General features: G+C 37.8%; 1 protein-coding gene across 1 annotated transcript; it reads left to right on the top strand.

The window, feature by feature from the left end:
* The first annotated feature begins 158,871 nt into the window (after positions 1 to 158,871).
* Positions 158,872 to 454,483, top strand: ROBO1 (roundabout guidance receptor 1). The gene is made up of 30 exons (XM_041480287.1): positions 158,872 to 159,446; positions 201,847 to 202,173; positions 341,870 to 342,027; positions 368,642 to 368,762; positions 371,951 to 372,089; positions 373,343 to 373,470; positions 388,944 to 388,952; positions 391,606 to 391,730; positions 393,632 to 393,803; positions 396,228 to 396,433; positions 397,831 to 397,912; positions 398,067 to 398,235; positions 398,334 to 398,500; positions 401,550 to 401,671; positions 403,842 to 404,073; positions 405,316 to 405,437; positions 408,969 to 409,140; positions 416,238 to 416,435; positions 419,849 to 419,875; positions 422,568 to 422,610; positions 426,186 to 426,340; positions 429,679 to 430,014; positions 432,486 to 432,593; positions 435,249 to 435,393; positions 435,689 to 435,940; positions 439,772 to 440,181; positions 441,900 to 442,052; positions 450,425 to 450,733; positions 451,973 to 452,175; positions 452,788 to 454,483. The coding sequence occupies exons 1-30, from the start codon at positions 159,392 to 159,394 to the stop codon at positions 452,800 to 452,802; spliced, it is 4,860 nt and encodes a 1,619-aa protein (XP_041336221.1). The 5' UTR covers positions 158,872 to 159,391; the 3' UTR covers positions 452,803 to 454,483.
* Positions 454,484 to 576,716: the final 122,233 nt, after the last annotated feature.

Raw genomic sequence — 576,716 nt, 5'->3', positions numbered from 1 at the left:
ATTTGTCACCTCTCTCGAGGTGTCCTACAGTACACTAAATGTGGTGTAGATATATTTTTTTTTTCCTAATGTAGTACAACCATGTAGAAAGAGCAAAGTTGCTACCTTCCTGTATATCCTTCAACTCATATGTGGATGCTCTTTGTCCGGGCATTTTTATACAGGAGCCCAATAGTAAAATAAAATGGAGAGTCTCACCATGAGGGAGATTCAATCCAGCAGCCCATTTCTGCAAATGCTATTACATGGAATGAAACATCCAGATGTTGTCTCATGCATTTAGCTCAAATGTAAAGCATTCCCTTAGTAATATGATTCCACAAGAAACCATAAAACAAGAATAAAATAAGACCCAACAAGAGATAGTAAAAACTTGTTTGGTTTTAATTGCCATGATAGCCCCTTCTCTTCCTATTTTCAATACAAACTTCTTTGCTTTTGTTGTTCAGGTCAGGATATGTTCATGCTGAGAAAATCCAACTAGTTCAGTAGAATTCTACTTGAGAGATTTCAAATAATTTGGAGTAAAATTTGGATTTCAAATAATGAGGAGTAAATTTGGAAGTCAGTTTAAGTGTCTTCCAGTTTGAAAAATACATTACCCAAATTTTTGCCTTCAGTTGCATTACATTTGCTTTTGAACATATGGATTTTAAAATGTTAAATGCAAAACATACTTTAGACAGTGCTGCAAGATCTCCAAGGGTAATGCATGATAATTGTGAAATCATTCTTTGATCAATGATCACCTCTGTCTCATCAATACTGAAGCCTCCATCTTTGGTTTTGATGAGATGGTGGCCCACAGTGATAAACATGTAAAAAACTGAGCATTATGGAGGAGTTGTATGCCTGCATTAGGTTCTTATAGATGCAGAACAGTGTTGTATTGAAATATACTCAAGAATGTTTGGAATTAGAGATTAACTACATCTGTAACAAAATTGGGTTTGGTTCACAGTTACTGTGTCAAATAAGCCCACTTCTCATGTGTACTGTGCTGTATTAGGCGTTTGGGGGAAGATAGTTTTGAGATATGTCTTTGTTTTTCGGTTGGGTTTTTTTTAAAGCTTCTGAGCTTTTTGGATTTGCACAGGAAGAAAAAAACCCAACAGGTTAATAATGTAGGGTACTGTCTCCTAAAAGGTCTCTAATTTAATAATTACAGTTTTGTAATTATCCCTTCCTTTCATCATACCCCTCTAAAAGGAGGAAGAGTAACAAATCCATTCCTCCTTTTTGGAGAAGTCAATTAAGTTCTGGTGATTTCACAATCTTGCAAGCTTAGGAGCTTGATATTTGACATGATTAACAAAATGCCTGTCTTAACACCTGCCGTGGCATGGAAGCAAACAGTCCTACAATTGTCTGCAGCTCTTCACCAACAGAAAATGTTTGGATTTCTTTTTATAATGTGGTATTACAGGTGGTTACCTAGGCCCAGTGTATTTTCATTATTTAAGGTGCTGTACAAATAAGGCAATAAATGACAAGAAGGAAACTCATAATGAGAAAACAAATTGAGCTTTTATGCGATTTCTGGAAAGATTTACATAGACTTAAACTACCTTTTCCATGAAGTCAGTTGTGCATGAAGTTCTCACAGAAGTCATGCCTGTCCAGAAGCATGTTTGAAGCAAAGTCTTCTTGCCACGTAGTACAAAACACTCATGGGTAGGATCTGTTTGTTCAGCTTGGGAAGGCATTGTTAAGAATTTACTGTTTTGTCCAGCTAATTTCTACTTCCTGAGCTGAATTAGTTAGTTATAAGTATTAATAGTTAGAAAGGCAATTAATTGTTGGCTAAATAATGAAAGAGAGCTTGAGTAATAAGATATTGGGAAAAAATGCACGGTTTTAAAAAAAGTAGGAAAAAGAAAACCACAAAAAGACAAAAGCTTGTAATATTCCCATGCTTATTGATGAAGGTCAGACTTATTCAAAACAAATACTTCCAGTCTGATATAGTACTGTCATGTTGATACAAATTATAATTTGGGTGGTGAACAGAAATAAGCCATTATATAAGGATTAAATGCTGCAGAACTACTGAGAACAAAGATATATTACATTGTATTGTCAGTAAATCTTTTACATGCATTTTTTCCCAAATGTTAAAAAAGAGTAAAACATAATATATTGTATGGAAGATAAAATTGTTTCTTTAATGTTAATTTCCCTGTGTATTTAATCTCCCATTATATTTGGATTTACATTTTTATTGGTTTGGACGTCATTATTTTTGTATGCTGTGGCATTAGTTTTTTAAATTGCAACTTTGTGCTTTCAAGCATAGCCATTTTCATTTGAAAGGGATATACTGAAATTGTGCTAAAGAGACCTGACTGTTGTTATACAATGCTTTTCAAAGCTTTTTCCCAGGATTTAAGGGCCAGCCCTCTCATTTGACCTGGAGGAAAACAAGTGCCTCTCTTATCAAAGTGTAGATCTCCAAAGTCGGAAATATTATATGGGAAAAGTAGTATCCTTGTTTTGTTTTCTTTAAAAATCACTGTGATTTACTTTGGACTAAAGTCACTTAAACTTTAGGCTTGCTAGGAAGAGTTTGTTGCACATTTTGAGTGAGCATCTGGCACGCATGCAACTGTGCCATATGCAATCCCAGTGTCCTTAGAAGGTGAAAGGCCAGTGTAGTGGCAATTTTGCCCTCTTTGCACCAGATGTTAAAGCTCAGCAATGTCCCTGAGTGACCATTAGATCACAGACAGCTGGGATTGGAGGTTTATGTTTAATTTATTATCACGCTATTAATCTATCTGACTGTCAGAACTCTCTCTTCCTCATCAGTTCCAGAAGTCCTTATATTTTAGGGACAATTTAATTTCCCTTATGATGGATCAGTTTTATTTTTGCTCTATATTTACATAGATGAAGTCTGGCATCCATTTCGGGGGATAACATTGAGAGCAGCAATATGTAAATCTAACAATTCATTAACATTTAAAACACATCTGAATTTATTTTATGAACCATGTTATGGATTAAAACACATTTCCATGATCACCCTTGTGTTTAAAAAAAAAAACAAAATAAACCAACAACAACTAAACAAAAACACAAAGCAAATAACAGAAAACCCACAAAGAAAGCAAATTGAAACCCTGATGTGCCACCCCTCTCCTACGCTGTAGGTATTTCTTTTCATTTACAAGTATATTTAGATGTAGCCAGTATGGTTTTCTGCTCTTGGCTGGAGATGGCTTCTTTAGTTTTGCATTTGTGTTTTTATGTGGGTAGGGAAGAAAGGGAGAGGGAATGCTGGGGGAATGAAAGAGATGATGACAACAGTAATAAGGGAAAGAGGCTTGGCATTTCCTAATGGTAATTCTTGGAATATTTTAAGCTAACTGTGGAGGGAAATTGACAGTACTGTTCTAATTTGTTTTATCATCAAGATGTTTTCTTGCTTCAGTAGTTCATAGGCAATTTTAATAGCTTAACTCTGTGGTTTTGACTTATTCTAAAGGGAATAAAAAGAAAAAAATTCTGTGTATTTGATTCCCACATTTCTCCCCCCACATCCCTGCCTACTGCCATGCCAAATATTTGTATCATTGGGGACAAAAAACCCACTTTTTATAATTATTAATTTTCTCCATCAAGTGAAATTTTATCCAAATGGGGCATTGATTACACTTTCAAAAGGGATGGTAGAGTCTGCAGGATTAAATTCTTTGCTGCTGTTCTAGCTTCTGACATCCACCTTCCTTCCCTGGTCAGTGCCAAACCTGCAGACAATGTATTTTAGGAATAGGTGATGGAATGGCTTGATGTTTATCCCATATTCTCAATAACTCTCACTTGCTCGTCCAGACTTAAGACATTCATACTCTCAAATTCTCTTTCTTTACTTTGGATTTAGCATGCCTCTGTCCAGTGTGCTGCCTTCAAAGATAGTTCTGAAAGTTTTTATTGAAAACCCCTGTGCTCTTATTTCTGGCAAACTTGTTTATCAGCTCACAGCTTGTATCAGCAGCACAGAGTCCTGCTGGGCTTAGCAGTGTTCCCTGGGGGCATTCCTGGGTCCAGTCCTCTTCAACTTATTCCTCAGTGACCTGGATGAAGGGACAGAGAGCCCCCAAACCTGCACTAGGTTTGCTAATGCTGTAAAACTGGGAAGAGTGGTTGGTCCACCAGAAGGCCATGCTGCCGTTGAGGAACACCTGGATAGGCTGGACCATGGGCAGAGAGGAACCTCATGGAATTTGGCAAATGCAGGTGCTGAACCTGGGGAAGAATAACCCCAGGCACCAGTACAGGTTGGGAGATGACCAGAAAACAGCCCTGTGGAGAAGGACCTGGTGGTCCTGGTGGACAGCAAGCAGTCCATAAGCCAGCAGGGTGTCCTTGTGGTCAAGAAGTCCAATGATATCATGAGGTGTGTTTAGGGAGAGCAGTGCCAGCAGGTCAAAAAGGTGATTCTGCCCCTCTACTGAACCCTGGTGAGGCCCCTGGAGTGCTGTATCCAGGTCTGAGCTCCTCAGTATGAGGAATTAATGGAGGGAATCCAGTGGAAAGTGATTAGGGAATGGGAGCATCTCTTATGAGGAGAGACTGAGGGAGCTGGAGCTGTTTAGCCTGGATCTCATCAATGAGTGCCAGTTTCTGAAAGGTGGATGTCAAGAGGAAGGGATGAGACAAGGTTCAACTGGCACAAACTGAAACACGGGGACTGCCCTCTGAATAAGAATTTTTTTGTTGGTGGTGTTTTTGGGGTGGTTTTTTTTTGGTGTTTGTTTGTGGGTGACAAAGCACTAAGACAGGCTGCCCAGAGATGTTGTAGATCATCTTGAGAGGTCCCTTCCACCCCCCACCATTCTGTGATTGTGAACTACTGTTAGAGCATTAAGTGCTTGAGCACTGTCAGCTGAAAATAAGAATGCATGGAAAACAACACTACTGAAGTTTCAGTGGAAGCAAAAAGAATGTAGGTAAATAAATTAACAATACAGTGTGAGTTATGGGTTGAGTATAAACTTGTACTGTATTTTGTTAGTTAATATAAATTCAAGAAAATAATTCCCAATGATTTATAAGGATCGTTTTTATTTACAGTTTATTAAACAAAACACATGGATCTTTCAATGGAAATATTTTTTTCTATGATTAATGGCAAAAAGTATTGCATAAAACTTGAGAAAAGTCTTTCTATTTTTATGATACTTCCTGTAGTGATGTCACAGTATCTTGATACACTGAGTTATTTAAATTTTAATGTTTACAGCAGTGTTTTGCAAAACTGGTGATCTCGTTATTCAAAATAGATTTCTGTTAATTTATAGTAAGTCCCATGCATGGAGTCTGGTAAATATTCTGTTTCTGCAAACATTTTGACACTCTTAATAGACAGCAGACAGAAATCTGCACAGATGTACAGTGTTTCGTATTTATTCACTGGGGTAAACATGCAAAGATTACCATGGTAGTCTGTGTATTTAATACCTAATAAATATTATGTTTGTGTAACTACTTGTTAAATAATTTGTAGGTATTTTAATGGTGACCCTTTTAATGCAAAAAAGAAGAAAAATTTCCCTAAATTAGCACTTGAAAGTCACTTGGGTCAGTAGCAAAATTGTAATTACTGTTTAACATGTCTACAAACCCCTGTAGTTCACACGCTTTACTTTAATTCTTTTTTATACAGATACTACAGTAGTAGTAAATATTTCTCTTCCTTACCTCCTGGTCAATATTTTCATATTCAAAACAAGATGGACATCTGGGAGCTATAGTGATGGAAGTTTTGTATTTGAGACTTTTTGTACTTCCTGCAGCACCTATTGTGGTGTTGTATAGAGGACAAAAAAAACCCCACCAACAGAAAAAGTAAATTTATGAAGAAAACAGAATGAAGGAAATTCAGGCTTTTAAATTCAGCAATGTGTGGCCTTGGTAATGAAGCATGTACTATAATTTGTGGGTTTTTAAAAACAAATTGGTTTTACCCTGATCAAATCCCTTATGCTGACTTAGTTATTGATTAGATCTGGCTTCTGAAAAATGTCTTACTGCAACTTTTATTCATTCTTAAACTTTAGTTAGAACAGTACATTTTCTGGTATCATGCTTTCACAAGTGAAGTTATTCAGATGCTCCTAACTCTTACAAACCTTGGGAATTCATACTAAATTAGCTATATCTGGATAGATGCTAATTACTCTTGTTGTGATAAAGAATGCATGTAAAACAATGCCATAGTACATAGGACATATCTCTTCATTTCCTGAGAACGGGACATGTGCAGAGAGTGAGGTTTGGAAACTACAGCTCTTGTCTGAAAATACTGCCTGTCTGTAGCACAGACAAGCCTTCTGTGAGGGGCCTGAGCTGTCTCTTCATTTAAATAAAAGTCTGTATTTTTGACAATAGTGGAAGCTCTTGGAAATGCCTGTCCTAGCCAATGCATTTGTGGGCGTATTGTACACAGTGACAGCTTTTGAAGTCCGTATTTATATCACTGAGGACTTTTCAGCTTTCCACTGCAATTACAGCCAGAACATGAGAGCCACTGTGGGAGTTAAAAAGGAGGGATTTGCTGACTGCAAAGTGGTTGGATATAAAACTTTTAACAGCGCAAGATTGTAGCAGGATTTTTTGTAAACTAAGTTTTTGACATTTGTTAGTTTTTCCTTGGTGCACATGGTTATGAAAGTCAATTATGGAAATAGGGCTTTTGGTATGGAGTCCTAACTAATTCTGAGGAAATGTCTGTCAATACAACTGTCTCAATAAGAGGAAAAATCATACTGGTCTTTCAATATCACCCCAAAAATGTGATACAGAAGAAAAATCAACCACTACAATTTAGAAGGGTATTAAAAAGGATGTGATTTCTCTTGTTTGTATCAATTATGTGTTGTAAAAACTCAGTGTTAGATTAAATCATTATAGAAAAACAAGGGTTTTATAAATTCTATGATTTAAAATATACTCAAAAGACTGGAGTAGAGAAATAATCCCAGAATTGTAGTGCTATAATTTTTATTGCTTTTGATGTTAAAAAAGGGCAAAAAAAAAAAAGGAGAAAAACCAAAACCACAAGCCAACAGCTCCCCAAACAATAACAAAACACCAAATGCAACACCACTTATTTGTGCACTTTTCTGTCAGTCACAGATGGTGTATGTGATCTTTTATTGCCATTTTTCTTCAATCTAAGCATATCTGTGATTACTTTTTACAAAAATTCTTCCTTTTTCCCCAGTATATGACTTGCTGCTACAGATTTTAATCCTTTTTAGGCAGTAATTGCCCTATGTGATAAGGTATGAAATCATCCATAAAGCAAAGACTTCTCTTCTACCCCTTTTTCCTTACTTTCCATAATTTGCCTGGTTCTGAGGCAAAAGTGTCCTGTTGTCCCAGGAGAGTTGGGAAGAGCCAAGCACACCCATGCAGGGTGATGGAAAAGGCTCAGCAACACCCACAGCTGCCAAACAGATGAGCAGGTTTTAACAGAGCTGAGATTCACAATGAAATCTGGGCCCAGAACTAATCAGATCTAATTAAGACAGACACGTTATGGTCCAGTACTGTTGACAAGGTCAGGGTTCCTGTAGCTCTAAATGAGGCATGTTATAATTATGATCTAATTGAAAAGCTGGGAGCGATACAGAACCTGTGCACTGCTGGGCCTGAAAGAAAAGTTGCATTTCAGGTCCTGTTGTGTACCTTATTAGATTGTTAATGCTCAATTAGACAGCTGTGCATTTAAAGGGGAAAAATAAAAGCACGTGACCATTGCACATGGCTCAAAGAAAACCTATATGAATTTTCAATATCTTGGTGGATTCCATTCATGGAGATTTACTAAATATATAGAAATAAGCAGTTTGTTTGTTTGCTTGATGTTAGCTTTACTTGTCACAGTTTATCTTGATATACAGTAAGGGCAAAGGGCTCCTAGATTATTTTATCATGAGACAAAAATACTGTGGATATTTTCCAAAATGCAGTATGTGCAAGCATCAATCTGCAGCATGATATATGAAATGTGGTGGCCATATTTTCTAGCTTTCATCTATCACTATCAAGCAATCAAAGTGCAGTGAAGTGACTTTTTCATTCTAGAGACTGTGGTACCTTCATTTCTAAGTATGACTTGACATATGGTCTTATAAATTATCATAAATTACCATGGATTGTGTCATGCCCAGTTTGCACAGTTCTGATCTCCCTTTTTTTCTGGTGCAGAATTTATGGATCTGAATTCGTTAATTTCTTTTTATAATACCATCTCTGCAATGAGATTCTTTGTTATAAAACAGGAGTTCTCACTCTACCTGGAGAAGTCATTCATACACACATGAAGTGTACTGAAAAGTGCTGCTGTTGTGGAGGGTTCTGCTTTGAATCCAGTGTGCTCTTGCATGTAGCATGTACATGTGTGCATGAATAAGAGAGTTTCTGAGCCTAAAACTGCACTGCTTATCATGTGTTAGTAATCAAGATTGCTAACTTTTCCCCAATCTATAGGGCATTCCAATATTGCAACATAGTTTTCATCTAGGTTTTTCCACATGTTTTTCGAAAACATTCCTGAAGAGTTCCCTTATTCTGCTCTTTACCCAAATCAAATGTGAAAAGCCTGTGTAAGCTCTGTGAAGCCTTTTCACTGTGCACAGCAATGTGTCCACAACATCTGTGTGGCACTGGGTCAGCCTTTGCCAGCAGTCAAATGCCCACCATTTCTCCCCAGCATGAGCAGGACAGGGAGAGAGCACAGGAGGAGAAAGACAGCAAGGTGTCTTACCAGGTACTGTCACAGGCAAAATAGCCTTGGCTTGGGAAAATAAATTAAATGTATAATGATAATGAAGAAATAGAGGTTGAGAAACAAAGACAAAAGCAAAACAAGTTTCTCTGCATGCTGCCTCTTCTTCCCAGGTTCGGCATCAGTCCTTGGCTCCCAAATTCTCTGCATTCAGCCCTGAACAGCCTGCAGGGAGTTTTATAGAGGGTATACAGTCAGCACAGAGATTTCCCTGAAACTTCTTCCCTTTCACAGATTTCCCCTCCACACATGTGGGCTTTCTGCAGCCTACAGTGAATCCTCTGCTTGGGCACCATATGGAACATCTCCTTCTTTGCTGACTTTGGCGTGTGTTGCCTCTGCTGTTTGTCACATTTTTTCTCTCATCCTTGGCTCTGAGCTGTGTTCTGCCTTTCCTTACTCAGGCTTTCCCTGTGGGAAAAGCTGAGCTGTGGGCTCAGCTGTGCCCTGTGCTGGGTTGTCTGGAACCATCCTTGTCCATCATAGGGCATCATAGCCCCTCATCACAGAGGCCACCTGGCAGCCTGTCCTGTGTCAATCCCTTGGCATCTGCACCCACTGCATGCTTCAAAAAAAGAAGCACAAAATGCTGCAACTTGCTTTTGTAGCAGTAGCCAAATAAATGCAGAGTAGTACAAACTTCATGTCAATTAATGGCTGCTTTGCAAAACCATCACTGGCTGGATGTTTTTTTCTCTGATGGATGGAAAGGCAGGTTTCCTTGTGTATACCCTCCTTGTCTCCTGACTTGTGCCTCCCTCAGGCAATCAGCATAGTCAACTCAATGGCCAGCTAAGAGGCGGAGCAGGAAAAACCTTCACTGCCTTAATGAAAGCACTGGATGATTCTGACTTTTAAGCATTTCAAGCTAGCAGGGTAACTCTTTGATCTGCTGCCAGAAGGCTCTCACTCCCCTATCTTCCTAGGGCTGCACAACAGGCTTGCCCCCTCACTCGGGAGATTAGCCTGAGAGACAGCAAATAATTATGTTGAACCTGTCTTGTGCTGATTTAGCAATAGCTGTAACTGCCTGGGAAATGAAAATTCAAACGAAAATGCAAAAAAACCAACAACCCACCCCTGAATTTCACACAACTGCATTTGATCCCATACATCTTTCTGGAGGTTTTGGTTTAAATTTCAAAATATTGAGTGGCTGAGTTTTGAGTGTGTGGCCAGACAACCAGAGCATGGCTATTTATAGTTCTGGCTGTCCGACAGCAGCACCGCCATCCCCACCCATCCGTACAGCGGGATCTGGAGCGCGCGGGAAGCGGGAGGGAGTTTTGTTAGGAATGGCAGCTGTTTGGGGTTAGTCACCAAGCCCTTTGCTCTGATTTGCAGCCTTGCATGGTCTGTGCAAGTGTCTGTCAGCTCCATAGCAGACACAGGAGGCTGACAGGGGCAAGCCAAGTTAGCCAGCAGCAGGCAGCTGCATGTGGCTGGTCCTGTATCCCTGTCCAAGTGGGAGCTGTGTCCACACCTGCAGGACTTGTGCCCACTTCCATCTACTTAACACTCTGCCAGGTCTTTGTGCCAGTTCTGTGTGTGCTCTGTCCTTCTTTTGTTATTCTTTTATAGACAATCACAATCCAAGCTGAGACTTTTTGAAGAAGGCCTTACTAGTTTGTTCAGAAGGTTTGAAAAGAATCCCTGACACTCAGTTATTATCCCTTTGTGCTGATGATTCAAGATGTGCTGTAAATAACATTGTTTTTAGTAAAAGGTGCAGACCTATTGCTTGGTTGTTGCTAAACAATGTTCAGCAACTTCTGTTCTTAGAAAATAACTCCAAGAATTTGTTCTTTCCCTCTCTTGTCCCAAAATTATAAATATGATACAGTGATCAAATGTGTTCTGGAGAATTAACTATTCCAAGAATCTATGGAGAAGGGAACATTATAATGATGGGACTCACTGCTGTATAATAACTGATGGGAAAAACGGCTTTAATTGAGAACACTTATTTCTGTAAAAAAAAACGAGGATATTTCACAGGAAGCTATTTGTAGAGTCGACATTTCTTTTAAAAGCACAGTGAAAAATACACAGGCAGATGTTTCCATGTTCTTTTTAAACAATCTCTTAGAAATTTGCATAACAGCCTATTTTGGGAAGTATCGTAAAGAACATCTAATTTTTTAATAACACATATTTATTCAGATAATATTCCACTTCAGAATTACAGAAACAAAGCTCTAAGGTCCTTTGCACCTCTGCACCTTCCAAACTATTCTAATTTTTTGTGCAGAACAATATCAAATGTGTGTATTTAATGATTTAAAACTTTTTTTTTTACAGAACTTGACATTCTAAAATTATTACCCTATGAATTGCTCTAATTTCCTAACTCTTTTGTAAAGACAGGAGAGGTTAGAAAGAGGTTATATGAAGACAGAAAATGGTAAGAAGATAGTCTTTGATTCCACAGCTGAGAAGATTTCAAGGGATTTTGCCAGTCCCATATGTTTTCTTAAAATTAGTTCTAATTAATTTGGAGCTGCAGCCATTGAAACCTTGATCTCTGTGCAAAGGCATTTGCAGCTTTGTAGGTCTTCCTGTTGTTTTTGGTATTCTGTGTGAATCAAGTCTCACTTGGAAAGAAAAACTGTTTGTGTGTGTGTATTTTTTATTTCTTTTTTCTTTTCAATTAGTGTTATTAGGAAATTAGTGTTGGTAACGTATTTCTTCGTGACTGTGCCTGCCCAGATTAGGGCTGCTGTGACACTGACCCTTCCTAATGACTCTGTGGTCTGGTCTATTTATCACCTACAATAATTCCTAATTATTTAGAATGTATCATATGTCAAGTGCTGATAAACTTCAACATTACAGTCTTTTCCACATGAGTTATCATCAATATTTCATGTGGGATGGCAGGACATAGCATATTCTCTTCTGTTTTCTTTCCAATGGACTTTGTTTTTCCTCAGCAAATTACAGTGGGGAAAAAAAATACTTAATATGTGTGAAGGACTTCAGCTGATCTGTCAGACTTCTGCGTGTTAATTCTTCACTGTTATTTTTGTTTTGTGGGCTTAGGCTTTCCTTTGCTCTTTGTTGTTTGGTTTTTTTTAACTAAGACTCTGTTCAAGGATGGACTCTATTCCTGTTTTTTTTTTCCTGGGCATGTCCTCCATATTGAAGACCCCCAAGCCAAAGAGAATCACTCTGTAAACAAGACAGTGTGCAAAATATTGAATGTTTGCTCTGTGATAGCAAGATTAATGTCTGTTTGAAAGGGAAAGGCTCTGAGTAACAGCTGAGTAGCACTATGTGCAAAAACTACATATCAGGTTAAGGATATACTTTATTTATAATTTCCCTCACAAGCCAGTACCTGGAATGTCGTTAGATGTACAAGCAGGAAGTTGTTTAGTGGTCTTAATCTGTAGAAAAGGTGTTGGGTTTAGTCAAAACTCAAGACTGAGAACCAAAGTGAAGAATGGATGAATCCTACATGTTCTATCTTGAAGTTTTTTTTCACCAGGGCTTTTGAAAATTATATTATTGGTCTTTCAGCCCAGGGTCCTTTTCCCTCTCACTGTATTTCTGGACTACTTATAGCTGCATCCAAGTAGCTCTATTTATGGGGATATGGTAGAAACAAAAGACTATTCTGCTGGGAGCAACTGGATTATAATTGCATCATAAATATCAGGAATTACAGGAGCCATAGCAGGATAATGGATCAAGACAAAGCAGGAATATTGATGTGTTAGTTGCAGGCATGTATCTTTCAATTTCTTTTTTGCTCCAGGAGCACTTTTAAGATGTGAAAGATACAGGAAAATTATGATTAATCTTAGTTCCTTGGGAGTCCTATCAGCCCTCAAGTGAAGATTAGTATAGATTTATAAAATGGAAATGCTAAAAAAAAAAAAAAAAAAAAAAATAACAACAACGACAAGAAAAAAAAAGAGGATGGCTTTCTTGGAGGAAAAGTGAGATACTGAATGTTGGTTCCATTAGTAGATGATAGAGTGGCTTCCCATGAGCTTGGGGAAGGTGCATCTCATGGAAACAACAGTTCTCCAAGCAGAGTGGAGAGAAAGGAACTTTGTGGGACATGTGGCTCCACCACCATGGCTGCCTGTTTCATTTTAACAAATAAAGCAACCCTTGTATAAGAGGGTCTTGTGTGAAAGCTATTATGTTATTTCAAGGGTCTTATCTAAGCTGAAGAAAATAAATTATTTGAAAAGAAATTGAAAAAAACCAAGCCTTCTCAGTACTAACCTTAACCTTAACAACTTAAAACAAAATAAAGTAAATCTTGTCTCAAGTTTTATAAGTAAATAAATATGAATTAAGAAAAAACCAGTAAAAATCTTAGTAATTTACATTCCTTGTCACAATGGAAAATTATTCAGTTTGAAGGAGAAAATGCTCAATATTCAACTACATTGAGTAGTAATCTCTGAAAGCAAGCACAATGGAAGCACACATACCTGTTAATTTATAATTTAAAAAATTATTGAGTAGTCTAATCAGTAATACTTGCATAACTTTTTTTTAGCATTGCTTCCATCAGTATTTTGATCTCAAAATTTACCCTAAATAGTTAATTAAAAAAAAAAAAAGTAACATAGAATATTAACTTTCTTTTCTGGACCATTACAGGAAATATGTCCTCTAGAATGTAAATGGAGAAAAAGAGAGGGGAGCACTTTGTGCTGTTGCTGTGTAGTGTTACCCAGATAAGGGTGGTACCACACCTGTTGCACAAGGAGGAATATTTAAGATTATTTCTTCAATTTGGTCTGAATATTTGGAGAGGAAGGGGGTGTTATTTGTTTGTTGGAATATTTGAGGGGATTTTTTTTTTCCTGTTTTCTACCTTTCTGGTTGATTTTTGTAAATATACCTTCAACTGTCAGGTTGCAACACAGGAATCTATAACCAGTTTCTAGAGTGAATGCCTCAGGATGACATTATCTGCTAGGCACAAGGATGATTTTTTTCTGGTTGTTTTCATTTTGTTAATCCCTTCTTCTATTTAGCTGCTCCAGTAGTTCAAGTAAATCTAGAAAAACTACATGCTACTGGTCTACTGCATCTTGTCCCTGTGCATCTGGCAACAGGGTTTGTCTGCCTGAGTACTCATGTAATGGCATGGATGCATTGACCATGAAATAGATGGGGTTGAATATTTCTACTTCTGAGGTTTAAGTCAACTTGTGGACATAAAATTTTAATGTCTCATTGCTCTCTTCTCAAAAATAACTGTTTCCCTCATGTGTCTGCCCTGAGAAACAACAGGAATGAGAACTGACAGAATTCTGGAGTGTGATTGTTTCTCTTGTGCCTCATCCAAACGTTGATGAAGTGATGGTGTGAATTTCCATGAAATTTGCTTTTTGAGCATTGTTCCTGGAGGAAACAAAGCCCTAGGACACAAGAAAACAAATCTGCTCTTCACTCCTCAGATTTTTAGCTATTGCATTTTCGATGACCAAATGGACTCCAGCTTCCTTGATGAAGTACATAAGCACTAATTAGGGTATAACATCTAGTTTCTGTTCTTCTGGGCTAGCTACTAGAGGGAGATTTGTTATGCTACTTACCAAAAAAAAAAAAAATAGATAACTGTTAGCCTAATAGGTAATATATGTATAAAATATCTATATTTCATTGTTGCTGACTGGAATGTCTCATCAGTGAGAGGATGCCACGTGTGACAGCCAAGCACAAAATGCATTCCCTCAAAATCAGTGCTGACACAAAGGCTCAAAATGAAGCTTCTGGGGGGATTTATCTCATAATTCTGAGTTCCTGAGGAATTTTTCTATGGATAAAAGTAAGGAAGCCATCTGTGCCTGGGAACAGCATTGCGATGACTGTGAGGTACTTCAACATTTTTGTAGTTCTTCAATAGATGCACACAGAAAAAAGGAATAAGAACTTGTACTGATATTCTAAGAAACATTCCTGTAAGAGTTTTCAAAATGCAGAAGGCAAAACTCCCTTTTATACAGTTTTTAGAGATTAAAAAGCTGACGTCATGAAGTATGAAATGTAATTTCAGGGAAACCATAAAAAGTAGTGTGAGGGTAGTGAAACACAGGTGAATTGAATGTTTGTATGTGTTATATGTGTCTGTTCTGCCTCCCACATTCTCCTCTTTCTTTTGCTGGAAATTTTGGAGAGGAAAGCATGTAAATATTAAAGTAAGGTTACAAATTGTTATTACATCTTTCAAAATAATACTGTACCTCAATTGTTTCCCCCATGGTTTAATCGTGAAATAACCACGTAGTCGTGTTACGTCTTGCCATTCCTATATTTTTGAGAAAAATTCAGGCACTAGCAATTTAAATGATAGCAGATTGTCCTTCCTTTCTGTTTTGCTTTCTTTCCAGCATGCGTTCTGTTCCTTATTCTCCTCTGTCAGTGCAGTTATTGAAAAAAAATTAAAGCCAAAATTAAAAATCCAAACTTCGGTTGTTATTAACAGCCTCTGTTGGTAACTATTTCCCTCTGTTTATGCTTTGTTTTAGTCCAATTCCCAGTTCCAATAAGTCTTTTTTCACATTAATTTACCTCCAAACCCTGAAGACTAGTAAAGTTTTTAATCTCCTTTAGCACGCTGAGGGATGCAATTGGATTGGCAATCACTAATGAAACATCTGTATGAAGTGCTGTATCTTGTTCCCTTGACCTTGCTTCAGTCCTTCGATATTTGTAGGTTTCCCCACTCCTTTGGCAAAGCCATCTTTTCCTCCTTTCCTTTTCAGAGTTGTTTGCAGTTATGCCATTGCAGATTAGCCAGCTAGGTTTTCAAATTGTACTGTACCAGACCACATCAAAACTTAAACTCAGGTCGCTCTGTGCCTGCATCAAAGTCTCATACAAACAGCTACAAAATGAGGAGGTAGTCAGTCAGTCATATATATTTTGTGGGTGGAGGAGGGCTTTTTTAAGCATTATAGTATATCAGCACTTTTTATGAGGGCACCATCCTGGTTTTTTGTCTTCAGTATTCCTATCCATATTAGCATTTACACACTGCAGTAAAACTGTCGCTTTCAAATTTTACACATGAAAACTAACAACTTTTCGTGGAGGTCCTTAAGTAAACAATCTGCAGTTTTCATAAGTGTATCATTGTAGGTTTCTTCTGTATATCTTAGGCCTTTTCAAACATGAAGGTGACAAATGAAATGAAATTTTGACAACAGCAAACCTGGGGGATGGGAAGCAGTTTTGCCTGTCGTGGAAAACTCAAAAGGAGACAAAAAGTAGTAAGAGTCTGTTAGTAGTCTGTTTTTTAAATTTGCTCTACCTGTAGCTGCAAACACATTGACTGTTCTTCTTTCCTCCCCTGACTCTCATTTTCCAAGCTAGCCTAGCAAAGGACTTTGTCCTGAAGGAAAATTCCTTAAATTAAGAGTAACTTCTTGTTAAGTAATCCTGCCTGTGCTCTGCTACCTCATGTAACTCAAGCAGCAGGATCTCCAGGGTCAATTAAATGTTATCTGTGCTCTTAAGGGAAAACTTAAGGACTTTTTGCTGGAGATTTTCTTGCTAGTGCTTCAGAAGTAACAAATCCTGAATGATAAAAGGTCACCAGACGTAAGACGTTACGTTGCTGCTCGTGCATGTCTGAGCAGTATCTCAGCTCTGCTACCAAATGATCCAGTCTGGTCTCAGAGACACCTGATTGCTTTGCTTAAACTGCTTTTTGTGAATACACTAAATATTTGGAGGGATTAGTCTTCTCATCTACTGGAAAAGCATCAAATCCTTAAGGAGTCGTTTCCAGCCACCTTGGTTTAGGTCTTATGAATACCAGCTTTGATCTGTGGACAATATAATGTTGTGCGGAGTATCCCATGAGAGCCCAGTATGTTAAAAAAGCAGATTTCAAATGTTTGACCTGTCAGGCTGAACAATCAGAACTAGATAAACTGTAATGGCTTCTAGTTTTTGGAGAATATGCACTCTTTGACAATTGGGTCACTTGAACGTATTTCCTATACCTTGCCTTTTCCTACATAAACTTCATTTCTACTCACCTCTCTTGTGCCCGACACCATGAAAATATTTCTTCTAAAACCAAAACTAGGCCAATAACTATTGCAAACTAATTCTTCAAAAAATGGCAAGATAGGGACAGATAACCTTTGAATAGCTGTATATTCAAGGCTCCATTTTTTTAATGATAACCATTAGGCTGCCTCTGTTTCAGTGTAGCAAGGTGGTAAATAGATCAGTGTGTACTGAAATAGATTATTTCTTTTTTTTTTTTTTTTTTTTGGTTTTTTTTCACCACTGAGAGAACTGGTACTTTATTTACAAGTCGTGTTCATTTTTCATGTCATTGTTCCCACGGGAATTAACATAAATCAGACGAGCTCAAATGTTCTAATTTCAGTGTGGGACCAGCAGCTGTTTCCCAGAAGTTCAGATATGCAGGACTCTGTAAGTCACCAGTCAGACAGGCAAAGTCAGCTATATCCAGTTTCATGCCATGATATATCCATGCTACTTATGCTTGTTGGAGATTATGATAACAAAAGGATTGTGTAGGGCTTCTGAGAAATTATGAGTTTAAGTAAACAGTTATGTAATTGTCCCCCTTGCACTCTGTAAATCACAGTGACATAAAAATGCAATCTGTGAGTGCACAGGTCTTTGGAGGAACGCAGTAGTGAGCTCACATAAACATGAGGAGCAGGAAGAGTTAAATCCATTTTTCTTTCAGTGTTAAACATGTCTATAGAAGCAGAAAAAGGAGTGCAATGAGTGGTTTTCAGTCTATGCTATCTAAAAAATTAAATTATTAGAGCAGCTGGGAAGAGGTAAACAGCTACTTCTTTATTTTTCTGGTCTGTAACTTGACTGCTTTTATGGCAAAGTCTGTGAAAGGTGAAATCTTGCTACAGGGATGTCTTGGGAAGGATGCATGGATTCTTCTTTGGCCCTTCTGGGGGCAGATTTTCTTGGGCAGTCTTTTCTTTGCATTAGCTCTGATTTACTGGCCAGCATGTGGAAAGAAATCAAAGGCAAGGGAAGCAAACTTTACTATTTATTTTACTGATCAAAGGCATTAGGTGATTCATTGGATTGTTTATTGTGGTTTTTGTGTAGGTGTGTTCTATGTGGTGCAGAACAGTTAGCTAAAAAAGACACTTTCTTATTGAATTGAGCCTCTCAAGACTTCATGCCCAGGTCTGGGGATGAAGTCTTGATTCTTATGAATTCCATAAGATTTTATCTTCAAGCCAAGTTAATCCAGGATTTCTTTCCACCTTTGTATTACACATATGAGAATGGAGTAGGAATATGTGAAAGAGAGTGGTAATCATCTCTGTTTTCCAGTTTCACCATCACTTGAGGCAGATGGAATCAGATCCTATGTTCACTTGTGGTAAAGAATATTCAATATATAGTACTTGTCAAAAGTCTACAGCACTTACCTGCTAGAGTGTGAGCATCACTTGGTCACAAATTTTGATGTTTAAAAATACCCGTAATAAACAAAGTTGTCAAAAATTAATTTTGCACAAAGTATTTTTTGAAAGCCTTCTCTTTAGCAGAGATAATTTTAGTATATTTACACACTGTTTCACAACACTAAAATGGCTGCTGCTTTCTGGTTTGGTTTGGGGGTTTTTTGGTTATGGTTTTTTATTTGGTTGGGTTTTGTTTTGTATTTTTGTTGTTGTTGTTTTATTGAAAACTTTAATTTACGTCAGTGGCTTTTCTGCTGCTGGATACAGAATATTTTATTTGTGAGTTAAAGACACAGCCAGCTTGCAAGTGGCCATCAAATGGCACCATTCCAAGGGTCAGCATTATGGTCCTGATTTACTGATGTCTGGATCTGCTGTTGTTGGTTTGGTTTGGGATTGTTTCTTTTTTTAAAGACACATCTTGAATTATGCAGTGTCTACAAATTATGCATTTAGATATCTGAAGACCTGGTCCTTCATGGCATCCAAGTCATCCAAGCTGGTTTTTTTTTTTTTTTTTTTGTTTTTTGTTTTTTTAATTCTTTTCCCCTGTAAGCATATGTATTACTTAAATGGAGAAAATAATTTCCAGGCTTATTACTTCAATACTAATTGGAATTTACTGGAGATTTACTACTTAGGCCTGAAGGTTCCATTTGGCTCTTTTATTAATGTGACTGATCTTTCTTTTACATAAAGAAAGCATTATCCTACCTTATTTTATTCCATATTTTTCAACAGTGTAGCTACAGAGGATCTATCTCCTTGAAGTGTATGTTTGTGTAATCATCTCTTTTTTCCTTTAGCTCCTCTCTTATTTCACTTTTTTCCTATTCCAAAAAGAAAATTAAGTAGGATGGGATTTGATTAATGTAGGAATAAGGAGGTTAGGCAGACTGCACTTCTGTTGACTTTTGACTTTGGCCTAATAGAGATATATTGGGGTATTTTAAAATGGCAAGCTGAGTCTAAAGATTAATTTCCTTGAACTGTTGCTTAAATCTCTTCTGATCACAGAGAACCAGTATAAAACATCCTGTAAACAATTTTGAATTATGCATTCATGGAAAGTAGAAATGTACATAGCTAGTTTCACATACAGAGAAAAAATATGTGCTTTAAAGCATGTTCTGGGATAGAGAGGGATAATTGTTATATGGCAAAAAAAAATTAGAAGTGTTATGCTCAAAATGGGAAAATGTTTATAGTTCAGAATCAGATCATATTGTCAATCAATTTAAATAAACAGAGCCATAGATTTATGTAAACTATATTATTTATTCATATATGTTTTTCTTTAATATTTTTAAATGGTAGCTAATGATATGTACAGATAGGTGCACTACCATTGTGAAAGCACAAAGATAACTTTGTAATAGCAAAAAGGGGAGTCTCTCCTCAGTAAATAGTGCTGTGAGCTTCTCCAACTTTGTCAGGTAAACCAGAGTTGCACTACTAGGAAAAAAAAATAAACAATTGAAACATCATCATATATAGGATGTGGTCAGGTAGTCTGAAACCTGCCCAGACTGTTTGAGACTAGTGATTGCATAATTCAGTGTTCTGCCTCAGATTCTATATCTGTGAGGATTCTGGATCAGCAGTAAGGATAGAATGTGTACTCTTATTTCCCATTAATTTGTTTTCATTGTCGAGGGTGGGGGCACTGTGAAGAGTCAGCAATGTTTTCTGGGTATCCTTTTATGAATCAAAATAAATAAATAAGTAGAATTTTTTCCTAATTTGATGGGTGTATTGTTTAATTCTGATTTACATTTGCACACCTTGTTCTCAGTGGCCCATAGGAATGGGCTTCCTGTAATCACATAACAGGCTGTTCTCACTGCATTAATCTGATCTATGATATTAAACATGCCGAGCATCAGTGCCCCTTTTCAGGACGTACTCATGAGTGGGGCAGCAATAATCACTTGAATGTTTATGGCATGTTCAACAGATATGTTTCTGCTTGACAGAGAAAAGAGTAAGTTCCAGAAAATAAAAATAAAATATAGGAACTGCTGATGTGCACTAAAAGTGCAAATGTTAATATACTTGCAACACCAGCTTGGGCAGAAGGTTGAAGGTCAGGCTTGGAGGGCAGCTGTGAACTTCTAAGCAAGCCAGTTCAATAAAGCAAACCACAGTGCTGGGGGGCAGGGGTGATTTATTGCCAGACCAGTGGATTCTGCATCTGTTCTCTTTGGTTTCATATGGATCCAAAACTGGAATTTTGGATTGCTTATCAGCACGTGACTTCGACTACTGAGAAGCAATTCTCATCCAAGCTTGTTGCTTTCTGTCTTATGTAGGTACCTGATTTATCTTTTTATAAAGCCCAGACACAGCGAGCACTGTGGGACTGTGATTTCATCGGGTCAAATGGTGTGTGTCTGTAGCAGAAATGCTGGTTTCTGTGCTAAATTGCTGATAACATCTTGAGGGAATGATTCCTGGTGCAGCTATAGCTGACACTGGACCGAGGGAAGGAATATAATGCCACTGAGCAGCTTCCTGCATATGGCATCCACCTGCCTCAGCAGCTACAGGCAAAAAAAAGGGAGACCTGCTTCTCCCTTCTCTGACTAGAAATGATCTGTAAATAGTATGCAACTGAGCACCTTTTATGTCATTTTGGGCTCCTGCCATATTTAGAAGATTCCTCCATGCTTGTTATAAATGTAGGCACCTTTTAATTGAAAACTTACCCATAATAACAATAATTTCTAAACAATTCTGAGTAAAAAGTAGACTATTTTGTGAACTGCTGTTGTAGAATTTTCTGTATGTTTTGAAAAGTAATTTTCATGGTGCACTACAGATAATCAGAATTCATTACTTCCTATACATATGCCTATTAGCAAAATTAGAACTGGTGTTTAAGAAGAACCTGCTTATTTCTTTTAACCACTTAAAATAAAAAGTAAGTTAATTTTTTTGTCTGGATTTTTTTTTAAATGTGCATGTCAGTGGCACTGCTCAACTGTAACTTTATGTGATAGAAGCAAAAGTTACTACATCTAAACACATCTGATAGTTCAAAATATGCTTTGAATTAACTTGCCTTTTTTTTTTTTTTCTGGGGTTTTTGCTTCCTTTTCTTTTCAAAGGCACAGTGTTGCTTGAAGATTGCTAAAATTTCTTGGGAATGTGCTCTAAGGATTTTTTTTTTATTTTTTTATTTTTTTTAAAGCATTCCCAGAAGATTGTTTTAAAGATATTTCCCTCCAGGGTTAGCAGGTGTGAGGATGAAATATCCATGGCTTTCTGCAATATCAGGTTTAGAATTTCTTAAGGGACTGAGACTGCAACCAAGATGGTAACAGTTTGCTAAACCCTTTAAAGCCTGGAAGTTAGCAGGGAAAATGGAGTGTCTGTATGACTTGAAGCCCATTTGGCCTTCAACTTCTCTTTTCTAATTTTAAACTTTTGAAAAGCTTGGATGGTGGCATGTGGGGCAGACATCATGGGAAGGTTTGCACAATCTGAGGTTTTCTCATCAGCCCCTGCTCCTTCACTGAGCTCTGTTTCTGTGAGGCCAGTCGAGGTATCTCCCTTTTTTTCACTGCAGTGGCATCTCACCACTTGGTCACAAGGACAGCACCATGTGGGGATGTCACCAGCCCCCAGGGCTCACCTTCTGCCTTATGGGGAATTGCAAGTGTGGCTGCATTTCATCTTTTAGGGCGTATCAGCAGTTCTTGTGCAATAGACTGTTGCTACAAAAGGCAGCTGAAAATAACGTTGTTGATTTCTGTGCCCCGTGCAAGTGAAGTAAAAACATGAGATTACATGTTTGACCTAATGCATGTCTGTAATTTAAACCTCTTTCATCTTCTAACTCTTCTCACTTATTATCAGAAAAATAACTACAACCTCCAAAGGTACACAACGATCTGGATTTGGATAAATAGCAATGACATGGTGTGTTTTTGTGCTGTAATGAACTCTTACAGTGATAGGATTACCCAGCTTGAGTACAGTCATGTTATGGAAAGGTAACTAAGCTAAAGAAAAACTCTGCAAATTATATACCATCTTTTGACCAAATATTTCAAGTGGTTGTCAGGAGTTTGGGGTTCTTTTCTACCTTACAGAATCAAGATCCCACTTATACTTTGAGAAAGCTTGGTTTTCCTGAACACTTAAAAATGCACTGTTTTAAATTCTGCCTGGTTTTCAAACCAAACAGAGAGCCAGCTAATGATCGAATTAATCATTCCAGTATACAAACTGCTTCTTTATTCACTTCTGGTATCTCAGAGATGACAGTGTGGCCAGCTGCCACTACATGTGGGGATAGTTTCTGTGATTTGGACACCTGTCAGCAAGAAACTGAAAACCACATGGAACACAAAACAGCTGCCATGTGTAATGATTTAATATTAACATACAATAAGGAGCTGGGGCATGTTTCTCATTTTGTATTGCACTACAAATAAATGATACAGTCAAACCACTTGTGATATACTCCAGCATTTGATATCCACTGCCAAATGTTTAATAAATAAAACTAAGGCTACTTTATGGACTCTTTGTTATATTATATTTTAAACCTCTTTTACTGTTTTGCATTCTACAGAAGGTAGATCTTCTCTAGCCCTGCATTCTCCAAACCAACTGCCTGTTTTCCGGGAGATGCTGCAATGGATGCCCATGTGTGTCAGGTTGGAACTGTGCTAATAATGCCCTTTCCATCAGATTAAGGGACTCGGAGCTGTTCTGTGTGTGTATCCATAAACCAGAATGTTACTGCACAGCATTTCAGATCTCCTTGGTTGTAGACAATTCTGCTGTAAGTGTTGTTACAGAAATTAAAACCAGTATTTCTAGTTTCCTATAAGCCATTCTCAAATGTTTTCTCTACTGGTTTATCAGCTTTTATGCACAGAATTTTCACATGTTATTCAAAGACGGAAGTTGAAAATAGTGCATGATGCTCAGAAATGCAACATAACATGGTAACCATCAAAATATAACTTTCAATTAAAACTAAGCAGTAATATCTCACAGGATACTTTTCTGAGGGTGGTAGAGCATTCATGCACTCTGTTTCTAAGATTTCCTACGCAGAGGCTTTGCAAAATTCTAGGGAAGAAATTGTACTAGTGTTCACAGTGATAGCACTGTTGCTTCCCCCACTGCTTGTCTAGTAAATTTTTGACCACGTCCTTGAGGGTTAAGTCAAGGGTGGAGCACGCCAAGCTAATTCATATCTCATTTTAAAGCTAGCTTCAACAGTTTGGCTTTGGGAACATTCCAAAATACATCCATCTGTACAGGTTGCTACAGATGATTTAGTGGTTAGGGAGGGTCATGCTTTATTTTGCTTTCTGTTTAATTTGATTTCTGGTTTTATAATTTATAGCAAAGAAATCCAAGAGGTTTGTTTAAAGTCCTTTTATTTTCTTTTGTGCAAATATTGACTAAAATAATTGTGATGATAAATCTAGTATGTATACTTGACAGAATAAGCTGTGGGTTTCTAATCCCGTAAAAAAGGGAAGGCCTAAAACTGAACTTGGAAGAATGTTGCTTTCCTTTCTCCCAGTGTCATATAAAGCTGGAAGTAAACCACTTCTGACCTCACAGGAATGTAAAGGCTAGTGAACTTGATGGTACCTTTCATGGTGCCAGGTTATGAAATTTTGGTAGATAATGTATATTCTAATAATCCATAAGTATTTTTGTTCATTTTCTTTGGAATAGGAGAAATGTTCCCATAATGTGCATCCAGCTACATGTTTTACTGCTTTGCTTTGTCAAGCACATTTTGTGGAAAAGCTCCTGACTAGCTATGGATTGTTAGTCCTCCTTCTGTTGTTCACTCTCTGGAAACCAAGCATAGGAACTATTCATCAGTGAATATATTTATTTTTAATAAAGGGCTTCAATTCAAAATCTGGTGCTGCAAAACTAACTTTTGAAAGCCCTCGGGATGTTTATTTCTCTTCTTTTGGCTGGGTTATGTGTTTTGCTAAAATAACGTGGGCCATTTAAGTCGTTCTCTTGATAAAGCATCCAGACTCATTCATAAAGAAAGGTTCTATTTATCTGGTTTTAGGATTTTTCCTTGCATTCCCAGGCATGGCTCCTTTGGGAAGGAAAAGTGTTGACTCCTCAGTGATGTCATTTTTCACATTGAAGGGTTACACATTTTGAAGAGGATAATAAATGTGCCCAAAGTGACAGAGCTGACATGTAGAAATCTGGAAGTGTTTTTGAATAAGCTATTCACAAGGTACAGCTAGGTTTTCATTTGAATCTGTAATACATTAGTTTTAGACTGAGTCAGTTGCAATTCATTTTTATACAGATTATACCTTCCTAAGCTTAATTACTATTCTTTTCCTAATATGTCCCTGAAGAGCAGCTATTTTGCTGCAATTACTGAAAATGAAAAGGAGAATAAAATTCAGTGACAGTAAACTGGGCTCTTCAACTGAACATATTCATTTTAGGGATCTGGTTTTTGTTGGTTTTCATTTTTCTCTGCTCAATGAAAGACAGGTCCCATATTATTATGAATTTAACAATCAAGCTTTTAAGAGCCATAGGACCAAATTCTTTCCTGTTAATATCTTAGCAACATAATTAGTAGATGGATGATGTTGAATTAAAGTAATTTATTTTCTTGTTACATGGGCTTGAGATACGTTTCAAATACCAAACATTAAATAAGTGGTTTTTATGCAGATGCAGTCATTGATTATATCTCCTAAGGTGTCTCTTTTTTTTAAACAATTTGGAGTGTAATTATTAGGTGAAATTTCTAGTGGTACATTCATCAAAGTAATATCTTCAATTAGTGGGAAATATCTGTGTGGAATGTACATCTGGAATTTATATAGTAAATAAGATTGTGGCTATTCTGCATGACTACTGATTTTAACACAAATATTTATGTTATACTACCCAAGTTCCCAAGGCAAAAGCAAAGTGGCAAGATTTGAGCTCCTGACCACAGGTAATGGGAAAGCTGACAAACTTTCAGCAAAAATGGTCTTAACCTTAAAGGTGGGTCAGTCACACCTGAGGTACCAGTAGAACACAGATGGTCCTTTAGTCTTTAAAAGAAAAATAGAATTTTTTAAAATTATGTGTATATCTGCAATATCAAATAGCTGTATCAGGGAAGGGGTGCTCCAGTCAGGCTCTGGCCTTGTTCTTTTCCCACCCCTGACTCTCAGTAAGCAGAGTTTCTGAATGAGCTACATTTCTTCTCCAGGATGGTGTGGGGGGAAAAAAAAATCTGATAAAACACAGCAGTGCAAACTGTCCCATTCATTTCCAGTTCTGCAGCTTTTTTCTCCTGACAACAAACTTTAAAACAGCTGGGTCTGCATTTTTATTTCTTGGTGTCAAATAATGGTTTTGGGTAGTGCCTATCTATAGTAGCCCTGCAAGGAAACAGGGTTTGTGGATGTTTAAGTATTTGCCTAGGAGTATTTCTGATTAGTAGATTTTTTTTTTTTTTTTTTTTTTGCCTTCCTTGACGTTTTCATTAACTTGGGGTTGTGTCCTCAAGGGTACGTAAGGGTGGTGTCTAGTACTGCTAGAATATCCTCTTGTGAACATTGTAACAGGAAAATTCTCAGATAGGAGAAATCATTTGCTACAATTTACTGTACAAAATAGTTTTCAAAGAAAGAGATTACTTTTATTCAAAAATCTTCCCTTCTGGAACACTAGATGCCAAAGTCTAATTTCCTGAGATATTATTAGCTAAGCTGCATTAGTCTGGGTGATTTGTGAAATTATAGAATTAGCTGATAAAATATGCCTAGTTAGGCAATTCAGTGTTTTTAAAAGTCTGTATTTTTTCTAGTGAAATTTTATTATTAGCCTAGAAACACTGGGTAATTTATTTAAAGGAAAATCAGGAATATCATGCCAGGAAGCTTAGATTGGTAGGCACCAGGGACACACGCTGCTCTTTTAGGGATCAGTGATCTTGAACATTTGTAGCCAAAAAGTCAACGTGGTGAGCCCAAGTGAGGGAACACTCACTTTCCTTTTCCAGAGACAAGGATTGTCTTCTGGCCTCTGAAGGAGCAGGACACAAGTCTCACTTTCCCCAGTCTGGCTTTGTGAGGGATGTGGAAACAGCCGAGTGCATATGTTGGATGAAAGGGAGAGAGGAAAACTTCCTTAACCAAGCCAGTAAGACACACTCTGGCCCTCAGGGTTTTCAGCTTGGTGCAGGTTCAGAGGGTACAGAGAAAAAAAAAATCACAAATGTCTAAAGATCATATTGTGTGTTCATCCCAAAGCTGATCAGAGACATTCAAGGTAATTTCATCATATCACTTTTCAATAATACCACCCAGCACGAAATGAAATAGAGCATTTTTTTTTTTTTTTTTTTAAGGTCAGGTATTTTTAGTTCCTCATTCATGAACGTTAATCCAGGTTTTTCTTGTCCAACTTTTTTAAGAAATGTATATTGTGTATGCTGACAGCGCAAGGTTCAAATTGCAGGCGAGGAGGCCCAGCTGATTTCAGAATCAGTGGGAAGGAGTTACTGCAAAGAGCACTGGATGAAAATTGGTCATTCACTGATGGCTCTTCCTCATGGCTGTCCCGTTGTGTGCTGCCTTGCAGGTCCATTCACTTGGGAAAATGGTCTTCCTTAGTTTCACTCTGATAATGCTCTCAAAATATATCTATTATCAAAATATTTTGTGCTTTGTTACTTTCCATCCTATCTCACTTTCAATTTATGCCTGCCAGAGACAACCCTGTACCATTGCATTTTTAAGGCATTCAAGAGCTTGGCCTTTAGTAATTTGATGCAATTTAAATGCCAGTTATTTATATATTTTCAAAAACATATGCTCAAGATGATAAAGTTGTGGTGTAAATTGCAGAATTCAAATCATCATGTCTTGGTGTCTATAAAGAGTAGGACTGGAACTCTTCTTTCTGTGGATTGCAGCCTGTAATAGTAGCTATTCTATTTTGAAGTATCTTGATTGAATACTTACGCTGTAAAAAAAAAGCAGTTTGAAACTATCTACAGTCGTATGAAAGCACTTATAATTTCTTTAACTTCTGCTGTTTTTTCATAATACTTGAATGTTGTACAAAAACCACTGTTTTCATATATTAGAAGTCCATCATAATTTACTGAAGTAGACTGCCTCCAACTATGACAGATGAATTAATGTGACATAAGCGCCTTATAAAAGAAAATAAAAAAGATGAAAACAATTGTATAGTTAATAGGAATAAAAATCAATATATAATAAAGGAAGAGGTATGCAGTATAAAAAGCACAACATCAGCACAAATCAAGAAATACTTCGAGAACTTATGGATAGCTTTAGGATGTTGAATCAGGAATTGTGTGACAGATAAGTAGCTCATGTTGTGGTCATACAACTCTTACAAGGTTTTAAAGAGACATGTTTGGAAAGGAATATGTAAATCGATGATGTTTTATTAATAAGCTCTAATAGTACACAATGAGTGGGTAGCAGTACCTTCTCATATCAACGAATTTGAGGCTAATTTTTTATTTAGAAGAAGTGACATTAGGTGAACAGGAGTGAGGTTGGTGTTTTGTGTCATCACAGGTGAGGCTTGCGACTTGCATGAGCTGATGAGACTTAGACACGTGAGAGAAACATTTCCAGCTGCATTTTCCATGGAGGCTGGGCAGGTATGAGGTGTAGTGACTTGAGGTCTGGCATGAGCTCAAAGCACTTGAGTCCGAAGGGATGCAGCTCCTTAGCCCTTAGCTCAGAGCAGCGTGGCCAGCAGGCACCAGGGGTGCAGGCTGGGGCAGGAAACAGCAGAATTGCTGCAGCTTTGGTCAAACCTCCTGCTTGAATTTTGACTTTGAGTAAGTTCACTTGATGAAAACACTTGGGCTTTTTCAGGCACTGGAACTATGAGTGCTGTGTGGACAGATCATTTCAGCGCACAGACTGGAGCTGGTCTGATGTTTTTGCAGGACAGGAGCTTGAGATGAAGCTAAATGTGTGAGTTGGCTTAACTGGAAAGCTTCTCCTTCCCACATACAAATCTGTGTTTTAAGTAACAGACTAAACCCCAGTGAAATTAAGTACAAAGCCAGGATAGAACACTGTGAAGGCAGTGAATGGTTCCCCACCTATATCTCCTAAGTTTTTGAAGATTTCTCCGCTGTTTTTAACTGTATAGCTAAGATTTGGTTTTTCTTCTGCAATTTTTAGGACTTTCAATCCCAATTGACCCATAAAAAGGAAATTCAGGTTATTTGCAGCTTTCCTTACCAAAATAGCCATCACACCAAAGTCATACGAATTGAGAAAAACATATCTAATAAAAAATAAATAGTGAATTAGGGAGGAAAATCCTGAAAAAAACATCTCTAGATCCTGAAAGTAACAGATGGCCCTATTGTGCAGTGTCCTAGATTAAGAGATCTAGGGTTCCTGGAGATGGAAAAATGCAATACGGTATCCCCAACAAATTAAACCTTCCATAAGTGGAGGCATTTTTTTGTTTTAAAAAGATATTCTTTCTACCTGAGAGTGCAATCTCTGAACTCTGTCATGGAAGTTTCCATTTGACTAATATTGAATGTGGTTCTGTTATGATTAATAAAAACCTTTAAAGAAGTAACCCCTATCTGAAAGTATAGGGAAAATCTAAAGGGAGCCTACTCTGTCCAATTGCAGAAACAAAAGCCATTTTACACAAACCAACTTCCAAACCTGAAATGTGGAAAAAAAAAAAATCTTCATTTTTGCAAAATGTATTTGCTTTTATCATCACATTTAATTTTCTTATTACTTGTTTATTAGCTCGTGTTTTACAACTAAACTTTAAACATGCACTTGAAATTACCTGAATAATATTAGTTGTCACACTTCAGATGAAATACAGTTAGGTTTACATTGAAATCTGAAATGTGCTGATAGAAATAGAGTGGGTGTAAGAATTGATAAGCAAGTGAGACTTGAGAACTCACTCCATTTGGAACTCTGTCTGAAATTAATTTCAGAAACACTGCATGCTTCATTCTATCTCCTCTTTGAGACACATGACTTCTACTTGCAGCTTGAGTTATGGCAGGGACACAATGTTTGAAAGATTTCTAGATGCTAGAATTCATTCTAATGCTGTGTTGAATTTGGAATTGCCATGTTCTGTGTTGGTTTGAAGGAATGGATATACCCATTTCAACCCGCATAAAAAGATGTTCTTTTTAAAGAGATCTCCTCTTCCACACACTGTTTTTGAAATGCAAGGGGAGGTATCTGAATTTTAAGAAGCTTTCAGCACTGTTTCCACAGGGCTTTTGGGATATGATTAGTCCCACTAGTTGTGCTTATCAGACCTGTGTGCAGCTGAGAGGAAACCACACATTTGTGCCGAGGGGGTCAGAGGGACGCCACGAAGGCAAAGTCCAGTTCCGCTCCCAACCCTTGTCCAGTCCCTGAAGAGCCAAGGAGGAAGCCACAGCTGTGGGTCATGGTTTTAATGTGGTTTATGGCACGGCAAAGCAGCATTTATATAAATGAGAGGTATGTAAACTGTGGAGTATGAAAGCAATGTACAGTGCACAGCAAGCCTGTGACCCTCCCACAGCACAGCTTCACATGTGCTCTGTGCAGTCCATCACCAAACACTCAGGTAGAATTCTGTATGGCACTCTCACAGTGTCTTTTTCATTATTTTCTCAGCTCACATTTTCTGTTGTGAGCCCTCATAATGAACAGCAGTGAGTTGAAACAGAAAATACAGTTTACAGGTGATTTCTCTCTTCTGCCTGGAGCTGGATGATTTGCATTGCTCTTACCTTTTAGAGGACATGCATTATTTGCTTTATAGTAGAAACCAGTTCCATTTTTGCATTTACTGATTAATGGCCATAAAGGCAAAGGAATGTAAAAATATCAGGTGTTTGCATGAAGGTGTGGGGATTTTTTTTTAATGTCAGTACTGAAGAATCAATTAACAGTAAAGCATTTCAGTAGTTGAGAAACCTAGCAGTTTCAGGAGAAAGCATATCACTAAAAATGAAGGAGTCAACTTGAGAAAGATAGTGAAGGGAATCACTATTAGAATCCATTAAAATCCTTTCTATATAAAATAATTATTGTACTTAAGTTACACTGTGTACTAATTTTACAGGCATGATATAAAATCTTCCTCCCCGTTCCTCCTCCTGATGAATTTCCTGTAATTAAGACATGTAGAGCCCTTTTCTTCCAATGGTAACAGCTTTGCAACTGCTAACATTTTTTCTTCATTAAAAGTATTTCAATAGCAATTTCAGCAACCCTTTGATTAGCAAGAATAGCATTAATTCTTACTGGATTATTGAAATATAAAAGGAGATTGATATTTCACCAATTGAAAAATAATACACAAGAAGTAGAACTTGTAACATCAGGAGATAAGAGTCTGCTCTCTCCTGGAATTCTGAATATCATTAAGAAATGCTGAGAATGGAATTTCCAAAGTGCATTTGAAGTAATGCAATATTTATGATGATAAAGAATGTAGCACATAATCCCTTGAGGCTCATTGGCTGCATAATTAACATAGGTATAAATTAGATTTCAGTAAAATTGGATGACAATTTCATTTTTTTTACTGAAAATACAAAAATTCCACCAAAAGACAAGTATCAGAAAACTGAGAATCCGTAACTGCCTCTTTTCTAGTTAAGTAAAAATGACACACTGTGATGTGTCAAGGAGGCAAAAATGGCCGTGGACTAAAGCTGCTCTTGTGTGGCTGATGGCTAAAAGCAGGAGACTGCTGACTGCGTGATAAAAAGCAATTGCTGCAGTCATTGATGAAATGGTTGGAATATTGCACTGATTGATTATTTGCCCCTCTGAACATGTGGCATCCCATTAAAAAGCTTAATCATCAAAGTCAAAAGTCACTAACTTATATGGAATCTAACTGAAAATGTGGACTTGCCAGCTAAAGTTAATTGTGCAGTAAGATTTGTGTATAGCCTTACACGTGGGCTTAAAAATTCCTTTTAGGAGTGAAATTAGAGGAACCAAGCCATCAATATGTCAAGTCATTATATATTGCCTTCTCATCTGCATGACCTGCTATCCTGACACCACCATGCCATTAAAACATATTCATTTGCTGGTGCTAGCCAGAAGTGACTCTAACAGAGCAGGCGTTAGTTCTTAGAGCCAAAACCAGGATACTTTTGAAATTAAATACAATTATCCACTATTGGCTACTTGAGCCTTTGGTCTTCTCTCCCAATATTGCTGACAGTCATCGTCATTTCCCAAAAGAGAGACCTTGTCAAAGTTGAAATCAATAGGAGTTTTGGCACTGCCTTAAGAACAGGCAGGAGCTCCCTTCCAATGCCTCATGCCTAAGTGGAGGTAGGGAATGAAATCTTGAAAATAAATGTTTAGCCTAAAAATTCAAGAATGGTTTCAGCTATAAGGTCCAAGTCTATGAAACAGTTTCTCAGTGAGAAGCTTTTTTGGAACATGTGTCTATGGATTGTCCATATGAAATAAACTCCTTGCAACATAACAGGTATTAAATGAGGTGGTACTTGGTGGCTCATTAAGCAAAAACTCTAATTTTCCATAGTGTTTAAATCAACAATGGCTGTCTAAGAAGTTTGAAGTTGTTTTTACCTCATGGATCCTGAGATAGATGTTTTTATAAACTTTAATGCTGCCTGGTAACTGCTGCGTGTGAAATGAATAAAAATGCCAGATTATATTTTCATTTCTAACTATAATAAGGAATTATTGACTCCCCTGTCCTTGGCAGAGTGTAAAGATTTATTAGCATCAGAAATTAATATTGATCAAAACTAGGATTGTGGGTCAATGAATATTAAATGAAGGTATTTTCATCTTCCCAAGGTTAAACTAAGATTTCACTCTGTGAATTCTGTCATCAAGATTTTGCTTCTGGTTTCAGCTATGCTGAAAATGTAATTGCAGATGCAGGACTCTGGATGTGCTTTCATTTGCAACATTATAGTTCAAGCAGTTTTAAGACAGATGGAAATGATTATCAAAATCATGCAAGCTGGTGAAAAAAAAAAAAAAAAAAAAAAACAAAAAACAAGGGAAGGGAGTTGGGGGACTGAATCCTTACTGTACATAAAAGGTTTGCCTACACTGCTGTGTCATTTCCTAGCCCTGACTGATAGGGTACCAGATGTCCTGGTGGTGGATTATCTAATCACCATCCATAAACACAGATTGGGTTTGTGCACCATGGCTCTACATACCCTACTGAGTCTGCACCACTTCCAGTCATGGAAGTCTTTTGCTGGGCTGGGAGGTTGCTAAGTTGGCATTGCCTCCACAGGTCATGGTTTCTCCTCTTTGTTCTTCAGGCTGCCTCTGCTCATCTTTTTTTTTTTTCAATTCTCTGTCTCTAGACTGTTTTCCTACAAATTATAACCAAGACTGCTATCACTGATTATGGTCCCTGACATAAATCCTTTACTTTGGTGGAGGTGAACAAATCATCCTTATGAAGGCAAATTTTTAAAAATCTGTTTTAAGGAAGTGTGAAGGAAATGGTTTGAAATATTTACTGGTACAAAACACTTTCACTGGTATATCTTGACATTTTGAAATATTTTAGTTAGGGTACTTCAACAAATACTTTCAAGACTTACCTCTTGCAACCTTGTGTTAGAAATTAGAAAGGTCATTGACTCCACACAGCCTTTCTGAAGTCTGTTTTTTTGCATGCCCTGAACTTAGGAACGGGAGGAGTCAGCTTTCACTGACTGAAAGCTGGCACTTCTCTCTTATTTATCCTGGTGGTCTGGAAACTATTGAAGAAAACTGAGGACAATAAGCAATGCGTTTATTCTGCTCCATTGCAGGCTAAGATTGTCTAAACTTGAATCTGTGTATTCCTACAAATGGATTTTTTTTTTTTTTAATAGCCAATGTCAGTACCTTGTCCTGTGTGCCAGCTAGAAAATAGGAAAGGTTTCTGTAGCTGAGCCACCCTTCTGTTCATGGACTGGTTTTTGCAGCAATGTAATGACGTGCTGGCACATGTATCAGGCTAAGTTGAAGCACAGTTCTGAGCCAGTAACATGCTGAATTAAGAGATGTATTTTGCTTAAAGTCACTAATTCGATGAGAATTCTCTACTTTAATGTCATGTCTAAAAATTAAAGTGTCAAAACTGAGTGCAAACACACGAGTTTGAGATGACTGATCTGCCTTTTATGCTAAAGTTTGTTGTGTCAAGAAAGTCCCTGATTTGTATTCATTTCTTGTTCCCTTTCTTCATTCTGCATTTGTGTAAAAGCTTAAAAAGAACCTTATTCTTGCTGACTTTCTTATCTTAATTTCTCTTTGATCTTTTTTTAGTTCACTTTTCAATTTTAACCTTTCTGTAGCTGTACATGTTGTTTAAAGCTCTCCAAAAATCCCTTCCCTTTCCTCAAGATAATTTCTGTCCTTGAATAAAACTTTCAAAGTAGCTCAAGTCCCATATTCAGAAGGTATAATTACTTAGAAGCCTTTAACTTGGAGAATCATTGAACCAAATATTAAGCTAATTCCATCAAGTGATTTATATTCCAAACTCACTTTTGTATTCTTTAAAATTTTGCCTTCTTTTAATATTTCCAGTTGTATCTAGTTCTTTCCTCTCTCCCTTACCCCTTTTATGCTACACAGCCTTCTGCTATTTTCATGTCTATTTTAATTTTTCTGTCATATTAATTCCCAGGGTTTCTTGTATTGGTATCCTCTGTTTCATGGTTTTGGGGTTTTTTTATGGTTTTTTTTTTTTTTCTTTTTTACCCACTGGCATATTCAGCCTTCCCTAACTTTCATCTGGTCTTTTCTTTTAAGTCTGTGCAAAAGCAATGGTGGTACCTTAACAAAGCAAGGGGAGAAAACAACACTGTAGCAGCCAAATCTAGTGTTTTATTCAGCTTCCCCACATGCTGTTCACAAGACACCCTCTTCATATCCATCTTCCAGCTCATTTTCTTGATATGCATGCTCCACAAATGTCTCTTAAGGGAGAATTTGTGATCCTCAGCAAGGTAAGTTGACAGCCTCAGAAGAGAAAAATTTAATACCTTCATTAAGCATGGCTACAAGGCAAAGATACTCTTTTATTTCTAGTGAATTCCCCTAGCACCTTCTTTCCTAAGTTATTCTTTCTACAGAACAGTATGAAACTGAGTCTTTTTTGCATTCATGGTTGCCTTCTATGCTATAAATTACAGCCTGAGATTTTTAACCTTTTTTGTTCCTTCTACAGATTCTGTTTTTAACAGCTTTTATGGTAGAAAAAGTTATAAAGAATTATGCAATCAATTCTGACACTTTCTAAAATTGCAAAATCCATTATATGGGTATTTTCTGTGGAAAGAAAATTTTGCATCTATCTAAACCAAAGCATCACAAGAAAGTAGTATAAATTAAAAATTCGGTTAAGAGTTATTCACCCAAAATTTTCAAGTGTTTTTAACTCCCAAAATAAAAGAGAATGAAGCCTATGTATATTTTTTTTTCTTGCATAGGACTATGCAGTATATTACATTCATATGTTAGTATGAGATTGATTTCAATTTAAAAAGAGGTCACATCTTTTGACATTATACAGATTTATTGGTTCCAAATTGCCATTACCAATAGGAACACATATTTCTTAAATTAGGCCAAGACAGCTGATAGTTTTGTTGGAAAAGTGATAAAATTGACCTGATTAAGTTATGAATTGTGAAATATATGTGGGTGGAAGGTCTGCATCTGAGGAGCATGCTGGGGAGGCTTTGAAGATAAAGCTTTATGTGTACCTTAGCAAAGATGTGCTCTGATGGAGAAATGTCTCCAGGTGAAGGTTGGGCAGCCAGCTGTGAGCCTCTGATCATTTGTTATAGCAGCTGGTTGGTTGGATAAAGCAGGAATGAAGCTTCTTGGGAATAGCTGTAAATGCAAGTATTTTTAAGCTTGTTTCCTTATACAGAATTATAGAATAGTCTGAGGGAGGGGCATTTTAAAGGTCATTTACACCAAAACCCTCTGTACTCATATGCCTCCTTTCTGTAGACCATGCTTGATATTTTAAGTATAATGAATAAATTGCTTACTTTTTGCTACTGTAACATATCTTGGATGTCAAGGCTGACAAGATAGAGGTATGTGAGGAGAAGTCTTAAAATTAGGAATTTTAAACAAATTATTGTTTTCTGGTATTAGCAGCAAAAGGTACAAGTCAATATTGGAAGCAGGCATCCTTCTCATGTGGTTTTGAGAGAGTTTGAAGCCTGTAAAGGCAAAACACTGGAGTGGAAAAAGACTTTTTCCAACTCCTTGAGTTGCTGCTCTTCAGCACAAAACTGCAAAAGTACAGACAGCTTATGGATCCTCTTTCCAAGGATGTGGCTACTAAATTGGTCTGCATTAGTCCTGAGTTAGTCATTGATAAGTTTGTTGCTATCACTTCAGATTTAATTAATTACTGAATGGAGAATATGCATTTCCATAGTTTCATTTCTAAAGCAGGGTAGTCAGGATTTTGAAAGCCTCTAAATATACATCTTTATATGGATAAATTTAAAAGTTGGCTTGGTAATACCTAGTGTAGTTTCAGCTGCTAGAAATCCTTTGTCACTGTTTTAATTTCCCCTCAGAATTAAAGATGCTTACATTTTGCATAAAAAGGAAATTATAGAAAAGACTGAAAAAATACAATTTTTTCCTAGATTTTCGACATATTATTTCGCTCTACGTAGGTCACATTTTTTCTATTTATTCATATGTTGCCATAGGAAAAAATTATGCTATTATCACTGCTATTCCTATCATGTCATAATGTCACAAAATGTTCTCTTTTTTGTTCTTATTTTAGTACATTTCTGAAATAATTGTGGACAGCTGCTACTGAGTAAAATATTCCCTTTTTTTCCTCCCAAGTGTCTCTTGCTCTGAAAACAAATTGGCAGAACTCTATGTAGATATGTACATACATTTAAAATGTAAACATGCCCAGCATGATCAAAAATAAATGTAGGATAATACATTTTTAGCTGTAAAAAAATGGTAAAATGCATGCAAAATGGTGAAAAGCTTCATTTCCTAAAGTAAAACCTTAAAATTAAGATATATTTACCCATGGGAATTTTTTTTCAACAGTGAGCTATTTTCCTAAAAGTCTTGCTTTAAACAAAACTCCTTCCCTTCCTCCAGAACAACTCAGTAGTAGCTCAGCACATAAAAATACCCCTAAATCAAAGATCCCAGATGGAAATTAGAGACCCATCTCCTAAAGGAAAAGAGACAAAGATAGTGGAACTGCACCCAAATGCTACCACAGCATGAATTCCTTATGGCATAACAGGTATTGTGGTTATTTTGATCCAAAGACCGCTGAACATGGTTTATCTGTGGCACAGTTTTATTTCAAGCTCTACTTTAAGTTCAGATGTTGCAATGACAGCACCTGCTCCATGAGCTGCTGAGTTCCTGTACAAGCCTGAGTCCAGGCTCTGAGTGTGCAGCTGTTCAGTCAGTACAGAGAACTAAAATTACAGTCAGTTTCACTCTGCCTGTGTTTAGTTACTAGAGAAAAGTCACCACATGTTGCCCTCCCTTGCTTCACTGGAGAGCGTATGTGCTTTGAAGCAGCAGTTCTTTTAACATCACAATTTTCTCATTTCTTTGCTGTGCTAGAGGATGTTGGATATTTACCATTTTTCTACCTTCCAGATTCTTCAGGCTAATCATAGATTATATCCTAGACTCCTTATGAATACAATATTTCTCTATTTGCAAACCATTTTTTTTTTTTTGGAAATTAAGGGAATAAATGTTTCTAGACATATTCAGTATTCAGCTTTAAGTTTTTGAGAAAATTAAGCAGACAGTAGTTTCCTTTGTCCTATATTGGTTCTTTTTCAGAGCACAGAATATCATCAGCAATCAGTTATTCATTTAAATATTATGAGTGATTTGAGGGAAAAGTTGTAGAGATTTTTTGTTGTTTTTCTTGTTTGGTTGTTTGCTTTTTATTGAGGAAAGGAACTGAAAACTAAATTCAGAAACCTTAGACTCCAGGGTATAGAATCACACTGATACTCTTCAAGGTTATGAAGAATCTTATGAATGAAAAGCTTTCATTCTGCAGCTATATCTGGCATAACAACCTTTGCCTGAATAATGAAAGCATAAACAATTTCAAGGTGGGCCTCAGGAAAAGAATCATCTGCAGCATCACAGACCATTAGCAGTGGTTGTGATTGTCCCAACAAACTAATAGGAAAAGGAGAAAACTTTATCTCCAAGTCTCCTGAGAGAATTCTCAGTTTGGGCAGTGATTTTCTTGGTCTCTTTGCATGGCAAGTTCTCTTTCCACTACTCTTAGCTTCCTATTTTTTCTCTTGTTCCTTGTTGTGTGAGATGCGATGAGCTGAAAAGCTCAGAGGTCTTACCTGTGCTATTTTTCATTGCCGTGGTGTGTGACATGTGACTCCTTTTATTCATCTCTCTTAAAGATCAGCGTAGTCTTCATCCTTGGCCTTACTTCTTACTCAAAATATTTCTGGACAGATTTTAAGGAAAAAACTTTTGCCTACATTTTTTGTCCATGTAACAAATTGCCAGTGAAACTACTTCCACTGTACTTAAAAGTTTAAACTATGGCAGAAAAGCAAAATATTCTGCAGGAGTGCACCTTCTAGCATGATGAAACACATTCTAGACACATATTTGTAGTATGAAACTGTTGTTACAGATCACAGAATCAGACGTTATTGAGATTATGTGATTATAGCAGTAAGAGAACAAACTCATGTGCACCACGTTGTTATAGCTCAGTTGGATACTTCAGCTGACTCTGCTGACTCCTGCATGTGATGCCTCCAGAGAGAGCTCAGCAGATTTAAAAAGTGGGGTTTTTTATGGTGCAGACTTCTTTTAATGATGGAAATATAATTCAATTTAATTTCCTAAGAAGACATTTGAAGCCTTGGTATCTTAATAAAGGAATTTGCAAAAGACAGTTCAGTTTAAAAGCAGAATTTTACAGTCCTCTGCTTCTGGTGACTTAATAAAATTTCAGACTATTTTTATCTCTTCAAAAAAAGAAAGGCTGCTGAAAGGGAAAAGGAGTTTGGCTTTGCTGTTGTTTTTGTTTGGGATGTTGTATTTTTTATTCCAAAGACAGTTATATGCATTATTTGCGTCTGGTTCTAGTAGCAGCTTAAGAACAAAATAGCACTATAATTGTTTATGATTGGAAGAAAAATCTAGGGTTTCATTTTGTAGCTCTCACTGAGGTAAAAGGATTCAATCATATAAAGATTTCCAGCAGAACAGAACGTTCCCAAATTCAATGTGTACTCTTCAATCTACATACATAGTGTTAAGGGGAGCTTATTTCTTCAGAGAACACCACTTTTCAGTTAAAATTCAGTCTTTGTGCTCCATTAGTGTTTTTCCCTGCATCTAGTGTACAAATTGTGCTCTTTTTTATCGATTTTGTGCTTTTACCTTTCGCTAGACGAGCACGTCTTATGGCTTATGGAAGATCCAGGGTGGCTTGTGAGCACTGTAGTAAAAAGGACTGAAAGCTTTTCTTTCCTTCCTTATGGAATTCAGTGTTGAAACCAAGGCATTTAAGTACAGTTGTTGAAAACCTTCTGTTGTGAGCAGATCTTGGAAAGAAAACAATACCATAGCGAGTCACTTGTTCTTTTATTGCTTCTCCCTGCGCAACCTGCTTTTAGCTGTTTATTTTATGCTGATTAAACAGACTCCTTTCATTAACTTCACTTCCTTAGATATTGTTTCTTCTGCAAACAAGACAAGTGCCAAAAATAGTCATCTTTTGAGCTTTGTTCAACCTGAAATTTTGCTAAGCTGTTCCCGTGTGCTCTGTAAATAGTAACTGTGATGGGCTTCTATTAGTCTAATCATTCTAGCACAGAAGGAGGATATTTAAACAAGTCAAAAGCATGTTTGATAATACCTGCTAGAGAAGCATAAGCAGTTAGTCTAAGAAAGAAAAGATACTAATATACATTTTAAAAGCATCATATTTAGACCCTTTTGTTTTTCTACTCCTCCATTGCTTTACCTTCCAGGCTTTTCTAAGTGTGAGCCTGGATTCATGTACCAGGAGAGAGTGGCCGCCACACAGAGCTGGAGTTGGGATGTATAAGGAAATACAGGAGGCAGGCATGGATGTCTAAAACACACATATGTCACTACTGGGTCAGAGCCCACTGCCCCTCTAATCAGTAATAGGTGGTAAATTAATAAGTTATGATCTATTCATTGTTGTTTAGTAGTACACTGCCTTGTGTTTTCCCACTGCTGTGGCTGGGGAGTACAGTTTAGGAAGGAAAGTAGTGTTATTCAGTATCAGAATTCCTTTCAGTCCTGGCAAACACTGAGCAAGCTGACCTTGATCAAGCTGATTGTTTAAAGACATGCTGGTTCAGTGGTTCTCCCTTCCTGCTTGTTACAAGCATTGCCAAGCTAGAAATTAAAGAAAACAATACAGTCTCTTATTGCACTGTTATTTTTCTCATTTAACTACCTAATTTGTATCACTGGCAGAAAAAAAAAAAAAAAAAAAAAAAAAAAAAAGAAAAAAAAGGCAAAACCAACCCAAAAACCATGTTCAGAGCTCTTTGACTCTAAATATTCTCACTCCTGAATACCTGACTTCACATCCTTTATAGTCAATCAAAGCATGGAAAGTTTTATTCCACACTGACTCTTAAACAGTGTTTGGATATAAAATTAGTGCAAACTTCTTGCAATGTTTCTGCTGTTGTTATTGTAATTTAATCTCACACTTCATTACTAAATATAACTATTCTAAATAATCCCAGAACAATTAATACTAAATTTTTTAGTCTTCTGGGCTTTATACTGTTCCACTGACAGTTTATCTGATTTATTTCAAAGTGAATGCAACTAATTTTAGGCTTTTCAGGTCTCTAGAAAAATAATGTATTCCTGATTAAATCAAAGTGAAACTGTCCCTTATAGTAGTACTTTTCATGTAAGAGAATTTTTGTACATGTGTTAGTTGAGCAAACCCAAAATTAGTGTCTGTGTATCAATGTATTCTTGAATTCACTGAAACACATCCAGTAGAAACTCAAATATGTCCAAGAAGCATTGAAACATAATTTATTTATTTGTTGTCCTGGCTGCATACTACAATAAACAAGAGTTGCTCAAGTGTTTTGTATTTCCAATAGTTTTGAGCAAGAAAAAAATACTGTGTTCTTAAAAACTCGTGAAAGAATCTTTCCAAGTAGCAGGTGTGTGAGAGAAGCTGGCTGAAATAAATAGGTAGACTGCAGAGCTTTACTTTTTATTTAGCCATCCAATCAAACGCAAATATATAGTTTAGGAGAAATAAGATAAGAATTTGAAAAATTAGTAGAAGGCTTAGTTGACTTAAATATTCTGTCAAGGTCAATGACAGATTTACTTTAGCTTTTACAGAAACAACCTCTAGGATAATCTGGAGTTATTTAAAACTAATAATGCATTTTATTATCAAGCCATCTGGGGGAGAATAAATATTATTATTATTAAGTCATTAATGAAAATAAGTAAAGCAGTTCATAAAAACTCAACTGCATATGTTTTCCTGCAGCCCCTGTCTTTTTATATTTTCCATAAAGGCCTTAGTGATAGAAGTCCTGGCTGAGGGTAAATTAAATTTTAGAAGTACCTCTTATTTTCATATAACAAAGTTGGTATATAATTCGTAATCATTGAATCACCAGTGCTAAGAAGTGAAATACAAGGCTTCTACCCTCCTGTTTCACATTCTTTCCACTCTCTCTTGACATCCTCATGACAGCTTTTCTCTGCCTGCCTCTGGCTTGTTGGAGAAGCTCAGGAGTGGTGGCTGTGGATCAAAGCTTGTCATTGCTGAATTGTCTTTCACAATGGTTATCTAGGACTGGCATTATCAAAAGTCATAAAAATCTACAAGTAGGGTGGGCTGCCAGCAAGAGTAGGAATAATATGAGGGCAATCCTGTGGAGACCAGGATGCTTTGGGAATGGAGCAGGGACTGGTGCCACTCAGGTGTGGGGGAGAGGCAGAGCTCAGCAGAGGGAGGGAGTTTATGGGTCCCTTGGATTATTTTGGTCCATCTGTTCACTCTAACTATTGAGTTGCTGAGGAAGCAGGTAAATAATTTTGTTCGTCATCTGCAAGGTGAGGAATGACAGAATTTCTGTGATGAGTGAATGTATCTCAGATATAAAACACCAAAAGAGGCAAGCAGTGTTATTTTTTTCAGGTGTAAGATAGAAGAAAATTCTGGACCAGATCTGAGGAAGGTTAACCACAAAGATCAAAATTAGGAGGGGCCTTGTCCGTTCCCCTCACATTCACTTGAGTATCCCTGTGATACTCAAAAGCTCTTCCTTAGTTCTGTACAAAATATCAACCTATTCTTGAAGGAGTAGGCTTGATAATTTGAATAAAATTCATTAGGAAAATTGTTGATATTCTAGACCAAGGTGAGCATGCCTTGCTGACACTTTGAACAAACCTGTATGGGAGATGTAGTTTGTTTCAAACTTTGGAACTTTAACACAACCTTAGAGAACATTGAAAAATTGAAAGGAAACTTTTAGTTCTGTGATTTTGTCCTTTACTGTAAATTCTGAAAATCTGTAATTTCCTGAGTCTAAAGCAAAATGTAGTATTTCCATTTGAGTTACCGTATTTTTCTAGCACCATACAAAAGTACATAAACAGACACAGTCTTACTCTAAAAAGCTCTGAACAGACTGTTGAAGGTTTCCCTCCCATTTTACTTGTCTGATTTATAGCTGGAGTTGGCAGCAATGTCTGTAGCTAAAGTTTCTTAACACTTTCTGTTACCACGTCTGTTTTCAATTGCTTATAATTTTGCCAGCTTCAGCTGCTTCCCAGTGTTTTAAGACCTTTTGGCTTGGCCAGTGGTTTTGAGCTTTTATGATACTGGTGAGTTACTTCAGAAGTTTTATGGACCTCATCCTGAGCTGATCTAAATTTGTGTAACTTGAACACTGGGTTTAGCTATACTTTCCTGGATATAATGCTGCAGAAAGAAGCCCAGCTGGTTTTATTTATTTTTTAGAGAGTTGTGATGTGAATGAGAATGAGACAGACAGTAAGGAAAATGGGGAGGAAGTTGGGCTGGAAACTCTACAGTCATGACATGTAGTAACTTCTTTCTATTATTCTGCCTTTTCATGTTGAACAAGCATGTGGATTCCATTTGACTACAGCCAGCTCTGCCCTTCATCAAGCTCAAATTTCTTGCTATTGCAAAAGCAAGCCTGAGGGGGTTATCCTACAGGAGGAAAACTTCAATAAGTAACCTAGTGCATTTTTCACTGAATTCCTACATGGAAAAGGTGGTAGGAAAAGTTGCCTCATTTATTTAAGTAGTTCTATATTTGTGCTCCCCAAAACTGAACTCTTGTTTGCTGTAGGAGAGGCTCCTCTGGGATTACTGGATTCCTGCAGTTTATGTGCCATATCCTCATGCCTGTAGCAGGAGGTTCCCATTCAGCATGGGTGCCAGAGAATGGCAGCATTTAGTGATAAATACTACAGGGGGAACAAGTCTGACCCAGCAGAGTGGGCTGTCCACTTCCAGGGGCTGCAACAAGACTGCACACATGAAGGGGTTCACATGTTTAGTGCATTAATGGTTAATGTGGATTTTTTCTTAATTTTATAAACAGAGAATGTCAATTTTATCAGGAGAATTTTGAGTCCTGCTGTGACATTTTAGCTTAACAAAGTGTACTTAATCCATTCATCTTTCTTGTGATTTCAGCTTTTGGACTTTCTCCTCTTTTCTTGGCATGTCTTTATCATTTAATGATCTTAAAACAGTAGTCTGTTGTTCTAAGTCTGTGCTTGCCCTACTGCAGGCATATATGGGTTAAAGCAGAGAAAGCCTCTCTGTAGTATACTGTATTTATTTAATTTCCAGTACTTCACTGAAGGTGTCAGTATTTTCAAGGAGACTCCAGCATTGCTGAATTTGTCAGTCTTATGCAGTCAGTGCTACAGTTAAAATACACATGCAACAAGTTGAAGAGGATACTTAATTAAATCCTTCATTAAGGTTCAGTTTACTTTTCTGAGCTCTTAGTGTAGAGGACACATGTAGTTATTGATGTGGTAATAAAACCAAACTGTTGCATGTTTTTCTTTTCAAAAGGGCTGTGGGTAGGGGCTTGTGCGGAGACTGAACCAGCAGCTTCTTCCTGTCAGAAAAATCTGGCTCAGTTCGACCACATTAGAAACATTATGTTCCCTAGGATTAAGTAACTTACTAAGAAAATTTATCCAAAGGAAGAAAAAAAGATGTGCTCAAAAACGTTACTGGGGGCCTGAGTCCATTATCAAGTGTGGCTCTCATGAAGCCAGCAGCTGTCCTGGCCTGACCAAGGACAGCATGGGAGCAGAGAAGTTTCCAGCACTGCTGTTGCCTGGCAAACAGGTTTGAAAGTAGATTTCTGGCAGAATTTCTGCCCATGAAACTACTTTGTGAAAGGTATTGATGGCTAGTGAGTTTGTTTAGAGCAACAAATCAATACTTTGATATTATCAGTGCGTTCAGCTGTTGCCACTCTGCTCCCCAAGAGAGCCAGTATCGGAGTGGTCTTTGTAAGAGGTTTAACTTTGTAGAGGGAAAATCATCAAATTACCTGTGAGAGTAGCAGAGTTGCCTCTCAGGAGGCTCAGTTTTTATTGATTTATAAAAAAATATAATGTCTAGATGTAAGACCTCCTGAATGTGCTTGATTTTACCTGGATTCTTGAATAGACCGTGTCTTCAGTTTGGTCTTTCAAATCCTGTTGTAATTTTTTCAAGCACACTATTTTTCTTGCTCTTCACCATTAAGGATTATGTTTCTTTTCCTTGTCCTCTGATAAATTCCAGGTGTGTTTCTTCATGTACTCATTAATTGGATGCATCTTTTAGTAATATTATCACTGCCTCTTGCTATAGGTAGATGCAGAACTTCACACTGTTGGGCTCAGACAGGCTGAGCTAGTAGATTTCTAGGGGTACTTTCAGACTAAATTTCAAAATCTTGAATTGTTTAAATGAGTTTTCTTCTTCCGCAAGTTAGTTAGAGCACAGTTACCTTCTCTTGCCACGTACCTTTTCTGTCCATGACCCATTTCCTCTGACTCCAAAGGACTCCAGCACACCTGGCAACCCCCTTTCGGGAGAGCAATCTGTAAGACTCATTCTTTTGTCTGAGACTCATGAGGAGGCTGGACTCCAGCTGAGCAACCTGATCTAGCTGAAGATGTCCCTGATCACTGCAGGGGGTTGGAACTGGATGCCTTTTAAAGCTCTCTTTCAATCCAAATGATTCTATGAGTCTGTGACTGCGCCCAGCAATGTTCTCTAGAGAGCCTCACTTTACTGATATATTCCATTTGCTGGTTCTCAGCTTTTGAAATTAGGTGAATTAGGATGTAACTGGAAAATAAGGGTGTAGCTGATCAAGCTGATGCTTGGTTGACCCCTTGGTAAACCAAAGCAGTTCAGAGGGAAACAGAAAAATAATAACCAGTTGAGAGAACTAGTGATGTGCCATATCAGGTTGCTGGGAAGTCAGATCAGTACCACAGTCAGTGTGAGAGAGGCACAAGCACATGTCTGGGAGTAAAATAGGGATAATCAGGAGAGAGTGAAGGAGTAGGTGAACTGTCACTTACAGTAGCCTTTTAGGTCAGCTGAGCTATCTTCTCTTCCATAAAACAGCTCTGAGTTTTATGGCCTTTTTATGCCAACACAGACATGCAGTAGAGTGTGTAGACCCACAGTCTGGCCCATCTTGTTCTTGGGAAAAGTTTCCCGGAAGAAATAAAATTTGAAGTAGAAAGCAAAATTATTCTCTTAACAGACCATGAAGTGATGACAGGCTGCTTTTAAAACAAACAAAAGTCCAAACCACCCAAAACTCACACTTGATTTTGTATGTTTTTGGATTTAAACTCCCCCAACATGTGTAGATGTCTTACAAAATATTACACTTTGAGAATGTTTCAGGTCATCAGTCTGTTACTTTCAGGATTAAAAATATGTCTTAAAAGACATTATGATCTGTCTGGAAGGCTGGTGAAAATGTATCCTTCTCGTAGCTGTTAATCTCCACATCTGCCCCTCTAGAATGCTTTCATGTGATCTGCCCCTGTTGTTTTTTAAGCTTATGTGACTGATGCTAGATAAAGATTATATAGATCAAATGGGAAAGAAGTATGATTATTTTACATACAATATAAAATCCAAAAAGCATGCTTTCATCTACCCACTCTTTAAAAAAAAAGGGGGGGGGCGGCGAAGAAAGGTGTCAGACCTTTCTCAGAGGATAATTATCTTCTTAAGAGTTATAGAAGAAACATTGAACTCATCAATATGAGAATATCCCCCCAAGTTATAATGTGGAAAAAGTAGATGGTTGAAACTAAGAACAAAGGCTTGTCAGACTAAAATGGATACAGCTGTGTGTACAACTTTAATGCTGTTCATAAGGAATTACACTAAGACTTCTACAAAACGAATCCTGTGATCACCAAAGCAGACATCTCTGGAATTTAGAAATGCAGCAATAGCAGTGGCGGGGGTAGGGGGTTTTTCTCAGCAAATTTGAACACCTCATCCTTGTGTAAGTATGCCACGCTACTGCTACTTGCATTTTGAGCACTGAACACACCCAGTTGGCCAAGGTTTGCTGTGAGCCCCATGTCTGAGATCGCAGCAGCTGTTGGGATGTTGGAAGGTGCACAGACACTACAAGCAGCCCTGCCCTAAAGCCTCAGAGAATTGTGGTAGCTATTATTTGATGCAGTCAAAGCTTTTATAAGAAAAACTTCTTCATCTCCCACTGTTTTTTTGCTGTGTTTTGATAATATTAAGTGATTTCCTGAGCTACTTCTTATGGCAAGAATACTTAGTAATTCAAAGCATGCAAAGCAGAGGAGGGATTCTGCTTGAGAAAATCACTTGCAAATTCCTGTTAATTTTGCACGCAATTAACATGGTGTTGGCCTTTCTCAGTGCTAGTCAATATGATTGATGGATTTCTTTCAGGGCAGTCGATTTAGTTTGTTGAGGACTTTTAAAAAGTGACTGATAGCTCTGTAAGTCAGAGAAAGAGTAGTTTAAAGGACTGCGAGAAGTAGTACTGAATATAAAATAGCATTCTTTTGAGATTGAAGTTGTACAAAAAAGTTTCATGAAAGCAATAAATTGTTGCACCTTTATGAGAAAGAATATAGCTGGAAGTTTTCAGTCTTATTTAAAAATGCATTAGGTTAGGTGGGGTTTTTTTGGTTTGTTTGTTTGATATCTGTTAGGATAAAAATAACTGGGTTTTTTTGTATTCCTGATCAGTTAACGTGTTGTAGTGGTATTCAAATTAAAGTTCAAATGTTACTTCTGGAAATAGCGGTACATTTACCTCTTAGGGAAAAAAAAAAAAAAAAGTGTAATTCTTGATGATTTCTTTAAAAGCATTTTCTTTTTATCAGATAGAAGGTTATTTTTTAGAATGAAGCTGATAGGAACCCCTAAAATTCCGTGTCTGTGGGATGTTGATTTCCAGCCCTTGCACAGCTTCCTGAAGGGGCCTTGGTGGTGTGGATTCCACTGGCAGTCATAGAGCAGTCAGGGCAGAAAGGCACCTTTGGGGATTATACCTGGTCCATCCTCCTGCTGAGAGCAGGGTCAGCCAGAGCATGTTGGTCAGGGCCATATCCCATCAGGTTTTGGTTATGCCTGGGGATGAAGAGGACTTCTTCAGGATTTCATAATTACTTACTTAAAATACACTCCGCTCTTGATACTGGTTTATGTAAATACTGTTGTGAATTTAGCTCTCCCCAGGCATTGCAGATTGAATTCAGGTGAAGAACTTGACCAGTTCTGTCTGGGAGCTATGCACAGTTTCACAAGATATGTGTCCCTTTGTACATTTTCAGAATTTTACCTGACATTTTTGTGGGGATGTGATGTCACAAACGGCTGGGATTTATTTAAAGGCAGAGTGGACCACTACGGGAAATAATCCAACTCATCTTTCCACTTTGGTCTGCAAACTTGGTTCTTTCCCAGTTCCACACTTAGTTCTCACATATTTTCCACCATATACAAAATCCTGTCCAACTGAAAAGCCCAGTGTCTGGGCATCTGCATCAGGTGCAAAGTGACCATAGTTCCACTAAAAATCTAAAAGCATAAAAAACTGAAAGAAAAGTTATTTTTACTTTCTGCCAAATTTTGGGGATGTGAAAGTGTGGTAGTCCACATCCAATTCTGTGAAGACACAATGAACATCACATAGTGAACAGATATGTTTGTGCTCTTTAGGAAATTTCCTTAACTAATTAAAATGGAACAATCATTTTCCTTTCTAAAAGCAATGTTAGAGTGCTGGGGTTTATATCAGAAGACATCTAGGATACATGCAGCAATTTAAAATGTTTTCCTTTATTACCTTAATAGGAAAAAAAGAGACATCTCTTCTGCTTTGTTCAAAATTTGCCACATGATTCCCTTGGATTTTCATGGCTTATGTTTTGTGGCTCTTGGGATGGGGACAGTGGTGGACTTTGTGGACATTCTGGAGTAGGAATCTTAGTCACTGAATGTAGGACAGGTGAAAAACTTATAGGAATAATCATAAGGTATTTCATATGGACAGAGGATTTCCAAGTAGTAAATGTCATCTTTTGTCTTATTTGCACCTAGTTGACATACATGTAGAAATCTGATATTAAATAGAATATTACATTGGCATTTGTAGCTGCTAAAAATAAGTCCAAGCACTGGAAGATGAAGCTATTGGATAGATAGGAAGTAAAAAAATATTATTACTTCCTTTTCTACAAATTGGGCAGAATACATGGCTCATTTGTCAGAGCTCCTGCTTGCTCTTCTTTGTGTGATGTTGCATTGCTAAAGCAGTTGATCAATGACCTGTACAAATCAATGGGATGCCTTTCCAATATTTGACAGGGGAGTATGGATGGGTTGCATGCCATTAGTGGGTTTCTCTGTGCTATTAATGAATATTCTTGGCCACAAGACACCAAAGATCAGAGAGCAGGAGGCAGCCCAGGGCTGCTTTTCTGCCTTACAAGGTCTTTGTGTCTGTCTTGTGACTCCTTTAGGCTTGTAAGCTAAAAGGAGTGGCAGTGCAGGCTGCTAATTTCTGATCTCCTCTGACATGAGTAGGTCTTGTGGTTAAGGACATGTGAATAAAGAGAGATGGAGGGGGAAAAATTGTACATCAGAGAAAAAGGCTTTGTTTTTGGAGGTGTTCCTTCTTTTACCTCTTTCAAACGTACTTGTGTAGAAAACTGCTTTATTATGCAGGAAGCTTCCTGTCTCTTGTTGCCTGATGTGTTTGTGTTCCTGGTATAGCTTACTGGGATCTTGATGTCTCTGAGTTTCCATGATAATTTAACAGTGGAAGGGCTGTTCTTCAGATCATCAATCTACAAGTTTCAAAGCATCAGAATGTGTTAAGGGCTTCACTTTAAGAAATAATGTACGTTTATAAATCAGTCTGAATTGGGTGAGAGTTTTGGCTTCAGGGAAAAGGCTGGTTGGGTATTCTTTAATTCTTTATTAGACTAGGTGACACAGTTGGAAACCACAGATTCCTTGGCTCTCAGGCACCAAGGTCAGAAACAGAAAACTTTAAGCTAATCACAGAAGAGAAGAGTTGCTTCAAGCTTAATTATATTAGGGAATTAAAGAGAAAACTCTTGTTGGTGCTTTTTAAAACAGAGGTGAATTTGAGCGAGTGGAGACTTGATAAGGTCACAGAAAATCTTTAATGCTTTGTAAATTATAAGTACTGAGAAGAGTGAAACGCTTTTAATAGCAAATCTCTTGCTGTCAGGAAGAATAGTTCTGAGACCAAAAGAGGTACCAAAGGCTGGCTTCTTCAGTCTCTAAAGACATATACACTTCCCTCCATCCCTGCAGTTTAGTTCCCTGCCCAGTTTCCACATTATTTTTATTAAAGTCAGTGCTATTTGCACTATCTTCATATATTCCTTAGTAAACTCTTAAGCCATCTTGAAAATTTGTTATGCTTTCACTAGCTCTTAAAAGCAACAGGTTTTGCAACAAATTGATACTGTTTGGTAAAGGAGAAATTATTTAAACTAAAAGGTTGGTGTTACAAAAAAAGTCTTATTGCTAGAGGCTTCTTGGGAATGCTCTGTTTTTTCTACAGTTCTGTAAATACACATATATCTACAAAAAAAAAAAGATAAACCTATTTCATCACTTACAATCTAAATTATACAAAGATATGCATATTAAAAAAAAAAAAAAAAAAAACCAACCATAACAAATCCAAAAAATTGCAAAAAAAGTGCAGCCCCTTCTAAATGACTAAATGAAAAAAAAAAAGTACAAATGGGTCTCTGCTTTGTCTTTTAGGAGATGTAGGGAAGTGAACATCAAGCAGCCATAATTTTTTATTTGCTGAATTTGGTCATGTAAAGACATTAGTTAAAGTAGTTGTTTAGATACTGTTTCATTCATTTTATATTTATAATGAGCTTCATATAGGTTGTATCAACTAGCAATTTTATATGTTTATTGATTGGGAATGGTGAGAAAGAACTGCAATGAAACAGTATAGTCCAAAAAGAATTAAAGAAATGCTTGAAATTAAAAAGCAGATGTTGGTGACTCTAATAACTTTTAAAAATTGAGTGGAAAACTACAGGCAATGAATAAAAATCTGACAGTGTTAATGTGTGTACTATAGGGCTGCTTAGAACTTCTGAAATAGCTATAAAGATTCCAAGGCAGAAATTAGATTACTAAAAACTTTATCTTCTTAATAGCACAGAACCATTTTCCTAGCTCTTCCAAGCTTTGTGAGTAAAGTGGATTTTAGGATGATTTTGCTTAAGTCATAATATCTTAGAATGTTTGGGTTGGAAGGGATCTTCAAAGGTCATAAAATTCAGCCTCTCCCTTCAATGAGGAAGGCCATCTTTAAGTAAACCAGGTTGCTCAAACTCCCATCCAAACTGACCTTGAATATTTCCAGGGGTGGGATAATTATCTGTTCCGGTGTTTCACCACTCTCTTTGTGAAAAGTTAATTGCTTATGTTTAGTCTGAACTAACCCTGTTTTAGGTTAAAACCATCTGACTCATTCTGACACTACAGGCTCTGCTGAAAAGTCTGTACCTGTTTTTTGGGGGGAGAACGACTCGGGCATGTTTGTGAATGAAAACTCAACATGACTTGACAATGTGCATTTGCAGCCCAAAGGGGAGCTATAACCTCCATGTGCTGGGCTCATCCAAAGCCCCGTGGGCAGCAGGGCAGGGAGGGGATTCTGCCCCTCTGCCCCGCTCTGCTGAGACCCCACCTGCAGGGCTGCATCCAGCTCTGGGCTCCCAGCACAGCAAGGACAGGGAGCTGCTGGAGCCAGGCCAGAGGAGGCACCAAGGTGATCAGAGGGATGGAACAGCTCTGCCATGAAGACAGACTGAAAGGGTAGGGGTTGTACAGCCTGGAGAAGAAAAGGATCTGGGGAGATTTTATTGCAGCGTTCCAGTAAAGGGGGCTTAGAAGAAAGCTGGAGAAGGACTTTTCACAAGGACACGCTGTGACTGGATGAGGAAATGGCTGTAAGATGGAGGGCCACTGTAAGGTCTCCTTGTAGCCTTCTGTTCTCCAGGGTGAGGAGCCCAAATGGTCTCAGCCTTTCATCACAGGAGAGGTGCTTCATCCCTCTGATCATTTATGTGGCTCTCTCTGGACCTGCCCCAAAAGGTCTGTGTCTGTCCTTTTCTGAGAACTCAAGCCGGACACTACTCCAGATAGAGTCCCACCTGGGCAGGACAAAGCCACAAAGGCCTCTAAAATTGTCCAGTAGGCTAACAACACATCTATCTATTTTGTAAAAATAAAAATCATAGGAGCTCAGTAAAGGAGGTCTTCTGTTTGTAAGCTTACTGCTTGAAGGAACAAGAAATTGGACAAGAAATTGGCATTTTCCATAAGTTTTTTCTTACATTCCTTGGCCATCATTTTATAAGCTGCTATCTAAAATTATCAAAGTGCTTCCTTGTGCATACTGTAAGTTAAAGAATAGATTGTCAAATGCATTGTGTGTCACAAACCCAAAGAAACCATATTTCTGCTTCTAAGCAGGTACATTAGAAATGTGTGTGTATCTGTAGGGAAAAAAAAAAAAAAAAAAACAAGACAAAATTCCTTGAATTTACTTATGTAGGGAGAAAATGGCTTGTTTCTTGTTCTGACTTGCAGGCTCTAGACTCTACAGATGTCAGCCTAGATTATATTTGCTGGAGTCTGAAAGTGACAGAAACTATTTATAGAACAGAATTATTTGGGTATTTCACATCTTGACTAATCAAGGGTTTTAAAATCTTTTCCTTCTCAGTTTATATTTCTATCCTTATTTTCAAGCAGACCAAAAAAAAGGAACCTCCGTAAGAACCAGAAGTACTTCCAAATTATTATAGTTGCTTCATTTTTGCAGCGATATTAAGTTACTTAAATATTTATCTCACATCAACAGTGTTGGTGAGAGTGACTGAGGGCAATGTGAAATGCAGTCCTAATTCATCACCAGACAATTTAATGTGTGATTTCTTTGATTGTCTCCGTAAAAACTGGTAGCAGTATATTATCTTATATACAAAAAAAAAAAACAAACCCAACAGTGTGTCTCCAAAAAGGTGAGAAATTAATTAAGCTATATGCTTGTTCATCTTGCAGGTCAGGCAGTTAATTTGTGCCAAGATTTGCTTTGAAATCATGCATGCCTCAACTTGGACCTTTTGCCTCCCTGGAGAATTCCTCAGGTTTTACTGTGCATCACGCTTCCTGTGGATGCTGGGCTAATGCTGGCTAATCCTGTTAGCTTGTACAATAGATACAGTGAGGCCTGGAAATTGGGATCTGCATTTGGAAATTGAGATCTGCATTCAATAGTTCTATGCACCAGCAAATTGAAATCTTAGTGGCTCCTTGAAAAAGAGAGTAAAACATGGTTAATGTCATGTGCTTCGATAATTCATACTCCACAGGGCAGAGGGATAACTGCAGCTAAGATTAAAGGTTTTTAAGGCACTTGTGACATGCTTTAGGTGTAGAGTGAAACTGTGCTTAAATGTGTTCTGTGCTTTTCAGCTTCTCATATTCCTGTATGCATAGGAGTCTATCTCTTTAATGAAATTTCCCTTTTGGATTTGATGTTTTCATACATCAGAACAGTGTAATTGCTAAGGGTTGGTTTGAATTTTTATTTGTTTGAGAAGGTGGGAAAAGATCCCTTCATTTTAAGAATCCAGAATCTTAAACTTTCAGAAAATGCCCAGACAGCAATCCAAAGTTAATGGTATCTCAGAAAGCTTCAAATGAAAATACATAAATATTCTGTTGCAAATGTATTAAATTCCTTATTACTTGTATTCTAGTATATTGCACTGCAAGCATGTATGTTATTAATGACTGTAAGTGGTTTTTTTTCTGAAGAACTTTGAGATTTTTATAATATTTATATATGTGTCTATTGTGATAATTGCATGGAACAAGGATTTAAATACTTGTAAATACTTGTAAGTGAAGTCAGGATTTCCTCTGCTGCAATCAAGCCAACTGGTAAATGTGAACTATTGAGTCCCCAAAACAATGGCAAAGGGACTTGTTAACAACAAAACAACTCTGTATTAGGTGAAGAACATACAGGGAACAGTACATTCTTGGCTCCATGCAGCTGTTGCAAAGATTTTTCCTCTTTCCCTTCAAAGCAAGAAAAAGAGGGTTTTCAGTTTTTTGGTAGCATTCCTTCTGGAAAATAAGATCTTTCCTTCTTTATAGGATCAACATCACTCCAGTGTAAAAATGCTGATCATACACAAAAATCCAGCAGGATAAGGAGATCTGCTTTAATGACTAAAAATAATATAGTAAAATATATTAACATAACTTTTAGGAGAACAGAAGATTTTTTTTCCCTTTAAACCTGCTGTGACAGAAAAGAAAATATCCGTGATTTTAAACAAAATTAACTTAATTGAATCAACTTTGTTCTTTAATCTGGAAGGAAGAAGGACTAGGTCACACTGTTAAAGCAGTGGTCTTTATACAGTGTGAAGGCTTAAAAATAATAGATATAGATGCAGAAATGTGTGTCCCATAAGAATTACATAGGTTTCATTTTACCATGTCTGTAAAAGTGAAAACTATTTCCTGTCTCTTTGTAATGCTTTTCAACTCCTGCATTCAACAAGGACAGAAAGAGGGTTGGATTTCCAAGGATGTTCTTTAGAAAGTAATTTATTCCTGCTATCATGTCTCACCAATTATTAGTACAATACCACAAATATCTCCAAGGCTTTGTAAGCCCTTTGGTGCAGGATGCGTAACAACCATTTAATAACCATCTCTATACAAAGCCTTCATGTTATAAAGGCATAAAAAATTGGAAGGAATGGAAAAGGAAGCAACTTCAGAGGAAGCTAAAATATTCCATTTGAATATCATTGGTGTTTACTAAAAATGGTGTTTGTTGAAGGTCTTTCAGGGTAACATTTTAATGGCAAAGTTTGTTTAATCCAAAGCTAGCTTGGTTCCCGGTGAGAACTTTTGTTATTCTTTTATGTCTTCAAGAACAAATGTGAAATTTACAGATTCATTTTTTTTCACAACCAAATCAGTTTGTATAAGACTACACAGCCCTAACAGGGATTCCCATTTCATTTGAGAGGAAGCTAATGATGACCAGTGAGTATTTGCTTGAGGTGACTCTCAGAAAAGGTCCCATACCAAACTTTTCTTAGACTTGATATTCACTGACAGATCAGTCTCCAGGGCCTCTCCAGCACTGACCCACTCTTCACAGCTTCCTTAAAGGGAAGGGAAGTCAGTCAAAAGTTCATTGTCTTTGTACAGTTTCTGATCTTTAGCAATTCTCTTCTCAATTTTTTTGTGCTACCTGTCTGGAAACTGTTTGCAGGTACCTTGAAACACATTAATATTTCTGAGATCACCTGAGGTAAGTGGTGATTATGTATTCCTCAGGAAAGACTGATGTATCTTTCATGACAAAACAGAGCAGTGTCCTTGCCCCAATAATTCTTGTTCTTTTTACTCGATATTTTCAGTAGAGCTGATTGCTGAAAAGATAGTAAGATGAATTATTCATTAAAAACTGATCTGCTCATTCAGATCTCAAGGTTTTACAGACTATCCTGCTATAGCATATCCTGGGAATACAAACTTCCCTCTCTTGGTTCACTCATTTATTGTTGATTCAATTTATTCCAGTTGCCTGTCTGCAAGCTGCATCCCTTTCTGACCTGTGTTCTTCTAGCCATTGGGTAAGAATAACTGGAAGTCTGAGCCAAGAATAAGATGTTCTTGATAGCTGCAATGGTTACTGATATTGCAGTGGGGAATTTTGTTTTCTAAAATAGTGTATCCTATGTGTAATCAAGGAATCTGAGAGGAATTCTAGTCTTCAACTGAAGAAATTACTTTAAATGTTTTAAGTGTTTTTAAGGTTGTGTGGAATAAACTGCTGCCTAGAATGAAAATAATTATATGCTTAAAGAATTAGCTTTACAGGGTTGCTTTCCTAGATTAGGACCTTTATTTAGTCTACATTTTAAAATTCTTGCTTATTTCTCTTGTGAATACATTGCTGTCTCAGTTGTTATGAATAGAGCTCTTTGTTTTCTGTATCTGGAATTTAGTCCAAATAATGACCTCCAATGAAGTACTTCTGTAAGGTCACAAATGCCTCTCAGAGCCAAGCTAAAGTAAACACCCTAAATAATGAAATTTTATTTTTTATGAACCTAATATATCACTGACAAATACTGAAAGCTCTCCAGTAAGGGAATGGTAACTCACCACCTCAGTTTCATTGACCTGCAGGCTGCTTTTTCTTCTGAAGGGTTTGTTTAACTGCAAAGGATGGAAGTCTTGAGTACTCACGTAGAGCACATATGGCTAATTTAAAGCCAGCAAGTTTGGGTCAGGAGGAGATGATTAAAATAGGCTGAGTCTGTACCAGTGAGCCCTTGCTCCTGATCCAGAGGATGATAGTCCTAAAGCAGTCACACATGAACCAGACAGCCTGCTTTTTCCTTTAAGGAAAAAAGATAACCCGAAATCCTGAAGAGAGTGTTATCTGATCCCACCATTAGGGAAGTCGGCAGCTGTTGGTATTTCTTCTCCAGCAGCACGTGTCACTGTGGCAAATGGAAAATATTTTCATCCTCTAGGATTACAGAGCTGCTGAAAAGCCATAAACAAAACATAACTAGAACTGTGCATGTAAGTGACAGTTAATGTGACCTCTCAGAAGGTAAGGGTAGAGAAGAAAAAAATACAGGAGACAATTCATACTTTTATTTGCAACAATAAACTTCAGAGATAGTTTCAGGGAAATACAAAAACATAAACCTGAGCATTTTTTATAAAGAGATGCATGTATGTACTTATATATTTATATAAAGTAAAGCCCCAGTGTGTAAAGTGGGGATCCATTTGAAGTCATTATTTCAGAGAAGTCACACTGATGGCAATGTACTTTAACAATTCCCGAGGTATCTGACAGACTTTCAGGCCTTATCGATAATGAAGGAGAATGTGTCAATACTCCCACTTTAAGACCTGATTAAGAAGCAAAGTGACTTTTTTCAAGGTCAGAGAGGAAGTCTGTGTTTTAATTCTGAATTTCATCAGTCTAAGGCCCCAGTCCTGGCCATTTTACTCTTTTCTTTTGAGGACAAGATGGCCTTAGAGTTTTCCCTCTGCTGTTGCTCATCCTATCTACATGCAAATTTTCTTCAATTGCAGTGTGTTTGAACAGATAAAACCAGAGGTATTTATTAAAAACTGAGGGAGAAGCAGGATTTTAGAAACCTGCTTTAGTCTTGGCATCTGCAGCTACTCAGCTCCAGTGGGGTGCTGCCTGCCAGCTCTTCCCAGGGCAGAAGGAGTACCAAATTTCCCAGTTGTGCTACCACACATGAAAGTACATGTGTTTCTTACAAGTACAAATGATCCAAACCCCATAAGGGCATGATTTTATGTCTTTTACAGCAGTGATAAGGCTGTTCACTGTAAGTAGTCTCAATATAGAAAGATCTTTATATAAGTTGTTACTTGTTGGGTAAATATGGTCTGCTAATTTACCTCTGTTGCATTTTCAAGTATTCAGACCAGTGCCTAGAAATAATTCCAGACATCTAGGCATTGAAACAAGAACAATATTTCAGGGTTGAAAATTTAATTCTGAAGATATAAACTATGTACTATTTAATGAGGGAAAAAAAAAAACCAAAAAAACCTCAAGAAATTACATTGTTACTACTGTAAAAATAATCTGATGAATGTGATTTGGTAACCAGCTGGGACTGAGAGTACACCTCCTTGTTGAGAGTACACAATAAATATAGCAAAAGTGGAAAAAGGAATTTAAATAGTCTTTTCCCATTTGGATTACAGGGAGGACACAGCCAACAGAACGTTTCACATCATGGACATCAAACACACATAACATATTTCTAGCATCAAATCAATCTATTGCATCAGATCACACTCTCAAAAATGTACTGTTGAATTAATACCTATGATCTAATAAGTGTGTTTTGGTAGAAAAAGTTGTGAAATTGATTTTCACCTTCCATCTTTTTTAGTTACACCACTTAGAAAGCAGTGTCTTATGACTACAAAATACCTAGACATCCTTCACCCTTCAGAAGAGATCTTTACTCTTCTGTTTGGGATCAACTCCTAGGAACGTACTGCAAGTTGAACAGTGATTTTACAGTGTTAATTCTAGGCATTAGAAGAGTGTAAATGTGCAGAAACTGGACAAAAAGGCATATTTGTATCTTAGAGTCTGGATGACTGTAAAGGAGGTGAGGGAACAGGTTTGTATTTACAGTTGGCCCTCCGTTAAGACTCTGTTTATTGGGTTGGCTATCGCGTAATGTGGAATTTCACTTTCATTTGACTAGAGACAAAACAGGTCATGATCTTTGTTTACGTGATGGCACTCAAGTGCCATTGGCACATTGGCCTTATGTTTTGGCACTCTTGGCACTCAGGCCCAGCAATGATTACAGGTCCTGTGACGCATTTGGGACTGGTTGGAAGTGCTAGATTTCACAATCCCAGAAGAACTATACAGCAGACGAGGATTGGCATTGCAGATGAGAGCTACACCTTATCCTGCTTTTTTCTCCTCCATAATCCCCCTACTTTGATGTAGATTTACTCTACATGCTGACTGTAGTTCTTAGTCAGAAAATTCCCACTTAACATTCCCAGACATTCTCTGATATTTGTTGCATATCCAGAAGGAAGCAAAACTGAATGTAACTTATGCAATTTACCTGTTTCAAGTATGTTTTTCTTTTCCACTTTGGAGCACAACTTTAGCACTTTATGAGAGGAGCCGTAGGGATGCAGCTCAGCACGGAGACAGCTGAAGTACAGGTCCAAAGTGGCCTCACACTGTCTGATGGAAACAACTGGTGGTATCTCAAGGCAGTTTGATGATGTCATTCCCCAGGGGGAAAATGCCAAACTTTAGAGTGGTTGATCTGTCTGGAATAGCTAAGGATAAACCTTCCTGTCTGTTGTGGCTGCTGGATGTTCTTATGGCTTCAAAGGCCATGAGATAACCAGGGAGGTCGGATATGGGCTACTATACAGTGTGTGGATCAAAAAATATCAACAAAATCTTTCTAATTTCCTCATGTCTTTTATTCTCGTGTCTCACCGTTTGAATGTTTCTATGGCACCATCTAAGGTGGATGACAATGGAATGATGTGTTATTATTTTGAAGTGTAGCAATATTCGTGATTTTCACAACTAAATGCTGCGTGAATGGTCAGCCAATGTCATGAATTTCTCACTTAGAAGTTAAAATGGAGCTAACATCCATTTTACAAAAGGAACAAATGGCTTGTAGGAGCAGGTGGCTGTTCACAGGAATTACTCCTGCAGGTCTGAGTTTATAAAGGAAGAATATCTTGTGCTCCATTTTAGTTATGCCTATACAGTTTCACTACAGATGGCAGTTGCAGTTTCCCCAGCAGGGCCTTCTAAAGACTTCACTGATTGACCATAAAACAATTGTTTTATGTCTTCCCCAAGACACAAAAATCAGAACTGTGCCTAAGGAATTCTGGAATTCCTTTATAGTCACAGTCACACTAAGGCTGCACGATAACATGTCTAAAATACTGTTTTCCTGTAACTCAAGCTTAATTGGAAAATATCATCTAACAATATAGAGTGTGTGTATATGTATGTCTAAACACACACACATAGTGTTTAGGTGTCAAATTTACTAAAATACTATCTTTCAACTTATTTTTGTTGTCATCATTATGACTTATTATGACAATTTTTCATGTAGCTCAATTTGGAAGGCTATTGTTTTCCTTTCCTAGATACAACAAAAAATAGGGGAACAAAAGTATTTTCAATTACTGTAGTTAGTAAAGAAAGGAGAGATTTAAAAAAACAGCACTTAGAGGAGTTTCCAATTAAAATGTTTCCTTATTAACAAATTGTTGAAACACACACTTTTGCTTGGATTTCTAATACTAAAGCTGCTTCTTATGCATAGTTTTTTATTGGAAAATAAGGAGAAACTGAATGAGGAAGCAATTTAAAATTCACTCCATAATGAGAAATAAATGTTAGTAAATGTTGGGGTTTTGTTTGGGGTTTTTTTGTTGTTGTTGGTTGGGTTTTTGTTTTGTTTTTTGGGGGTTTTTTTTATTCCTTTTTTATTTTGGCTTGGGTGTTTCTCAGTTTTATTAGTACATGGTAGAACTTTTTCAGATTTTACTATGTGGTGGGAGTGCTCCTGTAAGATTTTTCTGATCGCCCAGCAAGATGGCTGTTGGTAGAATTTGTATAAGGGTGATTGTGGCTGTTTCACGGAAATACACACACGTATAATTCTTCAGATAATTAATCACATCTCTTCTGTGTCGTATCTGGCACACTTACAAAACCATGACAGATCTGGCCAGATTTTGGCTCTCCCTTTGGGAAAATACAACTACTGTATGTCAAATCTTGCCAAATTAATGCATGTAAAATCCCTACTCTTGCTACAGTTGTAATAAGTCATACTCAAATACTTTTTTTCCTACCATTTTAATTTGGATATTTAGTTAATAAACTAGTTACTTTAAGTTGGACAGTGTCTGCAGTTATTGGTGGAAAGGGTTAATTTGTGCATGATAATACTCTAGACCTGTATTTCTAATGACTAAAAGTACATTTTTAGGTGCAACTGTAGCATGGTTGTGATTATCTGAACTCAAATGTTTAGCTTTTTCTTGTATGAGCATGGAGGACAAGATTGTATAGGTTCCAAGTGATGAAATTATGTCACTTAATTTCTTTAGTCTGTGGAGTTAGAAGTCGCCATCAAGATCTGAACATTAAATTAGTGGAAGGAAAAAAAATAAACTAATTACTTAGTTTAAAATTCAATTTTATCTTACTTATGTGACATGCAAGGAAAGAAATGCTTTGTAGTTCTGTGACATCTTGATTGTTGGTGAACTACAGCCCATCATCCATAATAGCTCCAGCTTTGAAAGACAAATCCCTGTACATGGGGAGGGATACATTGCCCTGCATCCCTCTGATACTTTCCAGAAATGAAAACTGTAGCCAACATTAAAGGAATTCTATGGTAAAATTCTTGTAAATTTGACACCCATGATAAAAAGCAGCCCTGCAGCACCCACAGTTAACAGCTAAATTTCAGGCACCAGTGGCATGATGTTGTTCCATGTCCATGAAATTACCCATGGCATGTATTTCCCTCTCCTTGTGTTCAGGAAAGTGGCTTCTCCCTGTCAGTACCTCAGAAAAATGCAATTGATGGAAGGTGGATGCAATGCTTAGGAACAAACATGATATAAAATTACTGTAAAATCCAGAAAATTGATATGCCTATTGCAAAGTGTAAAAGAGAAGCCAATCTAATAACCATTAGAGAAGAGAGATGGGTTTAAACTAAAGCATGTGAAGGGCATTTTATTCCAAGTTCTTCTTGGAGTCCTTATTCTGAAATAACATGTGTAGGCAGTATGTAATTTCCTTCCTGTATCTACCACCTCATTAATACAGGTTGGCAGGAGTAAAAGAAAAATGAAGAAGAATGTGCAAGGCTTGCTACATGTATAATGTAAATGGGCCATATAAATATATAATATTATAAATATTAAAATATACAAATATATAAATATTAAATATAGCCATGTAAAATGGGCTTTTACATTCTGTAAAAACAGGGGAGGTTTGGGTGTTTCCTGGGTTATCCCTACTGAGCAGTGAAAACAGTGCTTCCATAAATATGTGGCATTAGATTGTGACACACATCTAAGCTGTCACAAAACCTGCCAAGTGACCTGTGACAACCTGGACTTTGTGTAAACACCAATCCTAGTTTCAAAACATCAGTGAAGTGCAAACCGAAGGGCTTTGTCCGTGTTTTAGGGGCAAAGCGCGTAGAGCATGTGCGTGTCCTTGAATTTCACGTACAAATGCAGGGTTTGGTTAGTGGGTGTAACAACAGATGGTTATTGGTTGGGGAAGATTTAATAATCCTGGGCTCACACCTAATATTTCCACGCTAACAGATGTGCAGCACAGTGACGCTACTTTGGGCCTCATCCCCACGAGGTGTGGGAAGAACCTCTTTCTGGGACTGGGACTTGTCAAGCCTACACCACAGGGAGCTCATTTGCACAAGCTCTGTGACTTGCAGCTGGAGGCCTGGGGGCTTTGGTCCGTGTCAGGACATCTGCAGCAGGTTTACTTTTTATCTGAGATGTAGCTGCTTGGTTCACAGCTAAGGTCAGGGATCTCCGGGCCTGCGAGTTTCACAAGGCCAGGAAGGCCATGAAGATTTGTCTTTTGCCGTGCCATTGTCGTTGCTGTAGACTTGTTGAGCTCCATCATGGTTATTCTTGTCTCGCCTGTACCCCCATGGATGAAACAAATAAATTCTGCTGAATTCAGGGCAGAAACTGAATTCGGTGTTTACCTGCTACTTTGGAAGAGACCCCAAATTATATCCAGTATTAGTCAAATCAGGCACTGTCAGAAGTGAGTAAACAAACGATGGTCCATTCCATGCACAGTAGTGGTAACATGGCTCAAGAAGGTTACAGGAATATTACAGTGCTCTATAGAAAATGGAGTGCACCTCTTATACTTTTCCATTAATTTTTTTTATTTCACAGTCACAGCTGACTTTCCCACTTGATTTGTAAAGTGTATGCCAATAGAATGCAGCTTTTTAGTTTGTAATTAGTCTTCCTTTGTAGCTTGTGTGGGCATATGGACACTGTCCACATTATGGACATATTCATAATATCCCCTATTTGAGCAAAGGTTTTTTGAAATTATCTTGCATCATCCATTTGTAGAAAGTATGTTCTATATTTTTAGCACATTAAAGTGACTGTAAGTTCTTCTAAGTTAATTTCAGGAGTTTAGAGAGAAGGAAAAGTGTTACGCTTTCTATTTCTTTTAGGTCTTTTATGACCTAAACTGTTTTTCATCATGGAACCTCTTTCTAAAAGAGTTTTCTGAAAAGAAAACAGTGTTTACAAAGTAAACATTTTCTCTGGCTGCAAGATTGTTTGCTGTCCAGGAAGCAAACACATTCTGCTTCATTACATGTATTTTGAGTGTTTGAAAGGAAAATAAGTTTATACATTTTAAAAGTACAGCTCACAGACTTTCCGGCTGGAACCCACTTGGGAGTCATAACATATTTCCAGGACCTCCCCTAGTGAGACTCCTCAGATATCAGAGTAGTAGTGACTCATCGACCGCAGGAGAGGCAATTGAATTAAAACTTAAATATTTATGTGTCTGACTCACTCAAATTGCAAAACAAATACAGCCCGATTGCTGGGTGAGATATCTGTGTTTCTCAATAAAAGCTGAAGCTGGTATTTCAAGAGCTGCAGTGGCCTGAATTTGGCTGTTGGCCTTAGCTTTCACACTTTTTTTTTTAAGTCGTTTCCACAGCTTTAGAACCATAGAAGGCTATTATAGCTTAGTTATTAAATATGCCTGGAGTGCTTGATATGAGTGACAGAAATGGAGCTAGTATGAGATGGCTCACCCTGTTCTCTTGCACTCCTGGCTATTGCTTTTGGATGGATTGAGGGAACCAGGTAAAGGTGTCTGTAAATGTTACCACAGTTCATGCTCCCATCACTTCCCAGGCACGTAAATCACTGAGATGCAGTGCAACAAAAAACTGCAAGCAAAGGAAAGGATGCTGCAGCTACTGCTGCTATGCTGTGTTTTTTCCAAGCCCAGAGATGGACAGTAACAGCCACCAGGTCAAATGTCTTCCTCTCCCCAGTGTAGCACCACAATCTTTGCCAAAAAATTGAGCTTGATCCTCTGAATTTGCCTCTGAAGCTGGTCTTGCTAAGCACACACAGCACAGATGTTGCTCCCCACACTGCACCAGCCCTTCCCCTGTGTTCAGGTGCCGGGTCTGGGACCCTTTCACTCCTCAGGTCAGTCTGTTTGGAGAAGGATACAATATGTAACTAATTACCTTACAGCTAAGAAAAGCCTTAGCAGATTCTGCTTATTGAAAACTGAGCATGTGCTTGCTAAAGTCATAATTTGAACCTAACCATTTCATTACACATCTTCTGGTCCAAAGTCCTGATTTTTCAGCTTGCCTTTGAGCGAGAAGTTCAGGCATTTTTCCATCATCAGCAAGAAATGAGGTATTTCATGAGACCACAAGTAAAGCTGTTGTTCTGCAAACACAAGTACAGCAGGTGTTTGCTTTTCATCAGACAGCTTTCTAAACAACACAAAAGTGTGATCTGAAAATGTAACTAAATGCTCTATTCAATGTATTTAAGGAACATCTCATGTGCTACTGCCAATAATTATCAGTTCTTCATTGCCCATAGAAAAAATTATAGGTTTTGTTTCAGTTGTCCTTCATTTTTTGCCCCCAATGTTCTTATTTAGCCTTTGTTCAGAAATACCTTCTGCCACTCCTGTTCCCAGGTATTAAACAAATTTGTAGATTTGTCTTGAAAGATAACATCAATACATTAAAATTTGAATTCTACATGAGAGGTGAATTTTCCAGATGTAACTTATAATAGTGTCTCAAGCTCTTCTGTTGCTGAATCACTCTGCTGTGCAATGTATTGTTTATTCTTTTTCTTCTGGTTTCAGTAGGGATGATTCCACATATTAGATAAAATCGAATTAAACGAGTTTTGGCAAATCTTGCAACCTTTGACCTACTTCAGCTTCACAAATGCTTTGAATTAATTTTGACTATTAGGTCCCATTCCTAATTGTAGTGGCAACTGCACCTTGGAATGGCACAGTTCTTATCAAAAATTCATATTTCAGTATGAGTTTGTGATTACAGGTGTGTATTTTTTTTCATACTTAACCAGAAATATTATAGCATGGTATTAGGTTTTTGGGTTTTTTTCCCAGCACACAAACTTATTTGGTTAACTTTGAATTTTTTAGTACATTTGTTACTTTTTTGTCGTAAATTCTGTTGTGTTTGTTGCAGGGAAGAGCTAAGTCTTTGGCAATAGCAAAAGATAGAAAGAGTTTGTGCAGTGTTTAAAAAAAAAAAAAGGAAATAAATAAATATACTGCTGCCATTTCTGAAGGTCATAAAAATATTATGAATTTCAGGGATTTTGATCAGTTTACATAAGCGTTTGCAAAAAGTGACTGCCTGTAATACCAGGTGGCTGTACTTGATGACCTAAGAATTTTCTCCATTTTCCTTTATTAAAATCCAGTTGGAAGAGAGAAAACAAAAGTGTGACCACTGATGTACTACATTCCATGCACAAAGCATTGGCTGCTGCTCAAGCACTAAATGCTGAGCTCCTGGAGCAAACAGAATTGCATGAAAGGGACTGAATGACATGGCTGAGCATCAGATGCTGCCCAAGCTCAGAAAAGCACCAGCAAGTGTTTCACAGAATTCCACTTGTGATTTGCACATTGTAAACAGTACATAACAGGTTGTGCTAGGAAGACCTGAGCTCTAATCCATGTAAAAAGGTGAAAAAAATGCCAATTTTTTCTCTGGGGCTTCTGACAGCAATAACATGAAGGAGCATTCTGTCCAGTTGGGTAAAATTCACAGGCAAATAAACAGCGTGCTTTAGTTAAAGTATCAGAAGCTGCTTGTAATGCTAACAAAAAAAAAAATTAAAAAAAAATCATTTAAAGGCAGCCTTCCCTGGGCCGTTATATTGGTGTGGTTTCAGTTCTATTTCTATCATTTCAGCTTGTTAAGAATAAATAACAAATATTATGGCAGTCAGTTGTTCATGGAGCTGCCTCATTACCACTTCTTTAACAGCTCTCTACAGTCTGGTAACAACTTCATTATTTAAGCTAACAATACTGATAAATTTAACTATTTTCATTTAAAACATCTACCCACATTTTGTCTTAACCATCCACTCACAGGAAAATATTACCAGGCAGCTGGCAATATTTTTTTGTTGCTATGGAATTTCTATATTATATTTGTATCAGCTTCACATATATCTCATGAAAGCTACATTTGAAAGCAAAGTACGCACAAATGATGTTGGGAGGTTTATGCTGTTTAATAGCCATGAAATTAAATTAAAATAGTATATTCTTAGTATGTTTTTCAGACACATATTTGTGGCTTGAGTGCTTTCAAAGTGCTTTAGTGCAGCTTCTAGAGATCACCCAAAAGCTTTAATTATATTATTTTACAGTCATTTTAATCACATCATTATTATTCTTTAGCTGAACTGAAATCCTAATGTATGTGCTGTGAATTACTGCATTCAGAATTAATCTGAAAAGATTTTTGGATAAGGAAGAATATGTGTAATGCACCACATTTCAAAAGTAGTATAATTTATACAGAGTCTCTGAGAAGAAAGGTAAACTTTAAGCCTTGTATTTTCTGGGATTACTTATGACTACAACAACTTTAATCCTTTTGGCTGATTTGGCAGTTTGAAAAGATATGAACTCACCTTTACTGAATTTAGGCAGGCAAATTGAGCCAAATCTTTTGAAATGCCCTATTGATTTATGCTGGTGAAAAACAAAAAGCCCTGGCCTCACCTCTGTAGAGCCTTAGCACAATCTCATAGTTTTGGTATAAATGTGGTGGGATTCTTGTTTTCTGTAAAACTGTTTTAAGAAGTTATAATACAAAGTAGAATGCTGTGTTCTACTGTCTTTTGCCACACAAATCCATTATTCATAATCCACTCTTGGCAAAACTTGTGCTTGTAAAGCCTCAGCATGATGCGTCATTCTTTAATTAATCATATTTTTTTCAGTTGACTTTTAACACATCTTGTGTGAAACCTTTATCTAAGATTTCAAATTATACAAGTGTCTTCACAGAGAACATTTTTTCTTTCAGAATTACAGCCATGATGAACAAAAAGTTACTTGTTTTGTCAATAGATTGTTATTCTCCTAAGGAAAAGAAGTCCCAAAAATGTGGGTGAATGACAGGAAAAGGAAAAGCACGTAGTCACAGCACAGATACAATTGGGAACTCATGTAAAAAAAATAAATAAATAAATAAAATCAGTTACTGCTGGTAACAGGGAGAGAAATAACTTTCTAGGGATCACCACAGACTGAGCAGAGGTGATCTTATAAAAAAGTGTGTGAAACAAAGGGCAAAGGAAATATGCCATGGCAAAGAGAGAAGTGTGAATTATCTATCTTTTTTTTTTTTCATTTCTTTTCTGTCCATGGAGTTTTCTCTCTTAAATACTGAAGGTTTTATTTGAATAAAACCAATTTTCTTCATCTTCTGGTCCACTTTGGGTACTTGGCATAAGAGAAGGTTGCAAACATATTCACCCTAAAGGTCCGTCTCATCTCACCTCATAAGTGTAAGAAAAGCTCAAGTGATGGAACACCACAACTTTAAATTTGTTGCTTTTTCATCTTGCCAAAATGAAGTTGTTTGAGTTTCTGTAAGCCAGCCTGTCCTGTCTACTCAGCAGGGGTATTAAAGTAGTTGTCCAATATTATTTATTTAATGTGAGTTTGTATTTATTTGTTTATCTTAATGTTGTGATTTGGTTCAGGTTACAAGGTATTTGTGGGGAATTATACGAGCGTTTAACTAACTTAGGATGCCACAGTTGATAACAAAGCACAGAACAATGTTATGGAGAGGCAATATTTTTGTCTTTGGTTGCTACTTTTTTTTTCTTTTGGTTGATGCAGAAGTTAGCATTGTTTCAATGGTGCCAGCGAGCATCTGGGAGGTGTGAGAGCTTCTTCCCTAACAAAAGCTCTGAATTTTACAATGGTTTTTGTGTTTCTTCATCTCCCTAGTTCATGTAACATTCTCTAGGATACAGGTTAATGGCTGGGTGTTCAGGTGAAAGGACTGAAGAGTTTTTGAACTCAAAGGAGCTTATTTAGCATGCAAGGATCCAGTGGATCACCAGCCTTACCCCAGGCACAGCAGAGGCTGATCCAGCAATTCCAGGCACTGAACAACTCCTAAAGCCAGACAGCTGCCATGAGACTATTCACAAGAAAGGCTGTCATGACTGCTGTGCCCATTTTAGGTTTTTTTTTTTTTTTCTTCTTTTAAATAAGGCCTGGTCCATGGTGAATGTGGGGTCCTAAAATCCAGCTGGAATCAGCTGGGTTCCAAACTCACTGATGTTTGCAACCAGCACCCAGTCTCTGAACAAGCCCAGCGGAAAAATCACTGTCAGAGCTTTTCATCAGAGGTGTAATCAGCCACATCAGTGAGCAGTCCAGGCAGCAGGAAAAGGGGCATGTGAAGTGAAGAGGAATGTTGCAGTTAACCTGCACAGGCTGCCTTTGTAGGAGTGCCAGAGTGCAGTAATCACCCATCCCTTCTTAAACACCCTTCACAGACATCTCACTACAGACTCAAGACACAGAAGGTCCTGCAGAGGAAAAATATGTTTTGGGTGTATCCATCTCATCCTCATTTTTTTGCAGTATTTATATTGGGTACAAACCATTCAAGATTTCCCCCCAGTGAATGCAAGGAGGGTTGCAGGTGCCTGGCTGGTGAGGAATGGATGTTCTGTGCTGCCTCTGGCCGTGCTGAGGTCCCTGTGCCTCAGCTCAGTTTGCTCTGCAAAGCCAGGCCCTCCAGCAGGGCAAAGCTGAACACGATACCTGCACACCTATAAATATCATAGGTATAAATAATGGATCCTGGGGCAGTTAATAGTCCCTCCAGAAATAGGAACCTCTGCTATTGTGATCCTAATCGTGGTGTAACTCTCACCTGTGAACGGGTTATTGTGTGTGACATCTGTGAAAATCTGCTTCCTCCTTGGGCACACTGCCCTCGCAGGGAAGTGCACTAAATCTTCTCAGCAGGGAAAATGGCCTTAACTGATAGAGACAACAGAGGCTGGAGTCCATAAAGATTTACTGTCCTTAGTGCAACTAAGCATTGCAGTCTTTGTCTTGTGAATTAGCTCTCACATGTGTGCTGTTCCACTGATTCCTGAAGTCTACGCCCAGATCCTATAAAAGTTCAAAAGTAGGAAATGTGTTCATGTAAGAGGCAGGGAATGAAACAGTTTACAGACATGAATGTTAAATGTCAGCTGTGCTCTGAATGCTGTGTAATATAAGAATAACCATCTTGAGAATGTACTTAGATTCAGTACAGTACAGCAGAATAACACCCAATCCCAAACTGCAGCAACTCCTGCTGCTTGCAGAAGAGCCACCAGGGAGTTAGGGCAGTCAGTCAGCCAGTTCCTGATCCATAAGTCGCAGCCAGAGGTATCACTGGTGGTCCTCCAGAGCAATTTTTCTCAAAATTGAGAAGAAATCCTCAGTGCCTTATATTTACGCTGTGGGCACAAAAGTTTTGCTTATTACTCTGCAGCTAAAGTGGTGCAGATTTATTGCTTTTTTACTTAACCCATCTGAATTCATAACCAAGATGTTTGTTGTAGTTAGTGAAGATGGTAATTTCCTGGGTTTTTTTGTTTTGTTTTGTTCTTCTTTTAGTGACTCCTACTTTGTTTTGCAGCAGCAGAGTCCTAAAAGATGGAAATATTTGAGAATCACTGATTTTGAGAAAAAAGTCCTTGCAGGAATTAGTAAATAGATTGTACTATGTGGTAGGGAATTACCTCAGCTGGAATGTGCCATGTTAATGTTTTATTTTGGAGATCAATATTTTATAAACTTGCTTCTTACTGTCAAGATTCACTTAGTTCATGACAAATAAACCTATTCTCATAAATGAAGCATTCATCTAAATATTACAGAAAATGAGCTTGTAAAGGGTTTTAAATTGTCTCACAGGGTTCTACAACATTTTCCCCTACAAGCTGTTCCTATATATAATACCTAATCTTGCTATCAAAGCAGTCCTGTAACAGAAAGAGTAATCCAAGCGTAATTACCTCCTGATTAATCATCTCATTTGCATGTTTGCCACTCCAGTGCCTGTGGCAATATTGTGCTAAACACAGATGGGTTCTTGGGTTCTCCTCACATTTAGGTTTTGGTGCAGCTGCACGTGAAACCAGCGGTGGGAATAGCAACACAGATGTAGCTGCAGCCAGCCCAGAGAAACCTGAGCAGGGCAGTTTCACCTTTATTATGTGGAGCTGGAATTCCTTAGGGGTTATCTCTTTCCCCACACATATTTAGAATTTTGGTACTAATCTTGCCCTTCTGCATCACATCCTAAATACATTTAACATGTGGCAGTGATTTCCACTCCAAGTGTGTTGTTTGGAACTCCTATCAGCAACAGTTGCTGAAATGTTCAGTGTCTCTCTCATGTGCAGTGTATTCAGTTACTTTAGAACTTCTTTTCTTTTTAGGCTTTTCTCTTAAATAAAAAAAAAAGTTAACTCGTTCTTCCAGCCACAAATGGATTATAAGAAGTTTTCTTGCATCTCTAATGCTGTCAAACACATTAGGCATGTTTTAGCTCTCTGAACAGTCAGCAAGGACAGAAATCTGGGCTTGATAGAACCAGTTTTCAGATTTACTATGGCTGGTCCTGTATTTCATCAGTCTCTAGCCACGTTATAAAAAGATGCCAAGAAATAATGTTGTGCTTCATGATTTATCACTTGCTTACACACAGATAGACATTTGTATCCTTTTCCACTCTCTCCCTCTCTTCTCTTCCTCCCAAGATTAATTTGGTTTGTAATTTGATGGTCTGGTTCCAGTGCTTGTCTCTCAGTAGCAGCCATATTCATCCAGAAGGCTGTAAAAGCAGGTGTTTAATATTATTTTGCACTGTTGGAGAATAGTAGCCAGCCTTGGTACACATATCTGCAATTTTTGGTGGTTTGAAAAGAGGTTTTGCTAAGTATATGCACACTGAATTCACAGGGTATTACAAAATAGGTTGTCCTTTCCCACAAAACAAAGCATTTGTGGAAGGGGCATGTTGTTACATTTGTGTTTTGAGATTTTTCGTAAATATTCCAAGTATTTTGCATTATCATTTTAAATGCATTGCAAGTGCTCCTTAGCTCCTTCAAAGCATTTCTCCTATCCTATAACCAAGATAAAGCTACTAAGCTCCTCTTTGTAGTACAAAAAGTTGTTTAGGTATAACTGCAGTTCAGCCCCAATGGAAAAACTTCAGTGATAGAAATAGAGCAGAGGTTCATTTCTGTGTCTTTGAACTAATAGAAAATATAACTTGTGGAAGAGGTAGAAAATTTGCATAAAAGCAGCTAGATCTACTGAAAAAGAGAAACTTAAAAGGATTTTCACTGAGTAAATACCTGAGGTTCTTTTAAAAACGCACACCACGAAAGCTGTTGCCTTGAAGTTAGTGGAAAACTGTGTTATTTAGTCATGTGATTGAAGTTCTGAAATAAACAGCATTTCATAAAAATTTGAGAGAAATTAAAAGTGAAAATATGGCATTAAGAGGACAATAATATGTGCAGTATGAATAAAAGCATTAATAATATCACTCATTTTTCTAAATTGTTTTTTTATTTGGCACCTATTAATTATATTCTGTTTCCTTTGGGAGCCACTTAAATCTGTTTGAAAAACATGTCCTTTAAATTCTGATGACTTAAATAATTTAAGGGTTTTTTGCAGTGCTTCCAGATGGTATTAGCAGAATCTTTTGCATTATCTGCAGTGTAGGTGGTAAATAGCTGGCTTTCCTATTCTCTAAAAAACTCTGGCCAGCATGGGAAATTAAATTTAGAGAGCAGCTTGATTTACAGCACCAGTGAATTTGCTTCCGTGACATATTCCCCAAGGCTCTGGCCCCACTTGCACCAAAAAGTTTTACTTTGGGATTCCTGGGAGTGAAACTAATTTGAAACTTGTAATTCATTGAAATACACCAGAAATGAACTTCTAGACTGAAAAATTTTAACTTAAAATCAGAAAATTGCTGCTAATAATAAGCTCTTAAAAAAAAAAAAAGTTATCTATCTTCCTGCCTTTTCTTCCGTCTGTTTTTCTCAACTTTCAAAAAACCCCAAACCAATAAATTTAAAGCTTTTAATTTTAAATTTAAAAAACACTATTAGTATAAATTAGAGTAGTATTAAAATAAAAAAGCTCTAGTAGTGTTTTCTTGGCATTGTTTTTATATTGTTTTCATTATAACAGTCATCTAGCACCAATATTGCCTTTCTGAAATTATAATTTTCACTAATTACTTTGCAAGAAAGAGCCTTGGTGAATACCATTCATTGAAGTGAACATTCCTGTGAAGTTAATGCATTTCCCTGGGCAGCAAAATCAATCTCTTCAGAGTTCTGGAAAATGATGCCTGGTGATATTGATTTTGTATATGTGTTCATGCCACATTAACAGCAGCTGAAGGTAAATGGATTTTGGAACCTACAGCATAAAGGATGTGCAGACCCTGCTTGCAAATGCATATTTTCATAACATGAAAATATGTTAGGGAGTCCAGTTTCACCATTTTCCTGCAAGTGCCAGCTGTTACTCATCAGGAATTGTGAAGTACCAGGAACTTGGTCTATTTACCTGATTCACATGGAACAGCCACTGCCTCGTATTGACTTTCTGTCACTATTTGACTGACAGAATTTGAACCAGTAACCTATAGGTGATAGGCAATATATTCCTTAATTCTTGGAGCATTTGGATCCTGCCACTATTCTGTTCATAATTCAAGATTCATAAATCATATTTCAGCATATTTATAGTCCACTGTTCAATATAAAAATATTTTCTCTTCCAAATTTTACTCTGCTCTTTGAAGGTATTTCCCAAATTTCTCCCTCTAAAGATCATTACATATATATTTCAGATCACGTCTACAGTTTTTCATACTAAAGGTTCAAGGTGAGTTGAGCGACTTTTTTTCAATTCCATGTCTGGAAATACTTTAAAAATAAGCAAGAATTTTAAAACTTCTGTGTCTATGCTCTACTGTGTTGACAGGTTAACATCCAAGCATTCAATGCTATCGTATAACTTTTGGAAGACTTCCAGAGCCTCGTTAGCATCAGGTGCTAAAATTGCCATGCTCATTCTAGGCCAGCACAAGAAGGAGAGTTTCTAAGGAAGGCATATTTCAGGTTCTTTGAGCCATTTGAAGGATCAAGAATTGGTTTTTCAGCACCTCTATTCCGAACACCAAAGCAAAGCTTGGAGATTTTTAGCCCATACAAACATGTTTATATGTAAAGAAAACTAAAGAAAATCCTGAGTGATTCTAGAAATTACAGGCATTTTATAAACGATAATAATTCTTGAGTAATAATAGATCAGCCTCTAAAGATCCTTAATGTTTTGTTAAGCTGATGAAACATTAATATTTAGGATTCCACTGTGTTTGTGACTATTTTGGTTATTTCTTTTTTAACTTTGCGGTTTCTAAAAAAACATGTATATACACCTTTATTTTAGTTCCAGAAGTGCAAAATGCAGAACAACTATCTGAATTAAGTTACTTTAATAATGTAGTTTCAACAAGACACAGTTCTTGTATCCTTACTAATTTAAAATATTTTGAAGATTTTTTCCTGCAGATAATAAATAATGGAACTGTAGCTGTTCTTTCCTGTGCCTATTCCTCAAGATTATAGGTTATATTAAGGTATTTTAAGTGATTTTGCTAATTTAAACAAAAAACTGAAAGCTACAGGCAAATGTAAAGAAACAGACTGTGAAACCTTGAATCATTAACTGAGCAATCAGTCACTCAACGCTTAAAATTTAGAATTTGTCTTTCTTGTTCTTATCTGAAGAATAAACAATAGGGAGCACCGACACCAGGGCATCTTGCACATGGGTATTTTTGTTGAAAGGTTGCAAACATTGAGTACGATGTGTTTTAAGAGCTTGTTTACACACCTATGAATAAAAAGATTTTTCCTTGGCCCTAAAGTGAGTGCAACAACAACTTTTCTGAGGAAGCACAGAGGTTGTTTTAAGTAATATATTATCAATATACAGTTCATTCTAGCCACAAATACTCAAGGAATGGTCCACCTAACAAAAAATCAGGTAAAGCAGGGACACATCTTAGTTGCTGGCATTTTATACCCAAGGTATTGAACTTCTAGTGATTTTCAATTCAGTCAACAAGTATCTTATTGTTTGAATAATGAAATAGCATAATTATGTCTCTAGCAGCCACTCAGTAATTTATTCCATTGCAGAGAAAACTCGTTTGCCACAGGAAGACTTAAAAATCAGGGCTTGGACATTTCAGTGGTTTGCCTGACACAAGCTGCTGGTGGAGTTTCAGGCCACTGAGTTCCCTACTGCAGATAGGGCTGGTGAGAAAAAAGGAGAAAAATGGAGTTTCTGATAACAGATTGATATAAGAAGAATCAGACATAATCATATTAGGACAGTTGAAAGTGTGGCTTTTTCTGTTACTATTTCATCTGGTAACAGCTGCCTGTGTTTCTGGAATAGCTCCATACAAAAACAAGAAAATTCTTATAATGATGTAAAAAGAGAAAAGATAATCTTTCTTGTGATGTACATTAGTAACTAGTGGTGCGTCCTCCTTTTTGAATTATGAGAGTAGTGTAAATCTGTGATTCTTATGCCTTTACTACTTGAATTTCTGCTACATCAGAGGAGTACATTGCCAGTTTATACAAGGAGTGTGATATATTTCTGTGTGCAAAATTGGTTACAGACCAAACGTCTCACACATGTGCATCTTCAGCAAAATTGCTTGCATATCCCAGTTTTGGAAATTCCTCATGATGAGAGGGTCTCCACAACTTGTCTTTCTTTCTTCTGACACCACACAAAGTAACACAAGCTTAATTTTGAGCATGTGAAGTGAGTGCTTTCTGATTATTCCAAACGCAGAGTCAGGTTTCTGCCAGGCTGATGAGTCTGCATAGTGGGGAATTTCAGCTGATGGCTATCTCAGAGCTGGCTGAACCACATAAGAGAGGGACAGGCATGGCACACATAGATGGAAGGCTTTTTTGGAGGAAACCATGATCTGGTGGTTTAATATAATATCTATTGATTCCACAATAAATCAATGTGGTAGTAATTTCTGTGTCTTAGCTGTTACATGAGATTAGACTTTGTAAGCTTTGTGTGGTTTGCACAAATGAGATGAGTAATACCACATTAAAATTTTGAATTGGTCTTGATGGATGCAAATGCTGAACTAGAATTTGCTGGTAGTTTCTTCTTACTTATATATAAATATGTTCTTTTCTAATTTTAGTGGTTCTTTAATAAAAATGTGCTCCAGCAAGCATCTATGCTGATACCCAAGCATCACAAGATCCTTCTCCTCTTCTTTTGTATCACACATCTCACTTTTAACCAGCTGCACTTGAAATTGTTTCTGGTCTCCCTTTTCAGAGTTCTCTTCTGGTGGCCCCAGGATCCTTTTGAACTAGATGCATAAAATTATATTTAAACATGGAGATCTCTCTACTTTTGCCTGGTTTTCTGTCGTATGCTTACCTATGCTTTTAATCCATAATTATTTTTACAAGTATTTACACCATGTCCAGAATAGTTGATCTATTACAACCTGAATTCTACAGTGAATGAAATGCAATTCTGGTTAATTTGCTTTGTTGGGTTTTTTAATATATTTAGAGCTTCTTTTCTAGAAATGAACCTCTACATGCAGGGGAGGGTTTTTCAGGATAATTTTTTTCAAAGGCATGCCTTCTGTAAAGAGAACTGAAAATGTATAGACATAATCATAGAAGTAAAAAGTTAGATAAAGGCAAACAAAACTGAAGTAACTGATGGGTGAAAAGTCAGTCACATTGTATGTGGGAGGATTAATCCTCCCTCAGTATCTCAGCCTTCTCTTTTTCATTATGTTTCACACATATAGTTTCACACATGTTTGACTTAAAAGTCTAGGTGAGTTTAAGGAAGTCCTTCATGTTCTATATTTTTCCTAAATTGGGCTAGGAAAGGAAATCGAGCAAGACATTTTTCTGTAGCCTATAATAAAGTTTTCACAGCTGTGCTGTGATTGCTCACAGACTAAGCCTTCCCTACAGAAAAGATCCAAATCCCATCCGAGATTAGTGGAAGTCTTTGGGTCCAGCTCAGAGTAATACAATAACATGTCATCTTTATCACAAAATGTAGCTGATATTTCATCCTTCAAGATAACTTCTCTGCATCAGCATCAGGGCAAAGAGGAGATCAGCATAGCAGCGGGAGAGTCCAGTGGGTCAAACACCTCCCCAGTGCCTTCTCTTTGGCTTTTACATTTGAATAACAGGACAAAATTTACTGTATTAGTTTGTAGAGAAACGTTTACAAAAAAATTCTAAAATCAAATCCCTAAACAGTGATGCAGTGATTTTTTTCAAATTTTTCAAGAAGAAGTATTTTTATGCTGTCACTCTATTTTTTTCTCAACTACCTTCGAAACACCCCTTAGGTTAAAAGAAAAAAAAAAAAAAAGCCAAACCATCTGATGTACTTTGCCTTCTTTGTTGAAGTTCCACTGAGTCATTCTGAGATAAATGGAATTTTCCTCTTCAATCCAAAGCTTAATTATGGTAATTAGGCTGTGCAATTTGTAAAGTTTGGCACTCAATTCGGCTCCTAATATGCATAAGCTTCTTTCTGTTACAAATTGAGTAGGTTTAATCAGTTTTAAAAAGACAGTGTCTCACTATGTCTGCATGGCACACTCTTAGATTTTCAGATTGGTTGTTATTCCAAACTCTGCTACATCATTAGCAGTTTTGATATTTTTAATATTCATGAAGCTTTCATTTTAGCATTAATCCCCAGCATCTGTGATTATGATGGGTACTTTTGGGAGCTGTCTATTGTGTGTCTACTGAGAATGAAAAGCCCAGCAGTTCCTGGCAGTAAATTAACCCTCACAATGCCAGTTGGTGCTGAACTCCTTTTGAAATGTTGCCTTCTGCTATGTTCCTTTCTATTCAGATTTCACACTAAGGTCTGATTCCCTCAGCAGACACAAGCTTCGTTTCATCCTGACAGCCATCTGTGACACTAAGATTTTTTCCTTTTTTCATTTAAAGAATGTATCTTTCACTGTGTGCCTTTTCCCCCCCAGATTCAATATGGTAATCAGGTGGGAGAAAAATGGAGTCCAGAATGGTGATTTCTATCTTGAGTGGGAAGGCGAAGGCATTAAAGAATTTTTTTTTTCATGGATGCATGGAAAAGAAAATAATGTTTTCTTAGAATTTTTGCTAATACTCATGGTAAAATTTTCTTTAGGAAGGGATTTTTTGCATAAAATATGATTCTACAAAGACCTTTGGCTTTGCAAATGAAGTCTACTGAATGGAAATGAGGCTTTGGGTACTGTTTCCCTCTGTGCTGCTAACTTGTGCCATACAGCAAATTAAGCCTCTCTGTTTTGCTTTTTTTTCTGTTTTACAGCTGTAAGCATTTGGGGGCAGAAACCCTCTAGCATTATTTACAGTGCAGTATCATGTCACCAATTTCAGCTCTTATCTCTAGCTGGCAACTATTTGATAAATGAGGACAGGCTCTTCCAGTCGTAGTTGTACTTCAGGTGCTTCAGACCGCTATGGAGGTGGCATTGAAATTAGGATGGGATAGATAGTGTAAAATATGTGCATTTCCTTTTCCTGCTGTGCAAAGCACAAAGATGTCAGCATCAGCAGGGCATAAAAGTCCAATAGAATAAAATAACACTATTTAAAGAATGTTTTTATGCACTGCCATGCTTGTGGTAAGAGCGCTTCACAGTTTGTCACACTTTGTGCCAGATGTGGGACTCCGTTCGTATCCTGGAGAAGTTCTGAGCAGTTTAGGGCAGCTTTGGGTTGCTCTGTAGGATCTGTCAAAGTCTCTCTTAATGTAAATTACCTGAAGATTGAAACCTCTCTTGGCAAGTGTCACCTGCTCTTAATTGCCTTAGCAGGCTCCCCTCCTGGGCTCTGCTACCTGATCACACAGTGCAGGGTTGTCAGGATTTGCTTTGTCATCCATTGTCCCAAACCCTCTTTGTTTCAGGCTGCTTGGGGCCTCTGCCTGCCTGGTAGGAATGAAATTAAATTTCTCTCTTAAAAATGTATATAAGTAGGTGGCTTTCAGTGCATTGTAAAGAAAGGTGAAGGATCATTTGTCTTTTTTCCATCAAGCTTTTTCTCCAAGACTGCTTTGCTGTTTACTGAAGAACAGAGTTCACTGTCTCTAGGTACATAGATTTGGAGAAATAAAGTTGTGGGTAAGTTGTTACCCTGAAAGACAATTGGGCTGACATTGGGATCCATGGTCTGGCCTTGCTGCTAAAGCCACTGTATTGTCTGCAAAGGCACTTCTAGCACCCACTTCCAGCAACATGGGGAGCACAGAAAGAGCTCCATTGACAGCAAATGCAGTGAGCAAGCTCAGAATGTGCTGTAAAATTAATCACAAGCCAGACAGAAGCTGCAGAAAAAGAACAAGACTGCAGTGTCCTGATGATGACAAGCATTTCTGATGTCCTTATGGGACAGTCCTGGGTGCCCAGAGCACTAATGGGGACCAAGGCTGGGCACACACCAGTGTGTTTAGTAGTGGACAGTGGCACTGCTTCAAAGCTGGTGTTGGCATCCTGAAAGCTTAAAATATACACTATGGCAGACTTTTCCATACTTTCTCAATGTTTCTTGGAATACTGAAAGCAGGAGCATGCATAGGCAGGTGTGCAGTAGATTCTATATCCATAGTGGTGTTCTTGTGTCACAGATCTTTAGATTCCACCTTCTCCCTTCTTGCATCAAAGGAATGCAGAAGGCTGACCTTCCCTTGGCACGTCTATTATTATATTCCTCCCACCTGTACAGAGATCTCTGCTAGATGTTAATGTTCAAAGCTTGGCATATTTTCTAAATTGTGGTGCTGCTAATAACACCCTGAGAACATTCTATAGGTAGATGCTAGTGCAAAAAAACTTAAAAACTTTTTTCTTTTATTCACCTTGTTTTGTTGTGAGTACAGTTTCTATGCTGCTTTTTGAGAAATATTGGATGTTCTGCTCATGTTTGTGTGCATCCCCAGGCTCCCTGGCATCTGGGAATAGTAGGAAAGTGTATAGAATTTTCATTTAATGTCTGGACAACATTTTGAAACTGGTCACTTAAAAGTAAGAATACTCTGCTACTCTATGCCTTCTTAAAAATTAAGTGACACCTTTTTCACTTCTTTGGTTATGTATTTTTTCAGTGTAGACCCAGATTCTCGGTAGATTCTCAGCTTCTCAATCTGTAGATCAGGTTCTGTAGTTATCTGATCCTGAGCACAGAAATGACGAATAACATCAAGCAGTAAGGATGGAATTTAACAGAGGTTCAGTTTTTATTAAGAAAGGAACAAGAGCTTTGCAGGCTAATAAATGAGAGAAAGGTGACGGTTGGAATTTGATTTAAGGAAGCAGGACTTTAAAACATAATTCCTTCTGTGTAATTTAATAGCCATTGAGGAAGTACTGGAATCTACAGTATGTGGTCTGTTAATCTAATTAATCTATCCTAAAGGTTAAGTCACACACCCCACAAGTATAAGTGGATTTTGATCAAGTTTTACTGGGCCTATAAAATAGTGAATATATGAGGATGTCCAGATTTGCTTGTGTTTGCATTGGAAATAGCTCAACTTTGTAAAGTCGTGTGCTGATGTGTGTGCACACGCTGAGGAGCATTTTTATTTAACATTCTCTTTCCAAACATAACATGCTGTGAATTTAAGAATTGATTTTTATGATGCTGAATGTCATTGAAATAGTACAGCAAAAAAAGAGTGAACCACTGTTCATTGCCAGTAAAGGTGGGTGTTAAAATGAGTCTTGAATGCTAATGCCCATTATTTTTAAAGATGTAAAAGAGGACCCCATTTAGTCCTGCAGCACATTTGGTGCTCCACAGGTTGCTGTCCTTGGTTTGCATGCACTCTGTCATTCTGAGAAGCACTGAAAGCAAAGACCAATCTTCTGTTCTTAATTTTTCTTCAGCTGCAACCAGATTTCTGGGACAATGAGCCTTCATGAGAAAGACCAGGCAAAATTAACCTTTCTCCCAGAGTTTCAGATGAGAGTAGCCCATCATATCTTGCAGTAAGCTAAATCCTGGTCTCACTTAAGAGAAAATCAGTTAGGATTTAACAGTACCAACCGCAGGTGAACCTGAATCTATGCAAATCTCTAGAGCAGTTAGGGTGACAGAGACTTTCCCAATCGTTTCATTTAAATCTGAATTCTCTGTTCTGTCAGACCCCAAATTTCACTTTTCTATCCTTAGCTTTCAATAGGTTGTGTGCCTTCCAGCAAAAATATACAGCAGAAATATATATGTCAATGCAATTCTTTTTGAAGGTTCTCATTCATTTGCCAGTACACTTGCTACTGTCACAGTTATCAGGGCGACAGCCCCCAAAGAAACCTACATGTGAAAGAGAATTTCAGCAGGAAGGGCAGACTGCTGCACATTTTCGGGGATCTCCAAGAGTTTCTGTTGCCTTCCTTCCCCCAAAGGTTTTTCTCATCTGCATTTAGCAGCAAATGCTGCTGGTGAGGCAGTGCTCAGGTTTATCACGGGGGTCAGTTGTGAGTTTGGGCACATTGGCAGATTCTTTCCACTAGTTTCTCCTACATATTACCATAGTTGTGCTCATTCCAAAATGCAAATTAATTGCTTACCATAGGAGAAAATTATGTAATGAGGCTCTAGAGAACATAAATATTTAACCATGTTTTTAAATACATTCAAATATGTGTGTATGGAGAGGGGAGGGGTTAGTGGAGGCAATATATTCAAATAAACATGTTCAATATTCTATTGTATAACATATCAACCCTGCAAATTCTTACTAATTAGTATTTTGATCTCTCGTGGTGTTACTAAACCATTGGCACCAGATGAATAAAATGTTTAGAAAACTTTTTTATGATCTTATTGGTGCATTCACCCATATCAATGACCAAAATTTATCACGCTGTAGCAAATCAACAGATTTCTTTCTTCTGCTAAATGTTTTTGGCAACGCAGATGGAGAACACAGCAGTCGGGGCCCTGCTCAAAGGCACAGATAACTGAATGGGTTACTTCCTACATTAAAACCAGCTTGTTGACTTGGCAAAGAGCCCTGGTCAAGTAATACAACCAGTGCTGCTGCCATTTGTTAATTCTGCATAATTAAACACCAATTATACATAGTATTGTTTTCTAGCAGGCTCCTCAGCTGGCTTTTCTTTATTATGATTCTGTGCCAGTTTCCTTCCTTATTACTAAAAAGGTCTTCTATTTGTTATTATAATTAGGAGGTTTAAAATATATCAAATTTTTCTAAAGAGAGAATAGGAAATGATTATGGAAGTTGGCATATCATTTTACATGAGAGACATTGCATATAATAGGTATTTTGATTTTTTGCATAATCTGAGGAATCTGCACTGCACTATTATAGGACTCCCCAGAACAAGTCTATTAGTGAATATGTAATAATAAATGAATATATTTACAAACCATTTCCAAAGTCTGTCTTTTTGGAGGTGCCAGGAAATGCAAACATAGAACTGACATTAATTTCTCAGCACTTTCCTCCTTGTCTAGCAAGGCTAAGGCCTATTGAAATAAACAAAGTATCTGCTTAACTGCTGTTTTAAGGCATAAAACTCAATATCCTGTTGAAGTTGTAATATTTTATGCATCTTGTCATATGACTAGATGCAAATGAAGACTGTATCAAAGGATGTTGATGATTGTCCTGATGCTTTTAAACTGTGGTGTTGTCAGGGATGCAGCCCCTGTTACGAATGATGATGGAGAAATTCCAATAAAGGTTTTTCTTGTGTTGCTGGGAATAGTGGAATAAGAGGAGAAGAAAGTTGGAGACTGATTTTATACTTTTCTCATCTGGTTTTATACTTTTCTGGTTTCTCTTTCCCTCAGTACTGAGGAAGGTATCAGTTATATAGACTTAATATTTGTTTCTAACTACTTAAGTTCTAAGTTCACAAAAATATTCTGGAAAAAGGTTGTTTAGGGCTTTTCCCCCTTTCTTTATGGTTATTTATATAACAATATTACCAAAGTGTAATGCATACAGCCAAAATAGGTATGGGAAGTCCCTAGAGATACTGTGTGTATAATACAATCCATAAATTTTCTTGTTTAAAAAAAAAAAAAAAAAAAAAAACAAAGAAAAAGAAGAGAGAGAGGAAACTTTCATGCTTGATAATCATGACAATTTAAAAGCTCAGGAAGGATGTTAACTGTGTCTATGACTCTTAATCCATGGATTATTCAGCTGTCACACACACATACTGAATCTCTATGCAACATCCTCATGAACTCTATTGAGAAATGTCTCTGTGAGTCAGCAGCTGGAGCTCATTTCTCAGCCAAGTTTTTTTCTTCTCTCTTATCTCCTTGTGACTCTTCTCTCTTTATCTGTTATTTCCTTCCTTTGAGTCCGCATAATTATTGGCCCTCAAATGAAAATGCAGAGTTTTGAGCTTGGTAGTTTTTAGTTCTTCATTTACTGGATCACAGGCAAACTCAGCTATAAAGAGGAGAAGATGTAGCTGCCTGCTTAACCTGCAGAGCCATGAGGTCAATGGAACTTCCCACTGCACATTATAAAAAGGACAAAAGACTTTGTAAGATGAGGCTTTTGGTTCACGTTACAGTTTTGTCAATGGAGCCATTTTAAGTTGCAATTGTCAATAAAATCTTCTCTGGACTCTCTTTCAGAATAGGTCAGCTGTTTTGAATCATGGTGTGTTGTGTGTGAAATACATATTTCAAATTCCATAAGCTTGGTAAAACAATACTGTTTTGTCTTTCTTGCTTTGAGAATTGTGGTATTTTGGCATGTTCTTTGGACCTTTTATTGTCATAGCTATTATTCTTCCTGTCTTAGGCATATACTTTCATTTTCATTCTGGTTTAAGTAGAAGGGGAAAAAAGTGTGATTCTTGGATTGTTTTCAAATTAGTATCTAGATACAGCATTACTTCATCAAGAATATCTTCATTTTACAGCTGCATCTAACACAGCAGAATTTAACTTGTGAACCATTTTCACCATAGAAAGCTTCCTTTTGTTCTTTTATTCTGAGAGAAATCTTTTAGAGGATACCCATGAAAATCTTGAAGGAAAGAAACAGAGGGGGAATTACAACGAAAAAGATGTATGCTTTTTTTTTGTTTGTTTCTCAATGGAAATTTTTTTTTAAAACAGCTCTAGGCTCAGGGATGTTATTTATTATTGCTATTACAATAAAGTCCCAAATATGGCAGGTGTTGAATTGTTTCCTTGACATGTAGTCAAACCTGTCCCAAGTTTTGAAATGTTAGCTCGTATTCAAAAGAGCTGGGATTACACCACAATGCAACAAAAGCTTCTGAAACACATAGATAATTTCTCTAGAAGTTTGTGTTGTTGATTTCTACATCTTTGTTTAAAGAACACTTCCCAGTCACGGCATTAAGATTTTGCTTGAAGCAAAGTACATAAATTCTACTTTGGATTAGGATATGTGGGGAATACATGCGTAAAAGTGGGTCACAGCAGTATAATGGCTGCAGCTTGACTTATCTCCCCTAAATGCCAATTTTTATTTATATTCACATGTATTTATTTATAATATATTTATATATGCACGTTGTGAGTGTATTTTGATATCCCAGTGATTAAGTGTAGAATGATGTGAGAAGGTGCATTTGTAGTGCACCTGGGACTGCTCCCCTGCAGCCGTGCTCCTGAGGCAAATCTGGTGTCACCACTAATAGTCAAAGGTTGAAGGTCACCTGGCTAACAAACCATGAAGGTTAGAAACAGGAGCATCAAACCATGAGAAAGGATGGACCCTCAGCTCTGCCTGGGGAGAGCATTAGCCTCAAGCCGCGGACAGCCTCACGGCACCAGGCATTAAGAGGAAGTTGTTTTTATGCCTGTAAAAGCCATTTCATAATTTAGCTGGAGTTTTTCAAGCTAAATTTATTTTTCTCTGCTTCTGGACTGAAAAATAATGTGATTCTCCTTCTTTCGGATTTGAAAGAAAAAGTGCTGGGAAAAAAAAGTCAATACAATATAAATAACTTGGGGAAAAAATTTGGAAGATAATTTTGCTACACAACAATGACACATGGACCCTCCATATGGCAGTTGTAGATGCCAAGATTTTTTTTGTCTGGAGTTCTTTGTCTTTAGAATAACCTGGGTGCGCTGCAGCTGGCTCAGCTATATGAAATAAAAAATACTTAGATCACATTATTTATTTTTTCCAAATTAAACTTTTTGCTATATCTAAAATGTCGCTAACTTATTAAACTACAAAAAAGCAAGCTGCTGTAGCTTCTTCACTTAGACACGATCCCATAAATAAGTTTGGTGGGTGACAAGAGCTGCTTCTATGAAATAGAGAATTTAAAAAACCCTCATTTTGCAGTTCATTTCATAATTAGCAGAACCTGAGCCAACAGTCTTAGAAGCTGCTTATAAGGTTTCTGCAAATGTGGGGTTTGTGTGCAGTGAGACGCTGAGAAGAATGAAAATCTGTCTAGTTTGTATCATTTCAGGATCATCGATCTGTTGTCAAACATCATGTTTAAATGATTCTGGGGGCTTCTATAGTACCACCGAAATACCAGAAACCATTTTGACACTAGTTTATAGTAATGACAAAACCTAATCTGTTAAGATTTTGTGCTCATATTTGGTAGGCAAAGTTCTATTTTGTAGCTTAGTTGTCTCATACTAAGAAAGTTGAGTTTGTAAGGCTAAGTTGTTGCTAATTGTTTAAGAGAGAGAAAAAATATTACATAAAAATATTTTGAATGCTTAACATATTAATATTTCTCTTTTTGCTAAAAAAAATTCCTGTTGTTGTTTCTAAAACATGGATGGTGTTATGTGAGATAAATCATTATTTTACAAAATAGTGAATACCTATACCGGCTTATAAAAACAGTGGGTTTCAGGAGTAGTGGCAAATTTAAGCTCAAAAACTATTCCTTTTTTAGGGTACAGCAGTTGATATTTCTCAAGATGTAATTGCAATACCAATACAATGTCTTCTTTGAAGTATAAGAGTAGTAAGACAAGAATTGTGCTTACACTATTCTTTACCTTCTTAAGTATTGAAAGTTTCAGTGGGTAAGAAATGTCTAAGATAAATGTATGCTTCATAACTTTACAAACTTTCAGCTTTTTACCAAATCATTGTATATATTTCATTTATAGTAATAGCAAAGACATGAAGGCACATTTCAATTTGCTGTGGATGTGCAAATTGTATTATTCATTAGTCTTTTATTCCCGTTTGATAGAAGGGGTACAGAGAGGCTCAGGAATAGATCGAGAGAAGTCTCTGGCATCTTAGTACCTGTCTGAATTTGAGTTCTTTTGATCTGATCGTGGTAACTCAGCAAGAAAGTGACAGATTAAGATATCTGATTTCAAAACTAAGCAGCTGAGATGGTTTCCAGGCTAGCAGTCTTTCTTTCAAAATGTTCGTCACTCCTTAAGATTTCCTCTGCTTTAAGCTGTCTTGATTCTAGGAGTCAGAGCATTTTCTAAAGTAAATTTTTCCTTTGTTTTCTTCCCAAGCAATCAGTCACAAACTGTTTCCTGTAAATTAAAAGAACTTTTGTAAGCTTAATCTTATTTTCTGCAGCACATTCAGAACTTTGCTGGGGAATCAATTTTCTTTCACATGCATACTTAAAAATGGCAATAGGATTTACATTTTGCTTTGCTGGGAAAAGGACTAGGAGGAAGAGAGAAAACTAGAAGACAGCAATCAAAGCCTGCATTTTATATTTAATTTCTTGTAAGTTATATAAACAAAAACCTAGATTTTTAAGAATTTAATATAACATTTAAACATGTTTTGGAAAAGCAGACATTAAAACTTGTCTCTTATTCAGAATATTACAGTTTAACACATTAAATACAGTCAGTGGAAGGGAAAAATTTATTACATTCTTACTGATCCTTTCATAAGTATTACAAATGTTCCTTTTTATGCTAATCAGCTAGTTATTTATTGGCCTGAAAGTGCTCATGAAGCCAGGAGATGGCCCCATATAGGCCTTAATAATATCTTTGGCTTGCTTGATGCCTTGGGCTAGCTATGTTAAACTTTGAAACTAGTCAGCCTTGTACAGACAGCAGAGTGAAAGCTCTGAAAGATCACCAGGGTTTTGGGACATTCGCTGGGGTCCTTTTTTCTCCCTGTATTAGCTCCAACACCACAAGCTTCTAAACACGGGGCTGGAAGACTTGGTTGTGGAAATCTGGAGAGCAACTTTCTTCAGAAAACTTGTCTCTAGCCACAATGGCACCTCAGATGTCCAGCTAAAATAAGATGATAATATTACCTTCTCCATCTTGCAGACTTTTGAGGAAACTGTATTAGCTCACCTTTTGAGAGCATTCAGCAGTGGTGTCTGTGAATTAAATGGTTTTAAAGAAGCTGATTCCTGATCACACAGTGTCCATACACCTCAAACATTTTGTACTTCTCTTTCTTGCTATCTATTCTCTGCACTCTGAAAGGACAGCACTCTGAAAGGGTCATGAAATTAATGACTCGGAGGTGCCTTGGGAAGCTGTAGTAAGATCATTCATGCAGCTTCACTTCTACAGTTTCCCAAGATTCAAGTCTGTGGTTTTGTGACCGTAAGAGTATACAGGATTTTTTTTTTTTTTAACTTGCAGAGTTTTTTGGTTGGGAGTTGTAGAGGGTGGTGTATCATAACTGCATGTTAGCTGTTGCTGTTCACTAAAATAGCTGGTCACAAGGGTCATTGAAAGAGCCTGTGTCTTGCTACACTCATTTCAATGAGACTCAGGCAGCAGTCTCTACTGTTTCCAATTCTTATTCATTATCACTTATTTCTCTTGTCTGTAGATGCCTGCAAAACATAAAGACAGAGGAATCAGACTTAGAAGGGGTGGCTTTCATCCCCCTGAAGGGATTCCTGAGAATATGAGAGGGATGAAAGCAAAACTCTGTGTTTTCATCCCTTCAGACTTTCTGCTTTTCTCCCCTTTCCACGCTATAATTTCATCTCCTCCCCTCCCAGCAGCAGCAGCTGGAGCTCAGCTCCAAAGGCCCCTGGAAGCTCTCCCCAGAGGCACCTCCCTGACCCCGCTGGGGCTCCAGCCTCAGCTGCAGCAGTCGGGGGCTCTTCCCAAGCCCAGCCTTTCCCTGTGCCTGAGCGCTGCGTGAGACACCAGCCGGATTTCACCAAGCGTCCTTGCAACAGGAGATCTGGCTCTTTTTTCCTCAGATATCTGTTTTCACTTTTTCCAGTAATAAAAATACAAAAGAAGTCAATTGTTTTCTTAAAAGGAGCCACAGACTGCACCAAATGTGTGCTCTCCCTGCTCCCTTTCTCTTTTCTCCAAAGATATTAATGAGATGGTAAGATAAACTTCACCTCCCATCTTGCAGCTCCCCTTGACCTTGAAGCAGCTGAGGGAAGCCTCTGTGAACAGTTTTTACACAAATGCATCCTAAACTTTGTCTTGTTTTCTGCTGACAAAACTTTTAACACTGCACATCCTGAAGCATTGGAAAAAAAATGCCAAGTCTTCAGGTTTGATTGGGGAAAATGTTTGCTGTTGAGAAAGAGGGTTTTTTTAAAATAAAGAAAATATCAAAAAGATCCTTGCAAAGATTCAGCTTTCTAAATCCACATTGAATAAAATAACAACTGATTGAATTAGTCTAGGAATGAAGGATTTATCATTAGTTAAACTGTTCAGTTGAAAAAGGGAAACCAGTTGTACAAGAATAGTTACATTTTGTAAGGAGGAGGCCAAAGGAAAAAAAATTACGCTGCCTCTAGAATTTTTAAAAGACACATTGTGTTAATAGTAATGCCTAGTGTTCAACTTTTTGAGCTGTGTTTTGCTTGTGTCCTAGTTCAGTCTGCTCCAAACCTTTTCTTCCAGGAAAAGAAAATATTAAAATTGAAGCCATTTGAACAAAGTGCAGTGCATCCTTTCTGACCTTGGAAGAAGATAATTTCCTTTTCTTTCATTGGTCATCCTTCTTCAAAACAGACAAACATTAGGGTGGGAGTCATCTGCTCTGCTCTTTACTTTTCAGGGGGAGCAAAAACACAAACATCTTTTAAGTTGCCTGTGAAATCAGATGTGCATAGAAATGGAGTATTTTTCCTTCTTCTAATCTTCAGATACTGGCAGGCCAAAGAAACCATAGTTTCAGATATTTATTTAATTTTCCACTTTGAGAAAAGATTCCCAGTACCCCTGAATTTTGTGTGAAAGTGATGCTCAACATGTATCAGATCCTCAGCTGATACAATTCTGTTTGAATCTCTTCTAGTTCCTCGCAGTACAGAACTTCCAGGGATCACCTAGTATTTATTAATGTGATTTTTCCTGGTGTGATTATATCCATACATCCTATAATTTAAGAACAGGAAATCCGTTGTATAATAATCATTTATAAACTGCAATTTCAAACATTTATCATTTAAATATTTTTCTCTAAAATTAATATCTCATGGTTGCTTTCACCTTGGTTGGATGATGTATATAAGAATGAACACAGAAGAGAATCAATATAGCTATTAACTGACTTGCCCACAGGATATGATAAATGAGGGGCCAGTTTAAATTCACCTAAATTTTCCTTGATAGTATATCATCAGAAAAATCTTCATCTACCTATAGCATTTTTCATCAAGTGCATTTTTTTTGCTACTTATGAATGGCCTTTATTTTCAATTGTAAGAATCTGAATGGCAGAATCAGTTATTCGTTCACATTTAAGAAATAAGAAATTTGTATTAATCTCACAAATTCAGATTATTAAATATATGTTGATAAAATAAGCTGAATGGGATGAGGAAGGGCTTGGGAGTGTTTTATTTTAGTGTGATTTTTTACAGAATAGGGATTCTGCTATCATAGAGTCAGCATCTGTTGGATCTCCTGCTCTAGTCTTTTCTGAATTCACTTGCTAATATTCATTAACATATTAAATAAAGACAGAACGAATCTCAAAGCTATACCTGAACCAGTGGATGTGAAGTGCAGTAACATTTTATCTGCATATTAGGCAAGATTTCGCTATAAACCAACTTTTCTCTTTTGGTCTTGAGAAAGATACCTGTGGTGGGAGGTTTCAATGAAAGTGGAAAAGGTTTTTTTCCAGGACTTTGATTGGGATGATTGGGGGAGCAGGACCCTGAGACACTCAGCCTGAATCTAGTCAAACATAATTATGTTCAAGTTTCAAGCTGAGGAGAAAAGCTTAAATAGGAGCTTACCTAGGGAGCCTTCTTAGGCATGAGTGCTAATCAGTGTAAAACCAGTTAACATTTCAGTCAGTGTTTATGGTAGATTTTGTTTATTTATTGCAATTTTTTTACCCAGTTTTCCCTCCATCATTGAACATAAATTTCTTTATATTATATCTGTCACTTTTCTAAGACTAAATGTATTTTCAACATCATAGCCATTTAGAAAAAAAAATAAACCATAAGGAAAACATCTTAGATTGAGTTTAATTATATTATTTCTAATAACAAATGTTTCTGTTTTTATTGCTCAGTGTTTTGTAGCTAAGGTAAAAGTTCTAAAACATTTATCAGTTTTAGAAGTTTTTCCTGAAGGGCATTTGAAATAGTCTTCACTTCAGGTGTAAAGTCTTTTTCACTGAGTTCTTTCATGCTTTGGTTTTGCTCAGTTTGAGCATTTATGTGCACTTACAGCTTATTTATCTCTACTGTTAAGCTTTCAAGATTATATCACATCTCCTTGGTCACTCCACAGTTGTAGAACAGCAACACAATTTTGGTAGAGTTTAATAAACTGTACATTTTCAGTAACAGGAATGATGGGGTAAACTCAGTAGTTTTCTTTGGGTTTGAAGTTTAATTTTCTCAGTATTTTCTGAGACTTGTTTTCCTATTTGAAATATAAAATAATAGCATTCTTTGTTGTTTTACTCTGTAACTAGTGTTCAATGCCAGATCAGTCTCTAGCTGGATGTGTTATTTGATCCAATGTGTTACTCTCTTTTTTTCATATCCAGCACCTTCTGAAATTACAGTGCTTTTCCAGGAATCTTCTGTAGTCTGGCCTCCTAAAAGGAAATATGAATAATTGCCTTCAATACACTACAAATGCTTTTCTTTCTCTAAGGGTCTTGTGCATTTGTATTGTTCTCCTGTCTCCTTCTCCCATAATTTTCAAACCTATATTCCCACCAAAACAAATAAACTTGAAGCCAGTAAAAAATATTAGATTTCTTTTCATATTGTTCTGTTTTATGGTACAAGTTTATACTAGTTGGAGTACACTTATATATAGACATTTTTTTAGGTATATCTTGGATATACCTAAAAATCTTTAGTATCATAATATGTTGGAGTTTCGACCTGGCAAACTCTTAGATACAGATGTTTAAATTCAGCAGCAGTAGCAATGGTGTATCAATGAGTTCTGAGCCGCCTCACAACTTGTTTGTGATTGACAGGTTATTTGTACAGGATCAATGGCTCTGTGGTTATCAGTGCCTAGATCTTCTGAAATTCTGTTATGTAAGATATTTCAACTCTGCTCCACCTATTTAGGTTTAAAGGCTCTTTGTAGAGAACTAAAGCTTTCCACTGCAGACCTAACAAAATGCTAAGCTTCCCCACTGACCAGCCAGCAAAAATGTTGCTGAAGGACATTTTCTTGGTCTAGTGTCCCATCTGCAGTGCTCTGAGCCCACCTGCAGCACCCAGCAAGGGCTGGCCCTGCTGTCCCCGGTGTCACAGCTGGGCCACCCCTGGGCTGAGGAGTCAGCCAGGAGCAGAGAGAACCCCAGGGGCACCAGGGCACGCAGGAGCCTGGCAGGGGCTGCTGACAGCCACCTCAGGGCTCAGCTCCTGTGCCCATTTCGGCCCCCCACGGCAGCACACGGCGCTCAGATGGAAGCCAGGGCATCATCTTCCCTGCTGGAATTTCAGTGCTGGGTAGCAGTCATCCCAGCCCATAGGGATGAAGCATCTATTTCTGATTTTATCCAGTTTGACATGTTTAAATTTGCTGAGGATCTATCTGTGCTAGAGGCGCTTGAGGGCCCCAACAATATGGAACCAATCACGCTAGAAATACACGAGATGTATAATGTTGCTTCAGAAGTATTTTTTATATCCTGCCCAAAGCAGCTGCACCAACACATTAAATGAAGGTAGGACAAACAAACAGGGCTTGATAAAGAAATTTTTCTTTTTTTAAGCTGTCACTCTTGCAGTGTTGTACTTTAGGTCAGCGATATTAAAGCTGTGACCCAGTCAGCAATGATATACTTGGGAAACTTTCTGCACATAAATCTGACACAATGAATTCTTAGTCATCTGTGCTTCCATTTTCTGTTCACTACTGGTGATAAATGAGTCCCTTATTATGAGAAGCCTAATTTCCTAGTCTCTAGCACTATGAAGGTTTTGATTTTGCTTTTTAAGGGGGGCATAGCTGGTACAAAATACCAACCACAAAATACAAATATTTCTTTCCATTTGCTATTTAGCTGTTTTTCCTCTATCTATCAATGCATAAACTGAAGCTTCAGATAAGGTTGTGTCTTTCTGTCTAGTTATCTCACTGATCTGGTACGTTTTTGAACACAGATGTGTAATTTGGTTAATCTTTTAACATTTTGATAACCTTACCCATCAAAATTTTGACGTGGCTGCTTTTGTTATTTACACTGGCATTGTTCTCGCCATATTTGTGTAGTTTAAAACTTATTTTTCAGTGTTCATACTTGATTGTTTTGGGCTTTGTGCTTACTTCCAGTTACAGCTCTAATTCTGGGATTCCTGTGGATCTATTGAAGGTCCCTTTTTGTTTCAAAATTACTGCCTCTAGCTAGTAATTCCTATGCTCAGTGTACATAGTATTCCAAATTAACAATATTTAGAGAAATCTGTATATCCTTGTAAACCCAAGTACCCCTTGCTGTGTTGCATGATTTCTTATCTGGCATTAATTTTGCAGAGTTGAATTCTGACAAGATAGAAGAGTTATTGATTTTTCTCCTCCTCAGCTATTTCATTTCATCATTGTTCTATTTTGTCTGGAGTTTAAGTTCATAAACCTGGAGTAATTTTTGACCTTGTGCTTTCTTTTGAGGCTGACATTAATCACACTGAGAAATGAGATTCCCAGCTGGAAGATGCTAAAGAACCATTAGGAACTATTACATTAACTGACCACTATTTTATCTTTCCTGGTTCAGTCTGAGAATTATTAAGTTGATTGGGACATATCTGTATGTTTCATTGTAAGCTAGATAGTAATTGCTAATTCTTTATTTGTGGCTCTTTCTCCCACTTCCCTGAAGTATTCACAGCTGTGCTAACAGAACCCTTCATCCAGTCAATGGGAGCATTTTGCTGCTTTAACAAGAAAGAGCTTCAAGCCTAATATCAAATTTTCCAGGCAAATGCTTACATGCTCCATCATTTGTTTTCTTAAGGATATGATTTTGAGCAGTGAGTAGTCAGCTCAGGTAAACAAAGCAAGCAGGAACACCTGTTGTACGGCTTCTCTCCAAGGCACAAAGTCAAAAACCTACTTTGTAAAATGCATTTCATTATGCTGCAAAAAGCAGAAATTCCTCAGAAGAACTTTACAGAGAAAATGCCTGTGATCAAATGACAAAAGGAAAAAACTTCCCTCAAGTCCTTACCTCTATTTAGCATGAATAAAAGAAGACAATTTTTTTTAATCTTTGGATAAAAAAAAAAAAAAAATAGGTATTGCTGCATATGAGTTTAATTTAATACATTTGGAAGGTGAAGAGGAAGGGGAATTCTGGACAGCTTGACTGACTACCATGTTGTATGGATATGTATGTGTGGTTTGATGATGTTTGTAGCTTGCTGTAAATTTATCCTTGTAGAGAAGTACTGACTGACAGTCCATGTTTTTCAACTCCATGCCTTTTTACAAGTCACTGTGAATATCTGTTTATCATGCATTTTTCACTTCACTTCAAAATCATCCCTGTACATTACCTACCAAATACTTTCCTGGTAGGACGCAGTGATTTTAATTGTCAACTACAAGAGGGTTAAAGCTTCATTTTTTTAATCCTTGAATCACCCCATAGGCTGTAGCATACTTTTGCTTTGTACAGAAGACAACTTAAATAGAATGTGATTGGCTTTAAGTATGGAAGGACAGGGACCTTTACATCCTGTCCTGTCTGCTGGCTTCTTTGTCATAGCCAGAGAGCTGGGATGTGGGGGACAAAAAAGTAGGGAAAGCACAGAAGAGCAAAAACCTATATAAAACATATATCCTCTAAGAAATCCATATGCTAAAGGCATCAGTAATCACAATGTGACTGAAGTCACTGTTGAAAGGTAGAAAAAGTGTTGGAAACACCAAAATGGTTCAAAATGTAGCCCTTTTTAAAGGAGGAGTCAAACCAAACCAGAAGAGCTAGGAGTGACTTCTGGAGGCAAATAACCTGTGATTCTTGTGATATCAGGGAGAGTTTCTTGCTCAAATATCTGAGTTAATAGGCTGAGTTAATGTGCCAGTGTCTTGCCTTGCTGGACAGTGTATTAGTGCAACAATGTCTGTTCTTTCTTTAAGCAAGCATTGACATACATTGATTTAACATTATTCTTCGTGCTGAGCTCTGCAGATAGACTGGCAAAATGCAAATGACACAGCTGTGTTGCAGATATATCTTTGACAACTCAGAAGATGACTTTGCATATTCAGAAAAGCAAGGGAATGAGAAAGGACTTTCTCAGCTGTTGGGATTGTGTACATCCCCTTCAATATTCATTTCTATGGTAGTTTTAATTTCAAATCATGTCACTGCAAGGCTGCTGGTATGCTGAATTAGTTCCTGCATTTTTCTTGTTTGTCTGTAATTGTCATTAATGAGGGAAATTCATCACCTTCCCAAAGTTTACCACTCAGCTGAAAAATATAAGGGGTAATTAAGCATGGTGAAATTCTTGCTGTTTTCCAGCTCTGCAGAAAAGCGGAAGGGAACCCAGATCTCTGCTGCTATTTTGGGGCCAGCTTCTTGTAAAGCAGCTGCATAATTCAGCCTCAAAACATCCTTGCAGGGCTTCAGCCATGGAAGAGGAGCTGCAGGAGTTAATGCCTTGAGGACTGGGTGTAGTCTCAGAGAGTTTAATTCAATAGCTAGGGGATTACTGCAAGAAGTCCAGTGGAGATGGAGGATTGCATGGGAAGCTTGCATAACCAGTTCTTCAGCTGCAGATGGTATTAGCTGCTATTATTTAAATGTCTTGATAGTAGTTCCCACAGCAGTCAGAACTTTCTCGACAAACATGTAAGTTTACTTGGAAGAAAACAAAATAAGGGGTCTTCTAAGGGAGAGAACATTTCCTGAAGCAAGTTAAAACTCATAGTTTGGAGTGAAGAGAAAATACTGGTATGAAGAAAATACTGGTATGAACAAGTCTATGTCAAGTAGGTCTTATGCATATGCCATACTAAACATATTCAAGATGACTGGTGAGTGCTTAAAAAAAAAAAAAGATAAAGGTCATTTATTTCTGCATTTTCTGAAGAAACATTGCTTGTTACCTTGGAGTAGAAAATTCTATTGTAAATCTTGTTTTCCCTCCCTGGAAAAATGGCTTCTTGTCCTAATTAATCATAGTGCCTTGCACAGGCTACTGATGGGTCTCTTATCTACCCCTGCAACAAAAGCAGCTGGGGCCACCACCTGTTAACTCACTTCCAGCACCATTTAATTAGCCTGAGTGGCTGCTACCTTCGGGTTTGTCTGGCAGGGAAAGAAATGGGAGCAGATGCCAAACAGGAGAGAGTGCTACAAGGGACAGCCCAAGAAGGGCAAGGAAAAGCCAGAAAAAGGCAAGGAGCAAGGGCAGCTAGAGAGAGAACAACAGGCAGGTTTGGTAGCATCAAAGTCTTGCAGTGCAAGCTTATTGTGCTCACTGCCAAATTCCAAGTTTGGAGAAATTCGAGTGTTCAGTCAGAAATGTTTCTGTGTGATTGGATTCATACAGTGATGATCCCACATAAGACTTCTGCTTATGGTTCTGCTTCTCAGTAAAATATGTTTGCTGGATCTGCATTGAAGTTGCTCACCTTTGTTTATTACCTACTGCATAAATAAATAAATAAATTGCAGAGATACAACAAGGTTTTTTCATACTTATGCATAATAAAGCCCTCACTCATTTACTTTTTGTTCTTACTTAAAGGCTGTTATTGAATGAGTTGTGAAAATAAAAGGAAGGAAAGGTTTTTAAATAGCATCCTTACTAAGGTTTTGTCAGGATTTCAGTCATGCACTGTCCTTTGAAGACAAGCAAGAAAGAGATACTCGAACCATTAAATAAATGTTTTATTCTTCCTTGTTTTAGAAAAAATCATTTCTAAGGGGTTTCTTTTACGCTACAAAGTGTTCTTTGCTCATCAAAAGAATATATTTTGAGTGTAATGAATAACATTTCTGTACCCGCGTTTAAGTGTACATTCCTTTTCTAGACTACTTATTGAATTGCTAGAACACACTTGTACAAGCTATTAATAAAAAAACATCCTTGCAGAGTTATCTACCATTTACTTGAGCCAAATCCTCACATTAAGGATATCATGGGAGAGCAAATTCTTCCCTTCTCCCCTTAGCTTGAGTCTTTCTTTACTTCTGAAATGAGGCAGCTGAGCAGTGTAAATCTTTAATGAAGAATTACTTATTTCCTGTGGAGCCTCTTAGCTGATGAAAGTGGTCATAACTTGCTAAATTATCCAGCTTAAACAAGTTAGCTGGCTGAATATGCCAGACTCTAGAAAGATGCTGTATTGTCTTATGAAAAAAATACTTTGAGCTATTATGAAATATTGCTAAGGATATTCATGAGATTAACAGGTTTATGATACAGACCTGTGAGTGTTCACCAAGCTGTGATAGTCTAAAGATAGCCTAATTATTCCCAATTCTGCTCATAGCCTGAAGTTTTTCCTTTTTGTTCCAGATCTGAAGAGTAGGTCGACATCCTTGAAAGCTTGTCCGTAGTTTTCTAAATAAACATATTCTATTAGATAGTATTTTCCCTGTACAAAATTTTCTTCTCATGGATTTAAGGATTTGTCTTTTATCAATAGCTCTCCTTTAGGCACTATCCTTAGTTATACTCTGAGAGCATAAACTGTTTTGTCATTGTGTACAACCAAGTGAAGAAATAGGAATAAATTAAATATTCTTTAAGACATATTATAGTGTATTTCTACTGTAACTCCAAAGAAAACCTAGAATAAATCAAAACACTGGGAAAAAAACTTGGCTACTAATTTACTAATTTAGTTCCTCTTAGGCTGTGTTTTGATGCAGTCCCAGTTGGGCTTTTTTTCTGATGTCTCTTCCTGAATTCATCTAGATCACTAGAAATTAATCAATGGGAATTGATCCAATTTGTAGAACACAATTCTAATATTGATAGTAGTTTATATTCATTTGCTTCATCCTAATCTTTTATTAATGCTCATTTGCAAAATGCTGTTCATGCTGTTTCCTTCCAGTTTTATACCCCCAAGCTGCTGATGTTAATGAAATTTAGAGAAACATAACAAGAAATAATGAAGTTATAAATTTTGGAATTAAATATGGGTAACAGTTACTAGTTTTTGTAGTCAGATATTTTTCAGTAGATGACTTTAATTTCAGATAGGCAAAGACCAGTGTAGAAAGTCAGACACATGAAATTCTTACAGAAGTAAGAAGTTGTGTGGGTTTACATCTTTTCAATTTTTCTTTATGTCCACCAGGAGGCTGGGCCAGGGCATCAATACTGAATTATCTGGGGATTTTTAAGGATGCATCATCAATAAAATGTGTCATCCAGATATATCTCCTGGTTCAAAAGAAGCAATAACTGATGGCATCACTTTCTCTTACCAGTGGGGAAAAAAGTCACTGGTGACTTTTCTATGAGGAGCAGAGCTGTGGTAAAAAACATGTTTAATATGATTTTTGAAGTTAGGATTGTAAAATGCACTTGAATATAAATAGCTGTGAAAATAAGTGTATCTGTCCAGTTTGAGGTGTTCCAGGAGCCAAAAGAATGAATAGCAATAGTAAATATGTACTATTTAGATTTTCTAATAATTTTGAAGAGCTAAAGATTCATAAATTAAAACATGCGTGGTGTGGCCATCCAATAAAATGGAATAACTTTGAGATTTCACTAGAAGTTTAATTGGAAAAGGCTGCTCACATTCATGCAAATCTCTGCTCTCCAACTGCCATTAGCACCTAAGATTGTTCTGAACCTGAATTATTATGCAAAATCCTCTTTATGCTTAGGAGGGGTCATGTGTGCTTGGGCTGACCAAACCTGAAAACATTCCACCAAAAAGCTGAAGCACTCAGTGCTGGTAAATTTAACATTCTCCTCTCAAGTCCAAATAGATGTTTGTTGCTTGTTTTGATTTTCTTTTTTTTTTTTTTTAATGTCTTGCCCAACTTAATGAATGCTGGCTCTGGAAATTTCTGTGGAAAGACAGAACGAGATTTTTTCATCACGATGAGGGTGTTCACTCTCTCAAATGAAGAGCATCTCAAGTGCTCCTGTGAAAGGAAAGTGTAATAGCAATTGCTAAGGGGTGGCTTGATCCTTGTTTTTTGTTACTCAAAGTTTCACTTTTCAACTTCATCTTCCCAAATAAACTCATTTGGAACTATATTAAAAAGAAAAAAAAAAAAAAAAAAAAAAGGAAGGGAACTAATTTTGACTTCTTCCTGAAGTTTTGCATACTTACAGATAAAAGAATTTTTTCTGTTGATTTTTTTTTTTTTTTTTTTTGTAGGGAGGGGTGTGCTGTGTTGGATTTTTGGGCTTCTTTGGTTGTTTTTGTTGTTTTGATTTTTTTTTTTTTTTTTTACATAATGAATGAAACAATTGCAACCTAGGCATCTTTTCAAAGTTTATTTCAGTGAAAATGGGCTCTCTCTTTTATTGAGCAGCTAAGAGAAAATAGAAACCTTGGTTTAAGTAGTTCTTCTCTGATACAGAATTTCAACCAAAATGTCCAACCACATTGGAGAGGTGTTTTTTAGGGACATTTCTCTCTGTCACTCCTGTGAAACCTCTTAAGGACTGATTATGACATTTCTTTGAGGGATTAGGCACCAGGCTCAGCCTCTGCTTTGACTCAAACTGAACTGTAAATTCTTCATATGTCAGGTGAATTGTTCTTGGGCTTATAGTTCATTTGCTTCACATTTTCTGGCATTGCAATAAGTTTCAAAAAGTGTAATGATGTAAAATTGTTTATTATGTTTAAGAGAGCCAAGCTGAAAATTGCCTGATCCTACAGCATGGTAGTCATAAGAAATACATCATGTCTTAACATTCAAGACTTTTACTAGCCATTCAACAGAGTGCCTTCACAGCAGTCTTACAGTGAAATGTGTTATTTAAGTCAACACTACTTACCTCGTTAAGTTATTACAGAGACTCCCAAGCAAAGCTGGAACTTCTGATGGAGCTGAAACTAAATTCAGCCCAGCACAGAGGGCAACAGCCCAAAATGTAGCACTTATTGTTCAAGAAATGGGTAAATTCATCATTAGTAAGTCATTTCCAGCCAGAGACCATAATTTAACATTAGTTGAATATAATTTTCAATATCAGGTGAAAAAGTAGCATTTCTCAAAGAATGAGACAGTGAACAAGGTCTGTATAGTTTTAGATTGTAAATAACAGTGCATTGTCACAAACAAATATCATGTAAGTATCAGTAGTGTCAAAAAGAGACTAATTCCCTCCCTCATTTACTTTTACTGAGTGATTGGAGCCAAGATTTGCAAAGCCTAAATAGCTGCAAGTAGTTGTAGCCTGTTTTTTACAGCTGCTGCTCTCCCAGCCTGCTGGCTTTCTTGAATTCACAGCATTTCTGTATTGGAGACTGATACTGTAAAAACTCCTAAGTGAGCTTTGCTAGGGGTATTAGCATTGGTTGGTTGTGAGGTGCTGTTTGTAATTCCATATCTGAGGGGCTATCTTGGGTAAAAAGTCCGATTCATTGTGCAATTATATTTTGCACATGAGACCAAACATTACAGGGACACACAGGGCACTTCCAGTAGCTCTCAGTGCATCTTCTTCCCCCTCAATCATTCTGAGCGGTGTGTGGTTAAATCTCCTAGAAGGCAATCAGTCTCTCAGAACGATGATCAGCAGGTTCATTGGTTAAATTTGGTCTGGCTCCCTGTAGCTGATTATAAACCTTTGCACTAAAAAAGGTAGGCACAGCCTCTGCCACTTAAATTAATAAAAAGTCCCATCCTTCTGTTCTTTACTGCAATAATTTAAAACTTTGACCCAATCAACCCCTGAATGCAAATGAGTGAGCAATCTGGAGAAAGAGAGTGTTGATCCAGTCAATCTGCAGCCATTTTCAGAGCAGATTTTAAAGATGTACGTGACATTGGCCATTAGTGAGCCAGCAAAGATGAATGGGCCAATAAACGAACATATTTCACTTCTTTCATCTGCCAAGATGAAACATCATCTTGGTGTTCGGCTGCTTTCTTGTTGTTTGGTCTTTTATTTTCTTAATTTGCATGACAGTATTTTGAAAGGCTTGCTATCAATCCTTTAATTGACTTTTCTAAAGAAATTTTTTTCCAATAAGTCCCCTTGAGTGGGTTGGTCTTGAGGACTTTGGTTTTCTTAATATTTTTTTCCTTTCTAACTCATTAAAAAGATTCTGATTTTTAAAGATGTTGTCTTTAAGATTGTTCAGAAAACAAATACAGAAATGAATGTTTGGCATTGCATTTTAAAAATGAGAATGACTGAGCTAGTAAAATCCAGCATCCAGAAAAAAAAAAAAAAAAACCAAAAACAAAAACCACTTTTTTTTTTTTCTAGTTTTGTTTCATATACAGTTGCTTTAGGTGTTTTGTCAAAGTTCAGAGTAATTTTTAGCAGTGTGGATTTTGTTGAAAATGAACAGTTTTCAGTCATTATAGAGGTCCAGAATATGTCTGAGAGAGCAAAACATGTCTTTGCAATAATTAATAAATTATCTGACACCTGTCAACAGAGAAAAAAGGAGAAAAGCAGCCTATTGTTGTGGCAGTGTTATTTTTGCAAAGACATTTGCTTCTTGAAATTTTCTTCTGAACAAAATACTAATGTTTCTTTTTAAGTGTTATCTGTTGGACAGTGCACTCTCAAAAGTAAACTTAAATAGGATTTCAGTTTAATAAACAGTTTTACACTGAGAGCAAAAAGGTACGGCGCACCTTTTGCGGTGCAATCAAAATTCCTTTGAGTTGTGCCGTTTTGTTTTCAGAGCAACTGGAATTTAATTCTTTGTTGTTGTTGTTGTTGTTGTTGTTTCGAATTATTTCGTTCATCATTACAAGTTATATTCATGGTGCTTTGTGGTGTTTTGATCTGCAATTTATCCCGGCGTCTTAAAACATGTGTTCATTTATGTGTTTAGCTGACCAGCTGCCTTCCTTTTTTTTTTTTTTTTTTTTTTTTTTTCCTTTTTCCAACGTGAAAACGGAGTGATTCCTTGCAAGGATCTTGTAGCGGGAAGCGCATCTTCCTCGGTGATGCTGAGCTGCGTCTTTTGGCGCAGGGCTGAGCCCCTTTCCCTGCCCCATCTCCCGGGGCTCGCCAAGCCCCGGCCGCCCCCCGCCCCCTCCCCACAAAGAGGTGAAGTCCCCTGGGTGTGTAATTGCCAGGAGATGAAGCGATGATGGCGAGTGATCGCAGTCAATAGCTTTGATTAACAATAAGGTGGGAAATTAGCGATGCTAGCATTCAGCTCCCCTGCCTTGCCGTGCCCAGATGCTCCCCGCAGCCTGCGCTGGCTGGTTAGCAGGGTGGCCACCGTGCCTGGCGGGCTGCACAGCCACACTGGCAGAGGGGACACCAGGGGACAAGAGGGGACAGCTTTTTGGGGAGCCTGGACAATGCTCTCGGCCGTGTCTCCGCCACGCAGGAGGGGGAAGGACGAGGTGTGCCGTGTGCTGGCACTGTGGCTCTTGCTGTCGTGTGTGGATTTAATTGTGTCTGGACGTGTTGTGATCAAAATGGCAACTACTGTTACTCCTGTGACCCCATCAGCAGCTCTGGTGTTGTTTCCGACAGACTCCGAAGAGCCAGACAGGGGGAACGACAGCGGGACGCCACTCCCCACCTCTGATCACGGCGACAATTCGCTGGGCTACACAGGTAGAGTGCACCTTTCCAAAATATTCCTGACTGCCTCCTTCTGACGCTTCCCACCCCATCTGCCATTGCCACCTGTATAAGTTCCTTTAATCGTCTTTGCTAGCTGGCTCTTTTTCTCCGTCACCTTTAGAAGTTCAACATTGTTAGCACTGTTGGGAAATGTTATTGTGTCTTTTAACTAACCAAGATGACTGTCCTTGTGTGTGTGCTAGTACATGTCAATGATTTAAATGTTTAAATTTGCTTTGTTGAGACAATGCGCCCATTATTTTCCTTTGAACTGTATATATTAGTGCATGAGGCAATGTATCATCTCAAAGAAATTTTTCCAAAGACCAAGGGGATTTTTCCATATGTTTATTTGGGGATTTTTTTTTTTTTTTTTGCTTTGTTTCTGTTATAAACAAAAGTAAAATACGCTACAGCAGGGAAGAAAACCCAAATGAGACCAAACTGTGATTGGAGAAGAGTGTGTTTCATTGACTTCTGCTTTGCATAAACTACAGAAATGTGTCTCTAGGCCAAATAAGAAAAGCCACAGAATAAGCAGCACCATACAGCAGTGATCTCTAAGGAACCCAATCCTGCAACTCCTCTGCAGCCTGAAATGTTACCCAGCTCCAGCAGTCACTGCCCACAGCCCAGTCTCAGCTGCAGTCACGGGTTTTCATGAACCACTGGTGGTCCAGTGTGACTGAGATATTTCTAACTAAGACAGTCTTGCAGGTACAAGAAGAGGATAGGCGGGTATATAAGAGAGAGCAATTTCTTGTCTAGTCGTAAAACTTCAGGCCCTGTTATGTGCCACTTACAGTGATTGCAGCTTTCATCACCTGCCCCTCACAATCATCTCCGCATGTGGTTTAAAACCTTGACACATAATTTTATTTCCTTTTGAAATATTTTTTTTTTCTAGAAAGGTAAAAAAAAGTAAAGCAATACAAATTTCACCTCAGTCAAGATAGATGCCTTTTTAGGAAAACATCACATGAATCCTGCTGCACATGGATTATTTAGACTTTTCTACATTCTGAATATTCCTATTAAATATATTAAATTCCTGAATATTCCTATTTTGTTCTAAATTCTTCCCTTTGCATGCTGCAAGTCTGTCACGTGTTCATTTTTGATGCATATGGGATCATCATATTGACAAAATATTACTTTAAAAATGGGTTTTTTCCTTACTGTAAGTTAGACTTTTGCTTTCAGAAAAGAGGGATGATAATCATGATCCCGAGTTCTTGTGTTTAAACAGCCACTAATTTACTTGGAACAGCGAGTCAGACTCTTTTAATAATAAACTGGTTCAGTTTTACCTGGAGGTGAGCAGTCAGTTCCCCTCCAGCTCCCCGCCCATCCCAGGTGCGGGGCTGGTGCTCTACAGGCAGATTCCTGCACCTGACAGCCTCACACCTGCCCACGAGGCATCCTGTATGCACCCCAAAAGCCCCCTTAGGCACTAGAGCAACAGGGGTGAGAATTTAGAAGGAGACCCCATCATTGTTTTCCACTGGAGAGGGGCTGGAGGCTTGAGGCAGGACCTCCCATGACCACTGGGAGGGTGATGGCAGGCAGAGGGTGCAAGGGCTGCAGGCTGTCCTGCTCCAGTATTTAAGGCAAATAAGGCAGTGTTCAAGACAATACCTCCACTCTGAGCCTGGAAGCTTGGGACAATGTCCCAAACAGAGCACAGACCCTACTGCATCTGGCACCCCCAAGGATCCTTGTCCCGTTCCAAGGTGCACGCGAGCAGCTGGGCACTGCATCCCAGTATCCCAGGAAAGGCTCTGCGGGGCATTGCAGCTGTTTAACCTGCTTCTGAGGGACTAATGGGGTCACTTGAGAGCACTGACAAAGTCAACTCTGCTCTAGTAGCTCCCCAGAGGCTCCACTTCTTAACTCTAGGCCATATTTTAATAGGTGTTTTCCAAGTGGGCACAAAAGTCAGGATCGAGTCAGAGGCAAACACAAGCTGAACAAAAATTAACACCAAGAAGATGACTGGTCTTGTTTAATTGGATATTTTGTACTTCTATTTGAATGAGCACCAAGCAAAGGAAAGACCAAGTTTTTCATGTTTAAAGATTTAATGATCCAGTATTTTTTCTCCACTGTGTAATAGTAATCAGTAGCACTGTGTGTATACCTTGGTTTATATGGAAAAGCCCTGAGGTATTTATTAAAATACCTTTATTGAAATACTAGAGAAACCAACTGGTTTCTCTAGTAATTATTAAGAGTTTAAAAAATAATATTCATTGGAATGCAACCTTATAGGTAAAGTTGGCCTTTTTTTTCCCCTCCTAATTGTGGGCTCATTCATACAGGCCTAATATTAAATTCATGGATTTTACAGAAGTATTCTTGGATCATTTTTATTCTCTCTTACATTTAGAATTCTATTCTCCAAAAGGAAAACCATTCCAGAAGCTTGTTTGTACTGAAAATTCTCTGACTCCTTCCTAAAATCACTTGGATTAAGTCCAGGATACCTGGACCCAGGGGTGAAATAAAGAGCAGTTTATTTTTCAGTCATGTATCTATCTTCAGGTGGTGCCTGAATGGACAAAACCCGTGCGAGTAGATAACTGCTGTCATACCATAGGATTGTTCCTTTTGCTCATGCTGAGGGCACTGACACATCTGCAGGGCACATCTTCCTCCCATTCCATATAAGTTTAGCTGCAAGCTATAGAAGCAAAGAATTTTCATGTATGGGAACTTTCAGGATTGAAGATTATACATTTTTCCTACATATTTTTCTTTCCGGAAATGTTTTGCATGGTGAATATATACAACTGTTTCATACTGTTTTTAAGTGAATGTACACAACTCTTAGGGAGGATTTGATTGTGTTCTCCTAAAGCCCCCTTTATCACTATTATTTATTCTCCTAAATCTGGAGATTTTTTCCTATCCACTTAGGTTTTGCTATCTCCATTATGGATGTGAGCACTTGGGTTGAGAAATAAGCTCATGCCAAACAGTAAACACATCAGTTTCAGGGGGCAAGAGGAGATAATAACCCAAAGTGTTTCTGACAAATTTGAAATTGTTAATACATTTCAATATTATTGCAACAAGGAAATTATGAACTTCTGTTTGATTTCTCATGATTCTCAGTATGTTATAGGACTGAACTCTAGGGTTTTTTTGATCATTACGATAAAGTGACATCCACTAGATAGTGCACTTTTTGTAGATCATCAGGGTTTTATAATTAATACAATTATTAATAGTTATTAACTGTAGACACAACTGCAGAAGATTTATATGCATCTATGTTAAAGATAATAACTTTCAAAATACATCTATAATGTGGTAGGGGCTGAATAAATCATAGAATCAAGAAAAGAAGTTCAACCACTGAAGATTTTTCCATATGCATGACACTGGTATTAGACCAAAGGAGTTCATGAGAAGGGTTTTTTCTTGCATATTTAATACCAGAGAAATACTCAAGAATAAAAAATACCTCTAAAAGCTATTGTGACCCCATAGGCAGCATAGATGCTAGATGTAGTTAGATTGATTCAGCAAAGAATTCGGGGTTAAAAAATTTAAGAACTTTCAACTGTAACTCTGTCAGTGTAAAGAAACGAGGCTGGAAGATTACCTTGCCTTCATCTTCACAAAAGATCAGTTCTACCATGTCAAGGCCAGATTGGAAAATAACTGCATAGTTAAAATCTAAATAGCTATTCAAACCATATGCATAAAGAATATGCCAAATCACAGTGAAATTCAATATGATAAAAGAATATGAATTAGTTACTTTGTGTTGTATTTAATTTGTCCTAAGGAAGGCACCCAAAGTAGGTTTCTGAAATGCTGCATGGGCATGCTTGTTTCTCTTTCTCAAGACTTTAAGGGGACTTCAGATGACTAACAATCATGTAGATACTTACAAATGATTGCAAGAAATTTCACATCCCCATCAGCTTGGGCCTAACTTCAGAAAGGAGAACCAGGTGACAGGAGTGAGAGAATAGAATGAAATTTTATTTGATCACCAAAGGAAGACAGGGGAATGGAAGATGTAAGTAGGAATTCAGTTCTTTGTCAGGTTTAGGCTGTGGAGATGTCCAACCAAGCTATAGTTTAGGCAGTTATTTTAGAGGGGAAAGAAGCCCTGAAGTTACCCATCGTTGTTCTTTTAAATTTTTTTTCAATAATTCCTGGAGAAAATAATGAGGACAAACAGAAGAGGAAAGGAAGCAAGGAAAAAGACCTTGCAGAATTCCCACTGTATATCAGAGGAAGAATATGGAAAATAATCTGAATAAGATACTGGAGGAACTCAGGGGATGGAGAATTTAGGAAAAAAAGGTCATAAAAGGAAATGCCTTTAAAAACATCAGGTTTTCCAAGAGAAGGGCTTGTATTTAGTCACTAAATGGAGCAGATGATATGTTGAGTGATGTTCTGTAGTCCTGGAGAAGCTTTGAGAGCCACAACTCTGCAGCAGGGAGTAGGGGAACCTGAAGAGCATCGGATAAAACCATCTTGACTAAAGCTACTAAGCATATGTCTCTGTTTAATATTTACTGTTGGAGCAGATTTCAAGAAAAGGCTGAAGTAATTAATATTTCCACATCAGATATCACATGTGGCGTGCCAGCCTGAATAGTCAAGAAAATGTTTCCTCTTGGCTCACAGGCTTCTTTTTTCCTCCCCCAAAACAGTGCAAAGGCAGTAGGTGTCAAGTATGAACCTCAGTTATTTTCCACATAATCAATGGCTGCAGAGTAATCTCTGAGATTGCATTGTGCTGTGCTATTGAAGTGTGTGCATGCAGGATATCCCAGGAAGTAGCACATTTCCTGTTAAATCAACTGTGGCATAAATATTGGGGATCATTTAACAGATCACAGAGTATCACTTGTGTTACAGAGACCAGAAGGGTGGCTTGTTAAATTAACACTATGCAGCCAAACATTTGCAGGCAAGGATCACCACTCCTCACTAAGAAAAGTCATAACTTTTTAAAGGGATATTTCCAAATACTTTTTTATTCCTAGTTTTCTCAGACAAGTCTTCCAGTATGCAAAGAAATCCTGTGGTTCCCACCTGAGACCTGAAATTAGTCTTCAGTCTTTTTCCCCCAGATTTTAATCCTGAAAATATTGTGGTGGTACTCTTTAGTATAACAAAAGACTCATTTTTTCTCACATTGCCTTCCTTCTTTACTAGGAAGAAGGATGTTACTAGGATGTTGTTATGTCATCAGGAGAATTGTTCTTAGTGGATCACTGCTTGTCCCATGTGAAATAGGACAGGTTGGCCTTGGAGAGCATTTTAAGGGGAAATCTGTCTTCATTTAATGGCCATGTCTGAGACATTTCTTCCTCTAGTCCAGTTATTTTGCATAGGTTATGCTATATATTACAGGGTGCTTGTTTTGAAAAGTGGTAGATCAGTAAACATGTTTAAAAAAATATTTCTTTGGCATCAAAGGTGGAAATTTACACTAATACCTTGTGAGGAATGGGAATATGTTTCACTATTTTTAAGATTAGTAGACGTAGTAAATGTACATACAGATTTTGTGGCTGGAGAAAGAAAGGAGAGGAGAAAAATCTGTGATATGCAACAGGATAAGAAATAAAAATTTTGGAAAGAAACATTTGCTATTTGGTATTCCTTCTAAATTATCATTTTTTGTGTAAGTTGGAAAGAAAGACTGATATTGGGGGGAAAAAAACACACAGCAAAAGCAGTTTGGCTAATGGGTTGCAAAAAGTGATGGATGAAGGTGTAAGCTGCAGTGTGGATATTTTTGATTTGGAGGAGGCTGTAATTTCAGACAGGAAACAGGTAGCTAGTGATGTCTGAACAAAGCAAAAACCTTATTTCCATGCAAGAATTCCAAGTGAGCTACTGGCACGTCTCATATTGCACTGCTTTCATCAGGGCAACCACCTGTAGAGAAAAACAAACACTTGTTTGCGCTGCAGAACCAACAGACATCTGACAGGGCTGAATGAACCACTGGGTCACATAGCAGCAACATTAAATTTTTTTCTAGTTACAGAGTCCTTATTGCTAGAGGTAATACACAGTAGATTTCAGCTGGGCATTTACATCTCAGGATATGTACAAACCTTGCAGTTAAAACCCTCTTCCCAGTCTTTCTCTGTTTTAAAACATGCTAACTGAGCAAGTGTGCGCTTGAGCCACTGAGAGAATGAGCACAAAGCCCCAGGCACCAATCTTCCAATTTTACAAAGTTACTTCTTAGAGTACATCTGCACTCTAAACCCAGGAACAGATGGGTACTGTTATGCCTATTAAAAAAAAAATAAATAAAAGGAAAAAAAAGTCCCCTGCTCTTGTCTATCAGCAAAGCTTTCTGTTCCCCATGTCAATCTAAACTGTCAGAAAAGTCCTTTCAGTTTTATCTTTCTCTTTGCAGGCAGTCTTCTGACACAGATACTGAGGATTTGCTTTTAATATGTATTAAAATATAGATGTAAATATAACACAAATCAACAGGATTGCCTGTCAATGAGAGCAGGCAACACTGATATTAAAGCAATAATAATTTAATCAAAACTCATATTAGCAATATTGGAGCACAAGTACTCCCACATATAAATCTTGCACTGCCAATTTTTATGAAAAAGTTAATAAAAAATCTCCCCCTCCAAATATTGTGTTATACTTCAAGGCAGAGTTTTTATTAAAACAGAAATTATGGCAGTGTCCCATGTTTCTCAATCAGTGAGAGCCAGAATATTGTGTGAAGAATTTGTCCAATACTGACTTTAGCAGCAGTAAATGCCTTTTTTATAGTTGAGGTGCTAGGAATTTTCCAAACAACCGTATCTCAGGAGGGTGAATTTGAACTTGAGAAGGTGGAGGAAAGAGACATTAAAATAGTTAGGGAATAGAAATTTTATTTTGATGGAGGCCTTAATGAAAGGGAGATGCATTTGTTGCCAGCCTTGCGATTTTAGAAAACAAATAGAAAAAAAGCATATTGCTTTTTTAACTTGGAGAAATACAGTTATTGATAAATAGCCTATCTTCAAACAATACTCAAAATCTGGGCTTTTGTAATAGGGGATTCTAAGCTTTTATTCGTGTTACCCCTTGACAAAAGACGAAGCAGTTAAAAAATGGGCTTTAGTTAATTTAGGATAGAAATTTAGGATGTGATACCCTAGCAGATTCTAGAGCACTTCTCAGCCAGGAGTTTGAAATCTCCTTTCCATATATTAAAATTTGTGACAGGTTATGAGAGGCTGTGTGTGCTCGATTTGATTCCCCAGGATGAGCATTTAATCTCGAGTTCATGTGTTCCTAATTAATTATAAGACAAGTAAAATCAAAATAAAATGCATTCACAGCATATTATAGTTTCTCTTTTCCATTTGGGCTGTCACAGACAAGAACCCCTGGAGTTGATGAGAGGCTTTCTGCTGAGGGCCTCCTAGTAAGAGCAAAGACAGAGCAAATTACCCTCAGATACTGCTGTCAGTTCAGTGAATTAAGTATGCAAAGCAGTTCGTGAAGATGTTCTGAAGTGCAAATTTCTGCCACTAGGTCAAAAGAGTATGAATTATCACAGGATGAGCAAGGTAAGAGGACATCATTCCCCATCATCTTTATCAGACAAGTTAGTCTTTGATTTTAGCCAGGGAAATTGTTTTATTTAAAGAAGCAGGAAGTTAGTAATGCAGATGATTACATTACATGGGTAGCAGTGAAAAGTCCTGCATAGATGAGAATATTAGTTTATTGTGTCTACAATAATGCACTTTCAGTAGTACTGAAATGTATTTTCTATTATTTAGATATTACCATTGTTGGTTATTTATCATAATATTTACTATATAAGATCATGGATGTGCAAGCTAATTTAGGTTGGAAAATGATTGGAGGTCTCAAGTCCAACTTGCTAAGCAAGCAGGGTCAAGTATGAGGTCAGACCAGTCTTGTCAGGGCTTCACCCAGTTAGGTCTTGAAAACTTCCAAGGACAGAGCTGGCACAGCCTCTTTGGGCAGCCTGCTCCACTGGCTGCCCATCCTCATAGGGAAGAAGATTTCTCCTGTTCAGTCTGAACCTCTCTTGCTTTGCCGAATGCCTGTTGTTCCTCTCCCTGCCACAGACCACTGTGAGGAGCATGTCTCCCTGTGCTCAGTGACCCCTGTCAGCAGCAGGGAGCCTGTGCTGTGGCTCTTCAGTCCCCCTGTGCTTGCCTTTTCCCCAGGCTGAGCAAGCCCTGCTTCCTCAGCCCCCCAGGCAAGTGCTCCAGCCCTGAGCATCCTGCTTGGCCCTCTGTTGAGCTCAGGTAATAACTTCACTGGGAGGCCAGTAAAGGCTGAACTTGCTGCTGGCTCAGAGCCCCAGTGCTCACCCAGCAGAGCTGCTTCCCAGCCTGTATGGGTGCAAGGGGTTCTTCCTGCCTTCCTTTCCACAGCAGGACTTTCCTTCTGTCCTTGTAATTATGTTCCTGTTGGGCCTCTCCTCCAGCCTGGCTCCCTGCAGGTGGCAGCCCTGCTGTTGGACATGTGGACTGATTCCCCCAACTTGGTTTTGCCTGACAGCATGAGGAAAGTGCCTTCCCTGCCCTGCTCCAGGTGGCTGACAAGGACCTTGAGCAGGCCAGGTCCCAGGACAGGCACGGTGGTCCCTCTTTTGTTTCAGTTCTCTGGGTAGGCTGCAGCCCATCAACCAACAACTTTAGAGGTGGTGTATCATCAAGATTTTGCTCATAACATCCCTGCTTGGATAGAAGAATTTTGGGGGAGATGATGTTGAGCCCAATACATGGGAGTCTAAAAACACAAACAGGCTATCGATTTACGATTTTCCATCAAAACTGATGGGAAACTGATGCCTGTTTGCACTGTTTTTAACTGCAGCTCTTGTCCCAGAGTTAATACATCAACATCTATCAGAAGATCCACAGTTACTTTTGTCAGATCCCTGTGGAAGTGCTGCCAGCCATTTATTTTCAGTGCTTTGTGTGTGTATGTGATTCTTGTGTGTTGCTTATCCATAAGCCGTAACAAGTTGAACCATCACCTACTAGTGTTAAAACATTGTAGGGAGCTTTCTAGAAGGAACTGTATTGATTTTCAGTGACCCTTGTATAAGGAGGGAGATGTTTTTCTGTGGTACAATTTACTGGAGAACATATTATTTATAGGGCTTTTGTCTAATACTTCCTAAAAGGCAGTGAAAAATCTACTACTAAAACTCACTGCTGCTGTCTTTATTGCAGAAAATACCAAATTATTTTTCACTCCTAAATATAAGCAGAACCCTGTTGTTTTTTAACTGTGAGTACTTTGAAATAATCTCTTCCAAACCACTAGCCTTTTTATTAGATTCTCTGCTTCTGCTTAGACTCTTCCTTTTCTTCTCATCAGATCATCCTTGTGAGGTAATAAGAACCAGTTGCTTCATCCTTCTTCCCTTTTCTTTAATTTTATTTCCTTAATTTCATGGTTTGTTTCTGAATAATCATCAGGAAAAGAAAAAATAACCAGCCCACTCATACATTTATAACTCAATCACTCAAAAAACACTGAAGAACCATTTTTCTGTATTTATTTTTGTCTAGCCTTTTGCAGAACAAATTTCTCTGTCTTGTTTCTAGAGTAGTGCAAAACCAAATACAAAAATTTTCTTTTTCTATTAGGAGTAAGTACTGGCCAAGGGCCAAGAGAGACCAAAACACTTTTCAGTAGATTTAAAGTTTTGATAGCAAAGTATAATTTCTTCCATTTCAGCAAGGTAGTTTACTTGTGCTCTGATATGTAATGAGGCCTTTCATCACTTCATATGTAGATTACTTTATTTTTTGATTAAAAACAAGTGGATATTATTGCAGTCTTTCCATCAATGGCAATTACAAGCTTTTACAGGAAGCTCAAGATAAAAGAAATGGAAGGTAAAAGGAACTTATTGATCAAGTGATTACAAAGTTAGTATTCTGAATTTTTTCCAAAACCTTAAAAGGCAAATTTTCCATAAAAGTCTGGTGGGAAGGACGATGCCTATTTCACTTGGGAAAACTACTGTGCAGTGTGCAAGTATTGCAGAAAGTTTATAGACCATTTTTCATGGAGAGTAAGTACATCACAGGAGGCTGAAAATGGCTTTAGTGTTACTTTTTCTTCACAATTCCAGCTGTTTAATTACAACATCCAGACTATTATCAGATGGATCAAATAGGAAACTTACCTGTGAAATATACTGTAGAAATTTGTGGGAATACTGTGAACACTGTTGTGCAATATGCACTCAAATGATTTTCAGTTCTGGAGCACACAGCATCACCCATAAGTTGACTGGATTTTTTGCAAAATTTAGATGCATACATATAAGTACTTCTATTTCTGTCCTTATTAAGAATTAATAAAATTATATCCAGAACATGATAAAAAACCGCAGATATTATGCAACAAGTAATTAAATAAACCCTCTATAAAAAAAAAAAAAAACACCAAAACCCAAAACCAAAACAAAACAAAAAAACCCCAACAACAACAACAAAAAAAATTTAAAAGAGAGCAGATATAGACATCACACTCAGCATTTGATACACACACATATATTTGGAGGGCTTTTCAAGAACTGATGATTTGGAGGAAAAAAAAAAAATTCTCAGTAACCACAATGTTTTGATTTTTCACTTTTTCATGTCAGCATGGCTGACCCCTGGCAGAGGCTTCCCAGAGAGGCTGTGGAATCTCCATCCTTGGAGATAATCAAAAGCCACCTGGGCAAGGTCCTGGGCACTCAACTATAGGTGATCCTGCTTGAGAAAAGGAATTGGACAAGATCAACTCTGCAGGTCCCTACCAAGCTCAAGAAGTCTGTGATCCTATAATATAAAAACTTACACAAAAAAAAAAAAAAAAAAAAAAAAAAAAAAAAAAAAAAAAAAAGCTTTGTAGATCTTAACCTACCTGAAGGTAACAATTTTCTTGGCCAAAAATGTTCCTTGAAAAACTAAAACTTATGTGAGAAACAGCAAGATTGCTTGTCTGCCCATAATGCCCAGAATGCAGAGGCATTTTCTTTCCAGAAAAAGATGGAAAACATCACCAAGATTAGGAACTCTTTGCTCTTTCTTCCAGAAGCACAAGCTAGAGTTAGAGAGCCCTATTATTGAGAGGGATGTGCTTTTGCCATGCTAATGGGTTATAATATGCCTCTTCATGTGGTTTATAAACTAATTAATTGCTATATAAATTCAATATGTCATTTATAGGCTTATCCACCTGTATACACACAAGTATCTCAGGAGAGCTTGCCTCTGTGTTTCTGTGTTTACACAGAATATCATGTAATCTATCTAAATGGTGAATATTGATTCAAACCAAGGCAGCTACAAATATCGAGAGAGTAGGGTCTCAGAGGAGAACAGAATGGTTTATAACTGAATAGAATAGATTATATAACTGAATAGAATAAATTATTTATTTCTATTTTAAACCCATGTGATGTAAATATAATACCTAGGCAGAAAATACCTGTTGAGATCTCCTTCTTATCTGGGTCTTTAAAAGTTCTCTGAAGAGTGAATGGATCTAGTTTTCAAATCTGAATAATTAATTCTTTTGTAATACCCATATGGCATCTTCATGAATTTTATACTTTTTTTTTTTGTTGTTGGGAAATGCCCTTGTATTAAGGTTAAGGTCTTTTTGTAGCTGCAGATGCTCTTTAAATCTGCTGTCCAGAAGCTGAACTGAGATAAAGAGAAAGCGTCACGACACAGTTATTTTGGCAGCCTGATCAAAGCAGGACGGCTGTATTTAGGCAGACAAGTGTATCAAAGGGATGCAGTTTGAAAAGGCTGAGTTAGCATTCCCAAAACTGTGTCCCTGTGATATGCTCTGCAGTGCTGCTGGCACAGCACACAGAGCTAGGAAGTGTTGTGCATCCGTCAGGACACAGCTTGAACCGAACAGAGTGAGAAATTATGGTTCACTACAATCTCTTGCTGCTTATATTAATTTCCCTCTAACCATAACACATCTGTTCGTAGTAAGACTGATCCAATGCCCATCCAACTACAGTTGAATTATTTCAGCAAGCAGTGGATTCAGTAAATACTATCCATGGGAAGATCTAAAAAAAAAAAAATACTTAAAACTGAGTTAAGAGAATGATGTCCTACTAGAACAACACAGGGCCCTAAGTCCTCCAGCAGCTTCTCAAATGATAGTGGAAAGTCCTGTCCTGTGAGGTGTGGAGTATTTCTTAACTAGAGTTTTTAATTTGCTTATTTATTGGTCTTTTCCAGTATGGATAAAGAACATTTAGGGCTGTATTACAGCAGTCAGATAGTCAGGACAAGAACTTGGATTATACCCAGCCTCTTGTGAAATAACCTGAAGTTTATAATAAAGTGAAGTATTCCATAAAAATGGAATCTTATATTTATTTTCATCTTACACTGAAATCAGTGAGTGAAGCACTGCAAATACCCGCTGGCCACTTGTCTTTACTGCTGTAATGGAGCAGCAGTGGAGATCTTGAGTGATTAGCTGGTGTTCTCCTTGCTCCTTACAAATTATTTAGTCAGCATTTCCCTCTGAGCCAGTGAGTTTGGCTTCTTAGTGCCACTACAAGGATAGAAAGAAATTGAAAGTCTGGGGGTGAAATTGTAGACTACTGGAAGAGTTTGGATGTTTTCTGTACTTTTTTTGTATTCCATAGAAGTGCAATTAGAGAAGCTATTAAGACTCATGGCACGTCAAATATGGTTTGCGCTGTCTGATTTCCAGGTTTCTTTGTATGTGTTTTCAGAACACACTGGTCTATAACAAACAGAAGTTGTGGATGCCCCATCCCTGGAAGTGTTCAAGGCCAAGCTGGATGGGGTTTTTGAGCAACCTGGTCTAGTGGAAGGTATCCCTGCCCATGGAAGGGTATTGGAATTTTATGATGATGACCTTTAAGACGCCTTCAAATCCAAACCCTTCAATGACTGTTTGTTTTTATGAATCAAACAAGTTATCAATCATAACTTGACTTGAATTTTCTGTAACATTAAGTGACATTGCTCAAAACAAAGCCCAGAGGGACTTCTTTTTTATTTAGCTAGAGATGACTACTTCCTTCCAACATATATAAAGCCTACCAAAATTCAAATACCTTCATAGTATTTGAATATCTTTTGTTCCCAACAGAGCTAAATAACAATTGCATTTGAAAAAATCCTATAATCAATTACTATTGTCATGTCCTTTCTTTTCAGCATTATTAAGAACGTCTAACTCTGCTTTGTCTGCATAATATTTTGTATTTATAAACACTAATTTTTTTGAAGCAAGAGAGTTAAATAGGAAATCAATCTTATAAGGTATGTTAAAAGCTCCCAGGGTTGCACCTCATGATTGTTGATTCCTTTTGGAGAGACACCAGGGGTGTGAGTTTCCATATCAATGGTTTCTTGTCTTTTCAAGCTCTAAATAGCTTAAGGCTCACTAATTATACTGGTGCTGGGACTACCTTAACAACAGCAAGCATCAGAACATATTCTAGATGGTCAGCACAGAAGAACTAGGTCAGGGACCTCCTGGGATTTCATCAAAAGGTTAGCAAACCTAGCAGCACACCTTGAGCACCAATCACTGAGGCTAATGAGACCTCATTTAAATAGTTTTTCAGGGAATTAGAAAAGATCACCTTCTTTTGGGAAATGCAATCTTACTCTGATTCATCTAGTAGTAGATCTTCTCTATTTCTTTTTTTTTTTTTTTTTTACAAATATACTCCTTTATCCATGCAAGGATATTACATTAATAGGCATATGTAAAATATGCTGCCATTAGCACAATAAACTCTACTTTCCTGAGACAGAAATGGAAAAAAAAATTCTCCAGAGCAGATGCATTTTCTTTCAAATGGAGTCTATTAATCTATCATATTAGCTACTAAATGAAAACAATAACACACCTTATTTTCCTTTCCAAATCAATGAATTCCTTGATTAAGAGCATTCAGAAAATAATCTGAGTGAAGAATAAGTGTGTTAGCTATGATGTTAAAATTGTAACAATTTCTACATTTCATTATCAAGGTTTTTAAGTGAAAGGGTAAAATACTATTTATGAACATACAAGTGTATGTGTGTATATATATATATAAAAGAAAAACATTAACTCTATTAATGTAGTATAATGTAGTAAATAAAATATGAAGATTTTGTGTTCATTTTAAATGCAATAAACGGACCTACTACATAAATATTCTTTAAAATAGTTCCACTGAAGCTGATCCTTCAGTGTTTCAGCATTGAAAGGTCTTTTAGCAAAAACCTAAGGGTGCAAAAAAATTGGGCCAGAATGCCTTCAGTGCTTATATAATATGAAAATTATTTCCTAGGTGTGTTCTTTCTAATTTAAATTACCTATGGGCAACACAAGTACCTCCTCTGGCAGAGAAACTAAATAGTTAAATATATAATATTCAAATAAGAAGCCAAGAATAGTGCCACAGAATAAAAGCAGTAAGCAGTAGCTTTGTGTCATTCTGAAATTGTTTTTATTTTCAATGTGCCCTTTCATGTACAGGCAAGAATCATAAGAGATTAGAAACAATTAAATTTCCTTTAAAGAATGATTGTCTAAAGACAGCCTGGGAATATAATACTAAAATAGTATAAATTAACTGTACTGCTACACTCTAACTACATTTCACAGCTTTATGTTCCCCAAAGGTGCCTGGTGTGCGTTGCATTCAGTCCATCTGTGATTGATAGATACAAGTTCCTCATGCTTCCAAATTAAGCATAATACCTTTTTGTTACACGTTGCATGGCTCTCAGTGTGTTAGGATGGAAAATTCTAATTCACTAAAGAGATTTTACTGTAATGCCTGATATATATCAAAAATCTCTTTCAAAAAACCCATTCAGGATATTCAGAATTTTATGTGTTAGCTCCATATCATTAATTTTCTTAAATGATCTCCCCAGAGGTTTTCATTGTGTTCAAGTGAGGAGGGTATTGAAGGGTTGGTATTATTAGCTGCTACTTATAAAGTAAGAATACAAGGATTTCTCAATAAAAGTCCTGGGGGTTTCTTTTTTTATCAAGCAGTTGAAAAAAAATAGACTGCTGAATGCAAGTATATTTTTTTTTTTAACATCTTTGGGAAATCATTATGATTTTTATGAAATGCCAGTAGATGAAGCATTGTTTTGGCAAAAGTTATTATGTGGCATCCAAATCTCATTAAAGACCCCCTTTGGCATGAGTAAATTTAGTTAGTTTGGGCCTGTTGATCTTTGCCAAGTGCTGTCTTGAATTATTCCATACTAAAAGGCTGCATGTGTGTTACTGAGTGCCATAGTCCCATTTATACTGATTATTCTAACCTATAGAGTTACAAATGAATGCACAATTGTTTATGGAGATGTGGTTCAGTTCCAAGTGGACAGAAATCCAGAGGGTATTGCTTTTGATTACCGGTCTTTACTCAGTACCCTCAAAGGAAGGGTTAAGCCTCACAAGGATTTGTATGGATCCATGCCTAAAATTCCATCTAACTATGGATCTGACCTCTGCAAACTCCACACCTCTTCCTCAAATATATCCTATAGTAAAACTAGCAGAAATAGATCTAGCTGGAATTAAATCAATAGGGATTTTACCAAGATAGGTGTGCAAATATAACAGTAATTAGTTAGCTGACTGAAGTGGTGAGCACCTCATTCACTCTGCAGCTACCAGTTCTCTACTCCTTTAGCAGTCTCTGAAGGTAGGGGAGAATGAATGCCCAGCAATCTGTTCAGCTGGTAAACTGCAACATTTTTGTCTTAGAATAAATAAGGTTTCTTCTCTTAAAACATGGGCATTGGTTAGGAAAAAGAACAAAAATAAGAAAATAAGCAAATTAGAAAGACTTAGATAAATAACCTCTGTAAATAAGATTTTAGAGTAGTTAATTTTCACACATCTACTTTATTGCAAGACAGGTACACATATTATTGGTCCAGAGCACTAATCAAATGAAGCTGTGGTCTAAACCATGTAGAATTTCACAGATGGCTGCATTACAGAAATACATTTCCATTAATGAACTGTAAACATAAACAGAAATCAATGATGAAATGAATATTGTTCCTTTGTATGTCAGAATGAATGGATTTTTATTTGGTTTGAGCATTGGAAGTGTTACAGTGGATGGAGAAATGCCTGGCTATTTATATTAAAAATATTAAATGTAAGTTTCATAGATAATCACATAAATTGGTAAGACAAATGCATGAAGTTTCCCAAGTAACCTTTGTTTAGAATTTAGAGAAGAGAACATTTCCTGTTGTAGCTGCTGTATATCAGACAGAATCAATAGAAACCGAGAATAAGCTCCTCAAGTGAAACAAACATCAGAAAACATCTGTCCTTACTGACTTCAACAAGCTACTGGCAATCTAATGATGTTATAAGTTTTATGCAGTATCACATATAGCAAGGTTTACAGAAAGGAGCTTTACATTCTGTCTCTGGAATATTCCCTCTTGGGTTCTGGTTAAATAAGAATGATCTCCACAAGCAATGAATTACAAGGGTTCATAAGAAGGTTGTGTTTCACAATTTAATTCGATTTCCATTTCTTCTTGACTTTATGATCTGTATAATTCCAACTGAATAGGAAAGAGCCTCTTATATTCCTCCTTCTGAAGGAAAACCTCATTTTAAATGATGGTTGCAATTGTTGCACATTGGAGTAAATAGAATCTAAATGAAAGGAAAATATTTATTGAAGGTACATTACATTTTGTTATATGACAGAGAGTTTGTTTGGAAAGTACAGTTAAGTAATGAAAATGGAATAAGTGCTCGAAATCATTATATACTGTATATCCCAAGACCTCCCTAAGACTGCTTTTCAGCCTTTTCTAGTAAATCTCTGTTGAAAAGCAAAGGAAGATCATCAGGGGCTGCTTCTGTACAGAACATAAACCATAATAATCAGACATTTTTGAGTCAGTAAAGTGTTTGTGGTAGCATACTAAGTAGTAAAGACAAAAAAACGAATGTTGAGTTGCTTCAAAGGTAGAATAATACATAAAAATAATACAAACATTTTAGATTTAAGGCCAAAAGCAGTATTTATTTGTCTGCAACTTTACGTGAACAAAACTTCTGTGATTGCAGTCCTGCTTTTCACATTTGAATGTTAACTAAATTTGACAGAGGAGGGAGATTCTGGTTTTCTCTCCAGAAGGCAGGTCTGATTCTCTTTGGATTACTTGAAAAAAGAACAGACCTGTACGTGCAGGCTGCCTTCAAGCACAGACTGACTCCTGGCCAGCCAGCATCTCCAAAATGGTAAAAGGGAGGCACAGGAAGGAGCTGAGTGTCTTGATGTGCAAGGAACACTGCGGGAGAACTGCCTTACACCGTGCACAATGTAGAAAGCACAACAAGAGCCAGAACCAAATTGTGGCACATGAATGCTGGGAGAAGAAGGCAAATTCTTAGGAAACCAGACCTCATTGATCTGGTTGTTCAGGAAGCCATTTTTCTCATGCCATGAGCTGTCGTGTATTATTCATGGCCAATAGCACTGGGCAATTACTACATAATTTGAAAGAAAGCTGAAGTTATCATCATATTAAGGAAAATAATTTACCCATTCTCAGGTCTAGGGACTGTTTTTTGTTTTCTTCCAGGAGCATTGTATTACTCTCTGCTGTGAAGCAGGTGAATAGACCAAACATCAGGAATAATGCTTTCAGTATAGTGTTGTTTCTTAATGGAGAGTAAGCACGCTTAGCTAAAATATCTCCAGTATCTAGAAGTGCTTTGCCACAATGCAGCAGCAGTTACTCAGAAAGCTCTTTCCCTTTAAAGCACCAGGGAGTCAATTGTTCACATGTGATTTTCCTTCAAGCACAGGGTCTGTCACACAGTTTCCTCCCCTTCTTGACAGATTTACAAACCTTGGCAGGCCTACCAAAAATTTTTTGGCTTGTACCACTGGATTCTTCTAGCTGAAGGAAGAAAGGTGGTGATGGGATTGTCATTGTTACCCTTCTTGCCTCTCAAGGTCTCTGCCAAGTCCAGGAATACCACAAATCTCTCTACGAGCAGGTTTTTAAAATGCACTGACTCAAGAACCGAGTTAATGGCAGTGTGGAAAATCAAGGTGAAGCAGACACTTCACTTGTTGTATGCAGGCATCACTGCCCTGACATATTGCACACAACACACACGCTGTACCCACAACAGAAGCCATCTGTTGGGATGGCTTTGTGCCTGCACTCAGCCCACAAGATCTTTGTCCCTCCAGCATGGGTGCCAACAACAATAGATTTGCTCAGGGAACCAATGCAACCCTGCGAGTAACCTCTCATCACGTAGGAAGCCCTTCCCTCTGCTGGCATTGAAGCATTGGTACCACATGCTTCTCTTCAGTTGTTAACAGCCTCTAATTAGCAGTAGTCATATTCTGAACCTCATTTGTCAGATTGTATCTTGGCTAAGCATTCCGCACACTCATATGTTGGAAATACTGTAAAATTGTCTTTTTAAGAGCATCATATTGCACTTGGCTGAAAGTAAGCTTTTGGGTCTTACTGTGATATAAATTGAACATGATATTCTTTTCCTGAGAGAACAAATCTTTGAATATGAAGTCCAAAACCTGTGAAAAATAAATTAGTAATTAAAAAAAAAAAAGGTCAGTTTCAATTTTTTTGTGTTGCTTTTGTCTGAAAGGGAGGAAGAACCAATAAAAGAAATAAGTCTGACAGCAGGACCCTAGACTTCAAAGCTTCAGTGCCAGATAAAAGTCCAATAAAAAAAAGAAAAATCTGTTGCACAGTGACGAAGCTTCATCCCTTACACGAAGGCAGAAAATCCTATTATTGAGCACCTTTCTTCAAGTGGACGTGGAGAACTGCCAATTAACTACCTCTGCTAAGTGACAGACAACCTCCTTGATTGCCTTGAGAGCATGCCTGTCCTGATGAGCAGCAGCGATGCCGGATTTCTGCGGCAGATTTGCTCTCAGAGCCTCTTTGAAGGTCCCAGCACCCCACGCGCAGACGCGATCCTCATTTGGAGCCCCATTTGCATTTCAGCGCCTCGCCTCGCGCTTCATACATCAGGGATGAGGGCTGGATGAGCAAGGTCAAGAAAGAGGCAGACAGTCTGCAACTTTACTTAAGCAAAGAGCTTGTTTTACACAAAGTACATGCAGGAAATTTTCTGTCTTAAAGTGCCGAGCTCAGTCATGCTTCCTGTTCTGCAGTGTTCATTGGTTTTTTTCCATTTCTTTTTTAATGGTCATGGTTGCATCCTACTCTCTTGTCTACTATGGTAAATCTTACATTCTGAAGGGCTAAGATACTTAAAATTCGTCCCAAACTCTCAGTTCTAGGGTATATATTTCTGGGTTTGATTTATTTAATAGTATAGTAGTGATGGCTTCTAAACTGTATTGTACAGGATTTTAAAAAATAATTTTAATCACTAAAATGTTACAGAGAAGCAAATTTTGCTTGTCATTACTTATTGTTACTCATTTAGATTAAAAAAATCTAGTCTAACTGCCCAAAAATATCAAAAATCATATAAAAGATCTAACTTGAAGAATGCATTTGAACAATTTAAGATATTCTAGGCAGTTTCTATAGCTTTTCCTTGCTTGTATAACATTAGAAACAGTAGTGAAATGAGATTTTAGCTGGTCAATCAACCTTGTTCCCAACTACAGCAGCAGGAAGAAATTAGGTATCAATTCCTAAGAAGTTCTACATGTTTTTCACAGAAGGTGATATTAGTGTCTATCTGATTTTTCTACTTTGCACAAGAGAACAAAGGGAATAGAGCAAAAAGCAACAGATGCCATAGAGACTGTGAGGAAGACTGTGATAGGGTGAAGATCTTGAACCTGTTCCTCTCCTGTGCTGACATCTGGCATCTCTGCTCTAAGCTGGGATAACCAGCAAGCTTTGGGGACAAAAGATTTTTACAATTTATCACGAAACAGACAACATGAGGAGAGCATTTCACCAAAATCACTTTATAGCAATGTGGAGTTCCATTATGGGATGAAGTAGCTGTGCAAGTTTGACTCCTGTAGGATAAAGGAACTGAAATTCTGGCTTTAACACAAAATGCATTAATTAGTGTTATCCCTAGTGAGTGGGGGAAATTGAGCTTATATAGATATTTAGCAAACATGGGAAGGTGTATATATAAAAACCTCTTTTTCCATACACATAAATCAATTCTAGCAAAGGGGCTAATCATTCCTTGCTGACTTAATTTCCCTTCTGTTCAATATTGTAGATAATATGAATCAAATAGAAGCTTCCTAGTTCATGTCCGGCACAGGGAGGTACTTTCATTCATACATTTAATCCGCTGTGTATTCATCACACCCTTTTATAGGAAAATAGATACAGACTTGCAAAGTGGAACTAGAATACTGGAGTATTTGAGAAGCTTTTGGATGTGCAATGTAGGCATTAGAGCTCAAGTGAAACACTCCAGTCACAAAAAAAAAAAAGGTAAGAGCTGCATAATAAATGCATTTATTTGAAAAGGAATGAAATTGGATTCCTATTTAACAGTAGACTCTCCCAAGAGCTCTGAACAGTACTCCATTACTCATTTGCAAAAGCAATGAAAACATTAATTGACCTCTTGATTAGTATTTAAATAATAAATACCACAGTGGATTAATGCACTGGCCTTTTACCTCAAAGACATAGTTTAAAACTGACTTGACAAAAAAATCAATTTAATTACATGATACTAAAATTGCAACTGCCAATAGGTGAGAGTTTCCATGAACACAAGGCCACACATCACATAATCATGCCAAATTGGAATTTATTCAGTGCTTTTTTTTTTTTATTTTTTTTTTTATTAATGCATGCGGGGTGTGTGTTGAAAGAAAGCAGGCTGCCACCTGCCAGAGAAATACCCCACAGAGCAGCTCCCATCTTTGTGAACTAAAATATTTGGTTTAAATGCTAGAAACCTGAAAACTGACACAGTTCTATTATCACATTCAGCTAATTAAAACAGATACATTATGGAAAGAAATGTCAAATGTTTTCTGTAAAACTTATATTTTGTGGAATCGCTTCACATATATCTGTGGAAAATGAACTCAGATTTTTAGTTTTTGGAACATCTTTGCATACAAACTTGATGTTAGCCAAGTCAATGGAGTCTGGAGGTTCTTGTTTATATTAAATTATTTAATGCAAGGCTTTCCTTATGACTTTGACAGCTGGGAAATATCATAAACTGCTCTTAGTAGGCTTCTACCCTGAGGAGTGGAAATCTCATGAGGTCATTTATTCCTTTGAGTTTTCTTTTATCTTAGTCTGAAAACCCTGAAAACAGCTGGCCAAAACAGATCAGGAGAAGAGTCTGTGTCCCCATTTGGGTGGGTCCCAAAAGAAAAATCCTTAGGGCAGATTCTGACATTTAACATTTCCCATGGGTACATCTAGATACACGCTATGTTCTAGGGAAATTGTATCTGAAATCCCTCCCATAGTGTGATGTGATACAATTTTTGGCTTAGAACAGTTAACAAAAAGCAGTTTCTCCACAATCATTCATTTATTGTGTGGGGTAAATAGTACTGGTTGTTCTGATATGAGTGTGAGTTTGCTGTAGAATGTAGTAGATAAAACCAAATTTTGGAAATGCAGTAGTTGGAACTTGTTTAAACTTTGATTTATCCAAAACCAGATTATTTTCTAAAAAGATATGCTCTTCATTTATGCATATCTATTTTAGATGAGTACAGTTAGGCTCTTATCATGTCAGACTGAAATTTTGTTGCAACACTATTTTAAACAAGATTGTGTTTTCAGATTTTTTCATAAAAGCTATCCATCTCTGGAAGAAGTCCTTGTCTTCTTTTACATGAAAACATAGAAATTTTAGTAAAACATTTATTTTGACTGCATTCAAGGCATTTTTTTCAATTGCTTTTCTACTATACGTAGTTTTTACTTGATGTGAAAATGAAAGCGAAATAGATCTAAGTGTGCAGGCATGTAACTGTAGTAGGAAAAAAAAGAAGAGATTACTTCAGTTTGATCAATCTTTGCTAAGTGATTGCTTTTCTTTATCAGCTTTGTGTGATGAATATTCAACTTTTGGCTCTCATGAAAAGCCCAGTTGAAAAATAGAAGATTTTCACATATTATAACAATGTGGTTCAGGCAACCAGAAATTATTGTGGCAAAGACACCCCAAAGTAATTCTGTTTGAAATAGTTTTGTCTTCCTCCATTGCTCTTCATCCTTAGTTATCTCAAAGATTTGGAACTCTATAGAGAAAGAGTCATAACTGTTCAAATCTGTAAGAATCATTACTTTTGTAGAACACCTAAGACAGCTTTTTATGGCTGGAATTTTATAAAGTTTCCTTTACATTTTGGAAGTCTTGTTAACCATTTTGGTTGGCTGTGGACTCCTGAGAAACTGAGTATTTTTTCTGTTCCTTTTCATTTTATAAAGGTATGTCACAAATCCATGGAAGAGGGTTGTTTTGTTGCAGTTTTGTTTTGATTTGTTTGTTTTAAATTTTATGTTACTGAAAAGTAAGCAAGAAAATGTCTACTTTTAAAAGATGGACCTTGTTAAATTATGTAACTTACCTTTTTTATGCTTCATCAGAAATCCTTCCTGGTGTTCTGTATGCCATAGCAGTTTGTTCACTGACATATTCTTCTTTCAATTTGACCCAGAAGGCACAGTCTAGCCATGAAAGCTCCATCTGCTTTACAAGATGCACTTAATGCTACTCATGAAAATTACTTTGATACAATGTGTAAATTAGTGTTGAAATGCTGTATTTTAATTTTATTCAATTGACACTTCTTAGCATTAACCCTTTAGTCAAGAGACAGATGCCCTGAAATTTGAGTGGGTGATGGCAATTCAACACTAACAAGTCTAAAAATCATAGGCACATTATAATTGCCAGTCATGTAGGTGCATAGCTGTGAGTGTGTGAATAATCTTAATTTACTAATAGGTGTGCTGAAGTTCTGAAGATGTGATTAGTCAGAAAATTTGAAAGCTGAAGGAGTAGTTCACCATAACACCGATTCCGTGTACAATTTCAACCACACAAACAAAATCAATCCATTCATACACTTTAGTATATTGCTCATTTGGAAAGAGTTCTCTGGGCTTGACTGAAAATGCACTGTTAAATTATCTGTTGATGTCAGTCGTGGTTGTCTCAAAACCACAATCTTTTAGAAAACTACAAAATTACAACATCAACACCTGCCTAGGTGCTATTTAGGTTAAGCTTCCTAGATATCATACCAACAAAAACTACCACTTAAATAATCTTATATTTCTGACAAACTTTGTAAGCCCTTTTATGTGCTTTAGAACCTGTGAGAGAGAGCATTTACAGTGCAAGTGTTCATTTTTGAGAGAATCAGTGAAGCAGAGCTCATCTCCTGTAGAAATGCAATCTCCTTTGGAAGTGGTAATCAGCACAACACTTTTAAAGCAGTGTAATATGTTTTGGCAGCACATAAATGAATAGCAATTGGAAACAATGCTGCTTTCTTTGATCTCTTGCCAAATGATTCAGTGCTGTGGCTTAAAAGTCATACAGGTGTTCTTTTTTTCTTGTTGTTGTTGTGGGAACAAGAGACCCATCATATTATTAGTGGTCTTGAGTTTTCACAGCTTTATATGAAATGTTGTGTGTAGTTAAGAGATTAAAACAGGACTATACCATTATTAAAGGAAAATAAAATATTCGGGTCAATTGGGTTATAGGATAAAAATTGACTTACTGGAAAAAAAAATTGATGTGTTTCTAGAGCTTGGTTCATAATTGAAAGGGAAGAATCATAAACAGCCTTTGTGGCTCAGCTAATTCCTGCTGGCAATTTATATATTATCAAATCCATGTATATGGGAAAATCTGGTAGGAATGACCAGTCTTTAAAGAGCTAAGAAAAATAATGTTATGCTGAATTAATTTTGTCTTAATAAAAAGCAGAGTTCATAAGAGGATAAAACTAATAAAATTCCTAGTATTCCAGCCTTCATAGCACCTCTGTGGCTAGAACAGCTTTCTTTATTAGCAACACCTAACATTCCAAATTTTCTTTAGATGGTCTGCAGGTAAAATGATAGGGGCTTGTGTGTGCATGGTGAGTTTACTTCATCATTATTCAATGTCTACCTTTTTTGACAAATCTGTGAACATTCTTGTGCAGTACAGTAAGAATACACACACAAAAAAAAAAAAAAAAAAAAAACTAAAAAGAAATACTAAATACTATATAAATACTAATACTAAAAAATTTTGCTGCTAGTCCTTCCCTGGAAATATAAATGCTTACTATCTGTCCCACTGAAATTAACAGGACTTTTCCATTAGTTTCAGTGAGTCTAGGATCTCACTCTTCATTCTAAACAGCACTTGTGTATTCAAACTACAGAATGGTCCACCCCTTACACTTGATTATTATAATTTTATATCAAACAATATAATTATACATCCACAAAATGCTTATCTCTATAGCTGACATATATCACACTCTCCCACTTGCAGCTTTAGAAGGTAGATGAGTGAAACAAACGTCTCCAGCCTGAAAAGAGTATTTCAGAATCTGAAACAGATAGAAAGCCCACTAAACTGTTGTTTTGTGTCCATTAACTCTGCCTGTGATACTATTTATGTAGTTTGGGATTTTAGATGCAAATACAGATTATGAAGGAAGTTTTATACTTTGGGTTTTTTCAATATTTGTTATCAGAAGATATTGAAAAAAATGAATGCAGGAGGGCATCACTCTGTTCTCTGTTTCTTACTGGAAGACTAATCAGCCAAGTTTATTTAGCTTGTTAAAGTAAGACCAAGGAGAAATTTGGTCAGAGTGTGTTACCCTCCTCACTTAAGGGCCTTTGATGTGGAATGTGGCAGCATGGAGCAGAACAGTGAATGGTGGTTAAAAACAGATATTTGATTGAGAAAGAAGCAACACATTTTAACCTAGTGACCAAATAAGCACTGAGTTCCTCATCATTTCACATTTCAAATGCTTAAAATAAATGTGAAGTGCAGATCATTCTGTGATGCAGGTTGTTTAGATCAGATTTCAGAAGAAAAAAAACTTAATGGCTGTTTTATTCATATGGGGCTTTATTTATGTTGTCCTCTTCTCCCAGGTAGAGTGACAGGGCAAGGCAACAATAGCCTCAAGCTGCTGAGGTTCAGTTGGACATCAGGAGGAATTTCTCCAATGGAAAGGATTGTTAAGCATTGGAAAAGGCTGCCCAGGAAGATGTTGGAGTCACCATCCCTGGCAGTGTTCCAGAAATGACTGGACATGGCACTTAGTGCCATGGTCTAGCTTACAAGGTAGTGGTGGCTCAGAGGTGACTGGACAGTGTTGGAGGTCTTTTCCAACAGAAATGATTCTGTAATTCTGTTGCATAACATAGAGGGTTTCACAGACTTTGGGATTAAATAGCAGCCAGTGTTCCTGTGCTCTTGTTGAGTTTTAGTGACCTAGACCATGCCAGGATGTTCATGGCTGGTGGTTCCTGCAGGATGCCATGCAGAAGTACTGCAGAAGAGACAGGGATACTCACTGAGCACCTGCTCCTGAACCTTTACATCAGTCTCACAGTCTGCTGGTGCTGACAGCTGGACCTACCTGAACTGGTTGGCCTTGCTCATACATCTTCAGCTCACACCTCTGGTCTTCCCTGTCTTGTCCATGGCTCACCTTGCTGGAGAGTATGGAGCCTGCTGGCTCAGCTGCTCCTGCAAATGCTCCCAGATCAATGAGTGAAGGAGACCTCAAGTCACTGCTTAGCTCACATCATTCATTTTCACTGGTCAGGTTAGGGGGTAACTGGACAGGAACCTGACTTCCAGCTGGGAAATGTTAGGCACTGACTCATGGATAAATCTTCTCCACCTGACACAGCTTTAGCTGAAAGAAGATCTGTCTCGTAAGCACCTACTGTAAGCTGGATGAAAATCACTGTGTAAGTTAAACTGAATTAATACTATCTCTCCTAAAGCAAATTAGTACAACTTTTACTCCTCCTCCTATATCTTGCAATGACCTCTTGCAAACATCTTGTGTGCCATGAAGTTTGTAAGCTACAGTACCACAAATAATATACATACAGTGCTGCAAATAATAAGACACCTCTGTGAATGTATAGTAATGCTTATACCCATATTTATGAATAAATATATTCAGGAATCAGCCAAGTGGAGAGCATGCATGTCTCATGCTTCTGAAAGCAGAAGTTCCCAAGGGATAGGAAAAAACAATCTATCACTACAGGTAGCACAAAAACTGCACCTTTTTCAGCTTTACTTTGGTTATTTTATTATCAACTTTCCCTACATACATGGTGGAATGAAACTGATTAATCATCTATCTTAATGTGAATGTAAATAGAAGCAAAAATGAATTTGCATTATATATATAATATAATGTATAAATATATATAAAAGTGTGTATATATATAAATAAATTTGTCATTTGCATGCTAATTTTTCCCATCTACCTCTGTCACCTTTTAGATGGGTAAATTATTTTATTCCTCTCCTTGGCTTCCTTAGCTCCTCTCTTTTCAAATCTTGCCTTTTTGTATCCTGGGAAAGAGAATTTCACGTGATAGAAGAAATTGTCTTTAAGGTATTTGTTTAGCTTAAAATTACAGGCAGATTAGTATTTCTGAATTTCAAGGAAATTCTAAGAAGTTTCGTATTCTAAACTCATAAAATTTGCAACTAAAAATGCAAAACGGGTTTCAAAATAGATTTTTTTTTTTTTTAAAGAAGAGCTTTTAGGAAACACAAGTTTATACTCCCAGAAATCAAGAGTTAAAAATACAAATTGAGCATCAACTGTCCCAGATCCAAGTGGCATAAACATTAGCAAAATGTACTAGCCATGTATGTGTTATTGCTTGAATGAGACCAGGAAAGACAGCCAGGCAGAGATCTCAGCTTTTGAAAAAACATCTGTTTACCACTGAGTGAACCCAATTGATCTCACATAGCTTTGTTTAACAAAACTTTAGCCATCTGCCTTCCAGGATGCATTGTCCCTGGTGCGCTTCAATACAAACTGTGAATTTCCTCTTGCTGACTCAGTGGCTGTGCTCTTCTGAAGAATTCACAATGAAGTGCATCCATGTAGCTGCTGGGAGGCACAGCAGGAGAGGGGACACTTCTGAGTGTGTCATCATTAGTACCCTGGTGCTGTTTGTGGCACTGGTGTTTGCTGCTAGGGCAGGCTGGAGCCGCTGCCTGCCCCAGGAGCAAGCTGGAATCTTGTACCTATGACATTACAGAGGCAGCCCCTGGATTCCCAAGTAATTTTGAGTGGGACACCAACATCTCCACAGGCATGTTGCCATTAATTACCTGACTGACTGTACTTTGAGGCAACATTCCTGCCAAAGGAGGAATTTTACACCCTCACATTTTACACCTTCTTTTTCATTTCTCTCATTATTGTATTATTTACTAAAAAAAAAAAAAAAAAAAATTGTGCTTCTACTAAGCATATTGGAAGGAAGGGAAAATTATTTGGAGATCTTAAGAAAGGTGTTGTCCAAAGTTCAGGGAAGTGAGTCCTTCTTCTTTACTGGAACTCACAGAAATGTGGGGAACAAAACAGTTTACTGATGATACCGAGAGGTGCCATGGACTCTCTTGAGGGATAAAAAGCCTTGCAGAGAGGTCCACATAGATTGGAGCAAGGGGCAATGATTCATGGGATGAAATTTAACAAGCCCAAAGCTGGATTCTTCACCCATGGTGGGGTAACATCAGATGAAAAATATAAACTGGGAGAGGGGTGGCTGGAAAGCAGCTCTGTAAAAAGAGATCTGGCGCTGCTGGTCAAAAAAAAAAATACATCCTGGAGTGCATCAAACACAGTATAACCAACCCATCAAGAGAAGTGATTATCCCTGTCACTGTGTTCACTATCGCTGTCGCCTCACCTGAGTGTTGTGTGCAGTTCTGAGCCCATGATTTAAGCAGGATGTGAAAGTCCTGGAATGTGTTCAGAGTATGGCAAGAAAGGTGTGAAAGGGCTGAAAGGAATGTCCTGTGAGGAGATGCTGAGGACTTTGGGTTGCCAGGTTGAGATAAAAGGAGCCTGAGGGGCGACCTTGTTGCTCTCTACAGTTTTCTGAGGAGGGAGAGTGAGGAGGGAGGAGCTGATCGCTTCTCCCTGGGATGCAGAGATAAGATGTGTGGGAGTGATTTGAAGCTGTAGGAAGTTCAGACTGGACTTTAGGAAGCATTTCTTTATCAAGAGGTTGGACACTAGAGAGGTGGCCAATGCTCCCGGCCTGCCAGTGTTAAAGAGGCATTTGGGCAGTGCCCTTAACTACATGACTTAAGTTTTGCTCAGCTGCTCTAGGCAACTGGCCTAGAGGACTGGCAGAGGTCCTTTCCAAATTAAATATTCTGCTTTATTCCTACAGGAAGTCACACAATTGTAGATAGATCTACTGGATTTCTGTGTTACTTCTATTTGTGTGATAATGCATGTATTTCAAGTAAAACAGACATTAGCATTAAGACATAAGAACTTAAAAATCAGAAGCTTGATGTTATTACAGTTCTGGTAGAACAATTGAAGTTGGATGAAATAAAGATTAAATGAGCATGACGGCATTAAAATTGCTTATTTTAGGATGGAATGTAAAAATACACAAACTACAGATAACAGATATAGAAAAGCAGTTTCTTGAAAATATTAGACAATGTTTCCCAATATGGACTAACTGCCCATATTTTCTTCTGTAGCATTGAATTAACTTAATTGTCTACTATGAAGTAACATTAGGTTTTGTTCCCTGTTACTCATTAGTCCCAGAGACCAGCTCCTGGACTAGATAGGCTATATTTGATAAAAATAAAAGAGGCTTTTACATTTTTATAGCATCACAAATTATTTCCTGTTTGTGGGCAAAGGACCTAGCTTGAAAATACCCATGAAAGAATTCTTCCTTTTTCCAGTTACTTTATCTTAAAAATTATAGCTGTTCTGGGTGCAAGCCAGGCCACATTCAGGCTATTGCCTAAAATAGTCAGAAGTAACAGCCAACAGAGTCATTATAGTGAGGTCTGTGCCACCACTTTTAAGAGTGGAGTCTACTCTTGCATGGATGTTAGAAAAACTTGTGAATACACACAGAGTCCAGGGAAATATTCTGCTCCCAAGGGGCAGCACACCAAAAATATGATTATATATGAATGGTAACAAGGAATGGAAATTGTAAATTCCAGGACATGGTTATACAGCATTCTCTAGTTTCCTACACCATGTCTGTGTTGTGTCGGTTTCCCTTTATCAACAGTACAATGTGTAGTTATTAAGCAAAATTTCAAATTCTTATTGCTGTTTATATATTTTAAATGCTAAAAGGATTGAAGTGATTTCTTCTCCTCCAGAGAATTATATTTTTCTTTTCATAAGGAAGATGATCTAAAATACATAGAGTATTTTACATGTTTATTTCCTGAAATCTCAAATTACAGTATATGCAATGAAAGTTAGGGAGGTCAGACAAAAGCAAAACATTAGTGTGATCCAGTAGCTGTATTTCTTGAGTATTGATATTTATTTTTCAATTGCAAGACAAATATACACCAAAATTTCAACACAAAAAGCTAAATATGCTATCTTCACTGTAGATATTTTAGTTTCAAAGTTTAGTTTCATAGAGAAGACAATTTTGAAATAACTGAAATGCATAAATTCTAGCATAAATATGAAAACACCTTGAAAAGTACATATAGGTAGATTCTAGTTAGTTAAGAATGCAGAAAGAGCAACATAACTGAAACTGCCAATTTAGGGAAAATAGGATCATGCTGCTATCATTCTTTCTGGATAGAGAATGTTTTTTTCTGCTATCTACTGATCTCCCTCTAGTGGAATCCTATAACTCTGCATGAGATGAAACTTGAATTTTATCTCCACAGTTTTTCACGCAGCAGATCTGTAACACACGATGCATGTGCTACAAACATCTGTTTTCAGTAATCAAGACAAATTCTGTCAGTTCCTTTAGGGAAAAGCAGTGTATGAAGTAAACACGGGGACAGGAATTACAAAGCCTTGAAGCAGCCCCGTTAGAGAACAGTTAAAGGAATGTAACTTGTTTGCTTGCTAAACCTGTTCCTTATGGATTGCAATTTTTTTTTTTTTTTTTTTAAGAATTGTATTAATATATGGCTAGATTGCTGTGGTTATGGCAACAGTGTAGAAGGCAAAGGGAAAATCAGAGAAACAGGTGTTTACAGAGAGTTCTTTATGCCTCATCCTTACTGGCCAGCAGTCTCTCAAGGGGATGGGAAGTACAGCATGGCCTCACCTCCCCTAATCTCCACGCCAGCCTGCACTCTGTGTTTGGAATGCAGAAGGAGTACATTGCACCCCATAAATCAATGTCATGCCAAATATGCTCTTTCCTTTACACCCCTGTTTTGTGCCTTCAGAGAAGGGCAGTTCCCTGCAGCAGGAACCACGTCCTGCTGCAGAGGGCTGGGGCTCAGCTGCCCCAGCCTTTCCTTGGGTGCCAGGGAATGGTGTGGTGAGCTGCTCTGGAAGCATCCACTGGTGATTCACACATGTAAATAACAAAATTGCGTCTGCACATATCACTTGTGGCAACCTGAGACCCAGAGAAGAAAATCTGCATTACAGATACTGTAGATAAGTACAAAAAAGCTGTTAATAAATACATATGTGCACTCATTCATTCATGTATACCCTCAAATGCGAAGTGCCAATCATTCTAAAGAAGACAAAATGGTTACAAGATAACAGAAGGTTATTCTTCTGATATCAACAGCATTAATCATATATTTCACAGTGAAGTCGCCATTAAAGCATAACTTTGATTAATGGTAGTGTCAGTGTATTTAATCAAGCGCAAGCAATACAGCACTGTGAGTATTTCTCCCCTTGACCTCATCCAGCTGAGGAGGAACGTGAGTGAAATCTGGGCCATTCCACTGGTGCAGACTTGGCATGAAAGGAGACTCCAGGGTCCATCTTTGCCCAAATGACTTCTCAAAACTCAAGAGAGAGGAAAAATAGGGGCAAGTCTTAAGTTTGAACCCACATCAAACATTGCAGTGATTAATTATAGGCCAGGAAATCATATCACTGTACCCCAAATAAAAGCAGTATCTTCTTGTTCTAAACTTTGCACTTCCATATACTGAGAAACCATTCCAAAGAGTTGCCAGTTATTACAGGCAAAGGTTAGGATGTACTTCAGGGAGCAAAACAAGTTACCAGTCAATCTGGACTTCTCCCTGTACTCAGCGCTGGTGAGGCTGCACCTCAAAACTTGTGTTCAGTTTAGGGCTCCTCACTGCAAGTAAGACATGGGGGTGCTGGAGCATCCAGAGAAGGCCAATGGAGCTGGGGAAGGGTCTGGAGCACAAGTCTGGTGAGGAGGAGCTGGGGGTGGTTAACTGGAGCAAAAGAGGCTCAGGGAAGGACCTGATTACTTTCTACAACTCCCTGACAGGAGGGTGCAGCCAGGTGGGGATCAGGGTCTTCTCTCAGATAGCAAGTGACAGGAAAAGAGGAAATGGCCTCAAGTTGCATCAGGGGAGGTTAAAATTGGTAATTAGGAAAACTTTCTTCACTGAAAGACAGCCATACATTAGAACGAGGTGCCCAGGTAAGTGGTAGAAAATTTCCATCCCTGGAAGTGTTCAAAAGAAACATCTGGATGTGGCAGCTGAGGTCATGGTCTGGTGGTGAATGTGGTGATTCTGGACTAACAGTTGGACTCAAGGATCTTAGAGGCCTTTTTCAAACAATTTTATGATTCTGCAGCCCTCTGTTGCAGTCCTGTGTTAGATCTGTATGGTTGAACTATAGCTCTGCCTTTGGCAGGGGTTTGAGCTCTCTTTCAGAGTTGCCTTTTTTATCAGTGTAATGGAGCCCTACAGTTTTTGTAGGTTGTGTCACTATGGGCTGCATGTAACCTCCATGAACTGACACTGGCAGTAGAACAAAACCAAATGGAATGGCTTTGCGAGTCATTGAATTCTTGAAAAAGACCGAAGTCCAAGGAGCAAATTTCACAACAGGGTAGAAGAAAAGGGAGAAGAAGGATCAGAAAGAAATGATGGGAAGAAGGAAAAAAGATGGAGGACTGTCAACTGCAGCACTTGCTGCATGCAAAGGAAATGGAGATGAAAATAATGTACAGATCCATCTGAAAGAAGCAGGAGAGGTCTTTACTTAAAGAGCTGGCAAGCCTTTGCAGTTGCTCCAAATACACCATTGCTTTCACTGTGCTCTATTTGATCATGCTGCTTTATTGACTTCTGTGTGTTCCCAGTAGTTTGAGGTGATTTTGGCAATTGCAATCAGAAAGGTTCTAGAGTTGTGGGCGTGATGTTATGTCAGTGAGCAGGAAGGAGCTGGAAGGATTTTACCTGTCTGTGGCAAAGATAAATAAAACATCTCCTAGGGCACTTTGCCAGTATATTTCAACTGCACCTTTAAACTGGGCAGCATGCACTGTTCTCTGTGCCAAATAAAAATTCTCTTGGTTTCTTTTTAGACAGCTTTTGAATCACGGTGAAACCCAAAGAAAAGTCTCTAATAAGTGCTATTTTTTTCCACTCACCACTAACACAAAAATGTTGAACAGATTGAAGGCAGGGGGGATGGGAAAGGAAGAGGGATGAGTGAGGAGGAGTTGCATTGTGCTGAGACCAATTATAGAGGTCTCAGCCCAAAAAAAGACTCTCTCAGAAAGTCCCAAACAAATGAAAACAGGAGACTGTGATAAATCGTAGCACAGCTTTAACAGCCATGCATCTCTTGTTCCCCTAAAAGCTATAATAATAGGCAAACTGTAAGGGTTCATATCCCCCCCAAGGACTGTAAATTCAATCAGTATTCAAATACTTTGTATCTTCACTTTTTTATTATTTTACTAGTAATGAATTAGAGTGGCTTTTCATTACCAAAAAAAAAAAAAAAAAAAAAGGACCTGCAAAATGATACAACTTTTAAAAATATTCTCATCTTTCTGATACCCTAAAATAGTATTGAGAAAACATGCTTAAAGCTAGGTGCTGGAACAAAAACATAGCATCAGCTGAAAAGAGGGCTTGTTCTTTTGAAAATGAATTCATCCACCTCCTTCAGTTTTGAAATCTTAACAGCCTCCTACCACATTCTGGTTGTTCCCATGTATTCTGCTGTATATTCATGCATCTTTACACTTCCTGAGCATTACGCCTCTTTTGCCCCCTTGAACATGTTTATTCAATATGGATTTTATGTGGCTTATCCCTCCCGAGTGTGTTTTCAGAAACCACTACATGGAAAACACTGTAGAACCTCCACTTTTTTTTCAAGCATAAGAGGGAAAATAAACATCTGATAATCATTAGGAAGTGGGAACTGAAGGCATATATGACATAAGTGTGTAAACTAGCTTTCATTAAAAAATGTTTAAATGGCTAACTGGAGTGGATAAATCTGTCCTGAAAACTATTTGGTGATACCTATCAGGGATGATCACAACATACAAGATACAATGTGGTGTTTTCTTGACTATATCTCAAGGCAGTTTGGAAGACAGATTATGTCACCACTCAGTTTCTGCTTGCCATTATTCATGCTCCTATTGAATTCCATCTATTTCTGTTCTCATCATTGTTCAAAAATACTGGATTGTGCCACCACAGTTGGGAATCAGTAAGGAGGAGCATGCCAGTTCTAAAAAAGGAAAGCTTTTCCCTCTCACAAAAAGGCTTTGTTAATTAGTGCTACACAAGGAGGGAAATGACAAAACTCCATACTTTTCCATTTAAATGTTTGTAAAAGTGATTTTGTTTAAATTTCACTGAGTGTAGCAGGAAATGTTAAAGCTGAAAGAGACCAGACAGAACATACTAATGTCCTTTGGAGTGGGAGTGAAAGAGGGGAAGGGCCTCAGGATTTTATTTTCTTTATTTATACACTTTCCTTAGAAATCTGTAAACTTTTGAAGCTTGTAAAAGAAGTATTGATTTGACAGCCCCAAAGACAGCTCTTCTTTTCACGTAGAGAGCCAGCACAACATAAGCAGTCACAGTAACAAACCCCTGTTCACTGCTGAGCTGGGGACAAAAGGAACAATTACAGAGCCAGCCCAACACCTACACAAGGTGCTTCTTTGCACATACATTTGGTTCACTATTTTAGAGCATCCTCCCACCAGGATACATCTCACCTAACCTTTGGCATTTAATTGAGGCACATTGAGGTAATTGAGGCAACCTATTTACTTATTCTCTGCAGGTAATAGCTAAAGAGAGTTTCTTCTAGAGCATAAGTGAAATTTCAAATGGATTCTTCACTGGCAATAGAATAAAACTACAAGATGATTACACTCCTAAGTTGGATTCTTCAGTTACATGCCCAAAATTAGGTGGATTAATCTAGATCTTAGCATATCCATACAAGGACTTGGTGTTGAGTAGCAAGTACACTTTTAATTCACATGCTAGCTCACAGTGCATTCATTTCCTCATATAGACAAGATATAAATCACAAATAACAATGCTGTTTATTAGGATGAATTAGTAAGATTCTGCTGCAGATAATTTCTGGAAACTGTATTACTCCACTATCAAATAACTTTCTGTACATAAAAATAATGGGTACGAGGCCTTAGCTTTTCTCTATGGAAGCAGGGCTGTCTAAAAATTGAGTTTGAATTTGACTAGTCCTAAGAATGCTATTTATTTATTAGTGGAAATAATAATACTTATTTTGGCAACCAACATTGATCTAATAAAACACAGATGTGTGAATATAGCTATACTTGCATTCCTGCAGGTATCTGCAATTTATAGTCACCTAGGGGCTCCCTGTATCCACAGAGGGTCACAGGCATTGGCTCCATGGAAAGCAAAGCCACAGAACCTTTTCTGTTTGGACTTCAGCTTCAGAGAGGGAAATGTGGATGTAGCTTTCATATAATTAATTTCCCTTTCTCTGCCTCATCACTTTTTTGCTTGTTTCATGAGAATCCAGACTCAATCTCTTGTGGCCAACTAACTTTTCTTTTTAGGTCAGAAATTAAACCGCTAATATAAAGATTAATTTTCACCGTTGAAGTTTGGAAAAAAGATTTTTCCTTTAGCCTCTGCTATCCAAAGCAGTCTCTCCTCCACAAGGTAATCAAACATGATGACATATATCAATCCACCCACTTTATGTCCGCTCTGGCCACATTCATCCTCCTTTCACCAAATATTCACTTCTGTTCCCTACCCCAGGGCCTGTGACTACAAGTGACAGAAAACCTGCCTGTAGAAATGTCATACCACTGATGCTTTCTACACCTATCACATCTTCTCGTATTCATTTTCTCCAGACAAATATATACTAACCAAGTGGCATAATGGCACTTCAAAGACACTTAACTGCATTTATACTTCTTTGTGACTTTTTATCCCATGTGGAAGCCAAACAATAGGTGTTTCCCTCCTGTTCTTCAGATTCATCCAACAGCTTTTGCATGGATAAGATAACCTACATTTACCTGCAAAGTTGAGTAATAAATGCCATGTTTTTCATTAGTAGTTTACGACATGTTTGCATGTTTCCTCTTGCCTTCAAAAACCAACACACTCTGATTTGCTTTGTTCTATTTTGTTTTGTTTGAGGTTGTGACTAATTAAATCACTAACATCATTGCTATCCTAGCTATGTATATTGGAGTCATCCTTGAAACAGTCAGTAACATTCAATAGGAACGTGTTTGGTTCAAAATACCATTAGGAAAAAGTAAATGAGAGCAACTGGCTTGTGCTTGACTTGAGACAACAATTTCCAGGGAAAAGCTAATCTGTCAGGCTAGCTGCATAAAGACATCTTTGAATATTGACCCTGCAGAACTTGGTTTAGTTCCCTAGAAATTCTTGAGCAAAACAGTTTATCTGAGTTTCTACAGCAGGACTGATTTGCTGGTTTTGTATGACCTTCTGGTTCTCAGTAAATGTTTGCTGCCAATCAAAACTCCATTGCCTGTAAAATCCCATGCATAGTTTATCTTCTTGCTAAATACCTGAATCTGTATCCCATGATTCTAATATAAAAACTAGAAGGAAAATTTTATAGCTTTCTATTAATGGCATTTTTTCTTCTTAAACCACATTATTTAATTGACCTCATTGACCATCTTGCGCCGTTATGTGTGAAGTGTGCAACGATTTACTAAAACAGGTTGTGAATTTGGCTCGTGACATACAGGTGTAAAGCCAGTGTCTCAGCATGAGTTCTCACCTTGCTGAGAGTCTCAGGAGGCATCAGGATACGTTAAAGCAGGTTTGCTTCACAGCCGAGCTTTCTACATAGAAAGTTAGTGGTGTGTAAATGATTCTAGATAAGGAAAGCCCCAAAGTAATAAAAGTAAATTTAATTTAATGCTTCCAGATTAACTCTCACATGCATTTCTTGTGGAGTCAGTCTAATCAGCCTGGTTTTGATTTGGTTATATGAGCAAGAATCTGTGATTTCTCATGAGACCCTAAAGTGTATTCATTCACAAAGACACAAGCACCAAGCTAGTGAGTTTTGAAACATGCAGCTGCATTTTGGGCTTGCATATGCAAGAATTCCTTGCTTATGGTCCACTTGTTATTTGATAGGAAGTGCTAATATACATACAAAGAACAACTGTACTTCTTTGTCTTATGCTACTGCTGCACAAAGCTACTTTCTGCAGCTTTTGAACGTGTCCTTTGCCCTGGGTAACTCATTAACACTTCAACCTTAGTTGCACTGTATCTATTTAATTTTTAATGAAAAAAATTCAGACTGAAGTAGAAAGGAAAAGGAAAGTGAAGGAGGATGAAAAGGAAGCAAAAGGATATTCAGAGACCAATATGGATATATGCACATGCAGGTTTCACACGGTGTCTGGATACCTGGAGGGAAGGAGAGAGCAGTCAAACACAAATGTTCACGTAGACTATTGTGAGTGAATTGACAAGTGCAGGCAATAGATTGATGCAGAGAGAACCCTTCACAGAGCCTAAACTAAAAATGATTTATACTTTTTATGTCCACATATAGGTAATGTGGTATGCAGCTAATAAAGCAAACATTTTTGTTTGGACAGTGGAAAGCCCTCGGGTTGGTATGTTTAGATGTAGGACTCCTTCAATTGCTTTGGGTCATTAATTCCTCTAAAAGATGTCTCCATTATTTTTCTATGGTTTTAGGGTCTTTGAGCTTGCACTGTGCATCCATTTTAATATATAGCATCATTTTTACAGTATCTTTCTCAGTCATAGTTTCATTTGTAGTAGATAATAAACAGCCAAAGGCCCAAATTACATAAAAAGAATCGTTACTATTTTCAAAAAATAGAGATAATAGAAAATGTCTGAAGCAAAGATTATTCGTGTATTCTATTCTGACTTCAGGAATTTTAGTGACTTCAGGAGTTTATCCTGGAATGTTTAAATATATCAGTGGTTTTGATTTGCATTTGCTACTCATCCTTCAAAAAATCAGTAATTTGAAATTTTTTTTTCTTTTTTTCTATCATTCAGTAAATATGCACTGTGTGTCCACACCTTATAGTAAGAAGTGGGGAAAAAGCTCTGAAAGCCCCACAGTTCATTAAAGATGCATCAGGCTTTATTATCATTCAAAAAAGAGGGAAAGAAAAAGAAAAATGGGTGAAGAGGCCATCCTCTGCAGCATGATGGAAGCTAGTCTCATATAAAACAAGCCAAAGAATTAGTTCCTTCACCAAGGATGACATGAAACTCTAGCCATGGTAGCTGTAAAAACAGTTAAAGGTCTTCTTTGTGCTCATTAACACCACTGTGCTGGTATTCTGTGTTGGCAGTTTTTGGTTCTGCAGAGGCACTCCTAAAGAAAGTTGTTACCAGCCTATATTCTACAGTTCACAGGCTCTCAAAAAGGACACATTAAAACAGCCAGAATCCCCAGGGCAAGTGGGGAGATTAAGTAGCCCTCTTCCTCGACAGAAGCCCCCGCAGACAAAGCCTGGCATTGTGCATTCAGCACACTATCTCTTTCCAGGACTGAACTTTGCCATTGTCCCGCCGGATCCTGGCTCACAAAGTGTTTGGGGGACTTTGCGTAACGCTTCACTGGCACCACCATTGACAGGCATCTGAGTGTGGGAACTGCTCTGAGGCACGGGATGCCCCCAAAATCATTGGCCTATTCTCTTGGTCCCTAAGCCAGTGGCAGTGTTTTAGTCTGTGTGTGTGGGGCGGGGAGTGTTACTCTGCAGTTTTCTTGGAGTCTCATCTTTCACAAGAATACAAAATCAGGCAGGCAAAGCAAACATGGATTATTTGTTTCCCAAAGGATCAGGCCTTTTCAGAAGCTTTAGCTGTTCCACTGTTCTACAGAATCTACCATTGCAAAGACAACAAGGTGCCTTGGAACACTTGTAGAATTTTGGGGGGAGGCTAAAAACAAACTTTTGGGTTGAGGGGAAAAAAAATTTGCTGTTTAGTTATAACAGTCATGAGAGGGAATCTTTATATACGCTGTTTATTTCTATTTTATTTTGACTTGAAATTTTTCAGATTTATTTTTAATTAATTTGAATAAGGATTAATAAGAGATTTCATCTGGTGCTACAGCTCATTCCTTTGGATATGAGGACTTTGATTGAAGACTTGAAAAGGACCTGGTACAAGAAAAGCAAACTTCCTAGAAAGACCAAATTTGGAAAGAATACTTCAGCTGAATCTTATATTTCATTTTCAGCTTCTTTTATAATTCAGGATTGTGAAATGATAAAGGAAAAACACCTGAGTGTACATATCAATCAAAAAATGACAACTGGTAAACAGTGATGCAGAAGCGAAGTTGAGGAAGAAGGTTTGTTCCCAAAAGCATACATCAGAGAAAGAGAAGGTAATGATCAAACATAAAGATGATGTTGGCACAACGCTAAGAAGGCATAAAATGGCTAAAAATGGACTTATAAATTCGGAAAATGCATTTGTGCATCAGAGGACTAAAATTCTGGCACAGCCTTCCTACAGGGATAGATGGTGCAAAATCAAATTCTTTGGCAGGAAAGTTAATGTGTGAAATGGGAATTAGTGTTTAGTAAAACAATTTTTCCTTTCAAATGGTGATTTATCAAAATCAAAACATACCAGCTGAGTGAAAAAAAAAGTCTAAAGAGGGTAAAAAGAGAAAATAAAAATGCAGTGATTTAATAGGAGAAGGATTGAGATATTTAAGTTTTCCTTTTTTAAATGCTTCTCATGGAACTGACTGTGTATTTTAGCAGTAAAGAGAAAATTTAAAGAACATCCTCTTTAGCCACCAAATACTTCAGGCTTTGTGTCTTTTTTTTTTTTTTTTTTTTTTTTTTTTTTTTTTTCCTGAACAGTTAAAAAAAGAGAGTTGCAAGTTCCCTTTGAAGCCATCAGGGCAATTTCCCCACACCTCTGTAATCCTGCTTCAAGCAGCAGGTTTGTGGATGGCCATTCTGCCAGAAGCAGGCAGAGCAGGGGGACTAATATTTGGCCTCAGTCCAGCTTGCCACAGATTCCCAAATGAATAGAAGCTGTGGAATTTGGGAAAAAAGTAGTGCATGGTTATTAAGAGGCAGCAATGCACTGGAGAGCAGTAGTTGGCTGCCTGTTTTGGGGGAGAGCTGGCTCAAAGAGGCCATTTTAAGGCAGGTGGTGTTACTGTGGCCACAAGGAAAGCCCCCAAATGAATGCTTGCTGCAGCATATCCTGAATCAAAGGCTCTCTTATAAGGCTCCCCAGGGATCTACCCATTATATCCATGGTCTTAGCAAATTTGGAGTCTGTAACTCCTGTGTAAACTCACAAATACAGTGCAATAATAGAAATTCTGTAAATTATCAATAAGCTGTTCTTCAGAATTATTATTTATTAGTATAACAAGTGGTACAAAAAATAAGCTGGTCCTCTTCTGTAGATACTCTGTCTTCTTTTTTACATGTTCCTGTGAGTGTATATTTATTTACAGGCTCATAAATAGAAGCTTAAACTGGTATTAATTAGAAAATATGTCACCTCTGATCTTGAAACTAATTGGTTTGTATGGACTTTGTTAAATTTGCATAATTTCCACAGCATGATATCTTTAGTGTTCTTTCATTTTAAAGGGAAAACGTCTTTATATCAACACCAAATGGAGAGTTTTAAAAAATAAGACTTCCAGTGATTATAGGTTAGGTGTAGCGTTTCATCCTGTAGCAAATGGATATATTTCTGTCACGTTATGTTGAGACATGGAATTCACTCAGAGGCAGAAAATGTTATTCATAGGCATGGAACCTTGTTAAATAAGCGTTACCTTTGCTTTACCCCTTCCGCACTGGGGATGTACAGCAAAATGTAGATTCTAGTGAGTCCTTACTTCCTCATGGCAATTACCAGAGAAAACCTGACTGGAGAGCCTGTTTTATCCCACACTAACTCCCTGGCTGGGTTTCCCCACACCAGATGAGAGGAAATCTCAGCTCCCTCCTTTACAGCTGCCTAAATCTTTCATATGCAGCATCTAAGAAAATAACCAACCAAACTCTAACAAAATAAGCCATTGGTTGCATTTGCACTATTTCTCAGTAGCCTGCAGCTGGTGCCAAATTAGTTTTTTAAAGTAATCAGTATTCTCAGACCTCCTGGTTTTGGCAAGCAGTAGGACTTAGAAGTCCTGCTTAACAGCAGCACTTTTCATTTAAAGTAGCTTTAGAAGAACTAGGACTCTAAAACCTGAGGTTTAAGAAGAAAAAAAAAATACATAGCCCCAAATTCTCTGCTGCTTTTTATCATTTGAAAGTGTATGGATGTGTTCTGGCACACATAAAAGGGTGTGTATTTTCTTTCCAGGACTGGCCACAAAATGGTGGTACAAATACGTAATTCTGTTCCACATGGATGCTTGAAGGAAGTTATGCAATAGCACACCCATTTCCTCTCTAAGGAAATGGAGTGACACAAGTGACATTGCTTGTCAGCCCACTGAAACTTTGGGGTTAGTTCTGCTCTTAATACCAGCAACTATGAAGTCTACACATGAGAAATAAGAGGCCGAGAGCTGTTGAACAGCTCTCCTGTGTCTTGTTAGCTCCAATGTGAAATATTGCTCTCATTCACTGAGTATAAGACATATGACCTGTTCTCTCACGGTCCTAGTATGAACATGCACTGGTTTACCTGAAGGAATAAAACGTATATTAGCATATAGTTTTGTGAGTGGACTGTTAGGCTTCTATGCAAATTGCAATTTCACTTTATGTATGTAGATGCTGATGTAAAACTCAATTGGAGTTCACCTTCTTAAACTGTGATCTCTCAGGGCTAATCCCAGACCATAAACCATCCCTTTTTACCGTTTGACACAATGTATTAAACCACCAGGAAAAGTTCTTTTTTACTTATGCAACCTACTCACTTCACTGAGATAGTAAAAAAAAAACAGATTAAGAAACTGCAGAAAATAAATTAATTAAACAAGAAATATTACCACTGAAATTTTGGATTATGAATAGAAAGTGTAAATGATCACTGTACCAAAAGAAGCAAAAATGGCAAAATTCCTCCTTTAGTTTAAATTCCTGTTACGTGGAGGAAAAAATGCAAATTTGGACTATAAACAATGCAAAGAAAGTGCTCACCCACACACCTTTGCCCCAAGGATAAGTATTAGACAGGGCTTGGTTAAAAAAGACAATATGCCTTGAATTTGGAATTAAATTACAGTGACACTACCTGAAATCAGCACATTTAAAGTGAAAAGGTTATGCAGGAATACAAACAAGAAGAAATTGGATGGAGACATAAAAGTACAGATGCTTTAAACGTCTGCTGTTGACTAACATGTGAACAGTATTGCTCAGAACACAGGGCTCTATGGCAAGTTTAGTTTTTAGAACTCTTCTGCAATTTGGTATAAAGATAGTTCAGTTTGCTAAATCTCATGTAATCTGACCAGCATGGTGAAATTCAACAAAGCAGCAGCAAATCTCAGCATAAAGAAGGTGAGAGTGAAAAGATTGAGTACTAATTTTATTCATGCATTGCCTCATGTTTCAGGCTGATGAGAAGTTAGGCTTGGCAAAAATCTCCTAGAAAGAGGACAATGAAATAAAAATGTCTTGACTTTTGTTTTGCCATGGCAAAACAGAAATCATGTGACATAATAATTAATAATCCCAAAGAAGTATCTCATAAGATAACACACAATAGCTGAAAAGTAGCTCTGTGACAGATTTGTCACAGTGCTAGAACATATGCATGATGCTGTGATAAACACTGGAAAAGGCACTTGTTAAAACAGCCCTTATCCCTAAGGAATTTACAGCCTGGGAGACAGAGAGAGATAAGATAAAATGCACCTGGTAACCAAGAAGTGATGCTATTTACATTTTTCTTTTCTGTTTGCTTTCTTTCCCCAATGTTTCACCCTCTGTTTTATAATGAGGTGCTGGACTGGTTGATGTGACACTTGTGAGTCTCTACGAAGAATTTGATTGAAGAACACTGGTGGCTGGCACTGGGCTTGGGAAATCATATTTCACAAAATAGGCAGCCAAGAGGAAAGTAGAAAGACAGTGATGATTGGAGACAATTCTTAAGTCTCAGTTCCTGTCAAACACTGAACATTTTGACTCCTGTCAAAGAAAATAAGGAGGGGAGTATTATTAAGAAAGAGATAGGAACTCCTGTATGCTCAGAATATGAAGGGTTTTTTTTCTATTCAGATATTTAATGCATAAGCCAGTCTTCCTCTCACCAGTGCAGCCTTTTGATGAACAGTAACTGTCATAACACTGGAATAAGAACTCAAGTGGTGCTGCTGCTAAAGATTTTCATTTGCCTTGATAGCATCCAGACTAGATATGAGGCCGTGTTTAAGTTCCCAAATGTCATTAGGTTCCTCAGGGTTAATGCTATGCTGCTAGACTTACTGAAGCCATTCTAATCCTTTCCACTTTCTCATTAGAGCATGGCTGTCACTTTTTCTCAGCTTCTGCATCTGCCTGTTCCCTGGTTTCCTTCAATATATTCTAACTGAACTCTCCTTAGTATTAGTTCTCCAATTTCCCCTCCCTCACTTTTCCCCTTATCTCCTTCTGGTAGCATAATATCATCACATGAAATTCATGGTCAAGTTTTCTGAATCCTTTTTCCCTCTCCTACTCCCTTCTCTCAGTGAGCACTTTGTATGGCCCTACCTTGTGACATCAACCAAATCACAGTGTATCTTTTCCACTGTGATCTTTGCTACTTGCAAACACTTTTATTAGTCTCAATTTTATCATCTTGCCATTCTGAAAATAATTTAGTTGGTGGTACTTAAAACAGCAGGGTTACAGCTCAGGAGAAGCACCTCACATGAACCTCTGTGTTTTCAGTCTAAAAAATTTTTCATTTGAATAAATTTGAATCCTGGTGTCCTCCCCCACTTTAAAACTGTGTTTCCCAATGAGAAATGAAAATCATATCTTTGGTTCTTTTGCTTCTGCTGCTAACAGCCTACTCCCACAACAAGTTTGAATATATAGCACAGGTCACAATCTTGCAATAAATACTCAAAAACTGTAATATGCGGATATAAAGTGATTGTCAAATGGGTGAGACTGTGGTACCCACCCCAAAAATATTTACTGCATAGTTCAAGTGTACTCTGCACAGTCTAATAACAATCTAATAACATTCTTTTAGGGTTGGTTACAACAGCGCAGTAGGTGCCAATGATTATGAATCAATTCAATTCAATGAATGCTGTCCAGATGCACTATAGTTGTTACAGTACAATATTTATGATAGTTTTGAAAAGGTGTAATGTCTATTACCAGTCTAAAAACTCTTAAACATGCCCTCAAACATGATTAGCAGTAATTTATTTAAACAGAACATGAACAGATAACCTTAATTGACACAGCTATACTCAAAGCAAAAAAAGAATTTGATTAATATAAAGCACCTGTACAGTTTAAATAATTTTAAAGATGGCATCTGTTTTCTTATGAGATTAAATCTATGTAATATCAGTATTTTATCTCTAGCTGATGTGTCTAATAATCTCAGAACTAATAAAAAGGAAAGGATCTGAAAGAAGAAACACGCATGTTTTCAGAACTAATAAAAAGGAGTATACAAAGGAAAGGATCTGAAAGAAGAAACACGTATGTTTTCACAACATTCAGCACTTTTACTGTTTATCTAAAGACCTTTGTAGGAATCTATCTGCGGCTTTGAAGGCAAGACGTAAAGATTAAACACTTGTCTGGATGTTAAAACTCAAGAGAGATTTGAAAACAGATTACAGCAAGAATCAACTCCTTACCACCATCATTGTAATCACACTTCATATGTACTGTACAGAACATGGCAGAACACAGGAAACTCTAGTGGTTCCATAGCCAGAAGACACAACGAGCTTTCTTGTCCTTCCTTCCTTCCTTCCTTCCTTCCTTCCTTCCTTCCTTCCTTCCTTCCTTCCTTCCGAATTCCTTTGCTGTGGCTTGAGCAATTTCCTCTTGTACTGCAAAATTTCTGGCAAGGAAAAGAAATTGTCTTTTGCATAAAAGTAGGAGAATTGTTACAGTGTTACAGGAAACTGAAGCATAATTAGTCCACCCCTTGCTTATAGCTACTCCAGTTTCTAATTAATTGTGTGCAAACAACTGTTGTAGAATATTCTGGGGAAATGATCCAATCAGATGATCCATGATTCAACCAAACAACTCAAGTTCAGCACACAGTTAAAAAAAGAGTTTCACTGCTTCTTCAAGAGTTAGTAGTCTTTGCTGGATTTAGAAAAATAAACCTTTTGAAAAACATATGGGTAAAACAAATTATCCTGGAGTTTTGTGATGGAGGTGATCACTGATATTTATGTTCATGGAAAGAAAATCTAGGTTAACCAGAACAGACCCTGGGGTCCAAGGAGCTGTACTGTGTGTGATGATACAAACGCATCAATAAACTCTGATTGGGACCCAGAGCTGTACTTCTACCCATCAGATAAGGTTTTAAGTTGGAAAATTATACACCATACTGTCAATGCAGGTTTTTGTGCTTAATTTATTTTCTTCCACTAGATTCTGTATTGTTGTGGGTTTGATCTCCATATGGGCCATTCACTGAAGAGTTAGACTTGATGATCTTTGTGGGTCTCTTCCAACCCAGAACATTGAGATCTAATTCAGTGTTTACACCTGCCTGTTGCCAGTGCAAGGATTAGCAAAAAGAACCACCACAACTGGAGGGAATCAGCTCACTGAGAACAGATTTTATTTTCTATGGATTCTGCTAATTCTTGGTAATGATGATTGTATTTGAAAAATTATGGCAAGTACTCTATTATTTTTTTTCTATTTTAGGAAGCAAAAATTTATTCTACTTTTGAGAATATAGGGATTTATAGGGAGTTTTCCCTTTTATAATAGAAGATGTATTGTAAATCTAACACCACTGAAACTTTTGGTAATGCTCAAATTAGGAGATATGGTATAGTTTCAGTTCAGACAAACATATTCCTACTGAATATATTTTATTCATTTTCCCTTGCCAGCAAAGTCCCACATAAAACATGGCAATTTTACTGAAAATTAACAATTTTAAATAAATGATATCTCTCATTCTCGTTCTTCCATTCATCTTCTCCCACTCATCTTCTCTCATGGAATAAGATGAAAAAGTTGTGTGGCTTACGCTTCTTGCCTTGATTCAACTTACACATTCACAGCCTACTGGAAACACTCCCTTGTGGGGTAGTGTGGCTGTAAGCTGGAGAATATATTCATTTTTACAAATAGCATTCATTATCAACACTGCTCAGCAGTGTAAAACTGGGATAATGCCATAGAAATATAAATCTCTGTTAATTTAATACCTTCCAAGAAAAAAAATCTTTGTGTCTCAGTCTCAAAAATGCTGAAGCAGATAGATCATACAATTTGACCATCATCAACTGTTATCTCATGTTACTTTATACTTCAAATAGTTCAACTTGACACCCTGTTTGGTTTACCCTTTGCTAAGATGGAGGTTTTACCCTGAAATGACCTCTTTGGCTTTGTGGTGTATTGTTTTAGTAAACAGATGGATCATTTGACTCAAGGAAAAAACCCTAAAATATTCATTTAGGTCCGCAAATAATTTCTGTGAATGAGAACAGTAAATTCTAAGCACCTGAGGCTTCAGACCTTTCAGGAGTTGGAATTCTCCAACCCATTGCATGAAATTGGGTTGCTAGTGTCTTGCCTTTATTTTATGAGATTTATTCTTTGTGCTTCATGAAGCTACATACTAGAAAACTGTTAATTACTCATTTCATTGAAATATTTGAGGAGTTGTATTTGTTTCACTCTATTGGCAGCTTTGCTGAGCAATGTGTGATTGTATTTAGTAGAACTCTGTGTTGCATATTTCATTAAAAGATTTGTTTTCCAATCTTACTTGTAATCAACTGGAGACATTTCTTCAGTGAAAGACGGAAAAATTCCCCTAACTTTCATAATTAGGAACATCAATATAATCAGCTTGTGTTGTGTCTGTGAACCACAAACTGAAGGGGTGATAAAGGAGTAATTAATCCCCATTTTGTGGGTAAGGGCTATCATGTTTTAGATCTATGTTCATTTTTGTCAATAGAATAGAAAAGAATCACTTGCAAGCTGTGGCGTGGTTATACTTACAGAGATAAATAAAGCCTTTTAAATCCATTGTAATATATAATTTTTTAAAATACATATGTTCATCTCATAAATGATATATTGTCTAGTATAATCTGATTTGTGACATCTATGATCAAAAAAAATGAGGATAATTTGATTAATTATGATAAAAGGCATTTAAATTTCACCCATTTAACTCCTCTGCTGGGATCCATAAGACACACTGGTATTTGCTTAAGGCTTCCAGAAAAGCACCTTATCTTAATTTGCAGGGATCAAGAAATGAAAATTCCACTTATTCCCTTGACTCTTTTGTGCGCAAAAAGATATTTATTTGTTGTTATTTCTTTTTCTCCTGTGGGTACAAATGCATTGCTCATGGTTTTCCAGGATATGACAGAAATAAGACTTTGACATTACACATGACTTCAGGCCTCATGAGGTAGAACTGTTGTATTGTTTTTTGGACAAGGCAGTGTTTCAGATGGCAAGGATGAGCAGACAAAGCATAAGGACTTTGGATCTTAGGGGTTTTCTGGATACAGTTTATGGCCGTGGAATCTCAGTCAGACTTATGGGGTTGTCACCTGCTTAGAAATAGAGGGGTCAAGGCCTTTCTCTCCTCCCCTCTGCCTGTTGCTGTTAGTGTGTTTTTGTTTCTGAGAAACAGGGAATATTGCAGTGCCATGGGAATAGCTGCCATCCCTGGAACAGCAGAGTTCACACCAAGACAGATTTCTTTTATTGTTATTCAGAACTAGACCTATGCTCTGTGTAGTGTCATGTGACAAACATGGGAGCATTCATATTGTTAAAATTCTGAACCAACCTATGTTTGTGTAGCAAGATTCTGGAAATAAGTTCTCTCCTCTCTGTAACAGGGGTTTTTCACAGTGGACCTCAGTCTCTCTGCCATTTAAGTGAGAATTCAGTGTCAAATAAATAGCTTCTCCTGAATCCAGTGAGTAGTAAAAGAATAGGCTGTTTCTTCAGCATGCCTTGTTTTAACCACTGTACACAATACAAACTTACTAAGTAGGAAATTATTACATATAATTGCGACTAGGGTTACCTGTAATACAGTATTTTACAGAGAAGAGTAGTGGTAAGAGAAAATTCATGTTACTTTTCTAGACTACATTTGGCAATATCTTTCAGTAGCAATAAAGCAAATTTTTCACAGGCTAGCTAGGCATCACATTATTTCATTGATAGGAAATCTGATCACTGACGTAACTGTTTCCTGTAGTTAGTAAGTTAAGTTTCAAACATAAACCCAAACAGATGAAGTAAAAGTCACTACAGTCTTTATGATAATGAAGAAGATTTCAAAGAGAACTACATTATGCTATTTAAAACTTGCCTCTACTCTTTTCTTCACTATGGCTTCAATAATGTAGTTAATCAGAGACATGGCAAATCATTAAAAATGTTGGGGAAGAAAACAGATGGACTCCAGCTTTTCCCACATATCTGGAAAGTGGCAGGCATGCCTCCCACACCTGCTCTCAGGCAGTGGGTTATCACCTCAGGTTACTGCCAGCTTAGGACGTGGCAGATCCAAGAACCTGAAATCCTCTAAGGATTAGGCTGAATCTCCACAATAGTCTTGAGAGCAAATGTTTGCCTTTAACATGTTTATTACCATGTTGCATGTATTCATCATTTGTGTCCAGTGCCATTGTGTCCCACAAAAGCAGAACATTGTTTCAGATGCCAGCTTTTGCCATCTGAAATGATGTGACACAACACTAAGATTTTGCCTAAACTATAACATAAACATTTTGGGCCATTCAGTGCCATGTTTCTGTGGCACTAAAACTCTCTGGGTTCTGACTGTGAAGCATACAGCATGCTCAAACATGGAGGAGACAGGCTGACTTTGAACAAAAGCAGCAGCTCTCCAGAGAAATGCTTGTCCGAACTGTAATCAAGAAAATCCTTCATGTCTCATGTTAATTGCTGATTTGCCCTGCATATCTGATGGGCAGATATATGGCTTCAAGCAAAAATCTCTTTCAAGAGATTCTTAATAAAGGGTTAAGGGTGGGATTTTAAAAAAAATACCAAGGGGAGTTCTTTAAGTGGCAATTGAATATCCCCCTCTACAAAGCAGTTTTGAAAATCTCATTCATGTTTCCATTATTCCAAATTTGGCCCGGGTTTATAATTTTTACTCTGTGTTCAGAGAGAAAAGGAAGACAAAACCAAGAATACCCTAACCTTATTTTTAGCATTATGCTATCTAATTAAGGCAATTTTAACCAAGCATACTTCAAAGGATATGGAACTTTAAAAAACATTACTTGTTTAATCTTGCTGCATATAAGATGTTGGTGTGATTGGTATTTATTCACAGAAGGTACTAATTAACTCCTTGGGAATGGGTAGCTTCTGACTAAGCCTTCTGTCAGACAGTAATAAGTTGAGCAGGGAAAAACTTAAGTTGATTTTTCAGTATTTCCTTTTTTCCACACATTCATGCCATAAAAGTACTGAAGGAAGATCCTCTGGTACAGCTGTACTTAACTGTTTGAGTTGTTATTCCCTTTTTTTTTTTTTTTATTTTAAGACAATTAAAATATCAACCAAAGTTACAATATAAGTCCTCATACATATATTCAGTTCCTTACTTGAAGAGTGGCTTCAGCCTATGGATATTGCCATGTATTGGATTGGTACAATATAAGCCAAGGGCTTTGAAATTCTGAAATCTAACATGACCACTCTGGTAAGATTTTCAGTCTTGACTTCCTAATGCAGGATCAAGTTCTTGCAGTTAAATAAATTTCATTTGACGATCTTTAATAGTTGTTTCCTCTAGCTATGGAATTTTTCACAGAATTTTGATAAATTAGCAAATATTCTTTCTTGAGAAACCTTGAGGGTCTTGGCAACTTTGTAAAAAGTTTATGTCAAATTTGGTAAGATCAAGTTGGCTGGTTTTATTTAAAAAATGTCTCATTAGAGTCTATAACCAGCCTGGGATACTGGTAGAAGTTTATGACGGTTTGAGCCCCAAGGTCTTCATGCCATTTTTGTACCTTTTTAGGTGAACTACAAAGGAAATTTAGAGTGCTTTTACCAGCTCAGTACCAGCAGAGGGCATTATAGCATAGTTCACTTGAAACTGTATATTTTGGAATAAATCCAAATAAGAACAAAGTATATTGGAGGTTAGATAAGTACTTTACTGAAAGACATGTATTTATCATCACATTGAATTGATTGTGAGGATTTCCCCATTCTAATTAGAAAAGCCAGGGGTTTAAACCTTGTTTTCTTCAATAAATCAAAATGCAAATCTTGCAACACAAGTAATATTGCATACCAAAATGTGTCTCAAAAAGTAGGTGTGTATATTTTCTTAAAAGTTGGGAAAAAATATAAAATTTGACAATGAAATATAAAGTTGTTCATAATGAGAACCAACTGAATATGCTTGAATAAAATCTCTCCAACTTGTACTCAGGTGAATAGCTTATTCTACCACTTAAAAAGAGTTCCCTCTTGGTTAGTAGAAACCTTCCATGGCAATATGCAAAATTTTAATATTAAAAACCCTCTGAGTGCCAAGGAAATCTTCCCCTGGCCTAAGGTTATTACCTCCATGTGAGATTATCTACTTTGAACACACAAAAACAGATGGTTTCTCAGCTCCATCATCATGAAGCAACACCTCAAAATGTCAGTTGAAATAAAACCTGAAATAATTTAATAAATAAATAATGCAAAATTATTTGGAATAATTTTCTTCATCTTTGTGCGTAGGTGTAAATTTCAAATTATGGTTTTGACACATAATGTTTGTGTCTCACTGCTGCTTTCTTACTCACCTAAGAACTACAGCTACAGGGATCATATGTGGAAGGTGCAGATCCCAGATAACATCCTCTCCTATCGTGGTCTGTAGGAACTTTGCCTGAGACTTTCTTCAGTCTTAATATTTATCTAGTCTGATATTGCTATCTGAACTGCTATGCTGGTCCTGTGCCCGTACAGCAGGAAGATTTAAAAAGCAATTTTTCTGTTCTTGTTGTGTTCTTTGAAGTGGGTTTTGTGAGCCCATGAAGCTCTGACTGTGCACTCCAGCTAAACAGTAGGTTGTTTGTCCAGCAGTGCAACTGAGGGCAAATACTAAATTGTGTTTACCGAGTAACAACTAGGATAGTACAAAACTTGTTCATTTATATAAAAGAAAGGGGTGAATTTTCAACTTTTTATTTGAAAGCAAATTGCTGCCTTTTTAAGGCAATGTGTAATTTACTCTCACATTTTCTCTGTTAAGAGGTGACAGAAGAGGAAAGTGGAAGTTGTATACCTGCATGATCCTTGCCTAAGGTTGTTCTTTGTACTTGGGAAAACGCCATTACGATGCAGCAGGGGTGATCCCCTGCCCTGCCAGCACTTCACAACCTTCCACTATTTTTGAAATGGTCTTGTATGCCAGGGCAGCTTTTTGAGAGGAGCAGCTGCCGGCTTGAAATGCAATGAGAGAATCTCCGGGAAGAAGAGGAGGACCCCGCTGACGGCATGTCTGTAGCGCCAGGAGCAGATCCTGGAGCGCCTGCTGCCACGGAGCCCAGTTATTACAGTAATGAGCCTGAGCTAATAAGGCCTGTTGAGACACAACCTGTGTTAGCTCAGCCTTGGCACCAGCAGAGAATATTTACTCAGCTTCTGCAATGGAGCTGGCTCGTGTCAGGCCGTCTCGGAGAGTGGGAGGAATAGTTGTGTTACTGGATGCTCCTAACTATGTAGACATTCCCTGACAGATTTGTCCTTTGGGAGGTTTTAAAGAGAACACATGCAAGAACAGTTTTCTTTTTAATGAAATATTTAGCTGGGGTCCAAGGCCTTCCCTCTAGTTTGTTTTCCTTTTTTCCCCCCCATTCTGAAGGCAGTCTGACCTTCTGTACAAAAGGAGATGTATGAGGTATGGGAGCCTGGTACTGCTGCTGGAAGGAACTGTTTCAGAATGAAATAGCTTGCTGTATGAACAGGTATACAAGGCTCATTGACAGTATTCCCTCCCTCAGCAGTAATCCTTATTTGCCCTGCAGGTCTAGTACTTTGTCAGTGTCTCCTACTGAACTCCACAATGTACATCACCTGGGCACTTCACAGCAGAATCCATTAGGATATAGACCAACAGTGTTGACAAGACAAAATACATTAAAAAATAAAATCCCCAAATAATTCTATGTCCCAAAGAGTGGAGAAATGCTTCTAAGGGCCAGAAAACATTTAATAACTGGCAGAATAAGATACTTCTGACCAACAGAACTCTGTTCTCTGTTTTGAGGGTGAGGAATTTAACTAACCATATTTTCCTTTTCTTCATTTCCTACCTCAAAAAGTAGAGGTAGTTTGTAGTCAAACAATTGAAATACCTTTATACATTTTCTTTTTCTAATTAAATTAAGTAATACACACTTTCACAGTTCTCTTGAAGTGTGATTCTGAGAGCTTTTAATATGGGTAAGGATTGCTGGAGTCTTCATACCTTTTCACCAGGGGTATTTTTCAAGGAAATTTAGATTGACTGTGTATTTTTTATATGCAAAAAAGGCTAAGGATGTGTTAGCCCTCCTACACAGAGGAAGGCAGATCCACTTGTTCATTAAAACAGACATATTACGGCAGAGCACCAGCAGCAAGGCCAGCAAAGCGTAGTGCTAATGCAAGATTTTTGCTGCTGCTTCCAGTAGCATACTGTGTCTGCTGATGGGTAGGATGTACTTCTGACACAAAAAAATAAGCATACCACCATGGGGCAAAGACTTTCTCCTCTTCCCATGCTGGTCACACAGCACACACTGAAGAATTTCAGGGGGTGTAATTTAAATGCATGCTCTAGGCATGAAAATAGGATGTCTTTATCATCTGTAGTTCCATCCTTGCTTTCTTCCCTTCCTCCACTCAAGGGCAGAATGCAATATTAAAACTATAGTAAGCATTTTTTTAATTAAAAGAGGTTAAATATATGGGATCAGATAGGCTTTCATCATGCAATTATAAATTGTATGCTGGTTATTTTAAATTTCAACATGCAATTGCAATGGTACTGGGTGAGCTGGCTGGGTATCTGCTTTGCATTTGACTGAGTTAATTCACTGCAGGTATTCAGTTCTTAAGTGGCGTCTGCTTTAAATATGTGCAGTAATTCAATCAAAGAAATAAGATGGATAGTTTATGTAATCCTTTTCATCTCCAGATTGCTAAGGTTAACCTTAACTATTCATGAATTATAAATGCATACAGCAATCTCAAATTAATACACTCAAACCCCCCTTTTTTTGATGGCCTGCTGAAAACCATGGAATAGTTCCTTCTTTAAAAATATAATTGATGAAACTTACAGGCACTTTCTTCCACTTATTATTTGTAATCTCAAACAAAAGTTTTGTGCAACTCATTTAAAATGGTTGTCTCTGGTAATATTAAACCTTTCCTCTGATCCAGGAACATAGGTAATTTTCTCTTCAAAATTTTGGATGCATCATTCTTACAGCCCTTTTCAGTGCCAACAGATTCTGTGGCATGAATGGAAACCCAAAGGCAGATATTACAGAACAATAACGCTCTGTTGAAGCTCTCACAATTCCCGGAGTAATTAAATAAAGAAAAAAGAAGCCTTTCTCTTTCATTTTGTTAGTTCATTCAATGCCATTTGGGTGATTTGGCTTGTGTGTGAGCTCTCTTCCAGGCAGCCAGAACAATCCACTAGGTGACACCCTCATACTCCTCCTATTGAGGCAAGGAGCTAGTGAGTACTGAATGGCTCATTTGTTAAACATTTAAAGCAAATACTGAGATTTCAGGGACAGGTCTCTCTTTGTTTGGCAATATCAGAGATAACACTGGTTTTGTAATAAATACTGTGTTGTTTGTATATAAATTACATATTAAGCAGATTAGCATTTTGTCACTAACAAGAACAAAACCACAAAGCAGGAGTTCTAGGCAATATTTCCTATAATTATAATAATTTTTTAAAAGCGTTTGAGCTAGTCTGCTGAGTAGACTGAATGGCAAATATGCCTTTAGCATTTTCTACTGGGGCAACAGAAGGAATATAGCTTCAGTGTTTTTTTTTTTTTCCAGTGGGGATGTGCTATAGCATCTTTGAACAGAAATGAAAAGACCCATTCACCCCTAATACAAAGGAATATTAAAGGATAAAATTCAATGGGATTTTGCCTGTTTATGCCACTGGTGATTTTTTTCTTTAAGTTCTTCATGTTGATAATGATGCTTTTATAAATCCTTTGAAGAAAGCATCTTTTATCATGGTGTTTTTATATACCTAGCATAATGAGGCATGAGCTTCCTTAGGGTCTCTATCTGTGAATTCATCATAGCAAATAAAATATTATATTTTAAAATATTCTATTTAAAATATTATATTTTATTGTTATTATTCCTTGCTCTGCAATGACTCGAGTACTATTTTAAATGTTGTATGTAGTGAAAGACACTGGAAGTCTGAATTCACTAGTAGTGTAATTAAGAGTAACATCAAAGAAAATAAGGATTGCATCATAAAATTAATGTAAATAAAAGCAAAATCATGGTAAGGTCGAGCAATCAAACACAGGAAAACAATGTCTTTGAACAGCATGTTTAAACAGTAACCAGACAGGTCAAGAAAGAGACAGAAATTTACTTATATGGGCATGGAAATCATAACATTTCTTGTTTGTTCATAATAATTATCCTAATTAATTATATGGCAACTGTAGGTTTTCAAGCTTTTGCTATTCATGCACTTTTGATATTCAGCCGTCCTTTACAGTGTTCCTTCTTCTATCATTTCAGTGCTTGTTTAGATCTAATGTAGAAAAATCCAATTTTTTTCTCCTAATGAAAATATCACTGAAATAATGTACTGTTCAGGTATGTTTACTGACTTCAGCTAGGATTCCTGCCATGGTCAAGGCCCATAATATACTTGGAGAAAAACACACAAAGAGAGATGTATATATAATTCCTCATATTTTTCCACTTAATTTCAGCTTACACTTAGAAAAAAAAATATTTTTTAAGGCAGTTCACTAAATAATGCAACCCATCACTTCCAAAAAGGTCTGGAAGAAAGAGTTTTTGAAACTTGGCTGTATCTATATAATCCCTATGATGTCAATGGGAGCTCAGCTGCAGCCTGTAGAATAAAGGCACTGATTCAGCAATCCTGGCTGCCAGCCTCGGAACGATAAACGCGGTGAGCCTCCGCAGACACGGGCGCGTGTGACCGTGTAATGCACGCACAGAGGCATTCCTGGCAGCCAGCTCCGCAGATAACCCCAAGGCTACACGGTACTCTGGAGATCAGGAAGGGGGAGATTCACTTGAAGTTCAAAGAGGTTTGTGGAGAGACAGTGTGTTTGCCCCTACAACACATCCAAAATGTCACGTGCGTGTCTCTGCCCTTGGAGAGAAGTGCCTGGGATCTTCAGTGCTTACAGAAGTTCAAGTTCTTCTCAGTAATCTCTCAAAGCACATCATCCCTTGTATCAGAGGCAGAACTGATTTTAGTCTCTTTGAGGGAAGAGTGCCATCTGCTGAATCACAACTATCAGTTCTGGAGAACCTTTTTTGTTGGAGGTTTCATGCGAGTCCTGTGCCTCAAACTCAGGCATCGTGGAATTTTCAAAGTAGTTCTGTTCTCCCAGAAATTACATGTTTGTGTAAGTCTTAAAATATTATGGAATAAACACAGCAAGTACATCTGCTTTATAATACTCATCGATGTACTGTTCCCCACATCTGAAGAGGTTAAAGCCGTGCTTCTTTTCCTAGAAACATTTTCTGACAGACACACATATACGTGTGTGTCTCACATGGATGTCTGTATGCCTCAGTATCAAGGACAATAAGGGTGCTTTAATAGCACACATTTTGTAAGAACATCTGCAGAATTAAAGATGATGTCAATTACTTACAAGACATTCTGATGAAATTCTGTAGGCTTACAATTTGAAGAGATTCACTCAGCCGTGCAGCTGTTATATATTATTACAATCTAAATGAATTTTAAGATAATTAGAGCAGTATACATTCACTCCTAGCAATTTTTCTGAAGTAAGAAAGCACTGACAGCTAAACATTATGTTATGAAGTATCTGAGACAGTACAAATTGAACAAGCCTTTGAAGCTCTACTGTACTTTCACTATAGGTACCTAAAGTAGAATGACTCTCTTCTTCTCAAAGGATAAAAAATTCTTTATAGTGATTGAAACAATCTTAGAGGCTCATTAAAGATGGGGTAACCGTGGCACAAAAGCTTTAAACTGTTTTACGTAGGCTCATCTCATGGTAAGGTCATTCAAGCTTCAGAGCTTTAATCCACTGCTGTATGGAGAATTTCTCTGCATGTGAATTTCAAATTAGCAGTCAGCATACAGCAAGACTTTGACATGGCATAAAATTTTACAGGCCTTTTTTTTTTAAATTACCTAAGCAAAAGCGTGAGTGAATCTAGAAACCTACTATTGCAGTAATGAACAGGAAACAGATTCATCTCGGGTTGAGAAAACTCTCTGGGAATTAGGAAAATGCTTTATTTACCTTCTGTACACATTGTATGTATTTCTTGTCAGTTACAATGCAAATGGACTAATTTACATTGCTACATAATACATATGCCATAGAAATGCATTAAAAATTACATTTTATAATTAAAGATTAGAAGAAATATATCCCATATAAACAGAGTAATACATAAGAATGACACTTTACAAGTAAATAAATACATGTACACACATAAAATATATGTGTGAAGGTACATTCCTAGAATAAGTGAACCCATTTATTCCTTTTAGAGTGGCCTACTGGTAGATGTGTAGATTTGCTTTTTAAAGAGATGCAATCACTTAAAATGTGTACAAAACTTGGTACAATGTGAGTCTGCCAAGTATTGATACTACAAAAGGAATAAAAAAAAAAAGGTCTTCAAAATGTTATTGGTGGTGATAGTGTGTGTTTCCTTCCAGAAGAGTATTTAGTCTAGGCTTAAAAAAAAAAAGGAAAGAAATCTGACTATATAGTAACTGGGACAGGTTAACTAAATATAGTATAAAATTCCAGTCATGAGAAATAGCTAGAAGAGGGATTACAAAATACCTGCTAGTTAGGGTCTTACGTATATTTGACCCTATCTGAGAACAGAGGTGAAATAAATGTACTCTTGAGGCCCATTTCCAGACCTGCATGTGAGTCCTGTTTATTTAATCAATTATAAAAGAACAACCCCAAATCTAATTTATTGAAATCTCAAACTTTTCACTAGGATTCAAGGATTATCTCAGGGCTCTTCACTGTTTTTGCGGTGTGGTTTTAACTCCGGAGGTGCTAATGCATTTTTCTTTCATGAAGTGCATGAGGTCACAACAGGAAGAGAAATGGTTGGCTAGGTACAGCTTAAAAAAATCTGCTCATATTCAGAAGTGTTCACTGCTACTGATTCCACAGTTATGATTGCTTTCTAAATGTGTTTGAAGTAGGACACTAATTCTTTTTTTCTCTGTGAAAATTAATTGGTGTAAAAAACTAGATTGTTTTTCTAAGTTTTGGATGCTCATCAGTTCTCATCAGTTTTGGAAGAAAATCTTGCCAGTTGGATTGCTGCTGATACAGATACACTGTATACATATAAACAGGAGCTTCCTCTCCCAATGTAAACCTGTTTTGCTTTACAGTATTGAAAATCTGTCTTTATGGATCTCATAACAGCGGACTGAAACAGACTCAGTGCAATGCATAGGACCTTTCTGTTGTTGGACTTTTGGTCAGTTTGCCCTGAGGGATGCAACATGCGGCAAACTCTGACATTCCTTGTGGTTTGACTGATGGTGGCTGCCAGCACCCAAACCTGTTTGGCTGATAACAGCATGGGGTCCGTATAAATCCTCTGACAGGAAGCACATCAAGAGTCTTTCTATATAGTTTTATTATGCCACTACAGCCTCCCTTGCAATGGCGTTAATATATTCAATACGCTGCTTGGAAATGAAATTTCTTCTTCTGCCTCACTCAATCCTCCTAACTTAATGAATCAAATCTAGGAATAGCTGGAGCTTTTCTGTGAAGTGGTAGTGCTACTTCTTCCAAGTCCACCTTCCCTTTCTTCCCCGCAGTGTTCTCCTTCTTTCCCTACCACTACACCTCATGGTGTGGCATGGCCATGCGGAGTTGCTCCTGTAGTGTTTGTCGGTGCACTCAGCCGCAGGAGTGACGAGTTGAGGATGCTTCTCCTAGAGATATGGTCCACGCCTGGAGCACGGCCGGGCCACAGGCGTCGGGAACCACCCGGCGAAGCGCAGTCTCGGGAGTACCGGTGGAGACCCGCGCGGGGTTTTGTGTTTGCTTGTTTGCGGCGGGGGGGAATCTGAACTTCTTCGCCCATCCCCTCCCCCTGCTCCTGGCTGTGCCGCGCCCGGGGCACGGGGGGCTCCGGGAGCCGCCCCGCGCGTTACCTTCGCGGGGGAAGGGGCGGGAGGCGGCGCCGGCTCCGCGCAGGGCGGGGCGGGGAGGGGCGCGCCGGGCCGGGCAGCGCCGCTCGGGGCGTGCGGGGGCCGTGTAGGTGCGGCTCCTTTAAGGTGTCCCGAGGCGGCACCAGACCTGCCGCGGCGGCGGCAGCGCGGGCAGGAGGCGGAGGCGGCCGGGAGGGGGAAGGGGAAACCCGCGGCGGAGGCGAGCGGCTCGACGTGACAGCAGAAAGTTCAGGCGCGGCGGGCTCGGCCCCGCCTGACTCGTGCACCCCTGCCCCGGCGGCGGGGCAAGGCGAGGAGCCGCTCCTCCTCCTCCTCCTGCCTCTCCTCCTCCCGCAGCCTCCGCACCGAGGGCGGGCGGTTGGGGTGGGTGGCTCGGGGGCGTTGGCCCGGGGAAGTTTTGCTCGCCCTCTCTCTCTGCCTTTTCTTTCTTCTTCCATCGCCCCTCTTGTGCCCTCCTCCGGCGCTGGGGCGGGGGCGAGTGTGGGATTCCCGCGTGCAGGGGCGGGGGCGGCGGCGATGCTGGGCTGGGCTCGGGGCAGCCGCCGGGGCTCCCCTGCCCGCCGCCCCGCCTGACCGCGGCCGGGCTCCGCCGCGGCCCCCGACGCGCCCGCCTCCTTCCCCCGCCATGGGAGCGGGCGCTGCCGCCGCTCCGCCGCCGCGCTCTGCCCGCCGCTCGCCGGGCGCGCAGTGACTCGGCGGGGACACTTCGCGGAGCTCCCTGCCCGCCCCTCTCCTTCACGGAGGGCGGCGGTGGCCGGTCCGTGACCGTCCCGCCTGCGCTCCGTTACCGGCTCGTCCCGGGTGCCCAGAGCGGAGTCTGGGGCGGGGGCAGCAACTTGTGCTCGGGAGGCGGCGGACCTCCGCTGCGGGAACTCGAGGATCTTTTGTTTTCTCCTATCGCTTTGGATAGTCCTGGGAAGTGTCAAGGCGCTGCTGAGGAAAGCCTGGGCCAGGAGAGGGGAGGCCGGCCGGAGTTGGCGAGCGGCTGGAGCCCCGCGGACCTGACAGCGCCGTACGCGGAGGGGGCTCGCCCCGGAGTCCGGCGGGATTAGAGAACCTCGCTTGCGTTAAGCTTCTGTGGAATTACAACTGGGGGCTCTTCGTTTCTCCCCCCGCTCTTCTGGCATGAGACTGCTTGCAGGCGCCACCCGAGGACAATGATCGCGGAGTTTGCTCACTTTTACCTCTTTGGATTCATATGTGTCACCTCAGGTAACCACCGCACGCAGGCGGGTCAGATACGCGGCCGCGGCGGTGGCAGCGCTCCCGCAGCCGCTCTCCTCCTCCCCCACCTCGCACCCCCAGTTTGGCCCCTCCGCGCCTCCCGGCCCCCTCCTTTGCTCGGAAACGAAGCTCGGCTTCCACCCTGCGGGCGCCCGGCCCGCGTTTGCCCTGGGAGCTGCTGCCGGCCGTGGGGGCTGCCCGGGGCCGGGCGCGGTGAGGTGCGCAGCGCCGGGTCCTGCCCTGGTCCCAGGGCTCCCACCACGGCTGGTGTTCAGCTCTGGCGGCGAGGGTCGGCGGGCTGGGACCCCGAGGTCCCGCGGGAGGTGGCTGTGCTGCCGCTCGGTGCTGCTGCCCGGGGTACCGCGCGCCCTCGGCCGGGCGGTCCCTGGCGCATCCCCCGCTCCCAGCCCCCGGGCCGGGTTAACCCCGCACAGCCGCCACCGGGGAGGACCGCGGCGGTGAGGGAGGGTAGGGAAGGCTTGTGGGGATGGGTTTTGCTTCACCTTGGCGAATAAAGTTTACGCACGTGTGTGAAGTGGAGCGCCGGCGTGCTAAAGGGGAGTAGGGGGGAGATGGCCGAGGAGATAGGAGGGATTAATGCTCATTAGGCACAGTTTGCGCGGGACTTATGCGTGTTGGGGCATCTTATCATGCCTGGTAGGTTACAGATCTCAGAGGCACTAGGAGGGCGTTGTGGAGGGCGGGTTTGGCTCAGTTCGCCCCGCGGGGCTCGGAGCGCCCATGTGGCCGCGCTGGGCCTGGGGGCTCGGGGGCTTTTCGGATTTGCCTCGGCACAAGGGACCCGTCTCCCTCGGGAGACGGGTTTGCCTCCCCGCAGTATTGCATCTCGTTCTTAGGAACGCCTTTTATCACACGCTAAGTGAACGCAGTAAATGCTTGTGCCATAGTGAAGGTTGGTTTGGGCGCTAACTTTTCTGCCTTAACCGATTCTTGTGAGTTTGTAGAGGACCCCCTTGAGTCATTGAAGTTGTGATAGCATGAGGCATCTGGTCTGTGAATGAGTGAATGAATGAAGTTTTTGAAAGGCTTATGTTCACTGCCTGAAGCTTTAAGTCTTAATTATGTCACTAAATGTAGTAACTTATGTCTGTTTCTAGATTATATCATAAATTTAACTACTCTATTTTTGCTCTTAGGTATTACTTTGCTCCTTGTGGCTTTGGATATGGCAAACTTTGCATCCCTGAGTAGCTCTTGCCCTGTTCACTTTTGACAATGTCAGTCATGCCATCTTTGAGTTTTCTCTGTATTGCCTCCTTCATGTGATGGAAGAAAAATGGAATGGGGAAGAGCCTTCGCACCTATTTGCTCTTTCTGAATCTTTCATGGCAATTTTCCCCACCTATGAAGAAAAGTTGACTTCATAGATGGTGTACTCTGTAACTTGATCATGTATTGGGATGTTTTAAACTCTCAAGTTAAGAAACAGTTTTGTTTAATTTATCTTCTAATCCTCTCATCTGTTAATCATATAAATGCTCAATAAAGCTGCTTGCAATGGTTTTTTTTCTTTTTTTTTTTTCTCTCCCCCACCCCCAGGATGGGATGCTCTCTCTAATAATGTTGATTCCAGCTGAGTTGGAGAGGAAAAAAAAAGGGAAAATAGCCATGATTTTTTATAAAGTCTTTTAATTTTGTCATGTAAGCAAACTCAGTAACAAAGATAAGATACAAGCACCAGATAATAACGCTGTTTCAGCTCCTTCACCAGGAGGAATTTCTTTTTCCTCTCAACTAGAGTGTGGTCAAATACTTAGTCTTGTGTCTGGAACAATGGAGATGCCAGACACAAGATGGCAGGATGAAGTTTGAGGGCAGATGGCTGCAGTGCAGAAGGAAGGACAGGAGTAATCTACAGCAGTTTCCACACTGAAATCCTTTGAGTTCTGCTGACAGCTGATCTTGCAAGTTGATTGATCCTTTCCTCCCTCTTCCACTGAAGGTTCTCACTTCCCTCACTTACACCCACTACTGAATCAATGGTTTGTGTGGCCACACTCTAAATGGGGTGTTAGAAACTTCTGCTGAGAGGTGGGAAATAATTGAGGGATGGGAAAGAGAAAAAAAAATAATAGAAAAGTAAGTGGGTTAATGTTTGTTAAAACAGTAATTGGTAAACCACTTAAAATTTAAAACCCCTAATTTTTACCTTGGTGTTGTCTCTATTGGATCCTGTGAAGTACCTTCTTTCATGTAAGCCTGTGGTTAATAAATGTTGAATACATTTAAATTTGAATAGTGTTGAAAATTGGAATATAGGAGCTTTCCTCCCCTCTTCTCCCAGTGTAATTTCAATGCTTCTTTGCATACAGAATAAGAATTGCTTTAAGGGATACTTCTCTGGTGTCCTTGTTTTCTTGAATACTTACCTGCTTTCTGCCCTTTTTCCTTCATTCTGAGGCAGATTTTTGCTTCAGATTCCGTGGATTTTTCATCTCTCCGCTCCCCAGGAACCAGCAGCATCAAATGAGTATGTTTGGAAAAGAAAAGCTTTCACTTATCTGAAGGGCAACACGCAGAACATTTTTGCTGGGAACGAGTGTCAAGTTCTGCTTTTCCACATGGGTGTTCACTGCTCTAGCAATTTTCAAGGCTAAATATGTTACTGTGTGATTTTTCTGTTTTGCTCCCTGGAAATCTTTATATTTTGACGAGTTATTTCATTGCATTGCTGATTCGCATCTGCTCAACACCCACCCTTTCCCCCTTTCCTGTCCATGTTATCCCTTACTAATTACTGCACTTGAAATGGGATTGGTGCCTTTGCTCCAGAGGTTTTTCCATGCTGTGTGGAACAGGCAGCGCTGACACAGTGAGGCAGGCGTGTTTTTCAGTGATAGTTCTAGCCAGTGGAGGGCAAAATTGTCTCTTGTATTCATTCCTTCATGGGAGAGTTGTCTTCTGATGGTTAATAGTTTAAGGGTGCCCACGGAGAGTCCCCAAAGTATTTTCCGGCTGGCTAAGCTACCTATTGGAGTAAATAAAGCAGCCACTTCCTTGATACATTTTGTTTGTTTGTCTCAGAAGCTCTTAAAAGCTCCATCGTGAAGTGCTAGAGCATTTCTGGAAATGGTTCTACTCCTTTTATGTATTCTCTGTCTAATAGTAATAAATTAGGAGAGATTTAAAAAAATACACAGTAATTCAAAGGATTATGAAAGTATTAAGTGCCTAATCTGTAAAAGCAAATAAGTCACCCAAGAAAACTTAAAAAATATGCATTTTTCACCTATCCCTAATGCATTGTGTGCTGTTCTAAGTAATTTTACTGGAATAATATTTAAGAAAGAGTGAGCCAGCAGCTTAGACCTGAAGAAGCTGCCCCACTTGTATTGTATTTGAAGACTTCAAGCTAGCAAAGAAATAATCACATGCTGTAAAATTGATAATTCCTTACTTGTGATGAAATATTCTCCAAGTGTCCAGGTATTTGATACAAAGCCACTTATCCTTATGAGTACTGATAGTATCTGTGGAGAGCAGAAGTCTTATTTTTTTTTTCAATTTGCGTGTGAATTTTGTTATCTTTCAGCTGGAACGAGTCACTTTTTTTTTTTTTTCCCTATTGCCTGTCAATTATCTTAATTTAAACCAGAAGAACACTCAAGCTGATTTTTGCTCACTGCAGTCAGTGTTGGTTGTCACATGTTTTTTTGTTGAAGTTACAGAATAACTTCATTAGTAGGGATCATCTGTAATGTTTAGGATACTGAATTTTAGGGGAATCATGTGTACTGTCCATTAGATTTTATTGGAAAACCTGAATTTATGTGAAGATTACTTCCGAGGGTACATGATAAAGGTTTTGATTGCATTTACAAAAATAGAAGAGCCATTAAAAATATTATCAGAAACTAGTGACACTTAGGTATCAGTGTTACCATGTTAATACTATACATCAAGTACCTTTGCCAAACAATGCTTGACCATAAAATGCTTTGGAAATGATGGTCAAAGACCAATTTAGTTTTCATTAGAAGGTGGAAAGAGAAAATACTTAGAAATTCAAGAGAGAAAAATCTATATTTCTACTTACAGTATCTGGGAACCTGTTCCCTCACTTTCAAGTAATGTTGGTTTTGGTTGGCACATAATTTTCCTAAATAACTGGAAGAGTTTTATTTCACAATCCTAAACAACTGTAATATTATGTCTCATTATGGGATAGCTTTCCCTAATGAATATAATAATAATTTGCTGGGTCTAGCAGGTCTGGTCACTTGCTGCAGTTCTCAGTGTGGTATTTCTGTTGCTGTTAAATGCACTGTGTGGATAACGGTCACTTGGCTTGGTGTCCTGGTAGCTGCCTTGGATTCTTCTTCAAAAATTTGCCTTTCATAGTGAAGATTCCCATTGTCAATTTTTAAGTTATTGTTATGTGTTTTGTGTATTTGAATAGTTTGGTTTGAGTCATTTGGTTGTTGATAGTTAATGTTTTGAGGTTATTTTGTGACCTTGCTCTTTCCAAGCAAACAAAATGGCATTTAAGAATTTCTTATGCTGAGATCCTGACACATTTTATTGGTGTGCTCTGTTATATAATCTCGTTTGGTAGTGATAACCTTTCTTAGCTTTTCACCTGAGTGCCTCTTTATAAAATTGTAAGGTAAATAGTGAGGTAACAGAAGTAGCAACCAATGTGTGTTTTAAGTCCAATAAATTTTGTAAACAGAGGAACTAAGAGTATGTTTCTGTTAGTGATGAGCAGTTTGACCAGAAGGTGAGAGTAGAGCAACAAAAAAAATATTCTTAAGTATCTTGAAAGCTAGAGATGCTTTTAAGGGGAGATAATTTGCTAGTTTATATCTTCTTTAGGAGAAAGATGTGCATTCTATACACATACATGTATATTTCAGTCATACAGTGCTGACTCTTGGCTTACTGTGTCAGCCTTAGCATCAGCACTAAATTACTGTGGGTAGAGGGACATTTTATGTGGAGAAAGAAAATATTTTATGAGCACAAATATTTTGTATTGCTGACATAGATGCAGCCAGCTATGTTGGACTCTCACAGCTGAGACTTGGTACTAATGAAAATCTCAACAGGGAAAAAAGTGAAACACCTGCAAAGCTAATAATGACTTGAGTTTTCAGTCAGGTGTGCAGAGTTGTGTTATTCTGTTGTTGGTCTTGAGTTCTGATTTTTAAAGAGCTAAATCTTTTGGTATCCTGATAATTAATGTAAGCCAGTACTGTGAGTTACCTTAACCTGAAGGTGATGATACAGATGTAGTGTAATAAGAATTTCAATATATGAATTTAATTCTAGATGTCAGAAATTCTTTGTTGGTTCACTGTTCTTTAGGAAAGCGGTGTATTTATCCAGATTTATCCACAAAAATGATAAAATATGGTTCTGGAACATCATCCTTTTGGACCAGGAATGTATATGATATAATTGGTGTTAATTCAACAGCACAGAGGGAGAGATGTTTGTTTATGTGGGATTGTCCATTTCAGGTGTAAGTAGTAGGGGAAATGTCCCCTACTTAAATAAAACAATGAATAGGGACTTAGGGAAAATATATTCTATTTATTTTCCTGTATTTTGTAAACAAGGTGAGGAAATTTTTTTTTTTTTTTTGGAGAGAAAGTGAAGGACTGTATGAACAACCAATGAAGTTAAATACTGTCAAATACTGAGAACTATTCTCAGACTCGTTGGTATTTTCCATGCCTCTCTTGTTCTGAAGCTTAGGAAAATTTCTGACTGAGACTCATGTGTGTCTGTGTATGACTGATTAAAACAAAATTGATAAATTGACAGTAATGAGATTTGTGAGTGGCGTCAGGCCAGTCTTTTTAATTAGAGCCTGCTTGCCATCTGAGCAGCTGCAGCCAAGGGGAAGGTGCAGAGTGCTCTGCTCACACCCGTGAGCAGTCAAGTCATTTCACCTTTGCTGAGGACAGAATGGTTTATGGGATGGTATAACCTTAAGGTGGCCTTACCAAAAGGAGGCAAGTCATGCTGAGGAGGGGAATAGAAAACCTTTTGCCTTGTATTTTAGTGGGAAATAATGTTGTGTTCCCTGGAAGCAGAAACTTGGAAAATTAGAAAGAAGGATCTACTGTTAATAGGCGGAAAATGTAGTTGTGGATTTAAATAAAAGATACGTTTTTTTTATGAGTTTATAAGGCAATTTTGTGTCTTAGTGGAAGATGCATTTCAGGTCCTCAAGTTTACTCGTAGTTTCTTTCAGTGCCATTACCCAAAGACCTACTCAGAACTTGGGCACTTTTCCATCCAGGTTTTGGTGAACAGATGTGCTGTTGGAGGAGTGGAGGTCCTCATGGTGCAACTTGGGCTTGCACTTGGCCTTCAGATGTAAATGTTCAGTACTTGGATTTTGGTAAAAGCAGTAGCATAATATCATCTCCTACCTCATTTTTAACACATTTTTGTTTTATCTTAAGGGGTTTTTTATATGTATATAAACTCTATATGGCTGGTGCATAAAACCATTTTTTTAGTAAAAGCATCTTAGATATTTATCTTCTCATTCAGAAGGCTGACATGTATAGACTACTTGTATTAGCATCTGTACTTTCACATAATAGTAAATGTGTTGCTGAAGATTTCTTCCTTAGCATTCAAAGAAATTCCATTAAAAATGACTGGATTTCATATCTAAACAACAGGAGAGGACCTCTAGGGGTTTGCTCAGTGGTGGTAGAAGTAAATTCCACAAGGTATTCCTATTTAAGTATTTTTTTCTGTCTTTACTCCTCTAGAGAGGCATAGGGCTTTTTGTACTATGTTAAATGTTTCTATTTATTTACATGTAAGTAAATAACTGGAAATTAAATAATCAGAGCATTTAATTTTAGTACAACTTACTATAAATTCAGCTTAGACCAAAATGGGTAGTTGAATACATTATTATTATTATTATTATTACTATTATTAATATTATTATTATTGCTATTATTATTGAAGTGGTATGAATATTCTTAATCAGAAAACAAGCATGTTTTCTGGACTGCTGCCATCTTGAAATACATACTGTTTCTTTGAAGAAATGAATAGTCAGATATGCAAAATTATTCAAGCTGCCCTTTTCTGTTGGGAAGTATTTGCTCAATATGGTATTGCATTGCCTTAAGTCTAATACTAATATTGTGAATGATTAAAATAATATGAACACCCCTGACTGTAGATTAAAGGTCTGAAAATCTGACAAGCCTGTGCTGAGCTCTGGATTTAAAATCTTAAACTTGATATTTTATTTTCTTCATCTTGCATAGTGAATTAGCAGTGGAATAAGCTCAGTTTTGTGACAGCCTATGTCTTCAGACGTGCAGGGTAGGACAAGGATCAGGGTTTAACCTGTGCAGGTTGGAGTCTTCCATGGCAGCTATCTGAGAGAACTGTATAGTCTGTGCTCTTGATGTTGTTCAGTTGTGTACTCTTTGTCTTCTGTTCCCTTGACTGTCTTGAACATAAATCAGAATTGTGATTTCTTTAGAACTGTTAAACTGTTTCATGCTAGCATTGCATTAAAACTTGCTTGGCTGGCATTTTTGTGCCTTCTGAAATTTGCATGTCCTCAGGCAAAGTATTTATTTTAGATTTTTGGTTAGTTATATTGCCTCTTATCTAATTGCTTAAATGCCTTTATGTTGAAGATTAGATGCACAGAGCAGTTCATGGCTATAAATTCAAGTATAGAAGACTTAGTTTTACTATTTGCTTCTACAGTAGCATAACAGACATTAACAGTTTTTATCTTAGAAATTAGGTTTTAATACGTGGCCAAGGATTTAGTGTAGGCCTAAAGGTGTGCATTGGCTCCACTTCACTCTGGAAACAGGTGAAGGGAGAAAGAAATGGTGTTTGCTGGCAACCAGACGGACATGCTTGAAAGAGTGGCTGCATTTTTCAGTAGACACTAGACCTCAGATTTTTGGAATCCAGGACCTTGTGATATGTTGAAGTTGGGAACCTACAATCTAAATTTGGAGCCACTTAAAATTAGTAGTGCCTGTTGAAAATCTAGATTCTAGTGTTTAAATTAAATTGCCTAAAGTGTTTGACTTTATCTTCAGTTGCAAATGTTTGTGGATCATTGTGGGTTCTTAGCCAGTCTGAAAATTGAGATTGTAGTGAACATTGGCTTAAGAGCCAATTAACTGAAAAAAAAGCTGTGTAACTTTAAATTTGCATGGGCCTCACGCTAGCTATGTGAAGGGTGAGAAGACAGTCAAAAATGTATTTGAGTATGTATTCTTCTAGGAACTTCTCAGCTTGCCACTTTAGTAGTGCACTTTACTAACACTGGTCAAAAGCAGACTTTTCAAGCCAGACATCTCCTGCTGGCTAAATAGGCCCAAGCTTGTAAGCCCCAGATGAGGATAGCAGTCCCTAAATCCACAGATGGGTCTGTATTTGTGTTGAAAGTGTAATACAAGGTCCTAAAATACCATTTTTGGATCAATTGTTCAGCAGTGTCACCAGGCTTTTTCTTTTATCAAAACCTCTTGGCACCTGGTATGAAGCTTGGCACCTGGTGTAGCTTTGTGCTAGGAGATCTCTCGGATGCCAGGCAGGTTCAGAACTGGGATTTGCAAACTCTGAATGCTTCTCCCCTCACCTCCCACTCACAAAACAATTCTGTCAGTGCAGCTTTCTGGTTTTGGAATATGTCTAAGGCCCTAGGTACTGCAGCTGACAGATACTTCATAATCAAAGTGTTCAATGGTAGGAGGTGATAAAGGGAGAAAAAAAATAAAAGTAGTGTGAGGAAACAAGGTAAGTGGGGATAGTAACAAACTCTTACCTTTTTCTTCCCAAAGCAGGAATTGGCGCAAGAGAGGTTGGAGTTTGGAACTATAGTGCTGTAGCAGTAGAATGCAGGAGAGAGGAATAAACCTGTTTATAATGAACAGGTTGAGCACAAAGGTCTGATGTATCTGTGGAATGAAACTTGCACTGTGCTGGTTGTAAAAAATGATTGGCAGGAGGCCCCATGCGTGGAGTAAAATTCTGTCTTCACCACTGTGGAAAATTATGGTTTCAACTGTGGAAGGAGGTGAAGCTTGGAAGGAATTAGCATATCTCTAGCACCGACTGGCATCTGGAACTGAATGGCTGGGTTAAATCATTCAGTGGTGATTAATGAGGCTCATTGCTCAGGTTATACAGCCTTTAAAAATTAAAAGGAGAAATTTAAAAGTAGATGCAAAGCAGAAAGAAGGAACCATTGCTTTATTTATCTCTTGAATGCAGAGGGCAGAATGAAGTCTTCTCTAGCTTTTAATACAAGGTGAGATCTGTTAAATGCTGTTGTTAAGCTTAGAAACTAAGAGATGAACTTCTGAGTAATTGCTTTGAGGAGCATTTTGTGATTTTTCAAACATGTATGTAGCAATCCAGACCTTGAAATGGGAAGGAGTGTGCAGATGGGATTTTGCTGCTGGTGAGTACTTTGCTTTTTAGAAAACCTCAGAAAATAGTGATTTCTGTTTTCTCTCCCACTCATGAGTGTTAATCTGTGTTACCTGTAGGGAAAGCAAATATTGAAACACACAAAGTGAAACAAGCTTAGAGACCTTGCAATTTAACTTTCCTTGAGCGTGGTTCTGGCAGTTGCTGAGCTGAATGGTGATGTTGCTTGGTGTCATATAAGGAATAAATGTTCAGAATGTTCAAAGGCTCCTGCTCTGTAGGAGGATTACAGTACTGATATGAATACACTTCTGTTTACTTTCAAGTTTTTAGTGGAGCAAGTACAGAAACCAGTGAAGTGTGTGTTCGAGTGTTAGATTTTTTTCTTCAGAATTGTGAAAAAAAATCCCAAACCCAAATAGAGGCATCATTAATGGAGCTATTGCTTAAAATGATTGACCTTTCCACAGCAGGTTCATATAGGTAGAAAATAAAAGGGAGCTACAGTAAGGGGTTATCCCTCTGGAGCTAAAATAGGATTCTACTTTAATTTCTACCCGCTAGGGGATGAAGATCCCTAAAATGCACTGCTGAAAAACCTCTGCTCACAATAGTTTTGGATTCTGCCTTGCTGTTTTTTTCACTTCTTTACTGGCTGTCTGGCTTTTATTTGGGGAGGGGGATAGTGGTGTATTCAGCAGAAAATAAGGAAGAAACATTTTTTTTTTTTTTTTAAGCAAAAGGTCTTTCTCATTCATACTCTAATGTGTTTCCCATGACCATAATGTGGAAGGAGATTTTTTAATCCTCATCCACCCTCCAGTGCTTCATATTAGATAGGGATTTGTTTTCCCCCTGCATTTGCTGGGACAGCCAAGGTAGGGCAGTTGACCTAGTGCTTTAATGTTGTGACCAGGAGGAGTGAATGTTATTTTGACAGGCAACTTTTGTGGTGGTTTTGTTTGTTTGGGGTTTTTGTTTGTTTTATTTTGTTTGCTTGGGGGTTTGTTTGTTTTCTGGGGGTTTTCTTAGGGTTTGTTTGTGTTTTTCTAATTCTCTTACTATAAGGTTTATTGATAGATTATGTGTTTGATTTTTGTATAATAACTAGGATTTTTTTTTTTTTTTTGCAGTGAAATGACTGTTTAGATGTCTATGAAGTCAATTATTATTCCAAAAAGATTGGAATGAAGTCTGCATTGAGATTATTGTGTCTTCAGAATTGATAGTTATGTCTTTGACAGAAATTTACATTTCATTTTACATCAGTTCCCAGAAAGACACTTAAAGTTTGTTTTTCTGTTACCTTATTAAAGGAGAAAAGGCAGCAACCTCTCAGCTAGAAATTCACAGTGACCTACAGTCTAGTAATAATTAGAATTGAACAGAGTTAGTAATTTCACTTGGTCGTTTCATCACAATTCCTGTAGGCATGCAGCTGATAATTTTGAATCTCATAAAATGAAATTTTATTTTACTCACCTTACTAAGGTCAGGTAAAAAGCCACATCAAGTTAATGAGTCCCTTTCTTTGCAATGAACTGAACGTGGCATTTGTTTTTGTTCTGGCAGTCATGAAATCAAAGGGTGTTGGCGACAAGTCCATTATTGGCTCTGAGCAGGGCTGCTGAGGGCTTTTACTCCACCCAGTGCATTATGTGTGCAGACTTTATCGTACTTGTTAAAACTTGTTTCAAATTGAGGATTACTTTTTTTTTAAAGCAGTAATAAAAGGAAAATAAAAATAGCTCCCTCTCCTTTATTAGCGTAAATGAAAGAGTAGCAGCAACTCGTTCCTTTTGTGACCTGAGGAAATAAAACAAAATTCGGATGAGTTCTCAGCCCCTTAAAGTCAAAGGAGATTTAACTGTTGATGTCAGTTTTTATCTTACTTTGCAGAAACTCAAGTTGGGTCTCACTCTGTGTGATATTACATAGAAACCTTAATAGTGGAAAAAAGGAGATGATTACTAATTGTTTGTTCTCAGCTTAAAAAATGAGAAGCATTTAACAACTTATAAAATTCTGTGATTTAGGTTCCCTTTTTTCACTGATTGTAAGATTGAATTTCTTGTGTGTTCTTGGTGCTGTTGGTGGCTTTTATGTGGTAGCCAGTCTTTCCCCTGCTCTCAGAACAGCCAAACTGGTTTTGTTTTAGCTTCTTATTTTTATCTGCTTTGATTTTTTTTTTAAATTTTTTTTTTTTTTTTTTGAGTCTGATAGCTTTTTCTAAACATCTCTGCTTTGGAATTTTCCTGTTCTGTACAATATACTTTTTTTTTCGGTTGTTGTTTTTGGTTGCATTTAGGGAAGTATAATACGTAAAATACTAGAGTTTGTTTTCCGTAGTTGTGATTTTTTAGGTAGCAAAAATACTCAGCTGTCAGTTTTGAAAACTAATACAATTTGATTCCTTCTAGACAGTATTTGAAGGGAGCTGTGATATAGTCTAGATTTAAAATGACAGTAAGCTCATCAGGTTTTAGAATATTTTATTTTCAGATCTCTACTAAATTTCTTTTTTTTTTTTTCAATTTCTCTATGAAGTTTTAAATTACACAAAAAATAAAACCAGACTTTCCCTGTGACTTGTCCTTTTTTCCTAGAGGGTACCAGGTGTCTGATCAATAGCAAATGTGCTGGGAAGCAATAACTTGATCTGAGGTGACTTGAAATGCTCTTATTTACAACTTCCATGAGCTAGAAGTTGTGTGTTTCTTTTTGTTTTGCTTTTCAACTGGTCACTGCTGGGTAGAGTTTTGTTATTTCACTACTGATTTAAGACACAGATATGTACATAGCTTTCTTCAGGCTTTTAAGGGCTCAAGTTTAAATGGTAGATCATTATTCTGCGCATCAAAAGTGAAGGGTGATTAACTCTGTCTGGGTGCATGCAGTGTAATTTTAGAGGCTACAAATGTTGTTACAAATCAGGTTAAGGTTTAAAGGTGAAAGTTTGGCTGAATGAGTTTTACAGCTTTAAGTTAATGTATGCAAACAAAGAAACTCTTGTTTTCTACCCATTTGTGTCTAATGAGCAAGTAGCTTGTGGTACAGAAAAGAAAATGGGATTATTGTGCAGTTTGCCATAAAGTTAAAAGTATGTACTTTTTACTTCAATTTAGAAGTTCCATTAAATAGACTGAATCTAATAACTTTTTTTAGGCTCTTCATCATCTAAATGTAAAGTGAAAGGAAAATGGCTTTAAAGTAAGTGATAATGATAAACTAAATGATAATGGCTTTAAACTATTATAGCTTAACTTTTAGCATTAATGTATTTTTATAGATTTCCTCATAATTTCATTAAATAATTAGAAGAACCTGTTGAAGTATCACATCAAATGCTCATACTGTGTTTAAACTTTACTTCTAGTTTTAAAGTAGTATCGATAACTTGGATTTTCACTCAATTCTCTTGACTTAGCTGTATTTCTGAAACAGTAAGTTCAGCATATGGGAAAAGAATGACCATGTTTTAAATGACAGGGAAGTTGTATACAAAGGCAGGATTTTTTTTTTTAAAGGTATCGGCCTGATTTATGATGTTAAAATTGTAAATAATGACACAGGTAGGGTCTGTGTTCTCTGTCCTTGTATCTCCCTCCCTCGCCCTTAAAGATTTCTTAAATAGCCTAGCAATTGAGAAGCTCTTTAGAACTTCTGTGATGGATTCTATGTACATTGGCTAAAAGTTAAATAGTGTGGATTTTTATAGGACTACATAGTAGCAGAAGAAGCTGTTCAGCTGCATCTGTAGTGATCTTATAGCCATTCTGTGTGCAAAAGCCAGGGTGTATAAAAGGAATGAAACAAAAGGGAAGTGATTAGCGGGAATAAAAATAAACATCTTTTAGTCTCGGTAAATGATACCTTTAAAGCACAGCAGCCTTGTCGAATATAATTAAAGTTGTAAGAACTGGGGTAAGGTGAGTGGGCTCTATTCTCTGAGGTCGTGGTGGAAATACAAAGGTCAGGGTTTTGCACTTAGTCTTATGTAAACAATGTCATGCCTTGGTAAGAGTAAGAATTGATTTAACTAGGTTAAGGTAATTTAAAAAAAAACCCAAACAAAGTAATAAAACCCCTCAAACAATAAAAAAGCACCAGAAAAAACAAACAATCTAGGAGAAAACAAATTCAGCACAAAGGTGTATTTATTTGGTATAAAAATTTGAGTGCAGCTTCCATATCTTCTTCTAACCAGTTGATGGGAAAAGATGAAAGGTGAAGAATAGGCTTCTGTTGGGGATGGCTATTGCTTCTGAGTGATTCTGTGGTGTTTGGCTTTGTGCAGTAACATCTCTCTAGCTTTCCCTGAGCCTATTCCTTAAAATCTGCAGGTGGGCAGTTTGGTTTTGCCTCTGTTTCAAATTGAGACTTCTTCACAGAATTTTGTATTTCTAGTTACGTCCATTGAATACTGTTTTCTTTTGCTGGGTAGTTCATGTTCTTATGTTGCTTGTACTCATGATTCATAGAACCCTAGAATTGTTTGAGTTGGACAAGTGACCTTCAGGGGGTCACTTCCAACTCCTCCTCCAGTGAGCAGGGACATCTTCAACTTAATCGGGTTGCTCAGAGCTCTAACCTGACCTCAAATGTTGCTGTATATCTCCCCAGTTATAATATATTTTTATTTAGTTTCAGTGACTGTAGGGTTTGATTTTCTTCATTAGTGGTTTGGATTATGTATTCAGACTTAAATTTATGTGTGGTAGAGAAGAAATTCAAGGATGTAGGGGTCTCCTGACAGTTCTCCCTTCTGAATGACAGGAATTTTGTTTCTTTTCCCCCTGCCTCATCTTTGACTCCTTGTGTTGAGCCTCCTTTCATTACAGTACATCACCAGTCACAGCGAACCAGCAGCTCCAGACAGAACATGTCTCTGACTGGTTAAAGAAGGAGGGTTGGCAAAACCCATATGACTTAAATTGGAAATGGAGTTCTGGAACTTAATCTGGCAAGCACAGGCACCACTCCCTCCCAGAAGTTTCCAGGGCAGTTGCTCAGGCTTTCAGAGGCTTTGTGCAGCCATCCCCCAGCTGTGAGCTGGCTGGGGCTGCCCAGTTTGAAATGTCTGGTTGTATGAGCTGTCACTAAAGAAGGCTGCAGGCTCTTGCAGGAGAGGAAGATGGGTGTTCAATATAGTGATTAGGTATGAGGAAGAAACACTCTGCAGTTCCTGGCTCCAGCTGGCTCTAGGCAGCTCTTCCTTGGTATGAAATGCTGCTTTAATGTAGGTCAGCTGTAACTGTTGTAAATGAGTGTAGTTCTGGTGAAGTCAATAAGCCGCTGTTAATTTACTGCACTTGAGAATCTGCTCAAGTAGATGAGCAACTAGAAAACTCAAAGGGAAGTGCTTATCCAGCAAGAGAACTTCAAAACCAGGGAGGTGTTTTGTATTTGTTTTCTTCTCCCTCTCTTCTGAGGAAGAAGTTAACATTCCTACATCCCAATGGTGTTTAGTGAAAGTAGAATTTTATTCACCAAGAGAGAGCTTGTAAACTGTTGCTGTTTTGGAAATAAAGGGATAATAGGTGTTTCAGCTTCTCACTGTAGATCCTCTCTTTGCTAATAAAATGAGTGGGTATCACTTCACAGCACAAAACTGTCAGCCAGCATTCAGCATGACTGACATAATTAGCAGCTTCTAGCTGGAGGAGGTTGAAGATTGCTTTTGGTGGAAACTGCTAACACTTGGCTTTGCCCTGCTCACAGAACACAGGCATCATGGATCCCAGGGGTTTTAGTATGTCTAGTGAAAATTACATATACACTGTTTTACCCCAAAAGCTTACTTGGCTGTGTTGTAGTTGGTGTTTACCTGATGCTGTGAAATAGTAAAAGAACAGGATGTAGGCTGGTTACACCTTTGATGAGGCTCGTGAGACTGTATGATCTGTGCATTCAAAACTACTTCATCAAAGGCAGGCTTGGGTCAGCCTGGTCCTTACAGATGCAAATGTATGTCACAGGAAATTGCAAGACTGGTAACACTTACAATCTTCTATTGTTCAGAAAATAATAACCTTACGGATCAAATGATCTGGCAAGCTAGATGACAAATCTGGTGACTGCAAAAGCTGTGTCAGAGCAACTAAGCCATTAAAGTTTCCTAATCTAATGTCATCAAGTAATTGTTTGTAATCTTTGAGAGGGATCAGATACTTTTAGTAACTAGCCTGTGCGCTCCTTAAAAATGTACAAATAAAAAGGAAAAGCTTAATTCCATAGTGTACTACATACACACCTATTGGAAGAGTGTGCATTAAATGAGGAAAGAAAATGCCAACTGACTCAGTTTTATTGTTGTCCTAAAGAATTCCGTTCTAGCCAGGGACTCTCAGACTAAACTCTTCCAGCTGATGAGATAATTTGGTTACCTGGTTTTAATGTTGTTAAAAGTGTCTGCAGGCCTGGAAAATTTTATTTTGTTCAGTTTGAATTACAGCTCTTCACTGCTCAGTGCTTTGGTTCCTCTTGTAAGGAGATACATTGAAGTTTCTTATATGAGGTGCTTTGCATAGCAATTGCTCTGTGTTTACACTAGGTGCAACTATGCAAAATGTTTACTCTTTAATGTGTATTTCCTATTTTTGTGATCAAATAGCTCCAGGAATACAGCTGCATTTTACTTTTAAACATTCATAAACACATGATCAGGAGCTTTGCTACTTTCCCCGTCCACAGGCACTTCAAATTAAATGTTCAGCCTGAATTTTTTTTGGGTAGTGGAAAACAGTATCAAGTATGATCACATTGTATGTGAGAGTGTTGTTTGTTTGTTTGTTTGTTTTTGTTTTTTTTTTTTTTTTTTAAATGACTGTCCCAGGTTGCACCCTGGTTGACTGTGTAAGACTAGTTGCCATTTGTATCTAGGACTGTAGTCTTAGAGAATCTTTGAATCATCAGACATTTAATCTTCTGGCTGTATGAAGTCAGGGTTGTAAAGAAAGCCAAATGCAAAGAGAGGCTCCTTAATATTTCTTTTTTCCCAGCTCTGTAATGTGCTTTGTATATATAAGGAAGCAGGATTCTATGTGGTTTTGTGTTTAGGGTAACCCAAGCATGGCCTTAAATTCTCCAGGGCTGCAATCAGGGCTAAGTTGGGTCTCTGTCACATTAGTCTGTGGTGAGGGCACATCCTCCAGCACAGGTACCTGTTTTGTTTGGTGTCTTTTTCACAGCATGGGCATTCTCTTGCCTTGTGTACATCAGCTGGACAGCAGCAGCAGTGGTGGCCCAAAGACCTGCCCTGAGCTGTGTGCCTGCAGATTAGGAAGTAATTTTCTAGCTCCGGATCGGTGGGGATCTGAAGGCACTTGGATGTGAGCAGATTGTGAAGCAGTGTTTAGCACAGCAAGTGTGACAGAAGGGTGATGGAGGGTTAGAGACAGAGAGGACCTCAGCCACGTGTGATCTCCACTAATAAATCAGAAACAAGCCTTGTATGCAGGACTTCCTCTGCAGTTACTTCCTTCCTGGTCTGAGGTTCCTTAGCATGGATAGTGTTGTGGGAGATGACAACAGAAAATTTCTTGGTTTGGCTTGTTGGTTATGTGATTGCTCTGACATTTAGTGCTTCACTTAGTTTTGTTTCTTTTTTTTCTTTTAAGCAGTCTATTCCAGGCGTCTTGCTTGCCCTGCCCTATTTATTTTAATTACAGCTTGAGTTAACTTTTCTTTGAACATGTTAAGGTATGTCTCTGAAATAAATATGTATTTTGTTTTGAAAGTCAGATATTATATAATTTATCTGGTATGTTTTGGAATGTGCATAGTTCCCTGGCAACTGTTAAGCAAAATTATGCCTTTATGTATATTGTAGTGTAGGAAATTATTATTTTAGTCTTAAGTTACATACCAAGTTAATTATTTTTTTTAAATATGAAGTAATACCCTTGGGGAGAAAGTAGGATCAAAAGCCATTTCTATTTAAGAAGTTGGGTTAAATATTGTCAGTGTTAATACTGCAATTTTGCTAATATTTGTAGCTAGTGAAATGACTTGTCAGTCTTGAGGGCTAATACCCAGTTTCAGGGCAGGTGTCAAACCAAACTGTTCCTCCTAAACTTTGTTTTCTATGTCATTACACACCAAGTAAGAGAGTCAGAGTCCTGTTTGTTTCTGGGGTGAATTAAGCTAAAGGAAGCAATGTTCAAGACCAGGATGGATGGGGCTCAGGGCATCCTGGTCTAGTGGAAGGTGTTGCTGCCCATGGCAGGGGGTTGGTACAGGATGATCTTGAAGGTCCCTTCCAGCCCAGACCGTTCTAGGAATATTTCCACAGTTTGGTTGTGAAAAGTGTCAAAAGCTGTGTGCTGGTGTGCCCACACACCTGAAAGATTGCATATAAAGTTTCTTAGTTTTCATAGATTTGGTTCAGTTTTAGAGACACTGTCTGGCTTGTAAGCATGTAGACTTTAAACCCTTGAAACTTAAAAACATTCTGCTCATACATGCAAAGAAATTTGGGAAAAAAGGTGAAGACTGAATTGGAACCTGATATAGGGCATCAGAATTTTCAAATAGATTCTTTTGGAAACTGTGCATTTAAACAGCTGTTTATGACATATATTCACCCCTTCTTGCTGGTATGGTATGTGTGGGATATCAACAGAGCTGTAATTTAGGGAGTGTGTGTTTTCATTAGTTGGAATCTAGAAAGATTGATGATTCAGGATTTTTTTTCATTCTGATTTTCATTAACTGAATAGAGATGCTTTTATGGGCTCTTTTGGTTTGACCTGATGTAAATAGCCACCCGTTGAACCTAAAGTTCAGGTTGGTTTTGTGTTGTTTTTTGTGGTTGTGTTGTGGTTTGGTGATTGTTGTTTTGGGGGGTTTTCTTTGTGGCTATTGTGTGTGTTTGTTTGTTTTAATGGGCTTAAGAAATCGCCAATTAGAATGCCACGAAAGCCAGGGAAGAAGATCACAGCACCTAGCCATCAGAAGCAATAGCAATCTGGGAAGTACTCAGCACTCGAGCTAATTAATTTCTCTGTATTAGCCCTCTTGTACATTGGCCACCTTTAATTATGTGCATTCGTTAAAAAGTAGGTGCTTCCCTAGGTGTATTTGGTTTTTAAGGAAATACTTCTAGCATGAAGGAATTTGATAGAGAGTCTGAAGAACAAGATTCATTAAAATAGCTACATACTGACTTTTGAAATAATTTTACCTTTTTGGGTGTAGCCCTGGAACAAGACTCCATTCAACAGCATGAATGCAAAATTAGAGTGTAGCCAGTATTATCTTGCCATCATGAGGAAGTGGTTTCAGACTCACAGTTGAAGGAATGTTGTGTTAGGGATAAATATTTTATATATCCTTTAACAATGAAGGACTAGTTCTGTTTGTTTTTCTGTGTATGTGTGTGCTTTTAAGTATTTAAAAAGAAAAACAGCAACAAAAAAAAACAAAACCAAAAAAAAAAAACCCACAGAATTCTTTATCCTCACTGCATTTACCTTCTATTAGGGATAATTGAGAAGTATTGGATATTCACTTAATCTTCCCTGTTGATGTGTATTACAGGAAACATGACAGTGGATTGTTAGATGTTACAAGTGCTCTTCCTGTGATAAGGTTTGGATACTTTCAGATACAGATGGAAATAAGGATTAGATTTATTTGTCCATTATAGGAGTTCTGACATCATGTTAGGTTTACAATACTTAGAATTGCTACCAACAAGAAAAATTCTAGCTTTTATGTAGTAATATTTGTTACTACCTTATTTTGGAACTGTGTAGGAAGTGTCACATCTGCTTGGAATGTGTTGGTATTAATCATTTAACTTCTAGTATAATGTTTGAAATAGAAGTCTACAAAACTACACATTTTCTCAACATAATTAAAAAGAGCATTTTTCAATTTCAAGAACATCAAGAAGATAAGAATTCTTTAAGTTATATATAGTAATATATTTCCTCTCGCTGTATTAAGATATCCTCACCAGAGTGATAAAATCTTAACTATTTTGATTATATTTTTTCATCTTACTTTTTCACTTTGAACAGTCTTAAGGAGTAAACCTTGTAAGCAAAAATTATATTAGTTTCTGAAGATAAGCTCTTTCTCTCCTTCCTTGTCTTCTGTGAAATGAAAGCAATTTGTCATGGGAATAGACTTCAAAGTTCAGTTAGTAATTTTGATAAATAAAATCATGCACAAATCATTAAGTACTTGTTAGAACAATCAAGTCAGAGGCTCCATATGGCAATTTATTTTGATGCACTTATGTTTCAGTGTGTGTCAGAATTGAGAGAGAGCTGGTTTGGAGAATTGCTAACATGACTAATCTAGAATGAATTTTCAGGTCCAACATATTTCAGGGTAGGTAGCTGAAGCTTTATAGTACTTTTGAACAGGTACATAAATAGGCAGTTACTGGTCTATTGCCTGTTTCACATCCTTCATGAGTTTTAGCTTTCTCTGTATTATATGGATTTTTTTGATTGCTGTGTGCAGATGCTCATGACTGTGTCTTGTTCAGCTTTCTTCACTTTTCTTTTCTCCAAAGGCTTTTGCAGGAAAGGAAATAAATTTTTCTAGTTTATTTTGGTATATCCTATACATACAAATATATTGTTCATAATACACTTAAATGGCGGAGTTTACTATATTAGAATGAATGTTTCTTAAAGATAATAGGCAATTAAATTTCTTACTTCTTTGGTGCACTAGTGTTCAAGCTATGGAGCTAGATTATTTATTGGATCCTTTAATCCCAAATGCAAATCCATTGTCCTGAGGTAAAAGTTCCTTTAATTTTGTTCCAAAATCTTTGTCTTGCTTCAAATTCTTTCTTTGAGATAGGTGTGAGGTTGTATTTGTTCTTCCAGATCACAAAGTGCCATATTTTATGTTCATGATACCCAGTTACTTAGTCTGAAATAGATTCATCCTTGCATTGCATACAGATAAAAGTCTGTTGTGATTCTTTTTTTTTTGCCCAAGCACATTCATCCTTCTCATGAATAGCCAATAGTTTTGACAATTTTCAGCAACTCCTTTTAGACAAGCCTTTAATCCTCTACTGCTGCCTGTCTCCTTCATTACAAACACAGGTTTAGGCATGCTGGGGTGGGGGGAATGTTTTCTCTGAGAAAATATTCAGCCTTAAAGAAGAAGTGAAGAGTGTTATTAAAATAACGACACTTAGGTTTATTTAGAGGAAAAAAAAAAAAAGGTGTAGCTTGAATATGTATATTTAAACAGCTTGTTACAATTTGGGAAATTTCAGACAGGAGAATGTTGTTTATAAAATGAATTTTCTGTTCCATTTGAATAGAAAGTGCCATTTAAAAAATATATAATGACAAGTGCTTCGTTGTCCCTCCCATGCACATTGCTAAGCATTTTTTGTTTGATTTCTTTTTCGTCTGTTTGAGACACTAATTGGAGGATTGCTATGGTAATGCTGCAGTTTCCTTAGGAAATGCCACTCTTCCCCTTCCATCCACATCCTCTTCTCTTATTGCTGTACCTGGCTTGATTCTGCCATGTGAATAAAAGGCCACAGTGCTCCTATTCCTTCCCTTTCCCTAAAGGAAGTACATGTCCACCAGCATAAAACTGAGTGAATTAAAATTTAGCATAACACTGGTTATAGAGCCGTATTGCTCTTGCCATTTGTATAAACAGCAGGAAATGCCAGGAGCTGCCTTTTGTCTGTGTGTGTGTCTGTCTGTCAGGCTGTGGTTCAATAGAAACCAAATTATTTTTCAGGTGAACATAGTTGGCTTCAAAACGTACACACAAAACCTGGAATTAAGTTTTATGAGATGATTGATCAAAGTAGCAGTGTAGTATTTTACAAATTGCTTACAGCAATACTCTTAAAGTATAGAAAATGGTTTTACCTTTCTTATAACTGCAAACAAATCCTTGTACATGGCTCTATATACCCATTTTAATTGCTTTTAATGGAAGACACTGTAAAGGTAATGATGGTTCCCCATCATCAGACTGATCCTGTAAGAATAGCCTCATGTGGGGCTTGCAGTTCATGATCCAGCTTCAAGGAAAGACCAGAGATGGACTTTAATGACGGAGAGTGGCAGACAGGAATTTTGGAGACTTGTGTCATTGCTATTTTACGCATTGTGTTTTCTCCATATGTATGGATGGTTTGGTCAGACTTAGATCATAGAAGCAGACTAAGGTCTTGCTTCCTTCCTTAGCCCTGGGTGTGCCTCTGTACTCACCTCCAAGAGCCGTGGCCTGTCTTCAAGTGGATCCTGTGGATTTTTCCAGGGAAGCTTCCCCTTCTAGCACAGAAACAAAAAGGGGGAAGATGTTCTTGAAGATATATTTGCCATGCTAGTGCAGGCAGAGTTATAAGCAATGAATCTTCTGTAATTAAAGCAGCAACTGCATGACTCAGATTTTGTGCTAGGCAGGTGGAATGCTTTGTTGTGGGTAATTAAATTATAATTCTTTGGCTCTTAGTTCTTGATCATTTTCCAAGGAGTTTTCTGACCATATGCATCACCTGTGATAAGACCAACCTTGTCTTTGTTTGACTTATACATTCCTTTCTACGTGCCTGACAACCAAGATTGTTGGAACAGTGTTAAACATCTGCCTCTGCTTAAAAAAAACCCCAAAAAACAGGGTTCAGCTTCTGCTTCTCTCAGTTCAATTTCTCATTGGAGGGATAAAGTAGGACAGTGGGATGGACTGTGACTTCCTGAATGTTCTAAATATTTCTGAGAATTAAAAATGTATTTTTGAGTTCCTTGCCACCAAAAGGACTGTTTAACATTATCGCTACAGCTTATTTTAATCAGTGAACCAACAGAGAGGAAGAGAGTAATCCTAAGAATATGTATTTTTAAAGTATATTTAATTTCTTGTAGAGTAAAATATGCTTCTTGGACTTATATGAATGCCAATTAATAGCTAATGTATAATACAAAGTTGACTTTGTGTTATATTTCCATTGCATTTAGTTACTTTGTCAAATTTAGCTATTTTTAATCTACCATGTTCTATGAAAATAATTTGTTTTTTCAATAGTAATATTGTTGTTCTAATTTTTTTATCTTATTTTTTTTCCTTTGTTAGACTTCCTCTCAGCAGAAATTAACCAGGTTGGTAGGGTTTGTGATGGGTTTTATATTCAAGTGTTTTTACTTAAGAATGTCTTATTTATATCTGTTGGGATTACACACTTCTGAAATGTCAATTCAGAAAATTAAACCAGGTAGATTTAAAGTGAAAGCATTTAAGAATTACGAATTGATTACTTAAAATGTAAGGAAGTATGACCATGAGCCAGCAGTGTGGCCAAGGAGGCCAATGGCACCTGGCCTGGATCAGCAGTGGTGTGGCAGCAGGACCAGGACAGTGGTTGTCCCCTGTGCTGGGCACTGGTGAGGGCACACCCCAAATGGTGGCTTCAGTTTTGGGCTCCTCACTGTGGGAAGGACACTGAAGGGCTGGACTGTGTCCAGAGAAGGGCAACGGAGCTGGGGAAGGGTCTGGAGCACAAGGCTGGGATTGTTTTTTTCCTTCCCCTGGAGAAAAGGAGGCTCGGGGGGACTTTACGGCTCTCTACAACTGCCTGAAAGGATGATGCATCCGGGTGGGTGTGGATATCTTCTCCCGGGTCAAAATTGATAGGACAAGATGAAGTGACCTCAAACTGGGCCAGGGAGGGTTTAGATGGGCTATTAAGAAAAAAATTATTCATGGTAAGGGCAGAACAGGCTGTCTGGGGAGGTGGTTGAGTTACCATCCGTGGAGGTATTTAAAAGATGTGTAGATGTGGCACTTAGGGACTTGGTAGTACTAGTTGGACTCAATGTTCTTAAAGTTCTTTTTCAACTTAAATGATTCTGTGATCATGTTAGTAGAGGGAGAAGCATTGGCCACCATGATTGCCAGTTTTAAGTGTCACATTGCTGAGAAAAGAGCCCTGTGTGTTGTCAGTTCCTACACAAAAGCAAAGGTGCAGAAGGACTTAGGGAAGCCCTCAGGTCTGGGCTTTTCACCTGGGAAGCTGATCTGTCCCACATGGAGATTTGCTTTGAGTCCACATTTACCTCAGTCTGTAACTGCAGCAGAAACTGCAAACTGGTGTGAACGGTAGCAGGTTTTGTGTGATATGTGGGAAGCAGTGTCTTGTACTGGAAAATTGAATCAACTTCTTAATTTACTTCTCTTTTGTTTATATGGAGTTTTTAAGTGGCTTTTTGTGAGCCCCATCACCATACTGCTGCTGCCACAGTGACTAATAGACAGATCTATTGACACCATCTGTCTGAGGAATCCACGCCCTCCCCTTTCCAACTCTAATAGAAAAGCATTCTTTATAGGAGGAACTATTTCTGTTCCTCTTTTCCATTCTGTTCCCCTTCCCCTCCCAACGATCCTCAATGGTGATTCACACTGGAATTTCCCTCAACTTCCCTTTCCTTTTGTACATCCAGCGAATTTCTCTGTTGATTCTCCAGTATTGTATGATATGTTGGCAAGTTATATCACAGTATAGAAGCTGTAGGGCAATCTGGACAGAAATAAAATATGAATAGCTAATTTTGCAGATCATTATTTTAAAATGTTTTGTTCTTTTAGAAACTATTTGATGTATGTAGATAAAGTTTTTACAACTGGATTGATGGTGCATTAATCAGATTTAATAGTTTGTCTTCTGAAATACTTCAGTGTCAGGAAAACTTATTTATGCCAGTGGTAGTTGGAATATCCATTTCTTCAAAAATTATTCTGGTTGAATGTAAGGATGTGGGAGAGGAAGAGAGCACATGTAAGTTGAGATGGTGTGTTCCACTAGTAACCAACACTGCTCAGTCTGGCCATTTGTGGCTGGCAGAAACAGCTTGATGCTCTAAGCAAATTATGTTGTTAATGGCGATGATTTAGAGGGACATTGGTATATATTTTTATTAAAATGTATACTTGTGTGAAGATGTGCTGATGCATGGTGGTGCTTTTGCTTGTGACTCACTGAGGTGTTTACCAATATCTGTGAAATGAAAGTAATATAAGGTCAGTCTCCAGAGCAATAATGATCACTTCTCTTTGCTGGAACTTGTGGTGAATCCAAGCAAAAATTGCACTTTGTAAATGAGGATCTAGCCAAGACAGGAGAATAAAGACACAATAGTTAGATTGTGAATTTATCTGAGGAGTTCTATTACATAAAAAAAAAAAAAAAAAAATTGTGTGGGAGGGGTTAAGACAGAAAAAAAGCAAGCTAAATAAAGGTCCAACTTGTGCCAAGTGTGAGCAGTGGCAATGAGGTGATGATGCCATTGTGAGTGCTAGAGGTGATGGGAAGGGGAGACAACTTCTGTCAGGTAATGACTTGGGGTTTAGTTGTTCATTATGAGCAAGTTTCTTGTGTTTGGCTGTTGTGTGATTCTTTTGTAATGTTTAACTTAGGTTAATATTAGATAAGCTGAGTCTTTAAGTTAGGAAGTCTGTAATACTGATGTTGTAGGTACTTTTTTGATTAAATGAGCCACCTGACCCATGTAATTTAATGGTAATGAGAAATCTAAGTTCATCTGCTGACAAGTTCTGCAAGACTGTACCTTTTCATTAACAAAAATACAAGGATGACAAGAATTTATTAGTACTATGCATAACTATTCCACAAGTACGTTCTAGCCCTGTGAATGTCATTTGCAGTAATTTACTTGAAAATAGCTGTTTGTTTCCATCGAGTTTCTTCAGGGACCACAGAGAAACAACCAAACTATACATTCTTTCCAGGATTCCTGTACTGATCTTCGTCATGACAATGTTATAATATCCCTAGATTCTTGTTCTCCTGTCCCAGAGAATGGGTTGACCTGCTGTTTCTGTAGGACTTTGTGGGATTTCTTCATCCTGCTAGACTTGGAAAGCAATTGTACTCAGCTAAATTTATGCATTTATGGCACTAAAATGATCTATTGGGCATGATGATGGGAGCAATATAAAGACATAATAGATGTCTTTGTAGCTCCATCTTACATGTTTTCCCCTTGATTATTTAAGCAGACATTTTCTTTTGGGCGTTTTTACAAAAAAAAATGAACTGGTCAGATCTTTCTCTGCAGTTGGTTCTGCTGACCTGAGAAGGCCCTATAACAAATATTTTGGGAATGCTTTTGAGGAGGACAAGAAAAATAGTGGGTTTTTGAAGTATAAAGATTTGGTAAAATGAATAAAATCTTTTTTGCAGATACCTTGCAAATCTGTCATCTGAATGCAGCAATTTGTTGACCTTCAAAACAAAATGGAACAAGTATAAAGAACATATTAGCGTTTTTTTTTAAGGATCCCTGTTGGGAATATTCTTTTTTAGCTGTGTGAAGAAATCTTTCCTCCTGAGAACAGTGCCTAGTTATAATGCCATCTATTATATTTTGATTGAAAGAGCAACTTAAAACATATTTACTTGGAGGAAATGGGCCAGCCAGCTTTACTGTTACAGGGTTATGTTTTATTTTTGTAATGTTTACCTTTTATGATTTGTGGAAATCTCTTAAGTTGTATGGATTACTATTCAATAGTAGTTTCTGGTAGACATGTATGGGCTGTTTGCAGAATTTCTTAAGGCAGTTTGGTTTTTTATTGTTCAGTGAAGGAGAGACACTAATTACTTCAAATTTTGAGCAGTTCTTATATTTACTTGCTGAAATTTAGCTTTTCCTTCTCCTCCTTACATGAAGTAATTCTTAGAAGTAGGTTCCTTTTTCCAGGATTGAAAGTTCAGTTCTTCTGGCTTATTGTCTGTAGTAGGGCACTGTCTCATCCATGTTGGAAACAATGCATAATTTGCCATTGCAGTTTTGTCTACTCCTGCACGTTTTTTGGGGGGGTTTTTTTGTTTTTGTTTTTTTTTTTTTTTTTTTTTTTTTAACCAGGAATGATTAATAGCATTATTAGATGCTGTGGGGTGAGTGATAGGTATTTATAAGGGAGAGAATCTTCTTAATGGGTGAGGGGAGAAGGAAATTGTACATTAGCAAAGGAGAGCAGGTGAGTCGTTGCAGAGATGGGACTACAAGGAGCAACGTTAATAAGCACGCAAAGCTTTAGACATTTGCATTCCCAGCAGTGTTTTGTGGAGATGGGCCTCTTAAGCATTGCTTGTCTTTTTACTTCCCATCCCCTGCTAATTCGTTCTTGTCATTGTGAGAGCTTTTAACATAAAAGTAATGATTTTTAGTAATTCACTGTGGGCTTTATGACAGCATTAACAGGAAAATGGTCTTTTTTTTCCTACTGAAGTATACCAAGAAGGGCTTTTTTCAAGGTCAGGGATGATCTCTACTACTTGGTGCTACATGTTTATATGAGTGTTCCTTTTACTTTTAGGCACTGAAGACATTTATTTTAACTAGGATGGAAGATGTTTTTGGGATATGTTCTTTGCTTTACAATAGTGATTAAATTTGTGTTTTGTTGTAAAGTTGGATTTATGGGTGCATATTAATCCTACTGTCTGTGTCACCAACAAAAATTTTAAACAACACAGGTCCCAGTACTGACCCCTGAGGAACATTACTGTCCCTACTTTCAACTTGGACATTAGAACATCAACTGCAACTCTGAGTGTGACCATCCAGACAATTCCTTATCCAGCAAGTGGTCCATCTGTCAAATCCATGGCTCTCCAGCTCAGAGACAAGGATGTCATGTTTCACAGTGTCAAATGCTTTGTTCAAGTTAGGAAGATTACATCTCTTGCTCTTTCCTTGCCCATCTCTGCTGTAATCCCACTGTAGAAAGTTGCCAAATATGTCAGGAATGATTTTTCTTTAGTGAAGCCATGTTGGTTGCCACCAATCACATTCTTATTCTCCCTGTGCCTTAGCATAGTTCCCAGAAGAATCTGCTCCTTGGTCTTGCCAGACAGTTGCATGAGACTGACTGGTCTGAGTTTCCCTGGGTTTCTCCTATTTCCATTTTTAAAAATGAGCATTTTGTTTCCCCTTTTCCAGTCAGTGGAAACTTCAGTAGACTGCTGTTTTCTCAAATATGATGAATAGTGGCTCGGCTGCTTCATCGACCAGTTCCCTCAGGACCTGTGGATGTATCTCATCAGGTCCCATGGAACATGTGCACCTTTGGGTTTCTTTGACATTCTCAAACCTGATCTTCTCCTACAATGGGTGGGATTTCATTCTCCCAATCCCTGCTTTCACCTTCTGCAACTTGGGCAGTGTTACTGGAAAACTTGCTGGTGAAGACTGGGGCAAGACATTGTTGAGTTCTTGAGCCTTCTCCATTACCTGGGTAACCAGGTGTCCCATATTCCTCCTGAGGGGACTCAACATTTCCCCTCCATTTCTAGGCGTTCTTTTATTGCTGATATCCCTAACAAGTTTTTTTGTTACTGTTGATCTCCTGGGCCAGATTGGTTTCTGCCAGTGCTTTTACTTTCCTAATGATCTCCCTGCCTGTTGAGACAATTACTCTGTGTTCCTCCCAGGCTACTTTCCCTGCTTCCACCCTCACTGTGCTACCTCTTTGTGTTTGTCTAGGAGCTCCTTGTTAATCCATGGAGACCTCTTGGCAATATTCCCTGACTTTCTCTTTGTAGGATGTGTACTGTTCTTGAGCCTGGGGGAGTGTCTCCAGCTCTCTCCTTGAGTGTCTTCCAGCTCTCTCTCTTCCCACCAAGGCTCTATCCCCTGGCACTCTACCAAGGAGATTCCCAGAGAGACCCTCTTCTGTCCTGAAGTCCAAGGTAGTGAGTGCACTTCTCACTCTCCTTGCTGCCCTAAGGATCTCAAACTCCACAATTTCATGGTCACTGCAGCCGAGGCTGCCCTGGAGCTTCACATTCCCCACATGCCTACTTGTGTTTCTAATGGTCTTGAGAACGTTCCATCCACTAACACGTTCTGTAACTGTCTCAGACCTACCAGATTGGGTTTTGAAGACAAGTCGCAACTGCTTTCTTTTAAAATTGGTGTTTTAATTGCCTTATATAAAATTGATCAATACCCTTGGAGGAGAAACTTTTCCATTTGCTGGACTTCTGTAATTGTTGATACAAACAGGCCTCTCATCACCTTTCTCAGATCCTTCTTGGGAATAAATATTCTTGTCTGGTTGTGAAGGAAGGGCTTAAACACCCCAAAGACACCTGAAGTCTATGGACTGCTCATTTCAGATGGAAGGAAGTGACTAATTTACCATTACTTAAGTGGCAAGGCATGAAGAAATGAGAGATTTGATTTTGGCTTGGTTAGGCAGTTTCACACCAAGCAGGCTAATTCTGCATAATTTTCTGCTTAGAATGTTAAAAAAAAATATTTTATAATGAGTCATTTTGTCTTTGCTCTGCACTCTGTAGGCGTTATCTGTACCTAATAGAAAATTTCAATTTCTATTTATTCTTATGTAGATACTTAAAAAAAAATACTGTCAAGGCCATGTACCTGGTGTTTGCATAAAGTGGTTTCTTTTAGGGATATTATCATGAGAGGACCTGGAGTGGCTTTTCACCACATCGCTCTTGAGCTGAAAGAAGAACACGGGGTTGAGTGGCACACAGTCTTATGTGAGAGCTTTGAGCTATCCTTGAAAATGTGGAATTTGGGCTGATGTATTTTAGAGACCTTTTGCTTCCCGTCTAAGTCTTAAGCACTGGTTTCTTCTTCTTTTATGTTTTGTTGGATCATTGTTTTCAAAGGTGATGAATTAGTTGCTCCCTTGATGAAAATGTTCCTCAGTGGTGATGGTGTGCTGTGTTGACAGATTGATGCAGTTGATGGAAATAAAGATTTCCAAATCCTTCCCCAGTGTTTCCTACCTGACAGTCTTGATAGTGAGTGGTTTACCACAGTCCTTGTGAAGAATCAAATACTGTCTAGTCTGTCCTGTGTATCTTGACTACTTAAAATTCACTTCTGTTTGTAAAGTCCTGTAGCTATTCCAGTGTGGTGTTCCTAATGCAGATATACCAGTTTATAAATACTTGCAGCAACCACAAAATTAAAGAACAAATTAAGAGCTTAATTCCTGTATAACATGTAGAGGACTGACAGTTTGCAGTATGTCTCTCTCTAAAAGATCCATTCATTTTTAATTGACTTTTTTTTTTAGCACTGCTTAGCTTTTGTTTTTAGTCAAAACACTAGGGGAGAATTTCCCATTTATTTAAAATAAGAATTTTTAAAAAGGGCAGATTAATTGTCATTAAAAATTCATTTAAACTGATAGATGTGCCATAATGCCTACTAATTAGTCATATAATGGTATATTAGAAAATAAAAAGATTGATATTGGGGCTTTACCTGTAAAGGAGGAACAACTGATGCCCGTTAATCAATTTAAACCCCTAACCATGTGTTTAATTCTCAGTCTTTGCAGAGGGTACTGGTGAGCAGCTGTGAGCCTCAAGGCCTAGTGGTTCTGTCTAATTAGTCCCACTGAAGGCTTTCAGCCTTTCAGGAAGCCTTAATTTAGGGTTTTGTTTCAAATAGCTCTTTACACAAAGTGGAAAAGTCTGTATACTGGTTGCCTTTTAGCATAGGAAACTATGTTGTAATTATAATCATGATACAAAAAAAATAGTTTAGCCTTGAAAACCCTACTAAAAAAAGAAAAAAAAAAGAAAAAGGATGCTTAAATCCTTGGATGGTGCTTTGCAAGGATGAAACCAAGCAAATCCTCAGGTTCCTTGTACCCACCTGCCCACCTGTGCTGGACAGTGCTGTAGCAGTGATTGGCGGAGCTGCTTGAGCAGTGTGAGTGAGTTTGTAGTGATATTTACGTTACATGTTGGCAGTAAAGGTCCCAGACAGCTTCCACCTCTCAGGAAGCACTGACCAAATCCTGCATGGAGTAACTACAGGAGAAAGGAGTTTCTCCCATAGGAGTTCTTCTCCAGTTTATTACAAATTTAGTGAACAGGTAGCTTCTTTACCTTAATCCTAAGCAGAGATACTTGTAAATAAGATAAAATTTGTTTCTTTATATGAATATAAGTAGCTGTTTTTTTTTTTTTTTAAATCAGCATTTCTACATCCTTGTGAAATATAGTTTAATTGGTTGGAAGGGAAACTCCAATATATAATCATACCTTAAAGTCTTGCAGACTGGAGAATAAGACTGACTGGCTTTCCTGAGCTGACGGAGCATACTTAGTTGAATTCTTTTAATCTAATGTTTTTGTAGGTGGCTGCTGCTGTTTTTCCACTTTCCTCTCTGTGTGGGGATATCTTAACTAGTTAAACAAGCCTGATGCAGAGAAGTAATCTCTTCTACCAGAGCTATTGATAAACTTGAAAAAAAAAGATAGATAGTATTTCTGGGCACTCAGATTGCTCTGGGGTTAATTCATTTCTGGCAATAACCTATTTTTCTTTGCTGCTTGAACCCTCGCCCCTGTCATGGTGATTGTTGCTTGAAGTAATAATAAAAATAATCATTCTTTTCCCTTGTTTTCAAACACCTATTCTCCTTTACAATTTTGAAGGCTTTGTCAGCATTTGCATTTATATGTGCAAACCACACAAACCTCTGCCTGCTTGCTTTTGTTGATATTATGCATTAAAATCTTCTCAAATCACACAGCTCCATTCTTCTCATTTTCATTTACTGTTTTTTTTCTTTCTTTCACAGCTCTATGGAGCTCTTGAGGTCTTTGTCTTTTCCCATGCTTGAATATTCCTCTATGCTTTTTGACTCAGCCTTGTGGTTGTATAGCACTGTTTTTCTCTTACCTCTCCCTTCTCCTTCCTTTTTCCATTTATGACCGCTGAATATTGATCTGTGTTTCTCAGTACTGATTCTTTCACCAGAACCCCTTATAACAGTTATTCAAAAGCTAGTCATTAAGCTAGCTTTTAAGAAATAATTATAAAATAAAGTCATAGAAAATAGACACCTGCCATTTTTGTTTTAATAAAATAATTAAAATTTTAACTTTTTCTTATTTTTAAAACTGTTCTTCATTACTTTAGATCTTATCATCAACAACCATAAGCTACTGCTATTTTTCATCTTCTTTTTACATTCCATTATGAGCTTCAGTATACATTCAACAGCATTTTTATCTGTAGAGTTCTCACACTTAGCATGCTATGTAAGGCATAAACATTGTCTTCATTAATGTTCTGTATATGTCAAAATTTGCTTTTAAGGTTGAAAATTGACTGAGGTGGGCTGCATTCCTCTAGGGATTTGTTACTAATCCTTTAAAAGGCCATTTCAAATATTTTGTTTTCTTTAAAGTATAAATTACTTCAGACAACTATTCCTGAAATTGTGGTTTGGTACTTTGTCTTGAAAAAGTTGCTGAAAACTGGTGTTATTTAAATATCTTACTTGAGTGTGCCTATCATATAGAACATCTCAAAAGCTTTGTTTTACATGTTTAAATACACTTCAGGCTGCTGAACACCCAGACTATTAGCCATAAGTTTTCTGAAGAATCCACTATGAATATTCAGGAAAATAATCTGATAGTATTTCTTTTTACCATTTATTTTACAGAAACAACTTCATAAGTATGTGTTTTTTCCCCTGACAATTTGATATAGAGGCCTGGTTTTAGCTACTGAATGAATTCTTCTTTGTGATGTGTTCAGGTGGTTGTACCATTGTCACACAACCAGAACTAAAATCCAGCTGGAAAGGTACAGGGTTAGCAGAGATGTTGGTTGACATTTTTGATAGCTTTTCACTAGGTTTTCAGCAGTCATGCTGTGGGGTAGGACTTCAGACCTCAAGATGATATTGCTTCTTCATGAGAAGAAAACTCAGTACATGAATCTTCTGGGCCCATACTTTTGTGCATTTAAGCAAGTCCTGGAATGTGGCTTTCTCTGTGGGATGCCATTCCCTGCAGTGGGATTCAACTGAGCATTGAATCTCGCTGATTCAATCTGAGCATTGAATCAATCTGATTCAACTGAGCATTGCAAAATTATGCTTTGTGCAAAGGTCTAAGTAGGAACCATTGCAAAAGAATTGGCCATGTGGAGGATTGCAGATTTCTCAGTTTGATTTTTGGAACCAAAGAAGCCTTTGAAGGAACAAAAACCAAACCCAGTGGGCTCCCCTTGTACTTGGCATCGGTGAGGTCACAGCCTTGAGTGCTGTGTTCAGATTTGGGCCCCTGAAAACAAGAAAAGAAATTGGTGTGCTGGGATTTATGCTGTACTCACAGAGAAGGGAACAGAGGTGGGGAAGGCTCTGGAGCACAAGTCTGAGGAGGAGCAGCTGAGGGAGCTGGGGGTGCTTAGCCTGGAGAAAAGGAGCAAGGGGAGACCTTGTGGCTCTCTAGAGCTCCCTGACAGGAGGTTTCAGCCAGGTGGGGACTGGTCTCTTCTCCCAGGTCACAAGTGACAGGAAAAGTGACAGTCTGAAGCTGCACCCATGTAGGTTCAGGCTGGATATCAGGGGGCATTTCTTTACTGAAAGGTTTGTTAAACATTGGAATGGGCTGCCCAGGGAGGTGATGGAGTACCTGTCTCTGGATGTGTTTCAGGAAAGAGTGGATGTGGAACTCAGTACCATGGTCTGGTTGACAAGGTGGAGATCATTCATAAGGTGGACTCGATGATCTCAGAGGTCTTTTCCAAACCAAAAGATTCTGTGGTTCTGTTATATTCTGGCCTCTTGGGTGACAAGAAATTCAAACACAGTCAAAGGGAAAACTTTACAGTGTTTCTCAGCAAAAGATTATTTTTATGTCATTGATGGATAGAAGTTTACTGTAGGTAAAATTTTACTGTTTTGACACATCTTTATATTGGGGAAAATTACGAATGAAAAAAATATCATCAGTCATTCTGCAGTGAGTGTCATGTTGATTGTTATGCAGAGTAAATTGGGAGGAGATATTTATTTTCCCTAAAAGCATGTTATCTTTCATGCTTTTTGTGTTCATTGCTTAGCTTTATATTTGAATAAAAGTGTGCATTAAAAAAAGGGTAGGGATAGTCAAGTTTTCAGTAAGAGGTTATATGATTTAATTTTTTTAAACTGTGATAAAATAGTTTAATTTTTACGGATCTGTACATTTTTTGTAAGTGTACACAACTAACTCAGGTTTGTTTAAAATTTGGATTTAAACTTTCATCCTTCCGTTGCCAACAAAACCATGCCAGTCTTGTTACTTGAGTAGCAACTTGTAATTCAGAATATCTGGGGTTTTTGTAATTGTCCAAACTTAATGTCATACAAGAAGTCTAATATATTAAATGGAATGAAAGAAAGAAACTGTTTTAGTTCAAAATTTTAGCCCGTTAAAATATTAATAAGAACACGGAAACAAAACTGCTTCAATAATAATACTTTTTAACTTGTTATTAATTTCTAAATTAATTAACCACTAAATATTTTAATTGAGACATATTTCTGAGATGGCATATGTCTTCTGTAAACACTTAACATTAGGATTCATGAGAGCAGTTTTCATGTTTTATTCCCCCTTGCATGTGAAACATATTTACAATCTTAAAAAGTATGATTTTGGACAGGTGTTTTGAATCATCATATTTCTCTTTAAATCCAGTTTGGGAACCAGAAAAAAAAAAAAAGGCAGAATCATTTGTATGAGATGTACCAAAATGGACCCAGGCACAGCCTAGGAGTGCTATTGAGTGGGGTGTTACAATCCTTGTGTTGCCTCAGAGTTGAGGAATGTTCCCTGACAGGGCTGAGGAAATCCCTGGTCCTACTGAGAGTTGCTGTTTCTCTGGCTTCCCAATAGCCTTGCAGAAATGAGTATTCTTTTCCCCTTTTCTCAGCATCTTAGACATCTGAACATGCAGTTGATCAATATCAGATTCAATCTCACACTGAAATCTGGAAGTGGAAGTTAGTTTAGAAGCATGGTAGGAGGTGACTTGTAAAAGTCTGGAAGAACATGGGGGCAACCCATCTGAAATATTATAAAGAGAAAGCACTGATTGTTTTTGTGATTTTTAAAAAATAATAACCCCAAAACGATGAATATATTTAGATTTATTTTTGTGAATGAGTATGGTCATCCAAAGGGATATTTTTTAGATTTTAGTAATAAATCTTTATAGATTAAGCTTTGGAATAAAATAACCTAATGTGCTGTAATCATGCCACAGTAGGTGAAACCTTTGACACTGATTAGAGGCAAACTTACAGGTGAGGTAAAACCTTTCTGCATCAGTGTGTCTGATATCTGATTTATCAACATATAGATGAAGAAAATACATAAAATAGGTAACTATATTAGTGTTATTATAGGTTATGTAATGTATCTACATAATTTGATTCCTAGGCATTGTCACTCAATTGGAAGTTCATTTGCTGCCTTCAGCTAAGAGTCCTCTGGTTTTGGTGCATTCTCATTGTTTTTCTCAGAGTTCCGTTTTCCTGTCCCAAGGGACAAAGCAGTGGTTCACAGCCAATGGGATACTCTTCCAGTCTGGGAAGAAACGTGATCGAGGACAAGGATGGAAGATGGAGGGGAGCCTGACTGCCTCTTCTTTGTTTCCTAATCCTCCCTGCTCAATAGAAAACCAAGCCCTGGAAGTGGCAGTTCTGATGTGACTCACAGCAGCCTCAGTCCCCACACTCTCCATTTACTCTGTCTTTTCTTCTCAAGCTGCTGATAGCCGATCAGAGCTGTCAGGCTGCCTTTGTAGGGAATGCCATCTTCAGGGAAAGGAGGAGGACAGGGCAGGAGTGATTGCTCTGAGTTTCCCCAGATCTTCCCACTGTGTCCCCACTCCTGTGTTTAACCAGTGGTCATTTTCAGTATCTTTCCAGCTCTGTTGTCCACAGACTTACCCATAATTTTCATCAAATCCTGTTATCTTATTGTAGTTAAAGTATCTGTTTCCCTAGTGGCCTTCCAGTTGCTCTTTACTTCAGCTCTACTTAACATTGGCATCCTTTCCATAATCCTTTGCAAGAGGAGCCTGCCTTCAGATACAGCTCAGCCATTCTCAGTCGTGTCCTAGTGCACTTCTCAATCCCAGTGTAGAAAATATCTCCCAGTATTACTCCAGCCCTTTCAAAGACAACAAGAAATAATGAAATAGACTTTATTACCATTGTGCTTGTTTTTGTTTTTGAATATAGTGGAGTTGCTCACTGGGTCATAGTTCATTTTGCATTATTAATGAAAGTATTTCTGTCATTTCATTAAGATTTCCCTTAAGGGAAAATACTATTCCCAGCTTCCCGGTTTGGTGTGGGATGTTGTTGTTTTTACTGAAGGAGTTTTAGTTTCAAAAGTGAGTGCCATAGATACTGACATCTCAGACTGTTATAGTATCCACCAGTGTCAGATGAGATAAATATCTTACCAAGAAGCACAACCGAGGGAAAGAAAAAATAAAACTGACCAGTTTCTTACCCTGGGAACATTAGCTCTTGCCTGGGGTTTTATGTAAATGTCAACCTCTTACATGGTGCAATATAAATATTAGTATTTTAAATTTATACTCCAGCTAATTTAATGAATAACCAGGTCAGGACTTATTTATGCAAACTGCTGCACAAAGCAGTAGCATGTGTTCATTGAGTGTAAAGCTGAGTCTCTTGAAAATAAGTGGTTTCTTCAAGAACAATTTGGAAGAGCTGAATTTAATTCTGGTTTAAAGCATGACTCTTACTGTTGCCACTTTGGGCTTCTTTGTTAAAAGTGATTATTTCAGAGAGCAAGTCTCTCTCAGCATCTCCTGGGAAATACGTCTTTAGGAATTAAAATGGAGACTCGGTGTTAATATCTGAGCAATGCAGTATTTGCCAGATTTCTTCCCCCATTCCCACCAGAGTATTTAAATAGCTATAAGATATTGTGCAGCTTTCCAAAAGATCTTTTTGCTTAGAACTCATGGCTTTTTCTGACCTAATTGCCTATGTCCAGAAGTACTGCTGAATAAAGAACAGAAGCGAACCATTTGCACCCATGATATATAAACTTTTAAAATATTATTTCTCTCCTTTATTTATTTAGCTTATTGCTACAATACTTCAACTAACTCCTGTTCAGCTGACCAGGTCATGAATATTGTGTAAATTGAATGTCTATAGCTTCCAGTGTTTGGGTTACATCTCTCAGTGTAAGAGCCAGGCACGAGATCAGTCTGGATTTGAGGCATTTTTAGTACAGCTCCCATTTAATCTCTGATTTCAAAGAGACAGACAGACGTGGCTTAAAACTCCAGGCACTCTGTCATTACCCTAGTTTTTTTTTCCCATAAGTGTACAGTAAATTACTGGTTTCTGACATCTCCTGATAGTGTGGTAGCTATGACAGAAATGCAATTGTAATTCATGGTGTCTTAACCTTGAAGTGTTTTTTGTTGCTGTCTTTTGAGTGGGAAAAATGTTTTGTGGATGTGTACAGATTTATTTTAAAAGCCATGGCCCACATTTTGTAATCAGATTTTGTTTTTAAAGCAAATTATTTTGCTTACCCAAAAAATACCTTTAGTAGGAGAAATAATTAAAAGAAAAATATGTTAATGATTTCATCTATCAATGAAATTTCAGTAGTCATAAGAGGAGGGAAACAAAATGATTCCTTTACATGGTGATGTAAGCTGAAATAAGAACAATTTCTTCTTTCAGGGAACATCACTGTGGTTTAGTAGTGGAAGTGATCAGGTAGTGTTCAGGGCTTTTCTTTTTATTTACATCTTGCTCACCTGTTTTCCACTGTGTTCTCAGAAAAAGAAATAGAGCGTTTCTCTTCATTGGGAAGACATAGGATAACTGCGGGTTCTGCTGACCCAAAGTGAGAGCCCTGCTTGTCACGTTTTATGGTATCTATTGAAAAGAACTGGACATATTCCCAGATCAGTGTTTGGAAGCATTTGCCATGTCTTGAAATGCATTTCAATAAGCCTACAGTCCCGGGTGGGCATTAATCAGCTGATGTGACAGTGCTGCTACATTCCAACTATTCCTTTTCCTCCTTAGTGTACAAATACTCCCTCATTTGCAGGGGAACATTTTTGTTCATAAAGGTGGCATCCTTTTAAAGGAGCTATGACTGTGCAAAGTAATGGCAGGATTTAGGTGAAAAGTGTAACTTTGTTTTTCTAGAATATATGTTTAATGTTCAGGTGTTAGAAATTAACAGCTTTTGTAAATAAAACTCGGTGTCAAAGGCCCACTTACTCAGTCCAAAGTGATACCTGTGCTATTCTCCAATCAATAACTATAACTCCAAACTGCAGTTAAATGCAGTTTTTACTCTTTTGCTTTAGAGCAAAGTAGAATTAGACAATGAAATTTCATTTCTGATATAACTATTTTGGGAAAATCCAAATAGGCACAGCATTACTATCTTTATTAATTACTTCATGTCTTTGGTTATGGAAGGATGACTATGAACCTGGAAATGTCAAAATAATTGCTTTTCAATATGCAGTTCTTGTAGGCTACAAAGCTTAGGAAATCGGGTGTTTTATTGAAGCTGCACAAGGGTAGCATACAGCGAGTAGGCATATTAAAAGAATAGAGAAGTTGAGAGAAAGAAAATGAATGGGAAAAAATCTCAGTGGATCTTCCTAGTTCTGTTTTTCCTTGAAAATTATTTGTTGTCTGTGCAACAAAGGAAAACTCAATAGGTTAGCTGCAGGTATAGGGGCAGAAAACCCACTTTCAGAAAAATACTTTGATTTATCCTTTAGTTACTTTTACCCTGTGGCATGATGTGATATTGTTTTGCAGTGTGTGCTCGAAATAGTACTCAGAATCTACTTGCCTCTGGAGTGTGTATGTTTTGGGTCTTCCATCTTCAAAAAGGAAAAACTAGAATTTAAAACAAGGAAAAGGTAAGCAAATCTTATGGGGAAAACCAGATGAAATTAGTTTTATGACTTCTAAGAGCAGCAATAACACAGAATCCAAGAGGCTGGTAGAAAAGAAAGAGGTTGTAATTTGCATGTCAAAGGCATAAAAGTCCAAGAAGTTTGTGGAGAGATCTGAATTACAGGGCACTTCCAGCACAGAAAGAACGAGGTATTTACTATTTGGGGGTATGTTTAACCTGAGTATTAGGGAAAGATTTCTAACCACTAGAGTGAGAGACTTATGGAACATCTTTCCAGTCAACTTACATAAAACCACAGAGATACTCCCCTCCACTTTCTGAAAAGTTTCTCAAAGAGGTTAAGTTATTACTGGAAACACTTGGAAATTGAGGGAGCTCTTACGATCTGATTAAGTATCATTGTTTGCAAGGATCTCCTAACACTGCTTTTTAACTTGTAGTTTTGTTTGTTAGCATTTTACTAATAACTTTGATAGCAATTAGGCCAGTTACTCAGATCTTACATAGGGTTTAAATAATGAAAACAAAACAAAAAAAAAGGGCAAAGTTCTTGTGCTCTGAAAGTCAACATTAAATGCAGTATTTGTGGAGTGGAAAAGAAACAGAGCCAAGAGTATACTGGCCCTTAGGAATTTGGCTAAGGATACAGTCTGTCACACAGTATTTTATAATACTTATGATAAATTACTATTTAGATATATAGATCTTGGGAGATGAGGTTTTCCATATCCATCTGATCTCAGGTTTAGATGTACTGATGCAGTTTTTTCCAATAGCACAAACTTTCTTGTTTTCCTCCGAAGGAGAACGTGTTTGTACACAAGGGGTACGCAGTGTTTGAACCCCTGATATCAGCACCTTTCATATTTAAACACATTCCCTGCTGTTTATCAATAAGTTTTAATATGCTACCAACAGGATGTTTTAAGGTGGGAATAAAGGCAAATCTTAGCTTCTACAAGTTTGTCATTTATCTAATGCAAGTTTTCTTTGAACCTTCACGTCTGTTTATGTCATTGTTTGAATTCTTGTAAAAATTGTTGTGGCGCAGTGCAATGGTTTCCAGAAACTGGAAACATGATTTCGTATAATTGTTCTTTTAAGCAGCAGCATGAAATAATTAGTGTGGGGTACTTTAATTGGTGGTATCCAATTGACTTTTTATGAAAGACTTGAATCGTAATAAAAGCAGAGAACACAAGTTGGTTAGTTCCTATAACCCAGTGCTGTCATCTTTGGGGAAAAGAAACAGCAGCTCTGTTGTATATTTAATGGCAGATGCAGTATGTATTAGGTGCTCAGATTTTGGAGTTTTTTCTTTTTTTTTTTTTTCTTTCTTTTTATCAAACATCATCTGGGGAGGATTTTTGACAGGAAAATTATAGGATTGATGCCCACTCTAAGATTTATGTTGATAATTGAAGCTGCTTCTTCTCAATAAAACGTAAATGCAGCTTAAATAACTAGCTAAAAGAAAAGGAAGATTAAAAAAAAGTGTAGATATGTAGAAAGATTATAACTTGGTTGTCAAGGCCATTATACCCCTCAGGCAGTTGTCACTAAACGTGTGCTTACTGCTCACTATGTGCCAGTCAACTAATCATGCAACTTCTGTCCCTTTCTGATCTAAGCAGTGTTATGAAATTTGCTAGAGGAATGTTACTTTATGAAATGCTGAGATTTAAAAAAAAAAAAAATAGACATTTCTGTTATTTATCTTCTCCAATATTATTCAGCAAAGATAAAAATATATACGAGCATTCCTGGATGATCCTGAAGGATTTTTTTTCCTCGCTTAGTGTTTTTGAGTCTCAGTTTTCAAGAAAGTTTAGAAGTCAGTCTTTATGCTTGCATTCTGTACAGTGCTTGAAGTACATGTACAGCCAGTTAAATGTCAGTGTGGAAAGCTTGCATACAATTTATCTGAAAATGGTATTTCGTTTATTTGTGGTCTGGGCCAGGCTGACAGAAACAATAGGAGACTTGTACTGTATTGTGTGCTGGGTAGCTAGAATTGCCTGTGAAAATACAAACACGGTACATACTAGCATATGTCAAAACTTTGGTTTTTAAAAGACTTCTTAACTGCCTTTTAAGCATCTCACATTGATATTGGCTTTTTATTTTTCCAGAACATCTTAGAGCAATTGATTTTAGCTCTGTAATCCTTTGTTTCAACACATTTCCTTGGTAATTACTTAGGAAATGAGTAAAAATATAAACAAAATAAGGTTTTTAATCCCTCTCTAGGCATTTTTACCTTGGAAAGAGGGATTTGAAATTGGCCAACACACTTGTGAGGGCAGAAGTATTCAATGAGGGACTTTTCATAAAAGCTGTGTGAAAGTTTGGGATGAGTAGACACAGATGCAACTTTGTAGTGACTGAGATGTGTTTTCAGGGAACACAGAAGTCTATTAGAGGCTTTTTTAGCTGCTTCAAAACACCAGTGCTGGTTGGCACAATTTTCTTGTGCTCTTAGCTCTCCTTTCACTGAGTTTGGCCTGTGCCAAACCTCTTGGAGGTGCTGCTTAAAATTTGTCTTTGGTATTAAGCGCAGGCTTGGGCTGCTTGGGCCAGCAGAAGGGTTTGGAAACTCCCTGGCTTCTGTTTTTTCTTCTCAAACCTTATCTGAAGAGGAGGTTTATTGCTGTTTGAAATGTTTGTGATCAATTTAATGATCAGTAGTGTTCATGTAGAACTACCCTGTTTTGCTACATACAGAATGCAAATGTATTTCAATGTAGTCTGGCCATACTGACAGATTTTTGAGTGTGTGGTAGTGCTAGCTGATTAGTTGATCATTTAATGATCTTGAGGTGACGAAAATGTGAAATAAAATTAAAATTGTACATTTTTTTATTTTTATTGTACTTTTATTTTCTGTACATATATATAAAAATATATATATCTGTATGACATATTTAGTGTATATTTAAAACAGTAATCCTTGGACCTCTCCTCTTCTTGTCTCCTTTCCCTGTTTCCACATCAGTTTATGGTCTATTAACCTGCGGTGAATAGATCTTCTGTTTCTGGTGCTTCGCAGCTGTTCAAAGCCCATGTTATTAATGTTAATAAAGAATCTTGGCATCTGAGATTTTAATAATCAGGAATTAGTGACCCAAGAGACTAATTTTTATCCATGGCAAAATTGTGCTTCAAGAGAGAGAAATAAGGAAAACAATAATTTGAATTTGAGTCAACATTTTAAAACCCTGAAAGTTTTGATAGGTGTTTATTCCCAATTTGGAATTCTTGGGTACCTGGTAGCTTATCATATTTGTCTGGTATTGTGGTATATGTGTATATATATATACATGCAGACTATTACTGTGGTTGTTTGTTTTTTGGGATTTTGGGGCTTTTTGTTAGTTTTTAAATTTGTTTTGTGTTTTTGTTTGTTTGGGGGTTGTTTGTTTTGTTTAGTTTCGATTTTTTTCCTTGATGCAAGTTATCAGCTTGAATCTTTAAACAGTCTGAAATTCAATGCTTTTGTAGAAGAGCATCTTGTTTAGAAGTACCTTGTCTAGGAGAATACCTTATTTGCTTGTAACTTTTCTTTTATGCTGGACACTCTTGCCTCACAGTTTTTTCTAGATTAGAGACATGTAGAATTTTATAAAGTAAAAATTTTCCCTGATGCATGAGGCATAAGAAGCACTCAGGCTCTCCATGCATTTATACTTCTATGGCACTACTTAACATGAAACTTAAGAGATGATAGTACAAGTGAAATAAAACAACTCTGTGAGCAGTGGAAATGTTAGTTACTCTGTAGGCAGTGCATGAATTAATGGCCTTTCCAGAAGGTTGGCTATGGCTTTGGGTTATGGATTGGAAGTACCAGTTGTGCTGGTTGAGGTGGTCTGATCTCTGTGGAGTGTCTGTAGGACTAGTTTTTGTAGTTCTGGGTCTGCATATGCATGTATGTGTAAATTTATGTACATGAATAGATCCATGTAAAGATTGATGTGATTTAGGAATCTGGCCATTCTGTAATAGTAGGTCCCCTCTTGAGAAAATACTTTTGAACATACTCACTTGGGAGAACCTTGCACACTGTGAAGTGCACTAAGGTTTTCTTTTGTGTACTTTAGGATGTTAATAGCTGCTCTTGTCAAATGCTGTGCTGTGAGGTGATGGTTAAGTAGCTGTTTTGCAAAACACCGTGACTGTACCTGGCAGTGATTTCCTAAGAAAACTTCTTTTGCCTTGCAGGTTCCCGTCTTCGACAGGAGGATTTCCCGCCTCGGATCGTGGAACACCCCTCTGACTTGATTGTTTCCAAAGGAGAGCCAGCCACTTTGAACTGCAAAGCAGAGGGAAGGCCGACCCCCACCATCGAGTGGTACAAGGGAGGGGAAAGGGTGGAAACGGACAAGGATGACCCACGCTCCCACCGGATGCTGCTGCCCAGCGGATCTTTATTTTTCCTGCGCATTGTGCACGGGCGCAAGAGCCGGCCGGACGAAGGGGTCTATGTGTGTGTGGCAAGGAATTACCTCGGTGAGGCTGTAAGTCATAATGCATCGCTGGAGGTGGCAAGTAAGTGCATTTTCCTCCTCCCCCCTTTGGTAACAGCCGCTTGCTTTGATGTTATTTGAAGATAAAAATAAGTGTGAGCTGCCTCTGAGGCAGTGACTTGAAAGCAATGAAGGAATTACACGGTTAATTATTATTTATACAGAGTTAGGAAAATAGAAGGGGAGTCAGAAGATGTATCATATCACTGGAGAAATTCAGATGATTTTGTGCGTTCTTGCTACTTTTATGATTCCAGGAAATTATGATTGCTTTATGTTTGTAAGATTTTGTATACTTCGTTTCAATTTATACATGTTTTTTGCTCTCCAGATAACCATGCAATTTACAGTGTGTATTAGGAGGCAGGATAGCCAGGATTTGATCTAACGGGGTAGTTGTTGTTGCGCAAATAAGCACTAGAAAGGAATGGCAGATTCAGAAACACAAAATTAATATTTTTTCTCTGAAAGAACTGGCTCACAAAGTTATCTCTTTGGTTTTAAGTAGTGGCCAACGGAAGGAGCAGTCAAGTATGTTCACATCACTTTGTAATGCTTATCTCTTCCTGTATATCCTTTAAACTCTACTTGTTGTAGAGGAAGAGAGTGTACATTAAAGTGGTTGGAGGGCCAAGCGTAGGTCAAAAAAAAATCAATTTTGGGGGTACCTAAAGTATGAGAGGAAGCCTTGCAATTCAAAGTTAGATATCTATTTTGAAGTGGCTTTTATAGGCTTCCTTTGTAATGTGTAGCAATTCACCTGGTATCCTGTTGAAGAGCAGCACAGAACTGGGTGAGTCACTCTGAAAACACAGATCTCTGTTGACTGAATGATTCATGTTGTTAACGAGCTCTGAAGAGGCTCCTATCTCTTAGATAGGGTAAGTGCCACCATTGGTGTATAGTTTTAGAAGATTTTCATAATTCTCACAGCAGGCCAAGGAAACAGACTATGAATTTCTGCATTTGCTTGAGCCCTCTGTCTAGTCTTTCACATTCAAGACAATCCCAAGGACTTTTGTATCTACACCAGAAAGATCTCAAGCTTCACATACAATGTAGATATACATGATTAAGATCATGCTGTTTCCTCATTAACGACTTCAGTGATAAAAGTAATCAGTGTCAGGGTAGCTGGAAGTATGCTTATCCAGTAAACGTGTAACCTGTTTGAATAATGCTCATTACTCCCAAATGCTGTATCTGGTAACTTGTAAGTGTAATTTTGAGTGGGCATTAATGGTTGAGATCTTGATTTTTATCTAATTGCTGTTTCATTTATAGCACTTCCTGTTGGTTCTTAGAAAGGGTTTTAATGTTCTGTGCTTATTTCACGATCTTTTGGTTTGTGATGTATCTTGAAGCAATGTGTGAAATGCATGCAGTGCTTCTGTGTCTTCCACAACTTCTCATCAGAATCCAGAAACATGAGGTGGACTTTAGTGGATTTAGGTGGATTTAGACTGATGCACTGTGCATGCATCAATTTCACTGGTACATAGTTATTAAATGTGTATGTCACCCCTGGCTCAACTAACTTTCATGTGATTATAGTAGAGAGACTTACCAACCAGGGTACCAGGGTCTGAATGCAAAATACTGATATTGCCGCAAATTTTTTTAAGAGCTTCAGCCAACCCTTGAGACAAAAAGAAAACTTCTTTAAAGTGTGTAAATGTACACCATTTAACAATAATGTAGCATTAAATTGTTAATCCTCCTCAAAGTGGAATTTATGGAAAAGTAATCACCAACAATGCTGTAAAGAAAAGAAAAAAAACCCACAATCTCTATTTGGAAATAAGATTTTTAGGTATAATGATATACAGTTTCAGTTGCATTCCAGGACATCGTAGACAAAGAATTTTAACAGTAAAGGTTATTATTTTAGTAGAAAGGTAGTGATGTGACAGTGTAATAGTACCAAAACACTTTAAATAGCAAAGAAGAGGTGAGGAACAGGGAAGGAGTTGAAGGCTGGTGGAATAAATTTGCATTAAATTAAAAAACACTGCATTATAGGTGTAGTGCTATCATCATTATAAACTGGAGCTATGCTCACAGCGGATTGCTGCAAATCAGCAAACTGCTCTGCTTAGTTCTCAGCACATCTGTGCTGAGCCCCAGAGCATTTACATTTGTATGCCTGTAGTCATACACAGTTGCTTGTTTAAAAATCCTTATGTTCTAGTTTAATTTTTGTATGTTTGTGGAGTCAAATTGCCTTTGTTTGGCTTCTGCTTTCCACAAAGTACAGATGATTAAGAGTACTCATTATATGCTTTGATGTTACAATTTTAACCAAAAACCTTTTATGAAACAGGGAACAGCATCATGTTTTGCAGTTTACCTGCAAAACTGGCAGAGGCAGCTCATGTCTGCGGCAGTTTGTTTTACAATGTGATAGGAAATTTATCCTAAAAAAACTTTTTAGAAAACTTTTAAAAAAAACTTTTTTATCCTAAAAAAAACTTTTCTTCCATCCTCTCATATAGTAACACATTATTAGACGAAGTTCCTTTGCTTTCCAAAGGATGTTGTACACTTCACTTTAGATTCAGGTTAATACTAAAGTAAGTTGTCATGTCTATTATGCCTTCATGCAATTATTTTTCAACTTTTTAAGCAGTTCCCTTGCTCATCTTTTGAGATTAATCCACAAAGAGAATTTGTTGCCTATGTAGTCAGGTGACATCTTCCTTAAGCACACCGTGCTTAGATTCCACAGTTGCAAAGAAGGGAGTGTAGGGGATTTCAAAGCTACAGATTTCAGAAGATTGCTCTGTGTTAAAAGCTGTTTTATCTTTTTTTAAGTACCTGTGTATTTAAGAACTTTCAAAGCAGCTTTAGATTTGATTACCACAGGGGACTAGAGTTTAAATCAGAATTGGAAGATGGTTTTCCCTCTGCTTTGTCACTTTCTAGTCATCAGCCTTTCCTTGGTGACTTGACTGACATTTGCATGTCATTTAATCCAGAGTATGCTGCATTTTCTTCCACTGATATATATCTAAGTATTGATAGTGTTAGTTCTAAATTAATACCATTGAACATGACCTAAACAACATTTATTATCAGCAAATTGAATTAAATAAGTCTCTTATTCAATCTATGGCCCTTGTGACCCTTCCAGAATGTTTGAAGGTGTTGTGTGTCTACTCACAGCATTAAGGATTTGCTGTATCTTCTCCATAATCCTATTTTATTTTATATAAAAATATTTATGCAGCTGTATTTGCTTGTTTCTTTGGTTATTTATTTGAAGTCATGCCCCATCCCCTAAAAATCCTTAAAAACAAGGTGATCCTCTGGTTGGTGAAAAGTGGTATCCTAAATCTACCAAACATGTTCTTTAGACAGCCACTTAATATTTCAAGAATTAAAATCTTTCAGGCACTTTGGAGATGAGTAAAACTACTCTCTGTTACACAGCTCTGTGCAAAGAAGCTTTGTAATTTAGTACTACTTGACATTTTCTTTGTAATTTAGATCCGTGATAAATGGGAAGGAGATAAATTTGCATGAAATGTGAATCACAAGTCAGTCAAACAAGCAATGTAACTCCTGTTTAACTGAGGATTTAATTTTTTTAGATTGACTGGCTTCATCTGTATTTGAAATCCTATTTCCACAACTTTTTGAAATGAAGACTGGCTGTATGTGTTCAGAGCTGATTTGCAGAAGCATGCAGTTTCTGCAGTGCAGCCCAGAAGGGCTGAGCGATGGGATAATCAGGCTGGAGGCATCCTCCAGACAGAGGCTGCTCCCAGTCTGTTTCCCTCCCTCTTCCTGACTTCCTGAACTCAGCCTTTTGATCACTGGAGACCTACTTAAATTAGCTCCATGTTTTGTTTTGGAGGAATGTAACTGGTTTTGGATTACTGCCTACCAGTGACACGTTCTCTGGTGGTGAAAGGTCCTAAAGAACGGGGAAAGGGCATGTCCTTGTCAAAATGAAGCTGGGTAATTCTCTCTATAAATGTCAGCTTTTACAGGTGGCAGAAAAAAGTGGAATCATACTTCATCCTCAGAGTAAAGGCTGAAGACTGTTTTGGCTATCACATAAACAGTTGGGAAACAAAGTCGTTTTTCAGAGTAGAGAAATAGAAGCAGTTTCAAAAAAGTGCATTAGCAGACTGGAAAGTGGCTGCAAGCTGCTGCCCATGTTTGAATCTCTCAGTATTGTCTGGTGAATGCATCCACCTGATTAAGACCAAATTCAGTTATTGGTGTGTGATAGTTTGATTCAAGTGTTTAATATATTTTTTAATGTTATTCCTTTTTGAGGAAAACTGTATCTTTGGATCTTGTGGATGTCTGTTAAGTAACAATTTTGTAGAAGCTTACTCATCTTGAGAGTGGCAACAATAGCTGCAAAGGTATATTCATTTTCCTTTCTCCACTCTAAAGATTTTTTTAGGCCGTTAAGAAAAATCAAATGCAAATGAACTTGGTTATATTTGCTAGTCAGGGACCCTGCAAATCTGTTTTTCAAATCATATTTCTCGGTGACAAACTTACTTCTCTTTTGGCCACAAGTTCTTTCCTTTTACACCTTGCCTGAGTGAGTTTTTAGAGAAGGGGGTATATTTATGACCAAGGTATTTGGCATAATTCTTTCATGTGTAGCTTATCTCCATAATGTAATTTCCAGTGCATACTTGATGATGGCTCTCGTTCTAAAAATGCTTTGTAACAGTTTTAAGATTATAGAGTCTGAAGATCAGCCATGACTTCCCTGTAGCTCATTTTATTATTATGAAGAGTATGAGCTCCTCAATTAGCTGCAAAATTCTCTCACTTTGCATCAATTTTAGGCAATATACAGCTTTCCTGAGTTATTGATTGTATTTTTACCTGCAAGTTATCCAATATTGTCAAAATTTAAACAACTAAATTTGTATAAATGGACCTTATGTGTAATCATCAGCATGTTAAGACAATGGGACAAATAACTCCTTTCTTCAGCTGCGTGACAACGACTAAAACATTTTGGATACATGTCAGAACTCCCATCATTTGAGGCACCTATGTGCATGGCAAGCATGTTCTTTTTTGTTGCTTACACTTTTATTTGGCAAAGTCTCACAAAAATCAGGGATTTGTTTCAAGTGTGTGGTTGGTTTTAAGGTATCACAAAAGGTCTGTCTTCTTTGAGTCTTTTGCCTGCTCTCACGAACTAAATGATAAAATGATAGAATTACTGGCTGTGCATGCTGTAGAGGGGTTTACAGAGTTAATGTATGCATTCAGGAATGAACTTATGTACAGATTTAAGGAAAACAAAGTCCTAGAGATTAAAAAAAAAACCAAACAACAATGACCAAAAAACAATCTAGGGAAAATTAAAGCAGTGAGGCTTGACTGGAAAAGCTATAACTTAAATATGCTTCTACCTGTAAGTTTGGTATGGCAGAACTTCATTCTGTTATGTCTAAGTCTATTATTAAAGGAAATTTCCATGTTTATTATCTAAAATGCAACTTGTATGTATTTGGAAATTTGTAAGGTTAGTTGTTAAAAGTCTTAAAAATCACGAGATTCGTATTTTAGGGTTTTGGTTGTTCTGTGGGGATGTTTGGAAGCCTCTTCTGTAGTACACGTGAAGTGTTAAGATTCACTAGATTTTGGAAGCAGACTAAGAGGACTTGGACTGCAGATGTGTGTCAACATATTTGATCATTATAGCTAATTCTGTATCAAAACAGTTCGCAGGTGAGTGTAACTGTCAATGGATAGCAATGATACTTAAAAAATGAAAATTTTTCATGGATGCTGTTACATGAGACTTTCAACCACTGTGAAAGCAGAGCACATAAATAAAAGATTCCTATTCCTATCTACTCCTGCCAAGATCAGGGCAAAATAATGCACGCTTTACCTGAAAACTGTTCTTACATGTCTGTATTTTCCCAGAAACTATGCAGAACAGAGGAAGTTAGGAGTACAGTTCTTGATGGATTGTGATACTGTGAATAAACAGATTATTCTTAAGCTGATGAGTAATTTAGGATGTTACAGTGGCCATGCTGGGATGGATGATTAAGCAAAATTAGGTGTTTTATAGTCTAGCCAAAAATTGCTGTGCAGCTCAGTGAGTTCATAAATCAAACAATGTGGTGCCAGTCTTTTTGAGGAATGGCAGCTTTGATGGGTAAAAGACTTTCTGAAACCTTGAATCAAAACTGGGGAATCTGGCTCTTCAAATGAGGTGAAAGCTTTTCTTTGCACATTTTGTCATCAAGTTGCTAGTTTCAAAGAAAAAAAAAATTAGAATTGAAATTGTTCAGGGTCCTACTATATCAAGCATGAGCCTGAGACAAGTATTTACGTGTTTTTCCTGAATCCAGCTAACATAGTGAATTGATACCAAAGCTCTCCTTAGTTTTGCTATTCAGAAAGCTGTGGGAGGCAATTTGGACTCTTAACATCAAGTGTAAATGCAAATAAAGGGAGATGTCCTAATTGCATGAAGAAGGAAAAGGACATTTGAATACCTCAGTTTGTTTTCAGTGTCTGATGCTTGTTTTTCCTCCCTTCCATGGCATTAAGTGATGTGCTGTTCAATAGTTCTCCAGCCTGTGTGTGCCTCTGGGCTGGGAAGGATTGAGCAGAGTTCAGAGGGAACTCCTTAGTGCAAGTTATCAAATTAACTGGGACCATTGGCTGTCTCCTCTTTTTTCCTGGTTGTGAGCTTCCTCTGGTCCAAGGGAGTCTTTATATGGTGTTTTCATCTAAGTACATTTTCTCCCAGTTTCTGCTTTAGACTCTTGATCTTTCTTCCCCCACCTCCTCCTCCTCCTCCCTCCCCCAAGACATCTTGGTAGAAGTAGATGAAGTGAAAATCATTTCTATTTTTATAAGTGTTTCCATTTCCTAGCTGACGATACAGGACATACGCCTGTAGGCAGAAGTATAAAGTCAGAGAAGTCAAAGGCTGACTAGTACATTGGTTGTTCAGATGCTTTTTTTCCCCAGTATGACACTTTAAAAAAACTTTTTCTGAAGTTCTTGAAGACTTGCTTCTGATTTAATATTTGGAAATAAATTTGCATTGTGCCAATGTATTTTGTGTATGAATTGAGAAGATTTGGCAAATACTCCATATTAATGAAATATTAATTTGAGTTATTGTTCCCCAGAAAATAAAAATATCAGCTGTGTTTAAAATTTTGAAAAAATTAATTTTTATTTTTCCTTTTTACTGTCATAAGGTTAAAACCTATCTTTGAGATCATACTGCTGACAAAGATAGATTTGCATCTTTGTGTCTGTGAGCTGTTTTGATGAGAGCTGTCTGACTTGACCTGCATCCTGTATGTAAATTGATTTCAGCTGATCGCTTTGAATTTGAAAGAAATTTAATTTGAAAACTGCCCCGTTCCACTCCCTGAGGTGGTAGATGCTTCTCTACGTCATCTGTTAAGCAGTGCATAGTCAGCATATGTCTGTTCCTCTCCTATTTAAACTGTGTTCTCCAGAGAAACAGAAATTCCCTTTAGACCAGGCACACATCTGCTGACTCTCTCCTACTAGCAAAGCAACTGAAAAGATATCTTTCCTGTGATTAAAAGAAATATGTCTGGAGGCGCTTAGTTTTTGTTCAATTAATCAAAGATTAAACACATGTGGACTCTCTAAACTGGGCTTCTTTGTGCTTCTATGCTATCAAAATTGATTGGGACGAGGAGCTGGGTGTTAGAGCTGGCTAGACTGAAATTTAATTTTTTACCTATATACATGCAATATAATTCAGTTCCAAAAGGTCACAATAAAGTGGAGGGGAAAAAACACACGAAAATCTTGTTTGTTGATTTTGAATTAATTTATAAGTTTAAAATCTTTGAGCTTAAAGAAATAAAAGGGGGAAGTGTCAAATATTTTTTGTAAGGCTTGTTTTCAAAAGAAAAAATAAAAAAGAGTCTTAGGGTTATGGGATTGGGCTACTTTATACATAGTTGCCATTTTGGTAACCATTTCCAGATGCAAAGGCATTTTTGGTTGCTTTTGTTCCTCAATTCCCGTTAGTAAATGCTTTCGTAGCAGACACTGTTAGTGTTAAAAGTCTGGTTTTCAGCTCAGTGACTTACCCTTACTCAACAATAATACTTCTGATAGATTGTTTTGTAAAAAACCTGCAGGCTTTTCTCTGGTGTTAAAAGAAATGAATGATTTTTTTCACCTGAAAGTATACAGAATACATAGACAAAAAAATCCTGCAAGAGTAAGATGGCAATAATCAAGCAGATTCCTTGAATACCATGCTGTTCTTAAATTTTTCATCAGACACTAGCAAGTCTCTCTTGTAGACATCTTTATCTGAAGAGAATTTGTATGGCTCCAGTTTTATTAGTGGAATTAGTTCTGTGGTGTAGTGTGTGGTGTGGTTTTAAAAACAGAAAAGACTCCACTGATAAAGTAACTTTACTGAGATATTTTTTTTTTAAGTGGTGTCTTCTACACTGGTCTTTGTTATATCTATGATTTTGGTTTCTTAATAGTTTAAGTTTTTGTCAAAATATATGAAAACATAGCCATGTTTCACTTTCTGAATAAACATAAAATCCAGTGTAAAGGTATGTCCTTTCGTAAGTAGACACCAAGCAGCATTTTTGGCAAGACACTTTGTATGATAGCAAAGTTTATACTTAAAATAAAATATATTAGACTTATAGTAATAATTACTGAAGAAGTGGCTACTGAAATATTCAAAACTGCCATCATGGAATTAGCTAGTAAAATATAATAAAAATCTCAATATGTGGCTCTTCACTCTGAATGGGATGAAGCAATCCTTTGATAATAATAAAAGGTGTAATGGTAAGTATTGCAAATTATTTCATTTTAACATGGTAACTGAAGTAATTAGGTTTTTATACCCAAAAAGAGTCACAATATTTTCCCAAAGTAGAAAACAAAATCATAAAGGTTTGGTCACTTTAGTAAATTTTGTCTCTATATAGAAGAAAGAGAATCAAGGGATACTTCTATTCCAGCACCTTAGCATTGTTTTCCTTTTGCAAGAATACCGTGAAACGTCCTCTCTCTATTTATAAGTAGGTGTTTCAAAAGAAGTTCTTAAAGGAATTTTATAATACTTAAATATGCCCGTATTTGGGAATGAAGGTGGTCTTACTGTTGCTGTTTTCTAGACACAAAACCTGAGGGAGGAAGCAGTTAAATCTTGATCTCAGACGGTCACAAAAAATCTGCCAGCTCTGGCGAGATTGGAAACTCTTGCAGTTCTATTTGTTCCTCACAAGACTGCTCTTCATTGCTCTGTTTTAAGGACTAATTGAAATGTTTCATAGCAATTTTTAGCACTAACTGCAAATAACTTTGGAAACCCTTTGAAATGTTCCAAAAATTACCCCTTTTGGGTGGTGCTGAGATAAAAAATGAGTTCTCTAACTTGTAATTTTCCATTTTCCTGGATTTCTTCCTCTAGAGCCTGTATTGCTGATTCCCTATGGCTATGAGCCTCCTTATTTTTTGTTTTCTCCCTGCCAGCTGCTCATGGCTCAGATGAATACATCAAGATGATTGAGTCTTTAACCCTCTGCTGCCCAGACAGTGGAAGCCAAAAAATGAAATATGTAGGTGCTGTGGAAGATGCTGGAAACAGGGACACTTGTTTTTCTTCTTCCATTTTACTGTGCTCCTGCTGGGCTTAGGACTGCTCCTGCAGAAGCAGATGAGAGTCATTGATTTTAATTTCACTGATGCTCAGGGATGGTGTCAAAATTTAAATTTAGACCCTTTGCTTTGTTACATGGACTCAGTGAGGCGCTCAGTGCCATGGTTTGCCTGATAAGGTAACGTTAGATCACAGGTCGGACTTAATGATCTCAGAGGTCTTTTCCAACCTAGTTTATTCTGTGGTTCTGTGATAGAGGATGTGAAGATTTGCGTGTAGGCCAGGAACTTCTGGAGTATCTGCTCTGGTAGTGTGACTTCCCATTGGAGAGATTGTAGTCACCATGCAGGACTGGGTGCTGACTTCCCCCCCCCAATTTGTTGTAGGGTTTCTTGGGGCAGCAGTTTACTCACAGTCCTCCCTGATTATGTAGTAGGTCTGGCAAAACTATCTCTGAAAAGCTCATCACAAAAGGTGTGTGAGCTCCAGAGCCTGGTGTGGTTGTGGTCCCTCCTGTGCCTTAGCCCAGTTTGGAGCAGATGCTCTGAAGGACGCAGCTAGCTCCAGCTCTGCCCCACACAAGCGCCCTCTGGACAGGCAGCTTGGGAAGGTGGGGAAATGCTGGAGCTGTTACACTTCCATTCTAGCCCCTCAGCCATCACCCACGTTCTTTTGTTCCTCCCACACCCTACTTCTCCTCAGCCCCTTTCTCTCTTTCCCGCTCTCCTGTGGGCTAAGCAAATTGTTTAGCACAGTACATGATGTGCAGTCTTTGCTCTAGGCCATCGTGGGATCCAAGAAAAACCATCTTGCAGAGCTGGATTCAGCCTTCAGGCTGTCAATTAGTTATCCCTGTTGTAGAGGGAGAATTGCAACTCATGCATATTTCTGCTCTATGTCATGGAATAGATGCAGAGCTTCAAAGTTAGGAGGGTAGAAAATGGGAGCAGTAATTAGCAGTTACAGTCCCTGGTTTTGCTCCTTCAGTGTGCTGTCATCATTTAAATATTTTGTTACTGGAAAGAAGAAAGTAAGCTTAATTTTCTCCTGACTTCAATTATGACAAAAAAGAAACCTGATTTAAACCAGTCTTCTTAGGGGATTAGATGAGCGTGAGTAGAGCTTGTCCGCAGAAGAGCAGTGTAAACTTATGGTAAAAAATTGACATACTTTTCTTCAAATTATCTGACTTCTTTGTGGAAAGAGTCAAGCAGTGACCCTTTCCCCTAAACACACATACACGGACCCACTGGGTTGGTAGATAGAGGTGTAAAGATAGTTCAAAATGCATTTACCCAATAATCATCAGTCACAATTTGCAGGATTTGCACATAAGACAAGTAAGATAAACAAGATAAAAAACCTAGATAAAACTAGTAGTGGTAAAGCTAAGTCCACTCTGCATAATTGAATTGAATGGCCTGGCAAGTGTATGCTTGCATTGAAATGCCACATCATATGTCTGAACATGAAAGGTATATGTTCAGAAGTTTTGCATTATGGGACCATAGCCTGTTAAGGGGGAATGATGCTTACAGGATCTGGAATCATATTAGATAGTCTAAGAAGATTTTTAATTGAGCTGTGAAATACAAGTACAGAGATAAGGTACAGGTGACTCATCAGTGAGACGATTACTGGAATGCTGAATCCACTCGTGCACAAAAAAGGACATTGGAAAGTTAGAACAGGCTCAGAGAAGTTGCACAGATTATTCCATATTTCAAAAGCCTGGGATACATGACACTTCTGCTCAACCTAGTGTGGTTTTATTAATGCAAATGTTTAGAGTTAACCTGAGGCTACAAGTCAACTCATATGGTACAGAAATGCCAACAAGGACTGTAATTCCATGACTGTAGATGCAGGGATTCTGTCTCCATTAAACTATATATATGTGTACTACCCTGACCACAGCTACAGCTTAAAAAAGGTATTAGCAATTCTGTGCCTGTGAAGTAAATCAGTAGGTAAAACCCTGGTTTTTTTGCTGTACTTAAGCTTTCATACTACTCTGGGATGTTAAATCAGCACCAGAGTTTATTTCAGTACTGTTATTTGTTTTTCAATTAAGATTACAGTAGGGGAAATCACAGGATGAGAAAGTAAGTGTGCAGTTTGCTGTTCAGACTATTCAGGCTTCCTAAGAAACATTAGTGTCTTGAAGAAATACTGTTATTCTTTAGTGAATTCAAGCAAATCAGAACAGGCAGAAGAGAACTTGAAGAAGCATTGTTGGAAAAGTGGTAGCTTTTAATAAGCTTTTCTTTCATTGGACATGTTATTTCCTTTGGTCATATCATACTGAAATGAGGAAATTTTTAAGTTTTGGGGTTTGTGTTTGTTTAGTTTTTTAAATGTTTCCTTGAGGTATTCATATATTGAAATGAACTGGTACACAAGACTGCATGAAGCTCTGTGTGGTATCTTTAGAGTTAAAGAGGGGAGCAGAAAGTTTGAATTGGTCTGTGGTCTACATCCAAAGGCATTAACTATTCACCAGACTTTAGTTACTGTCTCTGTCTGTAATTCATCTTGATGGCATCTTGTAAAACCCATAGACCACCAAAAGAGCAGGAAACTCTTGAAAGGAGCTGGTTATGCACTAGTCTTGCTCAGCAGATTTTGTTTAAAATTGTCTTGATATGTGCACAGCACGCGGCAGGTTAAGTTTTTTCTATTCCTCAGCCTGTGGGCACTCAGTTTCATCATATCAAGCTGGGATCTTGTAAGAAAATGAAGTCTTGCCCAGTGGCAGAAGGTGCCAGTCCCTCAGGGCTTCGTACCTCCTCACTTTTCTCCCCTCTTCCCCTTTTTCTGGGGGTCCTTTAAAACTGTGGCTGTTTTCTGACAATGCTGTTAGTTATACCTGCGGTTTTAGTCTTTAATTCACCACCTTATGTCTTCTCTTCTGGATCTCAGGGTTTTGGTCTTCTTGGGAGTGTAGGGTTGGGGCAGCTGCAGGGGCTTAACTTGGGAACAAAGGCTCCTGAAGCTGCCCAGAGGGTTTAGGGAGGGAAGGAAAAGCCACTAACAGGGCAGGAAATAGGAACGTTACCTAGAAGAAACCAAGGAAACTCTTTTTAATGGATCTAAGCTAGGTAAAATTTTGTGTGTGTGTTATTTCCAAGGTTTTATATTTTTTAAAACTGTGTTGACAGCCTCTCTGGAATTTGGTGACTAAAAGTGAGCAGGTTATTGTTCCTGATGATGTGTGGTGCTGGCTCTAAGTCCAGCACTGGGTTGTGGCTGAGACCTAACTAACGTACCCGCCTGTGGCTGGAGGGTACGTTAAGGGTAACGATCTCTTGTTTCTTGACTTTTAATTATTTGGGCTTCTGTCTTTCTATGTAAATGATTTGGAGAGATAATAATTACTTCCCTTAGAGGGTATTAGTTTGGCTAAGATGATTTGTTGAGATATATGGCTTAGTGTGCCTAATGCCTGATGATTATTTGCATCTAATTTTTCCCACTATAGATGTATTGGAGATTCTTTTGGTTGATGAGTTGAAACTGAATCTAAAATATATGTGGGTAGTGGGAATGAAAAATCACAGGTAGGCTCTCCTATAAGCCTAGCAGAGATCACACTTTGGAACACATGGCATTGCTTTTTTTAATGACAAGAGAAACAACTGCATGGAACATTAAGATATGTCAGTGTTCATATAGATCTAATTGCTTGAAGTAATAAAATTTTAACTTTTTATATTACATACTTTTGGTCTTCAAAATTAAATGTATACTAGCGTTATGATTTAAATGTTTTAATTAAACATATGTGTGTGCATTATATAAGTTTTGTGCATATCTTAGTTTAAATAAAAATTCTGCAGAAATTTAGTCAGGCATCTTGTTCAAAACTCTGTTAATTTAATACACAGAGAAATTCTACCTTAAAAAAAATACAAATACATTTTCAATTACTGCATGCAATAAAGGTCTTTTAAAGGCTTGTGCTTTTTTTTTTTTTTTAATCTTAGATTTACTGCATCATCTATAAAAGAAGTAATATGGCCACTATAAAACGTTATGGCAGGCTTTGCAGCTTTATTTTTAAGGCACTGATTGGGAAATGGAAATGGTACAGCTTTTACCTTCTTGAGGAACTTCAAGATGTATGTGGAAATAAGAGAGCCTCTACAAGACTTGGGAAGGAATAGTGCTACACTAGGGCTCATTAGAGGGAAAGAAGCACTCTTTATGAAAGAGGATTTTATTCAAAATATGTTGGAGAGTACTGTCTGAAAGCCCTCTCCCTTTTTATAGATTGAAATAAAGTTAATGCTGGCAGATGCTGTGCTTTGTTGCAGTGGGGAGAAGCAGCTTTATGGTGATGGGAAGGTAATTGTTTCTTTGTGACAGCCATGGAATATAAGGTAGGATGGTTTTTTTTTGGTAATGTAGTAAAATTTTTTCAAAATATTGTTTAGCATGCAATTTCAGTGCTGGTTGTTAGGATGGTCAAGTTACACAAATGCTTTTGGAGCATACTTTGCCATATTGTTTAGAAAAATAATAGTCATGATAATTTGGAGCTAATTCATAATAAAAGGTTCCTGGGTAGAGAATTACTGTTTCTCTTGCAGCTTTGTTCAGGGGAAAGGATTAGTGGTGGTGTGAAATAAGACTTGTTAGCCAATAAAAGTCTCTGTGGGACATACTGTCTATGTCCTGGGGAAAGTTGGCTTTATGGTGTGACTGTGGGCACCTAAACCTGTTCATTAGTGCTGCAGAGGCCAAATCCCTGCAGTTCTGCATCGAGTACTTGTAATGCACAGGAAGATTTTGGGGGGAGTGTAATGTGAATTCTCCTTTAGCTGCCATTTCAGCATAGATGTTATGATAAGTTTAAAGAGGCAGGGAATCTTGCTGTTCAAAATACCTGGATTCTAGTTCAAGATGGGTAGCAAAAGGCTGTACGTGAGGACAAAACTGATTTGTGTTTAGTCATTAGGTGATGCAAGCATGTTTTTCTCTGTTAGTAAGTGGAGAGAAAGTTAATTTTAAATCCAATAACTTCTCATTTATTTAATTGTTTTCTGGTAAGCAGGATACAGAAATAGCCTGGGGTTTTTTCCTCTTTAGTTAAAAATGGGAAACTCTAATGTGAACAGATTTTAATTTATTTTAATGATGGGGAGAATATTTGGCTTTTATTCATGGAATCCTGTACTTAGCTTTTTACCTCAGCCTTGGGCACACTTCCAGTAAAGGAGCTGTTAATTTCTATTATTACCACTATTTTTCATTTGTCTTTTGAAGACCTAGTTATCTTGCGAAACTTGCCTGTCCTTAAGGTTCACTTTTATTTGCTATTTTTCTTTCTTTACATATTTTTGTTCCCCCTGCTGGGGTTTATCTCTCCATGAAGTGATCTACATTAATTTAGGCCATGTAAATAGACTGGTATAAAGTCTACAAAGTGTATCTTGGTTTGATATGGAATATTTGCAAAAGAAAAAATAAATTACTTGAGGAGGAAGGCTGTGTCTACAGCAAAGTTCAGTCAAACTTCTGCACGTTCATAGCCCGTGCCATTAGGGTAGCACTAATTACAGAGGCAGTGTTGTACCAGATCTCTGGGCTGTTTGTTACTCCAGGTGGGCTGTAACCATCTCTCTTTGGTGGCGTGTTGACAGTTTCCTGAAGCAGCAGATAACACCTGCTGGAAGGACAATGCTCAGTCACTCACCCTGCTTACTTGACTTTGGCAAGCTCAGTGTAATTTTTGATCACATCAGTCAGCATTTAACAAGCCAAGTAATGGAGATGTTTTCCATTTTAGATAGTTAGTACAAACATCTTAGATCTTTGCAGCCTGTGTTTTCAGAGTGGTCAGCACTGGTCTGCTCTTTGATTTGTGCACCATTAGTACAAATTTCAGTTTAGTTTGTTTTACATTTGAAACAAGCAGGTGCTCTCACACAGGTGTTTACTGAGGTTGGTTGTGCACTGTCTACAGACATCTGCAGAAGATGATTGATTTGAATTGGTGTGATGTGGCCTTGCATGATTATAGCCTTTGAACATCATTGAATAATCTATTTTGTAGAGTGCATGACGGTCTTTTGTAGCAAGGTTCGTTTATTAAGAGTAGTCATTAAAAATAAACCTAGAAGCACTTCTAATAATGTGTTCAAAGATGTATCTTTAGTGGCCTCAGAATCACCATGCTTGGAAGGTTTCTCTGGAGAATGCATCATCCAGGCCCCCCTCCTCAAAATCTGTCAGCTTTTAATCATATGGAAAGAGTTCAAAATAATGTCAGTCCCAAACTATGCTTGAGTTTATAAGGGAAAGTAATAGATTTCAGCTTGTCATAAACCTGATGCAGTAAAGTGACTCTCTTAGCTGTTCCTCATAACCTCACCACTTTCCTTCTTATGGGGGAAATCAAGAGATGCACCAGTAAAGTCAATATTCATCCAGCAGCTCTTTTTAGAGTTGTACTCTTTTGGACTTAGTGGATTTTTGGTTTTGTGCACACAGTTATGTGTGAGCAAATTAAAGTTCTGGTAAATGCAGTGTGAGATTTCCTTACATTTTCTGCTAATTACATGAGATTCTTTAAAAATATAATAATTTTTGGTTAAAAAAAGTATGATTATTTCAAAGAAATGAAGTAGACAAAAGTATAAACGACTTACAAATATGTTTTTGTTCAGCCCATGTTACACTGAGCAACAGGAGAAAATACATAATTTCCTGTATGAATTTTTGCAAAAATACAGTATATAATATAAAACATACTAGATCTATAAAATATAGTAGATACTTTCCCAGAGTTTCAGAAGTCACATATTGCAAGGAAAAAAGTCACTGCCTCTATTCTGGTTATGATGTCTTTGGTGGGCTTAATTCTGTTTACTTCATTGTGTTCATATTATGATATGAGACAGCTAATTCTCATCTGTAAGAAAATTCTTCAGTATGAAAATATAAATGGAATAATTTTATTCTGATTAATTTTTTGTTTTGTTTTTATTTTTCCTCCTAGAAGAGTATTAATTAATATGTCAAACACTCACCACCACCCCCTCTCCCTGCCTTCAGTTTATAGGTATAAATACTGAGCAAGTTAAGAAGGCATTAAGAAAATTTGCTTGGTTTTCACCCTTTTCTGTACTGACCATAGAATGAAATCCAGCATTCCCAGGATCAAATAGAGCTTCCAGCCTAGTCTAGGAGTGAACATGTTGAAAGAGAGGGTAGGGAGAGTGGTACAAGCTGCAGGGAGTGGCAGGGTTGTACTTTTTAGGTGCTGTTGTAGACACTTTCCCAGGCGGAGGTAGCAAGTTCCAGCCTTTGAATATTGAACTTGGGCTTTGTCCTGTGATTTCTTCCCACCAGTTTGCAGCCAGTTGTGCTTCCCACCTGAGCTGGCAGTCTGAAGCGAGTCCCAGACACGGTCCAGAGCTGTTTCACTGCTCGGGTCTCCAGGATTTTTCAGTTCAGATGCAGACTAAACCACCCTTCTGTTGCCAATCCTGTGGGGCTGTGCCACAATTCGCTCCGTGTGTGGCAAGATCAGCAATTCTTTGTGCATTCTGTGTACATGGACATCGTCATGAATGAAAAGAACATAGAGGAGATGTTAATGGGAATGATTTTGTCTGCCTCTAAAATAAATAACCTGACTAGTTTAGAAAGGTTTATTTTATTATCAGTTTTATGTGAGAGAGCTCAGCCTGGATGTCGGCATACTTTGTTAAGCCTGCAAAGAGAACTTCCAGTAAAGGGACTGGCTGTAGCTGCTCTGGCTTTCTCTGTCTCAATCACAACACATAAACTCAAACCTGGTGTAATATATCTAATAGCTGCAAGATATAATAGGTAATTAAATATTTGAGAGTTTATGTAGCCTCAAAAAAGAACAGCAGCAGAAGCAGACTGTTCTTTTCAGAGGTTTACTCTTTATTTGTAAGTCTTCTCAAAGAATTAAAAAAAACAAAAAGGGGTTTCTTACATGTAGAAATGCACAGCCAGCACAGGCTATTTTGAGTGCACGAGCAATTCCAGTACTGTGGATTTCACTTCTCTGGATTGCAGCTGCTGAAGTATTAGGCTGCATTATCCCCATCCTGCAATTGCTCTTGTTACTGTGGCTCAGAAGGGGGGAACTGGAGGATAACCTCATCCCTTTCCTCTGTATGTGCAGCCCCACAGAGGTGGGGAACTGGCTGATGTGACATGAACTGCTTTTCTGTCTAATTAGGTCAGATGTGCTCTTATGGCTACTGCTTAGCCAAGTTAAGAGGTTTTGGTCCCAGCTCTTTGCCTCTATCCTTCCCTACCATTATTACATCCCTGCTTGGAGGCAGCCTGACTGCACCATCAAGGCAACCTGTTTTGAGAAAATCTGAGTTGAATTATGCTATGTAAACTGTGCAGAATTGTTTTGACACAACATAGTTAGGAAAAGTCTATGTGCTAGCTGATAGTTAGCCTGTATTTAGGCTAAGGTTTTTATCAGGTATTTTTCAGGGAGGAGAGTTCCTGGTAAAGGTGTGTGAATAAGCAGATGAAAGTGGGAATCTCATCTTGCTATCAAGAGCTGCATAGAATCGTAGGATATTCTGAGCTGAAAGGGACCCACAAAGATCAATGAAGTCCAACTCCTGGCCCTGCACAGGACACCCCAAGAATCACACCGTGTACTCCATTGAATTTATACTTGTGTTGTAGTCAGTTTTAGAAAGAAAAAATACCCCATATGTCTGAGACAACCAGAACACATTTATGTTCTGTCACTTCCCTTAGATTAATCTCTTTCCAATTTATAAATTGGCTTCCTGTATATTTTTCTTGGTTTTCAAATCCAGGCTAGTAAACATTTTGCTGTTATGCTTTCTCCAAGTCAGAAGAAACATTTAATATCCAGCATTTCTCCATGACTGGAACTAGGTCATTGCCCCCTCAGTCTTCTTTCAGAGGAGATTGAATGAAATTCTGAATTCTGGCAGGGTGACTTTTGTGGGGACTTTATTGGTTTTTGAGGGTTTATTTTTGCAGTGCTTCTTCACATTTTGCACTTCTTCAGCATTCTTTCATAAATAAGGATACTAGATCTGCATGCAGTTTTCTTCCTTAATCACCAGTGTAATATAGGGATTGGATTCCAGGCATTTCTCACAGAAAAATACTGATAAAAGCAGGGAGGATTGTGGCATATTGCTGCCAGACTATAAGTATGTATTTGGTAAAGGTACAATAAAAAATTCCTTCAGATTCTGTCATCTTTTTGGTGACTTCTTTCTGTACAGTATTTATGCCTATGAGTGCATTTTCTTGTTTGACATTAGCCTAATGATCAGCTGCACTTTTAGAATTCCACCTGCTGATGTTCCTTATTTTCACCTGTTATATTAACCTTAAGTAATAACGTTTCATAGGGACCAATATTTCTTGGCTGGATTACACAACTGTGTTTGGTTACTTGAAACAAAAATCTAATCAAACTGAAATAATCAAATTTTCACTGCATGAAAGATTTATTCTTTAAAGTTCCTAAACTAAAAAGAATTTGTCAATTCATAAAACTATGTGGAAAGAGTTTGTTTAGACCAACTGTAGCAAAATGTACTTGGTGTAGTAGCTATCTGAATAAATCTCTGTTTACAATATTTACAGTTTAGTACAACGTTACATCCCACTGCAGGGGTTTAGGTCAAATTAATAGGACTATTCTATAGGGAATAAAGACTTATGCATGAAATCTGTGAAATAATATAAATTTTTTAATAGTCAACTTAGTTTTTCTAGAGATAGAATATAAATGAATGATGAGTCTGAAGTTTGGATATGAATACTCTTTTGGTAGATTTACAAGTTTTATTTTAAAATTGAAAGATTGTATACCTCCCTTATGAGACAGGGGAAAAAATTTAACAAGGTAAATTCATTTATATTTAAAGACGCACATCTTCAGAGCATTTGAGTCTTCATTAAAGGCAACATAGTTGCTCTGTTGATCAGCACGGGAAAAGCCTTGCCTTGCTTCAGCTGAGAGTAAAATAAATTTTTACCAGCTTTAGTGAAGTGGGAGCTAATTAAATTAGTAGATATCTTTAGACAATTTGCCGATAAATTGTGCATCTCTTGCATCATGTTTAAAAATTAAAAGTTTCCTTAGATTATTTTTATGAAAGGTATGTGTTTTTTAGCCTGCAAATTGCTAATAAGATATCATATGTCACTGTTGAAAATCATTTTTTCCTGTAGGCTTTTGAATTTTTTTCTTTTTTTTTGCATGTGTGTTTGCTCAGCAACTTAGTGCCAAGTAAAGTGCCAACATAGAAGGAGTTAAAATATTTATTATAAATTAACATAACATGTGCTGAAATTTTAGTTTGAAAAATTGAGAGCTTTGAAATGCTGAAAAGACTAGTGGTGAACTTTTGATGTGTTTTGGTCTTCTAGCAAAAAACATGGAGATGGATATGGTGTTAAGTTTCTTTTCAACTATCACGAATTTCACGCCTGATGGAACAGAGTGAGTTGAAGGAGTGAGTGACCAGAGGAAATCTATGAGCCTTTGCTTTCAGTGTGAATCTTTCATGTCTTTTGAGTCTTAAATTTTTTTTAAAACTGAAAGGAGCGTAAGTGAATACTTGATTCTGGGTCAAAACCACAGTGCATTGTCTCAGAGCCCTGCAATAACTAGCAGCCTAGACCATGATCCAAGAGCTTTATACAAAATAATTATTTCAACATTTTTTACAAAAATCTATTCAAACAAACATCTGAACAGCTGCTAGGGTGAAATACTCACAGGGATTGAGCAAGACTAGAGAGCTCTGCAAATCCCTGAAGCTTCAGGGGCACTCAGAACTCAAGGTCCTTCATCCCACTGCTCGTTGATGTCTTCCTGCCTCCTAGTCAGACACCCTTGCTATTCCCTGCCAGTGATGCGGCTTTTAGCCACTGACATCTGGCTGATGGACAGCAGCCAGCTGTATTCCATGCCAGCAATTCTGAAGTGTGTTTTTTCTTGGATTTTTTTTAAATTTTATTTGTTTGTTTGGTGGGTTTTTGGTGTGGTTTTTGTTTGTTTGGGTTTTTTTGGTGTGGCTTCAACACACAGAATAGCTGAAAGAATAAAAAGAAGAGCCATAATACTCTACTAAAGTTTGCTGTTCCTATGGGATCTGAGGATTTGGTTTGAGTCTGGTTTCTTTATGGCAGAGCTGTGATTGTGAAGGTGGCCGCATTACACAGTAGATGATTAGTTTTGTTCTTTTTCTTATTTCTTTATAAACTCAGATTATGTCATAAAGGTATTATTCAGAGCCACATTTCAAACAAAAACACCCAGTTAACTTGCAAGAATGAAGTGTCCAAACCAACAGACAGTTGTTTAGGTAATTGTAGTTATTAGCTTTTTTTTTTTAAAAAAAGAAATGCTCTTTATGTTTTTCTTTCAAAAAAAGCCATTGTAAAACTTAGTGGGACACGTGTTTTTTTACCTAATTGTATAGATTGTGGGAAGATTGTTTCTTTTTGGTGTTTTTTTTTCCTTGTTTTGAAATCTACAGCAGTATTTATGATTTTGTAACACCACTATTTCATGTATTGCTTAAAAGGTAAGCAGGGCTTCTCACAGTATATAAAACAAAGCTCTTTTGCCAGGATGTGGCTTAAAACAGTTCTTCTAGAAAGTACTTTTAAAATCTTAATATTTTTAAAGATTCTTTTCCTCTCTTTGTGTGTCTGTGTGTGCACAAACATGTGCATGTGTTTTCTTTCTGCTGTTTGCCTGAAGTGGTGACGCCAACACAGCACACTGCACGTTAAGGCTTTGGGGAGCTAAAGTGTGAAGTTCAGCCTCTAGCTAAACATCACCACTGAGCTAATCTACAATTTAGACTGATCCATCACGAATATTTACAAGGAGGGAGAGTGCAGTTCAAAATTAAACAGCATATGGGTACAGTTATCCCTGTTAAAATGGCCAGCGTGGCTCGTATTGTGTGTGGAAGATAACGGGGACAGGTGGTAATCTGTCTTCTCTGAGCAGAGACAGCTGGTATTTTCCTTGGGCGTCAGGGCTGCCTTTCTGTATGCTCTCACCTACCAGCTGATATCCTGCTTGTTACAACAATACCAAGTGCGTATTAACCCTTTGATCTACTTCTATTTGATTTCCAAAGCGGGGGGAGTGTCAGACTACCTGTGGATAAGCTTGGTGATTTAATATTTCTAGTAACAGAGCTGTGCTCGTCTTGGCTTTCTGATCTCTTTACATGCATTGCTGTGATATTTATCAGCAGATGGCAGATAAAAATCTTCAGTTTGTATAGGTTTTTTGTTGTAAATATGTGATTAAGTTCCATATTGAAGGAATGGGTGAGAATCAACCCTCTTTCATTTAGTTCAGGAGAATCTGAAAGGTCATATAGAAGAGAGAAAATTGTTTTGTAACTTCACTTGTATTTACTTCCAGCCATATTGCTTAACATTCAGCTATGAGTAACTTCTCCTTTCTGAGCACACTAATTTGGTTCCCAGCATGAGTATGATGTTTGTTCTTTTTTTTTTTTTCCTTTCTAAGGAGAGCTTTATTATTCACAGCTGTTATTTCTCTTAAATATTTAGCAACTGTCTAGGCTCTGCAGTAACCAGGTATTGATGCTCCATGAAAAGCAGCAGGCACAGCTTCCCTGGAACTCTGACTCTGCTTCTGGGCGCTGGCCAGTGGGAACCACATTTGCCTGTGTCTGTGTTCAGTTAATTGATAAAATGAGCCAGCCTCTGATTATTTCATCACACCCAATGTTGTGGTTGGAGCCCCAGACGAGCTCGGGTAACTCTGAGCTGCTGTAAGGCTGGATGGGAAAGGAGTAGCAGGAAGCTCTAGGAATTACCATCACAGACATGGTCTTTAAAGCCATGTCTGTGAGAACAGCTGACACCAGTCCTGGTGGAAAGAAGGGAAAAAGGAACACCTGCTAAAGGATGGATGAAACAGGGTGATGTGGGGGGAATGCAGTGACTGCAGTCTGAGGGAGGCCGGTGTTCAGACACCTTATTTTTTATCCCCAGCTAAAAATAAATTGTCTTTATCTGAATGGATCACTAGTAGTGGTGCTTGTTATTTAAAAAAAACCCCGTGGTTATGATTGGACATTGTTTTTTAAAAATTGTTTTTGGCTGATAAAAAAAATTAATGTAATAAACTTGCAGGACAAAACCCACCCCAGACATGAAGCAACAGCAGCAAAGTTCTGTCCAGAAAAGGAGCATGAGCTTTGTGCAGTTGTACTCTAGAACAGTGCTGTTGAGGCTTGAATTTCCAATGAAGATGAGACAGACAAAACCAGAATTTCTGCAGAAGTTACAGTGTATTAACTTTAGAACTGGAAACCTTCATATCAGCCAAGAGTGTGGCCTCCACTTTGAAGTCTTCCTGAGCTGCCACATGTAGTACCTTGCAGAAGAGTTGGAAAAGGTGTTTTGATGGTATTGCTAGAGTGAAATGATTACCTAGAGAGTCTGTGTTAGAGGAGATGACATGAAATTGCTTTGCAAAGTTAAAATTTTGCAGGATTTTGTCTGGTTAATTGTCATTTGATAAAACTTTTTTTTTTTCCTTGTAAACAAAGGATAGAAGAAACATCAGATAAAAGAACTGTTGCAACTAACCTTCAATGTAAAAGACCACTGTAGAGAATATTTTCTCCTAAACATTTAAGTTAGAAAATATCAACATTTTTATCAAGTTTAGGTGTGGATTTCTGATTTTTCAAGTTAACCTTTTAAAGATACTACCAAAGACAGATTTTTTTTTAATACTTATCTTTATTACAAATAATCTTGGAATAAAAATTACATATCTATATATCTATTTATATATATATATAAATCTTATTTGATTTAATAACTAGAAATACTGGGGGTTGTGGATGGCTTTTTAAATTTCAATTCATGTCACGAAAGAGTGATTTTTGCTTTTCAAAATTAGAGTTTTGCTCAATGCTCAAATTAGAATTCCAGCACAGAGTATTATCTAGGGTCAATTTATAGTATTGCTTTTAGATTACTAGTTGTTTGAAACATTAGGTTTTTATCATGTCCATGCCTAGGCAGCACATGGCCACCCAGAGAGGTATGAACAGAACTTTGAAGAACTTCTGTTCTAATGGATTTCACTTTACTTTAATTGGTTCCAGCTTGTTAATCATATATGTCCTTGGAGAATGCCTTTTTTTTTTTTTTTCTCTGTCTGATTACTGCTCACAGATTCACATTTAACAGGTATTCCCTAAGCAGAAAAATGTCTGTACTCTTTTGTCCATGTGTTTTTCACCCATAGAGTGATGATCAGCTACAGTGATGGAAATTCTCCTGTTTAGTTTCAAAAAGTTACATGAGAAACATCTCATTTCATGTCTAGACTCCCAGGATAAACTGATTGATTTTAATGTCCAGTATTTCATGAGCCACTGCACTTAGATAATGTTCAGTGCTGCTTGAAAGCTGTGTTTTGGCCTTAAAAGGGAGAGTATAATGAAAGCTGTGGTTCATAGATTTAGTCTTGTATGCTTTGTTAGGTGCAAAAAGTCAAGCTTGGAATTTATCTAATGAAGCACAGCAAACTAGTAAAAATAATAATAGTAATAAAAAATTACAATTTTAAGACCTCCAGATCAATCAGTTCTGGTGTGAGGAGCTAAAATGCATTAAAAATAGAAAATTTCTGAAGTTGGCTTAATGTATTGCTTTATTTTTTTACCTCCAATTTGAACTGTGTCTGGTTTTGTTGCTGCCTTGTTTTCATTTCTCATTTAAACTAGCAGCCTTCCAAAGAAGCCTGAGTTTTGTGCTGTTGTAGCTTTCTTTTCATTATGTAAAAATCACTGCACCTCAGAACTCAAGTGGCAGGAGAAGTTATAATTGGAAGAACATACTGAAATCTGCAGCCTGACATTCTGGACAGCTTCACTGAAAGAGAGCAAAGTAAATGTGAATATTATTTTGAAGTGGTCATGAGTCAACTGGTCTTTTTTAATCTTATTTATTTGTTTTTTTAAAATGAATAAACAAAAATAAACATCTCTGACCCTTTCTTGTGACTGTCCAGATGATTAGGGAGGTGGTCCCTGAGGATGTCATGACACATGGCAACAGCTTTGACCACTGAGTTACTGAATGTAAATAAAGGACACTTTCAAGTGTTGATGTATTTGGAAAGAATTGCTCCCTTTTTCTTGCAATAGATGAATCTTTAGCATCTCAAAGTAGACAGTTATGGTTTATGAACACAGTGATAAAACACGTCTTGAAAATGATGGCATTTCATGTTCTCCCTGCATAGCTTCTGCTGTGAAAGTTTTAGTGAACATGTAGATTCATGAAAGGGCTTTGGTGTTTAAAGGAAATTATACCAAGGATTTCTGTACTGAGTACGGGAGTGCATTTATCAAAACCCTTTGTTGTGAATCTAGTTCTGAGTTGCCTTTTCCTCTTCTGCAGTAAAATGGGAACTAAGGCATATGAGAGTAAAGTTCAGTGTGGAATTAATTCAGGCTCTTGTGTGTAAATCAGGTCTTTAATTGTATGAGTGAAATGACTGTATGGTAATACTTTTCTTCTGAATGATTTAGCTGTTATTCTGTCTGGGCATGTAAGAGATTAATATTCCAAAGTAAATAAAATTTGTGATTTCCCTGCAGTAAACAAAACTATTGACTATTCCAAATAAGTTTTATACAGGGACTGATCATCTACAATACCTGGCAAATCATCAAGGCTTTTGTGAGGTGTCTGCATGAAAGAAATGAAGCCATAGTCAGTGACAAGCTTTATGCTCCTCCTATCCATAACGAGTTCCTTAATGTATTCCATTTTAATTGTTATCTTGGAGTCAATCGTGATCTCACACTACAGCTACTGACAGGAATCATCAGTTATGTGTGTGGTGTTTGGCAAAATTGCAAATCCACACTACATCTCTCTTCAGTGGCAGCAATGTTTAGCAGCTCATTAGCTTTTGGGCTATACCTTCTGGTAAGTAGATACTGGGAGAGACAGACAGCCTGGTTGATTTGCAGGCATCTATTAGCCAAGATGAGCACTGCAATAACTGAAAGGAAACACAATAGAAGAAAATAGCATTTGGAGCAGACTTCCATTAGCTGGAAGATAATTAAAATGGGATTAAAGAAGAGAAAAGGGAATTTTCTTGTCTTCTTTTTTCTTAGTAATCTTGCTCAAAAAAAAAAAGCTTTACTATCAACTGTGATGGTTTTGATTCTGACTTTAAAAATGGTCCATTTCATCAATTTATTTTTGAGCAAAACTAAACAAACAGCTAGAAACTGTGCTGCATGCTTCTGTCTGAATGGTGGAGTACTTCAAGGGAGAGATAATATCAGAAACCGGTCCCGTGTGTAATATACTGGAAGTACTGTGTAATATGTTGCCTCTGGTTACAGTTTTGGAGGTTTTGTTCAGTTTTGATGACTTAATATTACTTTGAAGAAAGTGGATTGGAACACAATTGTATAGTGCTGGAAAGCCACTGTGGATATTTTCCAGTATTGGAGAGCTGAATGTGTGAGAATAGGCTTCAATAATTCAGACAAATGGTAGTGTCAGTAGGAGTTATTACTGAGAGACAGCTGGAAGGTGGAGATCAGGCTGGAATGTTATCACTAAAAATGTGGGAGAGCTGTTCTGTTTCAGAAGAGGTTAGGTCTGGAGGCTCAGGAGGATCTTTATCCATGTCTGAATATACCTGATGGAGAGGAATGAATAAGAGGAAGCCAAACACTTCCCAGTAGTGCCCAGTGACAAGGAGAAGAGACAATGGGAACAAACAAAACGACACAAAATTCTGTCTGACCAGAAGAACTCACTGAAAGGGGGAAACAGTAGAGGTCATGAAGTCTCTGTGGGGATACTGCAAACCTGACAGGACGTAGTTGACCTGAGCACCCTGTGCTAGCTGACCATGCTTGAGCAGGAAGGTTGGACTGGAAGATTTGAGAGGTCTCTTCCACCCTCAGCGACTGTCACCATTGTGGAGATGTTTACAGAAAGTAATGAGGTATAGAAACAAAGCAAACCCACAAAACTCACTTTGAGAAAGAAAAGAGCAAATGTCCTCTCTGGTATTTTTGTTGGCATACCCACTTACTTGGTTAAAAGTTCCAAAATATGAGGTCTGTGTTATGGGATCTTTGAATAGTTCTGTGTCAGGTACAAACATTTTACCTTTCTGAGTTCATTCATGATGTTCTTTTTGCAAAAAAACCACTTTCTGATTTCTGGGGTACACCTCTTTATTCTTGTTCATGATTTTCCCCTCTGCATGTTAAATGTACTTTGTTTCAGTCACTGCAGTAAGTAATTCTTCTTCAAAGATTCTCTTGTGACAAACTCCACAGTTCCCTCTAAACGTTTTTTAGAAGAATACCATTTACTTCCAGGATTCTGAGCCTAATGTCAACTTCGCCTGACTAGATTTTGTTTAACCAATTGTTAGCTTGTTGCAATTCATTATATGTATTATATGGGGGCAATTGACTATTCACAGATTTAGTGGAGAATACTAAGGGGGTATTCTCCCTTTTAACATCTGTGGTTTTTACATCATTCCTTTAGCTGGATATTCATGGAGCATTTCCAGTAGAGAGTAATAAGTCTTCAAAAGATGCATTTATTTATAGGCAAGTTAAATATTCTTTTGTTCTATTCCATTTGTCCATTTTAGGTAAAAAGTTGCACTCTAGCCATTGTGCCTGATTTATTGCTTCAAGGCCTATGTGAAATGAATTCAAGTAAATATTCCCTAATTTCTGGTACCTAGGTGTTAAAGTTGTGCATTAAGTCCTATAGTAATTTGCATTAATTTTCAACCTGTCATCAGTGAAACACCAAATATTTAAGTAGTAATTTCACAAAGTGTTGAAGCTCATTCTTCTGTCACTTGGAAATCAAGAAGTTTTAAGTATGTGAAACTTCTAATAAGTAGGTATCCAAGTCTTCTGCTGAGCAGGATCAAATTGCTAAATGAGATCATGAAAACCAGCACTGAACTATTTTGCTGAGAAATTCCTCCTGTACAATTATGGTTTAGTTGGATTTCATTCTTAATTACACAGAAAAACAGCTCTTGTTCTTTGCTGGCCTTGTTCTGCCTCCATTATTTATAAACAGAACATAAGATACCTAAGATTTCGTTCAGAGTCTCATCTCTTCATACTTATTTAGAAGCAATATTCAGTGATTTTATTAATGTAGTGTCCTTGGTGATAGTCATCAGTAAGTCTGACATGCTTTTAAAATTTGGTTGTACCTGTTGGTGATATCATCAATGACAGTGTGTGAAATGCAATAAAGTCTTGGAACTCTTGATTTACAAATGTTATTTGGAAATTTTCTTAATGACTGCCACAGCATGTCAGACCTTTTTTTTTTTTTTTTTCCCAAAGGGCTACCTCTAGCTACAAATTAAATATTTTCATTGTCTTTTTTTAGTTGACATAACCCTGAGACTAGGCAAGAACTGAACTAAAAAGCAAACTGTAATAAAACCTCGTATCAGTTCAGAGATTTCAGACATTATTATTACCTTCTTATAATTTGCAGCATTTCCTCTCTTTCAAGTAAATTCTTAAAATTTGTGTTTATAAACTAGAAATATCTTCCCATCTTTTGTCTCCTGACATATTTTCCCATCTTCGTTGCCTGAATTTTTGTAGCTGTTATTTTCCACAGAGGAGTGAAATAGTACAGGTGACTTTGTGAAAAATCAGTTTTATACAATGAGAACTTTGGGACGCTGTGAAAAAACATTAGTAGACATGTGTCCCTTTAAAACAGGGGTTTGTTTCAGTAGAAACATAATGATAATTATGTAGATATTTTAGAAAAAACAGCACAGAAAAATCTCAGTAAAAATATTTTGCTTCAGACTGGGTGGAGGTTTAAGGTTATCCAACGAGTACTGCAGCCAACAGGGGATAAGGAAAAGGAAACCAATTATTTGTACTAGTTTTATAAATCTCCCTTTATTGCCTAACCTTTTCAAACAAGAAATGGATTTATCCTCTGTGGAGACAGTAGTATAAATAATGTCATTTTCTGGCTAGAAATGGCTCTGAAATCCTTTGATCTGATATAGGGTTGCTTAATTCGAAGTACATCCTGTTCTAGTATGTGCACTCTCACTAGATTAAAAAAATCCAGCTCTAAAAATTTGTGTCAATAAATATGCTATATTTAGACCAATTTAATATTTATAGCATGGTACAATTAGTAGGTGTGTTTAATTTTTAATTATTCTTTTTTGATGTTTTGAAGGTTTTCTGGAAACTTGATTTACTTTTTCTTCCTGTGCTTGGTAAATCTTTAAGTGAAAAATGAATTAATACGATAAGTGTTTAGTCTGTAAAGGTTGGCCTAGTGACTAGAAAAAAAGTAAATATTTTCTGTGTTCTGTTTTTTAAATGTTCATAAGCAAATCAAATAGCATATTCATTTTCCCTTGGACATGGCCATTAACAACTGAATTTCTTTCTTTATTTCTTATTAAACCAGTATGGGGGGAGGACGATGCAGACAAGGGAAAAATTGACATAATAAGAGAAAGAAAACAAGCATGAAAATGGCCATCACAGAGGGGAAATTGGGCTATCACAAAAGTTATTACAGGAGACACTTGATGTGGTCTAATTTACCAAAGGAATGGGTGAAGAAATGATGGCTCATGTGTCTCCTACATGTAAGAAGGCAGGAGCCAATAACATTTAACAGGTTGAAAGAATTTCTGTGCAAGAATGTTTTCCTGCACCTCAACAAGAATTTTGTTTTGTGCTGAATTTTAATTAGTTTCTAGATGCTGTTCCGTTATTTTGAAAATGACTTTTCAAATTTGAGTCCTTTAACAAAAGATTTTTTTTTTTTCTTTACTGCGTTCTTCTTAAAATTTCTTCTTTTTCATGGTGCTGTGTTTAACAGAGGGCAGGGCTTCCCTTCGGTTCTGATAATGAATGCCACTGCAAGGCTGTGCTGTAATGAAGTGGAGCTGGTTGATCAGCTCTCCATGACGTGCAGAAATGACTGTCACTTCTCATGGCCATCAAGTCCTGACACAGCTCTGGCTCCCTCCTGTCAGAGGGAACGTCTGAGATTCCATGCTGACTTGATGCCTCTGAGTCCTGGGGATCCTGCTGCAATGTCTACACTACAATATCTACAATATTAGGTTTTCATCGCAGCAATTAAACAATAACAAAGATTTATGACAGTACCTTAAATACTGATTTGTATAGGAAGTAGTTTCCACTCCAATGATATAACAATAGTTGGAAGAGAAAATATTGTGGAAGAAAGAAAAAATGTAAGACAACAAAGCAAATATTTATGAAGGTCCCTATTTTTATTTGTTTCTGTCCTCTTTTTGGTTTTATTACTTAGAAAATACAAGCATTTGTTCTGAGATTCCAGGTAATAGATTTCTACTGTTGCTTTAATTTATTAATATAAAATAATTTTTCCTAGACTTTTGTAGATTAAAAGTATCCTTTGCAATTGTGAAAACTGAATGATAAGGAAATAGTTTTCTCTTTATTACATTAGGTGAATGGAATTATCCTTTGGTCAGTCAGTCCTAGCTTTTTGGTTGGCCTTGCAAGTCACATTTTCAAACTCAGGCACCATCCATATAAAGTTTTTTTTTGTTAGTTTTTGTTAGATTTTTTGTGTGTGCTTTAATTATTTTTTTTTTTAAAGAGCCAGCTGATAAGAGGAGGAAACATTGTCTGGCTTCTGACATTTAAAAAAAGAGCATCATTATATGTGAAGTCAGGAGACATCATGAGAAATATGTACCAGTACCATGGATGGTTGAGGGAAATTCAATAAAGTATAGCAGTGTTCAGGAGATGCAGGGGCCTGCTGTTAATGTCATTATGAATAATTATTTTTTGTGTATTTAAGAATGATACTTTATCAAAGGTTTGTTAGTACAATTTTGAATGTAAGGTGATTTTTTTTTTTTTGGGTAGCCCTTTAACAGCAAATTAAAGAAACGAGGATGCCACATATCAATGTTTTCCTATTCAAATGTTCAAATACATTTGAAACACACTCAAAACCAAAAATTTTTTTTTTTTTTTGGTAAAAGCTGCACCCTAGCTGGATTTCTGGCACATTTAGGATTTGGACTCATGGGGAGTTTATAAGTGTTTTACAGTCATGCATATGCACTTGCTAAGCTTTGTTTACTTTTCAAAGTAGGTTTTGAAGCTGACTTAACTGAATAAGTTTAGTATCCCAGCTGAATATTTGTACTGGTTTCAAACTGCCTGTGTCAGCTTGGCTTATTTCTGTGTATTTACAGACATGTGTTAAAATATACAAGTCAGTGGTAGAGCCATTAAAATGTGTCAACATGTGAAGTTGAACTGATTTATTAAAACAGTCCAACTCTCTATGTGGACCAGACTGCTGTTTCTTTAAGGATATTCTTTGCACAAGTCCCCCCTGTACCACCTGTCTGCCTCCCCACTCTCCAAATCTTTGCTGGCAGTACTAGGACTGAGAATGCAATAATGAATTCAAATGTGTACTTTTCAAGGTATTTTTCTCCTGATGTTCAGGCAGGAGAAAAAAAAAAAGTCATCCATTTATTAACCAGCAAATAAATTGGTCGGGTTTTTTTTTCTGGATACATACCCGAGTTCATTCTGTGTGTTATGGAGAACTGGCTACCTTGCCAAAACAACCTTTCTTGGACTAAAATTAAATATCTATCTGTTTTGTGAAGGCTTTTGTGGTAATACTGATATAATTTCAAGAGCTAGAGTAGTGCAGAACTGGACCTCTGGCATTCTTGTGGTTAACATTGAAATTGCCTTGTCTTCTGGTTTCTGCGTCTTCCTGGAGCTCTGATCACATTTCTGGCAATGAAAGTCTAGAAATAATAGCCTTACACTTTTCACATTCCCACAGGCCTCTCTGCTTGCTTCCAACATGGACTGTTTTTCTTGTGAGCAGGAATTCTTTACGCTGGCAGGATATGAGGCAAGGCCGGTAGCTGCTCTTGTTCTGTTTTTGAAAGATTATTTTTTATTACTTAATTTATTTCTGTGTTTCTTACAGATAGAAATGTTATGGTAGTCTTGATTTACAGGCAGGGTTAGCACTCTTCCTATGACTCTTACTCCTCGAAGTAGTATCAGTAAAATCTGAATTGTTTTGTGACTGAAGCATGTGCCTGCGGTGAGAGCTTTTGTAATGCTCCTCCCAGGACAGCCCAGGTAATAAAGACTGAGTTGCAGCTTTTATGAATTACTGACATTGATTCAAGAACTAATAATGGTTCTGAAGGTAGGAGGCTACAATCACAGTTCTTTAAAGTTTCAGAATAGTAAAGAGACTCCCAGTAAGGGTGATGGCCAATAATGAACCATCCAGATTTCTCAAGGACCAGCAGTCCCACTGATAATTTAAAGTTTTTAATTAAACTGTTGTTAAAGAGACCATGAGCTGGGAACTGCCCCACTGCCCTGTTTGTTGCTGGGGTCCATGCAGTGGGCATGGTCGGCTTGGTCTGAAACTGAACCAGACCACTCCCGTTCAAGTGTCTCTGAAACATTGATGTGCTTTTAGCTGTAGGACTTCTTTTTCTAGAAAATCAGTAAACAGTGTGTGCATGCAAAGCTTCAGCCTAAAGTTTCCTGTTCTGCACCCAATTCCAGCAGGGAGCTGTAGAACCAGCTATAGACTAACTTAACTAGATTGAGTGAAGGAAACATCTTTTTATTTGAAGAACTTAGATTGAATCATCATGATTTTCTATGGCTGGAGCTTTGATTTCCAAGTATTATAAGAGATTTAGTAAATTTTATCCTCTGTTTTCATACTGTAATTCATTCCTGTAATCTGGTTTTGAAAAGGACACTTCTTTTAAAATTGCTCCATAGTTGGCTAAACAATGGATTCTTGGCTCTTTATAATCCTTTTCGTTCTTGCCTTTTTTTCAGCCTCAGACTGCTGTCACTGGAGTAACTAATACACATTCTTCATGGCTGATTTCAAAGTCTGTGTACTTTATACATGATAGGCCTGAGACTTGCTCTGGTTTTCTTCCCTTTTTCTTTGTGTTTCCATCATTCAAAAACAAGATTATTTAATAAACACCATAGTGAGTAACTCCATCCAGATTTGCATCAACTGCAAATTGACCCAAATCATCCTCTCTGCCTTTTGTCTCATTATGATTCCAATTTGTACATTCAGTTGTACTAGAGAATCTTACACTCATGTCATTTCCAGTCTCTCTCTGAACCAAGTAAGTACTATGGTAGCAAATGAATCCTCATCTAGAATACTTCATAATTTTACTAATGACTGCCTGAAACCTGTAATCCTCTTGGAATCACCAATCTTCTTTTCTTCATGCAAGTTTTTCTTGTGAATATGTTGAATATTTTCCAGGCTCATTTCAGTTTTCCCCCTATAGTTCATAGTTAAAGTGAATATGTTTTTTTAACCTCAGTGCGGAATATATTCTACCCACATGCCTGATTTTGTTCATACATTTCTTCAGACTTTATGCTTCTCTGCTTCTGTTCTTCAGTGCTTTTACTTTCTGTGATTCCATATAATTTGCAAATATAATGATTACAGTCCTCCTTTCTTCCAGGCTTTTGTAAGACCTAAATTTGCTGTTCCCCAGGGAGATAATTTTTTCTAGTTTCTGAAACTCACGTTTATTATTATTTTTTTAATTGCTATACCTTGTTTTATGCTTCCCCTGACAAGTAGGTTAAGGTATTTAAAAGAATATATATGTATATATATGTAGGTGTATATATTAAGATTTACTGATAAATTGTGATGTAACTTTCGTAGCCAAATCCTTGACGTACTTTTTCACTTTCTCATATTTAATTTGGGTAATTTTAGAAAAATGCCATAAAATTTAAATTGCTTTGGTCCTAAATTCTGAGCTATGTCCCTTCTTTGGGGAATATTTTAAACCTTCAGGTCAGTTGAAGTACAATATTTCAATATTACCAGCCATTGCACTGAAACTTGGTGCTTAGGTTCATGTTGTAATTATAGGACTCTCAGTCAACAGAGTTGCAGTACAAGTAAAAAAATCAGTGTATTATGCTTTATGTACACTCTGTGTACTTATAATGTGTTTTCCAGTAAAACTCAGAAAGCATAGAGGAGGTTTCAGGATTTTTTCTTTCTTTGTTTGGTTTTTTTTTTTTTTTTTTTTTTTTTTTTTTTTTTTTTTTTTTTTTTTTTTTTTTTTGGTAAAATATCTTTAAAGAGAATTTTGAATGAAAATTCATGAATTAATTCTTTAAGCTCTGAAATGTATTCCTGTTGCTTTAAGAAAAGTTTTCAGATTTTTTAAAAACCATATTTATTTAAAATATATGATAAAGTATTCCCATAAAGCTTTGTGAAAATAAATGTACTGTGAGGACTAAATAAGTGTATTGTGAGGACTAAATACAAAAACTTGAAGTACTTTAATTGGATGAAAATGTTGGATTAAATGATGTGGAATTTGGGAAGAAGAGTACCTCTTAAAAATTTTAAATTTATTTTAAGGACACTCAGTAGACACTGAGGCAGATCCAGTTAGTGTAATATTAGTAGATTTAATGTTGTACAGCCAAATGCTACATCTGGTTTTGCAGTGTTTTTCCAACAAAGGCACTGAAGATTCTGTGTGTGTTGTATTCAAAGCAGAATTATCAGAGGGGTTGTATACTTTAAAGCAAAATACAAGCCAGTGTGAAGACTCACTCCTTGAATAGACAACCCACACCTGAATTTCCTAGAAATAGCAAAGTGTAATTGTCCACAGGCCATGGTTATATTTCTTTTGAGTTTTCAGACAGATCACAAAAACATTTACATTTGCATACATTGCACAGATGGCACTTTGCAGCATGCCTATTTTGGGTGGGTGTCAGAGCTTTTTTGGCACACTTTTAAACTTCTGACCTTTGGCTGCTGTCATGGTCTTTGTATTTTGAGTTGCAGCGATTTCCTTCTTCTTCCTGAAACAGCTTTTCATTGTTTCTTCTTTGAGCAGTGGATGCATGTTAAGAATTTGGCCATGTCATTTATGTTCTTTTTGTTTGCATGATAATAATTTATATCTTATGCAAGAGCATCCTAAATGGGGGGTGTGCTGTAGTAGTGTTTTTGCTTTAAAAATATCTGTTTATCTCAACATAAAATTTAAGTACTAACTGCCCTGTAATAACAGAAATGTGTAATTGTTATTTCTAGCATTCATGAGGAAAAATAAGAAATTGGAATTTCAGAGTCTTTGAGGTTAGAGTGCTTTTTGTCCCTCTTCTTGAGTAATCTTTAAGAGGACTGGATTTGTTGAGAAGATATTACATGGTCATATATGCTCTGGGATATAAGTGTATGACCAGAGAAAGGATTTCAGAGACAACTGAGATAATTTTAGTTAAAGTTTTAAATAGAAATTCCCTTGTCAATGAAAGATGCTTTTGAAACTTCTCTCTCAGGGTTTAATGAAAAGAGCTTATAGAATACATCTAGAGCCATAGAAACATGAAAACTGGTTTTATTTTCCTCTGTGTAAGGACCCACTGCTCTAAAACATCCACAGCCTTCAGAGGGAGGTGTGGATATCTTAATTTATAGCCTCGGCTGCAGGCACTTCTAAATGACACTTAGGACACTATGTGCACATAATGGCAGCATTCATGACTGCATGAGCTTTAATTTTCCGGATTCTCAGCAATTATACAATTCTGCTAATCCAGTTGCTCCGTGGGGCGGCGGCCCGCGCCGCGCCGCCCTCGCGGCTCTGTCACACGGAGGTGCCGCGTCCCCCTTCTCCTGTCTCTTGGTGGCAGCTTCCAAAGGGCCAGCTCGTTTCGTGTTGGGCCTTGTGGTAAATCACCAGTGAATAGCCACTGTACTTCTGTGTTTAAAGCAGCCCTGAGCATTGATTAGTGTGGCTCTTCGGTGGCACAGCAATGCTCAAGGCACGGAGACACATGAAGAGCTCTTCCAGTGCGAGACAGCTTTGCTCTGCTGCTCCCCATCCTTCCCTTTGAGCCATTCCCTCTCTGGGCTGGTCTGGAGCTGGGCTAATTGATTAGCAGAACTTCAGGCAGGCTGATTAGCCTCAGCCTGCAGGGCTGGCAAGAGCCTTTGGGAAGTCTGGCTCTCTGCTCTGGAGAGGTGGCACATGTTCCAGCCGTGGTCCTCGCAGACACCAGGCCACCTGCAGCCAGGACTCCCAAGCAACATTTACTATATCATCCGAGAACATCTCATAGGTCTAAATGGATGAACAGCTTCAGCTGGCAGGTGGCTAAATGACTAAGACTAAATTTAGAGCAAGTTGGTTGGTTTTGCTTAGTTTTTAAATTATTATTTTTGCTAACTTTTTTTTTTAGATTTGGAAAAGCACGTAGAGATAAGGAATGGCAGTTACGTGAATTTGGTTGTTGTCACGGCTTGTGACAAGTTCCTGTTCCTAGCTCAGGGTTATTTGTATGTATCTTTTGCTTTGAAAGCAGCCCCTGTGACCAGCCTTGGAGAGTTGGGCCTTTCCTGCCCTTTGCAGGCACCTCAGTTCATTAGCCTCAATTAATCTTCCCAGCAATCCTGCACAATTCAGCCAATTAGTGGAGCAAAGCCAACACAGAACAGAAGAGTATTGTTACTCTTTTTAAAACTTGCCCGTGCTTTCCACTACCTTATTTGTTATTGTCTTCATATAGAATTCAAGCTTATGTAAAAGTAGCTATAGTATGACAGCTCCTTCCTGAAGCTAAAATGATTGCTACAAAGTAGGGACTACATAGTAAAATCAGAGTCAGGATAGGGAAGGCCAAGAATGTAGTATAAAAACTTCTTACCTTACCAGCAAGCAGTTGGAATCCTTCTTTTTGCTTGACTGTTGTTAAAAAATTGTTTCAAAACAAAAGAATAAATGAGAGGAAAATATTTTTAAAAATCCCTCATATGCACAGGAATGGTGGCAGTCCAATGTGATTTTTCTATCTGATCAGTAATGGGCATGCTTGTTTGTATTTTGGGTGTACTTATAATGTACTTGTTGCAGTATTTGTGCAGTATTCAAATCGTGCTAATTTTTGCATTTCTATCATGTTTATATGGAAACATTACTGCTGGAGTTGCTAACTATGGTGGTAAATATAGTGCATTTTCTTTCTGTTTAGTTACTCGTGAATCATATATTATTGTCTTGAGTATACATGATTTTTTTTTCTCTCTACCTTCAGAAGAGTTAGCAATATCAAGGTGTTTTCACTAGAACCCAAAGTTTCACTGGATTCCAGAGTTCTCATTGTTTCAGGGATGTGCTTTCACTATTTGATTTGTTCTTCTTCAAAATTCTTCTAGCGTTAATTCTGAATTTAGAAAAATGCAGCACCTTCCTCTGTGTGTTCTTGTCCCCAGATCCAGAGTTCTTTAAGCATCTCTTGTTTGAATAATGAGTAAAAGAAGGGAAGTTATTTGTATTTCTTTGCAAAAGTTTATCAGAGATATGCATGCTTTTGCCACAAGCAAGACATGGTAAAAATAGTGGGGTTTGATATAATTTGTAACTCTAAATTCTGATTCCTTTTGCCATCTCTACTCTTCATTTGTCTGCTTTATTGATACCTTTTGGAAACCTACGTGTTTTGTAGGACTGTCTTAGTTCCTGTGTGTGGGTAGCATTTTGGGGTTTTTGCTTGTGATATCCTTACTGTCTTTAAATCTTCAAAGTAGAGAAAAAGTTAAGGTGAGACCTACCAATATTTGATTGATGTCCCCATTATAAAATTCATCTTCTGTATTTATCTAGCAAAATGTTAATGTTCTAATTGTTTTTTAATGCAAATTTGACATGATGGAATGCTGTAATTATGAAGTTTTGAAATAACCTAGTGGTGCTGTCTGAACTTGTATCTAGTTTCAAAGTCCAAGTCCTGCTTTGTGCTTTGAAGTGCACAGGTAGTGGTTGATGCAAGAGATGTCAATGTGCTGAATATATTTTGCTTTGGGAGGTTGGAAGTCCAGCTTAAATCTCCTGGGTTTTGGTGTTTAGTGCTCTGTGTCGTTTGGAATCAATGTTCCCAAGAGTGTGGGAAAAAGAGCCATTGTAATGTTTCTTTTCTGAAGAGGAGAACAAAGGGGATGACTTGGAATATCCCAATCTTCCTCCTGTTGAAAGCTTCTGAATTCCTGTTACTCCATCCTCTCATGTGTCCTCATGCACCCAGCTAATGTTGTCTCCTTGGTGTATGAGAACTGTATTGGATATGAGATTCAGCTTTCTCTGGTGGAACTCTGCTGGCATAAACCAGAGGACACAGAACAAGACTCAGTTTATATTGATGTTGACAGACACTCATTGCAGTAGTAGTGAAAGGGTTGGGGTAAGGCCCCAGCATCAGCTGTTTGTGGCTTTTGGGGCTTCTACTTTAAGTGAGATCTGATCAAGATGTTTGGCCTGAATGACCTTAGCTCCTCTCCAGGACCTTGTCTTCTGTCTTGGCTTCACCTTAAGGGAATCCAGTTCACACCCTGCAGGACTTCCACACACTACAAACAAATACAGTACAGAGGGGGATGCTTCGGAGTAATTTCAAAAGCAGACTGTCTAAATTGAAAAACTAATGTATGCGCACATTTTGAGGCATAGCAGGGGTAACAAATGCTTCATTATGTAGCTGAGAGGTCCTTTTACTGTAAAAGGTGACCTAGCCAAGAAAATCCATTCTTTGCAAAAGTGAATTAAAACAAAGGAGTTTGAATTTCATCTAGTTCTAGATTATTGTTTGGTTGTTTAATGCACCCTCTTTCCTAATAAATCCCTTATCTAATATGATAAAAGGAACAAAATATGTTACTAGGGACACTTGCAGGAAGATTTTCCTATCTATGTCTCTTTCATAATATTCCTCTGCTTTCACTGTGATCTTGTAACAAGAAAAATAGATAGGGCCTTGATAAAATCCACTTATCCAAGGCTGCAGTGATTTTTTTCCCTTTGTGGACTGTAATGATGCTTTCAGGGAGTTTCCCTTTTACATGGATATTTTGCTAAGGGGTTTGTGCTGGAGCACAAGCTTGGCTTGGCGTTCTGTGAATAAAATGGCCAGTTGCACTCTGGTCAAAAATGAACTGCTGATAAAGGAATCCCAAGGCCATGTCTGAAACTGGATTTTCTGGAAATTAGTACATTATTGTACCTCCCTGAGCTTCACATAATTAGTTCCCTACGTTTTCATGTGTTCATCAATTTACATTCATTGAAGGATTTAGAAAATTGGATAAGGTACAAAGTTAAAGCTTAAACTGATACTTAACAGTAAAAGCGTTTAAAAAAAAAAATCATGTAGACACAGTGGCAGTTACTGGCTGATGCCAAAAAAAGGATAATTTTGCTCCATTGCTGATTTCTGCACCCGGCCATAAGCTTCATGCCTCTCCTAATTAACTTCATGCTGGTGAGCAGATTGAGAATGGCTCTAGTCAGCGCTAAAAATGCCTGGAAACATGCTGGTTTACAGCCTTATGCAAAGTTGCTGAATTTTTTTTTAAATCACTGCCAAAAGCCACAAGACATAGATGCATATGTTTCATGCTAATCACAAAATAATAAGGCAATTGATATTCAACAATTTAAAACAACAAACAGAGCGCATACTCTGAATCTGGCTGACTGGTTTTAATTAATGCTATTGCCCACAGTTTGAGTGAAGCCACAAAGGAAGTGGTGGGAGCTTGGATTTTAAAGAGAAGTCTCTTGCAAAATGTTGATAAAGCTTTCAAATAACTCTTTATGTGTCCAGGAAGGCAGCTGATGAACTGCCCTCCTTTCTTTTTTGCTTGCACTAGATTGGAAAATAAAAAGCAAGGGTTTTAAAAGGAAGGTTAAATGCTGAGAAAGTGTGGGAAGGATTTTCTTTCTTTCCTTTAAATTAGCTAGTGTCTTCTGAGGAACTCACTTCAAGATTTATCCAGAGTGTATGAAAATTAATTACACCTGTTCTAAGGGCATATCTGTGAAGCACATTGGTTTTGAGACTGCTACTCATCTACATGACAAAGAAGCTGAGGATAGAAACAGTTGTATTGTTGATGGAAAAGCAGTAAGAAAATGAATAGGATGTACTTGAAGGGAACAGGGGAAAAGGTCCTGGCATGAATGAATAGCAACAATTACTATTCCAAATTAGCTCTAGAGCTGAGGTGATTTTACAAAGGTGTTGTAGTTGCAGTAATTCTATCAACTTTAGTAGTCAGAATTCTAGGCTAATATGAGATGAAGAATTTTTGGTAGTTCTGACCCCTTGTCTGGCACTTACTGGCAGTTAAACCAGCCAATAATAAGTGTATATATTTGAATGACATATCTTCAATAAAAAATCACATTCTTATCAAGTATTCAATTGACAGAAATGAGATTTTTTTTTAATGGAAGATGTTATCAATTTTTCTTACATTTTCTTTTCCTTTCCTTTGTTTCCTCTCTCTCTTCTGGAAGGCCACCAGGAATATTTTAGATGATTCTGCTGTGTGAAGCATTCATTAGACCATTGCACCTCATAGCTGACTAGTTGTATTTGGGTTTTTGTTTTGTTTGGATTTTGTGTGTTTTTTCTGTAAATTTGCTTTTATAGAAAGGGGGAGAACAGCTGTAGAACTGATGAAGATCTTATTTTCTTCATTACCTGCTCATCCTCTGCTGTACAAGAGATTGCCTCATAAAACCTAAAATTTTAATATATGAAATGGCCGTTGCAAAGCAATATGTGATGACTGATTTATTAAGTGGCTACTTCCTGGTAAATTGATGAGATTCTTTTTCACTGGAATAACAATCATAGTAACATCTTTCAAAAAGCTCTGTTCAAGGAGGAGCTTGTACAATTTCTCTCTTGGAAATGCTTTTGAAAAGAAGACTTTTTTCATTTGGCCAGATTAAGCAGTTTAAGGAGCAAAAGCCTTAAGGGTTCAATATGGACATAGAAAGCAAAAGCATGTTTTCTAAGCTTTTCTTGTGTTTTGACAATCAGCATGTGAAAATCAAGAAAAATTCCATGGCTCCTTTTTAGTTATCATTTCTAATTAGAATGTAATGCTTAAAGATTGCATGTTTTCTGAGATGGCTGTCAGAAAATTATTTTTGTGTCTATTCTCTCATTCCCATTGAATGGAGAATGATTTATCATTTTGCTTAATTGAGGCATTGTTCTGGAGAAACTGTGAAAAAAATTGCCAGCTTAGTGAATTGGAAAATCTCGGCTTTTTTTTTTTTTTTTTTCCTTCTGCCATGATGAGATGGTGCAATATACTGGTACAAACTATTTCCTAAAGGAAATAAATAACTGAAGAATAGGTCTGTCAATGGCTACTAAATACGTAAGTTCAGATGCAAACACTTTAAACCACAGTTTCTGTCTGCCAGAAGTCTAACTCTGTGTATTAGGAAAACAATAATTCTATTAAATCTGTTACTCAAGCATCTGCAACTCACCACTGATGGGGATGCAGTATTGGAGGAAAGCAGTATTTGAGCCTAGTCCTGCATAGAAAGAAATATTTTATGTTCTAATATTTTGTTGTTAGAGGTATTCTTCTGTAGAGGCTAATGGAGAAACAAAACAGGAAATTATAGTATGTGGCATTTTTAAATATTCAAGAGAGTTCAAAAAGGGGCATGAAGAGCCTGGAGTCAAAGTGAAGTGGCTTTAGAAGGCCTTTGAGGTTTCTGACCCTCCATTGCCTTGGGCTCTGTTTCATTCCTGAGCACTCCTGCTGGGTCCTCTGCTGTGCCAGCTTTCCCAAGGGTGCAGAATCTCAGGAGCTTCCATACAGCACTCTCAGCTACTGAACTAAATACAGTAGCATTTTTTAAAGGAAGTTCAGAGCTGGTATTTCAGAAATGTGATTGAAAAGAGATATGGGGTACAGTATTTAAACTCAGGAGTTGGTGACTTCTAGAGGGGATCTACAGGGAGAAGTGATGAAATTCTACCATGTTTCTGTTACCTTTCATGAATTTAATTTCCTGTGGCTTGATAACTTAAGCCTAACTCTTCTTCCTTATACTAATTTGCGTTTGGGAGAATGGAAGATAACACAACACTGTCTCGTTGCTTTCTCCTCCATTCATTCTCACTGCTTCTGCCACAAGGCTTGAGTACCAACACTTGATATTCCCATTAAACCCTGCTGAGGCCCTCTGTGACAAAGTCATGACTGTGGGATTCTAACAAACAGTGTTGGTGGAGGAAGTAGAATCTGTCACATTTGTTCCAGCTGTAAATAGTTTGTTTATCTAGCTTAAAAACTTTTTTACTGCTGTATTTCTGAGAAAATAATTATACAAAGTCGTAAATATCAGGAAGCTCAGGCTGGCAGAGATTGTAATGAGCAGTTCCTTGAGAATGAGTGTAAGGCTGAGTGTGTTAGTTGAAAAGTGGGCTTGGCAGAATCTTTTTTTTTTTTCAGAAAAAAAAGAAATAATTAGGTTCCAGCTTACCTGTAGAATATTTATTTCTGTTGAAACTTAAAGAATTTAAAGGTAATGACTTCCAACAGGCTTCTGAATAATCTGCAGGTTTGAGTTAGTGGATATTTCAAGAACAGTTAAGATGGGGTTTTCTTAATATAAAAAGAAATACTAACTGAAAATTCTCAATTTATGAATAAACATGACTATTTTGTATTTTCATCACTGAAGATTATTATTTAAAAGATTGAAAATATTTTATGTTATCTTGCAGACAAAACTTAAGAGTTGCATTTCCTCTCACATGTCAGCTCTTCAGAGTCTGTGTCACTCAAAGAGTGCCCTTCAGAAATTTTTACTCCATAATTTTTTATAATTTTTATAAATGGCCATGGAAAAGGCGCAAATGCAGGTCAAGGCTGAACCCAGAAAACATAAGTACTATTCAGGAAGCTGAAAACTTCCTGAGGCCCAAAATACTGTACAAGTTCTATATTGCACTCTTAGATACTGTTCAAACACATATTTTGTGTAGCTTGGGTGTAGAGAATCCATGTGTACATAAATAAAAGTTGAGTATAGAAATTTCCATATTTCTTTCCTTTTCTGCTACACCAGGACAAGACAAACTTTTTTATTATTTCCTAGCCTACAGTTTAGCATTTGAGTGCTCCCACTGACAGTAATGCCATTGTCAGTGTATGTGGAATAAATGTTGGTGAAGTTCCTTCTCACATGCAATACCTGCAGTTTTAAATATCAGATTCCACCTTTCTTAATATATGAATTATTTCTAAGCATTTGCAATTGTGTAGAGTTTGTTGTAAGTTCTTCGTATTTCTTTCCTGTGTTGCTGATTCTGGCTGTCCAATGAAAATTGTGTTTTGACTAATTAAATTGTATTATGTTAAAAATATTCAACTTATTGCTGTGCTAGTTTTTTATGTACTGTTAGAATTTTGCTGTGGTGTAGATATGTAAGGTATTTCAGTACGTGCAATCTGGTAGGCAGAAAACAGGAAAGCAGTATGTAAAGTGCAATTTGTAGCAGTTTTTTGACTCACCAGGCAGGTAAAGGTGGAAAAAGCATGAGTTTAGTAACACCATGGGTCTGGCTTTCAAATCAGACAAAAAAACCTCCACTTTCCCATTGTAGAGCAAGACATTTGTTCTAGGAAAGGCATTGAAAATGGAAGCAAAGTTGGTCTGCCTTTGTTAATTTAGGTTTGATTTTATGATCATAAAAATCTAAACCAAAATCAACCATGCAAAAGTTGAATTCGTGAGAATGGCAGGCATCTTGGAAAGAATTTCTGCTGAAAAAATTGTTGTTGTCTTTCTAATTTAGAGCTTTGGGAAAGAGGTTCCATAGCTTGCCCTTTGTTTGATTTTATTACCCTCACTGGCTACCACTGTGTCCTTGACTTAAATGTACATACGCACTGTTAGTAACAGTTTTCTCTGTGTAAACATTTGAAGAGCAAACAGCAGTATCTTGTAAAGGGTAAGTGCATTTTCTGAGGTGAATACCCTGTAGGTAATGTGGACTTGAAAGAGCATTCCAGCCGAGCTCTGGCTTTTCCGAGGCTGTCTCCAGCGCTCACTTAGCCTTAGCCTTGCCCAGAGCTGCGCCATCAGTACTTTGTTGAAACTGTTGGAGAAGCAAATAAACCTTGTCTTTGCTGGGATTAATTTAATGCAGCCTGAGGCAGCAGAGCAACTCTGGGAAGCGTTCATAAGCTGAGCAAGCGGCACCCTCACATCTGCTGGCAGCGTGAGCTCAGTGGGAATGCGGTGTCTGGGGAGGCATCAGCCCGTCCGGAATGGAAGCGGGAATATCAGTCACTAGCAAGGGAGGGCTCCGGATGTGGGCACTTGGAGTCAGCTGCTCACATGGTGGAGTATGGATATGGCATTTGTTGTCTTCTGTTTCTCCTGTGCTCGTGGAATTCAGAAAACCCAAGGTCATTATGCTGGGAGAAGCCAGTCCATTCTGGCTTGGCCGATTACTGAATATATACTTGATTAAAGAATTGGAGTTTTTTCGTTTTAGTGAATTTAATGAAACACTAATCAAAGCAAATCTTTCCAGGAAAGTTAGTAGAGCCCTGATATTTGAGAGCTACTTTAAAAATCTAGCTTAAGGAATTAAGTAAATTATGTTTGGGGATTTGCTTTTCTTCTGGATGGCCAGCTGGATCTTGGAAAATCACTTTAAGACAGTGATTGTAGTCAGTCTTTGCTTTTCCACAGCAGTGCTAGACTAAACAAGTGAGAACATTGAAAATCAAAATTAGGGTCAGTGACATCAGCATGTTAAATACCTCAACACTTACTGACTTGAGTAATTTCCTTCTCCAACTCAATTATTGCACAACACTGATCATTTTTACTCTTAGGCTGTGCTTTTAAAAGCTATCTGTACTTTATTTGAGCAATGGTAAAGACCTGACCCAGTCTTGGCGATGCTGCTGCAAGGTCCTGGAGACCTGGTGTTCCCTCCCTGCTTGGTTACCCTGCACAACATTGCTGCATCACTTTAATTTTTCACAGGCATTCTCCTAAGTCTATGATCAGGCCAGCAGTGGGCATGACATCTAACATTTCCACAGTCTGGAAAAATACACTACTTCTCAAAGATACTCTGATTTAGCTTCAGATTGGAAAATGTTTTCAGAATACAAATTTTAGTTGGTGATACATGAGACACACATGTGCATTCAGTCAAAAAGCAGACTTGGTTGCATAATTATGATTCATGACCAGCCTCACATCTTGATTTTTCTTTAGTAGAAGTGAACTATCAGCAGCCACTACAGAAATGGTAAAAAGAATAAACAAGAAAATAAAAGTATTAAATGTATTAAACAAATAGAATCCATCTGTTTGTGAGCACTTGGTGAGCCAAAGGGGAAAAAAAAAGTTTTGAATATATATTTCTGAGGGAGTTCATTGCTTAGGTCTACAAATTTCTGTCAAATTGTTGAATATGATATAAGCTGTTGAAACTTGTCAGAATTCATGTTCGAAATAAAAGGATCTGGTTTTCCTTTAAGGGCTTTGGTTGCATGTTGTTACTAGCATTCATAAATTGTCCTGTGATTAAGAAAAATGACGTGGGAAACAAACAGTTTTAAATGGATGGGGAAGCATGTTAGGGACTATTGTAATAGAACATTGCTTTGTACATTTATCACTTCTATTTCTAAAATTGTGTGGTTCCAAATGGATCTTTGGTTTTGTGTGTAGTCAGACTTTTTATATATTCAGTACAGCCTTTACTTATGTTTATACCTCATTTATTCTGTTTAAGAACTACTTATGTGCTTTTATCATTTAGTTTTCTATTGTTGCTGCCAAATCCTGAAAAATTGGTCCCAGTGGTATGCTGCAGCCATTAAATACCAGTTGGTTGCAGAATATCATTTGAACTTATTAAAATGTGATTCATCTAGTGCCAAGTTTATTCACAGGCCTTGTGCTGGGCCAGGCATTATACATCAAGGGAAAAAAATGCGAACTCCCGTGGGTAGAGCTGCACAACTTAATTCTGGGAGGGTACTTAACTCCTGTCTGCACTGGGGCCAGAAGGGTGCTGCTGTCCCTTTCCCTTCTCTTTACATTTTTGCCTCAGTGGCCGAGTGAGCAGGCACTGAGCGCGTGAGCAAGGAGAACTTCTGTGGTCCTAATCCCCTAATTAGACTATCTTGCACAGATGGTATTTAGATTTCTTTTTCTGCGTGAAGAAAGCATGTGGTAACAATATTCATGAATTTTTTATAAGATCAAACATGCTATGTAGGTTTTGCTTGCATATTTCTTAATCTTGCGTTTAGGCCAGACCACTGGATGGAAACAAATGTGAAATTGAACCTAAGTACACAGTGGAGTTCTTACCGAATCATTTTGCAGCATGCAATAAATCAGTAAGTGCATAGCACCACTGTAGTGGTATTTGTGACAGTGCAACAAGTTCTTTCATTATTTCAGTCATTGACCCCAAGGAGGAAAATTCAGTAAAGCTTGCATTGTTGCATTCATCCCAATACCCCTTTATCCAAGAGTATGTATCTAAAGAAGCTATGCTTTATTTTGTTTTGAATAATAAGTGCTGAAAAAGACATACTGAATTTTCAGCTTTAAAGTACGTAGTAGGTTAATTTCCTATAGACTGATTTAAACATTTTGAACAAAAGGAATGTGTGATGTAGATGTCAGAGGGAGATGCATTATTGTAAAGCACTTGTATTGGGAAGTCATAGAGTCATTGGCAGAGATTTTTTTTTTTTTTGTAATCTTATCACATAACTGGCCTCAATATTTGTTATATAATAAAAATTGCATACTTGCCTTAAAAAATTACTCCACTGGTGGCAGTGCTTTGCATTATCTTTTGGATCACCCACAGAACAAAGAGATAACAAAGAAGTGAGTCATTATAAAAGCGGAGACTTGCTGTGTTTATATCTTCTATCAAACTTGCCAATTATAGTGACAGTTCCTTGTTCTGCCTGGCATTTATAGGGTGCAGTTGGAATGAAATTGCAGCCTTTAAATTGTCCAAGATGGACTTTCAGTAAATGAAAGTGGATTTTTCCACATTGTTTTGATAAAATACTGATTTACCATGTTTTGTTACTGTTACTGAACGTACTTGAAGTGTCAGAGAGATTCTCATAAAACTTCAAAGGAACAAATGAAAGGGAAAAAAAAGACATACAAGGAACATTCAGAGGGCAGAAGCAGAAGATAAGGGAGAGGTAAAGTAAATCCAAGAAATAACAGTTATAACAAAATGTCCTGAATACAATGCTAGCAGAATTTGAGAAAAGTATTTGAGTTCTGGTATTTTTTAACAGTAGAGGGTGGAGTTTCAGGATGAACAGAGAAGTAATGATGCATGTGGAGAAAAAGAGTAACATTAACAGATTTCCAGGTAAGAAAAATAAGTATTATTATACTTAACAGTGAGGCAGAGACAACAGTCATAGTGTAGTGATCAGGGAAGAAGGAATGTGGACACCAGTATATATTTTCTTTTCTTTCCCCTGTAAAATTTAGATAATGAAAAAATAGCAAAAAGTTGAAGGCTATAAAGGGTTTTCATGAGAATGTATAATACAATGATCTAAACTTTTTAAACTCTCTGTAGACCTGCAATTAGAATATGTTAAAAAATAAGTAAACTGTTCTTTAAATTATCAGATTAACAGAGTGTCTGTAGTTACCATTAAAACCTTTACAATCATAAGAATATATTTTAGAATCATAGAATTATTTAGGTTGGAAAAGACCCTTCAAGAGTTGAGTCATTAACCCAGCATTTCAAAGTCCACCACTAAACCATGTCCCTAAGTGTCACATCTACTTGTCTTTTAGGTGCCTCCAGAAATGCCATGTTTTTTGCCTAGCTGAAGGGTAAGCCTGGGAGAAAGTGCAAGGAGAAGTTATTGTCTGTTGTGAAAATCTGGCAGTGGTGGAGACTCCACTGTTTCCTAGTGCAATACCTTTTATTGTTCCATTTTTTCATTCCCTAACATCTCATCTGAATTATCCTTGCTCTAATTTAAATGCTTTACTCTTTGTCCAGTCCACTAGGTGCACTGAGAATTGTCATCTTTCTCTTTGCAGCAACTTTGCATATTTGAAAACTGCTGTTTTCAAATGGCCCTACATCACTTTTCTCCTACTGAGACATTTTTGAAAAATTAATATCAATTGCATAAATCTGATTTCACAAGTATTGTGCAGTGATCACAATAGCAAAAGCAGGAACATATTTTTCTCATCTCTAAGTCAACTTTTCAAAGCACAGCTCTGGTTTGTAATTGTGATCATCTGGGAAGATGTGAGTAACAATGGACTTTTGGTGAGGCAGAAGAGGGGTCTAGCACTCTCTTCCATTCAGTATCCCTCCAGAATATTCTGCTTGTGTAATATACCAGTGGGATCTGCTTTGTTAAAAAGATCTCAGTATAGTAAGTTGGTGAGTGGAACTGCAAAGATTTTTCTAGCTCACTTTTAAGAGATAGACAAGTGTTTGGAAACAGTGGAAGTGAAAAAGTAGCCAAAGTTGTGGCGCAGGAACAAGCATGGCACTATGCCACATTTGTAAAATCATTCACTGAGGGCTAAAACATTTGCTTTATGTAATGAACGCATTGAATGAAGGTGATTTAAGACATTGAATGTAGTCACAGTGGGCGAGAGGAGGGTCACGTGCTGCTGATTTAGAAGATTGTTGACAAGCGCTTCACTATATAGATGTCTGATTTTGAATGTAAGTAAAGAACTGTCAGGGCTGGATATAAGCAATAAGGGAACCTTGGAACTGATGAACTTTTCAGGCAATTGTTCAGTGATCCCAGTGTTATTGAAATGTTTGTACAGTAGCCTGGGAAAAGAAGGAGACCTGGTGCAGGCTTGCTACTGCAGACAGAGCTTCAGTCGATGGACAAAGGGATAGGGAAAAGCCAGAAATCAGATCTGACAGTTCAGGCTAGCCCATCTATTTCTGTTTTGGCAGAAGAGAGACAGCAAAATCTGATACCTCCAGAGGGAGATAACAGTGCAAACGAGACAATAAATCCTTCTGAAAGTCACAGTTACCTAAGTTGTCTTGAAAGGTGAATTAAATAAATCAGACATGTAAGAATAACCACTTTGTCGAGTGGTTTATCTTTTGTAAAGGAAGGAGAGCATTTAGATGGAAGGAAATGAGAAAAGGGAAGATATTTTTAATTAAGTCTGATGGTTTAATGCAAGAGTTTTATGAGTAATTTAATGTGTAAAGAATTTTTGAAGAAAGATGAAATGAGGAGGGGACTATGGCTAAATAATTTAGGTCTGTGTCCTTTCTCCCCAAGTATTGAGGGAAATTACAGGAAAATTGAAAGTCTGAAGTAAAATTAGATGGCTAACTTATAAAAATCATCTGCAGAAAAAGGAAACTTTATTGGATGTTGCTGTGTAAATTAGGAAGAGGAGAAAAATGTTTCCAGCCCTATGCAACAGCAAGGAAAGCTACAGAGAAACTAGTTTTGAAAAGCAGAGTTTGAGAAGTGTACAGCGTCAGCAGTAGTTCTTGGTAGAAAAGCTTTAAAGTCTACTTTAAATGTGAGAAGGGATAGTTATCCTGCACATAATTCCTCAAATTCTCTTAGTATTCTAGACATAGAATATGTTTGATTTGCCACATCAGAAGTTGTAACATAGTTCTACGAGTGGAAAGGCTGAGTTTGAAACCACTAAGTAGGTTGAAATTTTATGGAAAGGACATCTTGCAATTGTATCTTGAAAAGAGGTGATGTTACATACAAATCCTCTTCTGCTCTACAGCAGCAATAACATGAAAAATGTGAGTTTTATGTTCTCAAGAGTGAAGCAAACCCCAAAAGACCAGTCTGTCTTTAAATTAGTCTTTGGTTTATAGTGATGAGCTGTTATTATGAATTTGAGATTTTGTAAGCTGCTGACCAGGATCTTCCTTACAGAAGGAGAATTCAAGGTGCCTGCTTTAGTGGTGGGCTTAAGATGATTTTCATCAGCATTTCTGTTACTTAGTGATAGGGAAGTTTCTCTGTTGAACATGTAAACTTAATGTTTTTTTTTATTAATTAAAATGACTTTTTGGCATCCTACTACAAATATGTTTTACTGTGTTGTTAGTGTCTGGGGAAAAATGCTGCATTTAGGTCTAAGAGAAAGAGATTAACCCAGCACTGAGGATGTCTGAGTTGCCATAAGCTAGTCTTTGGGGTTTTGTTTCAATACTGAGTATGGTGTTATAGCACTATCAAATAGTACAGAAGCAGGAGGGAAAGTGGTTCTATAAGGTCATGTTTCAGTTTTTGAAATTGGAAGGGATTAAAAAAACCAAAAACAAAACAGGTGAATATTTGATCATACTTTAATTAACTTCCCTCTTACTGACAGTATATTTTAAGGAAAATATAATGATAGTCTGTCATTAAATGCAGTTTTCCCCCTAAATGTAGCTTCAAAACATTTTCAGCTTTGGTTTTACATGAGAACATGAATCTACAGATTAGGACTTCATCCATCAGATAGGGTGAAAACAGATTAAATTCAGTATTGGCTGGAGTTTGTAGCCCTGTGCTAGAATGATGAACAGAAATTTGTGCATTTAAGTGGAATAACAGAATTGTCAAATACAATCAATGATCTTATGAAACAAAAGTGACTGAAAATAGGTCTGTGAGGGTATCAGAAGATGACAGATCATCTGTTGATTTCATCTTAAAATGTTATTGTTAAGTAGATAAGGATGTGTTTGTGCCATTGTAGAAAGACTGGGTGAGACCTCATCTGAAATTCTGTGTACAACTTTTATCTCACATGTTCCAGAGACATGAATTGTGAATGGAAGTAATATTAATGAGAGCTACAAGAATGGTTGGAAGAATAATGAATTGGGGTTGTAAGAAGATACTGTAAGAGCAGCTTTGCTTGGCCTAGTGAAACTGAGAGCTAAAAAATCTATACTGTATGACTGATGTAGAAGAGGAAGGTATTTCCTTACAGTTTAAAAAACCCAGATTTTACCTAAAAACAAATGAATGGAAAATGATCCTAAATAAAACCTGACTGGAACTTAAGAAAGGAGGTTTAATTATAAGAGATGAAAGCATTTTAAAGCAGATTTTCCCACAGAGTGTTGAGAGCAAAAGTGTTCCTTTCTAAGACAGATCTCAATAATTATATTAGATAAGCGTACTTTGCTTTGAAACTGTGGTCTAGCCTCATTAATTCAGAACATCTGTACTAATTGGTGGTTGGTACGAAATACATGATTATAAGGATACCTCCTTGAATAAAATTTAACAAGGGACATATCTCAAAATAACAGACCTTTTAAAACTCACCTTATTTACCTTGCATTTAGTTACAACATCCACGATGTAAGGCAAAGCCTTGCATCCTTCAAGATACTTAGTGATTTTCATGGGTAAGTGAGCACCATGTATTGGAAAGACTAATGATTGTCCCATGTATATTTCTTTCTCCCTGTGTGGTCTGAACATGGATAATTACAGGTAATGGAAGGCACCAGTGATGTACCAAGCATCCCTTTTACCTTCTGTCTGAGTGTAAAAGCTATGGTTAAAAGTTACAACTAAAATTCCATTGTAAGCCTGATATTTTCTTCTTATTTTTTTTTCTGCTGCCTTTAACAAGTTTGGTATTTTTTTCCCTTTGTCTTTTAATAGCAAAAATTTTGGAGTAGTGTTCTGTGAGACCCCACACACACAAGTCATTTTATAATTATTTTTTGTTAATGGAGATATTTCATCTTGAAAGAAGATGGCACTGTCTTTGGCACTGTCATATTCTTACACGCCTATTTCTTGAGTAGCTCTCAGATGTTTATGATGGATATTGTCAAGTAAATAAATTCAGCCTTTTTTTCAAGATAATAGGTAAGACATTTGTTTCTGCTTCTCATGTATTTATCTTCTCTTTATGTCTAGTCAAACTTCGGTGTTATCCTTTAAAAAAACCCCAGAGATTTCAGAGGCCCAGTATTTCTTTTGTTTCATGCTAATGGAAGTCTGGATAATTGTTTGAGTAACCTGGTCACCTCAGTCAGAAAGTTTAGTCACCTCTGTCAAATAAAGTGCAAGATAAATTCTTCCTGCATTGATGGAACTGGTAGTAAGATTGCCTTATGTACGGAGCCATCCTGCAGATTCCAGGTGCTTTTAATTTTCTGTGTTTGTAAAAAGAAAACGAACCATTAATCAAAGTATTTATTTATTCTGTCTTACCCAACTGTAAGTTTACCATGCATGCTTATATTTGATTCTATTGCAGATGCACACGACTCTTAGTTAATAGATTAAGTAAGTTATTAATGTGAGTTAATAGCCTCTCTGGCAAGAGAGGGTTTACTAAAATGGATACAATCCAACAAACATTTTCTGGATATTAAAACCTCAAAGAAAAATGTCATATGCAGATAAAATTTGAATTAACTATTCCTATTTATCTCTGAACATTATAATTAGTTTAGTATGGTTGATGGTTTCTTTTTAGTGACCATTTTTTAAAGTTTAGTTTAAAACTCTCTTTTGAGAGTTGTAGTGATTGTATCCTTACTGCTTTCCTACAGGCAGCGTTTTCTAGCTCAGAGGGTCTTACTCTAGAGGAAGTAATTCTGAATCTTCTGCAGCTTTCAGTTCATGCACGAGAACTGAAATGGAAAAAGTGTGCAAGTATTCCTATCCTATTTCATCCAAAGCAGGGGGAAGCACACTGCTAAATTCACAATTGCTCTCAGCTGTTCATGTCAGCAAATGTAGTTCAGTTGTGATGATATCTTTACTTTTTCTAGGAGGAGCAGGTGACCATTTTTTAGGATAAAGAGATAAAAATTAGGAAATTTTAGATAGGGATAGGCTTGGTACTTGGGTTTTATTTTGTTTAGCAGTTTTTGATGAAAAACCCATATGCATCAGGTTTTTTTGTGGGTTTTTTTTTGTTTTGTTTTTGGGGTTTTTTTGTTGGTTTTTTTTTTTTTTCTTTTTTACTTTTTGGTGTTTTTTTAAGAACTCACGAATTCAGCTAAAGTTTTGTTATTTAGTATAGGAAAGCTGTTACTCTCTCTGCATGTCAGGATAGTCTAGTATTGACAGAGTGGTGATGATAAATAGCTTCACTTAGTGCTGAGACTGTCCCTTTGTGTTTGTATTTACACTTTTCACCTCACAAGTGCCATTCACTCATATTTTATATTTACTGTTGGCCTTTGCTTGATTAATTATGTGTCAAAATTGAAACTTCAGAAGCAGAAATAAGTGGTAGGGAATGCACCTGACTAGAAAACTTTCTTCAGAAGTCTGTCCTTTTATTACTAATCCTGTTCCATTGAGTATTTTTCAAGGTGTAATAGGAATTTTTAAATGCAGTTGTTTAACTAAAATTAAGCTATTAAATCCATTTTCTTAACTCTGATGCTATGTCCTTTGTCCAGACCTAGAGATGAAGTGCTTTATAGAGATACCTTCTTCTTTATAGAGAAGAAGGTAATCTGTGGGATTACCTGAGTTTCTGCTGCCTGTAGTCCTAATGCTTTATCTGTTGAGGCTGTACAGTCTTATATGAAACCAGCCAGCCAGTGTCAATAGCTGGTCATTTCTGAAGAGGAACAACTTATATTGTTGATTATTTAATGATTATTTACAGTGTTTGGTGGTGTGCCTGGCTGAAAGCCAGCCACTAGAATATCTTTGACCTGTAGAGATGAAAATCTAAAAAAGACAAACCGTGCAGGGGGATACAGAGAAAAATTAAGCTGAACTTAAGTAAGTTTTCAAAAACCTGCTTTTTTCTCTACTAATAAGAGTAGTCTTTACCTAAGAATTCACCTTGCTGGATGCCATGAAAAATTTTTTGTTTTAGTAAGGCATTAAATGAACAAAGAAAGTTGCTTTCATGAGCTGAAGTCTTGTGAGCTCATTTCTTGAGAGCAACATAGAAAGAAACACGCGGAGGTGAAGAGGACAGCTCATGGATGATCCCAGCCGGAGCTGAACTGTTACTGAAACTGTATGAAGGAACATAATAAAACATCATCTCAGAGCTGAAGCCTTTGGTTGTAGCACAGTGATGTGCTTATTAAGCTGAAAAAGAAGCTTACTTGGGTTTTGTCTTGCACTTGTAAAGAAAGCAAAGCCAGGGCTGAAGGTAGTGCTGTAAGCTGACTTTGTCAGCTACCTTACAAAGCATAACAGGGTTTAAGGACAGAAAATAAATGCTGTATTTTGATCGTGTTAACTGGAGCATTTGGAAACTCTTCTGCAAAGAGGAAACCTAATTAGAGAGGAAACTTAACTGCAGGATACTTCCCATCTGATTGATAAATAATGTTTAGGCTTGCACATAAACAAATCTGTTTTTCAGTTGGCAGTTTGCTGTAATTGCACAGCTTAATAGAGGAGAGGCATTCTCAGAATAGTCCCATTGTCTGCCAGCGCAGCATGGACTCGGCTGAGATGACAGGGAAAAGCTCAGTTCTGTGCACCACAGCAAGACTCAGTCAGATGTTTCCATTCCTTGTCTCCTGGAACCAATTTTTTGCAGATTGGGCTTCTAGCACTTCAGTAGTGGCTTCCAAAGGACCGGTATCTAATGTGGTGGCTAGGAGGGTGGTCTGGTTGAGGGGCTGCCTGGTGCAGTATCTGACATCCTGACTGGTATCTTTTTAGAGGGAGGGAGAATTGTTTTGTTGAATAGCTCATTGCCAGGAGGATTATGCCGTGAGAGTTTAGAAAAGAAGAGAAATCTTCATGAGAACCAGGCCTTTTGTTATGGCTACTAATATGGATGGTAAAATCAGTGGGGTATGTTTGTGAGCAGCAATTATAATACAGGACATCTGGGAATGTTGAATGCATCCCTAAGCACTGAGGTCTATGCTTGTTGATACATAAAACATGAAATACATACAGGCACGTGTGGTTATTTTCTTTGTAGCTCAGTCAGTAACTATAGAAGGGGAAAAAACAAAGCCAAAAGTTTCCTTCTCCTTTCTGTAAGGTGAAAATGCTGCAGACACTGAAATTTTTGCTTAGTTCTTTCCTTACTTCCCTGCTGCTTTCCCTTCTTCCCTCCCACTTTCTGTTCTCTCCTTAAAGGATGGGAATAATATAGGTGTTCAGCCTAAAGAAGATAAAAGTTTTAAGGTAGGAAAAATATAAAGAAGCTTTTATAGACGTGTGTATGTATATATATACATATATATGCATACATTAAAAAAAAATCTTATTTTCACTACTGCATTTCACACCTTTTGTACCAAGTGGATTGTAAAATCCACTTTTTTTGGATTCTTTTCAGAATATATGATTACTTATTTAGAGAAGGAAGAACTTGCACAATAAGATAATTAATTAAAATTACAGATAGAACTTAACATCATACTGATTGCATATACAATTTAATGCATGCAGGTTATATTTGCAATTTTGCTCTTGTATCTTTCAAGTTATAACTAATTTTAGGCTTTTCACAATTTCAATATGCATAGTACTTTCACACATAATAAGGTTCCATTGTTCTGTTAGACCTATTTGTTTTGAGGGCTTCCTAAATCTAAATGGTACAGCCTGTGTTACTTTTTTTTTAAACTAAAATTCTTTTTTAATATGCTGCTTTTATGAACTTCTCAGAGTCTTGAGTCTGAGTACATCACATGTACATGGGTAGATCTGTTCTCTCAGAAAAGGACTTGTCTTTTCAAGTCTGCTCTGTAAATTTGGGGATGGTTTGTCCCACGTGTGTTGGTTTTGGCCTGCAAGTTTAATATGAATTTTAGACAGATAACTTTATGGATATCAAGGATTATTCCCAGCATCACGGGGACAGTCCTTTGTGGACAGTAGAGTAGTCCACTTATCACTTAGGAGAAAAAAACCAATAAATTATGAAACTGTTATTAGTGTATGCAGGGTAAAGAATCTAGAGCTTAGATGTCAGATTCTGGTTTTATTTTGTAGCTCCACTACTTAGGTTGATTGATTGGATTGTATTTATCCCTGTAACTGAAGCATTTTTGGTAATTACATTTCTGAAGGAGTAATCATGGCTTTTCACAAATGCTTTACACAGAAGTGAACTTTAATGTGGAATGCTGGAGTATTTAGAGACTTAGGGCCTCCTGCTATACGGGGATAGATGTCATGTGTGACTTTAAAAATGCCTTAGTGGGCATTTAGATGAGTGGATAATTACCTGAATTAGCCAAAAATACTTCTAAAACTGTGTTGCCAGCTAATCAGCATTCCAGCCTGTAGAAATATTCAGTTTTTTGTCCCTCTCTTCCTAAGGCTCTCAGCCAGCACATGACTGGCACTCATCTTGGACCAACTAGATAGGCTGTTTCTCATTATTGAAGTGTAAAAACTTGCCTAGCAAGGAATTGGGTGAAGCTTGGAAGATGCTATGACAGGAAATAATCCAATGAGAACCAGAGGATGTCTCCCTTTCCCGGCTAATGCTTTGCATTCCAGTAGTGGATTCCAGCTTCTAAGAACACATGTATAGTTTGGTCCAGCTCTCTGTCTCCCATCCTCCTCTCAACTTAATGATGTTTTTCTTTTTTTTTTTTTTTTTTCGCCAAACCCCCTACAAAAACACTGTCAAACCCCCAAATCCAATATTTCTGTGTATTAATGCAGGGAAGATGCAGCTGAATGTGCTCATTTTCCAGCACGTTCAGTATTTTCTGTCTGCTCACTGGGCGTGAGATGGAATTTTCAACTAGCAGTTTGAGACAGACTTCCATCTTGCAGAAACCATTCTCTGGCCATTCTGAGTGTGTGCAGTATTTGGTCGGGCAGGCTGGAGACATTGTATCTTGGTGTGATGGCTTGTCACTCTGTTGGTTAGTGAGGCACCTTCTTCGAGGCTGGAGAGTAAAGGATGAGGCTGATAAAGACCTTTTGTGTGTGTATGTATGTGCCTGTGCTCCTGTGCATATACTTTCAACTCTTCACCTTTGCTAAATTTATAGCCTTTATACTTTTTCTTCTTTCTGGGTTTGTTGGCCTCATCCAAGAGGGAAATATCTTTGGCTTTGACAGGAATAAAGAAGTTACCTCAAGATTTTACTATGTTTTTAGTTGCTTAGGTTTGTTATAAAAATATACAGCTTACCACCAGGTGTTACTATTTATGTTAAGACTCTGTGTCTGAAGAACCTCAGGGTTGTATTTTGAATTTTGATAATGATATTATCATAATAAAGTTGATGATATGGTGTAAACCCTGCAGGCCCTGATGTACACTAGTTGCAATTCCAACATATGTGGAATTGCAACTGCAATTTCTCTTCTGCCTGACTTGTCATCACCTGCTGCAGTGAAGAGGAAAATCTCAGCAGTATCGATGCACATCTGAAGGGTTTCACTTACGCTGAATGCCACGTGAAGGCATTTTGTGTTTATTTTACAGAGAGAGTAGAAAATGATACATTGATTTATTTTTATTTTAAATTGTAGTATGATTTTTTTTTTTCAAGAAGGTTTGGACAAGATGGTCCTTCCAACACATCCCAACATGGTGTTCTGTTCAGTGCTTCTTTGGAAATTGAAAAACCCTGAAGAAGACAAAGCATGTGATAGTTTGGATCATTTTTCCAGACTCTTTTATTCTGAAATGTATATGGTTTTTATTTCTTACTAAATGACTATAGTCATTAAAAGAATAATTCTACTGTTCTGAAAAACTGAAATAACTAAGAGAACACTGAACCTATCCAGATCTTTGCCATGGGCCTTTCTTCAAAGGTATCTCTAAAATGTTGAATCAGATGTTTCACGTTTTATTTAATACAGTTAAATAATTTGGTTTTATTAAAGATAAATGTTGTTTAGTGCCTCAGATTACTTTTTGTTTTTCCTAATGGGTTTCTGTGGTATTTAAATTATTAAAGGCCTATTCCAAAAGGGCTTCTGCATGGAGACTAATACAGCTAGTATTGGTACAATTGTGTCTTTCTTAGTTATTTCAGAGAGATAGTTCATGCTAATTTGTATATCAATGAATTGATACCAATGAACCTTCTACTACAGATGAAGATCCAAGTCTGTTACCTAAAGGTTAACATGGTACATCTGAATCTGATCAAAATACATCTAAATGTACTTCTGGAAGAAACTGGTATTAGCACATAAGCATTGGGAATGCATATTTTTTATTTCTGCATCATGAAGGATAATCAAACACAGCACAAAAGAAATAATGGTTACTGTCTAGTTATAGTATTAGACATTTAATGCTTTTGAGGAAAAAGTCATTGTTTTACGTAACAGTGCCAACAAGCTTTCTGCTGATTCTTATTTCAATATCAGTCTTCGTGCCAAGGTAGCAAAAAGGTTATCAAGTCCTTGCTGAATAGAGATGTTATAATTGATAAGTATTCTTTTTTGTTTTCTGACCGCTTTTAAGTAAAATGGAAGTAAAATCAGTTTGGATATGGAATGAGATTTAATACATGGAAAGCCATGATTTGTGCTCTGGAATTCTGTCATACTGCCTTCTAGGACTTGTTATAAGATGTTTGGCCAAGGTCACAGGTTCAACCACTTGTTTGTCATGCTTGTACTCACCAGATTGTCTTTTACATTCTAGTAATGCTTCAGAAAGCATCTACTGCTTACACAAAAAAAGCCAAATATTTCAAGTCTGTTGCTTTATTCTAAGCTTTGCTTCTTTCATCTAGAGGAAAAGCCATTTTTCCCCAGGATTTGGAAAGGGCATACTTTCAAGTCCAAACGAATATTTTCTGAAATAAAATATTTGGAGAGACTTCAGTTTAGTCTCCTGCCAGCTGCAAGAGAGCCCTGCAGGCTCATCTTGAATTAGCCAGAAAAAACACAGCTTCCTTTTAGCCAGAAATTTACAGATTTGGCCTTAGTGGAGGATGCTACTTATAGGAGAAAAACCAGAGTTCCTGGACTTAATATCTGTTGTACTTTTCCCGAGACAAGTCTACTCCATCAGCCTTCCTTTAGGACAGGATGAGAATCATTGCATTTGCAGCATTATTAGTGAAATACATGATTTCCCTTCTTCTCAGCAGTGAGCAGCAAATATCAGGACTATTTCACATTGTGTTTTATCAAAGCTTTAGAGGAGGGATACTTTCATATCCATAAATGGAGGCTGTACTTATCCGCCCCCTGATTTCAATAAAAGTTCCCTTTGTGCCTTAGAAAATTTTCCCATACAAGCAGCCATGCTTAGTTGGGAAATCTTTCTTTTAATTAAGTGCCAGCAATGAAAAATAAGTTTAGTTTTGAGTGTAGACAATGTGAAGTGTTGAGTTAGCTGTGGAAATCCCAGTCATTTTTATGGGCTACTTTTCACATTGTTAGTTTTATTACAAAAACTGTAAATATTATTTAATTACTTTGAAGGTGTGACTGTTGTTCCTGTATAGATTGCAAAGAACTTTCTTATTTGTGCTTCCTGCTATTTTCTCACTCTGTATAAATTCCAGAAATGGAGGAGATGCTTCCATCGTAGAAAGTAGAAAGTACTGCTGCATCTAGAGCAAGTTGGGACAGCGTTAATGATTTGAAAATAGCTACAAATCTGTTTGAAAAAGGGGATTCTTCAGCTAGGGATCAAAACTTGAGTTCCCTTTCTGGCTTCTAAGAAATGCTTATTCTATGCATTAGGAAGAGAGAATATGGCTACTGCTGCCTGTTCCTTTTCTTGGGACCATGTTTCTACATTTAGGGGGAACGAGGTTCAGGGGACCCTGCAAGCCTGTTCAGTGCAAGTCACAGTGTGAGGTGGGAGGGGCAAATCAAGTGTTGAAGGATTTTTGTCCCCTGTAATAGCTTTGCTTTTGGACAGATGTTGTGAGTAAATGTGGGCAGTTAGGTTTCAGCAGGATGACACAATAAGTGAATTTTTTTTTAAATCCTCCCAGTGTGTGTGGAAGGGAAGCAAGGAAGCAAAACCCAAAGTTCAAGCTTATTTTTTTTCCATTTTAAGCTGCATTATTGAAATTTGAATGAACAAAACTAATTCAGTAAGAGGTTGTTCAAAAGGTAATACACTTTCCATATTAAAATGAGAAACCAGTAATGCATCTTTTAGAGAGGATTGATTACTTATTGATAACTCAGCTTAGTGACTGTTCAAATTAGCACTTGCTTGTTCTTCTGTTGTTGCGCTTGTGGTTTGTTTTCCCTCTGGCAAACTGCAGAAGTACAAGCCATTTTTGGCTTGGGAAACCAATGAAACAATCATCAAATCTGAGTTCATGAGAAGGTAAGCTACTTACTGGCACACATTGCAAATTATGTTTGCCTCCTCAATCCCAGTTTTGAATGCTGTGGATTTATTTAATATTCACGTTTGGAAGGATTTTACTTAGCGTAGTATTTTTTGCACTCAGGTAGTAGATTAACTGGAAAATGAGTCATTAAACATTATTAGCATTTAATTTCTGCTATGTAGAGACAAGCTTGAAATAACTTGGTAGTTCCCATGACAGTAAAAGTGAACCAAAGGAAGGATGATCTGCTGGGTTGTGTTTAGCATGGTGAATGACAATCTTACTCTTCAGTACACATTTAAGTAGCTTCCAATGAACTTTTGTCCTGATCTTTACTGTATTCTTCCTTATGAAGCCCTTTTTATACCATGAGTCATAAGATAAAGGAAACCAGCAGAACTGATTAAGTATTAACAAAACTTGTAATGATTAGGACCTGTTAAATTGATTACTTCAGCTTTGGCAGTTGAAGACAACTGAAGAAAATAATCTCATTTACAGTCATTAGTTTTTTGTGCTGGATAATCTTTTATCATTAATTTCCATTCAGCTTTTTTTTATTGCACTTCTTTATTTCTTTTTACATTTTGATAAAGTAGAGTTGGTAAATTTATAATCAAATGTCTTAAATTTTGAAAAATGATATCACATTTGGAGCTGTCTTAAGAATAGTGTATTTTCTTGCCTATATGATAAATCCACATGCATAGAATTTTAGTGGAAAAAAGTTTAGTGTTTCCACTTTATACTTCCTGTCAGTATAAACTTCTAAATGTAATATATCAAACATACCTTTTAGGTATGTTTGATATAAAGAAAAGAAAAATTGCTTATGAAATAACTGTGTAATTCTACAGACCAAAAATTTCCATATATTTTTCATAGTGATTTATTATTTAAGTATTACTGCCATACGTGGTCTCATTCCTTCCATTCACTTGATATTGCTGAATGATAAGAACTTAGAAAATGAAATTACTATAATTGTGTGCAGAGAATAGATTGCATATAATCCACAGAAGCTGGTACTTTCTGACTCTAACACTATTTGGCTGAGTATTATGAAATATTCATTGCTGGAGAATTCAAGAGTCAGCATCTGATTAGAAGGACTCCAGCCTGAAAATATATTAAAAGCCGTTGAGTGTTTGATTTGTTAGCACTTAGCAGGTCAAAGACATTCAGGGGTCACTGCACTTCCACAGATAAAGACATCAGACTAACCAGGGGGCTTGCATAAATTATTATTTCTACAGTAGCCCTGCTGGAGGATTAATAGGTTGGGTTTATGGGGTTTGTTTAACAGCGTTCAGGGCAGTCAGATGACTGAACTTCTTCCACTGATCATTTAGGGGGTTGTTTGGTGGTGGGTTTGTTTCTTTTTTTGGTACCAGTGTTCTCCCAAGTTACAGTGAATGAAAGGGATGTTTTGTTCTGTAAATCCTATTATGAACCTTGCCCTTTCTGCTTTCTCCATTTGGAAACATTTTATGACATTTAATGAGCTTGAGCACTGGATGGAAGGAGTTTTAGACTTCTCATGTACTTGCTACTGGGTTTGCAACAGCAATGCACACAAAAATGATTCTGATAAAGAAGTAGAGACTCTTTGCCACATGTCTTGACCAGATTTCCTCACAGCCTATGGAGTGCATATGGCTTTAGTGTTTCCTGTCTGGAAGTAGTGGCAAAAATTTAAGTGTTTGTTTTATCCTAGTTGCACTCAATCACTCAGTTACATCTGCAAAGCTATGACCCAGGTGTTAAACCCTGCATATATTCAGTGGTATTAGAAAAAGTAAGCTGTGCATTCTTTCTTTTATTTGTGCACTTTTTTCTTTTATGTCTTTCTGTCCGTCTTTCCTCTATTCAGAGACCCTCTATTCAGAACAGCAGAAATGGCCTGATGCTATTTGTATGAAATGCCAAATTTAAGAGGGAGACAAGCTATTAATAGGCTGGAACTGTTTACTGATATTTATGGGCTCTCAGATGCCATTTGTTACAGCAGAGCAATCACAGCTGAAAGATACGTGCAGGATGTACAGGGTGTAGCATGATGTTATGCCAGTTCAGCTTCTGCACGTCTGGCAGAAAAAGTGCAGTGGTCTGTTGCCAAAATGTTAACAAGGGCCTATGTGTGTATCATTTCCACTGAAACATTTTCTGAATCATCAGTGATCCATGTGGCAGGCGCTGATTTCAGAATGCTTTGTTCATGCAAGATCCACTAAATCACAGTCTGATTTCCAAAGTCATACACTCCATCATGCCTCACTGCTCTTTCATCATCTCAGCAAATGTAAATATTACAGCATTTCTTTTTAACCAGTTCCTGGATGAAAGAGGAGTCCTCCAGGTAGTCATGGAGTAAGTCTCCAAATATCTGTTGCACACCCATGATGGTGTGTGATTTGACTTCTGACATTTTGTGTGAAATTGCTGATCTGTAAATTAATTGAACCTTTCCGTTGTGGGAAAAGTGGTGTTCACACATTTTGAACCTTAGAGCTTCGTAGGTCTTGCTTGGAAAGAGAGGACCACTTGCTTGCTGGTGGACCAGGGTGCTTTTTTAGCAATTCCATTGTATTTTGTGCAATATAAAGGCCACCTTCAGGTTCAGATATTTTCATAATTATAAAATATTCTTGTGCAACATTATAATATTAAGGAATATGTTTTTTCAGAAAGTAATTACCAGTAATTAAAGCCTAATCCTCTGTAGGCATGTAGTGCTTTGCAGACACAATTATTACATATTATGGCAGTGTCCGCCCTGATGTGTCCTGCAGCGGAGATGTTGCAGAAGACTGGCTGGAGGATCAGAGGGTTTTGACCACTTTTCAGTGTTTTATTTCTTTTCAGCCCCAAAAGAATGGTATCCCAGTGGGTGAAAGTTTTGCCTCATTAGCCTTGGCAAAATTCCACAAATGAATTGTAAGACTGAGGCAGCCTTCTAGAAAACATTATCATGAGTGTTAAGCAAAATATTCACACTCCCATTCCTCTTATGATGTTGTGTCTCCCATCTCTCCTTTTCCTCATATATGAAGAAAAGTAAGCTGTCATTTGTTCCCTGAAGTATTTTTTTTTCCCAGTTTATTTTTTGCATGTAGGCTCCCCACACTCTGCTGCTCTGCAATGACAACGTTATTAACTCCGAGATGGTGAACTGCAGGGCAGCTCTTTGGCACTTGTTGCTTCTTCTGAGCTCTAATGCATTTTCTAGTTGTGGTGTCCTTTGATGCTTCACGAGTCCTATCCGTTCTGAACTGACAGATACAGAGAATAAATTGTTACATTTTAATTAGAGATAAGAGCAGTGCTCGAGTCCTTTTGGACAATAGCCATGACGCACTTTAATGAAAGTGCTACAACTTTCACTTAGCTGTCTCCTCAAATCAGTACAAGCACTTGCTCTTCTACACATGAAAAATGTAAGCCTTACAGCTCAATTGCTATTACTCCAAGCTACAAAGTCTGAAAAACGAAAATTTATTACTCTCATGTAGGAGAGTGCTCAAATGTCTGAGTTATTTTCAACTGTGTTTGGTTTGATTTGGATTGGTTTTGAAATTTTGCAGATTAATCACATGAGTGTGCTTTTTAGGAGCAAAGAGACATTACTTGTAATTCATCTGTGACTGTCTCACAGCCAAAGAAATAATTAGTATTCAGTCTTTTATCAAGAACTGATAGCACTTCTGCACTCCGCTGCTCCTGTTCTGTTCCCTGTCTCCTGGGAGGATACAGGTGATGTTGTAGTCTCATGGTGTCTTTCCAAGTCTGTTACCTCATTTCTAAATAGACGTACTGCCATTTTCTCTGCATCTTCTTAGTGGCCATCCCATTTCCATGGCAAGGTTGACTTTCCCTCTTAGCTCCTTGTGTTGCAGTGAACCCCTCTCCATTTTGTCAAGTCTTGCTCTCCATTTTTACCCTTTAAATCTTTGCCCCACAGTCTACAGGCACTTTATTTAAAAAAATAAAAAGCAATAAAAGCACTGCTCATGATGTGTTCACAATAAGGACCTGGATTTCTCCTTCTTTTGAATATAATTTCTTAAATTAAATATAATTTGAATTACATGTTTTTTTTGTTTTAATGCTTTACAAAGTCATCTTAAAGATATAAAAGCCCTTAAATACCATAGGCTAGTGCTACACGTGGCTTTTAATGAAATTAAAATTTCTGTATTGGTTTATTTCAGAAATATGAAGCAAAGAGATTGTTTAGCAAGATACCTTTGCTAAACAATGCAGTTTCTATCTTCATATCTGGTTGAGTTGTACAGATAATTATGAGAGATGGTCAGACTTGTTTTATGAGTCATGTAATGTTTCTCTTGACTTGCAGTGTTTGCTTTAAGTGGTTATTCCAGTATGGTTATGTTCACCTGTCTGCACCACAGTGCTTCTTCACAGCGCTGAATCTCAGCTGAGGTATAAAATAGGTCAGAAGAAACAGCGTCTCCAAATTCCCTCTTGTTTCTGCTTTTTCTTTTTACTTACAAGCAAAACAGTGCTGAAAACGTCAATGAAGTTTGGTTGCATTTTAACTATTATATTTGTAAATAGTTCTAGCTATGATGGTTCTATATGAATGCTGATTTTTTGTTAATTTAAACAAAATGTTCATTTTGATAACACAATATCTCTGATGCCTTATGAATGTTGTAATAGACTGTACATAAATCCTAATTTAAATTCTTTTATAGTATATAAAATGTGCTATATATAATGTACTTTAGATCAGTTGGTGCACAATGAATTACCGTGTTTGCCTTGATAAGGGCAATGTTGTCACTTTACAGGTGGCACCATGAGATCAGGAGTCCTTGGCTGTCACTAGGGGGTACCTGGATGGAAAAAGCCTACCTTTAAACAACAAATGAACTTTGTTCCTCAGGAGCTGGCTGTCAGCTGATTTCCTCCCAGGAAGGAAGAGATGGCTGCCACAGCCCTCTGGGCCAGCTGCTGCTGGCACTGCTCGCTCTGTCCTCTAACCAGCAGCTCACCTTTTCAGGCTGAGAAATGGCAACACATATCTGATTCTTTACTTGGTTTTCTTGTTTATACTTACAAGATGTCCTCCATCCTGTACATTTTAGAGCCTGTGTTAAACCACGGGTCATCACTCCTGTACATAGCCAAAAGCTGACATGGTCTCCATGTTCTTGCCATATGAAGCCACAGAGAGGAGTAATAGACCTTTTAAATGTTTTAAACCAAGAAAACATTACAAATATTTCACTGATTTTACTTTAGTTTGCTTTAAAAAACAGGTACAACTCCCTTATAATTTAATTATATTTTTGAGTTTTAAGTACATGCTACAACCTTTAAGTACAGATCATGAGTTTTTTCTAAGGGAATTAAAAAGCAGCACTGGAACAAGTTTCTCATGCATAAATCTTTACAGGACTGAAGTCTAAAAATATATACAAATTATGGCAGTGATAAATGCTTTTGAAATTGCAGACAGGTTATGAAACAACTGCAGGTCTGCATGATTAAAATTCATTGCTGATTGAAATTAATGATAGTTTTATTATCTCTAGTGAAAGCACACGGTTTATTTATTTAGACGTTGATAAACTTTTGGATGTAAATGAGTAAATAGAAAATTTAATTTCCCGACATTCATTGAATGGCTGCAGTCATTGTCAGAAAATTGTTGAAAGGAGGTCAAATAAAATTACTTATAAGACTTTTATTATTTGCATTTTGCAAGGTTGAAGTCAGGGACCTGAGCCATAGTATTGCTGTTCATTTTGGTGACTTTTGGATCACTTGTAGATTTATTCTTCTCTCAGAATTTGTTTCCCTTGAAAACATATATAGGTTGTTCTGTTGTTAGTGTGCTAAAAAGTATCATTTACAGTCTTAATGATACTTTACAATATTCTTCACACAACAAAAATTGATTTAACAGCTAAAAAAAAAGGGGAACATTCAGGGTAGTAATCAATGTGATTTAATTGGAAATGACTGAATCAGACAAATATATTTTGAGAGGAAAAGAGTCTTTTGATAAATTATATTTTCAACCTTCCATAAAACATACTAAACCACTTACCTTAAATATAAATGTGGTATAGCTCTAAATAAGAACCTGAAATGGCTTCAAGGGTGGCTGCAAATTGGTAGAAAGCATTAAAAGGTTGGACTGCCTACCAGAAGTGTCTTCTTTGCCAGCTTCTTGCACCAGATTAAAAACCATTACTGATTTGCAGTAAGGCCATTTGAACCATGGCAATAGCCTTTAGGATCATGTTATATATAATGCAGAACATTTGTGAGTAAGTTATAATATTTATAAGATATTCTTAGTTATGAAAGAAATAGACCTGTTTAATATTATAGGTTTTTGGGAAGAACTTACTTGGGAAAAAAGATTAGTTACAGATGTTAACTAATAAGATTCTCATGCATTTAGTTCTTTATATGACTTTCATTTACAGATGACTTTTAAAAATGTGTGGTATTTCAGATGGATTCTGTGCTGCCTGGAAGTGAGGCTGGAGCACTTGGAATATCTCACTATTTTAGACTTTTCAGAGAAGGGAAAAAGTAAATTAAGATTACTTAATGAAGAAGTTGTTCTGACTATAATTCTACCTTTCTCCTAGCATTCTATATGTCCCCTAGCATTGACACTTTTTATTCTTCTGTCTTTCATGCACCTATTTGGAATGCGGTTGTAAAGTCTGTGACAGATTGGCTTCTCCCATTCACTTGCTTTTGGAACTTGTTTAGAGTTAGCAGATTTTGTGTGAACATAAGGAAAAATCTGATAAAGTTGGTACCTGTCACACCTTTAGCATTCACTTTAGTTCTTCATTAGTTTGTTAAACTTGACTCCATATCAGCTCATTAGAGAGACTGTATTTTAATGAGTTACCCTAGAAAAGAAACAGTGGGATCATCCACTTGGAGAACTGTCTGCTTGGTCTGACTAAAAAGTGTCATTTCATGGAAAGAGCTTCAGAACATGGGAGACAAAAGTCTGCAGGCCGTAACCTCATGCAAAGCCCAGTATCCTTGTGATACCAATAGTTAGGTTTGGCATCTAGCACTGATCAGATCCTTCTTCATTCCATCTTGGATTTGGGTTTAGACAGTATTTCTCTTTTGACACTGAGGGTGAGATGAGAAGGAGATTTCACATTCTTTCCCATGGCAAAGCCTCCTGAGAACAAAAGAAGGAAGACAAAGTTCTGTCTCTGCTATTCATCTCCATCTCCCAGTGCATGACTTTTCCCCCCCAGTTTCAAGTTCTTGGCCTTGGTTGCCCAGAATAACACCAGATTTGAGGTCATATTTCTCCACAAATAATGGGATTTCCTGACTTTCTTGATGTTTGGATTTATTTTCAGGCATTTGACTCAGCAGTGGTGTGGCATTGGTTTAATTAGAGACAGTTTGGCTGCTGCCCACAAAGTGCTGTAAAAGCAATAGCAAAGTTTGAAGATGTGTTTTAACTTCATAAAAATGCTGGCAAACTTATTTGCTGTAGCTGGTGGTAATGTGCAGCTTTAATTATTATCATGCTTCTATTTACCAAAAAGGAAAGTAATACAAATATTTTAGAACAATTACTTAAATTGTACTGGTGATATCTGAGAGCTGAATCAAAATTTCATCAGGTTTTTTTTCTTAACTCATATAAATATTTCTGAAAAAGCTCTGTCAAGTTGCTGGTAGCCCATGTTTTTATCAGCTCTCTACTTTTTTATTATTGTGGGGACTCATAATTGCTAAGCATCAAATTTTGAGTTCATGTCTCAAGTTGCTTGGGAAAAGCAAGCTAAATGGTGCTGTGCTGTCTGAAAAGTTTGGTTCTCAGGATTTGCTCCTTTATGTGGTATGGGTCCAAAAGCCTGGGATTTTTTTTTCAATAATGACCCTTATTTTAGAATTGTAATGGCTTTAGTAGCCAATTTTCATTGGTCTACTGGAATGCTTGCTCAGTAAGACTATAAGATGTAGGAGAGATGAATTTGAGTCTCCTATGAATCCCAGAGGTTTATTGAAAGTAATTCTTAACACTTCTTGAGCAAGTGCTCCAACTGCAAAGGCCTTATTTAAGAGAACTAGCTGTATGTTTTAAGTAGGAAAATATAAAACCATTAAAAAAAGCTCTGTGTTCTAGCTTACAAATTCTCAAGTAGATCTATGTTTTTGTTATTAATATAAAATGGTTTGAGCTTAGTCTTTTTGCTAATAGTGCATATTACATGTAATATGTAATTCTGACCTAAATTCCAGTAAATGTCTAATTAATAGGATCGTTTTCCTAAAATTACCTGATACTAATTGCTGAATTCTGTAAGATAATTGAGTAAATTAGGTGGCATAATTTTATACTAGTTCTTTCCATTATTTCATCTAAGTTTCACAGCAGTTTTACCAAATTTTCTAAAGTTATGATTTTTTCTAGCATGTTTGACACTCCAGCAAATCAGTTTCACTGTCATATACAATAACCTTATTGTTCTCAGTTATTTTAAGACTAGGAAAATAAGCTACTCTATTTTGGAAACTTAAACTGTTGTTAAAAAAAAGGGATCTAATAATAATAATATATTACGTTAATATAAATAGATGTAAGTAAGGATTGAGAAAATAAAGGAGTACTTCTTACTATCTTATTTTATTTGCCATTTCTTACACTGAAGTCATAGGGATTTGGTTTTGATTCTAAATTCCAAGTACCCTTCCTGTAGCTGAGGTAGTGAACTGTTGGATGTATCCCAAATGTGAGTTCTGAAGGAGGCAGTGTAATTGTCTTGAAGCATTCCTAACTGAAAATATCACATTTAATGTTCAGTAGCCAAATGGGATTACCTACTGCTGCCACCCTTGATTTACAAGGAATATAAAATCCATGTAACAGTTATTTTTTGTGAGGCAAAATGGTAATTTTTTCAAACCTGTTCAGCTGCTGTACATTTAATGAATAGTATTTTAATGTCAGATATTCAAAGGAATTATTAAGGTTATGATATGTTAATATTCTGGCCCTCTGAATTAAAATATGTTTTCTGATATTTATTCCTCAGATGAGATTTGAAGCTGTGCCTGGATGTACAGCACAATGTATGAGATAGAAAAATGGTTTGGGTTTTGGGGGGTTCTTTTTCTGATTTTCATGAATATCTGTCACCATAATATTGTTCTATGATGGGGTCTCTGGCTGGCCAGGAATGCAAGTGATGAGAACTGAGTGTGGCCCCTACTAAAATTCAGGTAGAGCAGCAGTCTTTTGGAAGACGTAAGAGCTGTTGGGTGTGACCTGCACTTCGCATGATTGTGTTTTGCCAGGTTTTTATTTCTGAAGTCCAGTCTGATCCCAGGGGAGTTACAACATGAGCAGTGTGAATTGCACATGCATCCTATGGGAAATCAAAATTCCTCATACTTCCACAGGTTTTTCCCTGTTGGAGCCAGATGCTCTCTGCTCTGTAGGACCTGCCCAGCTTTTCTGTGACACTCTCTTGCTTCTGGCTGATGCTCCATGACCTCTGCTTAGTTATTGGCATGGCTTATTAGAGATAACAACTTAAATAAACAGTATTTTTCTTCTCTACAGAGTGCTGGATGGCATAAATCCCCTTTTGTGGATGCTTTGTCTTTTGCAGTGAAATGCCAGCAGTGTTGCCATATTGATACGGGAAGATTCTGAAGTAAGAGAGTCCAAAATATGGGGTTCAGTGGGGAGCTTAGAAAGAAATACACTTTTGAAGGTTAGATAGAAATTCTAGGCCCACAATACCCAATTTTTTACTTAATTACATCCAGAATACTTCTGTAAATGAATTATTATTTACTTCTTATGTTCACTTTACTCAGAAAGGTTGTGGATTTTTTTTTCCTGACTAACTCTTAAAATTGGAGGTTGTGTATGAAATATCTGACATCTGATTTCCAAATATAGGCTGATCAAAACCAGCAGTACAAAAATGAATCACTTCCCACAATGCTGAAACAAAAGCTTCAAGAATTTGCACCTGCATTTGAAAGCATATAATAATTATCACTAACTTCTTTGTAAACTTAATTTCTTGAGCATCTACAATGAAATGTACAAAATCATTTTGCACAAAGATTCTGCTTTAAAAAAAAGAGTATGTGATTTAGTAACAGAAAAAGGGAAAAAGGCTAATTTCCGTTTATTTTAAAGCTTGCTTTATGGAGGGAAAAAAACATGATCGGATTCATTTCAGACAAGACAGATTACAGGATAGTCAAACAAAACAGCTTAAGATTTATGTGTATGGTACGTAATTAAACATATCAGGTTTGTTTGTGTTAGAGCAGTGCTTTATGCCATACCTGTTGCTTGGTGGTTCTGAAATGAGGTTTACTGTGGAGAGGGACTTTTCATTTGTTTACTGTGTTAATTAATCATCCTGAAGCAAGAGTGATGATTTTGTACAATTCCATTATCCATACTGTAACATGAAGCAACACTGATCATATTACAGTTAACAAGCAAATTGTCAGTAAATAGTTTTGGAGTCTTGACTGGCTAAATGTGTGCTTTCCTGCATACTGACTTGCAGCTCTTAGTTCCTATTGATTTCCAGCTGCCTGTGTGGTTTAGCTAACTCAATAGAACTATAACTGCTTTTATACATACAGTCATTTGCTTTCAGCTTTTCTGCTACTGGAAAAGCAAATTGATGCATAAAGTCTTGAAGGATACCTTTTATCATAGCCACTGAGTAGTTTATAAAAAAAAAGAAAAGAAAAAAAGAAAAGCTTAAAATTAAATAGAGGTAATTTAAGATACAATAAAATGTTGTTAGTTTGGCCAATGGCAGAGGAATCTTCATCTTCCTAAGTATTGCATGATATATGAGATGACTGAAGAGAGAAAATACAGTTTTCTGATAGATCTGATGCAGTGTCATCATATCATCTTTCAATACAGCTGTTGAATTTCAGACCTCAAGATGTTCTAGAATTTTGGCTAGATAGTATTCTTCCAGAATAACTTCCGTATGAAAACAATTTTTAATCTCCTTTAAAAGAATATTTTTTGTTTAAAAAAGGATGTCACATTTGAAATACATTTTCCTTCATAAAGTTGTCTGCAATACAGTGTGAAATAATTCTAACAGTGTTATGTTTTTGAAGACGGTGTTTGTTTCATTAAAGGTGCTTTGTTCCTGACTGTTGTGGGTTAAACCAGCAGGCACCCAGCCCACTTGTTCATTCCCCTCAGAGGGATGGGGGAGAGATTTGGAAGGATAAAAGTGAGAAAACTCGTGGGTTGAGATAAAGGCAGCTCAATAAGTAAAGCAGAAAGTGTGTGGGCAAGGGAAGCAAAACAAGGAATTCATTCCCCACTTCCCGTGGTTGGGCAGGTATTCAGCCATCCCCAGGAGAGCGGGACTCCATCACGCATCACAAGGACTTGGGAAGACAAACAGCATCGCCCCCAATGTCCCTGTGTACCTCCTTCTTCCCTGGCTTTCTGTGCTGAGCACAATGCCAGATGGTCTGGGATATCCCTGGGGTCAGGTGGGGTCACCTGTCCCCTCCCACGACCTTGTGCACCCCCAGCCCACTCAGGGGTGGAGCAGGGGAAGAGCAGAAAGTGCCTTGGCATTGTGTCAGTGCAGCTCAGCTGGAATGTCCCCGTGTTATCAACACTCTTTTGGTCACAAATCCAAAACATAGCCCCAACTGGCTGCAGTGAGGAAAATGAACTCTGTCCCAGCCAAAACCACTGACCAAGAGCACAGCACTACAGAAAGCAAATTCCCAAAGGTGATCTGTTCATATTTAAACTCCTAAATTGAATTAGTATCATCATCATCATTGTCATTATTACTTTAAGTTCAGTGGTTTGCATTGCCCTCAGCTGGGAACTGAAACCTTTTTGTAAACCAAAAAACCTGAAAATTTGAATTTGAGTTTCTGACTTCCTACTTTTCTCTGTGCTTTAACAAAGTTGTTTTCTCTTCCAGAATCTGGATAAATTGAATTTAAATAGACCTGGATGCTTTAACAACAACCATAACCACAACGCCATTTTGTTTTAAAACAGGTGGTTGGGTAGGTAAATTCTGAAATTGGCAGTTTTTGAAATTATATATAGGAAATAGGATGCTTGTTTTTTCCAAAATTTGTGTATTTTCTCTCCCTCATCTTCCAGCTTTCTCATGTTCTCAGAGGGGATTGTGCAAATATCACAGAATCACTGTTGATCTTTAAGATCCCCAGTCCTTTCCATTTAGGTTATTGCTGCAGGTTTTCTTTGAAAATGAGCTTCATACCACATTTTCCTATTATATCTGCCTTGGTCCACATCTAGTATTCTATAAAAAAACCTGTATGATTATTTCACATTTGCTTATATTTTCATATTACTCTATTTCCAGTAAATTCATTTGTGGGACTAACATAAACAGATGACTGTCATTAAAAAAAATTTAGTGCTGACTCACACTAATTGGAGTTTCATGCAGAGGTGGTAATTCTGTATGTAAAAGAACCAAGCTTCCCTAAAACCAGCGCACTTCAATTTCCAGAGCTGAAAGCTTAGGGTTTGATTAATTATATTGGCATTTTTTTTCATTCTATTTCAGGACTGGTTTTATTAATGCATTCTTCAAACCGAGACATAAAACTTTATCGCTTTCTCGATCGCTCTAATAAGTGTTGAGATCTGAGGGGACCAGCTGGAGCAGCTGTGTTCCCCCTTGGATCTGGAAGCTAAAAAACTTTCATCTCTGTTGCTGTCTCAGCTGCTGGTCTCGGGCTGTGGCCTTCCCATAACTCAAAGCAATTTCAAAGCAGTGTAAGTAACCTCATTGGAATGCTTTTGGAAAACCGCAGGAAGATTGGTTTGTGGGGTTTTTTTCATATTATTATTTTTTCAGTAGTGTTGTCTGTTTGAAACAAACACTTCCATTTTAAGGTAATCTGTGCACAATGTCTGCTGTGAACTGGCAGGCCCATCCTACAGCCAGGTTAGGAATTTTGGTGTTCTTATTTAAATGAGGGAGAAAGGACAGTGATTCCAGCAGGGCAGATGGCATGTAAAGACTGAGCTTAAGAGATTTGTTTAAATCTTTTTGATAGTTGCATATAAAGGTATGACCTTTGAGTCAGGTTGCGCGAAGAATTGTATTTCAGAAACAGTTTTGCTATAAAGAGAAGAAACTCTTCCTTAAGGACATACAAACATTTGGAAGTTGCATTGACAGGATGGGCAGAAAAGCATTAAACAAAAGTAAAGCAGTGGGAGGAGAGTTTTTGAGACCTCATGGTAAGACCATGTGCTTTACTTGCTTCTTCATGTTTCTGACCTCTGAGGGAACCTCAGACTTTTTAACCTTTCTTAGCTGACTCCAGTGAAGTGTAAAATAGTAGAAGTACCAGACTTGCAGGAAGGCACAAATTCCTGCTGCTGACCTTCATCAAAACATAGAGAAGCGTCTGTCTTTTCTTCTGAATCCTAAATCTGTGATTGCCAAGCTGACGAAATGCAGGAGAAAGCCTCTCCCTCCCCCGCAGTGTGGTGACAAAGTGGCTTAAACTCTTGCTAATAGGAATCTGTCAATGGGATAGTAGCTGAGTGGTAACTAATCAGGATGCTAAGCCACTAGCAAAAAATTATTGAAACGTACCGAACTTTATACATCAAAAGAAATTATCAGACAAGGTGCTGCCTTTCTGAATACATTTGCAAAGTAAACACTGGAAACTCCAGAAACAGCATTTGTACTGATAGAGGAACCAGTGATGACTCTCTGAAGGTTAAATAATTCAGTGTTTTAGGATTTAATTTTATCTAATTATGTGCAGCATTTTGTCTCAAGATAAGAAGGACTGTTTGAAAAGATCTGTGTGAACTACCTCTGTCTTTTCAGTGTAGAAAATGAACATGTTTCTGTCTGACAAAGGACGGTTAGAGCCACTCTGGATTCACTGGGCCCTTCTGTTTTCAAAATAAATTGTCTTCTAGCCTAGCCCTGAACTTTCCCCTGCTTGGAACGGAGCACTGCTTTGTGCTGTGATGGTCAGGGAGGCAGTGCTGTAGAAAACATTAGCTGGGAACCAGGAGGTGTGCAGGGTGCAGACCCCGCATCCTCCATGCAGGTTCAGCCCGTATTTCTCCAGTCACTGCTTCTCCTCCTGTCATTGCAGCGGCATCCCGCTGCTGGTGGCTTCTTTCACATGCATAAAATATCTCTGAGCACACAGCAAAAGCATGCTTGAGTGACAGACTGTCACTGCTGACTTTCACTTTCTGGCTATTGACCCAATTAGTAGTCTCATGGTGAATTTCAAATTAAGTGGTATTTTACAGCAATAGCACAGCTCTAGTAATCGCTCTCTTAGGCCAGCAGGGAAAGGCATCATGCTCTTAATTTCTGGTGTCGGGGGAACTTTTGGAGTTTATGGATGATGATTTCTGTCTCTCTCCCATTTATGACTGGTAACAGAATGATTTATCACTGATCATATCGTATTTCCATTCAGCAAAGGACCAATAAAGGAAAAGTATATTTTGGGAACGTAGAAAAATGTATGGGTTGAAGCACTGGGTTTCATTACTATTCTTTGAACCTTCTAAATGATTTGACCTTTATCCATAAAGCGATCGCTGTGGTCAACAAAGGCTAGTATTGATTTACAGCACAGCTAACCTGTCAATTCTAAGCTCAGCCTTTGACCTTTTGTTTTGTTGCTGGAAAAATTATGGCACATGCTTGAGTCCTACTGTTTAATAGTTTTTTTTCTGATATGCAAAAGGCGAAAATACTCCTTCTAAATAAATCAGCTGCTTTAATAATCTAAGTGTCGGGAGAAAGCAAATTGTCCATAATTAAGTTCAGAAAACCTGACTGCCAGAAGTGTTTCTCAGAATTGAACAATGAGTTTTTTCAGGAGACAGTAAATGTGCGTGTTTCACAATGGGTAGCTGCCTTCTGTTACCACATGCATTTTTCTTCCTTCTTACTTGTCTTTCATCTCACATCTGTACCAAGTGGGGGAAAAAATAAAAGGTAGCCAAGATCCTGATGGTTGCATTTTTTGTGTTTTAAGCTTCCCCTTTTTAATCTTGCTCACAAACAGAGCACCACTGAGAGGATCTGTTTCCTTCCCATTTCTTCTTCACAGATAAAGTAATATTTGCTCTCTTCTCTAGAGCAAGGTAGACCACTTCACACAAGCTTTAACCTCCAGCACATGAGAGATGCTTGGTTTTTTTTTGTTGTTTTTTTTTTTTTTTTTTTTGCCAGGTTGTCAGCCCAGGGAGATAGTGTTTACATTGTGCAGTAATATGGCTTATATAAGTTAAATGTGCTGACTGACCATTTAATTGTGCAGATGGCTTCTTTGCTTTGCTTTGTCTCTATTTGGTTTGTTTAAAATTGTTTGTAAAAGGCTGTTAATGGAACTAATGGGAATGAATTCTAATCCTTGCCCTGCTCTCTCCCCTCCCCCCAAAAAAAGAAAAAAATGAAGGAGCAGTTTTGTACATTGAATACCAGTTGATTATTTCTAAAAAGTAGGTTACAGTATTATAATTGGGGTTATATGGAAATGTAGCATTATGCGTGTAATAATCATCAGCATCTCAAAGCTTGATATCTTTTAGTTTACGATTTTATTCTAACATTTCACATTTAGGAGTGAAAAATACTTTCATTATAATGTAGACAAAATTTCCATCATTGCTATACATCATGTAGAGCAAAATTTAACTTTTATGTTTTGAAGGGAAGAATGTAATTGGATTTTAGAGAAGATAAAACTTTAACTGGCAGAATTCTGACCTAGATCGTAGTTTCTCCTTCTGAAACAATAGATAACTGAACTATCCCATATTCCTGCCAGACACCATCCAGCGTGTGCATGTGCCTCAACTGAAGTAAAAGGATTGACTGTGAGGAAAAACTCACCAAGTTTGTTTTGTTCCACTGGTGGTTTTTTTACATAGCTTACATGAAGAAACCAGTGTTCTCTTGTTTCCTTTGAGCTGTATGGAAAATCTTGTTATAAAGCACAGGTGACTCTCCTAGTACCTTCAGCAATACTCCATTTATTGGAAAAGATTCTCCTATTAATGCAGTGTTCTGAAACCTGGACACGCCTTTATCCCCACCTCAGATCGCCCATCCATAGATTCATAAATGGATGAATCCTTCAGCTTCATTTTTACCTAGGACTCAGTCTAGGTCTGTAAGATAGGGGATTAGATATGCTTGCAGGAACACACAGCTGTATCAAAGAGTTTGTCAATACTAACCTTCTTTTAATGATCATTCATTTTGAATTCCAAATTCAAACTGATGCTTGGATCTTGTTTCCATGACTACAATTGCAGGTCTCTGAGACTGGTAAATTTGATGCCTACTCGTGACAGCAATTCATGTACTGGAAATATGTCGCTAGGTGTAAATTAATATCAGTTTGGAACCTCCTTTATGCAAAGACTGGAACAGACTATCATGACAACAACCCAGTGTATAACTAGCAGGCACAGTGCTAGAGGACAGTGTGAGGATATGTAGCTCTGTGCACTATTAATATACTGAAGGAGTCATGTCTAGCCTTGGCTGATTTGGTTAGGCAGGCGAGCTCCCTCATCCTGCTCACCCCAGGGAAAACAGATGCCAATGCAGAGGAAGAGCTTTAATAATAGCAGTAGATTTGCCATCTGTCACCTTGCTGGACAAATAATCAAGGATTAAAGATTTAACGCCTGAGAGGGATTTTTTTTTTTAATTTCTGTTCTGGATTTTGTATGTAAATCCCTATGAACACTATAGTGGAGTTTATTGTACTTATATTTTGCTTTGGAGACCAACATTCAAGAGTGTTCTGAAATCTCACCTCTAGTAAGCAGCTTGGGAACATGTGTGGTTAACAAGGAGTGCATCATGGTAGAGATCTTGTTTGATTCTTTTGCAACTAGATTTGGCCCCTTTTTGTTATTTCCCTTGAGGGAAAAGAAGAAGGAAATCGAGTGCTCCTTACTATGGGTTGCTGCAGACCACGGGATCTGAAAGCACTGAAATCAAGGAGCCTGTTACTCATAGGAGTTAATTGCAAAGGTATGCCTACAAATAAAAACCAAACACCTCTTCCTGCTCTAGTTTTGTATGACCTCCTTGTGTGATAAATTTTAGAAGTTTCAACTTGCTGAAAGGTTAAACAATACAATTTGGATGTGGGTATAAAAGATGGTTCTTGATTTTGGGAGGGGCACTTGCTGTGCTATCATTTAATTGCACTGCAAGGAACAGTTGCTGTAGTTTAGTCATTTCAATTGCTTAATAGAGAAGGAAAATGGGAAGAAACTTCACATGGTGTGTGCTGTACATGAGACCATACAGAGTACAGGTAATGTCAGGTAGTAGTAGATGGGTAAAGAGAAAACAGCCAGGGAGAATACAAGCTAATAATGAAAGAAGTAAATGGTACATGACGATATCAGCCCATCAGCAGCCCAGCAATTTTTGAGTTCTGTGTAATAAAAGCACTTTGTGACTTTGAGCATATTGTGGAAATCATTACTTTTACAGGGGTGCTATTTAGAAATCACAGAGTTGTCTGTGGGGAAAAATAGAGTAGAGGAACTGTTGATTAAGCAGAGGACAGATGGAGGGGTAAGATGTTAAGGGGCCTCAAAAGCTATCATAGAGAATAACACTTGAGCTGTTGTCATAATAAAACTGCAAAAATGACACATGCACCCTTCAATTTGGGTGACTAAATTCAAGAGTGGATAAAGAGGGAGAGTCTAGATTATCTGACTCCAATTGTGAAACAGGTTGTAGAACAGGTTTCAGTCCCAAAGACTGATGAGGTTGAAATTGTCATTTCATATATTCAGTCTCAGTTAAGGAGTACATTGTTTTTCTGTGCCAGAGCCTTGATGATGTCCATTGACATATGATGATGATGATATGCCATCTGACAACGTTTAACTAAATTAGTGTGAAAACCTCAGGATCAATTTTCCTTTCATGTTCCATGTCTTTATAACATGAAAATCTCCAAGTCATCTCTATAACTTTTTCACTTATTTTGGAGACATTGAGCATGGCGAAAATGTCAGAGAAGTGTACGGAAGTTGCATGTGTATAGAGCAGGAATGGTGTCCTTCTAACTGCAAGAAAACACATGAGTTAGCAATGCTTACAGTTTTGGCTTTATGCTTTTCCTGAGAGAGACAGGCCTAGGGAATCCTTGTATTTGCCCCAGGAGTCCTGGAGAGAGCAGAGTTCCTTGTGCAGTCTCCAGCCTTCTCATAAGCCTGACCCTTCAGTCAATGACTGTTCTCACCCAGCCAGGAGCTTAGACTGTTCCCTGATACACACATCATAGAATGCATTTTATATTCTTTGTTTATTAATTTTCCACTTTGGCTCTGGAATATAAAAATATCTTCAGAGAGAGGCATTGAGCGCTAAATGTCTGCTAAACCCACACTTTCTTCAAAGCTATGTGGTACCCTGTAATCTAATGAATTGAAAATTATTGTCACATGTAGAGTGAGGGTTTGCAGGTAAGGCGGGAAGGAACTGCAGAAAGGATTTTGCTTTTCCAAACAGTGTGAAATACAAACTATGCCCAATAGAGTCCTGATCATGTTACATAATCAGTTTTGTGACATTTCAGTTCTTCAGCAGTTCAGTCTCTCCCATTCTTTGTTTGTGCAACAAAACTTTCTAATAAATGAAAATGTTTTGACATAGTTGAAGCTATTGGATTTCCTATTACACTACTGAAGTGAAAATTAACAGTACACATGCAATGTTCACTTCTCCTTCTGCACTGTGAAATTTATTCCCTGAAAAGTTGATACCCTCACAGAAGACATGATCCCTCTTGCTCTTATGACAAACTGACCCTTTCCTTTCTCTTTATTATTTGCAAAGAGATTTACATCTTCTCTAAAATTGATGGTAGATGAAGTGAACCAGTATTTTCAATTGAGCAGTTTAATCATGAGATGAATACATTATAATTACAGTCTCAATTTGACTTAGATGAAGAGAATACAAAACCTAGCTGTTGTACCCGTTGTTGCCCTCCCTTGATTTTATCAAATAGCTTGGAGAATATTTAGTTCACAGGTGTGTAGCTGATTGTAAATTTGTCAGCATATTTCTACTTCTGTTAGAAAAAGCTAGGATTCTATTTGTTAATGATATATATAGGTGTATGTCTTTAAAAACTGGGATTACAGGCCTCAGCTGAGATGTTTGTTGAGAGGACAAGTGGAGTCCTCTAGATCTAGTAGCCTCATTTTGCCTAGATTTTTTTTCTTTTTTTTTCTTTCTTTTTTGTTTTTTTCCCTTGTTTTTTTTTTTTTTTTTTCCCTTTTTTTTTTTTTTTTTTTAATTACTGAGCTTTAAATTTACTGTGTGCAGAAGAATTAAGGAGTGGGATTTTCAAAAGACTCAGCAGTGGCCTCATCTGTACTCAGTGAAGTTAGTGATAAAATACTCAAAGCTGGATTTTATAGGATTAAGCCGATTTACACCATCTGTGAATCTGGCCCCCATTAACTTCAGTGGTAGCAGATTTAACCAACATTGAGAGCTTCTGAAAACCCCATCCTAATTTGGTAGTAAATACTCTGACTGTATAAACAGTAGATGTCAAAGAGGAGTTAAAAACAAGGCATCAGTCTAGGTTCCCCCTGTCCTTTGTAATTATACCTTCTTTTCCATCTGAGTTCTGACATATCGTGTATCTGATGATGTGTAGATTTTTTTTAATTGTCTTGATATTCTTTAATATTCCTAAATAATGTAGTCTTACTATATCCAGTCACTAACATTCTCAAATCAAGCAGGTTTACAAACAGGTTTTGCGTGTGTAGTCAAGTATATAAAGGATAGATATTTGGGGGTTGTGGTATATGTTGGTACAGCAAAATTTCTTTCTGACAAAACAAGTCTAATGTTTAGATGTTTTATTTTTATTACAGGTAGGTAGGATCACTGAACCACATAAAGCAATCTTGCTGTCTTTGTCTATACATACATTTTTATATATCTGTTAGACATAGCTCAGGTATTTTCAGCTATTGTCTGTGTCTATTTGTCTTTATTGCTCTACTTCAGCTGAATAAGAGAATACATGTTACAGCAGGACTGAAATGAAAAAGTTGTATGAAAGCAATTTTGCCTTTTGCAATCATCCTAATTGGTTATCTGAGAACTAGGATAAAAAGCTTAATGCTTAATTTCTTTCTACTGCTGTAGAAATATTTGCTAAATTGATTAGTCAAGTACTGTAGTTGCTGCCTATTTCAACCTTTGTACTCAAATGTTTTGGGTTTGGGGTGGTGTAAAGTACATATTTTGGGTCACTTCTTAACTTTTATATATACTCTGTTACAGCAGGGAGGGGTTTCCCGCATGTTCAGACCACTGTCACTACTAAATTTTTCTCTTTGAGACAGACCAGAAGCAAAAAGGGCATTTCAGCTTGATAATGCAATTTCATAATGTCATATTCCCATACCCGGGTTTAGAATCTATCTTGAGATATTTAGCATTGAGCAGTTAAAGGTGTTGCCAGAAGGATCATGATAAGTGCCGTGGTCATTGTCCTTCTATTTGGATCCAGGTTGTTTGCTCCATAAAAAAGAAAGTGTCTTGCTACAGACAGCCTTCAGAAGGCACACGGCATAAACAAAGCCTCCATCAACACTTCAATTCTCAAAGTGGTAATTGAGGTTTTAGCAACAAGACTCTGCTTGACTGTAACCAGAGTCAAATAACTAAAACTGGTTTCAGCTCTTTGAACACTTATTCATTAAGGGACTTGCTAAATGAGCCCTGTGTTTCCTCAAATGAGTAGCATAGATCTTTTTGCACCTTGAGCAAATTCACTTCTTTTGGCTACTTACTGTAGCTCTGCATTAATCCTGATTTTTTTTTCTGCAAAGGCTTATCAGACATGGTAAAATTGAGAGTTCTTGAAACAGGCTTGGTTTTTTTGGGTTTTTTTTTTTTTTTGGATGCTGTATCACTAAGACATGAAGTCATTTTACAGCTTTAATCTAACTTCATTGTATTTTCTAATAATAGAAATTTCCAAGTCATGGCTGTGGTAGAGATAGTGCATGCTTAAAAGTAATTTAAAAGTTAACTAAAATGTAGCACAAGATCCTGATACGATTTTCCTGTGTAGATAAAAAAGAGAAAAGGCAATCAGTGATACTCCAGACATATTTTTAAACTGATAGTTTTTTCATGGGCTGTGAAGCAATGGTTTAGTTCAACAACTGAATGAAACAGTATCTGTGATCTTAAGAGGGTATTAGTGGTAAAAGTATTGAACTTGACTGAATTAAGTTTTTTTTTCTATTCTTATTTCCTACTATTAATATAAATTGCTTAATTATGGTTAAAATGAAATCTAGGTTAAGAAAAAAAGAAACCCTTCAATAGCATCTGGATTATGGGGCAGAGTACAACAATGGTGGTGTTGAATGCCCTTAAAATAATCTCTATTCTCATGGAGAGGATAGAATTGCCCTTGTAGGCACAGTGCTGCAGCCATGAGACTCTTACTTTCAAGACATAAAGTGGGATCTCTCATATCTTATGCTGTGAATTTGGCAAGCTCATTTGATTCACAGATAGTTTATGGGTATCTCCTACATCATCTTTTGGAAGGACAGAGCCTGACATGATAAAAACCATGGAATACTTTTACTCAAATATTTTGTTTAATTATTTCTTAATTCTTTTCTGAAAAAATGCAGCCATCTCTATGAGTCTTGTTGCTTTACATTTTGAATATAAGCAAGGTTTTAGTCCACAGGCTTTTGTTGTTAGGTTTTGAAAGGGATCTGAAGTTGAACTTCATTGCAGAAAATGTCCTTTTGGGGTCCAGTAAATGATGCTGAGCATGTCAAACTAGTAAGACAAAACATTCTTCTTTGGAAAACAACCCCAACAAACATGGCGATTGGCCATCCTAAATTATTGCTTTTAATTAAGAGAAGTGGAAAACTGGGCTAGGTAGGTGTCAACTGTTGTATGTGTAATTGCATTGAAAGGGACTAATGGTTTCCTTGTTGTCCAATCCTTTTCTCATTTCATGTGCTCACTGAAACTCAGTACAGCACAATAACATAAAGTAGTTAATCTATTAAACCCAAAATGTTCTTACTGTTCCGTTGGGTTGATTTTTTCAAAATGTCAATAATACCTTATGTTTATTTAATTTTGCCTTGCATTTGCTGTAGACTCTTTTACTCTGAATGGAGCTGTGCTTCTTACAGCAATAGAGAAAGGGGTTGGGAACAGAGGTGGGTCTGAGGTGTTTTGTGCCTTTCCTGGTTGCTGTAGGGAAGCATCATGGAAAACTTCACAATGTTGCAGTTGCACACTGGAGTGCTCTGTTCTGGTATCCAGAGTTCTGCTGTTAAAACCCCAAATCTACAGCCAGTCACAGGCAAAAATACTGTTTAAAGAGGAAAAACAAATTCTGACCGTTGTTTACTGATTCTTTCCCACCGTATGGATAGGTGGACCTGTGACCCCACTTAAATACTGTGTGTTGTGGTGCCCAGGTGAGCCATGGGCTGTTGTGATGGATGCATGTACATGCTGATTTCTGAGCCAGCCACTGCCTGAAAGCTCTAATTGCTCTCTTCTTGCTGGAAACACTGATTTAGAATTTTCTGGCTCTCGTTGCTCATTTTCACAGAACTTGTAGGAGCATAATTATCTTGGAGACCATGGCTTGATGTTAAATTTGGTTTGAAAGTGACTGTATTCCACAAAGTTATTAGAAGGAGACAGGTAAGCAGACGGATAGGCAATCTATCCATATAAACCTTGCTGCTTTAGGAACGCTGCTTCTGTTTGAAAGCATCACTCACACAACACCAAGCCTTTGAAATCTCATTATGTCCTGCAGCTATAATAGGTAGGAACTGTGTAGGAACTTGTTCTTACAGACAGCATCGTGTAGGGTGGGAATATCACCTGCAGCAATGGCAATATTTTAAGTCTTCATTATGGAAAGTTCTCCCTGTATATATTTTTGGAGTCCCTTTACCACTGAATTGTCTCGGAGTTTTGCATTAAGCAAAATCAGAGTGTGTTTCTCATAGCCCCTTACTGAAGGGATGATGTAGCAATATCATAAATGACTTAGTTATTCTTATGAATTCCTTTTTATCACATATTAGCAATAAATAGGAAATTGCCCAGTGAAAACACAGTTGGATGCAAAGGGGCCTTGTAGGAACAGTTCTATACTTGGAAAAAATTCACTTCCTCAGGTAGCTTTGACTCTAACCATTGACAACAATATTGTTCATTTAGACGTGTTTGTCTAGACCTGTGTTTTTCCATCATCATGTTACTGATATTTTAGGACTTTTTATTCACTCTCACACCCATACATGCACATGCAAAACTGAAATGAAAAGATTTATTATCTGCCATAATGACTTCTAATATGAAGAAAGTCTTTGGAATTCTCATCCCTGTCAGGTCTGCTGCATTACGTATCTCTCAGTATAAAACTTGTGAAACCTTTCAATATAGTGATTTTTCAAACTGTTATGAAACATCTGAAATTAGCATTTAACATCTGTTAACTTGCTGATATATCTTCAGGTTCATCCAGAATAAATTTAAAAATGAGTAAAAATAAAAAAGAAATCAGTCTCCTGTCTCCAGATACTGTCATGACAGACAAAACTGAGTTTACTTGGAGTCACTGCAAAGCATTATGGGATGCAGTTCATGGAAGTTGAGACTGACTCTATCAATGACTTGTTATGAAAAATATATGGCTATAGATAATTTATTTTTTTGGCTTGTGATTCAAAGTAAATATGAAAACCACTTAAAGAAAATATCACAGAAGCCACATTTTCTGCATTACACAATTCCAAGGTGTAATTCATTCTATGGCAGCCTTTTTGGATCATTCTTCTAATCCATACCTCCAAAAAGACTTAGCCTCAAAGGGTCATTCTGACAGAAAGTTTGAACTTGAAGAATCAAAATTAAGCGAATCAAAAGCAGAGGTTTAGACAGCTGAGAAAATATATATATATATATATAGCCAGAATATATATATATGTATATATTCTATATATAGAATATATCCAGCCAAAATAAGTCTGGCTATACAATAATTTTGGTTCACATTTAGTACTGTAGCTGGATGATGCATACTTTGTAATAGGATGCAGGAGGTGTAAGATAACTTGTCTCCTGCCCTTCCCATCAGGTCTACTCCCAAGTCTCAGAACTGTTAACTGTGTCCAAGTAAAACTTCCCAGCAGTGTTTAACAAACTTAAATGTCCCTGATATCTTACTGAGTTGCAGGAGTGGAATTTTTGCGTAAACAAGGGCTTATCATGTCTTCCTTTCAAGTCTTACCCATTCTTTAGAGCAGCATTGCTTCTTTCCCTCTAAAGACACATCTAGACTTTTAAGTTATCCTTTCCCGCTGTCTTTTTAACTCTATATTTAACTGAAATATTTTCTGAAGTATGATGGCAAAGCTCAATTTCCAGCTAGAAACCTGCCAGACTAATTGACTAAAGGGTTTAAGGTGTTTCAGGAGACAACCAGAGTTTTTGAAATTATGACAAAGTTGGATGAAACATGAATATATTTACTTAATTCTTTAGTTGTGAGAACAGTATTGGGGCAGGAGATGAAAAGGACTGTTGCTTTTACAAAGCTGATGGAATTTTCCTGGTTTGGTTGATTTACTTTCTACTATTCTTTTATGAACTGTTACTCTTCAAATATTTTTTTTTGGTTAATAGGTTCCTAAATACGTAGGAGCATATCTAAATAATATGAATAATATCATAGCTGGTAAACATTGCCACCTGCTCAAGTCAGAATTTTGGGCGAATTTATGATTAGTTGGCCATTTACTCCTGGGTTCATGAACATCTATGTAGGAAAACGTCTCCAAAAACAGAGATTGGTAAACTTTTCCCATTTTCTTCTTCATTTCCTCCATTGTCTACTTCTGTTGTGGTTCTGTCAGTGATCTGGGTTCTTCAGGGCTGTGCCACATCTCTTCTGCATGTCATGTTGTCTGAAAAGGACACCTGCTGATATCCAAGCCCATTTGAGGCAGCGAGGCAATAAAGAGTTTTGTTCCTAAATCTCTTGAAACACAAATAACTTCTTTTTATGCCCAGGCAGATTCAGGTTTTAAGACCAGAAAAATAGTCGGAGTGAGATGGAATTTTTGGGGAGCTGGGTTTGCTCAGCAGAACTTGTCATATGAGTAACGTATCATATGAATGGAAACTAACTAAGCACATCTCATTGCCTCCTGTTGTTTTCTTTTTTTTTTTCTTCTTTTCAAAAAGTAGTCAAATCAAATACCTTTTTTTATTTTAATTAATTGGTTCTTTCTATTGCATCTGAATTCCTAATAAATAATTAAGCTTTCACAGCAGGGAATGTCCTTAATGCAATTTTAAGATATATCTATCACTTCACTGTTCCAAAATGTTTAATTTGATTGCCTGGGTAAATGGAAATACTGGAGATTAATACAGCATTAAAAATACAGTGAAATGTGCATTTCTCAGTCGGTTAAATACAGGCAACTTGGAATTCTTAAGCTGGTACAATTAATCAGTTAGACATACTGCCTCTGTAATACTCAGCTCATATAATTTCCCAGTAGGATTTTTATGTAAAAATTATTGCTTTATAATTTAACACTAAGTGCTCCCTGTAGAAAAATTAGAGTGCTGTCTTGTAACGTAAACAATATAGATTATTGGTGTATAGGGTTAGTTCAGTCTTTTTTGTTTTTCTGCCATATTCATAAAACTGATTGTGAAGTATGTGACACTGAATTACTTCTTTTAAAGTCAGTGAGCAAAATTTTCCAAAGAGGAATGATGTTTCAGGGAACTTTTACTTCTGTTCACTAGAACCTGTCCACACAACGTCATTGCTGAAGATCTAATGAAATGTTTTTCTTTGAGTTCTTCAGGAAGGCAAAATGCTAGAAATGCTTTCCAAACTACCAAATTAAAGAATTTAGATTTTAGTGAGACATATTTCCATTATCCAATTGTAGTTAAGAAAAAGGGTAAACTAGCCTTTCATAAAGAAATAAAACATTATACAACCTGCTTAACTGTTTTGTATTTAGCTACAGCAACAAAAACCATAATCCAAACTTTTGACATTCTCCTTATTACTGATTTTATTGTATTCTTTTCCATTAATGTGTTTGTCCACCCACTTTAGTAAATAGTCTACCTAGACACACTGTAAATAGAACTGCAAAGCGGATGAATGGCCTCATTTTTAATCCTTATTGCAGTATAATTTATTTTATTGGAGATGATTCTTGACCTTGATTTTTTTATTTTGTAACCACGTATTTGAAACCTTCTGGCCTGGGAAATATTTAAAAGACATTTTGCTGTATTAATTTATCATAGTGACAAGAAGAAGATGTGTGTACCTTGAACTGAAATATTTAAAAGACATTTTGCTGTATTAATTTATCATAGTGACAAGAAGATGTGTGTACCTTGAACCGTTTGGGTCAGTATAAAACTATGTTCCTGGAAATGAAGTACTGTAATTAGAATTCCTTGGAGGCAATGTTTTCTTTTTAACTTGATGTTACAAGAGAAGGACTTCAAAGACTTGGTGACTTCAGCTGATAGTGGAGCAACTCCCTCAGGCGATCTCAGTTAGACAGCTCAAGGATGGCCATTCAGTGGTAGATAAGGGAGTCTGTGAAGTTAATGAGTAATTCTGCCATTTTAAAATGCATTGAATTTTTATTTATTGGTGAAAATTATGGTTTTGACATCTTAGTTAAAAGTTGAGTAGGAATAGGGAAATGGTGCTGGTAATGTTAGAGTGATCAGAAGTGATAATGTCATAGCACTGGCAAGTAAGCATTTTAAAAGAAAATGCTTTTCCTTCCAGAGGCTCACAGAGGAGAGACAAACTTGTAAGATCATCCCATCACCAGTGCAGTTACTTCCCAAAGGAGAATTAAATTGATGTTTAAATTACTTAAACATTAGTGCATCTTTCACATCAGTGGAGCAGATTTCCACAGGCTGGTTGCACATGGTGTGAGAGTTCTGCCCTCAGGGGCGAGATGCTCTGCGCAGCCCGTGGCTCCTGGCAAGCTGGGTCTCATGGGTCTGTGTGCTTGTGAGGGGCTGCTGGTGCTGGGGACAGTGTTGGCACAGGAGTTGTTGACAAGCTGGTGACTGCAGCCAGGCTTTTACTGCTGGCATGTCCACGCAGGCTGGGCCACGGCTGAGGACTTGCACACACAGTTAACCCTAAACCTTCTTCATTCTCTTTATGATTCTTGTGTCTGGACAGCAGATGCCCTTTCTCTGTGCCCCACCAGTAGATATTTCAGAGATTGATAAGGTATTAATCAGAGGCCAGAGATGGAAAGCAGCAGGGAAAAATAAACAAACAAATCCTGGATGGATAGGATGAAAAGGAAGGCTTTTGCAGGGGCTCAGACAGAGATGAGCTTCAGGGGCTGGCGAGCAGCATGGGAAGTTAACCTGGGAGAACAGGTTATCCTGAGATGTTTGTTTCTGGTGTGCTGCTGATGACATGGGCAAGGTCTCCTGCCTTTCCCTGCAAGACTGGCATTGCTTATCCTGGCTCCACATCCTTCTGACAGCTGAATAGGGATGAGCTGCCTGCAGCTGCCAGCCTGGTGCCAGCCCACAGTGGGGGACAGGAGTGGAGGTGAGGGCAGGGTGCTGTAACCCTTGGGGAGAGCTGAGTCAGCCCAGCTGGGATCTCCTCCGGCCTCGTGGCCTCTGGGGGTTCCCTGAGCCACAGCCAGCCTTTAATAATGGATGGGAATTCTGAGCTTCAGCCTAAAGTTCAAAGCTCAGCATGTCTATGGATGTAAATAAGGCCACAGGACTTGTGCAGTCCAAGCAAACCTTCTCCTTTCTGCCCTTGACACCCAGAGAGTTTTCACGGTAGTTCCATTTCTTGTTGTATTAGCGAAGGAAAAGGTTGGGGTGTGTGCATATTTCTGCATAATGGTTCTTCTTAAGTCTTAAAATATGTTTTTATTTTTGCCCTCCAATTCTCATCAGTTTGTTGAGATGCTTTTGAGCTTTTGTGTGGAATGTTCTCTCCATAACATACTGAGCACTATATAGAAAGAGATCATAATCTTGGTATCTTGCATGCATTTATTAGAAATCCAGTTTTATTCTGTTTTTTGCTAATGGAAAAGAAAATACATACCTACACATTAGTATTGAAAGTGGTAATCCCATGGTCTTAAAAATACCAATATTGCTCTAAGTTGTTCCATGGGATGGTAGTTAGCTGAGATGGTGTCTGAATGACACAATGACAAATCAGATAAGTAACATATATTCCTATTTTTAAAATGCTGTAAATTAGTTTTTCTTGTGAACTGTTTCCTAAAGTATAGGTACTACTACTACCGCTACTGCAATCAGAATAGTGTTGTCATTAAAGAGAGGTAAAATGCCCTGCTCATTTAGGAGAGACTGCAGTTTGTGTGCCTGTTTCCTTTCTCTCCTTCTGACCCCTGAGAACATGCATTGACTTCAAAATTCACAGAAATCAAATTAAGTGCTTCTTAGAGTGCCTTTCGTCTCAGTGGAAATGTAGACCAGAAATGGACCTCCTGAATAACACAGGCTTTAGAATCTCACTCAGTAATTTCAACGTCCAACCTGCAATTTGTGGTTGAGCTAGGGCATATCTTAACAACAGACATCCAGTCTTAATTAAAAGATTTAAAATGAGGGAGAATCTACTACATTCCTTGACTGCGGAGTGTTCTCTCTTTTCTGAACTGAATACATCCAATTGCAACTTTGAGCAATTGGACTTCATCTTTCTCTTCACCAGATTATATATATATATATTTTTTTTAACTTGAAATATTCCTATTTTCTGGTACTCAACTAGGAAATAGTGGTTTAGGTTTGACATGCTGCAAACATAATGATGATTATATTTAAAAAAATCAGTAATGGCAGTACTGAACTGCATCTCTGTATTTCTTTAAATTGTTAATATCATGTGATGTAAATTCAGTGTGTTTGCTTTCATTTTCCATACATCATAAATATGTGAAAAAAAATCCAAATAGATATATTCACAGGAAAAAAAAATATAAACATACTGATTAAGATTAATTTCAGAATGTTAAATGATAAGGTTCATCTAGGAACAAAAAAGATTTTATTTTATAGGCTTTGTTGTGCGCTATTTCTTAATCTTATTTGTCCCTGAACTTTTATATTGTTTTACAGATCTGTTGTGACAATATTTCCCACCGAGTTTCAGGTAAAGGGCAGGCGATAAAAATGTAGGAAATGCAGCTTAGTTCAATAGAAGGAATTAGATTTAATATATAACAACTTTGACATATAGCATGACAGGAATCCTCCAAGATGCAATGCCCGTGCAAAATTCCGTTAGCCAATCACTTCAGTACCTGAAAATTATAGTTTATCAGATATTATGTTCCTTCCACCTGTCTTAGAAATCATGATCAGATTTTTAAACTAGTCTGTCTTTCATTTTAACATCTGATGAAAGACTGCAAGGATTTTCATGTCTCATGGCTGTTATTTTAGAAAGGAAAAAACATCCATTCTTTTAATTAAGATAAACTCACAATAAAATCTCATTAATGGCATTGCTCTGAGAAATGCATCCACAGCTGTCTTGGCAACAAGAGATGGAGAAATATATCTCCTGACACAAATTTCTAAAAGTAATCTTTTATTATCTTTAAAGAAAACAGTGAGTTTTAAGTTTGCTTCTTACGTTCATAGGAAAAGTGTCGTATTTTTAAAATACACAATTAAAACCCTCTAGAAAATATTTTAAAATCTCCATTGTCATTGCTGTGGCTGTAGCATAATCTCTAAGGATTGCCATTTTAATGCTAATTCCAGAAGCAAATGGAGCCAGCTGACATGTGCAGTATCAAGAGAAGAAGGTCAGTGCAGCAGCTCGAGACTCAGGAAACAGCAGGAGACTGCATTACCACTCATTACATATATTACAGCAGGCCTTGGGGATTTCTGTATGGCCAGGACATTGTTATGCTCAATCCTGTACAAATGCAGCAAGAGCAGTCCACGGGGCTTGCCTGATGTCAGAACAGGAGCAAGGAAAATGTTTATAGAAATTGTCCTTTTCTGGTTTATTTATTTTTTTTTTCTTAATTCGTGCATGTTGAACTAAATTGGACTGGCATATATTCAGTCTTTTGCTGTCCTCTGTGCCACTGGCTGTGACTCAGCTATTTTAATTTGATGAGTGTCATTAGAGGAAGCAAGGGACACTCAGTGGTTTATGAATTCCCCCTGATGGTACACATATCTCCGTGTACTCCTCTAAGTGTACAGGCAGCAAAGAGCTTCTCAAACTCTTTGGGATCCATCTGGCTGCATGCTCAGGCAAATGAAATTACTTTAAGTGGAAATTATTTTATATTGCATTGATTTCCCCCCCAGCCCCCGCCCTACCTCCACCCCCCTGTTGTCATTAGCCACAATTGTTCTTTTCACCTGGGGATTCATCATAAGTCAGATCTGTCTGCTGTGCACACAGGGTCTGGCTTTCATAATGTTTAAGACTGGAAAGGATCAATAAACCATTTAGTCTCACTGAGACCTTGCATGTCACATCTGTTAAATTTCACCCAGTGAAATTTCACCCATATCTGCATGCTAGGACTGGCAACTTTATATAAGTAAAATTATTTTTTTACAGCAGCTGGAGACAGCAGAGAGTAGAACATTAGCAGTTTCTGAGGTCTGTGCCAGGTGATTAGTTTGCTAGGATGATCTCAGCAGGTGTGCCATCATGCATGCTGAAAGGGGAGATGATTTGTTTTCTCCCTTCCTTCCTGTCAGTCTGACCTGTGGCATGCATCCCATCTGATTATACGTGGGGGGATCACCATGACTCCCCATGGACAGCCAATGCACACAGGCAGCTATCAAGGAACAGTAATTCTTCAGTACTTGGTGACCAGTATGTAGAATTATAAAGGAATTAAGATTTTTCCTCTAATTCCTTCTTTCCACCTTGCAGAAATAAAAAGGAATAATAAAATGTGAAAAATTTTATCGATTAGACCAGAATGTGTATGATCGCTTTTACGTAGGCTTGCTGGGAATCAACTGGGATTTCTTGAAAGTCCGAAGTTGAGCTTGGAAAAATAGATTCTCTCTTAAGACTTTAATGTGAGGACTGCCTCTCTGGCTTGAGCGTAGGGAGCCAAAACTGATGGGTTGCCTTCTACCACTGTGTAAAGGTGTAACCAGTTCTTCACTTGTATTTGCAATTTCTCTTTGTGTACAACCAGTGATTGCTTTATTGCTGCACCTTTTCTTTCTCCCCCCTTCTTTTTTGGTCAGAGTTTTACATCAGAAACACATGTTATGGCAGTGTCTCCAAACACTGCTGCACGACGTGTTTGTCTTGATGTGGTTCTGGAAGCAGTGCAGCTATTTATTGGCTTAGAAGCTGGTCAAAGCCTGTGCTGCTGCTGAAGGGAACGGGCTGTTCTTGCCGCAGCCACAGACAGACGTTCTCTTTTCTCCTGCTGCCTTGGCTCTTGCCCTCTCATGGTGAACCAAGTCTGCCCAAATCTGCCATGGAAAAAATAAAACCGCCCGTGTCTCCATTGGAATGGCCAGGCTGATCCAAGCGCCCACCAGGAGCACTGCAGCTGCCTCCCGGCCAGAAGTGGAGAAATTTGTAACCCTTTTACAGTGGTGGTGTAATGTTGGATTAGTCTCACTTGCTGGTGACCAGATTGTCTCTCCCAGCAGTCCTGTGCCAAGGTTAGTCTGGCTCTGGCATGGAGCCACACTGCTGTGGCTGGGCTTCTTCCCGTCCAGCAGGAGTTTATTTGGGGGCTTGCAGTCTGTATTGTTTTAGTTGTGCTCTGTGAAGACCTTCCAAGCTTTAGTTTTTATTCTCTTATTACAAGAGTTATATTTTAATCTCAGAGGCGTTATTTTTTATTTGTCAGTATAAAATAAATTTTGGTGAGTTGCAGTTGTTTAACCTGGTAGGTTATTCTGTAGCAGTAGCCAAGTTACTTTAAGTCTTTAATTATTTATGTACTTACTAAACTCTCTGTCATCTGCATGCTCGCAATAGAGATTTTATGTTTAGATCGTTTCCAACAAAAAACAACAAAAAAACCCCTCAACAATGAACCCAACAAATCAAACCCACAACCAAACCAGTTGGAAATAGGAGTGTACTAAGAACAGGTCGCTAGGGACCTTAATGCACTTCTTTTTATTCTTTGCAAGCCAAAAAGTCATAAAAAAATAAAACAAATAATACAAGTATTTAATAAAATCAAGTTAAGCTGGAAATGAAAATCTAAGATATCAACACAACAGAGACAACTAACACCATCACAAAAATATAACAGATTGGTTGCTAGTCCTGCTGGTTGACTTATTGGTATTTGTAGGTGTGAAGTACTTATTCTTAGAACAATGAATATACTTTACTTGTTTATAGTTTCCCAGGTTTGAATATTGTGGGTTTTACTGGTGAATAGTATTTTCTTTTCTTGGCTTTTCGTTTTCCTGCCTTTTTTTTTTTTTAAGTAGTGTATGTCTTCCAATATTTTAAATTACTTTTAGCTATACAAGTAGACTGAAAAGTTAGAAATTAATCTTGAAAATTTAAAATTCTTTATTCAGTAGCGTGTCTAAAATAAGTTACAAAGAATCACTACATTTTGTCTCAGTAGCTCCATCTTTTTCCTAAGGACCATGATTTATTTCTTAAAAAAATCAAATTTTCTATTACTTGTATTGCATTTCCCTTTTTCTAATTATTGATGTATATGAAAATTAAAACTCAGCATCTATAAATATGAATAAATTATTGAAAAAGTCTTCTTATTTTCACTCTAGCTGTAAACGGACCAGTGTTGACAAGTATACTAGCAAATGCTTCTTATCAGAGATAATTTAAAATTGAGTGCAGTTTCATTCCAAGCCACAGAAGAGCATAAGCTTGATTTCGAGCTGTACAGCATCAAGCAGGGTTAATGCTGTCTCATTGTTTTGGTCATGAAATCTGTAAGAAACGGGTCTACAGCTAAAACCACTATCATTGAGAAAATCTGTTGCTTCCATTCAGGTGATGCAGTTACTAGAAAATTACATTTAGCACCAGCAAATTTTTTAATATATTCCATCTGACTGCCTTTATCAGTGTAAATAGAAAATATGTTCCATTTTGTCTATTTCCTGCAAAATAATCGTATTGGCTTAAAGCCAAGTGGGAACGCTCAGGGTAGGTCTTTGACATGGGTCGAGTTTTATGGAGTGGATCTGGGGTTCCTGGTACCAGAAACATGAGTAGGAGATGGTGGGAGGGAGTTTTGGGTTGCTAGCAGCAAACTCTTAAGTAAAAGCAAGGAAGCAGAATGGGATCATTTGTGTAGGCACAGCCTAACACTTGAAAAATGAATCAGTGATCGGTGTATCTGGTAAAAGTGGGTTTGCACAGCTGAGGTGAGGCATTTGGAGGCTTATTACAGCATAAATCTTAGCCCCTATTCTTAGCTTGAACAAATAGAGTGAGCTGCACTGATTTCAGTTAAGCTGTGCACATGTAAATAAGGTGAAGTTGTAGCTTTCTGGATCAGGGTACGCAGGAAGCCTCTGCCTCTGTCCATACCTTTTAGGCAATGTACGGTTTTGAGACTCTTAGTCATACACAGATCTCAATGCACAGGGTATACTGTACATTCATAGGATGCCAGGGAGCTGGAGAGACAAAACAGGTTCTGTTGAACAAGTCTGCCTTGAAACTTGTGCCTGAATGTTCTGAAAACTCTGGGTCAAATTTTAGTTGGGTTTGTATGATCAACAGAACATGGAACTTTACCCTGTGAAAAAATCTGTTCAGTCTTATTCCAAATAGAGTGCTTAATGTCACTTTTACATCTAGTTTAGCTCCAGGTTAGGACAGTACAAAACTTACAATAAAAGGGGTTAAAATAGCACAGTGGGTACTCTCCAGACTTGATTTTCTGTGAGTGCTGACCAACTCTTCTGTGGTCTCCAAAGCAGAAGAGTTGTAAGGCTTATCTGATGTTTGATTGTCCTGATTTCCCTATTCATTAACAATTTGTGTGACTGTGGACGGGTTGGATCACACGTGCTTCAGATCTCTTTGTAGAAAACATACAAAACTGTTTTCTTAGCCACAGTATTGTTTTGAAATCTCCAAGTATGTGACAAGGAAGATTAGAGCAATGGACTTGTCCTATCACTGAGTTTTGCACCCCCTGGATGTATATTGTGAAAATCCTTCTTGGCTCTAACTACAGTACTCAGACATCAGTTTTCTGGGAAGCTCTAACAACTGAATAGCACTCCTAGCGTAGTATTTCTCTTCTTTTCTGTTCCCATTTGTTCACTGTGAGATGAATATTTCCTTCCTATTTGTTCACTGGAGATCAATTCAATTGCACAGTCTTACTAAGACTTACCAGGAACTTTGTCACTTTAATTTCTAACAGGGGATTGGAAATGTGAGAATCTGTTTAAACATTGCACCAAAAGGTGCTTGGTCTTTTCAAATATCCCTTTACTGTTTTAATAGGAAATAGGGAATCATGGTATATTCCATTACAGCCTTCTTATATGACTCTGTGAACATTCTATACCTTTTAATAGTTGTCTTCAAGGTTATTGATTTTTTTTCTTTTTCATCCTTAGGATCAGATCTAAGTTTTATCTAAATAACCTGGTATTGATTTTTTTTTTTCTTTTTCATCCTTAGGATCAGATCTAAGTGCAATAACCTGATTACAATATGTCACTTACTTTTGCCTTAATTCTTTGACTCATGAGAGTCATGTTTCTAATATAGCAGTGACCTCAGGAGTCCTTTTTGGTCCAAGACAGCTTCAGAGTTCCGTCTTTATTATCTCTTCCTTCATTTTAATACATTAAAATATCTTTGGCATACATGGGAAAGTGGAACCATATCTTTCCCAACGTGGGAAAGTGGAACCATTAATTTTTCCTCTTCCAAAAATGCAACTATATAAACAGATTAACTGGGTCAATAATGATCAATACATGAAAAGGAGCTATGGTTATGCATTAGGATCATATACCTGATTTTACAACTCAATGATAAAGCAACAGTTGCCATCATAGGGCAAGAATTTTAAACCACTGAAAATCAAGTCTGTTTGTACATCAGTGACTGAGAGGTGTAATTTGTGTACCCCCTTAAGAAACTGGTATGCAGTTCTCCATGGTGAGTTATCCTGTTTTCAGCTGTGTTCTTGTTTTGCCTGATGATCCCTTGGGACAGGATGAGTATGGTGAATGTTTCTGTTGCTCAATATGCTGTAGTTTTAAATAAGACTGCTTGTATCCCATGAAGTAATAGTCTGATGTGAACAGATTTGCAGGCTACCTGGTTAGATAAAACCCAGAAGAGATTAGCTGATTTGCAACCCATATGTAGTCCTAGTGTGTCATTTAAGACACAAAAATGTGTTTTTATTTGCTAGTGGCTCTGCAAGGGGCTACACATTTTGAATACTGAAGAGCCATATTTATCATGATTTTCCTAATCTTCTGCTGGTACTGACACTGTTGAAGCAAATCTGTTCCTGCCACCTGAGTCCTTAGAAAGGCGTGGTATTGCAGAAGGAAGGCTGTCTTAGCTGAATCCCTAGTTTAAAAAAAACCAAAAAACAACAAAACAAAAAAAAACCAAGAGTATTTTGCATAGGTAAACCTTTATTTTTCCTGTATTATTTCTGTGGTTGCTGTTACTGTTAATTGCCTTTAGTTTTGAAAGTCTGATTTATAGAGATTAATCAAAGCATAACACTTGAGGCCAGTTTACATGCAGAGAATCATACACAAATATACATAGCCTTTCTAAATGCCTGTGTATCTTTCAACATAACCTCTGTGTTTATAAACACATTTGAATCAGCACTGCTGTTCATTATGTAACCAATTTTGAGCTTAATGTATCTGCATTAATACCAAACATCTGGTACTTCTGGAGCAGAATCCCAGAATGTACACAATCCAATGGAACAGACAGTGTCCCCGTTTTATGTTGAGTTATCCTGAGGTCTACTACTTATGCTATTTCCGGTTTGTAGAGTAGGCTTTTTTCTGTCTCTTACATACTGGTTGCTACTATGTTCTGTTCATATGTGGAGTTTCTGGAGGCATATGGTATTTCTTTGGAGTATTTCATTCCTTGGGATCGAGAGACATGGCTGTTCAAGGGAGGTTGTCCTTCCCAGTCAAGGATGCTCTCAGTGAATTAGACAGACAGTAAAAGCTGCCTATTCAGCCTATACCAAAATCTGTCATAGGCTGGGGATTTGCCTTTCTGCAGTATGTAAAAGGCAGCTATTTCTTCTCATCAAATGATTTTCTGTTCTTTACTTTCAGAGGGATTTGCTGTGTGCTGTGGCTCCTGTGGTCACACTGAGGTTACAGTTTGCAGTATTATGCCCACAGGACGAGCCATTCGAAAGCTGCAGCTCATGAAATAAGAAAATCCACATACTTGTTTTTGTCCTCAATGCATGAGTGAATGGTGTCCCCTTATTTGTACAGTCTGTCACATCTTCTATTAGTGAGCTCATTAGGACAGAAAGTATCAGGATCATGTCAGTTTTGTTATCATAATTTGAAAGCGGCTTCTTTGGACCTTCGTCTATTCAACTGTCACAAGTCTGACATAAACTTGTGGTCATAGATGGTTTGAACCAGCTAACCAATGGATCTTTGATTTGGAAAGGAAAGAGACAAACATGCTCTGCTCCCCCTAATTAGTTAAACATCACTATTTTTTTTGGTTTTCCAAGTAATATGGGTTAGCTTTGCATTATAGTTACTATAATTGTAATGGACCATATTCAGGTACAAAGTTTTTTGAGTCTTTTGAAGTGCTTGACTACTTGATTATTACAACTTCTAAAAGATGCTCTTTAATAAAAAAATCTATTATCTTTTTTTCCTTCTATGTGTTTTTCAGACGTCTTGTCAAGGCTTGCTGTTTGTTATGAGAGCAGACCCTTAATGTGGAATCACAGACATAACATCTGACCTGGAAAAAAAATAGTTCTAACAAAGGGTTGAATCTTCGGTATTGAAGACATTGAAGTGAAAAGTAGCCTGATTAAAGACAGCAGTATTGAGTTGTTGCCATTAGACTAGAAAGGCTGAATTGTTACTAAAAGCCATGAAGAGAGGGACTCTGGAATTTGTGGTGAAAGGAAATTGAAAAGAAACAGAACATTTGGATTCATGTTTCATGAAATAATGTGTGTGACAGAATAGGAAGGCAGTCTGAGGGAAAATTGACATAATTTTTTCCTACAACTGGGAGAGGCCAGATAAATATGTCAGTGTTAACAAGTGGACTATTGTATACTTAGAAAAAAAAGATTCAGAACAATTTGTAAATATTAATTTCCATTGGCCTTAGAAGAATGTTTTATAATGTACAAAAATGCACTTTTTCTTTATAGCATCTTTATGAGTCCATACTAGTTACAAATCTTTCTTTGGCTTTCTTTAGTCTTATAAGACCAATTCTTCATTCAGCTTAACTTATCTTAATTATGAAGCTATAAAATTAAATATCTCCCACTGTATTTTGTTACAGCCACATGAGAAACAGAGAATTATGTATGGTATTAGGTTTTTCAGATAGGAAAGAAAATTATGGCAAGAAAAAAGATTTTATTAGAATTGAGAGTATTAACTAAAAAGACAGGAAATAAAACCAATAAGGACAGAATTGTATTTTTTTTTATTTTATAACAAAAGAACACAGTGAATTATTTAATCTTGATGTACATGTAGTAATGAAGACCATTCCCTTCAAAAGTAAGAAGGGAAAAATCAAGCTTGGAAGAAAATAAAATAGTTGAAATATAAAATCATTGTGAATAAATGCATATAAGAAAACCTATATTGAAAGAAAAAAAATAAGTTAATTCCTTTTTAGAAGAAAGCAAAAAATTGGAAAGTGGTCACCCCACAGATGTCCTGAAACTTATTTGCAGAAAGTAGCCAAATCCCACAACCAAGTGTTCACAGTAGTAGAATCAGGATTTTTAATTCTTTATTTCAGTAGAACAAATTCAAATTTGTCATCACTTCAGCCACTCTGTTATTACCCCATGGTAACATCAATGTTTTGTAATTATTTTGGTGGTAATTATCTGAACTGCTTCTGTTCCTTTGTTCAATAAATTGTTTTCTATCATTTAAGAGAGAAATTAAGCATTTTCTTAGTATACTTAAGTTCATGGCTTTTATTAACAGTGGGTTTCAGAGAATTTCTCAGGCATGATGCTGACTTTAGGAACATTCACATCAGAAGATCTCACGTGGTGAAGTTACACATGCTTTAGATGTCAAGAAATTAGATTTGTATGAAAGGAAGAGTTGAAAATGTATTTATTTGTACATTTGACTTATTTGCATAGAGGTTCTTTAAGCCAAACCTTCCTCACAGGTGAAGGTCGAGTCTTTTTTACTGTCCTTAAGACCATAGGACATTATTATCTCTTTTCAGGTATTTATTTTCATCTCAGGCTAAGGAAATGCCTGTATTCAGATAAAAATAAGAAGCACTGAGTTGAGGATATGTCGTAAAATAAAATGTGTAGCTATTGGAACAAGATTTCTTGTTTGCCTGGCAGTCAGCAGAGATTCCCATGGACAGAAGATAGCCTGGTTCTCTTCCCCAAATTTAGACCCTGCAAAGCTTCCTGCCAGAAAAGCATGTTGTCTGTCTTCTGCTGCTGTTTGCCCCTGTAGAGAAATCCTGTAGACAGGCACGGTAAATATTAAAGCACCAGCCTCACAGGTGATGTGGGGCAGTTGTAGAACCTGTATTATGTAATTTTGTGTGTTTGGCCCTGGTGACTGTAAAGCACCAGGATAGGACACTTGCCCACCTACCTATTTTATTTTCAGATCCAAAGTCGGCTCCTGTGTGACACTTTCCTAGCAGGAGAACGGACATTTAAGTGTTGCTGCAGAGGCAGACAAAGAGGAGAAACAGAGGCACAGAAAACGGAAGTAACAGCAGGGATGTATTGTAGAAGTTTGGTGTTATTATTTATTATGCAAATCCCAGTGGTCAAGTGATAAGCAACCTCTCTCTGAGGGCACGATGGAGTCAGTGCTGCTGTTCCTCATGGAGGAATTTGTAGATACCAAAAAACCTTTCCAGTACATCCTTGTCATCATGTTCAGAGGCAACATGCCTTTTCTCAAGAAGGGAGCAGAAAGGCTTATATACTTTTTTAATAAACTTTGGGAACTCTTTATAGAACATTAACAAATGTCTGATGGCTGCTGTGTTCGTATAAACAAGATTTCTTTTTTCTTGTTCTTGTGCTTTAGTCCATAAACTGTTGATATTTCCAACCTCCAGCCAAATTAATGCTCAAGAGCATACGTGTTTCTGCAGTCTCCAAAGGGCTCCAGCCTCCATATCACCAGTTACATCCAAGAATTTATTTTTTAAAGTGTGTTAAATTTACTGGGAATGCTTCTTGAACAACCTTAAAGACAGCAGTGTTGGGCTGCTTTGGTTTTTGCATGCCAACACCTATTAATTTGATTGCCTGTGATTTAAAACCAACTGAAAATACACAGTTAACAACCTAAGTGTTGGCAATTCAGACTTTTTTGTCTCAGATTGAAGATAGGGTCACAGGTAGGATTCACAATTTTAAGTCATGGAATGGTAGTAGAATTATACATATATTGTGAACGGCCCTTAAAGAACTTGAAATGATAAAGTGAAAAGCATCTGAAAACCTTGGGAATTTTGTCTCTTCCTTTCTTTTCTTGCTTTTTATTCTAAGCCTTAGGAGAACGGGGTGCAAACTTACTGAAGAAGAAGAGCAAAAACCATTTCTCAGATTGTCTTTAAATATATCACTGCTATTGATTCAGCTTGCTAGACTGTACAACTCATCTGATCAATTCTGGGCTATCTTTTCACGTAAAATACTCTCTGAGTTCAGGTTCAAACTGACAGATTCTGCTTTTTTGTTACTGAGATGACTACCAAGAATTTTGATGACAGAAAAAAGCATTGTTGAACTAAAGGTTCTGTTCAGGTATTCTCATGTGAAAAGCTCTCTCGTGCTGAGCCAAGGACCTGCACAGTGGAGTGGTAAGAATATGCAGGAAAGGAAAGCCTCATTGCTTTTCAGGGAATTTTGTATCCTCCAGTCCACTTAGATATTACTGGTAAACGCTCTTTCATTAAAGGCGTGATACCTAAATAACATTGACTATAGGTTAAAGTGAACCTTTTTAATACATTTTCAGGGGATTGCATATTAAGCCGACATTTACAGAGTTTTCATTAGTGTTTGGTTTTCTTTTCTTTAGGCTTTGGTTTTTTGGGTTTTTTTTTTCCCCTTTGGTTATAAATGGAATGTTGTTTTGAAAGTCTAAATTCTGAACATATTTAATAATGTATCAGAAAGACAGATATAAAGGAGCTGAAAAAAGTATAATCCCAGCCCATACAAAGTATGTAGCAGTTAAAGAATGCATACACAGCATGAATAAGTGCACGTTTATCAAAATTTTTCTTTCACTCCATACTTTAACCATCGCATCCATACTTTTATTGAAAGTACAAGTGAAGATTTGTTCTGGAGGGAGTTCATTCAGGTGCCATTTTGTAGTGGCTGCTTGGAACCACAAAGTGTATTAGCATTTTAACTTGTGTGATAGTTGCTTATTCTGTATCCGTCACAGATGCTAACAATTCAGACCTTCTGTGAATCATGACAAAACAAAATATTTATATTTATAGTTTGATGGGAAATTTTAAACAAATAAGAAGTATATTCTACAAATTTAGTTGTCAGCACTTTGTAAAATTTCAACAAGTTAAGCAGGTTTGTTTATTGTTGTTTTTATTATTTCTATTTTATTATTTTTATTTCATTCTGATGTGCTTAGTCTATTTATTTATCAGACCTAATAAATCTTAACTTTCACTCATAATAAAATATTTACCTTTTTGTTTCTATGATAATATTTTAGTTATCTCTCACATCATCTTTTTCTTTCTTGAAGTTTGAAATGTTTCTTCTCATATCCTCTGCTAACCTTTACATTGACCCCAACATTTAGCTTTGGATAGCCTACATTCCTTTGCTTTCCCCTCACAGAAATGTGGTTCCCATGCAGAATTAAACACATTACAGTTAGGTGGAAGAGTAGAGGACATAACAGCAGATACTCCTCACCTATGGAAATTGTCAGATTAATTTATTTAAGACAAAAGTAACATTTATTCTGAGGGCAGTAAAGTTGTATTGTGTAATACAATTTCTGTAAGTGAAGGTTTACTCAGTGCCAAATGCCCTGACTCTATCCAAGACAAAGGAATCAAATCAGAAAAACACTATATTATATTGTATTATATTATATTTTATAGACATTCAAAGTCGATTTCTTTTGCTCTTCAGAGCGTCAGAAGAGACAGCTTCATTGCTGTGCAGTAACTTTCTGTGTTTCTGTATTTTACCACCTGATTTTAAAAGGATAATATATATTAAATCTATGATTTTAGGAATGATAGGGAAACAGAATAAGGCATATAGGACTTTTTAAAAAAGAGAACAAAAGGAAAAGGAAGTAATTGGACATTGTTGTGAGTACAGCTGATTCTTTCTGGGAAGAGATTTTGTGAGGGAAGCCTCAACTGCTCTAAGTAAAACCAGTGTTGATTAGGCAGAAGTGGATGGTAGTTGATTGGGAGTGGACAGACTGTAAAAAATTGTCCCAAGCCAGTTTATAGCCTCAGCTACATCTGTTGCTGCTTTTTTACTGGAAATTTTCACATGAAAACCTGGTTTGCAAGCTGGAGGTTGGAATAACTTTTCTTTACATTGGACTCTGACTTTCCTGCGAAAAGCAATTAAAACCATATGTATCACTTTTTTGGATGCAGAGTTCCCTTTGTCCTACACAGACCTGGGAGCATTACGGATAACATAAGAGCTGAATTATGAAAGTAGTTACAAAACAAAATAACTTTTCCAATGCATTTTACAGAATAATTTTTTCACCAGATACATTTGCTTATGTAGAATTTTTTCCTTGCTTTTTTTTTTTTTCTTAATTTCTTTAAGCAATTTTGAAGTCTTGGTATCAAGCTTTTCCTTTGGCTTTTCTGGGAGTATTTATTGCCCTTAATTGGTTTTAATATTTTTTAAATGCCAATCCCAGATTACACATTTGGTTATTTAACGCCAACTGAGAGATCAGGCAAATGCAAACTGATTTGTGTGGCTACGAAAACTGCATGAGTGGAAGCCAATCATATTGATCGCTTCAGCCAATTATTCTTGTACAACACGTGGTTATCCCATTTTATTCACTAATATGCAGTAAAGCAGGCTGGCAGCTAAGAGTTGTTATATGATGAAAGTCTCTTTGCTTACCACTCTGATATCACTGCTGTGAAGGACAAGTCTTGTAACATATTTTAACAATCTTTTCAAGAATACAACTCAAAGTTACTGAGACAAGAAAAAAAAATGCTGGCACAATTATGGTTGGGTTGAGAAGTAGCAGTTCCCAGCCAACTAAAATGTTTTAGATTAACTTTTGGATTCAGCAATATATTTTGAAAGGAAAACTGTTGACAAGGCTGCAAGTATTTCGAAGGGCTGAGCTGTGACAGGCTTGATCAGGAATGGAAGTTCTGTTTGTTTCCGAGATTTCTGTTGGCTTTGAAACTCACACGTCTCAGTACCTCCCAAACTAAAACCAGCCCAAATAGTACCAGCTGTAGCCAGATGAAGTGTGAGGGACTTACTTAGCAATATATGGGTTTAATTTCAATCCAGTGGAGATGTAAAGCAAGGCCTTTGCTAAACAGAATTGCAGTTCAGTCAGGATGCAGATGCAAATGCCTTTGGTTGCAGACTTCACTAGAAGTGAAGCACTGCCTGCAGTCATGGGGATTAATTCCTTTGTCATTTGGGCTCCCTCTTCTCTCCTGCTGCAGGATTTGTCATTTTATAAATCATTCTGTGCTGCTAAGATCTCCTTTTCCGCTCATTTGAAATGCAGTGTTAGGAAGGAGTACCCTCCTCCAAAAGGTCAAGCTTGTTGTTTATTGTCAATGAAAAGGTTTTTCTGTTTTCTCCTCCTATAACTTCTAATAGCATCCTTCTTTTCCATGCCACCAACCAGCTTTGTTTCTCTCTGAAATGAGCAGCAAGAGTACTATTAAAATTTATGTGGCTTAACCTCTTCTCTGTGAAAATGGCCAGCAAAGCTAATACTTTGAGGTCTTCTCTGCATTCTCCATCATGGTTTAAAATAGTGTGTTTTAGTAGTGCTTGCAAAAGCATGTGTAGGAGAGGGAGTGGAATCACAAGATCAGAACTTAAAAATAGCATCTCTGGAAAAGTTGATATTGAGAGTTGTTTGAAATTGTTTTAGCCATATTTTTATTCAGGGCTGCAAATACCTCTGAGGGAATGAAAAAAAGAGAAAGCTTAACATTCTCTCTTTGACATATTTTCTTGATGCTTTTGTGAATGTGGAATATATTTGGTCTACATTATCCATCATTTCTCCATTATGAAATCTCAGTTAATTAAGTCTTATCTGCAGCCTTTGAATAGAATGCAGCCTTCTTTTTTTTTTAGTAGCAGGGCAGGTTGTTCCTTATCACTCTTAGACCTTGCAGATGTTTCCCTTGTAGCCATGTATAAAATGGCTGATATGGCATGAATCTCTGTGTGACAAATAACCTTCAAGTGCCAGAATCCTATGTTGGATTCTGCTTCAACTCCTAATCTCATACACATCTTCTTGTGATAGGACAATTCAGGGCAACAGAAAAGACTGATTAATTTTAAAAAAATGCTTTTTTCAGGAAAAGGTATTTTAATAAGGAAGATGTGAAAGCAGGATTGATGGCATATGAACTTTGCATTGTAATGCACAAAAAAGGAAAAAGCTGTGTAAGGAGCTGTAAAGGAAGACTTGTTTCCATTTTCATGGTGGTACTGGTATCTTCAATATTTGAAAGCATAAAACAGCACATTGAACTGATAACATGTGCCAGAGACACCTGTGCTCCACACTAAGATAAATGGGCTCCTTGCATTCTAGAAGTTCGGTGCATGATGGTCCTTGTTATCTCAGGGCTTCAGCAGTGGCTTTGTGACTATTGCTGAATTCCAAAGTGAATGCATCTTTGATGGCACAGGAAAATGATAGGATATGTGGGTTTTGTTCTAAATTAAATGGAAGAGCTGCCTTTAAGAGGTCTTTCTTTAAGTTCTTTAAGAGGTTGTTCTGTAATAGCAGCAAGCAAAAGTATTTTATATAAATATTTCTGGATTTATAAGTCAGGTATTTCATCTGTGCAACAATAAATTTTCTGCCTCCTATAAGATTATTTTTCCTCTAGTTTTTGTATCCTATTAACAGCATTGGTTTCATAGAAGAATTCCTGTATTCCTTAAATTCATTAAAGTTGAACAAATGCAAATCAAAAAATGGAACAAGGTTTGAACTATTGGGCCCATTAGGATACAAAGTTAGATATATTCCATGGCCACGTTGACTTTTGGTGTTAAAAAAATAGAGAGAGTATTCATGTGCGTGTGAGTTGTTTTTTCAGTAGATGAAATCTGTAGTAACCTCCCATCTTTCAAGTATGCTGTGCCATCTTTTCTTATCAAGCTGCTAACATCTTCTCAACTGTTGGCTTTGCCATCTAAGTAGGGACCTACATCTGAAAACTTGCTGGAAGGGTGAAGAAAATCTATCTGTGTTGGAACACTACTTGTGAGAGAAGGAGCAAGCCTTGGAGGAATCCTGAACTCCAGACAAAAGGCAGCAGAGCTGCTGCTGACCTCTAAACAAATATTAAAGCTTGGCCTTGTGTGAGAAGGTAAGCAGAGTATTGCTCGTTAAAGTAAGAGGAAGATGAAGGCAGCTGCTGTGCTGAGACTTGTGCTGCACCACAGACTGACTCATTGCTGGAAAGGAACTGAGGAAAAAACAGTGCCAGAATCAGCTCAGCAACCATGCACAAGGCAGGAGCTGTGAGAATGCTTAGGAGTGTAAAAGTTTGGGAACTTGATCCAAGAAGCAGAGTGTAGAAATTGAGAGGACTGCAGAAGGTAGGCTAGCCCAGAGATGTCTGAGCTGTCCTTGCAAAAAGGCATCAGGACTCACAACTATTGGGAAAGCTTCCAAGAGGGAAAAACCTTTGCTAAAACCAAAGAGGGCTTTTTAATTACTTTTTTAAATATTTTTTTTTTTACTATTTTTTAATTTTTTTCTTCTAGTGAACTAAGCAGCCAAGCACTGGCAAGCTGTTCCAGAATGTACCAATCCTGAGGCAGATGGAAAAAAAAAGAAAAAAAAATCTATATAAAATCAGTTGTATTTGCTTTATCTTAAGGATTCACTTAAGGAAGCAGTACTTTTCCTTAATTTAAGGTTTTGGTTTACTTTTGCTTTTGTAGTCATTACTTTAGATAGGGGCTGGAGTAACATTTTGATGACAAAGAAAACATTTGTGTGAGTTTTACTGCAGGGAAATGCACACTATGACAATTACCGATACTTTCTGTATGCATGACTATACCAAATGAAACCAACCAAAACAATTGGGGGCAGTTTTTTTCCTCTTCTTTCAAATAAACTGTAGGAAGTATTGCTAAATTTTTCAGTGGAATGAATAACTGTCTTGCAAGGTCAAAGTGGTGCTGCTGGCATTGTGATCTGGCTTTGTGTTCTCCAGTACATGCAGCTGTGTGTCTATTTGTGAGCTGCAGTGGAGGTGGCACTTCATTGCTCTGACAGCAGCCACAAGCTGAAAACCCCACCCTGGTTCCAAGAATCCAGAACACATCTGGGAGGACAAAATCACCAGATAATATTAACGTGGTTCAAGGTGTGATGGGGATATCTTTCTAGGAAATAATGTGTTTGATAACTGTCAGATCATGTTAGTCTTCCTCTTATCTTACAATATTGTAGACACAAAGTATATTCTTCTAGCAAAGTAAAAAAATAGGCATATGCTTACAAAAGTAGAATTTGAATTGAAAAAAAAAAAAGGCAAGAAGGTGCCATTAGAACACCATTCTAATCCAGAACAGTAAAGAAGATTGGGAACTAGTAATCTTTCTCAACAGGGAGAACTGATAACATCTCTCAAGCATGCACACTGCAGACCAACTTTCTCAGATCAATCTCCTTCCATGATTACTGGCTTCTAAGAATATTCCCAATACATCAGATAAACTCTGGCAGCAAACAAGCCTCCAGAATTAATCTGGGTACTCTACTTGTGTCTCTGCAAATTTGGTGGCCTCATTAATTATGAGCTGTGTTTTGCTGAAAATGTAATTAAAATGTTTTTAGGTCATCCTAGATGGAGTTATTTCTGATGTTTACATTTCATATCTTCATCTTCTGACTGGAACCTGCCTTTCTCTCCCCTCCTTAAGTAAAGGGAAGAGCAAGTGCTCACCTTGGAGGTGGCGTGCATTTTACCAGGCAAAGCTGTTACTGCATTGTCATCTCTACTGAAGTACTTTAAATCTCACGTGTTGTTAAGAAATGTTTACTATTCAAATTCTTAATAATAGTCCAGTTGAGCCCCCAGCATTTTTGGAGGACCAAATGTGACAGAATGGGAAAAAGGAGTAAAACTGAGAATGGTGTTTCAAGCAGGGATACATGCAGGTACTTACAGAGTTGCACCCAGTTTAAGAGGCCTTGTCTCAACAACTGGTTTATTAATTCAAAACTGGAAAAATACTCTCTGTTCTACCAAAGAGAAATTGGACCAGTGAAACTACATGGCACCTTTTTCTTTTTAGAAGAGCAAAGCAGTGTTTGGAAACTTCAGAGTGAGCTGACTGTATTTCAATATAGATAACTGATCCCAGTTAACTATGGCTGGTAATCACCAAGGTTGTGCTGAATTTAGGCGACTTGTTTTCTGATATTGAGAAGTTGTGGTCCTGTAGGGTATCTGTGCTTCACTGTAAATCCTAATAATGGTCTTGGAGATGTGATTGACAGTGTACTCAATAGTGGGTGCATTTCTCTCTTCATCTCTTTTAACTTCTACCCAGATCTACATTGCAGAGGTAATTTGAGTTTTATTTGAGTCTCACTTCATACAAAAAGGAGATTTGGGAAAGCAGCCCATAACTGAGGTAGCTGTTAAAATTCTAACTGTTTATTTTTTAAAAATTGTTATTATTTCTAGATCCCGTTGGGAGAGGGGGTAGGCATTTTATTCATCAAGAGATCAGCCACAGAGCTAAAAGTAACAGCCCAAACCCTCTCATCCTCTATGAAACTGGTCTGTACACTGCAAAACCGAGCCCTTAGTAGTAAATTATTACAAAATGTGGTTGCAATTTTTTATCTTTTACTGCATTTTTCATAGAGTAAGATAACCCTTTTCACTCCTGGAAGTGGTATAAACCCAGCAAGTGATACTGTTGTTAGCTGAAATACTCAAACTATGAAAGTTCAGTGCAGGAAGCTTTCCTTGAGGAACACTTGAAAAGGAAATGTAGCTCCTGTGATGTAGTGGGACCCAATATTGTCAAACCATGTATAAACTAATATTTGGCACAGATTCTTGAGTATGAGATGTCTTGAGGGGGTTGATTAATTAGAGCCTTGCTTTGGTTTCTTCTTGAGCTTTCTGAAGCAGATGAGAGAACTGAGGAGTATAAAAGGTGGGTGTGCTGTGGACTTCTCTGGATTAAATGTCTCTTGCCTAGTGAAAGAGGAGACAATAGGGCTGGATTCTGTTGCCCCTCAGGATCCCTCAGAGTTTTCTGTTTCTGTGTTACCAGGATGACACATGCCCCAGTATAATTTCCAGATGGCTTTTGAAGTTGGATGTAGCAAAGTATTTGCTAAATGGCTCTCAGAAGAGAGCCCAAACTGTGCTCCATTGTCAGAAGCAGTGAAAAGCTCAATTCTCTACTTAAAACCATAGGGCTGTTTTGTGGGGATACTTGTATCCAAATGTCTCTGGGTTCTAATTCATTTTGTTGCAAAGATTTTCTTACGTATTTTGTCAGTGATAGATTTTGGAGTAGCTCATATAGATTCGTTGCATGAAGTATATATGAAAACATTATTTATGCAAGCATAGTCAGAGAACAAGGAATATGAGCACACCCAGAGAATTTATATCAATATACTTTGACAAAGAAATCCTGACTGTAGATCTGAAAGTCAAAGATAAAGCTTCTGTTGATTTCAGTTGGGAAGAATTAGACCCAGAGAAAATAAGAAACACGCCATACATGAACTGTTGTCAAGATGTATGTCCTCTGCCCCACAGAAAGAGGATATTTAAAATATTTATGTAAATATTTCAAAGGCTTGCCAGTTGAGCTTTGTTAAAGGAACCTGCACGTGTGTTGACCTTATGTTTGTTTGTTTCACAGAAAACTCATGCAGCTGCTTTTCATAACTGTGTTCACATCTGCTGTTGCTAAATCGTTGCAAGCCTGGTTTCCGAAGGAAATGAGTTTTATGTGATTACACTGTGTGTGCCTGGGTGTGCATGCACACGTGCATCCACATGAATGTGAGTGCTTCCCACAACAACAGGGTCTTTAACTCACTGGCCAGTTTCAACCAAATCTGAAGACAGGGCCTAGTTTCTGAGACAATCCATTCCTACAAATTTCCTGAAATGCAGGCACCTAGGAAAGACAGCTGGAGAAAGAGAGACTTTGGAGGAAGTAGCATGCATGAGTTCAGCCCTTGTGAGGCACCAGGGACCAGAGATGCTGGAAATGACCTAACTAATGGAAAGCTACCTTGTTAGGTGCTGGAGTAACTGGTTGTAAGAGAGAAATCTGCAAGGAATCTGGCTTCATTAATTTCACTGCACACAAAATTGTGTTTTCTGATGAATTCTCATTTTATTTAAAAAAAAAACCCAAACAAACAAGCACACAAAACATGGTCTTTATGGTCTTTTTTTAATAGTAATAACCCTAGTCTCTGTTTTAGAAGAGGAAATTTTAGATTTAAGAGAGGAAGAAAGCATGAAAGGTTAGTGCTAGTTTTTATTGGCAAGAGCTTTGGACGGTATTGGGTGTGAAAGCCGTAAATTACTTCTGCAGTTGGTCCTAAGGAAAGTAGACTAAAACCATTAAGTTACATCTTTTATGTTACATGAATTTGCTATGTATGACAAAACTTGCCCGGAAAAAAATCTGGCTTCAGAAAACTCTCTTGAATTATTTCTTAGTTTCATTGGTGGTGTTTCTCATCTTTTCCCTCCTATGGAACAGATCCACTTGTGTGATACTAGAAAATAAAGGAAAATTGTAAGCAATAGATTGTAGAAATCTTTAAAAGTTGCCTAATCTACCTGTGATTGACGTATAAAAAGAGGTGTAAATTAGACTGGGTGCATATCTATATATATATGTGTGTGTGTACATGGATATAGTGAGAGAGTGAATGGCAGAGTAGGAGAAGGATCTTTCTTATTGGAAAGGGAAGTTGTAGCTCACTAAACACTAAAAAAGCCTTTCTTTCCAGCCCTGACAGGGTGTGAAATATTATACTTTAAACCTGTCTCTATTCTGGGACTGAATCTTGCTTGTCCTGTACCTCAGGGAAGTGTAATTTGGGAAGGTGTGCATGGGTGTGTTTTAGGGATAGAGAGGTAAGTGGGAAATCCACAGTGAAGAAGAAGAAAGGAAACATTTCCTGGTGAAGGCAGAAAGTTTTGTGGAGTTTTTTTTAAATATTATTTTTAAGAAGTTATTGGAGTTGTTTAAGTGTTCAAAAGGCAGGAATGTTAGACATAGCCTAAGGGAAAATGCATTAATGGGAACACAAGTATGGAACGTGTGAGTGGTCAACAGGACATGATGAATTAAACTTAATGTACAGTTACAGACCTAATTAGAAGATTTTTAGATTTATTACATGAATTTGCAGTGTAATTGCCTTCAAAGTAATAAAAAATAAAAGCAGAGGTGATGCCTTATTAAGGCTAACCTTTTCTAGGATATTACTGGTTTTACCAAGCAAAAACACTAATTTTTTTTGTGATCAAATTTCAAGAAGTGACCCCACCCTAAAAAGAGTGTGGTTTTCTCTAAATAATACATACAATGCTGAGAGAAAGAGAGACAGTTTCTATGTGTGCACACAGAAGTTTCTCAGGGAGGGTATTTCACACATGTACTGTAATGTAGAAATATCCAGTTTTTTTGTAGAAAAAGCCAAAGGAAAAGTCACTTTAAAACATGCCATAGCTTAGCTGGAATGCTTCATGATGGAAGCTCAAAATAACTGCAAAGTTTCATTTGAATGAAATTTAAGTAACGGGAAAGAGAGTATTAGCAGCTCTGTGTCTCTCATTTATCCGAACATCAGCAAATGGATACTTCATTTGATATCTTGACATCTCTTTGTTTTTGTATATTTGGCTGGTATATATCAAGGAAGACACAATGCAGTTTCTTTGAACTCTGCTGCCGAACATCTGTAAAAGTTTATTTGACACATGGTAGTAATTTTGAGCTGTGTGTATGGCAAAGATGTGTATATGTCTCTGCACAGAAGTTAAACTGGTGAATCTGCCACATTTGTCTAAAACATTTCATTTATCCAAAATCTTTTTGAATTATATATCAAGTTTAAAATGTAGTATTTAAAAGGTTTCTTTGTGTTTAAGTGTACCTTTGAACAGTGCTCAACAAAGACCCTATATTAGCTCTAGGATTTTGGATGAAAAAATATATATGCATATATATAATTTGCATATATATGTATTTCCTTCACCACGGATATTGAGAATCAATTTACTTTTATAAGTGTGATCTGCAACCCAACAATTTCTAGTATAAGTACAAATGCTTGGATTGCTAGCACAGAATGGAGGACTGTGTAAATTCCAAATTTCCTCTGCCATTGAACTTTGTAATTTTTTTTTTTGAGTATAGCCTATATCATAATCTTTTTTCTCCCAGGATCATATGGTAGATGCTTTTAATGAAAATATGCAGATACTTTCCTAAAATCTATTTCCTATTCTGTCACTGGAATAAAAGCTTTTCCTCATGACAGATGTGTGCTTTGGCACTCAGTCACTGCTTCAGGGGACTTCACATAGAATCCACAGGCTCTGAGAAGATTCCAGGGACTCTTTGTATGGCAGTCTGTAAATTCAGGACCTTATTCCCCTCATATTTATTTTTATCTATTTATTTTAAAACACAGATAATAATAATTTTTTATTTCTGCAGCACTTGAGTTTACCATCCTGTAGTCACTGCTTGGAGACTGCCTCTTTTTTTACTCACCTGAGAAGACACTGGAGGTAACTCGAGAGTGGAAAAGGAGGCTTGTGGGAGCAGCTGATGAGAGAGGACATGGAGGGGCCCATGGACAAGGTGAAACAGGGACCACTGGCAGAGAGCAGGGATGAAACTCAGAGGTTTCATTCAGTGTTTGCCATAAATCAAAGTCATAGAATGGCTTGGGTTGGAATGAACTTTAAAGATAAGAATTTGACTTAGGTTGAGTCTTCAGTTCTGAATTTTATGCCATAAATATCTTTTGACTTGTTGATGAAATCATTAGCAGATCAATTTACTCTCTTGTGTAAAACACTCTTTAAAGCACTAAAATGCTTGAGGCCTGCAGAAAGGTCCTTGTATTCAGTGGCAGATCCATGAATGAATGAATGCAGAATGTATTTTGTTACATTCCTGGGCTGTTTACAGAAATAGCTATATTTTGCTGTAATCTGATGTGCATATTCATATTTCACGTTAGGAAATCTGCAATGACTTTGCTGAAAACTTAGATTACTGAAAACTGTGTCTTTTCAGTTCCATAAGAGAATCATCAGATAAAGCTGTGCTTAAACTGAGTGTTAAATTCAGCCCTTTTATACTTCATCCCTGTGAAGTGCAGCTCCTTGATGTGAGCATTCTGAGAGTCCAGCATTTGCATTAGGAAATACTTCATATCTGCTAGTGGGAATAATTAAAATGGATTCCTGTGGTGTGAATAGATGCCCTAGCTTTTATTGTGCCCCATTTTCCATGTGTAATTGAGCAGCTTTGCAGTAAGAGAACAAAGGTTAGATGTATGCAAGTTTATCTGGATACTAGGTTTCAATTAGAGGAAAACCCAATTCCTTCTACTTTTTCCAGGTTCTCTGAAGCTTGTATGCAAAGGACATACTAATTATCTCATCCAACACTTCACCAGTGTTGAGGGGCTTTTTATTTTTACCCAAAATATTTTGATCTGGCAAACGTAGAGGTAACAAAAAGCATAGTTAAAAAGAACCAGGACCATTTCACAATGTAGTTTTAAAAAAAGCATGGCAGGTGATACTTTTATGAGTATTCCAGCAAATACATGCCTCAGCTGAAAATCTTCAGGGAGCAAAGGAACTGTGTGCTTTGCACAGAGAGGCTCAGCAGATACACTTTTACTTTAAGGGAGATGCTGTTTTCATTGTTCTTATTATCATCACAATATTAGGCTGCCAATGTTTTTGATCTCTAAAATAGTCCTTGAGGAGTCCCAGCTTCCTGTGTGGTGATATGGTCAGTAGAATAATGTGGTCCCAGCAGTGTTGTATTCCAAATCATCTGCCTCTAATACCTCTCATTGCCAAACAGAGGATATGGGTTTGAGGGGTTATGGGGTTTTTTGCTATGGTCTTGTTGGTGTTTTGTTTTGGTTTTTTACTTTTTATTTTGTTTTTTTAGCCAAATGTCATTGGAGTTTGCAATCTACACAACTGAAATATAAGACTGAACTTTTAAATACTGTTTTGGAAGAGTTTGTCTTGTTTTCATTCTTATTTCACACCTAAAAAGTTTTACAGAAGGCCTGATTTATGTGGCTCTAGCAGCACTTCTCTATAACACATTACATGAATTGTTTTTATTTTAAAGGCAGCTAAACTATGGAGAAAATTACGGGGTGAGAGTGGCTGTAAAATTTACCAAAACCAAATTAAAGCAGCGCAAATATAAGCACACATGAAACTGTAAATCGAGTTACAACTTCAGAACATTGTCCCTCTGCCTTGCTGTTCTTTGTGAGTTTGATGAACTTTAACTGAGTGAAAGCAGCAAAACTTTCAACTGCACAGTACTTTGTGTTTCTTTGGTTCAGACTATTTATCCCACTTTCATTTCTTTAGAGTGACAGTGCTGGTGATATAAACTCCTTACAGCATTGCATTTTGATAGAAGCAGCTAGATATGATAACACCTTGAACCTTTTGGTGATATTTAGTTTGTTTTTATTGAGAATGCTCATGGATACAGAGTTTTTATTTAGGTTTTCTAGATATAGGTTTTGAGAGAAATTGCTGCTTCTGTTCTCTTTGGAGATCGAGGCAGAGAGATGTGACTTGAGTTGTTCAGGGTGTCAGGAGAAGCTGAGACAAACCAGCTGGATCCTCAGACCACCAATCCAGCATCCCTTGGAGCAGAGCCCCTTGCCACCCCAGAGCTGCTGCACTGGAAACCAGTTGGATGTGGAGCACTCCAGGCCCTGAGGGATCTGCACACTAATCCTTTGTGTGACAACACACGAATCTCAGCCTTGCAAACATGCGGGTGATGAGTGTGTTATAAGCGTTTGGATAGATAAAAAACAAAATGAGCTGTTAAAATGGCTTCATTTTTTAAGTTGTAAAAAAATTCTCAGCAGGGCAAGATATTGCCAGTGCTAAGAACAGCTCTGAAAGGATGTCAAGATAGTGCTACTATCAACATGAGCGTTTGTGGTGATCCTGCAGAAAAAAAATAAGCTGAGAAGCAATTTTTCTTCACTCTGTCCCAGGGGACTTACTGACTAGTGATGACTTGTCTGGCTCAGCTATGTGTATTCTAATTCACTTTCTTAGCCAAGATCAGTCAACACTCATTAGAAGCAAACTTCAGCACTTAGTTCAGATTCAGTAAATAGCTTTATTAGTTTAGGTGAAATACTCTTAAGTCTTCAGCCTTACCCAGATGACACAGTGATCTGGGTGTAACAAGGAGAGAAACTATTCATAAATCCTTCAGTAATTTTAGTGTCACCGAAATGGAGTTGAGTTTTATAAATTACTGCTTTGGCTCTGTTTCTGTGGAGGTTCTGCTGTTACAAACCCAAGACTCACTCATTTTATCTAGGTGTAAGCTTAATTTTAGTTCAGAAAATTATTTGATCACTCAATTATAACTGCTTGATGCAAAACTAAATGTAGAGCAGAGTTGGAGTTTTAAAAAATCCAATATTTTAAATAAGAATATGTACTAGAATAAGTAAAATACCTAATTCATACAATATAGGAATCATCTGTTAGTGGTGGTAAAGCACTTTAGCATTACAGTTTATTGGTTTTGTTAGAAACACATTGCACTCACTACACATAAGAATGCATTTGTCCTTGGGCTACAAGTTTGTTTAAAGAAACAGTTTTTAACCACTTCAAAATCATAACAGACTAACCTGTTCCACCAAAGAAAACAAAACCAACAATTGTAAAAGACCAGTTGTCTTTTTTGTGGAGGTGGTTTTATACAATGATTTTAAATTTGGTATGATCTATGAGTGTACCCAAATATAAAATCATAGATAATTATTTAATGCAGTAAACAAGGAATTGTGTTTCATCTTCAGTTTTGAATTTGCTGTATTGGCATAAGTTTGGTGATTGGCATTACTTTAGCAGTTCTTCTTTTTTTCTCCATACCTTTCTTTAAGTAAAAATGCTACATTTCCATGTCTTGCAACCAGTCCATTTGCAGCAGTGCTACAGAATTACAGCCACAACCACAGGAGCAGCCATGATTTACCTGAAAAATGCTCTCAGGTAGATTACACAGGAGATGGCCTGTGAATGAGGCTTTTAAATATTTTCATAAAATCAACAGCAAACCGCCAGAAAAAAGAAAAAAAACCCAAAAAAAACCAGCACAATATGCTTGCAAGCAGGAAGCAGCTTTGCTTGTGTCGGTCCTTGAGTAGTTACAACCCCAAGGCCTCATCTGAAATCAGAAGGACACAGCCACTGTAGGGATTTTGAGAAGTGCCAGGACTTTCAGATTTTTTAGGACTGCTGACAAACAAGTAGTGAGGATGTGTGTGTTTGTTTGTATATCTATGTATAAATATGTGATTTTTAAGTATGTGGAACTATTGATTCTTCTTTTGGGGATTTTGTCTATGAGAAAGGGATGGGAGGCAATAAAAATATTTCTTCAGCTCTTAGTTGGAATTGAATAGTAGGTGCAGGTTCTGAGACAATTTAAAATCTTTGCTTGTTACTGAAAATTATTAATATTTAGGCAATTTAAAGATATAGAAGCCTATGGGAGAGTATATTGCTTGTGTGTAGTACATCTCTGTGAATATTTTGAACTGCTGTCCTCTTTCTTCCTGTCATCTCTTGTAGTTGTTACTGAACTTTAACAATCTGACTTAAACTCAAGTTAACACTGTTACTTAAAACTCTAAATTCCAGCAGTAATTACAGTACACCTAATGTCAACAGGGCTTCAACAAGCTTGTTAAAGAATGTAAATTTAATTTGAGCACACATAAAATGGTTGCCTACACCCAGGTATGGCAGCAGCCTCATTATTCAATAAAAGTCAGTGATGTGAAGTCCTCGTATATTTTGCCCCAGGAATCTGACAGGCATTTTCTCTGTAGGATTTGATAGTATAAGAGCAAATGTAGAGATCAGGTTCCAATTATGGTTCTTCTTATTTAAATCTGCATCTTTTATTAACCTCATGGTCCCATTGGAACAGGTGAATGGAAATTATCAGGTCTATATCAAAATAAATGCTTTTCATTTTATAAACAGGCCATATAAAAATCTCAGTTGTACAATTTCAGTATGATTTAAGTCTATTTGATGATTGGTTTGCAGGCTTTTATGTCAGAAATTAATGTGGGCATGAAAATACAGTGGAAGTGTCTTGTTAATATTTTGTCAGGTTAACATATTGGTAATGTGGTCAAGGAAGATGTGTCTGCCTGTGGCAAACATAAGACACTAAGAACAGAAAGCTAGGAATAAGTTAAATTTCTTAACATATGTGAGTAGACTTGTGGCAGTATGAAAAGAATGGAAGGATTTTCATTAACATAAACCCATTTTAGTTTCTGAAGGGCTCAGTGGTCTAAATCCTCTCAGTATTTATCTGTGTTTCAGTATTTATGTCGAGATCTAGGTCACGCTCTACATCTAATTGAGGTTTTCATACAGCCTTCATGATTCTAATGTTTGTGACCTTTGGCTGTGTGGGAAGCCATGTGGTTTTTTTCAGCCAGGAACCTGGGACTAGAGAAAGTAAAGTCAGCTTTGCACAGTACAGTCAATCAGTGTGGTTCTGTTCCCAGATTTGTAAATGCTGATGAGTGGTTTTGTCCCTTCAGGTGCTGGGTTATGTGGTGTCACAGATTTCAGACCTGGACAATAATCCCTTTCTAACACTGCTGATTTTTTGCAACCTTTTAGACAAAACCGTGAAACATGAGTAAATTAACCTGAGTCCTAGTATTCTCATTTTTGTACAGATAATTACATGCTTCTTGATTGAACCTCACTTTTCTTGGAAGAAAATTTTAGTCAATCTTTGTGTCATGGAGCATCGTAAATTCTGTAGCGTGCACATCCAGCTGTTTCTGTGAACATGGCATCAAAAATGTGATAGTTTTATTGTAAGTTACAAGTACTGCTTAGTAAATTAAATGCTGACATGTTTGGTAAGGGAAAGAATGTTGACAGTATCACTGTAAAACAAGATGATTTTCAACACCAGATACTTAAAGCAGCTTGAAGCCTAAATCTGCTGCAAACTAAATTACTCTGGTGGGATGCCTGACTTTTTGTGGAGAACACAACTCACAAGTAAGCATAGGATGGAGCTGCCAATTTTATTGCTTACATAAACCAAGTGCTTAGTGTTTGAGACTGTTCAGAAAGACAGCTTTGAAAGTTTCTCCATGAATCACAAGGAGAAATAAACTTAATTGCTGACCTCTTGGGTGTGAGAGGTAACTTGTGTGTGCTATCAACATATATATTGTGGGTGTCAGTGCTAATACTCTTTTCTCCTCAGTGTTGTATGGGAGGCAGTTTAAGTATTATTATTATGACAGTCCTGAAATTTAAACATATATTTGTTGAAGTTACTCAGTGATTCAAGCCAGGGCAAGGCAAAGAGAAATATGTTGTTCAGTGCTTAGCTTAACCAGACACAAATGGCTAAAATCCTGCACCACAAACTGGGGTTTGGATTGGCCAAGAGGGAAAGATAATCCAAATTACTTTCTTTCATTACGAGGCAGTGAATAAGTTGCTCTCTACATTGTTCTTCTCTCTTCCTTTCTCTTGCAGGAAATATTTGAAAAGAGAGTGATAGATCCTGTAATCACCAACTATGTCTGTGGGTGTTAGGCTTTTACATAGAAATGAAGTGGGTTTTCTGACTCTTTGTCACTTGCTCCTTTGAGAGTTGCTCAGCATCTCAGGAACCTTTCCTGTGTGACAGATCCTTGACAGACTCGTTAGGTGACAAATGTAGCCCAAAAGATGCTGTATTTTTGTCTCAGCTGCCCATAAAGCTGAGCTGCAAAACAAGGGTGAGTTCAGCCTGTAATTTTGGCTGTGTGCTCTGTAGAAGAAACAAATGGGAACTGACCCTCCTCCTGACAGGTAACACTAGGAAGTGCTCAAAATTAGTGTATTTACTCTTTCCATCTGTAACTTTCAGTAATTATTTGTTTGTTACTGTTAAAACATCAAAACAGATGTTTTCAATTACTTTATTCTGACTGAGGATAAATAAAACACATTCTTGAGTTTGATAGGAAGAAGAGCTCCATCCCTGTTCCTGATTAAGGATTATACAGGATATGCATACATAACAGTGCATATAATATTGCAAAATAATGCTGCTTAGATGAAAGAATTCTGTGGAGTTCTGGCTTCAGACAGGTGTTCTTCTAAGCTCTCCACCACCATTGCCTGGTTCCATGTCTCCTTTTTCTGAGACATAGACACCCACCTTTGTTGGGTGTCCCTGTACTGTAGAACAATCTCCATCACTCTGTATTGCCATAATTGAAGACTGGTGCTGATATAAGCCAGTGCAAAGTAATTGCTAGGCCTTGTTTGTTTGCTTGCTTTGTGTTTGAGAATAAGCAGAGCAGTTCTGGAAATAACCTAAATGTTAAAAATCCTCAACTCTAACAGCAGTGTTGCTTAATGATGGGTGTTAGGTACAATTTAAAATGATTAATGGTAAGAAAAAAAAAAAGCCCACAATTTGGTACAATCTCACTGAACAAGCATCTAATGGAGAACAGCTCCCAAAGGCATACAGAGCAGGAAGTACCTGTGAGGAGAGAAGAGCAAGACAGGAGGAAGGCAGGGGTTGCTGAGATCTGGGAAACAGATTTCATGGGCTGTCCCTTGTGTGAGCGTGGCTCTGCAGCAGTCTCTGGTGAACAGAGAGAGGACATCACTCACTGTGACCTCCCTTCATCCCCCTAAAGTGCAATTGCTGCTTCCAGCCGTGGGGATCAGTAAATGCAGCAGTAATAATGGGTGCAGGCAGATTTTAATTTGTTTTATTTTATTCTCTCAGTGCTAAGATTGCTTGTCTTTTGTCCATGCTCGCAAGTGAAAAAGCCTGGCTCCAGTGTAACTACCCTGCTTTGAAATCCCCTTCATGAGCTTTAACTTAAGAAGTATCCTGGTGTGCATTCTTACAGGTTGCAAACATTGAACATTTGTTTTCCACATGTTGATGCTTTCTTAATACTTTCTCTTCCTTAAAACCTAATCTTTTCCTGTACCATCAACAGAAGAATGCAATCTTCCGTTAGAAAAATCTGTTCAAAATTCCTGTTATATTTGTTTATGTGTGTGCAAATGTGTATAAACCAGTGGACTTTAAATAGAATTCATTATGAAACAGGAATTCCTTGTTTTCTTTCATTTTGTTTGGTCAACTGAAAAAGAACATCTGTACCATCATCCTCACTGCAATTTTCCACCCTGGCAATTACCCACATGAGGAAAGATCATGTGCTGTTTTAGAGAGCAGGATATAATTGTGCAAGGTTTCTGTTGATCTGGGTAATTTAGTGGAAAAACTCTGATTAGACTAATCTTGCCAAAAGGTAGTAAGGGACACATTAGATGGTGTACCTGTAATTTAGATTTCTTTTAAGCTAGGAACAAATGGATGTTTTTGTGTACATAAAAAGACATTAGAAAAAAAATGTATTATTCATAGGTACTGCTTCCTAATGGTAGTTAAAACTTTTTAAATGCATAATGCATTTGCACTAAGGAAAATATGCCCAATATTTCTTAAATGTCAAATATATTTAAATATTTTAAAATTAGTTGAATTTGTGGTTCATTTAGCAATATATTTAAAAAATGCATTCAGCATTGTGAGTTGTTTTGAAAATGCATTATCCAGTTAGCAGCAAAATAAAATATTTATCTGACATGCTGACATAAAGATGCAAAATCATTGTAGTATAGCTCTTTTTATGGAGGTCTTAAAGTGAGGTCAAATTTCCATTCATTTCTAGCCACTGTACAAGGTTACTAGAAGGTCACCTCTTCTGAATAAATAGAGCAATAGTTACAGTAGAAAACAATGGAAGCTGCTGAGTTGAATCTTTAAGTGCTTATTCTTTGTGCATCTGCAAAGAATGACAGCAATTGTTGGATTGTATTATTTTGCACATTGCAAGCTGGAGTAAAGAATCTAATCCAAGTATTATTACAATCATTGTGAGGATTATTGCTTAGTAGGGCCTGATCCATCCTGTTAGGTGCTCTGCCTTTTGTTTTCCAAGAGCTTTGTGAAAAATATGTCTGAATCATCAGTAGTGAATCTTGTTTGTGAATCTGGAGATGCTTCTGCCGTCAAAAGCTCGGAATCCACTCTCGCAAGTCTTACAGTTTGTTGTGATGCATGTGACATTCATCTGTTATCAGCTGATTGGGGGAATGGACCCATCCTGACTTTGGTGAAACTTTTAAGTGCAGGGATATGAAGCCTCTGAAAAGGGTTGGAAACTTAGCCAGATGCAGAAATCAAGCACAGCTTCAATCAGGAGCAGTGACTGCACAGCCAAAGAAACACAAAAGAACGCTGCACACAGGCCTCGTCTGCCTCTTTGCTGGTGCATTCCTGCAGGGGATCAAAACAAAGCTGATATTTGGGGGCTGTCATTTGTCCCTTGGAATTTGCTCTTCCCCACAAATCCTCTTTTCAGGTAAGTCAAGCAAAAATGCTTCTCCCAAAAGGGGAAGCTAGGGACCAGGGAAGGCTTGAAGGGTACACCATTGTTAGTTTGCTCACCCTCAAGCCTGTCCATCTGTCTTTGCTTACATCAGCCTTCCTCTGTGCTGAATGCTGGCTCTGCTCAGAAATTAACTTACCTAGTAGTGTTACTTTGAATGAGAAGTTTTCTTTTTTTTGGACCATGTGAGTCTTTCCCCAGTACATTATAAAGTCAGTCATGTTGTACTACAGAACCTCTTACTACCGTAAGATTTTAGTATTTTACTGTTCCTTCTGTGGTCTCTGTTGCAATAAAGGACTATGAGTGACAAGGCAGTCAAGAGTAGTGCACCAACCCTACTTATTTAAATTCATATTTGAAAATTCTGCTGACATTACCCAATTCATAATTTAATTTAGGAAGCATGTCTGTTCTTGACCCTGGCTTTGTGTTGGTGTTTTTATTTTTATTTTCTTTCTTCTCCAGTACTACTCTCTGTGGTTATTAAAATGCTTAGGGACCTGATTTTCTCAGGTGCTCCTCAGCCAGAGCTTCAATAGTCGCTGATTAATAGGTCTGAAAATGAGGCTTCTTGTGTGCATTCTGTTGAGCACTGACCTCCTATAAAAGACACAATGATGTCTTCCCCAGCCAGTCTTGCAGAACTGCCCAGTAAGTGGATTTTGCTGAATTGCTGAACTGTTCAAAATCCAGTATGATTTCTATAATCTAACAATGCATTGAGGTCTTGCTGAGTCATTTTATTTCTGCTGTTGTAGAGAACAGCAGTAAACCTTTTGTTTTCCCACTTGCAAGGAAAGCTTTTATTTTATGTGTTCTGATTGTGGCACCACTGTTCCCACTGCACTCTTTCTAATGACATTTAGGTCTTTTCCCCGACTGCCATAATTTAATTTATTGCTAGTATGTATACATGCATGAATAGTTCAGATTTCATTTCCTAGATAGTAATTTGCACTTCTGGCATTTAATTTCATTTGCTGTTGGGCTGTATGTTTTATAGTTTCTGACTGGCTTTTCCCTCAACAAAATGCTGCCAGCATGAAATAATTGGTATGGGAAAAGACTGCACACATGGATTATGTATAAAGGGACTTAATTGATTAGCTTTGCAAAAGATCCAAGCGTTGCTTGGTGTGCATTTGCCCCAGCTTAGTCAATGATACCAGATTTTTAAGGATGGCTCAGACCATCACAAAAATGCCTTCTCTGTTTTCATGGGGTTGGATGCTCAGTTTTCCTGGGTACAAACCCACTAGACTGCACTTTGTAATTCTTGAAATATGTCACAAAATCTCAAAGTATTCAGAATTTTACCTTTGGATGGTATTTGGTGGGCTTTTTTTTATGCCAAAGGTGTTTTTTTCTGTCCTTCTTTGCCTTATTACAAGACAGTGAAATGCCAAATTAAATTAGAACTGCTATAGGGTTACATAACAGTATTGCTTTAGCTTTTCAGTATACTCTTTTTTTATTTGTATTTGATTGTATAGTAATCAAAATTCACTTTGCATTCTCTGAAAAATGTAGATGACAATATAAGATAGTGGTAGTTTTTCAGTACTAGAGTAGAGGAAATTAAAAAGTGTCTTGTGTGACTCATAAAAATTATCAGGTCACTTCTGAAATAATTACTTCATAAAATTACCCAAAGGAGAAGTTCTGCTGAACGTTTCTGCAGAAGCTTTTTAAATCAAAGAAATATTTCTTCAGTTTAGATTTGTCAAATGATTCACACAGTACTATATTTTTTTCCCCTTTGTGCTTTGGCCCAACACTTGAGAAGAGAATTATGAATGTAAATGGATACAAATCAATAGGAATGCTGTTTTATTATTTCACTGGGAATTTCTGTACAATTTGAGAGCAACTTGCTACAAGTTGAGCAGATGATTAAAGTTAACCTTGATCTTTAGCCAGCTAGGTTGGCTTACATTCTATCAGCAAGGGAATTAAATTTACTCGGACACATTTTAATTGGCATTTATGCAACATGTACTCACAGATGCTGAATTCATTGAGAAATACTGAGTGCCATCTGTTTAACTCTATTTCCTCTCTATTAAAGTATAATAAAATAAGGCCAGGTCCTTCTGGCTTGCTAATATATTTATCTTTCAGAATACAATATTTTAATTAACACATCAATAATGTGTTATTCTGTGCTAGATATTAATTTCTGTGTATAATTAAAAGTAACCTTATTTTCTGTGCTCTTTTTCATAGCGGTTTCCTCTGAAACTTCTATATCTGACACCAAATGTCTTTAAAAATAGTGGATGATTGTTTCAGTGCTTGCTAAGTGTAGGTACTGCTAATAGACTCACATGGAAAAATAATTTAAGTAACCAAGTAACATCCAGCTCAGTTCTGAAGAATTTGGCTGCCTTTAAAAAACACAACAGATTGTTATTGACTGATCATGTTGCCTAAAGTAAACATGTATAAATTATAGATGCGTTTTATTTAGTGATAAACAATGCATTCACACATTAGTGCTCCACATGTATTTGGGAACATGAGAAACAAAAGTTGTGTTGATGGAGTGTGTGGACAGTGGGGATACATATGTGTGTGTGTGTGTGTGTGTATGTAAAAAGTATTCATGTACTATTTTCCAACTTCATATGGTAAATGTAACAACAAAAATAAATACCTTATGATGTTTTTCATAAATGGACAAAGCTATTTTCAATCCCTGGTACCTCATGTGGGGCTGGATCCTCTTATTGCATTCTAGGCTGTGGTGAATTTGGGTTCAACTGCTTCATTCTGACTCAGATGGTCCCTGGTGCAAAATCACAGGTGACACAAAGCAGTGCTGAATGTAGGTTGTGTAATTGCACCCCTCCACTCTTCAGTAAGGAAGTAATAAAAAAGGCAGCTCCCATTCTGTAAAAAACACGATTGTTAGTGTTAGTTAAAGTTTTTCAGGGTTTTTTTCTGTTGTGTTTTGCTTTTGGTGAGCTTTTGGCTCGGTTTGGGTTTTTACCTGAAGATTGTTCATGCGCTTTTACCAAATTCAAGAGTTTTTCCCTGCTTTTGGCATTTAGAGGGAGAACTGACTGATCTCTCCCTGATTGAAAAAAACTTTTAAGCATATGTAAACTTATGATTGCTCCAGAAACACTGTGACCTGCTTAAGCACTTTTCTAATTTAGGTTTCAATATTTCTGTTTTATTTTGGATTAATGGAACTCATGGAACATGCGAATTTTCATGATGAGCCATAGAAGGTTCTTGTTCTTTTAGTTTAAAAATTATAGTTGTCTCTAAATTAGTTAACTTGCCTTTGCATTCTTGCAGTAGAAGCTGTTTAATGTAGAAAGAGTTTTCCAAACTGTTTCAATCATACTTCTACTTGTGCACATGCCACTCTTTTTAAGCATTGCTGTTTCCTACATGAGAAATGGTGGGGTTTTTTTGGTTTTTTTTTTTTTAATGATGAAATGTTCATATTAGTTCCTCTGTTGGATTTTCATGTTTTTCAATTTTGCCTTAAATCAGCTTTTGAATTAATTTAGATCTATGTTATAGGAAAATGTAAAATTCACAGAGGGTAAGGAGATTAGGACATGGAGTACAGCAAGTTAATAAGATGAAAGAACTATGGGAACATTTAACCATGAGATCATATACCCTCTCTCTTTCTCTTTTGTTTTTTTCACTATATCTTCTCTCCACCTAAGGCCTTCTTTGCAGGGTTAGCTGGCTGATATTTAAATGTAATTTTTCAGATTATACAGAAAATTTGTGAAATTCTCCTGTTGTACTTGTGCAAGATACTTGCCTTTCATAGTGTGTTTGTGGTACTGCCTGTATGTAAAAACCTGTTACAACAGTGCCTTAGCTTTCATCGTTTCTCTATGGTGGGTTATATTGAAATAATAGTAATTCCCTTGCACACTATGCAATTAGCCTTGCTAGATGATATTGGATCCACAGATTCAGTTTCAAAGGAAAGGTTAAGACACCATAAGTATCTTTTTTCCTTTGAAGTAATGCTGTGGAGACTTCACCTGGGGATGAAAGGGTGCTGACTTCTAGGCCAGTTGGGATTTAAAGGAAGAATGCTCATATCAAATATGGGCAAATGAGATTGTTTCCATCTCTCTGCAAACAGTGCCCTATAAAACAATGATTCTTCAAAGAGATAAAGAGTTAATCAGATAGATGTTGATGGATACAGCAGGTTCACTGTCCAATCAGAGTGTAGGAAAAGAAAAAAGAAAAACAACAATCCCTTCTGGAAAAAAAATAGTCATATAAAATATACATGCATGTAATAGGATTTTCTTGATATTTATTTCTTGTTACCAGCAGTGCAAAGCTAAGACTATTCCCACTTGAGAAGTATCTTTTTAATTATCCATCTGTTTTTCCCTTACCTTTCATTATTCTGTCTGAATTGGTGGTTCTGTGTGCTTCAAATGGTATGTAGATTAATTTCAGTTCTGGAAGTCTTAAATTATTTATACTGTTTGGGAATAATGTGCATTCCCATTGTTTACAGCTCTGGTGTTTCTGATTATGTAGCATCAGTCTTGTTTTGCTGAGAGTGTCCTCTGTTGATTAACTCTCTAGGTAGTTTGATAATGGCCCATATCCAAATGATGTATATACAAATCCCAGTTGTTTCCATGAACCTTGGCAGAGTTTAGTGAGGTTTTTGTTTCTGGGTTTTTTTAGATGAATATGTAGAGAGCTTTCCTCTTTAAATTGTTTTCCTCTCAGAGATCAGATAGTTTTGTCTATCATACAGTTTTACATGTTAGAATAGCAAAGGCTACCCAGGCATGATGTGTACAGATACAGTGATAAAAAAAGTTTGACACAATAATGGGAATAAATCCTCGTGGCACTTCTTACTTCTGATAGCCAGTGCAACTTTTATAAACTCTTTCTAACTCCCTTTATTTCCCCTGCTTACTGTTACACTCTTAAGTGTTCCCATTTTAGACCAAGTCCATCAATTCAGTGAATTTGTGATATATAATACTATTTCTGTGGCTTTAGTAAGGACAAAACAGATATTTTTGTTCCCTCCAAAAAATCCAAAATATACAAATTTACAGGTACCAGTAGTGCACAAATTTTTACAGGTACCAGTAGTGCACAAATATTATGGATTTGGTACTACATAATACTCTAAATATTTGAGTTCTGAGACAAGCATCTTATTGTTGTAAAGCCAACAAGAAATACAGAAAAGACCAAGTACTTATATGCACCTTACAGTTTGCATAAACCCTAGGAGTGTCTACTATTTAAAAGCATTTTCTGCCTGAAGTAACTGTATTGTCTCAGTCTGAAAGTTCAGGAAAGCTTTTGAGTAGAGACTTGTGGTAATCTACTGAAAGGTGCCAATGAATTGCATTCAAGCACACAAACAGCAGCAAATCACTTTTTTCAGCAAAGGCAATATCTCTTTTTGCTTTAGATTCTCATATATAAATGAACATGATGACTTTGAAGGTTCTTGTTTGCTGGTTTGTGTTTTCTTGTTTCATGACAAGATAAGGCTTACATTGCCTGTTTAGTCTTCTTGCTCCTGGTTTTGTAATCACTACCCAAAGTCAAAGCAATAAAACAATGTAATGTGAACGTAAAACTTCCCTGACATTTCTGAGATTGTTACGGTGGATATTATTTAGGAATTTTTATGATATCAAGTATTGTTAGTTCTACTGTATGTTCGCTCTGTGTGCAGAAAGGAGTTTCAAAGTAGTGCAACCCAAAAGAGGTGTATTTACAGAAAGAAACAATTTTCCTGAAAAGAAATGTCCGCACTGTGCATGTTTCAGGAGGACTCCAGCTGGGTCTGTTGGAACCTGATGTTCATCTTCTGGTCTAGATTCATCCATCACCCACTGGAGTTTTAATTTACTGGAAAGTCCCATAACAACAAAAATGTGTTGTCACATTGTATATCAGAAAAACAAGTGTAAGGATTTTGGCAATCGAGATAATTTTGGGGGGTTGCTTCCCTGCCCCACTCTTCTCCCACTTAAATCAGTTGTTTCTTAGTGAACTATTAAAGTATACCAGCAGTTTTATCTTGCAAGTTCAGTGGCTTCTAAGTATCTTGTTTGCCAAAATTAATAGCAATGAATTTACTTTTTTAAAACCACCCTGAAAAGGTATGACGTTCATATTTGGGCATCTACTGAAAGTCCAGACCAAGTCTCATCATGTTTTCAAGCTTACTTTTTGTGCCTAAGCACAGAAAAGAACCAGACCACTGAACTGACTTGAAGAGTGATTCAGAGTTCGTGGAGAAATGAAAGGATCCTGGTCTCACACAATACCACATTTGCTTTTTCTCTCTATAACAGTTCTGAATGAAAATTTAGGAAATTAACCTGGAGGGGCTGCTCAGCACAGGTAGGAATTGAATTAATAGAGCTGGTAGGTTGTTGTGGAGGGTATGATACACTCTGCCGTTCAGGTTTGTAAGGGCAAAGGAAATTTAGTGTAGGTACTTCTGCAAAGGGTACCCATGCTCATATGGAATCAAGAAAAAGTGTGGTCTCTTGAGTTTTGTCCAGACTAAAGTTTCATCATTTGTAGATTGAAGCACCAAAAGCAAGGGGAAAGATAACTGTGAAATTACTAAAATTTCATGTTACTGCTGTAACATGGCAAGTTTTTGAGGAATTGCATGGTACTGCAGTTTCTCCCAGGCAAAGAAAGAAAGGGAAATGCAATATTTCCCCCATAAGTACTCACCGCCTTGATACTTTTTGCCTTTCACAGCTGTTTCTATTGTGTTGCTTTGGATGCATTTATAAGTTCCCATTTCATACAGTCTAAGCTCACTTGCAGTGATCCATCTTCCTTTTGCTTTGGTGGAGAATGCTGATGTGTTGTCCTGCATGCCACAGCCAGCCCACTGTGCCTCCGAGCATCTCAGAGTTGGACACTGGTGGATGCTAGCACCTCTTTTGTAGCTGTTATTAAAGATGCTATCTTTAGCTGCAACACTGAAGTTATGCAACTTCATGTTCCCTGTGTATTAAAGTATTAATGAAAACACAGGGTAGAAAACAATGAATGGGACCTGATATAAAGGGAAGCATTTAATCAAAATTAAAATCTTCAGTAATGAAATCTGCCTGGCTTTGTGCACATTGGTGTTCATGCTGAGCATCGCCCTCTGTTTCCTTTTGATAATTCTGATTCAGACTTCTGGCTGCTGCCTTGCCACATGGGGGGATCCACAACTCCGTGCACTCCTTCCTGCCAGCAGTACAGCAGACTCTGCTAACAGGCAATGTTTCTCTGATTTTTTCCTCAGTAGCACTTACTGTACATTAAATATTAACATATTGATCAACTGGCGCTTTGCCTTCGAATATCTCATAGGGACTGAAGCCAGCATGAGAGTCCAAATGCAGAAGTACTTTTCTGTACGATTTTACTGTCTTTTGCCATTTACAATAGCACATAAATCTCCAAGAGCTGCAATTCAGAGTTCCAGCTTGGTGAATTTGGTGTGTCTATTTGCTTTCAAAACCATTTTTCATTGTTTTAGCTATTAACTTTGCTACTTTTTGTAATGCTCTTCATAGGATTTTATTATATTTGAAGTCTTCAGATGGTTTCCTAAATTATAAAATGTCACTGTAAATCATAAAGATGTCTGTCTTGAGATTTTTCAAATTCTGAACAATAAAATAATCGAGTGTGTGATATTTTGCCGTGCCTTTGTGTAGCGGGAAAGCAGAATGATTCATTTCTTAGAATATGCCTGAAATAGAACAAATGTTTGCCTGTATCATTTGGGATCTAACTGAAAGCAGTTAATTGAATTAGATGAGGACTATATTTCTCTATGACCTCTGCGTAAGGCTGTCTGCCATTTTCCCCTGAGGTAATTCCCTGCATTGTTTTCTAAAACCAGCAAAAGTAATTTGGAAAGTATATGGTATTTGGCATAAATGTAATTTTGAAATGGTTTATCCATTTCTACCATGGCAATCTCTTGTCACATTACATCTTGAATGTTTTAGGACGTGAAAAACAGGATAGCATTACCACAAGGATGATACAGTCACACATTGGGGAATGCAGGGTATAATTGATGAAACATCTACTATCTAACTGTGGTATGTCCTGCTGTATAGCAGTCTGGAGAGCTGAACAAAGACAGTGGAGCTCTGTGGTCTGTAGATTCTGCCAAGACAATAAAATTGTATACAACAAGAGAACAATAGAACAGAATTAAAGTGTGTGTAATAGTTCAGCAACATTTCTCAGCTGTGTGGCCTTGCTGTCGTGTGTGGTGCCAGCAAATGCTGTTCTTAGCTCTGCTATTATTTAGAATGAGCCACTCAGCCATATGAAGTGCCTGCATCTTGCCCCCTCTGACTGATGTTTCAGGCTTGACCTCATGTGTAATGGAGGAATATAATTTTCCGGAATATTAAAGAAGCGACTTAGCTGCCTGAATGTGATAATGATACTGTATATTCTGTGATATTAAAATGTCATTTTTTTCAACCACTTTAAGAGCATAATGGGGATTTTTTTTCTTGGAAATAGGGTCCTTTCAAAAAATGTTGATGGTAGTGGTACAGTTATAACACCCTAGAATTTGCATGCTAAGCAGAAGGATGGGGCTAAAATTGTTGTGTGGAGGCAGCACCTTTAGCAGAACACTAACACAGGGCATATGCAGATTTAGAACGACTGCAGGAAAATTCTTATCAAGGGCAATGGAAATCTTTATTTCTTTGCACATTTCCCCTCTTAAAAGTTTTTGACTTATTCAGAGCAAAAGGATGATTATAAGCAAACATAAAAGTATGGTCAGCATTTAAGTCCTTCATGTACTACAGGAAAAGTGATGCCAGCTTCATTGGCAAGGCTCTGGAGCAGCTGCTTCTCCTCTTTTAACTGCGCAGGTTACAACAAATGAGGTTCCTTCAGATTTGGCCTGCTGAGGGAGCTTCCCTCTTAGGAACTAGGGGAGGAGTGTAGTTTTTCACAGCACAAGCCAGTGTAGCTTGGTATTTGAAAGAAACAACTTTTAAATCAATTGCAATCTAGCTTCATTTGCCATCCTAGCTTTAACCTTTCATTTAAAATAGGCTAAATGTTTGCTTCTGTCCTTGCTACCTGAATTCCTTTATTCTGAATTAGATGACAGAGACATTTCTCTATTGGTTCTTGTATTCTTCCTTGAAAAAGAACTCTCTTCTCCTTGTGAAAGAAGTTTGATGAGTAGCTAAGGAGAACACTAAGCTAAGGAGTTCTGGTGAAGTGTCTTCTCATCTTTTCTTTTTCCTTATTTGGTCCTTATATCTCTTCTTTGATTTCAGTTATCTCTCTATGATGTAATTTGAATGGCCAAGACATGCAGCCTCTTAATCTGGTTCTTTTTCTCCATTATAACCTGATCTGAAGGAAGGCCAGCACAGCCAGCAGCTCCTGGCAAACTAAACATCAGAATCTTTGTTTGGTGTGTAGAGAGGAAAATCTTTCCGTACAGAATGCGGACAGATCCCTGGCTATAAAGATGCACACCCTTTTTTGCCATATGAAAACTAGTTTGTGATGTCTGATGGACACTTCTTGGCTGAGCTGTGTGTAAAACCCCTTGGTTTGTATCCATAAATTTGGAAATATGCTGTGTTATTCATGCTGAAAATACTGTCTGTAATCCAGCATGATTTAAATAACCCCAAAACAAAATGTAGAATGTACTACTACTACTGCTGCTACTATTACCAGAAAATACCTGATGAAAATATTTAATATTTACGATAACTGAAAGGAAATAATCACTGCAGTCTGTAGAAATTAATTTATTCTTCCAGGAGGTAAATTCTTAGTTACAGTTAGTAGATGCCTTGTCCTGGAGCATAATATATGGAAGACATTGAGAGGGATTGCTCTTCCTACACAGTCAGTCAAATTAATAATTAGGTCCCTTCTCCTTATCTATTTTCAATTTTCAGTCAACCTAAGGGATACTCTCAGAGCTGCATGCCTGAGGCATCACAGGATCCTTCAGGATTTAATTAGGTTTCCCAGTGCTGCAGCATGCTCTCTGAGGCCTGTCAGTTACCCTTTCTCACAGGAGTTAAAATTACTCTTTATATGACTTATCAGATTTGGTCATTTAATTGATTCTCAATTCATCATCTAATCCATTTGCAATTTCCTTTCCACACATGGAGATACTTTTATAGGCTGACAGCTATGTTCCCCAGTAAGATTCCAGGCAGTACTTAAACCCCAAATCTTAAATGAGTGAAATAAATTCAGAGACTGAGTGGTTTCCATAATTTTTTGCAATGGTTTTCAGTAACTTTCAGCCAATGGTTTTTACAGAAGTCTGTTTTATTTTTTTGGATCCTGCTTCTTAAGCATGCCTTTCTTTCTATTAACAATTGGGAGTTTCTTAATGACAGTAATGAATGACAATAAATATATTTATTTTAAAGTCCTTCTATGCAGTCATAAGTTTATTGCCAAATGCCTAAATATTTAATTGCTTTTGCAATGTAACATATTGCTTGATTCAAGCATATGACATGTATTTGCCATCAGCACCTTTTAAATATGTGATCCAGTTGGTGCAGCAGTCCTTGATTTCCTCCTACTGCAATGGATTAGAAGCAGGGTGGTCTTTTATTTGCTGACATGTATTGCTGAGTGTCACTTTTCCAGAGATGGTAATTATTAACCTTCAATAGATACAAAGATCCTAATTTGATGATGCTGTATTGAATCATCAAATAGTTTAGTCTGGAAAAGACCTTTAAGCTCATTGAATCCAGCTGTTAACTCGGCACTGACAAGTTCACCACTGAACCATGTCCCAAGTGCCACATGTGCGTGTCTTTTAGATCTCTCCAGTCATGGTGACTCCACCACTGCCCTGAGCAGCATCTTCCAATGTCTGAACACCATTTCAGTGAAGAATCTTTTTTCCTAATACCCAACCTAAACCTCCCCCAACCTGGTGCAACTTGAGGCCATTTCCTCCTGGTCCTGTCCTGTCTTGCTACCTGGGAGCAGAACCCAACTCCCACCTGGTTGAAACCTCTTGTGAGGGAGCTGTGGAGAGTGTGCGTGTCTTTTAGATCTCTCCAGTCATGGTGACTCCACCACTGCCCTGAGCAGCATCTTCCAATGTCTGAACACCATTTCAGTGAAGAATCTTTTTTCCTAATACTCAACCTAAACCTCCCCCAACCTGGTGCAACTTGAGGCCATTTCCTCCTGGTCCTGTCCTGTCTTGCTACCTGGGAGCAGAACCCAACTCCCACCTGGTTGAAACCTCTTGTCAGGGAGCTGTGGAGAGTGATCCCCAGGCCTCCTTTTCTCCAGGCTAAACACCCCCAGCTCCCTCAGCTGCTGCTCATCAGACTTGTGCTCCAGACCCTTCCCCAGCTTCATTGCCCTTCTCTGGAGACAATCCTGCACCTCAAGCTTCTTGGAGTGAGCAGCCCAAGACTGGATATAGGATTCAAGGTGTAGCCTCATTATTTCTGTGTACAGAGGGACAGTCACTGCCTTGGTCCTGCTGGTCACTCTTTTCCTTTCTCAGGCCACGTGTCACTGGTCTTCTTGGCCACCTGAGCACAGCCTGGCTCATGTTCAGCTGCTGTCAGCCAGCACCCCCAGGTCCTTTTTGGATGGGCAGAGAAAAATCAATCAAAGCCATGATTTTTTAGAGAGAATCCGTTTTTAAAACAACTTAAAGGTTACAGTAATGGAGACAGTACATTCTGTTAATGTTTTAGAAGTGTGGTCTAATTTCACTGCTGCTGTTTTCTACATCCATCACTTATATTTAACTCTGTTGTCTTGGTTCTGTTTGTCAGTGCCATGTTTCTTTTTGCTTTGACTTTCACTTCTCTCTGCTGATGTCATCAGCCAGGTGGTACTAATAATGTACTAAATTACATAGGCTGGTAACATGAACTTAATGCTGCTTTCTGACACCTTTAATCTGTTAATGTTCTTACAGCAGAATGTGGTACAAGATTCAGTAAAATCTTTAGCAGATCTGCGTGCTTGATGAGAGGCAATTTCCCATTGCTGGAAATTCTGTATTACTCTGCTGGGTAATAGGAATGAAACTTTTCTGAACTAAAGCATTTGGATATACCATTCACTTTTTAATTAATTCTTTGAGTAATTTTTTTTTCATTCATTCAAGTTAAATGCTATTTTTCAGTACTCTTAACTCTTCCAAATTTAAAGTACTGTTAAAATTTCTATATGCATTCTTACGATGTCTACCAAACTCTAAAAAGTGATGTCATTTAAAATTTAAAAATAAATCATTGGCAATATGAGAGCCATAATATGAATAATATGAAAGCATAATATTAAAAGGTAGTTCTTAAATTGTTTCAATAGCTAAAAGAAATTTGAAATCCTTTGAAATCCATTTTGAAATCCCTTCTTACATTCATTAACCCTTCAGTTTCTTCCATAGTGGCAGAATGGAGGACGTATTTATGAACCAGCTGTTTAAACTAAATTAGTTGATCTCAGTGGTAATAAAGTAAAAAAAACCCACATTTGTTTTACTGAAGGGTTTTAATGTTTGTTTCCTTTCACTAAAGGAGATCTTGAAATAGAAATGTGTATAATGTTGTGATCTCAATTACGTAGACTCAGAGACTCAAGTAAAGATCTGAACTAACTCATAGAAATACATGTGACTACTAAGCCAAAAGCCTTTTGATTTTAAAGTGCTTTTGTTTCTTCAGACTTTGGGGTGGTAAAGTTTGCTAATGGGCAGAGTTTAAAGCAGAGCAGGACAGCACTGTATGAACAGATGGTGTTGAATGTGTGGTCATAAATGTATAGCCAAGGATTAAAAGTAGATCTCTTTTGAGATGGTGTCGGGTGGTGGTCCTTGCTTTAGAATCAGCCTCTTTGCAGTGAGCAGCCTCCTCTGTCTGGAGCCTCTTTGCTGTGAATTCTCAGACTTTGCAGTCAGAGCAGTGGCCGCGTGTCCAGTGCTCATGCAGTTTTTGATGTTCAGAGAAGGCTGGGAGTATATTAGAGATGTGGATACAGAACTGATTGGTATCTGCTCACCTGCAGTAGGCTTTCGGTCTGACTGAGCAGGGGTAGCAAGAAGTCAGAGTGCTGCAAGGTAGGAGATATAAGAGAATTGGAAATGATGGAACTGAGGAGCTCTGGGCATGCTGGCTGTGACTTCCAGCCTCTTGGAGCCTTGTGGAAGTGTAGACATCTTCTGAAGCATTCCATATGGCACTGCTGGACTTGGTCAATGCATGGAATTATTGCCTGCATTACATGAGTGGTCTTGTTAGATGATCACAACAGTAATTTCTGACTATTTATGGCTCCACTCCTTCTGTTCCATTTTAATGACTATTTATTTTAGTTAACACCAATGTTGACCTGGTTTTAACACCTTCAGAAAGGAAAAGAAAGCGTTTTTTCAGGGAATAAGTTTTTGCTTTAACTTTTTATGGCTGCATGGAGACTTTTAGGGAGGTCTCTTCAGAAATAATACTTCTCATTTGTAAATTATCAAGTTTTTTGGTCAAACCAGGTAACAGTTTAATGAGGTCTAAAGTATAATACAAGTAACACATGGGTTGACTTAAATTTGATAATGCATACCTTTGTTTGTTTCCTTTTTGCTTAATTAGGTGCTCTAACACTTTCCTGTTAGTGGCATGCATGTCTTAAAAAATTATATCCTGACATCTGTATAAATTTCATGCCAGCAAAGTCTTTAAACAAGGTACCATAATTCTGGCTGATGCTTAAGTTAGTTGTAATTAAAATTAAGCACCTGGTTTGAAGCACTGTTCCAACTGACAACCATCTTATATTTGAATGCCAAAAATGTCTGGTGTGTCTCAGTAAATTTGAATTACAAGTTCAGTAGGTAGTGGGGAAAAGGGATCATTGCTGATCCTAAATTACAGGAAGAGTTCCGCTTTTGAATAACAACTCAATCCTGACTAAGCAATAATTAGTTTCTCTTTGATTACAGCTTCATGGGATTAGAAGATTTATGTAACCTCCTGAATCCTATTTTTGTTTTCCTTCTATTACAGGCTTTCAAAGCAATCTCTCATTTTTGTTGTTTTGTTCATCATACTTTATTAGTCAAATGAAATATTAGGGGGAAACTTAGTTTGTAAATACTGCTCTTTTGTTGGGGAGGGAAAGGGAAACACAGAAATACTTTTTATATATTTAAAGGAATGAAAATAGTAGAATTGGTGGATATTAAAAAATATTTAAAATCTATTACAACTTTTAACAAAATTAGCCAAAAGGCAGGGCAGTGGACCACTAAGATTTGTATTTAGCTTGTTTGATGCCAGGAGGGTTTTGTTTGCTGTTAGAAACTTGCTCGTTAGCTGAGGTCTAGTTGTTCTTCAAAGAAATGTGATGAATCATTTCTTCTGTTTATTTCACTTTCTTTTTCCACCATTTTTGAGGCACATTCAAAGAAAGATTCAAACTATCTTCATGCTGAAAGAGTGGAGCTTATTGGGATGTCTTCTGTTAAATAATTGTGCCATACTTTGGCTCACCAGTCTCTCTCTGAGAAGCAGACTTGTAAAATAGTGTGTTTTGTGTGGGGTGATGCAAGAGAATTAATGGGAAGCAAGCCTTTTTATAAGAATTAAAATGGATTAAAATTGCCTTGGTCTGATTCAGAAACTTTCATCACAAGCATCATTATTTCCCTCTTCCTCTGTTCACTGGGTGACTGTGGCTGGAGGATCTTGGTTGATTAGGGAGCCTAGATATATTTTGGTGCATTGCTTTGAACTGATCTGGCATGAAGTGTTTGGACTGGAACAGATCTGTAATCAAAATTTTCAGGAAATTTTCTGATTTCCAGATCTTAAATGATACCACCTGTTAAGGCATGATATCCACAATGTCTGATGATAATTAGTGTGTTCCCTACAAATTCATTCTTTTCAAGTATTGACTAGAACTTTCTGGTTGGTTTATTTTATCTTGCATTTTATATGTCTCTTTAAAATCACATTTATTTAAAGATATTTAAAGTTATTTAAAGATAAAATGCAACAGTAATCTTTCTGAATGATCTACAGGTTATATAGGCAAAAAAATCCTGCCTATCTTCCTCCTATTTCACCCTGTAGTGTCTCCCTACTCTTTTCCCTAGAAGGCAAAGAGAACTTAGGAAAAAAGCACTGGGTGCTGCATTTGCGAAGCACTGTTTTGGTGCCATTTCTGCTTATCAATAAAATTTATGTTGTTTATCAGTAAAAATTTATCCTCAAGTGGTTGCCAGTTCCCTTCTTCCCTGAGAAAGATTCTCTGGGGAAAGCAAAACTCTTCAGTGTATTGAAGAGTACACAATATGAAGTAGTTGTGTGAGCAGTTCACTTTTAAGTGGAGCTACAAAAGTTCCTTTTGAACCTGAATAGTTCAGCACATTCTCATAGCAACATCATGGACTTGTCCCAGCTATGCTGTCATAATGGTAGCAATCATCCTTCATTGGATTTCAGAAAATATCAGGTGAAATGGTAGAAAACCTTAACCAAGGTCTGGCAGAAATGGGGAGGAGAATGTTATAACTATGAAGATTCTTTTAAAAAAGGAAAAAAATCAAATGTCTTCTTAATACATATTTTTTTCATTCCAGCTGCATATATGTAGAAAGAGGTGAAGCTTCACCGTTAGGTGACAAAAAGCATTTGCTGTAGTGGGTTGCAAAGTATACTTCTAATATAACTTAAAAAGGAAATGTTTTCTCAACTTACAGTAAACCTTGACTCATGAAGAACATGAAAGAAAAAGTTCGGGTTTTTTTCAGTAAGGGATGAAAATTTTAGATTTATAACTTCATGCAAGATTGCCAGGGCCCGAGGCAAGCAAAACAGAGCATGTATCTACTTTACAGCTGCAAAAATAATTACGATGACTATCTGTGGAGTAATCTCTAATGGATTATATTTTGTTAGCATTTCATTATGTGATGTTAGAGACAAAATAATTCATAGTAAATTAGGAAAAAAATACTTGTTTTGAAGTATCTGTGGCCTGGACCTTTGATGTCCTACTAGGCATTCTATTTAGAAGTGGTTAATTTGTGAAAGGTCTTGGTTTGCAGGCAAGGTACTATGCTTGTCAAACTATTATAAGACTGAGGAGTGTAGAAATTACAGAAGTAATTTGGTTTTATTATGTAAGTGCTGGACTTCTTTGTTGCTTCAAAGGTGCTAAAGCCATCTGAGGTGCTATCTGATAGTCCTTTCTCTTAGATTTATGAGGTCTTTCAGACTTGAAAAGCACTTATGCTTTATTAAGATCACTTGATTTAATTTTTTTGAACTTCAGGCTGCTTCTTTTTATATGTCTCTTAAATTTATCCAAGTGATACAATCTTCAGCAGTAATAAGAAGCTTCTTACTCATGGTCAAAACACCCCTCTTTCGTGTTGCAATAGAACTGTGGCATAGCAAATAAACTCTTCTGCACTTTCATGTGCTGTTGGCACTGGGAACTGGCTCTACGAGAGGGAGGGTTAGTAACTTAGGGCAATTTCTGTGTCTTCTTCTTTAATGTTCTTTAATTTGAAGAAGTGGGAAGAAAACCAAAAAAAGTAATAATACGATCAGTGGCTCCAAGCCAGATTAAGTCTCTGAAGTATTAAATAGAAAAAATTCTTGGACTTCAATAGGAGCAGTGTCCAGATATCAACTGCACTACAAGATTTATAGTGATCCATGTGTCTGGATGGCTTGAGGGTATCTTGGGAACACAGGGGATTGTCTTTGGCTGTTAACACCTAATTCAGTAAAAGCGGAACAAGGATATGTAACGTTTTCAGTGCATATGAGTAGTGTTTTAACATTCCATAACCAAAAATTAATTTTAAGTGCAATTTTGGTGCATCAGTATATCAGGGAATACAGTAAGGAAGATGTAAGAGAATGTGGGGTGAGCTTAATAAAGTTTTGTTGAAAGCAGAAGGGAGTTTAAAGGATTGGTCTTTCGACTTACCTTTCTGAATAACAGAAAATTACATCATTCCCCTTTTTAAAAACATGATGTTATAGCTGAAAATATTTTCAATTTTTCCCAAGTTCATAGAAGGAAAATCCATGAGTCTTGGCTTTTAGGAAGAGAAATACTCTGATCTTAGGTGCAGAATATTTTCTCAGGCTTTTGTACAGTAAGAAATAGGTACGGTTTTTTTTTTTTTTTTTTTTTTATAAATTCTGTACACTAGGTCTGTTGAAGAGACCTAATCTGTCCAAGAGAACATGGTCATTCAAAAGCATCTTATTGTTGTAGACTTCATGACCTCCAGGGGCTCCTTCTAATCTAAATTATTCTGTAATATCTTCTTTAAGACCTATAATTCTGTTCTATTAGTTTGTATTGTTAATGTGATAGAGACATTTTATCCTTGACTATACTCTTTCAGAGCATCAGTATGTCCTGTTTCCAGGGCATCCAGAAATTTCAGTAATTGAACTGAAATATTAGAAACGTGAGTGCTGCAGTATGGAAGGGGATTAATAAATTCAAATGTTTGGCGAGATCTGTACTATATTTAAGTCTTTTTGACACACAGATATTCTTTGTTATTTCTGGAATTGATGTCCTTTATCTAGAATAGTGGCGACATATTCTTTATTTATTGTTTTTGATTCCTGCCTACACTTCTGTATCAATGTGGAACTTTCCCAGTTGTGTATTATGTTATAATAAAGGCAGGTATGAGGAAGGTCTATATACCTCTATCCCAAAGCAGGTGACTCATTTGCCCTCAGACCACTTTAGAAGGTCTTACCAGTGTGAAAGACCTTACAGAGAGGGATGGCTTTGTGGTAGCACTGTACCTGCCAATCTGTAAGAACAACAACATTCCTTAACAGCTGACAATAAATCTCACCTGCCCTTGAAGCAGCATTAACAACCAAACTCCTGTTCACTAGTGAATGTCCATGTTTCTGGAGTCTGTGGCTTGGAGGATATGTATATATATGTATTTTTGCTGCAGCTTCTTGGCATTATTTACTGTTGACACAAGGTTGTCGCCGGTAGCAAGAGTGACATACAGCTCTGTAAAAATCCTGAGAGCCCTTTGGGTGCAGTGCGCTTTTCCATTACCCTATCCTTTGTTCAGTGTGGATGGAGGAACAGCAGTGGAGGGGACTAGAATGTTATATTTGTTATCATTTGAGTTATTTATTTTTAGATTAAACCTAATGCCACTTACTTGGCAAGGCTTAGAGATGCCATTATTCTGTTAAACCATGTTCCTGTATAGTGGTCTGTTGAGCACAGGATGATGTCTGTACTTTCCCAGAAAGAAAAATAATCACACAGCTGTTGATAAAATCCATAGTGGAAGACTGGAGGAAACTAGAGTTTCCTAGGCCTGGGCTTGGCCAAATGATGAGAAAGAACAAATTCTAGCAATTAAGCTACAGTAAAAATGTTTCTTTGTGTGCTAAGGTAGTAATCAACAAAAGGTACAAAATTCACTTCTAAATAAAGGATGTAGTCATGGTTTAGACTAAGTGACAACTGCAAGGGATCAGGAAAGGTTTTTAATATTTTTTCTTTAAAAAGACACAAGCCAAATTGCAAAGATGAGTTTGGTTAAGGCTGGGCAAATGTTTTGTGATTTGTAATGTCACCAAAGAACTGGGAGGTTTATTTAGTTCATTGATTTTTGCCCTAAATTCAGGGATGGATACAATTTGTATGGCCAGTGGCCAACCTTTAATCATAAACTTGTGAGTTACTGGCAGGCTGACCTTGTGTCTCAGGAAAAAAGAAAGCAACCTCTGCAGTACTTCCCGCCAAGTCACATTCTACCTGGGCAGAAGACACTGTGCCATCTTCAGATGAGACAGGAATCATGGAATGCTGTGTGTTGGAAAGGACCTTAAAGATCATCTCATTCCAACCCCCTGCCATGGGCAGGGACACCTTCCATAGATCAGGTTGCTCAGAGCCCCATCCAGCCTTGGCTTGAGCTTCCCAGGGATGGGGCAGCCACAGCCGCTCCATCCAGTCCATGCCAGGGCCTTGCCACCCACACAGTAAAGAGTTTCTTCCTAATATCTAATCGAAACCTGCCCTCTTTCAGTCCAAAGCCATTACCTCTAGTGCTCTCACAACATGCTCTTGTAACATGTCCCATTCCAGCTCTGTTGATTAACTTATCTGTTTGTTAATGTAAAATACAGTGACAACAGGCACCATTAAAGGCCAATACAAAACACTTTGCTGCACTATTAGTACATTATTGAGTAATTTTTTGCTTCATTGCTTTTATTCTTTCAGTTCTACGGGATGACTTCAGACAAAATCCCTCAGATGTCATGGTAGCTGTGGGGGAACCTGCAGTGATGGAGTGCCAGCCCCCAAGAGGTCACCCAGAACCAACTATATCATGGAAGAAAGATGGGACCCCTCTAGATGACAAAGATGAGAGAATTACAGTAAGTATAACAAGTTTTTCCAAACAACACAAGACTCAACTAATCCAAATTAATTTATTGTTTCTTGAGCCTGTGGGCATCTCTGGCTGTGCTGTCCTTTCTAGGATGTGTCCTCTCCTTGCCTCACAGGCAAGGGCTATTTTGCATTTAGCTTGGAACGTAACCTCTCATCTCCTAGTACTGCATTGCAGGGTATGCATTTGTTTGTTAGAGAGGCCTGTGCAAAACCCATGTTCTTCTCTTCCTCAGAAGAATTAGAAGCATGTGGAAATGAAATTAGTTATACTCATCACTGTCCTATAATTTTCATACTTTTTATCCACCTACACATTTTTGCAACCTGTAATATCTGCTTTTGGTTGGCAAGAGAAACTACAAGTAGTCTCAATGAGATCTTTTGTGATTCTGTTGAAAATAACACGTGCAGGAAAGTTGTGCATTGCATTAGAAAGGATAAAAAGGGTTTGGGGATATAGACACATTTCTTTAGAGAGATAATGACTTATCCCACCATCTTAAATAAATCTGTTTTTTCATTAGAGGTGTTGTCATACTCATTTGTATCTGTAGTTTGCTTAATGCACTTCATGACTATTCCAGAGTTTGGCTAAAGCAGCTTCTCAAATCATAAAGCTATCCTTTCGAAACAGTAAGCTGGTGAGCCTAAACATCTTGCAGAAATGGCAGTGAAAAATGGGGTTCAAAAATAATTTGCTGTCAATGTGGTGATAGGAGAAACATCTTTCAACATGAGAGAAATTGTATCATCTGAAAGCACATACTGTGCTGTTGGTACTGGAAAGATTTCTAGTGTAAAGCACGATTAGAGACACCATTTACATGTCTCAATCACATACCAAAATGAGGGAAAGTACTCTTAGACCCCAGCAACCTAAGTATAAAATTACCATTTTGGTTTGAGATTGAAATTGCCTGTTATTCCATTTATTTTTTACCAACAACACAAAGCCCAGGCATTCTGCAGTTGTGGCGTATGCATACATTTAAATTTTTAAGTACCCTACCCATCCTATACTGATTGCTGGCTATTAACTCTATTCCTCCAATCATACTTGCTAAGAACTTGCAATTTCCTTTTCAAATCTCCTTCCAACCGTGACAAGTCAATTGACCTGAGATAAAGAGAAGATTCCAATGCTACCTATGTTCTTTTTTCCTCCAGGAAGCGCTTTCTAAACTTGCATTTTTTATTGCTGTAGTTTATTCCTGCAGAGGATTTTTAGGTGTTGCCTATTAAGTACATTTCTTTTGTTATACATGAAAACTGTTCCAGCTGCCAGAACAAAGAAACACCCAGAACAAGGGTAGCTATCACTGACTGGCAGTGTCACCTGGAGTCGTTAAAGCTTTTCTTAGGATTAAATAAAGCCCCTTAGTTTGGTTTTATTTTCTGGGGTTTGTATCAAACACTCACCCACACAGTATTCTTTCACCATGTCATCTGGCAGAGTTGTTTGTTATCAATGTCACCTCCCAGAAACAAATGAAAGTGACTTTTGATGTAGGTGTAGATTCACACTTGTTTCAGGTACCCAAATGGGGTTTTGTCTCCAGAGGTGTAAATTAACAGAGCTGCCGCAGCCCAGCTTAGCCGTGTCATATGTGCCTGGCATTGTCCTCAGCAGCACTATTGATATCGTGGGGGCTTCCTCACACAGGCCAGAGAGCCTGGAGCAACATTGTCATGCAGATTTGCATCCTCTTACAGCTGTAGCAGGATCTTGCCAAGTGGATAAATATGCATTCAGATGTACCTCTTTACAGCTTTGCAGTAACCATCTGTATGATCTTGCTAGTGGCTGGGAGGGGAGTGGGGATTGGGACCTGGAATGGACAACTTATTAAAGGGCAGATGGGAATGAAATGCTAATTGTGAAACCTGACGTAGAATAATTCCATTTCTGTTAATTTATCTCCTTAAAGGCATTTTATTAAAAATTCTATTTGGCAACAGGAATGAAAAAAAAAATCTAGAAGAGTACAAAAGCTGAAATAAGGATGAAATTATGGGGTTTAAGTAACAAATTTCTTTTTTTTTTTTCTTCTTTTTTTTTCCTTACTAGTTGTCTATTTTTAAAATGAGCACCTACCTTCATGTGGTGGCAAAATTTTGATTAACTCAGTGGCAGTAAATTTCCATAATACAAATGTGATTTTCTTCTTTTTAGGCCATGAAATTAGCAGATCAGGAAATTTCAAACTGTATGTCTTGGTGTTCAATGCATATGTAATACCAGTGGGCATTTAATTAATGAAAAAGCCTCAGTGGCTCCACTTCTAAAGCATTTCCAGTTGTTTTCATCTTATGCCTTTGTTGATCTTTGATTCATTACAATCTTAAGAGTTCTGTAAGTGTCAAAGGCTGCATGAAGCACATTGTATTAATGTTTTCCTTTCTGACAAGAGATTTAAAATAAACATTACGACTGTGCTTTTTCTGAATAAGGCATGATGCTTGAAATCTATTTTGATTCATATCTATACCTTCTTCAAGAAGATGGTATCTCCATGAAGCAACCTTATTTTTAATATATGGAAGCATTTTTTCTCCTCTGCAATGACAGTGTCATCTATGAGTCAGAAAAACTGGACTTTTCAGAATGAGTACTAGGAATGCCAGAGAAACAGAGCTAGAAGCTCTGTTCCTGACTGAGAGTTTGAAGAAGAAGATGTAGATAAATAGCAGATAAATAAGATCCAAGTTAAGGCATGACTTCTTCAGGAATGCAATAAAAAGAAAATAATATTTTGTCCAGGGTAGAGTTAAGGAAATCAATGTGTTTATGTAGGTGAGATAATAAAAATCAGTCTTTTCATATTTTTGGTCCATTTGTAGGGCAAATAAATGTGCTATGAAGAGAAAAAATTGCATATGTCTTTTAGGTTATAAACTAGGGAATGGAACAAATAGGAAATGAAAGTTAAGGGTGAGGGCAGACCTATCTGTGAAGGGGTTTATAGAAGCAGACATTTTATTTCAGCAGAGCTCTCCCAGTAGTGCCCAGTTTTAGAGACTTGGTGTAGGCTTTTCAGTGCACAAATGTCTGCTGGGTAAACCTGATGAAGAATCATCACCAAAATTTCTTCTCTGTCTACTCTTGAGTTTTGTCTATAAACAGTTTTCTCAGTGCATTGGGCTCAACATGATTTTCCTCTTGTGTGTTCTGTACACCATGGTATGAAAGCAAATGCTTGATGTGACTAATCCCTCTCCAAATATTACAAATGAAGCTGGAACAGTCTTGCCTGAGAAGCAGACACTTACCTTTAGCTTAATTTATTGAATTGGAAAACAGTTATCATGGAGACAGAGAAGAACTAGTATGATTCCATGCTCATCTAGTTAACTTTTCTCCTGGGATTACTGTGGAATCAGGAATCCCTCCTTTTATATATATGTGTGTATATATATATATATATATATATATATGTATGTATGTATGTATGTGTATAGTTGAAAAGGGGTGCCTTAGCTCAGTCCGGTGAATAGCTCCAATTTCTCACTGCACACAGTGTAAAGCTCAAATGTATTTTTCCAGTTTCTTACATGATCCATCTGCACTAGGAGAGGCTGTGGGACACTCCTGTTGGAGCTGAGACTTGGTGGAGAAGGAAGGTGATGGGTGTTGTCCATGAGAGAGAGAGAGAGAAGGGAGCGCACCAGGGTGTGGATGTTCCTGGTTCTGTTTCCAGCCGTTCTTGGTGTTTACACATTTGGCACTGGTGAAGTTCATAGACTTGCCCATTGCTTGGAGCAAGGATCTAGGCCAGGGCTCCAGGCTTCCAGGTATCCTCCCCAGGAACAGCCCTGCTCCCAGCCCAATCAGTCTAGCCATCTTTTTTGCATGGCAGCACAGCGTCATTAGGACATAGCCACGTGTGTCACCTTGGTGCCAAAAGCTGTGAGTTTGCATTCCCTCAGGCTGAGGAGGAAGTGCAGTCAGTGGAGTTTCTGCTGACTGCTGTAATCACTGGGTTTGGTCTTTCCAAATGTATTTTGTCTGGATGCAGTTGGCAGAGTGTCAGTGGCTGCGAGTGCCACTAGCAATGGCTTGCTCAGGCACTCACAGTAATCACAGTGAATGTTGGTTGCTTGTAAGCCTGTGAATTCACTGTGCCTCGATTCACACTCTTCTCACCCTGTACCCTTCCTGCTGTACCCCAGAAATGTCCCACTACTTCTCAAACAGTGTTCCCACTGCCTTCCTAACACACACCACACCAAATTTTCACCTCATTCCCCAGCCATTTCCTCCATCTCACGACGTGTGCTCGCATCCACTCAGCCTGTCTGGCTCTATCACCTGATTAGTGATATCTGCTTGTGTGGAGGTAACAATTTGGAAGCTCAGATAAGCAAACTCTCCTGCAGCATGCTGTGAAGTCAAGGCATTCTTCCCTGGGCTTTGCTGTTGCTGGAATTGGCTGGTGAGCTGTGATTTGTGATGGCTGCGGCAGTGTCTGCCTGTGTCAAGTTTGCTCAGAGCCTCCCTCGAGGAGCTGCATTGCTGCTCTGTCTTCTTTGTGAATCCCAAATGCAGCTGTCTCTCTGTAAGATGCTGACATCAGTAATCTAACCAAGATGGCGGGGACTTTGAGCATATCTTTAGGCAAGAACTGGCAATAATTACAAATTCTCAGGAGCGCAGAGCGTTCAAAGAGGATTTTGTGGCTCTTCCATCTAGACAGGGCAACCTCCATGTGCTTTTGGATCTATCAATTTGTCTTGTGTTTTAGCAGCAATGCCTGCATAATTGACTAACCTCAGTGAAATCAGCATGCAGGGTGCCTGTAATTATCCGTGCTTTCCCAGTGGGAGGAGGTGCACATATCTTGCATAAACTCCAGACCAAGCTGATGGTTGAGCCAGGTTTGGAGGTCAGGATTTCACAGCTGAGTCTGTTCCTGCCCCATGACCACTAGTAGCCCCTGCTTCAGAAAGCCTCCTAATTGTTCACATGAAGTCATGGTATAGGTGGTAGAAGAAAAAAGCTATGCATACTGAACATGAAATTTTAATAGGTAAAATCTTTTACATATACATGAAAAAGGATGCTGGTACCTAAGAAAGAAATCCTTTGTAATTGAACACAAAAAGCAAAGCCTTTGCATTGAAACTTCCATGCAGCACTGTGATTGCAATTTCCCTCTCTTTCGTATTAACTCTTATCTCTCATTTATCCTGAATCATCCTCATTTGATTTTTAAAAGAAAAAGCTTGAAAAGCCATTTATCTTTCCTTGTTCAAGTTTCTTAGCTTTAAAGATCAAAGTTACAAGATGAATAATGCATACAGGTTTTCATTCCTTTTTTGTGTGGCTGTCTTGTGACATCAACACTTTTGAATGACTTACACTGTTATTTTAGATGAGTTGCAACCTAAATTTTCAATTCCCATCTCCTTTCCTGGCCCTTAAATAGTACATCACAAGTGCACAGCATTTATTGGATCTTACACAATGCTATTTTTACATGAGTGTGTGATGAAAATGTTTTTCAAAATGTGAAAACAAAACCTTCTGATCTTCTGTTGTGACAGGAAAACCTCCTTAACGGTACCATCCACAGGTAGATGCTTCATATGCTTGCCCCAATTTTTTTGTTAATGAATGGTCAAAGAGAGCTGCTTTCATTCTTCTTGGTGGGACCAGTCATAGCCTCATCGTGCTTTGGCAAGTTAAAACTACATAGGTGGATCCCAACGTGACCTTGATCATAAGAAAAAAGGAAGTGGAAGAAATTGCTATGACTGTCAGTTAAAAAGGAAAAGAGAAAGTGTTGTTATTATTGGAGGGAACAGTGGAAAGAGCAGAAATTAATTCCCTCTTTAGGAAAGGGTCTTTCTTTCTAAAGTTTAATTGCAGGGAAAAATTGCAATGCGGACGTGAATCAAGAGAAATTAAAAAAAAAAAACCTGATTGAATTTGTTGAGGCATTTTGTGTGGAGTAACAGTCTTAACCCATTACTACAGCAATGCTCCTGACAGAAACCATACTATTGCGGTGCCACTCCAAATTAATTCAAGATGTTTATCCTTATTTCTTTCTTCTGCATTTCTCTTTGGTTTTTTTCCTGGCCTCCTCTCTTTTTTGTTGATTTATTGATCATTAATCTCTTAACACCTTCGTTTCCCCAAGTTACAAGCAAAAGAATGCACACTCCTGTAGAAGCTGTAATTCTAATGGCAATATTGCATCTGCTGTGGAGAGCTGCATGAGAGATCATGGCCTGGGTGCACAGCTCACCAAGCAGTGGGGGTGAGGGGAAGGCAGGGAGCAAGGACTTACAGTTCAGGGTTTTATTTCATTTTAATTGTTTTTCTTTTTTGAGGCAGATTAAAGGCCAAGAAGCAATTTCCTATAGGCCCCAAGAGGGTTAGAAAGAGAAGTCTATTTTTTGTTCTGATTCCCAATATGTGCTGCCTCCCAGCAATTTCCTTTCTTCCAAGTCCTTTTTCTAACTCCCTTGGAGCTTTGGCTTCCCACTTTACCTCTCTTTTTACTTCATCTCCTGGTTCCTACAATGGTGGCTTCCTCAAGGATCAAGAGTAGTTTTTGTTAATAATTTATATTTCTTCTGCTCTTAATATTATTTCCACAGGTGATGCAGCTGGAGCTGCTGTGAATTAACTTGGCACCCCAAGAGGGAAAAAAAAAAAGTAAAAAATTATGAAAAACAATTTGTAACCACACAGCTGTCCCAGAGGATAGTGAGAATTCCTCTAAATCCTTCTGTTTCTTCTCCTTGGTTTTTTTTTCCAAAATGTGACACTCTTGTTCTGTGTTCACACTTAAATCTCTGGTTTAGGGTCCCTGTTGCTCCTGCTTTTTGCTCTCCAGATTCCACAGATCTTTGAAAATGTTCCTTCTGGATCACCTCTCCGTTCTTTTCCTTGCCAAGTGCTTGTGCTGTCTCCTGCCTTGTCATGAGGACACCTTTCCCAGTTTTGCCCTCAGTTCTGTCTGCATGCCTGCCTTTTCCCTTGCCATGTCTAAACCACTCAGGTCTCCACATCTGCACAACCACTCTCTGTTGAGACAAAGGGTTCTCAGAGTATCTTCTGCTACGCTGCTACTTCCCATGTAAGTTTTTTTTTTTTAATTATCATAGGCATGTCCAAACTCTTTTCAGTTGTCCATTGGTCTTTGATTATCATTTGTCACATTGTTTTGCGTGTTGTTTGTCACTGTTTTGGCTGAGCTGTAAAAAACGTTACCTTCCACAGAGGATCGCGCTCACCTTGGAAGGTTGTAGAAAATCTGATTAATAGCCTGGGTTAACATGAAGTGGAGAAACATCAGACGGACTTTTATTTCTGTATCTGTTTTCCTCTTTCTCTTCTTCCATCCTACTTGGAGTCTGACCATCCTCACTTCATTTTTCAGACTCAGCCCTTTGAAACAAAACTTCTCATCTCTAACACATCCATGAGCAGTTCCCAGCCCTGACCACAGCTGCCAAGAGCGAGAGCTCGAATTCTTCCCCTTGGTGTGGATTGGAAATCCTAACCTATTTACACCACTCTCCCCTCGCAGCTTGCATTTCGGGTTTGCCATTGGGAGGAGCATGGCTGTGCCAATGTTGTCAGGCAGATGTGAGCTGTGGGCTGGCTGTGGATGGCCCGGCAGCATCTGGCAGTGGTTAATGTGGCGCCGAGCCCAGGCTAACGAGCCCTGCTGCGGGACAGGCTCGAGCGCGCCGGCACCGCATGGGGCTGACACGGCCACACAGCTCCCGTGGCACTGCCGGCAGAAGGGGCTTGACATCTCCATCCTTGTGCCAGACCAAGGCAAACGGCCTGAAAATGCCCATGTGGATGTTCCCTTCTTCTCTGCAGCTGTTGCAGAATTACAGAATCACTAGAGAAGAGAAAAGACCTTTAAGACCATCGTGTCCAACCCATGCCCTAACACCTCAACCATGGCGCTGGGTGCTACATCCAGTCTATTTTTAAACACATCCAGGCATGGTGACTCCACCACCTCCCCAGGCAGACAATTCCAGTACTTCATCACTCTTTCTTTAAAAATCTTTTTCCTAACATCCAATCTAAATTTCCCTTGGCACAGCTTGAGACTGTGTCCTCTGGTTCTGTCAGCTGCTGCCTGGTGAAAGAGACCGACCCCACCTGACTGCAACCACCTTTCAGGAAGTTGTAGAGAGTGATAAGGTCACCCCTGAGTCACCTTTTCTCCACGCTAAACAACCCCAGTTCCCTCAGTTGCTCCTCACAGGCTTGTGTTCCAGCTCCCTCACCAGCCTTGTTGCCCTCCTCTGGATGCATCAGCTGTCCCAAATACTTCTCTGAGGTGCTTTTTCTTACATTTGCTGTAAGAAAATTCTGAGGAAGAAGCCCACCAGTCTCAAGTGTTCGGATCACGCTCAATGCCCAGTATTGTTCTAGTTGGTTTAAATGGCTCATTATTAGCCCTGAATCTTCTGTGCTTGATAGGGTAAACCATGCATAGGTTGACTCTTGATGTGATATATCTTCCCAGCAGACATCTCTGAAGGGTAATGTTGGTCTCTGGAATTAGGGAAAAGGGAAGGAGCGTCATGATGCAGGGCAAAAGGTGACCCATTGTCAAACATCTGTGGGCTGAGGAGAACACCAGGGTCTGTTGGCTTGTGCTGGCTATCACAGCAACTAGATTTTGCATTTGAGACCAAACTCACCTCCCATGTTCCCAAGGGCATGCTTGGGTAGTAGTGTCATCCACTGTGTGAGGTTATCAGATTTATAGATGGTGTTCACACTAACCAAAAGTGCTGGAATTAAAACTCATCATAATTCAGTGTTAGATTAAACGGCTCCCTATGGTCATTCATTTGCTGGCATTTTAAACCAAGTTATTTCTGATCGTATTTAACCCTAGAGCTGTAAGACTATCCCTTCCTTCTGTTTTTTCTCACAACTCTCAAAAATGTTCTTTTGCACCAGTGATGTCCTTTGCTCTAGCTATTTTTGTCTTCTCACCACTTAAAAAGTTCAGCATTAGATATGCATAACTATGGTTTCTCAGTATTGTTTCACCCAGCAGTAGTGAGAAGTACTTCTTTAATGTGAAATAAGGGTGTATTTTTCTACAGTCAGCTTTATTTTAGACCGATTTCTACTTTCCATTGTGAAAGTGAAGCAAAAAAGAATGGAGCTCTTTTGCAGATACTCTGTGGACTTAGAGGAATTTGAAAACTTCTCATTGAGTGAAAATTCTCTACGGATTTCTTTTGTCCCTAGTCATGAACTGATGACCTAGATAGTAAAAGAAAATAAATGCCTGTAGCAAATAGAGTATGTGTTAGATCTCTGAGTTTTGGGACGTTTACAGGCCTAGATATTAGACTATCAGGATTTTCTTGTTAAAATGGCTTATTGAGAGTTTTGAACCTCTGGGACCATGTGAAATTATAGAAATGGTGTCTGGGAAGCTTCTCCCTAAAAAATAATAAAAAGCCAGGTGGTTGTTATCTCAGACTAGGTTACTTGAGCTATCCAGGGTGTGTAGGACTTTATGATTTGGATGGTTTGGAGCAAAGGTGATTTATTATGCTGAGAAAGTAAATTCTTTGTTTTGTTTGGCTGACAGTCTCATTGTTGGGGGTTTTTTGGATGAATAAGAGAGATGAAAAAAGGATGTGGGAGGGAAATTATTTCTTCATTCATTTTATTCTGCTAATGAAAAAGAAACATTTTTGTTTGGTTAGTTTTTCTAAGCAGTCAGGAAAGGAGCCTTTGCTTATATTACAGACAATAAAGATGAAGACTGGGTTTAGAAGGCTAATTCTTCCCTTCTCCTCCCTTCATCAGCTGCAGGGAAGTCTTAAATGTAGAATGTGGGCAACCCCATTTCTGGATACACTGTTTTGCCCAGCCCCTTCGTGAGTGCTGTGCCTTCCCTCATTCCTCCTCAGGAGCAAAAACAATGAGTGGCAAAGTAATATTAAAAATAAAAAAAAAAGGCTTTTATGAGTCTGACACACTGAACATTAGGACTCACAGTGGAAATTGGGCAACCTGTGTACAGGCAGAAAAAGTGTTTGGGGTAGATTCCATTGGACATGGGACTTAGGATCCCTACAGATCAAAAGTGTAAAACAGCGCTACAAATTTTCTGCCTTTCAAGGTTCTTTCATGCAGCCCCCTCACCTTTCAGCCTTTTTTTTTTTGTTTTACTGTATTTAGGTTTATTTTATGCTCTTATACAGGGATATTTCCATTTGTAAAGCATGTTTTAATAAACAAATACCCTGCAGAAATCAATATATTATTTGTGGCAAATATGTACAGTGACGTGAAGTGAAGGAACCCAGCTCCTCACTGTGTTTGCTCTTTTCCAAACACTGAAACCCTCTCCATTTTGGGGGATGGGAGAGGAAAAAAAAAAAAAAGCTACATTTTTGTTCCTGAAAGTCTCTAGTGGACCTTATAAATTTGATTGTACTTGGCATTTTTGATATTCCTACTTGCTTGCACACCACAGCAGCCACATGTTGTCACTTAAAATCTAAATATCGGATAACTGCTAACTGAGACTTTATTGTGTATCATGCTTATTTTAAGAATTACTTCTGTAAAGTAAAAATGACACTAACTCTAAAGGCATGTGTAATAAAACCTCAACAATCTGTGTGCTGAGTTTGCACATATTATGTTCTCATAATCAAAAGAAAAATGTAGAATAAAAATAGTAGAGAAGAACAGTGCTCATTTTTGGAGCCTTGAACAGCTGTAAGTGATTAGAGCTTCTTGTTTGGTTTGCTTTGATTTTTTGGTCTACTTTTTGAAAGTTCTGTCAACTTCACTTTTGCTTATTTCACTTTGTTTGGATAGTTTTGCCTTACTGAGTTTCCTGTGATGCTTCTGGTTATATGAAATGTCTAGTCCAAATCACAGCACTTCAAAAATAATAATTTTTCAGTTCTTGGGTTTCCTCAACCCAACAGAGTACTTCTCTCTCTCCAGGTAATAATATACTCACAATTGCTTACTGCCAAGTTCAGATATTCACCACGTGCAGCAGTGAGGGATTCACACACGCTTTGCAGGGTGTTATTCCAGACTCCTGTGTAGTATTATGCAGGGCCAAGTCTGCCTGCTAGAGGCTGGCCTCCTAAAAAGGGAAGAGAAAAAACCCCAAAACCTGCTTTCTTTCTATATCTAGCTGTAGGATAATTCTTACTAATACTCAGGCTGCACTGAGCAATTAATTGATTTTTTTTTTTCCTTCTCAAAAATCATTATCTAACAAGAATCTCTTTGGCACATGGTCACATGAAGATTGTTCCTTTGTTTAACATGGAAGTGTGGGTGGTTAGTTATACTTGGATCCGTTTATACTCATCTTGTTTTTTCTCACTCAGCAGCTTTGCTTTTGCCTCTGTCTGCTGCTGTTGTCAGTTGTCTACTTGCCTCTGCTCAGCCTCCTGGTTCTGGCTGCACAGGGGAGAATAAATTACACAGAGAGAAGAGGGGTAAATATGAGTAAATTTGAGAGTAAATAAACCCCAAAAATCTGGTATGGAAAATAAAGCTGTTAAAAAAAGTAAAGCATGAGAAAGTGAAAAGCTTTCCTGGTATATATCTCAAAATATTTATACTGCCACATGGAATATACTGAGTTTTGAAACTAGCCATAGAGATATTTATGCGTAAGTAATTTGTCCTCCCTCACAAAATACAATATTTGGTTTCCTGAGCAAAAGGATGATGAATCAAGATCTCTTAATTGTAAGTTTGTGGGGGGTTTGCATCATTGTTTTCCAAAGTGTCTATGCCTTTCAGAATGTTATTTTTTGAAAGTGAAAGATGTTGGCATGATGATGGCTCAGAGTAGCCTCCAGCACACCTCACATTTCAAACTCTGCACATCTTGCTCTCCTCATTCATATGAAATCATTTGTCTCTTAGGACTTCTTTTAGCTGTGGTGTTCAGTTTGCACATTTCTCTTTGAATAAGACCTAATGAAAATCAAGAAGGAAAAAAAAATAAAAATTGCTTGTTCAGGGTGAAGTGTTACCACAGAAGCTGCAGGTACCTGACTGAAGCAATTTCATGGTGCATTACAGGTATTCCAGAAATGAGTGTTTGTACTCTCTGGCAGACCTGCACACTGAATAGAATCACAGATGATCTGTTTTTGCCATGAGACTATACAGTCATTGCAACGTGATTTCTAGAAGTGTGCTGCAAAACATTTTCCTACAGAGAAAATTATTGTGCAGTAAATGAAAAATCGCCTTAAGGTAGAGAGTCTGCAAGCAGAGCAGATTGCTGCTGCAATCTTCCTGTGTGATTCTGGGCAAGCCTTGAAGTTGTTCACTTCTTCTTATTCAGCATTTCATGAGTTGTGGACGTGAATTCATTCATACATGTAAAGCAGCCTGACACTTGCAACAAAGCTGTGTTGTGCCACCTGGCAAAGTGCAAAGTGTTATTGCATCCTAAATCATAAATAGGCTCTTTTTTGTAGACAAAACAGTAGAATAATATCCTCACTTTCATATTCAGGCCATGCTCCACTCCAGGTGTTTGTGATTGTATAATACTTGCAGGATCTAGCCCAGCTACAATAACTTAGAGATTTTCTGTGATTATAAAGAAAACATCTCTATAATATAACTATATGCTGAAGCACTAGAATGGTTGTGAGATTATTGTCCCTTGTATTCAAGGATCTCGGGAGTTTGTAATAATTTAGGAATGTCTGCAGAGCAGGTACTTTGCATGATTATAACTCCTGGGAAATCTGCATGGTTAGCATGTTTCACTAAAATAGGCTTTGCACACATCCGGAATTCTCAGGGCGGAATTCTGGCATTACTGAAATCAGTGTGAGTTTTACCATTGTTTTCCTGAGACTAATACTTTCCAGGAAAGTATACAGTATAACTTATAGCAAGAGAAGAGGCCTCTTTTTGAAATGCTAAATGAGTTGACATTCTTCTCTTTTTTGTTGCTAATGTTGTTACTACTTCACTTCTTTTTATTGGGTTGTTTGTCATTAAGGTACTTAAGGTATGCCAGCTTTTTGGACATACTGCATATTGAGTCTCAATTTTTGTTCTAATGAGACTTTTTGCTAAGATTCCCCTGTTTTGCCTGCATTCTTTGCACTGTCATTTTTAAATATTAGAAATCACACAACTGGTGGTGACAACTGTTACTCTGCTTTTGTTACTGATAATCCAAGGCTTTGATGTTGTAAGAGGTCATCTGTTGTATCTGTTATTCTTGAAGTTAATAAAGGTAGGTAGATGTAATGGGGTTTTTCAGCAGGAGGAGAAACCTTAACTTTAGCCATCTGAACCTTTTATGTAGGACATAGGGAAACAACTTCTAAAATACACAAAATTAGGAGTAGCTGCAGCAACCAGAATAAATTAAATTGCAAGCCTGCTGTGATAATTATTTCCAATTCAAGAAGAGGCGTGATCTTTAAAAATGTTGTCTTTTACTATCTCATGTCGTAGTGAACTCTGTTCTCCCTACTTTAACCATCTCAACAAAAAACATTTTTTCTACTGCTATGAATAGTAAGTTCAAGAAAAAAGCAGTTATTCAAGAAAAAGGCAGTTCTTCATCTTTGTAGCATGTACATTTCTCAGACTGCAGTGTCAGTTTTACTGTTCTGCCCTGAAAATGAGTCTCAAATTCACCTTGAAGGATCCCCCCCAGGGATGCCAGCTGAACCTTTGACCCTTCTCTTCTGACTGTCACCAAGGTTAACACATCATTACAGCTTGTGATGTTAGGGATACCTGTGCTTTTGGAGCCTTTATCAACCTACACTGTTGCACACAATTTAAACTGAACTCTCTGTTCCTAATTTCTTTTTCATAGGAATATGCCTTGTTGATTTTTGAGAGTGAATTGTGTTTCTTCCTAAATTGTGTTAAAATAGACAGGAAATTTTAAAACTTCCAGCTTTATCTCTACTTTTCCTTAATTATTAAAGCAGCAACCATATGACTACAAACAAAAATAAAAAGATGAAGAAGCATTTTCTATTTAAATTTGAAAATGGACACGTTCTTACCTGCTGCACAGTGCAAAAAAGTGTGTGGTGACAGACAAAATGTCAGCATTAAATATTGGTTCTGTAGGATAAGTTCTAGTTACTGACAGGTTAAGGACCTTTTTTATTTGGAATTCTCTTACCAAAGTATTATGTTGGATAGTAAGCTGATTATAATTAAAATGGGATTTATTTTGTTAATCCAGAAAATGGTATGTACAAATACTTGTCGGTGGCACTGATAACCAGCCAAGAGAACTCTTTTATAAGAGAAGCCTGTTGACACAGATTATCCAAGTTGTATTACAGTATTAATATATTGTACATTAACAGTTGGACTGACTGATCTTGAAGACCTTTTCTGACTTTAACAATTTTATGATTCTAAATGTACTCTTAGCAGAGCTCATTTTTTTCCCCCAAGACTGTCCTCTGATAAAACACATAGGCCATTTGATTGGCCACACCTACTTCTGGATGCTGTTAATGGCCATCAGTTTGGTTTCCATGAAATAATGAAACCAAGAGATGGTTCAGTCTCAAAAAATCAATTAATTCTCTCCCTGAACATTGTTACAAAGAACTTCCACAAATTCTCATTGGAGAATTGATACTACCAGTGTTGACAAGTTTTATAAGGTAAAGATGATGTATTTATTCAGGTGCTGTGGAGAATGTGAAGGGATTTTTTGTTTCTGCTTGAGGAGGAGATTACTTTCAACCCTGAGCAGCCCATAGTACACTAGTTTTTACCTTTGTATTCTTTGCTTCTTACCTGCTACAAAATGCAGTCTTTAAAATAAGTCTACAAACATTACACCTAGGTACCAATTTGCTACATTAAAATTATATATGACGTTATCTCTGTCCACTTGACATTCAGCTGAGAGATTTGGGATGATACCAGGACAGAATTGTATCCTTTTTTGTGCTCTCCATTAATGCTTTGAGCAGATTCTTTTAGGTAGCAAACCTTAAATCACTCATTTCAGTTAGATGTATGTAATTTTCTTTCTCTTAGACTTGTCTGTAAATTTTTAATAGTAATAACAATTGTGCTAACTCCAGTTAGGTGTGACCCAATGTTTTTTTTCCCTTTGGGAGTGTTTGAAGACTAGTTGACAGTTCCATGAAAGAGGGTTCTGAAAAGGCAAAGTATTGTTCATTTAACCACATTATTGTACAAAAAAAGAAACACTGGAAGCCATTCTGATGTCTATGTGCCTACCTGACTAATTTGGCATATAAAATTCCTTTCCAGTGGAATCCCTGTATGCATACCTTCTTTCTTCCAAGTCCACATTTAATGAACTTACTTTCTTTTGCTCCTCACAGAAGTGTGCATCTCATTAAATCCCTCTTCCTGCTTTGGTTTTTGCCTCCTCTCATGTCTCAGGGACAGAGTTGCTGGTTGGGCTACAGGTATGTCAGGCCCAGTCCTCTGCCTCAAGGTGAATTTCTCTTAAGCATTTGTTGAGAAGTTCATAAAGTAATCATAAACTAAAGGATCATAAAGTAATACCTTTGTGGTAACTTTCCAGGCAATCCTGGTATGAAATTAGTTTGCAAGATGAGCCAAGATCCAAATCTAATTCATTATTAAAGGCAACTCTAAATACAGCAAATATTTTAATATTTTATTATTTTAATATTCCATGCACAGAATGGCCTGCATATCAGATTGTTCTTGGCATGAATGTTTGCAAGTGCCAGTAATAATATCTGTAATACAGCATTTGTTCTTTGGGCCTGCCATATCTTGAACAAAATTTTGAATCTAGTAGGTTTGTCTCAGAATTCCTGTTTTCAGAAACTTCAGAATATTTAAGTATTCTTCTGAAATATAGTAAAAATATTCATGTTATATTCTACCAAACATTTCTTGCCAAACCTTAGGTCTGGAAAAATGTGCAATATTTCATTTCAATCCACTGAAAGCAAATGTCATCATCAATAGACATTAAAAACTATTTATAAATGGGAGCTGCCCTCCACAGCAGGTCTGAACTCACTATTCCTGAGGCCCTCTCTGACTCCAATCAGTGCCCCAAATATGCAAAAATATTTAGAGGGAAAATATTTTAGACTATCAATAGTCATTGACAAAACTATTTACGATTTTATAGTACTTTAGTCAAATGTGAATAACATATGGAACTGTTGGAAAGGAGAAGACAATCATCAGAACATGTTTTTTCACTCTTTATCAAACATTCTCTGAAGTGATTGTTTATCTGGTCGTGATTGACATCCACTTTCAGAAGAAATCTGCTTTCTTTTGTCCTCCAAAGTCAATAATACCTTAGAAACTGGTTGAAACACATGAAGGATAGTCACTAACAGTACAATGCAAAATACAAAGCACACTTGATGATTTCTTAGATTCACTGAGTATTTATATTTATCATACTTGAGAATTCTTAGATCTTTCCTCCTTAATTCTGAATGTTTATTCAGCGTTTGAAAACCATAATGTGAGTCTTCCATTAAAAAATATTTTGCTAGAGTAGAAAATATCAATTATTTAGCTTTTCTGGATATAAATAAGTGCAAAGAGTGGATCTGTGTCCTCTAAGATAAACAAGGGTGATCTTTATTGTCCACAAACTCTTCTGTAAGCTTATACCTTGGTGCAGACATCAGGGTACTCATGTGACATACTGTAATTTGTTTATGTGTTGCAGTAGGGGTTGATCCTGTTAATGTTTGTGTTAGAAAAGCAGACAAGAAGACTAGGGAAGCTTATTGACAAGGTCTCTTGTTTGCATGGATGCTATCAATACAGTCCTTTAAATACTGTCTTCCTTGTCTGTTCACATGGGTCAACATTCCCTGGCACTCTCTGGTGTGTGTTTTTGCACCATTGTTTTTACAACACAAAGAAATGCCACTCTAAAATATTTTCCCTCTAAATATTTTTGCATATTTGGGGCACTGATTGGAGTCAGAGAGGGCCTCAGGAATAGTGAGTTCAGACCTGCTGTGGAGGGCAGCTCCCATTTATAAATTGTCCGCATGGGCCATGGTGGCACTGGGTGCATTGCATGCCAGGGGCTACAGGCAGCTCTTTTTCATGATCAGCATTCAGAACCAGGTCTGGAAAGTGGAATTGCAAATTCAACTACCTGGACATGTCTGTATGTCCATCTGACAGGGAGAAATGCTGACTACCACACACACACACCTTCTCCAGCTGCCAGGGACTCCTAAATTTTGCCATCTGCTTTTGAAAAATTGAGCCGGAATGTGAAACAGATGTGTGTTAAATACAAATGTATAACTTTTGTTTGTTTGTTTGTTTGTTTGTCATGCTAAGTAGCTGGCAAAGAAACAGTAATGTCTTTAAAAGTGAAGTGTTTACTTCAGACTCAATTTTTGTATTTGTATGTATTGGAAGCATAGTGTGGACTTTTTCTGTGTTTTTGGGGCTGTGGGAGGTATATGCAGTTTTTAACTTCTTGTCACTGTCATGAAAAGGTAATTTGTACCAAGTGAACTGAAATCTGATCGAGTAACACTTCTAGTTTTCTGTAAAGATTACTTCTTACTCATTATGTTCTTTTTGCACTGCTCATACAGAAGCCATCGAAGCTTCTCGTTTATGACAGGATAGTACTAATTCTAAAGGAGGCATGCACACAGACACAAGATGAAACTGGAAAATAAAGTGCATAGTCATTTCAATTTCTCTGCCATTTTTACAAGCCTGTTCCAATAACAGCAAACATCAGCAAACAGGAGACTGATTTCCATACAGAACCTGGCCAGCTAGTTTGCTTTGTAAATACAAATGTGAAAAGCTGAGCAGCTAGTATTTTCAGTGTCCAGAACAGTTTCTGGACACTGCCACATTTCTCTCTCAGCCTTTTCCATTGCTGCAATTTACCATAACCTTTTAACAGCAACAAGAATTACGCCAGAAGTTTAAACCCACTGTGGCATCTGGGAAGAATAGCAAGGAGCTGCTGCTCAGGAAGCAATTATCCCAGCAGGGCTCCAGAGCCTGCCTGAATAGCTGGGGCAGCCCCCAGCCGCCAGCAGGCAAGGCCAGGCGAGAGGCACCAATTTCTGGGCTTCGGTCTCTTCCTTCTCTCGGGCTTTTCATTTCCATTTATGCACTGAGCAAAAAGGGTTTGCTGCTCCAGAGGCAAAGGGCTGAGTGGGAAGAACCCAAGCAGAGGGCAGCGTGTGCTCAGTGTCCAGCCTGGCAGCAGCCCAGGAACAGCAGCACTCAGGGGCTTTCGCAGTTAAGGGATGGCATGTGTGAGCATCAGCGCATGTAGAGCGTGGGAACAGTGTATGCTTTCTTCTGCTTGGGTGCAACCTGGGCTGGCTTATTTCAGGAGTAAAAGAAGCTCCAAGTAACTCCTGGCTTCGCTGTGTGCTGCTGAAGATCAGCTTGTGTTGTGGCAACAGAGAACGTTTGTGAACGGACTGAGATCTGCAGGTCATTCCCTGCCTGTGGAGTCTCTCTGGAGGATCTAAAGTTGAGCACAAAAATAATGATTCTGGACTGCTCTGTGAGCTGGGGAAATTGGGGGATTTGCTCTTTACCTCTCTGTGCATGCATTCTCCTCCTTATTCTTTGTGAGTTTAATTTTAGCATCTTCCAAGCAGAGGGCTTTCTGTAGCTGTAATGTCTAGCCCAGTGGTTTTTCAGCAGTCCTTCAGAAATAATGAAAGTTACACTCAAGATTTGCTTGTGGTTGCGTATGACTGCAAGTTTTTGCCTCAGTCCTGTAACACAAGGCTTGTGTGCAAACCACAAAAAATATAAGGAAATTTGTGATTTATGATTTGCATGTGTTGCAGTCACAAGAGCTGTAGTGAACAGTGATGGAAGAGTGAAATGTGGCAGATTAATATATGACTTTTATGTTTAACTGTTCATGGAAAATCAGCATTGCAGTGCATATGCTCCTCTTTTTGACAAATGATGGGAAAAGTTTAATGTTTTCACAACTTTTCATGTCCAGCATTTACTATAAAAGAGTTCTACTAGACTTAAGCTCACTCAGAGATAAATGCAATAGGAATTTAACATGGATTTATATCCCTCTTTTGAAGTGTGGTCTCATTGCCATGGCATGTCATCTTGGTCAAAAGACAGAGAATCAGTAGGTTTTTAGTTATGTTAGAAAATATTTTATATTTTTTTTCAAGGTTAGTTTTGCAAATGACTTGTTTATTTGTAGTGTTTAGTTGGCAGGGCCAAAACTTCTTTGAGAGTTAACTTGATTATAAAGTTTTTACAGAAAATGTTTTGAATGAGAAGTCCAATCTGTCTCATAATTTAAAACTGTCAAAATACAAATTTGGAAATGTATTAAAGAATCCACTGCATTTTAGTTACCTGTGACTAATTTTATTTGCTTAGTTTGGTTCTCAGTTCGTGTTCTCTGCCATAAAGAGCTCAGGTTTAGCCCCAGAGGAAATAAGAAAATCCTTCTTCCCCTGGGAAGCTGCTGTGCCAGCTCAGGGAGGAAAGCTTTCACAGGCAATTTAGTGCAGGAAGTGCAGCGGTCACGGGAAGGATCCGGGAGCCTGAGATTTGCATCCCTTGATGGAGGAGCCAGCAGTGGGCAGCCAGGCTCAGAGGGGATGTGCCTTCTCTTCCAGACAAGTGGGAGTCTGGGCCAAAACTGCTGCATCTCAGAAGGTCACGGAGTGACTGAAGCCACAGCTGAAAATAATGACCTGCACAGACCAGCCAGGAGAAAAATGTGAATAATTCATCTCTATTCCCTCCTCTCACACTGTGAGGATTTTGTTGTTGCTTCACAATTGTACTTGTAAGTCTAGGAGGTCCTTGGTTTTACATGTTGAAGGCCTTTCATTTTCTTGTGGGAGCTCATGGTAGAAGACCTACGAATTTCTACTTAAAATATCTTGATAACTTGAGTTCTGTCAGAACAGTTCCCTTTAGAAGACACTACATAAGAATCTTGAAAACCCCTGTATTTTAGCATGATGGCTGTGTGATGGCTGTGAGAAATCTTCACTCTGAGAAATTTCTTTTATCAGATTACAAGTCTTGGTGAAGTTTTACCTACCCATCCTTCTAAATCTGAAATTGAACATTAGGACTCTGCTGTTGAAGACTTGTGCTCTGCACAGCTGCTTTTTTCTTAGGGAAAGTAGGAAATTTCTTTTGATGAAATTCACCCCAAAATATACAGTTGTCTTAAATCCATACTGTCATCCTGCCAAGATCAGCTCCAGACTTAGAAAAGTATGATAATATTGTCAATACCTGCAGTGACAGTCAGGAACTGAAATTCCCTTGGAATCAGCAGCAGGGTCTGGGCCCCTTTGGGAGTTCGTGGTTGTACTCTCCTCCCTTGACCCCTGGTGCTGTCTGCAGGGCTTAGGTGTGATCTGCCACATGCAGTCAGGTCTGGTGATGTAGGTGGGCCTTTGTCTTCATCCTTGGTACTCTAACACAGCCCCTCAGAGTGACCTTGGTCTTTCTTTTACAGTGGGAAACAGGCTGCTAAATTCCTCTGGAGATTTGGGTTATGTAGTTTCTTTTATGGTTGCCAGGTAGGATTTTTTATATGTTTTAAGATTTGTGGTTGGTTACTATTATTTATCTTCATTACATTTGTGATTCTTTAGGTAAGGTAATTAAAATCTGATAGATTTTGTGTGGAAAATTAACCCTGGCTAGTCTGAGATTTTATCCTTGGAGGTGTGTAAATAACACAGTAGTGTAAAAGAAAATTCATGTGTAACTGATACTTCAAATCCTCTGACTTGCTTAAGGGAAGACAAATGAAGACATACCAGACATGGAGTTCAGTTCAAGTTCACTTTTACTTCTGATTTCAATCACTGATTGTAGTGAAAGCTATATGTGCACCAGTGCATCCAGGGGAGATTTATGCATGGGGTTAAATCTACAGTTTTACAGAAATTTCACAGTTGTCATTGTAAACTCATCATTCCCATGCAGGGCCTTCTTTGGATATTGCAGAAAGATTGATAGTTCTAGATATAATTTTAGTGATCCATAAAATGTGCCTAAGTGTTGTCCATTAGTTGAGTTTTGTGCTTAATGAGTAACAATATGAAAAACAGTTTATGAAGCATTTGCTTCTTCTTTTTTATATTTTTTTGGTGATCTTTGTAGAGCGGATTTAAGACCATGAAGATAGTAGTAACATGCTTTTGTTGTAAGATTTTAATCTTGGTTTATAATAAGAAAGGAAGTATTGCATAGAAAATGTTTTGTACTGTAGCTGTGAAAGCGTTTCAGAGAAGTATTTCACTGGTTCAAATATTGCAATATAAACATAGCTGTTTGTTCAGAAATTAGTTCTGACTAATGTGAGCCAATATGGATTATTGTGAAGTAAATCTTCCTCTGAATTAAATCTTCCTTTGTGATTAACAAAAGCCAAATGTTTATAGAAAGTTAATTTGGAATTGTTGCCGTTTCAAACTTCTGAAAATCACATATGCTGAGGCATGGATTTTTCTTTTCTGATTGTGATTTATGGAGTTCTGCATATATCTTGGCTGTTTCTACAGTCTCATTGGGTGAAGCATCAAACACATAAAGTAAGTCTGATATTTGGTGTCTTGTGATAATGCCAATGGCTGAATAACTGTCAGCTGCCTCTGAATTCACCAAGCAATTCAGGACACAGATAACCCTTAATGCTTTGTAGATATCCACCTTCTTGTAGTTACAGCCATTAATAATGAGGCCAGAAAAGTGGGAAAAGGAGTCTTATGAATGGGCTTGAATCTGATTCTGCCTCTGATGTATCAGATTGGCAGGGGTGCCAGAAGCAGCAGCTTGAATCTACTGTCATTTTATCTACCTTAAATACCTTCTTTTTACATAAAGCCACCTTCCTTGAATTTTGCACCTTCCTTTAGGCTGCCTTCAGGCCTGTCTGTATTGCAAAGCTGTTTTGTTGGTCTGTAGGGTAGCAGGGAACAATTGACTTGCACTTTGTCATGACAGATTTACAGCACAGGAAGACCACTTGAAAGACTGTTTCAGACTACTTTCAAATAGAATTTTTTGTGTGTTTGATCTGGAGGAGGCAGCATGTACCTTCCTGGGGTCCCAGAGAATGGAACAGAAAGCAGGACAGACTTGTCTGTCTGAGCTTTGAAGTTAAACAAGAACAAACTTTAGTCGTTGTTGAAGACCTGCTCCAAACACATTTTGATGTCTAGTGTTTAATATCTAAGCATGCTACAATAGGTAGGGAGGATTATATGGGATTCACAAGGCTTGGAACAAGATACAAATTTTTAGATAAAAATTAAGCTAGATAGTCATTTGTACTCCTTTTTGTTCAACTTTGTTCAAACTGCAAAGCTGTCTTCTATTGCTGACATTCCGTGCCTGACAGCCTCTCCTGCAGTGGTGAGTTGTGATATGGATATTTTGGGATGATAGACCAGACAGAGGGAAATGAACAAAACTCCATGTTTCTTAACTAAGAAATAAAAGCTCCATTTTCCTTGGATATACCAATTAATTACAATTACCTGGACTCATCTTGTACTTTCACTGTTCTATTGTTATTCATAATTAGATGGTACACTTTTAAAGCAAAGGCAGTGTCTGGCAGGTTAATATTATATGTCCTCCACTTTCAATTTAGCAAATGAAAGAAAATGGGTTGTCGTGTGTACTGTACTGTAGGAGACTAAAATATATGAAATTTGTGATATCACGTATGCAGAAACCCTGGCTATAGAAACAGAAGTGAGTATTTCATTCTGCAGTCTAAATTCCCTTTTCCTATTAATTTGTTTGCTTTTAAATTATTTTGCAACAGAGCAGATTTAAATTATTAAATAGAAATAAACTAGAAACTGAAAGAAAGTTAAAAAAAAAAAGTCACTCACATTTATATTTGGACTCCCCAAGCATTTCTCTTATGGCTTCATTCTGTCTCATATTTCATACCACATTTCTGTGAAAAGTAAATGAATCACCCACATATATAAAAATATTTCATAACACAGACAGATGGGTATGGATTTATACATGCAGAAATTTACACACATATACACAACGCACATAGGTATATAAAATATGGTTTCAGAATAAGAATATATGTGTGTACAGCTATACTGAATTCTTGGTGGTATGTTGTAGAACCCTTGGGTAAGTTTTTATGGATTTGATTTATTGGCTGACTGAGTTGATTCATTATCTGTATATGATTTTTTGCTGCTGGGTGGCCATAATTTACAATTCTGGACCTAGTTAACTCTGTGGGTGCCTAGAGTTTTCTATGTGAACATCACCAACTATTGTTTAAAGAAATAAATGAAGTGGACTTGGTTGAATGAGCAATTTACTGACGAGGAGCGAAATATGGTCAGGCGGACAGGTCATAGAAAATAGCTTTCAAAAAGTCTTTGTAAGTCACCATACCATCATATATTTTCTTAGCATATATACAATAATTCATACATCTTACAGGCAGCTGAAGATCATCTGTGAAATACTGATCACAATCTTGTTCTTTTATTAGAATTCAGTGCTATTCTTGTATTATCCTACTTGCAAATCTCTGATAGATTTTGCTGGTAGGCACAGAAAAAAATACTGAAGAGACATGAAAAGTCAAAAAGTGCCTTGGCTTCATTTTGGTATAAATGAAACATGACATTTACTTCCAGAATTAGACTTTTAGCTTTGGCAGTTAGCAAAGCTGTTCTTTTCCCACAACCATATCTACTAGAGTAGTGGAATAAAACTGTTTTCTGTATCTTGTTTACTAGGAAGAAAGGACTTCTGTTGGTGTTCAGCATGGTCACAGCTCTTCAGGCAGTTTGGGATGTAATGGTACACTCACTGCCTGTCACTTTTGCAAATTATATCATTTTCTGCTATAAAGTCCAGCTGGTGTACTTTGGGACAAGGGCAAAAATATGAGAAGAGCCAGAGCACTCAAATTAAAATGCCTTCATTAACTGTTAAGTATATGCAGACTGTGAATAGTTGTAATTTGCAAGGTTTCATGTACTGTCTCCAAAGGTGATTTGACTGTTTACAGCTCTAAATACTGGATATGAACTTAGTAAGACAAATTCAGTAGTGATTCTGTCTATGTTCCTACTAAATACCACATGCATGTCTTCCATTCTGTACTTTTTTAAGCCATTGGTCTGTGGTCCATAGTTGTTTTTGGGATTGCCTGTTGAGAAGAAATACTGCACGTAAAAAACTTAAATTGTTCATAGCTGCAGTTTTCTTTTGCAACATATTAAACTGAAGGGATTGTCCAATCTTATTGAGATGGTGGGTACCTAATTTTTTAAAATGCAATGAAGAATTTTGGTAGCTGCCCACCAGGGGAAGTTCACTTCCTTCTAGCCATCTGTGACTGCTCCAGTTACAGACACGTGTAATTCCACATTCAGTGGTGGGACATTTTATTGTAGCTGTGTAATTTATCATAAATCCATGTGGAATAACCGTCATTGTAGCTAAAGTTCTAAACCCTTCTCATGTTTTAAGGAAACCAACCAACCTAACAAAAGAAACCCCTTTGCACATGCATTCAGAATTCCATGTTGTAAGCACAGCCTCCTTCAGCATGCGTGTCACATCTTAGGAAGTCTGCCTCAGCATCCATGAGGGAAGTTTCCTCTGTGTCTCCTTCTTTATCTAAATCTCAAATAACTTGCAAGAAAACAAGCTTTCAAAGACTTTTTAGTTTTTCATATGTTTCTGCTTTAATGCTTCTCTCCATCTATACTCTTGTAGTGATTCCTACAAGAAATTCCTAAGATTGTTCTTGCTTAAGGTTACAATTTGTGCAAGATATGCAATTGTGTCATATTGTGGTGGATTTGAATGGGATTTTCTTTAGTGATAAAATAACAGAGGAGCACAAATGCTACTGAATGTCACTAGGATTTAGACATACACAAAAACCACTGATTTCAGTTTACATGGGTTTGAAAACATCAGATGGGTTGGCAAATTCTTGTGATATATAATTAGTTTCTTTGTTCTATCCAGTGTGGTCAATATTTATGTACATAAAAGGTACATATTTCTGCATATGTATCTGGATATACAAATACCCCAAAAACTCAAGTGAAAGTCATTCAAAAATCAGGGGTTTTTATAATCCTTTTCATACATTATTTGGAAAATAAATTGCTTTCTGTAATTTAGGGACATGTAAAACAGGAATAAATACAGATAGTCTTCTAGTTATACTTTATGTCCTCTTCCCCTGCTCACAAGTTCAGGCAGTCAGCAATCTAAAACTGCATATCAGTTCTTGAAAAATGTGTGTTTGCAGGTCACCTTTATTTTTTCATTCCTCATGCCTCAAATCTCCACTGAAATTTCAGCATTACCAACTTTCTGAATGATAAAGCACATTTCTCTTGTGCTCTCAAGCAATGAGTGCCAAAGGCAACAGAATGAAATTTGTATGCAACACTGTCTACCCTCCACGTGCGTGTCCATTTATCTCAATAACTGACTGTCATCTTTGTGCCTGTACATCCTGCAATGACAATCAGAGCCCAACGCTGCTCGAGATGTCAAATTTCCAGGGATAGATTTCTAGCTGCAGGCAACTGGAGCTAAATACCTCATATTGAGAACACTCTCCTCCTTGTCACTGACCACATTAGAGCCTTTCATGTAGCTTCGTATGTGGCTTTTATTTATTGTCTACTTCCACCCATGGCTTGCACTGCAGTGGTTTTCAAAAGTGATAGGGCTTGTAAGCATATGTGCACTTCAGAATGTATTTTCTGTAATTAAGGAACTTTCTTTGTATATCAAAGTAAACATGGTACATATGCAGCTGCCCAGACAAATTTTGCTGCATTTTGGTGAACTTTGCAACTTCAATAGAATGGGGGAATAAATTCTTTTAAAGAAAGAGCAGGTATTTTCATATGCATTTAATGTACATTTTTATATAACATAATAAGATTTGGAATCACAAAGGTAAGTGTGTTTTCTGATCTGGCGGTTATTGGAATTCTGTTATCTCCCAAAAGCTGAATTCAAAATCAAGAGCAGAATGTTATTCACTTCTCAGTAAGAATATAATTGCTTCCGCTCATCTGCTTATCAGCATTTAAACTTACTTTATTTAAGGTGAAGAACTAAAGAATAAAGAATTTCCTTCACTTCCTTAAGAAATGAAAACCAAAACAAACACAAAATTCATGAATAATAATGAGGACGACCAGCAGCAGGATAGCGTGCACATATTTCTTGTCAAGAAAAAGTAATTGCAGCACTTGATGTGAAAATGAGATGTATGTCTCGTGCTAATTTTTACTCTCCACCTGATTGTATCAGTACATGGGAAGGAATTGTAGTCCTTCTGTCTAACAAGCATTAAACAGGCTGGTAAGCAGCCAGCATTACATTACACAGAGAGAAGAAAAAACTAACAAGTCTCCAAATCTCATAGATTTTAAAATACTGATTTAAAACTATGTGATATGGAAAACCAGAGATGGCTTGTTCTATTATCTATAACAAAATATTTTCTAAGCTATTGTTATTAAATCGATAATTCATATTGAAGTATTTTTGTTATCCTTGATTTGTCCTAGATCAGAGGAGGAAAGCTCATGATCACATACACCAGAAAGAACGATGCTGGCAAATACGTTTGCGTTGGAACAAATATGGTTGGAGAACGTGAAAGTGAAGTTGCAGAGCTCACTGTTTTAGGTAAGAATTCCTTTTAGACTCCATTGATGAAAATGTCCATCTTTAGCTTTTCGTAGTAAGCCTTTCTCTAAAGATTATTCTGATCCATTTCCTTTTCAGTGCTGAAAATGTTTTTCTCATGGTTGTGATCTAGTAAATAGAAGGAAGGTAGTGGCTCTGCAGCCAACCTTGGACAATTTTTTCCTATTATAAAATGCTTTTGTATTTAATGCTCAAACTGAAAGTCATTCCAGTGCCCATGACTGGATCAGTATTGTGAAATAACAGCAAAACAAAAATTAACAAGTTTAGGAAGCAGAGGCTTAATTTTTCTTTCTTACTGGAGAGAATCAGAATTACTCTAAATTTCTATTTGGAATAATTATGCTTTCATTTATAGGAAAGTGTGCTGAGTGTTGTAAAACTACAACAGATCTGCTTATTCAAGTGATCCTATTGATAGTCCCTCTCAGCATCAAAAAATATGTTTTCGTTTAAGATAGCTGATCTTAGCTGAAAATTGCACGTTTTGTTGCAACATCAGGAGAGAAGATATAAGTCCACCTGCAGTCCCAGTATTCCTTCAGCATAGGAGAATTTAGGTGCTTTTCCTTCAAAATATGTCCCATTTTACTTTAAATTAGAGGAGATTTGAGATAGCTTGATTGTTTCTGAAAAAAAAAATAGCTCTTGCATCTTTACAGGATGAGATCATCCAAGCCCTGGTTCACAGCACACTGGTTTCCATCACAATGCTGCTGCAGTAATAGTAGTTTGTTGGTGGTTTTATTTTTATTAAATTAATGTTTAAGAGCTGTCTTGTCTGTCTTTGGCACTTTTATCTGTCTTCCCTGCATTGTTGAGCTAGGACTCAGACAACTTGAAGACCTGTTCAGAGTTTCATGTGAAGCAAGAGTTTCCTAAATAAAACAAGGTTTTATGCCATCTAAAAATTGTTCAAACTGAATATCTGGGAAGAAAGTGGTATGTAACCATTTAGAAGCTGAGGAACTTGTGCTGGTTTATTTTGGTTTTGTATAAACACTTTTGAAGCACTAGGGGAGGAAGTCTATTGTCAAATAGACTTTCAGAACTTTCAAGCAAAATCTAAACTTGAAAGTTTGTAATTACATGAGTAAAGTCCTGGCACCAGTCTCCTATTTAACTGTACCATGTAATAGTTCTTCACTAGTCTGCTGCCAACCAGGGAGTCATGGGCTGAACTGTTTGATAACGTAAGCTGAAAAATTACTTCTTTGGCTAAAAACCTGTAAGAGGGGTGCATTGCAGGCAGAGCTCTGTCTGGCTTTTCCTTCATCTCTTGTTTCTTTCAGACATATTTCAGATTTTCAGCCTGGGGAAACTAGTGAGGTTTTGCTTTCAAATGGGTCAGGAAAGCTTTGAATGTCTTACCAGCCAGTGTCTAGAAATCTTTAAAACACCTTATTCTTTCAACTCAGACTTGGATATGTGTGAAAAAGCACAAGTAATATGCTGACTTTATATATTATATTTTTTCTACATTAATCTTCTATTTATGAGGTTTGGTTATTTAGAAGTTGAACTTTTCCTTCTAGGTCTCTACTTTAGATCAGAGGGAGGATTGCGTGCCAGAAACTGTAATATTAGAAAGTTTCAAAGTGATCCTTGCTAAGCTCTCCTTGTATGTACCAAATAATCATGTGACAAAGACAGATTCTTAAATCAGTGCTGATTTCCCTTATCCATTTCTGCATTTGAATAAGAGTGTTATAAATGGGCAGACAAAAATTCATGGAAGTCCATTACTCTTCCTTTAGGAAACTGATCTGGAGAACAATGTGCCTCTTGTGGGCAGCAGTCTTGGTCTTTCCAGATCAGTACTTTTTCTCTTGCATAGTTAAGTTAAATATTCTTCCCCAAACTATTCCTACTTTGATATTTAATCTGGATGTTCTTTTCTTACATTCAGGTTTGGTTTTTTCGTCACCTACAAGAAAAGGGCCAGGGAAGCGGGTTGTCTATATTTGTATCTTTTTAATTCACAGCTAGATTTATGTCTGTAGATCTCTGTTTTATTTCTCACTTCTTGTATATGAACTCAGGCTAGAAGTGACAGCTTAAAGATCAACTTGCTATTTCATTTAACATTATTTCCTACCATTGCCAGAAAAGTTAAGTTTTCTACAGCACAAGTGTCCAGCTGGTCTGGACATCCTTGAGAATAAAGGAAGGGTTTTTTTTCTTAAGGTTTTGTTCAGTTCACATTTCCTTTTTGAACCATGAAGTTTTTGTAATATTGAATCTCTACGGCTGCAAAGCCAGAGTAATATTTAGAACTGCTTTTCTCAAACATAAATGTGAGACATGAAAAGCATGGGATTGTCTCTTTATCCTTCTGTCTGGTTGTTTTCTACTCCTGTGAGAAATTTGTGGTGTATTTTTGGCTATTCACACTTCCTGGTGGTGCCAATGGCCTCAGACTGTTGCAGTTCCAGGGGGATGATATTTATATCTTTAGTACATACAAGTCAAAACATGCAACTGCCTTCTCAACTCCCTCAGAGCTTTCACAGGTTTATAGACAAAAAGTTCATCTGCCTTAGGCAAAGGAACCTGCCAAACACTCTCCTGTTAAACCTTCCCAGTTTTTTTATGGACATTCTGTTGTCATCTGGTGCTGCTCTTCTAGATGGGTCATTCCTGGAATATTCCAGAAATTGTTTAAAACCACTTTTATCCTTGGGAGTGTGCAAACCTCACTGCAGTGTGGCCTGGCGTGGAATTATGAAAGTATGAATAGCCCAGCAACCTGCAGCTTTGAATCCTGTTACAGGTAGAAAAGTGTATCCATACCTTTCCTGAAATTCACAGGGTTTACCAAAACAACACTGCCTGTACTGAGGTCAACTTTTTGTTCTGGAAAGTCTGAGCATAATTGTGCAGCAATTAATCTGACTCTGGTGAGCCAGGACTTGGGCAAATTAAGTCAGGGATAGCAGCAGTTTGGATGAACAAAAACTACAGAGAGGGCATTTTGGGGTTTTTTTGCCTTGTTTTACTTCATGTGTGCTGGGGAAAGAAAAAGTTCCCTTTCAAATGCAGCACTGGAAATTATTGCATGGAATGCTTGCTGCTGCTGACACCTGCAAGCAACCTCACAGGGATCTTGTGCAATCTGGACACAGAACTGCTGGATTAACCCTTGTTTTCCTTTCCCTTCCCTTTAGAGAGACCATCTTTTGTGAAGAGACCGAGCAATTTGGCAGTGACTGTGGATGACAGTGCGGAGTTCAAGTGTGAGGCAAGAGGTGACCCAGTCCCTACAGTGAGATGGAGGAAAGATGACGGAGAGCTGCCAAAAGCAAGGTGCAATACTTGCAGTTACCCTTTCTATAACATCTAGTTTGGTGTATGATGGGGCCATTCAGTGATTGACAGCTAGCATTTCTTTGTCTTGAATACCAAAGGCCTGGCTTGATCCATTAAACATTTCTAATTAGCGCTGAGCTCTAGTTGAATTTACAATTTATGTTGAAACTTAAGAACAGCCTGTTTTCAAGTTTTTGTTGTGACAGCATGTGACAAATATAGGATAAAACAACCAAGTGCAGCCAGTAGTATCAGACACAGATTATTTCTTCACTTGAAGAGTCTTTCGTGATTACTAAAAGTTTTGGAGAATGTATAACAAATAATAAAAGAGATCACAACATCAAAAAGTATATATTGGAATTGCAATTGATGTAAAATGTAAATGTAAATGTAAAATGGCAATGTAAAAAGCTGCCTTGGTTATACGTGTTTTTGTTGCTAGGTTTCCAATGAACTTCTTTTTTATTATTGCTGTAATTCAAGCCAAAAAGTAAAACACACTATTGAAAATAAACACATTCTGTGATGGATCGATATAGAAATAGATTAAATACTTATTTACTTACTTTGAAATCCTAATGATCAGTTTAAAAAACTTTCAAGGAGTGGACTGAAAGAAGAAACACTTTACAGGGTTGGATTTGTAAGTTGGCCACTTACTTTTTAAATACAGCTTCTTGGTAATGTAGTCTATAGCTTTAATAAAAACTATCATTTTTAGGAGAAAAATCTACTTACCATAAATAGAAACACATTGACTGCATTATACATAAAAGAGAGAAAGGTGATGAAAGGAAAGAAATTGGTAAAAGGCCACATTGTCCTTTAGGAAAAAAAAGAAAAAGAATGAACTGTGATTTATCTTGACTTTCAAGCAATTGTGATCTTTTTTGGGAACAATATTTTCTTTTCAACCATATTAAAAAATCTGTCATTCGGATGGAGAATAATAAATATTGTTATAATTACTTGTTAAAATAATGCTAACAATTAAAATGGTCTGCATTAGAGCTTTGCGATTGTGTGCAAATAATACCAGAATAAGGTTCCCTAATACTTGGATACATTTTGGTTTTAAAGCTTTATTTCGCATTATCATTTATAAGTATCTATACTTTTTTTCCCCTTATGGGAAATACAGAAATAAGAATATTTTTAGACCAAACCCCCCATGTTTTTACGCTTTACAGAAACTGTACAAAGTTCTGTTATTCTTACTCATTCTTAACTACTATGTATATTTAAAGATACGAAATCCGTGATGATCATACCTTGAAAATCAGGAAAGTTATGGCAGGAGACATGGGATCATACACTTGTGTTGCAGAAAATATGGTTGGAAAAGCTGAGGCATCAGCAACTTTAACAGTTCAAGGTAAGAATGTTTCTTTGCAAAGAATAAAGTTGAATAAAGTTGTACTAGAATAAGTTGATTTTTCTTTGTATGACAACTCTAGAGATAAAAAAATGTGAAAATACAAATTTGTCTTGAGTTGTATTCTGACAAAATGGAAACACTTCACATGTAAGATTTTTTAAGTAGTCTTTACAATGCTGGGATGGGGAACTGAGTATGTTTTGAATTTCAGTTCTTCAAGTTCAGAATCAAGTCACTTACAATCATTGTATCTGAAACACAGAAAGAAGAAAGTCAGTGTTACTAAGCTGCACTGTTTTAATTCAAAAAGAAAGAGTTGCAAGTTCAAGTATCTGCCAAGTTTTTTCAATTAAGTATAGTAGAGAAGCAGTGAATGATAAATCTGTTTGTATCTTTTAATACACTAACCCAGACCACTGGAATTCCTGTTGCTTTTTCATTATAAAAGCGTATCGTTGCACTACTGTTTCTTTGTAAGATAAAAAATCAGTGGAACTCAGTGAACTAATATGTATAAAAATCCTTCACTGCCTTTATATACACAATCCAGATGTTCACTATTCAGATAATCCCTCTCTTCCTTTCCTGGCTAGCAGACAGGCAATGATGTCATCCTGATGCTTTTTTCTGGGCGCTGATGGTCCTTCTGTCCTTTTCTCTGTTCAGTGGGAATTAGTCATTATGGAGTTCTGGGGAAGTATAGGCTTAAAAGTATTTTATTTGGTAACAGGCCTCTATTTTGACACATTTACTGTAACAGGAAAGGTCTTGCCCTGAACCTGCTCTCCTTTTTACCACCAGAAACATTTGGTGTCCCTCTGTTAGGAAAGTATTGAATTCTTTCATTGAAACTCTCATAAAACCAAGAATTTCGAGATGTTCTGTTTTGTTCATCACCCTGATGTTTATACATCAAAACTCATACCTTATGTTTGTAAAATAACCAGCTCTCATGCTCAGTGTTGGAGAATAAAGGATAAACTTGTGAGCAGTAAGCACAGTTTATTCAAAGGAAAAAGACTGAATTATTTCCTAAATAGTGATTTGTTCTGAAGATCACATCTTAAATCAACTGTTAATCCCGTAAAATGTTACTGTTAAGAAAATTTGCTTTTATGACTGGTTGAGCAGTTACATTTCTGGAAATAAACTCTTGGTAGCCCTAATGTTTCATAGTCCTATTCAAAATAATAAGAAAAAACATACTTGAAATCCCATTTAGCTTAATGATGCTAATAGATATAAAATGGCTTAAGTATGTAGATCTTAGAAATTGAATGAGATCTTTTTGATAATAAATGGGTATTTTTAAAGAACAAGATCATAGCCTAAGTCCTGATTCATCAAGATCCTAATTTTTAAGTGTTTGTATTACACAGTAGATATTTGCACTGTGGCAGCTTTGCTCTGAGGATACTGTTATGGGATAATTTGTTTCCCAGTGTGAATGGATTACCTCCTGAGCCATTTGTCTGCACTAATGTCTTCATAGGAGGGATTGATGTGAGAAACTCTAATGTGCAGGGACAATTTGTAGTTGGTAATGAAATAAATTATGATCAAAATCCATTTATTAGTGTATCCAAGAGACCAAGTTTTATGGGAGGGGAAAAAAATACTCCTCTAGCAAATGGATTTTCCATTCAGATTTTTTCACATTTTTCTGCCTTCTCCTTTTACCCTCCTCTCCTCTTCTCTTGTTAAAACATTGGTTTTTTTCCTAAAGGGTCAGCTTTTTGACTATGCTGTATCTAGAAAAGTAGACTGGTCTTGTTTCAGTGCTAAAATAAGATTGCTCTAACTGTTTGTGGACACACAGCTCTTTGAATTTTTTGGTTGGTTCATTGCTTTTTATGATTTTATGGCTTTTTTTTCTGGGCGATTCAAAGAATGCAACTGGCAACTCTTTTCTGCATGTTTGGTTATCATCTGTCACATGATCTGTTGACTGTAGAGTTTCGTAAATGTGTGTTCTGCAGTGCCAAATTGAGTTATTTTTGTTGCCTATTTGTAAACAGAGGGCTGCACTGCCAATCACAGCTTCAGACATTACAGCTGCCACTGTGCTGTAAAAATGTTAAATTCAGCAAAGGGCAAGGAGGGGGCTTGGCGTGGGTTTGAGTGGGTTTGGGTTATTTGTGGAGCTTTGGTTTGGACTTTTTCCTCTTCAGTATCTCAGCAACAGGCTGTGGTATTTCAGTGCCAGACTCTGTGCCAGAGGAGGAATATGAGAGCTGTCAGTGGTGACCTAAGACGCGTGTCCATGTCAGGAAAGGGACAGTCCCCGTCTGCCAAGTGTCTGCACAGTGGGGCTGCGGCAGGGAGTGGAACGTGGCAGGGCTGCAAGAGGTGCTCTTCAGGGCCTCGGGGCTGGCGGCACTAAGAAAAGGATTTATCTTTTTCTCTACTCATCGTTTCCACTCACACCGTGGCTGACCCCAGCGTGCTGTCTCCTGTGGAGGGTTATCTGGGGCTCTAAAAGGTGGAGCGTGCAGCGCCAGGGCAATTGAGATACGCAGCTGTCGGGGAGGTGTGGATGGGAGGTGGTGAACAGCTATCCTGGGTCTCACAGGGAGCTGCCCTGGATCCCACAGGACCCTTTCCTCCTGCTCAGCTCTGCCTCGTGCCTGATGCGTGCCCTGCAGGTCTCCCTGTTTTGGGAATGCTCTCGGGTATGCTGCACGGCCACATCACTGTCTCTGAGCTGGGAGCCAGCCCAGGCCTTGTCCCTGGACTAGGAACTGTCAGCTCAGATAGTTCAGCTCTCCCTCTGCGTAATAAACTCTTAACTGCAGAAAATACAAGAGAGGGGAGGGAATATCAGTTCCATTTTTATGTTCTTCCTGCTCATGGCACTGGTGTCACAGATGCTGGTTATTGGAATCACTCTTTTTCTCTGTATAGACTCCTAACTTTTGAGACCATAAGTGTTTCCTACATGCATAATGTGACTTCAGCCATATTCATAAACCAAATTTGGAGTTCTGTATTGACGTAGTGAAGTTTGAACTCTTCCTTTAGTGTTTTACTCCTGCAGCTTATAAGCAATTCCATCCCTAAAACTGTCAAGTTATCTTATTGTCTCCTTGGAAAATTAAATAGTTAAGGAAATGTAATCCTGATGTTGTTTCCATATACCTAAAATTGGAGAGTTCTACCCTCTGTTTTCATTTTGCAGCAATGTGTACTGCATCTGTAAGGCATTCAGAGACATTGCTAAGTACATGTGGAAGCATTTCATTCAGGAGATGATTAATTATTAAATAAATACCTCAGTCAATACATAATGGTAGGAAGCAGCCCAGAGTACAATAATTATATTTTGCCAGCACATTGTATTTCACCAAGTAGCTGAAAACTTCAGAAAATGAAAAAATGGCCAAAAAAAATGGCATCACTGGAACCAGTGGACTTTTGTCTTGCTCTAGCACTAAGCAAGCTGGATATATTTGTTGTATTTATATTATGTTGTTTTTGATATATATGCAAGATGCATTTCATGTTTTGTGTAGGTTTCTGTTACGTGACTTGCTTAGGTTTATGCCTCAAAGCAGGACTGTAGGAAATATGTTATATATTTCATTACTATGTATATCATTGAAAACAATGTTCCTAAGACGCACAAAATTACCAAAAATGCATACTTTGGAACTTCAGTACTAAAAGAAAATTAGTTTTACCATTAATGCAAATGGAAGTAGGGCATCTTCAAGAATCTGCAAATCCCATATTTAACCGTGAAAATGCTCTGAAGCAAATCTAAGAACCAAAGGTTTTGCATTTGCTCACCTACTTCCATTTGCTTTGCTCCCATTCACGGTACTAATTTGGCTTTTTTGACATTTAATTTTGTAATAAGTTTATAATTTCTGGTGAAATGAGCTGTGAAGCACACAAGTGTAAGTTAGGGCTCCAGTGGCAGCCCTGATCTGCAGCTGGCCAGGAACCATCACAGCAGTGGCAGTGTAGCTGAGGCTCAGCAGGAGTTAGGAGCAGCAGCTCAAGTGGCTCAGTTGGCTTCAGGACTTCAGGAGAGTGACGCCAACACTGGCTGTAGGTCACTGTGGTCAGTCAGCAGCAGATTGGTAGTGAACAGAAGTATTTTGAGTTCTTCTTAGCCCTCCCTACTCAAGCAGTGGCTCTGGAGGAGTGTGCAATACTTGGTACAGGGCCCTGCCTAACCTACAGCTAAACCTGATACAGCAGTGACTGAACTGTAAAATGTAAATTTTGCCATTCAAAGGCACTGAGCACATTCAGTGTTATCTGTTTGGCAGGAAAAGAGAAGAATTCCTATGGAAATTGTACTGGCCAGTTCATATTTTGCAGTGGCAATCTCTGATACCAAGCCTTTTTAGATGATGATGTCTTTAATTCTAGGGTTAACAGAGCTTGTCTGCAAGGTAGATAGAGAGCAGAACTTTTGATAAGCGGCTCCTGGCTGTGATTTTGCTGTACCAGTCAACTGACAAGGAATTTTAATCTGAAAAGGTGGCACATGCTTCAGGTCTGGAATTTCCTCCTCCTTCCACCTCCTCTTTGTGCAAGGTAGCTCCAAGGCACACAGTAAATGACATCTCTTTGATAAGGCTTCTGGGAAGGGCTGCAAATACCACCCAGAATATAAAGGAATAGGATTTGCTCTTTCATCTGTCTGATACCATATAAATGTTTCCACTGTGTTAGGCTGCTGGTACACATTATAAATTATCTGTAAATGTAACTGCATTAAGCATTAAAACAACAAAGACAACATTCAGAATTTTATGGGATTACAGAAATGCTGTTGAGGTGTACAGCAATTATTATGCATTGTAGTGAATCCTTCACAGTCTCAGGGCTGAATTTAACCACTGGAATTTTAAAACTAGGATTGGGTTTAGGTCTGAACTTGTCTTCATGTTCTCTTTAAATCAGTATTTCTTCCTTTGGAAGAATTGTTTTGATGCAATATTCTGCCTTCGGTCCCTTGAAAAAAGGGAGGAAGACTAATGATTGTCCAATGAACTTCCGAATTTTTTTAATTAGTAAACTTTTGGCAGGATGAATGAAGGAGACCATCTCCTGTGATTCCAATAGCTTAAAGAGCCCATTTCCCCCTTAATGACTGCAGTAAACTCTGATAGCACGTCAGATTTCTATCAAGGATCTGAGGAGTTTGACTGCCACCAATTTCTGTTGAAAGAATAGAAATCTTAAAAGTTAATCAGCAGGAAATGAGAAAAATGTCTGAAGAGGAGATTAGAGCCCTGAAGGTTCTTGTCTTACTGATGCAACTGATGAGCACTAAGGTTCCTGAAGCATTTCTAAAATATGGATAAAAGAAGGAATCTGTAAGTATTTTAATAAATAGCTGCTTCCATGGTTTTTAAGTGCAAAATAGATGTTGGCTTGGTTCGGTCTGGTTTGGTTTGGTTTTTGGTTTGGTTTGGATTTTTACATAGAATCTCACAACAGTGACAACAGTTTTTTACAGGAGAATAACACATAAAAGCTTTTGAGATTCCTTCATCCAGTTTGGTACTTTGAAACAAGGATTTGAGACAGATGTTTTTAAGCATGTAGAACAGGCATCCAAATAGTTTGGAGAAATATTATTACAGAAATAAGTTGAAGCTAGAGGCTTTTTACTGCTGATAGGGGTTTATTTAATGTATAATTCTCAAAAATTGTGCATTTTAATCACTGGGTGCAGTGGATTGAAGCAAGTAGGTTCGTGTAGCATACTTCAGCATTCAATTAAAAAAAAAGTAGCAAAGAAAATCTAAAGGCTCTTTTCTAGTGCCTGAAATTTCCTAAATCCCATGGCTGTGGAAAAAGTAATTATTTTTGTATCAGGTTTCATTGCTGCAGACTTACTGTGACTGCTGTTCTAAAGATAACATTTTGATAATTCTTTCTTTGGAGTAGACAAAGTAGAATTTTACTACAAGGTGTATAATTTGAAGATTTTTGGGTTTATGAATAAAATCAGAGTGCAAGGAAAAGTAATTTTAATTGGTTGTTCAACAAACAGTACTTCTGCTATACGTTCATTCTGAAATAAACATCAGCTTTATTAAATTATGCTAAACATCTGTAAGAAGGTAATACACACGTTATTTTTGCCTAGTTTATAGCCTGTGTGTAGTACAGTGATGCAGTACAGTCCCTTACTTTTGTTAGTTTATTTGTATCAGTAATTTCTGAATTGGTCTCAAGGAATTTAAAAATGCTGCATAACAGTGCATTCAAACATTATGTTGATAAGCTGTTTTGAGTACCATTTGTTACTGTGAGTTGTGTTTTGTTTGAACACTAAAATGCTGTGTTGCTAGGTGCTGAATAACACTCAAGAATAGTAATAAATAATTTTTCTGTCTTTATATGTGGACTTGATTGCCTTGTAGGCTCAGTATCAGAATCTTCCAGTGTAAGAAAAACAATTCCTTGTTCAGGCTGAACTGTTATATATAAATCATCATTTTCTGCAGGAGGTATTTGTATGCTTCTCTTGTCCTATGACCACACTCTAATTCCCAAAGTTTGGGATGACTTTTTTTTACCCTTCTATGTATGAAATAGGATGACAGGACAGAGAAACAAAAACAAAGCCCTCGTCTGGATGGATGAGGTTGCTTGTTTTGTTCTCATAAATGCTCCCTGTTCTCTAAACACAGGACTGGCAGGGATTCTGTTCTCTTTTTGTCTCTCTCTGGCCTGTGAGAGCCCACTTAGGACTTGCACCTCCTCATATGAGACAGCTGCTCTCTCTTTTGACACAGTTAAGGTCACACTCTGGGTCTCAGTACAGAGCAGGGCATCACCTGAGAGTTCTAGTTTTGTCCAGTCGTCCACCAGCAAGGTCTGATGCCCCTTTCAGACTACCAGCAACTTTTGATAGCATTGTCATCTTTTGACAGAGAACTGTGTGAAAACCAGGCTAAGCGTCCCTGAATTTTTTTAGTTTTATTTTATTTTTGCAGATCATCCTTATTTCCTAAAGCATCTTGTTCCCATTTCTGCCTCCACGACAGTTAAAATTCTTGGTACGTGATGGATAGTCTGGCTTATGTAGAATTCTTACACGTTGTATTTTTTGCTGCATATAATTAAATTTTGTTAATATGTCACAGTTATGTCCTGTTAACATTATTGAAACATAAGTTGGGGTGTTAGTGTACACTTGGTTGTCTCAATGTGGGGGGTATGGCATCTCCATGAGATGAAATCCAGGTTTCTTTCGAAATAATACATTTCACTTGAGAGTATTCCTCACTGAGTACTGCATGCCCAAAACAACATTTTTTAATGATCACAAGTTAGTGCACTGCAGAGATTTATTGTCCTTCCATTTTTAGTGTGTGTTGGTATCCGTTGATCATGGGCTTTGGCCACTTTTCACAAATAGCTTTAACTTGTTATAAGAAGGTTGCTATGGATTTCAAGTTCTCCTTTCCAAGAAGTACTCTGTGCTACCATAAACAGCTGGGGAAAAAAAATCCCACTCAGTTTCTTTTTCAGTTCTACTATCTTCAACTGTAAGTCAAAAAATGCAGTAGGAAGCTCCTAAGAATTCTTCAAATAGTATCTATCTATCATAATCTTTTTGTACTTCTGCACAGTTTATTTAAAATTCATCCTTTTTCACTCTTTTAAAAGGCTTTAGTATAAATATTTGTAGCCACGACTACTTAGATTGCAGCAGTGCCTAAAATTACCTCAGTTCATTTAAAACACGGGGGAAGACAACTTCTCTTCTCTGAAAAGAGAAGCCTGGGAAACAGGACTTGACAGTGTACCACATCACTCTAGTTTTTAAATAGATGGAATTAGACTCTTCATAAGAGTGCTCTCTAAATTATGTTTGGTTTATAGTGTGGTTTAGGAGGATCCAGAGCAAGGAAGGGGGAAGGTAGACTAGGAGAGAAATTTCTGGAAAATCTTAAATCCCCCTCTCTCCCTCTCTGTCTTCTACCCTCCTTATTTGAGATTTCTCTCAAAGGAAAAGAAGGCAGTGACCTCAAGGCAGTGTCTACAGGATATATACACATTTTGCCATTCAAAGGCACTGTGCACATTCAGTGTTACCTGTTTGACAGGGAAAAAAAAAAGAAATCCAATGGAAATTGTACTGGTCAGTTCATATTTTACAGTGGCACTCTGATACCTTAAACTGTGTAGTACCTATATTAACCTCAGAAGTGCTACCTTTAAAGCTGCCTTGTAAAGCCTTTTTCCACCTTTTTGGTTTTGTGTTGTAGAAATCTTCATTGAATCCTGCAGGAGGACAGATTATGATCTATCTCAATTTTTTCCTAGTATCAGCTGCAAAGCAAAAAGTCTCATATGAGTATATTTCACACACTGTTGTCTACCCACCAATTTTTGCAGTGGGTTCCTCACCTATGTAGACAGACATGGACAGTTGTGTAGCCCTTTTAATCTTGATTTTTTAAAGGGAAAATTCATTACCTTCTTAAAATCAGACTTCAAGATTATATAGTTGCATGACTGATACACAGCTGAAACAGAGCCAGATTTTACTGTCCAGCCTCTTGAATCAGAGTTGAGGAAGGAAGCACCTCTAAACTTAAACTAAATCTCAGAATGGCCAGAAATCCATAAGGAGTTAATGTCATTTGATTGCTCTTGAAATGAGAATAGCACCCAAGCAGGAGGTTTGGTTAATGCACAGATCTTGTGGTGTTTATCAGCAGAGGGTGGAGTTTAAACCCCCAAAGAGAGAAAGAAGTTTTGAGATGTTTTAATGCCAATAGGGGAAACTACAAGCTCTCAAAACAAGTTGCTTGTTGTTCCCACTGCAAAGCTGGGAGAAGCCACTTTGCTTCTTGCTGTAGGATGGAGAAACATTGATTTTGAATCCATGGTGCTTGAAGCTCATGTCTAGAATTCTTTCTGGAGCTGGTGATGTTGAGCTGCCAGCCTTTGTTATGACACCCGTATTTAGGGGTGTTCCAAAGCCTTACCCTGTCCTGTCTCTCTCCCTGGAATGTGCAACAGCTCCAGAAACACTTACATTTCCAAGGCTGTAGCACCAAGGAGAGACAAGTGCCTTTTTTCCTGCTCAGACCACTTCCCCTGGAGCACGTCAGCTCTCCTGAGTGCACAAAGGCGCCAGCCTTTTTCCTTTCTTTGGGTTTCATATCCAAGGCACAGGCTAAATCCGGCCTGCCAGGCACATTCCATGTGCTGGGAATGAGAGCATATATCCTGCCCTTCACGGTCAGAGGCAGTGTCAGGATGATGTGACCACCAAGTTTCCAGACTGCAGCTGTCTTGAGGCTTCTGGAGGAAGTGCACAGTGACAAGTGCAGGTGGCAGCCCCTCAGTATCCTGAGAGTGGCACTTTTTGTGCAGGGCACAAACTCCAGCCAGCCTGTTTCTCTGTTACTGCCTGGCACATGTCATGGTTAAACCACAGCTGACAAATAAGTACCACACAGCCCCTCAATGCCTCTCCACCAAGTGGTATGGGGAAAAAAGTCTGGAAAAAAAAAAAAATCAAACAAAACCCAGAAATCTGTGGATTGAGACAACACTTTAATAATTGAAACAGAGTAAAATATGCTAATAATACTAATGGCAACAAAACCACTAATTGTAATGAAGAGAGAGAGAAATATCCAAGAGAAACAGGTGATGCACAGTACAATTGCTCACCTGCTGAAGACAGCCAACTTCCTTCTGAAGAGTGATCAGCAGCTCCCAACCAGTTATCATCAGTTTAAATACTGGACAATATGTTCCATAGCATACAACATCCTTTTGGCCAGTTCAAGTCAGCTGTCACAGCCATGCTCCCTCCCAGCTTCTTGTATCCCTCCTCACTTGGCAGAGCATGACAAGTCCTTGACTTGGGATAAGCAATGCTCAGCAACAACCAAAACATCAGTGCGTTATCAACATTATTCTCGTGGTGAATCCAAAACTCAGCACTACACCAACTGCTAAGAAGAAAAATTAACTTTACCCCAGCTGAAACCAGGGCAACTTGACTGGTTTTCAGTGTTCTGGCAGAAGAGGGAATGTGAATCAATTATAAACAAAAATAAATAAATTCAAATTTTAAAAAACTATAAAACACTTTGAAAGTATGTTGAGGAAAGCAGCACCTAACTGATACTGAAATTTTCCCCATATTCACTTTTCTGTCTGTGAAACTGAAGCATTTTTGTGGGTTTCACTAATTCTAAAGGTGGTCTTAATATCAGAACTATTTTTCCATCTAGTAAGTCACTTGTTTCTATCTTAATTTCATTCTTCACATTACGATTATAGAAAATAATTAATCTCTTATTTTTTGTTTCCAATCAAATTTTTATCTTCTCAGGTTTGGTAAATTTGAAGTTACTGTAGTCCCTTGTTCCTTTAAACATAAGAAGTGCTTATCTGAGAAATCAGCAGCAATCTAAAACAGAATTTTTCCACTCATCATAAATACAATAAACCATGATCGCTCCCTTGCTGGGGGTTTGCAGTTACAAGTCATCACTTTTGATTTGAGCCATCAAAAATCTCACGTAAACATTTTACCTCAGCCCTGTGGCTGTGGCATGCTTGGCGCCAGACTGTGAGACCTTTCCTCCGACATCTGTGCTGCACTGTGTCAAACTTGGTGCTCTGGGACCACGCACTGTGAAAGCATTCACAGTGAGTAAGGGTGGCCCAGGCTGGTCCCACATCAATGTGAACTTTAGCAGAAAATCCAGGAAAAATTGTGAATTGTGTGTATATGTAGTTATACCTCAAGAAGTGACAGCTGAAAATAGAGAGTCCAGGGAGGATGAAAAGTGATATACCCCAGTTCTTTTGTACTGTACCTGGTGTTATTTTCCTGGTTTTTTCACAGGCTGAAGCCAGGAGGCAGCTGAATGGCAGCATTTATATTTTTTTCAGGACAAGAGATTCAGGCTTTTGTTTATTTCTCTGTAGAAAGTGATACTTCCCACAAATGACTGCAGAGAGATGTGCATATCAAGGATATTGAGAGTTTCAGATTGCTTTGATAAGAACAAATAGCCTACAAATCACCAGATAGGAAATGGAACATGGCACATTGTCTTCAGCTATCTCTGTTAATAATAGTTTTTGCAAAACACCAACATAAATATCTGGTAGTCATGTTGCAGGGAGGTATTCAATGGTCAGGATTAGAAATTAGACACATTTTTGAATAGAAGATGTTGGCAGCTTTGTTTTACAGAGTTTTTGTTTGGAATTATTCAGGATTTCTTGTTAGTTTTTTTTTAAGGTGTGAAAAGTCAGAGTTTGACCAGTTTGCTAAACATAATCAGACTCTTACATTTCCTCTACACGTGACTGTAGTACCCAAATTTTCTATACCCGCACATTTCAGATAGAGGTCATGAACTGCGGGTTTCTCACCCATTTATTTCACATGAAGATGACAAACAGCTGAATTTCAGCTCCCTGACAGATAACACAGCAATCTCTGTGCTATCTCTGTTGTTAGCTCTGCGCTTTCTCCCCTCTCACTGTCTAGTCTGGACCTGGCCAATCCCAGTGGAAATTCCAGCTTCTCACTCCACTGTCTACTCCAGCACATCTGCTCATACTCCTGTCCCGTCTCCTACCACTTCATTTCTACAGGCACATGTCATCTCTGAAATATTACATTTGAACTAGGATTAATGTATCACAAAATTACTTGAAAGGAATCTGAATTTCATTGTGACTGCCATTTTCTATATATATTCTATATATTCTGTTATTTAAACAGAAGCTAAAGTTTGGATATGAGCTTGATTGTTTTGTGTAATTATTGGCCTGAAAATTGGGATTGTTTAATTTCTCTGGTCTAGAGTTATACTTTCTTCCTTCTTTTATAATAACCTCTATTAGTGTCCAGCAGTCCTTGAAGGCATGAAGATTTTTTTAAAATTATCAGAAATGAAACACACTGAGTTTCAATCAAAAGTGTTCAACTCATGGCAGTTAAATAACAGGATATCTTCCAAGCACCTGGAAGATATTTGTAAATAGTATAGTGAAAACCATAATTAATGAGTATTAAACATGCTGAACGGAATACTCTTTACTTGTTAAGTACCACCATGGATCTCAAGATCTCAAAAGCATCTTATTAGTATACATAAATTAAAATGTCTATAATTTTACTCCTTTTGAGATAGATAATTGCTACCAAGCTATCAAGAGTGGTGTACTTGAAGCTTCTAACTTGCCTGATGGCAGACTAAGAAATGGATGCAATGCTATAATATTTTATTCTAAATATGAGGAAACCAGTGGGTTCTAGAGAAACACTAGATCAACATTTGCCTTCACCTCTGTGAGGAGAGCTGCAAAATGAGACACAAAATGTGCCTTTTTGAGATGCAGGCATTGCACACAGCATGTAGAGGTCTCATATGAGACCCCAGGGTGTGACAGACCCAGGCTCATCCCAGCAGAGCATGGAGGGAGCACAAAAGACCAATGGATTTAAGTTGAAACAAGGCAGATTGAGACTGGATGTGGAAGGCATTTCTCCACTGGCTGGGCAGCCAAGCAGCAGAGTGGGCTGCCAGAGTCTGTGCATTGTTATTGCTTGCAATTTTTCAGGACCTGAGTGGATCAAGCCCTGACTGACCCTGTAGCTGACCCTCTTGAGCAGGAGGTTGGAATGGAGACCTCTGAGGTTGCTTCCAACCTGATTATCATGTGAATCTACAAAACTACATCTGTCAAATGTAATAGTTGCTCCATTAACATCTGGCAACTGTACTGGGCTGTAGTTTAAGTCCTAAAACTGCAAATTCCTGCTCCTGTGAGTGGATTTAATGATACCAATAGTCCCAGAGAGGTTGATAGGATTGCTGGAAAGAATAAGGCATTAAAAGATCACGTCACTAGACTGGAAACCGCTTTTCTTTTGGTTTTTGTTCAGCGACTGGACATGTCTTCCCTGAAAAGCCTTGCATGTCAAGGAAATTATATGAAAGGCAAAAATATTATTCCTTTGGTAGTTGTGGTTTTACATGCTAACTTCCTGTCTTTACAAACAGGTTATTCCACCTAATTGCCATGTGAAAAGCCATGATTAACACAGGGAAAATTAATTCGTAATTGAAAGTGGTGTCAAATAAAATGTGCTATAATAGAAGAAAAACTATTTGCTTCTCAGTTTTAGTAACCTTAGATATCAATAGGCTGCAAATCAAACTAAGAATGTGATCTTTGTTGTAGATGTTGCTATTATTGTTGTTCTTTTAAACCACATGATATCCCTCTGACAGAATTGTTCGAATTTTTTCTATGAAACTTCACCCTTTGCCCTTTCCACAGATTTGCAGCCAATGTGATGCCCTGTTTCTACAGGGATTTATTTTCATGTATCAGTGTCCCCTCTGTTTTCACAGGTGGGCAAAAAAATATATTTTCTTGACAGGGTTATTTTTGACCTACAGTAAGAAATGTTTAATAAAAAGAAAAGAGGAAATTCAGCACTTAGAAGTTAATTTAATTTGTAGGAATATAATTGAGCACCCTGTTAGGCATTTTGCAGTGAGTTTACAGTAGAGGACTTGAGCTGCTCTGCATTGCTACTGAGAAGGCTGAACTTTCCTCTTCTTGGCACTACTCAACAAGTGAAAAAAAAAAATTTAGAGTTGCTTTCTCTGTGCAAGAATTTCATTCCATTAAGTCTCTTATCAGGCTGTACAATGAGTGGTGTTTTGTGGAGAATCATTTCTAATTCCAGAGCACTTTCAGATTGCAAGTTTAGTAAAGAGCTTTTCAGTTAAAAAGCAACGGTTAGTGAGAAATGTAGACTTACACACGAACAAGAGTTGCTGGGATCTGAATCCTGGTGAAGAGCAGATTTCTCTCAGGAATTTATGTGTAGAATTTCTTGGCCACTCCTCTTAGGAATTATAGATTTAGAGATAATCTGACCAGAGTAATACACACTGATTTTCTTTTTGAGAAATACCTTTTAAAGAAGGCTAGTGCGCATCCAGAATCATTCTTTAAAACTCAAATCTTTGTAAAATGGTACTTTAAACTTCCTCTCTTTGAGATTATTTCCTTAAAAAAAGAGAAAAGTTTCTTATAAAACTCAAATCTGGTTGATCTGGGTTTGGCATATGCAGTTGCAGGCTCTTGTCTTCAACATGTTCCAAATTCAAATAGTCTGTCTGATTCTCTTTCTACTTCGTTTTCATAATACACCTGGAGTACTCTGTATTTATTAGAACAGGAGGCCAAGATTCCTCATGCCTAATGAATGTTGGCAAAGTGGATATTATTGGTTTCCTGCATGTGTTTATCAGAGGATGGTGAATTGAAGGTGCTTAGCTACTCAATATGAGAGTGTGCCTATGCTGAACTCGAGGTGGTTTACTCTCAGCATAAAGTGATAAGACCAAGGTGTAGCATGCATTTAAAAAATTATATCTGTATGAATCTTTACTGTAATCACCAACTAACCTTTTTTTTTTTTAATTAACTATTTCTTTTTTTTTATTCAGTATCTGTGTATATTTTCAAAATGCATTACTTCTGATTTTTTGGGTTTTTTTGGATTTTTATTCCAATCTGTTCTTTCCATCACTGATACGAGGTTGGAATACTTTCTAACATGACTTTCTTCTATAAGCAAAGTTACTTTGCCAGGATCTGAGCCATTTCAAAGCTTATGAAAATTTTGAACAATGGTTGAATGATAACTTAATCTTTGATAATTTACCACTGAACATTTCCATTGAAAAATCTAATGTTTTGCAATAAATGTTTTGTTTTGAATATTTTAATGAAATTCCGGTTTGGGGGACAAAGAAGAGGGTTAAGAATCTTTTCAAACTAGTTTTAATTGTGGTATACTTTGCATTTACAGTTTATTAGTGAGCCTTATGACCTTGACTCAGCAATCCTATACTACAGAGATTTGTGTGTGGTCTAAATGCCTTAGCATATTATTCGTTTCTTTTAAAACTTTCTTTTTTAACAGATTCAGAAAAATACATTCCATTTGTAAATGTTTGATGCTTTAGAAAGGCTGAAAATGTTACTGTTCCATTTCAGCAATGTTGCAGATTGATATTTACTGGAGATTTTAAGTTAATTTTGCCGTGTAAAAATCTTGATGCAGATGAATATTAATTATATGGGAAAAAAAAAATTACTCAAGGTACACATCAGTTCATTAGAAAGGCTTGGAGTAGAACCCAGACTGCCTGGCCAGCATTTCAGTCTGTTACCCATTTTCCTCTACCACCTACTTTTCAGTATGTGATAGAGACTGCTGTTTAAAAATCAAAATATAAAAATGTTGTTCAACATTATAAACCTGTTTTTCATATATCAGAATATGTGTTTGCTTTCTAAAGTTCTTACCAAGGATCCATTTTTAATTTCTTTTTTTAATTTTGCTTTATTCTTTGCTTTGTTTCATATCTGTTCAATTTTATTTATTCCATGTTTTCTTTTTGTTTTGTTTTTGTTTTTAGTTGTGTCTGGTAAGTTGAAATTTTATTGGCCATCTTCTAGTCATCGTTTCACTGTGACGGAAACTTCTCCTCCCCTTCCCATCCATCCCCTTCCATGTCCTCCAACCACTCAGCTCCCATCTTTTACTTGTTATTGGCAAGACACATCGAACAGAATAAATTCTGCATGAAGTATGGGTAACTTAATGGCAAAGAGAAAGGTAATGGGTTGCAAATTTTCTGTCTGTTTTTATATGATGTGGCAAGTCAAATCCTAATGTCTCCTTTCTTCAGTGACTTCATGGGTTGAACTTCAAAGTGTGCTAAAAATATTGTGTTTGGTTAAAAGGTTTCTAGGATAGAAGTTGTGTTTTTCTTACGGGGATTTATTATTTTGGCATCTTTTACATCATCATTACATACCACATGTATGTGACCCAAGGTGTGAAATCAAACTAAATGATACTAAAAAAAAAGGCAGTGAAAAAGCTTTCAGTACAGTTAACACAGAATGGAATTTAATAATAGTTTTATTGTTTAATTCTTCTAATATTGAAGCTAATAAGATTTTTATTATTTACCTTAATTGCAATAGATTTAGAATAATACATATATGGGCAATATGCATATATTTTTAGAGTAGTATCCATACAAAATTTGTATTTGGAATAATACTTAGGGAAATATGTGCCTGTTTATGTTTTATAAATTCTACCATGGCTGCCTATAAGACTAAATTCCCCTTCCTTTTTGTGTAAGTAGTCCCTGAATGGTCATCTTGAGGTACTATAATCACAACCATCCAGCTATTTGTCCAGCGGTCAGAACCATTTTATTTTCTTTATAGTTGTACCTGTCCTTGAATTCAACAAAATCTGCAACCCCGTAAATCCTCTGCACTAGCACAGTGTTTAGAGACCCCTAGTTCCACATTGCGTGGCATTGTGTCAGAGGCTAGTACAGAACCTGCCAAGCCCTACATTTAACTCTATGCTAAATTTATTCTCGTTACTAGAATCTAGCAGCATAACAAAGGTGCTTCACCCTCATCTCCATTTCCCCCCTCCCATACCTCACAATCCCATGGCAAACCCCCAGCCAGTTCTCCCTCCCAAATGAAACATGCTGTCATGTCAAACTCTTCCCGCATCTTCTTCCGAGGTACTGGTTGAACGTTTCAGAGCTAAATGTTTTGAAGTCAGCTAATTACAGTAGGTCAATCTTACCTTTGCTTTGCATAGTTTCTTATCTAAGGAAATGCTAGGAAAGGTAGCATTTGCATCCAAATATAGACAGTAGTGTTATGCTTCACAAATTCCTCTCAAAGCAGGAGTGGCATAGGAAGAATATATTCTGATATGAACTCACCAGGGAGTAGACACAAGGCAGGGGGAACAGATAACTGCAAGACTTGGCCCACAGGAAACACCAAAAGCATTTTTGTTTTAAAAAGAAGGACTTAAGTGTTACTGAATTTATGCTAGATAGAGCCACTGCCGCTTGATGTTTGCAAAACACATCTTTGAATTACACATTTTGCACTGTTTTAAAAGGAAAATCTCATGAAAACATCAATGTTCACAAGGGAAAAAAAAGGAAATTAATATCAAAATAATTTCTTAAAGTGAGATACAAAACATCCCTTTTATTCTCCATCCAAAAAAGAGCGAGAGCATAATTAGTTTTAGGCAGATGATCAGAAAAAATGGAAATTAATAAATAAATGGGCTTTAATTTAATGCACATTTTTCAAGAAGCAAGAGTTAGCAGCCTATAGAACTTGCTAGATTTTGTTCTGTGCTAGCATCACCAGTGCCGTCTATGCTGATTTTTTTTTTTTTTTTTAATGTGACTGACATGATTTTTTGACATTCTACTTACTACTGGATGAAGGGGTTGTTGAAGTCAGTATAAATCAAACAATGCTGGCAGTATTTATAATGTTAGGCTGAGCAGATGTTTCAAATTTGCCTTCATTTGCATATATATTTTGTTTGAGCATGCTCTTGCGTATGTAAATGAGAAAGACATTTAGCTCTGCTGTTCCTTTAAATTCATTCCTTCTCAGTGTGTTTGAACTGGAGATTTTAAGTGGTCATAATTTGAATAGTATTTCTTGGGCTTTTGACTTCAAGTTTTTTTAAGATCATGACTACATAAAAAGTCTCTTATATAAGCACTTAAGGGCTTTTTATCTCCTCAGCTTTCCTAAAACAGAGATTATGAGTTTTGTGTGTGTAAGCCTGAATTCATAGTTACTCAGCAGTGTGTCTTGCAGCCCTTAACAAAGTGTGACCTCTGGGCCAGTTGTCCCTCAAAGTTTTCTCCATTCTGGCTTGATGCCCTATTCCTCCTTTAAAAACCAAACTGTAGGAGATTTGTTTGTATTGGTGACTGTTGCTCTGCAAGTTGTCTCATCAAGCTGGTGGGACTCATTTCTACACTGGGTAAGCACTAAAAGCAGATATTGCACAGAGTTTTAATTGGGAGGTCCAGACAGAAAAGATGATCTGAGTGATGCTGAAGCTGTGGCTGTTAGAGACCAATGTGTCTTTGTGCTGCCTGTCCTTATTAAAGAAACTTTACTGTTCTGGTTTATACCGTTAAAACTCAGGAGGCAAATTTTTCTTTCAAATCAGCTGATGGCAGTGTGATTAATTTGTTTTTGGTGTTTTCCCTTCAGAGCCTCCACAGTTTGTTGTAAAGCCTCGAGACCAGGTGGCTGCACTGGGGAGAACGGTGACTTTCCAGTGTGAAGCAACTGGGAACCCTCAGCCAGCCATCTTCTGGCGGAGAGAAGGGAGTCAGGTGAAACAGCCTTTCTGTCCTCCTTCCTGGCAGTTTCTTCACGAAATGGTTTCACATGAGGGAAAAGTATTTTAATTGCTGTTTTAAAGATGAGGAAAACAAGTTTAGAGCTTGGAGATGCTGGATACTTATTCTTTGTTTCTAAGTCATGTGCATGCTAGGTGATGTCAGTCTTACTAGAAAAGATGTATGTTTTACTGTCTCCTGTTTTCTCCATGAATGTAAAAATAAGTATGTGAATCAACTAGGAACATTCCATGTTTCACTACTCTGATATTCTATTTTACATAACAGGGAGAACTTTTAAGAAATGGAGAGATGACTTACTCTGAAATTTGGTCAAACTCCCAAACAATCCCAAATTTTCAGAAAGTTTGGCTCTGGTTTTATGGTGCAGCTGTTAGTTTGCCATGTGCTTTTGAGTTTCTGGCAAACTAAACTATTTGCTGCATTGATCTGCATCACTGCATGGGTAGGACTCTGGTTCTGGGCTGAGGAGAACTACTTTCCAGCTCCATCAGTTGACTGACAAACATACCTGAATAGGTCACTTTTTCTCCCAAGTTCCTCATTTGAATGGGAGGGAAAATTATTTTCATCTTCTTTGTAAAGGATCTTGAAAGCTAGTGGGCGAAACACAATATAGCAAAGCAAGAGAATTGCAGTTTTCTTTCAGTCATCTTTTGAAGGAGGTATGTGACACAAAGTATTCTTTATTGGAAGGAAAGAAGGAATATGGGATTCTGTTTTTCCTGTGAATGAAGGAATGAATGGTGCAAGAGTGTATGACAGGGTTCTTTGTGTTACAAAACAATAGGGCAGAGAAATTGAGAACACTTGGAGATGGGTTTCTCTATTCCATTTGCAACATTTTTGTCTGAATACCTCCCTACAACTAGACTGATGACCAAATTTAGATTATAATCTTCAGTGGTATACATTCAGCAGTATATTATGCTTTTATTTTATTTATTTTATTTATTATTCTATTTTATTTTATTTTATTTATTTAGCCACATTAGTTATCTAGTTATCTAGGTTATCTAGTACCTCTTTTTTTTTTTTCCACTCCTATTTGATTCTGCTGAGTGGTGACCACTTGTGATGGTTGTGAGAAATGAAAGAGGAGGTCAAGTACAGGGTTTGCTAGTACTGGAGAATATTGTGTCCCATTCCTTTGGACAATTTTTGGAAATGGAAGATGCAGTTAGCCAAGAAAAAGAGATAAACATACCCTCCATGATATTAAAGTATTCTTATTCACTTGTTCAGCCAGAGGTAGAAATTCAACCCCCAGCTGATTTATGGTAAACACTATGTACTTCATACCCAAACTATCTAAATAGGTATAGGATTTAATTCAGTAACATACGACTTCTCATAAAACACACTCTATTCAGAGAGACCTACAGAGCATCTCTTTTTTTTAAAAACTGCTCCATTTGTGGGAAGGCAAATGTTAAAATACAGATAAGTAAACCACCATCTGCATTTAAATGAAAGCAAACTAATGCCCTGAAGCAAGTTCTGAAAAAGAGCATTGAAGCAAATTACTGAGGTTCACCACAGTTGCTTGCACCATTGTGGTATCTTTACATTTCACATCTTCACTAGACTCTGTTACACTTGGTGCAAAGTCCAGTATCAATCTTAGAGAGTGTTAGAGCAATCTCGAAAGTCTTACACAATTCTATGTGCACATCTGCACTTATTTTACCATTAAAAAAATCCTACAGAAGCTATGCACATTGTGGTATAGACATGCTTAATACATGAAGAACAGAATGTTTTCTGTATAATATGAAAAGATTAATTTGTTTAGCTTTATTAAAGTTACGCGTATTGATATTTGAATTTATTTAACCTATTTTTTCCCGACTTCTTTCCTGTATATCTTTTAGAATCTGCTTTTCTCATACCAGCCCCCTCAGTCATCCAGCCGATTTTCAGTTTCCCAGACAGGAGACCTCACCATCACCAATGTCCAGAGATCTGATGTGGGGTACTACATCTGCCAGACTTTAAATGTTGCAGGAAGTATCATAACAAAAGCCTACTTGGAAGTTACAGATGGTAATCATAGATTCATTTTATCATTTCCAAGTTTTTTATTTTTATTTGAAGATAGCAGTGCGGTGATGTGACACTACTTTGAAATCTGTTTTGCATAAATGTGGACTGCATGTTTCTTTGAACATAAAAATCCTGGTTTGGCCATCTCTGTCAGGGGCTTACAATTCTGGATTATGTGTAACTCTATATTTCCATTTTGTACTTGGTAATTATATTCAGTGTATGGATTTTGTCAGATCTGTTAATTTTTATCTGACTCTTTTTTAGCTCCCACTTGATTTAATTTGCTTTCAGATTTCTTGCTGCTTCGTTCTTTATCCCTTTTATTGTGTAGCCATTTGCTTAGCCCTTCATTTACCTGTTTTTTTCCCTGTTTCTTAATACTTTGTTTTAGCTAGGAAGAAAAAAAATACCAACCTGTATGGAGATCAGCAGAATAACAGAAATTATACATCCCTTTTTAGGAGTAGTTAGGAAGAAATACAAGATGAGAAAGCTACAGGGAGCATGACTACAAGAAGTAATGTGAGGCCAGTTTGCCAATTATCAGAAATACTTCTTATTTTTAACAGCAGAGATACACAGGGAAAATGCTAATCTTAGCATTTACAGAGGAAGAGGATAAGAGAGAGGATTTGAGCAGAGGGAAGCTGTTGTCTGAGAAGTTTCCATAAAATAGCCCTTTGCCCTATGGAAAACATAGAAATAATAAAGTACTGGAAACATGCAGTGAACCTGTAGTATAAAATTATTTCTTTATCTCCCCCTCCCCCTGGATTGACATAGGAGGAATTGGGCTACATCCCTTCTGGCTCCTCACAAATTGTAAACCACATTTCCTAATCCTCTTTTTACCATTTTTCCACTGGAGAGAAGGCCATGGCAGGGTGAGAAGTAAATTTATAACAGCTTTCTGCTAATGACCTATGCCATCTGAACTTGAAAATAATAATTTTAAATGCATTTTCTTTATTATATTCTCTGGATTGATGTGATGAGAGATGCTTTTTTTTAATTTCTTGGCACAGTTTTTGGTACTTCTATAAAAGTGGAGGCAGAATATGCTGAATATTTGTAAAGGTATTAGAATACATTTATGAATAGTTTTCCTAAAGGAAGGAGGAGTTGCCATCAGCTTCAGTGGACTTAAATCAGCCATAAATTTGTGTCATTAGGTTTCTCCTATAAAGCACAGATCAGTCAACTCCTTACCTTTGCGAACTGCAAAGTTCTTTACAAACTTGTCAAAGTCAAATGCAAATTATATATAGGCTTATTTTGTCTGTCTACGCAGAGAAGGATTTTAATGGCCTTAAAGTGTGTGGCAACAGGTTGGGACAAGAAATAAAGGATAAATAATACAGTTGAAAACAGAATGTCATTTGAACATGCAAATGAAATTATGAGAGTTGTCATTTAGCCAAAAAAGCCCAGTGCTAACATCCTGTCTGTTGTTATGAAAAGTAATTTAGAAATATCTAGTGTTCACAAATTATCAGAACTTCAGGTTTATATTTCAGCTACCAAACCAGTTTTTAAGTTACGTGAGCCCCATGACACTGCTCTACAGATTTATGACATTTAAATTATGGCTAGAGCAGATCCCCGAAATGCAACAAGATAACTTTTACCTCTTTTCTGAATAATGGAATACTACCATTCTTTTTTTTCAGTGAATACTGAGACTGCTTTACTTTTTGCTGTGCAGTATAATCAAATAACCCATCAATAGCATTTAATTTCCATTGTGTGAAATATGCACTGAAATTGACATAGACAATGGGATTGTGGGACTTCCTTTGTGGCTCTGAAGTCCTCATAAAAGTCAGAAACTACTGGAAAAATATTTCATAAAAGAAATCTTTCCAAAATGGTTCTGTCCATTTGTGTTCGCTTTACTCTACTGCTGGGCATCTCACGATTACAACACAGCATCAAGATGAGTTGGTGGTACATAAAAAGTGGTTATTTAAGCAGTAGGTATTTGTGAGGTTACCCCCTGATTGCCTCCCTCCTTTTTCTCTGTCTTTAAATGCTGGAAGTATGAGCTGTGTTACACAGGCCTGGCAGTGGTGAAAAATGGAGAAGGTGAAATCTGTGCCTTGCCAAAGAATCTGGGAAGTCCTTTCTTTTTCCATTATCACTTCATAAAGACATTGGACTTGGAGAATGCCTGGAGGATAGCAGTGTGTAATATGCAATCCTTTCTCTGTTCTGAAAATATTGTGTTGTGTATCATTTTAAACATCCCTAGCTGTGCATCATTATAATGCACCCTGCCCTGAATAATGCATGCCTCCAACTTTAATTACTTGTTTAATTATTTTTAGTTTGTTTCAAAGCCTCAAGCAACTGCTGTTGCTTAGATGATTAGAAAATTGCTTCCAGTTGCAGAAATGTCTTTCCTGATGTTTCTCCTGGCAGTGATTGCAGACCGGCCACCCCCTGTCATTCGGCAGGGTCCTGTGAATCAGACTGTAGCTGTGGATGGTACTTTAGTACTGAACTGTGTGGCCACAGGCACTTTAATGCCCACTATCCTCTGGAAAAAGGATGGGATCCTCATTTCCACCCAAGACTCTCGCATCAAGCAGCTGGAGACAGGAGCACTGCAGATCAGATATGCCAAGGTAGCCTGAACTGGCAAATGGGTTTTCTTGTTTTGTTTCATTTTGTGCTTTCACCTCCAGGCATTTTTGATGTAGTAAACCGTATGTTTAGAATTAATGAAAGGTTACTTGAATGTACTAAAATTTTTGATACTTCATATTTTCAGATAGTACATTCTTTATGCTTAACACTTGCCTAGGGCACATCATTTTCATTAACAAAAAATACTCTAAAGAGGTATTAATTAAGGGAATTATTTGGTACTTAAAACATAAAGGGGAATGTATTTTAGTAAGACAAATCATTACATTATTTGGGCTTTAGCACTAATAGATTAAAATAATATAGTTAATTCAAATGTTTATAAAGAAAACCTGTGTTTAGCATATGCAGTAATAGAACCATGTACACAGCCTTTTCATAAGAGCTTTTAGTGTTTAAACCTGCTCACTCATCAGTGTAACATAGCTTAAAATTGTTAACCTGTCAAATACCTGACTTCCTCAGGGACTTATAGTACCTGGCCAGTATTGCTGCTGGTCATGCATTGTACACTTGAAAATGTTCTAAAATAGAAGTTGTATCATACTAGACACTCTCTGCTATCTTTTCTGTGGTTTGAAGTGAAGTAATATTTTATTTTTTTTTTTAGATTAGGCTGAATACATCACTTTACCATATTCCCTAGAGTTGCGCTGCTGCCAATTACAAGTTAGACTGGCTTAGAACTTGAATCTCTGATTTTTGATCACTTCCGTTCAGTTCATCTGCTGAGGCTGGGACCTGAGGAGGATAGCATTTCTTCCTTTTTTTGGGGAAAAAAAAAAAGAAAGACTTTTGAAATGTGATTAAGTCACATATGGACAAATAATCCAACATAGAGAAGTGGATGAGGATAGCATATGGAGATTCTTTTTTGGGTCTGCTGTAGAGTGAAATTTATACTATCACAGGGAGCCCCATATGTACCCTGTGCAATATTTAAGTTTTGCTTTAAGGATGACATGTTCTCCTGTGCTCCAATCCTGATAAATCCCCGGGCATTATTTATGTAGAAAGTTGACAGTTGCATGGGGTCTTGTCATCCGAGTTCCTTCTCAATTAAGTTGTTAGGACCTCTGCAGTGTAAGGAATAAATGCTACAGGAAATGGCCTTCAGATTGCTCATTACAGAATAGTTAACATTAATTTAGAATCTGCAGCATTTCTGAATCTTTTGTGACTGCTCAGAAATAAACACCCATTTTTGTTTTGTCAAAATCATAACTTCTAATGGAAGGAGTTTTCTGCTGCGAAGTTTTTGCAGGCTAATACATTTATCCATATTCATGGGGGAACGTGGAGAGCTGTAATTGCTTTTCTAGCCCACTGAGTGCCTGATTGTTTCAAATATTTATTCTTCTCTTCTCCCATTCAGCTGGGCGACACCGGCCGCTACACCTGCATTGCCTCAACCCCGAGTGGCGAAGCGACGTGGAGCGCGTTCATAGAGGTCCAAGGTAACTCCATTAGGAGAAAATACATTAAGGAAAACCAGAAGTTGAAATGTAGAAGTTATCTGACTCTGTCATAAATTGCCAGTGCAGATATGAGCAGAATTTAGCTTACAGCTGCTTCCTGTCCATACTCAGTGTTTTTCTCTCCTTTTGTCAGAGTTTGGAGTCCCAGTGCAGCCACCAAGACCCACTGACCCAAACTTAATTCCTAGTGCTCCATCAAAGCCTGAGGTTACAGATGTCAGCAGAAATACAGTAACATTGTCATGGCAACCTAATTTGAATTCAGGTGCAACACCAACCTCTTACATAATTGAGGCCTTCAGGTATGTGAGTCTCGTGTGATCTTGCTGTCTCTATGTTTACATGTAATGTGTTGCTAAAGAGCCACGTGCTAACCTGCTGTTGTGTGTTTTATCCTTAGCCATGCATCAGGGAGCAGCTGGCAAACTGTAGCTGAAAATGTGAAAACTGAGAGTTTTGCAGTTAAAGGGCTAAAACCTAATGCAATTTATCTCTTCCTTGTGAGAGCAGCTAATGCATATGGGCTGAGCGACCCAAGCCAAATATCTGATCCAGTGAAAACTCAAGGTAGGTTTTTGATACCGAAATTTTGGGTGTCCACAGCAGCTGTCGCAAGTTGACTAAGCAATTCCAGATGCAGGAATTCTGGTAGCTTTGGACTGTCTACCTATCTTGGCTTTAATATATACTGCAGTAAAATACTGTGCTTAAACTTGCATTTCTCCTGTAACACAGACTCTGACAGCATGTTGCATTGCCTAAGGGAACTCTAATATCTCTTATCCAAAGGTAGTTACAACTTGCAGAATAACTCTTGCTAACAACCAAAGTAATCCCTGTGTTTTTGAGTTCCCATACAAATCCTCAAATTCCATGGAAATGTTATTACTTTGTCCAGTGAATCAAATAAGGCTTAAGACTGAGACAGGGAGAGAAACAGCATGTTGATTTCTGCTGCAGTAGGAAAGAGAAAAGTTGAAAATTTGAAGGAATTTGGCATCATGAACCAGTAAAGAGGTTTTGGCAGTATGTTACAAGTGTTTCCATAGTACAACTGCTGGAAGTAAAATAGGGTGGAAAGCACTGCTTAGAGATAGCCAAGTGGAAGAAAAGTCTGGATAGAAGTGAATGAAGGAGTCACCCACTGACACCAGCTGTGACTGAAGTCCAGCTATGGGTTGAGTCCAGCTATGTAAAATTTAAACTATCTTTGTAGTCAACAAAAAAACTATCACTGTAGCCAATAAATGACACTTAGGATGATGTACAGAGAATAATGCATTGCAGCTCTGAAGCCTGCATTTTTCCAGTAGAAAAGCTTAGGTTCTTAAGAAGGAGAAAAATAGACACATTCTTTTTCAAAGAAAAAGTGATAGAGATTGTATTTTTGTTGTTTGTTTGTTTTTCTGATCTTCCTACTTACTGGAGAAATTGACCCACTGGCTTATTAAGAGTGTCTGTATTGTATGTTTGTTTCTTTGTGTAATTAAGTACATGTTAGTTTTGAAAGGAAGTTCTCTGAAGAAAACAAAGTGTTTTTCTTTGGTGACTTCTCATATTTTCTGTAGCTGGTCTGAAAGCAAGTCTTTCTCATCTCCCCTGGGAAGTGACCAGTTTCACATTGCTGTCTTTTGGCATTATGCATTTCTCCTGACGGCTGACAATTTCAGTGGATATGTATGGACAGCAGAGTCAGAGCCCCATGGAAAATCAGGATTGCACAGGTTCCCAAGTCTGTTACCAGGGAGAGATTTAATAACCTTTTAGTGATTCCTGATTTCTGGGAATAGAGCTGCACAAGCCTGTTTTTCATGTAGTGCAGTTTCATTTCTGGAGATGAGAAGTATTGCATCTGTCCCAGACTAACTGATTACTGACCTGATTCTGAGAAACAGCAAATGTTCTGTTCGCTCAGCTGAGTGGTTTATAATGACATGGAAAAGCTTCACTGTTCTCTGGGCACCTAGTAGAGCTGAAAACCCAAGAGCTGCATAATACCTCAGTGAAAATAACAACTAACACGTGAAATTATCTCCCATTTTAAGAAATGTGTCAAAAGTGTTGAGTGTCAAGTCCTTTAGATCAGTAAATATCCAATATAATTTCATTTTTGTTTAAGTTGTGGTCTAGGTAAGAAAGTTCAGAAATTTCCAGTTGGTTTTTGTCATGAGGGTGGTATAGTCTGCTCCTAACTGTTTGTTCATTCCACAGACCAAGATAAAGGTAGGTTACTACCTTCAGTGCCTTCGTCTCTTCAGCACTGCGTTCTTAATACCTTCATCTTCACCCTTTACAGACATTAACAACCTCATTCCTGGGTGTTTTTACTGACAGTCCCTGTCTTGGAAGCTTGGAGCTGAAACAAGAGAGCACACATAAAATTTTATAGCACAGATGTGCAAATGGCTGAGCCTGTGAATAGTTTGATCCATACTGTGGATGACTCATCTCTTCTGACTAGCAAAGCTAGAACTAATTATTCCACTGGCTTTCCTGTTACATTCTGAGCAGGGTGATATTTAGGCAATACTCCCAAACAGAAGCTTTTATCTTTAATGCTTTCAAACTTTGGGAGGAGGGAAATACTGTGATAATGGACTGTTTGCAGAACATACTACATGGAGATATAGCAGTGACTCAGTGGAGGATTTTTTTATTTTGTTCTTTTGTTATTACCGATGTTGCTTGCTAAGAATCAAGATTTGTCACTCACTGACTATACATTAACGTCAGCAGTAATCACTGCAAGTACTTTTCACGAATTTCAAGTTACAGAATTTTAGCCACAGTCAGCACGGTATTTGTTTAAAATGAGATGATCAAGGAGTGAGATGTGAACCTAGAACAGAAACTGTTACTCTGCTTTCCATAGTACATGTTTTAGACACCCTCTTAGTAATTACCCTGTAAATTTTACACGTCTGACAGTTATTCCATTTCAGTTAAATGTGCTTTCCAAGGGCTCAGTATGCAAAAAAAAAAAAAAAAAAAGTGTTTTCGTCACACTGTTGCGTGTTTTGAGAGGAATTTGTCCCTTCATGCATATGAATAATCCTTCCAGCTATCAAGTCCAAGTATCAGACAATCCAAGTCCAGGTATCAGCTCTCAACTGGGCTCTGCCTCCTGTTTACAGAAGTCTCTTGCCGTTAGAGAAGCTGCAGCTGTATGACCAATTTATCTTCTCTCTGGTTGTTAACATTATTTTGTAGTAACACCAAGTAAGTTTGTCATGAATTTATCTAAAGATGCAGCTTCTGCTTTTGCTATTTTTTATAGGCTTCCTGGTGTCTTGGAATTGGCAGTGGGCAATAGAATGTTTTCCCAGCGGGAAAGAATAAAGAGTTGCTACTGTAGCCATTTACCTATCCTTGGGTGCGGTGTGCAGCATTACCCTCGCGTTTCTGTCAAAGGAAGTGCAGTGTTTTGAGTTGGTACTACCTAAACATTGCTGATTTGCTCAAGAAAATGTTCCATATAGCTTTTTCTTAGGAAGTACTTAGGTTCACCTTCAATAGTGATAGCATCATATACTTTCTGACACACTCATTTGTATTTACTTGTACTTATTTCAACAATCATGTATACTTGTGAGAATGGAATCTTAAATTATTGCAGATGTTCCACCAACAAGTCAAGGTGTGGATCACAAGCAGGTCCAGAGAGAGCTGGGTGACGTGGTGCTACACCTGCACAACCCTACCATCCTTTCTTCCTCCTCAATCGAAGTTCATTGGACTGTGAGTACAAACCTGTACCCTGCTGGTGGTTACATGTGCTGCTGGATGTCCTGCTTCCACTGCAGTGGGGTCACACTTTAAGAAGCTGAGTAGTTTGTATGCTTGCAAATGTTTTTCCCTGGGAAAAACTTTTGTGCTCTGCTTTTCCATTAAATTTTACCTATTTTCTCCATCTTTGTCTCCATAGAGAGTGCTGTTTACAGTAGGGTGAGGGTTTCAGAGACCTCCTCAGAGGACCAGCCTTGACCTCCTAAGTGAAATAATTTGAAGCCTTTCCACTGCTTTCAGTAGGACGTGTATCAGTCCCTTAATGAGACAACATGGGCAATTCCCTGTCTGTCAGTCACCTGTAGAGACAAACACTGCATAATTCTGTTTCAAAGTGTTACCTCCCTGCTACAGACACACTGACAAACACACCCAAATCAGAGAGCCATCATCTGAACCTCTCCTTTCCTGTGGTACCCTAAGTACGCCTGGTGCAGGGAGAAGAGGTAAAAAAGGCAGTGTGATATTGATGTAGCTCTGGCAGCAGGAAGGCAGAAGGTTGGCCACATGGAGGACACAGCAGAGGAACTGAGAGAGTGAGGAATGTAACTCAATGATCAGTTTGACAATGGAATGCAGAATTAAGAAAAAGTTGGGAATATAATTGTAGCATGTACAAAAATAAAACCATAAGGAGTGAGCTTTGAGGTCTTTGTGGGACTTCCACTTGAACATTCCAATATATTGGCAGGGGTAGTGTGGGACAGCACAGGCTGTATCTCCTGCCATGCCAAAGCAGAATATTTTGAACAGGAACAAAAGGCATTTTGACTTTGTAGAAGAGCCATAGCCCAGAGGAGTCCTGGTCTACACCCAGGGCTCCTCGATGCTGCAATGATGTCTGCTGTGTTGCACAGTAATTACACTCTCACCTGCAGTACGGCCACCTGCAGCAGGCAATCTCCTGTTTTAAACTAATGCATTAAAACATCTTTCAGGTTCCTAGCAAATTTTGTTTGACCTTTACTTACAGAGCAACCTTTTCCAGACAGGCAGCTTTTGTCAGTCTCTTGGGTGGCCTGTGGCTTCTCTGCAATTTCAAAAATAAGCATTACCTCAGTTTCAGCTAACACATGCATTCTTTATGTGATTATTAAAAATGAAATGTGTTGCTCTTTCGATCAAAATTGCAAGCACACAGTTTTATTATAGCACTGTATGAGATTTTTAAAAACAGGAAAATCAGATGCACTTAAAAAATTTTATTGTGGTTGTTACTGGACTTCCTTATTCATCAGAAATTGAAACCAGCAGTTAAAAAGATAGCGAATGTTCCACAAAAGATCAGTTGTATAAGGTAACTTTCTGTTTCAGCTATAGCCAAACATATTAGATCTGCCCTTGATTACACTCAGATCTCTTTCTCCATACATTTAGTAGAAAATTGCCTTAGTTTGAAAAGCACTCAGGACCATTGAGCATCAGCTTGATTTGCTTTTCCAAGTCTTATCCATGTTTCCATACTGAGTTTTATGTTCCTTCTTGGAACCTGGCCCTTTCCTTCTAGCAGAGGGCCTCCCACTGAGTGGGTGGACATGGGGGAACTCTTTGGAGAGATCTGCCCCTGACAGAGCCCAGCCACAGTGCCAGAGGGCCACCCTCTCAATTTGCTTACCCCAAAAGGAGCAAACAGGAAGCAGTGCTCATTTCACAGGTTTTGGGAAGTTTCCACACCTCAGGAGAGTTGACAGGCTCTCTCTTTGATCTCCATATTCATCACCCTGAGCCATGGCACTGTAGATCTCCCTTTCCCCATATGTCCAGCCCTGCTCTCCGGATTCAGTTTTGCAGCAGTCTGACCTGTGCCAAGCTCTTCTGCTCCATGGATGCAAAAACTGTTCATTTCATGGAGCTGGGGCATATTATACAACTTCATCATCCTCTTCTAATGCCTGCCTAAATCCAAGGAAACCAGCACAGTTCTACCAGGTTCAAAGAGATTAATGCACTTGTGAGTCAGGCCTGTAATTTGCTGTAATGCAAGGAGCCTTTATCTGCTTTGGCAGTGATGTTTACTTTGAATAACATGAGGGATAGTCCCGGGGCCGTGCGCGGTGTCACGGGCATCACCCCTGGTTCCTGCCTGTTTATGGATGTGTTCTGTGTTCTGCTGTCTTGCCAGGTGGACCAGCAATCCCAGTATATTCAAGGATATAAAATTCTGTACCGGCCTACTCCAGCATCTTATGGAGAATCAGAGTGGTTGATCTTTGAAGTGAGGACTCCCACCAAAAACAGTGTTATCATTCCGGAGCTGAAGAAAGGTGTAAACTACGAAATCAAGGCCCGCCCTTTCTTTAATGAATTTCAGGGAGCAGATAGTGAAGTGAAATTTGCAAAGACCCTGGAAGAAGGCAAGTAGGAGCTAGACAGTCTTCATCTTTCCTTTTTGAAGTAGCAGCCTGGCCAGCTTTCCTCTGATATGTTCATTATTTGATCTTGTTTGAAGTGCATGCTGTTTGAGAGCAGCAATCTGTGGCAGAGGAGACTGATCATTATGTGAATTGTTTGGTGACACAGAAGTAAATATTCTGAGCCAGGCATGAGAGACAGAGAGAGAGGGATGTGCAAAAATCCCCTCCAACACACAATGAGAAATGCACTTTTTTATCTTCCCTGCAGTGTGTGCAGTCCTCCCTGCTGAGTTCATGGGCTGGTCACAAGTGACTTCTGTCAGATTGGAGCACTTGCTAATCACTATCTTGAGTAGATAGCAGACACCACAGAAATCATCAAAGCAGTGTAGCAGGGGGAATGAAAACCATGGTTTTTAGAAGGCTTTTATATGTGGATCAATCAGTGAGACAAAATGGAAAGATGAATGCGGGCAACAGATAGAGTGGACTAAATTATGTATTTCCATCTCATACATGTGCTAAAAAGACAAGGTTCATAAAGCGCTTCCTTTTGTTGCTGCACAGGCATGATAAGTATGCAAGGTGGCCAGTGCCTCAGAATAGGGATTTTGGTGCTTCTGCTAGGATGTGCAACCTTCCCCTTTCTATCTTCCTCCCCCATTAGAAATGCTGTGTAGCTCCAGTTTATTGCTGCATGTTCAAAAGGTGTGCATAGCTGTGTTCATACTCAGTGTCAGCTAAGCATCCACTTTTTAGAAGGATTATTTCAAATTCAAAACATAAATTATTATTATAAGTATGTTAATACTAACACATTATGCCCAGATTTTAGTAAGTTTTGTATTACTCATTATCTTTTGCACGCTAGAGGAACTGAGATTTAGACTGGGGACTATACAGAATTTATTTTTCAAAACTGTTGAACCTGGGTGAGCTGATTTGAGACCAGTGAGGAACTCAGTGCCCAGAACTATGACATGCAGGTAATGAATATCTGACAGTACAATTTGGAGTGTTACTTTTCCTGGCCTGCGCAGCAAAACTACAGCAGAACTCAGAGCCTGGTTGTTGGGTCATACATTTTCCTTCTGTATCACTTCATCTTCTGGGCACAAACTGCCCTCACTGAAGGGTGGGGTAGAAAACATTGCATTTGTAGAGCCAGAAACCATCTTCCACTTGAACAAACTCACTTGTGGGTGTGACAGACATAACAAATCCATTCTTTTTTCCAAACAGCTCCCAGCGCTCCACCTCAGAGTGTTTCAGTAACTAAGAACGATGGGAACGGGACAGCAATCGTGGTCACCTGGCAGCCGCCCCCTGAGGACAACCAGAACGGGATGGTTCAGGAATATAAGGTACTGCTGGCACGGCTCGGTCCCCTGGCATTGGGAGCGTGGCCAAGTAGTGAGGGAAGGAAGAGCTGTTCGTGGATGCTTGGCTCCATCTTCTGGTTACTCAGAGAAAAATGGGAGAGAAAGTCACTGTTTTGAATCAAACTCCTTATTTAGTGATTCTGCCTAGGTGGTGTCAAGCAATTAGAAAAACCTCCATAAATCAAAGCAAAAGGGTCAACACTCTTAATTAAAACAGCTCCTGCCTTGCCTCCATTATGACTTGGGAAGTGCACACACAAGGAGAGAGGGAATCATACCTGTTTGGGAACCACTTTGTGACTCTAAGACACTGGCCAAGGTAGTAAATATAAACAGGCTTAATGAGTTGAAAAGCTCAGGGATAATAATTAACAGTGTTAAGATCTGAGTAAATTATGCATAACTGGGTAGTTAAATGGAAAACTTTCAAGGAAAGAATGTGCTTCTATGATAATAAATCTCTTAGTGCATAGAAATTTTTTCTTTTATTCCAAACACGGTTCTCATTATGTTAATTTTTAACAAATTGAAAGTACATTAAAAATATTTATTGTTTGTTATTTATTTATGAACACAGACTGTATTTGCAGTTCAAATTTTTTGGTGATAATTTACATAGCAAAGTAAACGAAGTTTATTTTTCCTAAGCAAGCTACAGATGTTTTAAATGTAGACATCAAGTAAGCTTTGTAGCCATGGAAGGGCAGGAGCTTTGGTTTTAGCCCCCTGCAAATGCACATTATTGAGAAAATCTTTCAAGTGACAATGTCTTGGCAATTTTTCAGGTTTAAAGATAGTGCTATAAACCTATATTCCTAGCCATCAAAACTCATTCTGATTTTTTTTTTTTTCTTCTCAGTAAAAATGGGAATGGGAAGAGATTTATAAGCTTCATGGTCAATTTAGAATAATAAAACCCTTTTCAGAACCTGGTCAACTGGTAAATAAAATCTGTTTGTGGCCTAGTTTCGGATATTTTATACAATGTAATTGGAAAAAATCCTTGTGAAGTTACTTTATTCTCAAGCCAGACTTTGAGAATTATTTACAACAAGAAACTGCATCAGAGGAATGTTAAGGTTGCAATGACACAGTGATAAAAGTCAGGAAATTCACATTTCTGAGTGGATATAATCCATACCCCACCTCCCAAATCCCAGGATTTTGAGGTGACAGGTTACCAGATGCTGGAGCAGGCACACCGTAGTGCTTATGTAGCAGTAGATGGCACAGTGGCACGTTTTGAATCTGTATTTGTTGCATTGTTGCAGTTGTTTTCCTTTGTGCTTTTCACCACGGACAGAAAATCAACATAAAAAAATATCTGTGAAATATATATATGCCATTCCTACTGAAGTTGCTATATATAATTACTGCTTTTGTCAAAAAAACTACTGAAATGCAGAACTGATGATTTTAGATTAAGAACTAATAACAAGAAAAAAATTCCAATAGAAGACTTGTGAAATTTTCTCTTTTCTCTTCCCCTTTTGTTTTTCTATCCTCTCTTTTCTCTCAGAAAATTAAAAAAAAAAGTATGCATATGTGGGGCAGTTCATTATTTTCTCAGCAACTCAGATCAAAGGCAAGAGTGTACCTACTTTAATTAAAGGATAAAATAAATAGGAAGAAGGATACTATCTTAATTGAAGAATTGTCAGTAGCATACACAAACACCCAGAAATTCAAATTCACAGCCTAAGTAATTTTCTCCTTCCCTAACACAAAGTTATACATTCTCTCATTCTACTAGTTCTCTCTTCCCTTCTGTTATAATGTGAATTCATTCTTCTTTTGTAGCATTCTAAAGGTTCATTTTCACTTGCCTATTTGTGTATATAGTCAAATGTAGGATGGCAAGTACTGAACAATTTGGTGTCTGACCTGACATTCTTGTTTCATGCACTTCTCCATGTACTTGAGCACCTAAGAACAAAAGCTTTTTTTCTGAATTAGTAGTTCATGATTACAAGTACATAATAAATGGATTTCATTGTTTGCACATGCACCATTTTACAAGGTAGCAGTAATAATTTCTGTGAAACTGACTTACGTCCAAATGTAGATTTGAGTCTTTTGTTCCTCACTTAATTGAGTTCTTATTCATATAAGAGCATTTTTGTGCCCATCCTTTAGGATTCGAGAGCAGTATTGGTAATAGTTTTACCCCTAGCACTGATTGAAACAGCCTCTATGTAGTATCAGAATACAAAAAGGAGATTCTCTTCATGTGCTCTGACCTGCTCTGCAGCAGCACTTACACATATCCTGTGCTGGGATTCGATTTCAAAGGAACTTAAAATGCATTTCACATCCTCACAGTGTCCCACTAGCCTTGTTGCAGTCTATGGCATCCAGAGGAGGAAAAAGGGTCTTTATCATGCCCTGAAGGTGAGATAAAATTTCCAGTGTCCAGGCAGAAAGGGCTCTACAGAAGAGGCTGTAGCAATTGTTCTACATGTGAAAGTCTATCCCCCTCACCTGGCAATCTCCACAGCAGCAGAATTGCACGAGGGATTTAAAGCAGATATCTGGGTACTAAACCTTTTAGGAGCTCCATATGTTGAAAGTAAAATCTTCCCTCCCATGTGCAATCGGCCCAGGTTCTGATATGCTGCTGTTCTCAGCCAAGTTTGCTTCTTTACAGATAAAGTATTGAGTATTTAACTAATTTAACTTCCTGAATAAATGTTCTTTGTAGAGCAATACATTTGTGGAAAAAGCACAAAAAGGAAATAGGCACAGCTTCATGACTTTTTTAGCAGATGTAGATTAGCTGCTACTTCACCTTGAATAGCAGTTGGGAGTTTAGCCATCCTCCTAGAGGCATTTGCCACATCAGTGGTTCAGGCCTAAAGAGATAAAGATATCTCATCATATTGTTTCTCCCAGCCATTTGATGTCACTGATGTAATATATAAAGTTGTGATTTGAAGTCACTAGAACTGTATCTTGGTCTCATCCAGAAAATGAGATCTGATATCACTCTGTTGTCTCAATTACAAGATAGCATATCACTCAATATTTGCCCCTTGCTGCCATCTAAAAAAAAAAAAAAAAAAAAGAAAAAGAAAAATCTTTTTTGATTCCAGCATGACATCAGTTCTGTTAAGATGCCATGTGATAGAAGACTTGCTTGTGCACTTGTTGTGTGACACATAACTCCTGAAGAAGAGAATTGCAAATTCATTTAATTGAAATTGTTTATGTGAACAGTTCTTGGCTGTGGGGCTTCGCTCATTTCTTCTCTGCTTGTAGTGTCATTAGCACTTGTTGAACCCTAAATGAATTGTGATAAACTCATCAAATAATGGTAGTAGTTGGAGCAGCCCATTGGAACAAGAAGCGTCTTTTCAGTATTCATAGAGGGCCTAGGACAGCAATCCACCATAGCAAATGTTAGAACAGTGACCAAGCGTAAATTTCTTCATCCAAAAGGAAAGAATGTGTCAACTTCCCTTCTTCTTACCCTTCAGAGCTGAATTTTGAACACTTACGTGTGCTTCCCTGCAGGTTTGGTGCCTTGGCAATGAAAGCCGATACCACATAAACAAGACAGTGGATGGCACCACCTTTTCCGTGGTCATCCCCTCCCTGGTGCCCGGTATCCGGTACAGCGTGGAAGTGGCTGCGAGCACTGGGGCAGGACCTGGAGTGAAAAGCGACCCCCAGTTTATCCAGTTAGGTAAGCTTCCTGGTAATCCTGCCTCTTGGGTTGGGTGATTTCTGTTTGTTTGCTTTTGTCTTTTATGGCACCAGAAATTCTTTCAAGACCAGTGAAATAGATAGTGTTACTTGATCTCAGGAAAAGCAGCATTTGGCATTTCTGGTTTTAAACTTGCCTTAGAACTGCATTCTAAAGGTGGGATTAAAACAACACAGGGCTGTTTTTAAATCTCCCAGTTCAGCAGTGCTTTTTAGTTGTTGACTTTTCAAAGTGAATTTTCACCCTTAAAAACTTTTAGGGGAGTATGAATCACTACGTGTTGATCCACTTTAGGGATGTAATTTGTCTTGACCAGATTTTATCATTACTGAAGCAGGAAAAAAAAGCATCCTAAAATTAGGCACAATAAATATCAACTACGTGTGAAAGCTAGTAAATAACTTGAGTACAGGAAAAAAAGACGTACACAAATGATTTACTGAAATTTGACCTTCTAATCTCATTTACACCAAACATCACTGTCATAAATGTCAACCAGAGACATTGCTCCTGGATGTTTCTGGGGAAAATGCATCTTTGCTATTGGTTAGTTGAAGATTATTTAAAATAGCTTTAAGTATAGTCATATGCTGCTTCATAGTATGCCTGGAGCAAAATACCTTATCATTACAGTGTATAATTATGAAAGCAAGCTCAGCATGTTGCTTTGGACTTTATGTCCTGTCTGTCTCTGTATCATTAGTAGATCTACCTTCTTATTTCACTTGCTGTATTTAAAAATCTATAATTAAGAGCGTGTGAAAACAAGACAGAGCAACTAATATGAAAAATTACTTTTACATTTCCTTAGGTATTAAAAGGAAGGCCATCTTCAGCTTACTTAAATTAGACAGGTATATGATTCCCAATTACATTGATGGAGATTTTGCAATAAAATTGCACACAGCTTGTATGATATACCATTAATATGGAATTATTACAGGAAAACCCTGTAGTTATTTGTTGGATTGTTCTTCCCTATAGCCAGCTACCATCCACAGATTCCTACAGCCAGTCAAAATCAAGCTCATTTTATGTGCCTTAGGTTTTGAAAATTCTGCATTAGTGAGGTTTATGAGTACAACCTCAGCTCTTCAAAAAAAAGGGCTTCATAACCACTTTTTTTCCCCCTCTTGTCTGATGATAAGCAAATTCTAAATAAAGGTGAATTTTATAATAGGACTTAAGGAATTTGTGGTTTGTTAAGTGGAAAAAGAAGCAAATGAGACTGTCAGGGTCAGGTTTTTGCCTGCTTCTGGGTTCCTGGCCTTTATTGTCACTATGCTAGAAAACAAGAAGTGATCCCACGCCTTGAAAGGTGTTCAGATGTGTAAGTCTGGTAGAATACATGTTTCCCCATGGCTGGAGTTTGCTTTCAGTGCTTGCCTCTAATTAAGTGGCATGGACAAATCTAGATGTATTTTAGTAAATCCCATAATTTGGTTGTTACATGGGAAAGATGTGGAGATGGGAGTCTTGTGGAGATCCATGCCACAAGAAACAGAACAATGAAATATCTAGATGGTGCCACAACCCTTTCAGCAACTGCAGGAGGCTGCTGAAAATTAGTGCTTAAATTTAAGTGTTAGCACTCTTTGGTAGCACAGATCGACCTAAATCATCCAGGTGGAAGAATGGCTGCAGATTATTCAACTCTGCTCTGTGATGGAAGTTCTCCTCCAGCCCCCTCAAGGAATTGGATTCCTAGTTCTTAGAAGTGCTCCCAGCGTGGGGGTGGAGCAGAGTTTTTTGGGTAGCTTTCTGAAGAGAGAAAATTAATTTGTTGATGTCATCAATTGGCACTTTTCACCAGCAATAAATTATATTGTTACAGAGAGAGGGAAGGGAGGCCAGGGAGGGGGAGGAAAGAGAACTAAGATGGTCTTTGTAGAAGGTTTGAAACAGTCCTGACACGCTGTATGTATGTGCTCTAAGAACTGTGTGACAGCTTCGAGTTCCCATATTTCTGACCCTGCTCCCAACTATTCCTTCAGGAAATCTTTTCCTGATACCTGAATTAGTGCAATCCTTCATTTAAAAAAATATAAATAGGAATTCCATGTGTGAAAACAGAATATACTGTGTGATTCTGAGGTTCATTTTTTAAATAAGAACTTTCCATTAAAATCCAAAGTCTATCTCCTTATAATGTGTTTTTCACACAAAAATGCGAGACTGGGTCTCCTCTTTGAGCCTGTGTGCTGTGTGGGATGCTCCCAGGTTTGTGACTCAGGGACATGCCTGGGCAGAGCCTCAGCCGGGTGTGTGACAGGAGGAAGCTTCACCTTTCCGGGGGAAGACTTCCAGGAGGAGAGGGGAGGACAGGAGACGTTGGATTCCCCGGGAGCTGAGGCGTGCAGTCGCAGTCCCATGCATCAGCTGAGCTGTGATAAATGACCTTGTGCACGCACTTAACCTGTTACGAAGACAGGTACAAATTGTAATCTCGAAGCTCTTTCATTTTCCACGTCTCTGCTGACATGAAGCAGCTCACTGAGCTGTGGTACCCCAGACTTCCCGTGCCACCAGGGACAAGCCAACGAAATAACTTGCTTGTTATTCATAAAATCATGAGATCCAGTGTAAAATTACGTGTCTCCTTAAAACACCCTGCATGAAGCTTCTGAATTTGCTTCTTGGCTTTTGAATGATCTTTCAATGCTTTCTGTGGAATTCCAAGAAGTTAAAAAAATGTTTGTTTATTTTTTTTAAAATAAAAGATATTTTACAGAAAGAAAGACTGCAAAAGTTTTGGTGTTAAGGAAAAAAAAATCATGAGACCTAGCCACAGCTCACTATATTATGCCTATAACAATGTGCTGTGGAGAAACAATATCACAGATCAATAGAACCTTTTATTTTCTTGTCACATCATGTAACTTAAAGACACTGTTTACAAAAATGCTCTGTACAGAAAGATGAGAATTAGCAATTTTTTGCTGATCTGTAGTCTAGCTTTTGTAGAGTGATGGGATACTGCCTGTGGTATCTTGGCAGTATTACCTGTGCTTGTTGACAGATAAGTAGTAACATTGGAACATGTTGTGATGTAGTTGTTTCTGGTACCAGCTCTGAGAAGGCCCACAACTGCAGTTAATGTTACTCTTAAACACATAATTTGTGTGAATATATGGTATGCAGTTATTTATTAAGAGATGGCTGCACAATTACTGTAAATATTGAGTGCATTATTTAACCAGAGGATGTCTCAAGTGTACAAAACACAAGAAAGTCTCATTGAATCTTTATTATTCTAACTACTTCATTTAGGAGATGTGATTTGTGAACTAGCTAGCATGTCTTCAGGTTATTATTCTGTCAGCCCTTAAGGTACTTGGAGTGTGATAGTTGTGAGGGGTTTTTTGTTGATATTTTTGTTTGTGGTCTGCAAACAACCTAAGAAAGTAATCTTTATTTATACCTCTCACAGCAAACCCTTTCAAATCAGTTTGGTGCTGTCGCCTCAAGCTGTATGTTAAAAGACTGAAGTGCACAACTGATATTTTATCAGTTTGGGAAACATACATCTAGAAAGGAGACAAAATAACATATTCTAACCTTGGTAATATTTCACCAAATAATTTTCATATTACATCATGCACATATATTTGAGATAAACAATATGTTACAGGTTTCAGGTGTTTTGCAAATTTTTTAATTGTCAGAATTGACAATGTCAACACCATTTAGATATTCCTGCTCAATGTTTGTACGTTTTTAATACTGAATGAGACATACATATGGAAGAGTACCATGGGTTATACTTGTACAAGGTAAAGTTAAGTTACTTGCACACCTGTGAGCCTGGAATTTCCTGTCCTTTTTGAATCTTTGGCATTCCAGTCATAAATGGATATTAATCATTTTTTTATCATTTAGCAACTTAAATGTTAGCTTTCACATTATTATTATTTATATTAATATTTAACATTAGAGGATTAGAGGTTCCAGTTCTCTATGTAAATTCTAATTAGTTTCCACTGAAGTTTGAAACTTGGAGCTTCAAGACGTTCAAATCAAGTAGCTTGTGAGCAATAGCCACAGCAGCATTATCTGAGATTAAAAAGCAAGTTCTTATCTTGGGGTAGAAGAAGGGATGAGTCACTGTGATAATATGCTGGTTTCAGGGAGCTGTGGGATCAGCCTGCTCCAACAACTCTGAGGCATTTCCAAGTACATTAAATGCTGCGGCTGCTGCTCTGGCAGTAGGATGCACTTTGCCATAGAATGTTTATGTTCCCTTATTGTTCTGGCACATCTCCCTGAAGAGTGCAAGCAGGAACAGGAATGTTCATTATGAACCATTTCTATATCAGTCAAAGTTCCAGAAATTTCCTGGGATGAAAAAAAAGTAGGTTTTGGTTTTTGGTTTTTTTTTAGTTCAAGTGTTATTTCCAAGACTGATCATTCAGGATCTCACTGGGCTATTAGGGAGAGAGAAGATGCCCTTCTCAAAGAAAGGCTTCTAACATAATGTTCCTGTAAGTGTTTAGTGATGAGGAGGTCACTAAATTTCATTCTCTTTATATTTCGCTTGCCTTCTATTTTTGAATTACAAGAGGAGTAGGTTGTAGTCAAATGTGACCTCTTGAAAGCCCTTTCATCTCCTCTTATGCTGTTTATTTGACTATATGTGAACATAGATGCATTTTTCTCTTTCCCATCTGCATAGGTATATACCAGCTTATGTAATAGCTCTAACAGTCCCCCCATATTCAATGTGCCAGTGGCCTAATTTCTTAAAAGAAAGTTCATTATTATGCTGTTCTTACGCTTGCAAGTAAAATAATAGCATGAAATTAATGTCAAATGAAAATGAGGATAATAAACAATCAAATATTCTTCAGGATTTTATAATATACAGACACATGTTGACCGAGCAATGCAAACTGTTTGTGCTTTTATACTTTTATATAAAAGTATAAAAGTGCTGTGTTTCTGTATGACTGAATTGTTGACGTGTTTAGAAAATATTCTTATTTAGTTTTTGAGTTTGTGGTTATTTTTTCTCCTGGATTTTTTGTTTTAAAATATCTATTTTAAGGATGAGACAAAAAAATATTTATCACTCTTATTTATTCAGGACCAGAGGCTCTCCATAAATGTTTTATTCTATTCCATTAAGTTGTATAAGGGATTGTAGCAGTTTAAAAACACAGAAATTACTCATTTTGAAAAGGAGACTGATGATGCGAGTTTTCATATCTTAATATGGCCTCAGCTGCAGAGAGACAAAAGATGAGATGACAGCTTTAATTCATTGGTCACAGTGTACTTTGTACATTTAAGCCCATCTGGCCACTTGTGTGGAACTTCACTTGGCTGTCTCCATAAAATCTGAAGCAACCCATCTTAACCTTGCACAAATAGGCGTGAAATCCATAAACCCAGCAGACACAAAGAGTGTATTAGTAAGAAAAGAATGAGTCTGCCTGGTGAACTTTCAGGCTAGGCAGTGCACTTAAGATCATAGAAGATAAAGAGAGCTGAAATATGAAATAAAATTTCCAATAAGGTAGCAGTCAAGGGTGGGGGTGATTTCTCAGCAAAATAGATATTTGACTTCAAGGTTGCAAAAACTGGAATCTGGAATCCTTCACTGGGAGAAGCTGTTACCAATTTAATCTTTTCCATTCAAAAAGTTTTCCTTTTCCAGAGGAAATAATTTGTTGTGATTTTATCTCTTGTTTGTATTTCAGTTTCTTATATTTTATGTAGGCTTATTTTGGCATAATGCAAGTTGTCATCATAAAAAAAAAATCTATTCACTGCTTACTTCATAAAGAAAAGATACTGTTTTAAGCAAATAGGTTTTCATTTCTTATATAGCTCATATTAATATAATTAATAACAGCACCTTTCTCCTTAAAACACTAATCTCTCATTCTGAATTTGATGTCCTTACCAATAGTATAAAGCACTTATCTCTTGGATTTCTACGGGAGTGAAAGTGGGTATTTCAAAGACCAAACTGTGGAATGTGTAAAGCAATATCCGCTCTGAGTAAAGACTTTGAATTCTTGCCCATGCCCTGTGCAGTAATGAAATTTCCAGTGAGCACTCGCTGTGGTGCTAAGGCATCAGGCAGTATTTTGGCTTTGAGTCGCTTCATTCAGTCAGAAAGTTTGGTCACTAACTGGGTCTTCTTACTGCAGTTCCCAGAAGGTTCCTGCAAAAGTTCAGTACAGAAAGAGCAGAAAAGACATTCTTAAAGGTGCTATCTCTATAAAAAAAATAAATTAATTAATAGCCTGTAGAAAAGTACATGTTCTTTATTTTTATGTGGGGTATTTAAGGCTAAACTGGTTTTGAAAAGAACTGCTTATTCGTTACTAATGAGACTCCTTGGCTGGTTTTAGCAATTCATAAATCATTTTTTAGTTATCCTTTAGCTTTTTCATCTGTATTTAAGGGGGCAGGATTGGTTATTTTGTAGTTTTACTTTTCTACATACTTTTAAATATTCAGTCTTATTTTTAATTGAAGTCAAAGTGAGAGGCTGAGAGAGTGCAAGCAGTACATTAGACTGTGTAATACAAGATTTAGGTAATCTCTCAAGAACTGCTAGATTAAAATATCTTCCTCAACACCAACTTCATGTGAATATAGTTTAAATTTGTAACTAATTGTCAGTTCTGAGAGTGGACATTTGGGGAGCTGACTTGTACTCATTCACATTGCTACTCGTGTTTTGTACTAGAACTTTTTCTCACTTGGTGTGTTTTTTGCTGATTTTCTGAATAATTTTCTGGAGCTGATGTTGCTTTTTTAAAATGAAAGAAAAATAAAAAATAGCAGTCCACAGGTTTGTAATTTAGGAGCCTTTCTATTTGTATACCTGGTAGCCTGATTTTAGCAGCTTTTGCAAGCAAACAAAAGTCAGTGATACTGGAGGTACCTGTTTTATACAGAAAGCAAACCATTTTTGTCTAGACCTGTAGAGGTGAGATTTTGAAGAGCAGTCGTAAGGATTTTACCTTGAGAAACTGGACTGCAGTTATGTCAGCTCTTTTCATGCTGCCTTTTACAGCTGTTCATTCAAATTAATTGGCTGTTATTGGTGTCTTCTGTTTCAGATTCTCATGGAAACCCCGTGTCCTCAGAAGATCAAGTCAGTTTAGCCCAGCAGATTTCTGATGTAGTGAAGCAGCCTGCCTTTATTGCTGGAATTGGTGCAGCCTGTTGGATTATCCTCATGGTCTTCAGCATCTGGTTGTATCGCCACAGGAAGAAGAGGAATGGACTCACGAGTACTTACGCTGGTATCAGAAAAGGTGCCCTATTATCTATTTCAGTCTGAAATAGGGTAGCAAACAGGCTGCTGAATGCCTGTTTGTGCCTGTTTATTTTGTCATCAGTCTCTTGTTCTTCTCAGGCTCAAATAAGGAATTATCAGCTTGCTTCTGTACTTTCATGAGGTGTGGATCAGGAGCCAGTGCAGAGAACAGCAATATTTACATAATGTGCCAAGTCTGGCTTTAGAGCATAAGTCTTGAGCTGAATACCAGGAGTAGCTTTCTGTGAAGATACTCCTACAAATGAGAAAGTTAAAGATGGGTTTAAGACCAGGAGCTTCCAATATGCCCTTGCTTTCTGGCACTGTATCATCTGAAGAGGAGCCATCTACAGTGGATTGGCAGCTCCTTGTCCCCCCATCCAGTGCTTTGCCTGCTGCTGGGAGTGCTAACAGTGGTGTACATTGCAGTAACACTTTGGGTGTGGGTACTTGAATTTCTCCTGTTCTGGGGGAAGTGTGGCTGTTTGCAAAAGCACAACAGTCAGTCTGCTTTCCAAGACTCTTTTCATAAATGCTGCTGTGAGACCCTTGGCTGGGACTGAGTTCTGGGGCTATTCCATCCTGCATCTGTGTTTAGTTAGAATGGCAGCAGTGGGGCTAACTTAAAGCACTTCTCATTTTCATGTTATTTCATGTTATTGATACTTCTTATATATCACATTGTCACTGGTAAAGCAATGCTTTTCGGTATACTCTCTGACAAACAAAACTAAACTCTCTACCTGGAAGATCTTCTGGAATAAAAACTTGACTCCTCCAGATGAAATAATTTCCAGGTTAAGCCTGGAAATTAAAGCTAAATTCTATGAGCTACAGTTCATTACATCTCAAAGCAGTACCTCATAGGTAATTGTAGAGTTAGAACCATAAATTTTGGAATGAATCAGAAAATGGGAGATCCTGCTTTTGAAGAACTAGAGGGATTATATTTGCCATTTAGCAATCAGAAGACAGGCCAAGGTTTAAAAGATGGACGCATCTTTGTGTATGAAAGGTGTCATGAGATTACATTCTTTAGTCCCCAAGGATGAATGTGTTATGGGCAAGACAGGCAAATCAAACACAAATTATTTTAAACAGCAGCAATATGTAGCTGTGTAAAAGAAGCAGTGCTAAAAATAGCAAATGAGTGAGTGGAAGCATGGAAATACATCCGGAGTGTTGCAGAGCTGAGATGTCCCCTGAGATGTGCTATTGAAGTACCAGTGCCCACTGTGGGCTCCAGGCACAGTGGTTGTAGCGGAGTTGCAGCCAAGGGAAGTGGGAAGGAATTGCACTCTTGATTGTGTTCTGCTGGGATTTAGGGCAGGACAGCCCCTCATGTAGTGCTGCACTGGCCTGCGCTGTTTTGTTCTACTAATAGCATGCTGCCACACTGCCTTTCTACAGCTCTATCACACTAACATCACTGTGCTTTCACCATTACCTATGATTAAGCAAAAGGCATACAATTTGTCCTTAAAAATGCTTACTTCAGTGACATCAGCTATTGTTCAAAACAGCTGTGTTTTTCGATATCTGTAAAAATATCTTTTGTGTAATTTGGGGGGAGTTTAAATGAAAGTGTACAGAAAAGTAGGGTATGTATCTCTGGTATCAAGTATTCTTCAAAGACAAAACCTATCTTTAGTGAAATATGAATTGCAAAGTAGTTTGCCACTCTGCAGTTCATCAAGTCATCACCGCAAGCCCAAACTTTCTTCAGTCTTGCATTTATTTATTTTTATATTTAGCTTCAGGCCTGTCATCTGTTAAAATACTTCACTACTCCCACACATACATACTGTACTAGCAGTCTTACACACTCGGAAGAGTTTATTAATAGAAGCTCTAAGAAATTAAGTCATTCTTTCATGTGGTAGCAATAAGATTTCTTTCAGTTGAACCTTCTCAGTTCTTAAGAAACAAAACTAGGTTTAGTACTTAGCTCACAGCAGAGTAATGAGACAGTAGTTTAAGATTATTTTTCATGTCCATGTGATTGCAAATTATTTTGAGGTTCTTGATGCTCCTTGGAATCAAGCTCAGGTTTAAATGCCTGTTCTATTTTAATAAAAGCTTGTTACTATGGTTCTATATTTTGAATGTAACTAAATTAAACTTAACTATGTGAAAAGGCCTAGCTCAAAGAAAATACTATGGTATTCCAAAGAAAAAAGCTTTGCTACAAATGGAGCCTAAAATGTCCAAATGCTCCATTTTTCTTTTCATTTTCTAAGTATCATATCCCTGGAAATAAATTGGCTTGGGAAAAAAGGGGTGAACCTACAGCATATTCTAAATTACAACAAGAAGACACACTCCCCACAACCTTCAGAGTTCTTAAAAAATAAGATTAAGAAGTTGTTCTCTTAGCCAGAACCTTTGTTTCTGTTCTGGCTTTGCTGATCACCTTCTGTCTCCAGGCTGTTTGTAGTGAATATTTGATTGTTTCTGTTACCTTTTGCTGTCATTAGATCAGAAAGGGCAATGTTAGCCTTGTTCTGCCATCAGTGAGAGGAAAACGATACTGTCTTGTCAACAGGAGGGGGAGCATGTGCTAATAGGAAGAGCAGATGCTGCTGCTCTGTATTTGGATTAGAGATCCCATTGATCCAAAGAGGATTTATAGTAGCTGTGAGAGAGAAGATTGTCGAGCGGTGTCATTGTTCTGTTGTTAACCTTTCCCTCTTAAAGCCAAAGGTTGGAAGGTAGAAAGGTGTTACATCTAGGACGGTTTTTCTTTTTTGGTGATTATTTAAAAAAGAAAGATAATTACTCTGTATAACAGTCTCAGCTCTGAAAACAAAAATTAATTGCTGCAGTAGATTTTAGTGTCTTCATTGCAGTGAGAGTTGGTGCCATTCTTGATTCAGAGGCAGTAAAAGAGCAGTTCTCTTTGTTCCTTTTTATAATTATTATTTCCTTACTGAATACTTAAGCGTGCCTATTAGTTCACTGTAATGAGCATTTACTTAGTGAACTGCAGATAAGATTCAATAGGACCTTGATAAGGCTTTGTTAAGGAATTTGTCATTCTGCATTCTAGAATGATTAACAGTGTGGGGGTTTTGTTTGTGCTACGATTTTCAGAAAAAAACTTAAAATACCGAACTGAGAAGGATTTGAAAGGCTAAACCACAGTATCATTCCCTCACAATAGGAGCACAATAGAATACCAAGCTTTTTGCTTTTTTTGCCTTTTTTTTTTCCAGAATAGTACCTGCAGAGACAATCTTCTTTCTGAATTGCAATTTCAGTTTTATTTTTATATCAATGTGATTGAAATAGTGGGTTAGTTATATACATTTGTTTGGTGTTCAGCTGTCTGCTAGATTTATACTAATGTGGTATGTTTCCCTTTCTCTCTTCAGCTTAATAACCAGTTTGTATTTTGTTTTGATTTTTCAGTCCCGTCTTTTACCTTCACACCAACAGGTATATATTTGCACTTTTCCCCCCTTCTTTGTTACTTAAGCATGTTTGTGGTACTATTTCTCTTTCTCTGACATAACCAACCAGCCCAGCTGTTCTGAAGGGGTTTTTTTAAGCAATGTCATAAATGACAGGTATCATTATTTGTTCTCTGAGTCGTGAGTACATTTGCTTTGAGGCTGACAATATTTTCTATTTGTGTGTACCATTTCAAAGCACACCATTCCATGCCAGCATGCCGTTTTGTAGCATGATCCTGTCAGTTTGTACAACCTGGGCTCTCTTCCTGCGTATTCCAAGGGAGTAGTGTGGCCTCCCACATCTAGAGATGCAAAAGGTGCTTCTGGTGGAGGAGGAATGACTTAGCACAGCCCAGATGCTGACTTGAAAGAGATTCAGTGAGATAATAGCTGGTGAAATGTTTGTTCCTTTTCTTTCCTCTGAATCTGCATTAATCCAGTGGCCTCAGAGTTGTCTGCTTTGGAAGATACAGAAAATCAAAGTGTTACTGGAGTTAGATTTCTTTGCTTGCTGCCTTAAAGGGTATTTTGCTATGAAATATTAAAATAATGATCCTGTTCAACTTAAAAAGAAGTGCATTTAAAATTCAGTATGAGTTTAAAATCACTTTCCGTTTAGTTTTGTTTAGAAATGTGCAAAATATGACATAATCTGAACCATAGCCCACCAAAGCCCATGAGAGCCTTTCCATCCTCTAGAGCTGACCTTCAGTGGGTCCTGCAGTCTGGCAGCTGAGCAGCTCATCCTCTGCAGTAGATGAAACCCAGTGCATGCTGTACCCATCAGTGTTCTGCTTTTCTTTTAGCTACAGTGAACAGACAGGTTGTTTCTTCCTCCTTTGTTCAAATCCTCCGTTTTCACAGGAGACCTGTGAGACTTGCAGGGCTTGTGTATCCAGGCAGGATAAAACCCACCCACCCCAGCTCTGCACAGGCAGCTTCCCAGGGAGTGTTAGCTCCTAATCAGCACTGTGCTAGCGTGGGCTCCGTGCAGCAGCTGAGTTACACCCTTCCAGGCTGGACCACAGAGGAAGCCAAGCGCGTGTGCCTGCGCTCATCCCCACAGATGGGCTGTGCTGGGTTAGCCTTACCCACGTGCTGTTAATCAAACTGGAGGGTGCCTGCTCTCACAAGTCAGCCTCTTATGTTCAGTGCAGTTGTTCCTGTTCAGCGTGAGCCAGAGTGGCCCTCAATGTTTCTGTAGGCCTTTGAGTGCCTCAGTGGAGAATAATTCAAACTCTTTATTATTTTGCTGTTACTTTAATTGGCTAAACAGAGGACTTCTGTTGTAATCGCCGTTGTAGCACGCCACTGAAATTCTGCAGAGGTTGGAAGCTAACATCTATTCCCTCCAATGGATTCTTAACATTAAAAGAAAATATCAGGGTTTCTTAAGATGTGTCAGAGCTGGAAAATAAATAGCCTTGAGATTTTTAAAGAAGAAATTGGGAAAAACCTGAAGCATGTAAAACACTTAAAAGAAAAAAATCCTTGTTTTTCAATCCAGAATCTCAGACATGCTTTGACTTCAAATTGAACCTGGCTCCCCTCTTTAGCATTACCTACAGTAAAAGACTTACCTGTAGGAATGCATCCTACATTTAAATCCTGTTACTGTAATCACTGCCAGCATTTATCTCTCTCTTGCAGACTCCCAGTTTGGAGTTCTTCTAAAGAGCAGAATTTGGCTGCTTGTTTTCAGCACATTCCTAGCTGGAAAGTGTAGAATCCATCAGCATATGCAAGGAGCCAGTCTCCTTAACCCTTTGCCAAAACCAATGTAAACCTGCAAAATTTATAGCACTGTTTCTTCTTGGATGTTTGCATCCTAAAAACTAACTCCTCAAACATCTTGCTTCCTGTGCAGGATACGCAATCCACACCAACAAACAAATGCATGTGGACATCCACTTTGTTCATGAAGAATACTTTTGAAATGCTAGAAAAACTGTTCCTTCTAATTTAGAAAGTGTTCTTTCTGCCAGACTGTTTTTAACCAAGATTTATATATTTGAATTTTCAGATTATTTAGTATAATTTATAAATCCAGGTGTATAATGTTATAAAATGTGCAGCTTCTGTGGACTCCCAGAGTGTGCTTGTTCCCTGAATGTATTGCAGTAACATTCAGAAAGAGCATTTGTTTTTGCAGTAGCTTCAGCTGTAATGAGCCATTATTTACATTGGAAGTAAGGTCTGTTATAGAATCATGATACCTCTTTAATCTTGCCAAAATAATAAGGTAGAGCAAAGCTTTAACATCCAGCCATTCATGAAATAAATATATGACCTAAATTCTTCCACAGAGTAACTCCACTGAAGTCAGCAGAGTTATGTTAAGAATAAGTTCAGCCTGATGTATGGCTTCCTGCTTTCTTAAGCAATACATGTGTCTGTGTGTGTGTGTGTGTGTGTGTGTGTGTGTGTGTTCAGAACAGAACTGAAATATAAAACCCTGCTGGGGCTAGGACTAGCAGTTATCAAGCAACACAAGTATAATGTCTAAACTTGGATTTGAAGCAGTAGCTTGCAGAATGAGACTCAGAATTAATGTATAAACAATGCACAATTATAATCTTAGCCAAAATGAAACAAAGGCAAAGTAAATACTGTTATTGAAGGAGTCTTGTATTATTTTTAAATTTTTTCCTTCTTTTTATCTTTAACTATTTCAGTAACATATCAGAGAGGAGGAGAGGCCGTAAGCAGTGGAGGCAGGTAATTATGTGCTTTATTCTTATAGGTATAAATTGTGTGCAAATTAATTTAAGGATTCTGGGAGTTCAATTGCCCTTGTAAGTGATGGCAGAATAATCACTTGCATAGATAAGTTTTAGTTCATTATATTAATGTATACATTTTGGCCATATATTTTCTGTCTAGGAGAAGAATACATGGTTTGAATTTTTAGGTTGACTTCCAAAACATGATTTGAAATATTTTCAGCTTTGTTAAACTGTAAAAACTGCATCTCAAAAAATGAGCAGCAGAGGGAGTGCTTTAACTTCAAAATAAAGACCTGGCTTACCACCTGATTAAGGAAGTAAAAGTAATTAAGTCGTGGCCTTTATGAAGATCAAGAAATATAGCTGCTTCACAAGTACTACAAAGAAAGAAAACGTTCATTGGTAAAAACCGTTGATCACATAAATGGCTTATAAGGTAACATTTTAGAAAAAAATGTTTCTGTGAATGCAAAACAGTTAAAGCATTGCTTAAAATAGATGGGGCACTGAAGGAGAGGGAAGCAGGTTGTAAATTTACAACCACCCGCTCTGAGAACCAGGTCCATTCCAGATAGAGGATTGAACTAAGGCATGTTCACTGGGCTTACGTTATTACTTAATGAATGGCCATGGAGAAAACAGTAATTTACATTTCCTCTGTAGGGGTAAAGTTTTCTTCGGGAAGAAAAAGAATGGTTTTAGCAAAAAGGCAGGTCAGAGCAGTGGTGTTTTAGCAGCACACCGTTTTTTTTCTAGGTCACATTCAAAGATTTGGCATGATGCTGAAATAATGCTAAAATCTCAGAGACCAGCTGGGCAACAAAGTCCTGTAACAATTCCTGTTCACAAGTGGCATCTCATGATTCCTAATTTGCAAGACCATGCAAAAATTTGGTAATTGTGAAGCTTAGGCATAGAATAAAGCATTCCCAGTCTACCTGAGTGCTGTGCAGAGGTGAGGCTATTCAGCTCCTGCTGCTGCTGGGCCTGGCATATTACGAGGAATTGCAGATATCTCTGCCCAGCACTGTGTGCTGCTGTGCTCTAATGGCCATAGGAGCATGGAGGGAAGCCTCTAGAACAGTTACCATGTGATTTTTGAATGGAAAAATCTGTAAATCACTGGGTTGCTGCCCTTACAACAGGAGAGTGAGAAAATAGGAGAGAAGAGGGATGAACCCTCTCTTTCCCTGAGAGTTGTTCAAAAAGATACTCAGCTGACATCCTTTGTGTTCTTTGTGCCACTGTGCTTTCTCACTCTTCCCTTAGCACAGGCTAGATGAAGCACTCTCAGAGAACAGAAATGAACCCACCAGTGTCTACATAGTGCACAGTAATTTTGTTACTTCTAGAGCATCAACTTCAATTTTACTGTCCTAGTGTTCAGCAGCAGTGCCAGAATCTAACAATGTAATTGATTCAAGGTGCAAACATCTGTGCTGGCTTTGTTCATTTGCATATATAGATAGCATTGACAGCCTGTGTGATGTACCTTATTTTGTAGAATATGAAACATAGTTCTGCAATGTAAAAAAAAAACAAAACAAACAATTTTTGTATATGAAACCATCTTCTGATATCGAAACCTAAGGTTACTTTATATATGCAGTGTTTTGGAAAGGCTCAGCATTTTTGCCAAGTGCAGTTTTGTGAGCATGTTAAAGCATTTTTCAGATTTCAAAATGTCACAGTGATATATTTCAATATAATCCCCACTTGTGTGATGCTGAAAAAATACCCATTTCTGTGGCAATCCCTTTTCTAGACAGGATTTGAGTAATGGTAATTGTGCTGGGTTGATTCCAGCCAGCACCCACACAGCCACTTGGCTCTGTCCACCCCTGCCTCAGACCCCATCCAGTAATTCAGGGAGTCAAGAAATTTGCTGCCAAAGTTAAATATCTTTGGAAATTATGATCTCAAAGCATCACCAGGTTATGGATCTGTAATGCAAGCATCTCTTGCCTAAGTGTCTCCAATTAGTAGAATTCTCATATGCTTATATACATCACACCACATTTCTTACATGACAGCAGGTGTGAATGCAAAGTAAATTTTAGAAACAAAGGATCTTTAATTCCCTGTGCAACAAACCAGTACACAGATCTTTAAAGTGCTGAAACATTCTGGGATGCTTTGTCTTCTCTGAATGCCTTGAGGTGTAGGTTCATTGTAAGAGCAGAGAGTAGGGAAAAAAGCAGGGAATTTTAAACCAGATGGCCTGCTCACAGGCCTACACAGCTGTATATTTATTTCAGATTTTTTTAAAAAATATTTCTTTACTGAATGCATATTGGCTGGTTTGTAAGCCTGACAGCAAGTCAAGCCTCATCACCTCCTATGTTAAATTGTCAGATGACATATGCAGTACAGAAATATATACACATATATGTATAGATCTTTTAAATGTCATTCTAAGTCTATGACTTAAGCCTGCAGCACTGACAGACTCTATCCCCCACAAATAACTGCATGCAGCTTGTATTTTCAACTTGCAGTTTAAGAGGATTAGCATATTTTATTTTTGAAGATCATCACATCTAATATAATGGAAAATAGTTTCTGCACTATTTCAAATGGAAAGTTGCCTTTTAAATCCCAAGAGAAGAGGTGTGTGTTCATATATGTGAATGTGACAGTAGCTAATATTATGTATTTTTTTAAAAACACCTTAGTTATCAAAGGTAATTTTAAATGGTGTGGGACTGTAACATGCCCCACTGCATTGTTAGCATGAAAACTCACGAGCCACCAAGGATTCTACAGAATATTCATCCGAGTGACTTTCACACTCACTAGAAAAATTCAGCAACTTGGAAAACTAGGAATGCTGTTTCTTTCTGCTGATGACAAGATTACACTTTATTCCAAATGCTGCCAGCATGCAGCATTCATATATGGATATTTTTTAGGTGGTCAGTATTCCCAAGTACCTCAAACTCTCTTAGGAGCTGAGTGGCTTTCTCCTGAACAAGTGTGTGTCACCCACTCAGCATGTTTAGTGAAATCCAAATGCTCCCAAGCCACAGAGATTTCGGTTATCTGCTGTTCCCTTTGATGTACCACAGTAGTACTATCTGATGATGAGGAGAACTTGTCCATAAATAACCAAGAACTTGGGAATATTCACATTTAAATTTGTTTCTTACTTATGCATATCCATCCTGCTTCCATGTGTGAATTTTTTATTTATTTGACTTGCCAATTTCCTCTTTTTTACCTTGTTTTCTTTAAGAAAGCTTGAAGGGACAGAAAAATAAAAGTGCAACCTCCTAAGAGAAAAAAAAAAAAAAAATGAAAACCAAAGTGACAGGTAGATGTTGCACACCAACATATAGTGTAGTCCAGGAAAATGAGCTGATGCTGCTCTTGACTGCTCACTCCTGAGTGATTTAGCAAGGACCAGGTTAGACAGGAGACTTGAAAATGCTAAATAATTGAATCAAGCTGAGTTTTTCAGTACTCAAGCCTTTTGGTAGTATTTTGTAACATCTCACTGTTTGGGAAGAGTGTCACTGCAATGTGAAAAAGTTTAATTTTTGAAATGACCAAGCTTTGTTTTTAAAGGCCTGGACTCCTAAACATCAGTGAACCAGCCACTCAGCCGTGGTTAGCAGATACCTGGCCTAACACAGGGAACAATCACAATGACTGCTCCATCAACTGCTGCACCTCTGGCAATGGCAACAGTGATAGCAACCTCACAACGTACAGTCGACCAGGTTAGATATGTTTCTACCTTGCTAAGGAATCTTCTTTACAGAGTACATGCTTCTAATACCTGAGAGAGTGTACAGGTTTGTTTGGGTTTTCATTTCCAATGTTTTTAGGCTTAATATAGTGTCTCCTCTGTGTCGTGATTGTGCTTTTGGTCCCTTTTTTGGATCCTTTCTTGGTCATATTTGGATAGTTGTAGCAGGCTTAAGGAGCCCCTTCAGAGTTCAATACTGCCAAAACTCACACTGAACTAACACATTTTAGCTTCTGAATAGATCAGATAAGGTCATTTTTGGGTTGTTCTGTACATCCTTGTAGCTTGGAAGGAGAAGGAGAAAGACCAACACAATGCTAATGTGGTTTTCCTTCTGGTTTGGATGTGACGGGAAGCAAGAAATAAAACATTGCTACAGTGCTTGCAACAAAGTCAATCTGTTTTGACACTCAGAACTTTGCTTTGAGTGCCATTCTGAACAAAATTGGATAGCTGATGTTCTGTTTAGCGTGTGTGAAAAAAGAATTTAACTTCACACATTTAAGAAAATTACAAAATGTTAGGTTAAGTGGTAGTTCCTGGGAGCTTGAGCAGGACTAAGAGAGCTCTGGAATAAAACCTTGTGAGTTCTGTGGAACACATTTGAGGAAATACCTCTCAGAGTGCTAACTGTTGCACATTTTGTTTTAAACAGACCTTAGGTTCCTTTTGGTTTAACCTTGTGTTAATGATGAGGAATGAAATAAGTGTTTTCCACTACAAGTATCTCTACTGGGTTTTGCTGGTTTTTGCTAGTAGCATGTCCCAGCTATCCAGAGGGGGAGTGTGTGAGGTCGCATAAGTGCCAAGCAGCATTACCTCCTGTAATTAACGTGAAACCAGCTCAAATGGCTGGTAATTCATGAGTAGTGGTAATGGCAATTCATCTCCTGTGTAATGCTGTCTGACAATGACCAGTGCCAGCTGCTTCAGAGCAAGGTGTGAGATCTTGGCAGTAGAGGCTTGTCTCTCACTCTGGCTGAGGATATCATGTCCGCCAGTACCTGTATAAAAAGGTTTGTGATTCAGGGATAGTTCACTGTGGCAAGAACAGACATAGCAATTCTGGTAAATAGCAAATTCAGAAAAGGAAAAGAAGGCACATTTTTTATGGTTGCAACCTATTATGACATCTTGTATTGAACTGGAGTGGCTTCTTTCTCATTTTAGTTTCATATTAAGCTTGGTTCTGTCGCAAAGTGTTTCCTTCCTTTCAAGTAGAACTTCAGAGCTTGTGGGTCAGACAGAGTGGTCTCTTCTTTCCTGGAAATTGTGCCAAATGTTCTTAATTCTGTCTTTGTGGGCTGGTTTATGCTCTGAAGCAGCAGCGATGGATGTCCCCTCAGTAGTTGTGAATATGCAAAGTAGCTGCATTTTTAATTGCTGTTAAGTATAGCACTGTCTTCCAAGTCTACGGAACGGGAACCGATTGTTCCAAAAGTAGGTGCTATAAAAAATCTAACTAGATAAATTTCTGTTATATAGGTAAACCAGTTTTAAGAACTTGTTATGAGGAATTCTAATGTGTCTATGTAAAAAATGTACCTACTGCATATATTGTATTGATTATATTGCCTCACACACAAACCAGATATAGCTGCAAATGAAAAGAAGTAAAAACATATGTTCTAAATGACTCTGCAAGGATATTGTAGCAAACCCTGAGGTATCAGGAGTGAAGAATATACTGTATATATTATTGCCCAGTATAATACAGACTGGGAAAGGAGGAAAGACTAGTATGCAGTAGGTGAGAGAAATGAAAACATTTAATCTCTAGAAATCAAGAAGTTGAAGACTATGAAGCAATAAATAACAGAGGCAGTAAAAAACACCTCACATAAGAAAGAGAAATATATCAAACAGTAAAGCCTTCAAAAAAACCCACAGGCTGGAGGGCATGAAATGTGCAGTGATAAGTTCTATGTGGCATGTTCTGATACTGTTCCTTAGTCACTGAAAATGTGGATTGTTGGTTTTCTTACACAAGCATTATTTTATTCCCCTTTCTCGGGTAATATATCTCTAAAAATATGTATGTGTTAGGGAATGTTTTTGAAATTGAAAATCTTCTATGTTTGCTAGTTATTTCATTCAGAGTAACAGTAAAATTTTGAATTCTGTATGTAGTTTGACTTGCCATCCTCTCCAGTAAATTCATTGTGGACACAGGTAATGGACTTCAGGTTTTGAATCAAATTCATTAGCATAAATACCTCTTCTTTTAACAGAGGAAAAATATATTCCTGGTGAGTGTTATGTAATTACTGATGCATTAATGAACTGGAAAATGAGAAATTTTGCTTAAGGATCATTGAATGCTAGTTCCACTAAGCCTTCTAACTGCTGACCCACAGACTACTTTACTTCGTTCAGTATTCTCCCAGTGGACTTGATGTGGAGAGGAAAAAATATGTGGGCTTCGTGTCACACAGTGGGAAGAGAACATGGCAAGGCAGGGATTCGTGCAGTGGCCAGAGCATCAGCACATGTCAATTTACTGTCTGCAATAAGTGGTGGTCTCAGGATGCAGTAAATGTCAGAAGAATGAATTCATGCTGTTTATATGAAATATCTTTAGCATACAGGACAATGTATTACTGTGCTATTTCATATTTTGCATTATCCAAAGCAACTGAAAATCAGCAAAAATTCCAGATTGCTTTTCTGCCTTTTTTGTTTCAAATTAAAATATAAGATTGTACAATCAAACAATGATCAAATAAAGACTTGCTACTGGGTACAGAGTTACCTTTTACATTGTACTGTTTTTCTTTAATTCTCTTATATGTAATCATTTCTAAGTCTGTTTTATGACAACCTGTTGTATGTCTATTTCTTACCACAAATACAAGAGTGTCTAGATACTGTTGAGGGGACATGAGTTGAAGGTCTTATTTAGTTAATCCTGCTGTTAGTTTTGGTTAAATTTCCCTTTTAATGCAAGTGATTTTAATCGTAATTACTAATTGAATTTATATACTGCTATGAGAATTATATCTAAAACCATGAATGTTTATATGGTCACTATGGAAAAGCCCAGCAAGGTAAGTCATTGTAGGTACAATTCAGCAGGTCTGAATTTACAGTGAATCAGAGCAGTGAACCCTGCTTTTGGAGCAGCAGTGTATAAGGTAAATAATATTCTGTAAATTATGTAGTTAATGGCAATATCTCTGCCTCAGTGTGTCTGCTACATGGATCCAAGCCGTGTAGTTGTGCAGTGAGGAAATGTTAGAGGGGGTTTCATGGAAAGTCTGGTGTGGGCGAACACAATGACCTTTTCTCTTTTCTCTCCTCTGTGGTTAGCCGATTGTATAGCAAATTACAACAATCAGCTGGACAACAAGCAGACAAACCTGATGTTGCCTGAGTCAACTGTTTATGGGGACGTGGACCTCAGCAACAAAATCAATGAGATGAAAACCTTCAATAGTCCCAATCTAAAGGACGGAAGATTTGTCAGCCAGCCTGGGCAGCCCACTCCTTATGCCACCACTCAGCTCATCCAGTCCAGTATCAGCAATAATGTTAACAGTGGCAGCGGGGACACGAATGAGAAACACTGGAAACCCTCTGTTCAGCAAAAGCAAGAGGTTCCACCCATACAGTACAACATTATGGAGCAAAACAAATTAAACAAAGGTGAAGAGCTTTTAGCTTGTTTCTCCTCTTTAGGCATCAGAGGAGTTTTGACCTTCTGGTTCTGGGGGTCTAAAGCTTTCAGGTTCAGCAATTACGGGCTTCTGCAGTGCTTTTAGACTTCTGCCTCTTTATATTCAGAAATACACCATTTGCAGTGTCAGAAAGTTAATTAGCACCACGATAACCTTTCTGATATTGAATTTATTGTGAAAAATAACAAGCTGTGTCTTTAGAAAAGAGTTAAATAAAATACATTTCCTGTGGATATGAGATTAATTTAAATTTAATAGTAGTTAAGGGATTGGTTAGGAAAGAGGCCAGATATTTTATTCATAAGCCAGCTGCATGGTAGTCACATTATACTCTACCTTAAATTTTAAATAGGTCAACCTACTCTTCCCAGTCGTGGATGGAGACTCATTAAATCTACATGCTCATGTAAACGAATGAAATTTTGCATATCAAACTCTGTAAAATTGTATTGTGTTGTACACTGGGGGCACAAATGGAGTGATCCAATTCATTTTAGACTTGTTCCTAGCAAGCCTTCAATTCTCATATTGAGAGGCAATGCTACCGCACACAGTTTTGGAAACTAAATTCCTCTGTTACCTTGACTGAAGTCTGTGGATCCAGAAGCTAAAAATAAATTGATTTCAGTGCTAACGGGAAATATCAGAATGTGCTTTTGTGGCCTTGAAGGCATGTTTCTTTAATATACTGTGTGGGAGCTGGAAGAAGTAGGTATGTGATTTCTTCTTTCTAGTCCTCCAGGCTACCATGCAACCTCTTTTAAAAACCTGATTTGCAAAACAGTATCCCTAGGAGTTGGACCCATTCTAACTTGGAACTTTTTGCAAGGTTGTAACTCAAGTGATCGCATAGTGATAAGTGATCCAGTAAAAAAGAGACATTTCATTATGGGAATGTTGATTTCTCTACTGGACCCATCTACTCACAGAGGAGTTCAAAGGGCAATATAAAATGTCACACCTTCCCTTGACATAAACATGCCAAAAGAAAATTCAAGGATTTTGGCTCCTTACTAGAGGGTGAAAGCTGTATTTTTTGTAATTGTTCTCTTTCATGAACTATGTATTACGTACCTCTTTGGGAATTAAAACATGTTTGGTTTTTATGTGCTGGAAGATACTGCATCTTTCAAATTGTGTATATTACAGCTGCATATTCTCTAGCATACTGCAGTGTGGAAAGGCCCCCTTAAAGCATTGTCTGCTGACAGTCATATATACATATTTCAGAGTGCTGATTTACTGTTTATCCTCTGTGTAAACATATGCGGTATGTAGGGCTTCAGCGTGGTCTGTGGAATGCAACTAGGCTGAGAAACTATTATGGAATACACTCTGGTGTGAAATTTATCATTTTGCTCTTTTTCCCATGCTTACATTATCACAAACATTTCTGCAGCAGATGGGAACTGAATTCTTAGTTTTGTTTATTTTTGTTTTGATTTGCTATTTTATGAGTCGATATTCTGATCTTGCTTTTCTCATTTCCTAAGTCAAAGCCATCTTGCTGCTGATTATACCTATAGCTTTTGTGATGGGAAGTAACTGTTTTGATGAGTTACATGCTGTGCTTCATTGTCACTACTTTATGTCCAGTGGTTCTGTTTATGACGCAGTTTTATTTGCTGTATGAAGAGTAACCTGCCTCCTTTCTGTTCTCTGTAAATTGTAATTGCTTTTTAGCACAAGGGTATTGTTCTGCCAGATGAATATTTTTGCTTCTGATGAAGTTTTACAGATCTGGTTGCCAGATCTAGATTTAAAAGTAATAAGTGCATACCAAGTGCTTTGGAACTGGAGAGCAAAGTTATGGCAACAGCTATTAGCAAAAAAGGCCCTGCCTGTAGAACCTGCATGATCCAGTGTAAATAAAAATATTCTTGCAGCCAGCAGACCTGAAACAAAGATTTCTCTGTTGTAAGCCAAATTCAGTTGGAGCTGCATTGTTGCTTCAGCAGATCATTCAGCCCTTGTCATACAGAGCTGACTCTTATGGGGGTGTGTCACCTTTGAAGTACCAAAAGTATTTACTGCAGTCCATTGGTTGCCCTGCATGCATAAATTAGGTAGAGACCATGGAAAATCAATCAAGGTGACAGTATTTGTATGCAAAATGCTCACACAGGTGATAGTTAGATAAACAAATAGATAGATAGATTCATTGATACTTGGTTGCAGAGGCTTTGTGAAAACCCTGTGCACAGAATTCCACTTCACTCCATTTTAGCTGTGCAGCTACTAAATTCCCATTATTTCCCCTAAGCCTACAGTAAGAGGCAAGATAAAAATAAAACACGACTGCAGGATGATTTTTCCTTCACAAAATGAATTTGTTTCTAGTTCACTAGCTAAAGGAGATCTTACTTTGTGTCATAAGCAAGTATATAAAAGTAGATGTGTTCCTGAAGGGCAGCATTAACTATACCATTAAACTTGCAGATTACCGAGTAAATGACAACATTGCTCCAACTATTCCCTACAACCAGTCATATGACCAGAATACAGGTGGATCCTACAACAGCTCAGACAGAGGCAGTAGCACATCTGGTGAGTACCTGCAGTGTTTTCCACGCCTTAGGCTTTGTGGTGTCTGGATGCTGTAGCCATGGTTAGCAATATTTACTGGGATTAGAGAAGGACTGATGGAGAGGAATCCACGGACGGTAGATGTTGAACAGCACAAAAACTGTCCCAATAGGTGCCTGTATTTCTGTTACATCCTCAGGATTGCTTAGTGCCATCTAAATGTCAGTTAAGTAACTGATTTTCTGAAATTGTGAAAGTCATGAACTCAAATAGCAGTTGGATTTCCTAATGCTGATGGTGTACAGGGTAATGTTGTGTTTTCCAGATGGGCAAGTCATAGCAATTTCTTTCCAACTGACACCAAAATGAAAAAAAAAAGATTTTAATTTATGAGTTACCTTCCTTGTACTGTAGTGACTTTTTTTTCTCATCTCTTGGGTCTACTTACCCAATTCATGAGCCAGCTCAAGATACACAGCAGTTGAGTGATACCCAACAGAACTCTGCTTTAAGAAGTTTTTCATTTTGTAAATTAAATCCATGTATTTCATTGAGTAAAAAAGCGTTCAGGCATACATAAAATTTTTATAGGTTTCAGTCACTATATGTCAAAATTATTTTTGTACATCATTTAGATATAGATGGTAGATAATTTTTGTTTCTAATTGGCATCTTCTATACAAACTATCTAAAAGTCCTTTATAAAAATCTTGAAACAAAACAGCTTTTTGTGTACTCTGTACTTTGGGACTACAGAATATGTTTTAAAGCAAAAGGTATGTTTTATCATTGTAGTATAACCTTTTCACTTCACTTCCATGTTTGATTTCCAGGTATATGAGCTAAACCAGAAACTACACATAGGCTTGGTTTGGGGCTTTACTGTAAGTGTGGTACTTAGGCTGTGTTTATTTACATCAAACCAATTTCAGGGTGAGTTATAGCCACAGTCACAAATGCCTTGAACTTTACATCGGCTGATCAAGATGCCGACTTTTCCCATTCTGTTCTGTTTTCTTTGATAGTACAGTTGCCTTAATCCCAACCTGTGCGTTGTCCTGACCGATTGTGACCGAGGCACAGCAGAGACATAAATATGTTGATGAGCCCTGCTGTGCCTCTGGATGATCTGAATTCTCAATGGCTGGGAGGAGATAAGTACAACTCCCAATTCTCCCAGCCGCTCAGCGGTGTTGTTCTGGAGACAGCCTTTTGCCCATTCCCAGGTCTAAAAGATCAGGATGTGGTGCTGAGCCTGTGCTCAATGATGTTAAGACTTGAAATTCAGCATGGAACATCTCAGGGGTATGAACCATGCAAATTAAAAATGAGAGGGTGGTGTTCTCCATGCTGATACCTATTAGGGTTATTCATAACTCTTAACAATTTATAGTCCTATGCCAAGGACTCCAGCAGGAATGAAGAAAGGTGACCAAAGTAATAAATTAATTGTGTTGAACCATGTATATATATCATGGTGCTCAGGATACAGAATGCAGGTCGCCTTGGGATAGTTAGTGTCTTGTTTGACATACTAAGATACCACAAAAACAACTTAACATAGCTAAAACATGTGTATCTAGCAGCTAATGTGGGAGGATAATAACCAGAACTACTGTCAGTAAGAGTGGAAAATCTGAGACAGCAGAAGTGAAAAAAACAACCTTCCTAAATCTCACTGCAGTGTATTTAATCATGTATATAATGCTTTACTGTGATAATATAAAATCATGCCTCAGTTTAAGAGAGAAATGTGAAGGATTCTAAAACATACTCAAAATCACAGTGACTTTATCTACATAAAAGGAGTTTATCTATAATAAAGATGTAACAATAACAAAGAAGTATTAAAATGTATATATACCAAGGAACAATGGTTGGGCCAGTTCTCATCTTAGCCATGTCCAAACTTAAAATCTGTGACCACCTGAATAATTGGTCTTATTCACAGTTGTTTGAACTGTTAAAGCTGCATTGCTTTATTATGAGCTATAATTTTCCAGTAATAGTAGTTGAAAACATTTGTGAAATACTTCATCGATCTTTATTTTTTTTTTCTGTTATTTTAGTTCTTCCAGCAATTATTTTCAACTGCACCTGCCATTTAGACTAAAAGTAGTAATTTCATTGTGCCTAAAATGTTTCAGTGGACAAGTACAAATTACCTATATTCAGTGACTTAATGCAACAGTAGAACTTTAATAGATCATATCTGTATCATATTGTATTTTAGGTTCTAGCAATTAAATAGGATAAAGGCACTTCAGAAAATATGTCTACAGCTCATTTGTTTTAGATCATAATCTTTAATGTAATTAACAGAAGTAGGAAGCTCACTCTTAATGACATTGCTCGTAAAATTCATTTATAGTTTTATCGCATTTTGACTGTTTATTTAAAAAATTAAAGTTTTGTATCCCATGTGTCTTTTCCATGCTATGTTAAATTTCTAGTTAAATTCAAACATTTAAAATGTAGATCAATTCTTCAAAGAGGCTACAAGCACAAACTAGTGTAAAAAGGAGGAATGCCAATTTGCTCCAAACTGAGCAAAACAGCAAATTCTCAAAGAATGCAAGAGCATCTGGGAAGGGACTGAAGTTGTTTTGGTTTTCATAGCTAGTGCTGAGGAGATACTACAAAGCATTACAAATATGTGCTGCTTTTTATTCCCAGGGAGTCAAGGGCACAAGAAGGGTGCTCGGACCCCAAAGGCTCCCAAGCAAGCTGGCATGAACTGGGCAGATCTTCTCCCACCCCCTCCAGCACATCCACCTCCCCACAGCAACAGCGAAGATTACAGTCTTTCAGTGGATGAAGGGTAAGATTGTGCACCTCCCACTTTAATCACTAGTTAATTGAAGTGTGATTTGCCCTACAAGCTGGCAGTGAGACCTTCCTCCAGCACTGTTCTGGTGCTGCTCTTCGAGCTGTAGCGTGGCAATTTGGAGAGCACTTAGTTACAGTGGTGTGCACCCACTCAGCACATCCTTACTGAGCTGTTCTCGAGAGCACAGAGAACAATGGTTTGTTTCTGGGCTGTTAATACATGTATCAGATATGCTAATTACACAGTACAAATTTAAGTCCTTATTTTCTTAAAAAATTAATTTTAGCTATGACCAAGAAATTCCTTGTCCTGTGCCACCTGCAAGGATGTATCTGCAGCAGGATGAGCTAGAGGAAGAGGAAGAAGATGAGCGAGGTCCTACTCCACCTGTCCGAGGAGCAGCTTCCTCTCCAGCCGCTGTCTCCTATAGCCATCAGTCAACTGCCACTCTCACCCCCTCTCCCCAGGAAGAACTCCAGCCCATGTTACAGGACTGTCAGGAGGATCTGGGACACACACAACACCAACCTGACCGGAGGTGTGTGAATGCAAATGTAGCGAGAGAGATGTGACAAGAGTCATCCGAGCCCCACTGAAAATTCCTGTTGCATTTAGTGAGGCCAACGATTTCCCCCTTGTTCTGTTGCTATTTAACTTCTAATCCAGGATGCTAGAACTATTTTAACCTAAGAAATAAGTAATTAGGTTGCTTTATTATTGTACCATGGGAAGAAATGCAGTATATCACTTTAGGGTACGTACGATGCTGACATAAGTTAAATTCACAGTCATCAGGTTATTAAAGTGGTATCGTTAGCACAGCTTACCATATAATTACAGTTCCATTGTTTCCAATAGATTTACTGCATTATTACCATAAAATAGCATGCATTATTTCACAGTAACTGTGCAATTAACTTGTCACCAATATGTATGAATATATATAAATATATAATTTATATAACCTATAGATTTTCTTCCTCTCATAAATCCTAATACAGGAAATTACTGCTTGCAAAATTTTCTTAACATTTCCATCTAACCTTATTTAAAGGAATGACCAACATTAATAAAGACAGATATTTGCTACAGGGAAATTTTGTTTCTTCTCTGAGTTGCTTTTACAACTGTTTTGCATATAAACTCTCACAGCTTCTCTCCCATAAAACAGTGAATTCTGAATGAGCCCTTTTATGTATGATGCTTACATCTCTTAGCTTTTGTTAAGAAGGCAGAGCTTTTTCATCCCAAATGATGGGCTTTTATTATCTTTTTCCTCCAGTGGTTTGCACATATTGTTTGTTACCACAAACATATAAACTTACTGGTAGCATTCTATGTAGAATTTCTATTTTTAGTAAAATGCAAACCTCTTACAATTAAATTTATATGATTTTTCTAAGTAGACTCTGTCAAGCTTTGGTTTTTCAACATAAGTTACTGGATATTTATAGATGTATTTTCCAGAATGTTTTTTAAAAGTTAGGTCATCTTTATGGTTCCCATTTTTTAAATAGGCAATAGTTATACATCTCTTTTTTAAAGGGGTCTATATCCGCTTTTACTTTAGCTCCCCCCTACTTGATTTGCCTTGGTTTGTTTCCTTTAGTCTTTATGGTAACACTTGTACTGTGTATCTTTTCCTCCTTTCCTCTTCTTTCCTTTCCTCTTCCTTATCTTCCTGAGTTTTTAAAATCACTCTTTTCATTATTGGATGGTTAATTTCCTGTCATTTCCATTGGCCCTGGTATGCTGGTCCACAGAAGTGTTCATTTTAATCACTTAAATTTTCTGGATTATTTGAGAGGTAAGACTAGGTGGACACAAATGAAAAGGGGAAAAGCTATGTCACCAGTAGTCATAAGTGACTTTCCAGAATCTCTGTGTTTTTCTGGAGGCTGGGACATGTGTCCTGACATACAGAATGGAGTAGACACAGAAGCAGATGTACACAAACGTGCATAACCAGCCAGCAACTGCCTGGAAAGTAGAAAGTTTGCTCAACGCAAAGACTCCTGGCTGGTCACCATCAATGCCACCAAAACTTAGTGGCAGAGAGAGCTGGAAGGATGCTCCAATTTAAACTCCCCGGGCATAGCACTTAGTCTTTTTGTAACTGAAAAAAAAAAAAAAAAGTATATTTATTTTGCCCCTCCTACAATGGCTAAATCTAGCTTTGCTGAAAATCTTAGAATTTGTTAGTGACTAATTTTGTCTTTTCCATTTTACTTTTTCAAACGTTTTTTCTTCTCTTTTTGCCACGTCCATCTCATCAGTTTAAAAGTAGTTATATAATTCTATTTATTTGATTTGTAATGCTTGGCTGGCTACCTGTTCCATCTGCTGGTGTTGATACGACCCAGGGCTGCTGTTGAGGAATTGGGTGTCCTGTGCTCAGCAGCTGTAACCTGTTCTGGAAGGGTGGGGTCCTGTTTTGAATATGGTGTGGTAAAACTTCCAAACTAAGAACACATTCCAAGTGGTGCCCTTCCACATTGATTTTGGGTGTTTTGTAAACGGTGTATAGTGAAATGGTAAATGGTGTGTAGTGAAAATAATGCCTGAAATGCTGTTTGTCATACTTTTTATTAGCTTTACTCATAGTTCTGCTGGGTATTATTTCGTTTGCTAGTCAGAACCTGGCATCTAGAATAGGATTCTGGTGATGGGGGTGTACTGTAATATTTCTCTGTCTGGTGAGCTTGCTGAAAATAGAACAAACTGAAATACAAACCTGTGGTCTGGAAGAGTCAAAAAGCAGAGAAAAAACCTAAAGATTTAGTGGGATAGCAGGTGACATCAGTGTTAAACCCAGAGCTGAGATAGGAGACAATGTCACTGTGAAAGCAAGAACCTGCATCAGATAAAGGGAAAGAAGTATTGTTAGTTCTGGATGCCCGTGAACCAGCTGCTCTCAATTAGCCTATCCCTAAAGGTTGGCAGCTAAACTACATTTTCAAGAATGCTGACATATTTTGTAGCCAGTTGCCTGTCTTCTAATACCAAAACCTAGAGAATAGACAAATATATCACAAGGACATTGTCACAAGAGCTTTAAATTAAGGCCGTAAGACTTTATTGAGCAAGCTCTCTAGTCAAAGCAGGTACAGATTACAGGCAGCAACAGCTTCTGGGATTTGGGGGTGCTGTTATAAAATGATTACTGGATATTTATCCCTATTTTTCATTCTGTTCAGTACTTAATGCAGTAAGTGAGAAACAGTAATGATGTAGTCCAGGGAGGATCCAATTGCCTCTTGCTATAGAGTATTAGGTCTTTCCTTGCTAACATTTCTTTCCAAAATTAACATATATTCCCATTTATTAAAATTAAAAAAAACCAACAAAACAACCAAAATTGCATGTCACCCATACAAAAGAGTTGATTTAACCATGAGAGTCACCATTTCTCAATGAGATAATAAGAGGGCAAAGATGACAAAGGAAAATTACTTTGAAATTTTTTTCAAAGCAGACTGCAGTAGAAATTCCTGGTGAGCACAGCTAGCAGAGAATGGGAGAACCATTACTGCAGAAAGTATGTTTTCCTGCCAGACAAATGGCACTTAAAGAGCGTGTCTGTGTCCCCATGAAGAACTGTTGACAATGTTGCTACCTGGAACTTCTGAGTGAAGTATTAACTAATCTTGAACATTGATCTGGTATCTTATACTTTGCCTCCTTAAGCTGGAGATACCATCACTGACAAATTAAGATCAAAATTAGTTAACCTGTACATCTGTATACATGGTGGTATCCCTAAGGCCTAGAACTAACAATATGGTAGAAAATTATTTCATTTCATCACCTAGATCAATTTAAAAAATAATGAAATTGCAGTCTCTCTTTTCATATCTTTCTGAATCACGAGGGTGGGTGGAGGGAAGATAATGTTATGGAGCAATCTATTTAGATAGATGCGTCTGTTGGCATTGATAGTTTCAAGCTATATGTTTACAGTTATTTCTTTTGCTTATACTCTCAACGGTGCACAAATAATTTTTTAATAGCCACATGATCTGTAACCAACTGTTTGCTTAGCTCTACATGTGTTATTTAGGGAAAATGAACAGCATTATCATGAAAGGCAGTGATAAAGGAACCATATTAAAAAATCAAACTTCTTTGTGATAGATTTCAAGCTACATAGCTGTCAGTTCTGATTTACAGCAAAAGTATGAATTTAAAAACAAACCTGAGCGTTTCAGATATAAATTAGGTTGATTTAAAAAGGCCGGCCAAGCTTGTTGGGAAATAAAAAAACCTATTTTCATTAAAACCTATTTTCATTTAAAAAACCTATTTTCAGGTTTTTCCTCTGACTTTGTTATGCGATTTCAATTCTTCTCACCCTTGTGTTTTTATGCAGACGTCAACCTGTGAGTCCTCCACCCCCTCCAAGGCCCATCTCCCCACCACATACCTATGGATACATCTCAGGGCCCTTGGTCTCTGACATGGATACCGACGCCCCGGAAGAGGAGGAGGACGAGGCAGATATAGAGGTTGCCAAGATGCAGAACAGGAGGCTCCTTTTGCGTGGCCTGGAGCAGACCCCTGCCTCCAGCGTTGGGGATTTGGAGAGCTCCGTGACAGGGTCCATGATCAATGGCTGGGGCTCGGCCTCTGAAGAAGACAACATCTCCAGCGGGCGCTCCAGCGTCAGCTCCTCCGACGGATCGTTCTTCACCGATGCCGATTTTGCACAGGCTGTCGCAGCAGCCGCCGAGTACGCCGGGCTCAAAGTGGCCAGGCGGCAAATGCACGAGGCAGCAGGAGGTGAGTTGTCCCCTGCTCCATGGGAGAGCCAAAAAAGGGGCCGCTGTGAAATGAACCTGTCCACAGGCGCTTTCTGCACTCCTGTTCTTGGGATGTTTAGAAGTGAGGAAGAGGCAGGACAGGAGTTTTGGTGAAACAGTTTAAATAAAATGCTGCTCTATAGTGTTTTTCATAAGTAGTTCCTACTTCTTCGGTCTCACTGATCACAGACAAACGCTAACCCTGCTGGTGGATTTGTACTCAGAACTGAATGAGAGGGGGAAGGATTATAGAAGTCTATCTTTTCCCAGTATAAGGCTCCCAGTGTTTTCAGTTACTCTAAAGAGTGTTTCAGTCACAAGAGAAGATTTAATCCCTCTCTCTTGAAATGTCCAAATAAATAGTAAACCTTTAGATTCATATTTTCCCTGGATTTTGAATTAATTTTTTTTGTTTAGGAATTCTTTTCAGGCTTTTACTGTTTTATTATTGGGATGAACTGGTTTTATGTTGGTTTCATATTTTGATAGGTGTTATGAGTTGCATTTTAAATTATAGATTATGCATATGCAGCAGGGCCTTATGCATATGTTTGTGTTTTCACTATTCCTTTCTCCTGAAACAACACTAAACATATAAAACATGATGTTTGAAATATTGAATTTTTTATGACATACTGGATACTAGTAGCACTGGATATATACAGTAACCTTACTAGGCAGAATGGATATTGTTACACTTCATCTAAAAACTAAGAATACAGCTGGCTGGCATGCAGGTTTCAGGCAGTTCCATGAACGTTTTGACAATCAATCCTATTAAACTGCCAGACCTGCGGAAGAGGTACTCTGTCACAACTGTGTCCACCCTGACTCTACAGATTTTCAACCTTCCTCCCACTTCAGATATCCTCTCCCAGTTAACAGTCCTTTGTTTCATTTCAACACAGCTGTTCATCATGAAGAGTGAGAGGGGAGGTAATTTAGTAATTCTGGATGAAATCCTGACCGATTGAAGTAGGTGGCAAAACTCCCATTTGTACCCACGGGGCCAGGATTTTATCCATTTTGTACAAATAAATTCCTAGAAATATGTGTAGAGACGTACATGTTTAGAAAAGGTCTTTTTACATACATTTGCTAATATTTTTGCAACAGTTAAGTTCATGTTATGCAATGACTTATAGATATTGGTATTACATGCACCTGACTGCATGTCCTTAAAATGTGACACTTCTTATCTGCAAATAATCTGTGATAAAATGCCAGCCGTCCAGACTCAATACATTCCTTAAAATTCACGCAAAGTGGCAGAGGGGACTTCGGTACCTGAGACCTGCGGGTCACTTGCTCTGCTTATTGCAGGGATGACCTCATGTGGCCCAGGCTAGGGGAGGGGGAACCTGAAAGGGAAATGTTGTGCTCTTTCCAGAAACTGGCTGGGTGGGAATCCTGCTTGTGCTTGCCTGCTGATGGATTTTGTGCTCCTGGGGCAGGAGCTACCAGCTACCAAGCAGCTGGATAATTTCTGTGCAAGCAAGCCAGCCTGCCTAATGATAGGATAGCAAATGCTTCGATTTAGTTACAGCTCATTCTAAAACTGGATGAGCTTTACTATTGTTCCAACAGTGTATTTTTAGATTTTGTACAGCTAGAGCATTCTGATGTGAAAAGAAAAAGTATGAAAGGTCTTATTTTAGGTAAGAAGAATAATTGCTGTTGTTCTACAACCGTTTGCAGGCCGTAGACATTTTCATGCATCACACTGTCCCAGACCCACCAGCCCTGTATCTACCGACAGCAACATGAGTGCTGTTGTAATACAGAAGGTCCGACCTGCCAAAAAGCAAAAACACCAGCCAGGACATCTGCGCAGAGAAGTCTACACAGATGGTGAGTCCACTGAAACGGGTGAAAGCCTCAGTGAACCTTTCTAAATACACATTCAGTGCGTGCGCGTGAAATTTTTCCACAGAGATAACGCTGTGTTTCAGAATTCAGTGATTTGTGTTTCCTGTTGCTAAACAAGCTGAACAGTTTAATCATTTTAAATGCCAGAGTTCCTTAATACTGCACATTGATGCTGCCACTGCAGAGCCTTGCACCTGTTTTCTATAGAGTCCTAATCGGCTAATTACCGTCATTAGTTAAGAGCCCAGATAGCTTAAATAGTACAGTCATTGAGAATAATGCTTGGTTAGGATTAAAATCTTCGTTCACATGACTGACGATTAAAACCTTCAGAATGTGTCTCTTCCTGAGAAAAAGCAATTCACCGTTCAAATGGTGGACAGCACAAATTCAGTGAATTGTAATCCTGACCGCAGCATTGTTGCAAGCAGTTACTTTGTGAGTGAAAGCAAAATCTAATCATCTTCTCTCGTGCCTTCACACACAATATCAACTCTTGCTGAAAAGGTAGTGCTTGTATTCTCTTGGGGGTGTAGGATGATAATGCAAACATTGTGATGTTGTCTAGAGAGAGCCTTTAATGAAAATGCCTCAGGTGGTGCAGCTTTTATTAAAGCACTGCCTTCCAGTTGTATAAAACAATCCGTAGGCTTTGTTGGAAATTCATGTAAGATAAATTCCCCAAGACTTAACCCATCTTGTCAAGTTTGCGGAATTTGCTAACAGGAGGGAGATGTGGGGGAAGGGGAGGGGAGGGAAGGGAAGAGGAGAGAAGGGCAGAGCTCCCCACCTCCTGCTTCTCTGCAACAACAATCTGATTAGGACTTTCATTACCAGCCTGAAATTTTTCAAAGAGGGGCATCATTTGCCATTATCATATGAAAGGCTAATATTATAGATCCTTATCCAGGGTTACAAGAAGGGAGTTTTGAACCACTTCTCCCTGTGATTCCTGCCACTTGACGAAAAAATTTAATACAAAGCTCAAAGCACGATGAGCAGAAGTAATTTAGCAATGAGTGGTTGTCCGTGCTATTATCTGTACTTTATTCGGAGTATTTTCTCTCAGTAGCATCTATCTGATATTAGGCTGCGTTAAATGCTGGCATGACACAGTGCACCTGGGCCTCTTGGCTTGTGCCCAGGCCCCTTCTGTCAGCGAAACTGAGCTGTTGGAATATTATCTGATTTCAAGAGGTTATTACAGTGCTTTTGTGCATGTTTGCTTCTGTGAAAGGACAACATAAGGTGTAAATCCCAAAACTGTACCAGAAATGTTACGTTTATGAGACTCTTGTAATGGCGTTTCACAGGATTTTTATTGATGTTTTAGCAGCTTTTATTCTCTTGAAGAGAATGCTCTTAACTGAATAACTGGCAGAGCATCAAGCCTCAATACAAGCACAATAGCTAGGACATCAGAAATAAATAAATAAAGGTGTTTTATGTGGCCATTTGCTTCTAACACGGGGATAAATAAGAGATGGGCCTGTATTTGATGACAGGTTTTTTGTGAAAGTAGTTATACAGAGTTAAAACATAAAGCCATTGCCATTAGATATTACAATATAGATTTGACAATCATGATCAATATTTGTTTTGTGTTACTTTGCTTACTTCAGCATATTTTCTAATTAGGTAAGAATTTCCACTAATCTTTTTATAGTGCAATACAGTGTCGTCATTCGGGGAATGGAGAATTATGGCTTTAAATCCTGCAGATCTAATAAAATCCAGTTCAAAGGCTGAAGGACTTGTTTGGTTTTGATTTTTTTTTAATTATTATTTTTTTCCCCTCAGTCTATTTGCATAAGTATATTTGGAACCTTACTGTAGATTCCAACCATTCACTTTAGTAGCCTCATCTAGTATATTGTGGCCCTTTAGAATTAGCTATAAAGTAACATATACTAATTGTTTTCCTTAGGTTTGGATGCATGAATGAAACATTTAAACACAACTGACCTTTCTGAGATATACTTAGATTTTTATACTGGCTTGATGTCTATTATTTATCTTTTCTTATAAAGGAGTGCCTGATACAGAGTCGCTTTTTTTTCATCATATATGTTTACTCATATATGTATTCGTAGTAGTGAGTGAATAAAAAGCAGAAGCATTCAATAAATACTAAAAAGAGAAAAATATATTCCTTCATTACTTTCTCAGCCTCTAAAATGGAATTTTAAAGAATTGCATATAAAGAATTTTCTACTGTTCCCGAATTACCTGAATTAGCACTTGCTAGTACTTCTATGAAATACAAGTGTAATGAAGAATTTAAATGATTAGTACTTGCTAGTACTTCTATGAAATACAAGTGTAATGAAGAATTTAAATGATTAGTAATAGGAAGGATGTATAAATTAAAGATTTCCATTAATAGTTGAAAATGCCAGTAGCTTTATCAGCAGCAATATATATAAATCTTTCAAAATTCTATTTTTTATTTTCATCATACAGACAAATCTGTGAAAGAGGTTGGTCTTTCTGAAGGTGTGTTTGTTACTAATGTAGCAATAATAGGCCTACCACTACCTATTTTTAAGTAAGAGTGCTCTCTCATCTACTCTGCATTGTCCAAGTAGTAACAATTTTGTATTTTCTGTGAGCATTAGTTCAAGTCGGTTGCTACTTTATGTGAGGTGGGATTTCAGCTCGCTTATTTTGTTCCTTGACAGTCATCCAGGCAGTGAAATGTTCTTCATTTTTGTTGCTCAAAATCTTTGCACAGTAGGTGGTAAGGATTAAAATGTATGAATTTTTAATTGCTCTTCATCTAGCCTTTTAGGAGAGTTTACTAAGAATGCATTACAAGAACCAACAAGCAGATGTACCCTGTTTCCCAACCTTGACTGACCTACTTACATATTTAATTTAGAAAACCAAACTTTAAAACAATATGTTTGTCTTTTCTAAAAATATATATGGGAGACTCTCCTCTGAACTGTCTTGAATTGATTTATCAGTTGTTATAAACCCTAGAATTGTAAGCATTTAGGTAAAAAGGATAAAAGTACTTTGCCATTGTTCTGATTCAGTAGGTCTTTCAATAGAAATTATGCCTTTCACAGTTCACATGAGATTTTAAATCCTGATTCTTCTTTAAATCTCTGAGTGAGGAAAAAATACTAAACAGTTTTGCAACTAACTGGCTGAGACTGTAGCTGAGTTATTTAGCTGTGTTACCAATGACATGATGTCAGGGCAGCTGAATTTCTCACAAAAGGCAGTTGAACATCTGCCAAATATTCCTTGAATTTTCACTTGGAAGTGTTAAGCCTTTATGCATGCCAACACCATTTGTACTTTTGTCTCCCTCTGCCTGTGCAGTACAAAACAATCTACTCCGTATGAAGCAAATTTTAGTAAGGTACAAAATAAGTGGGAATGCATTTGTTACTCTGCTAAGAATCAGCTTGTTATTGAATTATAATAATTTTCAGATGCTTGTCCTCTTCTCATTTCTTACTTCTGAGTCCATTATATTTTTTAAATACATAATTTTTTACTTGAGGGAGGATTTGTGGAGTGAAAATTGTTTTGATATTTATGCAAATGTACATAAAAGGAAAAAAAAAAAAGGCAACAGGCCACAGCTTTTATACATCACGTTGGGCTTTGCTGTATTAATTTGTTCAGTTATTGTGTACAGTGTGAGCCATGTTTCTTGAGAGACAAAGCATGAAAACAGCTTCACTACATGAATAATAGCTCAGATTATGATGTGTCTGGAAATCTTAAATGCTGTCTAAGGGTTTTTCAAGTCAGGAACAATCTTGAGTTTTGCCTACCAGCATGAACATGAAATAAACTGAAAATTCATTTTGTATCTTACAGAATGATAGAATGGCCTAGGTTGGAAGGAACCTCAAAGGTTATATGGTTCTAACCCCCCTGCCATGGCCAGGGACACCTTAGACCAGGTTTGCTCAGGATGCTCAGAGCCCCATCCAGCCTTGCCTTGAACACTTCCAGGGGTCTTCTTCAGTATTGCATCAAATCTATCTATGACTGCTACTTTCTTCAGAGTATGACTGAAGAAATCTGCGTCTTGATAGAGTTTAAAAAAGAGAGTTGCCTAATGAAGCCTAATTCACTACTTAAAATTCATCTTGTTGTGCTTATTTAGGTTTTCTCCACTTTAGTGTTAAACTAATTTAGCAGATTATTTTTCCTCAACACTGTTTAGCTTATGCTGTGGTTCCTGTGTGTGTTCTCATTTAGAAAATTATAATCTCTCCTTTCAAAAGACACCTATGGAAGGTTTCTCCTGTAGGCTGAGCTATGAAATGGCATCCATTAATTGTTTGAGTTACATGGGAAGCAGGATAACCATAAAACATAGACATGAATGAAACATGTGAGCACAGCTGACCTTTAACAAATACTTTTGAGTTCTTTCTGTCAGTTTGATGTTGCTTTGTGATTTATTTTTATTCCTTACAATGGAAGCTTCCATTTTGCTTTTAATAAGAAGTGTGCCAGTTTGTACTCGAGGAGGCAGATTGAATCTGGATTTTCTCTGTGATCTGAGCTGTTAAAATAAATACCACAGGGGTGTAATAGTGATGACCTCTGAAAGGGATTTTTTTTTCCCCTCTGTTAAGGATTCTTCTCAGTCAGAAGTACTGTGTTATAATGAAGATTTTTATAGTTTCCCTGCAGGTTGCAAAAATGTTCTTGAAAGCGAATATCACTTTTCTTTAGTTATTACTGTACCATGGAGCTGCTGCCAGTTTATGAAACATTTTATATCAGTGCATCTTCCCTTTCCATAGTAAAGATTCGACGCCACTTTGTTCCTGGTCCTGTGTAGTTGTATAGGATTCTTGAACAAAGTAGTTTTATTTAACAGGCTACAGGAATGTTCCTTCCCTTCAGTATTCGTTCAGCCATGGTGCATCTGCTGGACACTGGCCCCAAGGGAGGCTGAAATGGCTGATGTTGGATATTTCCACTCCCTTTACATCAGCAGGTTCAAGAGAAGGGCTTTTCAGTGCTTTATTGTAGAGAAAGTGAGTGGAGCATGTGAGACACAAGATACTGCATTGTTCTGGTTTCAGCTGGGGTGGAGTTAATTTCTTCTTAGCAGCTGTTACAGGGCTTGGTTTTGGATCAGAATAAGAATGGTGTTGATGATGTTTTTTTACTAAGTTGTATTTATCCTGAGTCAAAGACTTTTTTTTTTTTTCTTCTTGTTTTATGCTCTGCCAAGTGAGGAGGTGCACAGAAGAGCCTGGGAGGGAGAATAGCTGGGACAGCTGACCCAAACTGACCCAAGGGATGTTCCACACCGTGGAACATCATGACCAGTATATAAACTGGGGTTTTACCCAGAAGGGTTCAGGAAGAGGGTCTGGCATTGATTGGTCAGTGGGTGGTGACCAAACTGGGTGACCAGTGGTGGTGAGCAATTGCATTGTGCATCACTTATTTTTTCCCTCGTTGTTATCATTTTTGTTATTGTTTACCATTATTGCAGTATTTTACTTTTCAATTATTAAACTGTTCTTAGCTCAACATACAGCTTTTACTGTGATTGTCCTCCCCATTCCACTGGGGTGAGAGAAGAGAGGTGGAAGGTTGAGCAGGTGGCTGAGAGGAATTTCATCTCCAGCCAGGCTTAAAACCATGACAGTCCTTTTTGGTGCCCAAAAGCACCCCAAAGGGTTGAGATAAGGACAAATCCAACCAGAGTGTGTTAAAAGAAAAGCATCTGTGGTTCCAGAAGTCTACACTTCTGAGTTTGAGTATCTTCATCCATTTTTGAGTCAGTGTGTACACTTCTGAGGGAAGACATACTGTGAGAAGAAAGTTTTCCTCAGGAAGGAGAGAATTGTTGGAATCTCCACAGTCTAATTCGGAGTTTGTCTTATTTTTTAATCCATGTTCTGTAATTGCAAACAGTATTCTGTGAGAGGTGGGGGTCCATCTTTAGCCTTGCTTTGGAAGAATAGTTCTTGTGCTCAATAAGCTTTAGTGTGAATTGACATGGACTTATGCACTGGGCTTTCAAGGAACATATTGCACACAACTCTGAGGCCTTAGGCAGACTTCACATGAATTTTCACATGATTGCTGATTTTTAAGAGGTGATATGCTTCTTCAGAACACTTTCTGCAGCAGGTATTGACTCTTAAGATCACATGGGTGAGTATCTTTGTGATCCAGAAATTCAAATTTGCATCTTACAGGGCTGGACAGCCCAGTGAAAGTAGTTTGGTTTGCTTTTTGGTGGCAGGACCTCACCTGCCACCAAAAAGCATTTTTAGAGATTTTTAGAAGAGGTAGTCTAAGTGCTACTCTGATGGCTGGAATTACAGGCTTTCTCTGCTGAGGCTGTGTACTGAGCAGAGGTTACCTCTGTAAACCATGTTTAACAGTTACAGATAACAAAGGAATGCAGCATAACTGATCCTGTGCTTTCTTGTCAAGTATGATGTAAGGTTTGGTGCTGTGACCACTTCCCTGTGAGCCCGTTCCAGTGCACAGCCACACTCTGGGTGAAGAACTTTTTTCTGATATCCAGTCTAAACCTCCCCTTCACATTGATTCAGCCACTTAGTATATCCAAGCTTACATTATGCCTTTTTAGGCTTTGAAAATGACAGTCCTTTTTCTTAAAAGATACTTGAAAGTAGTGAGTGTTAGGCAGATGCTCAAAATTAAGTCTCAACAGTCATTTGTGTACCTTTATCTGCTCTTCAAAACTGCTAATATTCAACAAACAAACAACCCTGATAGGATGTTTTGTTTGTGTGCTTTGTTTGTTTGTTGTGGGCTTTTTCTCCACCAAGACAGTAGAGTTATTGCAGTAGGATATAATTTCCCTGAAGTATGTCCAACATTATGAACCATATTTTTTGACATCTTTCTTCCTCATCACTCCAATCCAGCCAATTGATAAAATTTCCAGTCTTGTTTAAGACAGGTGAAGGATAATTCCAAGATATGTCACCAGGTGAATGTGGTGGATGGTTCCCAATAAGCTTACACAGAGCACTGAATTCTGCATTGCTCCATCTTTCCACAGGGCTGGATCAAGTCACTCTTGCTTTGTGTCACAGGAAAACCTCTCAAAAATGTCTGGCATCTGCCATATCTGAACTTATGTGTATCTATTAGATACCTACTTTTTCTTACTCAGGTTTACTACCTTTATTTTTGGCCCAGTTTAGGTAAATTTAAGTTGAAAAATTCTATTGAATAGACTCAGAATTAGCTGTATATATAGTGAAGGTGTTTGAAAAACACAGCTGCTCCCTGATTTTTGTGGAAGCAGAAAGCACACTATTACAAAATGCTGACATTTCAGTTTTTAATAGAGACGGGTTTTTTCCCAGCAATTTCACTTGAGAATATTAACCTCATCTCACTTTTTTTAACCTATTGTTCTCTTAAATCCATATGAATTGTGCCTATAGCTTTATTGTGAACTGCTTTTGTATTACCACTTCCTTGCTTGACTCCTGTATTTTCTCCTTCCGTTAATATTCCACAGAGCACTGTTGTATCCTGATGAACATTTTACATATTCTAGTTTTATGTCCTAATGCAAGAATAGAAAAATATAAAGAAGTAAATAATGTGTGTTCTTTATAAATAGTATTTTAAAATGTTCAGAATTTTAGAACCCCTTAAGCTGTGCTAATTTAAAAAGACAAATCCAGAAATCTTTGTGTCTTTTCTTCTTTTTTTTTTTGTTTTTTTTTTTTTTTCTGTTCATTGACTGTGCTTTTTTTAATGTCATGACATATTAAAATGTCACACAGACATCAAGAATATGTGTGTTATTTTAATCTACTATTTTAAAATACATAGAGTGCAAGTGCAATATTATTGCACAAGAGTGCAATAATACATATAGTTTATCCTTGTGTGTGTCAGCAATGCATCTCATACACTTTCTTACTTCCCAGCTTGTTTGCTTTAATGCTCACTACACTGAAGACCTTGAGCAATTGCAGCACAAGCTGCTGTATTCTTGAATGGACTTAGCAAACAATTACGAATGTCGGGAAGGATATGTTATTATCCTTAACTCTTTGTTGGTATCCATAACTGATATTCAAGTGCCTAAAGTTTATTGCAGTTTTGGTAATGATTGTAAGAAAATATTGTAATTTGAAAAGGGAGGGAGGCATCATCCTTTGTGTTTTTAAAGCTCAAGCTTTTGGAAAAATACCCAGTTTCAAAAATAACATAATACTTTTTGGGGCAGAGAGAGGAGGGCAGAGGGAGGGCAGAAAGTAAACAAGAGCACGTGTTTCTTCAGTTCGAGTCAAATATCATTTCTTAATGTCACTAGTGTGCGATGTCATGGTAATTGCTCTTCTCTCTCAACTCCACAGACCTGCCCCCTCCTCCCGTGCCCCCTCCAGCCATCAAGTCCCCGACGGCGCAGTCCAAGGCTCAGCTGGAGGTGCGGCCGGTGCTGCTGCCCAAGCTCGCCTCCATGGACGCGAGGACAGACAGATCGGCGGACAGGAAGGGAGCGAGCTACAAGGGCAGGGACGGGGCGGAGGGCAGGCAGCATCCCGACCTGCGGACGGGCTCGGGGGAGCGCAGGGAGCCCCTGGAGCCGCCAGGCGACGGCAAACCGCGAGCCAGCAAAGCACCAAAACGAGACGGCGCACCAGCAAAAAGTCATCTTCTCCAAGGTCATTCTGCCTGCCCGGGGTTGGCTGAGTGCTGGGTGTTGGTTGCTGGGAACTTTGCAGGCTGGTGGTGTGGAATTAGAGCTGCTGAGTTGCCACCTTCTGTCACAACTGTAAGGGTGAATATGGGTCATGCTGAAGGATCTTGTTAGAGTTAAACAAGCTTACTACAAGCTTACAAAACATTAGATTTCTATTTTGCTGCCCTTAGACCCATCATGTATTCCCATTTTCAAGCTAATGCTGAGGAAAGCAAAAAGAAATATTCCTCAAGAGTTGTAAGGATCAGTATCCCTGCTTCTACCATACACTTGTAGTCTACTTATATTTAATGTATCTAATTATAATCTGGTTTATAAGGAGACTGAGTGAAGCCAGACGGTAGATCTGTAAGTCAGAAACTTAACTTTCCAACCAAAGGATCAGCACTTGGCCCATTTTGCCATTTTGTAGAGGACAAAAGGGCCAGAATGATGCCTGGTCCTGTTTCAAGAGTAAGAAAGCCCTAGTAGTTGTGGATTAGTTATTAATACTAACCCACACAGCATTATATGAGCCAGACCTGATCAAAGAAATCTCTTATATATGGAAAGTGGTAAGTTTACTAATTAATGGAACATGCCAAGAGTTCACCAAGAGCACAGATTGATACAAATGCCTGGTCCTTTCTAGCTACAGGTGTTTAGGGATAACATCAGGGGTGTTTGAGTATTAAGTTGGTTAAGTGGGCATGTGAATAGAAGTTTGATTATGGTGGATTGTAGAAAAAAATTATTAGAATGCTACCATAGAGGGTGGTGGTGAAAGACTAAAGCATAGCCACTGATTGTGTCTCAAATTCAGCCTGAGAAATGCTAGGTCCAGTGTTTACATGGAGTGAGTTCCCTGTATCATACTTGTATTCCCATTTCCTCCTACTCTGTCATATTGAATATATACTACAGGGGGTGGGTTTTTTTTCATTTTCCTGTAGAACATAGACCAGGGATCCTAAATTGAAATGAAATGGACACTAATCGTGAATTAGTTTTTCTGCCGTGAACGTTACCATGTAAAGACTATAAATTTCCTTGAGAAAGCTTCTATAATGCTGCTATGGAAGCAGCATATTTCATGTTCTTGTCAGGCATCACTTTAACCCTCCTGAGAATCATAAAAAGTAAATCAACTGCATGCAGAAATTTTAGGTTCACAGTGTCTCTGGGCTAGTAAACATAACAATGTATGCATTTAATTATACAGAGGACATCCTGCCATATTCTAGACCAACGTTTCCAACATCAAATAATCCTAGAGATCCCAGCTCCTCCAGCTCCATGTCGTCAAGAGGGTCAGGAGGCAGACAGAGGGCAGATCAAGCAAATCTAGCCCGAAGGAATGTTGCAGAAATGCAAGTACTGGGAGCCTATGAACAAGGAGAAGAGGAAGAAGAAGAAGAGATGGAGGTAACTGCATTTGTAATACTGAAGATGACTACAATAAAGCTGGGTTGTTTTTTTTTTTTAGCCAGATGCCAGGAAAAACACTTTTTAACCAGAAATATTTCTGTTCAGGAAAATTTGTGCTTTTATCTGTTCATTAAGATTATGCCCAATCCAAGTAAACAAATTAGGAGTGTGTCGAAACACAAAAAACAAGTCAAATATATGTATAATGTAATTGTCACCACAGTAAAACTTATGGAACAGGACTAAAACAGAAATAAAATAGTTTGAAGAGCACTTTACACCACCCAGATTCTTTCAAAACTGAAAATAAAGAACTAGAGCATCTAAGAATACCATGGCATTGCCTTTCACATCTTTTGGCAGTTTATCATTCTGTATTTATTAGATACCAAGATGCAAACTTTTTTCTTTGCTTTTTCTGCCTAATGATATTGATTCAATTTAAATACTGATTGTAGAAAGGGTGGCCAACATACAGTCATACTGCTGTGCATAATTTAAAATAGTAATTATCATTTAAAGGTAGAAAATCTCTAAGAAGTATATAAAACAAATTTTAAATTATAAAGGTTAACATGTAGTAATTCATATCCTCTTTTTTTAATACAGGAAACAGAAAGCTGAAGACAACGACATGTACTGTAACAGGCTTTTAAAATCTAATCAGAAAAAAAAAATCACTTAAGATGCCTCAAGTCTGATGATGTTTGACGCCAGAAATAATGTTCAGTGCAATCAGAGTGTACAATTTTTCCTTTTTCCTCATGCCATCAGAATGCTAGTTTTTGTTTTACTCTTTCTTTGTAAACCCTCCTCACTAGGAACGGCCCTTGCCTATTCCGTAATGCCGAGTGCATCACCTTCGCTGCCCGAGGAGGCAGGGAAGCTGCTCTTCGAGGTGCTTGGGCCAGCTGCTGCTCCAGGATTAGACCAGAAGGGAATTCCAGGGCCTGGGATTCCAAGGTTTCTCCCCAGCGAGGCGGTGCTCAGTGCACTGCCAGTTCTCCAGTGAGCCAGTCGCTAACAGCGCAAGGGACGCGGCAGAGACCAAAGAGCCCCCCAGGGTGAACGTGGTGCAGAGCATCCTTTGGTTCTGGGGGCTCCACTGTGCTCTGCAGTCACTGCAAATGGTATCTTGCAGTTTTAACATAGACTGTGGGTCTTGTGCTCTGCCAGTCTCTTGCTAACCTTTTGCAGATGATACAGTTTGACAAATGAAAGTAAAATTAATTTGGGACAAGATGGCTCTTACTGTAAATATGTACTCATTTTAAACCCCTGTGGTACTTTGATTTGTCTTTCCATTTTCATCATTAAATACATTCTTATTAAAAATGTCCTTTGGGACAGGCAGGAGGTAAGCCAATGTGATTGCTATTTGCCTAATCATAGCATGAGCAAGTTTATCGAAAACTTTTTTCCAATTTTCAGCTTCAACACTGCTTATGAAAAAAACCCAATGGACATTTTTAATAACAATTAGGTAATATCATAAACTGCTACTGGCCCAAATCTCAGACCTCTACTTGTGTCAATTCACCTTAAAGAAGAAGTGCCACTTAAAGAAGTTTCGTTTGATCTTGGCAATGATTTTTTTTGTAATGCACTGCTTATCTTTTTTTTTTTTTTGGTTTTAAAAGCACAATCACTAAACTTTGTTTGTAAACCATTGTAACTATTAACCTTTTTTTTTTTGTCTTATTGAAAATGTTAAGCATTTGTTTGGGATATTTTTCATCTTTTTGTTAATGCTTTATGTTTGTATTTGGAATATTTGAATGATGACAGATGGTAAAGTAACAAATGTTAATGTGGGCCATAATCAAAACACTTCTCACTTTTCCTGGACTTACAGAAATTACCAATTTTTCTGTGGCCTCTTTCAACATTGGATTATCATTAAAGCTGAAATAGAGGCATTAGTTGCATTGAATTTGCCAAATGATGTCCTCTGTCTGTAGATTTTCTGATCTTTTTTGTAATTATAAAATTTCTTTGTCATTGGTGCTAATGGAAAAATGTGTGTTTGTTTATTGACAGCTATCAGGACTAGCCCCAATGGAAAAAAAAAAAGAAAAAAAAAGGGTTTTGGTGTTTACCGAGGACTGAAATTTTTCATTTAGCTAATTTTTAAAGGAAGGTTCCATAGAAAGGGTGTGCAGTACTAAAGGAAAATCCATGTGATTAATGTTTTCATTATGTTCATGTAAGAAACCTCATATTTTAGCCATAATTTTGCATACTGAGGATCCAATAATCAGAAAAGTAATTTTTGTCACATTATTTATTAAAAATGTTCTCAAATACATTATCTTTCCTGCGTAGTTTCTTGTGTTCCCTGAAGCATAATTTTAGGGGCGACTCTGATCTTATTTATATTGGCAAGAGCCAGGATCTATCTGTTCCACTGAAATCGTACAGCTACAGTAGCATAAGCAAATTGGGAGAGCTGAATGCAGCCTAGGATTTTACATAATTACAGTTGATTGCCTTAAATATCTGATTTCTGGGCGCTTCATGGACTGTGATAATGAAAACTTCTCTCGGCCTGCCAACTTCCAGAGAGAGCTGATGAAGAAAATCTGTACCAACAAAGGCATTCACCTCGGGGGTTGGCTACAAAGGAAGTAAGTTCCAAATTAGTGAAGAGAATGAATGTTAGGAGTTGGTGTTTGTTGGGATGTGCACAAATGTGAGTTTCCTTTCCTGCCTGCTGTCCTGTGCAGTGGCCATTCTGTGGTTGGCAGAGCACTGCTGTGGATCATGGTGGAGTTGGTGATATCCCCTTTTCCACTCTTGTATTTTCATAAGCCTGTAATCGTACTGATCACCCTTTCCTTATCCTCTGCCCATCATCCCAGTTAAAAATCACTGATTTTGGCTGACACACTTCTCTGCTGTCTTGCCACGGAAGACTGCTAGAGCCTTAACAGGCACAACTCTCAGGTAGAGGTTTTTTTTCGTAACTGCAACTTTGAAGCAAATATGAAGATTAGGATTAAGTCAAATGTGTAGCCTTTCTGTGTTGATTTTTTTGGGATGTCTTCAGTCCTCGTGCCTCAGGTCAGTGTGTGTTAGAGCCAGCATTATCCAGGCAGGAGCTCACAGACAGCCTGGGATGTGCCGCAGGAGATACCCATCTGGCCTGCACCTTTCCTTTGGAGGAGGCAGGAGAGGTTTCACAGGCACAGCTGAAAGACTTTCCTGGCAGCAGAAACAGCCTTCTGGTTTGGCATGAAGCCATTCCCACATCAGGCTGTGGGGAACAAGGTAGAGCTCAAAGAAGTGTCCCTGAGCGTGTCAGCCCCTTGAGAAAAAAGCTTAACCCATTGCCAGAGGTGTTGTGTAGCATCTCAAAACTGGGATCTAGCTGCAGCTGTGGTGTGCAGACCTCTGTAAGGTGCATCTTCCCAGAAACCCTGGTGCTGTATGCCCAAAATAGCAGGTACTAGCTTCATTCTCTGCGGGGACAGTGACAAACTGGAAAGCGTGCACTGGATCCCAGCGATATCCATGTCCATCTGTGTGGCTTCACTGGAAGTCAGGCTCCAGCTGAAGTTCTGACCTGAGCCAGCATTAATGGGAAATGTTGCCCTATGAGGCTTTTAAGAAGTTCATATAATCCTGTTGATGGTTGTTGGTGTACCCTAAGAGGTTTTTTGGGTTGTTTTGTAGTTGCATTCACTTGTGTCTGGCAGTGTCTTGAAGAGCATGTCACAGAGTTCTCAAGGGTTCTTGCACCCACACTTGGTTCTTGGTGCACCCTGGTCTTACCAAAACCAATGCCATTCAGAGAAAATATGTACCAGTTTGCTCTTGAAATTATGACTCCTGTTAGTCAATGCAGAGACACACCTGCTTTAGTGTTTGCCACTGAGGTACAGTAAAATGAGGTCATTTGCACAAAGCTGCATTTCCTAAAGAATTATGAAGTGATTGGAAAGCCAACACAACCAAAGTAGTGTTCAGGGGTTTTGATTATGCTGTGTACCTGAAAAAGCAAGTACTCTACTGGAAAATCCATAGCTTTTGTGTGCTGAATTAACATAATGGATGTAGACATTTTATTTTACTCTTGTAGTGTTTCCTGTGAAATCCTGTATGAGTTCCTGTTAAATAAGAAAAAAAAAAAATCAAATATTTTATTTGAAGTAAAATACTTGCTAATATGCTATGAAAGAGGTTTAAAATAATATTTATAAAATTTTATAAAATGTCTTGCATATATTTTAGCATTTTTTATACAATTAGTTTATTTTCTAATGAGTAATTATTCTGATGTACAAATTACAAAGTGCTTTTATTTTAGGGTAATGGAAATATGTTCCAGATCTGTATTTGGAAAAATTGTATGGGAGTAGGTTAGCTGCAACTGATCGGAAACCTAAGCAATTAGTTTTGCTTCAACTCTTGTAAATACAAAGTATCACTCACCTCACTTGTATTCTAGAACCAGCTGTTTGTTAAAATAACAACCTGGTTAATTTATAGGTTTAGTTAGCATGTAAATTGTATACAATGTTTTGTTTCTAACATTCTCTACTTTCTTTTTCTTTAATCTATTATCTTCCTTCAACAAACTTAAGGAAGAAAGAGCTTGCATGGGAAAACTGGAGGATCTGCCCAACACAGCATCTGTTGTGCAATATGCCTTTTTGAAAGCTAACTTCCCACCTCTGTATTCATAGCTCCTAAAAGATTTTCTGTCTGCAACAGAACCTATTAAAAAATTAAAAATACTGTATCCCCTAAGTGAAGTTTACAAATTAATTAAAGGATCTATTTGCAGGTGGAGAAAATTATTTTATATCTTGTTTCTGCTTATGTTACAGATGAAAATTCTTTGCAAACTAAAATCTTACTGCTTATGTAGATTATAATATGTTTAGTGTGTACAAAGGAAGATTCTGGTATATGAAAATGCAGATTTTCATGTGTATGGAATTTGATATTTGCTGAGATTAAGGTTGGGAAGTGAGAGTCTGTTCTGAACACTCAGATGAAAGGCAAACTTGTTTATGGGTGTTTGAGGTTTGCCTTGAGGTTGCACATGAGTAACTCCCAGTGTTGCCATGGACATCATCCTCACTGAACATGTTCTTCAACAGTGTCATTTTGTAGTGAACTGAGTGAAGATTTGAGAATTTAGGCCACACAATGAATCTTTAAAATTGGCAACAACTGTGGATCTCAGTGTGAGCTGCTTACCCAGATGTGATTTTCTTCAGGGTTTCTTTTTCCTTGTCTGTTATGATTTTCCTGTTGCCTAGAAATATGTTCTTCATAAAAGCCAGTGCTGGCTGTAGCAGTGAAATATCTGAAGATTAGGATTATTTTTTAAACTGCTCCTTTCTTTTTAGCAAGCCACTGAATGTTGGGTCACAGAAACTTTGAAATATTTTGAGATTACACCATGGAAATGAGGATATTTTTACAATTGCTGTCCATATTGAGGATGCGAAAAAATTCCATCCTATTCATAAAAGGAAGAGGAATGGATGAAACTGCAATCCAGTCTCTCTGGAAGCTACAAAGCAGGGAGGGAGGCTGGAGAAAATGAATCAAGGGATATAAAGAGAAAAAAAAATTGAGGTGCCCAGGAACCCAAGTCTCATTGACACTAATGGCAAAAATAGTGTTGAATTAAACTGTTCTGGAAGTGAATTACCTACTTATGGAATGGCAGAGAACAACCATCACAGTGCAATGAACACTGGAAGAAGAGTGAAATCCTTGCTGGATGCTTATTTTGTTTGGAGTCCTTGCTAAATATGCACCAAATGGCCTCATTTTAAGCTACTAGAAGAAAAAAATGAGTTTTTAATTCACCATGGTTTTCACCTTGTGGCATGAGATTATGAGGATGGGGCCTACTAGTTCTATTCTCTGTATCTGCCATAAAGTGGAGCCAATTGCTTTTCAGATTTTTCTTGGGGCATGACAATCAAAGCCATGAGGATAAAAGTGGTGCTTATTGATTTTTTTTTTCAAGCCTAAGATATTTTTAGCAAAAGCAGCACCAGGAAATGTAGAATAAAACTACTTAGTATCGACTTCTGTTCTGTGGCTTCCCACCAGTCTTAAAGCACTGATGTGGTTCAAAGTCAGCTGCAAGGGATAATAGTAAAGGAGCCCATATGGGCTTTGGTCCATAGAAGGACAAAAGCAAAATAAATAAAAAATTAAAAGAAAACCCCTCCACCCCTTCTTTCAGCAAATGGTAACTAATAGGATATTTCTGATCTCTATCTTATAATTCCTGTTTGGATAGCATGAAAATAATGGCCAAGAACCTTTATTTGTGCTATGTTAATTGTCACAGTATCAAAGATTTCATTATATTCCTCATAATGGTGTTTGTACAAGAAATGGCAATCTACTGAGCTGAGTACAGGGCAATGCAGTTCCTCATACCTTGTAAAAGCCTGAAAAAAGTGAAGCTGACCACAGAGTTGTCAGCAGCATGCCAAGTCTTTACCCCACTGATCACTCACCTTACTAAAATGAATTAAAATAGAAATAAAATGTTAGTTCCCATAGCCTTTGTTAATCATACTACAAAGGTGGCAGCATTTGATGGCTTGGGCCGCTTAACATTTACAAACCATCATAATCCCAAGGTCTGTATTTCTTGGATACTAACACCTGAAATAGTGTCACAGTGCAAGGTGCCAATGGACTCCAGTCTTACAGGAAACAAAATCCATTTAGGCACATGGAAACAATTTATGAGTGCCAAATGGCTACATAGATACATTTATCTGTCTGTTCCTGGAGCTAATTTCATTCTTATGTGATTCCTCTAGGAGGGACATGCTCCTAAAGCATGCTCCTGCTAATGTAAGTTGAATCATCTTTGGCAGGACTTTCCAAGAACCATCATCAGCTTTATGTGCACAAGGTGTAAAAGAAAAGACTGTACATTTGTTCATCGACTTAAATTTTTCTGCCCTTCCGTGCTTGCATTTTGACATTCTTCACTCATGCTTTAGCTTTTCTCCCACAAAACCCAAGTCCCTGGCTGTGGTTTTCTGGCTTACTAAAACCCTTTCTGTTTTTTGAACAACTCTGTGATTTTAGTATTTTGCAAATGCTTCTCTTCAGGGGAAATTTTTAATTTTTCCATTAAAACTCCTCATACTTGTAGGAAACAAAAACCACACCTTCACTGGGAACCTAGTGCTTGAGAGCTCACTTTGCCTGGCTAAAATGAAGGCAGGCAGTAAATCCAGAGCACACACTACAGGCACCCTGTCCTGCCTATGTAGCTCTTCTGAGAATTTACCAAAATGACAAAGGCTAGCAGAGAGCTGATATCCAGTTTCTGAAGGACTACAGTGTTTTCCTCTTTTGCACATGAGTAAATGCCACAAATGCAGATGCTCTGGGAATGCAGCACCTGGTACAGTTCTTTCTTCCATCCACATGTACATTTGTAGTTCTCTGGCTGTCACAGGGCTATGCCCACTGTGCTCCGAGGAGGAGGTTAGGTGGGGCAGCAACATTTGGGGAAGCTCAATTTAAGGTGACAGGGAATGAAGAAGTTTTTTTTTTCCAGAATATTAGTCTTGGACCATGTCAAACCCAAAAACAGTTGATCTTCCTGCCGTGAGCTGATTGAGTGTGCAAGAGCTTGGAAAGGAGTTGGTCAGAAATGTTTCATGTACTAAATCTAGAATTTAAACAAGGGAGGTGAAGAGGGGAGTTAAAACTGGGCTTACATGTGTTTTGTGGTTTGTTTTGGTGGATTTTTTCCCTGGAAGAAGAACAAGACTGTTCTGTTCCTACTTTATCATATATGAAAGCTCAGGAATAACATAAAAACCAAGTAACTGGTGAGATTGCCATTTTTACCACAGTAACCATTATAAAATCCTCAAATGAGACATTACAGCCACATCCACTTTTTACAGAGCTAACAGATTAAAAAGGCTGTGCTGACAAGATACCAACGAGCACCTCTGAGCCCCATTTTAAAATGTAGGTAAGAAAAGAACCTTGGAGGAATATTCTCACTGAAATAACAAATGAGCTTAACTGTATTTCCTCCTGTAGGAGGGTGCTACAGACACTTAACTTCTGCAGCAGATATACCTCAGAACAGTGTGAATCCCTGTGGCAATTAGAATTATGATACAGTGGGATTAATTTAATGTCTGTCAAGCACTCTGAATATGAACATTTCTGTATAAGCCCTAAGTAGTAGGAGCACTTCTGTCAGTTTTGCTTTGCAATCAGTCAGGCTGTTTTCTCAATAATTTTTGGAGGGCTTTTATTGAGTCAGTTAACCAGTCCACTGAAGTGCAATAGATCTGCACTAGAAAGGAAAAAAAAAATAGATTTTATGTGGATTCTCGTTTTTATTCCATGCTCCCTGCTTGTAGGCTTGCTTTCTTGGATGCATGCACACTGTCACTATGTTTTGACATCATGCCCACACTGAGGAAATGCAGATTCCAAGTGCCAGGAAAACACATATGTACTAATTTCAGTTGCTTTATACTTCTTGCTGATGGCAGACTGTGGAAGATGTTAGTCCAGCTAACAATGGGAAAATTTTGCCTGCTATCACTGACAAAGTTCTTAACAAAACGTGTGATTCAATTCATCAATTTTTAAAATAAATTAATCTCTGTATTACCATCAATTTATAGAAAGGATAAAAGAAAAACTGAGATAAAAATTGTAAATGGAACTTTCCTTTAAGTGTATGCTGGTTGCAATACTTCAGCAATAGTTCTTCATGGATTTCTGATTATTGTCATCAAACCAATTTTGTGTTGGTGAAAGATGGCATGTTATTTTTTTTTCCAGGAATACTGAAACCAATGTTGAAAACTATTTCTATTAGGATTTATAATTAGTAAGGAATCTCATTCAAAACATCCAGAGAAGCCTTGTGTGACAGATTTGTGAAGAACATACAAGAAGTACTCTCAATATTTCTTCAAGAATAAGCATGGGCAGCAAAGTATCCTTATCACTTTCTCTTTTCTCATCAGCTTCTTAGAAATTTCAATTTTCTGTGAAGTTTGGATCATCATTCTTGGAGTTCAGTAAGACGTGGCAGATATTTTCCTCCTTTCTTAGGAGACCGAATTTCTGCAAGTGGCAGAAATTGAAATTTTAAACAATTTTTTTTTTATTAGATAATTATTATATAATTATAGCTACAGCTTTACAGATCCTGGCGTCTCAGAGCAGTAGAATGCTGCTTCCAGCCTGTCTGCATTTGTCTGGCCAGTTCAGGTGGCTGGCTGCTCTGGAGAAGGGCTCTGTGTCGTGAGTCCATCTGGGAGCAGTGCTGCAGGAGCATTGCTGCCCTGATGCAAATGCTACAATATAATTAGTATTAAAATGTAAGGCCTAATGATATTCTGTGACTGTCAGTGGAGCCCCTTGAGGATCAATTTTGGGACAGTCATATTTAATATTTTCATTAAAGTACTTAGCTCAAAAGCAGGAGTCTGATAATGAAATGTGCTGATCACAGGAGCTGTGAGCAGTTGTCGTTGTGGAGGAGCAGTGGGTCACCTTGAGGGCTGGAGTATCAAAAAAGCATAATATTAACCAGTTCACTATGCAAAGTCATGCTCTTAGGGATTAATACAGATGTCCATTATATGCTGGAAATCCATCAGTTGTTAACAACAGTGAGGAAGAAAGAAACCTGGCTTGTATTTGTTGATCGCTGAAAATTCTAGAAGCTCCCACCGAGATGATGCCAATAAAAACAAAGAAAAATAAATGCAAACTTGATATATCCAATAAAATGTATTTCCAGTAGAAAGAGAGAAATGCAGATGTCATTGTCTCAGCACGCATGAAAACACAAATGGGATGCTTTGCCCAATTCTAGTTGTTTGTGGAGCTGATGCTGCAGGGGAATGATAGAAAATTACAAGTATCTGCACTCTATAATCAGATCTGTTCCTTGTAAACAGAGGGACTGTAGTGGAGTGACTTTCATCCATAGCATGGTGCAACTTTTTAGTAGGAGCTGTTATAAACAAATGAAAAAAAACAGCTCTTTGATGTGCTTATGTGTGAAAAATCCAGGATAATTTCAGTGTAATTGGTCTAAAATTCAGTGAAAACTCATTCTTCAGTAGCAATCTGTTGATGGCTGGACTCACCAGGAAAGTTGTGAAAGCACAGGATGCAACTTTTTCCCTGACATGTGAAACTCTGCTTCTGAAACTGGCTGAAGTGGTTATCCCATTCACTTTCAGAGCCAGGCAATAAGGTTAATATTTAAGTCAGGCTTTTCCATCTAAACCTAAAGAAAACTGAACTGTTATCTAAGAGGTTTTAGAGAAATGGCAGAGTACCAATATCTTAAGATAACCTGTGGTTGTCAACTTGGTTTCACTATTCAAACAATTAAATGGATAGATAGAAAATAATGAACATCATCCCTGAAGTGACTGATCTGTTGGAGATGGATCCAAAGTGGAATGTTTCACCATAATTTGTAAACTAGAGGTATTTTAATCTGTTTGCAAAGATGACAGCTGGGACCATCGGAACCTCTGAGATAGGTCAGACAACAAATGTAAGTGAAAATGAGGATATGAGAAGGGAGAAAAGTGAGTCCTCCAAAAGTAAAGCTGAAAAAACACCACTCAAGAGCATGGTCCAGAAGACAAAAAAGGACAACTTAGAGATTATGGAAGCCCCCAGGAATCTGGGAGACTAAAAACCATGTAAGTAACTGCCATACACAAACTGGAGAGCAGAAACAAGTTCCCTCACGTGTTAGTTTAATGCAGTTAATTGAGGCACGTGGGCTCCACCTGCAATTTTGCACTCTGGTGGGTTTTTTATGCATGGTGGGGGTTTTTTTTGCATTATGTTAATGCTTTGATTCCTTTCTGTGAGACTGCTGGAGTGATTCAGTGTCTGAGAGCACATCTTTTTCACCTGAGGTTTTTAGTGTGAAAAGAAATAATTGTCAAATGTACTTAAATTATTTAGAGGCCTAGGATTTAGCCCCTGAGGACATTTTACTGTATTCAGATATTTTCCGCTCCTTCACACAATGGTTGGGCAATTTTTACTATCTCAATGTAAATAATCTCCTCCCCAAGTATTTCAGTGCAATGTCACTACCTGCATAGCTGAATGTCACATAGAAACAAGAAGATTTAAAATATTTTATAATATTTTTATTGATATTGGAGTATCACACAGTGTCATGATGCATAAATGCCTGTGCAATTGTAATCACAGTAATTTATAAAGCAGTTTATAAACTAGTTGAACTGAATATCCATTTTGTGACAAAAAAAAAAAAAGTTTTGTATTTAAGTGTTTTTGAAAATAGTATTAATTACCAAAATATCTATATGTATTTTGTTGACCATCACAATCTCTCACTGGCTTTGGCCAGGGATGTTATGCACCAGAACACAAAAGCTGTAGCAGGATTTTTCAGACAGAGTCTACCTATGAACACATCCAGGTATCCCCCTGGCAGACACTGCTTCTCTTTCTGCACCTCCTGAAATTGGCTTTCATATCCAGCTTGTAGCATTGAAAGGGAATTACACCCCAAGGACCCTGGAGCAGATCTTTGGAAAAAGTACTTCTCCTGGCAAGTCTTGGAGTAATTGCCTCTCAGCAGCCTGAGCACAGTGTCTGGTTTGGCAGTCTGACCTTAAACTCTAACCTCTAGTTTTTTATTATCATTATTGTCATATCGGCTCCTCTGTCATTAAGAGACTTTCCAGTTTCACTTTATTCATCTGGGAGCTTTAAACCCTCTGGCCCATAATTTCCTTTTCTTTTTTTGGCATTTCTTTTTCTCAGTCCTTTCATGAAACTTGTCTGCTGAGTGACATGCCCTCTGTAAAACATAAACCATAATTACTCGAGGATTGCTCATACTTGGCATAAATTCTGTACTTGCAAGTATGTGGCTTATAGCAACACATGTCACATTTAATTAAATTGTAAAGCTACATCTTATGTTGTCCTTCAGGAGAAAGAAATAAGCAAGGGAGAAGGCAAATTTGTCTGAAAGAGTTTTTTCATTCCAGCTGCTGTTTTGAGGCAACAACCTCACATAAATTGGGCATTTCCACTTGTGGATGACATGTGCCTTTCTCTGTTTTATTTACCAGGTTTAAATCCATGCTTTACAGGTAGGACAGCCATACCTGCCTCTTTTTTTTTTTTTTTTTTTTTTTTTTTTTTCTTGTGGTCTATACCCCATGGATCAGAGTCTTCTGACATGAAATCTCCACAGCAGACTGCACCTGAACGGGGACCAGTTTCTGGCTCCCTGTATGGGAAAGAAAACATCCCCTTCCTGGTGTGACCATTTCATCCTAAGGTACATATCCAAAGTAAGTCAGATAACTCAAGCTCTGGCTCTGTGTTTTCCTCTTGACTGATGGTCTCTGCCAGGGGCCCAGGAGCACCAGCTCAGGTTTTAGTGTCTGCACTCCTGATGACTGAACTTGGATGTGGTTCATTCCATTCTTCTCATCTTTACTTTTTTTAAGTTCTGGTGTTAAGATACAAACTCTTTTTTTTTTACCATTGTGCTTCAAAGCACTCACATTTGAGCATCTCGAGTACTTCCTTCAAAAGAACTTTGATTTTACTTTCTTTTTGGAAGCTGCTTATTTTGCCTTCATTCTTCTGGGGAAAGTAAGAATTGCAATTCTAAAGAAATGCCACAGAAGCATTAGTTTACTGAAAGGTGAAAGTTTTATGGAGCTGTGCTTCTTCTAAGTCAAATTTCTTTTGGAAAATGCTGAAATTAGTTATTTTGAATTTCTCATTTGTATCTATTCTGGTTTGTCAGTACATGTTAACATAGCAAAAATGAAACATGGGTTTGAAATATTTCAACATTCTCGGGGTTATTAGAGGGTTTTTTTAAAATTGTGTCAGTGGAAAATTTGTGAACTAACCCTCAGTTCTTACAGGGAGTTAAAACAAACTCAAAAATAATTCTGTTTCCTGTCTAGCTGTAGATTTCTTGAGACACTGAAGCTTAAAAATGCTGGCTTAGGAAAGCCTACAATTTCAGCCAAACCCTTCTGGCTTTATACAAATGCAAATACGGGTGAAATCCTGATCTTGGCTGGCGGCCTCTAAGCAGAGTTTTCATTCAAAATCTAGGTCTGCATAGCTCCCAGACTCTAATTATGTGAAGGCTGCTTGGATCCATATCTCTGTCTTTTAGGCTACCCTTCAAATTGAACTGAATCATAATCTATAATAACGCATCAAGGACAACAGGATCCAGACATTTCTAACAGCAAATCTGTAGAAATTCAGTAGGTTTATTCCAGAAGAAAAACACTATAGCACGTAATTCTTTAGTCTCTTCAGCAAGAGTACAGATTTTAATTTTTATTTCCTTGTGGAAGTGCTTAAGTATGACTTTGTAAAAAGTGACTATGTGCTTGGCAATTATAAGTCACACATTTTTCAATTATGCATAGCACTTAGTGACATAGACCATAACTTTTAAAATGTTTTTTAAGTGCTCAGAATATGTTTTCACTTAGAGCTGGAAAATGAGATCCTAATGTTGCTAAATTTGAATCATGTTTATAAATAGTTTTCTCCCAGTTCTTAGTATCACATCAAACTGATTATGTAAGGCTAGTTCATGAAGAGGTCACCAAAGGTACAGAAAAATTAAAGCAGACTCTACTTCCAGGACACTGCATATACTCTGGTATTTTAAGCTCAGATTTCTCCCAAATCTTCACTGCTGTTCATAATATTTTACTCTTCTGTTCTAAAAAGGCAGTGGCTGAAATTCTATAAACCCTATAAATCTGGTACATAAACCTATAAAATGCTATCCACAGCAGTTCAGTCCTTGCTATTTTTAAGCAATCCCAACCTTCATTACAAATCAGACTATGCAAGTGTTTTCTTTTTGGACCTCTTTTCCTGTTTGAGCCCTGCAATTCACATCTCACTAATAAAGCTGAAGGATTAGTGGCTGCCTTTTTTTTTTTTTTTTTTTTTTTTTTTTTTTTTTTTTTTTTTTTTTTTTTTTTTTGTACAGTTTTAATATAGCTCATTTAAAGAGGCATTTGACACAGAATATGGAAAGAACGATTTCATTGTTCAGCAGGACACGTTTTCATTGCAGCTGCATCTGGCTATGGTAGTTGACCTTTACTTGAATGTAAAAATTAATGCTTTGTCAAAACTAGAACATAGATGATTTCCCTCCAAATTACCAGTAGAGGTCTTTGATAAAGAGTCACAGCCCTTGAACACAAAATTACTTTGGACATCAGGACAATAGGAAAGTAAAATATTTGTCAATAATTTCAATAGCACATAGGCATTTCATCTGTTGGCTGTGGTGCATGGATTTTCTAAAAAGTAGAAATTCAGTGATATTTACAGACCTGCTGACATTCATTAGTCACTTTTACAGATGTTTTCTTATTTATTTTTAATACATTTCTTTTCAGCTGAATGCACTGACATAATATCTGTAGCTGAGAGCTGCATAAGCAATAAAGCAGTCAACTTGAAGAAAAATCTTGAGAGATATGTGTGTATATATGACAGCGCCTAAAAGGTTCTCTTTGGCACCTGGATATTTATTATACCTTTATTTCACAAATATTTGGCTTTTCGCATTTTAAGAATTTGATTTTTTTCTGCATTTGATTGTTTTCTAGGTTGGTTATTTTCTTATTGATATTGTCCCTGCTGATCATTTTGGTTTTTTAATGTATTGTTTACATATCTTCTAAGAGGTACAGAGATTATTATCTTTTATAGCATGCAGTGAGTGTTGCCTTGGTGTTTTCTGCTCTGGGTAGAATATTCACATTTTCTGTTTCTCACTTTACCCCATGATTTTTGTATCATAACTCAGTTCAATAATCGGGTGACAGTCCCTAGTTGTGTGCATCTTATCTTAATAATTTCCTATGTTCGGGCCATAAAAACTAATGGAAAAAAACTGTTTACCAGTGGAATAATTCTGACTGAACAGATCTCAATTTGGATTCCAAGTAGTGCACAGAAGTACCCTTCTCCCCTCGTGCCTTCATAATAGTAGCTCACATTGCAATCACAGCAAGGATTTGCAGTGAGGATTTCTCTTTGACAGGAACAAGCCACAGAACTGGCATTAGGAGAGGTAGATACACTCTGTAGTCCTCAATTCCAGTCACAGCATGGCAAACACTCAGCCTGTGCAAACCAAGTAATATTGATATCAGTATTAAAATAATCCTTTTGAGTCAGATACGTAGCTAAATCACAAGTAATCTCTTACTGCTAAGCTTACTCAGAATCATTCAGATTTGTACCTAGTGATGAATAAATGTAATGTATTAATGTCAAGTTATGCAAGCAGGACAAGCTTGTAGCTTCTCTACCCCTCTTTGATCTCCAATTTTTCTTTTGGTCTTGTCTAGGTCTGCCTCTGTCTGCAAATCTGTTGGGGTCAGAGACTGCTGCTCAGACATTGCCTATCTGCTTTGGTGTGGGATCACCCTGAGGCTCGAGTTACTGGAGCTAATAGCATTATCACAGAGTTCAGGAAAAATGTTTCCTTCCCAAACGATTTTAAACTATTAGACCTGTTATCCCATGTACTTCCTGACTGCTTTGGTCACCCAGCAGAGACACCACAGCAGTCTTAGAAGACAATCCTCTACTTAGTTTCAGAAGAACTTGAGCTCCTGTGGATTATCAGTGATTACTGGTGGTGATGATTACTGTTACATTTTGACATTTTGGTATTTTTGACTTTTTTTTCTTCTTCTTTTTATTTTTTTCCCTTATTTAGTGGTTGTAGAAACAAAGTTATTTCATCCCTAGTGAATGCTTGAAGAATGTCTATGTTGCTTTTACTTTCTAGGCTTATGGCACTTCTGTATTAACATAGAGAGACTTTTACGGCCTATACACTGTTCTGAAGCTAAAACGGAGTCTCATAACATTAATAAAGCTTTTTTCAAAATAAATAGATTTGGGCATTTTAAAATAAAGAATTATTTCTAGCCGTTCTGTGAAGGCCTGATACCCTCCATAATACACAGAAAATAGTACAGAAGTAAAAATGAAGTAAAATACATCTTTATAAGTCTGGGGAATTTGATCCAAGTTCTTCATCTCTGGTTCATCTTCACTGTTACCAAAGTGTTCATAATATTTTACTCTCCTGTTCTAAAAAGGCAGTTTTGAGGTGCACAGGGTAGGCAGGAACGAAGGCAGCGGAGCATGCAGCCCATTGCTTAATTATCATATCAGAAATAGAGGGGTAGATGTATGGGGGGGATTTGGCTGTGTGGGGTCCCATTAATGTCAGCATCGTGTGGCTGAATCCCCTCTATATTATTTCAAATACTTACCCAACAGCGAGTAATTGAGTCTGATGATATGGTTGTACCGACTTCTGCTTGCTCATTCTTGCTGTCTGGTGGTGCAGTTCTGTGGTGCTTTGTGCCAAAGTATTATTTTAAGTGATTGAAATAACTATATTATGAGCAGAATAATAGCACTGTCATTTATGGATTCTGCCTTTCAAGTTTCATAACCCAGCTGCAAAAATTTGCACCAGGCACAGGTTTGGCGTATTGTACAAAATAATGATCAAGTAATATTTTAATTTGTTCTGCAGAAAAGTTGAACTGAAAGTTTTCCATAAATGGGTAAACATTTGTCTGGTGGGTGGTGATGAAGAGAGAGGAGGTTTGTATATCTTGTTACTTTTTGCAACTTATCTGCAACTTAGGTTCAAATGTGAGATAAGCCACTACAAGTGAATTTCCAGAACACTGCATGAACTGCAGGGATCTCCACTGCATTTTGTATCCCAGTTCCTTTAACTCCTCCTACGCAAAGGGCTGATACAGATTTAGCAAAATATTTCTGTGCCCTTGAACATCTTAGCAGCAACATCAAAGAATCTTTTTCCACTCATGGTGGTGATTTCTTCTCTGCTGGAAGAGGGACGTGTGACTATATTCCACAGCAAGCTAAAAAAAGAAGAGAAGGGATCAACAAGAGAATCAGGATGTGAAAGAGAAAGGATGAAAAAGGGAGAAGGGAAGACAGAAGGGGAAGAGGAAAAGTGTGAGCAAAAGAGCAAGAGCAAAGGAAAGGAAGAAACTTCTCTATCCATAAGGTTTAAAGATACCACTGCAATGTACTGGAGGAGGCAAGGTCTAACCCAGTTAGCAGGGACCCTGTCACTTCTGGATTCTTCATTTAAGAGGCAATTACAGAAAATGTCCCAATGGGTTGGTCTGCCCCGTGCACCTGCATGGCCTCACTGCCCTCCAGCCCCACTCCCTCCGGTCCTCTGAAGGGAAGACTGAATCAATCCCAGAACTGCAGCAGCAAATTACAGGGGCAATTCTCGCTGTTTCTTCTTCTCTTGAGCTAAGAGAGAAGCTATGCTTGCTACTTCCAAAGAGTGGGAAAAAAAGGGTTTCTGCTCCTGTTCTTGAGGGGAAGAGTTTTCTTTTGCTTCTCATGTGCAGACTAATGCAGGGTGTAACTAATTGATAATCGCTGCAGTCTGACATGAGCTGGTGGATGTTTAGCACAGGAATAAGAAAATAGGAATGAAGGTCTGTTTAAGACTTTGTTTACATTAAAGATCCAATCCTTTATCCTGACAATTGCATTTTAAGGTGTATCTTATGGAACAAATGAGGACTGGACTGACTGAAAACCGTGAAACAAGGCTTGCAGAAGGGCCCAGATTTTTTTACTTTAAAACATCTGTCTGTATGTCTTTAAAAGCAGGCCAGTTTTCCCTGTGTTTTTAAAAGTCACACATTACTAAGTCTATTAAATCACTGTAAGTATATGTATGAGCATGTTTTTGTCACGGCTTTTAATTTGTTTACTCTTATTTATCAGAACTTTTCACAATCTTAATGTCATTTCTAGCAGCATATTACCGCTAACTGCCTTGTAGCTGAATTTTTCAGCTTCCATGCTGAGCAGAATCAGTTCTGCTTTCAGGCAAAGCTTTTCCATGCTGATTGACAGGAATGGATGGCAATCGAAGTTCCAGTTGAGAGCTGTAGGAGCCATTAAAATGGTCATGCTGATTGTTATTTTGAATTACTAATAATGCAAAGATTTGTGTTTCATTGCTGCACTGATGCATGGGCTTTGGGAAGCTATCACAATACTGAAATCCCATAGTGGTACTGCCCTGCATCTAGAGCTGAAAGATGTTTCCTTCCTCTGAGGGGCAGACAAGATAAGGGAGTTGCAAATGTTTATGTGACTCATTATCCAGAGGAGAAATTAATGTTTTGTAAAGCTAAAATTTTCCCTGTAAGAACTGGAAGCTTAGTGCAAATTTGTGTACCATGGAAAATTTAAGGAGATTTGCCTCTTTGGGTTTTCAAGACTGATGAGCTTAACACTTTGAATCCCAAACAGAGAGCTGGGGCTTTTTGCCTCTTATTTGCTGTAAGTAATGAAGATACAGTGCCACAAGGGCACAAACCTTGACAAACTAGACCAATAGAGCATATGAGATATGCACTGTGATTCTGAAGTGAAAAAGACATGAGAAGAGATCTCTGTCTCTTTCCAAGTGTTTTGGATCTACATTTTAACACTCTAAATAATGTATTTAGCTCTGCAATATTTAAAAGTGAGATCATGATGAAGAAGAGTCTATCGTGTTTAGATATGCCTAATTAAAAAAAAAAAAAAAAAAAAAAAGGAGAGAAAGCTGATATACCCTGAAAGGTCACTAGCTTTAGAAGTTCCCAAACATGACCATCTCTAGTTTTTGCTTAGATCAAGAAACAACATTGTTGGTAGAGGTAGTACTTGAACAAAAGTTGCAGTCAATAATACATTATTGACCTGCAGGAAAAGGGTCAGTTCTGTTGCCTCACCCTTTCTCAGATGAACCTAAGTAAAACTTACACACACAGTATCACTTGATGCTGAAGAAAACATCTGACCCGTACTTTAGCTATCTATCTTTGGGTCAGGAATATTTTACACTTCTTTCTTCACAGCGAAAACAAAGAAAGAAACAAACAAAAAATTGATCTGACAAATACAAAATCTAACCTTCCTGTGACCACAGACAATCTAAAAATTACAGTCAGATATGATTGCCCCCATCAGAGAGAGAGAGAGCAGAGATACTGTTGGCCTAATGACCCGTAACCATACACTTATTTCACAGCTATGTAGTTTCCAGCACTCTGTTTGGCTGGAGAGATCTCATCTGAATAATGACTGCACGGTCATTTCTGCCAAACCACAGTACTTCTGCATCTCTCCTCACTGGTTTTTCCACAGAGGATGCTCCCACTGCTACTGGCTGCTGATGTGCCACCCCACCATCTCTCCTCTGTGCTCTACTGCATCCATCATTGTTCTTGTCTGCTTCATTTGCAGATATTTAATTATGGAATAGTAGTAGTATGCTGGAGCTCTGTAATGGAATGTGAACAGGAGGGCACTTAACTGGTCCACACAAAAAAAAAAAAAAAAAAAAAGTGAAGTGATGTATTGAGTAAAAAGGCACCAGGAAACTGTCAGAGCAGAAATTAGGTTAAAAATCCTGAAACAGAAGTTTGTCACCAAGATATGTCTGGGGAATATTGCTGGTGGTAGAAAGTCAGAGCCACATAAATATTCAATAAGCAATCCAGAGATGAAAGAAAGAATAATGTTTTCAGTAGCTACTTATAAGTTTGGCTCTTAGCAAGTTTTCAGTCGAAAATCCAACGCTGCCCAATAGGCAGATAGGATGCTGAGCAGATGTTCAGATGCAGTTTGGGGAATACAAAAAATCAGGAGTGTTGGATTGCCATCCCTTTTACCTACCCTGGAGCTTCCCTTATTGTCTTCGTGTCACAAAAGCATGTTGTTCTTCTCCTAAAGAAACAGATTTCCTTTTTAACACAAAGCCTGCAATGATTTCCCTGTTATGAAACGGAGAAGTTATTTTATGTTCTGTCAGGGAAAGGTCTTTCCTGAGCTCCGACACTGTGACAGCCAGCTGTCTTGGAGCTGGTATTTTAACTTTATTTCTTCCATTAATCGAGCAACAGCTACCCACAGACTTTTCACCTTTGGGTTGCACTTGTTTATAAGCAATTTATTTTCCTGACTTTTTGTCCTCCCTCTGCTTTCTCTCCCCTTTGCACTGCAGTTTGCTCCAGTTGGCTCCTGGGCCAGAGAAAATATCTCTGTCAAAAGAGTAAATTGGTAGTCTCAGCTACTACTCTGAGTTCCTCTTAAGAAGATGATGCAGGGTTCCTTGGTCCATGAACTGAAATGAACCTAAAGCAGAGGAATATGTTGCCAGAAGAAAAATAAAGAAGTACACATAAATGAGCAGAGTAACAATGAAAGATGAAATAATAGCTGTAAGGCTGGGAACCTAATCAGCTTCCAGAGAATGTTGGATTTTTAGTCGTCACTACATTGCTAACTTTCAATGGAGAGAAAGAGAAAGGTTTTTGGGATGCTGTATGAGTATGTTGTAGCTGGCATAAGGAAGACCTGCTAGAAGACATTTTGAAAGGAAACTGGAATTATTCTTTTCCCTCTGCCATCCTCACTCTTTTATATTTCACTTTTTCCATTTTTTTCCATTATACAATGCTCTTCCTCCTTACTTTCCTTGCCAATCCTGATTACAGTCCAGTGTTTTGTTTTTGTAATGAGCCCAGTAAATCCTTTTCACATATAAAATCATACTCAGTACAAATTTTTCTGAAGTAGAGAAACAGCTACTGAGCTTTTACAAATCATTAAGATCCCAGACCTGCCAGGTGCCAACCACCCTTTTCTCTTAGTTATCTTGGAAGAGATGGTGCTGCTTAACAGCCCACAGAATAAACAATAGCTGAGATTATGGCCCAAAGAGCATGCAAGGAGCTGTTTTCACTCCAGAGCTAAAAGTTTTCTAGTCTGTACCCGCATTGCCAACACAATAGGCCATGCAAGCATGTATCTGTATATGTACACCTATAAAGAAACAGAAAAACTGCAGCACAACAACAAGCGAGCCTCCAGATCGGAGTGGTATCCTTGTACTGCTGTTGAGCAGCAATATCCTCCTGCCTGTGAAAAGAATGATTTGTGTCTTGGACCCTGTCCCAGCAGCTCAGCACATCCACGGTAAATCCTGGTGCATACTCTGGGGCTTTTGCAGGATCGTGAGCTGTCCCACCGCGCCAGCCTGGCCAGCGTTGCATGACAAATCACCAAACTCCAGCTGTGAAAATTATGGACTTAGTCAAACTGTCAATCCAGCCCTGAAAGACACCTGCTGGTAGAAGTTACCTTGACAAATATTTGCTCTAAATGTGGTAATGTTTGCAGTCTGCAATAGATGGATTCCCGTGGCAAGGTGCTCACGAAGCCTCTCCTACTGACACAGTACACTGCTCCTTTTAGTGTTTGGAAAACTCAGCAGAAACTCTGTGTGATGTGATGCTCACATTTCTTGACAATTCTTGGCTTTTGAGCTCAAAGACCCTTCAGTGACGGGTAGAATGAACACTGTTATTATGCTGAACTGAATGTACCATTTTCATAATTGAAGCTCCACAAGAGTCCACGTGCTGTTTGAAATCCAACTTCAATTAACATAACATAGTTAATTTCAATGCTCTGTGATGTTCTTGGTACTATTTTTCCTTTCTTACAGCTAAATTCATTTTAAATATATTCCAGATTTACCAGGACTTCATTTTTAATAAATACATTAATTTTTAAGAATGTGGAAGTGCAATTGTTTGCATATGCTTTTCTACTAGTAGGAATATAGATGAAGAAACATCTTTTAAACAAAGAAAAGGAAATGGAATAGCTACAGCCTAACAATGTACAAGCTAAAGGGGTTCCAATGCCTGGAGTCTCATTTTAAGATACCAGTGAAAACACTAGGTTAATATTTTACATTTGGTTCGCTTAGCTAGCCAATTTTTTTAACCAAAAGTTACTTATCTTTTTTCAAGAAAATTTAACAAAGCTTTTAATATTTTTAATTTGATGGATTTTGTGTAAGACTAAACTAAAAAAAGGATAATTTAATTTTCCGCTTTATACTTTCTTGATTTCTCTTTTTAAATCCATTTCTTTTTTATCCATAGCAGTAGGAATAAGAAAGTGAAAGACAAAGCAATCAAATTTATATGTTTCAATGTTATAATGGAAATTTTATACCTATTGAAAGCATTTTCAGAACAGTCTTGATTTTTTTATGCTTACTTATGTTCTTGACTCATCCTTCTTCCAGGGTTACTATTCACATCGATTGCAGTTTTGTCATTTCAGACATGGCTTACAGTGCTTACTGCATGCTCAGATTTTTTATTTCTGTTTCTATTTTATTTCTTAATTCTAAGAGGTGTTGATATATTATCATAATTCTATCAAATATATGGAAGTTTTTCACAGCAACCTGAAAAAATTAAATTTTTTTCTGACCATGAGAATGGTCAGTGAAACTGATATAATTATTGTCAGATTATTACACCTTGTAAGGAAGAATAGAGCACAGGACTCTCTAGCTACACTGCCCTACTTTCTTGAGGTATGTCGGGGCTGGATGGAGACAGTAGAGATAGAAGTCAGCTTTGAACAACATAACTTTGGAATCAAACTTCAGCCTTCACTCATAAATTATTTCAGAGCAAAGAAAAAGAGAGCATCAAATCGCATTATCATATGAAATGATTGCATTAATTTATTATTACTGTATATCATGAAGTATCCCATTGGATAAACTTGTGGTGTATGGATAACACAGGCCAATTGACTTCAGAAGTTTCAAGGGCTCAGACCTGGATGACAAGAAAAAGAATACAGCTTGTCACAGATGAGGAGTATGTGGGAATGGATGAAGGCCAATACCATAGCCTGTTTGGAAGCAATGTGAAAATTATATAGTCCATGGAGAGCTCATAGTAGCTCTCACTGCTGAGGAATTCCTGAGTTTTATGCTATGGCTTCACTGATAAAACCATGTCAAAATATTATGGCTGTGAACAACCTTTTTAACAACCTTGAAGCACTGTTTGTGTAGGAGCCACTCTTACATTTTGTCAGGCCCTTCATAGGTGGAATGGGACAGCTGGGACCATACCTAGTCTGTGTGTAATCTGTAATTATTACCTCAAATCTTTAGTCCATCTGGCAGGCTTTATTTTTTATGCAGTAGATGGGTTTAATTATGAATGCATATATACAAAAAGGCCAAACAAAGGCTTACAAAATCTTTGTTGACTACACTTTATTGAAGGTAATTGTTTGGATAGGTTTTTTCCTAGGTATTTAAAATTATTATGGAAATATCCCTCAGTGTTGCAGTGTTTTATTTTATAATGTGTTGTATAAGCTTTTCATACTCAAAACAGAAGTTGCTGTAATAAAGTAATATCAGATACTAGTCTACTAAAAATGAAACTGTTACCCACAGTATTTATCATTTCAGAAAGCATTCTTTGTTAGCAATGGAGCTGTGAGCGAAAAGAGAAGAAAACAAAGAGCTGAACACAGAAATGGAAGGTCTTAAAATCCTCTTAGTTATTATTCTGCACTGAGCATGTTTATTTTAACATTGTTGTTGTCCAGCATTAATTAGTGCAAGATTGTAAAGCAAATTGGTAATGGAAAATGAAAAGGACAGTCCCCAAATTGTGACAAAGGGTTTGGTGTTGTGAGGATTCACCCAATAATAACAGGAGTCTGGCAGTGCTGTGGGAGCTGGTGCAGGTTTGACATCTGATTCTTGCTTGGTGTGAGGAGTGTTTCTGCAGTTCTGCAGCGATGACAGCTGCAGAGGCAAATGTTGAAAGTAAGCTCGAGTCACTGGGATCTTTAATTCCTCTCTCACAGCCATGCAAATAATTTTCTTGACTTGATTATTTTAACTCATTGATCTCTGACAAGGAAATAGCAGAGAGCATCCCCTTGGGCTATGCCTGTGGTTGTGTAACAGGGCTGTAAATGGTGTAAATGCACGCCATTTGAATGCACACACAAGTCCAGCTTTGGGGTTTATGTCACACTTGACTCTGGGACCAGTGTCAAGCTCTCTCATAAAGCCAGGCATCTCCTCCTGTAATTTTTCCAATAATGGGCCAGTGCTGGTGGCAGCCGGCAGCGAGCAGTAGTCCTGAATAACACAGATGGTGGTACATCTGACAGTGTGTTATTTTGCAATAAAAAAATGGTTGTCATTTTTATGCTTGCTATTATGAAGCCACCTGTACTCAGTCTGCTCTTGGGCAATAGGAAGCCATGGGAAATATGAGTGTGTTGTGCTGAGTCTTGAAAATGCGTGCTCTATGTGTGTGCACAGAGCTATGCACAGAGGCACATGTGGATCAGTGTGTGTAGACAGGCAGTTTCAGAGGCACATGATGAAAAAGCATAGAGGTTTTTTCCCATGGAAAGCACAATATTTTCAATTTTGCAATTTGTGGAAGCATTTGATCACATTTTTTGGTTATTAAAAGAGTTTTGTTTTTAAAACACTGTACTGTTGGGGGTGGGAAGCTTATTTCATAATTATGGTTACAAAATAAAAGGAATTGTTCAGTATCCCACAGGATAAGAAAGATGTAAAACAGCTTGCAGCCATCAGCATGTTTGAATCCACTTTCCAGGCTAAGTACTTCCAGTAGACACAACTAATGTTAGAAACAAAACTACTGTGCTTGGTATAATCTCTTGTCACTGACAGTGGTCTCCCACCCTCACCCAGGTCTGTCCTCTGTGAGAGGTTCATGAGAACAGCAGGTTGCTTTCTGTGACATTTTCTGTCAAGGAAGTTTAGATAATTTTGCATCACGTTTTTCTGTTAAAAAGGACTGGAGTCCAATTATGTGTGTGATGTAATAGTAATAGTCATGATTCCAAAGAAATGGTTCTTTTTTGGTTATAAAATAAGGTAAGTAGATACTATTACACAAATTAAGGGGAAAACATAACATTTGTGAACAATCCAGTAAGAAAAAAACAAAAAAATCCAGTTATTTGACTCAGCTGCTTTTATAAATGGACAACATTGAAAAGTAAACGCAAGTTAGGCCTGTGAATCCCTCTTCAAGAAAAAAAAAAAATCATATAATGGGATTTTTTAACCTCAATCCCAAAGCTTTTCAGGAGGACAACCTAAAATTTGGCATTTTATACAGTATCTGCAGGATAAGATCTCACCCACTGTGCCCCTGCTAAGAAGGCCATCTTTGTTTTCAGTCCAGAAAGATTTTCTAGACATCTTCATACAGAAAACCTCCACATGTGGGAGGTTAACATCTGGGTCCCCAGTGGGAGGTTCTCTGCTGTCTTTTAAAGGTCTGGATGTGTATCTGCTGTTGGTACTTGAATATTCCTCATTCTCTGCCAGCACTCTTGGAGAAGAAGGGAATTTGTGGAGCTGCACAGATGCCACATGCACACACAGGTGAGGATCCATCCAGGGCCAGTGTACAGAACCCCAGCCTGCCGTTTGGTCAAACACATTCTACCCTCCCACGGAGGTACCAGCAGCAAATAAAGCTGATGCTTCTGCTGCTACAGCTGGGACACAGGAGAGTGATGACCCCAGTTTTGATCTAGTTTAGGTTTGGAGTCATTGGTTCATCCTTTTTATACCAGCAAACAGTTTTCCAGTCCTAAGCAGGGTAACAAGACTGTAGAACTTATTTTTTCAGACCTTCATATGTTCCACTGAAAAGATCATCTCTGACCAAAGTGATACAAAAACGCCTGAAAATCAAATTAAGTCAGAAACATTTTGTTTACAATAATTTCTGAAGATTATGAGGCTTTCACTGTGCCATGGTTTCATTTTTAACCGTTTAGCTTCCTGAGTATAAAATTACAGGCTTCTCTTAATTCACATTGCTGAAAATTCAATAGCAAGAAATCGATAGAGAGAAACAAGTACATGAATTAAGATTCAGCATACAAGCCTTTACTTGTGTATTGAACTCAGGGAGGTGATAGCCACCTGAGGGATTAATAGCTCTGGAGGATAACATAGCTGCTTCTTTCACCTTGCACTTCACAGAAATGGTGTGTTCTCCTCTTCACCCCAGGCCCTCGAAGGCCCCAAAAGGAAATTACTTTTACACCTTAAGAAATCTGCCTTTAATATTTCGGTAAGTTGCAAAACTGTCTGAACTGCAGTTGCAATGGTGCAACATGAAGGATAAGCTTTTCACCTAGAAATAAACATGAATGATGAAGATTTCTGTGATCAGGAGATTGCAGTCAAGTTACTAAAATGTATAATCACAGGCAGGATAATCAGAGGGTTTAGCCTAATTACTGTAGGTTTTATAAAACTATTTAACTATTTTATAAGGCCATTGGCATGATTGTGTGAGATCTTAGTTTGAAAGTCTTGTTAGAGGAATCAAAAGTGATGGACACTGACAAGAATTTGCAATATGTTTTTTCAATAGTGATTCTGTGTCTCAAATAAGGGGTTTGAGCAGATATCAGTAAATGATTCCAAAGGTCCCATAAGACCTGTTCAGACAATGTCAAAAGCAATAGGACTCCTCTTTTAGTCTTTCAAATGTGAAACTTTGATTTGGTTCTGAACTTCTGATTTGGTTCTGAACATGTCTGGGGCATGGTTTGATGGATTTGAAATCTGTCATAGTATGTGTGGGCATGACCAGATCTCAATAGAAAGCTGGTGCTGGTTTGATGTAGAGTCTAGATAACTAGAGACAATTAGAGTTCTCTGCTAAGTTTATTTAATAAGTAAAATAAATTTTCTCACAGTATTTAAAAACTTGCACAACTGCATTTAGTATTTCCTTTTCCTTGAACACAGAATTACAGACTAGAGTTATTTTAAAATATGAGTTTAAGTTCTCATTTCCGTGAAGCAAAGATTATTTCCTTTTATTGAAATTATTTGACTTACATTTACACTGATACACATTGTGACTACAATGGGATATAGCTTTGTGTGTACAAACTCTACTGTTTTCAAAACTTTAAGTTCAGTTTACCTGGGAGGAACATATATCTGACCTTTGAACTGACCTAAAATGGTCTGAGTGCCAGAAGGTTAACTGTAGTAAGCCAGAGAGCAGAACAGGCCAGCCTTCCTCTAGTTTGCCAGGTCTGTGCAATTAATTCCACATTTTATCTCTAACCATAATCTTACCAAAGCTGGTTGGCTTAAAGGTAACTTGGAGATTCCTGAAAAAGTTCCTACTGCATCTCTATTTTTATATAGTATTTCTCTTTTTAATATAAATCTACTAAAAGTTGTCAATTCAAAACAGTGTTTCAGTGATTTGTGTCTTCAGAACCTGTGTCTCTTTTCTCACACCAAATAGATTCAAACCTGTTGGGTTAACCCAGAAAAAACAGAACAAAATTCATAATTTTGAAAGTTGTTAATGCTTCATAGCTGTCTGGAAATATAAGTCTGAGGCATGTGGAAAAGAGAAACTGTGTAATATCCTTGATTGAAAAAAAATACTAGAGCATGAGCTCATACCACACCAGACACCAGAGAATCCACACAGGAGATGTTCATTTAAGCAGTTCCACTCCCAAAGAAAAGCTTGCATTGGAGTTTACATCATCTTAGACGTGAAAGTCGATAAAACTTAATCCAAGGAAACCAAGCCTCATTAGTTCTACTTTTTTTTTTTTCCAGAAAAGCAATCTTAGTCATATTTTCTGGCTATATTATTCTGTGAAAAGAGTGGTTAATAATGTATGAGATGGTAAAATAATAATTGAAGTAACACTAGTACCAAAATTTCAATAAATTAAAAATGGCACGATGATTTTTTTCTGCATGTGTTTTGGGATAGTTTTGATATAACCCTGTGTCGCAAGGCCATATCTAGCTTATGTTTAAATTTAAAGCTTTAATCCTGTCTGTGTTTAGCTTTAAAACATCACGGGCTAAATCTCCAAATCTTCTTATCTTCAAAATTATGTCAGCAGCTATGACAAAATGACATCTGTTCAGAAGCTGTAACAAGAACTTGCGTTACTTGACACTCTGCTCAGTCCCGTGGCAGAGCAATGTCTGCCTCCCACACACAAACACCGAATGGATGTGGTTCAGCCAGAAACCCTACTGAGTAATGCTTAATAATTACTATCTGCTGCTTCTGATCCACTGAAAAATGTCAGTGCTTTGTAGGTTTGCCTTGGTCCAAGGAATGTGAGGCCTTTTTCCAGAAACAAGGTGGGGCAACTCTTGGTTTTTTTCCATTTCCAGAACTTGGAGGTTGGAGAACTGCAGGGCAAAAGCACCTGTTATCTCTCCTCGCCATTCATTGTGTGCATTTAGTGTGTCAGAAACGCTCTGCTGCTGCAGTCAATGCTGAGCAGAGATTGATTGCAGGCTGTTGTTCCACAAGGCATGGCTGAGGCAAATTAATAGCTCCTTGCTGCTGAAAGGGGGTGGGGGCCTCATTCCCACCTTTCCTATTCCCCCTGGTAACCCTGGGCCTGGGCTCCTCTCCTTAACTTGTCTGGGGAATTAACCCCCTGGTTTCCTCAGAACCCCCCAGGCACAAATCTTTCTTAAGGGGATAAGGGGTGGCCAGCAATCCCCACAAAAACCTGGATGGATCCCTGGGGAAGGGGAGGAGCGAGAGCAGGATGGGCCCTTCCCCTCAGGGGAGCAATTGGATGAGTGAAGCTGTCCCTGCAGCTGCAGCCCCAGCTGCTGATGGCACATCTGGCCAATAGTCCCTCTGAATCAGGGGATGGGATGCCTTTGCTTTGGGCAGAGTCTGCCTGCCGGTTCTGGTGTAATCCAACACTCCAAACAGCAGAATAGCTCTGGTTTGGCTCCAGTGGTTCAGCTGCAGCAATGGCTTTCTGTAGGTGCGGCTTCCCTGCTTTCTGCAGGCAAACACAGCGATAGCAGCCGGTAACAGCCAAAAGGAGGCTGGGATTTCACAGGTGGGGTCCCCCCCATAAACCAGGAACGTTCTCGCAGCCCCTGAAGTGCAACATGTTTCTCCACAGGCATTTCTGTTTCTCCATGGACTCCTGCAGCGTTATTTTTCTGCTCTCTCCAAGCCCTGAGGACAAGCAGTGACTGTCTGTTGTGCCAAACAGAATGGCAGGAGCATCACTGCTGGGCTTCCCAGCTATGTCCCGCTGCAGAAAGGGATATTTGCTTCTTGCAAGAGCACCTGTGAGACTGGAACAGCAATCCGTGGGCCTCTCGTGTTAATTCCCAGGTGTCACTGCTGTCCATGACCTTAGAACTACTCACTGTCTTTTTTGGGAATTAATGAAAGCTTCCTTGCCTCCAAATCACAGTGAGAATTTTGTCTTGTACATGCAGAAGTCTCTAGTACTTCTCACATAAGTGCAGACAATCTTATGATTTCTGTCAAACCAGATGTTATCAGCTTGCAACCTGTATTTTGCCAGTTGCAAATTGCAATCCAGCACTGCTAAATATGGAGAAAAGTCTGGTTTTAGAGTGGTTTTCCAAGTTTTGTATTTAGATTTTCAGTAGCTTGTGTCAGAACTTGTAATTTGCTGAAAATTGCATAGTCATACCCACTATTTCGGGGATAGTGTGTAGCAAAAATAACTGTTGAAGTACTGTCTAGTAAGGCTAACCAGAAGAAGTAAGTCTAAGTAGTCTTGGACAAGGGCATACTCTCACAATCGATATAAAAATGTCAACCGCTACCTTCTATTTTTCTTCTAAAAAAAGAGCTCCACTCACAATTCATTTTTTTTGCTGTAAAATATCTTTTTTTATATTTGAAATGAACATAGAACCTTGTGGTGTTCTTTTCATGGTTTTTGTTTGTTTCAGTCCCAAATAAAGTTCAGAATCTCTTGTCAACATCTTTATTTCCAATGCCTTAGGATCACCTGACTTATCCTCTTCAAGAAAATTCATTTAATATTTCACAGTCTCATCCTTTGTGCTCCCTAGGTCATTCCTGACATTCAAGGTGTCAGGAAAAAGATCTGTTTCAGTGATATGCTTTTGGCTATTTATCAATATATATAATAAGCATGTTTTTATATATTTCTTTTATACATTATTTTATTAATTCCTCCACATTTTAGTGAACTTGGAGGGTACTGAGTCTCTTGACCCTTGTTTTTATTTTCTGTTTCTTGAAGCTTCAAGAAAAAGGAGAACTTTGCCATTGATTTAGCACTTAGTTCTTCACATCCCTTCAATAATTTGTTGAGATGATTTCTATGCCTTTCTGATAATTTCTCCATAATATATGGCTTATAAAATAAATAAAGCCATAAAAGAAAGGCTTTATTGCACCTTGCAAATTCTAGTGGACCAAGGACTGGCATGTTCCTAACCCACAAAAGCATGTTTTCTCCTTTGAGATTATTCTGAGTTTTATCTTTTCTAATTCCTTTTCAGGAATGTCATGCATAATCTACTTTAATGGTCATGAACTCTGCCCTTGATACATTTAACAAATTCCTGCTGTGTTGAAAAAAATTATGCAGCTCTCTCTTTTCACCAAGGGATATTGCCTTGGCATGTTCCTTTAGCAGCAGCATGTTCAATCTTTCACAGACTCCAGCTTTGCACAGCACATGAGATTCTTTTCATCAGATGCCTCATCTTGTAGCATTTTAGATGAATTATTTGATTTCTAAGTTCTTTCTATCAGCTGTTCCTAGTTGATTCACTCAAAAAGACTTCCTGCTTTGTCAAGTTTTCTTTGGGTGGAATTGTATTTCTAGATTCAGTATGGCTTCTCATTTCTTTATTTTTTCCAGTTCTGAAATGGTTTTTCAGATACTCAGACATTCAAGTGCTTTTAATCTGAGAAACAACATGGTGGGGAAAAACAAGTCAAAACACAACTTTCTTTGCTTTATACTGAGTAGGTCTCTAACAACTTTCTTTGCTTTATACTGAGTAAGTCTCTATTTTGTTGGGGTTTTTTTGTTATTTTTTTTTTTTAATATGTGATTTTCGTGCTTTTGCCTGCATTAACTAGAAAACTTTTAAGGACATTCAAGTATGTCAGGAAAGTTATAGCTGCTGCCAGAAATAATATCAGTCTTTCCTCAGATAAAAGACAGTGCAACTTGAACAAAATCCTGCCAGCAGCAAGGCTGTACAGACTTTTATGAGTTGAGGAGCTTTTCAGAAAGATAAAGAATAAGACACTGCAGGGATAAAACACAGCAAATTGTTAGAAAATATATTTTAGTAGCCAGTTGCTCAGAAGTCTATGGAGTGGACACTGTCAATCATTACAGAGTGGAGAGCAGCTGGTAAAAGCCTTTTCCAGGAAAATGTTACCACGGAGAGTGAGGCTTTGCTGCCTGCAACAAAGTGTAAGTCACCCAATCTTCCAAAGTATTATGGCATGATTTTGCAAATTTTATAATTACCCTTCATTGTAAAGGGAAAAAAGTGCATTGAAATGATTTCTGTGTGTAAATACAAAGTTTAATATTATGCTCTACAGATGCCTGAACGTTTTCTTCGTACATAACATACAATCACTTTTGCTACCAGTGACTTCCAAAATAAATGTCAGTATTTTCCAAATATTGTGCTAACCAAAATAAACCAAACAGTTTCGTTAACTTTTAGTGTCCTGTAATTGCAGCAATGTTTCTTACTCTTTTGGTATCTTCTAGTATGTACAACACATAGTTTGTCTTTCCTTCCGGGTGTGAACTGCAGCACATTGATTCATGCAAAACAGAATCTCAGGAGGAAAACTCTGCCTAAATTAAGGGTATAAAAGGAGGATTTCACACAAATAGTTGTTTTTATTGAGGGCATTCTGCTTCCTTGAATAGCCTATTAATTCTGAAGGCCATTTGGGTTAGGATTCTTAATCTGAATTATGTTGTTATTCATGGCCTCATTTTGTGTCTTTTCATCATCTTCTTTGTCTGATAGCTATTTTAAAGAGGGTTTTTAAGAACGGGATGGATGGCAACAAAAGAATGTGTTTACTTTATCCATCATTGTGGCCTGATTTCACTATACTTACCCCCACTGAGGCATGCATTCGATTTCAAGTGTCCCATTCTTCCCAGTGAAACTAATTGCAGAGCAAAATAGGTCAAATGTGAATGAGGATTCAAAGAATCCAGTTTGTAGTAATTATTGAAGGAAATAAATACATTTTGTTTTGGTGACTTCTCTAGTGCATAATGGCTGGATGTGAGTCCTGTGTGGAGTCACTGGACTCTTGAATAAGAAGGGCTGTAGGCCAGAAAAGATGTGATTTGGCAAAAAAAAAAAAAAAAAAAAAAAAAAATCAGAGAGGATGAGACCTTATGGTACTGGAGTTGAAATTCCTTCATGTGGTAAATACAGCCTAATATATATTGTCTCTGTTCAGTAACAGGAAACGTTTTCAGAATTAAAATATTTGAATTAGTATTTATCTTGCTTTTCATAAGGTATATATATGGAAAAACTGGGTAAATTGGAAGTTCCCCCTCTAGAAATTCTTGAGGAGCTTAATTTTCTGCCCTGTAAGTTTTTAGTCATAGACAGATAACATCTGTAGTAGACTAACACTGATAATACAGTTATCAGAGGAGGTGAACCTTCTAGCACACCTTTCAGGTTCAAAATAGAAACAGGAAACTTCAAATATAAGCTGAATTTAACTAGCTGATTCTCAGTTAGACCAGGAGATAGAAAAATATTCTGGCTGTTGGAAGTAGAGGGTGGGTATGTCACTACTGGGGAGGGATGATGAGGCAGAGGAACAGAAAAGGATTGTTCATACCCTCCTGAACTTAAAGGCATTTGTACAAGTGCAAGAAAGCAGGAGGCTGGGAAAAAATTTAAACCAGTAACTATACAAGCTATGAAATTTTCAGTAGATTTACAAAATCTGTAGTTTCCAAGTTCATGTCTGGAAATGTTTTACACATTCCTCTTGAGATCATGGCTGGGAGTTCACTGAGAGAGTGGTTGCTCTATGGAAAATACTCTCATTTGAGTCACTTGGGCTCTCCGTACTTTAATAATCTCCCAGGAGCTCATTTTAGTGTGTTACTATCTTGGTGAAGACTTCTGGTGCGCAGGGAAATGCAGTTGTCAGACCTTGGGTTCCTGATGTCTCTGTTTGGGGGATATTTATTATGATTATTTTAAAGGTGTGTCAGCAAGTTTGCCAGAATTGATGGTCTGGAATTATTCAGCACATGTCAGATTGTGACATCCTCCTCCTATACATAAACGTGGCCAGACCCTTGAAGAGCTTGCAAGTCTAAATGGCTGAGGCAGGAAAATTCTGCTCTAGTATAACCTGAGCAAGGAGCTCTTCCAAAGGGAAGTAATCAGCACAAGAGAAAGTCGCAGCCACATCTGATGTAAAATGGATTGTCTCCATCTGGTTTGGACTCTCCCTTGGTGTTTAGTGCCTGACTTCTATTATCTGTGTCTGATTTAGAGGGTAAACACCCTAGGGCACTGTTTGCACAGTGCCACATGCCATGACAGCACTCAATAAATTACGGTAGAAGGTGGTCACACAGGACTGTTCCCAGCTTCCCATCCCTGAATCCCACTATCCACAGACCTCAAGCAGTGCAGGAGAATGGAGTTTTCTGAGTGGCACTGTTGTATTCTTGAACAGATTTCTCCTAGAATGAGTGTTTTTCCGCTAAGGCGCATTAAAATATATTCCTTTATAATTTAATGAGGGTTTGTTTTGCTAGTTATTCATGCCTTAATAATTCAAATCTTTTCCAGACATTAAGACACCTAGGATTGTTGTAGGCAGTCAGACAAAAAAAGAAAGAAAAAGAAAAAGAAAACAAACCTTAAGCAATTCCTTCATCGAACCCAAATGACTTCAAACCCAAATTACTTCAGTTCCCCTCAAACCCAAATGACTTCAAAATGACTTTTTTTCTCCCTCTTGATGTCTTTTTTCTCCCTCCACTGACCACCCTCCTTTTCTTTCATTACACCCCCTTTTCTGTGCTGATTCCCCCCCAAACCCAAGCTTCTCAGACAGCTTTTCTTCTTCTTGAGTGACACGGAATTATAGCCACAAATATCCATAATCATCTCCTTCAATATTTGAAAATGCTTAGGCATGACTATAACACAAAAGAAACCCTTAATTGGCTGGGTTATGCTCTTAATTTTAGCTTATTCAAGCTCTCCTGCAGAAGCCTGATTTTTACACTTTCTGCATTTTTATTACTCTTCCTCAGGCATAAATAAAATAAAAAATACTGTTGGCTTGAAAGGCAGTGTTTACATTTAAAGGACAGAATGCACAGGGTCAATGAAGACTCTGTCCCATGCAGTTATTTTAACCTTTTTTTCCTACTAGCCCCTTAGGTTTTATGGCATCCTGTGTTGTTTTCTTCCATTTCCCAAACAAGCATAAAATAAATATAGCAAGAAAAGCTGATTTTTCTCACCATCCTTCCCCCTTCTAAATAGCAAACAACAAAATCAGTCTGTCTGTGTGGATATGTTAAATGCTTGCAAATTATTAGGCACGATGCCTAATAGGTATGCTTTCTGTCTTAAATGTATAGATTTCTTTAAATCACAAGTTAAACTCTCAGAGTTACTGAAATACTCATTCTCTGGCTTTCAGACAGACTAGGATTGAATGCCTTTCTCCTTACTCTGCAGTTCCCATTAATGTTAACAGGCATATTTCTTTTTGCTTCCGTTGGAGTCAACTTGATACACATGTGGGATCCTTTGATAACCTCTTAAAAAGACACCCTTCTGCTTTACATGCACTTTAGAGCTTTAATGAGCTCACGGTGCTTCTTTGTGTCTCTGTGGCCAAAATGTTATCTAGTACTTCTTGTAAATAATACAAGATAGCTTTTTACTCTCTAAGTGACCTCTGTAGCATGTCTTAACCATCTATTTGAATATATTTGCCCATGGGGTGCTTTTCTGGAGTCAGGGGAAACCATTAGGAAAGCAAAGCAGAACCACCATTCCCTTGCTTTTCCCTAGCCCTAAAACAACTGTTTCTATTCAACTGCTGGGCCAGACAAAACCTGGGAGAAGGAAAGGTGAAAGAAGGAGGAGCCAGTACCCTTATCTTTGCTTTCCAGTTCATCGATGCAAAGCCATGTAGGAGCAAGTAATTTCTCCTGGGGAGCCTCTGAGCAATTCCTATTGCAATGGAGATTTTTTCATGTCTGCTTCAAAGGCCACTGCAAACACAAAATGCTGAATTGTAATGTCTCTGTGTGTATATTTGGTCCTATTTCTATTTATAGATACAGTATTTAAACCTTTGAGCCCTTAGCTCACATCATATACTAACAGGCTTTTGGGTAAATTTTCCATTAAAAGCATGAAATCAGAGCTTTGAGTTCCTTTTTCTTGCTATGTTTTAGATGCATAGGAAGTGTTAAACAACTGTTGAAATACAGCCTTATGTGCAGAGCTTTGTGATCTAAAGGTATTCAAAGGAGTGGGCTGCAAGGCTTTAAAGTCCCAGTGTGCACATGCACATCACACACTTCAGAAAGGCTTTCCCTGAGAACATTAGGAGTTCTGCCATCTGTGGATCAGTTGAGCAGGATGGCTTTAGCAGCAGGTCATGGGGTGGGCTCATCTGCTTACCCTCTGGATTTGGCCCCCAGTGCCCCCCCAGGAGCACTTGGAGAGCAGCCCCGCACCCTCGGCTTTGGGCATCAGTCAGCTGCTCTGCATGGCAGCACAAAACACAAGAGAGACAAAGAAAAGGGATAAAAAGCCTCTCTCCTCTCCCTGAAGGCCTGCAAGCATGTCCCTGTTGTGGGATTTAAGTAGGAGAGGGCATTCATCCTCTTCATCCTCCCTCTACACCCTGACCCTCCTCCCACTCCCAGGACCCTCCTTTGGCCGATGGCAGTGGTGGTCAAGCTGCAGGATCTGCTGGGTGACTCTGGATACTCTGCTCTGTGCTGTGGCGCTGGTGGCTGTTTTACACTGCCAGCGCTGGAACAGATTGCTTGGTTAGTTAAATAAACCAGAAGGGTGATGGCTATAACTCAGATCTGGGTTCTGATGGAGCAGACTAGAAAGGGCGATGCCTGCCACGCACCCCTTTGAGTGAATCTCATGGAAACAGCTCTAAACACATGCATGTGCCTTTGGATTCTCAAAGTTCTCAGGTTTTGTTGGATGCCAGCAGGAAGTGTGAAAATCTAAACTGATCATCTGCATGTGTAACATCAGAAAGCAGAGGAGCGAGCTTCCCTCCAGTCCTCCAAATATAGATTCTGTTCTGTTCCTCCTCACTACAGCTGGCCAGATAATTTGCATAATTCTTTTTTTTTCCACTTTCTGTGCTTCTGGGAGTGTCCTTGAAGGACTTGAACCAGCTGAATGCTGAGGTTACAAACTCACAGCCGGACTCAGACCTTGCTTTCTCTCTCTAACCTGTACAAAGCTACTGTGACTATTATTGCATTCAGAACAAAGAAGGTTATTTAAAATGTTCTCACCACTTCTGATACTTACAGCAATCCCAGTAAGAACCATGTTTTAATAGTCATCAAATTTTGATGTTTTGAGGGTTTTTTTGATAGATATTGGCATACTTAGGCACTACGTTATGATGAATATTAATTTTGGTTGCATTGCACTTCCCCATCAATGACAAGGAGAGATTAACTAAAACAATATTTTATTTCCTATTTTAATGGTGAGTACATAGCGTTAATTATATTATTAATCCAACTAGAAACTCTTGTACAAAGCTATTTCAAGCCATTAGTTGCCCTGTTGTAATTGATGGATTACTGCATTACCATTTAATTTAGTATTGTTTTCAAGGCATTACATTCAGTTTCATTTAAGTTAATTGTATGGCCAAATAAGGAAAGAACTTGCTTCGTGAACATGAGTGATGCAAGCATGGATTCTTCCTGATTTCAGAGGCATAATGGGATGTGATCCATAGAGCAATTCTGTACAAGGCCCTCCAGTTAACATTACCTTGCAATTTATGGAAACAAGAAATGAGGGAATGGACCAGAAGATTGCATGGCATTTGGATTCAACATTGTGATAGTCTTCTGTGCAAATGGAAATTAACATCAATTATTCAAATCTGGTTATGCTTTCAACCTTCTTAATTGCAAAGTGTTTTCCATTCAGTGATCAAGACCAATTCCCTAAACATAATAGCAATTATAACTGTTGCTGTTCAGAGGAATCCAGAGGAATCCTCTGAATAGCATCCAGAGGAAAATATACTCTCTATGGCCCAGTTTTCAGCCCAATATGACCTCTTTATGCTGCTTTTTACACAGAGGGGTAGTTAAGATGGAGCAACTGTGGTATTTTTACATAGAACACATCCCTGGGCTGTCGAAAAGCATGGACTATAATCTTGTTTACTGACCCAGCATAAAAACAGGGAAAACATAGTGCGTGGGATTCTCCTGCCAGAATAGAACCCCAACAAAATACAATAAAACTGGATATAAGTATGTAGACCATTTTAGATAGAAGCCCTTAGGTACCTGAGACATCTTTGCAAGGGCAGAGAACGTGGTGTAGGGCTGGGGCAGATCCATGGCAGCAGGAGGCAAGGCTGGAGGTACTACTCAAGGGTATCTAAGACAGAACAGTGAGTGACCTGAGTTATCCTGATTTTGCCTGGCAACTGGCACAGCTCTTCTGGGCTATGAAAGGCTAAATGGAAATTGTATTATTCTTGGAGCTGAAAATTTCTTCATGCAATAACTTGTATAAGGGCATAAGGAAGTTTCTTTCTCCTCAGTGCAATTCCCATTTTTTATTAGAATAAATTCAGGCCACTCTTCTAGCTTTTTTAAAATTTTTTTTCCTTTTTTTTTTTTTTTTTTTTTTTTTTTTTTTTTTTTTTGTGGCAGAAATGATGATTCTGTTGCATTGTTTGCACTTTTAGACCATAGCTATTAGTGCAAATAAACAACAATGCATAGTGTGTGTCTCAAACCACAGTCAGATCTTTACTGAGTGGACAGTAAATGACAAGGCTGAATATAAAACCCCAGCCCTCTGATTAACCACAGAAAGAACTTGGTCCAAATGTGCCATGTCACCTTCCTAGGTGCCTTCCCAGATTATTTTTCTGTAGCATGAGAGTAGAAAGACCAAGTGGCAGCTGGTGATATGTTTGGCACAGAGAAAGTGTCTTGGCTGATACTCAGGGACAATTCCAGGTCTCTTATTCCTTTGTCTTTAGTAGACAGTTACATGAGACATCAAAAATCAATGGCATGTCTCCTGGAAGGGAAGAAAACAATAATTCTTTTAAACCAAATGTTGCAATGTTCTCTGTATTATTTTCAGGATTCTTTAGGTTTCATTCTCCTTGCTTACGATTATTTCCTATATATAATCTAAAGCTCTCATTCTGTACGTTTTATCACTTGTGTTTTTGAGAAAAAGATTATTTTCTTGTTGCTTTTTCCATTTCCTGATGTGATTTTTTTGATTCTTCTGACAACAAAAACAAACTCATTCACTCATGACTAATTAGATTTCAGCCAGTACTTGTTGGCCTGCATTTGGGCAGTGACTCCTGCTTCAGCTCTCTCTGGCAGAGAAATTTGGTTTATACATCTGAAAAAACAGCAGAACAAATGCTTTTTCAACCACCTTCAACTAAATTTTCAGTTCCTAGTAGAACAATGCAGCAGGATGAATAGTCAATGCCAGGGATGGGCTTCAATCAGAAAAGGTGGGATCCTTACTTTGAAACTCCTTTGTGGCGTGTCTTGGATAGGAGATTTTACCCTTCTCTACCTTTCTAAAGCAAGCTCTTCTTAAATGTATCAGAGGTTGGAACAAGGATCTGTCTTGCCTCCAAAAACAATCTGTGGAGGGTGGCGAAGCTGCCATGGTTGGTGTCACTTTTTCCTTGTGTTCAAAGATGGTTCTTCACTTCCAGCAGATTAGCCCAAGGTCTGTGAAACCTCTCCTGCAATGTAAGCTTCATATGGAGGGATCAGGGAGGATTTCACTTGTGCCCAGAGGATTTATGTTTAGTTTCTTTACAGAGGCATGATTTTCAAGCTTTGAAAGAACTGGAAATGCCACTTGCCAGAAGGAAGCCTGAATACCATGCTAACACTTGCACAGAATCCGCTCCTTTCAGGAAAAACTGCTGTCCATGTGTGCTGAAAGCTTTGGTTTGTATTAATGTACAGGTGCATATGATGGGCTGTTCTGTTTATTATAATTTGAGCCTAGATGTAATGATAGAGATAATGAGATAATATTTTATCTCTTCTTATGACTGGCCACAGGGTGTATATGTATTTCTGGTGGAGCATATTACTGGTATCTGGACACTGTCCCATGAGAAGCAAGATGCAACAACTGTACTAATCAGACTTTTGTCCCAAAACCCTTTCAGTACAGCATGATCTGCTCATTTTAATAGGTGCCTCTTTTACTTGTTATTACTTTAGAATGAATGTCTCTTTCAAGGGAAAAAAAAGAGAAGGGAAAAAACCTGAAACACAAAGAAATTACTCTAGTGGAGTAACACTCAGAAACATTTGCCATGGGCATTGATTGGAGTAGTTGTCATATATTTATGTCATGATATAATGGCACACTGTAGGCTATTCTTATATGCATTCTCATTGCAAGCTCATTTGTCACTTGTCTCTGTAAATTCAACGTCTTCCTCATCTGGGGGAGTTTATATATCTGCTTGCAGTTGACTGTAAACAAATTGCAAGTGCTGCTTGGCAGCTGACTGATAGATCCAGCTGGTTAGGTAAGGCTGCTGCAGTCTCAGTGCAAGATGAAAAATTTACACATTTGAGAAATTTCAGGCTGCTGCTGTCTAGTGTAAAATTTTGGATATGACAGCAGATGTCACATTTAAAAAGGGGAAGAATGAGATTCTGTGGGGGACTGAAGTAGCTCGTTTCATTCTTATGAGGAAGAAGTGTAGACACTTAGCTGCCTTGCTGCTGTAATTGGTTGCTTTATGCTCACTGTGTGAAGTGAGCCCATATGTGGGGACTGTGCTGCTCCTCCTTGCTAAAGCACAGGCTGATTTCTGATTTCCAGCGTGTCACAGCCCCTGAGCGTTTACAAGCCAAGGCTTCCATCAAGAGTAGCTGGATCAGGCTGCTCAGACCCTTCCCAGCTTCAGTGAGTCTGCAAAGGCGTCCTGCATAGAGCTCACTGCAGCCCTGAGGCCTCAGCCTATCTCTGCCCTGGATGATGGAAAACTTTAATAACATGTACAAAATTAATTTGGGCCTTCTCCTAACCCAAGTCTTTGAAGTCAGTGGGAAGCACTGAGGGGTTTTGGCATGGCAGTCTTTATTTCTGTGTATTCAGCTACTACGCTGGCTGACTTCAGTGGGTGTGAGTCACGGTTGTTTCCGTAAGCACCTCTGCTAATATGCAAAAGCCATATGTATTTGTTTCTCCTCGTTGAGCAGCCTCTCACCTCTCAGTTGTGGTGAAAGGTGCTATACAAAAAGAATAAATTGGTAGTGTAGCTCTTTGTGCCTTGCTAAGATAAGACACCAGCCATATGGTTCAGTGCTGGGCACAGAGAAAGCAGCTGAGAGCCGTGAGGTTCGCTGAGTTTGTTTGATTGATTTGTTTTTATTAGGCAATTCTCTTAATTATTTCTTTTTTTTTTTTAGGCAATTTTCTTTATTTTTTTTTTTTTTTTTTTTTTTTTTTTTTTTTTTCTTGTGGCCACTTAGAGATGAGACCTTGTGGTTCTGTAGGTAATTGTGTTAGCCTTTATTCAGGAGAAACCATATGGTGGGCTATAAGAGCACAGGAGAAGCTCCTGGGGCTGTCAGGGGCAGACACAGCCTGCCTTGTGCTGTCTAATGACATTCACAGGTTTGCTGAATTCCCTTTCCAGTAAGACTTCTTGTGCTGCCTATTGCTTCTATTAGAAATTTACTTTAAAACTTCACTGGAATTCTCATTTTTAGAGCGAGCTTATTCCTGACACTGCTTTCCTCCTCTTTGTTCATGTGCCAAAGACTATCCTGTCTTTTAGTGTAAATAGCTTTTCTTTTGAATGTTTATCCTTCTCTGCCCCTAACACACACACACACCCACACCCACACATTTGCAATATATACATATCTGCTTACATGGACAGTAATTGTGTTCTCTAAACAGAACAAAGGAAGATCTTTTAGTCTTCCTATAAACCTAGAAATACTTCTTTCTGTTCCAGCATGAGGCTGTCTTCCTGGAATGTACATGACTGGAACTATGCAAAGTATCACTACAATATTCTACATAAATTGCTGTCAAAACCTTATAGAATAGGGTTAATATTTAATCTCCCTATGGAAATATTTGGTTTACATTGTTATACAATCCTGTTAGCCTTTCTAAAATAAGAAAGGCACCGATGCCTCATGGTCATTTGACTTACACATTTAATCAATTCATCTAGTTTTGTAACTAATATACCCATATTTTCTCCTCAGTCATTTAGAAACAGATTGTGCACAGTAAGTTATAAAACAATGCAGATGAACAATAGAAAAATATGTATTCCAGCACACAGTTTATAGAGTTGAAGGCACTAGCACCTGTCCACACCAATTTTTTCCCCAAACATGCAGAAAATGTCTCTTCCAGCTGCTTTTTGAAAATGCAAATTGTAATTCAGGTTTAACAGGTTTACCATTTTGAACACTATTGTATAGTTGACAGGAACCAACCTAATTCTTACTTCATTAGTTGGGAAAAGAGTTAATAACTGCATTGTATATAATTTTGAAATATTGTGCAGGTCAGAACAAAGGGCATTTTCATCAGTGATCATTCTGTGTCAGCATTTAGTGCAAATATTCAGGAATACTTGTGCTACAGCTGAAAAGGTATTAGAGATTTACTCATAAATGATGTTATTGTTTCAGAATCCACCTATTCTTGCTAATATCATTTGTTCAATTCAATAATGTGTGTAATTGTCATTTTTGTAAGAATTACTTGCATCTTGAATTTATTTTCCATCTTAACCTTTACCAAATATTATTCATAAACTCGAAGATGTACAGCTCTTTGGTGCAATAGTCACACCAATCTCTGTATTAATTTTGTCCCCTTTGCTTATATCAAATCTGTTAAAATAGAGTTTCATTACGATTTTGAATTACCATACATATGCTTTGAAGAGATCCTTTATAACCTTCTCCATTTGCATATCATTCAGCAATGCATTCTTAGCATGAAAAAAACCCACACAGACAAGAAATCCCTGCAATATCCTCAATCCCTTGTTTTCATTTTCTTCTTGTAAGTTTGAAACCTCTGTAAATCAGTGTTGTTTAATGTGCTGACCATTTTTCTTGGTGAGAAAGTGCATATCTGTGTGCATATATCCAGATACAGAAGGGCAGCTACCCAAAGGTACAGATTGGCTATGGATAAATTATTTATTATGAGGTACGGATGATCTTATAATTCATGAGTGACAGAGCAAAACAGAATGACGAGCTGGTATGAAAGCTCATCAATAACTTGAAGTAATAAATAATGTATTTGTCTTCTGCCAATTGAATATATTTTTTATGCTCTATCAGTAGTTTTCAATATGTTTAATAATTATTTTGGAATGAGATAGGGAATTGCATCACCCAGATCCAAAAAGTGTTTCTATAAAATCTCATTTTATTCTGTGGCACACTTTTGTTTTTTGTTTAAATTATACAGACACATACTAGGGATATGCAACTAGTCTCAATGAATAATTTATTTGAATTTAACCTCCTTTTCTACTGCTGGAATATTCAAACAATAGGCCACAACTTATTTGGATTCATATGTTATTAAAATTTTATTTGACAGATGTCTTTTTGAGTTTTTATTTTATGTCTTGACAGAGACTACTTGAAAATGCAGCTATGTATTATATGAAATAAATGGGATGCTTTTTATCTGATCCTTGATTAGCTGCAATTGGCCTCATGAATCCCACAGTACTTTGTGCCCTGCATGCATGAGAATACAAGCAATTCTTACTTGTGAGCATTTTATGTACAGGCATAAAAGTCTGTTTCTGCCAATTAAGTGTATAACTTTGAAGCTGCTTCCAAAGAATACATTGGTCAGCTGTGAAAAGCTGCTGCAGATACAGAATGAAATAGCTTTCTCTAAAATTTCAAACATATTTTCCTTTCAGGTTTTTGACTTAGTTCACCATGGAGGCTTCATGTTTTGCATAATTTTCCCTGCTCTGTATGTTGTGATCTGCCTTTTCCTCATGTTCACAGGCCTGGTCCTGAGATGATGACCTTCCAGTACCTGCTGCCTTCACTCTGGAGTGAAGGGGAAGCTAAACGTCACAGGTGAACCACAAAAAAATATTAGTTGCTGCAGTACTTCATCTGTTCTTGTTCTTCATGTGCTTTCTATATAGACAGGTCACTAAATTAACATATACAGGTCCATGGATCCCTATTGGACAGAAAGTACTGATGCCCTTCTACCTAATTCCAGACACTTAACTGAGAATTTTACATGAGTCTCCAGAGGTAAGCCTCACTCTCAAAATGTTTATTTCATTATAACCACCAGTTTTGGTTTCCTTTTTAGTCAGTGAAGAGAGAGACAAGAACCACACAGGGACAATTTGGATCACAATTACTCTGGTTTACTCTTTAGATCTACTTGTTTTCTCTCATTGCTTATTGCAGGTGAAGACCAGGAAGCCAAATCCAGGATTTCTCCAACTGAAATTTAGAGGACCCAGTAAATCAGGCATTTCTAGACAATGCTCTTTTTTTATCCCAAAGCGGCACAGCTCAAGGAGAAATTTCTACATTGCTGATATCTGAATTTAGGTTAAGTGAATAAATGTAATGAGGTAATCTACATCACAGATTATTTTATTTTAATGCAGGGTATATGAGTTTGGATAGTAACAATAAGGACCCAATTCTGCCTGGAGAATGTTGCCTCACTGGGTCAGCTTTGCTGCTTACCTCATTCCTGATTATGAGAGTTTTAATTGCACTTGCAGGTAAGATAAATTCCTGGTCTGAAGTCCAGGCCAAATTTCTGACTTGTTTTTAACTCAAAAATTCCTAAAATGACCCCATGATGACTCCTTGGTGCAGGGTGTATCCTCTTGGTGCTTGACAGTTCCCAGGCTCTCTTGATATGTCCCTGCTGCACGGGGGCATTTGTTCACAATTAATACGAAGTAATACAAATCATCTCATAAAATTAATTTGGAGGTATGCCCCCTTTGCACAGACTCCCACAAATGGTTTGAGATGGCATACTTTTGGGATTGTTGGTAACAAGCAGCCTAATAATGTTGTTTTATTTTGTGACAGAAAGCATTTGTGGAATCTCAGAGGCAGACTCCCAGCTAGTATAATTTGCCATCTCTCCCTTGGATTGCCACTGTTTTATTGCAGCTCAAGGATCTGGCCCATGACTCCTGTTCCACTCTGACTTTTGTGATTCCTGTGTGCCCCATATATCCCTATTTTATTAAACCATACTGAGAAGGAGGGGAAGCTTTCCTTTGTGCCACTCCAGAAATACAAAACAACTTAATTGGCCAGAGCAGGCAGGTTTATAGCTGCTTTATGTTGACAAAAAGGCACAAAGGAGCCAGACAGTACGACTGAAATGAGGTCTGTAGCTCATAGTGGCAAGATGTATAAAGCAGTGTATGAATTGTAAATACATTTAGATTTGACAAAAAGTCTTCTCATTATCTAGATGCTCATATTCACTGGAATTAAGAAAGAAAACCCAACATTTCTCTGGGGAAAAGTTCTGTTCTGAATTGACACAGCGGTCTGCCCTCTGCTGTGAGATGCAGACTGATCCCTGTCCATACCTGAAGGTGTTGGGAAGTCAGAGAGCCTGTGGTGAAACCCTGGTCAGTGTATTTTTGAGCTGTGTCATTTGATGGTCAGTTCCTGCAGTTTGAGGCAGCTGAAAGAAGCTGCTATGAAGAGTTTAGACTACTTACGGACACTAAGAGCTCCTACCAGAAGCCCTGCTGTCTTTAAGGACCTTTTTCTTGGAGGAAGTCCTTTTAATTAGGCTTACCCCAGCTCTCAGACATTACATTTCAGAATACTGAAAATTAGTATTCTGACAAACAGAAATGCATATATCACTTCAATATTTTTTTTTATTCACTGAATTGCTGAAACCCTAATAATAATAATAATAATAATAATAATAATAATAGTAATCATTTGCAGCAAGAAAACTAGTAGCGTTATGGGAAGAACTTTCTGAGCACTCATAATTTATTTTTCATTACACTATTTATTGATATTCCCTCCATCCACTCCCCCCACCTAACCCTCAAAGGAAAAAGGGGTGAAGGAGGAAGAATGAGTAGGAGTTCATAAGCAAATGAACCTCTGTATCTTCAAAAGGCTACAGTTGCTGAGGTTATAAATCACATTAGTCCACAAACAACAAGGAGGATGCATATGTCATCAGCAGCAGTGGGGTTAATAAAAATATGTTCTTCTGTATCTAGCTTATTTTATAGATAACTGTGCTTTTTCTAAATTTCTGTTGTCCCTGTCAGGGGTTGGTTTCCTCAGTGAAACCTTCACAGACACTTTCATCCCCAAAGTCTCAAACTTCTTGTCAAAACCTATAATTACCTCCCAGAGTCAAACCTGCCATTAATCATCTCAGAAAGACCTTTGCTAAGCCTTAGCACTAAGAGTGCAGAAAATGAGGAGGGACCTCCTGCATCTGTGCCACTTCTCTGGACTCTGTTGTCCTGTTCTGGCAAAACTGAGAATTAACTAAAATAAGCTTTGCTGAAATAACAAGGCTTTCCAACAATAATACTGTAAAATGTGAAGGTAATCCAGATGTCTTTCTTCCTTTTTTACTCCTTCCTTTCTTTCATCAAAGGAAGACATGTGCTTTGCTTTAATATAGCTATAACAATTAGAGGGGGCAAAATGTGGGAAATGTTTTAATGTTTTTCCCAGTGTCTACATTTTGCAGAAAAGACTGAGTCAAAAGGCTAAAAAGACATTTTTTTTTTTTCCCTGCTGGATTATTTTAAAAAATGAAAAAAATCAAGGTAAAAGCCGTTGTAAATGTCAGGTAGTCTGAATAGTAACATAAAAATAAATGCAGTAATTTTAATGAATATAAAAGAAGAACACCCCCTTCCCTGTGTCCTTAACCCCAATGCATGCACTGAATTAAAATCACAATGAAAATGAGAGTTTCAAAGACAGTAATATTTTGGTTTTATAAGTATTCATCCACTCAGTGTGGATAATTTGCTAGCATAGATAGAAGAACAATGTGGACCACTAATGTCATTTTCAGGGCATCTACAGACTGAAGGCTCCATGGTCATGTCTACACCAGGATCATGATGTAAACAAAGGCCAGTGATAAAAAAATGAAAAGGAGTCTTGATGACTCTCCCTTGCCACCTTTTTCTTTTTTTAACACCTAGTAAATATAGTTGATTTAACTATAATGGATTAAAGGCAAAGTTCAGTATTTTTAATTTTTTTCAGTATGGGGGGTTTTTTTTTTTTTTTTTGTGGTTTTTTTTTTTTTTTTTTTTTTGGAAGAAGTGAATTAAGCTTCAGGGAGGATGTTTATACTTAAGGCAACTATCAGGATCTTTTTTCTTTTAGTGTATTTGAAATTACTATCAGCATTCTGGTTGGTAAAATGGAAACAAAAATGTGTGATGGAGGAACAGTGGTGGAGTATGGATGATCAACCTCCAGAATAGGCAAAAAAAGGTTACCTGTCCCAAGAAGGGGATTCCCAATGCTGAAATTCTCCAAGTGTATTTCTAAGCTGTTCTTATCCCATTAAACACATGGGAATGTCAAAGCATTAAAATGCAAGGAGATGCCATCATTTTGAAACATCTGGATCTGAATGAAATTATCTGATGTTTCCTTGAAATTCTGAAGCTTTATTTCCAAATCCATCCCTCTTACTGGTTTGTGAGACACTGGTTAGAAAAATTATGTAAAAAACTTCATTATCCAAGTGGCTGAAGAGTTTACAGCCTTTTGTTGGTAACTCAGAGGAAGGGGATGCATGCAGTGAAGGAAGAAAAGGATGGGATTATGCCATGAGCCAAGATGGACACTCTGGAAGTTCTGCCAGAAGAGAGTTAAGGGATTAGTGTTTGGATAGCCAGTTAAGAAAGAAACATAAGCCTAATTGGAAAATGATTATTCAGCAAAGGCCAAATGCTAGTGAAGATAATGAGAAGGTTGATTAGTGAGTTGAAAGAAACGAGAAGGATGAATCTGCAGCCTGTTTTGATTGTTGAAATGAACAGCGCATGGGAAATATGCAACTGGAAATAGTTTAGAAATTCCTATTTGCCGATGGTAGGTGAAGCAAAAGAAGAAAATAGCATTAATTGAGGGAAGAATCATGAATATGGTCAGGAGTCACAGGGTAATTTCAAGCATTTTTATCAACTTCTGAATTTTATCTCATTTTGTGCTGAATCCTGTAAAAACTCCTGTGATTTTATGCAGGCTTTTTATCCTACCAATACAGATAACTTCCTTCCAATTCCAGCTGTCCTTGCACTCTTCCACTGCCTGAGACAGCTCTCAGTTACTGCCTTACTTCAGTGATTAGGATATTTTTCTCTCTCCATACCCTGACTGCCTCACTGGTGCATTGCACCCTGAGAGATGCACCCCCATTTTTCAATGACTCTGTGATCTAAAATCTAATTAAACTCTCTTCTGATCTCTGTTTCTCTGTCTGTCTGATCTATCAACACCCATTTTCCACTTGAAAGGGTAAATAGATATCCATCTCTACCAACAGCAAGGAAGAATCATAAGTCTGTAACTACAAACCCTGTAATTCAACTAAGGAAGTCAGGGAGACTTTAGCATGGCCATCAAATTAAATTCTGAAGCTGTTATTCAAATTATTTTCTGTTGTGTGTATGCCTCTTGCCAATATTTTTCTGTGCACTTATGTTTTTGTGTTTTGTATACTTTTTATATATATACATTTTTAAAGTAAGATATATTTAAAAATTATTTTACAAAGAAATATAATATGAAGAATACAGAACCTGCCAAAGGGTTAAGCAAATTAAAGCAGTAGGTAAGTGAACTGGTTAGGCAGAACATTGATTTGTGAAAATAAATATTATGGCTGACATAGAAATCTGTACAGGAATTAGAGCCATGAAATAGGAAGTTGATTCTAGGATGCTACAGAGGGAGTTTACCTCTCCAGGGTAGTTAAAATAAAATAACACAGGATCAGCAAATGTTTTTATACATTGGAGATTTCTATAACAAGGCAGGATGTTTGATACTGGCAGAGTTTTAATTACTCAGATGTTGACTTGGATGCCACTCAATTAAAAAAAAAAAAAATTAAGAGGAGGAACGCATTTTAAGAGGCATTTCAGGGTTGCTTTCTTCCACAGCTTATTGAAGCATTCAGATGGTTAGAGGCTATTTTGGATCAAGTCCTAGGATGTATACCAAGTATGATTAATAGGATTGAAGCAAGAAAACACCCAGACATTACAGAATCATTAGTTCAAATTATTCTTGGGAGCTGGTGGTAGCCAAGTGAACATTCTGGACCAGAAGAAAGTTGACTTTGAGAAAGCATGAAATGCCCCAACAGGTTTTGGTTATTATTTTGTTGGTCAAGATTGTATTTTGAAGAGGGAGTCTAGTGGAGACTCTGGGAAGTCTTTTAAAAACAGTTGGTGGTGCAATTAAAATCCATCCTGGATCAGTCTAGAGGGAAAAAAGGCAACAGATGCAAGTTTGCTTAAGTGGCAATGTAAAAATAATTATAAACAGAAGGCTTCTTTAAAAATATATACAAAAAGTAGTGAGAGGTGGACTGGGACATCTCTAAAAATAAGCATAAGTAAGTCAAGAACATAATTAGCAGTACTGAACATCAAATTGTAAAGGGTATTTTAACCAGCAACGAATTCTGCTGTTGTATTTACAGTAAATGGAAAAGAAAATGGGAAAGTGATCCACTTAAAAGAGACTGGAGAACTGAAAATTTAAAAAAAAAACAAAAACAGGTTTTGAAAAGAGACAGGAGATGGCAAGCTGCTCAGAGTCAGGATTTCATTTCCTAATTAAAGCAATTATGAACACTTAACGTTGCATTGAATGAATAATTCTCCCTTTCTTATGAATCTTTCCACACTGGCAGACACTTTCACAGCTACAGTGGTGCCAGCCATTGAGCAGGCTCCCACCTAACTGGAATAGCCTGCAGGAAGGGGATCTTGGGTTCCTGTAGGAACACGTGAAATATTTTGGGGTATCTGAGGAGGTGAGAACCTGGTCACACTCACTAGGGGAGAGCCAATGTGCATGCTGGTGGCATACAGAGCCCAACCTGTATGCCTGGGCTGCAAGCAGGGTTCCATCCATCCATCCATCCATCCATCCATCCATCCATCCATCCTTCCTTCCTTCCCTCCATTCTTCCACGCTCCTTTCTGTGCTCCTACCACTGGCTGACTTGTACAGTCCAAGAGAAAAAATTCAGACCCTGGTTTGTAAAACACATGTATCACTTAAAATTGTAATTTTTTTTCCTATGAATTTCTCCAGCAGCATCAAAAAGACAACTCATCTTCTTGAACTTGAGAAAAAGCTTGTGTTCTCAAATGGTTCAGGATTGTAGTCCTCATAATGTAAACCTGATCATAAAGGAGAATTCCTAGAATCTTGAGAAAAGATAATTACTAGAATGCAAATAACTCACAGTTATGAGAGTTCAAGAAAATGAAGTCAGAAACTGATGAAGTCTTTTGGAAATTACTTTCCAGGTTCCTTGATGAGAGCAGAGCACTAGAAACTTGCAAACATAATGTCATTAGTCTGAGATAGGTCTGTGACATCAATTATGGAAAATATTAGCAAAATGTGTAGGGTCAGTGATGGAGCATGCTGTGGTACTTAATTTCTTTAGAGACAAGTAACATAAATTTATGAGATTTTGATATGGCTTAATTCAATTGTCATTTTCCCCTCTCTTTTTCACTCTGTAGTCTTGTCTGCATTCAATATAGAAAGAATTGGCATAACTTTATTTTTTAATATATACATATATTTATTTTTTAATATATACAATTTTCACCTTGACAGTGATTAATTTCACGCAGGAATTATCTTGGTGGAGAAAGCAAAGATATTTTTACCCTTTTCCTTTGAAGACTGAGCATGTTTTCATTTGATGAGATAAAGCTTCCAGATGCATGAGGTGTCCTGCTGCAGCCCATGAGGACTAACACTAGAGACTGCAATTACTGCAGCAGGAAACCCTTGTTGCAGCCAGGCTGGGAAAAAGGGAAAGGGTTCATTGCAATATATAACACTTGGCCCAAAAGGACCAGGTGTGGAGATTGTAATGGATCAGCCTTTGAATTTTTATAAATCATTACTTGAGTTGAACTTTGCAGGAATTTTTGTAGTAGGAACCACCTGCACCAATGGAGAACAAGCCTAAAGCAGTGCAAGTGCAGCAGTGACCCGCCCCGGGCTGGATTTTGTGCCCAGTAACTCCACGTAACACACACCTCTCCTGTGGTGGTGCTGAGTGACCACCAGAGCAAAGGGAGCCCAAAGTCAAGGACTAGATGAACCCTATGGATATTTTATGGACACTTTGCAGGTGTGGTCCATAGACAAAGGGAATGGCATGTATGATATGAGGGGAAAGGAAGTGGGGAGGTGATTAATGGGATTGTATGGAAAAGTGTGAGACCTGAGTGTGATGTAAGTGGTATGGAATAAGGGGGTGGATAACGTGCTGGTTTGGGCTGGGGTAGAGTTGTTTTTCCCCTGCAGCTTGAACTCCACCCAGTAACATCTCTGGATACTGTTAGTATGGACTAAATCTTCTTCCATGTGGCTATGAATGCTGGCCAGTTCCAATGCTGGGTATTCCAGCACAGCTTATTACTGGCAGCAAATCCACAAACAAAGCAAGTTTTAAGGAATGGTTAGCAATAGGATCAAAAGATATGACATTACTGGTCCAAACAGGTGAAATCATCACCTGACTTATTGAGTTAGAACACCAAAAATACTGGTTTTACTTGTCAACATATTTGTCTTCAGAAAACAAAAAAATGGTGAATATGGCCTTGATATCCCCTTTGCCCTCAGTTTCTGAAGCTGCCCCAAGTAGGCTAAAGTGCTTGCTTGTGTGTGAGAGGGAATGGATGACAAATAATAACAGCTATAGGAAACTGAAGACAAAAGAGGCAAAAAAAGGACTTTTATTGTCTAACAGTCCTTGAATTTCTGACTGCATGTAATGGCACTAGGAGAGATAAGCGAGCTATAGAGGCGTCTCCATTGGGATACTGGAATTGAAATGCCATTGTTTGGAATACAAGCTCCTGGCCAGGCTTCAGTTTGCTCACCATGTTTGGTTTCAGTGACTTTTTCTAGCAAAGAGTGGTGCCCTGCTGAAGGTACAGAGCATGACATCAAGTATAATTCAAAGTGATGGGAAGATGTTCTTTATGGAATATAATAAATAACAGGACTATGCCTGGCTCTGTTGTGGATACTTGTATTTATGATCCAGTAGATGTCCCTGACATGTATGTTTGTGGGGTATTTTTTTGGAGGAAGCAATATTTTATCTAAATGGAAATTACTCTTACTGGATAATACTGAAGGAAAAATATGAATGAAATTTCCTTTCTTATTCTTCATTAGATAAAGCATCTTATAGCTGAGCATTTCTTAGCTGGAAAGGAGATTCTTAAGGTTTTAAACTCTTGAGGAAAGTCATTAAAAACATTGTTTAACATGAAGTGTGTGAGTTGCATTTTGAATTCTGTAGGTTTACCTGAAGTTGTATATTTATTTAAGTGCATGTTTGGATTGGGACCAAAGCTCTGTGGGGAAGGATTTGTAACTTTCTTTTGTTGCTTTTACTGCATGAAAATAGTAAGTAGTAGTAATTATTGTGATGTTTCACAGTCATTATCAAAATAAAACTTTATGTAGCTTGTTGACTGCTTTGATTAAAAAGCATCTTTTTAGCACTTTAGATGATATAGATTTGCCTTGTTCTTTCAAGGTTCTCAAGCAATGTTAATAAACCATTTCCTTGCATTTTTTCCTCTTTTGGTCTTAATAAGCATCTTGGAAATAGCAATTAGCAGGGCAACTAAAAGGGCAGAGATCAAGCAGTAAAAATTAGCAATGGTAAATATAAACAAAGGGATTTTAAAATAACTGTTAACCTCAAAAGTCAAGATCTGATAGGATTGGGCTTTCCCACATCCCTGTAAAAGGCATTGCCTCACATAACACATCTCATGTATACAGCACTGTATATCAGCATGAAATTTCCAACTAAATTTTGTTATCCAAGGCTTGAAATTTAAAAAAAGCAACAACAAAAAAACCCAATAAAAAAAAAACAAGCTCTCTAATTTTTTGTCTCAGTTTTCTAACACAGAAAGTTTGTTTGCCTAGCAAGACACATTAGCAGTGTTTCACATGTCCAGGACTGATTAGCCTGATTATGCAGTACCTGTTCCATAGAACTGACCCAACACAGACAGACTAACCTGCAAGAAGTTCACTCCAGGACCCCCTAATCACATCCAGGGCTCATATCCAGGCAGTCTGCATCAGTTCTGAGCTGCACTTACAGTGGGACTAATCATTTACCATTGAATAGCAATATCTAGAAGTTAACTCACAGTTAACTCATAGTAAACCCGTTACAGCCATATCCCACAATTACTTACCAACAGTTCAGGGCTTATTTTGTTTCCCTAGGGAAAGGCTTGGTGTAAAAATCAGCAATGTATTTGATAATAACTAATTATTGTCAATTAATAAAACAATTGGCAATTAAAACCAACATGGTAGCAATTTTGAGTGGCTGATCCTTCATAAGCAAGTGTGGTACAAGAAGGCATTCCATCTTATGTGCTCCCATGGGTGAGAAGGGCAATTACAGCAGCAGATATTTTTTTGGAAAGGGGAAGATTTGCTTGATTGGATGAAAATTTGGAGTATGTACTTATCTAAATAAAACACAAAGGAAGGCACTCCAACTAGCCTAAATATGGAAGGGAAGTAAATTTTTGTCAGGATTGTGTACCTGGGAAAAATATGGAGGTGAGAACCATGGGATAAAATTGTGAGCTGCTGACAATATATGGAAGGGAAGTAAATTTTTGTCAGGATTGTGTACCTGGGAAAAATATGGAGGTGAGAACCATGGGATAAATATGGAGGTGAGAACCATGGAATAAAATTGTGAGCTGCTGACAACCTTAAAAATTGCCCTAATTGAGAATGAGACTGTGAGGCACATTTAACTGTTGCTAGGACCTTGAAAGGACTGACACTCAATCTTCTAATTCCATATTATGGAGAGAACCTGCAGTGTTTGTGACCTTGCAAAATCAGTTTGAGCTTAGCTGACTTTTAAAGCCTTAAATCAAGATCCTGCCAGAACGAGATGATTCTTGTAAGAATGATAACCCACAGATACGGCAAAATGAAATCTAGTTGGGTCTCAAAATGACTTGGACAAACTCTGGCAATGGAAATGTCAATCACATGGCCTCCTGCCAAGGTTAAATCCCAACTTCCCTGTGATTCAACAGTCTGGGCACTTTGGCAATTGTTTCCAACAGAAATACTATAGTAAAGTGAGAAATTTCTCTTAACAGCTGGTGCGAGGTGACTTGAAATAGCTTTTTAGCTTTACTTGGGAAGTGTTAGAGAAAGGGGAGAAAGTGGTTGTTTTGGACAGCAACTGCTCTCCAGGCATATGGGCCTCAAATGCTTCTCTATTTGCTTATTTATTTGAAATGCAGAGCCAAGTAAGAGGGCTGCATCTCCCAGCTAGAGCTGGGGGATTGACAAACACTTCAAAGCGAATCTGTTCATTCAAAATTCCAGGTAAATTCTCTTTTTTTCAAATTCTCATCATAAATTCCAAATATCACCTTTTGCTCATTGACATTTTCTTCCATAATTCGTCATTGCTCATAAATTAGACATGCCAATTTTTAAAATGTGAAAACACAAAAACTTCTGAATTACAAGGAGGGTAAATTAACAGATTGCCATTGCTGCTCACCCCAAGTCACTGAACCACAGAATGGGTCAGGTTAGAAGGGACCACAGTGGGTCATCCGGTCCAATCTTCCTGCTCAAGCAGGTGTCCTAGTGACATCTATCACTTCTAAATGTCAGTCAATGATATGTTTCCTTCCTTGTGTTCCTGGCCATAGCTGGAAAGCTATAACTAGAAGCACCTCTCTCTTAAATTAAATGAAATTACAGCTCAGAAAAAGTTTTTGGCTGGACTCCAAACTTAATTTTATTGAAACATGGACTTGTCTTTCATTACACATAAAAGCAGAGAGGAGCATAGGATTCATTTCCAATCCCTGGCACCTAGTTTCAAGTAATTTAATCTCTATAAAATGTGGAGTGTGAGTAACAGAAGTAAGAAATATGTTTACTGGGAACTTTTAAATTCCTGTTTCAAAGGTGGATTTGGTACTAGATATGTTTCAACACTTAGTGGGGATAAATTTCCCATGGTGAGAAAAATTGTCAACACAGGTGGTCCAGGTTTATGTTCTCTTCCCTAGCAGATCTTCACAGAACTAGTTACATTTACCTTAATATCCTGTAATTCCTAAGTGCAGAGGGGTTCATTAGTTCCTAACAAGGGTTTTTGCTTTCACCAGCTGGGTTCCTCTCACCACTACAGATCCAGGTTCCCCACCATGCCCCACTCTTTTGTCTCTTCCCTGCCACTTCTACCCCTTCTGTACCATACACCCTTTAATCTTTACAATACTCACACAAATGGAGTGCTTAAATTATTTGAGCCTTTCTTGGGTAAAGACTGGCCAGAGTGAGACTTTATTGTGTCCTTCCACACCTCAGCCATACATGTCATAGAGGCAACACCTTCCTAAAATTGTTCTTCTCTCCCATTTCCTTCCTCCCCTGTAATTTCTTACTGCTGCCCTGTAGAGTGTGTTTCCCAGGGAATGCTTTTAAACCTTTCACTGTTTCCCTTACACTTCTTTCTAAATCCGTTCTAAGCAGATCAAATCTGATAGATAGCTGATGTTACAGAAAGAACTCTGCTGGAGTTTTCTGAGAGGCAGAATGTAGTACAGATCTGTACGAAAATAGAAAATTCCGTAAGGCAGTTCTGCTGTGTTCAAAATCATTTTGTCTGTAAAGTCTTTCTGAGCATCTGTACAAAGAATTCTGGTGGGCCATTTGATCTGGGATAAGAAGTAACAGAGACTGTATGGATCAGTGAATGTTTTTCCTTTAGGAATGATTGAGATATTTCCTCAAAACAGTGTTTTGTTTCTCTGGGTACCTATACACAGTTGTGTTTGATGTTTCCCTGTAATCACAGCAAAAGGTGACTTTCAAATTTGTTTTCCAGGATTTGGAATATGTGCTGTGTGTTATGGGATAAAAAACAAATGAAAAAAAATTATTGATATGCCCCAAAACTGAGTCTTTCTGTTTTAAGAATACTTCCACCACTCTTATGGAATCAGAGTGGTATCTTCTTTCTCAGGTTAATTCCTTGTTTGACAACATTCATGCAACCCCTTGTTCTGGTTGGGATATGAGTGAAAAAGCCACCAAATGTGTAAAAAGTGAAGGGGAAAAAAAAAAAAAAAAAAGACCCCCATATTCAAGAATACATTACAGATTGGATAAAGCATGCAAAGTCCTCTTTGCATCCTAGAAAAATCCTAGAAAAAAGACGTTCTATCCATCCTAGACAAAAAAAAAAAAAAAAAAAAAAAAAAAAAAAAACTAAAAAAAACCCCACTACGTTTTATGAAAAAAAAAAAAATTCAATTTCCTTATCCCCCTTGGATATCTGCATGCTTTTATCTGTGCTATTAAACTGGTTGTGATCAGGAGGACTCCTAGGCATGGATTCCAGGTATATAAACATACATATATATATATATATATAAGTGTTCCCCGTGGTTCCAAAGAGCAAAGAAAGCCAGCACAGCTCTTCACCTACCACCAAAACACCAAAACTCCTCTCTTTATGGGGGAGTTATGGGGGAGACAATTTTCTTCATTAAAACAGGGAATCTAGTAATTTTTCTGTATCTAAAGATAAATAAACTGACCATAATAAGAGGATGCATTAACATCTTGCCAAAAGTCTACATAGACATTATATAAGGTTGGAAAGCATCTCAGACAGAAAAAAGCCCATGTTTCAAAGCATCATTTTCAGTGTTTGCTTCCTTATCTGTTATCAGACATCCCGTGCAATATGCATGCTCAATTATGCTGGTTGTGATATTGCTGCTTTAGGTGCTGGTGCCAAGTTAGATCAGCTCGCAACTTTTGAGTTTTTAGTTGTTTTTAATAAGGAGTTCACATGGCTGAAAAGATTGTCTCTGATTGGGTCATAAATTGTGTGACTCTTTTTAAGGCGAACAAATACACAAAAAACTTTTCCTCTTTCCCTTGCACAGCATTATGAGACAGGGACAAGCTGGCTGTTATTGTACATTGTCCCTGCCTCTCCCTTCAGGGAATAAAATATTGAGAACAGGATTGGAGATGCAAAGAGCAGGCATGATCTCCAAAGCATTGCTTAACTTCATTCAAAATGTAGGTGCTCTACATTTTCATGTGTGTTGGGTTGTCTGGTTGAAAAAACACACTTTTAAAACTATGGAATTAAAATATTGCTATTAAATTTTGACTGGCAATTTTCTGTGCCCTGTCTGAATTAACTCTGATCTGCTTAGTGAAAATGTTATTACAATAGTTATTGAAATATATCATTTTTCCACCACTAGCTATTTCAGTAAATTAAAAATATTGATCATATATCAGTTTCCAAAAAAGAGGAACAAAAAATAAATGTGAACATATCTTTAATTTCAAATGCTTTGAAATAAAAAAAAATTATATTTTTTCTTAAGCACCAGTTCTAAATACTGAAAGCAATAAAACACTTATCAACACCCCTGGGAATATTCCCTGTAGCTGAATCAATCTTATTCTCAAGTGCTTTCCTGATATTCACTGTAAATTATCTTTTCTTTAAATATCATTCCATACCTCCCACATGTCTTTAATGTGCTTTTGAAGTGTTTGTCATGAAGCTTTAGATGAAACCATTACTATGGTCTCTTTCTCAAAGATAGAAAACATCTTCCATTTAAATCAAATCTTCCATTAGACTGTACCTAATGTTGGATCTGTTTGCTTTGGATTAGACTTTAAAAGAAAAAGTGTGGATTGATTGAGTGGAAACAATGAGTGAAATTCTGTACCAAAAAAAATTATTCTTCATTTTTTATTCATCAAAATTTGGACAGAAATATTTTGTAGGCTCCTGGGTCAGTGTTCTCAGCTCTAACTCCTGCTCCAGCTGGGGATAATGTAAAGTACTGTGAGCATCTATTACACTAAACTGTTTTATTAAAACCCAGGTAAATCTCTGGTTTTATGGAGTCTTAAATCTAAGTAATGTTTAAAGCCTGAAGTGCTTTATATCCAGGATGGAACTAATCCAATATCATGTCTTATAATGACAAAGAATTCTTTATCTTAGAGCATTGAGAACACCTTAAAAAAACAGTCTCATAGAGTTGCAAATTCAGGAAGCTAAGTTACTCTCTATGCCAATGAAAATGATAAAGTATAATGAAAATTAATAAATTAAATGAAAATTATAACCAAAAATGGTGTTGTTTGTTTTCTTTTTCTTTTTTTTTTTTTTTTAAGAGCAGAAACATGGGGAAGAGATGAGGATTATGATTGTTTTCTCTCCAAGAATAAACATTTCTGGAACGATCAAGTTTATAGTCTATTCCTGAAGGAAACAGTTAAATTCTGTAAAAGGTTCAAATAAAAAGAATAAAAAAGGTTAAATGAAATTGATTGTTCTGGGAGATTCTACATGGTCCATTTAATATAGCAAGTAGACAGTTAATCTCATCTCCATTTTTAGTGGGATTTCTTAAAGAAAAAGATCCCATGACTGAAAGCTATAAAAAGAACCAACTGGACATTCAATTTGACTATGGATGTAATTTTTTTCATTTAGAATACCACATATTGTTTAAGATTTCCTACTAATTTACATCCAAAATTTAAGAGACATAACAGTGTTTTCACTCACTATTCAGGTGAAAGTAAAAATTGATACAGTTCTCTGTATTGATTCACAGATAGATGTGATCCCAGACCTTTAATTAGAAAGCTTTAAAGATGTAATAGTAAACAGAGTTTTTGTGTTTGCCATATTTTAAAATAACAGCAAAGTAGAAAATATAATGGAAAACAGAAAGTCAGTGTTTTTCCCTATGCATTTTTTTAAAATATGACATTTGTCGTAGCACAGGTATTTTTTACCTTTCAACTTTCCACAGGAGTGGGTTGTGGAAACTTTAAAACTTTATCTCTCTCTGTCTTTATCCATCCCCCTCTTCCTATTTATTCTCTTATTTTAAACCACAAAAAAAAATGTATTCACTACTTATTTGTGCTCAGCATTCTCAGCAGAAAAATGTGCCTTTAGCATTTTCAGAATGATTGCAACAAAATTGTTCAAAGGAATGTGAGTAAATAATAGTTCACAGTCATAAGTGAGGCTACATTTAAGATTCAAACACTGGAGTTTATCATTCTGATATCAAAGATATGTAGAAATATTTATATATATATTTAAAGAGATATACTGTGAGGCACTTACAGTTTGTTTTCAGATGTACATCAGCTAGTTCAAGAAATCAAAATGTAGTGGTTGCTCAAAAGAAGAGTGAAAAGTCTCCATACCATTCATATTACATATGAAGCAAATGCCATTATGAAAACTTAATTAATATGTAAATTACAACATTTTGATTAGCACTTGCAGACCCCTTTTGTTAAGAAAAGAGATGGAAGGAGCTAACCAGATTGCAATAATTTACATAATAACTCAGTGGTGGCAATGCCACCAAGAAGGGAACCTAAGGAAGGCTATTATGACTTTTTTTTTTTTTTTTTTAACAGCTTAACACAGTATTTAAACAAATTGTACAAAAGAAGGACAATATTTTTCTTTAAACTGACAAACTCTTTCATGGAGTAGTGAGATATATTAAAGATATTTTGGAGCTTATTTTAAAATAATAGGATATGCATTTGCTAAACAAAGGAATACAAAAATTGTGTGTCATTGTACAGTGGTCTGAAGCAAAATGAAAAGTACCTTTGTAACTTGTTTCTCTGCAGTTGTTTTTGTAGTGTGTTAGATCCTAGTTAGCTTTATCTGTTATCCTTTTTGAAAACAATGGAATTTTTTTCATTGACTTCAAAAGCCTCAGGATTTATTTCTGCACTCTTTGTTTTCAGCCTGGAATATGTCAGTAGGACATGTGACTCTCTCAGATTATCAAATCACAGCATCATAACTGTACAGTATGGCATTTGAATTTCTAAATTCATACCATGCATCCAAAGATGCCCTTCTCTGTCAACACCTGTGAGGGAGTTTTATAGGTCCACTAGACTTTGAGTTGCTTAAGCAATATAAGGAAGATAATACATTATGGTTTTGCTTATTCCTCATACTTTAAATATTCAGAGCAATTAAGTTAATGAAGCCTCTCTTTAAGTACAATATTGTGCTTTTTCTATTGCTGGTCTTTTGAAGGATGTTTCTATATTTGGACACCTTAAAGGGAGCTCAGTAGCAGTTGTGTTTGCTCAGCTCTTTGGGTCACTGTCAAGAGACAGTGGAGCACTTACAGCTGGCTTACAACAGCGTGGCATTTTTTAGTGGTAACCCAGAAAACAGTGTGTAATAGAAAAAAAGAGAGAGAAAATCATGGGGATTCTGAGGACTTTCATACACTTGCCAAAGTTCAGAGACCTCAGGGCGAAACAGGAAAAAGATAGGAAAAGAAGAGGGTTGAAAAGCAAAGTTCAACAGCTCTGTTTGGTGCTACTTGAAAGTGTATTACAGGCATCATACTAGATTTATCAGAAAAAAATAACTCTGATCTTTCAAAATTAGTGAGCTAGGTGGCACATTCTGTTCGTCACAGTTCCATAGGGACTTTTTTTTGCCCCAGCTAACTTCTATAGAAAGGGTTTCATTATGATGTAACCAAAGCAAATATTGGTCGAAGAGTTAAGACTAACAATACAGCTTTTTGCATTAAAAGGATATTCAGTTACATTGGGAAAAGAGTTCCTACGAAGCAGGGTGCCCACAGAGAACTTCAGAATAGGAACAGATCAACCTGCAGAGATTTTTTTTTTATTTGGCTTTGCTAAATCTTTAAAACATTTATAGAGGTTTTTAATGTTTTAGAATCCATTGTAAAAAGCATGATACTTTTGTCAAATTTTGTAAAGGTATTATTCAGGTTACAGTTTAAAAAAATTACCCAAAATAACAGGTCATGCTTATAGGAAGGATTGGGCTTTGAGCTGGTGATAATCAGCCTTCCTCCACAGAATTTAGTAACCTTACACTGGCTGTCTGGTGTTGCAGGCATCAGCAGGAAGGAATTTATCATGGAAGCACAAACCTAGTTCCAACTAATGGCAGGTTTTTTTTTTACATTAATGGGATGACACTCCTTTACAACAGATAAATATATTAATAAGTATCTATATAAAGCATATGGGATGCATGTGCAACAGTACACATGGAGAAATTACCTAAAAAATTCCTAAATGTAATTACTTGATATTATTGATCCTTTAAGGCCAGTAAATTTTGAGTTGCTTTTTTAATAAGTGATTATGACACAAACTCCTAACCAGATTAACCTTTCCAATGGATAACACTATGGCCTTTTGGTTTTTAAATACGACAACAAGAATGTAGTATTTTGGGGACATTTTTAGCCCCCTTCACAGGTATGAGCTCTCATATAAAAAACAAGTCTTAATAATTGGCCTTAGATAATTTTGTTTACAGAAAAATCAGCAGCAAATTCCTCATTGTACCTCCTTGAAAAGAAGAGTTCCTAAGCAGACGAAAAGTGGAGGACAAGCAGTGGTTGGTGGCACAGCATGCCTGGTAGCTTTCCTAGGATGGAGGTGACCAGACGTTTTAAATGTCTGGCACAGCTTGTCTGGTTTGTCTGAACTGTGCATTGTGCAGGCTCAGAAGGGAAAATGTGACATTTCTGTTATCTTTCTGCTTCTTCTTTCAGCACCTACTAAGTGCCAGTTAAATCTTTGCCATAAAATATTTAACCTCAAGCTTGTATATTTTATGTCCAGCAACTCATAACTTCTGAGGCCATTCCAGTACCAAGAGACCAGGAACTCCAATATGCAGGAGACCAAACAACATCCCTTTTTCAGCTGCATTTTCATGTTGGCAAAGTGGATGCTTTAGGAGCTATTGTGCTATTGTATATGCAAAGAGGTAAGACTCTAATGAGGTTGTGGGATGAATCAGACTTGCTAATCAGGTCTGCTGTCCACATTGCCAGAGCTGCTGCTTCATGATAGCATAAACAGTTCCCCCAGACATTTTTGTTCAAGATCCTCTGCCTCCTTTAACTGCTTCATCTTTATTTGCTGAAATCTCTGTTCTATCACTGTTTTAAAGCATTGTAGCTTCTTCCTGCTCATCGAGAGCAGGAAATGGCAGCACACCTCCCTGCATCGTCATGGAAGTTTCAGAAACATGCTGCTCCAGTGACACTGAGACCCTGTGTCCTAAAGGGACAAAACTTTCCCTCACAGAAGAATAACATATTTCATTGTTAATCTGAGCAATCCTCCAAGCTTATGACTGCAATCACATACACAATGACCAGCAAAGTGATACATCACATTTAAGAAGATTAAGTCCATTTTATTGAATATGTGGCACAAGTGTGTCTCTTTATTAATCTTTCAGAGAGACCTGGCTAGTTCTGGAGGATAGCACATGGAATGATCCCAGGTTCATACCTTTGACACAGATTTCTGTATCTCATTCCTAGGTTCCTCTGGACTGTCATACAATCTGGGTATAGAACTTGCCTGTTCCGTTCTTTTCATATATCTATAGTAATTCTCAAGATGTACCTTCAGATGGGATGCCTGTGGTTTTTCATATTCCAGTGGCACTGCTCTAAAATTCTCAGCAGTAACCTGAGCTGATACATCCTCTCCTAAGTGGCCACTAGCACTCTTGCATTTATGAATGCCTCTTCCTCCCACCCAGTTCTGGGGTGCTTTGAAGCAGGAGCCTCATAACCCTGCAAAGCATTCCCTGATCCTGGGGTGTTTTAGCTGCTTTAAGGAATTTTAATAGTTGGTACTTGCAGTCAGCTAGAGATGACAACCCTTTGCATTTGTGCTCTGATAAGGTGGCACTTCATGTTGTGCTTGAGGCAGGATATGCCAAGAGAATTCGTGAGGATGCAGGACCTGTTAGAGGCATAGGACAGCTCTCTGCAGCAGGAGAAAAACCTGGTGCAGACCTGTCTATACGTCTGAGCAGTGCCTGAGCTGATCCAACCATGGAGACATGCCTGGGGTTTATCTGCTGAAAGGAATTTACCTGGTTTTCTCCAGAAGGGATCCTGCAGGCATGCAGAGTGGTTGGTCACAGCAAGACGGCGCTGAAATAAAACAAAGAGCCGTCTGAATTGAGAGTGGAAATTCCACTGTTGTGTGCACTAGATGTGATCCAGGGGGGTTTATTAGAGACATGAAGATGGTACAAACGCAGTGAGAATAAGAGTAAGGTAAATATGCTTAGTCATCTCTTAATCTCTAATTTCATTTAACTCTAAATAATTATTTTCACTAACAAAATTCATTGTAATATCAGTAATGAAAGTCCTGAATTTCAGATAACTTTATTTTCCATTACTGACATATTCCATTGTTTCCCTTTCACATTCTCACCCCACAGCACTGATACAACAAACAAGATACAGTGAGAGGGTCTTAAATATTTCTCTGTCAGTGTAGGAAATTAACTTTGGTTCTCTACTTTTATTGTGAAACTTGAAAAAGCCTACCTATATTAATTGTATGGCTGTTCCATGTACAAATATAATGCTGACTATGCTATTGCAGTGTTATTTTCAGCATCTCAAACAGCCGTTGTGCCTTTCACTGTTTTCAAATATAGAGTGGTGCTCATGTGAAAACAAATTGTGGTGAACAACACTCAAAAAAACATTAATGCCTGTGAAGCAACTTAAAGCAATAACTGTGGCCTTGGACACACGGGCAATCATTCACACAGACTACAAAGCAATCATTTTGTCCAAGAAGAGAGAAAAATAGGTTGGAGCAACAATTTGTTCCTAAAAAAATTGGAATCACTTAATCAATTTGCAGTAACTATCTGATTTATTTGTGTAATAATATGACTGACAATTTACAGCCTTTTCCAATAAATTTCAAAGCTGTGATTTGCTGCAGCCATAAGCCATTTATTTTATAAAGATGACCTTTAATCTCTCTGTTGATTGATTAATCAGTATATCATAAATAGAGTCTTGAGAGGTGAAGAAAGAGTTGCTTGATGATGACCAACCTTCTGTTCCTAAAGAGCTCTGCAGGTGTATCCAGCACACAGAGAGCTTCATTAAAGAAAGCAGATGAGCACTAAGAAAACAACAGTATTTCTTAATATTAGTTCATTAAAAAACCACAATGATAAAAATAATCCTCCACTTGTAAAGAGCTAGCCTCTTGTTTTGCAACACATCCTAAATAAGAGGAAGATAGGTAATTAACCCCTGGGTAGAGGAGAGAATGGACTGTAGCTGTGACTGTAATATTCTCTTAACCTTCCCCACCCTGGGGTGCTGAGTAAGTGCTTTATCCCATTTGGTAAACATTGTTTTCAGCTGTTCTACCTAAGGACTAGAGAGAGACAGAGATTACCAGAGCTTCTCCCACTTGTCTTTTCTTCCTCTTCTGCTTCCTAGCCATGCACTGGGAAGACTGAATAGTAGGTAGGGATTGCTTATCTTCCTGACTGCTTAGCTAAGTCTGCAGGATTATTCCCTGTCTGGAGATGTGTATTTTCATGACATGGCTTCAGCTGATGTAATTGGCTGTGCTCTCTGAAAGGGGGTACCTCCCTTTTTCATGTCCATGTCAGGGTCATGCTCCTGCTGCTTCTCTTTAGCATGTTTAGCACTCAGGTGAATGTGCAGTAACTCTTACTAAAAGAGAGGGAAATACTCAACAACTCTTGTAGCTCAAGATTGGGTGAATGTCAGATCCAGTACAAGGGAGGGGTGTGGTGTGGGTGGGTGGTAAAATTCCATTCTGTGGAGGTGAGCATTTGGTTGGTTCTGTTGCAGGTCTGAAACTGAACCTGCAGAGCCTCTAAACTGCTATTGCTGTGGGTCCTTTCCTCCTTGGTTGCAGTGCACTTGCTTCTTTTGTGCCTGTGGTCACACAATGGGTTGTGACATGGGTGCCCATGGCTAGCCCTTGTCCTAATGCAGAGGACAAGACAGGAAGGAGCAAAAAACTCCAGAGAGGTGTGTGATTCTTCTACAGATTTAAGTTTTAATTTTAAAAAACCCATGTGTTTTGGGTTGTTTTGGTTAAAACTCGGTTGCTTACTTCCAAACAGTGTATTATAGGTTTGTTCATAAAGCACTGCTAAAATTAAATAAAAGTACCTGCCGCTGGGTTGTCACTTGATTTGTAGAGCTGCATATGACTGTACCAGAAAAGATAAATGAGGAACCAGGGCCACAGCATATTAAAATGAGTGATACCTGAGGACAGGATGGCAATAGATGGGGAGTAGGTCTATGAAGTTATTCCAGGCACTCTTCCATTCCTGGATTGCAAATTTTTTTATCTTATGAATCATGCAAGTGGCAGATTTGATAATTCTTCCACCCCTTAGCACTGTCTGTGCAGGCATAGTCTCTTAGAAACAGCAGAGTAGTAAGTCATCCTAGAAAGGAGGGAGAAGGAATGCAAGCTGCTGAGCTAGGAAGGGACAGTTGGCGTAAGGGCTCATTCCCCCAGGGAAAGCTGGGCACAGAGGGCTAGTAAAACCCCAGACCTGTCTCCTGCTCTCCTCTTTTTCAAAAACCCCAGTAGGCCATTTAGACCTCTGCAATACCAGCAGTAAGTCTGTAGGCTGGCTAACAATTTTTCTTTCCAGTCTTATGTTTCTGATACTCAGCCTTCATATAGGTTGTGGTAATATTGATGGCACAATCTTCCCAGATCCTTCTGGCTTTGCAGAGACCTGTTTAGTACTATTTGAGTCTCTGGTGAATGGTTCTCTGCAGCTTTGTGCAAGCATGTCCCAGTGAGCAGTTCTACTCAGTGATTCACTGGATTCTCTGTTAGAAGCTTGATGAAGTGACAGAGTCCTTTTTCTGTTCATGATTTTCACAGACATTTCAAATCTGATTATTTCAATACTATATATTGCCCAGGGGAATCACAAGTATCTCTCATAGGGTTTTGGATTAAAAGAGAATGCAAGTTTTGTTAAAAGTTACAGATGTTTTGATTGTTATGAATGGTAATGTTGTTATATTTATTTTCCAAAAACATCCTCTACAATAGCTGTGTGCTATTTTGCAATTTATATGTACTGGAAGACTGAATTTGATCTGGAAAAAACCTGAATCTCAAGCTTTGAGTTGACAAAGTTCAATATCTGAAATCCAGAATACAAGCAGGGCTGGCCTGTGATTTTTACAGTGATTTTTGCAACTCCACCTCCTCTCCAGCAGAGTGTATGTTTCTAACATATAATTTACTCTGGATTTCACCTCATTAAGCCTTTATTTTTAGTGAAAAGAAATAATATTATTGTCAGTCCCATCAAACAGACACTGCCATAGGCTCAACAATGCCATGGAGCAAAGCATTAAGAGACAAAACTATTGCTTTATTTTGAGTCTTAGGAGGAGGAGGAAAGTCATTGGAATTTTTAAATGCATGTGTTAAGCTGGTTGGCAGAACATTTCAACAGGAATGCCAAGCCAGCCAAAAGGCCTGGCCTATAACCTCTAATCTTATGGAGCTGAACTCTATTATTTGCCATAAAAATTAGATGTTACCCAGTTCTAACAGATGTCTTCAGCAGACACATTTTTATTATTGCAGAAGTTTAGGCAAATGGAAACTGAGCCCCAGATTTTATTTTGTAGATTATGGGACTACTGTGCTTTGTGGTTGAGGCTGGAATTTTAAACATGTGTTACAAAAGCTTTTAGAAACCACACTAATTGATGTCTCAGCAGTTCTGCTGAATCACAATAAGAACACAGGCTGCCATGGCAAAAAAAAAAGAAAAAAAAAAAAAAGAAAAAAAATCAAACCAAAAAAACCAGTTACCCAACAAACAGGCTCATTTTTTGCACGATGACTGACACTAGTTAGTGAGTCCATGTTGTGCATCTCCATGGAAGTATTTTAATTAACTGTTCTGAGGAAGCAAGGAAGGCGGTTAGAGGAAAATCTTCCTGAAGATTGGTAATAAAAAACATCTGGAAGATGAATGATGGGATATGAAACATCTTTGTGAATATAGCCCAGCACAGGTGTTTGAATAAAAACAAGAGGGATTAAGACAATCTCTGTATTTGTGTTTTTGTTCAACCAAATAAAGGTCAGAAACCAGAAGAAACCTTGCTTTGACAAAGCCATTTAAGCTAGGATATTGCATTAGAGTGAAACTGCCCTCTTCAGCTTGAGATGTCTAACATAAACCTGAATATATCTACCTCCTGCAGCCTGTGAGTACAGTTCCCTGTGCCTCTAGCACTGGATTAGAGACCCTGCCTTCAACAGTGCAGTGATATTCTTTTTCCAATTTAACAATACTATTCAAAGGCACTAGACAGTAAAATGAACTTAGTAATTTCAATAATATTCCTCTCTCCCTGAAGGTACAAGGGGAATAGAGTCTTAGATATATGGATCATGTTTGCTTTATGAACTTTCCAGGAAAGAGTTTGCTGTTTCTTCCTACTTTGCCTTAGGGCATGCTATTTCTATGATGGGAGAGGTAAAGGCATAATTAAAGAAAGAAGGGTCTTTTTGGTGTTCTGCTTTCCAAGTGTGCTCCAGTGTGACAGCAGTGGGAGCAAGATGTCTGGACTTTGTGAGCCCTGAATAGTACTGTGAATGTTGCTGAGAATCAGCTTTTTCATTCTTTTGGAATTATTTCTGCTACATTCATAAGCAATTTTAAATTGCAAGACAGATTGTAAAATATGATGCTTTATATGGCACGTACTTCTCTCAATGGTGTTTAAAAATAGAATAAAATAATTAAATAATTCCATAAAAATAAAAATTATCTTGGTTTTACTTTCAAAACCCTGCAACTAGGGAGGTCAATAAAACAAGTTACTGAGGTTATTTGTGAAGTAAATGAACATGAATGAGGTGGAGAACATTGCCCTAGGGAAGCAATCCTATCTCTTCCTCTGTAGTAGACCAATCAAGGGTGTAGTCTCTGCATGTGAAACTCTTATGTTACTCTGGTAGTGTAATTAAAATCATCATTTTGCACCTTGACACAATTAATTGTTGTTTTTAATTGCTATGGTAGATAGAACAGAAAAATAATGTATTTTCCATCCTCAATTATCTTCACTAAACAAGCACTTTATGCAGAAGGATATGCCACTTCTGTACTGCTTTAGAAAACTGTACCTCCTACTTTTAAATTGAAAAGCATTTCTGACTTGGAAGAGATTGTAAAGGATGTGTTTGTCAGGGACCATATTTCAATGTGCTTAAAATGGCTTTAGGAAACATTTATTCTCTGAACAGTTTATGAGCAATGGCTTTGTAAATACACAGTAGATGCAATCTGCCTTATTTCTGTGTGCCTTGTACGTGGTACCATGCACTCATTGCTGGTGTTTTTAAATAGACTTGACCCATAAATCCATGACCTGAAGAAACCATGGTAGGAAGAATGTACTCCTGAAGGCTTCCATGTTTTGTTTTTTTTTCCCCCAGCTTTATTTGTTATCCTTCACATAAGATTTTGTCTGTTGTTTTGAAATAGCCCATTCATTAAAGGATGAGATTTGATTTATGGGAGCATTGTATTATTTTTTTTGTAAAGAGGAAAGAGTTTTGCAAAACTTAGGTGTGTTTGCCAAGTACATGCATTTTGTGGCAGGGTAGAAAGTGGGACAAGGAAAATGCATTGTGTTAACTTTGGGATACAAGGAGAAACACAGACTGTGTCTTTCCTTTGCCATCTGGAGCAGAACAGAAGGGAATAGGGAGCACTGCTACTCTTGTGGAGGGCATCAGCTTGTAGAAACTTGCACTCTCTTGACTGTAAACTAATTAAAGTGGGAGCTGTCCATTGAAAAGTGTCTGCATAAGGAAGCTGAAATTGGCTCACAGTAAATGAAGGAGACCTGTGTCAAAGCCTTTGGATATGAGCAATTGATGATTTTGTCTTCTGAAAAAGGGTTCGTCAGCTCCAGGATGTGTCTCCCTGTTGACAGTCAAAGTCCTTGCCTTGGCTTTCCTGAACTTGTTGTCTGAGGGAGATGATGGGAAGGAGACCTCAGCTCCATCCAGAGGGAGATCTCCCCTTCCTCTGCTGCTGCCCCTTCCCATCTTATTTCAGTGTGGGTGATGGAAAATGAGCAGAACAGAGAATAAAAAATAACACAGAGGTCTAGAGGTGCTGCTGAACATTAGAGGTAGAGCATTTTGGTGTCCAAAGAGCTGAACCGTGATCAGGGACAGTGGGAAAACTGAGGCAGTGAAAGAGGGCAGATAGGTGACTACAGCAAGGAGCTTGGGGGTGGTAGAGGCTTATTGGGGTTGTGGGGGAGAATACAAAAACACTGGATAGGCACTGTATTCAATGAGATATTTTAAACCCCTGTTTTATTAATAATTTTAAATTAAATAACAGCAGTCCTTTTTGCCATCAGCTGAAATATGGTCTTTACACACAATTATTTCTGCAGTCATATAATTAGTAGTTCAACAGTGCAGATATAAAATGAGGAAGAGTGAAAGTTGAAAATGTAGCCCTAAATTTGTCATTTTCTGGCTTTTCAGTCCTTGACTTAGTAACCTGACTGCTCATCTTTTAAGGTGAGTTTCATGGGGAATATGCTTAAATTTTCTGTTTCATGACCTAGTTCCTTTGTTCTGAAGATTCAGCGCCGAGGTAAACTGTCAGAGCCTTGACAGCTGGCACCACAACAGAAATACTGGCGGTTTTTTTTAAGCTTCTCTCATAGATTAACTCCTCAAAGAGCTTGCACACTTGAGTGGCAGACCCTTCCAGATTCCACTTCATCATAGTCACCACTTTGACTTTTGCTGAGGAGCGATTGCTCAGGATTCATTTGTCCTCTGCTGCGTTTTTAATGCATAAAACTGATTTTCTAGCCAATTCTTTCTGGAAATGCTTTTTTCCCAGATAGAAATTGAAAGAATTGTAGCCCTGTCCAGTGTGGCTCCCTGGGTAGGAGCAGTAGTGAGGCAGCTGAAGATTTCAATAGCTCTGAAGTCTGTTTCTGTAGGTATAACATGAATTGCTTTAAGATGATTGATGAATTGTTTTTCCATACCAGGGCTAGTGGGAAGGAAGGAAAATTTTAGCTGTGCAGTATTTGTATGTATGTAATTATGAAGGGTATAACACATCCTCAACTACTGCATGTTGTCCCATGGCAGCTTTTCTATCTGCCTCTCAAACTGAGCAATTTGGGTGTGATTAGGTGCAAAAATGCACTATAAGCAATGTAATCCCAAATACTGAACAATGCAGTCCCAAAAACTGAACAATGTCATCCTAAAAATTGAACAATAAAAGTTCCTACCTCAGGAAAGGTTGAGTAAATGTGCATTTTAGTGTTATACACTGGTAGTGATTTGTTTTAACCATGTAAGTTACCTTATTACTGCATTACAGAAATAGCTCTTTGATCTTTTTACTTTTTAATTTCCCATTTGTCCACAAGCTTTTTTCTCACCCTTTCAACCCAGCTAATGCTCTAACAAGGAATGAATACATTACTCTGCTGAAATTTGAACAGAAGGCTAATTCCTAATCAAAATAGGCACTAATTTCTTTCAGTGCAAATTATCATCATTCATTGCAAATTTGCTCTCCTTGAACTATGCCAACATGTTGTACAAATTTCAGCACTTGGAGCCAGCTTTCTATATACATCAAATCAAATAATATACTATTGGCTTTTCATTATTTCTGTTGCATATTTGCATGAAAAAAAATAGTGTCAAAGACAATGAATAAATAGTGTTACTGCTAATGTTATGACGAAAATAAATATTGAAACGTTTTTGAGTTTTTATTTTACCAATAACACATTTTTAACTTTGTTAAAAAAAAAAAAAAAAAAGGAAATCCACCTGAAAGTACTGAAAATAAATAACATGACACATTGTTTATCTTTTTGTTGCTGAAACAGATCATCCATTAGGAATACAGAGCCTTCAGGGAAAAGCTGAGGTACCAGTGGAGATCTTTATTCCAAAACCCAGTGGGTATTATTTTACAAGTATTGCAAAGATGGCATTTGATATTATGAAAAAGACACAGTGATCAGCCATGCTGGGAAACTGGGCCTCCCAGTTGGTGTACTTATCTGTTTTAAATAGCTCTTGTGGTCTTCTAGGTGCCATCACATGTATGCCTACACATACACTGCATCTTCAAACACCTCTTCCCAGATACAGTAGTATTTTATAGCACCATCTGTCCAAAGGATGGATTTAATAGATTTATAATAATGCCATCAGGCAAATAGCTCTGCAAATTGTGAATATGGTTAAAATATACGCAAAAGATACAAACATTAAACACAGCAATTATGGTTTTCTCTTTGAAATGTGTGTGTGTGTCTGGACACAATTCCTTTCCTCTGGTGCTGAGTTATAGTGCATATCTCTATGCAAACAGGATTTGGAATATTTTGTTAATAATGGTTTTTGTTCTTTTGTTTGCTGTTTTTTCTTTCAAGATAGAAATCTCTAGTCTAATGTAATGTTCCTTACATGTGAAAACATTGATTATAGTGTAAATGAAATAATTGAAAATATAAAATGTGTGAAATCTAATTACCTGCTGCTGAAGTGTCTGCTTCAAATAGTCTAGCACTGGGGCTTTTTATTCATGGGACTTACTTTTTAGGAGGAAGAAATTGCAAAAATGAGGAACAGTATATTCCAGGAATTAAAACATCTTGGAGTGAGATACCTAAAACTGAACATCTGCCCTGCTTCTTTTACAGTACTTTAAAATTAGTAAAATATTTTCCTGTAGGAAGTTCATACAAAGCCTTTGTTTGCTTTTTAGTCCTGGCTTTGAAAAGCCCCCAAAGAAAGTTACACCGTTACCTGAAAATGTGGGAGATAGTCCTTATTGTAGAAGAAGAAGGTGATGGGATATTTCCTAAATCCTAGGCAAATCACAAAATGCAAGGCTGTATTTCACTTGACAATAAGATGATCTTAAATGCTATAATTAAAAACAAGAGAGTTACTTTCATTAAATAGTGAACCCCCATTGTGCCGATTATCCTCATAATGTTTTGCATAATGCCTGTGAATCTATAATGCTTAAAGATACAAGATGAAACACTCTGTAAAGACAGTGAGGGAAAAAAAAACCACCTACCTCTAAACCATTAATTGAGTTTTTCTTTTTCATTTTAAGTTTTCTAGATAACAGATAGGAAACTTTGTTCACCTATACTAATTGTGTTTACATTCTAAGAAGAACAAAAGGTTTTCACAAGCAATTTTCTTAGCCACAGAAGAATTTTGCAGGAGGGAGAAATCAGATTTATTGTATTTATTTCTTTCTAGTTTGGTAAGGTATTTTGTTTTTAGGGTAGTTTTTTTGGGGTTGGGTTGCTTGGGGTTTTTTTCCCAGTGTGGGCCAGCCCTGTAACCTCCCCACTGTCCCAGCCTTGTCCTGTAAACTCAGTGCAACAGTGAGAGGTTAGGAAGGTACCAGCAGAGGTGAGCTGATGTGCAGTGGTTTGAGGTGTCTCATCTGCTGTGTTGTGCTGTAACTTGCTCAGCCTTAAACAGCCCAGGCAGAGATGACCACAGCTAGAACTTGTTCAGAAAACAGCCAGTAAGAAAAGGAGCCTTAAGGTCAGGCAAGAGGAGCAATGTTGTGAAACTGTGCAGAAATAGTATTTAGGTGCTGAAGCCATTCCCAGCAGTGCTTGCTGCACCAAAGGCTTCTGCAGCATCCCTCGCTGTGGTACCCAGTGAGCTGCAGAGCTCCCTCGCGTCCCAAAGGAGAGGCAGAGGGGAGGCTCTGGGGCAGGAGAGGGGAAGCTGTGACCTGACTCACAGCTGTCAGGTTTGTGTCCTCCCCTGCCAGCACGCTGTCTGCTCTCATGTCTGATAAGATGTGGCCCCTTCCCTTGCCTTGGCTTCTGCTGCTCGTAGGCCCACGGCCAGCTTGTCTTGCAGTAAGTTGTGGGATAAATCTTCCCATCATCCCTGCCGTTGCCTTGCACTCTCCAGTCATTTCTTATTTTTAGACACATGTGCTTTTGGCTAATCTGTGCTGCCTGAGGCATGAGCCCTTTGTGTTTCTTTTCACTGTAATCAAAAAGAGCCTGAGCGCAGAAGATGCCAAAAGACATCAGTTTCCCTTGTAGGCAGCATAAGCTGAGTGTGTTCATTGACTCCAAAGATGCTTAACACACTCCTAAGATGAAGCCCTGAATACCTATTTTTCCAAACCCAGTGCTTGCAGTGCAAAAGGCTGCATTTCATTTTTATTAAGGATTAATACTACATTTTAAAATTATTTTTCTCCAGTATCAGTGAATTTTGAGGCTGCAAGTAATGCAGTATGTCCTCAAATCAAGATCGCTATGTTAGTCCTGATGAGCTCCACAGAACTGCAGGCAGCCTAAAGCAGTCTCATCAACAGACTCCATTCCTTAAGAAAACTTAAGGAAACAATTGTAGGAGCCTTTTTGTTTTCACTCCTGGATTTTATTTTTTGGGGGTTTTCTTAACAGCATCTTGCACACATCCTTTGCCTCCTCTTTGCTTTTTGCTGGACAGCATCGGTAGTGCTAACCTGGAGTTGTCAATGTTTTGGGGCATACCAATGTGTAAATTCATTTTAGAAGAAAGGAAGGCAATTAAATAATTTCTCTTTACTGGCTACAGTCTGTGTAAACAGCTCTGAGAACGGGGGCGTGTTTGTATGTGTGCATCTGTATCTGTGTGCATGAGAAAGCTCCTAAATAATAGCAGCTTCTTTCTTGTACAGAATATTTTGCATATGAGTGTCTTGGTAGAAACGTCTGTATGTATTTCTCATTGTGATGTGATAATAAGAGCTTTAGAATAGCAGCAACACAGCTTCTGGGTACTAGAATCCAGCACCACGCTGGATTATCTGTGTTGCAAGTACACAATGGCAGTGTTGCATCATGACAAAATATCTCCCTCAAGGAACCTCATTTTACTTCTCTGAGTATCTAAATAAATTATGAAAAATATAAAATACAATTCATGAAGTACATAAGAGAAGTGTCTACAAAGCATGGCAGATCTCAAGGAAATGTTGATGTTTTTAGTTCTGTCATCCATCACCATAATGAGTGCCAAAACTCCTTTGAAAATTAGCTGTCTGTGATTAGGCAGGTTTCAGAGTGCAGGTTGTTTCTGTATCTGATTCTGAAATATATTAATATGAATGTTATGCTAATTTGTCTACTTTTGACCTCGAGCTTATCTCAAAGATTCAAGAGGATATTGCCTCATTAAGTATCTCACTCGCAAAGTAAAACTACCTTCACCTTCTCACTTCATTAGATGGAATCGTTACTTTTTTTCTTTTGGGGAAGAGTGAATAAACAAGAGTCCTTCAAGATGTATTGCTTATTTCTACCTCAAGTATAGCTATCTTGTGCATACATAATAGAGGTATTAAAATTAGTATTCAGCTCTAATTCTCTCCAGTCTAACTGATAGTGTTTTGATGAGTTTTGGAGTTTCTGCTCTGTCTGGGAATTTTAGTGATGAGGTAAGGGAGACAGACAGCAGCTTGGTTTTCATAAGCTGAGTTGACCTTGCAGGACATAGAGGCATGAAATGTTTATTGTGAAACTGAATAAATGTTCCTAACAGGCAATGAGTATGCATAAAGGAAAACAAAAACACAGACACCTTTATAAATATCCCAGACTGACCAGGAATTCATATTATTGCATTTCTCTATGACAAAACCATCCCTCTCAAAATGTATGAGTCACATTTATTTTTAATATTGTAATTTTCATTTCTGCCTTTTCCTGACATTGCAGAGAGGATATTCCCCTCCCCTCCACCCCCACCCAGTCAGTGGGACAGTTTAGCTAGATTGTCCTCCCTCCCAAAAATCTTCCCTCCCTCTTACCTGCCCTCACCTACAATTTGGAAAAGTGGAATTTGCATCCGTGCAATGATCTAAATTGCATAAAGTTAGGTTGTGTTGAAAATTGTGTTCAAAGTCATTTGACTTTGAACCCTGTGATTTTTTTTTAACTTAAATGAAATGCTAGAGGAATACATGTTCTTTACATATTCTAACTGTTTTTAACTCTTCTCTGAGTCTTATATTTGATTGTAAATTTAATTTTTTAAAAAATGGACAAGAAAGCTCTTTCATCATTTTACCCCTATCACTAAAATAAAGTGTGCAAGCAACCCCTCTAAATACTTATTTGTCTTTTCAGCCCCATTGCAGGTTTGTTCAACTATTGCAGAATCACACTGACTCCTCTCTTGGACTTCTAATATCCTAAATGATCCCTCAGTCTTTCTCAAGGAAACTCTCTAGCACTGGGGATGCCCCCTAATTTTGATTTACTTCTGGCAACAGCTGCAGGAATCTGGGGACTTAAAGTGCAGCCCTGTTCCCTAAACTCTGTGATGATTGCTTATATCATTTGATTTAGCCCAGTGAATGGCCCAAAGAAGATTAAAATGCTTCCTTCTGCTGAGCTGAGATATGCTGCTTTGCTGAAATATGTCCCTGACCTCTTGTGCTGATCTGTCATAGGGAGGCTAATAGCCCCTATCAACGTTATCCTACCTAGTGGGACTGCAGAGGCTGTACTTCTTCATATGTTCCAAGTGGTTTGGTGTGCCTTTTTTTTCCTTTCCCCTTCCTTTTAATCTCAGTAAGACACCTTCTCCTGAGGGTAATGCCACATCCCTCTGTTCAAATCCCAGCACGTATGGCTTCATCTTTCCCTTCTTGCTGAGTGCAGCTGGCAGGAGTCATTTCTGCAGGAAGGACTCACACACCTGCCTTCAGCCAGGGGATGTCCTCGACTTACAGAAATGTCCTACTGCTGCCCAAGGGGAAGTGGGACATTCCTGCAAGCCAGCTTGTCCTTCTGGGACAGTTCCAGAGAGCTTCAGGAGCAAAACACTGCTCAAGGTTTAAATTGCACCTGGATATGTCCATATATTCATTTAAAGCAGATTGAATACTTGCTGTTTCCAGTCCTGTACTATTCAAACATCCTGAGGGTGTGTGTCTCATGTCCAGAGTAACAAAAATTTCCAATCAGTACTTTAAAGATTGTGTTCAGTCCTGTGATTACTTAAGAAAAAACTCAGTCACTGGGTGATCTATGTGAATGCACCACAGTAAAAGTGTGTTGCCCTGTTTTACAGGGCAAATGTAGACCTCTGCAAAACTACTGTAGAGGAAAAACTAATATTTTCTAATTCTGTAAAACTTGGCCTTTATTCTAGGAAGGAACCAAGGTAGTGTAGCAAAGTAAATGGTTGAAGGTCATTGAATGAATGATAAATATCAAGCGATATAGAGAACAGCACAACCCCCTGATGGAACTGGAGCAGTGCTTATCTATGCACACTGCAATGATGCTGTTTATTTTTGGGATAAAAACTAAATTACTTGTATATCCTCTTGCCTATCCCTGCCTCCATAGCCTCACATATTTCTCATGGCTTTATTGCACAGATCAACAATGCTGAGAGATAAGAGTATATAAATCTTATTTGGGCCACTAGAAACTATTTGCATAATTTTTTTTCCTTAGTTACTATATGTTGAGATAATATAAGGCAGAAACGCAAAAGCTTTCACAATGTGTTAATTTTGGAAGAAAAACAACCAAGCAACAAACAAAACCAGAACAAAACACAATAAGTAGCAATATAAAAGCCAAGGCTCAGTCCTGCCTTGGCAGCAGTCAGTTAGTGTTTCAGTCTCAGATATTCCAGCGGAATCTGCCAGTGCAGCCAGGGGTAATATTTGCTAAGAAGTCAGTCAGATGTCAGCTTCAGCTTCTTAAAATTGCTCTACATGCTGCTGAGAATGATGGCAAAATCCTCTTCTCTGTTTCATTATTTACAGTTCGCAAAGATTTCTGCTTTTAATGATCTGTCCTCTATATAATATTTGTGTTGCCATTTTCTGGAATTCAAACTTTGAATGGTACATCAATTACTTAGATGCCAATTTCAGGACATTGGGGGGGCAGAGGTGGTGATTAATGGGGGAAGTCTTCAGTGTTTCTCTTAACAAAGTAACAATGCCTGATACTTGTTATCCTCCTATTTCTTATTGCTGCTTTGCAATATGTTCTTGGGAGCAGACGGTATTTACTATAGAAACTTAAATGTCTTTATTGACAAATAGCAGGAGACAGACCCTCAGGAAGAGGCTTCATTAGCATGCAGTTTATACTATTTTTCAAGAATATGTTTGAGCCTTTACACTTTTTTTTTTTTGAACACTAAAATGCTGATAGTAAATGACAGTGGGAATAAGTGCAGCTGGCAGGATAAAACCAATGGTTTGAAAAGCCTCAATCTGTTTTCCTGATCTGTTTTCACCATGTGTGATACAGTCTTAAAAGCTATACATTTTTGAAATGATGGATGCAGTATTTATAGTTGTGATTTTTATATATCCTTTTGCCAAGGAAGGGCAAGGAACTTAATTTTATATCACACAATTTACAAGCAAGGTATCACAAAGTTCTTTTCCAAAGAACTGCTACTGGGTGAGGACAGAAGCCGTGGGAACGTGACTGTAATAGTAACTGCTTCATTTTAAATCCTCAGCTTCTTTTTTAAGAGCCTCATTTTGCGTAGTCCTTTTATTGATGCAAAATGTCAGAAGGAAAAGAGAATGCAAAGAGTGCCTGAAGGGTTTTCTTCCACCTGTGTGAGCAGCTACCACCCCTGTGCTCAGTGAGGAGCAGGAATTCCTTCCCCCTTTTTCCCTAGGAGGATTCCCACTGGCCACTGACAGCAGAGGAGCTCCCAGGGGAACCCTGCAGAGCTCCTCTGTGGCACACTCTGCTTTTCCCAGATGGAATTTATCCCCTGCCTCTGAGTGCTGATGAGGTTACAGCAGAGGGGCTGGGCTCACAGGGCATGGCCAGCTTTGTAGCACTGCACTCACCTATCTAACACAACATTTATTTTTCCTCTTCACTTCATATTCTTGAGGACCTCCTGGCCTCTCTCTCCCCTGTCAAGGAGAGCTGATGAACAGGGACAAGTTGGTATTAGGGCTCTTTCTGGCTCTGTAAAAGCACATTGAGAAGTGAAAAAAACCCACCTGATTTTCATTAGGAACTAATAATCCTCCATTAGTGGGACCTGTGGGCTACTTTCTGGGAGCAGTTACTCGAACGTCTTCCAGACCAGTTCCTCTTCCTCTCACTGACAGCCAAATGAAAGCAAAGTCCTGCTTGCAGTCTCTCCTGATGGATTTGTACTAAATGAGAGAAGGTATCACCCCAGGATGTGGGAACAAATCACCTTGTCTCTCCTTATTAGTTCCCAAACCAGTTACTTCTTTCTGGGGGCTGCTTAGTATCCTCTCACTCCTTCTTTCCTTATGTTCTCAGAGCTGCTTGCCTTCCCCTCCTGCATGTGTAGTTCTCATAAATGCATTACAATAATAGCCATTTACGTCAAAATTGGCATCTAATCCCTGTGTTAATCCAAGAATTAAGCAGTGCAAAGAGATAAAAACAGGTGACATGGACGTAATTTTGGAAAATTGTTACATATTTATTTCTAAAAGACACATATGAGACATGTTTTGTGCCTATCTACACATGGGGGGAAAAGGTTTTTAAAATACACTGTCATGTATTTGACTTTGTTCAGTGCCTTAGCTTGAAAAGATGATCATAAAACAGAAAAAAACACAAGGCTGCTGTTTCAAAACAAAATAAAATAGTAAAAAAAGACAGGATACTATTTACTTATTTTATATTTGCAGGTTATGAGATAAAATGTTTTCATATATAGTGTTTACATCACCAGAGGTCTAACATGCTACCTGTTAAAATTAATGACAGATTGGCCGCTGAGCTTTGGGCTATCTATTAAATCTTTGGGAATCGTGCCATTAATGCTAATATCAAAGTTGACAATCTTGAAACGAGTAACATGATATTTTAGCATAATTTATTAAAATTATGGTAAAATATATAACGAGACCTGTAAACATGTCTACAGTAAAAAAAAAAAAACAACCAAAGCTGCTTGGCAAGCAGCTTTAGTATGGAATTAAATAGATGGTGTTAAAATCCATAGCATTTATTTATTTGTCTTTTCCTTTATTTTTTAAAAATATATTATCCTGGGAGAAATCAGTGAATTGTGAGAAGGTTTCAGTTCAAATACAGGTTTATAGTTACAAGAGAGGTGGTGGTTACAATGATGGTTTAGTCACTGATATTTTATCAATCTGATATATTAAAGTTGGGACACAGTCACTTATTGATGTAACAGTAAGATGTATCAGCTGTTTTTATATATTTAGCTTCACATTTACTCTTATTGATATTATGACAGCATAATATAATAACAGAAAAAAGTAATTGTGTCTTAATTTTGAGATCTGCAGAGGACAGTCATTCTGTTTGATCCTGTACCTGGGCTTTGAAATCTTTTATAATTTTATACAGAATTTAACATTGTGACCATTTGGGAGAAATAAAAAACTGTACTGAAATGTCCCTCTTTTTATGTGCAGATAAACAAACTCTCTAGTTTTGGATGCCGTTTTTGGCACATAGTTTGTCCACTTCCATGTGAACACACTTGTCTTTTCTTTGATAATGACAAAAATGTTGTGACCCAAAACAGTGCTTCTTCAAAACAACAGCAAGAATGAATGAGAACTTATGGAAAAACATAACATAAATTTGTGTCTGGTTTCAAACTATTTTTTTTTCCTACTTCTCAGCTAATGGCTAAATATGTTCCTCTGCATTCTGTTCTACTTTAATTCAGCCTACTGATTGTCCAGTAATTCGGGTTTTTGCCTTTATAGTCTCTGATTTTAGAAAAAACAAAAACAAAAACAAAAACGACATCAACTACAAAAAAAAACCCCACCAAAAACAAAAAACAAAAAACAAACAAACAAAAAAACACAAAAAAACCCAAGTAATCAAGGCCTTTACTGCAATGTCACTTTTTGGCTGTGTATACATTTGTGTCAGGTAGGCACAAATGGTATTTCTTACACATTTAGGTTCTCACAGGGCAGGCAGGTAGATGACAGATTTTCTCCTGACAGCCCAGAGCAAACTGATACATTTTAAATGAGTTCATTTAGAAGTTACCATTCTCTTCTGTTACTGATTTGGGATGTTCCATCTGCTAATAATGTATTTGTTTACAGCAAGTTTTTCCATTCATCTTTAGCCTATTAGTGGGTTTTGAGAATTATTGGCATGTGGTCAGTTATTCCAGAGGTCTCATGGCAACAGCTGGAACATGGGAAAATCTGTGCAGCCTAGAGATGGTTTCCAGACATTTCGTTTCTGTCTCAGATTTTTTCCACTTCAATATATTTCTTTGTGGTCAGTCATGAGAATATTTTTGACATGCACTACTTTGTGAGTATGCAAGGATGCAATAATCTGGGTAATGATGAATACCAAGTGTTTTTCAAAGACTGGCACTCTGCCTCATCAACAAATCTGCCAAGATCAGACTTCTTAATATTAAGAAAAGAAGAGTCTATTTATAGAGTACAGAGATCTTGGGCTTTCTGGGAGCAAATCTTGCCATTCTAAGATGAATGAACACAAATGAACAGGGAGCACTGCAAACACAGAACTCTTGCAGGTACATTACATCTTCAATACTCATGGCATTTGATGTAGCTGCATAAATCAGCGCAAATGGAGAAGACCCTTTGTATTGGGAGTTTTACTTTGTCCATAGGACATGAATCTCACATTTTTTCTTTCACTTTTTGACTAAGAGGAGTTCTGAACTTCCTACATTCAGTGATCAGTGCAGCCCAGATGACTCTGCCATCCAAAAGTCTGTCTTTTCAACATAGAAAACCATAGTTTATTAATCTCTTTTTAAATTTCATTCACTCATGATCACCACATTCAAGGTCATTTTCTGCAATCAGATTTCCTTCTCTATCCTTGCCACTTACCAAAACCTCATCTAAAAATAGCACAGAGTCATATCTTGCTGACTCAGGAGGTATTTGGTGGTCTGTTTACTACTGCATCCTGAAATAACTGCACTTTATAATTGTACCTAGCATTAATTAGTCAGTCTGTACCACTAGCCCCATTTCTGTCACTTCCACATTTTAGTTTCTAGTGCATATAAGCTTTGACATTTGTGTTATAATTAAGCTATTCAGGATTAAAATTTATATTTTTTTCTTTAAAAATATGTGTAAAACCAAGGCTGATGGCTGATGTTTATTAGTGACTGTAATTTCTGGATGGTTTTAGCCTTTCTTTCCTTGGAAAGCTTTGGAGACTCAGAACTTTCTCTCTGGAAGTCAACACTTGCTGCAATACAGTTCAGAAATTATAATGATGAAAAAGGTATCCTCAGAAATGTCAAACCCAGCAAAAATCCAATGTTTGCTGGTGCTAACCAATTAAAACTAAATCCTAGAGAGCTTAATTACAGTTGTTTCTTTAGTATCTGCTTTTCCATCTTAGAATGGTATTTAATTTTTCAGTTTCCTTTACACTGTACACAAAGAGCTCAGAGGTTTCCCATTGTCCAACCAACTTCTGTCCTCCAACTCAGTGATACTCCCATCTTCATTGCTGAATATCTGTTTACCTGTCATTTTTCTTTTGTGTACTAAAGCCAGATGGAGATTTACCTGACTTTTTTTCCTGACCTTCTCCCACTACTACTTTGTTTCTTTTTTTGTAATTTAAACCTCATTAAATGCTATTTAGCTGGCTAATTTCTTTTTTTATTTGTCAGTCAGCATTTGTGGCAAGGTGTGTTTATTGGCATTTCAGATGGAGGCCTGGACTCCTGGGACATGCATTTTTTAATGAGCAGCCTGTTTGGTTAGATGGTAAACACATAGAGAAAATCAATCACTTAAATGCATTTATGGCTCAAACTTATTAAGAATATTTTTTATTTGCTCCAGTCACATTCACTTTTTATTTCCCGTTCAAACTGATTCCAACCAGTTCTAATCAGATCTCACTGGCTCAAACCAGACAAAACCAGTTTGAACTGGTTTTTTCAAACTGTATCAGACAGGATATAACCAGATCCCACCAGTTCAAACCTGATCCAACAGGTTCGAACTTGATCCAACCAGTTCCAAACAGGTTAAAAGTAAATCCAATCACAGTCAAACCAGATTAAACCAATCAAACCAGTTCCAACCAGTTCAATCTGAATTTGGTTCATCTGGTTTAGACTGGATACAACTGGTTTAAAGGCTGAAGTCCTGATTTTTAGAGCCCAAATTGGGGTATGGGGAGGAAATAGGGTGAATTTGAGGGAATTGGGGCAAATTTTTGTAACTATAGGGTGTTTGGGTGGCTTTTCATGGGATTTTGGGACATTTGGGGTTATTTAGGGAATTGGTTGAAATTTTCGTGCTTTAGGGAAATTATGTGTAGATTTTTTATAAATTTGGTGGCATTCTAGGTGAACTTGGGGAGAATTTTTGGGAATTTTACATATTTTGAATGAATTTTGGGATCTTCTTGGTGGACCTGGCTACCTTTTGCCTTACTTTTGTTGATTTTAGGTGGATTTGGTGGTATTTTGAAAGGATTTTAGTGGAATTCAGGATTTTTTAAGATTTTGGGAGTGAATTGGGGATTTTTATGTGAATTTTGGGATATTTATGATAGATTTGGGGGAATTTCTGTGATTCTTCAAGTACTTTGTCTATATTTGGGGTGATTTAGGGGCATTTTAATGGGAATTTGATGGGATTTTGAGTGGAATTTGGAGGAATTTTATGGGATTCTTGGGATATCTTTGTGAGAGTTTATGTGAATTCACATGGATGGGACATTTTGGATGTATTTTTTTTGTCTGTGTGGGGGCATTTTGGTTGGAAGTTAGGGTGTTTTGGAGGAGTTTTGTTATGTTTGATGGAATATTTGGGAATTTGGGGAATTTTTTTAGGATATTTTAGTGTGGATTTGCATGAATTTGGTGGCATTTGTGCTGATTCTTGGCTATTTTGATGGGATTTTGGGACCATTCTGATGGAATTTTGGGCTATTTTGATGGAATTTTGTAGAATTTTGTGAACTGTAGCCCTCACTGATGCATACCTGGCTCATATCATTGCAGCTGCTCTTCTGATTTGTCACTTTACCTCCGATTTACAAACGAAATGGATAAAGCCACAATTAGAAAGTGAAGCAGGTTGTGCTTTTCTCAGATTGAGTTGGGGCTTTCCGAAGAGTTTCCCCCATTTTGCTGGAACTGAAGAGCAATGAAGCCCTGTAGTGGTCTCTGTCCAACACCTTTGAAAACCCCAGCCTCTCACCCAGGTTCAGGTCAGAAATGCAAGGAATGCCAAAGGATGGTTTTACTCCTGGGGCTGTCACCCACAGAATCCTGGCTTATCTATTCTCCTGTCACAGTTACAGTTCCTGGGTTGTGTCCAGTGGGAGGAAATTTAATAAAATCCAAATCCTTGTTAGCAGTGTAGAAAGATCACCCAGGTGGACCTGCTGACTGAAGAGTTGGCTCTCCAGCCACTGAGCATGTGCTGTTCCACACAGGAAGAGAGAGTAGGTTTGGAGGTGTGGGAAGAGTGAACATGTCTTTACAGATCCGATCACAGGGTAGACAGCAAGCCATGCTGGAATGCTGAGCTGACCTTTTGAAACCTGATTTTTTTCCCCCATCTTCTGCTTTCCAACCCCAGCTACAGCCAGAGAGGGACATTCATCATCATTTACCATCAATACTGCAGGAGGGGAAGCAGAAGGCACTCCTGGTCCCATCTCCACTTCCATTTGTCATGACAGAAATAATAGGAAAGCAGAGCTGGCCATAACAATCCAGCCTCTTCCTAAAAGGGTGCATCACTGGCAGTGACTTTACAGCTGCTGGATCAAAGGCAAGAGAGCATGGCTGCTGCTTTCCTGAGCTTCCTGAGAAAGTGTCAGCTAAATCTATGGATAGGACATGCACAGGGCACCCTCACCCTGCAGCACAGAGCCCACCATGGCACCCCTGGAGAGGGACCCCCCCAGGACCCTCACTGGGGGCTGCTGGAGAATGCAGCAATGAGCATCTGTTCCCCAGGATAGGGGAGGTTAATTACTGTGATCAAAAATATCCAGAGGGGAAAACGTTACACCAGATATTACCAATTAACCCATGAATCTAAACATGACAATTGCTGCAATTAATACAATCCTGCACTTGCACTAATTACCAGTCTGTGGGAGGAGGCTGGGAGGGAGGGAAGGAGGAGGGAGCTTGCAGTCCTGCTGGAGCTGCAGATCCCAGGCCCAGCTGGATGTGCTCCAGGGGTCCCACCTAGAGTTGTGCCAACATGAAAGTGTCAGAGGGTCCCACCTAGAGTTGTGCCAACATGAAAGTGTCTGCCCCACCAGAGGGTTGAGGGGGGCTCTTGTAGTTCAAACCACACCAGGGTGTTCAGGCCCTTCCGCAAACCTTGTTAACTTTTCTGCAAACCAAACCTGCTCTCAGTGGCATTGTGGTGTGTCCCAGCTGGGTGTGAACAAACTGCTCTGCAGCACTGCCTCCACAGAGGATGGGAGAGGAGCTCATCCCATCCCCAGCCTCGTCCCCCTCAGTTCAGGGGGCTGCACACCCCCCCATAACCATGCCAAGGGGTTTGGGGGAAGATATAAGGAAAAAAAAATGATTGAGGAATTTAAATGACAAAGGTTTGTTGGAAGTTGTAGCTGAGCTTGGTCAAAGCATTATAGTCAGATGTAGTATGTGAGCAGTGTGTCCAGACAGAACATTCAAACAACAAGGCTGAGTATTTACTTTGTGCACAGTGTTAAGGATAAATGAGTTCTCTGCTGTCAGCCTGTTTTGTGTTGTGAAATCAAATCAGTGCCCAGTACTCCCAACATGCCTAAATACAGAATGATTTTCAAACACTCTCACACACACACAGATTTTATTCTTTACTTTTCTGCTTCTATTGATTAGCTTTTAGTCTGGGACAGGAGATTACATACCAGTAATAGGACATACAGCCTAGTAAAAATGGACTTAATCCATAAACAGACCTTTGTCCTGGAGCTCCTGATTTAAAGGTATGTATGTGAATGTATTCTTACTGTAGGTTAGCAAGTGACTTCAAGTGACTTCATTCTATAATGTTCATATGCTTGTAAATATTAATATATTAAGAAATATAACTATGAAAAATCTTTTCTCCTCTGATTTCCTTCTACAACAGGGTGACCCACTTAGTGGATGATGGAAAGACTGTGGATATTGTCTACCTGGACCTTAGTAAAGCTATTGACATTGTTTCTCACAGACTTTTCCTGTTCACTGACCTATGCACAACTTTGCCATAGCTTTTTGTTTTGGGAGATGACACCATGCTTCTAGTCCCAGGAAATTAAACCCAGAATCTTCTACCAGCTCTCATGGATAAAAAAAACCCAAACAAATCAACCAACAAACAAACAAAAACCCACAAAAAGCACAATAGAGATATAGACTGAATTTCAGAATTTTTCCTTTATAAACCTGTTTGCTTCCATCACCTTAAATTCTGGAGCATCTTTCCAAAACAAATTTTTGAACCCATATGTTCTGATGAAGACTGTCACACCAGCTCAACTGCCTTACCAGACACCAGATTCTACACTGGAAGTATGAACGCCACACTGAAAAAAAAAAAACTGACAGATTGGGAAGATTCAGAAATAAAACAAGAAGACACAGGAAGGTGAGCTTCTTAAACTTTACTCAGAAAACTACTTATCTTTCCTGTTTTCAGATTTAAAGACATATGACTGAGCTGTCACAGTGGCATGGAGGAGACACAATGAACCATGAATTGTGCTGTCTGACTTAGCTCTCCAGTGCTTCCCAGCAACCGAATCCTCCAAACAAAACAAGTTGCTTTTGTTCTTTTGGTTTTGATTTATCTCAGAAAAAGTGACTTCACATTCTTTGTACTGAAAAGAAATAAGGGACAGTACACTTCTCTGTTTTAAAACTTCAAAATATGCTTATGAAATGGGATTTGTTTATAGTATTATTCTAAACACAAGAATATTTTAAGTCATATTGCATTGGATTTGGAGCTATGTCTTCTACACCCTTCTTGAAACAGGTTGATTTGGTCCCCAGGTAGAAAATCTCCAGAGGTTTCATTTAATGACACTTAGGCAAGGTATTTTTCCAGTATGTGGTTGAGATGTCCAAAACCAGTGAATTTTTTTTCTGTATTAATACCCCTCAACCACTGTGTCTTCTAATAATTTATTCAGTTATCCCTTGAGTTCAGCTGAAACCTTAAGCACCCGTAGCGCCCCTGAAAAAGATGCTGCAACCCTTGCTCACATTGTATGAGGATCATCTCCCTTTTCACTATTTTAAATCTGTTACCTCCCAAGTTTCTTTGTTGTCTCCCCATCCTTGCACTACAAGGGGTCAGTCTTTTATTAATCCAGTCCATGGAGCCACTGTGGTATTGCTCTGTTCCTACTGACTTTTCAAAAATAATTTCATTCTGTCTGGTTACATATACCATTGTTCATGCTAATATACTGAATTTTTCTCTCTCTTCACCTCCATTTGTAAGCCCTGCTCTGAGCAAGTTTATATGGCACAGAAAAATGGGTTGGCTTTGAAACCCTTTTGGTACTGTATTTTGAGTGGTAGTTCACTTTTTTCCATATTTTTCTATGTTTTATCATGTGTTGCTATTAGGTGCATTCTTGCATATATATACTCATCTGCAAAAACATATTTCTGTAGGGACTGTGTCCACAACAGGTTAAATAGGTTGTGTCTCTAATATATTTTCTGAGGTTTTAAAGCAAATACTGTAATTGTCTCCTTATGCTGCATTTTGGTTCACTTTCCAGAAAGTTTTAATGTATAATTGTATAAGGATTTCATCAAGTTTCTTGGTAATTTTGTTCTTTTAGGTAATATGAAGTTTTTTACTGCCTATTTGAAAAGATAATGTATTCTGACTTATCTCATACAGATAGTGACAAAGTTTCCATTATCCATTTTGTTTCAAATGTTATTTCTCCCAGCTGTAGAACACTGTAATTTCACTGCTTTGGTGATTATTAGGTTAGTTTGCAGAAAAAAAAAATCTGTTTTAAATGGATTGTAATGTTATCGGTGAAAAAATATTAACAAGATCTAATTAGAATGCATAGAAATCTCAGAGGGATACATGATATACCTTTTACTGATTCTTTTACTGTTTCTCTGTTATTTCTAAAAGTATAAATGGCTAACGATTTAAAAATAAGTACAAATTTGAGATAATTTCACTAAAGAAAAGGAATATATATGGAACTTAGTCCTTAGCTATAAAATCAAAGTTCTGCATTGGTCATCTTGCTGGTCATGCTTTGTCAAAAAATTGTGTTTTCCAGTGAATAGTGTCTTAGGTCCCTGATTTCTTCTTACAAGTGATCATTGCTGTGATAATGCACAAATACATAACTTATTTATTGCTGAAATCATGGGCCTGAAGTGTTCCAGGGCTCTGGAGACAAACATCTCTGCAGGAAGAAGTTTGTCATTAGTGACCACTTTAAAGTGACCACGTTCGTTACAGTTGGACTTTGTGTTACTTTTGGTCATGAGAATCGTTGGTTTGGCAGAGGAATTCTCTGAGTCCCTTTGGAAGTTGTTTCCTTCTGTTCTTTTGCAGATCTCCCTCATTTGCAAATATGCTCAAGATACAATGTGGGTTCAAGGACTGTTCATTCATTAACCTCTGTTTAAAGTTTCAGGAGATAAATTCATGTGGATTCTTCTGGAGCTGGTTACAGATTTCTGCTGATGCTTTTGTTTACAATAAATTTGAGGCTAACTACAGATAAGGGGAATAATTATTGTATTGTAGTTTAAAAAAATAACAAAATGAAATAGAAAACCGCCAACTTTTGAGGGTTTTGTAAAATAAGTTCAATTTCCTGTGGGTTTCCAGGCTGGAGGTTCATCTAAACTGTATGTGTTGATATATAATACACAGCTCCCACTATGGGAAATAAGGCAAAAAATATTATTGCTTTTGGTTTTTTAAACCTTTTTTTCATTTTTTCCAGTAATTATTTGCAATTTTGCCACTTGCACAATTTATTTCCTTTCTTCTAAGCTTAACATTTTATCCCCCAGTATTTTCAGCTATTCCTGATTTTGTATAAGCACAACATAAATCCATCATAAATCAATGTGTTTATACAGAAACTAAATAATAGCATTTTATCCTACATGAAAGGTAAGGAAAACACAAAGCAACAATAGCTGAAGATGCCTGTTCTTTCAACATATTCTTTGTTGCAACTTCATTAAATGCAGTCAAGTATCAAAAGGAAAATAGCGTGAACTTTTTATCAAGAGCTTTAACAAAATCCTCAGAAGACATGAAACAACAAATGATGAAACTGAAATCCAATAAGTGAGCATTTGACTTATGAATTAGTTATTCCAAGATGAAAGGCTAAACACATTAAGTAAAAACTATGCTGGTCAGGAATATAAAACACCAGGCACCCAACAGTTGAGTGTGAGCCATAAATCTTTATAAGGCTTTATATACACACCATGTGATGGACAAACTCTAGACCCAGAGCCTGTTCCCTTTTCTCTCTGTGTTCTTGGGGAGTGAGATTGCTAGGATTTTTGGTGAAATTCACAGTGGTTTCTTATTTTCTCTCTGTGTTCTTGGGGAGTGAGATTGCTAGGATTTTTGGTAAAATTCACAGTGGTTTCTTAAGTGTTGGAACCCAGGACGTTCCTCTGGCTTCCCTGGAGGACTCGAGACCCTGGCAAGGGGCTCAGAGACCTCGGCACAAAGTCAAAGACACCTGTGCCTTTGATTTAAACCCATGGAGAAAATTACCAACTTTGTATGAATATGTACAAACCACAAGAATTTAAGTAGAATGATAGTTAATTTGTCACAGGGTGAAAAGTTAGAATTTTGGGATTTTAGAATGGGGGTTCAAGAGGCAAGATGGAGGGATTTGGGCGTGCCCTGTCCTTCCTCCTGTTTCTTCTTAGCCTTCATTTTCTGCTGTGATGGTGGCACTTTTGGATTGGTTTAGAGTAGAGACAGACTGTCTAACATAGGTGATAGGTATTGGAAAAAAATTGTAAATAAAGTACACGTAGTTCTTAGTATAAAATGCTGACATCACCCCAAGGACGGTCAGTGTGCCACGAACCAACCTGCTGGACAGACCTCAGCGGGCCAGGAAAAGAATGTTATAGATAAAAAAATAAACAATCTTGAAAAGCAGAACCAACGCATCTCGGCTTCTTCTTCAGTCACGAGGCCGGGAAAAAAGACTCTTTAATACCTTGGGAGCCATTTCAGCAACATAAAACCCAAGATTAAGGACTCTCTTTGCCACTGAGATGGCCGTTCCACTCCCAACACATGCACTCATGCACTTTTCCATGGATTCTCCCAGCCTCCCACACCTGCACAGCTACTTTTAGGCCAGCACCTTGCCCATTTGTGGAGAAGCATAATGGAGCATGTCAGGAAAGAGTGGAAGGCAAAGCTTTTGCTATTTTATAATGCATGTTTCAGCTGCTGCCCTCACTAGTACTTTGCTGGCACTCTTTTTGTGGCACTGTAGTTGTAAGTTTCAGTTCAAAACTGAGCCTTAGGTCGTTCCAAAAATGTGACTCCTTTCCCTTCCAGGACCAGTCAAGAACAAAGATGTGGAAAATGAATACAAGTATAGAAAAAGTGGGGAGAGAGAAAGAGGAAATCAAAGGTTTGTATAGGAGAGGGAAGATGCGTGGATGTAAGCTCCTGCTTCAGTAAACACTCTGGCTCTGCCTTGGGATTGAATTGGAGAATGAGGTTTAAAATTTAGGATCTGTTAAAGCATTTTAAAGCAAATGAATGAGTGAGATCAAATTTATAACCCATCTTTTCTACTGGAATAAGTTTATGCATTTTTGATTTCTTGCAGCTGAAGAAGAAAATCCTAAGGGTAAAAAATTTAAGCTTCAGAAATATGCAAGGTTTAATAGTTGCAATAATAGACCTTTTTCCTGAAGGATCTGAAATAGAAGCATTTAACCTACTAGAAAGTAATTGCAACCTTCAATTATGTAACAAACACCCTTTTTATTTAGCTCATGCAGTATTTTTACTTGACTTTTTCAGTGTTAATAGCTACACAGTGGAAAGGATTTGTAGGAAATGCAGTTTGTTTTTGAAAACTTGAGGAATAGCAAACAGTCTATTATTGGAGCAAATTCTCCTGAGCTGAAAACTTAGGAAAAATATAAAAACTGTTTACTAGCAGAAGAAAGTGTTCCCTTTTTGCAAGATTTTTAGCTTTCCCTCAGAAGAGCAGGTTTCTTCTATATTAAATACTTTTGCTTTCTTTATGAAGGGTAGAAAAGTTTATTATATGTTTGCTGTCTCCTGCTCTTCTGTTTGCAATAAAGCTTCACAAATGAGCAGCAGTGCTCTCCAGCCAGACCTGCTAATGAGTCTTTCAATGTGTAGTGGCTGCAAGTCCCTCCTTCAGAAGCAAAGCCCATAAAGTGCTACTTGTGGGACGACTAGACCCAAAGGGAAAGTAAATAAGGGTCTGGGTTTTATCTCAAACCTCCAAAGGTAGCAGTGCTTGATTGATGCATGTGGTAAAACTGAGGCTGGAACTAAGGGAATGGCTGGAGTCAAGATTAAAACAGAAGTGTGGCTTTATGAATTGAAGGTATTACTCCAAGCTGCCGTGAGTTTTGTGGCATAGTATGTTGGCATGCAACAAAATGGGAAAGGATTGGGGTTATATGTTTACTCTCTTCACCTGGACTAGTTTTATCTTCTAACACCTTTATTTTTTAGTGCAAAATTATCTTCTCCTGATTTTAAAAAAGTGTTATCATCTTTTCTTTGTCACCTGACAAAAATATTTGTGCTTAATTATGATCTAGGGAATTTAAACAAACAGAAGACCTGGCTATTTTTATTTTTGTTTATGGCCCTGTAGGCTGTATATGCAGTGAATGAATCAAAAGCTCTGCAACTAAACTGCAAATGTTAAAGCGTGATTTAGTATGATATCTTTTTAAAAAATGTCATATTACTCTATTGGGTGGTTCTGTATGTCCTGTGGTTCTTAAAAAAGGAGATTAATCAGATTGTTTCCTGTGTTAAATATGTCCTTAACTGGTTGCTATGACAATTGTCTTCCATTTTCTTCCTTCCTTGTAGGTTTATCTCTTTTTGATTCTGTAGAGGGAGCTTGCCAAAGTAACAATTAAGAAGTTTCTCCTTATTTTTTTCCTACTTCCAGGACATTGTATTTTGAAAAATAAAACAAAAAGTTGTATTTAAAACTTTACACTTCCTTACAGCATGTCTTTTCTGGTTCTACCTTTTCAGCTTTAATGAAAAATACAGGATTTTAATCTTTACAATGACATTTGCAATAATTATTCGCATAAGAGAAACTAAATGCTTTTGTTGTCATCAATTAAACCTCTAATGACTGTAAAAATTATTTTTATAGGAATTTACTCTAGAAAAATACCATATATACAAAGCCCACAGTGCCTGTGCAGAATAGTTTAAGTGACTATCTTATACAGCTGCCCAGCAGGATTTTCAGTGATGTGATTATGCAGAGAATCTTGCAGAAATCTATTTTTAAAAAATGCTTGACAAAAAGAACATTGTAGCTGGAAGGAAGAATAAAGCCTGGCTTTGCTAAGCCAGATTTATTTGTTTCTTGTTCTCAAATGTTGGAAGTGTGGATACATTAAAATTTGAAGTTTAAATTTGATTTTCCTGAAAGCTTTTGAAACAATTCACCTAAATAATTTTGTAGTCATCTTTTTGAAGCTTTTAAGAGAAGGGTAAAAGCAAGAAGAGTTTTAGTGTATCCTTTCTTGTGTAAGTTGTGTCAGATTCACAATTATTAAGAACGATTAAAAATGGATTTTTAACAATTCCTTCACCCTTTCTGTTTATAAATCTCAGCTGTGCATTTGTATCATTCTTTTTACATTTCACATGGTCTTTTAAACTCAGAATAAGCTAGCTGTTCTTTGTTCTGGAAATCTTTACTGTTTTTCTTTGTGATCTTTACCCGACCTTCCTTAGCATCTTCACCTTCAGATTCAACTTCTTCCTGCAGACAGCTAAGAACTATTGAAAGAAGAAATAAACAAGTGTCATTAAACATCCAATACAAATGAGTTGGGTAATATGTCTTGCGCACTAAAATATTCTTACACTTATCTTGTAAGTTTCACTTCAGATCTGTAGAGTCTAGTTAATTTGCTACTTTTTCTTGGATTAATTTTCCTCATTTGCCTGAGAAATGTTTAGGATAAGGTCATAAGAACAGTCATACTGTGTAATACTTCAGTTCAATGAGGTAACATTTGCCACTGGCCATTATATGTGAATTGAAGGGTGTAGTAATTACATTATGTGCAGAATTTCTTCTCAAACTCTGAAAGTTTGTGGCTGAAGGACTACCTGTGTCAGAGGCTATTTCTTCTCTTACAAGGTGAGAGAATTTCTTTCTGTCAAGAGTGTAACCTGTAGGAGGCATCTGAGTTTTCAACACTCACATCATCCTGTTTCAGTAAGTCCCACATCTTAATGGGGAGAGGATTCTTTGTTTTGCATTTTGCATGTCATACCTACTTTGCTAGTCCTTACATAGGAAGATATAGTACTTTCTTCAGAATTCTATTAATGCCACCCATGATTTTATTGATTTCATCTTCTATTGTTTCTAATTTTTCAAACTCAGCAGTCCTAGATGATTAAGTTCCTTTCACATCCCTTTTTGCTTCTGCCTGAATCTTTGTCTCTTTCGTGTTACTGTTTCCAGGCTACAGATGATCAGAACTTGACATAACTTCTAATGGTGTGTGTATTACAGATTTATAGAGTATTACAGATTTATACAGTTATGTTCTCTTTTCTATTTGTTTGGGGTTTTTTTTCCCACACACTGGAAAGCATTCAGTTAAGAACTGCTATCCCTCCAAGTTCTCATTCCCAATTAGTAACAGGCATCTTAGAATTGAGCATTTCATATATCAAGCAAGAATTATTTTTGTGCAAGGCTTTGCATTTAAATGTCTTGAATTTCAACTGCCATTATTATTAGCTACTGTCCCATTTGGTTCACTCAGTCTTAATCTGTATGATCATCCTTAATAATTTGGTATCATCAACAAATTTTGTCACGGCCTTTTCCCAGATCACTTATGAATATGCTGGAAAGCAAAAGAATAGAACCCTGTGGACTTTTCCTTTGCTATGAAAATTTCCCATTTACTCTTACCTTTTCCCTTTCTTTTGAACAAATATTTATCTATGGAAAAGCCTTTTCTCCTATGCAATGATTGTATATTTTCCTTTAGAGCCAACAGTGAGAGCTTTTCTGGGAGCCATGAAGATTAGCATTAACAAGACATTTCATATCCATATGCTTTCCACTCCTTCAAAAATCCAACAGTCTGTAAGCCTGGACTTCCCCTTCAGAGGGTTGATTTTTCTTTTCCTGTTTGTGCAGCAGTCCATCTGTTCCTTGATAATGCTTCTACTCCTTTTCCTGGTAGGTTTATCAGTTTGAAGATTCATAGATGTCATATCCTCAAATCCTTTTGATATTTGGCCACATCCCAGTAATCCAATGGGGATGCAAAGAAATTTTACAATACTATTAGTAGCAAGGGTATTTTATTCTTAAAATTCCACCTAGAGTGATGCCTAAGTATCATAAGAACCTGAGAATTTGCTGCTGCTCACTTATTGTATTCAGTCCACGAACCATTCTGTCTGCACTTTGATTTGATTCAGAGCTTCTGCTGAGAAAGACTAGAGTGAGATCCAAATCCCAAAATTTATAATAAAAACCAAAATGCATAAAAAACCATTTAATCTTTCTCTGATAGTACCTTATATTTCTCCACTTGTGGCCCCAGATGTTCTTCATATATTTCTGCTTTGATATGTTTTAGGAAAGGATCTATTGTTTTTTTTGATGATATGAAGGAACCAATCATCTAGGTTCTCTTAAAGTAGCATAGGTTTAATATAATATCTCTGTCTCAATTCTTCATTAAAGCACTTTAACTGACAAAAAAAAAAATTATAGGGCTTGCAGATATTTACATTAGTGCAAAACAAAAAATGAGTGCTTCTCCATGGTCATATTCTAGTAGTTAATCCATTTGTGAATGGAGTGTCAGCAATGCTGTGGGTCTCTTTCTCAGATATGTTGGAGAAAGGTGCATTACAGATACTCATTTTGTGTTTGTATTTTTCTTCTCATTGCGTTTTTCAACCCAGACAGTTGTTCTCAGCCATTTGATAAACACAAGGGAAATTAGGATTCCTCCTCTCAGTGGAGAAGAATAAATTACATTTATTTTCAGCATAGTTTGGCACACCTTTTAAGTTAGTCCTGAAACAGTGTCTTGCCAATTTTCCTGCATAACCATGACCTGCAGAGGCTCTCTGGACTTTACAATTTCCTCAGATGGTGGGTGGCTCTTCTCCTACCTCCCTGGGCTGGGTGAGTCCCACGAGGGAGCTCCTGTTTGACACCAGAGCAAAATAACACCCATGAACCAATGAGCTGTTCACGTCTCCATGAACAGAGGTCATTTTGTCATGCTGGAAACTACAAGACTGATTCACAGAATCATGATTTAGGCTGGCAAAGACTTTAAAGATTATAGTCCAACCCTGCTCTCTTGAGAGTTCAAGTTAAGGAAGAATGAATTTGATTCTTTTATTGACAGTTTAATATATAAGAAAACAATATATCTTAGGAATACAGTTTCTTGCCTATGTCATACAATTGCCCTATTTTTCTGCTTCAAAGAAAGGCTAGATTTTCTCACAGTTGTTTTCTATAATTGAAAGGCTCAGATTTTAGAGAACTGTTTTGTTTTTCCTTTGCTGTATTTAAATTACTCAAATTGACACCTTTCAGAATATATTTCTCCTATTTGAGTGTCCTGTGGTAGTTCTTTGTTTTGTGTGTGAGCATTAGCCCAGATTTACTGTAGACATTTTAACAAAGAGTAGGCAGCTGTAGCTGTGCCTTTCTAATGTCAAACAATCTCTGTCAGCATGCCTGTTCTTCCGGTATAGATTATTTTAGTTTGTGTTTGGTTTTCTGTGGAGCCACAAGGGATATAACACTATCCCACCTGCAATGTCTAAACCCTTACATAGTCGAATTTCTCAATGTGCCTGTAGAAAACCAAAACATGCAAATCCCATATTGGAAGGCCAGCACAAATAAGGTTGGTTTCCACAGCACAGCTTTGAACAATTCTAAGTATTCCTGTCATGTTGCATTTTACATAACATTGCCATTATACATGGAATTCATTTAGACATCTCAGAGGTGAACATAATGGATGTCATGATGAGGAATTAGAAACCATTAGGAATGCTTGCTGGCCCTAGTGAGATCAGAAATACAAAGAATCAATTAATAGCTCTGCCAGTCAGTCTATCGTGCAGATCTCAGTAAGGGAGATAAAGCATTTTTGTCCAGGTAACAATCACATCACCTCTGGGATGGCCTGATAAAAATTCTGTTTACATGCTTCTTCTTAAATGAACTGTATGTTTCACATACTTGCTTTCTCATTACTTCACTAATTAAATTTTAAAAAACCAAACCTACTAAAAAAAAGCAAAACCACACACAACCTTCCCCCTCAAACCAGCAGATTTTCCTCTAGAGAAGGTTTCCCCAGTCTGCACATGGCTTCTGGTGAGTTGGTGGGTTTTTTGCTTTTGCTGAGTCTCAGGCTTCTCTTGGGACTTGAGGCCAAGAGGGAAGAAGGAGAAGGACTTCTGGTTTTCTATAATTTGCTCTGCTAAATCTGGAGTTCTCATGATTTGTGAATCACAGCTCTGTAAATAGGCAGAAATTAAGCTTGCAGGAGAGGTAACAGTTCCTGCCCCTGCTCTGTTTGCAGGCGAGTGGGATCACAGAGCTGGGAGAAAACTTCCTGCAGAGCAAGTCAGAAGGTATCAGGAGCCTGTTTTTCTGGGGATAATAGGATTCTAGCCCCTGCAGGGAACAGGACATTTAGCTGAGTGCTGAGGTCAGCAGGAGCTGAGAAACAGAAGCAGTTACTTTTCAGATGAGAGTCTGCAATCACAGCTGACTCCCAGGAGAGGCCCTTCCAAAGCACCTGTATGATGGCACCTACGACACTATTACTCAAATGAGTGGTGGCACTGCAAAGTAAAAAACTCCAATTCACATCCTAGAAAAGGCAGTACCCACATAATGGCTGCCTAAAAATACCTTGTGCTCTATACTCTGATTCACACACTGCTTCTCATTTAAAATGAAAGGCAAGTTAATGATAAACCATGAAAATGAAGCTAAATGGTGTGAGAGATTTACATTTCCAAAGCCAATGATGACTTTTTATACACACAGGAACCTCCTCAAGGTATTCCATACAGATTTTAAAAGGCGTTGGGTCTGTATGTAGATATTGAAGTGGCTGTACTATCCTCCTGCTCTTCCTTTGGCCATGCATAACTATTTCTACAGTTGAAAAGCATCTTGAAGTGATATTCAGAAGCTTGACATCTGTGATGATCTCTGATTTGTCCTTCCAAATCAAAGTTTCTCAGCAGGACAAGATGGTTCTGCAAATCTTGCCATGGTATTGAAAGCTCTAAGTAATAAAAGCTGAGCTGTGAAGCAGAGACTGTTCAGGGGATGGATGTTTTATATTTTTTTGTTTAATCTGATGTGCTGAATTGAGTGGAGCTCAGAACGATGCCCTTATACCAAGGCACCATTTCCCCCAGCTGCTGGCAGGTAGTACGCAATGCTGGTGGAGTAGTTAAGTTCCTGATGCTGCAGGAGCTCTGCCCAATGATGCCCACATCACTGGTAAGTAATTTTGTCCAATAGAATATAATTTTGAAATTAAGCTGGAAGGTAAATTTAGCTTTAAGCTGGAAAATATTCATATTGCCTTGAGTGTATAAATTTTTTTTAGAGTAAGATTTAAAAAAAAGTAGGTCAATATATTGCACTAATGTTGGTGTAGTTCCTCTACAGAACCTTTCATAACAGTCTTTTTTAAGAAACTTTACAATTTTTTTACATTTGATTGTAATTTTCATTGTTATCACTTAGAAGAGTTCATAAGCATTCATGGCAATCAATAGGAAATCTCATTTCAATTCCCACTCTTTGGTAAATGGCCACTTGCTAGTGTAAGAAAGGGAAATATTTATTTTAATCTTGTTTTTGGCTTTCAAATAATCACCCTGGTAATATTTGAAGGTGACTTGCAAATCTTTATATAGCAGTGGATTTTGTATGTTCTTTTGGTGGTTAATCTTGAGGATCTGTATGGAAGCATCAATAGCTGTTCTTCAGCCTTTTACTGAAAACTTTTTTCCTCCTTTTTACTGTAGGTATGAAAGATTGACCTAAATAACTCCTTCGTGGGAGATTGTAGAATGTGGGACATGCACTGCCCATTGCAACAGTTCTTAGGTATTCTGAATTGAATCAAATAAGTCTCAAAGACCAAAACAATCAGATATGCTTTCAGCCCAAATAATAAAATGAACTCTAACAACATAATCAAAAGTCTTGCCAGAGCCATTATAGTATAATAGGAAATACTTTTGCTTTGAATTACATATTTCACTCTAAAATACTTTCACTTAAAATATTCCAGTGGTGAGTATCCTAGATTCCACCTTAAAACTTTCATTTTTTTCTTTCTCTATGTAGGTTATAGAGTGAACAGCACTTGGATCAGAAGTCTCATTGTGCATATTAATCTGAGGGGGATATTTTCACTGCTCATACGTGGGTTTTGAGGCAATGGTTTAAAAAGGGATGGGATTTTTCCTGTGTCCTCTATGGGCAGTTACTATAATCACCATGAATTTGGCCAGGTGTAGCTAAATAATGTTTCAGGCAAAGAACTAAGAGCAAAGCTTTTTAAGCAATAATTTCCTGGGTGAGGTTCAACAAAATGAAAACTCATCAGAAACCCTGCTGGGATTCCATCAGCAAGCATTTATTTGCAGTTGCTGGTACACCTGCTTACACAGTAATAATACACCAGTGAGTTAAGTCACTGTGCCAATGCAAATTAGCTTTATTTTGAATCAAACACTAGATTTTAAAACGTATGATGAAATAAAAAACCCCTCTTCTGAGATGCCACTAGATGCATGCAGGAGACTGATGGGACTCAAAAAAAACCCCAAAACCTGCACATGTATTCTGGCCTTTTCTTTTGCTGCTGTTTTGAATGCTGATATATCCCATAAGAGTACCTAGTCTATTTATAGGATGTATCTGGAACATATGTTTTCCTCCTCTGCTATAACTAGATTTTCTTTAGCCGGAGCCTTGCCATCTGCGATTTTTTTTTTTTTCAAAGTTAGTCCTGTATTTCAGTCTGGGGACATATTGTTCAAAGTGGCCTTCTCTATTTATTTAATATTATCTCCCCTTACCCTCAGATGGACTGTGATTTTCATGAGAGCAGTATGTCCTGTGTGTGCTTGTGTGTTTTCTGATGCAATTGTTAATCTTAGAAAAGGACCTAACATCAACAATTAATTTCTCAGCACCATGGGCTGATTTCTGGTGTTTGAACCCTAAGTACTTTAAAAAAATCATAATAAAATAGGAGCTAATTAAAACATAATAAAAACTTATTTTGTGTACTAGCATTATCAGGGTATCGTGGGAGAATCAGCTGCTCAAATCTCACTGAAATTCATCTTCCTTTGCAGTCCTTTGAAAATCTCAACCTGTGCCAACAAGCACTCAGCAATCACAATGAGGTGGGGGATTTTGAGCCTGAATAGAATAGCAAGAATTCAGATGTCAAGCTATGTAACAACAATAGAGATCTAAATTTTATCCCGTATTTCAGTCTTCAGCACATTTCAAATTTATTCAAACATTCTTTTCCCTTAAGTGCTTTTCCTTTGTTTCCAGGAACCAAGCACAGATCCACCCTGGATTCTGCCAGCACAGCTATTTCAGTCAGGAGTGTGAAGGCAAAGCTGTGGTGACAGAAGAGCAAGTAAGACACTTGTTCTGGCACAGAGGCCCCTGGCATCTTGTGTGAGCACACACGGAGGGTAACAAATGCTCAGGAAGCATCAAGCTCTCACAGAGCTCAGTCAGAGTGAGAAAAGCCCTTTTTGCAGAGGGAGGTGAGTTCTGGTGCATTACCAGGACTCTGTCATGCATCCCCACGAGTCTGTGGGGTAAAATCACAGAGCTCTGTCATCACCCCTGGATTTTGAACCCCATGTTTTTTTCTCCAGCTCATTCCAGAATGGCTCTTGAAGGAATCAGGTTTGTTCCAGTGACAGGCTGGGTCGCTCTTCATGAGCACTTCTTTGCTGGATAATACAGATGAGGCTGTCAGGTTTTACCCTCTCTTCTCAAGCTTCCAATTTCATCCTTGCAGACTCTATACTCAGGTATTTCATTTTTTCTCATGAAAGTATCCTGCATTATTTGTTTTAAAAAAGAAAAAAATGCACAAAAATCCCTAAGACAATGAAAAATCCCAAGCTGACCTTGCTTTACCATGAGTTTGAACTAGCTGATTCAAGAGGTCCCTTCCAGCCCCAACTATTCTTTGATTCTGTGCCATGCTCTCTCTACCCACATATAAATGTGCATAACAGAACAATAAAACTGCTGTTCGATCCACTCTGGAATGTCTTTTCTATTGATGGCAGGACTAGTGTAGGGTTAGGCACAGTTTGGATTTGAAGGCAATATAAGCATTGGATGCAGAATGATACCAGCTCTCTGATTTCAGGAGAAGTGCAGAGACTTCTCCTTTGTGGTGTTCCTCAAGCTGTGACAGCTTGTCACTATTCATTTCTACTTTGTAAAGGTAAAGCTTTCAGATGCTAAGGATGTTGGTTTTGTACTGCTCTTCTAGTCCTACTAGGAAACTGCTATTGGCCTCAGTGCTGATTACCCATGTCAAAGAATGCCAGATCTGGACCTCAATTTATATTCAAAATCTGCCCACAGAAAAATAATTTGTCCATAGCTAAATAAATAGAAGGGTTTGCAGTGTATGTGCAGACAGATTTTTTTTTTTTCTGTGGCACAGGGCTGTCTGTGTCATCAGGAAACCAAGCGAACCACAGGACAATTTGTGCTTTGACCCAGTTTCATTTTACGCTGCTGTCAGAGAGTTCCTGATTCCATGGGAAAACCATTACCATAATCTCATGGCAACGATGCACTGGAGCAGTTTCTTCTTGATGGGGCTTTAAGCTTCCCTTATTTGGCAGACTGTGGTCGAGTTTTCCCTCTGCACACCAAGATACTGAATACCAAGTACTGACCCAGTGTAGCATCATTTGTACTCAGCAGGTTGGATCCCTTGTTAAAGCTGGCAAGCCAAAATAATAATTTTAAAGGCACTGGAAATCCCTTGGTTGGGTCAAATTCTTCAAGGAAGCAGCATGCTTGGCTTCCATCCTGCCTTTCCCACAAGTGCATTACTCAAGCAACAGGAATATTTTTAGCTTAGGAGATACACAATCATAAACATTTTGACAATAAGAAGCAAACAGTGTTCAAAAATGTCTTTGACTGTACTGGTCGTCTCCAGATAATTTTTTCCAGGTTTTTTTGTTTCCCATGGAAGGTATGCATGCACCACAGAGCATGTATCCATAAAAGGTGAGCTCCTGAGGGTGATTGTGGCTCCTTTGTGCTGTCTCGGGAGACCTGTTTGGTAAAACCCCTGTATGATTTGTTTCTTTGTTCTTGTCTTTTATTGTACACATTTTCAGTATTCACTAAAACTCTGTTGCTGTAACTGCTAAATATCTGGTTTAAGTAAAACATTTGTATTCAACTCATTAAATAAATTCATTTGACAGCATAGTAAATTCATCAGCTTTCACTGTATTTGGGGATGTTAGCTATAGAAAAACATCAGCTATAGTAAAGCATCAGAATCCACATACTGCTTGTCCACTAATGAATAGATGTAAGGACAAGATAGTAGGTGAGATTGACAGCTGGACCTAAGCTTTTTGGAGGTTGTCACCAGCTGTTTTAAAATAGCTAGCTTGGTGAAAATAAGAAAAAAAAAACAACCCTTTTTCATGCTCACTGTTCAAATATGAGTGGAACAGTTCATTCCAGCATTGTTTGCAGAGTAGGAGTGTCAGAAAAATTACTACCACAGCTGGACAGCCAAAGGCAGAATGGACAAGGGTTGAGTGAGTCCCTCCCAAGTAAGGAGCAAAGAGAAAATCTGCTTGGAAATCCTGCATCTCCACTGACTAGAGACATATTTTGCTGGACATTATAAACTGAGCTGAATCTATTTACACAAATCTGAAAATGTTAACAAGGAAATTTTACAGGTATGTTTAAGTTAAGATTGGGTATATTTACAATAGCTGTGCTTGCCATCAAACAAGTGTGAGGTCCCAGTCTTAATGTAAAACACTTGTCTAGAATCAAGGCTTGACAAATCAAACAAAACAGGGCAAAAAAATGACAAACAAACACAGCAACACCCCCCCCTCTGCTGCAACTTCCCCCCAGAAAAACCAGACAGAGCCACCTGTGGGTGTGTCTGGGTTTTTTCATGCACTGTATGGTCAGAATTTAAGATATACGGTAAAATCAAGCCAGGATAGCTGTCATCTGGATGAATGGGAAAAAACTCTTCTCTCACTGAACCCCTACATCCTACATCTCAGGGTGGGGACTTGCTGACTGACAGATTGCTTGTTCCAAAAATGGGAATTATGTGAAGGATGATAGTTGTACGTTCATGAGGTGAAGGGCTTCAAGGAGTCAGAGAGCAGCAACCAATGTAAACTCTTGCTTTACAACTACTAGGAAATTAGAAATGAGCTCATCCAGATCTAAAAATCAGGCACACTTTGTTATTAGGATCTGTAGGGCTGTGGCCACATTAAGGAGCCAGACACAGAATATGTCTAATCCAAAAGAAATATTTTCATGCTTCTGAGTCAGATTTTGGCAATAAGATTTGAGGAATAGGATTTAGTTCTAGATTTGAACCAAAAAACTCTGTATATTTTAAATACTAGGTGGGTTTTTTTAATGCTTTCTCTATTTAATGCTCTTTCAAAGAAATTTAATGGTAGTACCTGCTCAGCAAATTGCTATCTGAAAAAGAATCCAAGGTGTGGATTTTAATGTGTTGATGAACAGAACATATAAAAGTCTGGCATAGCTGCCTGAAAAGGAGTGTGTATCAACTACAGTAACATTGAATGGTTTAAATAGTATATGAGCTAGATGAAGCTAAAAGTTTGTTTTTAGAATCTTACAGGCAATGAAATAGTAAAAAAAAAAAAAAAAAAAACCAAAAAAAACCTAAACTCAAACCAACTCAAACTACTATACAGTTTTACTGCACATGTTCTGCTGAAAAAAGACCTTTGCATATAAAACTTCTGAATGATTTAATGACAATATTGCTCCTGCTACGTTTTACCCTTCTGAAAAAGTTTTCTGTCCTTCATATAAGATTATTTAGCATTAGACAATAAATAAACAATTGAAATACTCCCTTTGCTCGTGTGTGTGAAAGTGCAAATTATCAACAGGATGACATAAAATAGCTCACATTCAAACTTTTTTTTTCTGAGATGTTGCATTCTCTTCAAAGCAGGAATATTGGAAACATATATTTAGAGTGAATAAATATAACAATACCATCCAGAGAAAAACAACCCCTAGGTGATCTGATTTTTATAAAATACATAAATAGTTTCTGAGAATTAGTTGTAGAAACAATATGTCTTATTCCTCTGTTTCCCTTATGTAATAACATTGTGGTCCTGAGGGATGACAAGAAAAAATAGTTTCATTTACTAGGGCTTGAATGTTAGTGGTTTTAAATCTATAATTTTGTGGCTATTTTCTATTTGCAATTTTCATCCAAGGCAACAAGAAAAAGTCTATCAGCATTGTTGAATCTATACATCTTTCCATGGTGATTTGTGTTTTGCTATTCATTCTCGATATTTTCTTCCATAAATAATTGATACTGTAACATTTACATATTGAAATCTGTAGTAATGTTTTCCTGAGCAAGTGATCAACTTTGAAATAAAAACCTCTGGATATATATGTTGACAGTGGCTGCAGATACAAGTATCATCGCCCCTTACAAATGCTACAAAACAACTAATTTAATTCTAATTTTCTTCAAAGATGAAAGATCAGATTCTGAGAAGTAATAGTCTGAACATTCACTACTATTTCTGCATATACCTATTGTACACCCAAATCCAACGTTTAGATGTTGCAGAACATTTTTAATGTATTGGTGTTGTTTATATTATTTCATAAGCCACAGAAGTGTTTGGTCTGGAAGGAAGGGAAAGGTGGTTTAAATCTATTTGCTCATCATATGATGTTTGATGGTTGTTAGCTTGTACTTACTGAGGAAACTGCATCTACAAAGGGAAGTGATGCCATGCTTGGGAACTTTGAAACAGCAATAAGGACAGGGGACTGGGATCTTTGTAAACCAGGAATAGAAATATAAACAAACTGTGCTGCAACGTGTTAAATTGCAATTTTTAAATTTCCCATTGTATTTTACTGTTTAACAATCTTTTTGTGTTGTACACTACTCAGTTTAAAACTCATGTTTTAAAGAAATTATAATTTCTTTTTTAAATATTGTGTGTGTGTGTGTCTGAGTGTGTGTGTCTGTGAAATAACCAGATAGTATTTTTATTTTTTCAGTGCTTTAGTAAGCATTCAACATATCCCTGTATGGAGAATATTGTATTGCTTATAGCTAAAATGCTATTAGATTTTAGTGAAATATTAGCTACGAGTAAGGAGTAGAGGGAACCTAATTTAATATATATACCCCAGGAATCACTTTTTATGGTTTTTATATATAAAGAATCCAAGAGAACCTCAGCATAACCTCCACAAAGAAAACTCTTATTGTTATGTTTCATCATGGAGAAATGTTTATGGGTCCCATAAGACTTAACTCACATGTTTAAATAATTTGTGTAACCTTTTGGCCATGTAATTTATTTGATTTATCTGAAATGATTGTAGACAAGAAATTTCAGCAGCTCTGCTTTGTTTGAGAGTCTTTTCATAAAGCAGTGGAAAGAAAATAGTTATCAAATTGTGTTAGGCTTGAAATTATTGTAACCAACCCCCACAGAAACTAGGTAAATTATGGGGTTTTCTCCTGATTTCATCCATACTATGTGTTAGACGTAAATGCTTGATATAATTTGATATGAAGAGACAGAGTGAAGATTTGCCTGCAAAAAAAAAAAAAAAAAAAAAAAAAAAAAAAAAAAAAAAGCACATCTTCTTTTTAAGTGAAGGAAATTTGCAACAGCACCTGCATGAATCCACAAGGGGATGGCAGCGAAACTCCTTTGGGAGCCCCATGTCGCGGACAGGCACAGATGCATCCATGTGCTCTCTCATTTGTGGGGACTTCAGTCTGTTTCTCAACATGTTTTTTTGCACAAAGAGTTGCCAGGTAAGCCTTTTCCCTTTATGTTTACATTAAATGCCAGCCCTGTTACAGTTTGAATAATATCAATAGTATGCTATACATGTACTAATCAAGCATGAGTGTGGTTAGCAAGCTCTTGTATGCAGCCCTGAATACAGTCTGAAAAGTTCCCTTCTCTGTGCTGGCACCTGGGGTGCCTGCCTGGGTATATTTTGGGTATGGCATTGGCTGCAGTACCTCCTATAGGTACATGTTTTTCTCTTCAGGTGCATATGTACAAAGCAGGAATGCTGAGAAATTATGCAGGCGTGTAACTGCAGAGCTGGCAAAATCTGACAGGCTCTATCCCCAACAGCTCCTTGGATAAGTTTTTTACTTACATGAGAGGACAGAAGGCACTGATTTAAGAATTGCTTAGTACTAATGAAAGGCATTAAGTTAGAGAGACATCTTCCAAAAAGCAGCCCTAAATTGTAACTAATGTCAAGTCATCGAGAGAATTTACACAGGGTATAACTTAGCTTTTCTGTTCAAAGGAGCACACACAAACCAAGGGTGGTCCCAGTCACAGTTCCTTCAGGATTTCCTAAAATGTGTAAGAAAAGTGGGGACATTGTTGAAATAAAAGAATTTGGATATGATTAGTTTCAAAACCTGGTACAAAGCAGAAGCAATCTCAGTGAAGTCAGAGGAGTTATTTTGATATAAAACAAGTGTGAAGAGGACTGAAGGCAGAACTGTCAAATTAGTTCTCTTTAGTCTCATAGTGATAAAAGCTCATGACTACTCATTATGCTCTGAAGAAAGACATTCCTAGTGAATTTATTAGTGTAAAGCAGGTGTTTCAGTTTGTGATCTTTCCTTGGCAAACATTTTTTTTTTGCTAAAATTCCTGGAGGACTCACAACTGAAAGAATTCATGCTGGTAATAACGTTCTAATGTACCTGGCAATGATGATCGTTTTGGACTGCTAAGAGTTTATGAGGATTAACAGGACAAAAACTTCAAAGAAGCCAGCATAGTTCAGCTATGGCAAATCATATTCTTTTGCCTCTTTTAAGATGAATTATTACAAATAGGAGAATATTAGGTGGTGGCACAAAACATGGATGCTACTTTTGATTTTCTTTTACCCAAAAGCACATTTTTTGCCTTGAAAACCTATCCAACTGCTTTTGTACTGCTTGCATTTCCTCCCCATCCTTTAGCACAGCCTTTCTTTGGTAGCTCTGCACATAATAGAGAGTTCCTACTCTGATGTAGGGCACAGGAGCAGTGAAAACTCTCCTACGTACAGGACATTTAAATTCTGCAGTGATGATGTAGGAGGGAATAACTCATGGGGCCATGAACAGCTAGTAAAAATAGAGCAAATCTTGATATCCTCTCCTTTTGATTGGCCAGGGCAAAATACCATATAGTATACAGGAGAGGAAGTAAACTTTACTTCAGCTGCACTTAGAGAACAGCAGATTGCTGTTCCTTGGTCTGCTCAGCTTTACCTTCTTATCTGAATTGTGTCTACACAGATCCACACAGATCTGTTGAAAGTGAAGCCTGATAACTAAACTATGAGTTCAAACTTGATTCGTCTTTGGTGCATCTGTTTCGTGGTAAGTGTTTTGATGAGTGGGAATGGGAAATGTTAACACCTTGTAAGATGATTTGCTATGTGAGAAAACTCTCCTTCACAGCAAGATAAATAGCAGCCCATCCAACTTTTCAAATGCTAAAGAAGTATCCCAATAGCCTGGAGAGCAGAGAGGGTAGGTTGAACTCCAGTGTGCCTAAAAATAAGGCAGGAGAGCTGACAATTTGTCACAATGCCTACGGATTACCAAAAGCTTCATTCATGGCTGAAAACCTTTGAGACTGAAGTGGTTATAGTTATCTCTTAGAAGTACCTGTCAAAGGCACCGAAGTCTATTTATCTTTTACTACATTTTAGGAACATCTTGAATTGTCATATTCCACCTGTTCTCACAACCACAATGTTTTTCACTAATCAAAAACCATCAGATTTGTAGCCTCGAGGCACGATCAAGGTGTCAAACAGAATTTGATTTTTACCACTTTATATTCCTCTGAAGTGCAGATGACTCTGACTTGGAGCAATATTCCATACAGAAGCAAATTCTCAGGGCTCTCAGGTACAATAAATGGTCCTCATCAGAGAGTTTGTGCAATTCATCTGGACATAACATTGAGGAAGTAAGCCAGAAAGATTGCATTTTGCAATCACAATGTGTGTTTGATGTGAGACAGGGAGATACAAAGCATATTTAAGATAACAAAGGGCAGTTACATTCAGAAAAAAAGAGCATTTATTAATGTTGTTGTGTTTTGATAATCAAATGTGTCCTTTAAAGTAGTACAAGTTATGCTCTTGTTCATCTGTCTGTAAATTTTATTTTGAAAATTCAGTAAAGCCTCAACCTCAGTGAACTCAATAAGCCACCTGACAAAGGACCAGGAGTTTTTTTGGCTTTGACTGTTGGAAGACAGAGGGGATCTCTTCTGACAGTCTATAGAAAATACCTTTGGTCATAGGCTACCTATCATCATAGGCTATGATACAGGGCAAAGTCTTTAACTTCTAGAAGTCTTGAAAAAACCAAAAACCAGGCATTGCCTCCAAATTCATTTACTGCAGCTATTTTGAAGTAATTAAACATGCACGAAGTTTTCATTTAAGGTTTTTGACAACTTTCATTATTAAAGCCAATTTTGTTGAAAATTACTGTTGTTGAATCTTTTGTGTTTTCCACCTACTTCATAGCTTTCACAAAACCTGCAATTTGAAATTTTGAAAATCCCCTGCAGTTCCCTATCACCAATATGTTTGCAAAAAATACTTTCTGATAACAATGTATTTGTTGTAGTTGATCTTACTACTGCCTATATTCCAATTCATTAATTATTCCTTTTTCTTGACACCTGATTTCTAGAGGTTAAAATTTCATAGGAAGTATTATTAGCAGATTTTATTTGATGTTTGTTGGTGCCATTTTCTACCTCTTTCACGAGAATACCTGAGGTGGTATTTTGCTTCAGTTATTTTTTCATTTTTGAGCTACCTAAATGTTTAATCTTTACAGAAGAAAAAGAAATGTCTTCAAATAACTTAATTGATAGTATAAGTGTATCTCAATAACCCTTATTCCTGTCCCTAGCATTTTGCCTGAAAGTGTATTTTTGGCCATGTGCAGCAATTGAATTCCTGCTTTCATCAGGGTTTTCCAGTACGAAGTGTCTAGATGTTAATGATAGAGCACTACAGGAATCTTTCTTCCAGAAGGTATAGCCCTCAAACAGCTTTGAACCATACATTTTAATCTTTCTGGGTTCAGGTGGTCAGCAGGCTATCTATTTCAGCCCCCACGCTTCATTATCTGAACATTAGAGTAGTGCTGGAAAAAGGTAGACCCCCAATGAGTCTTATGAAAATATTGTGGTGTTCAAATACATTATACTATTGGTATTAATAAGATAAAAAAATTAGACAGTACAAAGCACGCAATGACATTTTTCAATTCACAAAAAGAGGCTTTCTTCAGGATATATCTAAAGGAAAATATGACAGCAGGGAAATAGATCTAAAGAGGGTTTTTTTAAGCTTGTGAACCAAAGAATGATGGTAAAGAATGTAGAGTCTGGGTTAAAATACATAGGTGAAATAGCTGCATATTTCCCATAAATGGAAGAAAAGTCTGCATCAAGGTTGCCAAATGATATGTTTTTATATGGAGATGGTCTTCTAAATGAAATTCCAGCGTGTTATAGAGGTGCAAAAGAATCAAAAAATAATTGAAGTGTTTATATTTATGAAAGTACCTGGCATTTCACTCCTTAAAAAAGGCTGAAGCCCTCTTTACTGGGAGGGATCATATTGCAACAAAGAAAAAAATTGTCAGAGAACTCAAGTCAGGAAATGGAACTACACACTATAAAAAGAAATGGATTCAGATTAGCACAGTGCATATAATGCAAAGGAGGGGAAAATATGTATGGTTAATATTGTTTAAATAATGAGTTTCTGGATATCTGTATTAGGTAGCAGTACTAGGCTAGGTGGTGTGTAATTTGTTTCTTCTGGTGAAGGCAGAGTGGCTCTGCCCCCCTGTACTGGGAAATGTGTCACTGCTGAAGCTGAGACCTTCCCCATCCATGGAAAGTTCTTCAGTATGTGTTTTAACTTTGAAAATCCTGCTGTTAAAGCAACTCAGGGAACACAAAGGCAAAATCTGCAGCATATTAGCAAGACAGCCACTGTTTCAATGCAGTAGGCAACAGCACCAAGTCCTGTGTCACCAGCTTTCTTGCATTCTTCTGTCTGACCAAGGGTGATGAAAATGTTTTCTTATGGATTGCTCTAACACAGAAAGGTTTGTGGTTTGATCACTTAAACATGTATTTCTTCACAATGCTTCTCTAAGAGTGAAAGCCTCCATGTTGAAGCCACTGAGGCATTTCTGAGAAATGTGTAAGCAATATTACGAGAAGTCGGTTGTTGCCAATAGGAGTTTTGAGAGCAGCACAATGTTCTGTCTGTGTATCTATAACAGTATAATATAATCATGCCTGACTTCAAGCAATGAGGAGATTTCACCTAACCAACATTTGTCCTTATACCAAATATCTATTAAGAGTTTTTCAAAACCCTTAAATCACTTAGGAGGCAAAAGTATACATGTTTAACTTCAAAGCAGTTTAGGCATATTTATAAACAATATCTTTTCAGCTATATGGTTTGGTATTAAAATTCTAATATTTTTATCTGAAAAAAGCACTGTAGAAAAACCAGCACTCTCACTCTTCAATTATACATGAGGATAATATTTTACTTATTGCAGTCCATTCTCATTTCAATCTCTTGCCTGTCTTTTCTGCTCCATATCCTAGGAGAAAAAGAAAAGACTAACAGCACAGAAAAAGACAAAGAGCACAGAAGTTACCAGAAAGAACTTTAAACAAACCTCAGCTCCCTAATTTTACTGTTCATATGTAGGTACTCTTTTCTTCAATGGTGCAATGAAGAAAATAATGCATGTGATAAAGTAGGGGAATATTTTATGATATGCTGATAGGACTGATTCAGATAAAGAATTGTACCAAATGGTACAATTGTTCATATTTTAATATCCTTAGGGAGAGTGTTACCAAAACAACTTAGTCCACAGAGTTACTGCAAAATCAGATTAGCACAGTGAGGCTCTGCCAAAAAGTTATGACAAGTCCTTTACACTTCAGAGTCTACAGCGAGTACACACACTCCTACATATCAACCACTGACTGGGCTGGAGACTGGATAAAAAAGGTCACTATTGGCATTAGAAATTGAAAATCTTTTTTTTCTGGATACTTGTTGAATGGTAACACGGGAATAGCTACTAATCTCACTGCTGTGCTGAATTGGGAGTAAAACAGGAATGGCTTTGATCAACATAAGTAATATTTTGCTGTATTTGTACATCACAATACAGAAGCAGAGAGTCAGGAGATAGGAAGATAAATATGCCCTGTTCATGGGTGATAGAGAAGAAAGTTCCCATGTAAAAGAGATTGTTGTTACTGCTGTAGCTGGAGAAAGAGGGCTGTTCTCTAACACAGAAGCTGTTAAGAAACATCCTTGGAAACAGTTAGGAAGGAAACCTATTATTTTCCTTCTTGCCATCTACTTCTGGGGAACTAATTTCGTGAGTTTTCTTTTTATAAATGGCTAAACTAAATACATTTCACCTAAAATTATAGAAAATAGAAATAACAAATAATAAAGAAATAACAAACTGTCATTATATGTAATTCTTCTCTGCAGTCAAGCTACAGTGTCACAAACTTTTTTTAAAAATTGAAATATGTTGTTAAAGCATGGCTTAACAAAGTTCAATGGTGATATTACCATTACTATATTGCACAATCATTTGAACAAGACAAAAATCAAAATTAGACAAAGACAAAATCATAGAGCACTACAATACAGGGTCACTGATTATACTGTCACTTACCAAAGTTCTGCTGTTGCTAAAAGTTCTCTGTGCCTCAAGGAGAACCTTGAGAGGTGTCTGAGCTCAAGGGGAGATTGCTGGTGCAGCCAGGCCACTTACCAGAGAGAACTCGAAGAAGGCTTGCTTAGACTGCCATAATTATGGCATAAAGTGCTTGGCTTGAAGTCAGATTACAAGGGTGGGAAAGGTATGCATGAGGCTCCTTGTATCCACAAGTTTCTTTGCTTCTTGATGAATGAGTCTAGGAAAAGCCACCTTCTATTTATGTGCTAATGGCGTGATCCTGTTCCAAGCTCATCTGCACTGGTGCTCCCTGCGTCACTCTGCTCCTGAGGGTTTTGACTGAAACAACAACAGATTGGAACTGGAGAAGTTCTTGGCCTGGTTACAGTTTGCCTCCTTTGGAGCTTGTACCAAACTGCTCCTAGTTTGGTTAAGGAGTTGAGTGTATCCAGCACAGAAGGCAATATTTAACTGGTTGAGCCAAAGGACAGAAGTATCAGTAGGATAGGACATAATTTTCCTTCTGAATAGCATATTCAGACCCAAAAGTTATGGCATGAAATACTATAAACACAAAGGAAGCTGGTCAAAATCAGAACACTTTGTTGTCCCTTTTCAAACATGGTAACAGAAGGAAGGGATAAAAGAGCTTTAACACTGATATTATGTAAAATAAATGCTCTATATGTCAAGTATGAAGTTGTTGTAACAAAAAATGTTTATATTTCGGTGACTTGGTAAAAAATCTTTATTTTGATTTATTCCCAGACAGCTTTCACTCTGTCTGTGAACAATGAACCCATAGTATTAATAGGACACTACACAATGTGTTTTCTTCTTTATAACAGTGTAAAAGAATACAGAAGCATTTGGGGGTAAAAAATGAACTTACGTTTCAAGTGTTTTGTCTGGCTCCACTCCAAAACAAATGGAGCACATGGAGGGCAGTTACTCTGGGGTGCTGAGAATATCTGTCAGGCCTAGAGTACTGAATGGTCTTTGTTCACCTCTTAGAAGAAATCATGCAGAGAGATTACATAGGGTATGTGGGATATATTTGTATGTTATGTGTGTATATTCGCTGCTGGTTGTTCCAGAAACAAATTAAAAAGTGAGAAAAGCAGAAGGTGACATTATCTTATTTTCCACTGAATGTCTTGAAATTAAGTGAGCATTTCCTGGGGTACAAATTGGTGGTCATACATTTTTGAAGTTCCCACCTGTTCCAATTCTTTCTGAAGCAGATTGTGAGGCTGTTGCATATAAAAACACAAAGTAACATCTGTGACTTCCACAGTGGAAGGAGAAAAATATGTTTATATTAGCCTAATATTCATGTTTACTGTATCACTGAAGTTAAAATTTCTGTGTTATGGATTCTGTGGCAGAAAGAGGTTAGTGGGCTTTAAATGAAGGTTATCTACAAGGAGAATGGGAGGTTGTTCCTGACACGTCTATGCCTCTTATTGCTTCCAAGATTTTTCTGGTTGATTGCAGAGATCCCAGAACGAGTCCTATTGCTGGTCTTCTGCTGTGGGCTCGAGTCTTAAACCCTGATTTTTTTTTTTTCTTTTTCTTGATTTTTGTTTTTCACCTCAGTGTTAGACAAGGGTGATACATTGAAGCCAGTAAAATGGGGTGGTGCTTGTGTAGCCGCCTGTGTGTCACATTTTGCTGTCTCTGCTCAATAAAATGTATGTGCTTTGCTCTCTTTTTTAATGGCTTGTCCATTAGAACAGCCTTAATATTCTTCATGGGTCTTATTTGAAATAGTTTTAAAAATCCAAATAGGAGAAAATGTATTCCCTTCTTGATCTGCTTTAATGGGAGTTGTGCCTAGGGATGAGAGGACAATAGATCTTCTTGCGTCTGAGTGAGATTGCTTCTTTGGAGATTCAGAAAGGTGATTTGTCTTTAAAATGATGTTGTTTAAAACTGCTTTGTTTATTTCTTAAATGCAGTAAACCAGACCTTCCAGCTACACAGAAGTAACCAGAATCTTAGAAAAGTACTCAGGTACCTGGAAATTATTTATAGTAATCTTGAAATATGGGATTTATAGGCTTATGGTATGTGCAAAAAGAAAATCTTAGAGCTGTAAAGTAAGCCAGGCACAAACAGCTTCTGTTTACTTTCAAGTGTTTATTTCCTGTGTCCTTCTAGCATCTGGCAATGAAATAAATTCTTAAGACTGAAATGCAGCACCAGGGCTTAATTTTTCAGAGTGAATGTAGTTTAAGTGAGTTGCTGTAAATGCATTGGAATGAACAGCCAGAAAACATAAAAATTAAGTACTTACTAGGATGGATCTGCTCCCATGCACTCTCTGCAATAAAGTATCAAGCTTAGAAACCATCTTTTACTGTGGTAGCTTAGCTATTCCTAGGAGGACTTGTTGTATTTGTTGTTTGGGGTTTTTTAATGTCTGGGGTATTCAGAGGTGTTCAGGCCTCCCTTTTTGTTGTTTATTCTTTGCTCATTTGTCACCAGTGCCAGGCAGCACCTTGAATCCTTTGTTTTATTCTGGGCTCCTCACTACAGGAAAAACATTGAAGTGAGGATCAACATGCAGGTCCAGAGGAGGGGAGTGGAGCTGGGGAAGGGTCTGGAGCACAAATCCTGTGAGGGGCAGCTTGTGCGACTGAGCCTGGAGAAAAGGAGGCTCAAGGGGAACCTTGTTGTTCGCTACAACCCCCTGAAGTGAGGGTGGAGTCAGGTGGGGATTGGTCTCTTCTCCCAGTAATAGACCAAGAGTGAATCACCTCAGGTTGTGCCAGGGGAGATTTAGGTCAGATTTTATGGAAAATTACTTCAAAGAAAGGGTTGTCAAGCATTGAAAGAGTCTGCCCAGGGAAGTGCTAGAGTTGCCATCCTTGGAGGTGTCTAAAGGAGGCATAGATGTGGCGCTGGGGGACATGGATTAGTGTGGGACATGGCACTGTCACACTTATGGTTGGACTCGATGACCTTACAGGTCTTTTCCAACCTAAATGATTCTATGATTCCGTAATTAGCAAACATTCATTTTTTCAGAGGAGTGCCTGATTAATTCCCTGAATATTTAACTTTGTATCCTGTCAGGAGAACTCAAAGAAGATTGCAAGATTTCTGAAATACTGATTTAGTTAAAATACTGATTCTTAAACTCTCAGTTGTTATTGCCTTCTGCTCTGAGAAGGAAGTAACTTTTGTTTAGTGATAGAAATGCAATTGGCTACAGCACTCAATATCATGGGGTACTCACCAGTAGCTGCCCTGAATAAGATGTGGTGTAGATGCATCAAAGAGTAAGCAGACCAAATGTTAGTGTTAAATAGGTAAAATATTTCCTGTGGTGAAAGGACCAGTCCCATGTCAGTAAAACACTCGTGCATACCAGCTTTAGTGGCCTTCCTTTTAAGATATTCTCTGTTAAATAAGTGATTTTTTTAATCTAAGAGAATGTAAAAACGAAAATGGGAAACTATTTAATTGACCAGCCAAGTGCTTCCAAGAAATGTATTCACCATAACAGTTTAGTGTAGTTCCTTCACAACACATGATTGTTGTACACATTTTTTTCTACTTGAAGTTTAAAGTTCCAATTTTAGTTCTGTTGGCCTCTCCAAATTTCAATCCTTACTTTTTTATATATTATTGTTATTCTATAACCTGTTGGGTACAGTTAGTTTTATTCTCCAGATACCTTATCTCTAGTCATTCCCCAGCCTAAACACTTTTTAACATAAAACTTTTTTTAGACCACTTCCCCCGAGATGTAAAAATGTTCTTTATAAAAAGAGCAGGGGGAGAACATAAGGTCTATCATTGTATAAATAATTTCAGCCATGACATGGGAAATATTTTTAAAAGGAAGACATACCAATAACTGAATAGATTTGAGGGGGGAAAAGTGTTTCTAATAGCTTTTAAAGCCTTAAGCCTGAAGTTGAGGGGGCAATGTTCCTGTAGCCCCATTTAGTAGCTAGTATAGACTAAGTCTCATTTCACATGCATGAAATCTACTGTTCATTCACCACATAATCACTTTGCTGGGTGGAAAAGTCAGGATGCAGATTCCAGCCTGCCTGAAATAAGAGTCACAGAGCCCTCTCTGCGTGTGTGCGTCTTGCCTCCGTAAACCCGGCCACGGCTTGTGCAGACAGGGCTTTTGTAGCTACAAACTGAGACATCAGATGGAAGCTGACATTTCCCTCTCACACAAGTCTGTGCAAATGCTAAGACCCATGGCACAGTACTTCCCAAGCAGGTGTACAAGGATGCCAGTAGGAGCACATCCCAAAGGCATTTCTGCAGCATGGAATGACTCACTCAACCTGCTGGAGGTTTCTAAATGAAAGATGAAGATATTCTGTTTTGGACAGCTGTTGCCACAGGTTTCTATTATGGGGTTTGTTCCATTCCATTTTAATCATTTATCAATATGGTCTGTATCATTTACATAGCTGATGGCTTTGGAAAAAAAAGAAAAACCCAAACTAAATTCTTCCAGTCAGCATCATTTTTCTACTAAAAAAGAATGCGCAGAGAATGATAAATTGCATCTCTTTTTCTTCTACTTCTTAGTCTCCTTTGAGAATAGCAAGTGATTACTATATCACGGAGTTCTAGTTTTAAAGTCACAGTTTCAAAATGCTTCTGCTAACTCACATGTTTTTCTCCAGCTATGTTATTTCAGATCTGTAGGTAGCTCTGTTTACTAAGTGCAGTGCAGCCCAGTGAAACATTATGCTGTGCTAAACTAAACTTTTCTTGTCAAAAGCCTACTTATTCATAACACTTCACTATGAACTGCATTTACAGATGAGTATTTTAAGCTTTTTTTTTTTCTTTTTTTTTTCTTTTTTTTTTTTTTTTTTTTTTTTTTTTTTTTAAGTTGGTAGTGGTTTATCATCTCTGATAGAAGAATTACAAATCCAGCCAACTAAGCCATATTTTTTCCACCTTAATACTGGTACCCTTTTTCCTGTAGGATACTTAATAGCTTTAATTATGCCCATTGTTTACTGAGGAAACACCAGCATGACACTTAAAAAGCCCCTTTGCCTTATGGTTAAAGGACAAAGTTCATGCAGTTGATGAAGGCCTCTGCCTGCAGGTGTGAAACTTCAGCGCAGCTATTGCTCTGTTTTTACAGCTGTTGATCTTTCACACCTCTCGAGAAGACCATACAATGCAGGAATTGATATTTAGAAAATAACTGGCACCGTGATCAAGTATCACTACCCCTGTAATTCTTCTGCAGCATTTCAGGATGGTGTTTATGTTTTCTTTCCACTTGTTTTAGATTAGGTACAAAAGGAATGAAATTGGTCTGATTATTTCAGGTGAAAAAGAGTCATGGTCCCTGCTCTATATACAGTTATGATTTTTTTGTTTTGTTGCTTGGATTTTTTTCCCCTTTTAATTTTGCTTATTATTATTCCAGTTGTGTAATTTTTGTTTCTAAGAAGACGAAATTCAGGTAATGATCTAAGAATATTTTATTTAAACCTTGATGAAGACACTTGAAAATTCTAGAAGAGAAGCCTCTTTGAAATAATTAATTCCAAACCTTTACATAGCCCTGATGAATATTGTGACAATGCTAAGAATGAGATATTAGCAGCTCTGTTGCCTATTTGGTAGAGACTTTTCTCATTAAAATGTCTCATTGCATCATTTTGGGGTGGTGTTGATGCCAAATATAGAATCTTCAAGACAGCAAAGGACATTTTCATCAGAAATAGTGATGTCTGATTAGTCAAAAGGGACTAGGAAAAAAACAAGTGTGGAACCAGATAATTTTTAACTATGACACTGCATAGAAGGAAAAAAAAAGCAGTGAGCAGGTTTCCAAACCAGACTGAAAGCGGCACTGAATGAAGGGGAGGATGGCCCAAAAGCAGCCATAAAGGTCACAGCCTCTGCAGTCTCTTGGGGAGAACAGACCAGCAACTGGCCCAGACCCTGTGAGGTGACTTCCATCATCTGGGTTAAGACCTGACCTGAATCTTAGTCCTGGAATTAAAGCTGTTTCTCTGGAAGCTGAGGCTCCTTTCTCATGGCACTAGCCATTCAAAAATCACTGTGGAAATAAGGATAGGGTTATTATTTTTTGTAATATATTACAAATAATAAGCTGCAGTTCATAAGAAGGCATTGTAGCATCTCTGGTGTAAATGATTATCAGGCAACTGGGTGCATTCTAAAATTAGACCCTAATGCTGCCAGATCTGATCTCTCTCTCTGGCTTTGGGAAGTTATAAACATAATTCATAGATGTTGTAATTTTCACAGAGGGAAATAGGACACAGCTGTACATCATCACCCTGAACTCTCAGAACACTTAAGCATATACATCCCATTAAAACCACATTTTTCAGCATATCACAAGGAAAATATTCCCTGAAACTACCTTTCTCTTATAAAATTGAATCAGATTAATAATGTAAGTAGTTCAATTGTTGTGCTATTCCTTGTCCATTTTATTTTAAAGGAAGAATTAATTTTTCCTAGGGTATCCTTAATGAAAGAAAATTATTATCATAGAAAAGATGGAATTTACCTACCCTTTCCAACAACAAGAAATCTGGGTTTGATGCTTTCATTGTTATTCATGCCATAATATTTTATGTGGCTTTCTAAACTATGCAATCTTAGATATGGAAGCGTCTCTGCCCTAGGGGTGATGGGCTGGTAGCTGAGGTTGAAATAAAACTTAAATCTTTTTCTCTTTCTGTAATGCACACTCTTCATGCTTCATGAAACTGTGCTATTTGACACTTCTCCAGATAAATGCAGCGTCCTGATGATGTGTCATGCTTCATTATGTTAGCAAGTTCTGTTCCTTAAAGTTAATCAAAACGCCAGTGGAATTTTCTCATGTCTTTTTATGCAAGTTTCTTTGCTGAAGGAAGATCTTTTATATCCCTCTGAAACTGCTTTTAAGAGCAATTCTGTAAGTGCTGAAGACCGTGATAAGGTCAGAGCTGTGAGATGCAGTAAGAAGGTGGCCTGGTTCTCCAGTTGTTTACACAGGTGCTCTGCTAATGTGATCTTGTTGTCCTTGGGGGTCTTGTGTCTGCCCTGGGACGAGGCTGGCTTTCAGTTCTGCCACCAAAGGAGAACTCCCCAGCTGATCTCTGCAACTGTGGCCCATGTAGAAGGACTGCATGGATGCAGTTCCAGAGCAGAAGTAGTAACAGAGTATAAAAAAATTATGCAATTATGCTTTTTCTGGTAAAGGAATATTATTTTATAGCTTTAGGATCATAAGAATGTATTCAAACATCAAGCTGGTTGTTACTTTGGTGCTTTGGAACATCACAAGTTCCCAGTGAGGAAGTTGGGGTTATATATGTCACTGATGTTTATGCATGTATTTCCTTATTCCACTTTGTATTTACAATGCATGTTTTCCCTTGAGTTATTGCTGGAAACAAAACCCATCTTTAATCAGATATAAAAAATGTACTGATACAATTTTTATGTGAGAAAGGTTAGCTTCTGTTCTTCTGAAAGTTAAGAGGTGCTTCATTTGTTATAAATCAAATCTATCTCATCTCAGAAGTCCCATTGGACTTGTGATCTCTTTTAATTTTTGACCAAGAAGACTAATGAGGTCACCCCCTACTCTGGCATCACTCCTTCCTCTTCCTGCAGGAACTATAGCAGAAGTACCATTGCTGTGTGAGAGGAATTATCCCTCAATATAGTACCTGTGGCTGCTGTGAAGGGCAGAAAAATCTTTGCACCAAATCCAGAAGACAAGAGAACCATAGAATGATGGGTTGGCAGGGACCTTAAGGACCATTTAGTACCAACCCCACTCCCATGGACTAAACCAGGTTGTTCAGATCCCCATCCAGCCTGGTCTTGAACAATTCAACCTATCTCAAACTCATTTGTTTTTTCTTATAAATCCAACGAGTACAAAATTCCTTTTCATGAAAACACTACTTTATTTATTTTATCTTTCAAATTATTGTTAATATAAAATCTTTTCTATTTACATTCTCTAAGCATGTGAATTAAATCCTCAATTCTACTTGGCTAATAAGACTAGCTGAGGCCTAATCAATCATTAGCTTAGACTGAGACTGAAAATCTTAATAGCAACAAGTATTTGGTGAGAATTTGTCAATTCAATTTGCCACTCAGTCTCACAGACTTGCCCCAAGCATCGGCCAGGAAGGGATTTTTTCAAGGTTCCCAGTAGGTCAACAAACATTACAAATTATTTTTCTATCAATCTCAAAAAGAGAAATGGACTTTTCTTCTAAAAGGGAACTGAAATACATATTGCCTTTCTAGTTCATTTGTTCAATAAAGACAAAACCAGCTACATAAAAAGCCATGCTGAAAGTTGGAGTTTGCTATTTCTGCTTCCTCATCACTGAACTTTGTCAAATATGAGAGCTCTGGATATGGCATTCGTCAGCTACTTGCTGCTCCAGAACAGCAGAGGGAGCACAAAACACTTTGTTTTCTTTTAATTTCTTGGTGGTGGTGACACTAACTTAAAAATGACAGTCACAAAGGTTACTAGAACCCATAGGTCTTCATCAAGTTATGTATTTTTTCTAACTGTCTGGTCAAAACTGTTGCTGATGGTATCTCTCATCTCCCAGAAAATCACACACATCTTGCAGGTACTGCTTGTTTTCATCAGGAAATCTGTCTAATCTCTTTATATTGGCTTTGACTTTTATTTTTCAGCTGAACTTTAGATATCACATCTTTTCATCACTACCCAAAGGTCCAAATAAGTGGCAAAATAGTTAGAACTATGCGCAATTTTCTACTGCAACATAGGCTACCTTGGCTGATGTAATTCAGGGGCAAGTAAGCATCACGATCTTGTCAATTCAGTTTTTATATCTTTTCTGTGTTATGCAGCTATGTGTGTGTTCTGCAGCTCTTGAAATATCTTCTTCCAGCTTCACTGCCTGAGGCCACAAGTGTGCAGAGCAGTTCTGTCTCCCAAAGAATGTCAAACATAATGAAAAAAATGAACTTGCTAAAGAGCTGATTTTTGTGTGCCTTCCTGCTTGTTTCTTCTGCTTGCTCTTTTTGCTTTCCCTGTCCTCCTAGGTTTTATTTTCTGCTTTTGGAACTGTATCCAAAGCTCCCTCAGAATGAACTGCTTTTAAAAAGCTTCCTCATAATGAGGCTTGTCACATAAATGAATGGAGCATTCTGAACACTCACAATGCGGCACAGGCTGACTCAACCTTTCGGTGCTCGGTCTCAGAATTAGCATCCTTGTCCAACAATGGCTTTCATCCCTTCTCTTTCTGCTGCCAAAGACTGTGACCTGGTATATTCAAGAAATCACACTCACAAAAATGAATGGAAAGTATGAGGATTAAAGTGAAGGTTAACCTCACAGAACAGGAGACCTTTAAAGTCAGGCTATCTTCCTTATCCGTCAGACCTAAGCATTATAGGAGAAGCAGGAGAGTGAGTGATCTTGAATTCAGTGCCAAAGGTGAAGGCAGCTTTCCTCACAATGGGCAAAGCCTGTGTGCTTTAAGGGTAATTTCAATGGAACTGCTCCATGGCTGAGGCAAACAGGGTTGGGCCAGAGCTGCACAGACTTCTACTTCACCACAGAGGGCAGAAAGCTCAGAATCGGCTGAGCTGCTCATACCCCTTTTGACCCCTGAGCACCCAAATCCTGCAGGAGAAAAGGTGTGAGATACCTGCTTTGAACTGATGGATACTGGGAGAGCATAGACGAGGCTTGGAAGCCTTTCTGTCAACTCACTGGAGACATTAGAAGTAAATAGAATAAGAGAAAGCAGCCTCATTGCTGGAGTTCTGAGAACTGAACAGCTCATGCTGGAGCTCACACTCAAATTACTTGTGCTGAGCAGCCCTAGGTGCTGCGTCTGCCCCAGAGTGCCATGAGTCTTACAGGTTCTGGAGAGTTTTTGAGGGCAGTCTTCTTCCTGAAGGGGACACAAGTGAAGAAGAAAAAAAAAGTGAGAATTTATCTGCAATCCTGAATTTACATTTTGCATGTCATCTGAACCATGGAAAGAAAGGAAAGAGACAAAGGGAGGAGGGGAAGGGAAAGGGAAAAGGGAAAGGTTATAATGACTTCACCTCAGCATTGCTGAAATGTCCAGTAGAATGGAAATTAGAAATTCCTTTTTTTTTTTTTAAATAATCACAATAAGTTTTCTGTTTAAATCTTTAGAAATAATGTGTTACTCCCCATGCTGATCTGGCACACTTGCTCTTAGGCTTTCAGCCAGCTATCACAAGTGCTAGGAAAATCCTAGTAGCCCCACCTCGCCTAGGAGTCTCTGATGTGTTTTATGGGATGCATGACATCCTCTGCTGTCAGTGTAAAAGTCTGAAGGCTGCACAAGATCTTTCCGTGTCTTGGCTTCTTCTGCTTAATCTTTTGCAAAAGCAAGAGGCAACTCTAGAGGCAACTGTGTACAGCAGGCAACATTACATTTCTTCCATGAAGTTTTAATCCCAGTTTGCACTGGTGACCTTGTACAATCTTTGAAAACCTTCACTGCTTCACTGATTAAGCTGATGGACTGATGTTTTTCTGCTTTCTATGCAAAAAACGCATAACACCTTGCTTGATTAGAGATACAATTGCACAGGATTATTAGCATTATGGAGTAGAAATTATGAAAGTGCAATTTATGATCATCTGGCTCCCAGACTATTGCACTTTATTAAAACAAGAGAATATTTTGGGGAAGAAAAATAGGATGCAGGAGCAGGGTGGCTGATGATCTCATATTCAATTCCACTTTAAGCAAAAACAAAGCATGGAAAATTTAGCCCAGAATGATTAACATTCCGGGGGTTATAAACTATACCGAAAACCAAATGCTATGGAGGAAATTATTAGACAACCTTAATTAAAAACATCACTACCAGCTCTCCACATAATAAATGCACTTGATCTGAGTGAAAGAAAATGAAGTTAATGGTGAATAAACATTGGAAATAAAAGGAAGATTTTATAACCTAGTGTTGGGGGAGGTCTTCATCCCTCCTCATAGTCCCTGCAGCCACATTTCAGTTTGTGGTGGTGGATAATCATGAAACCACTGAATTTGGGAAAGATATACATATCCACCCTGTTACACAGAGGAAAACATAAAGCAGAAATTCCCATTATCCTAAGTTAGATGAGGAATGAGAGGGACAGAAGAGGCAGAAAGGCTGGACTCCCTGCCAGCTGGAGGAGGCAGGTGAGAGGCTGGGCAGGGAGGGGAGCTGACCTGGCACCCCTGTTTGGGAGGGAGCCAAGCCTGGCTGCAGCAGTGAGCAGGAGCCCGATGGGGAGCACTGGGCAGCTGTAGCCTTAGGCAGGTCCAGCCTGCCTGAAGCAGAGGTCAGGCTGTACAAATTTGATTAGTTCCTCCTGAGAAGGGACAATGACAGCTGACAGGAGTGCCACAGCAGACACAATCTCCTTGGACTTCAAGAAGCCTTTTGCCATGTCATGGCTTTGAAGCCTGGGTTGGAAAACTCGTATTGCTGGCCAGATTTTACTGGTTAAATCAGCATCAGAGTGAAGCAAGGATGTTGAAAGCTCATTGAGATTTCATGCTAATCACCTTGGCAGTGAACCTTTAAAATCAAAAATACTTTTAAAATAGACTTTATACTGCTTGCAGCTGTAAGTATTGCCTATACTTATCTAAACAGAGGAGGTTAACTTTAGTCAGAAAGATGAGCTTGATAGCTTTAATTAATTCTTAATAAAAAAAAAAAAAACCAGATTAAAGCAGCCAGCTCAAGAACTTAGAAGCAAGCCAAGAATTTCATAGTTAGGGTCTGGGTCTTGTAAGCACAAGCATTAGAGTAAATTTATTTCCATGTGTGAAAATCAATGATCTTAGAAATTGTAATTAAAACTGTACCTAAAAGTATGACTATTTCCATTGTAGGATGTTTTGCCTGCCTGTTTCAGTAAGACTTATAGCACCAGACTGGCAGGCAGGGAAAGTCTCAGGCTGCACATAGATTATAAAGGCTAAGTTGCATTGTTCTGTTATCGAGGTTTGGGCTGCCAAAGCTCATCCTGTGTCAGGAAAGCATCTTGCAGCTGTTTTCACAGGATCATCAAATCACCAAAACACCACTGGAAAGGGAGCATTGAAGGTCTTTTACTCAAAATCCCAGCACAAAGCAGGACTGTAACCACTATAGGATCAGGTCAGCTCTGTCTTAGTCTAATTGGGCTGTGAAAAACTAATTTGCAGATTTGACAGGCATCCTGTACAATGTGCTCCCGTGCTGCCTGACCCACACAGCTTTGCTATTATTGCTTTGGCTTGGTTTTGTTTTTTTTTTTTAATTATTTACCTGCAGTGCTTGATGTCCAGGCATCTCTGAAAATTAATTCAAAGGAGGGAAACCTTTATAAATAAACCGACCCATCTTCTTCTGTTGTTCTCTACCTCAGAAGTATGTTAAGGCTGGATTGTCAGCACTGAATAGAATTTGCTGCCTTTTGTTGATTTCATCAAACCTTTTAATATTGTTGGTGGGCTTTTCTTGGTTGGGTTGGTTTTTTATGTTGTTCCTACTTAATTAGTACAGCGCATTGTCTTGGGGCTATTTGAGGATGAAAAACAAGACTTTAATGATAAAATACAGGAAAAAAGACAGACTACTCTTGCCAATGTCAGCAAATAAATAGCATTAATCTGTCTTCATTACTGCCATGCATGGTGTAACACAAGAGCCCAGCAGGTGGGCAGAGTAGAATATCTTTTAACTACTCCACGAGTGCTAAGAATTAAGCTGAAACTTACACTGTAAATTTTTCTTTGATCAGCAAAGAATTATGGCAGTCATTTTGTCTCCAGAAGCTTTCTGACATCTTTCCATTAGGATACTGAGGGAATGCAGGATGTCTGACCTGAACTGTTGTCACCAGTTCTCAATGGGAGGTGCCTCACTGCCATTTGTGCCTTTGGAATCTTTGCCCTGTCTGCACTGTGGAGTGGGATGCTCATTCCAGCTGGAGTTACATCTCTTCCCTGATATATTATTTAAAAATATGAAGTTTTAATTAGCATGTAGTTATGTTTTAGAGTGGTTCTGAATATGTCATATCCTTAAAGGTTTTCAGCAAGCGGATGTTTGGTTCCCCCCTCCCACCTCAAAAATGAGTTATCCAGGCAATATGTGCCAAGTGTTTTTGAGCATAAATGTTGAACACACACAAATAGATTATGTGGAAGTGTAAATCAGAACTGTGCAATTCACTTCAGTGATTTACATTATCTGAAGATCCGGACTATTAATTATTGGAAGCCTACCTTTTTAAAAGCAGTTTTTTAGTCACTGTGACATCTAACCATCTGGCTCCAGTTTCCCTTGGTATGTACTTTCAGGCATAAATACCAGGAAGCTTTGTTAAATATGCAGATTACCCAGGCAGCGTGCAGGGGATGGTGATAGACAAAGCTTTGTTTGCACAGCTCATTTCTTTGCAAAGTTTTCAAGTTATTCATATACCAATCAGTAATGGATTTGATTTGCTGGTGTCTTTCCTATGGCTTTTACTACAGTTGAAGATTTTAACTGATGGGACAAGGGAGAGAATATCCTCGCTGTTGTGATCATCTGCCACAGCAGCCAGTCTCACTGTGGAGGCAACAGGAGAGATTGTTTATGGAGTCCTTATGAGCTTGACCCCTTTTGACAGTTTATTGCTCTGGTAGATCTCTGTAATACATCGGTGAGATCTGTTTTGGGAAGAATAGTGGCTATTAAAGCATCAACCCAAAACAGTGCACATCATGGCCTATTTGGAACTGTGTTGTTGGAGAGTGCACGAGTTGGCGCTGCCTCTCCCAGGCTGTGTGTGCTCACAGATCACAGCCCTGGCACCATGGGGCAGCTCATTCCCAGAGGAGATGCTTTGGCCCCCACGGCTGCCATTGCTCCACCTGATAAGGAGGTTGAATCAGCATCCTCACCCTGCAGAGCTGATATTATCACCGAGTCAAAAGGAGAAGCTCTGAACCCACAGAGATCTCAGCTATACCTAACAGGCTGCCTGCCAGGGTCAGCAGAGCTCCTCAGACCCAGCCTGAAATTCATAACACGCTCTTTCAAAGAGCTCCTACACAGGGACTGTAATTTTCTTTACTGCCACAGAACTGCCTCATTTATAAACTAAGATCTAGTGTTTGAACACAGAGTTCTGTTCTCCCGAGGATATGATTTTACCCAGCACAATATTTCCTCAGGCAACAAAGTTATTGACTGCAATACTTTATGTTGCTGCAGAAAGGAAGCCTCTGTAAAATAACCTTTAATTGTCACCCTGCTGTCTTTTTTGTATCTTCAGGTATGCATTTAGAAGGGGCTGCAGGATACAGAAGAACTTCAAGGATCTTTGCAATCAGTCCATTACTTTTTTCTTTGTTCCTGCTGAGATTTCTCCATTCATCAGATGGAGAGATAATCTGTGATACTGGAAAGGGATGTGTGCTTCTCCATCTCTACAGTCCCAAGAAAGTCTCCCCTCCCCCAAAGCAGACTCTTGCCATCTGACATCCCTGTAGCAGAAAATGCTCTAAAGTTTCTCTGCTATCTCAGCTGCA

This window comes from Pyrgilauda ruficollis, unplaced genomic scaffold, assembly GCF_017590135.1.
Source record: "Pyrgilauda ruficollis isolate IOZ18807 unplaced genomic scaffold, ASM1759013v1 scaffold50, whole genome shotgun sequence".
In the NCBI taxonomy this organism is placed as follows: domain Eukaryota; kingdom Metazoa; phylum Chordata; class Aves; order Passeriformes; family Passeridae; genus Pyrgilauda; species Pyrgilauda ruficollis.
Note: the sequence above shows the minus strand (reverse complement) of the source record. Positions and strands in the feature narration are given on the sequence as shown.

What these genes read in the sequence shown, in the direction of transcription:
- ROBO1 (XM_041480287.1), top strand. Translation starts at nt 159,392, where the DNA reads ATGATCGCGGAGTTTGCTCACTTTTACCTCTTTGGATTCATATGTGTC. An exon ending in CGCGTTCATAGAGGTCCAAG is followed by an intron (nt 397,913 to 398,066) that starts GTAACTCCATTA and finishes TCCTTTTGTCAG; the next exon opens with AGTTTGGAGTCCCAGTGCAG. An exon ending in TACATAATTGAGGCCTTCAG is followed by an intron (nt 398,236 to 398,333) that starts GTATGTGAGTCT and finishes TTTTATCCTTAG; the next exon opens with CCATGCATCAGGGAGCAGCT.